Source organism: Stenella coeruleoalba, assembly GCF_951394435.1.
Source record: "Stenella coeruleoalba genome assembly, chromosome: 11".
Classification (NCBI taxonomy): Eukaryota; Metazoa; Chordata; class Mammalia; order Artiodactyla; family Delphinidae; genus Stenella; species Stenella coeruleoalba.
The window spans coordinates 14,921,176-15,404,211 of record NC_137157.1 but is presented as its reverse complement, the minus strand read 5'-3'; the positions used below and the strand labels follow the sequence as shown (position 1 = coordinate 15,404,211).

General features: G+C 45.3%; 1 protein-coding gene across 2 annotated transcripts; it reads left to right on the top strand.

Moving 5' to 3' along the window:
• The first annotated feature begins 152,047 nt into the window (after positions 1-152,047).
• ABTB3 (ankyrin repeat and BTB domain containing 3) lies at positions 152,048-471,113 on the top strand. 2 transcript variants are annotated; one of them, XM_079938119.1, is made up of 17 exons: positions 152,048-153,694; positions 350,922-351,071; positions 362,677-362,881; positions 399,066-399,218; positions 425,311-425,476; positions 427,554-427,643; positions 429,641-429,742; positions 431,716-431,809; positions 431,926-432,061; positions 432,726-432,946; positions 434,391-434,569; positions 447,227-447,332; positions 450,773-450,875; positions 452,965-453,046; positions 460,015-460,083; positions 461,943-462,056; positions 468,955-471,113. In XM_079938119.1, the coding sequence occupies exons 1-17, from the start codon at positions 152,542-152,544 to the stop codon at positions 469,162-469,164; spliced, it is 3,333 nt and encodes a 1,110-aa protein (XP_079794245.1). In that variant the 5' UTR covers positions 152,048-152,541; the 3' UTR covers positions 469,165-471,113. The 2 variants fall into 2 exon arrangements, with proteins under 2 accessions (XP_079794245.1, XP_079794246.1); XM_079938120.1 differs by lacking the exon at positions 468,955-471,113 and adding an exon at positions 464,105-464,121.
• Positions 471,114-483,036: the final 11,923 nt, after the last annotated feature.

Below are 483,036 nucleotides of genomic sequence, written 5' to 3'. Positions count from 1 at the left end.
TAACTTCTGGGCCACTCAGGGAGACCACTCTAGGTAGGTAATAATGATGCAGATGGGAGTGAAGATAGAGAAAAAGGAGCAAATTTGAAAAGTATGGAAATGTGGGACCCTCTTCTCTCACCAAAGACAGTCCTTCAGAGCCAGGTGAGGGATCATGGGAATTAGGAAGTGGTGATTAGACATGGAGCCTACTGTGCCAGGTTAATGGATGAGGGCTTTGAAATGCAACCCAGTATCTTTATCATAATAAGATCAAAGTAAGGCTGAGATGGGGGGTGAGAGGCAGTGGTGGGAGGTGGGGTGAATGTCATACACAGATCGGATGCAAGCCACTAAGGGGATTTACTGTTGCCTTCTCAATGGGTCTGATTAACTTTGGAACAAAGGTCAGTTTATATTTTTCCTCTCCATTCTACCCTTTGGTTCCAGAAGCTTCTCCCAGATAACTGCATGGCTTATTTTCTCATTTCGTTCACGTCCCTGCTGAAGATGGAGAGAAAAAATTACTGCTGAAAACCAGAAGGTTTGAAAAATAAACCCAAGTTGCTCTTTGTTCTAGTTTTTTGGGAAACGAGGAAAAGGGAATTAAATCTGTTTTCATTTTTTTTTTAAGTTTCTTTCTTTTTTAAAAAATTAATTTATTTATTTGACTGCACCAGGTCTTAGTTGTGGCATGCAGGATCTTTAGTTGCACCCGGGATCTTTTAGTTGCGGCACGTGGGATCTAGTTCCCTGATGAGGGATCAAACCCAGGCCCCCTGCATTGGGAGCGTGGAGTCTTAGCCACTGGACTACCAGGGAAGTCCTGTTTTCAAATTTTAAACTTTTATTATTTCTGCTATTGCACACTCATCATTCACTATATTCCGTGCATTTTTTTAAAATTTATTTTTTATTTTTTGGCCTTCCCTACTGACTCATGCTAGGCTTAAAGAATAACAATACCATGAACACCCATGAATTCAATATCTTGTTTAACAAAGGACTATTACCAGTGCCTTTGTAGCCAAGCCCACCCTGTGTGCCTCCTTGCTCTCATCCCTCTGTCTTACCAGGCATAACCGCAATCCTGAATTTTATGCCTGTTATTCTCTTATTTTTCTTTATGATTTTATCACATATCAATCTCTAATCAATATATTGTTTAGTTTTCTGTATTTTTGAACGTCATGTATGTGGAATTACATGGAGTCTAGTCTTCTGTGACTTGTTTTTTTGCTCACCTTGTGCTTTTGAAATGCAACCAACTTCATATTCATACCTAGTATTCCATTTAAAGAACAAGCCACAATCTATCCATTCTCTTATCAATTGGTTTGGGTAAATTTCATGTTTTTTACTGTTGCAAACATTGCTGCTATAAACATTTTGCCTCCTGATATTTATATTCAAGAGTTCTTTAGCAAATACAACTGGAAGTGGAATTGCTGGATCATAAGTTGTGTGCATCTTTGACATTATTAATTAATGTCAAATTGTTTTCCAAATAGGTTGTATCTACTTCTACTTCCATTCGAAGAGTACACGAGTATCCCTTGTTCCTCATCTGCAATCAAATTTGATATTACGAGGATTTAAATTTTTTGCCAATCTGATGGATGTAAAATATCTCATTTTAGCTTTGTTTGTTTGTTTGTTTTGCGGTACGCGGGCCTCTCACAGTTGTGGTCTCTCCCGTTGCGGAGCACAGGCTCCGGACGCGCAGGCTCAGCGGCCATGGCTCACGGGCCCAGCCGCTCCGTGGCACGAGGGATCCTCCCGGACCAGGGCACGAAGCCACTCCCCCTGCATCGGCAGGCGGACTCTCAACCACTTCTCCACCAGGGAAGCCCCTCATGTTAGCTTTGATTTGCAGTTTCCTGGATAATAATGAAGGTGAGAATCTTTTCATATATTTCTTTCCATTGGCTATGCTTTTTCCTCTCTGAAGTCCCTATTCAAGTCTTTTGCCCATTTAAAAATTGTGTTGTCTCTGCCTTACTGATGTTTTGGAATTCTTCATGTAGAGTCTGTTTCAGGATTGTTTATTCAGCTTCACTGGTCAGTTAGTTTCAATTACTATATAATAGGGCAAGTATTCCTACTTTGTTCTTCTTTTTCACGTTTTCATATAATAGGATTAGTTACTAGTTTTCACATACGCACACGCGCACTCTTACATATTTTATATCTTTCTCCATTTATATGGTCTTGTTGAAAGGTAAACTGAGGCATATTAAAATTTTTGAAATTTACTTGAGCAAATATAGGTTTGAATGGAGCACCATTAAACCAAACGTGGTTAGAATCTGCACTCTGCTAATAGGAGTTAGGGGAAAAGACTTTTATAGAGAAGAGGTGGAAGCAAAGCAAGGAAATTACTGGCTATAGCTTAAGAGTTTGCATTATTTTGGAAAGGCTAGTTGGCTGTTTGTGATTGGTTGTCGTTAGGTTTCAATTTCTTAGCCTTGAGGCATTACAGGCTTAGGTTCTGGTTTGCTTACAGAGGCTACTAAGGCACTAATGTCGCCTTTGTCTGATGTCCTCCTTGTTTAAGTCTTCCTTAATATTATTTAATTTAATTTAATATTTAATATTAGATTTATATTTTCTCTATAGAGGTCTTACATGTCTTTTATTAGATTTATTTCTAACTAAGTTTGTTGTTGTTATTATATATCCTCTTTGTTACTTATATATACAAATGCAATTTTCTATTGTATACTGATTTTGTAGCCAGAAACTTTGCTAACTCTTTTATTAATTTTTAAACTTTAATATCTTTACTTCTTTTTCTGCCTTAATTTGCTTCTTTGTTCAGTTGACTATAAACTTCTTTATATGTTTATTTTATGTTTAATTTCTTGTCTTGCTCTAGGAAGTTGTGCCTATTCTACGTTTACTCTGTATTTCCTTTTGAGCCTCTGTTTGAATCCTACTGGGTGTCTGAAACTTGGTGATCTAGTCTACTCTTGCTGGGTTATGTGAAATAACAAACAACCACCAAGTCTAAGTGGCTTACAACCACAGAGGTTTACTTCTTATTCATCTGACATGTTATTCACTGGTCAGTCTGCTACACATCTTCATTCTGGGATCTAGGTTGGAGGAGGAGTCCATTCCTGGGACAGGCTATTTTGTGTGTCAGAGGAAAAAGAGCAATGCGTAACTGCTGGAAAGCTCTTCAAGCTTCTGCTTGGATGGTGCATACAACACTTCCAAGTACATTGCAATAGGCAAAACAAACCATGTGGCCAAGTCTGATGTCAGGGGGGTGGAGAAGTATAATCAAATCACAGGGAGAGAAGAGAGAATGATAGGGAACAATAATACAATCTACAACACCTGCCTTTTTGGTTTTTTTGAATAGTCTCTACATAGAATTTCTAAACAAGATCTTTTGGTAACTAATTCAGAGCTGCCCCTGCCTGGCCCCAATTATATGCTATATCCAGTTCAAAATAGCTGAGCTGGATGATTTGTTTATGCTTTGGTTATACATGCTCTTGTACCTTCTTCATGTAGTTTTGTCTCACCCCAACTATTAGACTGAAGATGATTAAGAATCTGCTGAAAACAATGAAAAACACACACACCCAGTTGTGCTTACCACTTAAGGGAATTTTTAAGAACTCCCTGAATATCATGCATGAGCTATAGGTCCCTGCTATTTTTGCAGTGGCCTATTAGCACATCAGTATTCTCCACCAGACTACACTGTGAGGTCAGGTAGCATCTGTTTTGTTCACTGTTGTGTCCCAGGGACTAGCACAACATTTAGCATATAATAGCCTTCAAAAAAAATGTATGAAATGAACAAACAAACTAAACTGGAATTAGATTGCAAGGCTAGAGTCCCAAATCAAATGAATAAGGTCAAGTTAGTAGGATAAGCTATAACCATTAGAAGCCCAGGATAAAATAGAGATAATATTTATACTAAATCAACAAAGTCTTTGGAAATTGTCTGCTTCTTTTGTGTAAAGCCATTAAACAACAAAAAGCCTGAATAGATTGAAGCTAGCTTCTAAGTCAGTGTAAGTGAAGTCTTTTGTTGTTGTTGTTGTTTGTTTTGTTTTTTCTTCCCCTTTTTCCTTCAAGGGTTCGTAGGCAGAACTTGTCAGGCTGGTAATGATTGTTTCTATTTTATGTCGTATCCCTCTGAGAACAGCACCATGTGAGTCCCCTAAAGGTAGACAGCCTGGATGAATGAATGGGTGCTTTTAAGAACCAGCCTCTCCTGTATACCCAGAACCACCAGCGGAGGTCAGGCCTGATCTCTGTGGTGATCCTGCGGTCTGCTTTTGGTTAACTGTTTTCGTAACAATGTTTTTCCATATGTGGCATGCTTCTTATACGTAGGGCACATTTTCTCTATCACCTCCCATGATCAAGGACAACTATTATGTGCTTATTTATTTATTCATGCAGTAAAGATGTATCATGTGCCTACTGTCTGCCCTGTACTGAGACTAAGGTGTTAAGCAAAACAGACATAATCCCTGCCTTCCTGAAGAATTCTACTGGGGAGGACAATTAATTCAATGAATTATTTTCAAAAATTATGATTTGGGTTATGCTGGTTGAAGTACATGGTACTAGGAGGGTAAGTGTAAGAAAATGGACCAAAAGTAACCTAAGGAACCAGGGAAATTCTTCCAGGGAAGCAAGGTTTCTAGTGAGTTCTAAAAGATATCTGAGTTAAGTAGACCAGGAACCATAGAGAGAGCCTGTAATTTATCTTAAGCAAGTTTTTGTTCTTGTAATGAGAAGAGAGAAGAGAGAAGGTCTTGTTAAACTCATAGACTCTGAGCTATGCTCTCAGGAAAGTGACAGTTCTTGATTCACTAGGCTATTGTCAGGATTAAATGCGTTAACTTATGTAAGTGTCTGGCGTAAAGTAAGCATTCAATGTATGTTGGCCCTTATTGTTATTCACTGGAACATTCAGCAATATCCGTTGCGCCTCAGTTATTTTTCAGGTTCAAAAATTCTCTGTGAATCAGAATTGTGCTACCTCAGTGGACTTTAATCTGCTAAATTTTGTTTCTGAAACACAGCCACTTTTTGGCTTTGATTGTTGTTTATGTGTCTTGTGTAGACAGCACAGGAGAATCTGGCTAAATTTCACATGACAATGTGAGATGTACAACTCCAAGCCATATAATGTAGTTATAAGTTGTATAATATAATTTTTTTCTAATCCCATAAGAAATTCCATAGATAACATGGCCACATTGATAGAAATAAAGTCCTTGAATCTTAAAATAGCAAATCACAGACTTATTTCAAAGTTATTGAGGCACAGCTCTTTGTAGTGTCTTATATCCAATCAGTTTTAATAGCATTTTCATCTCACTTGACAATATAATCCCATCAGTCTCAGAGCTGCACAGTATCTTAAGTCACATAACTTTCCTTGACTGTTTAATGAGGATCTTTGTAGCTGAATTTTGGGGAGTGCTTTGAAGTCTCTTTCCAATAAAGGGAGCACTAAAAAAGATGTACAGGGCATAATTGAATGGTCTCAGGTTGTTGTAGAGATTAGGAGCAAAAAACTGCAAAATATGCAAGTAGACCTGACAGAAAAAAACAAAACAAAAAACATCTGAAAAGAAGAGGACACCTTTTAAATTACAAATTATTTTTGTTTTCTGAAATTATACTCTACTCCAGGATATCAGTCACATGCCCTCCTGAATTTTGAACATTTTAAGTTCTAGTTTTCTAACTTGACCATTATCCACTCCTTGTCAATCTTTTTGATTTTCAAAGTATGCCAGAACTTTTTTTTTGTCAGAACTTTCTTTATAGCTGTTAAAAAAATAAAGTCATAGATTTTAGACCAATTTTATATTTTATTTATTTATTTGGCTACGCCAGGTCTTAGTTGCGGCACGCAGGATCTTCATTGCTGCGTGCAGGATCTTAAGTTGCAGCACGTGAGATCTAGTTCCCTGACCAGAGATCGAACCTGGGCCCCCTGCATTGGGAGCGTGGAGTCTTAGCCACTGGACCACCAGGGAAGTGTGTATACCAATTTTATTTACATCTACATACAGATACATAGAAAAATACTATAAGACATTAATTATGGATCTCATTGGGTTCTGGAATTAAGGGAAGCTTTTCTTTTTCTTGTTATCATTTTTCTGTTTATAATATTAGTTTTGTAAAAAAAAAAAAAATGTGTGTGGTGTTGGTTTTCTAAGTGGACCTGGATAATAGTTCTCTGTCCTAAACAATTCCATGTGAACATAATTCACTTATTTTAAAACAAGACAAAGCCAATCAAAAAAGTTACCTGGCAGAAGAAATATTAGATTTTATTGGAAAATCCCCCAGTTCTAGAATGCTTTGCTGGTCAAGGGTTAGTATATGAGTTCTACAACTTGCCTTTACATAGTTCTTCAGGGCCTTACCCTTGGATTGATTCATAATTGAGACCAAGTTAAATTTTCTGGAAAAAAGGAGTCCACTGCTCAGCAGGCTAGCTGCCTTCAGACTGGCTACATTAACTTTACCTACCCCCAGCCTAGCCAAAGAATCAATAAAAGCTGGTGGTATAAAGTCATAAATTTGATTTCTATATCCCAAATCACTTCCATTCTGGGCTGACCTCACATTGGCAGTCTGGTTTGATGACAAGGTCATTTTCCCACATGTTGTATTCAGCCGTTTGAAAGGTACAATGTGTTGGTTCAAATCTGATCCTTGGGGAATATTTGCTCGTTTTTACAAGCAGCTCCTCTAGTTGACATAATTCAATCCAATGGGAAGTTGCTCCTCAGGGAACCTGACATGCTAAACTTCAGGGTTGTCCCAACTGGGTCTCCAGGTGCCCTGAGGAAGGCTGCCCGGAGTTCTGCTCAGCCAGGCTGGTGGTACTCAGGCCCTGCTCCCCCTCTCCCCCAATTTCAACTCAAACCTTTAAGAGCAATCAACAAGGAAGTCTTTGTACTTCAAAATGTTCTCATTTATGATAGCTCTAGTTTGGGAGGAAAAACTCAACCTAAAGATTTGATTGAAAAGTTTCTCCTTAGCCCCAGAATAGTCATTTTTATAGTAATAAATTCTTTCCATTACTCAGAACCTTAAAGCTACTTTAAAAGCAACGGATCTCATTGATTTTAATTTCAGAGCTGAAAACCAGGTACACTAGTGATTTTATCTAGTAAGTGAAGAAACTGAGGTCCCAAGAGAACCAAGTGGACTGGCCCCAAGTCATATGAGTAGTTCTTATCGGAGCTGGGTTAAAAACCTGATCTCCAACCCAATGCCTTTCCCACTGCCTCATTCTGCCCTTCTAATCCCCTTATCAGTGCTGGCTAAGGGACTATTGTATTAGATATCATCATTATTAATAATGATCACTACCATTTATAGAGCCCTTTGTAGGTGCCTGATGCTGTGTATCAAACTCAGTCTTGGCAACAGCCCAGTGAGGTACATCTTCTTATTATCCCACTTTATAGTCGAGAAAATTGAGTCCCAGAGAGGATAAGTAACTCTCCCAACACTTTAAATGACAGTGCGTAAAAGGCAGGATGAGATTTAAATCCAATTCTTTCTGACCCCAGAACCCAAGCTTTGAACTATCTGGCACTATGGCTGGATTTCTCAGAACCTTCTTTTCTTACCAAAAGATATAAAAGTATCTTTTAAAGGCTCTTGGCCTTGAAGGCTTGTTATCCCACCTGACATATCAGCATCATTATCAGGCCCTAGGATCTCATTTTAATGCTCTCTCCCGGCCCACAAGTTAGAATATAATCCTTTTAAAAGAGGCTCCTTTTTGTTGTAAGGTAACTAACCCCCCTTAGTCCATCTTACACTAAATTCTGCTCTTTGGGGGATGCGCTAGTTACAAAACCACAACGGAGTCCACACAAAGATTTCAAGCACCCTAGATTGGTAGTTGCTAAAGACAGCATTTAAAAAGCCAGGGATGGCGGGGCAGAGGTTTCTTGCCTGGGAAAGACAAGAGTATGGGGCCCGTCTGGGCTGCCCACCAGATCCAGGCAAGTGTACCACGTCGTAAATAACCTCTTACACAAGCTTCACTGCCAGCTCAAAAAGGGTTTTGAATGTATTTGGTTTGCTTTTAAAGAGAGTGTGAGCTAAAGTCTGTCATTTAAAATTGCCCAGAACTCATGTCACAAGAACAGGTGGGTCTGGATTGAAAACAAAATAAATGAGAGTCTGAATTTACCAAAGCAAACATTATGGAGTGATTATTTTGCTTTAGAACAGGATTACCCTTGGGACACTTTAAAGCAGGGCTCTCCCTTACTACAATTAAGATGTAAATTTCTCTATTCAAATTTGGTTAACACTCCTGACCTTTCAGGAAAATGCCTGTTTTATTAAGCAAAGGATCCCTTGTACGGAAGAGCAAATTAAAGGTTTGATTCTTTCTTAGAAATACTAAAGAAGGTCTGCAAAGCGTTATTTCCTTTTCCTTTCTGAATGTTAAAGCTGTTAAAGAAGTGTCTTTATGGGAGAATTTTTGTTTTTAAATATTACCCGATGCTCTTTCCTAAAACACACTTATTAAAGCTCGAGATCAGGAAGAGGTAACAAGCCTTTTTGAGATCACATTTTATCTGCTGCTGAAAAGCCCTTTATCAGTAGGTGGCGCTCTAAGAATGAGATTATATCTTGTGGAGACAATGAAGTCAGTCTAGAAAGCAAAATTCCACCCTTTCTGGGGCACCTTTTTGAAGGAAACAGCTTTGACCTGCCTCGTGAGAGGGCTCCTCTTCCTGAGCTGTCTATCTCTGCATCTGCTGTTTGCACAAAAGGATGTCCACATAGTACCCTTCTTAGAACCACAGACTTTCAAGGCTAGAAAGGACCTCTTATGTAATGGCTTAGCTTGCAGCCTTTTGGTCCTGGGATCACAGGATCTGTAAAGCTTGGAGGAAATTTAGAAATCATCTTCAACTCTCTCGTTTTTTTGATGAGGAAGTTGAGACCTGACATGAAGGACTGATCACCCGGCTAGTTCTTAGCTGAGGTCATCTAGCTAGTTCTTAGCTGAGCCAGGACAAGAGCCCTAGTGGGCTTGCTCCATGTCCAGTGCTTCCTGGCTTATTGATGAACATTATGGGGGCATAGAGAGTGAAAAGATACCAGCCTCTCTTTACACTCATGATATAGCCACTCTACCAGGACTCATTACAAATGTCAGCTGCTGTCTTTCTCTCCATGCTAACTTTCTCAGGTATCTTATTTCTGCCAACCAAATCATCATTTCCCCCATCGCCCAGATTCAAAAACCAAGGTTCTCTATTGGCTAGTCCCTTTAGCATGATTCAATGTGTGTTTGGAAACGTTCTGGGCTCCAGGGTATAGACGTGAACAAAACAGACAAAAATCTCTACTCTCATGAAGGAAACAAAATAAAGAAATTAGTCAGTTACATAGCATGTTAGTGATGAATGCTAAGGAAGAAAAAAAAAAAGAAAGCAGGAAATAGGGATGTGAAGTGTTAGGGAAGGGATGGAAATTGGGTCAGGGGAAGCCTCACTGAGAAAGTCACTTTTTTCCCCCCCATTAGATATTATTATTTATTTTAATTTATTTATTTACTTTCTGAAACATAATTATTATTCAAGAAAATAAGATTTTTATACTGTTTAGAGAAAGTCACTTTTGAGCTAAGACTGAAGGAAGGGATGGAGTTAGTTGTAAGGCTATGGAGAGGAAGAGTATTCTAGGCAAAGGGAACAGCAGGTGTGAAGGCTCTGAGTCAGGAGCAGGCTTGGAATTTTTAGAAACAGTAAGGAGACCAATAGATTATTTATAAATTTTTATCAAGTACAGATTTTTTTCTTCATCAATGTAACCCACTTCCTCATTCGTTCCTAATGTCATCTCTTTAGGCTAGATTCCTAAACCTGGATTCTTACAATTCTTATCTAATTGGTCTCTTCACCCTGAGTCTCTTTCCCAGGATGCCAGATCTTTAACTAAATGTAGTGTGGCATCCTGGGCCTGCTTGGGCCTGATCATGTACTGAATATTTACCACTTCCATCTGATGATGGAGTGTTGCTGTGCACACTCAACTTTATGGCTTGTTGGGTCAGACAATACCTAGTTCATGATGGACAGTTCAGGTCACATGTCAACTTGGTGGACCATGGTTAAGCATTCAGTCTCTACTAAGGCCCAGTAGAAGGCAAAGCCCTGTTTCTCAAAAGGAGAGAATCTATCCGCAGATTATGGCAGGGTTTTGCTCCAAAATCCCGAGTCCATGCTGTGATTCACCTATAGGGGCTGCCAAAGGCTCCAAAAAGCATTCCTATCTGCCATTGTTGCTCCAAACACCATCGGATCTGCTGCATTGTATGAACCAACTGGTAGAGTTTTTTGTGCCAGACGTTCTCTTGTTCTGTGCTCCACTCAAAACTGGCACCTTTTGCTCTATGGTAACTTACTAAGGCATTTCTTTCCTCTTAAAATTTTTTTCCTTCCCTCTCTATTTATCCATACTAGCTTTAGAGACTTGGAGAAGTTAGTTTAAATTTAAATAAATAAATACATAAATAAATGAATGAATAACCGATGAGTTTCACAGAAGGAACTTGGAACTAGTCCATTCAACCGCAAAATCTACGTACTTAACCACTATACTGTATGCACATTTGTAAACTGCCCCCCCCGGCATAATATATGATGAACATTTTCCTCATAATATTTTGTTTCTCATAACATTAAAAACATAAACATATAATATTATGTTTCCCATAATATAAAAACTTTTCATAAACATAAATTTTGTGACTGTTTAACAGTTAGTTGTATGACCTTTTGGCTATTGAAAAGACAGCACATTGTCAACATCTTTTTTCATGTATTCTTATCTGGCTTTCTAATTGTTGACTTAGAATATTCTTGGAACGAAATTGCTAGGTTAAAGGTATGAACATTTCTAAGGCTCTTCATACTTAATGCTAGATTTCTTTCTACAGTGATCTCAAATTCTTTTGTTTTGGGCATCTATTGCCATAGAGATTATATGATCTGTGGGGTCAGATATCATTTCTAAATTCCCAGGTCCTTTTGCAACACAGGGGATAGCTCTGCATACCTATTAGGAAAGTAGTAAATAGTTGACTTGATTGGAATGGTTGGAATTGAGTAACTTGAGTGCCTTGTCTTGTGTGGAGGAATTGAAACCCAGGTGCATACTGGCTGGATGAGAAGTGGAAACTATTCACTTCAACCAGCTTGATCCATGTAATTAAGGGGAAAAGTGGACATAAACACAGATACGTGTCACAACAAAAAGACAACCTACTGAATGGGAGAAAATATTTGCAAATGATAGGACCAATAAGGGGTTAATATCCAAAATATATAAATAGCTCATACAACTCAGCATCAAAAAAGCAAACAACCCAATTAAAAAATGGGCAGAAGACCTGAATAGACGTTTTTCCAAAGAGGACATGCAGATGGCCAACAGGCACATGAAAAGATGTTCAACATCGGTAATCATCATGGAAATGCAAATCACAAGCACAGTGAGAGTTCACCTCACACCTGTCAGAATGGCTATCATCAAAAAGAACACAAATAACAAATGTTGGTGCGGATGTGGAGAAAAGGGAACCCTCCTACACTGCTGGTTGGAATGTAAATTGGTGCAGTCACTATGGAGAACAGTATGGAGTGTTCTCAAAAAACTAGTTTCTCAAAGAACTACCATATAAGCCAGCAATTCCACTCCTGGGTATATATCCAAAAAAAGCCCCCCAGAACACTAATTTGAAAAGATACATGCACCCCAATGTTCATAGCAGCATTATTTACAATTATCAAGACATGAAAGCAACCTAAATGTCCATCAAGAGCTGAATAGATAAAGAAGGTGTGGTGTATATATATATATATATATATATATACACACACACACACAATGGAATACTACTACTCAGCCATAAAAAGAATGAAATTTTGTGATTTGCAACAACATGGATGGACTTGGAGGGCATTATGTTAAGTGAAATAAGTCAGAGAAAGACAAATACTATATGATATCACATATGTGGAATCTAAAAGAATACAACAAACTAGTGAATATAAGAAGAAAGAAACAGATTCACAGATACAGAGAACAAACTAATGGTTGCTAGTGGGGAGAGGCGAGGAGGAGGGGCAATAGAAGGATGGGGACTAAGGGGTACAAACTATTATGTTTAAAATAAGCTACAAGGATATATTATACAACACAGGGAACATAGCCAACATTTTATAACTATAAATGAAGTATAACCTTTAAAAATTGTGAATCATGGGCTTCCCTGGTGGTGCAGTGGTTGGGAGTCTGCTTGCTGATGCAGGGGACACGGGTTCGTGCCCCGGTCCGGGAAGATTCCACATGCCCCGGAGCGGCTGGGCCCGTGAGCCATGGCCACTGAGCCTGCGCATCCGGAGCCTGTGCTCCACAATGGGAGAGGCCACAACAGTGAGAGGCCCACGTACCGCAAAAAAAAAAAAAAAAAAAAAAAAATTGTGAATCCCTATACTGTACACCTGTAACATATAATATTGTACATCAACTATACTTCAATAAAAAATTATAAAAACAAAACAAAACAGATATGTGTCCAATGTTAACAGCAACTGTCTCTGGAAGCCACAGCAGACACTGTCGGTTTCCCATAATCCAGTTCCCAACCCCCATTCATGATCTCCTTAACCCATCTACAACTCCATACTCCACCACCTTCCAGCCAAGTGTGGCCACAGGGCACAGCTCTGTCCAATGAGATGAGAGCAAAGTCTCCTGGGCAGGACTCTCAGAGAAGCTTTTGTGCTCTTGATTTTAAAAGGGCCATTTTCATTTCTTTCCCCTTCTTCCTGTCCAGAACACTACATGATGCCTGAGGATGCAGCAGCCTTCTTGAGATCATGAGAGGCCAAAGAATAAGAACAAACTGTAACTAGTTAAGGCTGGTAAGACATGAATATTAACAACTGAGATAACACTTACACATTGCCTACTTCACTGTTCCAGCAGTTCGTACATATTAAACTATTAATCCTTTCAATAGGAGGCGAAGGATATTATTGGTTTTTATTTTATTTTATTTATTTATTTTTGGGTGTGTTGCGTCTTCGCTGCTGTGCGCGGGCTTTCTCTAGTTGTGGCATGCGGGGGCTACTCTTCATTGCAGTGCACGGGCTTCTCATTGCGGTGGCTTCTCTTGTGGAGCACGGGCTCTAGGTGCACGGGCTTCAGTAGTTGTAGCACGTGGGCTCAGTAGTTGTGGCTCACGGGCTCAGTAGTTGTGGCACACGGGCTTAGTTGCTCTGTGGCGTGTGGGATCTTCCCAGACCAGGGATCGAATCCCTGTCCCCTGTATTGGCAGGCGGATACTTAACCACTGTGCCACCAGGGAAGTCCCATAACCATGTTTTGTATTAAGACACTATTGGCATAGACATGGCCTGGGGCAAGTGGTTTAATCTCACTGGACCTATTTCTCCATCTGACAAATAGACTAAATCAGTGACTTTGTTAGTGATCCACAGCAGAAATATGATTGAGAACAACCGATCATGTATGTGTTTATGTGTGTAACTAAAAGTTTCATAAAATAGCTTTACCCTTAGAAAGACAGGGTTTTTTTTCCTGGTCTTTTGTTTGTTTGTTTGTTTTGGCTGCACCACACGGCTTATGGGATATTAATTCCCTGACCAGCGTTCAAACCGTATCCCCTGCAGTGGAAGTGTGGAGTCCTAACCACTGGACCACCAGGGAATTCCCGAAAGACAGTTGTTTTTTTTTTAAAGGGAAGTTTTGGGTTCACAGCAAAATTGAGGGGAAAGATACAAAGATTCCCCCACCTGCCCCCACACGTGCACAGCCTCCCCCATTATCAACATCCCCCGCCAGAGTGGGACATTTGTTACAATTGATGAACCTACCTTGACACATCATAATCATCCCAAATCTATGGTTTACATTAGGGTTCACTCTTGTGTTGTACATTCTATGAGTACATATACAAATGTATAATGGCATGTGTCCACCATTATAGTATCATACAGGGTAATTTCACTGCCCTAAATATCCTCTGTGCTCTGTCTATTCATTCCTCCCCTTAGGCCCTGGCAACCACTGAACTTTTTACCATCTCCATAGTTTTGGCTTTTCCAGAATGTTGTATTGTTGGAATCATACAGTATGTAGCCTTCTCAGATTGGCTTCCTCCATTTAGTGATACACATTCAAGATTCCTCCATGTCTTTTCATGGTTTGATAACTCATTTCCTTTTTGCACTGAAAACTATTCCATTGTCTGGATGCCCCAGTTTATTCATCCATTCACCTATGGAAAGAATCTTGGTTGCTTCCAAGCTTTGACAGTTACGAATAAAGCTGCTACCAACATCTGTGTGCAGGTTTTTGTGTGGACATAAGCCTACAGCTCCTTTGGGCAGATACCAAGGAGCTCGTTTATTGGATTGTATGGTAAGAGTATGTTTACTTTTGTAAGAAACTGCCAAAATGTCTTCCCAAGTGTCTTTACCATTTTGCACTCCCAATGGAATACATGAGAGTTCTTGGTTTTCCCTATCTTCGCCAGCATTTGGTGTTGTCAGTGTTCTGGATTTTGCCCATTCTAAAAGATGTGTAGTGGTATCCTATGGTTTTAGTTTGCATTTTCCTGATGACATGTGATGTGGAGCATCTTTTAATATGCTTATTTGCAAACTGTATATCTTCTTTGGTGAGTTGTCTGTTAAGTTCTTTGACCTGTTTTTTTTTTTTTTAAGAAGATGTTGGGAGTAGGAGTTTATTAATTAATTAATTTATTTTTGCTGTATTGGGTCTTCGTTTCTGTGCGAGGGCTTTCTCTAGTTGTGGCAAGCGGGGGCCACTCTTCATCGCGGTGCGCAGGCCTCTCACTATCGCAGCCTCTCTTGTTGCACAGCACAGGCTCCAGATGCGCAGGCTCAGTAGTTGTGGCTCACGGGCCTAGTTGCTCCGCGGCATGTGGGATCCTCCCAGACCAGGGCTTGAACCCGTGTCCCCTGCATTAGCAGGCAGATTCTCAACCACTGTGCCACCAGGGAAGACCTGACCTGCTTTTTAATTGGGTTGTATGTGTTATTTATACATTTTGGATAACAGTTCTTTATCAGATGTGTCTATTGCAAATATTTTCTCCCAGTCTGTGGCTTGTTTTCTCATTCCCTTGACACTGTTTTTTTGCAGAGCTGAAGTTTTTAATTTTAATGATATCCAGCTAATCAGTTATTTCTTTCATGGATCATGTCTTTCGTACTGTATCTAAAAAGGCATCATCATGTCCAAGTTCATCTAGGTTTTCTCCTATGTTATTTCCTAGGAATTTTATAGTTTTGCATCTTATACTTCCACCTGTACTCCATTTGAGTTAATTTTTGTGAAGGGTATAAGGTCTATATCTAGATTCACTTTTTTCACATGTGGATGTGAAAAAGTTATTCCAGAACCATTTGTTGAAAAGACTACTTTTACTCCATTGTATTGCCTTTGCTTTTTCGTCAATGATCAATTGACTCTATTTATGTGGGGGGCTATTATTTTCATCACTGCTTTACAGATGAGAAAACTGAAAAACTGAGAAGAGGTTAAGTAACTTTGCCAATGTCACACAGCTAATAAGTAGCAGAGCCAAGATTTAATAATGAGTTAATAAGAGCTAATAAGTAGCAGCCTGATGCCAATATCCCCGTACTTAACCACTGTGCCATACTCCCTGTCTAGATAAACAGACCCAGTTTGTGTCCTGGTGTCATGTTTGAGCAGTTGCACCATTTTTAGACAGCCTATATTTATATTTCTATGTATGAAAAAGATATCTCTATTTACTTGTATTTCTTATTATGTGTGAAAAATAAATCTCTATTTAAGCCACTATTGCTTAGGGTTTCTGCTATATGTAGCAGAATACAGTCAGTCCTGATATCCAAGCCATCAGTAGCTAATACTCTAAATCCCTTCTATGTGCCTTCGTAGTACATCACTCCCCTCCAACCCCCCGCCCCCATTAGAGTGTTAGCTCGATGAGGACAGGGACTACAGCAATCTTGCATATTATTGTACCTTAGTACAATGTCTGGTACATATTAGATGCTCAATAAATATGTTTGAATAATTGAATAATTCAATAAATGATTGATAGCTACAATTGCGATAAATTGAATCTCCTGTTCATGCTTTACTTAGCATCACACTAATTTTCATTCTCTGGGTATGGGCTAGCCAAGAGAGAGGACGGTAGTTCTGTACTTCATGGTTATGTCAGTCTAAACTGGCATTATAAAAATATATACTATGAATAAGTCATCAAGTCCATGAACTATTGAGAGGTAAGTATATTTTTTGGCTTTTGTTTCCCTTGCAGTTTTTCTGTCCCCTTTCAGCTTCTTCTTTAGCCATCAGTTTCTTACTTTCTTTTAATTCCATACTGCTTCTAACATCAGTTTATCCTTCTGATTTGTGTATCTCATATATGCTCTTAATTTCTTCCTTGTCTCTCCTTATTTCCCTGGACATGCTGCATGCTTCCTCTCCACCTCTGATGGAGTGATTTCTCTAAGGCATGAAGAACTGTTTGCTACCCTATAATGTACCCTGCCTGTGCCATCCTCACCACTCATTTCAATTTCCTGGTATGATTTGTTCAGCAATCAGACCATCATCCACACTTGGCTTTGCAGAAAGGCTTAATACGTTTGTCCTACCCCTTTGGGGACTGCTCCCGATTACTATCCAGAGAAGCTCGGGTCTCCATTTTGCTGATTCTTCACTGGAGCCAGATCAGTCACATGAGCCATTTTGTTTAATAGCAAATTGCACTATTAATTCTCAGAGTAACGTGCAATATGTGCAAGGTGTCGAGTGCCTCTGTTGGCAGGAAGGGATTCTGTTTCTCCCTTGTAACACAGCTCGCTTTTTCTCCCTGTGATGCAGTGGAGGGAGCATTGGAAGACAGGTGAGCTGGAGCAGAGGCTCGTCTCATGGGGACGTTGGTCTTGAGCAAGCCATTAATCCTCTTGGGGCCTCAGTTTCCTCCCAACTCTCTAAGATAACATCCAGCCCTGTAATTTGTGATTTTATAAATAAGAAATGGCAAAATAACTTTAAAAAATCCATATTACAAAGGCAACCTGAATTGAATGTTAGGAAAAAAAGCTCAGACTTTCCCCATAACATTTATTATAAAATTAATCATATTCCACCTCATAGGTGGAGTTCAGAAAAATAGACTATAAGAATCAAATAACAGGTAACATCAGAATCCAGGATTCAAGGTTGGATTCATGGCAGGAATCAAGAACAAAGAGATCAAGTCCAACCAGTGACAGGTGAGGCACAGGGGAAAGCGCTTCTAAAAGGTGAACTAGGGCTTCCCTGGTGGTGCAGTGGTTGAGAGTCTGCCTGCCGATGCAGGGGACATGGGTTCGTGCCCCAGTCTGGGAAGATCTTGCGTGCCGCAGAGCGGCTGGGCCCATGAGCTGTTCCGGGAAAAAAAAAAAAAAAAAAGGTGAACTGAGTTTTGTGTCTTTCCTAGTTCTGCTGTTTGTGTTCTCTTATTTCCTGACCCCTACTCTCTGCTCTCCTTCCTCTCCCCCTAATAAATATATATTCTATATTTGTTATTTTTGTTAAGTAAAAATCTATTCTGTTTTTTTGCAGGAAATTTATAAAATAAGAAAGTATGTATTGTTTCCTTGTTCTCCAATGATCATATTCAGGTGTGTTGTGCCTTCCTGCACTATAGCAATCTAATTAGTAGCTACAATTGCTGTGGCCCCAGGTCAACAGGTGAATGAGCTCCTGACACTCCCCACTTCAAGGTTCCTTCCAGGCAGTGATGCCAATTGGTGGAGCAGATGGAACATCACAAATATACAACCTCATGATCTATTATCTACATGGACTCCATCTGAGTCAGTAGGAGAAGTGAGAACATCATTCAGAACCCAGAAGCTCTAAAGTGCACAGGCTCAATTTAAGCCACTTATACATAGCTCACACATGTTCTCTCTCCTACACAAACCTCTCCCAGACCCCTTCCCTGATCTTGTCCCAACATGTAGCCAATGATACCATGTGTGGCTTTTTGACTTCACTTGTATGGAGTTGCCTCATTATGAAGTAGGGATCCCTTAATTGTAGTAAGGCTGTTGTGATGGCTAATTTTATGTCTCAAAAATATTATTATGTTTTAAAATGTGCCCAGATATTTGATCAAACATTATTCTGGATGTTTCTGTGAAGGTGTTTTTTGGATGAGATTAACATTTAAATGGATGAACTTTGAGTAAAGCAGATTACTCTCCATAATGTGGGTGGGCTTCATTCAATCAATTGAAGACCTGAATAGAACAAAGGCTGACCTCCCCCCAGCAAGAGGGAATTCTGCCAGCACATGACCTTCAGTCTCAACTGCAACTCTTCCCTGAGTCTCCAGCCTACGGGCCAACTCCATCAGATTTTGGACTTGCCAAGCCCCCATAATCGTGTGAGCCAATTCCATAACATCAATCTCTCTCTATATATGCACATCCTGTTGGTTCTGTTTCTCTGGAGAGCCCTAATATAGATTTCCATGGTTAGTCTTGCACATAGAAAGCTCCTAGGAAGAGAGAAACAAACTCCTGTCCTTGAAGTGCAGGTACAGATAATGGAAGATTACCCCAGTGCAAAATTTCAAGTCTTGGAACCGGGACCTTAAGCTTAGATGACCTGACTGGCTGAGAAGCAGAGTTACTGCCTTATGTGACAATATTAGTTGTTTCTAGCTGCTGCCATGGGGTGTAGAAAGCATTGAGCCTGTGATTCTGTGCTCCTCTGACCTGGCAAAGACTCATTCAGAATGGGCTAAGTTTAGGTGCACGTCTCTGGATAAAAGAAGAGGGCCAAGTTCACTCTCCTGCACCCTTGTCCTATTTATACTCTGTGCTAATTCAGGAGTAATCCTAAGGAGAAGGAATTTTGAACTGAGTCTCAGGTGTCATGCTTACTTAGTCTAGAACCCAGACCAAATGTTATGGTCCAAGCATATGCAGTAATGCTAAGTCCTACAATTGTCCGTCTCACATGGACCTGGTGCTCCTTTTAGTCAAACTCCAGGTGCTCTTGGCTACCTTCCCTTCTTGGTCATAAGGATGCAAAAATTCTGCAGTTTCCAGTTTCCACCTCCTTATTTTACCTGTTTTTCCATCAGGTCTTTGCATTTTGTAACCGTTGCCTTAAATTCAGTGTCATACCTACACTTTATTCTTGAATTCTTTCCCTTCTCCAATATGATTGGTTCTTCCTCTGATCAATGCTGCTTATTCAACAGTATAAAGAAAAACAGAAAAATCACCTGTGATTTACGTACTATTCAGGGATAGCTCCTATTAATATACAAACCTGGGCAACAAGGTGAATGGTAGTGCCCATTTGTTTATATTGAAAAACTGGGGGAAGAGCATGTTTCAGAGATGGGTGTCAGGGTTTAGGGGAAATGAAGAATCCAGTTTTTGACAAGTTTGAGATACCTGTTAGATATCCAGGTGCAGAAGTAGAGTGAGTGATTTGTTATAGGAATCTGGAGTTTAGGAGAGAAACCCAAGTTGGAGCTAGAACTTGAAAGTTATCAGTACATAGGTAAAATGTAAAGTCACGGGCAGGAGAGGTCACCAAGGGAGTATAAAAAGAAAAGAGTAGAGATTTGAGGACAGAGTTCTGGGGCTCTACAATGTCTAGAAGTGGGAGAAGGAGAAGGAACCAGCAAAAAATGACTGAGAAAGAGTGAACAGTGTGGTAGGAGAACAAGAAAGAGTCAAGTTTCAGAAGCCAATGAAGGAAGAATTTCGAGAAGACGTAAACCATCAACTCTGTCAAATGCTGCTGATAAGGTCTAGAAAATGAGGACTGAGAACTGGCCAATGGAATTGGTGACATGAAAGTCATTGGTGACTTTGACAAGAACAATCTTGGTGGAGCAAAGCCTGCTTAGAGGGGATTCTGGAAAGAATGGGAGTAGAGACTGGTACTGTGAGTTTAGATAAATCTTTCTAGGAGTTTTGCAGAAAAGGGATGAGAGAGATGGACTGTGGGATGGAAGAGGACATGGTGGTCAAAGGAGGATTTATTGATTGATTGATTGATTGGCCTTGCAGCATGCAGGATCTTAATTCCCCAACCAGGGATAGAACCCGCACCCCCTGCAGTAGAAGCATGAGCCTTAACCACTGGACCACCAGGAAAGTCACTTAAGTGGAAGATATTACACTTTTGAATACTGATGGTGATGATCATAATACTGTACTCTATTTATAGATGTACCATAGTTTACTTAACCAGTCCTGCGTTAGAACACATAAAATTGTCTCCAACTTTTGCTATTATAAATAATGCTGCAGTAAACATTTACACGATTTCAGATGCAAGTGAAACACAACTTGAAAAGTTACTGGCCGTCCCTGGACCAATAAATGATAATTGATCAAGGAGGCAGTGTAGCCAAAATTCAGCCTCTGTACACCTATACCAAATTGAATCTCAGAGACAGAGTTTTGACTGAAGTAGAAAATAGCTTTATTGCTTTGCCAGGCAAAGGGGGCCACAGTGGACCAATGCCCTCAAAACTGTGTGTCCTGACCTGGAGGGGGTAGTGAGGAGTTTTATAGTAATGGTTCAAAGAGGAGGGCTTGATCAGCTCGTGGACATTCTTTTGATTGGCTGGTGGTGTGGTAAGTGGGAGTGATCATCATCAACCTTTTGGTTCCAACCAGTCTGGGGTCTACATGCTTGTAGGCAGCATACAGTTAACTTCTCCCACCTGGTGGGAGTTTCAGTATCTGCAAATCAGCTCAAAGGTATTGTTCTGTGTATCCCTTGAGGGGGAACCAGCACCTACCCCAAGGCTGTATTATTGTTTGCTGACTGCTCCTCCCTTGCTTCCATATCCTTCTCTTCCCTGATTAGCAATTGTTTGAACCTGCCCTTTGGAACGCAGGGGTAGGTTCATGGAGGCTGCATGAAGCCTATTTCCTGCAAACAAGAAATGGGGGACAAAGAAAGGCTTTTGTGTCCAGCAGCCCCACAGGGTCCTGCTGGGTTTCAGCGGGAACTCTCACTGGCCCCATTTGGGTAAGGTGCCCAGTCCTGCTTCCTCCAATCGGTGCTGGCTGAGATGAGTGATAAGATGGCATTTCAACCACAGGAGGGGAATTTCCACAAAGGTGAGTGTGTGGTAGTTGCTCTGCACAGTTTTCCAAAAAAGGTGTTTATTACAACATCCTTGAATACCAGTCATTGTTTGCAGTTCTAATTCTTAGGATATATTCCTGAGTGAAATTAATGGGTCCAAGAATATAAACTTTTTTTTAACATCTTTATTGAAATATAATTGCTTTACAATGTTGTGTTAGTTTCTGCTGTATAACAAAGTGAATCAGCCATATGCATACATATATCCCCATATCCCCTCCTGCTTGCGTCTCCCTCCCACCCTCCCTAAACCACCCCTCTAGGTGGTCACAAAGCACCGAGCTGAGCTCCCTGTGTGATGCAGCTGCTTCCCACTAGATATCTGTTTTACATTTGGTAGTGTATATATGTTTTAAAGGCTGTTGCTAAGCTGTTTGCCAATCTTCATGCCCACCTGCTAAGTATTAGAAAATCATTCCATGCTCCTTTCCCATCTCAGCACTGACTACTGAAAAAAACTCAAGTATTTGAGAAGTGGAAAATAGTTTCTCATTGTTATTTTGATCTTACTAAGATTAGCTTATCAGCGAAGTTGAATCCAAGTGAAAATTAGCGTTAACCAACACGTGCTCTAACAGTCCACTCACTGAACATGGTGGAACTGAATGATGCTGCCGCCACTCAGCAACTCCCCCCACCCCCCCTGCAGCTCTGCAGTGGAATGTTTCTAAACACAGCCTCAGAGACCTGTCTCCTTTTACAAACCTCCAGCTTGAATTGTTGGAGAGCACAGGCAGGGCAACTCCATCCACCTCAGGGTCTCAGCAAAGAGAAGAGACCAAGCAGATGCTTGGGAGCCCGTCTCAATGCACCAGAAAGTAAACTTCAGCCTCTGCTTGGGATTTCTTTTTTTGTGTCCTCCGTTCACCTCACTGACTTTTGCTGTCAGTTGAAAGAACATGCCAGAGGCCATGGAAAGCAGCAGCTGATGGTGGCAACACTGTAGGTCATCCCAGCTCAGCCCCTTCTCCTTCCAAGGCACTTGTTCAGCTGTCAGTATGATCCATGGGGCCTGTTTCCATTCCAGGCAACTCTAGACCCAGCAGCCCCTGACCCCCTAACACATGAACATTGTTCCTAGACTATCCGCTGCAGTGAGTGCATTCCTTAGGAGTGAAAAATGGACCTTTATTCCGAAAAGGAGAGAGGAGGAAGGGAAATAAAGTTTCATCTTTAAAAGTTCCTCTTTGGGCTTCCCTGGTGGTGCAGTGGTTGAGAGTCCACCTGCCGATGCAGGGGACACGGCTTCGTGCCCCGGTCCGGGAAGATCCTACATGCAGCGGAGCGGCTGGGCCTGTGAGCCATGGCCGCTGAGCCTGCGCGTCCTGAGCCTGTGCTCCGCAACGGGAGAGGCCACAGCAGTGACAGGCCCGCGTACCGCAAAAAAAAAAAAAAAAAAAAAAAAAGTTCCTCTTTAAGTCTGCAGTTTATGGGACCTTTACAAGCTCAGAATTATGTAGAATTCCATCCTTCATCTCACCACTAACTTGCGAGGACTTGGATCCTATGGCTCCCCACCAGAGTGTATTTTGATTCCTTTATTGCATTTGGGTAAGTCTCATGACCTCTGTGTTTCCAAATTTGTAAAATAAGGAGAATAAAGGGTATCACTTTACTGGCTGTCATTAATACTTCTATGAGTGGATTTATATAGTGTTTGCTTCTAACAATGAATAGAGCATTGAACAACTAAGGTGCACTGCATGCTGTCATTTATTTTCTGACTTTTTAGTAGGTTAAAAATTCAGGGGCCTTGAAAAAGTTTAGAAAAAATAAACTCCCTCAATATTTATTAGCTCTGGAGTGAGACAAACTTGGGTTCAAATTCCAGGTCTCTCACTTTCTAACTACATAGATCATAGGCAAATCCCCTAACCTCTCTTGGCCTCAGTTTCCTCATCTACAGAGTGGAGACACTAGTTGTATTTACCTCATGAGGTTGTTAAAAAGTAATACATGTAAAATGCTTGGCACATGAAAAGTGCTTGATATTGGTTGGCTATTATTATTTTAGAAATTATTTCTAGGTAGAGCTGACTCTCTGGTGTGAGATAGACCTTGGTTCAAACGTCAGGTCTCTTGTTTACTTAATGTCTCTGTGCCTCAGTTTTCTCATCTGTAAAATGATGTGATAACAATACCACCTAACCTCACAGGAATGTTGTGAGGATTAAATGAAATAATGTAAGTAAAGTGCATGGTACAGACTGTGTGCTCTATAAACATTAGTAATGTTACTACTGGTCCTTCACCTGGGCCCACCCTAACGCAAACTTATAAAGCTTGGGAAATATGTCATCTAGGCCCTAGTGCCCACTCACCTGTCTCTGCCATGAACTCCTCTCCCTTTGATATTCCCTCTTCCCCAGGTGTTCATCCATATGTTCTTTCCTCAGCCCCAATCAAAACCCAGGACAAACTCAGAGAATAAATTTTAGTCCATGAGACATCTATCTCAAGGGTGTTTGCAACTTAAGCCCTATCTTGAGTGGTAAAACAAGGCTCTGGCCACTATCCCAGAAATTGTAGACATCAGCAACCAGGTAGGTATGTTTCTCAAGCACCTGGCTTCTTCAGGGCTCTTAATGGTGCAGTACTTTGGTGGTGGCTCTTGGAGAAGGGCAGGCCTGAACAGAATAGGAATTCAAAGTCAGGGGTACTAAAAGATGACATATCAGTTAGGAATTGTGTTCAGCTGCTAATAGCAGAGACCAAACTACAACCAAGTAGGGGTTTATTCTCTCACATACAAGAAATCTGTAGGCAAACATTTTAGAGAAGAGATGGTATCTCTGTGACAGCATTAGGGACCTGAGTGTATTTTTTGCTATTCCATCCTCATCTGCAACTTCTCTCTTCAAAGTAGCTCCATGGGCCCAGTATGGCTACTGGAGGTCCAGCCATCACATCTTCTTTCCAGAAAAGAAGAAGAGGGAGAGCAAGGGTCAAGAGAGAGGCCTCATCCTGCTGAGCTGTCTTCTTTAAGCAGCTCTCCTGAAAGCCCCACCCAAATATTTACATTTATATATCCCTAGCTGCAAGGGAGGCTGGGAGAAGGAGACTTTTAGCTAAACATATTGCTGCCCTGAATAAGATCAGAATTCTGTTACTGATGAAGAAGGTGAGAAAGGATGATGGGTAGATACCTGCTGTCTCTAACACAGATAAAATTTCTTTTAAACATTCTTTGTTTTGTTTTGATTTCTTAGGGCTGAGTGGGTAGGCATGCAAACTCACTTGTCAGAGTTAGGTCAGCACCAAAAATAAGTGGTTTTCCCCCAGCTGATTAGTTTTCTTTCAGCTATATCAAAGGTCTGGATTATAGGAAATGAAGGGGAAAAAAAAAGATGTAAATTTCTCCCACTATTCTTAGCTATGCCTTTAGTTTCTACTTCCTTCTTGGTAGTTTCATTGCAATTTGGGTTTTTACACCTGAAGTTGCTCCTATCAAGGTCTCCTTTGATCTTCCCATTGTCTAGATTTAAGGGTTCCACTTCAGTACATATCTTTCCTGAACTCCTATAGCTTGGCACCAATGACCGCCCTGTGGTCTTGAAATCATTGACTCCCTCCTGCTTCTAGCTTTCAACTCTTTTTTCATTGTCTCCCTGACCCCCAGGTCCTATCCCAAACCCCTCTTCTCTTCTTCCTCCAACACACTTCCTGAGGAATGTCAGTCATTCCAATGACCATATGCTAAAGCTACCAAATCTGTACTTTGAGCTCAAACTTCTCTCTTGAGATCTGGAATTATATATTCAAAGGCTCATTGGACATCTCCACTTGGAAGACTCAGAGATCCCTCTAGCTTAAGTTCAAAACCGAGCTCATCATCTTTCCCCTCAAATCTATTCCTCCATCTTTTTCTGTTGAGGGCCACCTCACCCACTCCAGGTACTCATGCGGAAACTTGGAAACTATTCTTTTTCTTGTCCTCCCTCTCCACAACCGATCTTAAAATCCCACTGTTCTGATTTCCTTCATATCTCTTGAATCTGTCCCTCCTCCTATTTCCCCTTTCATTCCCTGGGCTCTGGTTTGCATGGTCTTTCTCAGTGCCTTTTTTTTTTTTTTTTTTTTGGCCACATCTGCTCCCTTGGCTTGTGGGATCTTAGTTCCCCAATAAGGGATCAGAACCTGGGCCTCGAGCAGTGGAAGCAGAGTTCAAACCACTGGACCACCAGGGAATTCCCTTTCTCAGTGCCTTTTGTAGTAGCTCCCTTACTGCCTTCTCTCCTTCATCTCAAATGCATTCTCCCCACTACTGACAGAGTTTACTTTTTAAATGCAAATATGATTTTGTTGTTTCCCTGATTAAAGATGTTCTTTGGCTCCTGCTTAGGCAAAGATGGAATTTAAAACTGTAACATGGCACACAGGGATCTTCATGATATGATCTCTTTTCCTTGTCTTGCCTAATCCCCTAAGAGTCTCTCCTGAGTGTTCCACCACCAAATCTATAACTGAAGTCCTACATTTATCAAATATTTTAATTCATTCATCAAATGAATGTTTATTGACCACCTACTGTCCTGGGTATGGGGATACAGCGGTGAACAAAACAAAATCCCTGGCTTCATGAGGCTTCCATTTCTGGTGGGTGATGGTAGTGGTGGTGAAAGGCATAAACAGATAAATAACATGTCAAGTGGTGATAAGTGCCATAAACAAAAATAAAGAGATTCAAAAGAGTGTTGGAGGGAGGTTGCTATTTTACATAGGGTGGTCAGAGAAGACCTCTTTAATGAGGTGACTTTTGAACAGGGACCTGAAAATAACGAGAGGGGGAGCCATGAGGATATGTGGGAAAATGGCATATGTCAGGGAGGTTGCAGTGATTGCAAAGGCTTTGGGACAGGAGCGTGTTTGGCAAGAGCATAAAGGAGGCCTGTATAGCAGGAGTAAAGTGAGCAAGGGGAACAGTGGCTGAAGATGAGGCCAGAGAAGTAGAAGGGAAACCAGATCAAAGCCATGGGAAGGATTTGGATTGGTCTGAGTAAGATGGGAAGTCATTGGGGAGATTTGAGACAAAGAAGGACAAGATATGACAATGTTTTGAAATGATCTCTCCAATGCAGTGTGTGGCATCCACACTGTAGTGGGTAAGCATGGAAGCAAAGATGCCAGATGGAGGACCACGTAAGTAAATTGGGCAACAGATAATGGTGGCTTGGACAGGATGGTTGCCATGGAGATGGTGAGATGTGGTCAGAGTCTGTATATAATCTGAAGGTAGAGCTAACAGGATTTGCTGTGGAGCTGGATTATACGAGAGGAAGAGAGTCATGACTCCAAATTTATGGCTTATCAGCCACATGGAATAATATGGCACCACTAAAGCCATAATTATGAAGACTGAAAATAGGAAAAATATTTATGATAAATGTTAAGTGAAAAGAGTACAATTCAAAACAGTATTTTTTTTTTTTTTTTGCGGTACGCGAGCCTCTCACCATTGTGGTCTCTCCCGTTGCGGAGCACAGGCTCCGGACGCACAGACTCAGCGGCCATGGCTCACGGGCCCAGCCGCTCCGCGGCATGTGGGATCTTCCAGGACCGGGGCACGAACCTGTGTCCCCTGCATCGGCAGGCGGACTCTCAACCACTGCGCCACCAGGGAAGCTCCGAAACAGTATGTTTTTGATGATTCCAAATCTGTACATCGCCAACAAGTGGTAATATGCCAAAATAATAATAATTCTGTGATAAATAACATTTATTTAAAAATTTATCAGCCTTGGGACTTCACTGGTGGCGCAGTGGTTAAGAATCTGCCTGCCAGTGAAGGGGACACAGGTTCGAGCCCTGCTCCGGGAAGATCCCACATGCCACAGAGCAACTAAGCCTGTGCGCCACAACTACTGAGCCTGCTCTCTAAAGCCCACGAGAGACAACTGCTGAGCCCAAGTGCCACAACTACTGAAGCCCATGCGCCTAGAGCCTGTGCTCTGCAACAAAGTCAAGCCACCGCAACGAAGAGTAGCCCCCGCTTGCCACAACTAGAGAAAACCCGCACACATCAATGAAGACCCCACATAGCCAAAAATAAATAAAATAAATTAATATATATATATATATATCAGCCTTAAATCCAAGGGTAACAGTGGCAAAAGGTTAGTGTGCCCTTTTCAGGATTTGGCCATCATATAACTTCATAAATTAGCTCTTTTGATCTCATTGCATAAGAAATGGAATCACAGAATTTAGACATGAACAGGGCTTTGAAGATCACCTAGTACAACCCTCTCCTTTTACAGAACTGAAGCCCCTAAATGTTAAAGGGTTTCCATAAGGTCACACCGCTAATTATGAGCAGATCCCAACCTAAAGCACAGCCTACTAATTCCTCACACACTAGTCCATATAAATTCTTGCATCCAATTTTATTTTCTGGTTTTAAAATTATCCTGGAAATACGTTTCTTATAGTTTACTCAAACCTTGTCTCTTGGTGATTTATTCAAAATCACTATACTCAGACTTGTTTGCATGCAAAGTATACCCTATTTTCAAAGTCGAGAAGATGTGAAATGTCTTTTGCTTTGCAAAGCCTTGCACAATATGTAAATCCTAATATTAGACCTTCAAATGTGGAAACTTGGTAAATCCCATATATGCATAACAAATGCTTACTCCACATTTTTTTCAGGGTCTCTGATTTATTCAGCAGGGCAAGTTATTAATAACTCTGTAGCGTTGAGTGAGAGAAAGTTACCTGTCATAATAAATTTGAGTCTGGAAGTAAGTTAAGTCAAAAACTGGGAAAACCCCACAAAACCCACAACAGCCTATTTTTATTATATTTCCATCAATGTCACATTCCTGTTACCAAGGTTTTTGAGTGAATACTAAGGAGGAATTGGAGAGAAAACCCCCGATAATAGGATTGGTTACATATCTTTTAGAGGTATTCAGATACTGCAGAGAGAGAGAGAACAATGAGTCTTGAAGAGAATGTAGAACCAAATACTGGTATTACTGGATTTATGATATTGAGGTAGTACTAGGTGGTAGAAAGAGCTTTGGGTTGGAATTCAGCATACCTAAGTCCCAGCCCCTGTTCTCCCACTAGGATGAGCTAGTTTACTCATTCAGCCTTGAATGCCTAGTGCTGACATTCAGTCTACAAATATTTATCAAGCTTCAACTATGTCACAGACTGCTGCAGACACTGTGAGTGGCCAACTCAATATTCATCCCCTCTTCTTACTCGCTCACAGATCCCCGGGTTTTTGAGGGGAGGTAATGTGCTCAGTTAAAAAAATCTCTTTCCCAACCTCTCATGCAGCTAGGGGTGATCATGTGACACAGTTTGGGCCAATGAAATAGAAGCAGCAGATGGCTGGAGATTTACATGGAGGTCAGAGGTTCCTGGGATGCAGAGAAGAATTGGTTCCTTCCTACAAGGAGTTCAGAGTCTTGTTCTGTCTATTACCAAGTTCTGTAGCAGAGGAAGGGTACCCTGCTCAGCCTGTGAGGGAGAAGAGAAAACTGAGAAAAGTTATTGGAGGAGGTGATACTTAAACTGGGTCATGAAATATCTCTGGGCTTCTCTTTCCTCATTTATAAAACAAGAGGAATGAACTAGATCCACTATTTATGTCTTGAGTTAAAAAAAACCCCAGTGATTAAAAAAAATCATAAACACAGAGGAAATTGAAAACAACAACAAAAAACACATTCTATTGGGAGCCAGGGCAAAGAATGAGCTGTATTGCAAACCATGACCCCAAGATGTACAGAAGTCATTTCTATTAATTTGTTTTGGACTCATTTTTTAAAATCATTCTTCCTTGGGCCAAACTCAAATTGCAAAAATTCCAAACAGTGAAAAAAACTACTTTCCTGTTAATAGAGGTGAGAGAGAATGGAAGGAAGTGAACCTGACCACCTGAGAGAAAAGGAGGGGGGAATTAACTTGACAGCACCATGACCAGAGAGAAGGAACTTAAGAAGGCAAATGCAACTTTGACTCTCTGTTACTGGAGATGAGAACTAATCTTGTCTAAAGCTTTATTGTGAACAAAATGTTTCCATATCCCTTATCTTATTTGATCCTCGCAACAACCTGACAGAAAGACATTATTAATATCCTTGTTAGACAGAGAAGAGAGATGATGGGATCTGAGCAAGGTCAGGCAGCATAAGTAAGTGGTAGAACTTGAACTCATACTCCAAATACTCTATTCTTTATATGATTCCAGAACTGCATAAAAAGAAAAAATTTGGATGTCCCCTAACAGAAAAAAAAAAAAAATCCATGCAAATATTTCCTACACAAAATGGTCAAAACAAAAATCTTGGTTAAGGGAGCAAGTAGACAATTTTCTACTCCAGTCTTTTATTCCAGCTATTATAATTTGAAGCCAAGAGTGGGGAATTTGAAAGTGGAATTGCAGGAGGTAACTACAGAGAAAAGTGCCTTACATTAATCAGGATAGGCTAACTGCTATAATAAAGAACCATTCACTGTTATCAAAATAAAAGTTTACTGGTCACTTTCAAAATGTGGCTATTCCTGGTCACGTGACTGGATGTTTTTTATGTGAGTAGTGATTTAGATATTAGGGTCTTTCCTGTGTGACACCACAATCTTTGCACCTGATCTCCAATGTCACTGTGGAAAGAGAGTGAGCATAGGTCACACTGCATACCTAAGTCTTGGCTCTGCAGAGACACACATCACCTCTTCTTTCATTTCATTGGCCAGAACTAGTCACCTGATCCCCATCTAGAGGAACGCGAGGCTGGGTAATGTAGTTCCTGGCTGGGTGGCCGCTTCCCACTACCAAGGGTACATAATGGAAGGGAAACAGGGATTTTTGGTGGCAGCTGTCTCTGATGTAGGCTTCAAAGTAATCAGGCATGTGGTTCTTCTCACCCTACTAAAACCTAGAGAGGCCTAAAAACATTGTCCCATTGCAGCAATCTAGAAAGAAGGCATTTTGTACCAGGGATATTTGCAGAATTAGAGGTGTATTGCACCATCCTCATTGGCTCAGATAAAATAAGCAAAGCAAAAGTAGCTAGAGCCAGAGCAATGCTGAGAAGTCTGTGCTTTAAAGATGTGTTGGTGGTTACCATTTGGTACCCGCTTCATGTGGTAGTTTTTGAAGCACAGTGTCATTGAGGCTGCATGCTAACCATCTCCTGTGCACCCCCTAGATCACTCTCACCGTTTTCTGCTCTGCTCTGTGGCCTAGGAGCTTCCCTATATGTTCTACGTTAAATGGTTCCATTGCCCTCTGCATCCTAGATGGATTTGGCCAAGGGGAGTCCTTGGAGACTGGAGGGAAGGGACAGGGACTTATGCAACCCCTACCACCACCCTATTCCTGCAAGGTCCCTCTACTGAAGGTTACTGCTCTCTCTCAAGGCTCCTTGCTCTATATGACCCTCTCTTCTTCCAGGTTCTTGTCATCTCTCCTCGGGTCCCTTCAGTCCTAGGTGTGGTAACAACTCCTCTGTTGCTAGCGCCAGGATTTCTGCACCATCTTTGTGGTCCCCCGGGATCCCATTCACATTTTCATTCTTAGTTTCTTTGTAAACATATTATTCTAATTTTATTTTACCATTTGTTACTTCTTTTTTTATCTGTTAACATTGTGGTTCCAGCCCCAAGCAGCAGGCCTATTCTCTGTATAAACTGCAAGAATCCTTTTTTATTGTTCTTAGCATTTTTAAATAAGCCTTAGAGATTTGGGGCTTTAGCCTCTCGGACATTATGGACATTATTCTTACCGGCCTTTGCTAGTCTTTGTACATTCAGATTGGTTCTGTGTCCCTCATCCCTCCTCTTGTACATGCCCTTTGAAAATATGAGCTCATCAGCACACTCTCCATCCAGTCACATGTCTCTCATCATTGCTCCCTGGATCTTCTAAAAGAAGAAATTGCTAACAAGGCAAGTGAAACATTCATCAAATATTTTGCTTTTTGCAGAATGAGAGTTCCATCAGATATGAAAAAAAAGCTGAATTAGGACAAACCCAGTACAGGAGGTAAAAACTTGTTTTGAGATTTCCTGTTACCAGAGAAATCCAGATACATTGGATACCAGAATTCAGCTGTGTGCTTTGTCCAGTTCTTTTTCTCCCTGATTATTTTAGAAGTCTGTATTTGACTTTTCAGTTTTACCTGTTTCTATCCCAGTTCCAAACTGAGTCATCTCCCTCCCCCAATTCTCTCAAATCTCCAAGGAAGATTTTGTTCAATTTCCAGTTCCTGCTCCTAGCCTACACTTCTTTGATCCTGCCTAGCTGAGAAGCAACTTTCTTCTAACCTTGACTGTACTGAACCCTCTCTTCCTTTTCATTGTCCTCTTCTTTTTATTCTCCTGAGCAGCAGTGTAGTACAGTGGTAAACAAAAGGGTTTTTCAGTCAGATAGAACTAAGCTTGAATCCTGGTTCTGTTGCTTTCTGAGTGACCTTGGGGAGGTTACTTAACCCAATTCTCAGTTTCCTCATTTATAAAATGGAGATATAAAGATTCTAAATTTAGAGAACTATTATGAGGATTCAGTGAGAAAATGAATGTACAATGTGTGGCACATAGTGATCACTCAATAAACCTTGGTCATTTTTTTATTATAACCCTCTGCATGTCACTCAAATACAGGGTTGTAAATTTGATCTGTTGTTCAAAGTGGGACCTGAAGTCTTTCTATTGCTTCCAGAAGACCCCATAAGTGTTCTTGTTTGTTCATTGCCCACTGCTGCCCATTAATTACTTCTGGTTATTGCTCTGAATAGAGAATAGTCACTAAAAATATGTTATGCAGAATCAGATCCAATCAGTATTCATGGAGTACTAAAATCAGGTATTTTGCTCATAGATTTTTCTACCAAAAAGGTTAATGCCACCACAGAATCAGACACAAATAATGAGTCGCTTTGTTTTGTAGTACTGTAGATAACCTTCAACTCTTTTATTCCTTATTCTGGCTTGACATGCAACTTATCCTAACCATCTGACCCACAGATGATCTTTTCTAGTAAGATGGCAGTTTTAAAAATCAACCATAGGCACATAAAATTTAGATGGGAAGGGATCATTTTGAAGTCAGTTGTTTTCAGAACTCTTTTACTTATCAAAGGACAGCACTTACTTTGAATATAATTTCAAAAGGCTTTTTTATGGTGATTTGTTTCTTGATAAAGCTGTACATTTGTTCGGGTTCTATTTACCCTCTAATTCTGTTCCTGCAAACTTGTGCCAGCTCCTTTCCCTCCTCCATAGAGACCTGGCCCAATTTTCGTTTCTATGGGCATTCCAATGTTCATTTCAGCTCTTTATCCTTGTCACCTGGTTGATACATCTAAGTTTAGCCACCTCCAATTGTTTTTTCCTCTTTTTAAACTTTTCCTATCCCTTCATATATTCCAGGACAGTTGCCTTTTTTCCCCCCTTTTGAAATGTTGTTTAATACTCTGATAATTTGGGGCCTGGAAACACCTCTGAAAGTTATCTACTTTGATAGGAATGTTCTTGGCTGTAAGTAACAGGATATGCAAATAAACCGGTTCAAACAATAGGGGTTCATGTTTTTCAAGTAACTCTTGAAAGGCACTTCCAAGACTGGAAATAGGTTGTCCTGGGCTTGTTTCAAAGGCTCAAAAATGCCATTGAGGACCCTGGCTCCTCCAATCTTGCTGTGCTGGATCTTTAGTGTGCATACAATGTCTCCTTTCAAGGACCCAGACAAGCTGCAGCAGCTCCAGGTTGTACAATCTCACATCTCAGAATTCCAAGAAGAAGGAAATGGATAGGGCCAAAAGGTCCTTCTCATGCAGCTTTCTCTTTTATCAGGGAGGACTTTTCCTGAAAGCCTCCAGTAGATTTCCTCTTAATTCCATTGGCCATAACCTGATCACAACCTTACCTTTAGGTCAATTAGTGCCATCGCTGGCTTAAGCTAATCGTTATCCCCTGAGGGTGGGCACATTGACACCAACAAACGATTGGGGTTCTGTTGTTCAAGAAGAAGGTGAAAGGACTGCTGGATAGGCATATATTTTCTCCCACCACCATTTATAGATGAGGAATCTGAGGTTCACTGAGGTGAAGGGCTTTGTTAATGACCACGTACCTAGAAAATATCAAAGCCAAGACCAAACCCTTGGTTTTATGTTCTAGAGTTAATTTCTCTATCCTATGCTCTTTACCATAAAAGTTCTGGGGAAGAAATGGAAGTCAGTGAGCAGCCAGGTCAAGGGGAATTTCTGTTTGTATTTCTAAGTCTAAGACTAATAGGGTGATGAACTTGTCATGTCCCAATGTGTGAAGTTATTTCATTCGTTCACTCAACAAATATTTATTTTCCTCTTACAGTATGTTAGGAATAGTGGTAGGTGCTAGGGATACAGCTCATTTGGTTCATTTTCATAATTGCCTTCTCAAATATTAAATGGAAATCTAGGGGTAAAACTATAGAAATCATTGTAATTGGGGAAAGAGGTAACCTATACATTTCTCAAGTCTATTTATTTTCCTATTCCTAGTCACATAGGAAGACTCCATTTCCCAGACTACTTTGCAATTGCAATTAGGTTGGACCATGTGACTGGCATGTGGCCAATGGGATGTGAGCAGAACTAGTGTATGCCATTTCCAGACCTGGCTGTAAAACATATTATACTCTTTTTTTTTTTGCGGTACGCGGGCCTCTCACTGTTGTGGCCTCGCCCGTTGCAGAGCACAGTCTCCAGACACGCAGGCCCAGTGGCCATGGCTCACGGGCCCAGCCGCTCCGCGGCATGTGGGATCTTCCCGGACTGTGGCACGAACCTGTGTCCCCTGCATTGGCAGGTGGACTCTCAACCACTGCGCCACCAGGGAAGCCCTATACTCTTTTTTTTTTTTTAAAAATATTTATTTATTTATTTGGCTGTGCTGGGTCTTAGTTGAGGCATGTGGGAGTTTTGTTGCCGCATGTGGGATCTTTAGTTGCGGCATGCAAACTCCTAGTTGTGACATGCAAACTCTTAGTTGCGGCATGTGGGATCTAGTTCCCTGACCACGGATCAAACCTAGCCCCCCTGCACTGGGAGCATGGAGTCTTAGCCACTGGACCACCAGGGAAGTCCTGTAAAACCTCTTGTACTCTTGACGGGGGTCTCAAGGTTAAAGCAAGGCCATCCCTGCTAGTCATTTTGCCAGTTGTTTGGATTGTGAAATAATACCTCCACCTTTTCCCCCTTTAGCTTCATATGATTTAGAAAACTGATAGCTGTGGGGGTAGTCTTGAACTCTCACAGCTTTTTTTTTTTTTTTTTTTTGGCTGTACGCGGGCCTCTCACTGCCGTGGCCTCTCCCGTTGTGGAGCACAGGCTCCGGATGCGCAGGCTCAGCAGCCACGGCTCACGGGCCCAGCCGTTCCGCGGCATGTGAGATTTTCCCGGACCAGGGCACGAACCCGTGTCCCCTGCATCGGCAGGCGGACCCTCAACCACTGCGCCACCAGGGAAGCCCTCTCATAGCTTTTTAATTTAAATCTTTCCCATGGATTCCTTTTAACAAATAGCTTCATCTTGTTTTACTTCAGCTTCTTTAAAATGAGGAAAGGTTTTCCTCTTTAAAATCTTAAACAGAACTAATCTTCCATCCAGGGAGGAAGGTCTAGAAGTAATGACCTTGTTAGTGGAGGTTCAAGCCAGTCAGACAAAGTGGAGGATGGGGTTGAGGCTCCTATTCGGGCTTAGGCTTTAGTTATTGCTTAAAACCCTTTCATTCTTGAGATTCTATGTTTTCAAGCTTTCATCCTGTTTCTCCCTCCTAACACCAACAACCCAACGGGGACAGGAAAGAAAGCAATAACAAGTGACAAGATAAATCTAAGCCTTTTAGAGGTCTAAGCTCCTCACCTTTAAAATGGCAATAGCAAACCCAACTTCACTGGGTTGTTGGAAAGATTAATGAGATAAAAGATAAGATGGTCTCACAATAGGGCCTAGAATAAAATAAGAGCTTAAAAATGATGTTATTTAAATTATTATGCTGTTGTTGAGAGACCTCAGAGCGCAGAGGTTAAGAACCTGGACCGCCTGTATTCCAGTCCCTGCTCAGCCATTTACTTTTTATGTCACTGTGTATTACACATTGCTCCACTCTCACACTGCATGTTGTCCCCATCTGCAAAATGACAATAATGATATTAACTCTTACACGAAGCTGTTTTGAGGATTGAGTTAAGCACCCCAAAAATCTTAGCTATTAGTGTAGAAGTTTTAAGTTCCCTTGGCCTAATTCCATCTCTTTCTCAAATGTGGCAGCATGGCACCTAATAGCCATCATGACTCAATATAAGCCAAGTTATATTGGCCCTTTTGAGTTCTTCATGTTAGAAAATGGGAAAATCTTTATTCTGGTTTTCTACATGCAGCTTACTCTTGCTGTGTCTTTTAATTCTCTGTTCAGTGCTTGATATTAATAATAGGTTCATAATCAATTCTGTATTAAAATTATATGCCTATCCTTGATTATATATACATAAATGTTTTTTCATATGAAATGTTTGGTTTTGTGACTGTTTCACATGTTCTAGTATCCAAAAGTGTTAAATCATTTCTAAAATCCATCTAATACTTGTGTGAATAAAAACTACATTCTCATAGAAGTTGAAGAAAACGCAAATTGTCAGCCTTTGAAAACTTAGTGTACCATGAAGTGCTTTGAATTTTTACTCCTCTTCAACTGAAGCTTTAACTTCTCAGTTAGTGATTCAGTGTTAGCTATTGGCTACATATAAAACATCTCATAGGGCTTCCCTGGTGGCGCAGTGGTTGAGAGTCCGCCTGACATTGCAGGGGACACGGGTTCGAGCCCTGGTCTGGGAGGATCCCACGTGCCACGGAGCAACTAGGCCTGTGGGCCACGGTTCCTGAGCATGTGCTCTGGAGCCTGCGAACCACAGCTACTGAGGCCTGTGCGCCTGCAGCCCATGCTCTGCAGCGAGTGGGGGGGCCACCACAATGAGAGGCCCGTGCACTGCGGCGGGGAGTGGCCCCTGCTTGCCTCAGCTGGAGGGGGCCTGCGCGCAGCAGTGAAGATCCAACGCAGCCAAAAATAAATAAATAAATAATATTTTAAAAAAATCTCAGAAGTAAGCACTGGTGATTGAGTCTTAACCAATATGTCATTAGAATGCATGGGAACATTGAAAAGATAACCGATGATAACCAGTGACCTATGTACTATAGGGAAAGGTTATCCAACTTCTAAGCCATTTATAGCTGATTTGAACATAAAAAGAAGATAAACTACAATACTTTTGAATCTTTTGAATTGACAATAGAATCAATTCCATTAAGTCTTTGTTCTAATAACACACGTGTTCAAGCTAGCCTGATATGGGTTTCATTAAAGATAATCTATTTGTGGAGATTAAAACCAGGGACAGAAAAAGCAATAGATTGACTCTCACTCCACTTCCTCAGTTTAATAGGAGTCAAGTTCAAGAGGACACAAGAACAACAAAGTTAGTGGAAGAACCCGCAGAAACCAATTATTCATGAGCCCTTGTGTTGCTCTTATCTACCTAACTCAGGAGGATGGGAGACCAGTATTCGTTATTACAACACAATGAGTTATGTGACCCTGGAAATTGTATAGAGTTGTGGCTTTAACATAAAACTAGAACTGGATTTGAGTCCTGGCTCCATTATTTCCTGGTTGTATGGCTCTGGGGCTCACTGCTTCATCTCTACAGTGTCACATTTTCCTCATCTGTAACACAGGGATAACATAAGAAGTATGAGAATTATAAAACACTTTGCAATGGATTTGTGAAGTAGTAAGTGCAAAATAAATGTATCTTTTATCATCATTATGTTTAATTTTCATTAGGTAAGTTACCTTGGCTCTCTGGGCCTCAGTTTGCCTCATAAGTCAAAAGGAATATGACTATTTGTACTCATCTGAGGGTACCAGGCTGCATTAGATGACCTTCCAAGGTTATGTTTTTCTTGGATGGACATATATATATAGATAGATAGATAGATAGATAGATAGATAGATATATTCACCTACTTGTCTTGAGAAGAGCATAGGATTAAGGCTGATTCCATAATGAATCAGGAAATGCACAAAGCCAGCCCCATGATGGGGTCATTTTGATAGCTCTCTTTTCCTCACACCTCATATTCAATGTATTATTCATTAAACAAATACATAACAAGTATACATTGAGTGCCAGTTGTATGGCAGGCATTATTTTAGGAACTTGGAAAAAAGTGATGAAAAGTCAGACAAAACAAAAACTCAAAGTTCTTGCCTTTTTGGAGGTCATTTCCTACTACCAGAAATGGACAATAAACAAACAAGTAAATGAATACCATGGCAGCAAGTCCTGGGGACTGTATCTTCAAACTATATCTCAAATCTGACCACGGCTACTGCCTTTCCTGATACCAGTGTACAAACCACCATCATTTCTGGCCTTGGTTACTGAGCCAGCCTCCTAACTGGCTGCCCTGTGTCCACTCCTGGTTCCCTAAGGTCTAGTCTCCACCCAGCAACATATGGGGATATCACATCATATCACTTCCTTGCAGATGGCTTCCTATCACACTTAAAACAAAAGTCAAAGTCTTTCTATACATGATAACCTTTGGCAATCTCTTCAAAGTCTTCCGATCACTCACCCCCACAGAGAGGTCTTCCCAACTACTCTTTTGAAAAAAGGTCACCAATCCATCTCTCTTTAGTCCTTTATCCTGCTTTATTTCTTTTCATAGCACTTATAATCCCATGGCATTCCATAGTTATTGGTTTGCTTGTTGATTGCTGACTCCCTGCAGTGGAATATAAGCTCCAAGAAGGTCGGGGCTTTGCTTCACTGCTGAACCTCCAACCTCTAGCACTGTCTCTGATCCACTGTGGACCACCCACACATGAGGAGCACAGGTTCTGGAGCTGGATGGCCCAGGTTTGAAGCTCCTTCTCCTCCGTTGTGAGATCTTAGGCAAGTCCCTTAACTTCTCCTCATCTGTACAGTGGGGATAATAACAGGCATGTAGATATAAGGTAGTTATTATGAGGATTAAATTGGTTAATGTTTGTAAAGTGCTTAGAACAATGCTTAATGCATGATAGGAGTATGCAAGTATTTGCTAAATTAAAAAAAAAATCTGTGAAACGAATGATGACATGAGGCCTACCTGACCACAAACATCTTACACAGCCAGCCTCAGTATCTTGAACTCTACCATTATTGATGAATTAATGAATTTGTTTTACTGCTTAATGAATGCTTATCATATCCTGCCTTTTATTGTCTAACTTTCCCCCAAGGATATGTCTTATTTCTCTAGCTGGATTGTCAACTGGTAGAGGACATGGACTTTTTTTTGGCCACGGCACATGGCATGTGGGATCTTAGTTCCCCAACCAGGGATCAAACCTGTGCCCTCTGCAGTGGAAGCCTAGAGTCCTAACCACTAGACCAGCACAGAATTCCCCAGGGACTTTTTATTATACTTTGAAACTTTCACTCTCCTTCTAGCTAGCATCTCCCCTTACTCTCCCTCTCACGCCCCCTTCCTCATCCCTGGATCCACACACACACGGCATCTATTCTTAAGAAATATTCCTAAAAACATAGCACCTTAGGTATGGAAGATCCCTTAGAGCCCATCAAGTTACCATCTGATTTGTGAGTCCCTCTACATCTCTGCCCAAGTGGCTGTCTGCTTTTATGCTTTCAGTTACCAGGAACTCTTATTTTTTAACCAACATTTTGTTTTACTACAATTTATTGACCACTTACTACATGCCAAGTACTGCAGTAAGTGTTTGATATGCATTATCTTCTCTAATCCTGACAACAACTCCAGGGTATAAATATGGACATTATGCCATTTGCAACTGAATTGCAGGAACTCCATAACGGAACTGGGTTCTGAGCCCAAGCTGACAGTCTGACTACTACGTATTACTACACTGCCCCTAGAAAATTCCTCCTTTATATGATTCCTTTGGTACTGGAAAGCTTCTTAAAATTTCCTTTTAATCTTCCCTATCTACATAAGAGTATCTGTTCTGATATATCTGTTTATCCCATCGCTATGAGCCTTTAAAGCTGGGGATGGAGTCTTATTCATTTTTGCATCTCCACCATCTAGCAGAGCCTGGCAGGTAATAAGCATTCAGTAAACGTCTACTGAACTGACCTCTGTTAAAATGTGAACAAAGCTGGGAGGGGCTTGCTAGGCAGAGTGCAGCCTCAGCCCTTCCTTCCCCTCCCCTCTCTCTCAGTCAGCCTCCCTCATGCCTCGTCAATGCCACACTGTTCAAAAGTTTTCCAGGATGTGGATTTTTAAAACTAAAGATTATAAATAATAGTCACAGAAGTGGACTCTCTTTGGCTCTGCTCTAGTCTGTGAGAGGAATTCAGAACAGCAGTGGGTGGGTGGCCAGAGGAGGAGCGGCTCTGATGTATAAGTTAGGTGAACTGGAAAGTTTGTACATGGTGTATGCACACAGACACACATGTATCCTTTTTATATACAGAGAGAAACAAAGCGAAAGATTTTCCCCATTTCTCCTGCTTTAACCACAGAATGTTGTTTTAGTTTGCTGGAGTGGGTGATTATCTACTCCATAGAAAATTACTGTTTTGGTTTTTGCTAAAGGGTAGTTTGTTCTACAGTAGAGAAGTTCAAAAAGACTAAGTTTCCAGATGGAGTATTTTTGTCATATAGCAGAGCACCAGGGCGTGGAAGAAAGGATGCTTGCTGGCTTGGGGGTCAGGAGTCCTACATGTACACCCTCCTTTGCCCTGGGCAAACTATTGCATTGGGGGCAAGTCTCCTTTCTGGGTGTCAGAGTCTTGCCTGGGATTATTGCTCACCTATAAAAGAAATGTTAGGGAAGTAACCCTTATCTCCCGTTCTCTACTCTGTAATCCGACCCATGGTAACTCTTGGGAACCAGGAGTGCAGGTTTGGGGGAAGATGGAGCTAAGACTCAGCTTGGCTGCTTCATGCTGGAGAGGGAGCCTCTGGGAGCCCCCGTGTCCTCCTCTATGAACCCGGTAATAATTGTGCCCACTTTCTAATGTTGCTGTAAGGATTAAGAAGGGAGGTGTGAGAACACTTGGTTCGGTGTTTGACACAAGGTGTATGTCCTTGACAAGCGTTAAGTATAAGAATAGTAGCAATGACAGTAATTATCAAAAGAACAAACTGTCAAAAATTATCAAAATAACAGAATAATTATCAAAAGAGCAATAATTATCAAAACCATGTGCCAGAAAAGAGATGGGAGGTACAAAGCAGAAGACACAGTCCCTGACCTTGAGGAGACAAGATGTATAAAATATGAAAACAATAAAAGCCAATGTGAATTGAGCACCAGGAAGGGGTAGAGAGAAGTGATATCAGGATTCAGAGGCAGCGAGAGCCCCTCAAACTGACCTGGTCCACAGAAGCTTCCCAGAGGTGGTGGGAGAGGAGCTAATATAATAAATATCTGGGTGCCAGGAAGGAAGATGGTGAGATTTCCAGGAGAGGACGTAATGGGCTCTCAGGGGTCAAGACACAAACTGCTTTGACAGACCAGAGGGTTTTTGATAAAATATAAGTGGATCAAAGGCCTGTCTGGCTTTTTTCCCAGGGAATACAGATCAATAGTCATTGTTTTCTTTCTATACAAAATTCTAAATCTGAAATTTACTTCAGTGAAAGGCTGGCTTTGTGCTGGGGATTGCGTCAATATGGCTGGAGCAATGAGATGTCTGCCCCCTCCTGGGGTGTGTGTGTAACTTATGGACACAGCCTGGACCGGCTGGGGGCAGGGGACAGTGAATGTGCTCACAAGAGCCAATGCCAGCTGGCCAGCTGGCCAGGGCCTCCAGGTACACAGAGAATTTGGCTGGAGAGTACTGGAAGGTGAGTCCTTCTTGCTATGTCACTTTTATGGGCTTGCACTATTATCGGTGGTTTGGATCCCCTGTGGTGGCCACCCAGGAGGCCACGTGTCCAGAATTATTCTGTTGAAGAGGCCTTGAGTCTGTGTGTTGAGCCTCACAGTTGGCTAATATTCGGAAACAGTGTAAGTTATTAAACACACACATACAAGAGCAGCTTAGTTAGTATCTAGTTTCTCCCCCTACCCCTAGGGTCTCTCACTGTGGTCTAAAGGACCGTTGTTGAGTAGGCCCATCCCCTGAGAGCAGAGACTGCCCAGGAACCAGGTCAGGTGACAAGTAAGCATGGTGTTTGTGCTTACCAGGCCCAGACGCTTCAGTGTCTCAAAGGGTCACGTTACAATTGCAGAATTTACGAAACAAATTTCCAAGGACAATTCTGAATTGTGATCCTTGAATCCCTCAGCCAGATTAAGGGTATAAAAAAGGGCCAGAGTGTGGGAGAGGTTTGTTGAGAAGGTACTTTGGGGAGGTACTGTGCAAGTCCTGTCTATCTCCCTAGGAGGGGAAGGGAGTTCAACCTTCTTCACCACAAGTTTAGGTCAGTCACAGCCACAATCAATTTTACAACATTTTCATCACCCCAAAAAGAAACCCCATACTCATTGGCAGTCACTCTCCATTTTCCCCCAAGCACCTCAACCCTAGGCAACTACTAATTACCTTTCTGTTTCCATAGATTTGCTTATTCTGGGCATTTCATATAAATGGAATCATATATTACATGGTATTTTGTGACTGACTTCTTTCACATAGCATAATTGGTTTCAAGGTTCATCCATGCTATATCATAAATCAGTACTTCATTCCTTTTTCTTGCCCAATAATATTCCGTTATATGAATGTACCACATTTCCTTTATCCATTTTTCAGTTGATGGACATTTGGGTTGTTTCCACTTTCTGGCTATTATGAATAATGCTGCTATGAACATTGGTGTACAAGTTTGTGTTTGGACATATGTTTTCATTTCTCTTGGGTATATATACCTAGGAGTGAAATTGCTGGATCATATGATAACTCTATGTTGTAACCTTTTGAGGAACTACCAGACAGGAGACAAATATAAAATTGTGTTTTGATTATGTCACAAGTTGTGCTTGTTCAACATACTGACCGCAGTTGAATTCATCCCCCACCTCACCTCAGCCACCCTCTGTGGTCAGGACAAGATCACCAAGTGAAAGAGAGAGAGAGAGAGAGAGAGAGAGAAAGGGAGAGACAGAGACACACAGAGAGAGACAGAGAGAGAGACAGAGAGAGGGAATAAGCAAATAGGAGGCTAAAAACAAGGCATAGAGACAGCAGATGAGACCTCAGGAGTGGTCAGAACTGGGTAAGAAGTGGTTTGGATCTAGAGGTCTGTGAATCAATTGAGCTAACAGTATGTACTTGGAAATTAACATAGCATTTAATGCCTGTGTACCTACTACTACGACTACTGTGTGCCAGGTGAGGCTATGATTATGCATACACTGTTTTACCTCATCATCACAAACTATGCTGTGGCTATCATTATCCCATTTTACAAATGAGAAAACTCAGGCTCAGGTAAATAACTTGGTCGGAGTCCTACAACTATAAGTGGCAAGCGGAGATCAGAAACCTGTCTGCCTGACCCTGAGGCCAGTGTTCTTAACCACTATTTACCTCTCAGTTAGCCTGGGCTTCTGGGCTTCGCCTGCCAGGTCCTGAATGACTAGTTCTGCATGCCTCCCCAAACCCTTCTATGTTGTGTGGTGCACTGGTAAAATGGCCCTCAGAAAGGGGGTGGGGGCAAAATATGTAGTAAGTGCCAATTTCTATGGTGTAAATATTCCCACCACAGCAGGTTTCAGGCTACTATCATTTTAAAAAGTAGCTCACAAAATTCCTGAATATTTAACAGTTAGCTTTCATGAACCAGTATTAGCAACTTAGAGCATATCCCTGCTTCTACGCCTTTGAGTTTATGGACCTTTGCGCTTAGACTTTTGAGTGTGATGACCAAAGTTCCTGGATGACATGCATCCTTGAGTGTTCTGGTTAATTGAAGGGTTTAACCTGTAATACTAACTCAACAAACCATCTTTTGGGGGAAGACATGCCTGTAAAACCTGGTGTTTCGTGACCCGCAGAAATAGAAGCAAAGTCATATTAAAGAAATGCACTAAATTTGTATGCACTTTCCTCTTTTACCTCTAAGTAATAGTTAACATACTTTTAGGCTGATTCCAGAAATGTCAGTTATAAGCCAGTGACCATATGATAGAAGCTAAAATTGAGGGAAGCCAGATCTTCTTCAGCACGGTATTTCTCAAACTGGGGTCTGCATGTTCCACCAGAATTAAAAATGTAGTACATATTTTCTTAAAAAAACTGTATCAGTTATAAAGATAAAGGTAAAATTTGTGCATGATTCACAGCCATTTAGTAAAAAGGCTTTAGTTTTTGATGGGAATAAATTCTTGGTGGGGGGAGAGGGGAGTAACAGCTTTTTCCTTTAAAATGGGTGTGTACACCCTTAGAATCTGATCACCTTTTTTTTTTTTAATCACCCTTCTATATTGTTTCCAGATTTTTTTTTTACAGACTCTTTTCAGCTTTATTCAGCTTCTTTTGTTTGCATACAAACAGGCAACTGGTGACAACCCTCAGCTCTCATTATGTGACAGATCAGTGAAAGCAGGATAAATTGGCAATCTGTAATCCTACAACCAATTTCACGTGGTTCACCAGAGCAAGAGCTGCAGGAATGGTGTTTCCTAACTGCTAATGACCAACTTCATTATCACACCACCCTGAGCTAACATTTTGCCTTTGGCTTATAATGGGAGTCATTAGATTCTAGAAAATTCCCTGTTTGTCCTGTTTCTAAATTTGATTTCCCGAGAATCAGAGAGAATACAAATTCTTCTGAGCTTTGTGTATGACAAGCGAACGTGTGAATGAAACAAGAACCTGCATCACCTCGGTGCTGCCTGAGTTCCGTGCCTGATCCAGCTGAAGGGAGTCAAGCTCCAAATGGACACTGCAGCTTGGGCTTGCTGGTATAGCACACGTGGGGTTTTCCCTAGGAAGTCAACTAAATAACACTCACATTTTTTCCCTTCTCTCCTTTCCACTCTTCACTTCCCCCTGTAATGAAACAGCTTAAGCTCAGCACTTTAGCTCTCTGGCAGGGGCAAAGCACTTGACAATTTCATTCTCTTGTGACCCTCTGATCAAAACGTCTCTTCTCTCCTTCACTTGCTTATTCCATAAAGTGCCTCTCATCAAAGCTATTGTATTTCACTGAAGACGCAACTTTCTGAAAACAAGATGCCCTGAAATGATAGTTCAAAGATGCATTCCTTAAAAAAAAATGGCAAGAGTGGCACTTTAAAGAGAACCCAATCACATTGTAAGTGGATCTGGTCCTGTATTCAACAAAATAATTGTGGCACAGTCAAATAGCAGGTTGCTAATGCCGTAGACATAAAATCATCCAATGAATCGAAATGAGGGTCAGATCTTCCCCAAGTAGTCATTCTCTTGTTTAATGTCTGTGCTCCTTCTTCATAATGAACCCAGTAATGGAAGGTTTAAATGGAAATGTTCAGTAGCAATTTAAAAATATTGATGGAGTGCCTGGTAGGTGCAAAGCTACTATCTATCCACTTTAGAGACACAGTTCAGCGTGGACATGACCTACAAGGCACAAAACTCTAACAGGTGATATGGGGTATATGTGTAGGTGGTCCCTTCCCTCAGAGAGTTCGCCATTTAGAGTAGAAGAGAACTAAGTATAGAAATAACCAAAATGCAGGTAATTAACCATGCAATGTATATTCCCTGAACTCCTCTGATGGGCCAGGCACTTTGCTACAATGATTGAGACACTGGTGAGCCAAGGAGAACTGGTACCTCCCTTAAGGGAAAATGCAAGTGTTAAAATTCTGTCCTTCTTTCAACAAATATTTATGAGCATGTGCTATATGTCAGTTGGTCTTCTTGGATCTGTGGATATAGCCATGAGCAAAACCAAACTCCCGATTCTCACAGAGATTATGTTCTATTGTGGAGGTAGAAAAACAAGCAAACACATATACAGTTTCAGGTAGGAGTAAGTGCTATGAAGAATATAGAAAGGGGTCAGTGGATTAAAAGAGACAGAAGGCGCTACATTAGATAGAGTGGTTGGGGAAGTCCTCTCTGGGAAGACCTTTGAGCAGGGACCTGGTTGTGGAAGAGAGAAGCCCATGCAGATCTCTTAGTTAGAGGGAGTCTCAAGTGTAAAGGCCCTGAGGTGGGAAGGAGCTTTGTGTGTTTGTGGAAGAGCAAAGAGGCCCATGTGGCTGGAGAAGGTGGAACCAGGCGAGAGGGGAGTTGGAGAGGTAGCCGAGGTCAGATCGTGTGAGGCCTTGAAGGCCTCGGTAAGGACTTTGATTGTTGTTCTGAGGGTTATGGGAAACCAGTGGAGGGTCTTGAGCAGGAGAACGATCTTACTTGATTATTATTTTTGCATCATTCTGGATGTTGTGTGCGGAATAGATGGCGTGTGGGAAACAGCAAGGGTAGAAGGCAGGAGGAAGCTAACTCTCCTCCAAGTAAGAGAGAATTCCTCCCACCTGACTGCCTTGCATCTGGGACCTCGCTTTTCCTGCCTTAGAACTTGAACTGAACTGTTTTTTCTTCCTGAGTCTCAAGCCTGCTGGCCTTTGGACTAGAATGAGGCCATTGACCCTCCTGGGTCTCCAGCTTGCTGACTCATCCTGTGGATCTTGGGACCTGTCAGCCTCCATAATCATGTGAGTCTTCTTGTTCTATTCAAGAACAACTAATTGGATGAGGTTCCCCCACATTAGGGAAGACAATCTGCTTTAATCAATCTACCCATTTAAATGTTAGTCATCCTAAGATAACCCTCACAGAAACATCCAGAGTAATATTCGACCAAATACCTGGACACCCTGTAGCCCAGTCAAGTTGACGTATAAAATTAACCATCACACTACTGTTGGGGTGCCCCCCACCTCTTTTCCCAGCCCCATCTCTCAGTCACTCTTGTATACACTCTACGCCCCAGTTGAACAGGACTCCCAACTGCTTTTTAATCAGGCCCACCTCCCTTCCTTGGTCCAGAGGGGTCCCTGCCCCCGTCTCTGCCTGTCCAGCTTCTGCCCACTTGTTGAGGCAAATGCCACCTCCTCCAAGCAGTGGGTCCTGCTCTCCTTGCTGCTCTGCGTCTCACCTCTCCTTTGTCCCTCCTTTGTTTATGTCTCTCTTTAGCATTTAACACACTTCCGTCATATAGCCATGATTACATGTTTATAATTGAAGTGAGATACTTAGCAAGAACTATCTTTTTCCTCACACTCTTCTGAGAGATGTTCTAGGGAGTCACCTAGGAGCCACTGGAAGGATGGAATCCCTTGTGAAGTTCTTCTACAGGAATAAATCGCCTTGGCAAATGGTTTGCTGTCTCTTGCTTCCTCCTCTGGAAAGTGAGGATAATGACAGAACATTACTTCATACCTCAGAAGACTGTTGTGGAGACTAAATGAGATGATGATGTATCGCAGTCACCGAACACCGGATGTGGTGAAGAGTAAAGAGGAATTGTTGCCATGGCCACCGAGGAGAACCTCCCTCTGAGAGGTAGATGCATGGCTCCCACGAGGGGAGTTTCGCACAGGAAGGTGGAGCAAATAGGTGGGGCAGATAGACTGGAAAGGGTGTGAATTGAGAAATACATCTTTTGTCTAAGATTGAAAAGGAACTGGTCTGTCCCCTCTGTATTTCCCAGGAAAAGGCAAGTGGTTCTGGATAGGAAAGAAGTTGATGCTTAAATGATTTCGAAAAAATCATTTAAAAAAAGCTGCCTTACGGGGCAGCTGGACCGTGGAAGGTGGAGGATGGGAGAGAAAGGGCTGTGCAGGGAGCTGAGGACCTGGGGAGGCTGAGGCATCCTGGGTCCTGCTTAGCTTGGGGGAGGGGAGAGAGTGGAGCTGGCATCACTCAGAGGACCGTATCAGCCTTCTGACACGGGAGCTGAGCTGGGCCACAGAGGCAGCACTGACATGGGAGTGAACTGGTTTGTCCTGTCAGGACTCTGGCAGGCCTTGCCCCAACCCTATTTATTTACATTTTTTTTCATTTCATTTATTTAAATGAACATATTTTGAAAGTCTAATACATACGCAGAAAAGTGTAAAGATCAAAGTATAACAGCTCAGTGAAGTTTTATAAAGTGAACCCACCCCTGTAGCTACCACTTAGGTCAAAAAATAGATCATCACCAGCAACCCAGAGCCCTTCTGCCCTGTCACTCGTCTCCACCCCCATCCCAAGAAATAATCACTAGCCTGACTTCGAGAGCATAGATTAATCTTGCCTGTTCTTCATCTAAATGGAATCATACAGAATGTGTTTTTATGCGTCTGGCTTCTCTGGCTCAAGTTATTTTCAAGAGATTCATTCATTTATTAAGTATAAGATTATGTCATTCATTCTCATTGCCGAATAGAATTCTACCATATGAGTATGTCGCAGTTTGCCCATTCTACTGTTAATGGACATTTGGGAAGTTTCTGGTTTGGGGCTATTGTAAACAATGCTGTTATAAGCATTCTAGTCCATTCCTTTTGGTGCCTATACCTTTGCATTTCTGTTGGGTAAATACCAAGAAATTAAATCCTGGGACTTAGGGAATGCATATGTTTAGTTTTCATAGTAAAGTGGTTGTGCTAATTTATACTCTCACAAAGAGCGTATGAGTGTATCCATTTCTTCATAGCAGTTTCTCTACAGCATTGCCAATACTTGGGGTTGGAAGACTTCTAAACCTTGGCCATTATACTGTGTGTGGTAGGATGATCAGCTTTTAATAGCACTGCAGTGTAGCAGTGGAAAGTAATTGCCAGAATGGGTCTGGCCCATTACCCTTGAGGTCCTCAGAGTGAGATGTGCTTCCCTAAGAAGGCACAAAACAAGAGGTAAGAGGAGGAAAGATAACTTCTATTGCATATATTTTAAATTTATTTATTTATTCATTAACTTTTGGCTGCATTGGGTCTTCACTGCTGCACACGGGCTTTCTCTAGTTGCGGCGAGCAGGGGCTACTCTTCGTTGCGGTACGCGGGCTTCTCATTGCGGTGGCCGCTCTTGTTGTGGAGCATGGGCTCTAGGCACGCGGGCTTCAGTAGTTGTGGCTCGCAGGCTCTAGAGCGCAGGCTCAGTAGTTGTGGAGCACGGACTTAGTCGCTTGGCAGCATGTGGGATCTTCCCGGACCAGGGCTCAAACTCGTGTCCCCTGCATTGGCAGGCAAATTCCCAACAACCGTGCCACCAGGAAAGCCCCCTGCGTATATTTTAAAAACAGCTTTATTGAGATATAATTCATATACCGTAAAATGCACTCATTTAATGTATACAATTCAGTGGTCTTTAGTATATTCATAGATATATGCAACCATCATCATAGTCAATTTCAGGAACCCATACTCTTTAGTGTTATCCCCACCAGTCCTAAGCAACCACTAACCTACGTTCTGTTTCTATAGATTTTCCTAACCTGAACTTTCATATGAGTGAAATCACATTCTGTGTGGTCTTTTGTGACTGGCTTCTTTCACTTAGCATAATTTTTTCAAGGTTCATTCATGTATAACATGCACCAGTAGTCCATTCCTTTTTATGACTGAATAATTTTCCACTTATGGACATACCACATTTTGTTTATCCAGTCATTTTTTTGGTGGACTATATGTATTTTTAATCATTTAAATAGTTGATGTTTTTTGTGTTTTATAATATGACACACTGTACTAATATATAATTTAATATATTAATATAGAAGGACTCATCTGTGATTTATAAATAAGTAAATGTATACATATATTCACACAACCTCAGAAAGGCTTTACTGATAGGAGTTCACAATCAACAGTGTTTTAAGATTCCTGCTTTAGAACAAATGTTCTCTTTCCCTTGGAGTTAAAAGTTAAATTGACTCTCCTTTTGGGCTGCCCAATTCCAAGAGTTTGTTAATTTCAGATACTCAAGGTGGAAAAGGGAACCAAAAGAGTGAGTATTTCTGCTAATGTGGCAAATGAGAGTTCCAGCTAGTTAAATTTAAACTTAAAAAAATAAAAGAAATATGACCATATTTCTACCTCGAATGTTAAGGAGCTGTTCATTCTAAAATTATTCTCTCTCTAGTAGCCTCTAACAGCAGAGGCCGTGTTTCTCTCAATTTTGTGTCTTCTCAAGTCCAGCCTGGCTCTTCTGTCTGGAACACCCTTTCCGCTGTCAATGATCTGGCAACGCTTAGGGAGCACCCAGCCTCCTCCAGGAAGGATCTCAGTCAAAGCCCTTTGGGGCGCAAATAATAGAAGCTCACTCACTCTAGCACAGTGGTTGTCTACGGAGGTGCAGCTTTGCCACCTCTCCCATCCCCCAGGGACATGTGGCATCGTTTGGAGACATTTCTGATTATTACAACTAGAGAGTGCTATCGACATCTGGTGGGTCAAGGCCAGGTAGAGGCCAAGGATGCTGCAAAACATCCTACAGTGCACACGGTAGTCCTCAACAAGAAAGAATTATCCAGCCCCCAATGCCAGTAGAGCCAGTCTATGGCACAATAGCGCCAGCACCCCTTCCCCCCGCCCCCCCGCCCCAATCTCTGGCTTATCTCTCCATGTAGTAGCCTGTCTTTGCATCTCTCTGGGAGTGAGTTTTATTCTCCCCTGTTTACAGACTGGCTGTCTGTTTCTCTAAGCAGCAGTAGAGGGTGACCTCCCACAGCTCTTAAATTCACAGGTTCTTAGTTCAAGTGAACAGTAAAGACTAACGAGCATCCCTGAACCTCAATTCCAAAGGGGAGAAACCAAAGTCATCCAGCCTAGGAGAGTTAGCCACCTCTTATCCCATCTGTTATGACCGATGGCAGGATCACTGTCCCACATCTTTGCCAGGTCTTATTCCTGTGGATCAGAAGGGGCAATTTTCAGCGAAATGAGAGCCTGGGTTGAACATACTGTGGTTAACTGTTTCATAATGCCCACCACACTTTCTAGAAATCTTTTGCTATACTCTTTTGGCTCCTCTGCTAGACCATAAGCCCCCGCGGGCTAATCTCTATAGCTCCAGTGCCAAGCACGGCACCTGGCACATTGTGGACCCCCAACAAAGACTCCTTGAATGAAGGGGCATTTACTCATTTGCTTCCAGATATAAATGATCGTGGAAACCTCTGTTTACAAACCTCTCAGAACACTGCAAAACAAAATGCAGTAAGTAAACAACAACAACAACAGTGAGGGTCTTGAGGCACATCCTTTGAACAGAGAGAAAAACAAACCTGAAAAGTGCTTGCCTAGAAAGTTACTGGCAGTGGAAAACTTTTCCTTCTAAGACAATCACTGTCAGTCATGGGCAGGACAACTATTACATATGAAAATATTGGTGTCAAACCTCATTATGGAAGATGACTTAAAACTTCACTTGGCATTTCCTTCCATATTCTAAAACCAGAACTTCTTTACATAAAAAAGAAAAAAGACCACAGACATTGCAGTCTTGGAAACAACCTCTGTGTTAGGGCCTCTTACCAACAATCTTCTCAGCCCAGGCTTTACTATCTAAAGCCTGCTTGTGCAAAAGTCCCCTGTGTTGAGGACAGAGTGATCATAGACATTAAAAAATGAAAACAATATTATTAAATCACTGCTGTGAGCTGAATTGTGTGCCCCCAAAATTTATATGTTGAATCCCTAACCCTCAGTGCCTCAGAATGTGACTGTCTTTGAAAATAGGACCCTTAAGGAGAGGTGATTAAGTTAAAATAAGGTCATTAGGTTGACCCTTAATCCCATCTGGCTAGTGTCCTTATAAGAAGAGGAGATTAGGACACACGGAGACACAAGGGATGCCCATTTGCGGTCACAGGGAGAAGGTGGTCATTGCAAGCCAAGGAGAGGGACCTCAGAAGATACCAACATGGTCAGCCCCTTGATCTTGGACCTCCAGTCTCCAGAACTCTGAGTAAATAAATTTCTGTTGTTTAAGCCACACAGTTCTGTGGTGTTTTGTTATGGCTGCCCCAGCAAAGCTAATACAATCACTCTCTCTAATGGCTCCTCATCCTTTCAAGTATAAGGACTTTTTATTTTATTATTTGCTTATTATATAAATTTACTTAATTCAACCAGCAAAGGAAAAGCACAGAAAATTTAACTCCATAATAAGTTTATCAGACATGCCCAGAAAGAAAGCCTGAAAAACCAAGGATTAGGACCCATCCTAATCTAGGATGACCTCATCTTAACTTGATTATGGCTACAAAGACCCTATGTCCAAATAAGGTCCCACTCACAGGTACCAGGGGTGAGGACTCATATATATTTATGTGGGGTGGGGGACACAATTCTACCCACTACAAATGGCAAAGCTTGAGAGGAGTTGAAGAGTGATTGTAAGAAGCACAAAGAATCTTCTGGAGTGCTGGTGACGTTCTTGTTCTTGATCTAGGTGCTGGTTATACTGTGGTTTCAGCTTATGGGAATTCATCCAACTATTCCCTTATGACGTGCACTTTTCTCTATGGATGTTATGCCTCAATAGAAAAAAATTTTTAAGTCACTTTTGTTTAGAATTCGCACTTGTTTATTCTTTTGATTTACGTCTCTCTAAAATGTTAGGGAAAAGCAAATCTATCAGTGTCTTGAAATAAAACAAAAGAAGACTGTAATTAGATATATCACCATGGGCTTTGATTTCTCCCCGTATCTGTAATCAAGAAACTCTATAATGAGTAAAAGCCACAATGTGTTCAATATTTTAAAACTGATATCTTTCTCTTCATAACAGCATCTATATAAATTTGAAAAATATTTGTACATAAATGTCTCAAGTATTATGTATCTGTTTATAGGTTATGCTTGCCTGCCATACGGATTCACAGACATTTTGTACTGGTTCCACGGCCACTCTATAGTCACGGGTCATGGATCACTTGTCTACAGCCCTTCAGGGAAAAATGTACAGTGGTGAAGAGCCTGGAATTTAGAGTTAGTCTGTCTGGGTTAGAATCCCAGATTGTCATTCTGCTGGTATAGAAAATTGGTGTGTGCCTCATTTTTTCCACCTGTAAAATGGAGTGATAATAATAGTATCTAACTCATAGATTGTAGTAAAAAGATGAGTTAATACATGTTAATACACTGTAATTGGGCCTGATTATATATAGATATTAGCTATTATTATTATCAAGATTTGTAAGCCAGAGTGATGGTCCAAGGCTGGTAGCTGCCCTGCTCCTGATTGGAGTAGATATTAGGGGTACATATTACTCCAGGGGAGTCTTGTCTTTTGGCTATTGTGAATAATGCTGCCATGAAGATGAGTGTACAGATATCTGTTCCAGTTCCTGCTTTCAGTTCTTTTGTGTATATACCCAGAAATGGAATTGCTAATCAAATGATAATTCTGTTTAATTTTTTGATGATTCGATTTGCTAATTATTGATTTTTGAGCTGTCATACTATTTTCCACAACAGCTCACTGTTGTATATTCCTACCAGCAATGCACAGGTGTTCTCATTTCTCCACATCCTTGCCAACATTCGTTTTCTATCTTGTTTTGTGTGTGTGTGTGTGTGTGTGTGTGTGTGTGTGTGTGTGCTTGTTTATAAGAGCTGTGATGGTTAATTTTATGTGTGAACTCACTGGGCCACAGTGCCCAGATAGTTGGTCAGACATTTTTCTGGATGTTTCTGTGGGGATGTTTTTGGATGAGACTAACATTTAAGCTGGTGGACTTTGAATAAAGCAGATTTCCCTTCATAATGGGACTGGGTCTCATCCAATCAGTTGAAGGCCTGATTAGAACAGAAAGACCTACAAGTAGTGGGAATTCTCCAGCAGTTGGCTCTTGGACTAGAACTGGAGCACTGGCTCTTCCTGGTCCTCCAGCCTGACAGGCTTTGAACTGGAACAGCATCAGCTGTCCTGGTGGTCCAGCCTCCTGGCCCACCCTGCAGATTTTGGACTTGTCAGCTTCTATAATCACATGACTCAATTCCAGAGCAAATATGTAATATCGTATTGGTTCTATTTCTCTGGAGAACCCTGACTTATATAATAGCCATCCTAATGGGTGTGAAAGTCTCATTATTATTTGAATATGTATATAAGTACATGGCATATACACACTGTATATAAAACCTTTATTGAGACTTACCATGAGCCAGGTACTGCCCTAAGCACTTCACATGTCTTAACTCATGTGATGTGCACAGCCGCACCCTGAAGCAGGCATTAGCATGACCTCTAATCTATAGAAGGGAAGAATGCCCTGAAGCAGGCATTAGCATGACCTCTAATCTAATCTATAGACGCAAGCACATAGAGGTTGAATAACACTGGTCTAAAGTCATGCAGCTGTACGTGATGATTTGAACTCAGCAGTCTGGTTCCGGAATCTTGGCTTTTGCCAAATCATGCTCAGACACCTTCTGTTCTAGTAGTTGTACAAGTTGTTCTAATCATCTTGGTGACCTCTTATGCACTAGATTTCCCTTTCCATCACCTCCCCTCTTCCTGAAAGTCCTTCTGTACCTCTGTTCCCCCAAATCAGTCAAGGCTGGGTGCTACAATATTCCCTACTGTGGCTTCTGGTGTCAAGGGGAAGAATGATGGTTTCTGGTTCCAACAAAACCCTGAAAATATGCCCTTGAGAAAAAAAAAATTAGGAACTGCTGAATCCTTTACCCTGGAAGGGGAAAAGTTAAATCGTTTAAAAATGAAAATTATTCCCATAGTGTATTTCAGCCAAATAATTAAAGTGTACTCATGTATTAATTACACTTCAAGACTCTCCTTGCCCTGCTTTGTGGGGTTCTCCTTTTTCCTGGGGTTAAGTGAGGACAAGCTTTTTGAGGCACTGAATTCCAGTTCAAGAAAAGCCTCACAAGTCTGGTTAGACGAAGATTCCCAACCAAAAGAATTGCCCAGCCAAGCAATTAAGTCACTTTCAGAAGTTACTAACTTCCAGCTGACTTTTGTGGAAGCCATAGCTGCAGTTATAACTCACAGGTTTGATTTTTTTAAAAGATCAAACTCCCCTCCAGGAAAAATATATCTAGCACTTGACACTTGGAAACAGTACTAAGTCAGATTCCTCTCTTTAGAATTGCTGCAAATGTTTTCACATCCAGTTGACCTTAATGTGTCCCATCTTTCAAAACCAAAGCCTGAATAATTTCATCAACGCCATTTGCTTTGACCTTGATGGGTTTCCCAGGATAATTGTCTTCTGCAATGTATCTTGGGAACGTGGACTCCCCCCAGGATGCAAAGCTTTAGCTACTGCTAGAGGCGCAGCAGGGCATGTCACATCTCGAATGGTATCAGAGACTTTTAAATCAGAGAGGGCTCTCAAAAACCATCAAATTATACTCCTTACCTTTACAGATGAGGAAATGGAAGCTCAGGATGGTCATAGGAAGACACTGAAGGATTTTAAACAGGGATGGGCCAACAGGGCTCTTCTGTTGAACTCACTTATTAAATTTATGGGTGAGACAAAGCAAAGACTCAGATTCCATTATAGGTTGAACAAACCAGCATGATAAAACTTAACGAACAGTAATGATAAAGCACTGCTTCCAGCTGCAGAACCAGCAAGGCTCTCTAATAACCCGAGGATATGGAACAGATGGGGTTTGGCTGACCGCAATCTCTATATGAGTCTGCAGAGACAGTGGCCAGCCAGATGTTTACAAACCTAATTAAATTCTAATAATGGCACAATCACGTTGTGTTAGTATATGGATGCATTCTTGAAGGACACATAAAATTGTTCATGGTAGTTATCTCTGGGCAGTAGAACTAAGAGGAAGAGAGGGCTGTACTTTTTACTTTAGACATTTAGATATTGTATTACTTGACTTATTTTATGATGAATACTTTCTTAATGTTGTAGTAAGCAAATCTTAAAAACTTAAAAAATAGTGATTAACAAAACCTGGAGCTGAAGGAGAGTATCCAGATGAAGGACAGGAATGTGCTAGATAGAGTATATGGGATGTCTACTGTCTAGTCTTGGGTATCCAAGGGACATCAATAATTTTAAGTATCATATTTAGGAGGCGTGAGATCACGGTGCTGGAGGGGGCTATGAATCAGGTCACAGGGGGAATTATTGAGCAAATTTAACTAACTTCAAATTTTCAAAAACTCAGCATGTAAAACAGACTCATTGTCTGTCTCATTCTGAAGAGCTGGTCCACGGAAATTCATTTGTTCATTCATTCATAAAATAGCCTAAGTGTAACTTCCTTAAAAAGGCATCTGAGAACGTATTTCCCCTAGCAAAGAACTGGGCTACTTTCAGAAGAATGAGCTGCTTATTCTGAAATGTATTCAAGGAATGGTTGGCTTGAATTTCAGAGACAGACAGCTGCATTTTTAAGGAGGATGGACTAGGAAATATCTAATGATTCTTATCCATTTATACTTATACCATTTTCCTGCTCAAAAATACTGTGAAGGCTCCATAACAATGTCAAGGAAGGTCAAATTACTCACTGTGATGTTCAAGGCCCTTCAGAATGTTGCTCCAATGGTCTTTTCCAATTTATCTTCTGCCATTCCCCATTAGGCACCCACTTCCCAGTCTCACTGGTCCATTTGTCAGGTACCTTCTTGCCTCCTTGTCTTTTCTTTTTCACACTGTTCTTTTCTAGAATGCCCTTTTGGCTTTTCTTGACTTAGTGAAATGCAACTCATTTTTCAATTGGGATCATCAAATACTACCTTGCTTTAAGGCTTTCCCTCTCTCCTAGGTATTACTTTTCAAAGCTGACAGTCGCTGGTAGGAATTCACAGTCATGCCAGTAATTTAGAGCTAGGGTCCACTCTACTTGGTTGGTCAGTGCCCACACGATAGTAGAGGTTAAAAATGCAAAACACCACCCTGCTGTCACTGTAATATATCTAATATTGTGTTATGGTTAATTTTCTATGTTCCTGTATCTGCTGTTAGACCTGGAGCCCCTTGAGGTCAAGATCATGTCCATTCAAATCCAGAGCCCAAGGGCTTAGTAAAAGGCCTGTCACTCCACAGCTATCTGGAAATCTGAGTTGAATGAATTAATGGACTTTAAATAGCTCTGGTTCTAACAGTCACCAGCCGGTTAACATTTCCAACTTCAGAAAGCAGTTACCTCCTTCATGTTTAGAGACTTTAGCTGAAATTGGTATAATATACCAATGCAGTATGTCTTACCACTTTAGAGGTCTTTGGGAACATTCTGAGAATACACCTAGTTGATGTAGTTAAACTTTCAAAGAGGCAGAGATAGCTATGATCCCCATTCTCAGAAGGGGTAGAATGAGCCCTATAGAAGGAATCTACTGTATAGGACAATCCAAATTAAGAATCCAACAAATTTGAATTCTGTTTATGCCAAGTGCTGGCCATGTGAGCTTGAGTAAGTTATTACTGTATCTAAGCCTCAGTTTCCTCATCTATCTAAAGGGGATAAAGATGGTTGTTGGAAGGAGGATTCCATAAGATACTGCATACAGAGTACTAAGCCCAATGCTGGCATGAAAGTGGATATTATTGCAGTGTTCTGGATTTGGCAGCTGTAAAAACAACCTTGGATTCATGAGCAGCTACTACCTGTTGTACCTTCCTCGGCTTCTCATAATACATACACATATTTCTACTGCCTGGTTCCTAAAAGGCATTGTAAGATGTTGAATACACTCAAATATATATTTCAATGTTTGCAGCATTTAGATTCCAAGGAATATGCTTTTATGTTTGCTATGTTTTAATGTTACAGTTTTTGCCTTAAATTCAGCAACAGATTGACTTGACCCATTTGTGTTAAGCCCTTTACATGAGCAGAGCATTGTGGCTTGCACTTACTCAAATCCAAATTAAGATCTAAATCTGAAGAAAGAAAATCGCCTTTTTAAAGAACCAAACTCCATGAGGAGAGAAAGTAGGCCAAGCACCTGCTGGACAAACTGTTAGAAGGGATCCATCATTTCTTTTAACTTTTGTTACTTGTTACTGGCACTAAAATAAATCCATTTGTGCCAACACCTATTATTTACCCACTTCCAAAAAAGGTCAGCATTCAAACAATACAGAAGATTCTGGATAGGACCTCATAATAATGATTTTTCTCATGGAAAGTTTAAGTTCTGGTTCTGCATATTTCTGGCTGTGTGATTTTGCCATACCTCAACCCTTTAGAAGACTAAATGAAATATATATATATATATATATATAAAATATTTATACTATATCTTATATATACTAGTAATTAGTATATATAATATATATACTATATACTGTATGTATATACATAATACATAAATATATACTAATTACTAGTATATATAATATATATATTCTAGTAGATTGTATTATAGCCATTCTAGTGGATGTGTAGTGGTATCACACTATAGTTTTTTTTTTTAATCTCGCATCTAGTATTTATTGTCTAACATCTTAGGAACTTCTTTTGTAATTTTTAAAATTAAAGTATAGTTGATGTACAATATTTTATAAGTTACAGGTGCATAATATTAGTGATTCACAATTTTTTTTTTTTTTGCGGTACGCGGGCCCCTCACTGCTGGGGCCCCTCCCGTTGTGGAGCACAGACTACGGATGTGTAAGCCCAGCGGCCATGGCTCACGGGCCCAGCCGCTCCGCGGCATGTGGGATCCTCCCGGACCGGGGCACAAACCCGCGTCCCCTGCATCGGCAGGCGGACTCTCAACCACTGTGCCACCAGGGAAGCCCCGTAGTGATTCACAATTTTTAAAGGTTATACTCCATTTATAGTTATTATAAAATATTGGCTATATTCCCTGTATTGTATAATATACCCTTGCCGCTTATTTTATACATAATAATTTGTGCCTGTTACTCCCCTACCACTATATTTTCTCTCTTCCCCTCTCCCCACTGGTAACTACCAGTTTGTTCTCTATATCTGTAAGTCTTTCTCTTTTTTGTTGTATTCACTGGTTTGTTGTATTTTTTAGATTCCTCATATAAGTGGTATCATACAGTATTTGTCTATCTCTGTCTGACTTGTTCCACTTAGCATAATACCCCCCAAGTCCATCCATGTTGCTACAAGTAGCAAAAATTTCATTCTTTTTATGGCTGAGTAGTATTCCATTTTATTATTTATATACTACATCTTCTTTATCCATTAAGCTGTTGATGGACACTTAGGTTGCTTTTATCTTGGCTATTGTAAATAATTCTGCTATGAACATTGGGGTGCATGTATCTTTTCAAATTGGTGTTTTTTGGGTTTTCTTTTTTGGATATATATGCAGGAGTGGAATAGTTGGATCATATAGTAGTTCTATTTTTAATTTTTTGAGAACCCTCCATACTGTTTTACACAGTGGCTGCACCAACTTACATTCCCACCAGCAGTGTAGGAGGGTTCCCCTTTCTCCACATCCTTGCCAACATTTGTTATTTGTGTTCTTTTTGATGTCAGCCATTCCGACTGGTGTGAAGTGATATCTCTTTGTGGGTTTGATTTGCATTTCTCTGATAATTAGCGATGTTGAGCATCTTTTCATGTGCCTGTTGGCCATCTGCATGTCCTCTTTGGAGAAATGTCTATTCAGCTGTTCTGCCCATTTTTTAATTGGGTTGTTTGTTTTTTTGTTGTTGAGTTGTATGGGCTGTTTATATATTTTAGATAGGAACCCCTTGTCAGTTGCATCATTTGCAAATATTTTCTCCCATTCCATAGGTTGTCTTTTTGTTTTGTTGATGGTTTCCTTTGCTGTGCAAACACTTATAAGTTTGATTAGGTCCCAGTTGTTTATTTTTGCTTTTATTTCTTTTGCCTTGGGAGACCGATCTAAAAAAATATTGCTGCGATTTGTGTCAGAGAATATTTTGCCTATGTTCTCTTCTAGGAGTTTTATGGTGTCATGTCTTATATTTAGGTCTTTAAATCAGTTTGAATTTATTTTTGTATATGGTGTGAGGGAGTGTTCTAATGTCATTGATTTACATGTAGCCGTCCAGCTGTCCCAACACCACTTGTTGAAGAGACTGTCTTTTCTCCATTGTATATTCTTGCCTCCTTTGTTGTACATTAATTGACCATAGATGCTTGGGTTTACTTCTGAACTCTCTATTCTGTTCCATTGATCTATGTGTCTGTTTTTGTGCCAGTACCTCACTATAGTTTTAATTTGCATTTTATAATGATTGGTAATATTGAGCATCTTTTTATTTACATATTAACTAGTTGTATGTCTCCTTTGGTGAAATGTCTATTCAAATATTTTGCCAGGGCTTCTCTGGTGGCGCAGTGGTTGAGGGTCTGCCTGCTGATGCAGGGGGCACGGGTTCGTGACCCGGTCCAGGAGAGTCCCGCGTGCCGCGGAGCGGCTGGGCCCGTGAGCCGTGGCCGCTGAGCCTGCGCATCCGGAGCCTGTGCTCCGCAACGGGAGAGGCCACAACAGTGAGAAGCCCGCGTACCACAAAAAAAAAAAAAAAAAAAAATTTTGCCAATTTGGCAAATATTTTGCCAATTTTGTCTTTTTAGAGCTGTAAGAGTTCTTTGTATACTCTGAATATAAGTCCTTCAACAGATACGTGATTTGTAAATATTTTTTCTCAATCTATAGCTTACCTTTTTATAGTCCTAGGTGTTTTGTTCTTTTTGATGCTACTGTGAATGGAGTTGTTTTCTTAATTTCATTTTCAAGTTGTTTGCTATCAGTATATAGAAATACAACTGATTTTTGTATATTGATCCTGTTTCTTGTGACCTTGCTATAATCATATATTAGTTCTAGTAGGGCTTTTAAAAAATGTTTGGTGGATTCCTTAGGATTTTCTACATACAAGATCTTATGTTTTAAATTAGGGTGAAATTCACATAACATAAAAATCAGTTATTTAAAAGTATACAGTTTGGTGGCATTTAGTGCATTCACATTGTTATGCAGTTACCACCCCTATCTACTTCCTAAACATAACACCCTCAAAGAAAACCCCGTGCCCATTAAGCGGTCACTCCCCATTCCCGCCTCAAACCTCCAGGCCCTGGCAACCGTCTGCTTTCTGTCTCTATGGATTTGCCTGTTTTGGATATTTCCCATAAATGGAATCATACAATATGTGACCTTTTATGTCTAGTCAGCATGTTTTTTATGTCTAGTCAGCATGTTTTCTAGGTTGATCTGCATCATAGTATGTATCAGTACTTTATTCCTTTTTAAGGCTGAATAATATATCTTTGTATGTATAGATCACATTTTATTTATCCATTCATCCATTCATGGACATGTGGGTTGTTTCCTTTGGCAGCTGCACATAAGCACTTGTGACAAGTATCTCTTCGAGTCCCTGTTTTCATTTCTTTTGGGTATACACCTAGGGAGTGGAATCAACGTATTATATAGTAATTCTGTGTTTAATTTCTATAATTTTATAAATTATTTCTATAATTTATTTCTATAATTGTATTTTTTATTGAAGTATAGTTGATTAACAATGCTGTGCCAATCTCTGCTATATAGCAAAGCGACTCAGTTATACACATACAGACATTCTTTTATGTTTAACGTCTTGCTTTCCACAGCATTTGCAGTATTTGACATCCTCACCAGCGATGTATGTGGGCTCCAAATTTGCACATCCTCACCAAACCTTATTACTTTCTTTTCTTTTTTCATTATAACCATCCTAGTGGATGTGAAGTGGTATCTCATTGTGGTTTTGATTTGTATTTCCCTAATGAGATCATATTTTGTAACTCTATATATTTTTAGTTGTTTTCTTAGTGATTGCTTTAGGAATTATGTGTCTTAACTTATCATATTTTACTCGAGGTTATTCCTGACTTAATTTGAGTAACATATAGCAAATTTGTTTCAATATATTCCCCCCCTTTTGTGTTATTATTCTCATATACATCATACTTATATATATTATAAACCAGGTAATACAGTGTTATAATTACTGCTTTACACAGTTTATGTCTTTTAAAGACACTAAGGGAAGAGAAGAGACAAAATATGTTTATACAGTTTTTTATATTTACCATTTGTCTCTGTCCATTCAAATTATCATCTGGTGTCATTTTCTTTCAGTCTCATGTACTTCCTTTGGCATTTAGTTTAAGGCAAGTCTCCTAGCAACACACTCCCTCAAACTGTTTATCTGCTAATATTGTTATTTTGCCTTCATTTTTGAAGGATGGCTTTGTTAGATATAGAATTCTCTTTTGACAGTTTATTCTTTCAGCACTTTGAATGTGTTATTCCACTGCCAATTGCCCTCTGTTGTTTCTGATGAGAAGTCAGCCATTAATCGTACTGCTGTTTTACTGTAGGTGATGTCATTTTCCTCTTGCTGCTTTTAAGATTTTATCTTTGTTTTTGGCATTCAGTAGCTTGGCTCAGGGGTTTTACAACTTCCCGGATCTAAAGATTAAAGCACGCAGGCTCTGAATTAGCCAGGGATGTGTGGAGAACTTATCTAGCTCTTGTGACTCATTTCCAGGAGCTCCCTATTAAATTTCTGGGTAGTCCCCCATTCTGCCACTCACCCCAACCAGCAATGCAACTTCAAACTATAGTAACTGTGGGCTTTCCCTGTTTGTTTCCTACCAAGTTTGTTACTTTTACTGACAATGTGCTGGTCACAAGTTTCTTTTCCTCCACTCCAAATCAAGCCTCCTCCAGCAGCAAAGCTGCTGGTATTTACAGACTACCCCGCCCTGGTAGCACTACTATGCCATGAGCTAGGTGGGAGGAGAGGTGCAGCTCCAGGCAAGAATGCCATAGAGTCCTTCTGTCTTACCCAATGTTCACCAGTTTTTCATGAATAAATAGTTTTTCTATTTCCTATTTGCCTTTAGTCAATTTCCAGAACTCTGAGATGATCATTTTCCAAAATTTTGTCCAGTTTTATTGTTTTGTTTTTTTTGGGGGGGGTGAGAATTTACCTACCTATTCTCTCTGTCCTAGCCAGAGGTTTTGCCTATACATGCATTTTTTTTAATACTTTTGACACAGAGAGATAAATTTCTCTCCAGAAAGAATGACACCAATTTGTGCTTCTGTCAGTAGTATGTGAGAGTGCCAATTTCCACAAAATTTTTCCAGGATTGGATAATAGCTTTAAATAAATCTATCGTAATTTATAGGTGAAAATCTTACAATACAACAAGTTTAATTTAAATTTCTCTAATTGCTATTACATCAAGGATCTTACTCAAGAATAAGATGAGATGATATTATATGTGTTAAAATCCTCTGGATGTAAAAATTTTCTATAGAAATGCAAAGCACATACTATTATCTTGCAATACTTTAAAGTCTGACCGCAAACCAAATTGTTCTCACAAATCCTTGTGTTCAAGATACTTAGGATAAGCCCAGAAAGATCCTTGCTATATATATGGAGAACTCAGGGTTTAATGCATGAATCATACTCATCCTTGGGGAACATTAGTGATGATGTTCCAGAAAACCAAGGCTAGAATAATTTCTTAGTAAATGCAGGAACTGCAGGATTTGGCAGGAAATTGGGGGAGGGAGAACAAACCACAATTCCCCCTGACAGCTCGGAGGTTGCAGACCAGTTCTGATATCGATTTAACATATCAAAGTGTCAAGACAACAGTTCTATGACAGTGTCTTATGACCTTCCAGGAATGATGTATGAAATGCGGAAGTTCATTCACCATTTCCTCTGAAGGGAAAAGGGAATAAGAAGGAAAATCCTTGGAAAGTCCATAAAACCTGGAAGATGAGGGCATGGACTTCTTTCTCTTTATAACATAATATATTTTTATTGTAGAAAACACAGAAAATTCAGATATGCAAAAGAACACAACATCTATTCACAGTCTTGTCACCCAGTGATAACTATTGTTATAAGTTTGTGTATACCCTTCTTGGTTTTATATATGGGAAAAGGAAAGAGAGGAAGAGATATTTCATAATCCATGTGAGTTTTTTTTTTTTAACTCTGCACTTCTTTTTAGCCCTTCAGTTGGGAGAGGAGGCTGCCAAGGAGAAGTCAGAACAGTGGAACCCGAGCTAAGACACAGAATCAATTTTTAAAGTCCATGTGGTAAGATGCTGATGAAGAATCTATGTACACTTAGATAATGAGATGTTCCATACCTGGAAAGATAATATCAGTATCTGTAGTAGGAGGGGAGAAGTGTGGAACAACGAACCATGAGTGTGAGCAGTACTTCTCAAATCACCTGTGGTGATGGATCTGTTTTAAATTTCCAGTCCATGCTAGACTGATGCTTTTGTGAAATATTTTAAAAATTATGCCTTGGGATGTCACAGCAATTTCAAATTGCTATAAATTACTGTAAATTTCTGAAGTTATTGCATAATCATAATAAATAGTTGATAGGCCAGCACAGGTCTATGGATCCCACATTGGGTAGGACTGTTGTAAGTACTTGTCTTGTTACAGCGACAATTTAGATATCACTAAGGGTAAAGACAGTGTGCTAGTAAATGTTTAACTGGTTCTCTGGAGGGGAAAACCCCTGATTTTAGCGTTTGATGATATCCCTGGTGTAAATACTCCCACCGTGACAGATTTCAGGCTACTAAGGTGAAGTCGATGAATGCAAAGTAGAGAGAGATGAGTACAAGTTGTCTGAAGCACATTGTTATATAACAAAACTTACAAATGGGCCTCTAGTTCATGGAACCTTCATAAGGACAAAAATAGAATATATGATTTTTAAACCAGCAGAAGAAAACTCACTCTATTCAATGGAAAACAGGAAAGCAAGATAAAAAGAAACACCCTTCCTTTGACTGGAGTATTTCTCACATCATACAACCTGCCCCTTATGACAGAAGACAGAATTCACTTTCCAGCTTCCTCTGCAGCGTAGATGCAGACATGTGACTTAGGCTCAGCCAATCAGATGGCTTCTTTCTAGACCTCTATTCAGAAGAGAGCATCATGAGGAAGCTTTGTGTAAACCTTAGAGACAAAGATGTCCAGATCTTGGCAAGTAGCAGCAAAAGGAAACTAACATCAGTTCCAAACCTCATTAGTGAGAGCTGAAGAGTCTGTGGTGAGTGGTGGTTGCCCTGGAGGAGTTCCCAAGGTGTGGTTTGGGGACTGACACCTTGACTCTCCTGGAAAGTCTGTGGGATTCCTAATAGCCTTAAGATGCCCTTTTCTGCTTAAACCATCAACAGTAGATTCTGTTGTTTGCAACCAAGAACAATGATTGATACGGCATCTGTATCTCATTTTAAAAATAACATATTTATTGAGATATAATTTATATACCATACAACTCACATATTTAAAGTGTATAATTCAATGATTTTTAGTATATACATTAGCATTACTTCCTAAAAGGAAGCAGATATCAACTCTCTATAAGCTACAATATTCTAATAGTAAAGCTGGAATGGAAGGTGATGAGCTTCTAATCACTGCAAAATCAAAATCAGGAAATTGGACTGACCAACTGTTAAGATGTTGAAGAGGAAACATCTGCACTGGATTACATGGTTTCCAAGATCCTCTTCTAATCTAAGATTCTATTCATTCATTCACTCATTTATCCATCCATCCATCCATTCTTTCTTTGTCCCAAGAAAAATGTTAAGAATCTTACAGGGGGCTTTGCTGGTGGCGCAGTGACTGGGAATCCGCCTGCCAATGCAGGGGACACAAGTTCGAACCCTGGTCCGGGAGGATTCCACATGCCGCGGAGTGGCCGGGCCCATGCACCACAACTACTGAGCCTGCGCTCTAGAGCCCGCAAGCCACAACTACTGAAGCCCATGTGCCTAGAGCCCATGCTCCACAACAAGAAAGGCCACCACGGTGAGAAGCCTGCTCACTGCAGCGAGGAGTGGCCCCCAACCGCTGCAACTAGAGAAAGCCCATGCACAGAAACAAAGATGCAATGCAGCCAAAAAAAATAAATTAATTAAATAAAAATTAAAAAAAAAAGAATCTTACAGGAATTTACAAAATGCCACAAGAGAACACAAATTAGAAGAAGTGAGAAATAGAAACAAAATAAGCCAGGTTATAGATATTAAATGAAGTCAGGAGTTAGGCAAATGCAAAAGGGCCTGTCTTACCAGCCTTTATGTTGTTAGATGTAAACCCACACATCTGGCTTCCAGTTTTCCAGTAGTCAAGGCCAAGAGGGAGACTTGATCAGCTACAAAATTTACAGTGTCCATTAGGTGCAATTCTTTTTGGTTCTAAGACCAGAAAGAAATGTCCCCTGATCCCAGCCACACAAAAGTCACTGCTTTATATGATGGTATTTCCTTTTCCAGTTCCCCTTTGGGCTTTTAATCACTTTTGCTAACTGCTTTCTCTCTCATATTGGGTGGCACTTGGGAATGCTGACAGCTCTGAAGCTGAGAGCTATTGCCCCACAAATGAAAAGAATAAAAATGCCTTTCCTCCTAAGAGTCCCAACACTCAAGTCCTCCTTGAATTGGCTCTTATGATGATGCCTTTTGAGTGATAACCACAACTACCATTTATTAAGCATCCGGGCACTTTACTGTCGTGACCTCTAGTCTTCACAATAATCCCGAACAAGATAGCATTTCCCTGTTTTATAGATGGGGAAACAGACTCAGGGAAAATGGTCTGTTCAAGGTCACAGAGCTGGTAAGCAGCAGAGCCAGGGTTCAAATCTAGGCCTGTCAGGCTCCATAGGCTGTCTTCTTTCAATACAATCCCACTACTGTTTCTAACTTTTTCCCTGATGATTGTTACTTTCTCACTTCTTAGAGCTTTACCTAAAGACCTTCATGTTAGTTAGGCTAAAGTTAATCTGCTGTAACAGGGAGAGCCAAATGTAGTTTCTTTTTTTTTTTCTTTTTTAAAAAATTTTTATTGGAGTATAGTTGATTTACAATGTTATGTTATTTTCAGGTGTACAGCAAAGTGAATCAGTTATACATATATCCATTCTTTTCTTTTTTTTAGATTCTTTTCCCATATAGGCCATTACAGAGTACTGAGTAGAGTTCCCTGTGCTATATAGCCGGTTCTTATTAGTTATCTATTTTATATATAGTAGTGTGTATATGTCAATCCCAGTCTCCTAATTTATCCCTTCCCCCCCTTATACCCTGGTGGCCCTAAGTTTGTTTTCTACATTCGTGACTCTACTTCTGTTTTTTGGGGGGTTTTTTTGCGGTACGCGGGCCTCTCACTGTTGTGACCTCTCCCGTTGCGGAGCACAGGCTCCGGATGCTCAGGCTCAGCGGCCATGGCTCACGGGCCCAGCCGCTCCGCGGCATGTGGGATCTTCCTGGACCAGGGTACGAACCTGTGTCCCCTGCATTGGCAGGCGGACTCTCAACCACTGCACCACCAGGGAAGCCCTGTACCCTTCTTTTTAGATTCCACATAAAAGCAATATCATATGATATTTGTCTTTCTGTGTCTGACTTAGTTCACTGGTATGACAATCTTTAGGTCCGTCCATGTTGCTGTAAATGGCATTATTTTGTTCTTTTTTTATGGCTGAGTAATGTTCTATTGTATATATATACTACATCTTCTTTATCCATTCCTCTGCTGATGGACACTTAGGTTGCTTTCATGTCCTGGCTATTGTAAATAGTGCTGCAATGAACACTGAGGTGCATGTATCTTTTCGAATTATGGTTTTCTCTGGGTATATACCCAGGAGTGGGATTGCTGGGTCATATGGTAATTCTATTTTTAGTTTTTTGAGGAAACTCCATACTGTTCTCCATAGTGGCTGTACAAATTTATGTTCCCACCGACAGTGTAGAAGGATTCCCTTTTCTCCACACCCTCTCCAGCATTTATTGTTTGTAGATTTTTTGATGATGGCCATTCTGACTGGTGTGAGGTGATACCTCACTGTAGTTTTGATTTGTAAAATGCAGTTTCTTTAACAATGTAGGAGTGTTTTTTCTCTCTCATGAAGAAGTGTAGCCTTGAGTGGTCTGGGCCAGCAGGAAGGCTTTGGCACTCATCACATAGCTTCTCTCATCACCATAGATCAGCTGGTGGGAAATGGGAGAAAGAAAAAGTCAATCAAGGACAAGTAAATTTAAGGAAAGGGTGTAGAAATTACACACAACATTACTGCTCATATATCATTGTGATGAATGGACCATTGTAGCCCATTCTTCAAGGGCTACAAGGAACTCTGGGAGATTTTGGTTCTAGATGGATGATCAAGTGCCCAGCTAAAATTTGACATGTTTGTTTGAATGGGGGTGAGGTTCTCTAACCTAAAAGGAAAGGGGGAAACAGTCTGCTGGGAATGGTTACAGGCTCCATCACAGTCCCCCTAGGAATAGTTTTCGTCTTTCTGATTCTGAATTTTCCTGTGAATCAGCATTCAACCACCAGTGACCAGATAGCCTTTTTGCTACTTGCTTTATATCTTGCTAAGAAAAAGATGTTGTCTCTTGTTTTTTTGCAAGTTTTATTCCTTTTTTATTTCTTCCCTCTGCCCTTTAAAGCAAAGTCATTATTTACATAGAAATTTGGAGCTAGAAAAGACTTTCTGATTTTACAGATGGATAAATTGGGATTCAAACTGAGTGACTTATCCAGGGTCACTCAAATAGTTAGTAACAGAGGTAGGACTTCAACCTGGGTAGTTTGGTTCCACCCCATCAGATGGATATAAGTCCTTCTCCACCTAAGCCCCTTCCTTTGCCATTTTTTTTTTGGTGGGGGACAATGGCAGGAAAATTAACAACACATCTGGACAGCTCTAAAATTTTCCTTAGAAAATCATTGAAGATGCTAATCAGAACACAGACAAAACCTTCCACCTGGATAAAGCACAGTCATGCTCATTTGAAAACTTGTAGAAGCACTCCAAAATAACCCCTAGTCATTTCCAGGCTTCCTACAAATCCTCCTGACACACCTGAAGGTATCCTTCCTAATCAGTCTTGTAGTCTTGTCTCTGTTAACTGACCTGTAAAAGGTTACTGGAAGCATCAGAAATTCCAGCTCCTGTTAGCATCCAAGATAACACTGCTTTTTCTCCTTTTCTGTCTACTTTTCTCAGCTCAAATTCAATGCTGCTTGAAGGGCTGGAGGAATTCCATGAGCTCTAGGGTCTGGATGAACTAGCTTCTCAACCGCATTGAGATCAGATGGGCAGCCGTCAACAGGGCTGCTCAGCCTGGCATTTCAAAGACTGGCTTTTCTTCATTGAAGAGGAGAAACAAAGAACAGAGGGAGGGATGCAGAGTGTGATAGACATTCCGCTCTAGGGGTGTATGTGTGAGGGGATGTGGGTGCAGTGTGTACAACAGGTGTGGGTGAGGGTGTGAAATGGGTCTGTGTATTGTACAGAGGAGAGAAAGAGAAGAGGAAAAGAAAAAAAGAAAGAGGAGAAAGAAAAAGAGGAAGAAGGACTTCCCTCGTGGTCCAGTGGTTAAGCCTCTGTGCTTCCACTGCAGGGGGCACAGGTTTGATCCCTGGTCGAGGAACTAAGATCCTGCATGAACCTCGGAGCAGCCAAAAAAAAAAAAAAAAAAAAGGAAGAATTCTAGAATGTGTGTCCGCAAAGTAAGCTAAAGGGGAACACAAGTGGTAGAGTGAAAGTGAGACAGCAACAGAGAGCAGGTAAGAATGTGTGGGAGGAAGGAGGGGGAATAAAGCACAGCTGGGGGAGCTCTTGATAGGGAGAGGCCCAATTTAAGAGCAAATACTCCTTTAAGAGATTGGCTGTCAGCCTGTCTGTCCGTGTATCAGTCAGTCACTGGCAGTGTTGTACAGGCTGTAGGAATGTCAGATGTTTGGGGGTCATGGTCCCACCCACAAGGAACTTATAAGGAGATGGGGAGCTCCAGGAGAAATACCTGAGGGCTCCAACACAAGGGGTAAGTGAGAACGAGTATCAGCTGTGGGGCAAAGTTGTTAGTTTGCTGGGGGGTAAGGGTTGGGGAGGGAAGAGGACTCTAGTCCAGCACTGAGTTCAACAAGAGGGAACTGTTAAATAAATTATAATCTGCCATATAATGTACCACTAGGAATAATGACATAGATGCATATTGATTGCCATAGCAAGAGATCCACAGTTTAATGTGAAGTAGAGAAAAACCAGCAGGTTGTGAAACAGTACATATGGTATGATGCAATTTTATTAAAAAATTATACGTTTAGATATATGAAAAAGGATATGTGTAGAATTGTTAACAGTGATGATTTTTGGATGGAGGGATCTTGATTTCCTTATTTATTTTCTTTTATTTTTTTCAGTAGGCATGTATTTATTTTACAATCAGGAAAATAGGAAAGAATGTGTATGAGAGAGAGAATGAGAGGATGGGTTAAGATGGGTTAAGATGGGTTAAGAGCAAGGGCACATTTATCAGTTCTGTCTTGGAGGGTGCAAAAGGCTCTACTTGAAAGCCCAGAACTAACCAATGACCACCCATGGCTGATCAGTGACCAACCAGTGATGACACCATTGTGTCTTCCATCTCCCCCTCCCCCTCCTTTTCTCCTACCCTCCCTGGTCCCCTGCTTCCCCCTCTCCTGGCACTGGGGGACGGTCCTGCTGATCTTTGGGAAGGTGCCCCCCTAAACCTGTGCTGAGTCGGACCCAGATGGAACATGCCCTTGACCCCAGGGAGGAGGAGGAGAAGGAAGGAACAGTGGGGTTCCCTTCAGGTTTTCCTCCTCCATTTCACAGGAAGCAGAGCTGAGCCAGACCCCAGGGAAACAAGGACACACATTCTCCTGCTCAGATGGACTCAGAAGATGACTTTGTCCTGCCCCATGTGACACCTAGATTGGAAGTTCTTGTGGAGAAAAACCAGGGAGCATGTTCTCGGTAGCTGACTAATCTGATTAATTCTTTTATAGTTTGGGTCTGAGGTTGGCTCACGCCGCTGAGGCCGTCTGCCAGGTGGGCAGATGTAGCTCAAAAATCAGCACACTGCGGGTCTGGTGTAAAGGGAGACTGTGATAAACACCTTTTGGGGCTAACCGATCTCAGAAGGTGGACTTACTTTGGGCTCTTCTTGTTCATCTTGTTCAAGCCCATCGCTGGGCATACAAATGAGTTTTTTAAACTATGCATATCAAACAGAAAAACAGACCCTACTTAAAACACAGTTGCTAACAGCTGTTTCTGCTCGCAGTGATATACATTCTCTCTAGAGCAGGTGGCCTTTTGGTTAGCAAAATTCAATTTAATTAGGAGCTCAAGCAAGCACCCCTCCCTGTGCCCCCTCCTGCCCCAACCAGGGGTGGTTGAGAAAGTGACAAGAAAGCAGAGAGAGTTAAACTCTCTGATAAGAAATGAATAGAGGGAGATGCAAGAGGGAAGAGATATGGGAACATATGTATATGTATAACCGATTCACTTTGTTATAAAGCAGAAACTAACACACCATTGTAAAGCAATTATACTCCAACAAAGATGTAAAAAAAAAAAAAGAAATGAATAGAAACTTTGGGACATGGAGAAGGGAGAGCTTAAAAATGAAATGGTGGCAGGTAGAAGCTATGGAGAAACATGCCTAGAAAGGTCCTAGTGTCTAAGGTGGCTTAAGGACAACTAAAACCAAGTGTATTTTATATTCAGTGGTTTTGTTTTTGAATCAGTTCTGAGACTCTGTAGCCCCCCTCGGTCGCTCCATTATAAAGAGCATTGTTCAAGTGACAGAGTGAAGCACCAGTGGTTTAGAAATTGGGTTCTGGGTCAGGCTGCCCAGTTTGAGACCCGGCTATGCCACTTGGGGGCTCTGTAACTTTGAATAAGTTCCTTTACTTCTCAAAGCCTTAGTTCTTTCACCTGGAAAATGAAAGTAATGGTATTTGTGAGGATTAAATGAGATCAGCTGTATAAAGCACTTAGTACAGAGCTTGGCTTATAGTAAATGCTTAGTGTCAGTGGTGGTCGTGGTGATGGTGATGGTGATGTTGGAGGAGGAGGAGACAATGATAACACAGCAGCTGCAGCTGCTTTATATAGTCTTTCATCTGCCAGTATTTAATATCAACTAGAGAAACCATAGAAGACCTAGCTGGACACTGGACTTTAGGTGAATTTGTACAGTGGTTTTCAAAGTGTGGTCCCTGAACCAGCAGGATCAGCAGCCCCTGGGAACTTGTTAGAAATGCTGGTTCTAGGCCCCACCCCAGATCTACTGAAACAGAAAATCTGGGTATGGGTCCTGTAATCAGTATTCTAAAAAGCCTTTCAGATGATTCTGGTGCCCACTTTAAATTTGAGAACTACTGAATTCGTGAACGCTGCTTTAGTGACTTGCAAGAAAGGAGCCACATTGCCGGTGGGTTAATTTTTTTCACACGTGTTCTAACGTGGCCAGTATACAATCATCATAATTTCACTGCATGCGATTATAAATAAATATACAGTGGAGTCAAAATTTATCCAGGTGTGAAAAGTAGTACTTCCGTTTTCTAAAACTGATCTTATCTTGCTCTGGAGTTCCCATTCTTCTGGGGAAAGTCTTTTTCGGTTTAGCTCATTGATTTACTTCATCAATTCAAAGTTCAAACTCCTGTTGGGGAAGTATTTTGTCCTCCCCTCACCGCCTTTCTAGGATGGCATCTGGTGCTAGAGGGAGCTGAGGCAGCCTCATGGTAGCAGGGAGAGGTCTTCGCACACGCTGGGTGTCCTCCCACCGTGGGTGTTTCTTATCCCTCTGGGCTCACAGATGTGACTTTGCTCCAAGACTCTGGGCTCCGGCCATTCCCACCTGGTCTTTTGGTGCCTTGTGCTGGCACCTGCTGCTGGAAGCTGTGATCCCTGTCACAGTTTGCCCCACTGTAGCCTTCTCATCCCAATCCTACTGCCTAGACCTCCTTGGATCCTGGTGACCTGGACAGCAGACAGAACCCAGACTGCTTCAAACCAGGGAGGAGGCAAGGGAGAAATGCAGTTAGTAAGAAAGGACAAAAATCAATTTATCCCACAAAAATCAATTTATCCCATAGCTATTCACCCTCCTCCCTCCCTTCCTCTTCTCTCTTTCTTCCTTTATTTCTTTTTTAAAAGAATTATATATATATATTTTTCATCAAAGTATAGTTGATTTACAATGTTGTGTTAGTTTCAGGTGTACAGCAAAGTGATTCAGTTTTTTATATATATATATATATATATATATATATATATATAAAACAGATTATTTTCTTTAATGAAAAGGGAAGACATCTGTCTTGGAAATTGAGATTTAATAAAAGCAGGTAATACTCGGGGAGGATCTGGTTGCTAAAATTGCTTAAATATTCAATTCAAGATTATTCCCAAGAACTCAAGGTCTAGGTTATATGACAAGACACATCAGGAATTAAATTTTCTTTCTACTTAGGTAGAACAAAAATTAAAGTCTTGGTAATTTGGGTTTAATATAAAACCAGACCTTTTCTAGTTATTGTAGGACAATCTCTTTCTCTTCACTGCCTTCTAGAATATGTACTATATTAAAATTTTTCATTTATTTAGCACTTCTAATAAGCAGTGAAGACTTATTTAATATTTCATTTTTCTTAAGTCTTGCTTCTGTTCTACAGGAGTTATAAGCTGCTCAAGGGCAATGATTGTAATAATGATAGCTGATAGTAATTTGAGAGGTTGCTGTGTACCAGGTTTGTTAGGCAGGGTGGACTAGGTTATGCTGTAATAACAAATGACCTCAAAATCTCAGTGGCTTAACACAATAAAAGTTTTTTTCTTGCTCATTGTGTATGTCCACTGGGGTCATCAGGCAACCTCTGCTCCAGATAGACTCCCTGGATCCAGGTTGACAAAGGGACCTGTGCTCCCCAGCAGAGCGAAGGGGATGTGGAAGATTGTACAGCATTGCTTAAAACTTCTGCCTGGAAGTGACATTTCAGTCCTGCTCACATTTCATGGCCAAAGCTATCCCACCACCAGACCAAAAAGAGATGATTATTTCTTTGCCACTTTGCTGGCACTTACGGGAGAAGATGAAGAAATGAATACATTCAGCACCGGGCTCCTAAGCAAAATCCCCACCATCAACACTTTTTAAGACTTAAGGCAATAAAGGAAGGGGAAAAATGAACATTATTTCTCACTGAAATTAACTCCACAATTTAAGTCATAATTACAGAACTCATTACTGACCTAAAGCAAAATCGAAAGACATTAAGATTCTGTGAGTGTATACGGTGGGTCCCTTTCTCCCTCCATACCCTACATGAAGGCAGCTAGATTCTGATGCTCTGAACACAGAAAGGGCAGGTCCATTGTACACAGCTGTGCAGGCTGAGCAGTGCATGATGAGGATGCCATTCCCATAGCCTGTGATGTACCTGCTCTGAGGAGGGGTCACAGATGTGGTCAAGGGACCTGATTTCTGAGCCCGTCTTGGGCTTACACCTTCCTAGCTGGCGTGGCTTGCGCAGACTCTTAACTTTTCTGGACCTACAAAATGTCATGATTTTGTGAGGTGTACTATATGGAGATTTTACTGATTATCACATTTACTGAATACTTTATATGCCCCAAGCCCTATTCCAGTACTTTGTCATGTAAATTTCAATATAACCCCTTGAATTAGGTACCATCTCCTTTTCACGGATGAGGAAACAGGCACAGAGAGGTTAAATGATTTGCGCAAGGCCTCCCAGCTGCTACGTTATAGAAACAGGATTCAAATACAGGCGGTTGGCTCCTTAGCTCAGGTCTAAATAGCCCTTATATGCTATCAGCTCTATTCTATGGTACCCAAAGGCAGCAGGTGTAAAACTTGGCATCCAGAATGAACTAGTCCATTCACTTGAGCAGGCCAGACCACAGTCAGTGGTAGGCTCAGCGCTAGGTGATTTACTTTAAAAGAGGCGTGGACTAATTGGAGGTGATTCAGAGAAGGCTGGTTAGTACAGTAAGGAAGCTGGAGCCCTGTCATCAATAATAAACTCACGGGCTGTGGCACAGTGGTGGAGAGTCCGCCTGCCGATGCAGGGGACATGGGTTCATGCCCGGGTCCGGGAAGATCCCACATGCCGCGGAGCGGCTGGGCCCGTGAGCCATGGCCGCTGAGCCTGCGCGTCTGGAACCTGTGCTCCGCAACGGGAGAGGCCACAACAGTGAGAGGCCCGCGTACCATAAAAAAAAGACAAAAAAACTCACACTTACTTAGTGCCTGACTATATGAAGTGCTTTACCTGGATTGATTTATTTAAGCCTTTATGACATCCTTGTGGAGTAAGTCCTAAAATTATTCCCATTTGATAGAAAAAGAAACTGAGGCACAGAGAGGTTAAATAATCTGCCCACACACAGCTAATAAGTATCAGGGCCAGAGTGCAAACCCTGGCAGTGTGAATCCAACCTGTAATTTAAATCAGTCCTGTGCACAAATCACGGGGGGATCCTGTTAAAAATGCAGTCTCTGATTCAGCAGATCTGGGCTGAGTCTGAGATTTTGAATTTCTCACAGTTCCCAGGTGATGCTGCTGGTCTACAGGCCACACTTTGAGTAGCAAGGCTTTCAACCACTCTGCTTTACTGCCCCTCAGGTGAGAGGAGATGGGAGGAACCAAGAGAGTTTAGCCTTCAGGCAGCTCAGTAAGTAGGGTTGAAGAAGGTCATGGCTGTCCTCAAGTATTTAAAGGACCTCTGTGTGAAAAGCAAATCAGACTTGATTTATCAGCCCCAAGGGTCAGAACGACACTGACATATCCCTGACCTTGCCCCTGAGCTTCAGACTTCTATATCTAACTGCCTACAGGACCAGCCCCCTGGGTGTGTCCCTCAGGCAACTCTAACTCGATGTGTCCATGTACACCCATTGACTTTCCCCTGATTTTCCACCCCAGTCACCCACATCAGGAACTTGAACCATCCTAGACTATACTCAGTCACCCCAAATCCCACCAGCCATCAAGCCCATTTTACCTTCTGTTTCTTCTTTTTTAATTTTTCAAATTGAGATATAATTGACATATCACATTGTATTCGCTTTAGGTGTACAGCATAAGGGCTTGATATATGTATATGATGTATGTATATATGTATTACAAAATGATTACTACAAGTTTAGTTAACATCACTACATGTAGTTACAATTTTTTCTTCTCATGATGAGATCTTTTCAGATCTACTCTCTTAGCAACTTTTAAATATAAAATAAATTTTTGTCAACTACAATCACTATGTTGTACATGACATCCCTAGGACTTATTTGTCTTAAAATTGGAAGTTTGTACCTTTGGATCCCTTTCACCCATTTTGTCCACCCCCGACCCCTGCCTCTGGTAACCATCCATTTGTTCTCTGTATCTATGAGTTAGAGTTTTTTGGGTTCCACATATATGTGATATCATACAGTGTTTGCCTTATTCACTCAGCACAAGGCCTTCAAGGTCCCTCTTACCTTCTGTTTCAACACATCCTCCCTCAGTTTCTTTGCCTCTATCTACTGTGTTCCTTGAGTCCCTTAGCATTTTTTTTACCTGAACTACTATTATAGCTTCTACACTGACCTCCAATCTAATTGCAACTCCTTTCTCCACACTTTGCCAGAATGATCTTTCTGAAGTCCACACCTCACCGTAGATGTTCTTGTTTTAACACCTACCCACAGCCCCTCACTGTTCTCAGGATAAAACCCCACCTCCTTAGAATGGCCAAGACTCTTCTCGGCTTGTGCTCTGTGCACTGTTCCAAACTCATTTCCTTCCACGTCCTTGCACACTCACTTCTGTCATACCTGGTGCTTAGTGTTTTCCTCAACACCTCCCTAATTTTCCTGCTTCCAGGCCTCAGCCAGGCTAAGTCCAACCCCCTGGGAAGATCTTCACCTGCCAACCTTACAAACCCAAGCTTCATATAGCTATTTCTCCCTTAGGAAGCCCTTCCTACGCTTTCCCTGGGTTTCTAAGTATATTCATTTTAATATTTAGCCTATTTAATAGTCTTTAATGTTACTGTTTTTTAATCTTGAAAATAGAAACTTTTAAAACTTTTTTTTGCAGGGTCTTTAATATATTAGGCCCTAATATATAAAAATGATCTGGGAATGTGTCTGTCTCTTTCTGGGGAGTACATAAACCAACTGTGTTTTATTCATAGGGTATCCCCACCATCTTACACGAATATTTGTTGACGTAAGGTTGCTTGTGGAATTAACTCTGACCCTCTTCTCACTTTCATACCCACATCTAATCCAACAAGTACTGTTGGTTCCACCTTTAAAATACATTCAGAATCCAACCACTTCTAACCCATTTGCTTCCTGGACAACTAGAGCAACGTCTGCACTGGTCTCCCCTCCCTCCCTCTTCCTCACCCTTCTGTTCCCACACAGCAGCTGGGGTGATGCTTTGAAGACATCAATCAGCTCATGCCATTCCTCTGCTCAAAAGCCTCTGGCAGTGTCCCATGACTCTTAGCGTGATATCCAAAGTCCAAATTGTGGCCTTCAAGGTCTTCACGCTCTGCGCTCACAATCTTCCCTGACGTCTTTCTCCTGCCTTTCTCTCCCGTATTCACCACTGTCCAGTCATCCTGGCCTTCCTGCTTTCACTCAGATGTGCTGAGCAGGCTTCTGCTTCAGAACTGCACCCTTGATGCTCCTCCATCTGGAATGTTCTTCCCTCAGATATTTATAAGACGCCCTCTCTCACTTCAGTTGGGCCTCCAGGGTCACCTCCCCAGGGTGGCCTTCCCCGACCATCTTTTTAAAAATTGTACTGTCCTCACTCTCAATCTCCTTGCCTTGATTTATTTTCCTCATAGTTCTTAGTACTATCTGTTTTTATCTTTCTATATAAACTGTGCATCTCTCCCACTAGAATCTAAGCTCCTTGGAAATAAGTCTTTATCTGTCTTGCTCTCTGTTGTGTCCCAGGACTTAGAACAACGCATGGCACGTAGTAGGCCTTTGACAAAGACTTCATGAATATTTATTTCATGAATAAGACCAGTGAGTGGAAGACTTTGTGTCATGGGAGGCTGAAGATGGAAAGCGCTGGCTCTGGATGGGATAAATCCCTTGTCGTGGAGACCTTTCATTCACAGAAAAGCTGGGCAACAACTGTCTCATGGGCTTGCATACAGGAGATTTAGAGCAGCTGGGGGGCTGGACGGGACGGTCTCTAGCACCCCTCAAGGCTTTGGCTGTATTTGGTTTCACGTACCAGCAAATGATCCTCGGGAAAGCCTGATGGACACCCTTGAACTTGACTGAAGGAGCCGGGATGCCACAAAAGTCACAGTTAAATGCTTTTCAACATAAAATTTATTTTTTCAGTTTTTCAAGGAAATATATGATCACTCAGTAAATTCAGAAGGAAGGGGAAGGAAGAAAACATATACACATAATCCCCCTGGAGATGATCACTGTTAATACTTTGGGGTAACTGCTTCTTATTTTTTTTAATGTATTTTTTGCTGTTACTTTATATAGTTATATATTTTGTATACTTATATATTAGTTATCTATTGCTGAATAAGAAATCGCACTAAAACTCAGTGCCATAAAACAGCAACAGTCATTTATTATCTGTGGGTCAGGAATACAGGAGCAGCTCACCTGGGACTTCTGGCTGGGGTCGTTCATGTGGTTGCAGTTTGGCTGGGGCTGGGACGAGACTCCTTTCAATGGCTTCTACATTCATGAGTCTGGTGCCTGGGCTTGAAGACTCAAGTAACTGGGATTCCTCAGGCATCTTTCTCTCTTTGTGGTCTGGCCACATAGTCTTTCCAGCATGGGCTTGGGGGACAAGGTGGACATCTAGATGGCAGCTCAGGTTTCCAAAGGTAGTTGTCTCAAGAGAGAGAACCAGGCAAGGTTCTTTAATGAGCTAGTTTTGGAAGTCAATAGCATTTCTGTCACTTTTACTGGTAGAGGCAATTACAAAGTTCCACCAAGGGAGGAGGGTTAATGTAACATTGTGAAAAAGTATCTATCCATCCATCCATCATCTGTCTGTCTATCCATCCATTCTCTCTCTCTCCCTCCCCCCCACCCCAGCTTTGGAAAATCCAGTGCCTATAAGTTATAATCATAAAATGTTTCCTATATTTAACAAATTTATTATAACATAAGCCTCCCCTCCAACTATAAACCCTTTTAAACATTTTAATTGCCAATAATATTTTGCTCTAATTAATTGTATTAGCAAATTTATTATAACATAAGCCTCCCCTCAAACTATAAACCCTTTTAAACATTTTAATTGCCAATAATATTTTGTTCTAATTAATTGTACTTGGTTTTGGACCTATATTTGGTTTCTAGTTTTTTTCCCTACTATAAACGACCATGCAATGAACATATTTATTAATTATGAAGCTTTTCCTTCTTTATCTCAACAATCGGGGATATGAAACTATTCTATAAAATTACTGGTTTAAAAAGTATGAACATAGGGCTTCCCTGGTTGCGCGGTGGTTGAGAGTCCGCCTGCCGATGCAGGGGACGCGGGTTCGTGCCCCGGTCCGGGAAGATCCCACGTGCCATGGAGCGGCTGGGCCCGTGAGCCATGGCCGCTGATCCTGCGCATCCAGAGCCTGTGCTCTGCAACGGAAGAGGCCACAACAGTGAGAGGCCCGCGTACCGCAAAAAAAAAAAAAAAAAAAAAAGTATGAACATAAAATCTATGTTTCCCTCTTCTAAATAGGATAGAAATGTTTCTTTTAATATTCTCAGTACATATTACCAAATTGATTTCCCAAAGTGTTGTGCCGACCAATTTATATTCCTGCTACAATGTATGCAAGTGTCTGTTTCACCTAACCTTAGAAATTACCACTAAAATAAAATGGTTGCTAATTCGACAGGCCAAAAAAGTATCTTGCGTTACATTTCTTGAATTACTAGCAAGAATGAGCATGTTTGCCTCTTTCTGATAGCCTGCAACATTCAAACATTCTCTTCTTAAAAAACATTTTATAATTGAAAACATAAAGCATTCAGAAAAGTAGAGAGAATATTGTAGTGAACCTCCATGTACCCATCATCCAGCTTTATGACATCCAACCCATGGATGGATGGATTTCATCTATTATCTGCTTACTCTGCCTCCTACATTAGATTATTTTTAAGGAAATCCCAGACATCATATCTTTTCCTTATAAATATTTCAGAATGTACCTCTAAAAGATAGATATTTTTATAAAATATAACCATAAAACCATTATGACACCTAAAATATTATTATAATGTTAATACCAAAATATTCTTTAATGTTCAATATCCAGTCAATATTCAAGTTTCCCTGCTTGTCTCAGAATATTTTTTTAAAGTGGAATTTGCTTGATGTGTATCTTAAGCCTCTTTTAAATTTATAGATTTCTCCCCCCTCTCTCTCTCTTTTTTTTTTTTTTTTTAGTTTTTGCAATTTATTTTTTTAAGAAAACAGGTCACTTGTCCTACAGAATTTCCCATATCCTGAATTTTGCTAATTCCATCCTTCTGCTGTTCAACGTTGCTCTGTCCTACGTATTTACTGTGAATTAGTAATTAGATCGAGAGAACTGGTCTGGTTCAGGTTTGAGTTTTGGCAAACAGTAATTTACAGATGACATTGTACACATCCGTTAGGAGCCATGACATCTAGTTCTCTCTTTTTGTGATGGTAGCTACTGTTGATGACCATTGCCTGGAAACGTTGTTTCCTAAAGGGCTTTGCAAAATAGTTATTTAAAAAAATGTTTTCATCCCTTCTTGATTTATTATATGGAAAATATCCATATAATATCCATATCCATATAACATAGTTTTCTTCATCAACTATTTGTTTACCTCGAGGTATATAGGAAAGGCAGGTTAAATGCTTGATTCTTTCCCTTTATTTACCAAATTTCAGAATTATGAGTTGATGTATTAGTTTGCTAGGGCTGCCACAACAAGTACCACAGACTGGGTGACTTAAAAAACAGAAATTAATTGGGGCTTTCCTGGTGGCGCAGTGGTTGAGAGTCCACCTGCTGATGCGGGGGACAGGGGTTCGTGCCCTGGTCCGGGAGGATCCCACATGCTGCGGAGTGGCTGGGCCCGTGAGCCATGGCAGCTGAGCCTGCACGTCCGGAGCCTGTGCTCTGCAACAGGAGAGGCTGCAGCAGTGAGAGGCCTGCGTACAGCAAAAAAAAAAAAAAAGAAATTAATTTTCTCACAGTTCTGGAGGCTGGAAGTCTGATACCAAGGTGTTGGCAGAGTTGGTTTCTTCTAAGCCTCTCTCCTTGGCTTGTAGGTGGCTGTCTTCTTGCTGTGTCTTCACATGGTCATCCCTCTGTGTGTGTCTATGTCCTAATCTCCTCTTCTCATAAGGACAGCAGCCATATTGGATTAGGATCTACCCCAATGATGTTATTTAACCTTAATTACCTCTTTAAAGGTCCTGTCTCCAAAAATGGTCATGTTCTGAGATACTGTGTGTTAGGACTTCAACATATGGGACGCAATTCAGCCCCTAACAGTTGATTCCCTATCATTCTCCAGAGGTGACCAGTGAGAATCCACCCCCCTAGTATCATTATGATCTCATGGCTTTTAACGTATTTGATATACTTTAATTAATTGTGGTTATTACTCTAATTGGTGCTTAAATTGTCCCATCTTTGACTAGTGGAAGACTCTTAAAGTTGACTCCTGGGTCCTTTAGACATAGCACAGTTGTCTTTGATAGATTTCTTGTGTTTTGGCATAACAAAATGTTCCAGGTTCATCTATATATGTCTTGCCTCAGACAAAGAATCAGCCATTTCTCTGAGTAGCCTTGCTCCTTTTCATGGGAAATGGCGATCAGGGCCCACAATATAGGTATAAGGGATGCTCAATACTACTGGGTTGGTTATTGAAATATTCATATTTTTACAAGTAAAATGCCAAAATATTGATGGGAGGTGATGGGATTATACAGTAACCACAAAACCCAAACTCCTAGAAGGATGGGAGACAATCCTTTACTCACACCAGATCTGCTTCACCAATTCACACTTTCATTGCTGTCGATGTCATTTGGCTTTACAAGTATGAACTGAGTGATCCCTAAGGGCAGGGCACCTGCAATGTGCTGGGGACCCAAAGATGAGTGAGGCATGGTTCCTCTTGGCAATTTGTTTTCAATCTAGTGGCTGCACCCACATACCATTATTTTCTTTGGGTTGCTTCAATTATGTTCAATTACGTCAATAATAGGTCTAACATTGATCGGGTGCTTCAGACCCTGGTTCTGTGAGTTGCTAACAGGTTTAAATGAATTAATCCATAAAAAGCACTCAGCCCAGTGCCTGGCTTATGGTGAGGGCTCAGTAATGTCAGTATTTGCTGGTTAACTGCCTGTTTGCACTCCGATTCCCCCCTGCCCTTCTTTTGCTCTGCTCTGTATTTCAGGGAACAACATTTTCCCAGCTCTTTGACCCTATAGCTCCCAGGGAGGTTCAGCCATGAAAGATTTTGGTGGAAAACCGGAAGACAGGATTTGGGGAGAGGCCAGAGTATTTCTCCTCTTTCTATCTGCATCCTGTGGCATCTCCTCCACGGCTCCAGCTCAGACCCTGCTGTGGCTTCAGCCCCTGCAGGACAGCCTCCTACTGTCCCTCCAGCCCTAACAGTGTCCCACTATTTCTAATGTCTGAGTTGCTTTATGGGCATCCGTTAGGTGTCTCAGCTCTGTTGTCTCCTGGATCACTTATTTCCTGTATTAAATTCCGGTTGATTGAAAGACCTAGAGTGGTTCATGTCTCCTTGCTGGAAGAGTTAGATGCTAATGTTAATATTAGTATCTCATTTAACTGTATAATCACTCTATCGGGTGAATGCTATTATTATCCACATTGTATAGGTGAGGAAACTGAGGCAGAGGGAGGTTAAGTCACTTGTCTCCAGTCAGATACTTAGTAAGTGGTGGAGCCAGTATATGAATCCAGAAGTATCTGTCTTCAGTCTGGTTTTGACATGCGTGATTAGGTAAGACAACCATCTTCCCACTCACTGTGCTTTAAGAAACCTCTTCTTATGCTCTCTAGCCAGTTCCTAACCTGAGGAGAGGCACCTCTTGGTATCTTGGTGTTATTTCTCTTCTGGGAGTTTTTCCAGGCCATTTTCTCATGAAGCTCCTCTCCCTGGAAATTCATGAATGAATAAAATGTCATGGTTCATCTGCATTGTTCTGTTTTAGTGATTTATCGATAATTTAGAAGGCTTTGCTGTCTAATGTACAGGCATATAACGGAAAGTTGATTAAGCACAGGGTTTGTGGTTACATCTATAAAACATGGAGTATCAGCCCTCGGAAGGAACGTAACTCCACATGGTAAGTGTTTCCCTCATGTACCTAGAATCAACTGACAATATCTTTTTCTAAAATGCCATCCATAATAGCCCCAGGAATGCCCATGTTATTCAAAAAGACACTCAAGGGCTTCCCTGGTGGCGCAGTGGTTGAGAGTCCGCCAGCCGATGCGGGGGACACGGGTTCGTGCCCCGGTCTGGGAGGGTCCCGCGTGCCGCGGAGCGTCTGGGCCCGTGAGCCACGGCGGCTGGGCCTGCGTGTCCGGAGCCTGTGCTCCGCGGCGGGAGAGGCCGCAACAGTGAGAGGCCCGCGTACCGCAAAAAAAAAAAAAAAAAAAGACACTCAGAATTTAGAACAGCTGCCTTTGAGTGGGATGAAAAGTGAGAGAAAGCTTTACAAAGTGGAAAATTACTATTGTTCCCTAGAGCCCAGTATGAGAAATGGAACATCAGATTAGTCTCATACATGAAATAAAAAGTATTAAAAGTCCCTATCGTCCCAGAAAGGCATTAAACATGGACACTGATGAAAGATTACTTTCTTTCAGAGAACTGGGGCTTTTTCCTTACAACTGATAGCATTGCTATAAGAAGGCATTTGACCACTTTAATCATGAATCTACTCTCGGATTTTGCCAGTTAGGCGGGGACTAAATTTGGGGTGAGCTGATAACTCAGGACTTTACGAGAGCCCATGTCACCTTGGCAAGTCTGGTTGGGCCCGTTGTGTAACAGGGTTGCTGGGTTTGTGGGTTCTGCCTTCCTAGGCTCCAGCCATGAAAATCATTTCTACCCAGCACCTTGGGTGATTTGAAGATTGGTTACATCCTCCCTAGTTTGGTGTTTCTACTGTAAACAATACTGGAATGAGAGTCTTTAATGAGGACTTTTGAAACAGGATCCAATTACAACGGGATGCTAGAGAGGCTCAGGAGAAAGACACCCCATCCCGTACATCACACGCCCTGCTCCCTGCCCCAGGAAACTAGTGAATCCTTTCTTTATGGTCTTTTCCTGTTTCTCAATTCAATGTATCCTCTGTTCACAATTATAATAAAGCTGATAGGGCTCAAGGCCACATTTAGATAGCATATTTAGAGAAACCATTCTGCACTTTTAATTCTTTCGCATTTTCTTTTTCCTGACCACTATTCATGGTTGCAAGACACTGTAGCCAATTAATTTTCACTTTATCACTCACCTGAGAATTCTGTTAGCTCCTTTTCTGTGGTAATTCCAAAGGACCGAAGTCGGTTCAAGCCCACGATCAGTCTCATTAGATCCCAGACTCACCAAATTAGAATCATGGGGCCAGGCGTGATGTACAAGCGCCTGCTCGAATGAGGCAGTAGAGGCTGGCTCACTGTGCTGACCTTTCAGAGTCTCTGCCGTCTTATCAATAATGCAAAGAGCAGCCCTCACAGCTTAGGGCAGGCACAGAACAGATAACTCCTAAGGATCAGAAGGCATCCCTACCGCTGTTCCAGAGGATAAATATGGAAAAGGGGGGCCAGCGTGTATCAAGAGAGCAGGCTGCAGCCAGCACCTTGACCAAGGGCCCAGGCTGACCCCGACAGTAGCTAATTAGTGAGGAACAGAAAGAAGTTATTAGCCTATTTGCACGTCACAGTATGACACCATCTCAATTTTTAGCACAAGGCAGAGGACTTTTCCAACTTATGACCATCAAGCTCAGAAGAGAAGAATCTTCCAGGCTTCCTGCTTCCAGTCCCATCACACCCAGTGAGCAGAGTTCTTGAGGCCACTATGGGGATAAGACTTTGCTGTAATAGTCAGTGATTGCTAATAAATGTAAATCTCCTCCTTTCAAGAGACATTCAGAATGAACTAAAATCTTCTAGTCCCAATCCCAAACCCCCAGGATATGGATTCTGATTTGTTCAGCATGAGTCACCTATTCATAATTGGTCCAATCAACTTTGAGTAGGGCGACAGAAGCCTCATAGAACACACATGGCTGCTTGGGCCCATCCCTGTGAGGGGCAAACTAGGATCCTTGTGAGCTGAGGAGAACATGCAAATAGTATATACTATGATTGTTTGGCAAGAAAAGTCTGGATAGCAATTCCTGTTCTTAGAATAGAACACCACAGCTCTAACACTATATCTTCCTTCTTTAAATTCTCCACTTTCTGATTTAATTGTACTTTCAGAATTCAGAGCATCTACTGTTAGATGGACACAATGCTAAGGATTCCACATCCTAGGTTTTGAATTCTGCAACATGGCTGCACATTTTTCTAGGCTCAGTATTAGCTAGGTCCACCCACACAAGAGCCACATTAAATGAAGAGCCAGACTGTAATGCTTAGGTGCCAAGGTATGCCAGACATTTTCAATCTCTCATCCTTTGTTCCTGCTGTCTTCTCAGCCTGGAATAGTCTTAAATAATCCAGCTATTGAAATCCTATTCATTATCCCTCGAGGCACAATTCAAATGCCAATTTCTCTCTGAAGTCTCCCTTGATCCTCCCAAGTTTAGAGTTGCCAGATTTAGCGAATAAAAATATAGGATACCCAGTTAAATTTGTTTCAGATCCACAATGAATAATTTATAAGTATTCCTCAACTATTTCATAGGACATACATACACTAAAATTTTATTTGCTGTTTATCTGAAAATAAACTTTAACTGGGTATCCTATATTTTTATCTGGTAACTCAACTTCAGTTGGATTTAGGTACAATCTCTTCTCACTCCCATCATTTAGCCTACACTCTTTTTTCACATTTATTTTATTCTGCTGTGGATTAGTTGATTGTTCCTGTTTCCTTCTTTCTCACTAAATTGTAAGGTACTTGAGGGCAATATTCTTCCTTGTTTTTTAAAGACTTTTTTAGAAGGGCAGTTTTAGGTTTACGATAAAATCAAGAGGATTACCCATATAAGCCCCTCCTTCCCCCCCGTGCATAGTATCTGCAATGTCAACATCACTCATCAGATTGGTACTTTTTTTTTTTTTTTTTTTACCAAGAATGAACCTACATTGACACATCATAATCACCCAAAGTCTATAGTTTACCTTAGGGTTCACTACTGGTGTTGTATACTCTATGACTTTGGACAAACGTATGATGACAATTATCCATCATCATAATATCACAGAGTATTTTTACTTGCCTTAAAAATCCTCTGTGCTCTGCCTATTTATCACTATCCTCCCAGAACCACTGATCTCTTTATCTTTCTGTAGTTTTGCCTTCTCCAGAATGCCGTATAGTTGGAATCATGCCGTAGAGTTGGAATCATGCCGTATAGTTGGAATCATACCGTATGTAGCCTTCTCTGATTGGCTATTTCACTGAGTTGTTAATATGCGTTTAAATTTCCTCTATGTCTTTTCATGGCTTGATAGCTCATTTGTTTTTAGCGCTAAATAATATATTCCGTTGTCTGGATGTACCACAGTTTATTTATCCATTCACCCACTGAAGGACATGTTGGTTGCTCCCAAGTTTTGGCCAGAACTTAGGCACAGAGCCACATCTTGCTGCAAGAGAAGCTGGGGAATGTCATCTTGTGGTTGTCCACATGCCCAGCTAAAGCTCAAGGGTTCTTTACAGGAGGGAAGAAGTGGAGAATGGGTTTTGGGCGCATCCAGCAGTCTCTGTGATAAGCGTCAGAGTAAAGGAGGCAGAGGAGCTGTTAGAGTATGAGACTATGAATTCAGGGAAATGGAGAGTCAGAGAGGTGAGAATATAGAGGAAATAAGGGAAGTCACAGGTGAATGGCTTAGTCAAAGGCTGTGCTGGATTTTCACATCTCCCTGAGCTCCCTGGAATCTCCCTGAAGGTGGGTGTAGTGGACGTTTGCCATTCTTTATGGCCACCCAATACCTTGAACATCCTTCCTATGCTTGAGAAATTCTATACTTAATGAGTCAACTTCCCCACCTTCATCCTAGGTAGAAGCCAGAAACTTGCTTTTGCAGCCTCCTTGGTAGCCAGGATACAGTCAATGGGATGCACCTGCTCTAAATAGTAAACTGGAAACTAGTGAAGCAGAAAAGCAGTTTCTGGGTAGAATCCATTCTGATGAGAATGCTGGCAAACACCTCCACTTACAAGAGGCAGTAAGGACAGAGGTTCCAGGAGTAGCATCTAGGGCCCAGCATTGGTGGTGTAAACTGAAGAGGATATGCCCATGGGTGGCAGTATTGGGAGTATGATAGACTGGAAAACTGTCTCCACTCTTCACTGTCTCCCTATCATAGAATCCATGCCTTTGGACCGGTAACTGCAGTGCCTCCCATGACAGTAGACAAAGTCTACATTCCAGACCCATTCGCCTTGAGCTGGGCTATATGACTTATTTTGAGCCATGGAAAGTAGATGGGAGGGATGGTGTCTTAATTCTATCTAGGCTGAGGGTTTTAGAAGCATGATGAGTTTCCATTAGCCCACTGGAGCCTCCACCCTCACCATGAGAAAAGCATGCTCCATGTAGCCGTTGTCCCTTCAGCCTGGGTCCTAGGATGAAGATACCTGAAACAAACCTGAACCTGACCCGAAATCTGGACCCAAATCCCAACTAAGCTCAGCTGAGCCCAGCCAAGATGAGCCAAACCACAACTGATCCGCTGAAGATAAAATAAAATGCTTGTTGTTGAGATTGGAGAATAATTTGTTATGTTGCATTATCATAGAAGAAACCTGACTAATACAATGTTCCTATTGGAATGTGTCCAAAGTATGATTTGGACAGGGCTGATATCTAGTGATTATGTTCCAGAACAGCTGTAGAGGTTATTTACCATGTTCCACTATTCTGATTAGTTGGAGTCTATGTCAGATGGTTGTCAAATATTTGACAATCATCCCTAGGTTCAGTTGTCCCTGGCTATGTGGCTTCTAAGCCTGGTTCTTTAGCCTTTCTGGACTTCTGTGATGTACCTAATATCCTTGAAGAAATTAAGTTTTCTGCTTAATAAAAGGAGTAAGCATGTGTTGATTTGCAACTTAAAACCTTGACTAAAAGAGATGAGAGTGCCAAGGTCGAGGCCATTGAGAGGGTCTCTCATGTCCCTCAATGACCACAAAACATTTTCAAATTTGTTTCATGAAAGCATTTCAGCACTTTCTATCTTTGGACTTTGGGTAAAAATGTCAACAACCTGAGAACTATGATTCCACATTTTACAAACTTGGCACCAGTACTCAAGACTCTTCTCTTTGCTGCCCCTGGGACAGATTTCCAGTTCAGTGGAAAGAAGACTTGGCCATGACCCAAGAGACCTAGGCTCCAATCCCAGTTGTGCTAGCAAAATCTGTGTGACCTTGAGAAAGTGACTTTACTTCTTTGGGTCATAGTTTCCCTGGATGCAGAATCCCAGGACACGAACATCTGCTTTCCTTTTTATGATGGTGGCCAGAGAAAAAGAAATGATGGGACTATGTCATGGAAAGTCACAAGATCTAAACATATGCAAAGTATATGGCATGCATCTCTGTTTAATATGAAGTCCGGCACTAATTATGTACAAATGTATGTATAAGCGTACATAAATAACGGTCTAAAAGGGAATGTGCCAATATGCTGTTTATGGTTTCCTCAGGGCTCTGAGATTACAGGTGATGTAAATATTCTTTCTTAAATGCGCCTGAATTTTCCACATTTTCTATAAGGAGCATTTATTACTTTCATAATGAGGATATTATTTTTTAAAAGAAAAGGAAGGCACTAATATACTATCTTAATGTAGGGCATTTATTATAAGTTCTCTTGAAAGCGCTTTGACTCCAAGTGGGACCTCTTTTCAAGTAAAAGTAAACATAAGGAAAGGCAGGGGAAATGGTAAGAGGGAGCAAGAAATGGTAGCAGGGAAGGGCCCCCATTTCAGTCAGGGGACTGGCCCCTTGCAGGAAGGGAGATGAGGAGAGGGAATAAGGATCGCCCTTGTAAGTCCAGGACCCCCCCCCTCCCCTTAATGTGGCACTTTGAGTCGTGGAATCATTCATTAGCAGTTAAGCCACGACCACCAAATGTACAGGAAGTCGAGCAGAAACCTGACCGCCCAGCATTAAGCTATAGTGACTGTTATTCCTGCCCCCCAGCACAGGGCCATAAAGGATCTGGTTACACACATCCTCAGGAAATCCTCAGGAAATAATCTGGGCACATGACCCCGGTGAAGAGGGGCCAAAAACTTTCTCTTGGTCTTGGGTTTTTCGAGATGCCTGCAGCAGCCAACTTCCAAAAAGCTTTCCCATTGTAAATGCAATGGAGATGAGGGGAACTGAGGCTACAGTCTGAGAGTGGGCAGAGGCTGTAGAGTTTGGTTGCCACCTGACCCTTACTTTTTCATCCCATCAAGACAACCCTGGCCCTACCAAAAAAAAAAAAAAAAAAATGAGAGAGGAAAATCAGTTATGGGCATATTGCTTCTAAGCCTAAGGACAGCCCTCTCCTCCCCTCCCTCAATGCATGCTTCCTGAAAAGTTGCCAGAGTCATTCCACAAACCTTTATGGAGCACATCCTGTGTTCCAGGTGCAGGGCAAGGCTAGGAGTACAATGGGTGTGTCAAGATTACGGTCTGGTGAGAGAGATAAACAGACACACAGGTTTCAATACCAACTGGTGGGTTCTCTAAGAAAGAGTTAGTAATGATAATTGCTAATATTTAGTGAGGGTTCAATATATACCAGGTATGTGCTGGGTTCTTCACGTGGGTTATCTCATTTAAGCTTCACACCAATACATGATGTAGGTACTATCATCGACCCCATTTTACAGATGAGAAAACCACAGCTTGGGGAGTTTAAGTAACTGGCTGAGGTCACACAGTTTACTAGTAGAGGAGGAGATGTGTGAATCTAACTCAGCTGACTCCAAGTCCACTTGCCTAATCCCTCTGCTGTACGACACAGAGAGGGAAGACAGAGGAAGAGCAGTCCAGTTGGCCTGGGGAAGGTCAGAGAAAGCTTCATGGAGGAGGCGACTCTTGAGCTAGGTCTTGAAGGATGAGCAGGAGTTTGCTTGAGGACAAGGAGGCAAGAAGGACATGCCAGGCAGGGAAGCAGAATATTGAGGCAAGGGGTGGAGAAGCAACTTGGCTTCTTCTGGAAATACCAAATATTCTGGTACAGCTGGAAGGTAGGGGGCCAGCAAAGGTAGGCTGTGTAGATGAGGAGCTTGCTGAGACCCTTGGCTCAGCAACTCCTTGCACCTGGTGGCTTCTCCTTGGAATCCTCACCAATATGTGGCGATGCCAACAGGCAGGGTGTGAGCCAGCAGTGGCCCGTTGGGTCTGGCGCTCCCAGCCCAGTTGGGGCTCCTTTCCAAGGAGCTAAATTGGGTGTTTTCCAAGATGTTCCCTGGTGAACCTGAAGGCAGCCTGTCTGAGTGCCAGATACAGCAGCGGTATTGGAATGTGAGAGGGAAAGTTCTGGCAAGGAAAGGCAGGAGAAATCTTTCACCTGACTGCAGGCTTTGCCTACAGAATGGTGGACTGGAAGCCCAGCTCCTCCATTTACCTACTCTGTGACCTTCAGCACGTCACTTAGCTGCTCTGCCCCTCCCTGTGGGCACCATCACACTGATTTCTTAGGCCATTTGTGAAGATTAAATGAAGCAATTCATATCAAGTACTTAGCCTAATGCCTTGCACAGAATAAACACTCAGTTTATAGTGGTCTTTATTATAAGCAGTCATGGTTACTCGTTCAACATTCATTCGGCAAAGATTTATTGAGTGTTTTCTCAGGCCTGCCCTGGATTATGGCCATGAACAAGGAACACTAAGTCCTTGTCTTCCTGGAGCTTATGTTCTAGGCAGGGAGACAGACAATAAGCAATTAATATGCGTAATAATTTCAGATAGTGATGAATGCTATGCAGATAGTAAAAGGATAAAGAGTGAAACATGCATGTGTGTGTGCACATGTGAGCTTTAGGTAAGATAATCAGCTAAGGGCTCCTTGAGGAGGTGACATCTGAGCAAAGACCTGAATCAAAGGAGTTTATCTCATGAAAATGTAGAGCAAAAATGATGCAGGCAGAGGACACTGCAAATGTAAAGGCCCAGAGGCAGATAAGAACTTAACATATTCAAAGAATTGCAAGAAAGCCAGTGGCCTGGTAGGGGGGGAGAGTGATAAGAAATGAGGGGGTAATGGTAATAGTAATAATAACAATAACAACAATGATAATAATTTTACGGAACACTTGCTCAGGGTTAGATGATTCATACTCATCTTCACAACTCCTCTCTGAGGACAGGGATATCAGGGTTCCTTTTTGTTTTGTTTTTGCGGTACGCGGGCCTCTCACTGTTGTGGCCTCTCCCGTTGTGGAGCACAGGCTCCGGACGCGCAGGCTCAGCGGCCATGGCTCACGGGCCCAGATCCCATGTGGGATCTTCCCGGACCGGGGCACGAACCCATGTCCCCTGCATCGGCAGGCAGACTCTCAACCCCTGTACCACCAGGGAAGCCCTAGAGTTCCCATTTTTAAATTGGGAAATTAAGGTCCATCAAAGCAAAGAAACTTGCTCAAGGTCACACAGCCCACATAGGACTGCAGAGCCAGGATTTGAGCCCAAAAGATGGCTCCAGAACCCATTCACAATCACTGCCCTATTCTACCTCCACTGGGAAGGCACTCAACTATGTATCCAGACCTGTGTGTAGCAGAGGGATGTGCAAGTGTGTGTGTGTGCATGCACGTGGGATCAGAGGAGGTGGAGGACAGTGAGAATTACGGATGTGTCTGAGCTCTGAGTTGTGGAGGCGAGACTAACATGCCAGCCAGCATAGTGACTAATTCAAGACAAAATACTATTAGGTGACAAATTTCCCCTAGTACCTTAGGAACTCTCTAGAGAAGGGGAAATTGATGAAGGGAGCAGAGGGAAGCAGTACAGTTTACTGATAAAAAGAAAGGACTCCAGACTCGATCGATAGGGCTCAAATCTCAACTGCTCCACCTGTCAGCTTAACCTCTCTGCACCAGTTTCCTCATCTGTAAATTGGGAATAATAACAATATTGTGAGGATTAAGTGAATTAATCTACATGAAGTACTTAACATAGTGCCGAACAGAGAGTATTTGCCATTAAGATTTTTTTTTTTTTTTTTGCTATTTGGTTCTAGATTTTTAAAAATCACTTCACCAATAAAACATACATTTTCATTAATAACCTCTTTACTTATAATTTATTAATTTATTTCTACTACCGCTCAGTGCTGCAGTTTCAATACGGATGATCCATCCCCTTTCCCCACCACCCGACACCTTGGTGTTTCAATTCCTTGAACTTCTTTCCTCCAACAACCTTCTCCTTCACCCTCTGTCAGTCACTCTCATAGCCACATCCTGTAACCGCACTCCATCCCTAATCTTGATTTCTGTGTCTACTCTCTAACCACTATGGTCTTTCTCTAAAGTTCCCCAATGCCAACAACACTTTGTCCCCACTGGGACCTCCAGTTTATTGATCCTACCATGTCACTACCCATGGCCAACAATTATAGTACTACAGTATGTCATGTAGTGTATAAATACCATATATATAGTATATACACACATCTATGCTATATATTACATACTATTACATGTACTATCACCCTTATAGTATATAGTATATACTATATACAGTATATACTTATAGTATAGTACATATATATATAGCATATATACTATAGTATAGTATATACTGTATACAGTAGATATTTATAGAATAGTATATATACTATATATATAGCATATATAGTATAGTATATACTGTATACAGTATAGTATCAACTCCCTTGCCCCCTTTAGCTCTGTCATCCTTTCTGGTCAAAATGAAACCCTGGTTAAATCCAGCACCACTGACTCCATGTCCAAACCCACGCAGCTAAATGTGGCTGGAGAGAATTCACACAGACTTCTTGCTGGTTTCACTTTAAATTCATGACCACAAACTTCACATGATATGTCTCTAGTGAAATGTAGATGAACTTTGGCTTCGATTTAAAGCCAGTCCCTCCCCCTGTACACAAAATCTCATCCCCTGTATTGAAGGGCATCATTTCAGCAGTTCTCTCCTTTCTCTCCTGGATTTTTCCCTCTACAAGATCATTTACAACAGCATACAAACCTATTTTCTTTCTCTCTTCTTAATAAACCTTTATCTAGCCCCACTATTTTAGGTATCTATTGCTACTTACCAAATTACACCCCAAAATTCACAGCTTAAGACAATAAACACTTATTATTTCACAGTTATTTTGGGTCAGGAATCCAGGCATGGCTTAGTTGGATGTCTCTGGCTCAAGGTCTCCCTCAAGGCTGCAGTCAAGATGTCCACGGGGCTACAGTCATCTCAAGGCTCGAGAGGGGATGATCTGCTTCCAAGCACACACACTTGGCTGTTGGCAGGCCTCGGGTGCTTCTTGGCTGTTGGCTGGACCCATTAGTTTCTTGCCATGTGGGCCTCTCCATAGGGCAGCTCACAATACGGCAGTTTGCTTCCGTCAGAGTCAGCAGACCAAGAGTGTGCCCAAGACAAGCCTTTTATAACCAGCGTTGGAGGTGACAGCCTGTTATTTCTGCCTTATTCTATTTGTTAGAAGCAAGTCAGTAAGTCAGCCTGGGAAAAATTGTGCACCGGGAATGTAAAATGGTGCAGCCATTGTGGAAAACAGAATGGTGGTTCCTCACAAAATTAAAAACTAGAATGACCATATGATCCAGCAATTCCACTTCTGGTTATATACACAAAAGAATTGAAAGCAGGGACTCAAATACTATCTATAAACCCATGTTCAAACAGCATTATTCACAATAGCTAAAAGGTACAAACAACACAAATGCCCATTAATAAATGAACAGATAAACAAAACGTGGTATGTGCATACAACTGAAAATTTTTCAGCTTTAAGAAGGAATGAAATTCTAATATATGTTACCACATGGATGAACCTTGAAGATGTTATGCCAAGTGAAATGAGGAATTTGGAATAGTCAAATTCATAAAGACAGAAAGAAAGTAGAACAGTGGTTACCAGGGGCTGGGGGAGAGGTGGGGAGTGGTGAGTTAGTGTTTAATGGGTACAGAGTTTCAGTTGGGGATGATGAGAAAGTTCTAGAGATGGATAGCGTTGATGGTTGCACCACAATGTGAATATACGTAATGCCACTCGACTGTACACTTAAAATGGTAAATTTTATGTGAAGTATATTTTACCACATTTTTTTAACTGGTAGGGGAAAAAAGTCAGCCCACACTCAAGGGAGGGAAGGAATATGTGAACACAAGGTCATGAACACCAGAGAGCAGCTCTAGTTGGTGGGTGGTAAATGTTGGGGTTTACGTTGGTGGTAAATGTGTACCCCCATCTGTTTCATCTGGTTTGGATGCCCCCAACTAGAAGAAAGTTGATTCTTGGTGGGAGAGAGAAAAATCTTACTTATTTTTTATGTAAATATAAAGCACAGACACATACATAGAACCTAACCAGATGGACAGTATATCTGTATTATTGACATTTCATGGGAAAGCTATTAGAAAAGAATGTTTTCAAATGCTCCTTTGGGGAGGGCCATAATAACACTGGGTTAAGGCAGAAAGCTGGCCTCTTCCGGCCACAGTTTTGTGAGGTGGGGTTGTGGGAACCCAAAATCAATGATGAGAATCCCATATATTGATCTTACTCCATAGAATTTACCAAAGGCTCTTGAGTATGGCGGGTGTCCTTAACTCTAGATCTGTGGACTTTTAAGTGACAGTGGATGGGCTTTAGGGGGATAAATCTGTGACTTTCCTGAATTGTAGGCACAGTCTGGGTACCCCTGTATGAGGAGCAGTGAAGCATCGTCGTTAAATCACTGAGTTTAAGTCAGATGACCTGGGTTCAAATTCTGGCCTTGCTGCTTACTGTGTGACTTGGACATGTTACTTAAACTCTCTGAGTTAGTAACAAATCATAGGTTTGCTGTGATGATTAAATAAATGAAGCTGCTAGAACATAGTTAAGTATTTAGCGAATGTTAGCTATCATGTCCACACATGCTAATATTTCTGGGAAGAGAGTATACAGATTTCAGAAATTCTGAAAGGGATCCATGACTTCCAAAAGGTTAAGAATCTTGGAAATGCAAGAGCTATTCTCATCAGAAACCCACAAGGTAATATACAATTCTCACCCTGCTTGTCCATAACCAAAGAACCACCATGTTCTGTCCATTCAACTACTGTATCATCCACTACCTTAGCTCAGTCACTCACCATCTCACTCCTGGACAATTTCAACAGCCACTTCCCCCAATCCCTCACTCCTACCACCACTTCATCCCTTCATCTCCCATCTTGCCCTCTTTCAATCATCTGGAATTGTTATTAGTTTATTGGTTGGGTTTTTAAAATCTTTCAACTCCTAGCCAATCTCTCCCCTCCTGAAAATTCTTTGGTGGCTCACCATGACTTTTAGAATAAAGACCCAACTCCTTTGCATGACATAGTCATGACCTGGCCCCATCCACCCCTCCCGGCTCATGGTGGCCACTCCCGGCTTCCTACACTATGCTGGAGCTGTCCTGAGCCTACTCCTCTCCACCCTTCATGCCTTTGCAGATGCTCTTCTCTGTCTAGAATGCCCTTATCTCTCTAGAAGCAGGTCTCAAGCTCAAAGCATTGCCTGATATAGTCCGCCAGACAGACTTTTGTGCTTTCTCTATACTCCTGTTGAATTTTTTTTTTTTTTTTTTTTTTTTTTTTGCAGTACGCGGGCTTCTCACTATTGTGGCCTCTCCCATTGTGGAAAACAGGCTCCCGATGTGCAGGCTCAGCGGCCATGGCCCACGGGCCCAGCCGCTCCGCGGCATGTGGGATCTTCCCGGGCCGGGGCACAAACCCGTGTCCCCTGCATCGGCAGGCGGACTCTCAACCACTGCGCCACCAGGGAAGCCTTCCCATTGAATTTTAAAACAATTTTTCCACTGTTTTTTGGTCTTTTTATTTATTTTTTTGTCTCCCAAAAAGACAGGGATCAAATAGTTTCATCTTTCAGCATCAGTGCCAAGCTCAGTGTCTAGCACTTAATATATGCTCAACAAATACGTGAATAAATGAATAAAGTTTAATAACTTGCCCAGGTTCATATGTTAGTAAGTGGAACAGCTGAATCTAGAATTCAGTAAATTCAGACTCTTTTGGATCATAAGGGACAGCAAAACCCCAAGTCAGCGTAGCTTAATTGAAAAGAGCAATGGGCCCCAAACATTGGGTTTCAGTCCAGGTGCAGCTGGGCCCTGGGGGTCCAATGACAGCATCAGCATTCTGTGCCTCCCTCTCCACACCTCAGCTCTGTTTTCTTCTCAGCTCTTCAGTCTTCCATAGGCTCTGTCCACTGCTGATGGCCTCTATCAGCAACAGGCGTAGTTCATCCTTAGAGCTCCATGACTCTAGAAGAAACAAAGAAACTCTCCCTGCTGGCCACCACAGATTGAATTACAGATCTTCCTTGACTTACAGTGGGGTTACATCCTGATAAACCCATCGTAAGTTGAAAACATTGTAAGTCAAAAATGCATTTAATACACCTCACCTACCGAACATCATGGCTTGGCCTAGCCCACCTTAAACCTTAAACGTGCCAGAACACTTACATTAGCCTACAGTTGGGCAAAATCATCTGACACAAAGCCTATTCTGTAATAAAATGTTGACTATCTCATGTAATCTATTGAATATGGTGCTGAATGTGAAAAACAGAATGGTTGTCTGGATACAGAATGGTTGTAAGTGTGTCTGGTTGTTTACCATCAGGATCGCATGCTGACTCGGAGCTGCGTGAGAGTATTGGACCGCATATGCCTAGCCCAGGAAAAGATCAAATTCAAAATGTGAAGTACAGTTTCTACTGAATGTGTGTCGCTTTAGCACCATCATAAAGTTGAAAAGTCGTAAGTCCAATCACCATAAGTCAGGGATTGTATGCACTTGGAGGGGCTCTCCTTAGGTCTTGTGTCCCCCCACCCCACCCCATTACAATGAATCACTGTAAGAAGGAGCTGGGGTTGGCCAAGCCTGAATCACAAGTCCATCCTTGTGGCCTCTGTCTGATGACATGTTCTGTGTAGAGGATACGGGTGGTTATCTAGGGGCAATATTGAGCCTCATCTTGATCCCCGCTGCCCTGTGGGGATCTCTTGGCACCCTTGGACAGCCCACGTCTCCTACCCTTTCCTCTAACCCCTGCTGCCTGACAGGGTGCCTTGGGAGTCTCTTACTTCCTCTTTTACACTCTCAGATGGCTGCAGGAAAGTGGGCTGGGGTAGAGGATGCCCCATTCTCTTCCTGTGCTCATTATCCATGGCTCCTTCTCTCTCAGCCATCACGGGCTACTCCAACAAGCCTCTTGCCTTCAGAGATCTGCAGGCAAGAAGCCCCTGGGTGCATGCTAGACCCCCCCCCCACCACCACCACCGAGAGCTTCCACTAAATACACACTCTGCCTTATGCAGACCGTAAAAGGGCACCCCATCTGAGTGGACAAATTACCAAAAAGTTTCCCTTTCCAATTGCTCCTCAGCCCCTATTCACTCCTTCAGCCAGGCATCCTAATGCAGGGCAAAAATGCACAATCCTATACTGCAGCCTTCGCAAATTCTGGGGGACACACACCAAGTTCTCCCAAGAATCCCCTCACCCCTGATGGCAGCCCACAGTTTGCCTACTGACTGCAGTTCCTCAAGCATCCAGAGAGGGAGCCAGTCTCTACTTCTTGCATGCACCCCCTGCTCAGTGATTTTCTTGATGTTTCACCTTCTCTCAATTTACTAGGACAGTGGTTCTTATAGTGTGGTCCGTGGACCCCTGGCGGTCTTCAAGACCCTTTCATGGGGTCCACAAGGTCAAAATTATTTTAATAATAAAATATTATTGCCCTTTCACTGTGTTGACATTTGCACTAATAGTACAAAAATAATTGGTGTGTAAAACTGCTGGTCCCTTAGCATGAAGTAAGGCAGTGGCACCTGAATGTTCTAGTTGTCATTGGATTCTTCACCACCACGCATGGAGCAGTAGAAAAAATTCCAGTGTCACTTAAGAAGGTCTTGATGAAGCAGTAAAAATGATTAAATTTAATCTCAGCCCTTGAGTATGTCTTTATAATAATATTTTGTGTGGCAGAATGGGAAGTACATGAAAAACATTTCTGCTACATGCTGAAGTATGATGGTTGTCTTAAGAAATGAACACTTTTGCAACTGGGTTGTGGCCTGAACTAGCCTCTTCTTTCACGGAACACCGTTTTTTACTTGAAAGAAATACTGACATATAAATTATTGTTGTTCCGAATTGGGTAGTTGGCAGTAATTTTCCTGAAAATGTACAAAGAGACCTTGTCAGTTCCAGAAAAAATATCTGACAGTATTTGTCACCAGTGATAAAAGTTGAGTTTTCAAACAGTAATTGGAATTTTGCAAAAACTTGCATCTGAAACCATGAACTTGATAGCTTCCTTTACTTAAAAGACTTCTCTGATGTCACTGCTAGTGATGATAATGAATGTGATTTTTTAAATAGTAGATGTAATGTTTTTATTTGAAAGATCTACATAACTCAGTGAACTAATATTTTCAAATGACCAATCAATGAATGATGTTCCAAAAAATTGGCAAAAGCTCCATTCCTAGTAGAAGATAGACCAGTGGATTAAAACAATTTTTTAAATTGAGATATAATGACATGTAACATTATATTAGCTTCAGATGTACAATACAATGATTTGATATATTTATTGCAAAATGGTCATCACAATATGCCTAGTTAACATCCATTACCACACGTAGTTTCAAAATTCTTTTGAATTTTGAAGATTACTCTGTTAGTGACTTTCAAATATCTATTTGCTAAATGACTACCATGATAAGTTTAGTTAACATCCATGCCACACATAGTTACAACATTTTGCTTGTGACGAGAACTTTTAAGATCTTTTCTCTTAGCAACTTTCAGATATACAAGACAGTATTGTTAACTATAGTCACTATGCTGTACATTTACATCCCCAGGACTTATTTGTCTTAAAACTGGAAATTTGTATCTTTTGGCAAACTTACCCATTTCACTCAGTGGATTTTAATATAACAAAGTACAAAAAGGATTGAAACAGTTTCAGATTCCACTTAAGAAATTACCACTTGTTGAGTTTTGGTGTAATATCAAAGGAGAATATCCACAGTTATATAAAAGGCTATGAAATATTACTCTTTTCCAGCTACATATCTGTATGAGGCCAGATTTTCTTCATATTCTTTAATCAAAGAAATATATTGCAACAGATCCAATGCAGAAGCAGACATGAGAACCCAGTTGTTTGCTATTAAACTAGACATTAAAGAGATTTTCAAAAATGTAAAACAATGGTACACTTCTCATTAATTTTTTCTTTTTTTATTGAAATATAGTTGATTTACAATATCATGTTCATTTCAGGTATATAGCACCATGATATATATATATATATATTTATATATTTATATAATATATATTTAATATATATAATATATTTATATATATATATATTCTTTTTCAGATTCTCTTCCCTTATAGGTTATTACAAAATATTGAGTATAATTCCCTGTGCTATACAGTAGGTCCTTGTTGGTTATCTATTTTATATATAGTAGTGTGTATCTGTTAATCCCAAATTCCTTATTTATCCCTCCCCCCTGCTCTCCCCTTTGGTAAACCTAAGTTTGTTTTATATGTCTGTGAGTCTCTTTCTGTTTTGTAAATAAGTTCATTTGTGTCTTTTTTTAGATTCCACATATAAGCAATATCATTATTTTTGTCTTGCTCTGTCTGGTTTATTTCACTTAGTATGATAATCTCTAGGTCCAGCCATGTTGCTGCAAATGGCATTATTTCATTCTTTTTTATGGCTGAATAATATTCCATTGTGTGTGTGTGTGTGTGTGTGTGTGTGTGTGTGTGTGTGTGTGTGTATATATATACCACACCTTCTTTAGCCATTCCTCTGTTGATGGACATTTAGGTTGCTTCCATGTCTTGGCTATTGTAAATAGTGCTGCAATGAACACTGGGGTGCACATATCTTTTTGAATTATGGTTTTCTCTGGATTTATGCCCAAGAGTGGGATTGCAGTCATTAATTTTTTATTTTTGGAAAATAAAATTATTTTTCACTAAAATGTTATTTATGTTAACATGTAATATATTTATTATTTTTTAATGAATTAATAAGTGTATAATTTAAAATTTTCTAGTTTTAATTTCTAATACTGTGAATAGTCATAGATAGAATTCATGTAAACAAAAGCTCCTTAGGGTCATCAATCATTTTTAAGAGTATAAAGGAGTCTTAAGTCTAAAAAATTTGTTAACTACTGTGCTAGGAAATGAGGAAGCACCCCTCCCATCCACTGTAGAAGAAAAATTCTCTGATCCCAAATCAGTAGGACCCACTAGGCCTGTGACTAACTACCCAAACCTCCCACAACTCCTCCCCTCCGGTATAGAACCAGTCCTTCTGTGGCTCTTATGAAGTCCTGGGTGGTTAACTGGCCCAGTTATTTGTGGCTCTATTTAGAAGGTTGGGTATGTGGAACCTTCATTCCATCTTAGTTATCAATTCCAGGAACTAAGAAGCTTCCTGCTTAATATCTTATTAAATAATCTTTAATAGTTGGACAGTATTTATTTTTGTTCCTTTGTGGGAGAATAGTTATTCTGTTGTAGTGTAGACTCACTCTCATTTAAAAATATTCATATTATTTGGTATGACAAGGAAGAGAAGTCAGAAGATAGGGTAGTGTTTTGAAAAGAGCGTGGGCTTTAATTTAGAATCCCAGCTTCGCCATTTACAGAGTAACTGACCTTTCTAACTTTGTTTTCTTATCTGTAAAGTTGGGATAAAAATATACCTGCCTTTCAGGTTGCTTAGGGATAATGCATATAAATTGTCTGACATAATAGCCAATCAAATGAACTATCATCATCATCATCATTATCCTAGTACAGGAGTTGGGAAAGGGTTTCTGTTGGAATCCTCTGAGACAAGTATGATAAATCCTTTTTGGTGCCCTTGCTAATTTCCTAGTGGCCTCTTATTTACTTTCTCACCAGAAACTCAGAGTTTCTCTCTGAATACTGGGGAACAGCAGATCGATTGGACAAGATGAATATCTGCCACCTTCTTCCACATTCTGTCTTGACAAAGAGGGATTGTTTCACCCTGATGGAAGGGTCATTCTCCCTAAGAGCCTTCTTACCTCTAATGCCCCTCAAGGCAAACACCTTTCCCTGGGCTTCTTCTAAATTCTAGGCCTCAGTGTAGGCTAGAATGAACCAAAAAACCACCACTGAATGCCATGTTTGGCTGACAGTGGAAAAAATAAACAGCTGGGTGGATTTTATGGGGCAAGATTTGCTAAATAAAGAGCTTTGTGAAGCTGCAGAGAATGTTCCCTTGAGTATTTTTTTTTTTTTCCCTTAGATAAGGGCTCCAGGAGGGGATTTTTTAATGGAATGATGCATGGGAATGGTATGCTTCCTCATGCTGCTAAAATGGAAGCCCTGTGTTCCTTTCGTGGCTAAGGGAGGCAGATTAACGGGTTGGGGTGTGTGGCTCCTGCCTCCCAGCAGCTGGCTCAATTACCTCTCCTGCTCGAGTTGGGCTGTCGGCCTCGGCACACAAGTCTGATGGAATTCTGACCTTGCTGGAGGACTTTGCTCCTTCACTGAGGCTGCCTACTTCTAGCTTGAATATGTCCTTTACTTCTCATAGATAGGCTTGCTGGAAACATGGGTGTGAGGGAATTGTCCAGTGAGTTTCTTTTTAAAAACAAGGAGAGTAAATGAGATCATGAGGATGTTAACAAATGAGAAGCTCTGGGAAGAAAAATTATATCTATTTGGGGAAAGGATCTTAGTACACTTTATTCTAATGAAGCATTTTGGTGGGAGAAGTGGCTTGTCCCAAGAGGTTGGTCAGAAATCATTTGATTGCAAGTGCCAGAAACCCACTCAGATTAACTCAAGTAAAACGTGGCTCTCATGTAAGACATTAGGTACACCTCATGGATTCCAAATACAGAAAGAAGAACTGAGAATTAAGAGGTTTATAGTTCTGTGGCTAAGTGTAGGTTTCTAACTCAAGTTGCCTGGTTTCAAATTCTGGATCTATCACTTACCCTGTATGGCTTTGAACAAGGTACTTTTCTCTCTATGCATCAGTTCTCTTCTCTGTAAAGTGAGGGAAAATAAGAATTTAAGAAATAAGAATTATATTTTAGAATTGTGTTGAGGTTTAAATGAGTAGCTACCCATGAAGTACATGGAGCAGTGCCTGGTGGCACATGTTAAGCTCTTAATAAATGTCAGGTATAGAGGATTTCCATAATAGCTATCTTGTTTCACCAAATACAATGAGAAAAGCTGAATGAAAATGTCAAAAATCATTCCAAAGATATTGGAAAACTATCAAGGCTGAGAGGCCTTTAAGAGCCTAAGATCTCAGAGAGAAGGAAACAGAGAACAATGAGCCTGAAATTCTGTGCTGCTTTTCCTCCAGGGCGTTTGCTAGCTGACAAGCATTACCTAAGATACTGAGAGGCTGCAGAGAAAAGACTGACAGGTGAAAAGCTGAGCATCACTTCTGGCAGTTTTATGGGGGTGGAGGAGACACCAATGAAATTTAGGGCCTACCAAAGGGGAGGAACCATGGTGTTTACCCTACTCTTTCAGTTAGAACTCCCAAGGGTTATAATCCAGAAATATGGATGAACTATAAATACATCAACCCTCATAAAGACTGAAGCCTGGTTCTGAATCTGTTCACTGATTTAATTAAAGTGGGCCCATCTTGCCAGAAGCAAAAATAATCCTCTCCAGAGGAAGATAACACCATCCAGAGCCTTATATATCTCATATCCAATCCAAAATTACCAGACTCACCTGGAGGCAAGACAAAATGTCCAAAAACTATGAGGGAAAGAAACTAAGACAATATAAAGAAACCAACAGGAAATAAAAAATATTGGAGTTAACACAGACACTAAAACATCTGTCATTAATGTAGTCAAGAAGTTAGATGATGAAGTGGTAATTTTCAGCATCGATTAAGAAACTATTAAAAATGGCCAAATTAAAATACTAGAACTGAAAAATACAGTAGCCAAAATTTAAAAAAAAACAAAACTCAATATATGGAGTTACTAGCAGGTTAGAAAGAGCTGAGGAAAGGTTAGTGAACTGAAGAATTTGACAGAAGAAAACATCTGGACTGAAGCATGGAGAGATGAAAGAATGAAAAATACAGAAATGAACCTAAGAAACATGGGACAGAGTGAAAAGTTGAACAAATAAGTGGTTAGAGTCACAGAAGAACAAGAGGGGTAGAATGGGGGAAAGCAATGTATGAAAAAGGGATAGTGGATGAAATTTTTCCAAAACTGATCAAACACATTGCACCACAGATTCAAGAACTTTTATGAACTCCAAGGAGGATAAGTAGAAAGGAAACCACACATAGGCACATCATAGTAAAACTACTCAGAATCAAGGATAAACATCTTAAAAGCAACCAGAGGAAAAAGGCATACTACCTTTAAAGAAGCAACAATAATTTGATAGATGACTTCTCACAAGAGCAATGGAAGCTCCACAGTGGAAGAAGACAAGTGAATGACATCTTCAAAGTGATGAAAGATAATAGTTGGCATCTAGACTTCTGAGCCCACTGATAATAACTTTAAAAATAAAAGTGAAATTAAGGCATTTATAGACAAAGAAAAATGAGAGAATTCGTCACCAGCAGACCCTCACTAAAGAAATACTAAAGGGTGTTCTTTAGGCAGAAAGTAAATGATATCACAGGGAAACATGGGAAAACAGGAAAGAATGAAGATGAATGGAAAGCAAAATATGAATATATATCTAAATGAATGTTGAACATTTAAAACAATATCTTATATGTTTGAAAATAATTATAGAATTAAAGTATATGACAATAATAGCATTAAAGGTGGGAGGGTGGTGAATGGAATTAAAGTGTTAAGTTCCTTGAATTTTCAGGAAGGAGTAAAATTACTAATTTATACTGGACTTTGGGAAGTCTTTCTGTATAATTGTCTTCAGGACAAGCAGTGACAGAATAAAGAATAAATGTGTAAAACTATGCTAATGGATAGGTGGAATAATTAAAAATGCATAATTTATCCAGAAGGGAAAAAACTGAAAACGGAACACAAAACAGGTGAAACAGTGAAAACAAACTCATAGTCAAATTTAAAAATTAACCCAAATGTGTAGGTAATTCCATGAAATACAAAAGACGTACTACTCTGATTAAAAGCCAAAGGTTGGGCTTCCCTGGTGGCGCAGTTGGTTGAGAGTCCGCCTGCCGATGTAGGGGACGCGGGTTCGTGCCCCGGTCCGGGAGGGTCCCACATGCCGCGGAGTGGCTGTGCCCGTGAGCCATGGCCGCTGAGCCTGCGCGTCTGGAGCCTGTTGCTCCGCAGCGGGAGAGGCCACAACAGTGAGAGGCCTGTGTACCGCAAAAAAAAAAAAAAAAAAAAAAAAAAAGCCAAAGGTTGTTAGACTAAAAAAGAAAATAAAGCCATATTCTTCTTATAACACACACTTTAAACACTAAGATGCAGAGAACTGAAAGCAAAATGTCAGGAATAAAAGGTATACCATGTAATGCCAACCAAAAGAGAGCTGACATAGTTATACTAGTAGCAGACTAAGTAAGTAGACTTTAGGCAAGAAGAATTACTAGAGATAAGAGGAGCACTTCAAAATGATAAAACAGTCCATCCACAGGAAAATGTAAATATTCTGTTTGTATGAACCCATTAACAACACCTCAAAAAATATGAAGCAATAATGACAGAACTAAAAGAAGTAGACAAATCTATAAGCATACTTGGAGATTTCAGCATTCATTTCTCAGTAACTGACAGAACAAGCAGACAAAAAGTTGACATGGGGCTTCCCTGGTGACGCAGTGGTTGAGAGTCCGCCTGCCGATGCAGAGGACACGGGTTCGTGCCGCGGTCCAGGAAGATCCCACATGCCGCGGAGCAGCTGCGCCCGTGAGCCATGGCCGCTGAGCCTGCGCGTCCGGAGCCTGTGCTCCGCGGTGGGAGAGGCCACAACAGTGAGAAGCCCGCGTACCGAAAAAAAAAAAAAAAAAAAAGTTGACATGATTATAAAGCTTGGCTTAGTTGAAATATCTAGAACTCTACATCTAAAAACTGCAGAATACAAACTCTTTCCAAGTACACATGGACATTTACCAAAATTGGCCATGTGCTGAGCCTTAAAGCAATTCTCAACAAGTTTTAAAGGATTGAAATTAAAAATATATATATATTGTCTAGCCACAATGGAATTGAGCTCAAAATAAATAACAATGGGCAACTAGAATATCACCAAATATTTGGAAATGAAGCAACACACTTCTAAGTCGTCCATAAATCAAAGATAAAAATCACACTGGAAATCAGAAAATATTTAGAATTGGATGGTTATGAAAATATGACATATCAAAACTTGTGGGCTACAACTAAAGAAGTGCTTAACAGGAAATATGTAACCTTAAGTGCATATATTGGAAAAGATGAAAGGTTGAAATTCAATTATGTATGTATCCATTTTGAGAAACTTAAAAATATCCAGCAAGTTAAACCCATAGAAAGTAGAAGGAAAGAAGTAATAAGTATAAGAGCATAAATTAATAAAACTGAAAATAAATGTACAGGGACTTCCCTGGCGGTCCAGTGGTTAAGACTTCGCCTTCCAATGCAGGGGGTGTGGGTTCGATCCCTGGTCGGGGAGCTAGGATCCCACATGCCTCATGGCCAAGAAACCAAAACTTAGAACAGAAGCAATATTGTAACAAATTCAGTAAAGACTTTAAAAATGGTCCACATCAAAAAAAAATCGTTAAAAAAAGGAAAGAAATGTACAATAAAGGAAATCAAGAAAACCAAAAGTTATTTGAGAAGACTAATGAAATCAATAAATCATGTGAAGAAAGAAGAAGAAAAGAAAAAGAAAAGAAGAAAATAGGTACAGATTTCAGGGATAGAAAAGGAGATGTTACTACAGATTCTGTGAGTATTAAGAACATATTAAACAACTCCAGACTATTTGAAAACTTGGAGTTTTAAAGGAAATGAACAAATCCCTAGGAAAACAAAGCTTAATAAAATTGACATATGAGGAAATGAAAGATATGAACAGTATTATACCTATAAAAGAAATATAAATAATGATTTATAATTTTCCTACACTTTAACCTTCAGGCCCAGACAGTTTAATGTTGAGAGTGGTGGAAGAAATTTTCACATATTGAGGTATAGGGAAGTCATTCTTGCTTATACCTGATTTGGCTTGAACTTTATGCATTGTGCATCTGCTTTAACCATTAAAGAAAAGAATGAATTTAAAAATCAAAATGGAGTAATTGTGGTTCAGGCATCCAAAATGGAACCAGGTGGCCATTGTAGATGTGGTTTCAGACACGTTCCTGAATCACTGAGAACTTGAGTTTTCTGAACTGTATCAAATTCAAGGATACCACCAGCCGTTTTCTAAACAATGTCTGCTAGCAGCTACCAGCTGCACCTTTATGGTCTTAAGGTCTCCCCTTGTAACTCTGCAACCATTTAGGACCCCAACCAATCCTTGCTTAACAAGCACGCTTACTTCTTGCCAGCTCCAATCCTAATTCTTGAGAAACAACTTATGTAGCTTTGAGATTTTTGCATATATAAGCCTCCCCCATTTTGTAGTCTGGTGGAACACAATTCAGGTGCTTCTTCAATCTGTGTCTCCAGGACTATAGTCCTCAGTTTGACTTGAATAAAACTCTCTTCTATTCTTATTATAGATTGTTGACTATTTGCATCAACAAGAGAATAGGCAAAGCAGGAACACCTCTCAGCTTCTTTGTTACAAAAAAGAAAAATCACCAATGAATTTATCTAATAATTGTAGATCTAAAAAAATCCTAAGCTGGAACATCCCCAGTGGCACAGTGGATAAGAATCCACCTGCCAATGCAGGGGACACGGGTTCAATCCCTGGTCCAGGAAGATCCCACATGCCATGGAGTGACTAAGCCCACGCACCACAACTACTGAGCCTGCGCTCTAGAGCCCACGTGCCGCAACTACTGAGTCCACGTGCTGCAACTACTGAAGCCGGCGTGCCTAGAGCCCATGCTCCACAACAAAAGAAGCCACCACAAGGAGAAGCCCGCGCACTGCAAGGAAGAGTAGCCCCCGCTCGCCGCAACTAGAGAAAGCCTGAGCACAGCAACGAAAACCCAACACAGCCCAAATTAAAAATAAAATTAAATCTTTAAAAAAAATCCTAAGCTAAATATTAGCAAATCAAATTTAGCAACATATTAAAAGGATAATACATTACATCTAAGTTAGATTTACTCCAGGAATGCACAGTGGATTTAACAGTAGAGAGTAATCAATATAATTCATTATATTCACAGAATAAAGAGGAAAAATCATAAGCATGAAATAGGTACAGAGGAAATTTGCTAAAACATCCAGGAGCACATCAGGCTTTTGTAAGGCCCAAAGCTGGTACAATTTCTAATATTAATAAAAGTGATATAAAATTACCAGCAAAAACCAAAAGACATGGAAGTGAAGGTTTATCTAGCATGAGAAAAGAAATCCCAACAAGTTACAAACAGTAAAAAGCTGACAAATCCCACAGGCATCACAGAGCCCGGAAAAATTTTAAATTACTTTGATTATCTGTCTGACATAACTCTACAATATTTTTCCTTACATTTTTTGGCTGAATAAATCTTTGGTCACTCCCTTTTATGATAATTATTTGTGCAATACTTTCTATAGAGAAAATAAAAAGATAACTTGGTCTTTTTTCTAGCATGATTTATTTTAAAAATTTTATTACTTATTTAGAAAAAATGTATTTTATCTTTAAAGCTTGTTATCAGCAATGAAATGTAAATACCTAGGATTGTTGTCAATGTGGGGAAAATCTATCAAATTTCTTTCATATAAAATTTCTAACATTACAGGGCATATGAATTTTTCTTCTGTAGTGGCTCTTCGAAAGAACTCTTTGACTTGATGACATTCATTAATCAATAGACATATTCTCAGAAGTCATTCCTACAGTAGGACAGCAGCAATGACTCAACTATTCACAGATCTGACTGAAAACTACATAAATATCCCATTAAACACTAAGTATATTCCAAACTCAATTGCTACCTTCCCTACATCCCCACAAATGCTCATGGCCACTTCAATGCTACCTGCCATAAAGGGAAGTATAATGAGAGCAAGCTGGAATGGAAAAACACGCTGATCTTAACTGACTGTAGTGAGTATATCTTTTTCACATTTAACATAGTACATCTTCATGTAAACACATTGCTAGGGCCTTTCTCAGAGCCCTAAGGAAAAGATTAATGAATTGGTCTATATGAAAAAAATGAATTTTTGTTCATCTAAAGACACCATTAAGAGAGTGAAATGCGAGCCAAAGAGCAGGAGAAGATATATATATTAGATGTAATCAGCAATGGACTTGTATCTGCAATACATAAAGAACTGCAAACCAAAAGGAAAAAAACAGAGAACCCAATTTTTAAAACTGATGGCTTACAAAAGGGGAGGATATTCAAATGTCTAACAAGTATATGAAAGCATTATTATAACAATTTATTAATAATCATTAACATTATCCACAAAGGAAATGTCAATCAAAACCACAAAGAGACACCCATAAACACCCACCAAAATGCCTAAAATGAAAAAAGAAACACACCCGACTATATCAAGTAGTTGTTGAGGATATGGAGTAACTGGAACTCTCATACATTGCTGATAGGGATGGAAATTGGTACAACCTCTTGGGGAGACTTCCTGCAGTGTCTACTAAAGCTGAATGTATCCATAAACTAAGACATCCATAAACAACCCCACCCCTAGGAGCATATACTCAACGGAACGGAAATGAGTTTAGATGGACACCAAAGGACACAAAGAAGAATAGTCACAGCAGCATTACTCTTCGTAGCTCTAAGTAAAAACAATCCAAATGTCTACCAGTGATAGAATGAGTAAATGAGAGGTGGTATTTTCATTCCCTGGGATACTAGAGAGAAATGAAATTGAGTGAACTAGTTCTACGTGAAGTAACACGGGTGAACATCATAAAGATAATATTGAGGAGGAAAAGCCAGATGTAAAAGAATACATATGATATGCTGCCATTTATATGAAGTTCAAAAATGGGCAAAATAAAGAGAGAATGTTGGCTACCTTTGGAAAGGATGGAGGGGGTAGTCATTGGAAGGGGGCATGGATGCTGGGTAATGTTCTATGTATTTAGTTGCTTATTACATGGATGTGTTGATGATTGTGCACTTTTATGTATGTATCTTACACTTCAATAAGAGTTTTATGTATGTATGTTATGTTACAATAAGAATTTTATTTTTAAAAGGTTAGCTATTATCATCATCATTATTATTATAAGGGACTGGTGAGGAAAGCAGCTTAGGGTTAATTCATACTATATATGTTTCCTCAGACCCTCCCCTAACATTTGAGGGGCCTGGAATGAGGATACCTCTAGAGTGTACCCAAATACCATTTATATAAATATTTAAAAGTTATAGATCGGGCTGAGACTGTTCACTAAAATATGCTCTATCTTCCTACTTGGAGAAATATGCCTTTATACTGCCCTTGAAGGCTGGGTGAGAATTTAGAATTCTCAGTTTCCTCCAAGTTCAGAGCTGTCAGTAACAGCCCAGGGAGAGGCAGCCCTCAGTCCCCAGCCTCCAGCCCACTCTGCCTCTCTTCCCATCTCTGACTCTCTGCAAGGAACCTCGTGCACTCCCGTGGACATGCCAGCCTGCACAGGCAAGCTCCTTCCACACTCCCAGCAAACAGCTACCCCATGGCCACCCCTCAGGTCCAGGGATACATAAACCATCAGCGTGGCTCAGCTTTGGGAGGACAGATCTGAAGAAGCCTGCAAGGCCCTGGGGACAGACTCAGGGACATTGTGGCAGAGGATACAGAGTCAGGGATACCAAGAGCATGGTGTAGGAGGATAGCATGCAGCTTTGGATTGGATGTATGTCCTTGGCCTCATGGACTCCTCTCTCGGTGTGCAGGCGCATGGGCAGAGGAAGGTCAGAACAGGACCCTCCAAAGTGTGGGCCAAGGGTAGAGTCTCTTGCCCAGTTGTAAGGGAAATAGTGCATTTTCTTATAAAAAGCCAACTATGCATTTTCAACCATTAAAGAAATAGAGGGAGACCGAGATAAACATACATATAGAGAGAAACAGTGAGAGAGGCAGAAAAAGATTTCTAAGTAGAATGGGGTATACCACTCAATAAGCATATGTCCTGATACAAATCTCCCTTCAGGTTATAAATACAATAAATATGGGGATTTTTGATTCATTTTTCTCACTGCTATATGCACCCAGAGCCTGTTCCTTGTGGGACTCAATAAATATTTGACCAAAAAAATGGATCTGCATTTCCCTCAGTTGTTATCAGGTGCTTCTTCTAGCGTCAGCATCTTGCTAATGCCAGTGTTTAAAGACACAGCACAAGTATTTTGAACAACAGTGAAAAGGGGGTGAAGTCTGCTGGCCCCAGATTGAAGAGTTTGGGATTACAGACCTGAAACCTGGAAAGGCCCTTATTTGTCCTTTAGGCAAGCATCTCAGGGAATCTAAGCACCCCAGAAGCTGGGTGCAAATCTGAGTGTACAAATGTTCATTTTTCTGGTGAGATGTCCAGAGCTTTCATACAATTTCTAAGGTGTCCATGACTCCCAAAATGTCAAAAGCAGAGCTGTCAGTGACAACTCTTGTTTCACAGATGGGAGGTGTGTAGCACGAGGAATTGAAGCAATTCAAGTTCACTCAGAGCTCTACTTACATCTACTGATTCCTGAAGCTTCTTTTTATTGCCTCATAACCGAACTCACGCCCTCAGGTGGAATGGGGTAGGAGACATTATTAAGCTCTCCTTGGCAAAGGTTCTCAAATGTAGCCACACATTAGAACCATAGTGATTTCAGGTGGGGAAGGTGCTTCCCACGTGCAGCCCGGGTTGCAAATCACTAGGTTAGAATATTTCCCTCAGAAGTGTGCTGTGGACACGGTGGGGTGAGATTGTAGTGCCAAATCCTGTTCCAGGAGTCTCCTCATCCCAGAATTTTGACTGTGAGAATCTAGAGTTTAGATACCAAGGAAAAAGACCTAAATGAAAAATAAGGTTCCACTCTATTAATGGATGAGAAGGTGCCCCATTACCCCACGGTCAGTCATGCAAGTTAGCCGTTTCTGGTAAGCAGAGCCCAATAGCTGAACTTCAGCTGGGAAACCCAACTAGTACTTCCTATTTCTTTGCCCCTGAAAAGATAATATAGCCTACAGAGCACACCCCACCTGGCTGACCTACGCGGTACAGGTGAAGAGGCTGGCACAGGGATGGGAGGATGGCTGGGCTTGCAGGGCGGGGCTGCCTGGTCTCTGTCGTACCCAGGGCTGCATGTTCTCTTACTTTACCAACTGTACAGAAGAGAAGAAGTGGAAGAAAGAGAACGTTGACCAAGTTACCTCCCAGACCCTCTGTTAGTGGCAGGGGAAGCCCAGAAAAGTCCTGACCCTCTTCAGGAAGGATAAAGATTTTTTGTCCATGGCAACCTCACTCACTAATGAAATGTGGCCGAGTCAATATCTCAGGTGCATCAAGTTAGCAATTACTTTCCCATTAGGTGGGGGAGGGGAAAAGGTGGGAATTAGAAAAGAGTGACCCGGCATGGGAAGGAGAAGAACATCTCACCTCAACAGCAAAGAGTGATGAGAGTTAACGGTCAGGCTTTATTGGGCCGTAGAGGAAAGAGCTACTGACCTGTGTGGGGCAGAGAGTGAAAGGCCAAGGGCGGCTTTATGGAGGAAGTGCCTTTCTAGCTGGATTCTGAAGGAAGAATGCAAGTTTTCCAGATGAACAGGTGGAGGGAAGTGAATTTTCACATGCATTATGGCATAGAGGGTGAGTAATATGGTACTTGAGAGGACTGTAAGAGTTGAGTCTGACTAGAGTGTAGAATGCGTGCAGGTGTATTTGTAACGGGTTATTAAAATCCAAGAATTAGCTGTGGCAACCACTCCATGAATATTGCTTAGGATGAATGAATTACTTAGCTGAAATTAAAGGAATTCCTTTCATCTTCTTGGTTTGGAAAATTTCCACTAATTTTGATCAGCGTCTCTTTTTTCACTAGACTTTGAATAATTCTCTAAGGACAAGACTGCTTTGAATTTGACCCAATATGAGTCACAAATAACAATGCCTGACTTTTCATCAATTCTGAATTAGTGCATTCTAAATACACTTTCTAGGCCTGAACCTCCACAGGAGAATCTCAGAATTACTGAAAGCTCTTGAATTGGCCCATGTATAAACAAAGCGTAATCCCCAGAGTGGAGATGTCTTGTGCAGGTTACAAAGAAAATGTTCTTGCGATCAGCTGTTGATGCCAACACTGATAAGGTCCCCTATGGGGGTGTGTGGTGAAGTAGAAGTCTTTGGAGCCAGACAGGCCTGGGTTTGAATCCCTGATCAACCATTTACTGGCTAAAAGCTTCAGCAGGTCATGTTGCCCCTCTAAGCTTTGGTATTTGGTACATGAATAATGAGAAATAGGGGCTTCCCTGGTGGCGCAGTGGTTGGGAGTCCGCCTGCCGATGCTGGGGACATGGGTTCATGCCCCGGTCCGGGAGGATCCCACGTGCCGCGGAGTGGCTGGGCCCGTGAGCCATGGCTGCTGGGCCTGCGTGTCCGGAGCCTGTGCTCCGCAACGGTAGAGGCCGCAGCAGTGAGGGGCCCGTGTACCGCAAAAAAAAAAAAAAAAAAAAGAGATATAATACTTATCTCATGGAATTGTTGTGAGGATTAAGCTGGAAAAATGTTTGTGAACAGACCATCCTGGCCAAGGCGCTTTTTATTGCAAGGAACAGGAAACCAATGAAACTAGTTCAACTGAAATCAAGGAACAGAAAATAAAATAGTCCTTGGGGAGTAACCAAGAACTGGATTGCTGGAATCCAGGTACATGCTCCGTCTCCCAGGAGCCACAGAGTCTGCCTTATGGGGTTTCCATCTGCTCCTCTTTGTACATTCTCCCCTCTTTGCTCTACACAGACTGGTGTCCTTAGCTTTCCTCAGCTCCTTTCCACCTCTCACTCCTTCCCCCTTCTCTAGACCTTTCTACACCCTGGCCTTTCCACAGAAAGTCCTGTTCAGCTTTCTGGTGACCAATGCTATATTTCTGGGAGAAGAACTGGATCAACTGAGTTTAGGTCCAGTGTCCACCCCTGGTCCAATGATCTGTGACCAGGATGTGAGACTGTCACGTAGTATAAACATGGCCCTGGCTAGCCCACCCCTTCAGCTCTGTATGGGGGTGATTCCTAGAGACAGGACCTGCAGGAGTGCAGACACCAAAACATTTCAGATGCATCTTGCACAACAAACATTATCCTCCATCTCTTTCCCCTCTCCTTACTCTACCAGAGCAGGTTTCCATAATGAGCCCCATACAAATTTATGATTAACTTTAGGTTTTCACTTTTACTTGGACTACACCTCTCAGTAAGGATATCCTACTCAATCCACCCCTCCCTCCATCCACCCCTCTCTCCATCCACCCCTCCCTCCAACCACCCCTCCCTCCATCCACCCATCCCTCTATCCATCCATCCCTCTATCCATCTATCCCTCTATCCATCCATCCCTCCATCCCTCCATTCCTCCCTCCATCCCTCCATCTATCCTTCCATCCACCCATCCCTCTATCCATCCATCCCTCTATCCATCTATCCCTCTATCCATCCATCCCTCCATCCCTCCATTCCTCCCTCCATCCCTCCATCTATCCTTCCATCCACCCATCCCTCTATCCATCCATCCCTCTATCCATCTATCCCTCTATCCATCCATCCCTCCATCCCTCCATTCCTCCCTCCATCCCTCCATCTATCCTTCCATCCACCCATCCCTCTATCCATCCATCCCTCTATCTGTCCATCCCTCCATCCACCCGTCCCTCCCTCCATCTCTATCTTCCTTTTATCTTCTATGTCCTCTAGGAAATCTTCAAAGATATCTTCAACCCCTCTTGATTCTCTTCATTTCTGACAATTCCTTATAGTCTGTAACATAAAATTTCACACAGAATTATACAATGGTTTGGATTTTTCTCTCAATCACTTTTAAGGTGTTAGTCTTATAGTTTCATCTAGATTATAAATGCATTCAGAGCAGAGAGTACCATGGGGCTAAGAACAGAGAGGAACAAAGAACGAATGTTCAATGAATGGAGAAAATTCCAGCACAGTAAAAATTCTATAGCTGGAAGGGATTTCAAAAATAATTTAGTCTAATCTCCTTGATTTCAGAAGAACTGAGATCAAAATAGAAGAAGGACTTTGGGTTGATTGAATATAAAGAATGAAATGGAGACTAAATGTTATAGATGTAACAGAAGAATCCTCTGCAATCATACTATGGAGTAGCATCTGAAGAATCACAATACATTTGACCTGGAAGGGAACTTAGAGGTGTGCTAGGATGTGCTGTTCAGATTTATGGATGAGGAAAGCCTCTCCCACGAAAAGGAAGTGGTTTGTCCAAGCTCATCCACATATTCAGTGGCAGAGCTGGGATCAGGCTCTACATCTCCTGCTCACTCCTATGATTTTCCCTTGCCCTCCACTGTCACCAAATCCTTGCCAGTAGCATTAGGTATTCTCATTCCCTCCCTAAACCATGCACCTGGCACCACGAAAGAGGTGAGCGCCAGACTCATTTGCCCTTCACAGTCATTTTCTGTATTAGCTGCCCTGACCCGTTCCTTGCACTGTAGTCCTTTTTGGCCTCCTCTTCCTCCTGTCTGTTTTTACCTCTGCTCTCCTTGTCACATTTTGCCTTGCCTTGCCCTGTGGACTAAATGGTTGGTCCTGTTTCCTTGGCTATAACTGATTTTCCTCCTGACCTCTGGCTGGTGTAAATACCCTTCCCAGTTCAGCCTGGCCTCAGGAATGGGTATTGCCCACTATTGGCTAATTTGTGCATTGATTCAATACAGATGTACTGTGCATGTCCTCTGTGAGAGGTTCTGAATTCTGAGGGATTCAGAGATGAAGAACACTTAGTCCCCACCTCAGTAGGCTCACAATCTGGTGGTGAGAGGTAGACATTTTAAGACAATGTGACGTGTGTATTCATTTCAGAGCTTTATTCATAAGGGAGCCCCAAACAGAGCCTGGAGTGATGGAAAGGTGACCATTCATGGAAGACTTCCTGGATGAGGTGTCCCTAAGATGAGGCATTAAGAACAGATTGGTGGATAAGTGTTAGCAGATTGGGCAGTAGGGTGGGGGAGAATGGATATGCAGTCAGAAGGAATAACGCAAGCAAAGACATAAAAGTATGAAATAGCAAGGAGCATGAAAGAAATTTTGGGTGGGGCTCCCTAGGGTGGGGAGCCCTAGAAGATAATGCCCATAGTGTTTGTTTTCACCTTCTACTTTGCTGAAATTTTCACAATTTTATTTTACTGTGGAACAAAGAGAAAACACTGCTTTATAGTTTCCATGTTTGCTTTGGTGGACTTTTGACAGGTCTATGGAATATCCAGTTCTTACCATTTTTTTCCTTCTAGGACAGTCAGACGTTATTTTGGGATGTTGTAGGAGAGGCAGCCCCACCCCCACAGAGCTCCTGCCGCTGGGTTTATGTGGATCTACGACAGTCCATTCTATCAACAAACTGTTCTGACTTTAAGAAAGTTCCTCCTGACTTTGAATCTCCATGGTCTCTTTGTAGCTCTCACTGTGGTCTTGGTTGCAGAGCCTGAAGCATTGTGGGCTAGTTCTGGCATCCCCCTCTCCTCTGGCAGACCGAGCTGGTCTTCGAGATTCATCAGATGTTGAGAAATACAACACATGAGTTCGTCTTCTGAGCCCAGCCCTGACTGTCCAGTTACAACCCCTTAGAGATCCACATGGAGACCAGACTAGACATGGATGGCACAGGCCTCTACGCTTGTACAGTGCTGCAGCCAGAGTTCTATGACCTTGCATTAGAAACCTTCCTCAAAGGAGGAGCTGCAGCCCATTAATCAATATCCTTTGGGCACAGTCATTTGGCCAGTTATACATCCACCTAATCCAACTACCATCCATACTGTACAGCTCTATCTAATCTCTAAATCTCAAGGATATATCAAGAGACCCTGACAAACCCCTGTCTTAACTGCTTAAGCACAACTACAGGAGACTTGGAACCAAATAATCCAGGTTTGGATTCTAATACCAACACTTACTTTCTGTTGTGTTTCATGCAAATGACTTAATGTCTTTCAGTCTCAGATTCCTTATCTGTAGATTGAAGATAAAAATATTTCCTGCTTCCTAGGATTATGGTGAGCATTAAGTGTGGTAACATACCTGACTCACAGGGTTAGCAGAGCAGAGTGGTTACGCTTGCTGTTGGCTTCAGAGTCAGGTTACCTGGGCTCACAATCCATTTCCACTGCTGACTTAATCCTGAGGGACAGAGGTGAGGGTGTGCCCTTTAATAAATGTATTTTTTTATGTTCGTGTTACGTGAAACCTTCCAAGGAGCAGGGCCCGGGGCAGAGGTCCCATCAGGCCAGGTCTAACAGAAGCACTGGAATTAAGAGTGGAGGGTGACGTGCAAGGGTGTGTAGCAATCTTTTCTTTTGTTTTATCTTGGTGAGAGAGCTTTGGTGTGATGATGTCTAGTACAGTGCCTGCCCGGTGGTGGTGCTCAGTAGTAATAATAACAACAGCAAGGATAGCAGCCAATATTTCTTGAGTGCCTACCAAGATCCTGGCATTGTTCTAAGTGCTTTATATAAGATTCTATCATTTAACACTTGCAACAGCCTTATAAGGTAGAGAATATTAATTGCCTAATTTCATTAGAAGTTAAAACACAGAAAGGCTTTAATTTACTCAGAGTCATATATAGCCAGTAACTAGAAAAGCTGGGAAGCAAACCTATGCAGCTTCATGCTAGAGCCATACTCTTAAGCACTTTACTATTCTGCCCCAAGCATTTTTGTGTTGTTATTGAATTGCTGAGCAGGAAGAGTGCTGGGGTGGGGTAGCTTATTCTGAGGATGGGGGACAGGGTGACGCCAGGATGCATGGGTTCGTTCCAGATTGACAAGTGAAGAAAAGTAGCTCTTTCATTTTCCTAGAGAATCAGTGTAGGTTGCCATGGGAGGGAAGAAGATGGGAGTACAGAAGGGAATTCTATTTGAGTGGTGCAGACTGTATCTTACTGGAGCGTCCACCTCCCCTATTCCATCGTGGGCATGTCCAATCAACTCTACCTCTGCAGTGTTTCCCAAAGACTTTTCCTCTTTAGTCTCCAGCCACTGCCCTAGGTCAGGCTTTTATAATTTCTCGCTTGGACTTTTGCTTTCATCTCTTAAATGTGATCCTTGCTTCCTGTCTCTGCACCTTCTAATCCATCCTCTGCTCAGCTACATATAAAACCTCTAACGTCTCCCCACTGCCTACAAGAAAAGGTCAAATCCTGGCATGAAATTCAAGCTCCTTTGAGGACCTTCCCTAGCCCATCATATTTACCATTTCAGATTCCTCTTTAGATACTACTCGCATCTCCCTTGTAACCTGAAACCCAACCCCAGAAACTTACTCTTTGTGCCCCTAATACACCACACTTCTAAGATTTTGCATAAGTCCCTCCCTCTTCTTTCAATGCCCTTTATCTCCCTTCTCTGCCTAGTAAAGTCCTACAGTAGCAGAGATGATTAGCTGGTCAACAGAAATGGCATAACCCTTCCATACTGCAGAGTTGCTGCCCATGGAGATGGGACCATGCAACTAGCACCAATGGAATATAAGCAGAAATGTACAGCACTTCAGGCTGATGTGGTCTCTGTTTGGGGTTCACAATCCTTTGCAGTTTCTCTTCACTCAGTGGCCACTGGATTCAGAGTATCTGGAAAGGACTCTGAGGCCTCAGGGGACAGTGGAGCCACTAGATGGAAGAGCCTGCACCCCCTGAGTCACCAGGTGATGGAGAGGTACCCCCTGAGTCACCCCCTGAGTCACCAGGTGATGGAGAGGTACCCAGGAGAGCCTCCTGACCAGTTATGTCTGTATTCGCTTCTGCGTGAGTGTGAAACTTCTATTTGTGCTAGTCCCCTGAGATTTGAGGATTTACTTGTTACCACTGCACAGCACACCCTATCCTGACTTACACTTACTCTCTCTTCGAGGTCCAGGCCAAAGGTCACCTCCTCTCTGAAGCTTCCCCTGACTCCCCTGTGCAGGTGGCATTAGCTACCACTCCCTGGACCATGCTCCTATTGTTCTATGAACCTACAGCTAAAACCCCATTCACCAGATTTATATTGTAACAGTTTCTTTTGGTCTATCTTCTTCATTAACCTGAGAGCTCCTTCTGTGCAGAAATCATCTCTTAGTATTTCTGTAATCTCACATTGCTTAGCACAATACCTGGCAATGCGTTGACTGGGTAAATGAATGAATAAACAACTTAATTAATGAATTAACTGATTAATTAATTAATATTTGTCTGTAACTAAGAGTTTGATAGGAAATATAAGGTGAGGCCCTTTGGGGTTCAGGTAAACCTGCCGAATGGAGGTTAGGAATATAGCAAGCATTGCTAGTTTCCTGTCTAATATTCATTCTCTGTCTTCCTTACTAAAGAACCCTGATTTTCTTCAGGGTAGCAACACACCCAGATGAAAACAGCTACATTCCTAGACTTCCAGCAGCTATATTTGGACATAGAATGTATAAACTTTTATTGGGAAAGCTTTTATGTTTCTGATATAGATACCACCTCTTCCTGCTTCCCTCTACTACTCCCTGGATGGAATGCAGAAGTCATGGCTAGAGTTATAGCAGCCATCTTGTGTCCATGAGAATGAACGCTAATCATCTATGGCTAGCAGAGCAGACAGGAAGATCCAGGATCCCTGATGGCATTGCAGTCTCCACACAGCCGGAATTGCCTTCTTCCAACATTCAGTTGTGCGACAAAGGTAAACATCGTGTGCTTAAGCTACCACAACTTGGAATTTCTGTTGTTTAAGCTGATGCAAACCAGTTGATATTAAAAGGAGAATTCTGAAGCACTGGTAATCCTACCCTCTACTTGGCCAAATTTAAATTAATGACAACCCCTTCAAAATAATGGATGGTGAGCTAGATCTAAATTCTTTGATTCTCTAAGGGAATTTGATAAATCTGAGTAAGTTAAGGATAGATTAAGTCCTTAGATAGCTGGGTACCCTGGAAAATCTTATGTTTCTCTGATGTATAATATATACATTTGGAACTGTCATTTTCTAAGCACCTAGAATATAGCAGGCTAAATGGTGAACGAGTTACAATAGGTTAAGTTGCACAACAACCTGATAGTGTAGATATTTTAAACTTCTATTTGAAGATATGAGGAAATTAGGCCTCAACAAGTTTACTTACCCAGTGCCACAGAGAGGTGCAGCCAGGATTTGAACACACAGTTTTGACTCCTAAACTGTACCCTTAATCATTATTATACTTGCTTGGACTAGTAGGCACTTGATAGATTTTCATTTAATGATCATATGAATAAGTGAATACAACTATCCCTTTCTGTTCTAATATCTGATATTGCTATAGATATGGGGGTCAAGGCTTAATTAATCTGTGTTGGTCAAGAATATTTCCCTGCAAGTAGAAGAAACTCAATTAAAACTAGTTTAAGAAAATTTTTAAAATGCATGGGGTAAGGGAGGGATATGTAATTTTTGGCCCTGAATAATCAAGGAGTTGTACAGGCTTAGTCTCCAAGACATCTGCCCCAAGGAGGCTCAAATGCTATTATGTCTCTCTGCTTCTTGTTCTGCTGTCTCTCCTTGTGTGGGCTCTATTCTCCCCGAGTGGGGCATCAAGCCACCAGCAGCTGCAGGTTCCGAATCTATGACCAGAGCGAATGAAGCTGAAGGGCGATAGGTTCAGCTGATGTCACATGCTCATCATTGAACCAATCACTATGACCAGAAGAAACTGGCCTTCTTATTGGTCCATCTTGTGTGACTGTGGCAACCCCAGAGGCCAGAGTATGGAACATGGCTAGTAGCCTCTGTCAAGGGGTGGTCCCTCAAAAAAGGGAGGAACATCTATCAGTTGAAAGAGGGGAACTGTGGAGACCTCCAAACCCCCATTAGTTGCCAACTACAGAACCCAGCCTCCGGTGTCTAAGTGTCTGTCATCCCTTCTAATTCTGAGAGTTCTTTCCTGCCACAGAGGAAACGGTTCAGAAAAGAAAAAGCCAGTGGGAAGCTAATTCTTTGTAGGAGCAGAAGTTGATACAATGCATATTAATACAGACTCAGAGAATATGTGCTGGGGCCTGACTCAAAGAATCCAAAGCTGGGTGGAGAATTCTGAAGGAAGGCAATAGCTGAGTCAGCCTTGACAAGAAACCCAAGGAAAATGCCAGAAGGGAAGACAATGAACCGGTTTAGCAAGAAGTTGGGAAGATTTTGCGGATGTGATTTTGCTTTTATTCACAAAACTCGTCAAGTTCCAGTAAATAATCAGCTTGTGAGCAGGTTAAAGGGCAGTGGAAGTGGCCTCTGGGTTTGTACCTGTGCAGGTTTTCAAGGTGTGCAAGTCTTTTCCTTGACTGCCTTCATCTCTGTCCAAATAAAAATGAAAGTCCCCTTTCAATCCCCTTTTGTAGTGAAAGTACAATTCCTTTCACTATCCTTTGCTTTTCTTTCATTGTGCTTGGACCAGTTAGGATGCTTTGAACAGAACAATCAGGATGTTCCTAGAAAAGTTAGGTTGCAGTGAACAGAACACCTGACTAAATGTAACTTCAATAACAGCATTTTATGAGTCTCATGTAATAAGAGGTTTACAAACAATACTAGGGTTGGTGCAGTGGCTCAATTGTGTGGTTGGGATGAGGGACAGGTGCCTTGTGCCCCTTCCTGAAGTTTCCTTCCATTTGAAGGAAGCTTAATCACTGTAACTCCTGCTCTCTTTCTTCCCCTTTATTCTCTCTGTCCCTGGCGGGGAAAAGTGGCTTATCTGTTTGGTAAATTTGGTCAAGCTCCTCTTGGGACGGAACGTACCACACACAGCCCTTGGTCTCTGCTGCTCTGGGTGTGAGCTCTAACTTGGTGCTAAGTCTGCCTAACCTGGGGGCTCAGACCCAACTGGTTCTTGCATTAAGTTACATCCTCATAGTTAGCATTTATCAGCAACCAAGGTGATATTTTCCCCTTCATCTCTGCCTCCATTATCCGATTTCTCAATTTGTTCAGAACTCAGAATGGGAAAAAGGGAGTTATTCATTGGGTTCAAACAGATGCTATCAAGAACCAAGCTATGTTCAGTCTGTCTGCTCTGCCATCATCAGTCTGTCAACAATGTGTCCCCTTGGTGTCACAAGATGACTGCCACAGCTGCAAATATCACATCACCACATGACTGCATCCCAAGCAAGAAGGATGGAGAAAGGGGCAAAAGGGATTTTCTCTTGAAAATATTTCTTAGAAGCCCCCAGTAGACTCTCCCTTACAACCTACTGGTCAGAACTCGGTCACATGTCCACTCCAGACCAATGACTGGCAGAGAGAAATGGAAGTATCATGACAGTTTAGTTCAATTCAACTAAATGATGTTGAGTCACTCAGAACTGGGGATATGGCCTCTCAAACAAAGCAGGGCTCTGTTAGCAAAAGAAAGAAGGGAGCGATGATCTCAAAAGGCAGCTACTAGTGTTTGTTGCATTAACTATTCACAATTTATGGTTGACTATTTGTCGGTTTGACAATTCATTAATGATCTGACTATCCTTTCCAGCCTAAGTCCCAGGAGGCAGGATGGGCGGCTGTGTTGTTCAGTGCTGTGTCCTCAGCACCTGTTATAGTGCCTTCCACAAAGTCGGGGCTCAATAAATATTCATGAGAACGTATGAATAATTACATGCTCAGAATTGCTGGGCACTGTAGTGAATACCAAGCGAAATGTCAGACACACTCCTTGTTTCAAAAGACTTTATGGTACAGATGAGGCAAGACTAATATATTTAAATCCTTTTCTATCAACATGAGACAAGGTGTCTCCCTTCCTTCTTCCAAATAATACTTATCAGGTGTCTACTACTTGCAGACACAATGACAGGTGCTGGGGATGTAAGCAAGACCCGATGGTGAGGGTGAGTGAGGGAGATGAATGAAGAAACCACCATAATAAAGACAAGTAGGGTGGCTGGGGGAGCATAGAAGAGGAAGTTCTGTATTTCTTCTTTGCCCCCAAATCCACAGGTTCCAGCCCAGGGCCTCGTACCTCATAAACACTCAAATAATAGTGGCTATTGATTGTTGCAGGGGAAAAAATACACACACACACACACAAACTTATCAAACATTTAGGGCAGGCATTGTTGATCCACTTTGCAGATCAGGAAATTGAGACCCAGAAACACTAAATGACCTTCCGCAAATAACAAGGGACATAACCAGGAGGAGATCCTGGCTCTGCTCATGGCTTACTCCTTGTTTCTGCTCCTCCCTGCTTTCCTGGTGAGGTGACCAGGTGACATCAGATTCTTAGTCTTGGGAGTTGTTCTGTGTCTGGCGTCCTCGTTTGACCCATGAACGTCTAGACCCATCTTCTCACATGAAGTTCAGAAAGCAGCAGTCACTTCCCTCCTGTCGTTTCAGCTATAGCAGCCCAGCACGCGCAGACGGAGACAGCCAGTGCTGGGAGACCAAGGTCTAAACGTGTAAGATTTATTTTTCTCCTTTTCTTTTAATGACAGTATGTCTTTTGTATTTAAGCACTAGTTATAATTAGTCACTTCCTAGAAAGTGTGCAAACATCACAGCACAGCTGGGAGCCTGCATAATTTAACCACGATTGCTCATTTAACTTCACAATCTGGGATTGTGTGGGTTTTACAAAAGATACCTCCAACCCTGGAAGGTGGGGAGGAAAGTCCTTTATCTTCTTATCAGAATCTTTCTCCTAGTGCTCTGCACAAGCCTTTGTATGGATTTATAAGATTTCACATGAAAATGCTAACGATCAAAATATTTAAATACTATTATTACACTAAGCTTTCAAAGAGGCTTGGTTTGCCAATTCCCAGCTATAATTTTTATACTTTAACGGGTATGAATAAACTGTTCTCTAACTTGGGTATACAGGAAATAGCATTTTTTAATTTCCTTTAAATCACCTTCATTATGACACTAGACCCTTATTCCCCTGGGATGTGGAAAATTTAATCTCAGACTTTATTGGAACGTCTTCAAGTTCCAAGGCTTTAACAGGACCTGGGAGACTGAAGTGGTCGGACGTCCTTACTGTCCAAGCTCGTGGGGGAGAGGGGACCTTGAGGTCCAGAAGTCCCTGTTTCTGGGCCAGTCATGGGGTTTGGGGGTTTTTTCCTGATGGGGCCAGGGTTTCCCTGCCTCAGGCACACCGAACAGTCATCCTCTCTGAAGCTCTTCCATCGTCTAGACTAGGCCACAGAACAGTGCGTGGGGCTCCGTGCATGGAGGATCCACGTCAGTACTCCCCTCCCTGGCTGGGCAAGTCATCCTCTTTCCAGAGTCTCTCTATCCTCCCTTCTCAAAGTCTCTCTGTCCTCCTTGGCGTTTTCTCTTCAAGTGGCTGCGGCTTCAATAAAAGATTGGAAAAGCTCTCAGCTCCAGTTGCTTCGGCTCTTCCACCCCGTAAGCAAGCACGCAAGTCCACCTGGCTCCCTGCTGTAACTGCAAGGAGGGAAAGGTTTAGGAAGAACAAACACAAATTCATCTCTTGCTATATGATCCTGCCACATTAGGTAATCCTCACCAACCAGTAGTTTTTTTTCTCAGCCTAGAGAGATTAATTTACTAAGAATACCCTATATATTTATTCAAGCAATATTAGCATCTCATGTGCAGTGCAGTGTGCTGTCTACTGCAGGCACAGCCATGTAATGCAGTGCATTATTGTTCCCAATTCTTCACCCATCCCTGTACCTGTGCCCTTTGCAACTGTCCCTACTAGAGGCGGAGTATGTTGCTCCCCATGTTACTGAGGTCAGGCTTGGCCATGTGGCTCACTTTAGCCCATGGGGTGTGGACAGAAGTGACTGTGTGCCAATTCCAAGACTTGGCCTTGAGAGACTTTGTTTGCTTTCAATGCCTCTTGCACTTCTGTCAGTGCCATGAGAAAAACACGCCAGTGGTTCTAAAGAATAAGAAGTACTGTCAGCTTGGAGTTAAGTTCAGTGGAGACCAGCCTAAATGTATCAAACTGCAGCCAACCTGTGGCTATATGAGTGAGAATAAATAATTGTTGTAAGTTACCATGTTAGGGCATTGTTTATTATGCAGCATTAGCTGACTGATACAAGTGGTGAATGAAAAAGACATGATCTCTGCCCTCATGGAATTTATAGTCTAGAGGGAGAGGCAGACATTAAACCAATTATTACACAAGCAATTTTAAAAATTATAATTGTCATGAGTGTCATGAAGGAAGTACACTAGAATACATAGTGCTGAAAGAGTGTGTAACAGGAACATCTAGCCAAGTCTTTTTTTTTTTTTCCCCCAGGTGGAAGGTAGTTCTAGAAAGAGTAACACTGAGGTTTCCTATCTGTAGCTAACTAATTATACTGTCAAATTCCTTCAGATAGTTGACATTGTTGCATTTGTACGAACGTTTTAAGCTATCTTAACCCTAAGAAGGAGAACAACTAAAATACACGAATAGATACTGATGATGTGTACATGTCTATGGCGGAGCTCTGGAGCATTCAGGTAGTATGAGATTTGATGTGGTCTCTAGCTACTGGGGTTGGGGGAAGCAATATGCAAATTTAACAATATGAAGTGGTATACTATTAGTCTCAGAGTGTCCCAGGTAAACCTTGATGGACAGGTGAGCTACACATCGCTTGTGGCCTGCTTCTTTTCTTTCCCTTTTCTATCCTAGGAGAAAGCAGTGTGTGTGCCCAAAGATTTGGGAGTTGAGAGCCTTTTTAGGCAAAATCCCATGGGGATATGCCAATAACATATTCTGCAGATGCAAGTGGTCTTATGGGAGTGGGTACTTCAAATTCATTAATGCCCACAGTACAAGATGGAATAGGAGATGCAAATAGAGCCAAGTGGGGCAGTGAATAAAAGTGGATGTCAGTGCCAGACCAGCCTAGGTTTGAGGTGCCACTTAGTAGTATATGATCTTAGGGAAGTGCTGTAACTTCTCTGAGTCTCATTTTCCTCCTCTGGGAAATGGGAATGACGACTATGGCTGAGGCTGCTAGAGTTTACCAGTATCTGCTTCTGCTCCTTCCTGGGCACACAGCCTGACTGTACTTGATTGAGTTCTGGTCCCTAGAATGTAAGTGGAGGTGATGTGAGCTCTTCCAGGACTGGTTGATATAACTCTCCCATGTGCTGTCCTCATTCTCTTTCTTTCCCCATCTTGCAGCTGAATAAAGAGGATCCTGATACCCTAAAGGAGGGTCCAGCCACAACGTGGAAGGATCCTGGGTCCCTAAATGACTGCATAGAGCAGAGCTTCCCCTCTTAACCCAAATGACCTAACCCTTGTGAGGTGAGCAAGATATAAATTTTCATCGTGTTCAACTGCTGGAATTTTAGGGGTTGTCTTGTTATAACCATAAACTTATCCTGATTAATCCAGTCATGTACTTTGCACGATTGTTGTGAGAAAGCTTGTGAAATGCCTAGCTTAGGTGTTCAATACATGGTCCCCTTGTTACTGTTAAGATTATTAATAAGTCCTATAAGAATGGTGCCAAACAAAGATCTGGGGCTTCAGGGGAACATGGTGGTTTCCTGTCTGGCCCTCAGTTCCTTGAGTGTGGGCCCTGCCAAGCCACTGAGATTATACGAAGTTTAAGAAGCTGGGAGACTGGGCCTCAGAGTTTTCTGCTACCTGCCCAGAGGCCAGCAGAGTGATTGCTCAGTGCAGGAGACAGAGGAAATGAGAACAGCCTCGGAAATCGATGTACTCAGAAAAAAGCAATGCCACTGTCTCCAGAGGGTTCCCATTCTCAGAAAGCTCTTCCCTCTTTTCCCAGATGATGATTGATGCCAGAAATGGGGAGCCTAGACATGGCAAAGCCACAAAGTGCCTTCTGAATCAACCCCAGAACCAGCCTTAAATGCATTGTAGGATGCTGTAATTCTTGGAGAGCCAGCCATCTTTGACTGAGTATAAGTCTGGTGTCTGGTAAGTCAATTAACTAGCATTTTTCACTTAAACAGAATACAATATTCTCCAATCCCACACTTCCAACTTGCAGCCCAACTTTAAAAAATTGAGCTAGTTGCCAATTTTTAAAAACTGGAAGACTTCACATAAACATTTATATTTCTAGCATCGCTCTAAAAATCAAATGACCTGGTAATGCTGGGCCCACATTTCCAACTGGCAGCAGTTGGCTACCGCTGAGTAGAAGCTGCCTCCATGAGATATGGCAGACATCGTAGCATTGGCCACTGTACTTACCCAACCCTGTTTTACCATTTACACTACTTTCTTGGCCTTGATAGTCTCCCGAGTTTGCAACCCCTAGATTAACTTACGATAAACATGACTTCGGTATATGGTATAATTGTTGGCGATTATGACTTATGGTTATCATCTTTATGCCAATGGTATTTTAAATACACTCATTTATTTGTTCAAGAAATGCTAATTGGGCAGTTGTTATGTGCAATGCACAGTGCTGCATATTGCAGTGTTACAAAGATGCATTGTATTCTCAAGAAGTCCTAGTCCAATATGAGAGATATAATACGTACAAAAACTATACTAAAAGCTACAAAAGTATCCATTTCTAGGGATGGAGAAGGGAAAGATTGCTTTCTTCTGAAAAGATAAAATAAGCCTTATGGAGGAGGAAGTATTTATGCTGGGCTTTGAAGATTTGGTATGAGTTAGGTGTGTAGAAATTGCAGGGATGGACTGCTAGGAAGGGGGAACCGCATGAACAAAGGCACAGAGGTATTCAAGTACTCAGTATGCACAAGGAATAAAGAATAGTTAAGTTTGATGGGACATAGGACTCATGAATGAGCGTGGTGGCAAATAAACTGGAAAGCTGGATGAGACCAGAGCATGAAGGTCTTTGAGATAATCTAGAGAATTCAAACGATTTCTGTGGACAATGGGGAGCCACTGAGAGGTTTTGAGCAGGAGAAAGCCAGGCTCAGAACTGTGATTCAGAGAGAAGAGTTCAGAAATGATATAGAATGTAGATTAGTAAAGAAAGCGACCGGAGATTATTGCAACTTCCTAAAAAAAAAAAAAAAAAGTATCAAAACCAAGGTCATAGACATCCAAACAAGACAATGGAAGTGAGAGATATTAAGGATGTAAAGTCTCTGGGCTTTTATAAACAGTTGGTTGTTGGGGACCAAGAAACAACTAGAATCGAATGCTTCTGAGAAGTGAAGGCAAACATGGAGAGTTAGGAAGAAGTGGGACATGTAGGCAACTCTCTGAAGAAGTGTTGCAGGAAAGGAAGGAGGGCGAGCATGGCCCGGTGGAGAGATGGTTTTGTAATAGGGGTGCTTAAGCACGTTTGGATTCAGGGAGAGGCAGGGCTTTAAGAGGCAAGAGGGAGGAATCAATGAGGCAGGGCCTTGGAGGAAGCAGGAGGTGGGATCAGAGAACAGGAGGAGGAACAATCCTCAGATGCTGTCTGGCTGGTGAGAGTGACCCTTATCCAGATCAGCCACTGTTGGTCTCAGGACCATGTCTAACAGGTAGGACACATTGACCATTTACTTCTGCTGAGTGGAGTGCTGCTGGTTGATGCCTCCTTGTGCTGTTGTGGATGATGCCAGCCTGGGAGGCCATCTCTGGGGCGCTGGTAACACCAGCCTGACAGTTTCTTAGCTTCTGGCTATCCTTTTCAATCCATCACCTGAAAAGTGATTTCCAACCAAAGCACGTCATGCCCCATGGAACATGTTATGTTCTCTGGTTCTTCCCTACAACAGATGCAACTTACTAACCACAGCAGACTGTCAACACAAGGCTCTATAAAAGTTCTTATATATCCTCCCCAGGCCATGCTTTCCAGGCTGCTTCTATTTCCTTTTTGCTTTTATTCTCTGTTCTCCATATATGAATATGTTGGTGATTACAACTAAAAGCTGCAGAGAGAGTGTTTAACACCTACGAAGTGTTTTCTCATTTGATTCTTCTAACAACCTATGTGGTGGGTATAATCATTAAACCCATCCTACAGATAAGGAAACTGAGGCTCAGAGAAGTGAAATATTTTGTGCAATCATTGACAGGTAATAAATTGCAGAGCTGGGATTTGAATACAAGATACAAGTTTCCAGAGTTTGTGTTAGAAGGAACTAAACCATCCAGACACTCCATCTGAATGATTGATTTTGAGGTTTCAGGAGTTTAGATATAAGCAGCTTCAGTTTGAAGTGTATGTCAGTTATCTATTTCCACTATAATGCTGTGTAACAAATAACCAGAAAACCTCAATGACATGTGACAATAAGCATTTATTAGCTAACAAGTCTGCACGGTCAGACTGTTCTGGGCTGGGTTGATCTTGGCTGGGCTCACTCACATGCCTGTGATCAGTTGTGTTTTGGCTAATCAGTTCTGCTAAGCTCACTTCCAGGTATGGGAACTGGCTGGCTGTTGGCTGATCTAGGATGGCCTTGAGATGACTGGGTCCCAGCTCTGATCCATGTCTTTCTCCTTCCAGCTAGCCCAGATATGTTTTATGATGACAGAGGAAGTAGAAACATGAAAGTGCTTTTCCAAGTCTCTGCTTGCATCACATTTGCTAACAGTTCTTTCAAGGTAAGTCATATGTCCAGCCCAGATTTCAGGTAAATCTTTATTGAGAATTGGAAAGTCACATGAAAAAGCACATGGATATAGAGAGGGGTGAAGAACTGAGGTTATTAATTCAATCAGCCTACCATGAGATGAATGTCCAAATTGAGACTTTCACATTTCTACAGATTTACTATAACATCAAAATACAGCTAGAAAGCAATGCGTTTCAAGTTCAGTGGCTTCCTGTGGCACTCAGAGTAAAAGCCGGCTCCTTCCCATGACTACAAGGCCCTCCATTAGCTGGCTGACAACCTCTGCAAACTCAGCTCTGACCACTCTCTTCATCTCTCCCTGTGCTCCAGCCACACTGGCCTCCTTAGCTCTTCAAACAGGCCCAACTTTCCTGTCTCAGGGCTTGGCACGTGCTGTTCCCTTTACCTTGGAACCTTCCCCACCCCCACTCCTCACCCTTTGTTTGCCGCCTCCTCTGCATCCTTTAGGACTAGGCTTAAATGTCATCTCCTCAGAGGGGCCTCCCTGCAACTCCTGAACCAAAGTTTTAGTCTCTATCTCAGCCTCCTATTTGGACTCCTACTTAATCCTCATCACCCTTTGCAGTAACATGTTTTATTTGTATGCCCGTCTTTTTGTCTGTCTTCCCCACTGGACCACAAGGCCTAGGACGACAGGAACCACTTCTGTCATGTTCACCATTGTATCCTTGCACCCAGCACAGCTCTTGATACATAGCAGACCCTCATCACACACTGGAATGAATGAATGAATGAATGAATGAATGAAGATCTTGAATAGAGTGTTTTCTTTCTGATAAACTCCTAAAAATAGAGACCAAGCTCTCTCGACTTGGAATTCAAAGTCCTGCATCTTCAGAGACACCCCCATGACCTTAGACAGAATTTCTAGATGCTTGGCTTATCAGGGAGAGCAACAACACAGAATGTCTCTCCTCTTGTGTGGTAGGGGTAGGTGGTAGGGGTAGAGCAGGACCAGAGGAGCCATCCCAAACCCTTGGCCATGAGCAGGGGGGAGAGCCATGGAATCTGTGATGGGGGAGGGTAAGTGCCACAGAGCACTAGAGATGGATTCAGGGAATTGGAGCTCTAGCCCTGCTCTGCCCCTGTCCTGCCATGTGTCCTTGGGAAAGTCCCTTGGAACCTGTGTGCCTCAGTTTCCTCATCTGTGAAAAGGGAATAAGAATCTCCAGCTTGCAGGATAGATGCGAGGGTGAAATGCTCATGGCATAGGCACCCCTCTCCAAGGATCAAGTTCAGGGCCAGTTCAATGAGGATCAGGTCTCCATTATTTCTTCTTCCCCGCAAAGGTTCAGGGTGTTTCCCTTCCTTTTCATACCTTCTCTGGAGCACTCATCACTCTGGATCTATTTCCTAGCGGCCCAGGGTTGCCAGACACTCTCATGTCAGACCAGGGAGCTGCACCTACTGCAGACAATTGAAGTCATTTCTGAGCAAGTGTAGGATGTTACTCAGCACCATCCCTAAGCCCGTGGACAGACTGGGGAAATGGTAGGAACATCGGCAAACACTGGCAAACAAGGCCCTTAAAGTTGGCCTGCTGATCCCTCCATGTCCAACAACTGGGTGTGGGGAAGAGAGTTAAACATATTGAGCACCCACTGGTGGCCCGACCCTCTGCTACACACATTCACACACATTTCCTAGTGCAAGTCTCACACTAATCCTATTAGTATCATCCCCATTTTACAGATCAAGAAGCTGAGGCTCGGGGACATCAGGTGTCTTTAGCCACTGCCCAACTTTTATACAAATGACCTGCTGAAAATGTGTTAAGTTAAATGTCATAAGAGGTGAAGGAGGGGAGGCTTCCTCCCAGTTGCAGAAACACAGTGGAATTTCTAGTCATGCATCATCTTTGATGATATGGGTCCCTTACTTTGTACGTGTTCTTTCATCTTATTCTTTTCCTTCACCAATGGATATGGTCGGTCAGCTTACGTCAGTAAGCGTCAACATGAGGCTGAAAATCCACTGATTTGTCTGCTCCATGTTCTCCCTCTGGGTTCTTAATATTGTGTTACATTTCTGAGAGCCATGTTTCTTAGTACTAATACCAATGTTATCAATTTTCTATTTTCCACTCATTTTTGTAGAACAATGAGGGCAAAATGAAATAAAGTAGCTAACATTCATTAAGCGCCTTACTGTTCTGTGCACTACCCGTAAAAAATGTGTGTGCATTCACAGTCACGTATGCTGCATGATCAAGTATTTTCCTGAAAAGAGAGAAATTCTGGTTTGATTAGACTTGGCTGAGAACCCAGTCCTCCACTAAGAAATTGACATGTCTGATGCTTTAAGGAATTTTCCGCAGACAGGGCAATGCCTTGCTACATTTTAAGCCTGTTTCTCCCTGCCACCCACTTGCTTCCAGTGCCAGGCTCTGTAGGACACTTTCCTGGCACTGTGTCATCTTTAGCCCTACACCTTCAGGTTACGATGATGGACGGGTGCCACAGTGGGTCATAGGAGTGCTCTGGAAGCCATTCCCACACTAGGTGGCAGGCAATAGCCTAACCACACACATATAAGACTGTGAACCGCAAAAATATACCCCTGGAACCAAATTAAATCGTTCCTCTTAGGCCAGACCCCCAAAATGCCCGTGACCATTTCAATGCCTCCTGCATGAGGGGAAGTAGGAGGAAAAGGAGGTATTGTTAAAATATATTTCTTATGCAAATCAAATATATCTATATCTGTATATATCTCCCTCTGCAATTGCTAGAGACCCACCTAGGGCCTTAGAAGAAGCCTGTACAAGTGCCCTGATGTAGCTGAAGCTTCAATAGCTTCATAGTAATCTTCCTGTGCTGTCACAACTGAACTGAAGTCATCTGGACTCTGTATGTCACCAGGAATGGGCATGGTTGTAGCAGGTGGTAGAAGCAATGGGAGAGCTAATAAGAGAAGCAAGTGAGTGATGACATAGTGCAGAGGTCAGCAGACTATATGGCCCACAAACCAAGTCAGGCCCACTGCCTGTTTCTGCAAATAAAGTTTTATTGGAACACAGCTACACTCATTGTCATGGCGAGCTTTGCACTGCAATGGCAGAGTGGAATCATTGTACCAGAGACTTGTCCGTGAAGCTGAAAATATTGACTATCTGGCCTTTTATATTAAAAGTTTGGGGAAAATTAAGAAGGTCTTGAAATAGAAGAAAATGAGGCAAGAAGAAACTAGCGCTAGATTCAAATTATTGAGATTTGATTCTGGCTCCATCATTTCATAACTATGTGACTTTGGGCAAGTTATTCAACTTTTATGAACCTCAATTTCCTAATCTGTAAAAGGGGATAACAGTTCTCCTAAGGAAGCAGGAGGTGGGATCAGAGAACGGGAGGAGGAACAACCCTCACAAACTTTCTATGAGGATTAAGTGAAACCCTGTGTGTAAAGTCCTAGTACATTGCCTGACATAAACCCGGGGCTCAATACATGTCATTGGCTATTATTAGCTGACAGCCACCAAGATACCAGTTTTTATTGTTGGTCCAGGTAGAGGATTTTATGTGTGCCATGAAGGCCTATGGTTCAATGCCAGTGCTTTTTCCCTTGCGAAGTTCTCATTGCTGCATTCCTGTTGTCTCTCCACCAATTCATGGCTCCATGTCACAACCAAAGTCTAGATCATTTTCCTCTTCTTTAGGACCCTCACCATTTTCCCAGAGGCAAGTGAATTCTGCAACTCATTCATTCATTCACCTCATCTTAGAAGAATGGCTGGATTTTCCAAGGAAACGTCAGCTGTGCAGACCCAATTGTTCTGCAGTTACCACCTTGCCTTTCCTTTCTTTTCTTATCCCAGACCGATCTTCTTCATCTAATGCATAACAGAGAATGGGGTTGGCAGATGAAACCTTTTCAGAAATAAATCTGTATCAGTTAAAACACTTTGGGTTACAAATAAAAGAAAGCCCAACTAAATTTGGCTTACGGAATAAGAACATTTATTAGTTTGTTAGCTCTTAAAACCCTAAATGCAGAGATAGGGTACTTCCAGAGTTGGAAACTCAGGTAGCTCAGAAACATCAACAAGCATGTGTTCCTTCCGTTGTGTTGGCTCATTCTCTTGGGCTGGCTCCCCTCATGGTCCCAGGATAGCTGCCCTAGCTCCAGTCATCACATGTTGATGGCAACATCAAGAGCAGAGGCAGATTGCCATGAAGCTAATGAAACTTAAGCTTCAGTGTCCCTCACTTTCATAGGACCCTTCAAGGCTTAGCAATGTACTCAAATGACCATATGCTTTTGTGAAATTTTCAAAAATAAAAAGTATATGTATTCTTTTACATAAAGAAGGTGTTTCAAATTATGTAAGCTTTATGCTCCACAAAATCTGGACCTATCCCTAGTGCTAAGACAGAAAAAAAATTGTCCTACCCTGAATCCCTTTTCTAAGAACAAAGACAAGCTTCCTGGAAGCTGCTCCTCCCACCCAACTTCGCTTTGCATTGCATTGGCCAAAATTGTATCACATGCCTACACTTTAATTGTTACTTGGTGTGTTGGTTCAGGTTCTCTAAGAAGCACATGCTGAGACAGGATTAAACAAGCTAGAAATTTATTAGGGGAAATGCCTGTGAAAGAAAATGGGGAGGGAGCTGGAGTCTGGGAGAGCCATCAGATAGAAATGTAGGTCTGACCCTGAGTGAAGAGGGGAGAGAAGCAAGGAAGGTTGGGTGAAAGCATCTTACCCTGCAGCGCAGCCTAAGGAAAGTTTGGCAAAACCTTTGGGGAGCACTCAAGGTGAAGTGACCTGCTGGAGAGTCCTGTGTCTCCCAGGAACAAGCCTGCCTTAATATCCCTGCCACATACTGTCATTGGCTGGGAGCAGCCCATGGGAAGCATGAGTCATGACCAAATCAATGACGGCTTTTCAAGCACAGCAGGTGGGCCGATATCCAGTTATGCTCCCTGCATTAGAGGATCTAAGAGATGCATTCTCATGGCCACCACAGTTACCAAGGAGAACAAGAACCCACAGCTGTCAAAGACCAATAAAGAGTCATCCCTGGGGCAGAGAAGGGCCCGGTCTGCACAGGGACTTGGCCATTCAGAGCAGAGAGGATAAAGGTGAGGATTCCCCTTAGTGGAAGGAAGAGAGGAGAGGTGATGGGGAGGCAACAAGAGTGTCTGCCCAGAGAGATCAGACTTGTGGTTGCCAAGGGGGAGGGGGTCAGGAGAGGGATGGACTGGGAGTTTGGGGTTGGTAGGTGCAAATTAGTACATTTAGAATGGATAAACAACAAGGTGCTACTGTATAGCACAGAGAAGTGTATCCGATCTCCTGGGATAAATCATAATGGAAAAGAATATTAAAAAAAGAATGTCTATACGTGTATAACTGAATCACTTTGCTGTACAGCAGAGATTGCCACAACATTGTAAATCAACTAGACTTGAATTTAAAAAAAAAAAAAAAAGAGTGTCTGCCAACCTCTTCCCCCGACTCCACCACTCAACAAATCTCTGGTACCAATAGATGGCCATTGAGTACATCTGCCTCAGCCAGACCCAATCAGATATGACTGCCAATTATCAGGAGACTTTCCTGACCCCAGGGCCAGCTTAATATGTGCAGTAGAAGGGGGAAAATATCTCTTCTTTTTGGCTATCCAAATCTCAATATTTGTTATGCACCCCTTCTATCATGAAGTCAACAAAAAGCCTTGGTCCCAGGTCTTCTCTGCAGATCACCTGCGTCTGGGGCTGGGCTGCTTTTGTTTTTGATTTTTGTAGGGGGTGTGAGCCTTGTTGTCCTGTGTCTATTCTAATTTGGCTGATTGCATGTTGCCTATTTAAAATCTCCCCCACTCTTTCAATTAGATAAGGACTTCTTCATATTCTGCTTGACAAGTCAGGTTGCAAAGCACTTGGGGTCCTCCCCTTTGGAGGGGAGGTGGGTATCATTAATTGTGCATGAGGTGTGGTGGGTTGAATAAATCATTTGAGTAATGTTGTCATACTCTTGTCGATAATTTGGAAAGCAAGGAAACATTTTATGTGGCACAAACCTGGATTATTGCAGTTGTCTCCTAACTGGTCTCCAGGCTTTCACTCTTACCCCCCACTCTCTATTTTCTATTCTCTACTCAACACCCAGAGCGATCCTGGTAAGATGCAATTCAGATCATGTCACTCCTATGCTCCTACCAATCGCTAACCAGTTACTTCTAGTAAAAGCCAAGGTCCTTATACTGATCTACAAGGCCCTGCATTAGATCAGCAAACTATGACCCTCCAGCCAAATCCAGCTGCCTGCTGCCTGCTTTCGTAAATAAAGTTTGGGAACGTGGCCATGCCCATTTGTTTACTTAGTGTCTACGGCTGCTTTCTTGTAGAGTTGAGCTGTTGCAGCAAAGACCATGTGGGCTGCAAAGACTAAAATCAAACGGCCCTTTACAGCAAAGGCTTGCCAACCCCTGCCCTATACGATTGCCTCATCCATACTCCCCACGGTCACCTCTCAGACCCCTGTCCTCCTACCCTGCTCACTTTGCTCCATCCACGCACTCGGGTCTATGCTGGTCCCCTAACTTAGGACACATCTTTCCACCTCAGCCTTGAAAGGCTGGTCCACATCTCTGGGGATATCCTTCCCCTCAGTATCCTCATGACTTGCTCCCTAACTGCCTGCAGGTCTTGATTCAATGAGTCGCCTCACCAAAGACTTTCCCGGTCACCCCATTTAAATTGCAACCCTCCCTCTCCCAACAGCCTCCATCCTCCTTTCATGGTTTACTTTCCTCCTTAGAGCTGCGCACTAACGTAATAACATATTTCACTGCTTGTCTTGTTTATACCCTTGACCCCAAAAGTAAGCTCCTTGAAGACAAGTATTTTTGTCTTTTTTGCTCTGCTCTATCCCCAGGGCTTAGAATAGTGCCTGGCACATAGGAGGCACTCATTAAATGTTTGTCAGATGGATAAACATAACATCAAAGGCTCATAATTCTGCTGCCCAACAGAAGACCCAAACAATAGTGGCTTATTCAGTGATATCATATGACATTTGTCTTGCTCTGTCTGACTTACTTCACTCAGTATGACAATCTCTAGGTCCATCCATGTCGCTGCAAATGGCATTATTTCATTCTTTTTTATGGCTGAGTAATGTTCCAATATATATCTTTAATATAGTGGCTTATTCAGGTCGTAGGGCGGCTTCGCCATCAGGACCCCTTGGCCCCTCCTCCACCTCCCCTCCCTGCCATCTTTGGTGGGTGGCTTTCTTTTCCCTATGGTGTCCTCTTGAACACAGGATGTTCACTCCACTCAGGCCTCCCCTTCATGCTCCAGGCTGGTTAAAGTAGGAGGTGACAGGGAGGAGGAGGTGACACTTACATCAGGAAAGAAATCCTTCCCAGAAATGCCTAGCACGCTCCTGCTGACATCTCTTAGGCCAGAACCAAGTCCCACAGCCACCCTCAGCTGCAGGAGAGGTTAGGAAATGTGGTCTTACAGCAGGACACATGACAATCCTAAAGAACATATCAAGTTTCTAGGAGTAAGGAGAAAAGAGAAATGGATATTGGAGAGGTGACTTATAGCATTTGTCTCATCTGCCTTTTGATTTTTTTTTCTCAGCTGGGAGAAGTATAGAGGGTGGGACTTGGGAGAACTTCCAGGACTTTGGAAGTTCTGATTGCTGATTTTATAAGAGTTCAGCCCAAACTTTCCCTGTAGTGTAGTCTCCTAGCTTGCTGAACGTCCCTTGTCATCCTACTTCTTGTGAGCTTTATGTCACGCTCGCCAGTAAGCATGTCCTCAGCAGTGTGTGTCCCATGAGGTAGATGCTCAAGAACTATTTCTACATGAGTTAATAAATGAAGTGAAATGTGTATACACCCTGAGGAGTGTATACACACACATAGGTACATATATGTGGGTGTCTAAATGCCTATATTTCATTTATTGCATGTTTCCTATATGCCGTCACATATATTCAATTCTGCCAACCATCCTGGGAAACCAATAATAGCATCTCCATCTTTGTGGTGAGGTGTCTCTGTTCCAAGGCTCAGTAACCATAAGGAACGTGTACAGCAGCACACAGCTAATAAATGTTAGAGGCAAGACTCAAACCCTAAGTCACTGAATCTAAAGCTTATGTGCCCCTGATCACATTCATTCAGTGAATCATTCAACAAATATATACTCACTGCTTCCTGTGCGCCAGGTACTGTTGTAATAATCATATTTCCTGTGTCAAGAAAATATTGCTCAAATCAAAAGACAAATTTTGGCAAGTAAAGTGCAGTACGAAGAGATTAAAATATACATGCCGTATCTCTTTTTTTTTTTTTTCTTCGGTACGCGGGCCTTTCACTGTTGTGGCCTCTCCCATTGCAGAGCACAGGCTCCAGACGCGCAGGCTCAGCGGCCATGGCTCACGGGCCCAGCCGCTCCGCGGCATGTGGGATCTTCCCGGACCGGGGCACGAACCTGTGTCCCCTGCATCGGCAGGCGGACTCTCAACCACTGCGCCACCAGGGAAGCCCCCTATCTCTTTTTTATCTGTGTGTTTCTTCTGCACATTTCTAGGTAAAGAACCCACCCATGTGCCTTCAGGGTCACATGACTTATTTTAAATTTCTTAATTAGTTTCATTTAATTCTCAACTTGTATGCATATTATTTGTTTAAAGAGATTGTAGGTTACTTGAGATGAGGTGTGTCTTATTCATTACTGAGTTCCAATTTTAAACTTGCCTGAAGTTAAGACAATGATAGGCACTCTGGGCTCAATAGACTCCTATTGCATGAAACAGAACTAACTAGTATTAGGCATGGTTTGGGGCTGCAAGCCATGGAAACCTGTCCTGAGTGATTTATGCAGGAAAGGGATTTATTGGAAGGATATAGCTTGCAGGAAGGAAGCAGGAAGGAAGCGAGTGTAGGTAGAAAAAATACAGCCAATATCATGGCTGGTTAAGCTACCACCACTGGCAGCACCACTGCTGGACACTCAATCTACCATTTGCTGGACACTGAATGCTGATGTTCACTGCTGGACTACTGTATCAGTGAGATTATGCTGCAGTGACAAACAGCCCCAACATCTCAATGACTTAGATGACAGAGGTTCATTTCTCACTCCCATTATATGTCTACAATCATGGGCCCAGGCCAGCGGACGCCTCACGCTTCCATGATCTCAGAAACTGGACGCCTCACGCTTCCATGATCTCAGAAACTGGAAAAGAGAAAGTCATGAAGCCAATTGCAGCTAGCCAACCTAACAGCTCTTAAAGCTTCTTTCTGATGTAGCACATGCTACTTTCCCTCACATCTAACTGACCAAAGCAAGGGAGGCCTAATGTTTTACAGGATGAGAAAATACAATTCTACTAAGCACCCAGATTGAGAATTTTTATATTTGTCATCAGCTTTGATGACTCTGACAGTTCCAATACCACTTCTACCATGAACACTTGCTCACTAGCTCTGCACTTTATGTGACTCATTTAGAATTCAAAATCCTGGTGGGAGCATCCCACCAGCCAAGGTAAGGTCATGTTCAGTGCTCCATCAAGAAGGCACATGAGGGAGGGCACATGCTAGTCAGTCAGAAGGCTACAACATGACAGAATCCTTCCCCATCTTTTTGGGTTGGAATCTGTACTGCTGATCAATTAAGCCTGCTTCTTCTAGGATGATGCATTCTCAGAGGGACTCCTCAAATATGAGCTAAATCTGAGCTCTTCAAGGAGGCAGTGCTACATACTCAAAACATATATTTTTAAAAGGAATAAATTTAAAAATGAATCGTCTTATATATTCTTATGCCTTAGGACCTAGCACTCAATACATATTAGTTTTGCATGTTTCCTGAAGTGTTTTTCTAAGTTAAAAGCTATTACTGGAAAAAAGTTAGGAGGTCAAATAAGTGTGGAAAATGCTGGGTTCTTTCAGTCATTCTTTGTGGTAGGCAGCCTCTAAGCTGGTCAGTGACCCCCATCTACCAATAATTACACCCTGTGTAAGCCTCTCCCCTGGGGTGTAGTTTGGATTTATTGACACATCTAACAAACAGAATATGACTGAAGTGGTGGATGTCAATTCTGATGTTAGGTTATAAAAAGACTGTGGCTTCTGTCCTGGGTATCTTGATCTTTTGCTCAGAGAGCAGCCAGCTGTCATGTTGTGAGCTGCCCACATGCAAAAAACTGAAGCCTCCAGCCAATAGCCAGTTAGGACCTGCAGGCTTTCAACAGCTGTAACTAATCTTGAAAGTGGGTCCTCCCCAAACGAGGGTTGAGATGACTGCAGCCCAGCCAACACATTGATTGCAGCCTGGGAGACCCTGAGCTAAGGACCCATCTAAACTGTGCCTGGGTTCCTGATGCACAACTGTGAGCTAATAACTGTTTGTTGTTTTAAACCACTAAGTTTTGGGGGTAATTCTTTATCAGCAACAGATAAAGAATTCAATAAATATCTAACAGCAGTATGTGAAGCTCTTGTGACACATTAATGGGCACAACAGACCTGACTTATGCCCTTATGGAGTTTAAATTAATTTAAATGTGTTTCTATGCTGCGGGAATAGACAGAGCCTTTAATATGCAAGTGTACACCATCAGTCTCTAAGAGGGGGAGGATGGGTCTCTTACTTTTAAACTCCTTTTTTTTTTGCTCTGCATTTCATAGGGCTAATGTTTTATGGAATACACACTGGAAAATTCTCTTATTAGCTAAATGAGTAAATGAATTAAAGTTGTAATTTTAAAGGTTTAAGCTCCCCTGCAAAAATTTCAGAGTATGCCACCCTTTGTTCATTATAGACTTAATAGCTATTCTTCTTTTCCTGGACCCCATGCACATTTTCACTAATTTACTTAAGCAAACATTGACCGATTATCTACTGCAGGCACCGAATAGTTACTTGGGCGATGGGGCTGCTGTATTTCTCCTGAAGTGTATTTGGAAATGCACTAATTGTTTCGTTTTGTGAGTAATGGTTTCAGCCACAATATTTGGACAAAGAGCCAAGGAGAGAAAGAATGGGATTGGTTAATGTTAAAATCAAAGCTTTGCTGAAAACTGTAATGTGTATTGAAGCAAAGCATTGTGCTCAAGGAGAGAAGACATAATCGGTATTGAAACAGTGCCTGAAACACTTCATCGGACTGTATTTAAAATGTTTGAGGAACTCTTGGAACAAATAAAGCCCTGAAAAGTTCTTTCAAATTGAAATGAATTCTTGGCATGCTTTCCCCTCAATGACCACCGCTCTCCACACAATAGCCTGCTTCAGAGAAGCCTGTGGAAGCAGAGCTTTTGTCTTAATTGTCAAACATGTGTCAAGTGTTTCATATTTTAGGTGAAAAGCAGGAGAGAAAAAAGGTACCTCATTTATGAAACAGATTGAAATGGCAATCCTATTTTGTCTTTGGTGCACCGCTCCTTGGGATTGCACGTGATATTTCCAGATTTAATGAAGTAAGAGATGTCCCGGGACCAACCCCTCAGCAAACTGTGTCCCATTTCTATCCCTGGTAGGCATGAGGCAATGCCGGTGTTGGCAAAGACACAGAGAAATGGGTTGGGTTGAAGATTTAAAAGTAAAATGTGAAGATGTAAGATAGGATAATATTTATCCTCTTGGGAGGAAGGCAGACTTTTCTAACTTACCAACATTAAATGAAAGAATTGACAGTTTTGGGCTTCCCTGGTGGCGCAGTGGTTGAGAGTCTGCCTGCCGATGCAGGGGACACGGGTTCGTGCCCTGGTCCGGGAAGATCCCACATGCTGCAGAGCAGTTGGGCCCGTGAGCCATGGCCGCTGAGCCTGCGCGTCCGGAGCCTGTGCTCGGCAACGGGAGAGGCCACAGCAGTGAGAGGCCCGCGTACCGCAAAAAAAAAAAAAAAAAAAAAAAGAATTGACAGTTTTAACAGTGAGAAAATTAAAATCTTATGCTAAACAAACAAATGAATAAATACAAATGGCAAGCCATGGAGCATTACCTGCAGTGTATATGACAGAGAGAGTATTTTTATTCTGTAAGTGGTTCCTAAAAGTCATTAGGAAAAAGACAAACATCTTAGGATGCTCCCTCCCCACTCCAAAAAGAGAAATGACATAAACAGGGAATTCTTATGGGCAAAGATATAAAAGACAAACAAGTGAAAAAATTCATCTTCTGGGGTGATTAAGTAAATGTTAGACTCTATATTGACAGGTAAGAGCATAAGGCAAATAGTGGCACAGTCTTTGGATTCAGGCTGCCTGGGTTGCTGCCTCAGTCTCCTCATTGATATCATACAATTGTAATAGTGCCTGGCACACCAGGAGTGGTATATAAATCCTAGTTATTATTTCTCGTATTAAATTGATAAATACAAAAATGATAATAGCCAGTGGTATCAAAGGAGTGAGACAGGCACTCTTGTACACTGCTGGGGGGTATAAATTGGTACAATCTTCTTGGAGGGCAATTTGGCACTGTGCATTAAGCTCTTAGAATGCTACATTGCCTTGTGCCAAACTCCATGGTAGGCATTTTCCCCAAGGAAATGAGAGGTCAAATATATAAAGAAAAAGCTGCTGTAAAGACTTTTCTTCTGATCTGGATATAATCGTGCAATGCTGGAAAGAACTTAAAGGTCTAACAATAGATTCATTGAACAAATTACTGGACATCCATTAGGTAGAATTCTACGTAGTCATCAAATGACATAAAGACCCACTAAAAGGGCATTTGGGGAATAATTGAAATATGACTTAGATGATGTTATTTTATCAGTGCCATTTCTTGAGTGTGATAATGGTCCTACAGCTCTTTGTAGGAAAATGTAGGATACATGCTGAAATGCCATGATGTTTACAGCTTACTTTCAAATGGTTCAGGAAAAAAAGAACATAACAAACCATACACACACACACACACACACACACACACACACATCATATATATATCCATAAATATCTCACAGAGAGAGAAAGCAATGGTGAATCTGGATGAAGGGTAGATAGGATGTTTATTTTATCTATCAACATTTCTGTCTGTTTGAAATTTTTCAAAATAAAAAGTTGGAAAAATGTACGAAAACATTTAAGGACAGGAAGAAATGATATATTTTAAGGAAAAATGTAGTTTACAAAACAGTATATGCAATATGATCTCAATTTTTTTGTTGAAAGATTAGGATTAGCTGGTATTTATTGGAGCCTTCCCACATGCCAGACACTGTGTTAAGTGTGCGTTGTCTCACGTAGCTAAAACCCTATGAAGTTCTGAGACATTATGATTTTCCCTACATAAAAGATTAACAGATAGAAATTCAGAGATTAAAATCTTACTAAAGGGGATTCCCTGGCGGTCCAGTGGTTAAGACTTGGTGCTTTCACTGCTGTGGGCCGGGTTCAATCCCTGATTGGGGAACTAAGATCCTGCAAGCTGTGCCGCATGGCCAAAAAAAAATAAAAATAAAAAATAAAAACTTACTAAAATCACATGGCCAGCCACTTGTACTCAAACGTGGGTCTTTATGACCTCAAGTCCACACTCTCTTTTTTTTAATTGAATGAACGATTCTTTAAATTTTATAGTGCTTTACAATTTTCAAAAGTTTCACACACATGATTTCATATAATCCCATAACAACCCTTTTGTTCCCCCTACCCCTATCTTGCCCCTCTCCCCTTCCCTTTCCCCACTGGTAACCACTAGTTTGTTTTCTATATCTGTGAGTCTGCTTCTTTTCTGTTTTATTCACTAGTTTGTTGTATTGTTTAGATTCCACATATAAGTGATATCGTACAGTATTTGTCTCTCTGTGTCTGGCTTATTTCGCTCAAGTCCACACTCTTAACTACCACGCTATTGCACAAGGAGCAGGAGGCTGCTGTAGCTGCTGACCGTGATATTGATTATGGCTAATAATTATTGCTAAGGGCTGTAATGGAGATACATAGTCAATGTTTTAAAGAAGCAAAAGCAAAGGGAGAGGCTAGTTCTATCGGGCAGGAGGACAGGAGGAGTGTAGTACTTACTACAGTGGTACCATTTGGGATGGGCTTTGAAGAATCCATAGGAGTACAATAGGGGGAACAGCATGAGTAAAGACACTGTATTTAAGAAAACCAGAATCAGTTTGTAGGGAGTGTAGGGGCAGTTAACCAGGGAAGATGGCAACTTATAAGACTGGACAGGGACCAGCATTCCTCCCTTCTGATGGTGAGGGGAAGTGCTTATGAAAAATGACCCAGGCAGCAGAGTAGTCCAGATGGGAAAGTGAGACTGTCACTGGGGAGACCAAGCAAGGGGCTTTTGGGAACCATCCCAATAGGAGGTGATGAACAATTCTACCAGAGTAAGAACAGTGGGAATGAAGAGGGGACAGAATCGAAGCTTCCTCCTCTGAAAGTTTGCAGTATTACTCGGGGACATGCCATAATAGATACATGTCTTGAAATATCATCTTATCTTCCTGAGTTGGTCCTTTGCTTGTTTGTGCTCATATCCATCTAGTTTGTATCACAGGAACTACCTTTCCCGGACTCCCTCACCCTCCAACTTCTTGGTGGGTTTGGCCAGCGGGAGACACTGGCAGAAGATGTGGGGCAGAAGGAGGGGTGAGCCCGGGGCTTTTCTGTTCCTCTCTGTCTGCTACAGGTCGTGTTCCTGGCAGCAGCTGTGTCTCATCCATGAGCCCAGATCCTGCTGGGCAGCCCCTCCCAACATGGAGCTAGCTCTCCTGCTTGGTCTCCACTGTAGCTCTAGATCCTAACAGACGGCTTGGCTTCTGGGCTCTGGTAACACCATCTTCTCTCTGTCCTTCCAGCCCTGAGCATGGCAGAAGCTTCTTGCTGATGCTACTTTCCCCCTTGTCTCCTTCCTGTCCCATTTAGCTCCTCAGCTCTCCCATCCTCTCTGGAACTGATTCCTTGCATTAGATTCCTTCAGATTGAAACACCTAGAGTATTTCTGTTTCCTGGCTAGACTCCCCACCCAGAGCAGAATTTCCTAATGGACAGGTACTGTATCTCTCCATTTTTATAATTCTACAAGGAGAAAGATAGAATTACTCAAGAAATATTTGATTGATACCTGGCCTTGGATCCCAACAGTAAGGATCCCAACAGTAATCCTCATTGGCTCACTTGTGTGGGATCTGAAAAGAGAAGACATGAAAGAAATGAGTTCTAATTCCTTCTTCCAGGTGCTTAGCTTGGATTATGGTGTAGTTTCCACCCATTCATTGATTCATCCAATCAACAAACATGTATTGAGTGCCTAGCAAGTACTAGGCACTTTCCTAGCTGCTGGGGATATAGCAATGATCCTTTCCTTGAGGAGTTTACATTTTAGTAGAGGACTTTAATGCACCAATAAGCCACTGGGGAGAAGGGGCTGGCTCATTTTTTCTAGTCACTGCCTGGAGATCCCCCATCAGATAATTTGGTTAGGAGATGGAGACTTTCAGGTAGAAAATAAAAATAACAGTAATATCATTTGGGGGGCAGATTCTGTGCTAAGACACCTATCCATCCAATCCAATAAGCATTTCTTGAGTACCCACTATGTAATAGGTAATGTGGTTTACAGAAGTGAGCAAGACAAATAGGTCCACACCCTCTGGATCATATAGTCTAGTTGCAATGAAAGACATTAAGCAAATAGTAAGGTGAATATATAATTAAAATTAGGGCACACGCTCTGAAGGAGAAGTAAATGTGCTATGAGAGCTGATAATAGGGGAACTTGACCTAGCCTAGGGGTACTGGTGGTCAGCTAAGGCCCCCCCAGGGAAGTCAAGTTTTGGCTAAGCCTTGAGAGCCCAGTGGGTTGGGTGGTAGAAAGTGTTCTGGAGCAGTTTTCATTTGCCATCTCATTTAACACTGACATCAGAGGGTCCAGAAACTCGAGAAGCAATTTCCTATTTTCTTACTGCTCTCTAAGGGCTTGTCACCAACATTCTCAGATTTTAACAGACCAGATTGCTTGCAAATAATGAACTTGGAAAGATCAGCATCTCCTCCAGAGTCTGTCAATTAAACTGTCCTCCTATGGAATAACACTCCTCGTAGAGCAAAAGCTGCATTTGTGGTAGCCATTATGATTGTTCACAAATATTCCAGTTTCCTTTCTGGGTACATGTGAGATTATGCTTTCAAGTTGTTTTGCAATTAGATGCAGTCATATGAATGGTGTTAGTCAATGAAACATGGGCGGAAGTGATGTGTGTGTAACTTCCAGGTGAAAACTTTGAAAGTCAAGAGTGTTACTCTTATGTCCTCACCCCTTTTCCTGCCTCATCAATTTTGGAAGCATGTGTTGAGATGGTGCTTCCAGCAGCCTGGGTCCCTAAGTGAACACTGTAAGTAGTGTAGCCAACCCTATCGACCCACATTGCACATTGGAGCCTGAGCAAGAAAGAAACATTTGCTGTTTTAGCCTGCTGAGATTTGGGGACTGTTTGTTACTGAAGCATAACCTAGTATATCCAGACTGATACAGGATTGTTTGTGTATTTTCTTTTCCTCTTCTCAGTGATGAGTGACCAGTTGCTCTCAAACAGACAAGCCAGGCATATTACGTACCTTATGTTAATGAACTCTCCTAACAGTTTGAGGTAAGCATTATATTTCCCAGTTTTGCAGCTGGAAGTCAAGAGCCATCACAGATAGGGCTGCCACTGGGCTTTGCACACAGGACCCTACAGTATCACCTGGCTCCTAAGGAAGAAGGGCAAGGGGTCTATGGAGCTGAGAAAAGGGAAAACCTTTGGCTTGGGTAAGGCCATTTACAGCTTTACCTAAAATCTCTGGGCTCTTATGGGCGTAAGGCGAATTGGTTCTGAATGATTGTGGCCCTGCCTTCCTTCTCATAGTTAATCTTGTAGGTCTACTGATTTTGGGATTTCAGGGAGGCAGGGCATATTGGCCAACCGTGGTCTGAAATTGGTTCAGGATTAAGTCCAAACTCTGTAAAATACCCTCTGGGACTTTACGCTGGCCTGTGCCTTCCTTCTCCGTCTCATTTTACAAATCCCTTTTTCTGCCTCTGAGCTCAACAACACTGACCTTCTGCCAGTTCCTCCAAACGACTGAGTTCTCTTTTGCCCTGGGACCCTTGTATGTGCCATTTCTGCTTTTTGGGAATATTTCCCATAGTGGGTAAGTTCCTACTCGTTCTTAAAGTCTGACCATCTGTGTCACTTCTTCCAGAAATCCATCTCTGACTCATCCACTGTGGGTTAGGATCCCCTCCTCAGAACTCCCTTGGCATACAAAATGTCCCCTATCACAGCCCCGTGGTACTGATTCAGGAAATGGAATGGAGTTGGAATGTCTGGGTTAAAATTCTATGTCCACATTTCGTAGCTCTTTGACTTTGGGTAAGTTGCTCAGCTTCCTTGCACCTCAACTTTCTCATCTATAAAGTGGGGATTCTGTGGGGAAGGTACCTGAACGGTGCATAGAACAGTTGTCTGGCACAAAGTACATTCTCAATAAGGGTTAGAGTTTATAATGATTATCATATTAATTGACAATTAGGACAATTACAGGTGTAATCTTGGGGGTCAGTGAACCCCAGATATTGTATACCAGTGGAATACAAATAATGTTTATGCACACGCATGCAGCTCTACCCGTTTATCAAAGGATGTATGACCCTAAGACATGAAGACTCACTGCCATGAGGGTCATGCTTGCACTGGGATCTGCTCTCAGAGCTGCCTTGTATTAAGAGGTGCAACTCTACCCCTTGCTTAAAAGTTACCTCTTTATAGCTCCTTGAATTGTGTGACCTATCTGCTCTGCAAATGAGCAAGCCATTATGTTGACTCTGTAATTCTTTCTTTCAGGACAAAGTTCAGAAGAAGTAGGCACATATGTCCCTTTCTGATGTGGAGCAGATTGAAATTGGGTTGGACTCATCAGTAGTCTTCTACCTAGTGATAGAGTCTTCCACTCACAAAGACACTCACATGGCAAAGGGCTCATTGCAGAGCTTTATACACACTGACTGTACATCCAGGAAACAGCTGGTATTTGCCAGGGGCTTGCTCAGAAATGGTGCAGTGAAACATACACAATCTGTTTAATTTGTGTGTGTAATTCTTGAACTTCCTCTTTCCTGAAACTCATTGCACTTGCAGCTTTTATTAACATCTGTCTTTCAACTAAAAGCTCAACAAGGGCAGGACCCAGAAGGAAAGCTGAGTCCCCATTGCCCCCAACAAGCAGCACTGTGCCTGACCCTTAATAGAAGTAACCAACCCTAGTTGAGCATTTACAGTGCTGGCCAGACACTGTTCTAATGATCTCATTTAGTCCTCACAGCCAACCGGTCAAGGTATTGTTATTATCCCCAATTAAAGATGAAGAACGGAGGCATGGAGAGGCACAGAGAGGCTAAGAAACTTGCTCAGGATTACATAGCTAGGAAGTAGTGAAGCCAGGCTTCAAACCCAAGCGGCCCTGTTTGCCCCTGCACGGTAGACGCATAGAAAGCACGTGACGAAGCTCTCGACGCGTGTGACCCTAGCTAAATGAGGCCGGCTCACATTATGGTTGTCGGGTTGGTTGCTATGCTTGCTGCTTGGTTTCTAGAACGCTGAAGGACGAAAGATTATATTAATACTTTGATTGACAGGTAGGCTTCAGAATAATGGGCAGAAAATTATATAATTTTCTTTGGAAAATAGCTTTCCGGCTCTGGTAAAAATGATCCCTATTGTAAAAAGTTCAGAAGTATGAAGAAGAAAGTTAAAAAAAGATCATAAGAAAACAAAAGAAAAAGAAAAAAACATCAGGGATAGAACTAGAATCAATAAAGCTCCTTTAAAAAAAAAATCACCAGAAATCCAACAAACTAGTTATAGCTATTATTTCCACCCTTTGAGGCAAGTTTACATATTTATATACATATTTAGCTCTACATAAAGTATTTTACATAAATGGGATCATATTATATGTGCAATTCCAAAACCTATTGTTAAAAACTTCTTCACTCGCCAATATGCTATGGAAATAAAGATCACCATCATTATTCTTTGCAACTGCTAAATATTTCCTTGTATGAATTAATATAATTCATTTCATCAGGCCTTATTGAAAGACATTTAGGTTGTTTCCCAAAGTCCTGTGTTAAAGCAGCATTACAAATAACATTGTGTATACTTTTGAAAAATTTACAAGGATCACCTTAGATAATATCAGAAGATATGACTTCTGGGACATCCCAAGGAGTGCACACTGACATTTTGATACATATTGACAAACTGCCCTCCCAAAAGATTGCCCCAATTTATGTCCCATTGTGACACACATTCATCACGACTGACTTTATAAATCTTTGCTAATCTGATAGGCAAAATAACCCCAGTAATTTATTTCTGTTTTCAAAAAATCTTTAGTATATGTTTATTGTTGATCTGCATTTCTCCAAGGATAACATAGATAAAACTTCTAGTTTTGAAGAAGAGAGTTATTTATGTACAAAGAGGTTCATCCCAGCATTACTTACACCAGTTAACAACCAAATAGGGAATCAACCCACCAGTTAAGGTATAAATGTATGTTGGAATATTTCATAGTGACAAAAAAGAATGTTTTGGATGAATATTTACTAGCATGGGGAAATGATTATAGTATCAAGTTTGAGAAAACTTCTTAAGGAAAAAGTCGAAATGCAAAATGATTTACAGAATAATTCCAACTCTGTTAAAATATGTATGTTAAAAGAAAAAGATGGGAAAAAATTAGAAAGACTTGAAGGAAACACAAATCATTAATGTTGATCTCTGTAAGATGGAATTTGGGATGATTTGAATTTTCTTCAGACTTTTTTGCAGATGCCAAATTTTCTCATAGTATGGGGCTAATATTGAACACATGGTTGGTGTGTTTATTATTCTCAGTGCTTGGGCTCACTTGCCCTCAGTCACTTAGCATTATCATTAATGATCTATTTCAGTAAACTAAACAGACATATGCTTTGGTTTATCCATAAAACTAACTAAGGGACATGCTCATTAGTACTGGAACTGTGTTGGGGGCAAGGCCTGCCTTTCAAGGAGTGTGACTTCTGAAAGGGGAGAGGAGCCATCTGCACATCTGTAGCACAACAGGCAACAGCATGTCTGCTAAGATACGGCAAAGCCTCCTAGACAAGGTGGCATTTCAGCCCAGCCCTGAAGGATCATTTGGATTTTATATGTAACATTTGTCATTTTTTTCTGACTCTATAAGAAATGTGTTTATTACAGAAAATAGGAAAATGTATGAGATAATAACAGACATGTATAGGGTTATTATCATGTGTGGAACACTGTGCTAAATCCTATATACAGAAAAATCTCATTTAACCCCCCAGCAACCCAAAAGGATGGGTGTGATTATTTGTGCATTTCAAAGGCAAAGGAAGAGACTATAAAAGCGATTGAATACACATGATTGGAAAACTGGCAGAGGCAGTAATGGAACCCAAGTTGACCTGGTGCCATCAAAAAAGTAAATCAATCAATGTTAAGCCCATTGCTTTCAGTCTCTCTTCTTCCCTGTGCATGAGCTTTTCTTGGGTTCTCTTGCTGCTTACACTCTGAGTGGTCATCACTCAAGCATCATCGGCACATAGGTGGGAACTGAAGGCATACAAGTGGACGAGATCACCAGGGAAACACACAGAGAAGAGAAAAGGCTCTGGGAACAAATCCCAAACAACACAGATGGAGACACCCTCCCAGGTCTGGGCTGGGTGGACAGGAAGCAACATCAGGGAAAACTTCCCTGTGGTGGTAACCTTGGAGCTGAATCTTAGAGGATGAGGTTTGCCAGGTTCAGAAGAGGAAGACAAGGTCTTTGAGCAAAGTGAGCAAAGGAAAGAACATCTGCAAAGACTTATCGGATGCAAGGGACAACATGTTAACTTGGAAAACCAGCAAGTGATTTCAGTATGGCTAGAACATAAGCGTGTGTGTGTCTGTGTGTCTGTGTGTTCATGTGTGTGCAGGTATCTGTGTGGGAGTGCATCTGTGTGTTTATGTGACTGTGAATATGTGTTCAGGAGGCTAGGGTGATGACGGAGAGCCTAGAGGGGGAAGCAGGGTTCAGATCATTAAAGACTGTGTATCCTTGTATTCGATGGTATATGAAAAATACATATAGAAAAAGACTTATTATGAGGAGTTGGTTCATATAATTATGGAGAATGAGAAGTCTCACGATCTGATATCTGCAAGCTGGAGGCCCAGGAAAGCTGCTGGTATAATTCAGACCAAGTCCAAAGACCTGAGAACCAGGGGAGCAGGTGATGTAAATTCCAGTCTGAGGGCTGGAGAAGATGAGATGTCCCAGTTCAGTCCGTGATGGGGGGTGGGGAGTGATGAATTCCTCCTGCCCCCACCTTTTGTTTTATTCAGTCCCTTGCAGATTGGATGATGCTCAACCACATTTGGGAGGGCAATTTACTGAGTCCATTGATTCAAATCCTAATCCCACCTGGAGACACCCTCACAGACATACCCAGAAACTATGTTTAATCTGGGCACCTGTGGCCCATTCAAATGGACACATAAAATTAACCATCACAATCCCTTTTAAAAGGTTTGGAATGTTATGGAAAAAGTCTGGGAACAAAGTGTGGAGATCCTGAAGGCCACTAATCAGTATAAACTTTATTTATTTGGAAGGCAAATGGGAACCTTTGAATTTTTTTCAAGACAAATGACAAGATGAGAATTGGGCTTTTGGAAGATTCTCGGGCTGGATGGTTTAGAGAAGGAAGAGGCAGGAGAGGAGACCAGTTGGTAGAATATTATAATAGTCAATAGAGAGAGGTGATGAGCATATGCATTAGGATGATAGCTTCAGGGTGATGGTAGTATACTGGGGTGAAGGGATGGGTGATGGTGGATTTGGGCTGACAGAGATGAGAAACATCAGACAATCTCCTGGGTTATCTGGCAAAATCCATTGTTGAACATCAAACCAACAGTTCAAAATCATGTCCTTCTTTCCTTTCATGCATTTACGACAGATATTTACTGACTGACTACTCTGTGTCAGGCCTATGCATGGGGAACCCCTAGTTCAGTGTGGAATCTAACAAGTAGGCAGACTGTAGTAACCTAGTGTTACAAGGGGCCAGAAGTCAACAGCCTCAGAAGTGGGGGAGGCAGCTGAAACACCCAGGACAGTATTGAGTGTTAACAAGATACCAGGCCCCAAATGGAGTCACTTATGCTAAGCTCCACTTCACCAAACTGAGACACTTAATTACAGTTTTGGCTCTCCCAGAAATGGAATCTTAAACTAGTCAATCAGGAATCACCTGATCAGCAGTAGTTAGGTAATCTGCCTTATAGACCCCTGCCATCTCCTAGAGGAAAGTAACCTTGCAATAAGCAGCCTGCTTTTTAACCTAGTATAAATTCCTTGTTCCTTCTCCATTGTGTCTATGAAAAGTCTTTCATTTTGTACAGCTCCTCCAAGCTCCCTTCTATCTGCTAGATTGGATACTGCCAGATTCGTGAATTGTTGAATAAAGCCAATAAAGAGCTTTAAAATTTACTCAGTTGAATTTTGTTTTTTAACATGAAGGATATGGGCTACCTTCTTGTAGAATGGCACTTCTAAGCTGGAAACTCAGAGGAGAGTCCCCTACAGGCAGAGACAGTGGGAGCTGGTGATCCCCAGGTGAATAAGATATGGTTTCTGCCCTGGTGGATGGGGACAAATAAATAAGACAATGCCACTGGACATAAATGCAACTAAGTCATGCACATATACCATTCTTTATTCAAAAAAGAAAACTCTCCTCTGTGCAAATTTATCCTTTTTAAAGCTGAGCTCTCTGGACCATTACCCACCAGAACGTCAAAGTGGGACATAAGCCTTCCCTCCAGTGTACCCCCAGGCATTTGAAGGATGGGCTCAGCGTCCTCCTTGCTACTGAAGGAACGTAGTTAATGAGTGCTGGTGGCAGACGGCTAACGTCCAGAGACTCAGCCTTCCAGTGATGTCCACTTCCCTGATCCCTCTGCTTGCCTGGTTCCTTAGTTCCCTCCGCTCTGGGGCAAACTGGGGCTGAAAGGGGACCGTATTAATTGGTTTGGGGACCCGAAGGTGGGGGAGGCTGGAGAGGGAGAAGAAATATGCTTTGTGTACTAGAGAAAGAAAAAGGAAAGTGAAATCCGAAACGCAGGGGCAGAAAGCGACCCCAGGCAGACACTTTGTGAACCGCTGGGTGGAGCACAACTCGGTGGGTGGGTGGGTGGGTGGGTCACATGCCCAACCTACCATTCTCCTGTTCTGGTATCAAAGCCGAAGGCTCAAGGGCAGGGACAGCAGAGGAGGGGTGGGGTAGCATCTGCGTCTCTACGCTCCCACAGGTCCCCCAATTCTCAGGCCCTGGCTCCCCACTTCACGGAGCCTCGGTCACGGGCCGGGGGCGTGTATGAGGGGCGGGGCTGCGTGGAGCTGAGGAATAAAAAAAGAGGTAATTAGCATCGTCCAATCCCATTGGCTCTCCGCCGGCCCTGCTTTACATAGCCCGCCCCCTCGGGCTGCCCGGGGCTTGCGGGGTTTTGTAGGGTTTGCAGCTGTCGCGGTCGTTGCTGCGCTTCAGTGCCGGGCGGGCGAGCGCCGAGCGAACCCCGGGCCGGGAACCGGGAGCCGGGGAGCCGAGAGCCGAGAGCCAGCTGCCGGCAGAGGTGCTGCCGCGGGCATCTGGGTCGATTTCCGTCCTACGAACACCGAGGCCGGCGCCCAGTGGTTTCTGCGCCCAGCCCGGCCCGGTGGGGAGCGGGTCAGACAGTTTTATTTTATTTTGGAAGAAAGGGACGAGTCCGGCGTGAGCTTCTCCCCCGGCCTGGCTCGCTCCTCAGCGTGTCCCATCTCCGGCCCGGGCTCTGGAAGATGACTCTCTGCTCTGCCCTGCGTATTGCAGCGGCGACGGCTCGGGGAGGCATCCGAAAGTAGTAACAGTAGGTAGTAGCGTCTGGTGGAAAAGTGAGCCGAGGCGGCGCGGACTCGGTTCTTCCTGCGCCCCGGCGCCCGCTTTTCCTCGCTGCTGCTTCCCCTCGGCTCCCCGGCGGCCGCAGCATGAAGTGGCGCAGCGATGGCCAGGAGAGGTAAGAAACCCGTGGTTCGGACGCTGGAGGATCTGACGCTGGACTCGGGTTATGGTGGCGCGGCGGACTCGGTGCGCTCCTCCAACTTGTCCCTGTGCTGTTCCGACTCGCACCCGGCGTCCCCGTATGGCGGGAGCTGCTGGCCGCCTCTAGCTGACTCCATGCACAGCCGGCACAACAGCTTTGACACTGTCAACACTGCCCTGGTGGAAGACTCCGAGGGGCTGGACTGCGCCGGCCAGCATTGCTCGCGGCTGCTGCCGGACCTCGACGAGGTCCCCTGGACCCTCCAGGAGCTGGAGGCGCTGCTACTGCGCTCGCGGGATCCCCGGGCAGGCTCGGTGCCCCCCGGCGGCCTACCCAAAGACGCGCTGGCCAAGCTGTCGACGCTGGTGAGCCGGGCGCTGGTACGCATCGCCAAAGAGGCGCAGCGCCTGAGCCTGCGCTTCGCTAAGTGCACCAAGTACGAGATCCAGAGCGCCATGGAGATCGTGCTGTCCTGGGGCCTAGCGGCTCACTGCACGGCGGCCGCGCTGGCCGCGCTGTCCCTCTACAACATGAGCAGTGCCGGTGGCGACCGCCTGGGCCGCGGCAAATCGGCGCGCTGCGGCCTCACCTTCTCCGTGGGCCGCGTGTACCGCTGGATGGTGGACAGCCGCGTGGCGCTGCGCATCCACGAGCACGCAGCCATCTACCTGACGGCCTGCATGGAGAGCCTTTTCCGGGACATCTACGCGCGGGTCGTGGCCTCCGGGCTGCCCAGGAGCTGCAGCGGCCCGGGCCCGGGCTCCAGCTCCAGCTCCGGCCCGGGTCAGGGCTCGGGCCCCGGAGCAGCCCCCGTGGCGGATAAGGAGCGGGAGGCGCCGGGAGGGGGAGCGGCGAGCGGCGGCGCCTGCAGCGCAGCCAGCAGCGCCAGCGGGGGCAGCAGCTGTTGCGCCCCGCCGGCCGCCGCTGCCGCCGCCGCCGCCGCCGCAGCCCCACCGGCAGCCGCCGCCAACCACCACCATCACCACCACCACGCGCTCCACGAGGCGCCCAAGTTCACCGTGGAGACGCTGGAGCACACGGTCAACAACGACTCCGAGATCTGGGGGCTGCTGCAGCCCTACCAGCACCTCATCTGCGGGAAGAACGCCAGCGGTAAGTGGCTGCGCGGGTGCTGCCCCCTCCCACCCAACCGGGCCAACTCTCGTCGTAAGTTTGCCTCCCGGCCCCCTCCCGCGCCCTTCCGGTTGCCCGCTGCTGTCTTAAGCCTCCGAGGGAACCGCCGAGCTGGAGGCGGCTAGAAACATCCCTGGTCCCTCCTGCTTTCGGGATCCGCGTACTATACGCCGCTGGTAGGGTCCCAAGTCCGAGAGGGCGCGGTTCCGCCCCGGATTCGGGGCGGGACAGCGGCTGCCTCAGGCAGGCGGTGGGAAGAACCCAGCATCGCTTTGGAGGCACAGGTGTGCGATCATTTGCGCCTAGTACGTATTTCTGCCAGAGCCCTGTGTTTCGTTGTTGTTGTTTTTTTCATTTTAAACATTTTATTTATTTAAATTTATTTTTGACCTTGAAGATGCCACATACCCGGGCGCAGGAGTTTGGCTCCTTGGAACTCAGGAGGAGGCGCATTCCGCCCTCGCCGCCCAGTTAGCATACTTCCCCGAGCTCTCGGGGACACCGTCGGTGAGCGCAGGAAGGCAGGGCCCTGCGGCCGTAAAGGCAGAATGTTTGAGAGCTCGCTCGGCCTAGAAACAGTCAGGGAGATGTGGGACCTATAAGCGGGAAGGCTTATAGGTCCCGAGTTTTTTCCGGGGCAGTTTTTGAGGGCCAGAGCTCACAGCTGGTGGCTGCTGCGCAATGGGCAGACCCCCCAGATTCCGACCTCTTGCCTCTGTCGGTTGGCTAGGAGGTGCAGGCGTCACCACTTGGCTTAAGGAGCGCCACAAGGGACCCGGTCAGGATGGGAGTGGGGCGGGGCTCCGAAGGGACTGTCAGTTTAAGAGGTCGTTTCCAGCAGGTTCTGTCATTCCTTCCCGCACCCCTTGTTTTGAAGGCCGGAGCTGGGTGGGTTTGAACCTGCAGTTCTGGTGGCGGAGGGGTGGGGCCCGGGGCTCTTGTTTTGGAGAGCTCCAGCTGGCGGTCCTGCGTGTCTGCGAAAGCCGGAGCTAGACACTTCAAAGCTTCAGTTTTCCACAGGAAATGGTAGAAGCGTAACTGGAGACTCCAAAAGCGAAATAAAACTTTGTTGCATATTCCGCGGTTTGGCTGGAGGTTGCGTGGTTGGAGCTGAAATGCAGTCTTTCTGGGCAGATTTCATTCATGTTGCTGCCTGTCGTTTCCCCGGGGCTGCAGCAGAGATGCGGCGGGCGCGGCCCGGCCTCTTGTGGGTGCCAAGTGTGTGCATAGGAGTGTGTGCGTATTTGTGAGAGTCTGTGTGCGCGCGTCCGTGCCTGTGTATGTAAGTGTGCCTGTGAGTGTGCGCAGAAGCAAGCTGCTCCCGCAGAAGCCCTTCGGAAACAGAACCTCCAGTTGTCAATCCCCTCACCTGGCTTTGGTCATCGTTGGGGGAGGGGAAGGAAGAAGCAAAGCTTGTGTGTGTGTGTGTGTGTGTGTGTGTGTGTGTGTGTGTGTGTGTGTGTGCGCGCGCGCGCGCGCGTGCTCGTGTGGTGGGGGCAGGATGGCGACTTCTGCGTTTGATCGCCAAGACTCCTCTGGCCTCCTTGGCAGAGCCCTTCCCCCTCTGCTGCCAGTAGAGGGCTAAACCTCTAAAGGGAGGGTGCCTGTGAGGCTCCCCGTGCCTGCCCACCTCCACCCGTGAACTCCTGATGAAATGGAAACACCTGGGAGAAGGCATTGGTCTTTGTGTGTGCTTCTTCCGGAGGAGGAGTCGGATTCACCTGCAAAACCCAGGAGCTTTGGACTGGACAGTTCTTTGTTTGAAGCCCTACCCCAATAAAAAGTGCAGAGAGGCGTAATTTTCTTCCCTCCGCATGCGCCCACCACCCCTGTTCTTACCTCCCCATTACAATCTACTGGCCCCCCAGACCCTTACCTGCTGGAATCTCCTCCCACTCCTGTGTGTCCTTTGGGAAGAAGGAGCATTCCCCTTTGGGCTCCAGTTTGGGATGCTGGGTACCCTGGTCCAACTCTGCCTTGGCCGTTCTCTTGAAGTTATGACTGTGGGTCATAACTCACTTTCCTTCTCTGGGTCTCAGTCTCCTCATCTATAAAATAAGGGCCTAGATCTGTGATACACCCCCAGGTCCTCTTGTAGCTCTGTCTGTTTTTGTTAGTAGCCTCTGCATTTTTTCAAATTGGTTTTACTTTTATGATCTTTAACATCTTTTAAAGACAGATTTTGTGTTTATCCTTTTTGGAATAAGTATAATTTGAGGAAGGAGAAGACCGCAGAGCTGGTTTGGGGCAGGGTGAATGTGTGGTGGTTAGGGTTTGCTGCCATCACAGCATTTCCCACACCACAGAGCTTAACTCCTAGGTTTCAGGGCCCCTTCGCCATCTCTTGGTATGAGATATACTGTAATTTCATTGTGATCTCTTCATCTCTTTTCCTTGGGCTTGTTAAAAATGGCAGGAAGCAGTAAGAAATGAACAGTTAATTTCTTAGGTATCTGAAACATACATTAAACATCAAACCTATTTCTTCAACTACTTTGCATGACATTCTTTCTGATATGCCAGCTTTATTAAGGAGCCCATGCTTTACATAACCTTTTTCCCCCTTTAACTCAGTAGCCTCACTTATTCATTCGTGAATTCATTTGTTCATCAATATTTATTGAGCAGCTACTAAATCTAGGGGCTGCTCAAGTACTGACGTACAAGCTAATAACAGCTAACATGCATCCAACACTACTCTATATATTGACCCATTTACTCTTCAACATTCCCTTGAAAAAGTATTGCTATTATCCCCATGATACAGAGGAGGAAACTGAGGCACAGGCAACTTAACTGTTTTTCTCTTTAGTGACAGATGAGTTCCCTGCCTTCAGGCCATCCTCCCTGCCCTTCATTACCTACTCAGTTGACCAAGGCCCTTGATAGCCTGACAGTCCTTCTGTTCTAACACACCATATGTTCCTATTAAACTGAACTGGGCAGCACTGGATTTCACGTTTTTATATCCTCTGTCAAGTCTGAGAGGGCCTGGTACACAGTTGGAGCTTATTAGATGCCTGTTGAGTTGAGCAATCTATTGTGTAATATTGTGCAATGATATCCTGAAAGAAACTATTGAATTCTGAGTTCCTTGAATCATCTTTTCAAGTCTTTTTACCTTGGTTGCCCATTCTTACTGCCATCTCTGCACCTGTCCGCCTTTCTAATTTGCTGCTGCTATGGCTCGAGGAATCAGGAAATGGATCACATGGGACACATGGGGTGATAGCAATGTCTCTTCTATCTATAGGGGTGTGGGTTCAGGGGTACTTGCATTTGTCAAAATGCATTGCATTGTAACGTTAAGATATGTGTGTTTCGCTGTATTGCAAATTACACTTCAGTAAAAAAAGGAAACATAAAAAAGCCATAGGCATCCTTGGATGAAATTTTGTTTTAAATGCAGAAAGAATTTGAAGGGAAGACTGCAAGAGGCAGTGTGGTGTGATGAAAGGGAGAAGGGCTTTACACTTAGAGAGATCTAGCCTCAAATTTCGGCTCTGCCACTTTCTAGCAAGTGACTTAATTTTGCTGAATTTGTTTTTCTCCTCTGCACAGTAAGGATTACAAAACAAAAAAAGACATGAAAAAGGAAGAAAACCCAAACCTACCACATAGGGTGATTAAAAACATTAAATCAGATCAGATATGTGAAAACCACTGTCACATAGTAGGCACTCGATAATAATGGCTCTTCCTTAAAAAACAGATTATTCAGGCTGGTGATAACAATAATAAGGTGATTTGGAATAGTCTCTTTCATTGCTGGGATCCCCAATCACTTTATAAATTTTAATTAACATGAGCCCTCGCCTCACCAGCACTGGTTTGGTGGGTAAGTTGGTGTTCAGGTCTTTTGCTCATAAACTAAATGCTTACTCAGCAGTTTTGCTGCCTGCCCCCCAGCCCCGCCCATCACCCCGTCCACATCCCCGGAGCTGGTCGCACTGTTCCATGGTACAGTATTGCTGTGCTGGACAAAAACATCACAGAAGAAACCCAGCTTTTTACAAAGAACTGCAAAAGCTGTCTCAGCAGCCAGCCATGTCAGTGTCTGTGCTCACAGAGCATGTTTTTAATTAACTAGCTTAATGTAAATTAAAACTTGGAATTCAGGTCAGTGGAGGGTTATTTGGTTTTCTATTCAGATTTGCCAGTTCAGTGCTGGGGCATTTGTAAGTAGAATGTTTCCTGAAACACACCATAAAAATAACAACAAAATAAACAATGGCGGACCAACCTGGAGATCTGGGGTCAGGGGCGGGGTGGCTAATGGCCTTTGAATAGAAGAAAGGCCTCTAATTCTGGGTCTGTTATTATTTGTGACCTTGAGCCAGACACCAAACTTACCTATAAAATGGGTCTGATTATCATTTACTGAGAGGTAAATATAAAATAGTAATTGACTTTGGAGTCAGACACACCCATAACTTGCAGTTTCCCTGTCTGTAAAATGAGTATTATAATAATAATAGCTACACTTGTATAGTGCTTATTATGTGCCAGGCACTGTTCGAAGAGTGCTATATGTTATCATTGTTGTCGTTACATTAGCTATTATAGAAGGCAACCCCCAAATCTTAGGAACTTAACACAATAGAAGGTCCTTTCTTACTCACTAAAGTCTGATTGTGGGAGGAGTGTGGTGGGAGGGTGCTGGAGGGTCATTTAAGTACCACGACTGATGGAGAGAGTGCTTTACCTTCAATATGTGGACTTTAGGGCCTTCCTTGGACACTTATCCAGCCCGTAGGTAGAGAAAGAAGGAGAGTATGGAGGATCTTAAGAAAGGTGTTATGGGCTAAGCCTGAAAGGAACCTTCATCACTATGCCCATATATCATTGGCCAGATGTGTCACTGGCCCCCTTGGCCACCAAATATCTATGTGCCTCCTTCTTCTCACACACAAAACATGCTTCCCTTCCCCTGAGGGAGGATATTCATGTTCTGGCCAATCAGTGCTTCCAACTTAAAGTGCAAGATCTTTGGGTGAATTCCTGTCCTATCCATGGGATTGAATATGGCTTCTTATGGTTCAGAGACCCATGAGCTAAAAGAGACTCATTATCTTCCCCTCTGTGCCCATATACCATATTGGAGGATAACCCATTAGGAAAAGGCAACAGTGGAAGACGCACAGAAGTCACCGGCCCTTAGGAGTTATGAAATCTTGCCAAGCAGACACTGTGTGACCATGCCCTGGAAGTGGGTGAGGTTCCTTGCTTAAGGCCTGATTCTGCTCTCTGGAAGCAGTTTCCTGGTTCACTGTCCTCCATGGTCGTGGCTCTGCCCTGTGGCAGGATTTTCTTTGTCCATTATTCCTCTCGGCCACACTTGAAATGGGTCTTGGGGAATATGACCTCCTTGAGTCTCTAAATCTTGTGTAACCTAGTTCCTGCCCTTGAACTTCAAGGGGCCCAAGGATTGTTTTAATGCTTTAACAGTAAAAGGTTTTTAAAATCCAAGCTTATAGATTTTGCCAGAACAATTCCCACAACACCTTAGTAGGATTTTCATCTATGACGTCTAGTGTGCCAGCAGTCAAAGTTATTTCCTAGACCTAATTCTCAAGCCTGGATTATTTCTTGGCTTTCTTAACCCCATACCTCAATTTCTCACTCAACTTAATGACCGCTACCTCGAGGCCATCAGGCTTATGTCGTGGGAAGCTTATACACTTCATCTGATATTTATTTCACTTAGAAGTCTGCTCAATCTTTACTCTTATTGTTTGGGATCTAGGAATATCGTCTTCTTCATGTCTACACTATTCCTTTCCAGTTTTACTTGCAAACTGACTAATTCATGCCTGAGATCCTCTCTTTCCCTAATACCTTGCTAAACTCAGCCAGGAACGAGCAGCAAACTCTCCTACCATTATTTTTCAGACCTTTTTCCTCTAGCACTTACAGGCTCAGTAGACATGAGTTCTGCCTTCTAAGTTGTGATAGGTGACAGTTTAAGCAAACCTTTTATTGCTGTATAACATGGTGCTCCAGTTTTCCAGCCTCAAGCATCATAACCCACCATCTGACTTCGAAGCCAATGCCACATATGTAAGAAGCCTACTCACGGTGTCAATTTCTTTATTAGTCAGGGTAATGCAAGCTGTGGCATCAGATAAACCCTAGCATCTTAGTGGCTAAACACAATAAAAGTTGTTTTCTCATTCCTGTTGAGTCCCGTTGAAGGTAGGGGAGGGAGGCGCTGTGTTCCATGGAATCTGATGGAGGGTCTGCCCTCTGGAACACGTGACTCCCAGGAGCTTCCAGTGTGGAGGACGGGGATGTTTTTGTAGGAGAGTCTGGGATGTGGGTATATTAATTGCTTCCACATTCCAGACACCAGAATTGAGTCATGTGGCCTCAACTAGATATCAGAGGCTGGGAATTATGGTCTCTGGCAAGGCAGCCACTCCCAGCCACAATTCTGTACTGTTAGAGGGGCATCATTTTTGGTAGAGTGCTAGACATCTCCGCCATCATATATTAACTATTTGAATCCTCACCACAATGATATGAAATAGGTGCTATTATTATTATTGTTCCCATTTCACAGGTTAGGAAGTCAATTAGGAAGTAAATTCAAGAATTTGACTAAGGCGACACAGCTAGCAAGTGTTTGGGTCACATTTGAACCGGGGCAGTCTGGCTCTGGACTGCCTTATGGAATGTTTATGAAGATCAAAGTAATATTAAAATAATAATATGGTGGGTGCAACGTGTTTTCCCCAGTGTCTCGTACATGGTACATACTTAACAACTGTTATCCTTTATCTTTATTATTCTTGTTATTATCATCCTGTTCTGGAAGTGGGATGCTATATGGATTAACAACGAATTGGTGTGAAGCTCTCAGGCATGGTTAAAATATGAATCCAAAAGAGTGGGTGCTCCAGGCAAATTGTACTACATGCCTGTCTTCTCCCCTCTGCCACCCCCTGCATTTCATCCGCTCGGGGAACTAACAGTTGCTGAGCCAGGTACTGCATGGGGCCTTTCACACACGTTAGCTCATTTAATCTTCACACAGTTATTGTGAGGTGGGTGTTTCTTATCCCCATTTTATTGGGGGAGGAAACTGAGGCTCAGACAGGTTCAGTGACCAGTCCGAGATGCCATAGCTACTAAAGGGTAGAGTTGGAATTTGGGGTCCAGAGCCTGTGCTCTGAACAGCTATGGCACAGTGGTGAAATCCAGTTCAAATGAGACTCTGAGAGGATCCCAGATGGACTCCAGGGCAGCTTGAGGAGTGTGTGGAGTGGAAGCGGGGCTTGCCCTGGTGCTGGTGGTCATGGTTGATGATGTTCCTTTGTATAATGTGTGGTCATACGTCTTTTTTAGCCCCTGCTGGCTTCCTCTTCCCTGGCTGCCCCGTGAGTCACTGCCCAGCTGTCCATGACGTTGCTGTGTGGCCTCTTCAGCCGAGACCCCGGAGCAGCGGGTGGCTTTGTGGCCTCCAGGGGACAGCTCCTTCCATATCCTGTCTAGCTGGGTAGGCTCAGTGCCAGAAGGAGCTCAGGCCTTCTTACCAGAACTGAATGTAGAAATCTGAGGCTTGGTGGGGAATCTGTCCTCCCTGAGAATCACAGACTGAGTTTTCCCAGACTCTGGAATTAGGTGGACCAAGTCTCTACCACCCATAAGCCGGGTGACCATGGGCAAGCCAGTTAATCTTTCTGAGTCTCAGTTTCCTCATCTGTTAAATGAGGATAATGGTAGTGCTCCCCCTCCACCACTGAGGGTCACTGGGAGCATGAGTTAATTTATGTAAAATCCTCAGAATAATATTGAACGTATCATAAAAACTCAGTCTGTTAGCAATTATTATTCTTATTAAATGCTTAAGAAGTACCAGCCTCCTTGCTTAAAGACCTGTCCCCGTCCCCTGCTTCATTTATTGAGTGAAAGGTTTTAAGTAGTTTGCCAGTAACCAGACTTACATGATTTGACCATTCACTAGCTGTGTGATATTGGGCAAGTTACCTAACCTCTCTGTTATTCAGTCTTCTCTTTTGTTAAATGAGAAAAATAATAAAACCTAATTCTTAGAGCTTTGGGGAGGTGCCTGGCATGTAGAAATTGCTTAATAAATGTTGGCATTGTTGGATTTTATTATGTTCGTGAAGACTTTTTCTACAGGCACTGTGTTAGATGTTAAGCAACATGGTCTCTGCCCTCATGGAGATTGCAGGCCTGTAGTGGACTTAGTTTTGTCATCAAACAATCAATCATGCAGATGTAAATTTACAGCTGTGGCAGTAGCTACAAAAGAGAGATGAATGAGGCTGTAAGAGTCTTTACTGAGGCTCTGGATGTAGTCAGGAGTGAGGAAAGGAAGCAAGGAAGAGTGAGGCTTGAATGAGGTTGAAGAATGGTGTATTTGGTTGAAAAGGTAGAAGAGTACTCCATGAATGCAAACAGAATGCGCAAAGGGCCTGTGGCAGAAGGGAGCTCGGTAAGGAGGAAAGCAGCCAGTGTGGCTGGAATGGGAGAACCAAGTGAGTGGAGCTGGTTAGAGGTTGGACTAAGCATCTGCCAGATTAAGGAGTCTGTCTTTCCCAAGGACACTGGAGAGCCTTTGGAAGCTTTTAAGGAGGGAGATGCTGTGATCAGATTTGTGTTCTAAAAAGCTCATGTTGGCTGCAGTACAGAAAGCAGACAGGAAGGGAAGGGTGAATGTGGGAAGGGCAGTCAGGTATTGTTATCACCTCCATCTTACACAAGAAGAATCTGAGGCTATGAAACATTTAGTAGCTTTCCCAGAGTTGCTAAGACAATAAATGGCAGAGCAGGGATTTGAACTGGAGCCTGAGGGACTTCACATTCCACCTTCCTCCCACCTGTGCCACGCCTCGTCCCAACAGAGCTGCTGGTTCAACTCTCACATTTTACAGATGGGAAAACTGAGGCCCAGAGCGAGATACTGCCTTGCCCAAGGTCACAAGGTCACATGGCAGATCTGGACCAGTATCCCAGGTTTCTGGATTCTTAGCCCATCTCCCCTCCACTGTGATGCATTGTCTCCTCCAAACCAGATCACTCCTGGGAGGCAGAGTGGGGTGAGAGGCTGCCTTGACGACAGACAGCAGTTTTGGAGATTAATTTGCCACCTGGGTGTAACATTGCGGGTTTTTACTCTACGTACGTCTCACAGCAGAAGGGAATGCGAGTCTGGAAGCTTGCGGAGGTCTCCATAGCTTGAGCCAGGGAAAGCAATTACTGTGCAGATCAGGTGTGCCGAAGGTAGAATCAAATTAGTGGTTCCCCAGCGCATTAACGTCTGAAAGCAAATCAGAGCGGCAGCTCTACGGGGTGAGTGGAATCTTAAGGAGGCTGAGGTTGCTTGGATTCAGCGGGGGTTCTTGGGTAGCGTGTGCCATTGTTTCTTCCTAATCCCAGCTCACAGTGCCACCCAGGGGCGCAGGATGTGTGTGACAAACGCGCACACACAGATCACCTCCTGCCCCCCCACCCCCCCCCCCCGCCCCGTCTCCCTCTCTGTCTCCCGCTCTCTCTCTGCCTCTCTGTCTCTCTGTCTCTGTCTCTGTCTGTCTCTCCCTCTGCCTCTGTCTCTCTCTCGATACCTCTAAAATGTCAAGTACTGGGCAGCATACATGGATGCATGGTTTTTCCCTCCCTCAGCCCCTTCACTTTGAGGGTTAGGGCCTGGGTTCACCCTTGTGAGCAAAACTACACATGGTTCCTGCCCTCATGCAGCTTGCAGGCCTGAGGCAGGTTTAGTTTATTCACAAAGTATCACCCAGATGTAAAACTGCACCCATGGCAGGACCTACTTAGGAGCGGTTCATGGGGCCCGAGGACAAAGCCCCCTCCGATGCGGGCTGAGTCCAGCTGCCCCTCCCTTGTGCCTCTGGGCTGGCTGTGGCCAGCACAGGGAGACTAGACATTTGGGGCCCGGGGTGGGGTTGGGGTTAAGACTCAAAATTCTCTTCCCATGTTGGAGTTTGCCATCAGGGCCGGCAGGGGAGAAGGACCGGGCATCTCCTCCGCGGGTCGGCGTCTCCGAATTCTGCATCTGTTCCTCTGTCTTTAGAAACCTACCCTCACCCCCACTCCTGCTCGCTCCGCCCTGCAGCTGCCGTTTTGGGGGCCAGTTTATGAGTCCCTCGATGCTTCATATTCAGGTCACGGGGGCAGGCTGGTGCAGGTGTGGGGCCAAAGGCTCAGTTCCAGGGGCCAGGGGTGGGGCCCCAGCCTCTCTCTGCATCGCGACCTCCCCCACGCCTCCCCACCTGCTTCCACTGCTGTTGCTGATTTGGTTGCTGTTCTAAGTCCTCCTTCCTCCCAGCACGAGAGCTGTGGATTAAGGAACAGACCAAGAGCAAGCTGGTGATTTCATGGCCTCTGATGGTCCCATCATGTGGAACCTCTGGGGGCTTCTGGGAGCCTGGGGAAGGGGGAGGAGGGGGTACAGGAGGGGAGGTGAGTCCTCCAGTGAGCGGGAAGACCTCGGCTCAGGTGTAGCAGGGGGTACCCATGCTGTGCGACCTTGGACAGGCTGCCATCCCTCTGAACCTGTTTTCTCATGTAAGAATGGGAAATCATGATACTACCAGGTTCTGGTATTCATACAAAGTTACGTGTCAAAAGAGGCAACACTTTGGAAAACCATTACCAGCACTTAGTAATGGTAAAAGCTAACACTGATTGAGTCATGTGGTTATGGAGGCCAAGAAATCCCACAGTTTGCCATCTGCGAGTCAGAGAACCAGGGCCCCAGGGGGTCTCTGGTATAGGTCCTGGAGTCTGAAGACCTGAAAACCAGGATTTGCTGCCCTCCGGTTTCCCAGTAGCCTGTGCAAAAAAGGAGCCGTCGTGAGCAGATACACAATTCAGTGTGATGGATGAGACAGAGATAAACTAGCTGCTGTAGCTGTTCCTGGGGCTCAGGCCCAAAAGAAATTTCTCAGCAGGAGGCTAGAAGCAGTTATTAAGTTGTACTTGTGACCTCACATTTCAGCCTCTGATTGGTAAGAAAGAACAAGGAGGACCTCTTCTTGTTTTGCAGTGTCTCTCTCCGCTCCCTGCTGCCCGCACCTCCTCCCTCATTCCTTACAGAATGCCCAGTTGTGGTGATAATGTGTTTTCACAGAAGCCTGGGGGTGGGCAGCGTATCAGTGTCCCTCCTGTATTTGGGAGGAGGGTCTTGGGGTTAGAATCTGGCCTTGGAAGCTGATGTCTCTGTCACATGGTCCCTAGAAACCAGATATGAGTTCATTTGAGTGAAAGTGTACAAATGCTCCTCTGGGTGGTGGGTGGGGGAAGCATCCTGTGTACTGAGCCTGTAAATGTGGTCCCCAGCAAGCCGGGCTATGAGTTTGGGGAGGCAGGTGGGGCCTGGGCCTTGGAGAGATTGGCACCAGTGTGGTCAGATCAGATGCACTTGAGGGTTTAAGGACAGAAGAGGAGGGCATGAGACCCACTGTGGAACAAGCTGTGTGATCTTAGGCTAGCGATTTAGTCTCTCTGGGCTTGTTTTCTTATCTGAAAAAAACCAGCAGAGTTTTTTTTTGTTTTTTTTTTTTTTGGAGCAGAAGAAGGTTTATTGCAGGGCCAAGGAAGGAGAATGAGTGGCTCGTGCACAAAAACCCCTGAATTCCCTCAAAGGGTTTCAGCAAAGCATTTTTAAAGGCCAGATGAGGGGGAGGGGGCTCGCAGGGTATGTGATCAGGTCACCCACAATTCTCTGACTGGTTGATGGTGAGGTAACAGGGAGTTAACCTGAACAATCTTTGGGCACCAATAGGTCTGGGGGCTCATGATCATCAACTAGTTAATTTCTTCCATTTGGTGGGGGGTTTTAGCATCTGAAAAACTTAGGAAATATGCATCAGATACTATTATCTGGGTACTTCAGAGAGGAGCTACAGCAGAGGATATGGCAGGGCGGGGGGTTGGGGCCCTGTCCTGGGAAGGCCCCATAGGGTCCTGCTGGGTTACTGGGAGGATTTAATTACCAGCAGAGTTTTGAGGCTCAAATGAGTCCTCAGATGTGAAAGTGATCTGCAAGCTGCAAGATAATCATTCGTTCATTCAAAAGATGTTTACTGAGAGCCTATTATGGAAGAGGCATGGTTCTGGGCACTGAGCATACATCAGGGCGCAAACAGACAAAAAATCTTGCCTTCATAGAACTTGCATTCTAGTGGAGGGAGGCCCTAAACCATCAACATAAGTGAATAATATAGGATGTTAGAGGTTGATATCTACCATGGAAGAAATTAATCAGAGTAAGGGGGATCTGGAGGGCTGGTGATGGTGGGTTGTAATTATAAACAGTGTGGTCAGGGTGGTCTCACTGACAATGTGATGTTGGTGCAGGGAGAGGTGAAGGTGCTGAGGGATTTACCATGTGAGTATCTGTGGGAAGAGTGTTCCAGGCAGAGAGAATAACCAGTATAAAGGCTCTGAGGCAGGAATAGCAAAGAAGCCATTGTGATGGAGAGAAGTGAGTGAGCCAAGAGGGATAAGACAGGAAAACAGAGAGTCCCTAGGAGCCAGCTTGGGTAGGTCCTCATAGGCTATTATAGACTTTGGGTTTTGCTCTCGGTGAACTAGGAAGCCACTGCAGGATTTTGACTCAGGATCTGAAGGTCTGACTTAGGATTTAAAAAGCATCACTTTGGGATCTTCCCTGGTGGCACAGTGGTTAAGAATCCACCTGCCAATTCAGGGGAACACGGGTTTGAGCCTTGGTCCAGGAAGATCCCACATGCCAGGGAGCAACTAGGCCCACGCACCACAACTGCTGAAGCCTGTGTGCTAGAGCCCGTGCTCCGCAACAAGAGAAGCCACTGCAATGAGAAGCCCGCGCACCGCAACGAAGAGTAGCACCCGCTCGCCGCAACTAGAGAAAAGCCCACGCACAGCAATGGAGACCAACACAGCCAAAAATAAATAAATAAATAAAAGAAGATCCCATTCTTCCTTTAAAAATAAAATAAAATAAAAAGAATCACTTTGGCTGCTGGTCAAAAGTAGACTCTAGAAGAGCAGGAGGGAAGGCAGGGAGGCCGGTGTGTGAAGGCTCTTACAGTAATCCAGACAGGAGATGATGGTGGCCTGGACCAGGGTGGTAGCAGTGCAGGTGTGCTAAGAAGTGATTGGATGTGGGTCATTATGGAAAGGAAGAGTCAGCAAGACGTTGCCACACTGGGTGTGGGGTGTGAGAGAACTAGAGGAGTCAAGGATGCCTCCAGGGACAGTGTGGAGAAAAGGGAACCTCCTATACTGTTGGTGGGAATGTAAATTGGTGCAGCCACTATGGAAAACTGTGGAGCTTCCTTAGAAAACTAAAATCAGAGTTACCATATGATCCATCAATCCCACTCCTGGGTATATATACGGAAAACTCTAATTCGAAAAGATACACGCACCCCAATGTTCATAGTCGTACTATTTATAATTGCCAAGACATGGAAGCACCCTAAGTCTCCATCAGCAGCTGAATGGATAAAGATGTGGCACATATATACAACGGAATATTGCTCAGCCATAAAAAGAATGAAATAATGCCACTTGCAGCAACATGGATGGACCTAGAGATGATCATACTAAGTGAAGTAAGCCAGACAGAGAAAGACAAATATATGACATCACTTATATGTGGAATCTAAAAAATAGTGCAAATGAACTCATTTACCAAACAGAAGCAAACTCACAGACATAGAAAACAAACTTATGGTTACCAAAGGGAGGGGGGGATAACTTGGGGAAAAAAAAAAAGATGTCTCCAGGGTTCAGTCTGAACAAAGGGAAGGGTAGAGTTGCCATAAACTAGGTGGGAAAGACCTTGGAAGGAGCAGGTTTGGAATAATGGAAAGATCTGAAGTCCAGATCGGGGTGTACTAAGTTTGAGGTGCCTTGCAGACATCCAGGTGGAGATGTCAGGTAGTAGTTGGAAAGCCACGGCTGGTGTTCAGGAGAGAGGATGGTTTGGAGATACAAATTTGGGAGCTGGGAGCATGCGAGTTGTTTTAAAAGCCATGAGACAAGACAAGGTCACCTAAGGAGTGAATGTAGAAGAGACCGGAGGACCAAGGATGGAGCCCTTCCTTGACCTGGGCAGAAGAGGAGAACCCAGCAAAGGAGACTGAGAAGGAACAGCCAGTAAGATGGAGAGCCAGAAATATCCTAAGAGTCAACAGAAGAAAATATCTAAGAGGAGGAAGTGATCAACTGTGTCATGTGACAAGAGAGGTAGTTCCCACCACTGCTCCCCGAGCTGTGGGAGTATTTCTGCCTGCTACCCCTGGGCACTGTTTGAGGCCCAGTGAACAAGCATCATTGATGTGCTTAATGGGAATCACACTAACCATAGTGAACCAGAAGGATGTTTTGGATGTTTTCTCAAAGGGATGGAGGCAAAATGGCCTCAGTGTGTCATCTATAAATTGAGGGAATTAGGCCAAATTGGTGACTTCACTCTGGGCTTTCTTGAGTCTTAGGTTCCTGTAAAGGGCCTTAGGGAGTCCTATAGGGGTCACATGGGGAGACTCCCCGCACACACACACATTTCATCAGAGTTGCTACCCTTTCATCTGTTTTTATATCGGACTTTTGCATAAGATGCATTTGAAAAAGGGATTCTGTTGCCAGATCAAGTTTGAAAGGCACTGGCCTGGAGGATTAGCAAGTCCTTGCTGCTCTGACATCCCAGGAGGCTCCGGCTACCCAGGGAGCAGGGATCACACAGTGTGCTTTGGCTTTGGCTGTGGAGACAATCCAGGAGAGCATGTCCCGCTGAGGCTTGGAGAAGCACTGAGCGAGGTTGGGTGGCGAGAGGGGAGAAAGCTAAGTGCTGTGCTTGGAATCTTGTAGAGCTCCTGGACCCAAAAGAGATGGAAAAGAGAAAAAGGGAATGAGGGGAACCAATACTGGGAAGAGACAGAACTGGTAGAATGCAGGGTCCACTAACCAGGTGTTTCAGGCGAACGTGACTCTCCTCTCCCCATCCTCACAATTATTTGCAGCTCTGCGTGCTGCCTGATGCAAAGCTCTTCTTTTTGTTCCTCCTCCGCTGACTGCTGCATCCTCACCTCCCAGGTGGCATTTCTGATATGAGGGAGCAGAGGTAGAACTCTGCTATCAAAGCTGTCTTGTTACCCAAAATAACCCCGTCCAGCCAGACACATTCCAACTTTCCACGCCAAAGGGCTTGCTTTCATTTGTTGAAGTCGGCACATTCACCTGTGGTTTTCAAAGGTCTGAGGTTCAAACTGGCTTGCCTCTGTATTAAAGAAACACGTATATTTTTTTTTCTAAGGGGTTTTGTGGCTAAACCAATTTTACATAAACAGAAAGGATCAGTCCTGAATTCCTAAACCCCGACATAGGAGATGGTGACTTTAGGATATTGTGACTCACGGGCTATTAAGTTATTTACTCACCAACATGTCTAATCTGGTTGATGGTTTGGAGAGCAGTCAACATGGTGTATCGTGTCATGTAACCAAGGGTCTGAGGCCAGAAGCCTGGGTGCCCATCCCAGTGCCATCCCTTACTGGCTGTGCCACCTTGGACAAGGTCTTCTCTCTCAGCCTCAGTTTCCTCCTCTGTAAGAGTGGCCACCTCGTAGGAGTATCTTGGGGATAAAAAATGAAGTGACATGACATTTCTATGCACTGAGTTTGGGGTAGTGAGTGCCCGATGCATGTCAGCTGTTATTGTTGGGATTATCATTCCCCAGTCATCTGAAACCTCTATTATTATTGCACTCGTCAGGTTATACTGAATAGTTCACTCGCCTGTTAATCCTTACAAGTCAGACTATGTCTTCTTCATCTTTGCATCTCTGGTACGACATCTGGCACATAGTAGGCACTTAAACATTTGTTCAATGAATGAAGGAGGCCATAGAATGTAAGCTCCATTCAAGCAGGGGAGCTTGTCTGATTCATTCACCACAATCACCTGGCATATAGTGGGCATGGAATAAATACTTGTGGTCTGTGAAATGAACCATGAATCAATGGAACTTCATGGACAGGAAGGCCGGTGCTAACCATTGGCTAACTGGCTGGGTGTCTTCCTCTGTTTCTGAATTCTCCGCACTGAAAATCTCTCCTTTTCAAAGCTTCCTTCTCTTTGAAGAACAGAAAAGAAATGATTGCTCGTTATTCCTTTATACCCGGTTTCTTCCTGTGAGATGGCACCTTGCTCTAATTCAAAGTTGAAAGCTGTGTCTGCAGAGACCCTTGCATCTTAGAACTGGAAGGAGCCTGCCCAGCTCTCCTGATGCAGCATAGTCTGGGTATCAGGCGGATGTTTCAAAGCAGACACCTGAGAACCACAGGGATGAATAGACGTGTGTGAGGCCACACAGCCACCGGCAGATGAGCGAGCTCTGTGGGTGAGACAAGATCCCGAGTTTTAGAGGTAGAAAGTTCTGAGTTCATGGTGGGGCCAGCCTCAGCTCCCCGAACCCCCAGGTTGGCATCTCTCCACAATGCCATGCTGCCCCAGGAACAAAACAAACACGGCTTTGTTTTCTTTCCTTAGTTGTGAGTAACCCCGGGTCCCGTTTATGGAGGTCTGCCGCGCCAGGATTTGTGCTGAGCAGTTTCCCGGTATTCTCTCATTAAGCCCTCCAACCCCGCCGTTGAGGTCAGTGTTGTTAGTTCCACGCCTCAGTCAGGGAAACCGACTCAGACAAGCTCAGGGACTCACTCCAGGCCACGCACTGGGGGAGCAGGAGCTGGGATTCCCACCCCAGTCACCTGGTGCGTTATCCTCAGGCGTTCCCGTTAACCCTGTTGGCTGCTCTCTCTGTGCTTCCCAATACCACTCCATGAGCATTCTTGGCGCTCAAGTATTTTGAGAACTTGGATTGACTATCCCAAGGGGATGTGTGAATAGTACACAGCGGCCCCACCTGAAGACTCATCAGGAGGTAGAGATTAGCCCAGCCTTTGGATCCCCCAACCTTTGGATGTATGGAGTTATTCTCTCCCTCCCCTGCATCCTCTCAGGTCTCAGTGGAACCTTGAGTCTGACCCTGGCTCCCACCTTTCCATTTTCAGCCGTAGGAGGGACCACCCAGACCATTCTGATTTGGGCTTCAGGTGCTGCTCCTTGAAGGTCAGTAAGTGTGTGGAGTGTCCACTCAGAAAGAAGAGAGAAGGGACCGTGGGAGGAGGTAACCTCTGGATTATCAGAGCTTCTGTGGGCTCTGCAGACTGCAGACGGACCCTTCACCAACTTCCCACTGGCCCCAAAGGAAGGGGCCTCCATCATGGGCCACTTGAGCCTCCCCCATAGTGGAACTTTCTAGAGGAACAGGTGGCCCAGCCTGAGCTCACTCTTGCTGAAGGAAAACACGTGTAGAGGCTCACAAAGCCCAGGGTGCTCAGCTCAGCTGTAAAATCCATTCCGTCCCCACACCAAAGAGGTCTTTCCTGGGTACCTGGGAAGATGGGTGTGCCCTGTGGTAGACATGCTGCCGGCTAGGTCTTCAATTTGCCAAAAGTTTTCCATTGCAAGGACTGTCACAGTCAGAAATCCTTATGTATTCCATCCACAGGGTCTCTGTTATGGATCTTAATCACTCATCATGTTTGCCTTAAAGTAAAATGAGTTTTCTATGAAAAGAGAAGTGGGAGGTTATTGATCACGCGTCGTACATCAAGGAAAGCTTCAGTTTGTTTTCGTTTGGATAAAGTGAAGGGAAGTAGTTGTTACTGCAGCAGAGACCCGGGAAACAGGCAGCCACTGTGTGTGTGTGTGTGTGTGTGTGTGTGTGTGTGTGTGTGTGTGTGTGTGTATGTGTACGCACGCACATGCACAAGTGCCTACATCAGCTCAGCAGAATTGTCAGAAATCAAACATTTGCCATATCTTCTGAGTTTTGATAGCTAACATTTTGTAGACTGTCATATAGGTGGTTTTAACATTTTCCAAAACTCTAGCCACCCTATCTTTGGAGGGACCATCCTGTGTCACCCTCAAACATACCCGTTAAGTGTGTGTTATGGCTGGAAAAAATTGTACTGGTTTTGCTTTGAGAATTATTTTGCTCTGTGTGTATCTTACCTGTTTTACCGTGGGCTTTGATTTCTCTCCCATCGTCACGTGTCCTCAGGAATTCTCACAAAATGAGAAAAACCTAACCAGCTTCCCTACCCTCACCCCAACAGTAATGAGACTGTTAAGAATATTGAAGTCAGCAATTCATGATGTTGATTTCATGGTACGTATTTTAGTCACTTAATTACACTTAATTACAGTTATTAATTATGGCCTTGCAGTTTTCTTTTCATGTTTTATAGCCGATAATTTTAACTTATAAGGCATCAGATAGTTTAGTAGGCCCAAGAAGAGGCCCTAAAACTGAGTTGCCCAGTGGAAAGAAAAGGCCCTGTGCGGTGACATCAAGAAACTGAGTTGAGATTGGCCTCAGAAAGGTCATTCTGAGAGTTTCAATGCCCAACTGAGGTATCACACACACACACACACACACACACACACACACACACACACACACACACGCTATATAGTTGTTGAGGTCATTGGAATCTCATGCAAAGTCAATAGTGAGTCCTCTCCTGCATCTCCCGCTCCCTGTGGGTGGTGCGGCGTGTCTTCTACAAATCTGGATAGGAAGTCTCATTCTACAGGTGTTTGGGCTCAGAGATGTGGAATGAAAACACAGTTGGTGCCTGCAATGTGATTCCTTGTTTATACACTTCACCGGGCTCTTTTCCTACAACTACATGGAGCATTGATGCTGCCCTCAGGGGTTGATTAAGGCCAACCTTCCCATTTTAGAGAGAAGAAGAGAAATGAACACTCAGGCAGGAAAAAAAAAAAAAAAAAAAAAAACCACTCCTGGGAGATTCACCAGAGATTTCCCAGGATGGAGAATTTTTCTAGCTTAGTAACTTTACCATCTGCACATTCTCAACTGCATTTTCAAAGACTTGCCAAATGTTTGTAAAAGATCACGAATTTGGTGAAGAGAAGCAGAAAGGCAGTGCTGAGTGCCTGTTCTCGGCCAGGCTTGGTGCTGGAGAGACACGATGGATGTGATGCAGTTGGTGCCCTTGACGAGCTTGAACCATTACTCAAGCATAGGATGCCGTGAGCTGTAATGCAGGTTGGAGACAGTGGCGTGGGAAGGCCTGGGGCACAGACTCCAAGCCCTGCCATAGGTAACTGGGAACTCTGAGTCAAGGAGCCAAGGATGCCCTGTTAACCACGTGCCTGAGCTCGGTCGCCTGCAATGACTGGGCGCGGTCCAGGCTTGAGTAACCGTGGCTCTGCCACTGTTGCACTGAAAGCCGTCTCCAGCCCCTTTCAGTCATAGCTCTGTTTAGTAGATGCTTATGGAGCACCTACCTTGTGGTGGGTTTTGTGCCAGGAGCTGGGGGTCCAGCAGTGAATGGGAATAGCCTTGCCCCAAACTTGTGAGGCTGTCTGGGAAATGTAAATGTTAGCTGAGTCATTACAAGTTCAATGGGGGTGACAAAAAAGGGAGTGCACCGTTCAGTGGGCTTCAGTAAGATGAGGGATTTGCTTTTAAAATCGCTCTGGTGGGTAAAGGGACTCTAAAAGAAATTAGCATTGGACCAGAGTTGTTTGTCGGTGGCTTTCAGACTTGGTGGTGACCCTTTGGCTTGGAATACAGCTTTTTGGGGAACATCAGGACGTGAAACAGGAAAAAGCAGAGTTGTTTTGCTTTGTGTATAGGGGACCCTACTGCTGTACTGAACCCACTTTGAAAACTGGTGGGTGAGATGGTCCTTCAGGAGCCTTCCAGGAGCCCATGCTATTCTAGAATTCTGTGACTTCTTGATGACAGATGAGGTCCCTTCCATTCCAAGTCATCACGGTCTTGTGTCTGGAATCCTGAACTGTCAGTTGGAGCAGGGCTGGCTAGCATCTTTCTTTCTGTATGGATGCCAGACTCACACTCTTTATTCTTCCTTGGGGGACTGGAGGAGTATGAATGTCAAAGCTTCCATCCAAGGAGCCTGCCTGCAGGGGAGGAGAAGAGGGATGATGTGCAGTCAGTTTGCTCTGTCCCTCTAGCTGTCCAGAGTGACCCTCAGCTGGACAGACCGTTGTGGTACCGTTGCTCCTGTCATCCCATCTGCTACACTGGCCCCACCCCCACTCACAATGTCCCAGGAGCCCACAGACCACAGTCAGCCTCCTTACTGGAGCCTCACCTTAGTCTTGTTTTCCGCCTCCTCCTCGTCTCAGTCTATTCTTCCTGACACCCCCGATTAGCCTTGCTCTGATAGTATGGTTTCCGTCTTGGCTGCACGGTCAAGTCCAAGCTCCTCATCCTGGCACCCCCTAATCCTGCCTCAGTGGAACCTCTGTAGCCTCCAAGGCTACTCTCATCCTCCCGTGAACACTTGCATTCCTTCTTCTAAGCTCCTCCTCAGGCTGTTTGTCCACCTGGAATGGCTCCTTTCCTACCTCCTTTCAGTTGCACTGCTCCAGGCCAAGCCCTTCCTCTGTCCTGGGGCTGCCCCAGGACAAGCAGCTTTCCCTGTCTTTGAAGTCCCACAGCATTTGCTTACTGTCTGAAACACGTCGGCTGTGGGTCATACAGGTCCTTATGCTGTTGGAAATCTTTTGCTGTGACTGTGACCTGCCTCTCCCATTAGACCATAAACTTGTTGAGGGAAGAGTCTGGATCTTCCAGTTCTTTTGTCCCCTTTTCTGCCCTATACTCAGTGAAGCTATTACTTGATCAGCTCGCCCTGAACTGGAGCACAAACCAATGTATTCAGTTAGAGCATTCTGATTGCTAAAGGTGACCAGAGGTGAAGGTGCCATCCTTGACCAATAAGAACACTTGATTTTAACTGGCCAATCTGATGTCAGATTGTATGTGACTGCTAGTGTCAGAGACCAAACTAACAGTGGCTTAAACAAGACAGCGAGGTGGTTTTCTCTTTTATAACAGTCCAAGGCATGTAGGCAGTCCAAGATCGGGAAGGTGGTTCTACAACATCTCAGGATCCTTTGTCTTTCTTCTCTGCCATCCTTAGCATGTGGTTTGCATTCTTAAGGTACCCTCGTGGTCCCAAGATGGCTGCTACAGCTCCAGTCATCACTTCTACATCTTAAGCAGGATGAAGAGTGATGAAGGGTGGGGGAAAGGGTGCCTGCCGGTGGAGTCAGCCCTTCTTTTAAGGAACTTCACCGATGCCTCACCCAGTAATCCTGCTTTTTATCTTTTTGGCCAACAGTTAGCCCCCCAGCTACCATTTTCCCAAGGGAGGCTAAGAAATTTAGTTCTTTAGCTGGACGTATTTTTCTCACCACCACTACTCAATCGGAGTTCTCTTAGTAAGGAAGAAGGCAGGGAGGAATATTGATTGGGTTGGCAGCCAGCTGTTGTAGCTGGTTAATGACACTGTTGTGTTTCAGGCTGAGTAGGTGTCTGTCAAAGAAGGCAACAGATTTTTCCAGTCCGTGCTTTGCAATTTTCTGCCAGTGAATCCAAGGACTGCAAAGGTTGGGTTTCTCCACAACCTCATCCTCAGATGAGTGTTTCTTGAATGATTCACCCTGAGCCCCCAAAGTCACTGAACTGTAATTGCCCTCGTAAAGGGGTGATGGCGGACACCCTTGTCATGGCCGGCTCAGCCTTTAGCACTAAGGAACGGTCCTGGTGTTCTGGATCACTTTAAAGATTTGCTAAGGCCAGGCCACACCCTCTACATTAAATTCATTGTCCCTAGTCCTTGATTATGAGCATAATCTTGATTACACACAACTATGAGCTTCAACAAAGATTTCCTTTAATATTTCTGTAGATTTTAATTTGACAACCTGATGAACGAGAGTACATTTTGATTTTTAAAAATGATCGATTTGCTTTTAAAATCACTCTGGTGGGTAAAGGGACTCTAAAAGAAATTAGGATTGGACCAGAAAGCACCCCACCTCATGATTTTATGGTCAGACCTTGTTTATTTCCAAAGGAAGACAATGATCTTCCAGCCTGTCGTTTCATCCCAGCTCACCGAATAAGCCTTTCAGCTGGATCCCACCCCTGCTTTTACCATTGCTTATTATGTTCTCTGCCTGGAAGGAGAGTCCCTTTTTACCCATCTCTGTGTTCTGTTTGCAGGGCATTTAGTGTTGAGAGATGAGAGTAAAGTATCTTGTTTGTGGATTACCATGGTTTGTCTCAAGGTTGAAAAGATGGGCGAAATCAAGTGTGATGGAGGCAAGAGATCCTTTATAAACAAGCAGACACTTCGGTGGGCCTGAAAAATGTATCTGTGAGGCCACTTGTAAGAGGAGTAGATGCTTCATTCCCTGGCGTTAGAGCTCTCTGTGAAGGAAGAGTTCTATAGGATTTGTCCGGCAAAGAGAATTGGTTTTGTCCTTGGATAAAAAGGGCCTTGTGTCTTCGGATTCTTTCAGATGCGAGTGATGAAATATCCAACCCAAACATCCATGTAGGGGAGATACTGGCTCATGAAAATGAGAGGTCCAGAGACAGGGCTGGTTCAGGGGCTGCTGGATTAAGGCTCCATCACGTCCTCGGGCCTCAGCTGCTCTTGGTACCTTTCAGCGGCCCCTTCCTCCCTGTGTGGGTTTATCTTCAGCTCGTCTTCTCACGTGCTAGCCAGATGGCTGTCAATACCCCAGACTTGACTCCCTCCTATCATATCAGGAGGAGAGAATGACCTTCCCCTCCCCAGACATCCTGATAAACATCTGGTGTTCACTGGTCCTGACCGAGTATTGGTTGGGCCCATCCCTGACCCAGTCAGTGTGGTAGGGGGGTTACCCATGCTGGAATGAGGTTTCCTCCAAAAGGAGGGTGGCCCCAGAGAGCTGGAGAACAAACAGTTCCAACATCCAGAAATCCCAGAAGATGGAATTGGGATCTAGAATGGCCAAGAAGGGAAGTTTTGTGGGGCCCCAGAGCCTGCAGCAAGAAAGCCGTTCCTTCAGGGTGTCGTGTGCTCTGTTCTCACCAGCGTGTCCATTCATTCATTCATTCATTCATTCAATTGTTTGTTCATTCACCGCCCTGCCCCACACAAATGCTGGGCCCCTGCTCAGGCCAGACCCTGTGCTAGGCTCTGGGACTATGAAGATGAAACATTCATTCCCTGACTCTGAGAACTTACAGCTAAGTGGAGGAGACAGGGCACCTGGGCAAGTGCGATAAGAGACTCAAAAGTGTGGATTAGGAGCATGGAAAGGGAGGTTGGGAGGTGGGGGGTGGCGGGATGAAGGAAGTTCTGTATTAGACCAATCAGGCTTTGAGGAGGGAAGCAGAAGGGCAGGGGTGCCTTCTCCCCCGTAATTTGAACTGACATTGGGCAGGTATTGGGGGTGGGCCTTGGGGGGTGGGCAGAGCGCAGAGGGAGCTAAGCAGGAACACTTGGGAGAAGAAAATGAAGGGTGAACTGGACAGACTGCTCATAAGCGGGGAGATGGTCTCCCACTCCTGGTCTGTGCCGTCTGTTCAGCTAGAGCAGCTCCTTTCATTGAACACTTACTACCTTCTAAGCGTTTCACAAGACGTTATCTCACGCAATCTTCACAGTAGTCCCCTGAGGTATGAGCTGTCCTTGGCCCCCATGGACCCAGTGACGTCACGTGACTTGTCTCAGGTTCCATCGTCTGTAAGTAGCAGAATCGGGACTCACACCTGGGGCTGCTGAGATGGAGTTTGTACCTGTTCCCTCTGCAGTCCAGCACACCAGAAGGGTCTGGTTGAAAAAGGCCGGGGATCCTGAGCAAGGATTCGACCAGGCCCTGGCATAGGGGGCCCCGAGGGCCCTTTTGTTGCTGAGTTTATGATTTGGAGGAAGATGGAAGGCCTGGATTTGGGTGGGGCTGAACTGAGAGGACTTGGGAGGCATGCTGGTGCAGAGCATGGCCTTGTGATGGTCCAACAAAGGCATCCTGTATCCAGATCTCTCAGCTACAGGCGGTGTCCCATGACAGGAAGCCCTTCTAATTGAGGCTGCCTCTAAATTTTTACCAATAAAAAGCAAATGCAGGGCTTCCCTGGTGGCGCAGTGGTTGAGAGTCCGCCTGCCGATGCAGGGGACACGGGTTCGTGCCGCGGTCTGGGAGGATCCCACATGCCGCAGAGCGGCTGAGCCCGTGAGCCATGGCTGCTGAGCCTGCACGTCTGGAGTCTGTGCTTCGCAACGGGAGAGGCTACAACAGTGAGAGGCCCACGTAACGCAAAAAACAAACAAACAAACAAAAAGCAAATGCAATTTTCCTGGAGGCAGACACCCTGACTTGCCAGACAGACTCTGTCTCTGAATGCCTGGAGTAAATAGCCAAAGCCATAGGACCACATCTCCATTCTGGTCCTGCAGGCAATGAAGAAATTGTCAGGGCTTCCTAGTACCAGACACAAAAATGGGGTATTTTTATGCGATGTTTTTATAGTAACTGTCATAACCGGCAATATTCCTAAAACTTACTGGGGGTAATCATGGTTTTACTTCATCCCTACAAAAGTCTTTTGTTTAGAGCAGTGAATAATATCCTGTAAATCTCCATATAAATGCTACCCATTCATTGTTCACACGGGCCAGGTAGTAGCTTCAGCTCATTGCTGAGGACAGTTTAGTTTTATTTATTGAAGTAGTCCTCCTAACTTGGGGAAGATTTAACACGTCATTACTTGTATTTAATGTTTTATATGTGTGTGTATGTGGCTATATATAAATATATGTGTATATTTACATAGGTGTATATAAATATATATACATATACACATACCCATATAAGTGTGTGTGTGTGTATATATATGTGTATATATATATACATATATATACATAAAATTTTTTTTACACCGAGACCTCCGTTCAGTCTTTCACTCAGCAAACATGTCCTGAGCGCCTAATGTATGCCAGACAGTGTTCTAGATGCTGAGGATGTGGTGGTGAGGAAAACAAAAGCGGTGGACAAGAGGCTGTTCTTGGAGCTTACATGTTATGCGGGAGACCAGCAGTCAACAAGTGGACGTTTCAATCGTGATGTGATTTCGGGTAGTGCTGAGCCATAAGGTGGAGATCTTATCTGTTTTAGACAGAGCAGCTGGAAAGCCTCTCTTGGGAGGTGACACTTAAGCAAAAGTGGGGATGCTCTTGGGCAGAGAATTCCGGGAAGAGGGAACAGCAGGGCCTGTGTGAACTGCTTCGGCACGTATTGTCCACCTCGCACCCTGGTTCTCTCTGTAAACCTGCCTTGTTGCACCGTGGGCTCTCTGAGGTCACAGGCTAGAGCGAGGGGCGGGGGACCCCTGTCCAGAGCTCTGCTGCTCTGAGCCAGAAGAGGGCAGCTGCAGGTGGGGGATGGTCAGCTTCCAGGCCTCGAGCTCCAGGGCGATGGCTTCCCAGGGTAGTGAGCAGCCTGTTCTGTCCAGACACCCCCCCCCCCACCTCCACCCTGCCGCCCCCCGCTGTTCTGGCACCAGGAGATTTGCTTTCACTTAGGGAGAACCTGACCTCATCTACAGCATCAGTGTTGTTCTCAGGAAGCTGGCCCTTTCCCAAGAGGAGGAATGTGGGGCAGGGTCATTGCGGTGAGCAATCTTGCTAATAAGGAAGTGTGGCTGGGATTCCAGAGAGGGAGGGAATGATGACTCAGAGCAAGGCGCATAACAGGTTCTCTAGCTACTCATCTTCTGCAGGTGTGCATTCATTCGTTCATTCTCCAAACCGTCTACCGAGCATGTAGATGGAAAGTTAGATGTTCAAATTCAGCTCTGCCACCTACTAGCTGTGGAATCTCAGCAGGTTGTTTAGCCTCTCTAAGACTTTGTTTCTTTAACGATAAAATGAGTATTATACCTATTTTTCAGAGCTGTGAGGATCAGATGAGAAGAAGCCCTGGGGATAAGATTGCCAGATTTAGCAAATAGATAGGATGGGATGCCAATGAAATTTGAATGTCAGATAAACAAGGGGTATTTTTTAGTATAAGTTATGTGCCCAATATTGCATGCTTATCTGACGTTCACTTTTAACTGTTCATCCAGTATTTTAACCAGCAACCCTACCTGGGGATAAAGATGACGGAAAAAAAAATGCCTGCCTTTGAGGAGCCCGTGGTAGTGGTCGGACAGGCATGAAGAACGTCACTGCCGTGCTGGGTGACGTGAGTCATGTCAGAGGTACAGACAGAGTGCGGTGGAAACAGACATCCCCCTCTGGGCTCTTAAGAAATCCAGACTCACTCACCCTTGCGGATTGTTGCCTTGCTTGTTGAGCCCCCACAGTGATCGTAGGATTGACGCCACGAGAGCACAGTGTGTGAGCAATTAACTGAGACGGACAATTGAAGTTTGCTTTTCTATCAAGTCATTGGGAAGATGAACTCTTCTTCCCTCTCAAAGCAAAGGGTGATTTTTGTTGATCAGGAAACAGACAATCCGTTACTTATACTCTTTTTCTATAAGCTATTTAAAAATAAAATGAAATTAATTTGAGGGGATTGTTGCCCGACTTTATGGTCTGTGCATCTCTCAGATAAAATGCTGATAATTCATTATTCTGCTTCCCTGCAGATCTAGAGATAAATTTGCCATGCGCCACCCAGGGATCTAATAGGAGACACACAATTGGAGTCTGGCTCCAAACTACAGTCTACCCAAAGCCTCTCTGGGTAAAGCTGCAAGCATCAAAACGCGGGGAGGAGAGTTTGGGAATATTTTGCAGAAGGTGAAGCTGCCAGACACATTCTTGTCTCCCCTTGCAGATGCACCGCCTGGGCTGGAACGTGGTCTGATCAGCATTACTGAAGGCTCCCTCTTCTTTCCCAGATGTGGCAGGGGATAGTTTAGTTTTTTTAAAATTTTTTTTGCTGTTTTTTTTTTAACATCTTTATTGGAGTATAATTGCTTTACAATGGTGTGTTAGTTTCTGCTTTATAACAAAGTGAATCAGCTATACATATACATATATTCCCATAGCCCCTCCCTCTTGCGTCTCCCTCCCACCCTCCCTATCCCACCCCTCTAGGTGGTCACAAAGCACGGAGCTGATCTCCCTGTGCTATGCGGCTGCTTCCCATTAGCTATCTGTTTTACATTTGGTAGTGTATATATGTCCGTGCCACTCTCTCACTTCGTCCCAGCTTACCCTTCCCCCTCCCCGTGTCCTCAAGTCCATTTTCTACATCTGCGTCTTTTTTCCTGTCCAGCAGGAGATATTTTAGATAGAGGGTTTTTTTTTTGAAAACCCTGGAAGCCTCAAGGCCATTTTGAAGTCCCCTCAGTTGCCTGCAGCTGCCCTCAGAAACCGAACCCCCTGTGAGGTTTGAGTTTTCCCCTGTACCACGGTGAGGGATGGGAGGGAGTCAAAGGTAGGACTTGTGCTGATGGGATTGGCAAAGGGGAGAAAGCAGGGCCTGGGGTTGAGTCCGGGGTGGAGGGAGGGTGCATCATGGGGTTATAAAAAGCATTGTTCCGTTACAGGATTCACAGATAGTTTTAATTGACTAGTAAGTGTCCGGCACTGTGCTAAGTGCTTTTCATACAGCATCTCTTTGATCCCACTCATACCTCATGCAGTAGGTGCCTGGGTTCCGTTTTACAGAGTGGAGACTCAGTGTTCAAATTAGCTGCCCAAGGAAACATGGTTAATAAGTAGCCCCGGGCTTTCTGATTGCAAAGCTCTTGTGCTTAACCACTGTGTTCTACTGCATTTTGCCATCAGAGTTTCTCTAAAGGAGTGTTCCGTGTGCTTCAGGTACTTCTGCTGTCTCTGTCTGCTGTGGTAGGTGGAGGATTGGCCTGGCTTCTAATGCCCTCTCCCAATGGACCGCACATGCGTGACCTGAGGAAAGACGTGGAACCTCCCTAAGGCGTCAGCCTCCTTCTCCATAAAATGATGGGTCAGGCTGAGTTAGTAGGAGTCTTCTGATCCAAAATCCTGGCGTGTCCTACCAATGACAAGCAATTTTGTTTCATTCACTTACCTCTTCATTAGTTGATGAATTCATTTATTCAATAAATGTCTCCCTTGTGCCAAGTATGTGCCCCAGATACAATGGTGAATTGGTGAATAAGCAGCTGGTTCTCGCCCTTGCAGAGCAGTGGGTCTGGGGGAGAGACAGCAGAGTAAACAGGCTATCGTGGTACTGGGTGAAAAGAGCTATAGGAGGGAGGTGCCAGGTGCCCTGGGGTCACCCATCTAGGACTTGGTGGGTTGAGGGGAGGCTCTAGTGAAGTGGGGGACATCTAAGGTAAGGGCTGAGGGATGTGCAGGACTTGGCCGGGCTTGGAGGGAACAGTTTGTGCAAAGGGAGGGCACGCATGGAATGCTTGGGGGATTGAGAACTGTGCTGACTGTCTGGATGGAGAATGGAGTGCAGTGGGGAGGGAACAGACTGGAGGGGGAAGAGCATGCAGAAATAGACAGGGACCACATTGTGCAGGACCTCAGGATCCCCTGGCAGGAGTTTGGTGTTTGTTCTCAGAGCAGTAGGCAGACACTGTAGGTCAGGGCCACCCTGGGCGGTTTCCCAGGTTGTGTCCTGCACAAGGGTGCCAGCTAAGGGGAGCCCCTCTACCCACCAGGGCATGGGCCCCAGTGTAGGGCCCGTGTCTGCCTGGAGGAGGGCACCTTTTTCTCATTCTTATCAAGGAAGCTTAAGGGTAGGTGCTTTCCTTGATATCAGGAGAATGATGTGATCAGATTTGTGTTTTTGACCCTTTTCTCTGGTTGCAGCATTTGCTGGATGATGGATCAGGAGGGAGGGGGAGAATGGTGGGGTGGGGGGAGGGTTGGGCATGGAAGAGATGGTGGCAGCCTGGGAGGCAGTTAGGATGGAAACAGGTGAATGGGTCTGAGATGCAGAAGTCGTGGCCTGTACGAACCACCTGGTTCTCATTGCCTCCTATGACTTAACGAGATGAGGACATTCTTTCTGGAGCAGAAATACTAAATCACGAAGGAACACAGCCCACAGGATTAGTGTTTCGCCCCCTGGCTCCTGAGAGAGCCAGAGTTAGGTGTGGTCCCCTGCTGTCCAGCTCACACTCAGGTATTTGATCCAACGGTAGGAGGCCCATCAGATGGTGACTGTGTGGTCTAGTGGCCAGTCGTTATCCCCTGATTATACCCAAACATTCGTGCACTGCCTGCTAAGTGCCTGGCTGTGTGCCCAGCGCAGTGGGGGATACAGAGTCCAGAGGCACGGTCTTGGCCCTCAAGGGACTCACCAGTGGGGCAGTAATGAGACTTCTGAGAGGTGCACAAGGAATGTTCCAGTTTATCAGTGTGCAGGCGGGCAGAGCACGTGGGATCTGGAGTCAGAACTGAGTTCAGAATCTGGCTTTGGGGCTTCCCTGGTGGCGCAGTGGTTGGGAGTCCGCCTGCCGATGCAGGGGACACGGGTTCGTGCCCCGGTCCGGGAAGATCCCACATGCCGCGGAGCGGCTGGGCCCGTGAGCCATGGCCACTGAGCCTGCGCGTCCGGAGTCTGTGCTCCGCAACGGGAGAGGCCACAACAGTGAAAGGCCCGTGTACCGCAAAAAAAAAAAAAAAAAAAAAAAAAAAAAGAATCTGGCTTTGAAAACATTTCCTGGTTGTGATCCTGGGCCAGTCACACAGCCTCTCTGAGCCTCAGTTTGCCCACCTGTAACATGGGGATAGTAATACTTCAGTGGTTTGAGGATTAAATAATTCGAGGCATATAAGGTACTTAGCAGAGTGTCTACTAGAGGGCAACCGTTTTTAATACCGATTAGGTTAGGCTTTTTTTTTTGTAGCTTTGGTGTAGAGTTCTGAATTTTGACAAGTTCATAATCATGTAACCAGTACCACAAACAAGATACACATTATTCTACGACCTCCCTCCAGATTCCCTTGTCTTATCCCTTTGTAGTAAACCCTCCCCCTACTCTTGTTTTCTTTGTGATAATTTATTCTCTTAGTTTTTGCAACAGCTTTCTTGAGATGTAATTCACACACTGTACAGTTCACTTATCTAAAGTGTACAGTTCTGTGGTTTTGCAGTACCTTCACAGAACTGTACAGCCATCACCACAATTTTAGGACAGTTTCATCGCTGCCACAGGAAACCCTGGACGCCTTAGCGGTCACAGTCCTTTCCTGTGAGCTCTCCCCTCCTCCCCTGCCCCAGCCCCTGACAAACACTGACCTACTTTCTATGGATTTGCCTACTCTGGACACTTTATGTAAATGGAATCATACACTATCTGGTCTTCTGTGACTGGCTTCTTTCACTGAGCAGAATAGTTTTCAGGGTTCACCCATGTTGTAGCATGTATCAGGACTGCATTCCTTTTTATTGCTGAATGATATTCTATTTTATATGGATATACAGCATGGGTTGTTTCTGCTTTTGGGCTATTATAAATAATGCTGCTGTGAACATTAGTGTACAAATTTTTATGTGGACCTATGTTTTCCTGTGGAATTGCTGGGTCATAGGGTAACTATGTATAACCTTTTAGAGGAACTGCCAGACTGTCTTCCACAGCAGCTGCAACATTTTACAGTCTCTCGAGCAGTGTCTGAGGGCTCCAACCTCTCCACATCCTTGCCAATACCTGTTATTATCTGTATTTTTTATCCTAGCCATCCTAGTGCTTGTGAAGTGGTGTCTCAGTGTATAATCTCCCCATACATGTCCTTCTTCCCTGGCAACCACTGATTTACTCTCTGGTCCTCTCGTTTTGCCTTTTCCAGAAGCTGATAGCTGTAATCATACACGATGTAGCCTTTTGACTCTCCTTCTTCCCCCCAGCATAAGCCACTGGAGATCCATCCATGTGGCTGTGCGCCTTTTCATGGCTGAATTGCATTCCTTCCCTCGCATGGATGTACCACCATAGGAACCCCTGCCCCTATGCACAGTAGAGTTAGACGGACCCCTTGCCCAGGGAATCAAAGACTAAGCCTCACTCCTTGCCAGGGCCTTTTATGGTTTGGGAGGCCTTTTCCCAGCCTCCCTGGGCTGCCAGCATTGCAGGACACCCAGGCTGTTCCTCTTAGAGGTCCCTCTGAGCTGCAGAGCTGAGTCCAGTGAGCTGGAGCCGCTAGGGAGTGGAGACCCACCCGGGGTTAGAATTTCTGTATCGTGGCTCTGACATGCCATTCTTGGCATGACGCCTCTGTATGGGGGCTGCAGCCCAGTGAGACAGGTGGGCCTCGACCACTGAGGCAGCTGCTGCTGCAGACCCTGGGCCTCCGCTGCCCAGCTGTCCCCCTTCTCATCAGGGAGCCCCGGAAGCTCCTCGGGCTCATAAATAAAGCCATTTTCTTGTTCCCTTATCTGTCTGCATGGCTGGTGCACAACTTGTAGCATTTGCCAGCCCCCTGCCCCAAGTACAACAGCTTCCCAACTCTCTGTTATAGGCACAGGGAGAATATGATGTAACGATAATAAACTAATAATGACTTTGCACCTACCAGGTTTATTATCTACAGCAGAATCCACAAGGTAGACGTAATCACTTTATGCAGGAAGAAATCAAGGTCCCAGGTGGGTATGTAACAAGTTCAAAGTCACCCTGCTGGTAAGCAGCAGACTTGGGATTTGAACCCGCCATCTGCGCTTTCATCCACTCCCAGTGGGTTTCAGCCCTCAGTCATCTGCATCCCACCTTTGTGAGTTCCTTCTACCACCTGCGCTCTAGTTATCTAACATTTTTATTATCATCAACTTCGCAAGAACGGTTTTTGTTCATCAGAAACAAGGCCAGTGCACAAATTCACATAACACAGAGGGTTTGATGTGCTCGTTGTGCTTTGGGGGGATTCTACGTGAAAACAAACACATAACTCAAGATAAAAATGTTCATCCATATATCACCTGAAACCAGCTCATGTCTACCAGTGCTGTGTGGATCACACCTTGGGGAAAGAAACACGTGATGCGCAGTGATTTGCCTACAGGGCTGTCTTTCCCCCTCGATGAGGAGTGACAAGTGGGCTGTGCCTGGGATTTATTCATCTTGGCATCTTCAGCATCCAGCGCCGTAACAGACCCATTATAGGCGCTTGCTACATGAATAATGGGTACATGACAGAATGAATGGAGCCATAAAGAGGAAGGGGAAGAGTGAGTGGCGTTTCCCCTTCCTTATGGAGAACACCGGAAGAAAGCCTCTTTCCCTGACCGTTGATGAGATGGGGAGGCTGGCAGGGAGCTGGAGCCTTAGCACCAGGGGTACAAGAGTGCTTAGAAGCTATGATGCCTGTGTCACCACGGAGGTGTTGGGAGGCTGACATTCTCCATGTGAAGTCCTTCCTGCTCTCTCAAGCTCTTGGTTTGTGGGACCGTGGACACTGTCATCTTCCTCCAGTCCATCCAGCTGCTTTGATCTCTGGATGTGGAAGGATCAGCCTGCTTCTGGCTGTTTCTCTTGCCAAAAGAGTTCCCACCCTGTGTACCACTGGCTGCTTTCCTTCCTCCTCCAGCCTCTTCACAAAGTCTGACAGTGCTCCAGGCAGACTCTGCACCATCCCCCCTAGCGGAAAATGCAGCAGCAGCTATTTCAAGAGCTGGTGAGACCACAGAGTCCTGTTCAATATCTGGATGAGTCAGAAGATCTGTCAGTGAACTCAGCCAACATTTATTGAGGACCTACTATGTGCCAAGCACTGGGCTAAGTGCCCCTAATTCTCTCCTACTTTAGGATCAGACCATCTAGGCATAGACGTTGAAGCCAGAACTTGATTTCTGAGTTGAAAAGGGAAAACTCAGCTCAACAAATATTTATTGAAGCCCAACTGCATGGGGGTGGGAAGGCTGAACTCAGACTTGAGAATACAAAGATAATAAGTACCCGCCCTCAAGGAGCTCAGAGAACCCTGAGGAATCTTGTTGACTTACAGCTTGGGAAGTTGCATGTGTGTTGGGCAGTGTCTTGAAATGTCATCATACTTGCACCCTTAGACAGCCAGCATATTATGGGCACATTCAACAGGCAAATGTCATTCATGGGTTCAACCAACACTTACGGGGCATCTTCTGGCAAGTGTATGGCTCACGTGTGCTCCCATTGTCACCATCTGCCCCACAGTGGGGGTCCTGGAGGTGGCCTCTGCATCCTTTAGTACCCCAGGCATTCAGAGTTGGTATTTGAAGTGAAATCTACAGCCCTTTCTCTGATACTTGAAAGGCGCTGGGACTAAAATGTCCTTTCTTTAATGAAATGATGGTGCTCAGAACACTGTGTGGCACCACGCGTGCTGTGTATCGTCCAATTCCTGGGGCACTATTCACTCAGGCTACCATGTGCTCAGCAGCCTCTGGTCCACCCTGCGGGGTCCTGAAGGGATAGGAGATGGTAATTGATGTTTCTGGGCTTTTAAAGCACTTACTCGGCAAAATAACAAAGTCAGTACCCACACTGTTGATCTGCAGCTATTACAAGAATATTACTTGTCTGTGAAATTCCTTTCTTCCTCCTTTGCTTCCTTCTTCCCTTCTCACTCTTTTACCCTCCTTCCTTCTCTTCTCTCTCTTCCTCTCTTCCTTGCATCCCTTTGCCCTTTTCTCTCTCCCTTCCACAAATGCTAGATTATCTACAATATACCAGATACTATTCTGGGATACAGCAGTAAATAAAATAGACAACCCCCCTTGCCCTCATGGAGCCCACATTCTGGTGGGGTGATACAAAAATAAATAAAATCAATGATATAAAATATATAGTATGGGGACTTCCCTGGTGGTCCAGTGGTTAAGACTCCACGCTTCCAATACAGGGGACCTGGGTTCGATCCCTGGTCAGGGAACTAGATCCCACATGCGTGCCGCAACTAAGAATCTGCATGCTGCAACTAAAGATCCCGTGTGCCACAACTAAGACATGGCATAGCCAAATAAATAAATATAAAATAAAATAAAATAAATAGTATGTTATGCGGGGATAAGTGCTACAGAGAAAACAAAGCAGGGAATGGGGATAGTAAATGTTGGGAGATGGTGATTGTAGATAGGGCGGCAGGGGAAAGCCTCATTGACAGAGTGACATTTTAGTAAAGACCTTTAAAGAGGTTAGGGAATGAGCTATACAGGTAACTAAGGAAGGGCCCTCTAGGCAATGGGACAGCACATGCAAAGGCCCCTGTGCCTGGCATGTTTGAAGAATAGTGAGGAGGAACAAGGGGAAAGTGTAGGAGACGACTTCACGCAGGTAATGAGGGATGAGGGCCAGACCTTGCAAGGGTTTGGGAATTCTATCCAAATTAATGATTCTCAAAGTGTAGTCTCTGAACCACCCCAGATCCACTGAATCAGAAACTCTGGGGGTGGGGTCCACAATCTTTGTTTAAAGAAACCCTCCAGGGGGTTTCTGATGCCCGCTGAAACGTGAGAGCCACTGATAGCGAACATCTGGGCCACTCGTGACCATCCCCGCATGGTCTACCGTTCCCTCCAGGGTGCGGTATAAAACAGAGGGGGTAATCTTCACTGACCTGACCTCCTCACCCCCAGAAACGCCATCATCTTAGTGTCTGGACGTTGACACTTAGACTAATAAAAAAGAGTCAGACGCTGCGCCTGTGCTCAAACTGAGGTCAGGCGAGTTCGAGGGACAGAAGGTAGGAAGAGAAGGCAGGGATGGGTGGCCCAGTGCCTCTGCGCTGGGATCATTGATTGTCAGGGTGGAGAGACCCTGAGGACATCCGGTCCTGTCCCCAAATTTGTCAGAAAAGACTGAGGCCTAGAAGGGGGAAAGGACTGCTATTTGGATACACGGTAGGTTCCTGAGGGCCCTCTGGACTTCTAGGCACCTGCTCCGTTTCAAATTGTGCCTGTAGGCTCAGAGCTTTGTGGCACCCAGACACCATTGCTGCTGGATAGATGTAGGGGATGTCGGCAGTGTAGGTAGCTGTAGGGGGCATTAGTGGTGTAGGTAAGTGTAGGGGATGTAGGTGGTGCGGGATCAGAAAGAGGTGGAGGATGATGAGAAGAAACACTGCAGCAGGGGCTTTGAGGGACCGGTGTCTGGACCATTTGAGGAATGGCTAGAGCTTTGTGGAGCTGAGCCAGTGGGGTAAGGATGAGGGCCAGATCCAAAGGCCACGAATGTCGTGCTAAATGGATGGGACTTTAACCTTTGGCGGTGAAGGCCCCAAAGTCCCAGGTGCCCATTTCCTGATAGTTGTTTCCAGGCTGTTCTCAGCCCCTTGCTTGGGTCACCACCTCCCCTACTCGGCCACGACTGACTGTCCCACAGGGCTCCTACGGAACCCTGCCCCGACTTCTTTCAGAACAGTCAGAACAACCAGACCTCAACTGATAAGTCAGGGAGGACCCCAGGCGATCTGAGCACAGTCCCGTTTACCCAATGGCTCTGTTTCCAAAACGAGGCCATGTCCATCTGCGGCTGAGAAGTACAGGTTGAGCTCTCTGAAGGAGTTCTTGCCACCAGCCACTGCACCCTTGGCTTTTGAAAAATGAAAAATACGTTCTTTTCTTATTTTGAAGGAAACACATGTACGTTAGGGGAAAAAGCATTTACATAAGCAATAAAAGAAAAAATTTAAATGACCCACCATCTCACCATCTAGAGAGAAAGTGTTAACAGCTTGTTGTATATCCTTTCCAAACGTTTTTACGCATTTCATGTTTTCCTTACAAAATAGAATCATCTCGTACATATTGTTCTGTACTTGCTTTGTTCACTTAGATTATGAACATCTTTACATGCTGTTACATACGGTTTGGTAGCATCGCTTTAAATGGCTGTATGATGTGCTATCTCACAGTCAGTTCCCTAATGTTGGACATTTAGGTTGTTTCCCATTTTTCGATTCTATAATCAGCTCTGTCGTGAATTGCCCTGTAATATAACTTTCACATGGGATTGCTTATATGCTAAGGTTAAATTTCTAAATGTGGGATTGCTGGATCCGACCAGCCAGCTCATAAAAGGCCTTGAATGCCCACCAGAAAGATCGCAGTGACCATAATCGAGGTTGGAGGCAATCCAATAAACTGCACTTCTTTCTCTACACCAGTTCTCATATAACTGAGATAGACACAGGAGAGATCAGGTAGATGGAGGTGAAAATGCTGCTTTTATTATTAATAAAGACTAGTTAGGAGAACGTGGCTTAGATGTGCAGCTACGATTGGCTTTCTAATACTGGACCCTGCCACTCATCAGAGGTGAGCCCCTACTCGTGGGCTGTGCTGGAAGACTGCAGACCTCACCCTGGAAAACTACGGCAGAGCAGGAGCTCAGAGGACCACTCCCTTCTTGTAGGCAGCTGGCTTCCGGGAGAAGGTAGGAGGAGCTAAGCGAGGCCTGCCCAGCACCTCCTCCCATGCTCACTAACAGGATGAGTCATTCCACCTCCCCAGGGAAGGAGTAAGAGGGTAAAGAAAAGCCAAGGCTGTTATACAAATGGATGTCCCTCCACATGGCAGGAAAAGAGCAAGGGAGGGCAATAACCATTCTCTAGTAGTAATTATAAAAATGATAGCTCATTTGTGTTGAGTACTACGCTAGGCTTTGTGCATGCATCTTCTCCTTCGATCCTTCTAACGATGAAATAGCCATTCTGGCCATGTCTATCTTGTAAATGAGGAAACAGACTTAGAGGATTAAGTAAGATGTCCCCAGTCTTCTAGCTGAGGGGGCGGGGGAGCTGGGATTTGAACCCAGACAGTGCGACTCCAGAGACCAGTCATTAGGAATCTGCTTCCCACCATCAGCATCACCTGACTTTTGAAAGGTTGACAACCCCTAAACTTAGAGGAAGAGTGAGCTAAGAGCCAGACCTGCCAGCCTGTGAGTGTCCCCAGGTTGAAAAGGCATGCCCCTCACTGGCAGACCTTCTGACCAGCCCTGTTCCCATGGAATTCATTAATTGCTTTTGAGAGAACCACTTAACCAAGTGTCCTGAATTACAACGAGCGGCGATTATGATGGACCGCACAGGACAGAGAGGACCTTGACAAGTGTCCTTTTTCACAGAGAACTCAGACACATTCAAGTTCACGATGTGAGGTTTCTGATGATTCCATTCTATCTTAAGGATCTCAGCAATTCGTTAAGGATTTGCTTGGATTTAGGGAGAAAATAATGAATCTGTTAAAGAAAAATTCTTTTCAATCAGAAAGAAAACATGTAATTTGGGGGGATGGGGTGAGAACACTAATTATACTTTTAATTGTATCTATTGCCCTTTAGGGTAAACTCTAAGGAATTGGGTAAAGAAAGAGAAACTGAGTTTTTCTTTAAGTGGCTTACGATCGTTCCAGGCAATTCCCTAAAGAACAGTCACCTCTGTTGCAACCCATTTTTGGTTTTAATTGCTTTACAAGCAGAAGCTAGGCTTTTGTCTTCTTCTTCTTCATTTTTAAAGCAAGCAATTTTGGTGCTTCTTTAATTATATGTTCTTATAATTCCTTTGTTCTTTAAACATTGGCTAAGATTTACCAAGAAACTTATAGACCTTGATCTTTATGCATTAGTATATCTGACTGGTAAAAATGTTAGTGAGGAAATGTAGGGAACTGACTAAGAACATAGATTCTGGAGTTTCCATTCTTGAGGTTCACAGTTGCTCTACCTTTTATTAGCTGTGTGATCTTTGGCAAGTGACCTAACTTCTCTGTGCTTTAGTTTCTTGTCTATAAAATGGGCATAGCAACAGCACCCCCATCATAGTTGTTACAAGGATTCAAGATAGTCAAGATGGGCTAGCTTATGCTGCAGTAACAAATCTCAAATCTCAGAAGTTCGATGCTACCAAAGTGTATTTCTCACTCCTGCAGAGTCCTCCAAAGATCTGGACGATTCTCAGTGCAGTTGCTGTCCATGTGTTGGCTCAACATATTCTAGGCCGCTTCAGTTTTACAGCCCCTTCATATCAACATGCTTCCATGCTTGCTACAGTGGAGAAGACAGATGGGGAATTATGTGCTGGCTCTCAAAGGTTTTGACAGGCAGTGACACAAATCATTTCTGCTTGTGTTTCATCGGGGAAAGCAAACTGCATGGTGATACATAAATTCAAGGTGGCAGAAAGGGGCTAGAAGCAGAGGAAAACCAGGGACATGGGTGAGCAGCGGTATGTCCACCACTACGTGCATAGCGCTTGTTAGAAATAAGCATGAAATAAGAGTAAGCTGTCATTGCTAATGCCTAGCACTGCCAAAATATAATTTTAATTTCTATTGAGGCTCTTTTTTCTTTTTTAAAAAATAAATATATATATATATTTATTTATTTATTTTCAGCTGCATTGGGTCTTTGTTGCTGCGGGCGGACTTTCTCTAGTTGCAGTGAGCGGGGGCTACTGTTCGTTGCGGTGCATGGGCTTCTCATCGCGGTGGCTTCTCTTGTTGCGGAGCATGGGCTCTAGGTGCATGGACTTCAGTAGTTGTGGCTTGCAGGCTCTAGAGAACAGGCTCAGTAGTTGCGGTGCACGGGCTTAGTTGCTCTGTGGCATGTGAGATATTCCCAGACCAGGGCTCGAACCCGTGTCCCCTGCATTGGCAGGTGGATTCTTAACCAGTGTACCACCAGGGAATTCCCGAGGCTGTTTTATCTTTCTTTTTAGATTTGGTCTAAGGAATAACTTCTACATACTGAAAGAGGCCCAAATAGACTCCCCTGGGAGGTAGTGGGTGTAGCTACTGTCACAGTGGTTGCTTTAGTGTCCTGTCACTTAGTAGGTGGCACATATTTGAAAGATAGCATTAGTTGTGTTTGAGAACGTGGGCTTAGCGTCAGGTGGACTTGCATTTGAATCCCAGAACTAACACCTACTGAATGTAATCCTGACCAGGTGATTTAACCTTTCCTGGACTCAGTGACTTCCCAGTTAAATGGGGTCGTCTTTCTAATTTTGTTATTCATTTTTCATTATGTCCTTTTTAATATCTGTCTTTTATTTTTCATTGGTTTATTTTTCCTTATTTTATCTTTTATGGCATGCTGGGGACCAGCCCCAGCTGAACAGGATTCACCCAAAGGAGAAGACGGAGTCGGCGTGGACAGAACTCAGTACACCTCAGAGGATGCAAGGATCTGACAAATTTATTTTCAAGATTCCAAAAGCTTTTATACTATAAAGTGATCTCATTTTCAAATTTAACATTCTCATTCCCACGCCAAAAATTCCCCCACATAGGCCACAAAACAAAGGTAATTTACATCAGCAGATTGATTAAAACAGGTTAGGTAATTTTCCCATCGCCCAGAGTTTCTTTCTTTTCCTGTGGTTAGTCACATGTTGGTCACATCTACGTCAGGAACACAGTCTGTGGTTTTATTGTCTTCTTTAGAAAATTAGATGTTCTTGTACCTATATGTTCTTGTTCAATCAGCCAACTATTCAAAGCACAAACTCAAGCACATTATTCTTTTAACAATTGTAAATATTTATAGACTATTTTCTTCTACCTTTATAATCAAAACAAGGCACTAAATTATACAAAAAACAATTTTACTTATAAAAGGCTACCAAGTAGCCTACTCTAATTTATTATGTACCCACTGTAGCATAAAACCTTCCCACCACCATAGCCAAAAATTTCCTAACCTACAATAGTAATCAAAACAATCAAAACAATACACATCATTTTTTATACTTCTAAAAAACCATGGGAGCGGACATTGTACCGTAAGCTCATTGATTAAACCCACTGTTGCATAAAACCTTGTCACCATACCCAGGTATTTCCCAGCATGTTTATAACTCCACTGGGAGGCCATAACTCTTGCAATTTTTCTTTTAAAGTACAAAGCTGCTGCAGAAATGTTCCCACCATTGTATTTCCCCAACAAATATAATCATTAAAGGAGCCAAAGTAGCTATAATCCTCCTCTTGGTTTTTACCCTAAATTGGGGTCTTTCCTAAACCCCTGCATTAAAACTATACATTTTTCCCAACACCAATAGCAATCCTATAAAAATCACCTTAGGCAAAGGCAGGGAAAAACACAGAGAAAAGCTATGGTTCACGGAGGAAATGGGAAACAGAGCCCTGCTGTGGTGGAAGAGCAGTTGCCATTGGCCAGGTCTCTGGTCTGCTACCTGGGTTCTCATCTGAGCTGGGCGTGGGAAGCGAAGCAGCCATGGGGGCAAGAGACCTCTCTCAAAAGGGGTGAGGGTTCAGGCTCCTGCAAAGTTGGGGGGGTGAGGGTCTATGCCCCACCTCTGTTGGCCCCCAAGTTCTCTCCTGATGGCCCCTCTGCGACTGTGCCTGTCTTAGGTTGTTCCTTCCCTGAGGAATCTTACCCGTCTTTGGCTAACCAGCCATCCTCCGGGGCCAAGCAGGGAGATGTTAGGTGTGCGAGTGAGCGAGGTGCAGCGCCCCCAGAGAAGGTCAATTTTCTGTCACCTTGGTAGCCTATGCCCCCGTGGCCTCCACGCCCAGCACCTGCCCTGGGATTCCCTCGCCAACTGGCGGGGCCCCGGCTCTGATCACATGTCTTCGGGAACCCAGGTTTCTCCTCCAGAGAGGGCCCAGCTTACAGCACTGGGCAAGAGAGGCCAATTGCACGGCACCAGCCACCAGGAGGCAGGAAGCCCTGCAAACGAGAACTTTGCTTTTCCATATTTACACCTGACAGCACCAGCTTTGCTTGGCACTATAGGTCTTGTCCGTGCTGAGACTCAAAAGCACTTCCTATACGGCTCCCAACATCTCCCCCTTTTTTATTTTTTAAAAAGGCAGTATGCAATTCCACTTTGGTTTTATATACACTCCGAAGGGCAACTTGAATTAATCGGATAATGACTGGAAAAGAAATAAGGAGCAAAATTATAACCACTCCGGCAGCCCCATAATTTATTAAAATATGCATAAAGGAATTACCCTTAAAATAACTTTGTAAATTTTGTAAAAATTCTGCAGCAGCCTTAGAGGGATTTATATCATATTGAGAGGCTGAAATATCATGAATTTGTTTATGTAAATGTTCCAAATCAATTCCTACATCACTAGAATTCCATATATTTAAAATATGCATTTGAATTTTTTCCCAGGAATATTCAGAATAATTTACTTTTAAGGGAGTAACACATATCCAAGAATATTTTTTATGGCATGTTAAAAATAGGCGAACTTTTAAAGCAGTAAGTTCTTGACCAATATGTAAAACTGCTTCTTCAAGGGCATCAACTTTAGCTTCTAACTTTCTATCTATTATTTCCTGAGTCGCTAAAGCCAAGGATATATTTTTTGATAAATCATTAGCATATTGTGCTGTTTGTACTTCTTTTACTAAAGTATATGTTGCAACAGTAAAAGAACTCAGTATTCCTATCAAAGCGGAAATTCCCAAAATCAAAGTAGCCACGAATCTTTTTGGCCGTATGAGCTCTCCAACCTGTCTTACAATTTCCGCCCCTATATCTGTATACCAAGATTCATTAAGTGTTACTGGCAACATAATATAAGCTGGTCTTTTTAACACCATTATGGTTGACACATTCATTTCAGGAACAATACAAGTGGTCAGTATGCATTGCTGACAGGTAATATAAAATCTCATATTATACTGCATAATCTGCAACTTTTCACTATCATTAGAAAGCAATAAGGAATACGGAGATGACACACAGGTTTGAACATGGTATTCTTCCATATGGGTAGTAGCTCTAATTAACGTTATTTTACGAGTGGTTAAGGGTAATCTCCATAACTGAGGTTGATAATAGGTTTTATTTTCATATACAAAAGTATAAATAGGAGCCACCCATCCATGACTATTCCATCTATTTACCTTCAATGGACGGGGAATATAGGAATTATTCCATGGATATAATATGCCTTTCTCTAAATATGTTCTATAATCTCCCTCAGGAAAATTAATACTCCAATCTGAAATATAATATCTAGTTCCAGGAATGGTTATTTTATTCTCTTTATTATACATACAATATATCCATAAAGGATATCCAGTTTTAATATTTATCTGAATCCATTCATTTGTAGCTTCCCCTGCAGCCTCATCACAATCATCATATCTAGAAGGATGAACAACTTTAGCTGGATATTTATTAACATAAACTTGATTTTGTCCTACAACTTTCCCTAACAATGACCATAAATATCTTGTGGTTTTATCTCTTCCTACTGGCTCTTTAGGGGGTCTTTTAGGGGAATCTGTCAAAAATCCTGCATCAACTACTGACAAACATCCATTTTTTGTTCGACTATTTTCTATTGACCCTGAGCCAAGAAAAAAGCATATTGGAGGAAAGTCAGTCTGACCTGTAAATGAGTAGTTAAAATTAATAACAAATTGTTTATAGCCCTGTATTCCTCGAATGCCATCGGTCAAGTCAGGGAATGAAGAAGTCACTGGAATAATGGAATCTGTCCAAGTACATGTATGTAAAATAGGAGGATCTGGAAAGAAAGTCCAATACGTATCATTGGCGTTCACCTGAACTGAAAGCAAAGTAAGCATAACCACAAAAAAATTAGGAGTCGTCAACGGCAATTCTTGTGTAATCACAGCATTTTTAGCAGTCAGGCAAAGTTTTTTAATTGCCCCCCAAGTCATTGGAGTCGCTTCAGTGGTGGAAACAGCGTACCTTCTTTTTCGTGAACGAGAAGGCAGTGTAGGTTTTTTCTCCAATAATTCAGGAGAAGTTTGTACCTCTTTATCGCAGGCCGTAGGGTTAATTGGTTTTTCTTCCCGGGGATGTAATTCCGCCATCTCAGCAGTGTGATTTCTTTTCTGAAAAATGCTTCGATAAATTTCCCACCTCAGGGTGTCTAATTAATCGATCAGGAATCCAAATTGGTGAATCAAAATTCTGAGGAAAAATACAAGCATATCCTCTACCACTAGTTAGTAATATATCTGGTCCATTCCATTTTCCTGTTAAAACATCCTTCCATAATACCTTTGGTTTTATACTTTCTTCATTTATCTCCCAATGTCTCATCATAGGAGTTTTCTCTTTATCATTCATATTTAAATAATTTAATACAAACATAGAATGGTTAAGTAAATGATGAGGAGAAAAATATTTTAAATCTCCATTTTGCAATTTATAAATCATATTTTTTAATATCTGGTTAGTTCTTTCAATTATAGCTTGTCCTTGTGGATTATAAGGAATTCCTGTACTATGGGCTATGCCAAACTGCTGGCATAATTGCTGAAAAGATTTAGAAACATAAGCAGGGCCATTATCAGTTTTTAACTTTCGGGGAATACCCAAATAACTAAAGCAAAACATCAAGTGCTGGCACACATCCTTAAAGGCCTCTCCGGTCCTAGCTGAGGCTACAATTACATGTGAAAAGGTATCTACACAAACATGTACATATGACAGCTTTCCAAAACTGGGTACATGAGTCACATCCATTTGCCACAAATCATTAGCTCGCAAACCTCGGGGATTTACTCCTTGTTGAGGTACATTAATTTGAGTAGGACACACAGAGCAATTTTTTACTATTTCCCTTGCTGCTTCTCTAGTTAGACTAAACTGATATCTTAAGGCATTAGCATTTTGATGATGCAGCTGATGAGATTCTATTGCTTCTTGTACTTTATTCTCATCTACTATAAAAATTTTAGTCAGGGCATCAGCAGAGGCATTGCCTTCTGCTAAAGGCCCTGGCAATCCAGAATGAGCTCTAATGTGGCCTATATAATAAGGTTGTGTTCTTTTCCATATACTCTTTTGTAGTCTCTTAAGCAACTTAATAATTGTACTCTTATTCTCAGGAAAGGCCGCTGTTTCTATTGCTGGAAATAATTTAACTATATATAAGGAATCAGTATATAAATTAATCTTTTTATCCCTGGTTAATTTTATCACTTCTATAACTGCCATAATTTCTGATTGCTGTGCTGAGCAATTTTCTGTATTTAATACTTTCTTTTCATTATTAATAATATAGGCTGCCCTCCCTGAGGAGGATCCATCAGTAAATACTAATATGGCCTCTTCTAAAGGTTTCATCTTATAATATGTAGGAAAAACCACCATATGTTCCTTAAAAAACTGTAACAATACACTTTTAGGCAGATGAAATAAAATCTGACCTCCAAATGAGGTCAGGGCTATTCCTAATGAATCTTCTAACAACAGCAAGGCCTCTAATTGATCTTTATTATAAGGTATAATTATGTTATCCATATCTTTTCCAAATAACTCTCTACTTCTCTTTCTACCTTTAATAATTAGCAAACTAACCATAAAAGGGTATGAGGCAACAATCTTTTTTGGACTAGCAGCCAAATGTATCCATTCTAATGGTCCATCTTGCCATAATAATCCTGTAGGAATAACTGGAGTCCTTAAAATAATTAAATCCCAAGGTTTGGTATAATCTAGTCTTTTAATAAAAACATTTTTTAAAGCTTTTTCTATTTTTTCTATGGCTTGTTTTCCTTCTGCAGTTAACTCTCTAGGGGATAAGGGGTTAGAATCTCCTTGTAATATCAAAAACAAAGGTTTTAATTCCACAGTAGTAATTTTTAATAAAGGCCTTATCCAATTTATATCTCCTAAAAACTTTTGAAAATCATTTAAAGTAACCAAATGATCGGTTCTTAGCTGAAAGGGTATATGCTGAATGGAAAATTCCTGTATTAATCTGCCCAAATAATTATAAGGAGGCTCAGTTTGAATTTTTTCTGGAGCGACTTTTAATCCATACTCCTGTAAGGCTTCCATCATATCCTGCAATGCCTGATGTAAGTAAGCCTTATCTTTATGGGCCAATAATATATCATCCATATAATGTATTAAATATATTTCTTTATATTTTTGTCTTATATTACATATGGCTTGGTCTACATATTTCTGACATAAGGTAGGGCTATTTTTCATGCCCTGCGGTAAAACTTTCCATTGATACCGCTGATATGGTCTGGTAAAATTAGGAGAGGGCACACTAAACGCAAACCTCTTTCTGTCCTCCTTATGTAAGGGGATCGTGAAAAAGCAATCTTGCAGGTCTATGACTATAATAGCATAATCTTTAGGAATGGCTACTGGAGAGGGAAGTCCAGGCTGTAAAGCCCCCATTGTTTCCATTGTTTTATTTATTGCTCTAAGATCTTGTAATAATCTCCATTTTCCTGATTTTTTCTTTATAACAAATATAGGAGTATTCCAAGGACTATTAGAGGGTTCAATATGTCCTGCCAATAATTGCTGCTCTACTAATTCTTCTGCAGCTGCTAATTTCTCAGAAGTTAGGGGCCATTGTTCTACCCATATAGGTTCCTCTGACAGCCACACTATAGGGTCAGCTGCTTTTAAAACAATGGCCCCCTTTATAAATTTGGATAGCCCACTCCATGTTTATCATTTTTGGGCTCAGCAACCACAGGATATAATCTTCCCTCCTGATTTTTTCCTAAACCTTTATCTGGGTCATATCCCATTTTTAACATCTGTGAGGAGACACAATCATCTGGACTATACAAGAGCATCCCCATCTGCATAAGTATGTCTCTTCCCCAAATGGAAATTGGCAAGCCAGGTATTACATAAGGACAAAAGGAGCCTGCTTGTTTATTAACAGTATTCTCCCAAGTTAAAATCTGAGCACTCTTAGCTACTGTTGGAGCAGTTCCCAGACCTGTTAACATATTGTCAGCATGTTTGGTGGGCCAGCTGCTAGGCCAATCTTTTCCTGCTATGCAGGAAGCATCTGCACCTGTGTCTAATAAACCTTGAATATTTTTTCCATTAATTTTTAAAATTTTCATAGGTCTATTTCTGGTAATCTCTTGAATCCAAAATGCCATATCACTGGAGCCAAATCCTTTCTCATTCCTAGTTTCTTGAATTACATTCTTTCCTGTCTTATAATATGGTAGCAATAACAATTGTGCTATTCTTTGTCCTACATAAATTTGCTGCGTCTTATTAGAGGGAGCCACCATTATTTGAATTTCTCCTGTATAATCAGAGTCAACTACTCCAGGCAAAACTGTTAAGCCAGATAAGGAAGTTGAACTCCTACCAATAATTAAACCCATTACTCCTGGGGGCAATGGACCTTTAATCCCAGTTGGTATTTTTATAACTGGAGAGTCAGGAGTTAATATTGTTGCGGAGGTGGCACAGAGGTCCAATCCTGCGCTGCCTGGGGTGGCCCTAAACAATTCATCGATTCCCCTGAGGGAAGAAAGGGATTGAGCGTCTGGTGAATGGCCCCTATTGTTTGTTGGGCCCGGGGTTGGGCCCGAAGTAAGTTTCCCGAATTAGTTATTGGCATCTGAGCTCCAGCCTGAGGCACTGCAGAAACCCCATTAGGGGGAAGAATGTGTCCGTCCTTATGATATTTACTCCGACACAATTTAGTCCAATGATTTCCTTTCCCACATCTTTGGCAAGGAGTCTTTGGGACCCCAACATTACTAGGAGATATCATTCTAACAGGGCCTGCTGGAGGTATATTTTTATTGGGACATTCCCTACTAAAATGACCTGCACTTCCACAAGCAAAACAATTATTTCCTTTTAATCTCTTAGGGTTTTTTGTTTTTTGAACCATATTCATCATACATTGAGGAAGTGTTTCTCCTTTTAGAGCGGCTGCCAGAGCAATCCCTTGCATATAAGAGGGACCCACATCAGAACACTGTTTAATAAAATCTAAAATGCTGCCAGTTTTTCTAATTGGTCGAATTAAATTCTGACAAACAGGATTGGCATTTTCAAAGGCTAATTGTTTAGCTAACATGCTAGCTGCATCTTCATCAGTTATTACTCGTTTTATCTCTGTTAACAAGCGAGAAACAAAATCTTCATATGGTTCTTCAGGCTTTTGTCTTAGATCTGTTAAAATGGAAGCTTTTCCTGGAGTCAAAGGCAAAGACTTCCAGGCATTCACTGCACATGTAGTTATTTGCCATAAGGCCTCCTTTCCCATATGCATCTGCTGTTGGGTTGAGTCATATTCTCCTTGACCTAATAACATATCTTTAGTAATATTAAATTTATCCCATTTCTTATTTAAAGCATTTTGTTTAGCCACCTGTTCCTCATATTCTGCCTTCCAAAGTAAATATTGTCCTCCCGATAAACAGGCCTTGGTAACCTGAATCCAGTCATATGGAGTCATCCATCTATTTGCTAAGGCATCTATAAGAGTCATAGTATAAGGCGCTAACGGTCCATAATCTATACAGGCCTTTTTAAGCTCTTTTAAAAGTTTTAAAGGTAAGGGTTCCCAATATACCGCATCATCATCATCAAAATCATCAAAAATAACTGGAAAACAGGCTGCAAAAGCATAATCATCATCTTCACCGTTTATTCTCCTATGCTTTTTATTTTTGCCTTGATTATTATTAAAAGGTGGTGGAGGTGGTGGGCCCTTGGCCTTAAAAGGTGGTGGAGGCGGTAGGCCCCCAACATTTAAAATTGAATGCCCTGACCCTTTTAAAGGGGGAAGTGAAGAACTTAAAGGTGCTGGTGGGGCGGTCGGTAAACGACCCAAAGGGCGCATATCCTGTAATTTAGGCCTATTTTTCTTAGTTTCTTGTATTGAAAAAGCATCATGAGGTTCATACTTCCTTCTTTCATAATCATATGCAGCAGCATCTAAATCATCCTGATCTGCAGGAGGCAATTCATCATCAAAAGGAGGGTTTTTTAACAAATTAAACTTATTATCAATAGGTGACTCAGTTTCCTCCTCTGAATCATTATCGTTAAGGTTACAACCTTTTAAAGCTGTAGCCAAGACCTCAGTTCCTTTTGATGTTTTTGGAGAAAGTAACGGAGTACATTCATCTATTACTTCTGCAGGATATTTATATGGGGTCTTTTGACCTTCAGGCAAGGGAGCAATGCTCTCTCTAATAAGGTTCCATAAAGTAAAAGTATCTACTGGAACCTTCTCAGGTCCAAAATGACTGTAATATACTTGCAAAGTTTGCCCCACTTTTTGCCAGGTTTCTATATTAACTGTTCCCTCTTCTGGAAACCAAGGACATTGTTCCTGTACAAACTGAAAAAACTGAGTTAATTGCTTATTAGTTACCTTAATTCCTCTTCCATTTATCATATGTTTAACTATATCAATAAATAAGAGCCTCTCTTTGGACTCAGCGTGTCCCATCTTGACACCGCCTTACTCACCTTCCTAACCAGTTCTCCTTTAACTGGGGGTCTGCAGCACCCTACGGTGAGACTCCTATCCGTCCGAAAAAGAAATAATACTTACCCCTTCAGGTCCCTGTTCGGGCGCCACTTGCTGGGGACCAGCCCCAGCTGAACAGGATTCACCCAAAGGAGAAGACGGAGTCGGCGTGGACAGAACTCAGTACACCTCAGAGGATGCAAGGATCTGACAAATTTATTTTCAAGATTCCAAAAGCTTTTATACTATAAAGTGATCTCATTTTCAAATTTAACATTCTCATTCCCACGCCAAAAATTCCCCCACATAGGCCACAAAACAAAGGTAATTTACATCAGCAGATTGATTAAAACAGGTTAGGTAATTTTCCCATCGCCCAGAGTTTCTTTCTTTTCCTGTGGTTAGTCACATGTTGGTCACATCTACGTCAGGAACACAGTCTGTGGTTTTATTGTCTTCTTTAGAAAATTAGATGTTCTTGTACCTATATGTTCTTGTTCAATCAGCCAACTATTCAAAGCACAAACTCAAGCACATTATTCTTTTAACAATTGTAAATATTTATAGACTATTTTCTTCTACCTTTATAATCAAAACAAGGCACTAAATTATACAAAAAACAATTTTACTTATAAAAGGCTACCAAGTAGCCTACTCTAATTTATTATGTACCCACTGTAGCATAAAACCTTCCCACCACCATAGCCAAAAATTTCCTAACCTACAATAGTAATCAAAACAATCAAAACAATACACATCATTTTTTATACTTCTAAAAAACCATGGGAGCGGACATTGTACCGTAAGCTCATTGATTAAACCCACTGTTGCATAAAACCTTGTCACCATACCCAGGTATTTCCCAGCATGTTTATAACTCCACTGGGAGGCCATAACTCTTGCAATTTTTCTTTTAAAGTACAAAGCTGCTGCAGAAATGTTCCCACCATTGTATTTCCCCAACAAATATAATCATTAAAGGAGCCAAAGTAGCTATAATCCTCCTCTTGGTTTTTACCCTAAATTGGGGTCTTTCCTAAACCCCTGCATTAAAACTATACATTTTTCCCAACACCAATAGCAATCCTATAAAAATCACCTTAGGCAAAGGCAGGGAAAAACACAGAGAAAAGCTATGGTTCACGGAGGAAATGGGAAACAGAGCCCTGCTGTGGTGGAAGAGCAGTTGCCATTGGCCAGGTCTCTGGTCTGCTACCTGGGTTCTCATCTGAGCTGGGCGTGGGAAGCGAAGCAGCCATGGGGGCAAGAGACCTCTCTCAAAAGGGGTGAGGGTTCAGGCTCCTGCAAAGTTGGGGGGGTGAGGGTCTATGCCCCACCTCTGTTGGCCCCCAAGTTCTCTCCTGATGGCCCCTCTGCGACTGTGCCTGTCTTAGGTTGTTCCTTCCCTGAGGAATCTTACCCGTCTTTGGCTAACCAGCCATCCTCCGGGGCCAAGCAGGGAGATGTTAGGTGTGCGAGTGAGCGAGGTGCAGCGCCCCCAGAGAAGGTCAATTTTCTGTCACCTTGGTAGCCTATGCCCCCGTGGCCTCCACGCCCAGCACCTGCCCTGGGATTCCCTCGCCAACTGGCGGGGCCCCGGCTCTGATCACATGTCTTCGGGAACCCAGGTTTCTCCTCCAGAGAGGGCCCAGCTTACAGCACTGGGCAAGAGAGGCCAATTGCACGGCACCAGCCACCAGGAGGCAGGAAGCCCTGCAAACGAGAACTTTGCTTTTCCATATTTACACCTGACAGCACCAGCTTTGCTTGGCACTATAGGTCTTGTCCGTGCTGAGACTCAAAAGCACTTCCTATACGGCTCCCAACAATGGCAGAATTGCCTTACAGCCAATTAGTTATGCAGTGAAAATGTTGGTGGCAAAAATGTTGGCAGCAAAGATGTTTACAGCAAAGAAGTTCACAGAGGTAATACAGGACACAGATTAACAATTTCCTGAACCCTCAGCTTGCTCATCTGCAAAATGGGAATAATAACACTAACAGTTTAGAGCTTTTTAGATCACATACGTGGACGCTTAATACCCAAAGTGAACACCAAAAAAATTTTTTTTTCCTCTCTCTCCACCTGCTTCATAATTGTGTCAGACTGTGATCATGATCTAGCTGTAGGAGAGCCATTTGGGACATGTGCAACTCTTCCCTGCCTCTCAAGGTTGCTGAGGGGTAAACGAGCTGATATAAACATTTACCAGTGTGGGTGCATAGCAGCTGCTCAGTAGATGTTGTTTTCCATCACTTTCCTCCGTCCCATCATGTCCTCTTACTACAATGCTCTTCCCACAATGGGATGGAGTTGCAAACATCAGGGAGGGAGATGTTTCACGACATTGGGTGGGTCCAGCTTGGCACTGCACACATCTCACCAGACAACTGCCCGTTCCACCTGCTGCAGTGAATTGACCCAGCACAAAGTGAAAGGTTATATTTCACTCACAAATGGGCGGCATTCATGGAATTCGACTGCCTTTGAAAGAATACTGGCAGCCAGCAGCCACCTCACACTAACACTGACCAGTAGTTGGCTGAGGTGCCCACGGGTACCCATGGGAGCTGATGAAGCCAGAGTGAGGATCATGTAACGTGAGAACACATCACACATCCCTGATAACATTCCTACCACCAGCACCTTTCCACAGTGTGTCTTCTAGAAGGCTTCTGAGAATGTTCCCCGCTTCTCTGAAGCCCTTTCCTCCCCTTCCCGGCCAGTCGGCCACTCCTTGCTTTGTGCCCTACTTAAACATCTGGTCAGTATCCATCAGTGAGCCTTCTGGAGGGGAACTGGATCTCATTCATCTTGGCACCCCAGACACTAGCACACAGTAGGCAGTTAACAGATGATTATTGAATGAATAATTACGGGAGGAAATCAGGGACCTTGAAAACAGCGATTTTCCAGAGAAAACATCTTACATAAGCCCTTTGGATATAATGAGTCTCCTGAGAAGAGACGAGTGAATATTTTCCTTCTCATCTAATTTTTTTTTTTAAAAAAAGAAAGAAAATGAAAGTAAAAAAGGAAAAACTTACCACCAGGAAACTCTGCAGGGTACCATTTGAGGCTGCGGAAAAGGTTCAGTGATTGATTAGTCATGCCTGCTGGGGAGAGGGCAGGAAGGAGGGCAGCATTAATGCCTGACAGCTGCCATCTCTCTTAAACCTTTAACTAGTGACCAAATTAGTGAAACTGCAGCTTAAACAGTGAAGTATGGCCTTTCCTTCAATGTTTAATTGGGACATTTAACAAATGTGTTTTACTATTAGAACGAAAATGGGGTGGAAAAGAAACTTCATTTTATAATCCATTTTGAGCATATATTGGTACCCTATCAACAGAAAAGATTCTGAGAAGGAATGCAGCCCCCTATATCTGAATGACTGATTATTCTTTCTGGCTAGAAAGGGATCTGATGATAGTCCTGGGGACAGGGAGGAGGAATGTTGCTTGTACACCAATAGCCACCTATAGGGGTGGGTCAGTATCCCACGTTATCCTTGGCCTTAAAATCACAACACCTATGTTTTCTTCCCAACTTTTTTTAATTGAAAATTTTCAAACCTACAGAAAAGTTGAAGGACTAGTACAGTAAATACCTGTATACCCCTTATCTTTAGCTTGATTCACAAACTGTTAGCATTTTGTCCCATTTGTATGCCCCCCTCCCTTTCTCTCTCTTTACACATACACACGCACACACATTGCTCTTTTGCTGAACCATTTAAAAGTAAGTTTGAGGTATCATGACACTTTATCCCTCATCTTCACTGCATATGTTTCAGCTGCTTTTCCTCACGACATGGATATTCTCCTACATAATTATAAGACCATTACCACAATCAAGAGATTTAACATTAATACAATATTATCATGCCTCAGAAAATTATTTATTCATTATTCATACTGAATGAAAATTATTCATTCAGTCATGTCATCTGCTATTCAGTCTTTATTTAATTTTCCTGAAATGGCCCAAGAATGATTTTTATAATTTTTAACAAATCTAGGAAGCAACGTATTACATTTGATTATGAGATCTCTTTAGTCTCTTTAAACCTAAAACACCTCCCCTGCCTTTTTATGTTTTCATGACACTTTTTTTTTTTTTTTTTTTTTTTTTTACTTTTTGGCCACACCACACAGCATGCGGGCTCTTAGTTCCTCGACCAGGGATTGAACCTGCACGCCCTGCAGTGGAAGCCCGGAGTCTTAACCTCTGGACCTCCAGGGAAGTCCCTTCATGATGCTGTTTTTGAGGAAGAACAGACCGCGTGTCTTGTAGAGGGTCTCACGTTCTGGATTTGTCTGATGGTTTCCTCCTGGTTATAGTAACGTGAAACACGTTTGGCAGGAATACCCACAGGTGTTGCTTTGTATTTGTTAATACATCCCTTTGGGAGCACATAGCATCGGGTTGTCCCACAGTTGGAGACATTAAGTTTGATTTCTTGGCTAAAGGTAGCGACAGCAAGAGCTCGCCACTGTAAAGACACATTTCCCTTTGTAACTATTAACCTGTGAGTGATATTTTCAGAGCATGTGAATATCCTGTTCTCCAACAGTTTTCCTCCCAGAAGTCTTAGCCTCTGTTGATGATTCTGACCTGAGTCAATGATTACGCTGAAGATTGCAAAAGGGTGATTTTTCTAGTTCTATTATTTCTTCCACATTGATTAGCTTACATTCCAGAAAACTGTGGGTTGATTACTTACCCTCTTTGAGCTTTACCCTACTTATCTATATAAAAAGCATAATAAAAGAGTGTTGATATAAGTATTAATCTTGATAGTGAAGAACCTTGTATCACATGTTTGACAATTGAAAGGAATTACTATTATTTACATTCTTTGGGGGGGGTGCCTCAAATAAAATGAATGCATTTATCTAAGTTGGTGGTTTCTAAAAGAAAATGAATTAGAAGCATACAAACAGTTCAGTTCAATTCAGCAAATATGTATAAGCTTCTGCTGTGTGCCTGACACAGTGCTAGGCATAGAGATGAATAGCTGCAATGTCCTGAGTTAATTGGATGCCTAGGGGGAAAGGAGATGTGTAAACTAGAGATCATTGGAAGAAAAATTAATTTGTTAATCAGTCAAGTCATTTGCTCATTCATTAGTTTATTCATTCAATAGACATTTGATGAGGTGCTAGGGATGTTAAGTCAAATAATCCCTGGTCCCTGCCCCCAGAGAGCCAACAGTCTGGTGCAGAGACTTACAGCTTCTTTCTGGGGCACCCCCTGAATTCAGACTCAGGTCTGCCTGACTCCAAGCCCAGCTGCTTTACAGTACTCCAAGGAAAGAAACGATGAACTGTTTGGGCTGAGCTGTGTTTGTTGCACAGTCACTGCTGTAATGTGTCTACATGGTGGATTTCCAAGCCAGCCTACTCCTGAACCCCACTTCCTCTTGGGACCCAGCAAATTCAGGCTGAAAGTCTTGCATCATCTCCTGCCGGTGCGCACCTGAGCATGACTTGCTGGCTCACCCACTGGCTGACCATTTGTTCTCAGCTGAGATCCTCTCAGGAGCCGGGATCACTCCCCACAAGGGGGGATGGAGCCCATCAAAGCCATCGACTTGTGCCATTCGGGTCTTGCTTCTCCATTCCGCTTGTTTGCTGCTCTGTTCCCTCACAGGGGTGCCTTTCCTTAGATCACGGTGAAATGAGGTATTGGCAGTAGCTGCTGTGGCTGTAATCTTTGTACCAAGGAAGCGTAGTAACCGTGGAGGTTGTGAAGTGAAAGTCTGTCTGGGTCAATTAAAACTTGGTAGGGAAAGGGAAACTCCATGCTTTCAAGTCTCATTGGCATGAAGACTGATTGGCATAAAATGCATACAGAAATTAAATAAGGAAAGTTCTGTACACCTCTTCCCCTTGCCTTTTCTCCTTTGATCTCAGATATAATGGAGAGTTGAGTAATTCATACTCATAAGTTTATGGAAGTTTCATTTTGATCAATGCAAAGTTCTCTCTTGTTTTAGTTCTTAATTTTTTTGTCTTCATCTGTGATCCCCACTCCGCTATAGGTACCCATGTAAGGTGTCTAATATATGCCCTCAAAAGGGCCTGTGTCTGAAAAAATACAGTATTGTTTTGCGTGTGTGTATTAATGATTTATAGAAAGGATATTCTGTCAAGGACCTTGTTTCCGTTCTTACCATTTTCACCCATGTTCTCACTCAGGTTTTAAGATCTATCCATGTTGTTGGCTGTACATCTAGTTTATTGCTTCTAACAGCTGCATAGTTGTCTCAATCAAGGTAGGCTATGTTATGGCACAGTAACAACACCAAATTCTTAATGGCTTAAAATGTTAAAGGTTTACTGCTTGGCCATACTACGTGTCCATCAGGTCAGCGCGAACTTTGCTTCACATCTCACTCAGGTCATAGGCTGATGGCGCTTCCACCATTCACCATGGCAGGGAGAGGAGAAAGTGGCAAATAACACACTGACTTGTAAAGACTCTGTCCAGAAGGTAGCAGATAGCACACTGGTCCACAGGTGGCCACAACAAGTCACATGGCCGTTCCCAGTTTCATAAGGGATGGGAAGTATAATCCTACCATGAACCTAGAAGGAGGAAAACTGGAAATAATTGGTGAAAGGTGCTGATAACTACCACAAAGTAGGTGCCCACCATATTTTGCGTTTATCCATTCTTTAGCCATAGGCAACTAGTTGCTTCCAATTCCCCATCACCACGAGCAGTGCTATCACAAATACCCTTTGCTTGTCCCCTTATAAACCTGTGCAGGTATCTCTCTGAGCTCTATCCCCAAGTGTGTGTGTTTAGTCATAGGGTTTATACGCACTTGGTTTCAATAATCACTGCCAGATGAGTCTCTAGAATGGTCACACCAATCTAGACGCCCACCAGTGGTGCGTGGGTTCCCATTTACCCATACCCTCTCCAACATTCAGTATTAAACATTCTAATTTTGCCAATCTGTTGGGTGTAATGAGGAGTCTCGTCATTGCTTTCATTTTCATTTCTCTCATTACCATGAATTTGAGCATTTTCTATATATCTGTTGAGCAAGCTAGAATTCTAGTTTCCACTTTTTTGTACTGCCTATTCATATTCACAGACCATTGTTCTGTTGTTTCCTGTTGATTTATTGGTGTTTCTTGAGTAGCTGAATGTTAATCGTTCATTGGGTGGAGATGTTGAAAAATCTATATCTTTTTATACTATGCCACTTCTCTGTTAACTTTATCCATAGTGCCTTTTGTTGAATGGAAGCCCTTCATTTTGATGTAATCAAATCTATCTTTTTTTTTTTCTTTTTTTGCTTTATGAATTGTGCTTTGGGAATCTTGTTTAAGAGGTTCCCCCATACCCTAAGTTCATGAATATAGTCTCTCACACTTTCTTCTATTAGCTTACAGATTTCTTTCTCCACATCTATGTTTTTTATTCATTTGGAGTCTACCTTTATATATGTGGGGTATGGGAGGTATCCAAATTCATTTAGTGAGTCAGTTTTCTCAACATTATTAAAGAGTCGGTCCTTTCTCCATTGATATAAGAAGCACCTTTATCATAAATCAGGTTCTTGTGTGCATGGGTTTGTTTCTGAGCTTTTTATTCTCTTCTGAGATCTCTGAACCTTACCATTTGAAAACTAAAGAAGAATGAGGTTTTTGTTTTGCACAATTTGTACGCTGTGTCCTGAGCAAGGGAGCCTTGACAATTTCCTGTAATGCTGAGAGGTGGTGAGGCATAACGAAAGCAGCAGGGTTCTTGGGGTCAGATAAACCTGCCCTCAGCCCTGGCTTCACCACTTCCCAGCCACGTGAACTTGAGCAACCCCTCTGAGCCTCCATTTCTTCATCTGTAAAACAGGGAGGATAATATGCACCTCCTAGGATTATTGTAAGAATTAAAAGCTATAATGTATACGAATGCATAACACTCAATAAATGTTATTTCCCCTCAGATCATCATCATCAATGACTTAAAAAATTTTTTTAATTGAAATATAGTTGATTTATAACGTTGTGTTAGTTTCAGGTGTACAGCAAAGTGATTTAGTTTTATTATGTGTGTATACGTATGTATAATATACATATATATACACATACATATATTCTTTTTCAGATTCTTTTCCATTATAGGTTATTACAAGATATTGAATATAGTTCCCTGTGCTATACAGTAGGTCCTTGTTGTTTATTTTATATACAGTAATGTGTATCTGTTAATCCCAAACTCCTAATTTATCCCTCCACCTGCTATCCCCTTTGGTAACTATAAGTTTGTTTTTTATGTCTGTGGGTCTATTTCTGTTTTGTAAATAAGTTCATTTGTATCATTTTTTTAGATTCCATGTATAAGTGATATCATATGGTATTTGTCTTTCTCTGTAAGTGTTTAACTTACTTCACTTAGTACGATACTGTCTAGGTCCATCCATGTTGCTGCAAATGGCATTATTTCATTCTTTTTCATGGCTGAGTAGTATTCCATTGTATATATGTATCACATCCTCTTTATCCATTCATCTCAGACAGTGCCTTTAAGGGTGCTCTGAGCTATTTGCCCAGGCCTCACCAAGGTGTGGGTATAAATGGGGGAGCATGTTACCCTCAATCCCCCCAATGTCATTGCCTCTTGCCCCCACCTGCTAATCCATGACTTCCACTCAATTATTTCTGGTGTCGCATGTTGTCCCACGTGGGCTCGTGAAAGCTTCCGCCGGCCTTTCCACCAGCACGTCTGTGGGCACCGCCAAGGCCTCCACAGAGCACCTGCTCTGTCCAGCCCCATGGGGCTCTGAGACGAGGGCCTGGCACACGGCAGATGCTTAGCTGGGCCCGTGGAATGAATCATCCGGATGCTCGTCTTGCCTGGCTATTTCTGCACGTGGGCTTCAGGAACACGTAGTATTTCTGCTTGGCTCCCCTGCCCCTCTCAGCCCTTTCTCCTGAAATGAAAATAAAAATAGAAACAAAATAAAGCAGGGTCTCTGGGCCACAGGTTTGAGAGCAGCACCAACGACTTCACACCCAGGCTCTGGGCTGCTCAGCCTGTGCCTCTGGAAATAGTTTGGTTTAAAGGTGGCACAGAGCTGGCTCTGTGAAGGCACTTTTTTTTGGCTGCCTTTCAAAAAAGGACTTTTTGAAAAAACTTTTGTGATTTAAGCTTTTGATCCCTTGGTTGCGGCTCTGTTCTGTCCCCTTCTTTCCTGAGCTTTGGAGGGCTGTCCCTCTAGGTGAGAGGACACATGGTTCCTCTTCACTTGGCGCACTGGCCAGCAAGGGCGACTGCCCCCTCCCAGCACGGCTGCGCTTGGAGGGCGAAGGGCGTGCCTCTGGGGGATCCCCCTGACCCTTCTCTCCCCTCCCTTCCCATTGTGTGTGTGTGTGTGTGTGTGTGTTTTTTCCCCATTGTGTTTTGAAGTACCGCTGGCACAGCAGAGCCAGAACACTCTCTTTCCCCTTTCACTTTGCGATATTAATAAAGCAATTCCATCTCTCTCTGGATCCTGAGACCCGTGTGCTGCCTTTGGCTCAGTCCCAGCTTGCCTAGCAAGTGGGAATATCATTCTCGAGCTTTGTTGTGTCAGAATCAGACTCAATCCCATCTCTGGGCTGCTGTTCTTTTTTTTTTTTTTTTGCGGTACGTGGGCCTCTCACCGCTGTGGCCTCTCCCATTGCGGAGCACAGGCTCTGGACGCGCAGGCTCAGTGGCCATGGCTCACGGGCCCAGCCGCTCCGCGGCATGTGGGATCTTCCCAGACCGGGTCACGAACCCGTGTCCCCTGCATCAGCAGGCGGACTCTCGACCACTGTGCCACCAGGGAAGCCCTGGGCTGCTGTTCTTGAAACAGCCTGAAAAAAGGGCAATGGACAGAATCCCAGAGATAGGAGACTTGGGAAGTTGGCCCCAAACCTGTTGCTGAGCAAGTTTGTGAAGGACCAGGCAATAGCAGGGTATCTTGTCCTGTCTCTCCAGGCCCTGGGAGGGAAGGATTTGACTGGCAAACCCAGTTCTCAGAAGAGCTTTCACTGCTTTCCTGCCAGACTCCTCAGTACGGCATCCTGTGGAGCTCTGGGGAGAAGAGGTGGCAGGGTGAGGTGTCTGGGGCGGGATCCTCTGTCCAGAGCTCGGCCCCCTGATTTTAAGTGGTGACACCTTGGCCGAGTCTTACTTGTAATTAGTCATTTAGTAGCAGAGAATTCCTTGCTCTCTCTCTTATTTCTTAAATACTCCTAGAGTTGAAGAGGTAAATAAATGTACACTCAGTGTTAGGAAATTGAGTTTTTATGCTCCTCTATTTCCACTTCAGCAGTGTAGCATATTAATTATATTTCTATGTTCATCATGAAAAGGAAGGACATAATTCACTTTTAAAGCTACATTTCCACTTATTTGGTCTCCACTTAAGCTTGGATGACAAAAAATACTTGGACTGTCTGCCACCTGGCTTCCTTGTTCATAGCAGACCCAAGTAATTAAGCACAGCACTTTTTCTCACTGAGTTCATATAGGATATCAGAAGTCTTCTTAACACTGTTCTAGGCACCTCTGTGGATCAGTTGGCAAGTGAGATGAAAGCTTATGCTATCCAGCTTTATATGTAGTCATCTGTTCTTCATAGTTCTTTGTTACTTCTCTTCAACTGGTACTTTGTACCTTATATTATTAATTAGATATACATTTTAACTTTTCTACTACCCCATAAGTTGCTGGAGAGAAGAATCTGTGCGTGATTCATTGTTGCATTACCCCAGCTCTGCCCTGAGGTTATCTCCAATAACTACTTGTTGGATCAGTGAATAGATAGATACGTCTTCTCATTAGGACTAAGAGGACAGTGCAGAAATTCTATTCACAACCAGCTCTGGGGCTTGTGACTCCCTCCTCAGTGATACTTATCATTATATTCTCTCTCCTGAAATGAATGAAAGCCAACCAGCAATCACAAAATGAAAACTAAAAGCACATTTAAACTCATTTCCTGCCCAAACCAGAACAAAGTAGGGGCAATTTGTCTTATGCAAATTTCACAATACAGGAAACTGCCTTCCCTGAGCCAAAATACAACTCAGCTTGGCGTCTTCCTCAGCTTGGGTCCAGCAAGTGTGTGGCACTGAGAGGTTGCATACAAGGGCATGACCTCTGTCCTCAAGGAGTGCACCACCCCTGGGGGCCAGAAGATATCCACACAACTAAATAAATTGTCCCAGTCACCTTCTGACCTCATGTCCGACCACTCACTCCCGGCTCACGGGCCTCCTGCTTCACCTGAGGTTGCTCGTGTGTCCCACCCGGGGCTTTTGCCCATCACATCAGGCAGCTATTGGTTCACTCCTCATTCCCCTCTGGTCTCTCCTCAATGTCCCCTTTGTCCCTGGTGAACGTGTCACTCTTCCCTCCTGTCCTACTGTGTTTTTCTCCTTAGCGCTTTGTGCCGACAGACCCCATTTTCTGTCCACTGTTCTGGGATGTGAGCTCCAGGAACACTGGCCTGTTTGGTGCACCACTGGATCCCCAGGGCCTGGAGCAGAGTTTCTCAGCCTCAGCACTACTGACACTTTGGACCAGATAGTTCCCTGTTGTCGGGGGGCCGCCCTATGCTTTGTGAGATGTTGAGCAGCATTCCTGGCCTCTACCCACTAGATGCCCGTAGCACTGCCCCCTCCAAGGCATGACTTTGGATTCCAGGTGCCTGGGCTGTACGTGCTTGAGAAAGGGATGATCTTGTAACTCAGCATCCTTCACAGCTCCCAGCCCAGTGCCTTCTTCATGCTCAATAGATATTTGTGGAAGAATTGAGTGCACAACCCAGCAAATAAAAGGGACAAAATCACCTCTGGTTGAGAACCACTGGCCTAGAAACATGTCGCACATAGTAAACATGAGTATGTGTCTAGAGAACGAATTAATTCAGCATTTATTCACACTCCTACCATGTGCCAAGCACTGTGCAAGACCACTCCCATTTACCATTGCGTCTGTGTGCAGGCGGAGCAATTCCCACTTTGTGGGGTGATGGCAGGGCTTAGGAATAATATCCATAAAGCAACTGAAACAGTTCTGGACACTTACTAGTAGGTGCTCAATAAATGGCAATTATGATGTTGTGCAATGGCCCTGACCTGACCCCTATTTGCCCTTTAGGCTTATCACTCCATATCCCCACCTCCAAGCCCCTCCATTCTACAGAAAAAGAACTGAAATTGAGACAGCTGGAGGAATTTCTTCAAGGTCACACAGTTAGGAAGTCTTGGAGCTGGACTTTGGATCCCAGGTGCCTGGGCTGTACCTCCTTGAGAGAGAGATGACCTTGTAACTCAGCCTCCTTCACAGCCCCCAGCCCAGAGCCTTATTCATGCTCAATAAATATTTATGGAAGAATTGAGTGCACGACTCAGCAAATAAAAGTCAGACAGGATAAATGCTGGAGTGGAGTTTATGCAGGGAGCTCAGGATACGCGGGAGGGAGATATTCCGGCAGAGAGGACTTTTAGTTAATTATTGTTATTTTTTTATTATTTTTTTGTGGTACGCGGGCCTCTCACTGTTGTGGCCTCTCCCGTTGCGGATCACAGGCTCCGGACGCGCAGGCTCAGCGGCCATGGCTCACGGGCCCACCCGCTCCGCGGCATGTGGGATCTTCCCGGACCGGGGCACGAACCCGTGTCCCCTGCATCGGCAGGCGGACTCTCAACCACTGTGCCACCAGGGAAGCCCTAGTGAATTATTAGTGAGTGTCCTGGGCAGCAGCCTGGCCTCGGGTCTCCGTGTGTCTCCACGGTAGGAAGGGATGCTCGGCTCCTGTACCACTTAGCCCCGGTGTCTGTGGGCGTGGGCAGGGGAGGGGCTGCTGGCAGCTCAGCCTCTGCTCAGCCTGCCTCCCCAGCACCCCTCCCCCTGCTTCATCAGAGCCATTCTTTATTCTTCCCCCTCTGCTCCTTTTCCAAATCAGAAGCTTTGAGTCCCGCTTGGTCCTTTGCGCATTCTACTTCCTGTCGCTTACGGCCGCTGCCTGACTTCCCGACAGGCAAGCCCCAGCTTCAGAACTGCCCTAGATGCCTAACCTACATTTCCTTCCCCTGCTGCGCGCACCTGTCAGGGCCCTCCTGGAGCTGCGAATGATTTCTGCCCTGCTCCACAGTGCGGGGTAGATTCTGAGGCCTTGCGCACATCCTCACATCATTTCCCTGCTCCTCGCCCTGCAGGGCTGGGACCCTCCCCACCCTCAGCCCAAGACTGGGCTTTCAAACCTTTGCACGTGGGTGGGCTGGGCGGGGAGAGGGGGGTGTGTTGACGGGTGGACTTTTCCTCAGTGCTCTCCTTCCTCCTGGCCTTCTCCAAAGGAGCTGCTGTGTTCCCGGTCCCTGACATGGAAGCCCCTCCCATTCTGTTGGGACAGGGGTTCTCCGTTGCCCTGCTTGCAAGTGATGCTTAATGTACAGAAAGTGAACCTCAGGGGTGCATTTGCTTTCTGGGCCCTGGCAGAGTAAGATGGACTCAAACGAGCGGCTTCATGGCTTATGGCCCTGAATCTTCTCATGCCTTTCTCCGCAGGCACCCCTCAGCTGGAACAGTTAGGAGCGGAGCCCCTCCGTGGTGAATTGTCTGATTATTTCATACATTGGAGACTCTCTGGTAGCCACACTCACCTGAGAGTTGGGCTGTTTTCTCTCTTGGGTCCTGGGCTGGACCCACGGATGGAGGAAGCAGGCAGCTCTGGGGAAAGGTTAAGTCTTTTTGGCCTCCTCCCATGTTTGGAACAGAGAGTGTCTGGTCAGAGGCCACAGAGAAACCATTTAACTGGCACCTCAGCTGCTGTGACTGAGGAACCTCCCTGAAATGTTTCTTTTTACAGCTTACGTTAGCGTTAGGGCTTGCCTTAGAACAGAACGGCAACAGCAACAAAAACCGAAACCCGTTCCGTCCTCAGCGTGGGCTGGCTGGCGGAGCACTTCCAGAGGAGAAGAGAGAGTCCTGGCCCCCGTTCTGCCTCTCACTGGCCACAGAACCCTCGGCAGATCTCTTGACGTCTCTGGGCTCAGATTACTCCTCCACCACATGGCGATATTCATCCCTTAGTTGCTGGAAGGCAAGCAGCTGGGCCAGATGCTCTCAGGAGACTTCTTACTGCTCTGGGATCTGGGATCCTCTCCCTTCTTCCTCCACTGACAGGCGATTTTTAGTTATGGGACTTCTCTTGTGTCCTGGAATCCCATGCACCCCAGCAGGGTTCCTCTCCTGCTCAAAAACTTGCCAGGGGCTTCCTTCCCATCACCCTTGGAGGAGGATCCAGAGTTCTCACCCAGCCTGAGGCTCTGTATGGTCCAGCCGTGCTGCCTCTTCAGCCCCAGGGCCCTCCCCCTTGTTTATGGTTTTCCAAGCCCCGGGGGCCCTTTCTGACATTCCTCGAATATGACAGGCAGCTCCCAACCACCAGGAAGGCGTCCCCCAGACACCCTGCAGCTCCCTTCCTCACTTCTGTCTGGAGTTTGCTCACTGCCTGAGATGCTTCCCTGATCATTCTGTCCAAAACAGCCCTCCCCTTCCCCACCATTCCGCCCCCAGCCAGCCCCCTCTGTCCTCTTGCCTGGCTATGTGTTCCTTCTTAGGGCCTGTGTTACAAACATACAGTAAGTCCCCTACGTATGAACCTTCAAGTTGCGAACGTTCAAAGATGCGAACGTGCGTTCACATGTCCAATCACATAAGTTAGTTCACGTGTCTGGTGTACATTGTCACATGTGTGCATCCTCTACAAGTGGTTGTGCTTTTGTGTACTTTACTGTGCAGTATTGTATAGAGTACAGGAGTACAGTATCTTTATTTCAAGCCCAGGATGTCCAGAAGCAAGCGTAAAAGCAGCGGTGATGTAGCTAGTACTGCTAAGAAGCGGCAAGAGAGACAAGAGGAAGAGGTAACTGAAGAACCGAAGAGATTCACGACGCAGGGAACGGCGAGGGGATTTTCTTTATTGACGAGGCACTGTTAGTTTTTGAGGCACAGGATCTGAACATAGAACGGTGCGCGAAGGTTACAGCAGCCGTTCAGAATGCAATCCAGTGCTACTGTGTCATCTATGACGAGAAAAAGAGCTACTACCCAGACATCACTGGGTCATTTTTTCAAGAGGGTGGATAGAATTGAATCCAGCAAGGAACCAGAACCTGTGCCATCCACGTCAGGTGTGAGTGGAACTGCAGCTCGCCCTCCGTCTCCTATTGCTGACGATCCTTCAGCTCTACCATCTCCCACCTCCTCTCCCTCCTCCAGTCAGTAACTCTTCTTGCCTGTTCACTTGATTCCAGCCCCTGTATGCCAGCTGTTATACTGTACTACTGTACTTTTCAAGGGACTACTGTAAGATTAAAAATGTTTTCTTGGGCTTCCCTGGTGGCACAGTGGTTGAGAGTCCGCCTGCCAATGCAGGGGACGAGGGTTCGTGCCCCGGTCCGGGAGGATCCCACGTGCCGCGGAGCGGCTGGGCCCGTGGGCCATGGCCACTGGGCCTGCGCGTCCGGAGCCTGTGCTCCGCAGCGGGAGGGGCCGCGGCAGTGAGAGGCCCGCGTACCGCAAAAAAAAAAAAAGTTTTCTTTATTTTTTGTGTTTGCTTGTTTTTTTATGTATTATTTGTGTGAAAGGTATTATAAACCTATTACAGTACAGGACTATATAGCTGTACAGTATACTACTATATAGTTGGGTACCTAGGCTAACATTGTTGGACTTACGAACATGCTCTCAGAACGGAACTCGTTCACGTGTAGGGGACTTACTGTATTGGTTCTTTTGTTCCACTCAACTCCATGAGGGCCAGGCTTTCTCCATGGGTCACGACAGTACTCCTGGCACCTAGAATTGTTCCCTGTATATAATTGTAGGCCCTGAATAAATTTCTGATGGATTTGTACATATGCTGCAGACCCTGTGAGACTAAGAAATACACGACTGCTGTGCCCTGAAGTACGCAGCGTCTGCCTCCATTGTGGGCTTGTAACAATGACCAGAGTTGCCTTTTATGGAGTGATTGCTGTTTTCAGGCACGTGTGTTGTCTTATCCAGTCCTACAGCAGCTGAATGTGGAGATGTTATTAGTGGCCCCCTTTTACAGGTGAGGGGCTTAGAGGTGTAACGGGCAGGTTCTCCACTGGAGCCCCAGCCTGTCTGATTCCAGAGCTCAACATCTCAACCACTGCCCTGTTCTGCTCTTCAATGGGGAAAAAAGAGTCAGTGGCTGTCCCTAGGGCTCTCGGACTAGAGGTGTGCTACTGGGGACCCCTTCAGGACTGAAGGCCACTCCTCGCTGTTTGAAGTGCTGCTGGTACAGCCCTGGGCTTTCAGCCGTCTTCGGAAATTGCCTCTGTTCAGAAGAGTATCTGGGCCTGCATGGTATCACTTATATGTGGAATCTAAAAATTACAACAAACTGGTGAATATAACGAAAAAGAAGCAGACTCACAGGCAGAGAGAACAAACTAGTGGTTACCAGTGGGGAGAGGGAAGTGGGGAGGGGAAATATCAGGGTGGGGGAGAAAAGAGTTATTATGGGATTATGTGAAATCAGGCGTGTGAAACTTTTGAAAACTGTAAAGCACTAAAGAATTTAAAGAATCTTTCATTCAATTAAAAAAAAAAAAAAGAGTATCTAGGCCAAAGACATGTCCCTTCTGTAGGCAGCCCTCACTCAGCGACGGTGAGTCTGCTTCTTTTTTGTTTTATGTCGGGGATCTAAAACCTGGGCTGCCACTCACCAGCTCAGGACAGCTCTGAAGGGTCACCCCAGCTTCTGAGCACCCAGTGGGCTGGGCTGAGGCCTCCGCTGAGACCGCATCGCAGCCCAACTTCTGCCACTGCCCAATCTTGCTTCTCACCTTCCCTTACGCGGGGCCGAGCCCAAGAACACTGCTTTGTCTCTGTGCGCCTAAGTCCTACAGATACACCTCCACATGCTCGACTCCATCTGCTTTTCTGCTTCTCAGGGAACGCACCTTGCCACGTGACTCCCCCCTGCATCCCCTCAGAAGTGTCTTGAGTCTTGGAGGGCCAGCATGTGCTGGTTGAAGCCTTGGGACTGTTCATTGGTAGCGATGACCAGAGGGAGGGGACTGTCGAGTGTAAGACTCAGCATAGTTTCTCCTTGCGGTTCTGAGTTGTGATGGTCTACTGATGAGATGAATAACTCTTTGCTGTGAGCCACTGTGAGCCCATACTTTGGTCTCCTTAGGAAATGCTTGTTGAGGGAACAAGAGAGGCAGAAATGAAATTGCTCTTTTAAGATTTCACACACAGCCCGCACAGGAGAGGGAAAGACCTTATTTTGGGTGGGCAGTGGGATGTGGCCAAGTGGAATGCATAGGTCACCTTCTGGTTGTCCAATGCTTATGTCCGGTTGCTTCATTTTCAGCCCTGTCCCAGACTCCTTTTAATACTCTTCTAGTTTCCAGCAGTACCACACCAATAGATGGTGTGGGAGCATCTATTGGTCTCCACCACCAATAGATGCTCAAGAAGTGTGGGAAGAAGATCAATGAATCAGCAGGGAGGGGAGTCATGGGAGACCAAGCCAAGGGAGAAAGTAGGGAATATAATCTCACCATGGACTTTGGGAGACCCACCACTTGGACATTTCTCAAACCTTGGTGGAGTGCTCACTCTGCAAAGGCGATGTCAGGGGCTGGAATATCAGATGATTCAGCCGCGGTCCCTGCCCAGAAAATGCTGTGACTCAGCCTTGGGCATGTTCCTTAATGACGGTCTTTGCCTTGGCTGTATTCAGACGTCGTCTGTTAACCTCATGTCACTTAAAGCTCGGGGGGTGATGCCACTGCACCTTCTTCCATCTCACCTGCTCATGCCTTTGCCTCCCCTTCCTTTACACACCAGTTACATGACGGGACCACCACCACTGTTACTGGTTGAGCACTTCCCATATGCCAGCTCCTGTGCTTGAAGCAGTTTATATACACTATTGAATCCTTACAACAACTCTGTAAGGTAGGTGCTATTATTATCCCCATTTTATAGATGAGCGCCTGAAGCTCTGGGAGGTCCAAGGTCTCACAGCAGGTGAGTGGCCAATTGATGTAGCCCATTCTCTTGGTGCTTCTTCATCCGTTGAACCTCCTGGTTCCAGCTCCACACACTGGCTTGTCTTCCCTATTTCTCCTTTCTCATCTGCGTCCTGACTGTTCACGCCCAAATCTACAACTGCGCTGGCTCCTTTTGCCTTTGGGAATGAGAGTGGATCTTCTGTCACTTGTGAGAATGTCCCCTGACAGGGCTTTGGCTGCACACCCTGCCCTGTAGACAGACACTGGGGTTCCCTAGGGGTATCCCAGGAGTCACCGAGTTGCTGCCTCCACCTGGTGTGAGAGCTGCTCCCACCCTTACAGCACAGAGTCGCAGAGGGTGCCGGAGAGAACTCAAGAAGCACGGTTTCTGCTCCCAGTGGCAGGCAGGGTGGGGTGGTGGTTAAGCATCGGAGCTGTCAGAGCTGACGTTCTGGGTTGACCACGTACCTGCTGAGTGACCTTGGGCAAGTTACTGAACCTCTCTGTGCCTCCATTTCCCCTTCCCCTTCTAAACAATGGGGATTACAACAGTACCCTCCCCAGAGACTGCTGGAAAGAGTAGCAGAGACATTGCTTTTAAAGCACTGGTTGCTCCAGCTGATGTGAGGTAAGGGTTCTGTGAACGATCGTTTTTAGCACTGTTCTTAGTATTGGCAGACAAGACATAAACTGAATTTCCCTCTCTCACCTCCCTCCATCCCTTCCTCGATGTTAGTCACCTTCTTCTACCAGCAAAGCCTTGTGCTGGGGAGTGAGAGGCAGAGATGACAAAGACCAACTCAGCCTTGAGCTTACAGAGCCTTCCAAGGAGAATGAGGATTCGTGGGTCAGGCTGCCGGGAAGCCTTGGCCTTAAGTCTCGCCTCCACTCCTCGCTGTGTGACTCTGGGACAAGTTGGTTTCTTGGAGCCCCAGGTTCCTGAACCTAACAATGGGCTTTACTCGCATCCACCCTAACCCCTCACAGTACTGTCTGGCCACAGTCCAGGGATCCAGCAAACCTCCACCATCTACATACTTTGCAGCAACAGAATTCCCAGGCCCCTGGCATCCCTGGCGTTGACGATGCTGAGATTCACCTGTGACACTTAAAGGACCTGCCCTTAACCCCAGCGGGCGTGCAGAACAACAGAATGGGTTCTCAGCGCCAGCAAATGTGCTCTGAATGGAACGCCAATAAGCGGACCTGGGATTTCTGAATGGGCGTCGCTGGCCTGCTGTTTTGCGTTTTATCACCAAAGAATTATGGAAGATTGGGAGCTCTTATTTCAGCGGATGCTTTATGGTTTTCATTACTCTCTTGAATCTCTGCATAATTCGCTGGGGTTAGAGATGGAGTGCCTTTGTTTCTTTGTTTGCATTTTTTTCCCTTTCTGTGTAAACCAGTAAAAATCAACAAAAGGCCAGCAAATGAAAGCCCTGCCCACACCAGAGCTTGGTTGAGTGTTGCTTCAGGACCAAGTGGGCCCCCTTCTAGGTCGGAGAACAGTGGTGCGGTTCAGGTTGAGGGAACCTGAGCCTGGGTCTCTGGGCCCTTGGGGATTTAGACCACACCCTGCGTTTACAGATGGGGAAACTGAGATCAAGAATTAGGAAATGACTGTCTGGGGCTGACTTACCTAGCGTCTACTGAACCCCATTTCCTGAGTCACCTGACAGATTATTTTGGGGTGTCTGCTACGTTTAATTAGCCAGGATCAGGGAGTGGCCTCGTTACTTTGTTTGCGGTTTTCCTTTTTAACACTAAGTGGAGCTGACATTCTGGCACAGTGGTCTCTAAATCAGGGTGCACGCGTGAGTGTGCAGGATGAGGCACCAGGAGGAAGGAGGAACGTTCCAGAACGCCCCTTCCTCATCATTTTTTTCTCATCCTTGTGGTATTTCTGTATTTTGTGTCTATTTTATAATGAACTGTAGAACAGAGTAGTACGGCAGTGATTAGGGTAGTCTATGATTAAATATGTGTTCATATACTGGAGAGGTACCCTCAAGAATTATAGGGTAGATTCCATATAGACTTGAGGACACCGGGAGGGGGAAGGGTAAGCTGGGAGGAAGTGAGAGAGTGGCACGGACATATATATACTACCAAACGTAAAATAGATAGCTAGTGGGAAGCAGCCACATAGCACAGGGAGATCAGCTCGTGCTTTGTGTCCACCTGGAGGGGTGGGATAGGGAGGGTGGGAGGGAGACGCAAGAGGGAGGAGATATGGGGATGTATGTATACGTATAGCTGATTCACTTTGTTATACAGCGGAAACTGACACACCATTGTAAAGCAATTATACTCCAATAAAGGTGTTTAAAAAAAAGAAGAATTATAGGGTATATGATCAAAAAAATTTGGAGACCATTGGTTTAGTGAGTGGATGGCCATCCCCAACCATGCTAATATAGCCTCACCCCATTACTCTCTTTCCCTCTCCTCTGCCTTTGTCTCCATTGTTCTCCCTGACATGATATTATATTTTTGTTTCTTTATTATGCGTCTCCTGCATTAGAACGTCAGGTCTGCATGGTTGGAGATTTTGGTTTGCACGCTGCTGTCTCCCCAGCACCTGCAAGGCTGGGCATGTAGTAGGCATGCAGTAAATATCTGCTGAAACAAACGAATGGTTGGGGAGCCACTGCAGATGGGTGAACACACATGCCCACTAGAGTGGGCTACACACAGGGTTTGGGGGAGTGCAGGGTCCTAGGAGGACGCCAAGGGGGCACCTGACCCAAGCCTTTGGGGAAGCTTGCTAAGCTGGAACCCTGAGCTGGAACCTGCAGAGTAAGAAAGGAGTTGGTCAAGAAAGATGAGAGCTCCAGGTAGAGAACGGCAAAGGCAAATGGCAGAAACAACAAAGGACAGGGTCTTCCAGAAGTTTCCTCGGGACTGGAACTTAGTGTGTGCATCAGGGAATGGCCAGAATGAGGCTGGAAAGGAGACTAGATCTGATCACCAAAGGCTTCCTCATCGGGTCAGGGAGTTGAGGCTGCATCCTGAGGGCTAGTGAGAACTATTCGAACCCCTGTGTGGTGTGGAGCAAGGACTTGGCAAGCAGACTGCCTGGATTCTCATCCTGGCTCTGTCATTTAGGCAAGATATTTAACCCCTTCTGCCTCCACTCCCTCATCTGTAAAATGGGGAGGTAATTAAGACCAGCTGCAGCAGGGTGACGTGAGGATTAAATGAGCTAATTCATGTTCATCACAGAGCTTGTTCCTGGCGTGGAATAACTGCTCTGCAAGTCTTATTATAATTCATTCAACAAATATTAACTGCATATCCTACCGTTCTCCAGGCTGGGGTTACATCGTGACCAAATTATACATAAACCATCGTGGCATGGAGCTTGCATTCTAATCAGGGGAGAAAAATAATAGATGAATAAATAAATGAACAGGAACAAATTAGCCAGCGATAAGACTAAGGGGAGAATTAGAGCAGGGATGTAGAGGTGCAGGGGGCTCCCTTGGGTTTGGTGTCCAGGAAGGGCCTCCCGGAGGAGGTGACTTATCTGCAGTGAGATTGTGAGATTGGGTATATGCGAGGGCCCAGAAGAATCAGAGTGTTGGAGATGAAGCAGGGGATGGGGAGGGAGGCCAGGACCTGGTCTGTGAAGGTAAGGGGTTCGGGTAGAAATGCACTGGAGGGCTTAGGAGGTGATGGGATTTGGCTCCTTTTATTTTTTTTCCGTTTTAGAAGTTATTTAATGAATAATTTGCATATGTAGTCTCATGTAGAAATGAGTACAGGTTTCACATTTGACTTTATCAATTAATAGAGTCTAATATTAACATTGTCAGACTCTTCAGTACATTTCTTTTTTTTTTTTTTTTTTGCGGCACGCGGGCCTCTCACTGTTGTGGCCTCTCCTGCTGCAGAGCACAGGCTCCGGACGCGCAGGCTCAGCGGCCATGGCTCACGGGCTCAGCTGCTCCACGGCATGTGGGATCCTCCCGGACCGGGGCACGAACCCGTGTCCCCTGCATCGGCAGGCGGACTCTCAACCACTGCACCACCAGGGAAGCCCTCTTCAGTACATTTTAAAATCACTAATCATGTCTTAAGTTGAAATTTAGCTGTAAAATAATATATATATTTTTTAAGTATGAAAACTTTACTACAAGGAAAATAGCACATATATTTTACAATAGCTATTAAATATTTCAGTTTAGTCAGTCTTCCCTACCCCCTTTTTTCTTAACATCTTTATTGGAGTATAATTGCTTTACAATGTTGTATGAGTTTCTGCTATATAACAAAGTGAATCAGCTATATGTATACGCATATCCCCATATCTCCTCCCTCTTGCGTCTCCCTCCCACCCTCCCTAACCCACCCCTCTAGGTGGTCACAGAGCACCGAGCTGATCTCCCTGTGCTGAGCTGATCTCCGTGTGCTATGCGGCTGCTTCCCACTAGCTATCTGTTTTACATTTGGTAGTGTATATATGTCCATGCCACTCCCTCACTTGGTCCCAGCTCACCCTTTCCCCTCCCTGTGTCCTCAAGTCCATTCTCTACATCTGATTCTTTATTCCTGTCCTTTTGGCTGCTTTTAAAAAGATGCTTGTGGCTGCTGCCTGGACTCATTGCAGAATGGGAAGCGAAGGTGAGATGGAGAGAAAGACGTGTTTATCTGTGTCGCTCTTGCGACGGCACTTGGCCTGCCATTGCTACCAGTGCCCGTGTGTTGTCTCCCTGACCCCGTGTCATGCTCTGATGCTCATTCAGGCAAAGATCTGAATGTCGGCAGTAGCCTACTTAGTGGCTCTCGGTTTGAGGCAAGATCAGCCGGCAAGTGAAAGCCACGTTTGGGGCACAGACCCAGTCCTGAAGCTGGGGTCGTAGGACTCCCCTGCTCCTGCATGTATAGTTGGTCTGAGACTGTCACCCTCCCTGGCATGTCTTCTATCCACAGCTCTGACTTTTGCATTTGTCCCTGGTGACACTTTGCCTCTTGGGTTTGGGGAGGCCACCAGCTGCAGGGAGTAAATGAGCAGTCCCCTGGGTCAGGGCCTGCTTCCACTCCTGCTGGCTGGGTGACCTCGGCAAATTCCTTAACCTCTCTAGATCTTAGTTGCCTCTGTACAGTGAGAATAACAATAGAGGTAACCACTTCACAGAGTTATAAGTGAATTAAAATTTACAAAGCCCTTGAAACAGGGCCCAGCGCAGAATAAGTGGTCGGTGAGTATTGTATTTGCCATTACTGTCAGTATTATTTTCCTACCTATTCAAGGGGAGAAGCGCCTGTTCTCTGCCTACCTTTCAGAGATGGCTACAGGATTAATGAGATAATGATTGTTGACTGTCTGGAGGTTTGCAGAACAAAGGCACTGCATAAATACACATGATTATCATTGTCATCTTTATGCTTTGTGGACAGGCCGATTGTGTGGTTGGTTGATTTATGGAAATGGCGTGTCCCTAGTTGATCTGAATCAGTGATAAGCAAATTTCAGACAGTTCAAATAACAGTGTTTTCCATGTGCTCCGGGTCTTTCATTCTGAAAGCTTCTAGAAGGCTGCTAAGGAGGAACAGCAAGAGGACACCCATGCAAGCGTCGCTCCTAGCATCTAGGCATCACTCCCAGCATCTAGGCATGCGCGCATCCATTTACCATCCACCCAGTGATGAGCGTCAGGCCCAGGCTGTGGTGGGCTTGTCGGGCTGCACCCCTGCACACCTGCACCCCTACACATTGGCACCCTTGCACCCTGCACACCTGCACCCCTGCACATTGGCACCCCTGCACACCAGCACCCCTGCACACCTGCACACTGGCACCCCTGCACACCGGCACCCCTGCACACCAGCACCCCTGTACACTGGCACCCCTGCACCCCTGCACACCGGCACCCCTGCATAACTGCACCCCTGCACATTGGCACCCCTGCACACCGGCACCCCTGCACACTAGCACCCCTGCACCCCTGCACACCTGCACACGGGCACCCCTGCACACCGGCACCCCTGTACACTGGCACCCCTGCACCCCTGCACACTGGCACCCCTGCACCCTGCACACCTGCACCCCTGCACACTGGCACCCCTGCACCCTGCACCCCTGCACCCCTGCACACTGGCACCCCTGCACCCCTGCACCCCTGCTGTCCCTCTAGGAGAGAAAAGACAAACATACACCTTATAGAATTGGCCACAGCTAAGAGCTAATGTGTCTGGGGCGCTTGCAGTGTGACGGGCGGTGTTCTGAAGACTTCTTATGTATTGATGTGTGTGATCTTCAATATCCCGTGACAGAGGATTTCGTTTTACAAAGGAGAAGACAGAAAAGACTTAGGCGTAGGCTCATGTAGCCAGGAAGGGTGAAGCTGGGTTTTGAACTCAGGCAGCCTGGCTCCAACTATGTCCTTAACTAGCCCAAGGCCATTTCTAGCCAAAAACAAAAAGCCCCCAGGTCTCAGTGGGCTGAGGAACGGGTTGCCTGGGAGCCATGGCACTGACCCAAAATTGAGGTCCTGGTCGGGTTTCCTTGGTTTCCAAAGTGCATCTTGGGAGGTGTCTTAGGTTGGGTTTCCTGGCAAGGAGACTCTCGGATTTGCCTTCAGGAGGATGGGTGGAGCGTGCTCCTGGGATCGGCATGGGGAAGCAGAAATGGACAGATGCGGAGGTTGAACGGCAATAGAGGTCTCTGCTAGTGCCCTGGGGAGCTCCAAAGCTGGAATGTCCCTTCAGGGCTGTCCCCAATTCAGGGAAGGGGGCCAGGCCATTGTACCTCCACGTGGACCAGTCATTAGACACAGCTGTCCTGTGCTGGGACATGATCGTGGGCAAGGCCCTTCCTTACGCTGAGCAGTTCCTGGAAAGGGTTTCAGCAGCTGGGGGCAGGGTGCCTTGAATCTGAAAAGGGGGCCTTGGGAGGAAGCCCTACAGACTCTATCTACTACATGAGGCATTACTGACTCTGACCAATTTTGTATCTTTTATTCACTATGGAGTCACTGTGGAATCAGGAGTCATAACCAGAAACCAAGAGAATAGCTTGGACTTCGTGTCTTTCTCAGCCCTGTGCTGCACCACCAAGTCATGCCATTTCTCCTCGGGCACATCCTTCCTTGCCGCCACTCCTCCACATCACCATCCTTGGGCTGGGTTCAGCACTTCTCCCTGGACTAGACGTAGGCTCCGAAGCTTACTGGGCACTGGGAATAAGTCCAGCCTTTCGGGGGGTGATGCGCGTTAGTGGGATAATGTATAAAGCTCTCCCAGCCCAGGGCCTGGCACGTGTACAAACTCCACACTAGTTATCTTTCTTCTTCCCTTGAAGGCAACCTTCCTCCCTCCCTCCCCTCTCCCTCCCCCCTCCCCCTCCCTCCCTCCCCCCTCCCCCCTCCCCCTCCCTCCCTCCCTCCTCCCTCCCTCCCTCCCCCCTTCCTTCCTTCCTTCCTTCCTTCCTCCCTCCCTCCCTCCCTCCCTTCCTTCCTTCCCTCCTTTCTCTTTCTTTTTATTGTTCACTCATTCCACAGCTATTTACAGAGTAAGTGCCGGGTTCTGGGATACAGCAGTGAGAAGGCAGGCAATATGGGCTGTCTTCATGGCGTTTACCTTCTCCTGGCAGACAAGTTAACACGTGGGATAATTTCCAGCAGTGATGAGTGCTGTGATGAAAATAAAGCAAGGTGTTGGGCGTAGTGACTGGAGGGCCTCTCGGTGACAGAGACAAGTTTGTGGCTTACACATCTTTGCATTCCCTGCTGCCTAATGCAGTCTCCCCTTACATGATAAATATTCAACATTTGAGTGTAGCTGAATGACAGGCTGGCTTAACTGCCATTGTCAAGGCTGGGAAGCCTGTCTTTCCTTCCTGCTCGCTGGGGTGGGGCTCCACAAAGCTGCTCCGGAGGTGTGGTGCCTGCTCACTGGGCTGTCCTCTGCCTGGCAGGGCTGAGATGCTCCTTGGAAAACCTCCCACCTTGGTCCTTGCCCAATGCCTCATGTAGTGCCCTAGAAGTGAGGATCAGAGCAGCTCTGCCATGAAGACAGCTCTTGGGGCCTGATGGCGACACATACCCTCCCTACCACCCTCCCCAAGGCCAAACACAAGTTGGGCAATCTTGTGAGAATGGGCGTTCTCTGCTGTTTCCTGCTTCTCGCTGGCCTGGAATGCCTTGTGAGAACAGCCCTGCCCCTACGCTGCTGCCATCCCCACCAGCACGCCCAACCTAGCCTGAGCCAGGACCATGGCAGACCCGGAAAGGGGATCCTGGGGGCTTTGAAGATTTCATGGAGTTTCACAAAACCAGGTTTTGAGTCAGAACTCTGGGTTCTGATCCTGATTCTGCTGTGTGGTTCTCTGGGTTTTAGTCCCTCATCTGTAAAATGGGGATAAGGTGAACACAGCCTTACCTGCCTCCCAAGGTATTCTTTCCTGCCTCAGTGCCTTTGCACAGGCTCTTCTCTCTGTTAGAATGCTCTTCCTCACCCCTTTCCCTTTTACCTAATGGATCCCATTCCTCCTTCATGTCTCAGTCAATCATCACACCTGCCTAACCGGGTCAGTTCCCCATTATCCACTCTCATGGGCCTCCACAGAGCTGCATTCCTTCTCTTGGTCACTGGTCAGTTGTCAGCCGGCATTTGTTTGTGGGATTCTTGGATCAGTGACATCCTTATTTGCCCCACTGAAGGCAGGCACCTTGTTGTCTTGTCCGTGGCTATATCCCCAGCATGCAGCAGAGTGCTTGGCATATAGTAGATGCCCAATAAATGTTTGTTGCTGAATGCCTATTCAGATGAGATTATGTAGATGAAGACCCTTGTAAATGAAAAACACTAAACAAAAGGGAGGTGTGTTATCAACAGGATGGTAACATCGACCTGGGGGAAGCATCTCAGTAGCTTCAGGGGTTTGGGTAATTCGTCTAGAATCTAAAAGAACACTTGTCCAACTCTGTCTTGTGTCAGGCTGTGCTCAGTGAGCTGACAGTACTGACCAATCATTCCTTGGCCCTTGTTGCAGACCAGGCGAGGGGAGGTGTTCCCGAGGCCCTGGCAGATCGGCTTGCTCAGCCGCTCCCTACTCCATCCTTTGACTGCAGCTGCCACACACAGTTTTCTAATTGCATCATGTCACAGTGATATCCTTGGTATGTCACAGCAGCCTGGGCCTCCCGGGGTGGGAGGCTGAGAAGTCAAAGGAAATGGAAAGTGTGTGTGTGTGTGTGTGTGTGTGTGTGTGTGTGTGTGTGTGTGTGGTGTGGTGTGGTGTGGTATGGATAAGACACGCAGCTGCATTCCAAACCCACGTTAAACCTTCACATCTTCGCAAGCCCGATCCTGCAGACAGGGCTCTTCTGCCCCTCTTAATATTAGGCAGTCTCTGTCCCTAAGTCAGTGCGTATCAGTGAGTACTGTGTGTCAGGTGCCTGACTAGGTGCGGAGGACTCCCTGGTGACAACACAGGCAGGATTCTTGCCAGCCTGCAGGGGACTATTCAGTGAGAAGAGAGATGTTAAACGAATCACCAGATGTAGTTGTGATTCGGTCTCAAGGTATCAAGTGTTCCAGGTACTGCAAAGAAAGGCGACAGGGTAGGTCCGTTGTTTTTAAGTTCATCCGTTCATTTGTTCAACAATCTCTTGAAGCACCCACTCTGCCAGGAAGTGTGTTAGATAATTAATAAGCACATTTCCTTCTGGAAGCTTCCTAGACCACCAGGCCAGAGTAATAACGCCCTTTCCTCTGAATAGCCCACATCAGCTGCATCTCCCATTTGAGATGTGGGAACTTTTGACTTTGCCAGTTAGCACTGATTTAGCACTGATAAGCATGAGTATATATTGAGAACAGTCAACACATCAGGCCCTAAGTTCTGGGAGATGAAGATGTGTAAGAGCCTTTCCTGTCCTCCAGCATCTTGTACAAGAGCTTTGTTGCCTTTTTCGTAGGTTTGGTTTTTATTCCACCAAAGAGTTTGAGGATCCCTTCTTCCTTCTCTTCCTCTTCCCTCTTCTCCTCTTCCTCCCTCCTCCCCTCTTTTTTTTTTTTTTTTTTTTTTGCGGTACGCAGGCCTCTCACTATCGTGGCCTCTCCCATTGCGGAGCACAGGCTCCGGACACGCAGGCCCAGCAGCCATGGCTCACGGGCCCAGCTGCTCCGCGGCACGTGGGATCCTCCCAGACCGGGGCACGAACCCGCGTCCCCTGCATCGGCAGGCGGACTCTCAACCACTGTGCCACCAGGGAAGCCCCTCCCCCTCTTTTTCTCCCCCTCATCCTCCCTTCTTCTGGAGTCCTGGCCCAGCTGTTCTTGAGCTCTTGACGGCCTCTGCTGGGGGCTGGGTGAGTGTCATCTGTGTAGCACCGAAAGGTCTCCTTTGCTGAGTGTTCCTTATCTCCCCAACGTCCATATCCTGGATGGCCCCAGGGCTCTATTAATAGATATAAAGTGCTTTGCTCAGTGTCTGGCGCATAGTCAGTACTGATCATGTTGGTTATTAGGAACCAAGGTTTCCTCTTCAGTTCTTTCATGGATACGTTCCTTTAACAAAGATCAGATAGGTTTCTCAGATCTTGTGTTCCTTGAGGGAAAAGCATTCAGTGTTTATGTTGTTCATGTTGGAGTGAATCAACATTAAACATCAGAGTTCAACTTTTGGGATTTCCTTTTTCAAAGAAACAGGCATGGGCTGCAGATGAGTATTAACCCATGGTAATTGGGGCTACACCTCTGTACCTTGGACATCACAAGCCAGCTCTGTTTGCATGCTTGGGGATGGAAAATGGAGCCAGAGGGTAATGGGATTGACCTCAATAAATTTGCAACAATATTTGGGAAAATTTTTTTAATTAAACAAAGACTCTTCAAAGAAGCTGTATCATTCAAGCTGTAACTCCCTACTTCCTCCAGTCTTTTCCCCATAATAGCTAACAATTTTTATTTCTTATGTACCAGGCATTTTGCATCTTTTATCTCATTTATACTTCCAAAAACCCTATTTTTCTGTTTTACAGGTAAGAAAACTGAGATATAAGCAGGAATTCTTCCCAAGGGTCACATAGCATATAGATGACAGAGCCCGGACTCACACCCAGGCAGCCTGACACCTGAGACTCCACACTTCCCCACAGTGACATTCTGCCCCCCCAACAAGCACCTGTTAGCTTACAGATTCTGAAACTGGCATGGCAGTTGTCTCTCCTCAACTGGCAGTTGAATTGGATCTCCTCCCATGGTCCTGTCCAGAGTGAATATTTTGGTTATCAATTGCTACATAACAAACTACGCAAACTATAGTGACTTAACCGTGTCTTATCTCTGGGAGTTCTCGGTGTTGGCCGGGCTCAGCTGGGTGGATATTCTGCTTCAGTGATGTCAGCTGGGGCTGTGGTCAGCTGGGGGCTCTGCTGGACTGGCACCTCTAGGACAGCTCACTGATGTGTCCAGTGTCTTAAATCTGAGGTCAAGTGGGATGCTGGGACACCTGGGGTGTGTGTCTGTCTGTTCCCGTCCCCTCATAGAGGCCTCTTCATGTGGCCTTTCCACGTGGTCCCTCCACATGGTCTTTCTAGCACAGTAACTGACCTCCTTACATGGTGGTTCAAGGCTCCCAAAAGCTCAAAAGCAGAAGCCGCCAAGCCTTAGTCTGTGGCCAAAGTTCTGTCTAATTCATTGTGAGAGGAGACTAAACAAGGGCATGACATTGGGAGGGATGGTCTTTCCGGGGTCACCTTTGGAGCCCAGCTAGCCTGGTCAGGCTGGTTAGTGCTGACATGGTACTTCTGAGGATGGAGAGAGAGTCCAAGGACTGATGACCTCAGATGATGCTTCTTGGAGGCAGTGGGACTTACACGACCTTAAAAAGTGATCGGGATTTGGAAAGAAGTCTGAGTCCAGGGTGGTGATCGTTGAACTTACATGTGCTACATAGGGCGCTTGTAGCTCTATATGAATTAATGCATTTAACCCTCAAACAACCCAAAGGACTGAGTGCCACCATTATTGCCACTTTGCAGATGAGGAAATTGGGACACAGAGAAGTTGTAGCTTGGCCAAGTACATACAGCTCCTAACATCATGGAGCTGGATTCAAACCCAGTCAGGTACCCAAGTCGGGATCCTAATCATCAGGCTTTCCCGCTTCTCATAAGGGAGGCTGGCTTTAGAGGGAGGTCCTTGTGGGGGGGTCGTGGGTAAACCAGCTTGACCAGAATATTAAGTGCTTATAGGGCAGGAATGGGCAGAAACATACTCAGCACTTAAATAGTGTCCGATTAATTCCTGATTAATGCCTGTCTCCTCTGTAAGACCGTATACTCCCTGAGGGCAGGAATCACAGCCACTGATGAGCCAAGTCCAGCGTTGGTCACAGAGTAGGCATTTAATACGTGTTTACTAGAGTGAATGGAAGTGTAAAGTATAGGCTGTGTTCACAGGGAAAAGGTCAGTCCTTTTTTCGGGTATCAGAGTTTCTCTGATCCGGGGGAGGTCTTCCTCCCAGTAGGAGCCCTGTTACAGACTCACGGTGGATAGGTCACCAAAAGGCCCAAGGAAGATGGCGGATGGAAAACTGTGAGGTGCTTTGGTTCTTTCTGGATCTGGCCTTCAGAACAAGAACCGCTGGTGAGGTGAAAGAGGAGGCAGGTGTGCAGGACATGCCCATCCCAGGTCCCCCTTGGTGCCTCTGCAGCAGCTGTTGAAAAAGATGTTGATTGGCATGTAGGTGACTCAGGAAATGCTTCCTTGAGGGACGCCGGGGGCGATCGGGCAGCCACGGGAGCTCCTGCTCAGCAAAATGCAACCATCATTCCTCGTCTTAAAAATAAATCTTCTGTGGTTTTCTAATGAGGTCACAGGAAGAATGCTCTGCGCTTTCTAGTAGGAAGGGTGAGCAGGGCAGGGAAGACGATCTCTGAATCTCATTTCACACCTCAGGCAGAGGCGCACAGGGGTGTGTAGGTGTCGGGGAGATGGAAATCCAGAAGCATCTAGGCCTCCCCCAACTCATGCACTGTGGAGCAACAGGGGCAGGAGACAAAGAGCTCTGAGTGATGACGGGGACCCTGGGCTCTAGCATTTACAATAGTTTCCCCAACGGCACTGACTGTGGCCAGGCAAGGTGGGAAGCCCTCCGCGGAGGTGATGTCATTTAATCTTCACTGCAGTCCACCCCACTTTACAAAATCACACCTGTCCTGTGTCAGGGTCATAGTAGGTGCTCGGTAAATGCAAATGAATGAATGACAAGACCAAGGCTCAGAGAGGTGAATTCACTTCCTCAAGGTTGCACAGCCAGCAGGGTTCAGATTCTCACCCAGGGCCGCCAGACTCCAAAGCCAGGGTTCTTAACCATATGGGACAAGGCCCATACTGGCTCATTTTTTCAGACGGGAAAACTAAGGCTTAGAGAGGATCATCCACTTGCCCAGGGTCACACAGTAATTGGTGATAGAATTCCAGAGTCGAACCAAGTATTATAAAGACATTTCTTTAGGGAAGTTTGCATCCTGTTAGCTTAGTTCTTCCTCCTGAACCAGAATTTCTGTCTGTTCTGACCCCAGCCAGCCAGGTAATGGTGGGTACAGCATCACTGCATTAAGACCACTTGAGGCTCGAATGAGGAAATGAATACCGATGTGCTTCTGTTAACACTAAAGTGCTGTTCAATGTGAACTGGTTTTTATAGCCTGACTGTCGGAAAATGGGCTTTCGAGCCAAACCATGGGGTTCACATTCCAGCTCTGCTACCGGCGGTGTTACTTAACCTGTGCCTCCATTTCTTCCTCTGCATGATAATACTACTTTCCTCGTGAGGCTGTTGAAGTTAGTTAATGCATGTGAAGCGTTTAGAACAATGCCGGGCACAGAGCAAGCTCTCAGTAAGTGGCAGCTCTTGTCACCTTCACCATCATCATGATCATCAAGAACATTATTATTCTTCAAAATACAGGTGGGCCGGGGCTTCCCTTGGGATAGCGTGAAGGCTCCCAGCAGAGCCAGCGCAGCCCTGCGGTCAGCCCTGGAGGCTGCTCTGGGCAAAGGTCCGGGGGCTTTTACCAGGGCTCTTGTTCTTACCATTATGTTTTACTCTCCTCTGGCCTTTCTGTGGAGCCCTGAGCTCCGCCCACCTGCACACCTGGCCCAGCCCAGTCTCTGACCTAGGTATTTGCCTTTGCAGCCCCCCTGCCCCCCATCAGCAGGTGGCATCTGGAAGTGCTCCTGTTGTCCTCACCTGTCGGAGTCCCAAACACCCACCTGCACCTGCATTGAGCTTTAGTCCCTGCCCCACTGGTTTACCTGTTCATATGCTGGGGCTTCCTGGCTTGGCCTTTAGGTCACCTGCTAATGCTGTCTAGAGGTCTAGGTTATTTGCCTGTGGCCGTGACACCCCCTCCCATACACACACACCCCTGGGATTCACCTGTGCTGCTTGCACGCCTAGCCAGTAGCTCCAAACTGGTTTGTTAAGCGTGTTTATTGAACACCTACTCAGTGCACTGTTTGAAGCCAACTGTCTGTGCCAGCTGTGTCCAAGCATTTCCTCAACTGCAAGCACCTCCCTGCTCAGGTGGGTGCTGCCACCCACTCATCAGAGGATCTTTCTGTGTATGTGCATGGCCTCCCTAACCGGCCATACTCCCAGGTGCCGTGGGGATGCCGAACACCCCCAGCAGGGCCAGCCCTAGTCCCTTCCCTCACTCCAGGCCCGTCCATCCCAAGCTGCCTTTCCTCTCATACCCAGTGTCCTTTAAGTTCCCATTTTTTTTCCCACAAGGGAGCCAAGGCACAGAGAGTGTAAGTAATTCACAGAAGGCAGCACGGAAACCACGTGTGGGGCAAATGGATGGTGACCAGAGACACTCAGATCACGGTGTGATGGGCACCAGAGGGCTGGGCCGGGAAGGATGCTGGGAATGATAGGACCAGGACCTGGGCACTCTCCCAAAGTGGGCAGGGAGCCGTGAAGGTGCAGGCGTGGCCAGGGCAAGCAGGTGTTTCCTCTTAGCTCCCCACTCCAGCCGGACCTCATCCTGCCTACAACCTGGGAGGTCCTGGGCCAAGCGTGCCCGGCCTTTGCATTTCAGACCCTTTACAACCCAACCCAACCTCTCTCTGCCTCTCCTCTTTGTCCTCTGCTTGTTAATAATACTTTCCTCGTAGGGCTGTTGTCTTGTTTTAATAGGTTACTGCATATGAAGAATTTAGAACAATGCCTGCAGCTCATGTGCTCTGCCCCACCTTCTCCCCAGCCTCCTGCTTCTCGTGTAAGTGTATGCCCTGAACTTTGCCCACCTGTGTGGAGTTAGATCCAAGTTCAAAGTCTGCTTGCCTTGTGGGCTTGGGCAAATCTCTTCACCTTCCCAAACTGTAGCTTTCTCATCTGTACAATGGGGGCGCTTTCAAAGACTGCTGTGAGGACCAAATGAGGTAATGCATTAAAAAGGTCCGTTCAGCCAGTGCCGCAGACTGTGGCCAGCACTCTGCGGAGCTCTGCATTTGTACCAAAACACGAGATCCCAAGCTCCGCCCTCCGGGGAGGTGGACCCGAACTAAATAGTGTGACATGGATGATTTTTTCACACGATGAATTTTAATTTTATTTGCTTTGGGATTAATGTTCTTTACAGTAATTAACAACACAGAGCATATGAAAAACCCAGTAGAATTAACAGTAGTTAATAATTTCTCATATTTGCATGATTTTCTCAGATAAAAGAAGGAACACATTTTAGTAAGAGCTGAAATCCCTTTTGTTAGCCACACCCCCAGTCCTTCCCCCTTCCCTAGAGGCAACTACGATCTTGAATTTGGGGCAAGTCTTCCAATCTGTCTTTATACTTTGCGCTCTCTCTCTGTGTTCATAATTCATGGATGGTCTTTTCTGTGTTATATTTACAATATATAGCATCAAACTGTGGGTGATATTCTGCAACTCAGCGTTTTCACCCAGTATTGTGTTTCAGATCCATTCATGTTGAAACATTGAGTTCACTCATTGGATTGCTACATGCTATTCTGTCAATTCCCCACCTTTGCTCTCTCCCAGGGCTGTCAGTGATCAGGCGGGTGTGCCTCTCTTCCAGCTCCCATGGGAGGTATTCCTAGAGGTAGAATTGCTGAATCACAGGGCGTGCGCGTTTGCGGCTTGGCTGGACAGTGCCAACTTGTTTTCCCAAGTGTTTGTACCGATTTACTGTAGCAACATATGAGAGTTCTTGTTTCTCCACATTCTCACCAGTGCTTGGTATTATTAGACTTTTTAATTTGTGCCAATCTGATCGGATGTGGAATGGCATCTCATCCCTGTCTTCATGGTCACATCTCTGATCACTAGCAAGTTGGACATGATTCTAAGCTTTCTGAATATTCGGGTCTCCTATTCAACAAAATACCTGTTCATATTCTTTACCCACTTTTTTTTCCTGTGGGCGTTCCTGATACATCTTGGGGACTGATTCTCTATCTGTTGTGTATTTTTCAAATGCCTTTTCCCAGTGTATTGCTTATCGCTGAGCCTTATTCATTAGGCTTTTTGTCATGCAGAAGGTTTCAATTTTGTTATGGTCAAATTGATCAGTCTTTTAGGATTACAACTTTCTTGTCTTGATTAAGACCTAAGATTGTAAAGTTACTCTCTGATGTTTCCTCCTCATAATTTTGAAGTTTGTTGTTTTAGTTTCACGTGTGGGTGGTTGATCCATTGGGAACTTATTTTCGTGTGTAGTGTGAGGTGGGGATCTAATTTAATTTTTTTCCCCTAAGGAAAGCCGTTTGTCCCAGCACTGTTCTGTAACACCACCTCTGTTCTATACTGAGTTGATATGTTTATGTGGTCTTCTTCTAGGCTCACTGTTTTGTTCTATCTAGACGTAAAGTATTACTTAATCATAATTGGGGCAAATGTCATCGTAGAAAAGCCCAGGATGATATGAGAACACACAGCAGGGGGACTGGCAGGCCCTTCATTCCTTTGCTCTATTCTGCTGCTTTCTTAGCTTTTATATGAGTTACTGACCTCCTCATTACACAGCCTGATCGCCTTATGTAAACTGTCTGCCCTGACATGGGGGTGGGGCTGGATGGGAGAAGAAAGCCTGACCCATTGAGCAGTGACAGATGCCACACCAGCCTGGGTGGCCGTGTGCAGGCAATGTCCAAGTTTGTTTGCAGAAGCCTGGTGTTTATGCCCACCTGTCCTCACTGCCATAGAGTAATTTTTCAGAGCAATTTAACCATGGCCACGGGCCTGTCCCCACAGAGACTGGATAACACAGACGCAGGACAGCACAAATTGGCTCCCACAGAAAACTTTAAGGTCTGTGAGCTCATTGGCAGGACAAGTGGGCATCTTCCAACTGAATGAGGAGGCCAGAGGTAAACTCCCAGGATGGGTTCTCCCATCGGTTCCCAGGAGCAGAGCCCATCAGTTGGAAAGCAAGCACGCTGACTGCCCGGGCCGCGCGGAGGCTGCATTTCATGTGCCACGTCCCTCCCTCAGCACTGGCCTTGGCCCCGGGGTGTCCAGAACCATCTCTTCATTTCCCGCTTCTGGCTCTTGCATCCAGGGCGCTGCATCGCACGCAGTCCTCACGCTGCTCAATCTCACTTTACAATCCAGTGCGTGCAATTTAGGAGACCACTAAAGTGGGGCTGACGGGGACTTGGAGGGGGCGGGGGAAGGTGGTTATTTATATTTTACACTGAGGGTCTAAACTCACGCAGGACTGACTTAGCAGGGAGTTCCAGGGAGCTCTGTACAATTCACAAGTCACAGTCTGGCTTCCTAGTACCTTCTAAGAATCAGTACAATCAGTAAAACGTTAAGAGCCTGGACTCTGGACAGCAGACCAGGGTTGAGTTCTGTGTGATCCTAAACAAGCTACAGTGAAGTCCCATCTTGCGTGGGGTGTGGGCAGGGGGATTATGTCTGACATCAGTGCATTAAGTGAGAGTCTACACTATGCTGGAAAAATCCCTTACATTATCTACAAAGTGTGACGTATAGACATCCATTCTCAACGCAGATCCGCCGCAGCTAGTTTTTCCTCTGTTATTGGAACAGACCACCATTGCTTTGGTGGAGCCCCAGATTCCCCAGCAGGGGCACAGCTCCCCATCCCCAAGCCTCTTCCCTCTAGTGTTAGAACCTGGCTCCGCCTCTGTCTTTGAACACTGGGCTGACACTCAGGGCCAGGAGGGGAGCCCATTTAGGGAGAGGGGAGCCCTAGAGGGAAGCAGAACACTCAAGACCCCCATCTCCCCTATACTCCGGGCATGAGCTTATCGATTAGAAGAGTGGGTGGAATCACCTGCCCCCAAAATGGTAATGAAATCGTACCACTCATATTATTACAGCTAATGCTCTGTGTCCAGCACTGTTGTAAATGCTCTCTCTGTATTAACTTACTTAATAATATGTATGTAATAAACACTGCAGTGTGCTCCGTGATAAGATCACCTGGGGTGCTCATTCACCAGACAGGTTGCCAGGCCTCTCTGCTGGGATTTCTGATTGAGTAGATCTGGGTCAGGGCCCGGAAATCTGTGTTTTTAACAAGTACTCCAGGGAATGCTTGTATACAGGCTGGTTTCGGAAATGCAGAATTATTTCTCTCCGTTTGTTTGCTGAGCTGGCACGGTGAAGTTTGTGTCAGTTTCCACGCGTGTGCCTGTTCCCCTGAACTGAGCCTTTCTGAGCCTGTCTCCTCTTCTGTGAAATTCGAATGGTAACAGGATCTACTGCCCAGTAGATGATGAAGATGAAGAGATGAAGTAGAGATGAAGCATTCAAAGCGTGAGGTCTGGTACCTGGTAAGTGGCCAGCGCTACCATTGTTATTGCTATTATTCAGAGGCGTACAGAGCCCTAAGAGAGGCTCACACCCCTGCATCAGTGTTACCGGTTGGAGTGGCCTTTACCCAGTTTACTGCCAGGATATGCCCAAGCTAATCTCCTTTCACCAGTTCTCACATGTGGATCTCGCACCTGGAGGAAAATGGATTGGCAGAGAGCTGATTACTTCCTAACTCCCTCAGCAGCCATGTTTCAAAAGGTCCCGGTCAAATTAAAATGCATTAACTGCGTTTATCAAGGAGCCACCAGCCATCTGGGAAGGCCCGTGCCCCGCCTGCCTGTGCCAGGCCACCGACCGTCCACGTTCACATGCAGGACCACGCAGTTCCAGGACCTTTCCTGTGGCTGTAGCCCGGCTCCCATGGAAACCTGGGGTTTGGTTCTGAGCCTGGAGACAAATGAGGTGGCTGTCTGTACCGTGTTCCCAGATGGGTTCTCTTTCATGTCCAGTATTTTCCCTGCCTATTGTAGAGGCTCAGCCTCAGAAAGCAAAAGCAAAAGCACACAAAAGCCAAACGGAGAAATAGAGCAACGGAAAGGGAGCCAAGGAGAGATGATTACATAACCCGGCAGCTAGGCTGTCTGCAAGCCGTATGACTTATTTAGCTGTCTGTCTTTGCGGGACATCAGACTCCATCCTTTCCAGCTGGCTCTCTGCTTCGGTGATTACATTAACACTCAGTAATTATAGGAAATAGACACCTCTCTAGTCACCAGCATTCCCAAGTGGCGGGATGGGGGAGATTCAATACCAGGAATGCCTGATCGCTGGTCCGCACACTGGTCCCCTACCCAAGGTCTCGACCATCTGTGGCAAAATGAGACAGAAATAAGGGGAGAGTAGTGAGTTTGCCCCCGAATACTGCAAAATATATACAGCTTAAAGGCTGGTGCTTGATCTTGAGCTGATGTCAGAATGTCCTTTAAGAAATCCAAAATGATGGTGATAATAATTTGTGGTTGCCTCTGTCATTTTGATACGACACAAAGTTGGGCCCTAATAATGGTTTCTACTTTGGGGAGAAATTCCTGATCTATGAAATCCTCAAGTCTGAGAATCACTGCTTTATATAGAAAGGAATAGTGTCATGTAATAAACCAAACGAAATAATAAGGTATAAAAGCAACCTCTCTCCTTTTTTAACCCACGTGCATAGCATTTTTAGCCTTGACCTCTGCTCTTTACACAGTAGGTAATGCCCACATAGGGAATGATTCCTGCTGGCTCCTCCTGCTTTGTTTCCTACGGCCCCCAACCCTGCCTTACCCCACTGAAGACAGAATTTCTAGCTAATGACATCCTTGCACTTCTGCTAACCCCTAAATTCCTCCTCTTCCTGGGTTTACATCTCTGTGGCTGGCCCAGTGGGTTGGAAACCTGTGAGGCCAGCAGTTTCCAGGAGGGTAACTGTAGCTCTTGGGTTGGTTCCCTTCCCAAGCTGTGCTGTTGGGAGTTGGGGAGGGGTGGTCCCCAGCCGCAGCATACCTTAGGCACAGATCCTAGGTCCTTCTCCCCGCTTTGCCGCACGTTGCTGAGAGGGCTCCTGCAGGCCTTGGGTCCAGGTCATGCATCTGTTTGCGTGGATGCCCTTTAGTGTGGCACCTGTGATGCCTCAGACGTGGTCTGTAGATCACATATGTAAGTGAATTCTCCTGACTGCTTGTAAGGTGGGTCTCATTGCTTCCATTTGACAGATGAACACACCAAGGCCTGGCAAGGGCAGAGAGAGATGTGCATGTCGCTCGTAGCCCATTTGTGATAGATCTGCCCTTGCACAGTCTAAATATCCCTGTGCCTCGTATGACACAGGCCAGAAATGCAGTGGGTGTTTAACCAGGCTCCCTCCATTTCCAGAATCCATAAGAAAGCTTGGGGGATGGGTGGCCCCAGCTCCCTACCGGCTCCATCTGCCCAGGGTATGCCTTCACCTCTCCAATGAGCCTTGGTTTTCTCATCCCTCAAGTGGGTCTACAGATGCCTAATAATACCTCCTAGGGCTGTAGGGAAAATAAAATGAGATTGTGTCTGCAAAGTGTTCACCAGCAGCAGACATTTAATAAATGTTATTCTCCTTATTCTTGATAAAATCCTCCAACCTCCAGCAACATTCTTGTTTTAAAAACAAACAAACAAACATACAGCTCTCTGAGGGCACAGGCTGGGTGGTCAGGGAGCCCTTTGCAATCACAGATCCCAGAGGGCAGAGGGAATGCCAGGCAAGGAATACACTTCTCCAAAGGCTGCCCGTTTACTCGAAACTCTGAGGGTACCAGTGAGAGACCCTCCTTTCCAGACCTCCTCCCCAAATCAGAAGTGCACAGTTAGAGGAGACCAGATAAGATGCCTGGAAGTCTTTGGAATTTATGGATAAACCAAAGTCAATGGCAACCAGATTTTATTCTAATGATCCACGTCCCATCTGTTGGAAAGAACTTGTTCCCACAAGTTCTTTCTATGCTCTCCTGAGCAAGGTGAGAGGGGCCAAAGAAATTGAAGTTTTGGAAATTGGCTCCATGAAGACACGGCCTCTGCTCCAGACAGGCAGTGTGGCGGCTGTGCTGTCTCCCCATTGCCTCTCACGAGCTCTCACTGCCTCCTGTCTCTTTAAAATGCGTAATCAAGACAGATCTGCTCAAGACTGCCTTTGAAAGCAGCGCCAGCGTCTCACGTAGCACTGCAAAAGATGGAGTATTTTGAAACTGCCTGCTGGATTTGACTCTCCTGGGGCTTCCTCTGGCTTCTAGGAATGATGCATACCCAGTTTTCCTACCTGCTTGGGGAGCACTGATTAATGGAGCTGTGACGCTCATTGGAAGCAGGTGCTTTTTCACTGCTCAGCTGGCCCTGATGGATGGCACAGCCTCTTCCCTGGCTGGGGTGACCTCAATCGAGGCTCCCCCTCCTCATTCCAAGCTTTATTCGTCACAGTAGCTACTATGGCCCCAATGCCGGCTGCATTGGAGGCACTGTTCCTGTGTCTGTGCTCCTGTAAACTTCATAATCGCCCACAGGGACAGCACTATTATTGTGGTCTATTTTGCAGTTGAGGACAGTAAGGTCTGGTGAGGTTTAGGAACTCCCCCAGGCCTTGCATCCGTATAATGTGGCAGATCCACGGTGCAAACTCAGGTTGGTACGAGCCCAGGGCCCTGCTGTTTTGCTGCAACGCTCTGCTTCAGTGAGCAGATCTTGGGAGTGATGTAGACAAAGTGCTGGTTTGATTTAGCTGTCTTAGGAGGCACCTCTGTCTGGGCCATGGCATACAGTTGTCCAGGCTGTACACTGCACAACCACAGAGGGTATCAATCACAGTGTAGTTTTTTGTGAATAGCACCCTCTAGAATTGTGCAGTGCACAAGCTGCGCAACCAAAACAGTGGCCCTGGAATTCTAGCTGTTTTCAGCTGTTTACTCATAGGTGGGCTCAGGAGAACGTACACCATCCCATCAGGTCTGGGTTGGACAGCTGGCTCTCTGCTTCCACTTGTGTGACCTAGGACAAGTTCCTTAACCCTTCTGTGCCTCAGTTTTCTCATCTATGAAATAAGGAATGAGAGCACTGTCTTTCTCCGGAGGTTGGTGTGACGATTACGTGAGTTCATCCATGTACAGTGATTGGGACAATCCTGGCCTATAGTAAACGCCCCGTGAATGTTGGCTGCTTACGTTTGCTGTTGTTTTTATAACCTGCACAACTTTACTTCCCACCGTCCCTTTCTCTACCCACCTTCTAGACAAATGAATTTCCTCACACATTCCTCTACTTTCCTACCTTGGTGCCTCTGCTCATGTTACTTGCCTCATGTAGAATGCCATTCCTCATTTTTACCGTGTCCAAATTCTACTGTCAAGGTCTTGCTCGGGTACAGCCTCTTGCACGAAGCCTTCTCTGATCCCCCCTCCCCTGCTCTAAGCTTTCTTATCATATAACTTGCTTGTCTCTGACAGTGATCACATCACAGCTATGCCTCCTGTGTGAGGTGTCTCCCCCACCAGGCTTTGAGCTGGTTGAGGACATGACCGGTTGATCTGGCCATACATCTTAGTCCCCACAGTACCTTTGCCCAGGCTTAGCACATAGTAGGTCTTTAATAAATGGTTTGCATTTTTAGTTGAATGAATAGGTTAATATCCCCCTAATGGTAACCTAACAGCTGGAGTTTTGTATATGATGGGCACAACCATATACCTTTTCCTTTTTGTTTTAAAATGTAAACAGCTGTCATTTATTTCACCTCATCTTATTTTTCTCTTTTGAATTCTTTTTAATTTTTTAAGTGTAGAATTCAGTTGGTTTTAGTATAGTCACAAAGTTTTCGTAACCTCAGGAAGAAATCCCATTCTCATGAGCAGTTCATCATAATCTTCCCCTTCCCCCAGCCCCTGGCAACTGCTAATCGACTTCTGTCTCTAAGGATTTTCCTTTTCTGGACATTTCATATAAGTGGAATCATACAGTATGTCGCCTTTGGTGTTTGGCTTCTGTCGCTTGGCAGTATGTCAAGGTTCATCTGTGTTGCAGCGTGTGTGAGAACTTCATTCCTTTTTTTTCCATTGGATGGATAGGCCACATTTTGGTTATTCCTTCCTTAGTTGATGGACATTTGGGTTGTTTCCACTTTTTGGTGATTGTCAATAACGCTGCTATGAATATTCTGTGTGCCCTTTTCTGTGTGCCCTTTTCATACTGCCCCTGACATTTCTACATGTTCAGAAGAACAGTGTGAAAGGGACTGTTGCAGAGAGTGGTAAGAAGGAGGACGTTTTGATTGAGATTGCCTCCCAGGTGCCAGGCTCTGTGCTGGGTGGTAGGTATCAGCTGTCAGCTATCTCCTTTCATCTTCACAAAGCTCAGTGAGGGTCTCAGAGAGGCCGAGTGCCGTGCTTAAGGACCTGTCACGGGTAGGATCCGAACCCACACTTCTGTGTCTTTGAAGCTTATGTCCAAGCCGCTGCCTGGCCGTGGCTGCCTCTGTGAAGTGAGCAAATCCACTTAATGAAAGATGCCCCTTTCTTCTTCCCAGAGAACTCATGCCTTTCCAGCCTGTCCCCAAGCAATCACGGATGGGGGTGCTCTTCCCTGTTTGTCCTGGGCCACCCCAGCCAGCATCCTGGGCCTCTCAGGCATGGGCCACCTAAAGCCCAACATTCAGGCTGCTACCTGCCAGTGTTCATAAGGATTGATGTGGGGTGGAAGAAACCAAGTATCTGTCCCAGCCGGGAGTGCCAACTGTGACCCAGCAAGCCGTGAAGAAGCTCTGCCAGACAGGAGCTCTGGGCAGGGAGGGCCCCCCGTGCTCAGCAGACACCATGACGACAAGTTTATATGGCCCAACCTTATGAAGACGGACAAGGGCTGCAGAGACTTCTGCTGGGTGTGGCTTACTCTCTGTCTTGGCAATGGTGACATTAACTGAGCATCTGAAGGGGGCTCACTCTTCTTTCTGAAGTAGGGGATGCAGGGCCAGAGGCTGAGGGTTGGTAGCGTAGTGCAGTAAGTGTCATCAGGGTCCAGAGGAGGGCAAGGTCGGGTCTGGGCAGAATTGACAACCGTGTACATTGTCACGCAATGTCAGAGGCCCGTGCAAAAAGACACAGGCAGGGGACCGCGCTGTGGCCAAATCTTCCACCAGGTGGGGAGGGCAGCAGGCCCCTTCCAGAACACTGGTGATTCCTCCAGACCCAGCGCTGAGCTTCTTGGCCCAGGACAAGCTTAGGATCACAGCTTCCAAAGGATCCATCTGAGGTTGTGAAGGGAAGGTGATCTGTTCCCTGGAGGGTAGGTGGACTGGCCCACGGGGGTGTGTGTGTGTGTGTGTGTGTGTGTGTGTGTGTGTGTGTGTGTGTGTGTGTGTGTGTGTGTGTGTGTGTGTGTGAGTATATGAGAGAGACAGACAAACGGATAGACCCTAAACCAACTGACGAATGCACGTGGGCTCTACCTAGAGAAGGCTCAGGCTGCGGCTCAGAGGCCATCGTAACGGCTGACATTGGTTGGACGCCTACTGTGTCACGTGTCTCAGGAATGACCACATCTCGTTTATTCCCTACAAACAACCCTATGTGGTGTTAACATTCATTTTATTTTACAGCTGAGAAAATTGAGCGCCTGGGAACAGCTCCTCTAAGGCAGCAGAAGCAGTGGTGCTGCAATCTGGACCCAGGCCATGGGGTGCCCCACCCCAGCCCCTTAGTCATTACCCCCTCCTCCCTCTGCAACCCTGGCCACGCCCAAGGCTTTGCCAGCCTGCTCTTGGCCCGGCTGGCCAGGAGGCTGCCTGGGTCTGGCCCCAGCATGGTTACTCATTTGCTGTGTGACCTTGGGCAAATCACTTCTCCTCTCTGAGCCTTAGTTTTCTCATCTGTAAAATGAGGGTTTGGCCCCAAGCAGTGGTTTTCAAAGTGGGTTCCCCAACCCCCAAGGATCCTATGGGGACTCAGAGACCGCTGACACTAGAGCACTGCCCGTGTTATTTGTTTTGTTTATCAGATTCCTGAGGAAGACTTTAATTAAAGGCTTCTGGTAGTTATAAATAAACAAATAAGTAAGCATTAAAAAACCTCCAAACTAGATACTAAGGAATTTCCCAGCTTTGACTACCTGAGATTCAGAGAAGCAGCCCTGAACTCCCTACCAGCAAGCTCCTGGGGAGACTGGACCTGTATGCTGGGCTGTCCCATTCGGAGGGGCTGCATTGGTGTGAGGGTGCGGCATCCCCAAAGAGGCCAGCCATGAACGGGCTGGGACAAGACAGGTCTTAGGATGACCCTGAGGTGGTGGAGTCACCTGAGTGGCCACAACAAACCCAGGCAGTGTTTCCCCAGCTCCAGTTATTTGAGCGCTAAGCCATGATTTTTGCTGCGTCTCCGGTACAAGAGGCAGTATAGCCTGATGGTTAGCAGTCAGGCTCCCTGGGTCATCTACTTATTATCTGCTGCCTTGGGCAAGGTACTTAATCTCTCCGAGCCTCAGTTTCCTTCTCTGTACAATGGGGATGATAGTAGGGCCTGTCCATGGTGTTCTCATGATTTAAGACATGCAAAGCATTTGGCACAGTACTGGGCCCACTGTTAGTGCTGATTATTACTGAAGTGATGTGACCTTGGCTCTTTCCTTCTATTTCCACATCTGTTAAGTGGGGATAATGATGAAGGCAACCTATCAGGTCTTTGTCAGGATCGAATAGAAAGTCATCATTAAATGGTCGAAATGGTCGCTATTTTTATTTACTTGTATTTTTCTTTAAATCCATGCACACCTTCTCCTTTGTTTAGCCTCATCCTCTCTTGAAAGCAACCACCATCTGAGCGGTGGGCACAGGTGAGTGGTCAGTGCTGGTGAGGGTGCCCAGGGCTGTCCTGCCAGGCAACTGAAGGAGAGCCGCAGAACAGCAGAGGTGGAAATCCTCAAGTCTGGTCCAGAGCCACAGCGGCCGTCTGACCCGCCAGCTCACGCTGGGAGGGGAAGCCAGTCCCTGGGGGGGTGCTGTGCTATAGACAGACACAAGCCTGGCATGGACGCTGGCCAAGGAAGTCCTCCCTGCCTGGAGTTGGTGGAGTTGGCTCCTCTGTTTCCCTGCCTTCCCAGGGCCCATCGTCCGCATGTCCCATGAAAGAGGGATTGAGCTGGGCCTTTAGAGATCCAGTGCAGGTCCCTTTTCTGCTCCTGACCAGTGCCCTGACTTGGGTGTGATGCTCCCACTCTCTGTCCTCAGTTTCCCCATCAGTAAGTGAGGGCGTGGTCCAGATGACCTTGGAAACTCTTCTTTCCCTGCTCTGTTTGTTTGAGGGGCAGCATAGGGTAGTGGTTAAGTGAAGTGGAGTCATACATACTCCTGTGTTCTAATTCTGGTTTTGCCACTTCTTAGCTGGGGGACAGGTTACTTCACCTCTCTGGGTATCAGTCTCCTCATCTGTAAAATGGGTTGGTGGTGAGGCTGTGATAGTACCTATCCCAGGGGCTTGTTGTGAGGATTATGAGGGTGCTTAGAATGATGCCTGGCACCAGCAGCGCTCCACCATTGGAGCTAGTTACTTACCAGGCTGCTCCTTAAAGATCCCCTGGTTTTCCTACTTGAAGAGTTAGTCCCACCGTCCCAGGCCTCAGGATCTAGTTGCTGTTAAGTCCAGGAGTCGCCAGCCTTAAGTCAGCTCAGTATGCTGGGGTGGTCTCATGCAATCCACGGTCTTCATTCACTGAGCACTCCTTCATTCATTCGTTCAGGGCTGCCTAGTGAGCACCTGGGGTGTGCCAGGCCCTGCTCTAGGCACTGGAGATGTGTCTGTGATCAGAACAGGCAGAAATACCTGTTCTCATGGAGCCTGCAGTCTCGTGGGGGACGACAGATACCCAACAAATAAGCAAGTAGAATATAAACAGGAATCTCCATGCGTTGCTTTGGAAAAACCATAGGTGACTTTCTGATTCCTACCATCCCCATCACCGGTTGAGACTCATTGATCTAGAAGCCCCTACTGTATTCCTCTGGGAGTTCTGAGTCACCCTCCTCCAAACTAAGCTCTCATTCCATTATTCCTCCTGAGCTTGGGCTCTGGAGTCAGACAGCCTGGGCTTTGAGTCCTGGTTCTGCCAATCCCTGGCTGCTTGACCTTGGGCAAGTCACTTGACCTTTCCATTCCTGTTTCCTCATCTTTAAAATAACATCGCCCACATGGTAGGACTGTCAGGAGGATGCAGGGAGTTAATACATGTAAAGCATTTAGAACACTGCTTGCCCCTGTATGACCTTGGGCAAGTTACTCTTGGAGCCTCAGTTTGCTCATCTGTAAAATGGGTGTAAAATAGTTCCTAACTCACAGTGGGAGCCCGAGATGTGATAATGTATGTGAAACACTTGGCTTAGCACAGAGTGGTGGTTTTTCCTCCTCTCCTGTATTGATTAATTATTGCTGCATAACAAATCACCCTGAAATGGGGTGGCTTATAACAACTGTTTATAATTCTTTACATACCTGTGGGTGAGATAAGGCAGCTGAATTATTCTAGGCTAGACTGGACTGCTGTGCTTTAAAGCACAGATCTAGCAGGACTTGGCTCCTCGCTGGGGTTTGGGCTCAGATGGCTCCACGTGTGGTCCATCTTGGGGCTTGTCTCAGAGAACAGTAGCTACCCAGAGAATATGCTTCTCATTGCAATGCAAAGGTAAAAGAGGGCAAACATTCAAGGCCCCTGAAGGCTCGGGCTGGGACAGTACTGTCCCTTGCACCTCATTCTGCCTGTAAAAACAATCACATGGTCAAACCCAATGTCAGGAGGTAGAGAAATAGATTCCAGTCTTTTAGTGGAAGGAACTGCAGTCACATGGCAGGGGGTGTGAAGAATCTCAGGGACATTAATGGGCTCTGCTGGGCCTCCCAAGAACCCCCAGGAGAGGATCAGTGTAAGAACTGCAGCGAGGGGCAGTGATTTGGGGAGTCCTTTATATTTTCAATTGTACATGGGGACAATAGCCCTGAAACACTCACTGGATCATCGCTCCAGAAAATTGCTCCCATCTTGCACCCAGATTGCCTGGGGTTGTAGCCTGGGATTTTTTTCCCAGGAATGTTGTGCAGAAGTGGAGGATGGGTACAGGGAAGCTGGACTGCAAAGCCCTGGGATGCCACCCTCTGACCAACCTGTCTTCGCCACAAAATGAATAAAACTGTCAGCTGGAAAAATGAGGGGCCAGCCGACCAAATATGATAAACTGTCTCTAGCTGTGTATTGTACTCTCCACGATAAAACCCCAAGCAGATGCTAAAAATGTATGCAGCTTGGTGAGGAAACAAGCAGGCTCTGTGTGGCCGAGATTTCTGAGAAAGGTAATTTAACTGCAACACGCATAAAGGAAAGACATGCATAGAGCGGTAATTTGGAAATTGTACATCAGGTGCTTTTAAAAAATTGATATTGTTGGTTATTTTTCTTTTATTAAAACCCACAGTCCTGCAGACTGCTGTCCCATCCTTATCTAGTTCATTGGAGGTGCATGTTGACATTTCTAATTTGCACATTTAAAGATTGTCAGGAAATGGTTTAAACACGTTGGGGAGCTCTGTTAGTGAGGAGAGCATCTCTGGGAAGACGGTCGTGTACGGGCGGGGCAGGGAGAGCTGGGCTGGATTTGGGGAGACTTGGGAAGAGCTAACACTTACTGAGCACTTAGTGTCAGACATTACTCTATGTGTTCTACACATATATTTTATTTTACATTAAACCTGTGGTTTCCATTTTGCAGATAAGGGCAATGAGACACTGGAAGGTTAAATAACCTGCCCAAGGTCACGCAGCTCCTAAGTGGCAAAGCTGGCATTGGAACCAGGCGTTCCAGTCATTTCACTGCCTGAGCATTAGTTTTCTCCTCTGTGTAAATAGTAATACCTACCTCGTGCGTAGATTAATTGCGTTAAATGCCATAATACGTGTAAGGCACCTGGTACGTGCCTGGCCGTCCTTAAACGTTGCCTGAGTGAAAGTGGGATATTCACTCGGTAGGCACTCAATAAACATTAGCATCCCCTTCTTTCTTACTTTCCTTCGGAGCCTGCAACTGGCAAGCTCTGTTGCCTTGGTGAGTCTTGTTACCCCTCTGGTCCTCACTTTCCCCATCCGTGGGAGGACTGTCAGCCTCTGGGCCACCATCTCTGATCCTGTGGTCCGTCAGCTGCAGGGTCCTATGGAACCGGACAGATTTACGCCCCTGGCTTCCCCTTACCTCATCCCTCAGCCCTGCAGGACTGACTGACCAGTGGTACCCAGTGGGGTGCATTTTAACTGCACTGACGAGTGGATGGCGTGGTTTCTGATCTGAGCTCCATCTAGCCCTGCTCAACCGGTGGTTCTGGCGGCGGAGAGCAAGCGAGTCCCCTTGTGGCCTGTAGCCCTGGGAGCCACAGAGCAGTGACTCACTTTGTGTTGGGAGTGTTTGCTCCTGTGTCAAGAATGCCAGGGCCCCAGCAAACCCTGACTCAGCAGGAGAGATGAGCAGCTTCAGTGTCGTTTAGGAATTGTGGGCCTTATGACAGCCATTGGCAATGTTTAGAGGGCGGCCCTCTATTACTCTACCTCACTGCCACCATCAACAGCAGACATTTATTGAGCTCCTCATGTTTGCCAGGCACTCTGCTAACCCTCTGTATACAACCCCTCTTTGTATTCCTGCAACCGCCTGTGTGGTGTGCGTAACGCACTTTTCTGTATTTTGTAGATAAGGAAGCTGAGGTTTGGCAAGTTCAAGTTACCTGCTCCAGGCCACACAGCTCGTGGTCTGAGCCTGGCCCAGATGCCTGAGCCAGCATTCTTCCTGTTGGATATTATTCATCCAAGCAGGACACATCAGTCTTACAAGGTTGAAAGAGGCAGTGGAGAGGAGCCATTTGTGCTTAGCATCTTCCAAGGGGTGATGCATTCATGAAAATGCATTAACAGAGGAATGCAGAGATGTAGGAGGTTGGAACAGGGCCTCAGAAATCCTTTCGTTATTTTGCGAATGAGAAAACCGAGGCCCAGGTTGATGAAGGGCTGTAAGGTGATATACACAGATTAATGAAGACGCATCCTTCCCTGACCACGGTCAAACTCGAAGCCTAGCTCCCTGCTCAGTTAGGGTGCTCCTGCTGGGGGCAGCAGCATGGGGTTGAGGTGGTAGGAAGGTCAGAGACCCCCATATTAGAGAAGCTCTGAGTTGAGGGACTTCACCTTCACTTGGTGGCCTCCACCCTCCACCCTACCCATCTGGTGCCTGAATTATCTAGATGGATGGCCCCCAAACTCATGGATCATCAGAATCACCTGGCAGACCGGTTAGAACTGCAGACTCCCAGGCTACGGCCCTAGGGCTCCAGATGCGGTATGTCTGGGCTTGCCTCTGGGAAATGGAGCGCCTTTAAAGGCCCCGCTGATATTAACATGCAGTCAAATTTGGGAACTGCTGCCGCCTCAGTCCAGCATGCCTCAGAATGTGCTTCGCAGAACACCAGCTCAGCTCAGTTCCATGGGGAGATGAATAAGTATATGTAAAACAAACAAACAAACAAATTTCCGGGCAAGCAGGTTTGGAAACTGTTGAGTGAAAGGAGTGATTCCCAACTGTAGCTGCACATTGGAACTACCGGGGAAGCTTTGACATCTGCTCCTGTTCAGGCTACACCCCTGAGTCCCTCTTTAGAGGCGGGACTCAGGCATGAGGATTTTATAAGGCTCCCCAGCCACTAGGTTAGACAAAGTTAGACAGGTTTTTTTTTTTTTTTTAACTTCAGAACTGCTCAGGGCCTCTAATACCCAATGTGCACTGTGGATCTCCAAAAAGAGAAATAAACAGAGGATTTTCTGATCTGGTGATCAGGGGCATAGGAGAGAAAAGAAGGCGTGGCTGGAAAAGGAAGGACCCTTTTCAATATGGAGAGAGTATGTGTTAGGAGGAGGTGATGGTAGGCCATGTGAAACTTAACAGGCCAGTAGAATTTCTGAACTCAAATGAGCATGAATGTTTTGTGTAATGGGGATAATTGGTAATTGGTAATGGTTCTAATACATTTTACGCTATACAGACAGCTTTTCTGTAAGCGATAAGCACAGTGTTACCTGTATCATCTTGCTGGGGCCTCCAGACACACTGGGTGGGTCTTATGGGCCGGGCAATTTGCTCCATTCTGTAAGGAGTGATGCTTTACATTTTAAAGTTTAAAAATATCAACCAGCTCCTCTCATTCTCCCATTTAAAACTCGTGGAAGAAAAAAAACAAAACAACAAACGAACAAAAAAAACTCCTGGAAGGCTCACGATCCCACTCCACACGCTTTTTCACAAAGTTCTACTTTAGCGATGTCTAAAGTGTTTTTACGTACCCCGCCCCCAAAATTTGAGCACGCACCTTCATTATATGCCTATTCATTTGGAACTTACATACCTGTACTACCAACAATAATATAGTGAAATTCGTTGAGTTTAATTTCTTAGATTGTTAGATCCGCAAATCAGTGTAGCTGGAAGTTCTCAGTTTTTCCTACACCCAGTCATCATAGCGTGGAACCCTCATGTGATGTGGTCCCTTCCTTTCTCCAGCATCACCTTTCCCCAGCTTATCCCTCGCCCACTATACTCCAGCCCCACAGCTCCTATCCAAATTTTCAAGTGTGGCTCAGCCTTTGGGCCTTTACACGAGCCGTTCCCCCTTCTTGGAATGCTTCTCCTCCTGCTTTCTGTGTAACTGGCTGCTTCTTGTCCCTCAGATCTTATTTACAATGTTACCTCCTCCGAGGGGCCACCACTCCATCTAAAGCTGCAGTTCCGCTACTGTGCCCGCCCCTGCCCATTTTAATTCTCTGAATAGCATTTATCGCCATCTGGGATTTTTCTTGTTGTTTGTTTATGGCCTGGCTCCTTCCGCAGAAAGGAGCAGTGCTGGCCACAGGGTGAGAGCTCAGCAGCTATTGAATAAACACACAGACTGAGACTCAGAGGTTAGAACACTGGTCTAGGCCTTGCTGTCAGTAAACGGTGGGGCTAGGCTTTGAACTCCAACCTGTGTGCCCCCAAGTTCAAGGTTCTTTGCATCACACCAAGCTGGCTCTTGTCCTTCAGAGGCTGGCTGAGCGTTGTTTGAGCCCAGATTCTGACAGTTTGAGTCTGAAATCTGTTATGATGTCAGACGACTATGGAATGTGAAAGAGAGAGAAAAAAAAAATGACTGGCATTTTACGCTCTGTTTCACAACCAGCCAGTAATGTGAGTTTGGAAAAAATTCCAGAGTCTGAAAGAATTCAGGCAGGCCCAGCAGCAAACTGGAAAGACTGTGGTCAGGAACCGCAGCAGGTAAACGCAGCCTGAAGAAATGTCTGGTCCGCGTGTCATACGAAGCCCAGAATGGGAGGAGAGGCACCGGGATCCATGTGTTTGTTGCAGTGAGAAGAAAGTCCCTCCATCTTCCCTTCTGTTTCTTGTGCAGTTTTGAAGTGTGATGTCAAGAACTGAGCCCTAGATAAAGAGGTATTGGACGTCCACTTCCTTCTTGAGCACTGCAGCTTGAGAACATGTACCAGGTTCTGGAAATCCAGCTGGTCGGCCCTTCCTCTAACTGGAAGCCACCGCGCCCATCCCTAAGGCCTGGGGAAGGAGACAGTAGAAAAGAGGATGAACTCCTGAGGCCCTTGACCTTTGGAAGAATGAACGGCTCCTCGTGATGCCTAGTTAGGTATGCGTGTTAAGACACCTGTCACTTCTTTGCACGACCTCCTTCTCTCCTTCCAGGTGTGACCCGCTCACATTTGAGCTGAAAAGCAGTTGGTTGCCTGACTCGGGCTGGTGTTCATCTTATTTCACTTCATGGCCTCTTCATGCAAAACCTGCTGTTCCCTTCTTCTCTTTCTATTGAGCACGGGGAGCCCTAGTGGCGAATGAACAGGCAGAATTAAGAGTGTTAAATTTGACACCTGAAGGCAAAGAAGTGCAATTGAATTTTTATTTTTTTTTTTGGCCTGGATCTCCCTCCTTTCTGTCCTGTCACTGAAACAATATAGATCTTCTGCTGTAGTGAGGTTTCCTCATTCCTTCCTTCCTTCATTCATTCGTCAAACCGTGGATCCATTCATTCATGGTTAAAAGCACAGCATTTGGGATCAAACGGACCCACCTCTGCCACCCACTAGTTTTGTGACCTGTATTAGTGTCCTAGGGCTGCTGTGACAAATTACCTTAAAACAATAGAAATGTATTCTCCCAGTTCTGGAGGCTAGACATCCAAACTCGAGGTGTCGCCGCAGGGCTGCACTCCCTCTGGAGGCTCTGGGGGAGAATCCTTCCTCGCCTCTTCCAGCTTCTGGCAACTCCAGGTGCTCCTTGGCTTGTAGCCACAGTTCTCCAAGCTCTCCCTCTGTCTTCTCATGACCTCCTCCTCTCTGTCTTCTCTTCTGCCTCTTATAAGGACATTTGTCATTGGATTTTGTGCCCTCCCAGAAAATCCAGAATGATCTCAAGATCCTTACCTAACTACCTCTGCAAAGACTCTTTTTTCCAAGTAAGGTCCCATTCGCAGGTCCCACCATTCAACCCACTGTTCAACCTTAGGGAGGTTATTCAACCTTCCTGAGCCTCAATAACTTTAGCTGTGAAACGGAGGTGCCCCTGCTATATACCTCATAGGAATAATGTGTGGAAAGCTTTCTCAGTGCCCACTCATAGCTCACACTCCATCGATGGCCATTACTCTTACTTACTGAGTGTCCGGTGTATGCTGAGATGTTGTGCTGGGCCCACACGGTCTCCCGACACCCCTTTCTGATACAGTCTGAAGAACCTGTGTCTAATTCCTACGTGCATCCAAGGCCTTCCCAGTTACGCGAGTGCCCAGAAGGTCTGCAAAACCCAGTTTTCCTGTATCCGTGTGGAATGACCCACGGCCCCACCTGTAGGGACAGTTCTAGAAAATTCCTCAACTTATCGTAGGATACCTCTGGGGATTGTCAGGACAGAGGAAACCAATGCTTGGCTTTTGGAAGTCATTCCAGCCCTGCATCCTGTCCCCCTACCCTAGCCCCGAGGGTCTCTTCTCTGTGTTTGGAATTGATGAGGGCCCTTCTCATCTACCACCTGGTGGGTATGGCACAGATGACAGGGCTGTGAACACTCTGAGAGCAGGAACAGCATGTTGTAGCCTAGAAACTGGACAGCCGAGAAGGAGTTGGCCTGATGGAGAGCTGGCAGGAGTGTTCAGCCTGCTCTGCAATTTCCTTGTATGACCTTGGGCAAGATTCCGAACTTCTAAGGCCCAGATATTCAGCTGGAGGTGTACTGGGGCTGCCTTAGAGCGGAAGTTCTTCTGCTTTTTTAAAAAAGCAGTAAAGCTGCTTTAAAAGCTTTCCCAGAATCCCCTTTTGCACAACCAGATGTCCACTCGGCGCTCCCTGGCCTCAGTCCTACCCCCTGTGAGAGTCCACTGGTTTCCCCATGATTTTTTTCAAGTGTCCGCACTTGCTTCCTCATTTGCAAGTACCTTCCTTGATATCAGAATGCAGAACTCACCTCCCTTCCTCTCTGGCAAGAACTCCCCTCACTCTGAGAATTTCTGTGGACTTTACTGGAGGTGAAAGAGGGCCATGAGAAGGGGTCACATCCTGGCCCGAGCTGGACTGGCACCCTCCACATGCCTCACCCGTACCCTTTTCCTCTCTCTACTGCCTGTCTTAATGCCCCATCATCACCCCCTGTCTCAACATCCCCTCACCATCCCCACTCCCGACCCGCACCACCACTACCAAGGGAACTGCCACATTCCTTCCCTGGTCGCCCACAGGGCTGTTCTACCCCTGCACCATCCCCGCCAACAGGCCCAGAGCAGACGTGACTAATCTATCATAGTACTTCCTCCCACAGACCCTGAGTGTGGTGAACACGACCCTCCAGGTGGTCCTGGAGCCGGCCCTTCAGATGAAACCTCTCTGCCCTCCCATTCGTGAATGGGAGAATGCGGACTGGTGTGGGGCAGACACACTGCAGGGCTGCAAGTTGGCCTCCACAGCTTGTCAGGAGCAGGATTTCTCCTTGTTATGGGCCGTGATCCCCAAGTTATGGGCTTTGGGGTTCCTTGTGCTTTACCTCCTTTCTTCCCATTTTTCTTTCACACTGCTTTCACTACCACCACGAGAGTTATCTTTCTCAAGTACAGATCTGATCAGCTCACTGCCCTAACTTATCAGGCTTAAAAATCTCCTGGCACTCCCTAGTGCCCACAGAGATATTCCCAAGTTGCAGACATGGCATCAAAGGCCTAGAAAGCCCAGCCCCAAATACTTTTCAGTGTCACCTCCAGCCAATCTCTGCATGTACCCTATGGCCAAGCCCCCTCTTGGTTTTCTAAACCCAACGGTGCCTTTTAGGCCTCTGTGCCTCTGTGTGTGCTGTTCCTCCTGCCTGGGAATGCCCTTCCCTACTGCATTAGTTTCCTATTGCTGCCGTAACACATCACCACAAACTCCGTGGCTTAAAATAACACAGATTTAGTATCTTACAGTTCTGGGTCTGAGAAGTCCAAGGTGGGTCTCACTGGGCTAAAATGAAGGTGTCATCAAGGCTGTGTTCCTTTTGGAGACTCTTGGGGAGACTCTGTTTCTTGCCTTTTCCAGGTTTAAGAGGATCCTGCATTTCTTGACTGGTGGCCCCTACCTCCATCTTCAAAGCCAGCAAAGGCCCATCTAGTCTTTCTTACGTGACATCACTCTGACTTCACATCTCTTTCTCTGACTCTGACCCTCCTGTCTTCCTCTTATAAGGACCTTTAGGATTACACTGAATTCACCCAGATAACCCAGGATGATCTCCCCATCACAAGATCCTCAGTTTAATCCCATCTGCAAAGTCCAATTTGCCCTGTAAGGGAACATAATCCCAGGTTCCTGGGCTTAGGGCATGGACATCCTTGTAGGGCCGTTATTCTACTATTCCACCCACCTTTTTCTGTCTGTTGAATTAGCCCTTTAGTGGCATTTCAAGTGTTCTCTCCTGTCTATAGCATCCTCTGTTTCTTCGACAGAATTACTCTTTCATCTTTTTTTTTAGTCCATGGCGTTTGAGCATCATTCTGTTAGACCACGTACTGCCTGCTATTATGGTTCCTTGTGTGCAGTCTTGCTGCCTTGGCAGACTGTGAGCCCACTGGAGGCAGAATCCTGAGACCATCGTCTTTGGGACTCAGTGTCTTCCATAGTCAAATATTTAAGGAATTCGTTGCATTTGTCTTTCCTTCAAGAGGCATCTCATGTGCCACCTCCCCCGCTATGCTCTTCCATTCCCTTTAAAATGAACTTTCCCCTCTTATGAATCCCAGCACTAACCACATCCTGGTGCAGAGCCAAGGCCCAATGGATCCGGAAGAGCTGACAACCTCTTCTAGCCTCTGATTACACAGTGGAGCCGCACCTCACCCAGGCATTGTGTTCAAAAGTGGTGTCACAGTCAAAATTACCCTTGACACGGCAGAATCACACCCAGGATCTAAGATGCTCCCCTTCTGCTGAGCCCATGGAAACCCTAGGTTCCTGTCTCCCATCTCTCCCGTATTCCCTGGCATCTGCACATCGACTGGGATTGTGGATAAATCTGCCCACACTGTCTGGATTAGTTTTTTCTCTCCCCCCCTGCGTTGCTGGGTGGGAGTGGTTGGATTTGCATAAGGAGAATAACTGTAGGAGGAAACACCGTGGACATCCGCTTCCCCCAACTCAGGCTGCGTCCCCGCTCCTCTGTTCCCAGGTAGCAGATGGCCTGCTAATTTAATGCCATTACAGGGAGCAGGTCACTGAAATTTAATTAAAAAACAAAAACACTTTGAGAATGCCTGTTCTCAGAGACAAGTGTGAGGACAGGGTGAGCAAGGTCACTGGGCTTCCCAGTCCCAGGGGCTGCATTCACAGCAGAGCCCAGGTGCACAGCCCCCCACAATGTGGTGTGGAGCGTGGCCTATGTGGCTATGTGCAGTGACCTGCAATGGAGGGAAAGATGTTTGTTCTGAGACCTTTTCCTCTCCCATCCCGCTCCTCAGAGCACAACCTGCTTGGTCTCCTAGTAGGCCAATGGGACGCTTAGAATAAAATCCAGATCCTTTTTAATGGCCTAAGAAGTCTGGTCCCTACCTGCGTCTCCAGACCCTCCTAGTACCAGTCTCCCTTTGCTCACTACACTTCTGTTTCTCTAACATGTGGGATGATTCGTGTCACAGGACCTTTGCACCTGCTGTTCTCTCTGCCTGGATTGTTTTTCCCCAGATATTCCCGTGACCACCCCACACTCCTCATTTAGATCTCAGCTGAAATGTTACCTCCTCTGAGAGGGCTGCCTGGAGTGCTCTATTTTTGCTGCTCCCTATATTAGTCAGTTTAGGCTGCCCTAACCAAATACCATAGACCTGGTGGCTTAAAGAGCAGAAATGCATCTTCCCACAGTTCTAGGAGGCTAGAAGTCCAAGATTAAGGTTGTGGCTGATCAGTTTCTGGTAGGAACTCTCTTCCTAGCTTACAGATAGCTGTCTTCTTGCTGGGTCCTCACATGGCAGGAGGGAGAGAAAAGGAGGGGGGAGCACTCTGGTGTATCTTCTTATAAGGACACTAATCCTATCAGATCAGGGCCCCATCTGTATAACCTTATTTAACCTTAATTACTTCCTTATAGGCCCTATCTCCAAATATAGTCACTTTGGGATTAGGGTTCCAACATATGAATTTTAGGGGTACACACACATTCAGTCCATAATACCCCCCATTACCACCCTGTCACTCTCTATCCTGTTACCCTCAGCTACTTAACTCCCCTGTGCCTTGTCTTCTCACCTATGAATTAGTGACACCTTACCACCCAGGATGGTTATAAGGATTGAATGAGTTACTACACGATGAACACTTAGACCAGTCTAGCACGGAGTGGGTATTCCATAGTGTTAGTTAATTTCATTGTCACTCTCATCATTATTTCCAGTCCAGACTTACCCTGACTTATGGCTTCAAAGAACGCTTTTTTGAACACATGCTGCAAGAACAAGAGTATTAATGTAGGTACAGGAGTTAAGTGAGGAGTTGGGGGAAGGGCCTGCTTGACAGAGGGAAGAGCATGAGCAAAGGCAAGACGCAGCATTGTGAGCTGAGAGAGCCCAGTGAGTGATATTAATAAAGTGGAGTGTTTGAGGAGGGAGAAGGGAGACGAGGGTGGGGGAGTCCCCGAAGCCCCTGTCGGCCAAGTTGGGAGGTTGACCGTGGGGAACCAGTGAAGGGTTTTCAGCAGGGTAAGTTGTGGCCAGATTTGTGTGTGGAATGATGGCTCTGCACCATTTTCCCCACACGAGGATGAAAACCAAGACAAGGGTCCCCATTACTTCACTGCTCTCTCAGGGACCCCAGTTTGCTAATCCAGCGGTGGGTTTTCAGTGATGTCCTTCTTGATCTTTCTGCCGCACATGATGGTTGACCACACGCCGTTCCTCCCGAGCCTTCCACATCCTTGGCATCCCTGGCCTTTTACTAGGTTTCCTGGGAGGTGGTGCAGGGTGCTGGAGAGAACTCTGACCTTGGTCCTGAGGTGGAATTACGGCCCCATCCCTGTCTCTGCTGTGGGACTCAGGCAAACCCCCTACCTGTCTCCTTCAGAAGCTCCTTCGTTCTCTGGAGATGAAAAGAACTGCCTGGGGATTGACATGAAGTAAATAGAAGTCATTCCCCAGCCCCCGTTTTCTTCCATCTCCGGCATTCCTTTCTCCTCCTGCCACCAAATGCGGGTATTCTCCAAGGGAGCTGCCTGAATCAATACTGTTCAAATTACATAAGCCTTGGTTCCCAATTTTGCTTGTCTTCTCTGCCAGCTTTTTGAGCTATTGTAAAAGAGGAGTGAGGTCTCAGAGCCCCTTTCCTGGGAGAAGGCCACTGAAGGGTTATTGCCTGAGGTTCACAAGGTTAACAAGGTTATCGCCTTGTTTTTCTTTTTTCTTTTTCATGTGCTCAATATGCTGAGTCTATGGAGGAAAATTTTGCCTCAAAGAGAAGGTGCAAGAATAGGCAAGAAGCACAGTCCTACTGAGACGCTTTTTAATTAGCCTCATACACGGATCGATTTTCTCTTCCTGTTTAAACTTAACGTCTCTGCAGTTTTAGAGAAATTTGCCAATTTCTCTAAATTGCATGCGGTAAAAGAAAAAGGAGAGATTATTTTGCCCAGTAAGGAGGAGGGAAGGGATTTCCTTTAAACACCCATAACACGGGGATCTCTCTGCTGAGACCTTCCGTGGCAGAGGGGGTTGGTTGCCATTATATTGTATGCCAGATAATATATTGGCACCAGAAGCCAGTAACCCCTCTGTGCTACTTTAATGAAAAGAAAGAGAATCTGCTTAGACTTTCTCAGAGTTTAAGGCAAAGAGAAAAAGCCTGCAAAGCTTTTCTGCTACGAGAAAATGTAAAAAGTGCTGAAATGACTTAGAGAAATGGGAACTGTGGACTTGTAGGCCCAGCACTGAAGTCATCCAGCCTTCTCAGCCACCTCATAATAGCGGTACACTTTTGTTTCTTCTGTGGAAGCCAATATATAAAAATAAAAATTGAGGGGCTCTGTCGAAGCAGGGAGGTGGCCCCAGAGTGCCCCCCAACCCCACTCAGTCTAAAAGTGAACTATACTTTGAAAACCGTAGATCTCATCTGATCTCTTCCTTCACACATGGAAAAACGAATGGACCAGAGAGGCTGCTAATTGCCCAAGGTCATTCAGCACACGTTCAGCACTTACTCAGGCTCCTGACAAAGACTTATTGAGCACCTGTGGTGTGCCGGGCACTGTTCTGGGCCCCGGGCTACAGCAGCGCGCAGGACCAGTCAAGGCCCTGTCCTATGGAACCTACACTCCAGTGGGGAAGACAAGCAGTATACAAATGGAAAAATGGATTATGTCAGACAGTAGAAAGTGCTACGGAATAAAGTAAAGTAAGGCAAGGGAGTAGGAGTGAGGGGGGCTAATTTGGATGAGATGGTCAAGGAAGTCCTCCAGGAGGTGAAATTTGAGCAAAGAGAGGGAGGCGGGAGAATATGGGGAGAAGAGGGTTGCAGACAGAGGAAGGAGCAGGTGTACAAACACAGAACAGCAGGGAGGCCAGCCTGGAGGACGAGGATGGGAGAAGGGTCAAAGAGGAAGCTGGGCTAGCTCTGCCTGGGTTTGCAGGTCGTGATAAAGTCCTACAGGTGCTGGAAGGCCTTTGGATTTTATCCAAAGTGGGATGGCAGCCATTGAATGGTTCTGAGCAGGAGAGTGACGTGGTCTGAGATTTTAAAAGGCTCTTTCTGCCTGCCTGCCTGCGAAGTGGAGAATAGTCTATAGAGAAATAAGAAGGAAAACTGCAAGACCCAGTGGGAGACTCACGGTAGTTTAGGTAAGAGATATTGGTGGTTTGGACCTTGATGGTAGCAACAGAGGTGACGAGAAGTGATAAAATTTGGGATAGATTTTGAAGACAGATCCAGCATGATTTGCTAATAGAATGAATGAAGACATAACTCCTTACACTTCCTCTGTGCAAAGCACTGTAGTATGTTATATGGGTCAGGACTCTTGCTTTGTAAGAGCAGAAAACCAGCTCACACTGACTCCAATCACTGAAGCTGTACATGGGCTTCAGGTATGGCTGGTTCCAGGAGCATGGATGATATCTTCAGGATTTAGTCACTTCTGTCTTTTCATATATTAGTTTGGCTTCATTTCTCACATGGTGGCCCCCAGCAGCTCCAGGCTGACATGAACCTTACAGATAACAATTGCTGTAGGAAAGGGGTATTTTTTGCTCAATGGTTTCAATAGAATTGACAATTCACCCACCTTAAGTCATCTGCACATCACTCTGTCCAAGGAAATAAAATACACTGATTGGTGCCCTGTGTCTTGTGCTCAACCTGGAATCAGGGCTGGTGGCAGAGAAGAACACTCTCCCTTCCCCGAGAAAATAATTGTGCATCACTAGGAGAAGGGAAGATGAATGCTGTGTAGGCAAAAATAACCCTAGCCCTAACCCTAACCCGAACCCTAACCCTAACCTTAACTCTAACCCTAACTTTAGCCCTAACCCTAACCCTAACCCAGGCATAATGAGATTTTTTTTTTTAAATAAATGAGAATTCTGCCTTCTCGTTTTTCTTGGGTCACAGAATATGCTTTCCTGGAGATACAGAAAGTAATTGTAGCCATGAGAACTACAATATGCTGGATTCCAGTTTTCAAGGAACCTCCTCACGCAGGATCCAGCTGCAGGGCATGATAGCTCCATGCCAGGAAAGGAGCTTGAGACTGGAAGGCTGATGGTCACATGTTCTGTAGCCACCTGACGAGTCCAGTGAGAGCAGAAAGAAGCACAGTATTTCCTGCATTTTGAAGGGACAGAACACTGTATTGTATAAGGAGAGTGGAGAATCATAATCGCCATGGTGGGGCGGGGGAGGGGCGGGGCAGGAGAGGAGCTGGCTCAGACAGCAGGGGGGACCATTGCACAGAGGTCCAGATTTGTAGCCTGTGATGCCTAATGACCCCTGGACATCATTTTTTCTGTTTAAAAAAAAGGATGGCTGAGTCACTTTGAATTATTCAAATGCAAGTTCAGTGATAACCTGATACCATTCCAAGCCTGGCCCTTGGAGGCCTGGGCTGTTTGGCCTTGAGAATGCAAGCTGGACTCATTTAAAGAAGCATTCCGAGAAGATGCTGTTTTTGCTTCATTAAAATAACAGTTCCCCCACTGCCTCTCTTGCTTTGAATGATACCTGATCACGTCCCCAAGTTGCCTTCTTTGGGTAGTTTTGCTCTTGCCTAGGTTTTGTTTGCTTCTGAGGCTGCTTTATTCGTGCCAGTTAAGAAGCTCCCCAAAGCTCCAAATTTGCCCATGAAGTTGTTAACTTGCGTCTTCCTCCCCACCATGGCACCGTAAGCTGAGCCACGTGACGGGGGAGGGAATCAGCTAACACCATTACCTTGAGAGGCCAGAGTGGGCACTTAAATGGTGTAAAAAACATACATAGTTCTGACTCTCCAGCCTGGGGACGTCTGCCTGGTTACCTTATCTGAGGCTGCTTCGTCCTTGTGACTCTGGGGTCTGATTCAGGTTCAGCAGCATCTCCAGTGCATCCCGGCAGATTTTAAGTGTTTACTGGGAAAACGTTGTCCTCCCCATTGTCTTTCCTTTCTCCACCACCCTCCCCCCACCCACTGCACTTGAACATCAAGATGGAAAAATTGCTGCTCTGTGGTATGGTCAGGCCCATATTCCATCTCCCATGGATGTGCTGAGTGGATTTAGAGCTTGAGGAGAGGAGTGGGAGCTGCCAGGAAAGGATTGAAAGGCAGCTGGGCTTAACGGAAAGTTCAGAGGCTTCCGAATCAACCAAATATGGGTTCGCACCCCAGCTCTGCTATGTGAGAAAAAGCCGAATCGCACTTCTTAGCTCTGTGGCCTTGCGTATGTGGCTTAATCTCTCTGAGTCTCTGTTTTCCCGTCTGTAGAATGGTAATCCCATCCATTCTGTAATGCAGACTTCTGGAAGGAATCAATGGAGCAAGATTCATAAACGTTTCTCTTCAGCCCAGGCTCCTCTCCTGACCCAGACCCAGGTGCCACCCAACTGCTGCAGGAAGGGTCCACCTGGACGACCCACAGAACCCTGAAACCCAACTCGCCCACAGCAGATCACCTCAGCTCCTCTCATTTCCACCCTCAGGGCATCTCCTCCTGGAACTCATCTGAGACTCCTGCATCTCACGGTCCAGGGTGGGTGGGCCAAGTCTGCTACATTTGCCTGCCTAACACACTGGCAGCTGGTCCTGCCTCTGTGTCCCCACAGCTCCTGCCTTGGTCCTGGCCCCATCACCTCCCGGGAGCCGCCCAACTGGTCTCCCCGCATCAGTGGTCCATGCCGCAGCCAGTACTTCTTTTCTAAAACGCAAGCACAGTCATGTCACAGCCTGGTTTGCCTTCCATGGCCCCTGTTACCCAAGCAGAGAGCCCCTTAGCTTGCTCGGCCCTGCCTACCTTCCAAGCCTCGTCGTTTGCTGCACATCACCCCTCCAGCCATCCTGACCTCCGTGCGGTCCCCGGAGGATACCCCGCTGTTTCATGCCTCCATGCCTTTGCCGATACCCCCTCCTCCACCATGAACGGCCATCCCTCCTCGGTCTCCCTGGCTCACTCGCACCTACTCATTTTTCAAGATCGGCTCAAGAATCAGAATCACCTCCTCTGTTATTCACCCATGAAAAGGAGTGAAGTATTGATACATTTTACAACATGAATGAACCTTGAAAACATTATACCGAGTGGAAAAAGTCAGACACAAAAGGTCACCTATTGTCTGATTCTATTTACAGAAATGACCAGAAAAGGTAAAAAAAATACATAGAGACAGAAAGCAGATGGGTGGCTGCCAGGGGCTGGAGGTGGGGGGAATGAGAACTGTTTAATGGGTATAGGGTTTCCTTTGGGGGGTGATGGAAATGTTTTAGAGCTACATAGAGGTGGTGGTTGTACAACATTATGAATGTACTAAATGCCGTTGAATCGTTCACTTTAAAATAGATCATTTTATGTTTGTGTGAATTTCACCTCAATTAAACAAACAAAAAGAATCTCCTATTCTATAAAGACTCTCTGAACCACCCAGGTGAAACAGACTCCTCTTTCCAGGGTGGCCCCTATGCCCACCATATGCCGTCTAGATTTTTATCAGATCCCCTCCCCCCGCAGGACTTCACTGCACTCATTTATTTCCACATCTGTGCCCCCGGCGGCCTGTGCGCATCTTGAGGGCATCCATCCAGCTCCATCCAGCCTGCATCCTCTGCTTTAGCACAGGGCCAGGCACCAGGTGATGCTCAGATGTTGAACCTCCTACCCCACCTTGTCTTCCTAGGAGGTTGTAACCTTTCAAGTCCTCCTGTTCTGGAGAGGGGAGGCGCCCTCTGCCCGCTTGGTTCGGACCATCGATCACAGCCTCAGGAGGTGCCCAGAATATAGACTTCCAAGGATCTCTCCTGCACTGAGAAGGCATTTGCATCTCCCACACGGGCTTCCAGGCCCATCTCCCTCCCACCCTCTAGCAGGGGGATTCACAGAGCTCTGGCCTAGTTGCATAAATGCTGGCATCTCCTTTTCGCCTCCTCTTCCAGGCGTTTCCTTTCTATTTACTATTCTCTCCAATTCTGTGCCATCAGCACTTCACAGCAGAGCTCCCTCCCACTTTTTGGAGCAGTTTAAACTGATTAAGGACAGAACTAGGGCCAAGTAGTGGCCCGCTGGCCACATTGTGTCTGGCCAGGCTGAAGGTGGATGGATGGGGACAAGGGAGGGGTGACTCCGTGCTTGTGGTGGGGACTTTGAGGCTGCTGTGAGTCAGCACAGATCCCTCCGGGCCGCCTTCCCCATCCCTGGTGTGACACAGCCTGCGAATCGACGCATGGACTGATTCCAGCTAGAGGTCTGTAGTGGGCTCCCAGCCTCCTGTGCAGGGTCAGCTCCAAAGCTCGGGTCCAGGGGCACTGCTGGCCTCTCTTCCTGCTCTCCCAACCCAGGCAACATCCAGATGTTGTTCCTGCAGCCTCCCACTAGGGTGTCTTGCACAGCTTGACTGGGTTGGTTTTCTGGATTAGCTCCCTGGCATGCAGTGGCCTTGCTGAAGGTCAGGGTGCAAAGAAAGGCAGCCATTATGGAGAGGGAGGGTCAGCACTGCCTTGACCCCTGGGGGCAAGAGGGCTGAAACTTGAGTCTCCTCCAGGTAGACCTCAGCCTTCTCTTCCTCCCACCATCCTCTGCTCCCTCACCCAAACCAGAAACCTGGGCATAACTTTGCCTCCACCATCCCCCTACTCTCCCACCTCTGCCAAGCCCTGGGGGTCCTGTCCTCATAATTCCTTTCCAGTCACCCACTCCCCCATGCCCCTATGGCTTCACCCTTAGGTCACCATCCCCTGAGACCTGGCAGCAGCCCCCTTACTCTCCTGCTCTTTTCTCAATTTCATCCATTTTCCCCAGTGCCCCCAGAGCCTTTGTATCAGTTTTCTTGTTGCTGTTGTAATGAATTATCATAAACTTTGTGGCTTAAAGCAACACAGGCGTATTCTCTGATAGTTATGGAAGTCAGAAGTCCAAAATGAGTCTATGGGCCCAAAATCAAGGTGTCAGTAGTACTGGTTCCTCCTGGAGATTCTCCAGGGAAGAATTTGTCCCTTGCCTCTTCCAGTTTCTAGAGGTTGTCGACATTCCTTGGCTTGTGGCTACAGCACTCCATCCTCTGCTTCCAACATCACATTGCCTTCTCCTCTCTGACCTCTGACCCTCCTGTATCCCTCTTATAAGGACCCTTGTGATTACACTGGGCCCACCGAGATAATCCAGGTTAACCTCCCCCATTTCAAGATTCTGAATTTAATCACATCTGCAAAGTCCCTTTTACCGTGTAAGGTAACATATTCACAGGTTGCAGAGATTAGGTTGGGGGTTCCCTTGGAGGCAGCGGGTCGGGGGTCATTATTCAGCCCACCACAGCTATCTTCCTAAAATACTCACCATTCTCCCTTTAGAAATCTGTGGTGGCTCTCAGTTGCTTACAGATCAAAGTCTAATTCTGACAGCCGGGTGGATGGAGTGTTCAACGTGTGCCCAGTGTGTCCCCAGCACATTAGCTTCTCCTCACAAGAGTCAGAATCCTCCACAGCCTTAACCCCCTTGCCCTCCTTGTCTCCACCTCATTTTTTCGTATGTCCCAGGTCCAGCCAGGCTAAACCACTTGCTCCCTCTTCCACACCAAGGGGGCTTCTCCTCTTAGTCTTTGCTGAGCTGGGCCCTCTGCGTGGAATGCCTTTCCCTCTCTTCTCTGCCTTTAAAAACCCACCTCCTTCCTCTTTGACTCTCACAGTGTATCTGGCACAGCAGTCAGTAGGTACTCATTAGGTGCTTGGTGAATGGGTGGATGAAAGATGCAAGAAATGAAAAAATATATGAATGGAATAAGGAAAACCAGCTTACCTGGCTAAGCCCTGAAATGGCTTGCAAATCTCAGCACAATTGACATCCAGGGATCGCATTGGCCAATGCCACCTCTCCCATTGTAACAGGTGCTGTCAGTGTCCCACCTGTGTCCTCAGCTCCCTCCTGAGTACTCCTGCATGTCTGCCCTGTGTGTCCTCTGGCCACTGGAGTGTGTTCAGTCTGGCAGGAAGTAGGGGAGTTAACACCCCAGGAGTGACCCTCCACCAATGAAGGATGGGAATCGGTGGATAACCCTCTGGCGTCGTCACCCTCTTGGTGGGACAGTTCTGGGTGCATTCACACATCTCAGAGGGTCCCCAGCAAGGCTGAGACCCAGTTCCCTATAGTGCAACCCTCTCATTAAAGCGACCTTGGGCTTTCCTCTCTACTCTCTTACCTCCCAGAATGACCTCCCAAATCAATGACTCACACAAAATCCCCTGCCTCAGGGTCTGCTTTGGGGGACTCCAAACAGAAATACCACACTGCGAAGACACAGCATCAGGTTAAAATAATAAAATCTAACATCACATGCCAGGCACTGTGATTAGCCACCAGCACTCATATCGTTTGATCCTCACAGCAACCCTGTGAGGTGGCTGCTGTTGTCAGTCCTGTTTTGTTTTTTTTTTTAATTTTTATTAGAGTATAGTTGATTTGCACTGTTGTGTTAGTTTCTGCTGTACAGCAAAGTGAATCAGTTATACATATACATATATGAACTCTTTTTTAGATTCTTTTCCCATGTAAGTTATTACAGAGTATTGAATAGAGTTTCTTGTGCTATACAGTAGGTCCTTATTAGTAGTCCTCTTTTATAGATGAGAAAACGGAGGCTGAGAGAGGTAATGAGACTTGTTCAAAGTCACGTAGCTGTTATACATTGCTTCACCAAACCTCCAGTCCCAGCATCCAGGGCAGGGAGGTCCAGAGGAATGGGGTAGTGGTGGGAGGGAACATCCTTCAAGGAGGACTTGTTGCCAGGGGGAAGGGGGTGTGGGGTTGTTTTTCTGGTTTAAAGCACAGAAAGCGCTAGTCTTCTTTTACCATCAGCTGGTAGGTGTCCACTCCTTCTGTCTCTGCTCTGCTTCTGAGTTGAGTCAGCCTGCCCCAGCCTGGGTGGTGCCTATGGAAGGTGATGGGACCAGCTGACCCTTGGCTGCCCCTGTCCAGGGGCTTACACTCCCCTCCCCTCCCTTCAGCCTCAGAAGCCCAGGTCAGCAGCCCTCTGGGTCTCTTCCTTGCTCTGGACTTGAGATGAGAACCTCTCCGCTGTCCGCCTGGTTGACTATACTTCTCAGCCCACACCATTTAAAATTTTTCACTCTCTATTTTATATACAGTAGTGTGTATATAAAATGTTTGTATATACACACTACTGTATATAAAATAGATAACTAGTAAGAACCTGCTGTATAGCACAGGGAACTCTACTCAATACTCTCTAATAGCCTATATGGGCAAAGAATCTAAAAAAAAAAAAAAAGAATGGATGTATGTATAACTGATTCACTTTGCTGTACACCTGAAACTAACGCAACATTGTAAATCAACTCTACTCCAATAAAAATTAAAAATAAAATAAAATAATTTTTTTTTCATTCTCTTGCCTAGTCTGCCCTCTTCACTGGGAGGCAGGGAAGTGAAGTGTGCAGTGAATCACAGCTGTCTCATCCTCTCACCCGGCCAAACGGTTCATCACCCTGCGGGCTGGGCTCTCGGAAGTTCTGGCATTTGTCCTCCCCTGCCAGGTTCAAATTGCAAGGTCAGCTCCTCAGAAACTGCTGATTTCTTGGAACTCCACGAGCTGCCCCTGGGTGAATGACGATTTATGAGAGATTCGGTCACTGGGTTAGGTTTTCTTCAAGGCTCAGCACACAAGACAGTCTGTTTTATGATTGTGTAGATCTGGTTTTTCTTCACAGATATATAGGGCCTGAGTCAGCCATGATGCAGAAAAGGCTGTTGGCCTGTCACTGGCCACGGACAGGGGTTGCCATGTCCGGCATTGGGTTCCCATTGTGGGTGTGACCTTCTGAGACAGAGCATGGCAGACTACTTATTTCTTAGATAGCATGTTTTGTTTTCTAATTACTTACTAATAAGCACAAAGAAAAGGTAAACAAAACCACCGAGATAATCAGTTTTCACACTTGCTTGGGAGTCTTTCTAGTCTGTTTTCTATGCTTATAGCTGTAATTTACAAAATCGGATTATCTTAAGCATACCGTTTATATCGTGCCTTTTTCATTTAGTGATGTATCATGACCTCTTTCTTGCAATAAGTATTGCTCTCCTAAAATATAATTTTAAAGTACTGTTTTATATTCCATCTATCTCCTAGGGAAATCATAATTTATTTACCCAGTCCCCTTTTGCTGGAAATTTGAGTTGTTCCTGCTTTTTGCTTTTATAAATAGCATAATGTTGTACATCTTTGAACATAAATATACCCATGCAGCTCAGATTTTTTCTCCTGAAGAAAAATTTCTAGATTAAAAGGTCTGAAAAAGACTTTTGCTTTTAATGTTTGTTGTTTCAGTATTATACTTGAAAATTAAGAGTACCCATTTCCCCACACTTCTGGCTTTCTAAGTAAGCTGTCACCACACCTGCATATATTCATGACTTGGGCCCCTACTTTCTAATATTTGTCTTTCTTCCATCTATCCTTCCATCATCCTTTCCTCAATGTATTAGCTACAATTTCTAAAATAATCTTAAAAAGTTACAGTGAAGGGTCACTTATTCTTGTTTCTGAATTTAGTGGGACTCTCTAGTGTTTCACCGTTAAGTATGATGTTGATTAGTAGTTACAGAGACATTCCCCATAACAGTAAAAAAAAAAAAATATTTTCTGGGCTCTTGTTTTTCAAATCTTAAAGCAGATTACAAAATACCTTTTATCATCCACAGAGAAAATCCTTTGTTTATCTCTTTGGATCAGTCGGTGTGATTGAACCATATTATTTCCCTAACATGAAACCACATTTTATTATTGGGATAAACATTTCTTAGTCAAGACTTATTATGATTTTTTTATTTTATTTTATTTTATTTATTTACTTTTTTGCGGTACGCCGGCATCTCACTGTTGTGGCCTCTCCCGTTGTGGAGCACAGGCTCCGGACGTGCGGGCTCAGCGGTCATGGCTCACGGGCCCAGCCGCTCCGCGGCATGTGGGATCTTCCCGGACTGGGGCACGAACCCGTGTCCCCTGCATCAGCAGGCGGACTCTCAACCACTGCGCCACCAGGGAAGCCCCTATTATGATTTTTAGAACATACAACTGCGTATGTTTTTAAGGTGATGTTAGATTAACTTTATAAAATAAATGGAAAATCTTCCTGGCTGTCCGGTCTCAGAGACACTCACCAGAAGCATGTGAACGTGTAAGTGCTTGTGCTCCTTCTGGATATTTCCAGTAAATCAATCAGGGTCTACCTGACCTGGATGAGTAGCAGGTGAAGCCTGGCAGACCCCGGGGAGAAGGGGGTATTGTTCTGTGCTGAAAAAATGACTCACTCAATTTGATTCCTTTTCCTGTTCCTGGCTGACCAGTGGGTGGCAGTGCACAAAGGATTGCACAGATGCTCATTCTGTCCCATAAGCAGGCTTTGTTTAGTCACCTCTGCACCCCTGGGAGTTCTGGCACATAGTAGGTGCTTTAAAAAAGTCAACCCAAAGAATTATAAATGGTGACTTTTTTCTTGGGCAACAAGTAGGTAAGTCAGATCCCTGTGTTCAGACACATCTAGGTTGCATTGCCTCCCTCCAACCCGATTCTCCCTCCCTTGTGTAGCCAGAGGTGGTCCTGAGGATGGAAAGCCCTAGAAGCAGAAGTCACTCTGAGGCTTGAGGGGACTGACGGGGGTTGGGAGAGAAGGAAAGAGCCGTTTTTGTTTGTGAGAGTAGGATAAAGTGTGTGAAGAAAGTGGGTTATGAGCTGATTTTGTGAAGAAGACCCTCTGGTACATTTTAACGTCTTGGAGTCTCCATAAAACTATGAAGTCCTCCGCGAGGCAGGCCCCCAGACTCCTTTCTTTACCCTGGGAAGGTCCTGGCAGCCCTTGAGTCTTCGTCGAGGACCTCCTGTGTGTTTGATGCTGGTTCCCAGTGTGTTGAAAGCGGCAGATATGGCTCCTGTTCTCATTTGGCAAACATACGGTAGTCCCAGTGCCTGGTGTTGTGGCTGGGACAGAGGAGGTGTGCAGTGAGAGATGTTGGATGGATGAGTGGATGGGAGTTTACACTGATCCAGGCGCTGGACACTGGGGAACGTTGGTGCCCAGAAGGAACAAAGGGACCCTGTTTCTTCAAGTGTGTCCTGGGAGGTCCCCTGCTTCAGAATCCCTTGGGAAAATTGCTAAAATGCAAATTCCTGGGCTCCATCCAGATGTTCTGTATCAGAATTTCTACAGAGGGACCCGGGGATATGCATTTATAATAAGCTAACCCTGGGAGGTTCTGATACACCCTTCGATTTGAGATCCATGCTCTAGGTGATCTTCCTTAATGAGATTATGTTGTGGAAAGCTTCCTGTTCACAGCCCACTCATTAACAAGCACACCTCTTTGCATGCCTCTTTTTCACGGTAGAATGTGGTTAACATTCAAGACAAGACGAGGAATAGAGGTTTGTCAGAGGTGGCTCTAATGGATTTATCCAAATCATGAAGATGAGTTACAATTAGAATCTGTAATTACCCATCAGCTGCTGGGGAAATAGTAGAGCATGACATGGGCGTCCCAGGAAGGCTTTGTGGGGCTCGACAGACAAGGTGGTGAAGGGAACAGATAGAACTAAGGGGAGCAGCGGTCCCCATGGAAAGGACGTCTGATTTGCTGAGTGCCTACTGTGTGCCACTCTGGGTGTGCGATGTCTGTTCTCTCCTCTGAATGCTCATAACAGCCTTACATAGGGTAGGTTTCTAACCTAACCTTGTCTTAGGTTGGGTTTCCCCCAGAAACAGATCCTAAGTGAGGATTTGAGTGCTAGAGATTCATATGGGAGGTGAAAGTAGAGGAGTGGAGACTGAATCAAGGAAGGGAAGACCACCACTAAAGGGTGTGTTAGCAAGCCAGCTACCACGGTGGGCGCCTGGGACTTATTCCCACCAGGGAAACTGGCAGCCAGCGTAGAACATATATCTCAGAATTATCCTCCCTGCAGGGCAAGGCACCTGGGGTATTTATACACCAGCTTCTGTCAATCTCAGCTGCTGCATCCAAATAGTTAAAGCAGACCCAGGAGACAGATGCTAACTATAATTCAGTGTCCAAGAATCAAATCTGTGTTAGCAATAAAGGCTGATGGGAACATGGAAGAGAAAATAATTCATTCTGCTCAGGACGGGTAGCCTAGGAAGTGGCAAGTTGGCTCCGGAATGTGACCAGCGCCATCCCTAGATGGCCACCATGTGCCCCATGAACATGTCAGCATGGCCCTAATTTTTGGAGCCCTTTATACTCAGCTGAAGTTTCTTCTTTGAAACTATGAACTTCAACAGCATTGCAAAAACACAGACCAAAACCATGCTTGCCAAATGTTAATTAAACATAAGCACCTCTGGGGACTTCCCTGGTGGCGCAATGGTTAAGAATCTGCCTGCCGACGCAGGGGACATGGATTTGATCCCTGGCCCGGGGAAGATCCCACGTGCCGCGGAGCAACTAAGCCCATGCGCCACAGCTACTGAAGCCTGTGCTCCTAGAGCCCGTGCTCCGCAACAAGAGAAGCCACTGCAATGGGAAGCCCATGCACCGCAATGAAGACCCAACGCAGCCAAAAATAAATAAAATTTTAAAAACTTAAAAAACAAAAACACGTAAGCGCCTCTGAATTCTCTTGCCGTGTTGTTGCTCCGTGCACACGTGTTTCTCTGGAAATTTAATTGTTGCATGCTGGCCACTTCTCCTGCTGCTTACACGTGACAGTGTGTGCACATATTCCCAGGCCCTGACTGTAATCCACATTCCCCAAGAGAAGCCACTGCATCCTCACAGGGTGAGGGAAGCGATACACATGAGAACCCTTTATAAATAGCACCTTCCCCCTGTCAGCCCCCATCACTCTCTGTGGCTTCCAGCTTTTTATTTCTTTGATGTACTTAATACATTTTTAAATAATCTTCTTGATTCATTCATTGACTTGTTTGTCACCTGGCTCTCCTGCTCTGGAATAAAAAGACCACAAGGACAGAGATGTCACCTACCTCCTGCACTTGACACAGGGTCCGGTGCACAGTAGGTCCTCAATAAATATTTGTTGAATGAGTGAACAGATACAAATATGAGGGTCGTTATTGTTTTCTTCATGTTAATACAGTTTGTTTAGCCAGTGTCCTACGTGGAAGCATTTGGGATGTTTCCAGTTTTCCCTTGTTTTAGATGGTGCACTCTGTCAACCCTCAGAATGGGAGAAAATATTTGCAAATGAATCAACGGACAAAAGATTAATCTCCAAAATATATAAACAGCCCATGCACCTCAATATCAAGAAAACAAACAACCCAATCAAAAAATTGGCAGAAGACCTAAATAGACATTTCTCCGAAGAAGACATACAGATTGCCAACAAACACATGAAAGGATGCTCAACATCACTAATCATTAGAGAAATGCAAATCAAAACTACAGTGAGTTATCACCTCACACTGGTTAGAATAGGCATCATCAGAAAATGTACAAACAACAAATGCTGGAGAGGGTGTGGAGAAAAGGGAACCCTCTTGCACTGTTGGTGGGAATGTAAATTGATACAGCCACTATGGAGCACAGTATGTAGGTTCCTTAAAAAACAAAAATAGAACTACCATATGACCCAGCAATCGCACTACTGGGCATATACCCTGAGAAACCCATAATTCAAAAAGAGTCATGTACCACAGTGTTCATTGCAGATCTATTTACAATAGCCAAGACATGGAAGCAACCTAAATGCCCATTGACAGACGAATGGATAAAGAAGAGGTGGTACATATATACAATGGAATATTACTCAGCCGTAAAAAGGAATGAAATTGGGTCATTTGTAGAGACGTGGATGGACCTAGAGACTGTCATACAGAGTGAAGGAAGTCAGAAAGAGAAAAACAAATACCGTACGCTAACACATATGTATGGAATCTAGAAAAATGGTACAGATGAACTGGTTTGCAAGGCAAAAATAGAGACACAGATAGAGTCTACATTGTAGAGAACAAACATATGGACACCAAGGGGAGAAAGTGCGAGTGGGGATGAACTGGGAGATTGGGATTGACATATATCCACTAATATGTAAAAAATAGATAACTAATAAGAACCTGCTGTATTAAAAAAAATTAGAAAAAAAGAAAAAAGATGGTGCCCTCTGTACAGGATACTTTGCTCTTCCTTTATTGTTTCCCCAGGATGTAATTCCTGAAGTGGAATTATGGGGCCAGAGGGCATAGCCCTGCTCTGTCCAATAGAACCTTCTGCTCTGATGGGAATGTTCTATAGCTGTGCTGTCCAATGCAAATGCCTTTTGCCCCCTATGGCTATTAAGTACTTAAGGTGTGGCTAGTGTGACTGAGAAATTGAATTTTTAACTTTTTAAAATTTTAATTAATTTAAACCTAACTAGCTCATGTGGGTGCCACATTGGACAGTGAAAGTGTAGTCTGTTTTCAACTCTTTCTCTGCATGTCCAGGGCATTCTCCTCAAAAAAAGCAGCCAAGGCACTGTGCCACCAGCACTGTCCGTGTGCATCCACATACCCACAGCTGCCCACGTGGAGTTTTTATGGTTCATCTTAAGACAAGGTGGAAGGAATGGGAACAGGGACAAGTTCACTGGCTCACTTCTTCATTCAGGAAACACCTACTGAATGCTCTCCGAGGTGCCAGATATGGTACTGGGAGATGAGAATTCAGACCTGACACTCAACCCCTCCCTCAAGCAGCTTATCAATGAGTAACACTGTTCCTTTTAGGAATGATGTGACAGACACAAAAGGGGCCTAATTAAAGGCTGATGGGAGTACTGAGGAGGGAGGGACAAACTGGGCTTGGGGATCTGAGTTTGGCCCCCAGTTAGCTCTGGGATTGTGTTTTCTACCCCAAAATTGGGTCACATGGTCTGAACAAGGATTAGGGACTACTTCTGGGTGAGACAGGCAGTCGGGAGTATGGTCGCCATATTGGAGTTTCTGGAGGCTTGTAAGGGTGTGAGGGCTTTTACCTGGTAACATAGTCAAGCCTATGACTGACTCAGGGCATCCGGGAGGCTTATCCTGCCCGCCACACTCTTCCAGATGCAACGAGCAGTCAAGCCCTAAAGGGATTTGTGGCAGAAAATCCAGATGTTGGCCTCTCTCTGTGTCTGTATTTTCCCAGCGTGTAGTGGGAAATCTATCAGCTCTGCTTCTATAGTGCACAGCTGCACACCTGGCACATTAGGTGCTTTATAAATCTTTGCAGGATGACTTCTAGAATAAGTGAGTGAATAAATGATGAGCTGTGTGACCCTGCACAGCTCTGGGCCGTCAGGGAGATCTGTGGTGTTTGGTAATTTCTGGGGTCCTGGTCCCATTTGAGAATCTGACGAAAACTGTGGACACTTTCCCCTCAAAAATGCACGACTGTTTAGTCACACAGAATATGTATATGATTTCGGGGTAGAAAGCCATCCCTGAGCTCGTAGGGGTCCGTGGATCCTTCTTGGGAAAGGCTGGGCTGTAGATAGTGCTAAGCTCCTTTGGGTAATGTCCTCTGATTGTGTGTATTAGTTTCCTGTAACTGATGTAACACCTTACCACAAACTGGGTGGCTTAAAACAGTAGAAATTTGTTCTCTCACGAAATTCTGGAGACTGAAAGTTCAAGATTGAGGTGTCAGCAGGGCAGCACTCGTTTGGGGTTCTAGGGGGAGAATCAGTTCTTTGCCCCCTCCAGCTTCCAGTGGCTGCCGGCATTCTTTCTCTTGTGGCTGCATGGCTCCCGTTTCTGCTTCCCTGGTCACATTACCTCTTTGTTCTCTGTCTGTCTCCAAGCTCCCTCTGCTTTTCTCTTATCAGGACACTTGTCATTGGTTCAGGGCCCGCCTGGATAATCCAGGAGGATTCCTCATCTCATGATCCTTAATTTAATTACATCTGCAAAGAACCTTTCCCCAAAGAAGGTCACATTCACAGGTTCTGGGAATTAGGATGTGGACATATCTGTTTGGGGCGCCACCGTTCAACCTGCTCCAGTGAATATGGGGGCTTGTTTGCCTTTTCTTACTGTTGTCCCAGGGCTACCTCCAAACAGCCTTGACCTTGATTGGAACTGTTCAGTCAGAAACCACAGACACTGGTTTGCATTTTTCCTGTTTCTTCTGGTCCCAGCTGGTCTCTCCTGAGGATATTCTCTCATGGGGAGGCCATTCAGAGGTGACACAGAGACCCTGAGCTGGGTTAGGCTCAGCTCTAAGGTGATACAGCCAGGCTCAAGGCACTGAGTTACTCCTGTATCCCTGTTGCTGCTCTGGGTCACAGTCACTGTGAGCCCTCTATGTGATGTTATTTTCTGGAAACATGAAGGGGGATTGAGTTGGGGGGCTCACATAGCACCACCCTTTTCGTGCATTGGCAAGCATGGATGAGACTGTCTGTAAGCCATTCTCCTGAGGATGGGGAGTCATCAAGTCCTACCTTTCCAGGCCACAGAAACAAGATTGCCTTTTAAAAGTTGTCTTAGATCAACTCTGCCCAACCTTGCGATGGATTCCTTTCGTGGGGGTGTGGCATTTAACTCAAATGCAGCTGTGTGAATGAATCAATTCTCAGAAGAAGCCTGCACTTCTCCTGCTTCGCTGCTCTGTCAGAAACTTGAGTCCTGCAGCCTTGAGAGACGTTGGAATATTCTTTACATGCTTAATGCTTTGTCCTCAGGAAATGCAAATATCCGTGCTTTCTGGAAACACATCTTCCAGCAGATAAAAGGCATCAGCCCTCTGAGAACGTCTCCCTCTCTTTCTCCCTCTCTCTTTTTTTTAAACCAGTAAACTGCTAGGATTGTCCCTACTCCCCCATGAATTCTTGGAGCCATTCCACTTAGTGACCCCCAAGTTCTCACCAAAGATGGAACAAAATGACACATTAGCACCAGATCCTTTGTAGTGATTATCTTGGTGGAAAAATAACTTCTAGCCTCAGAAGGCTACATACAGCTGCTTGCCGCTCAGAAAGCAGCTGCCCCAGGTGAAATGACTTTGAATGCCGAGCAACGGCACCACCTTTCCAAAAAGTCTGATTTAATATCTGTTTAGCTGAAGAAAGCACCCGTTTGTGCCAATATTAGGCAATGAGCAAATGGAAATGCGTTTTGCAAACGTAAGGCATCCCCCGTTTTATTTTATTCTTGTGGTGGTTAACAGCCATGGAAGTGTGGCTAATATTTGTCTCTGGAAGAACAAACTATTTGTTTGGGGCTTGAACATAAAGACCGTCACCCACGCACGTGAAGTGCTAATAATTGCGCATCTTTAATGGTGCTGTAATTTGTAGATAACAGCACTTCAAATGTCTATGTTTTTAATTCTTCCAGGATTTAACCTTAGCTAGACATGCCTGGCTTAATAATAAGGTTGACTGTCTCGTTTTGACACTAGCTGGGTCTGAACCTTGGCTGGGGAAACGTTCGGAATGAATAAGGAAGGATTCAGATCACTTAGCCTCTCACTTCTCACCTTAGGCCTCTTACTCCTGGGGAGGGATCTGCAGGTCAGAAATCTCACCTCCACCTGTCTGTTCGCTTGCTGGCTGGGATGCTCAGGCCACATATTCCCCTCTGCTGAGCCCTTGTGGATGCCCGGGGCCCATTGGTGGGGTGGGCTCCAGTGCACCTTGGGTACCCCACAGGCAGGGCTGAGACTACCCAATAGCCCCACCTCTCCTCCTCCACTGCCCCATCTCTGGCCCCCCATCTCTCCTGGACCAGCACAGAGGCCTCCTCCCTGCTTCCCCTCCCACTCTTGCCCCTGCCATTCATCTGCACACAGCAACCAGAGCGGGCTTTTAAAAATGTCCTCCTGCTGGTCTTATTCCCCTGTTGCTTTGCTCATCCGTGGCTTCCTGTCGTGCCTGGAATAAAATCTAAATGCCTTCGTATGATTTATTTGACAGCCTGATACTCAGCTGGTGTTCGTTGTTAAGGTGATACTGGTTGTTAGAAGTCTTATCTGGCTCATTACCTAGGGACCACTCCACCCTCCCACAGCTCTGCATAATCCATCAGTGAAGGGTTAACACCTGGTGCCTTGGGGCCTCCAGGCGCTGCTTCAGCACTGTGGTCAGCATCCCTTCTGATGCTGTGGAGACCTGATAAATATTCCGCCCATCACGCAGCTTTTAAGGCTCTGCACCAGCTCCCCGCTCCAGGTTCATACCTTTGCCTTCTCCATCCGGCCACACGGACCTCTTTCAGCTCTCCAAACACCCCAAGCTCATGCCTGCTTTCCTGAGCATTTGCCCCTGCTGTTCCCTCTGCCTGGAAGGTTCTCATCTTCAAGACCTTCTTATCATTCCAGCCTCCGTTTGGCTGTTGTTGCCTCTTCAAAGAGGCCTTCCTTTACCATGCGTCCTCCTTAGGGTTCCTCTCTCACGCTCTGTCTCTGTGCCACCCTTATTTCATTTATAGAAGTTAGCCCAGCCTTGGTTATTTTGTGTGTTCACTCCTATAAACTCTTCCCCATGAGAATGTATGTTCTACTGGGCCAGGAACCTTGTCTGTGATGACCACCCTTGAACTCCCCAACTACCTAACACAGTGCCAGATCCCACAAGTCACAGGGCGAGTCTCTCAAATGGAAGAAGTAAAGAAGGGAGACAGGGAAAGGAAGGAGGGGGAGAAAGAGACAGTGGAAGTGAGTGGAAGGGGTGGGACCCCACCAGACGGAAGACAAGAAGGTGACAGCTGCACTGAGTGAACGCTTGCACCACGCTGGACCCTGAGTCAAAGGCGTTACGGACACACCCCTTAGATTCTCACAATGACCTTTGCAAGTTTTTAGTATTTCTCCCATTTTATGGATGAGGAGAATGAGGCTCCAAATTGGAAGTGGCTTTTGCCCAAAGCCACAGCTAGGCAGTGCCGAGGTTAGGGGTCAGTCCAAAGCCGGCCTGCTGCTTTCCCCCTGAGCTGGGCACTGGAGGAAGAGACAGAGCCAGGCTCAGCCACGGCGGGCCAGTGGTTCTCAAACATTAAGTTAAGCTTCTTAAGTGCTTAAGAATTACCTGTAGTGTTTACTTAAAATGCAGACTTCCGATTTCACCCCAGAAGTTCTGATTTCAGTAGGTCTGGGATGGCGGCCCTAGAATCACTTTTTTTTTTTTTTTTTTGACAGCCTTGGTGTACAGCCTTTTCTTTTCTTACTCTTTTTTTTTTTTTTTTTTTTTTTGCGGTACACGGGCCTCTCACTGTTCTGGCCTCTCCCGTTGCGGAGCACAGCCTCCGGACGCGCAGGCTCAGCGGCCATGGCTCACGGGCCCAGCCGCTCTGCGGCATGTGGGATCTTCCAGGACCGGGGCACAAACCCATGTCCCCTGCATCGGTAGGCAGACTCTCAACCACTGCGCCACCAGGGAAGCCCTCTTTTCTTACTCTTGAGGACAGCGAGGGCTCATCCTACCTTTGCATTTCCAGGGTCCAGCGTGGGGTATGTAGCTGGTGTTCAGTAAGCATTAGCTCAATGAATAGATGAGTGAATGAATGAATAAGTAAGTAGTTTCATTTTGGATCCTTTTTTCCCCCCAGTTAAGTCAGAAATTTTGAAAATAATTCGGGTCCTGTTGAAATTTAATAGGGTGTTAGCTCTAATCACTTTCCCCCTCTCTAGGCTGTAACCTAATTTATGTTTGAAAAGTAGAGAAAACTGTAGATTTCATTTCCTTTTTTGCCCATTGGAAGCCAAACACCTTTTGGTTGCTGTTTAATTGTGTCCTGCTAACAGCGGAGGATTGATTTTGAAGGCTTTTTTGATATTATTTATTTGGCCAAATAGCCTAACATCTGCTAGCTTTTCTTCAAGAGTTTCCAAAATTTTAGGAAATAGAGTAGCAAATAAAGAGGTCTATGGGGGGGGGGTCCTTTCTCCCATTTTTCCTTCCTTTCTCTTCCTCCCAGCCAGTCATAGTTCCAGGATAGGTGATAAGGGACTCATGAAAAGCTTAAAGCATGTAAATCCTGGGAGATAGCTGTGCTTTGTGGACGCCCAGGAGGACTCTTAGGCAAAGAGCATGGAGGAGGCGCGGGACACTTGGCCTGCTCACCATCCTGGATCTTCTCTCCTTGACTTGGTGTACATGATCCCCAGGGCAGCCACACTGCTATTAAAAATCTGCAGAAGGGCTTCCCTGGTGGTTGGGAGTCCGCCTGACGATGCAGGGGATGCAGGTTCGTGAGCCGGTCCGGGAAGATCCCACATGCCGCGGAGCGGCTGGGCCTGTGAGCCATGGCCGCTGGGCCTGTGCGTCCGGAGCCTGTGCTCCGCAACGGGAGAGGCCAGAACAGTGAAAGGCCCGCATACCGCAAAAAAAAAAAAAAAAAAAAAAAAAAAAAATCTGCAAAGGATTGGGATGCATTTGGTCAGAAGGAGTTGGAGAAAATGACATGGCATGGCTTGTCTTCTTAGGTTTCTCAAGAGCAAAGGAGAAACTTGGGAGGACCAGGCAGTGGACAGGGTGGAGGGACTGGGATGCCCCACACTGCCCATCGGGGAAGCCAGAAACTAGAGGAGCCGCCTTGGGAAGCATGTGACCAGGAGGATAGGCACTCGCTTATTCACTCGTTCATTCATTCATTCATTCCACAGCTGTTTATTCCATTCCATTATGCTTTGTTTGTTGCTGTAGCCTCAGTGCCTAGAAAAGGATACAGCCATGAACATAACGAAGTCCCTGCCCTCACTGAGCTTATATTCTAGTGGGGGAGACAGAATATATGTAAGTAAATAAGCTTTTAAAAAAATAAATAAATAAATAAATTGCAGACTGTTGGATGGCGATAAGTTCTATGTAGAGAAAGCAAGAAGTCGGGGAGGCAGAGAGTTTCTGGGGCAGAGGAAGTGGACATTTTAATAGGGCACTCCAGAAAAGTCTCCTTGGGAAGGTGACATTTGAGCAAAGACCTTGTAGGAGGTTAGGTTCCTGGAAAGCCAACTCTGAGACTCATGGAGAATGGTCACAAATTTCGTGATTTTAAATAACATAAATGTATTACTTTACAGTTCTGGACATCAGAAGCCCTAAAGTGAAGGTATCGGTAGAGCTTTGTAACTTCTGGAGGCCTTAGGGAGAACCTACTTCCTCACCTTTTCCAGTCTCTAGAGAGCACCTGCATTCCTTGATTTGCGGCCCCTAACTCCATCTTTAAGATCAGTAGCATAGCATCTTCAAAATCTCTCTCTCTGACCTCTGCTTCTGTCATCCCCTCTCCTCCTCTGTCTCTGACCCTGCTGCCTCCCTCTTATAAGGACCCTTGTAATCACATTGGATCCACCCAGGTAATCCAGGATAATCTCCCCATCTCAAGGTCCTTCATGTAATCATATCTGCAAAGTCCCTTTTGCCCTGTAAGGGGACATATTCACAGGTCCTGGCCCCATCTTCAGGGGCTATAATTCTGCCTACCACAGATGGGAGGGCATTTCAGACAGGAGAAACTGCTTAAACAATGGCATAATAAACATAGTGCCAAGAGCTATGTGAATGCATGGGAAGAAAAATTAGAGCATTTCAGGGCCTCCTCTTAGGTGAGAAGCGGTTTTTGGCTCTGAGTTCTGTGATAGGAGGGGCTGGGGGGTTAGTCTAGGTAGAACCGTGAGCCAGGGGATGTGTTCTGAAGCTACCATATTGTGTGCCAAGCACGCTGTCTTTACTTAAATGGTGTGTCTATTTGTGGTGGCTTGTGGGGGGAGGGATGGTTCAGAGATTAAGAAGGGCCTAATGCCATGCAGACTGGGAGGGAGAGTGGGTACATCTATGTCAGGTTTTATAAGCTACAGAGACTGGAAATCCACTGTATGCTAGAGCATGGACACAATAAGTGAGACACCAAGGAAGCCAGGATCGTTTCCTCCCGTGTCCCCCACCATATGGGCAGGGAGGCAAACCCCAGGAGACCATGAGGAGATCAGAGCAGCTCCTGGGTCCCTCCTGGGGTCGGCAGAGCTGCAGCGCAGGCTCCAGCTGCCTCTGTGTCTGTCCCCAGAGTGACCACTGATGCCAACAAAGTACTTAATCCCAGAGAAGGTAATTGCCTCTGTCAAATGGAGTATCTAGTAGACATGGGGTCACAGGAAGAGGCTGCACCCAAATTCTGAAGATTTGTACAGATTCCAGCTGTCTTGCAGGCAGACGAAGCAGACCTGGGCGTTACTTAACCTCTCAGAGTCTCAATTTCCTCATCTAGAAAGTATGGATAATAACTTCTACTCCACTGGGCTGTTGGGAAGATTTGATAATGTAATGCTTTGGAAAGTGCCTTCCAAATAAAAGCTTTATAATTTTTTTAAGTGTAGAGTTTTTGGAAGTGGATTCTAACTTGGAAGGTGTTCAACCTCTTAGGATCCCATAGCCCCTCTCAGTTAACCAGAACACTCTGTTTTCCAGAGCAGTCTGTTCCAGGACATTATGGGGGGACAGAATATATGGTCCCAGGCATCTTTCCCCTGGCTGAGAAGAGGAGGTGGAGACCCTTAAGGTTGACTTTTTCTCCCGTTCCCTGAGCCCTGCCTGGTTCTTCATATTGGAGGTTACCTGAGAATCCAGGTCCTCCACACCCGCACCCCAAGCCAGTGGTTGGGGGGTCCAGGAAGTGAGACAGTGAAAGGTACCCTCTCCTGCACCCGGGCATGCTTCCAGCAGCTTTGCCATATTTGAAATTCAAATAGCTGCAGCACTTCCTGCATTGTATTAACTTTCACGATTACCAGGGAGAAAGTCTCCCGACAGAACTCACAGGTCGACCATGTAATGGTTTTGTCTCCATGAATTATGGAGCCCGCCCCAGGTCCCCTCTGCTGAGAGAAGGGGAGATCAGGGCAGCCAGGCACAGCCTCTTCGTTAAGGCGTCCTGCAAGCTAAAAACGAGATTTGGAACTTGCTTATTCAAGCCCAGAGAGAACTTGAACCTCGACCTCTGACCCACGGCCAGGTGGGCCCAGGGTTCTTGGCCAGGGCAGGTCTCAGGGGCCCCATGCTCAGCCCAGGCTCGGGATATCGTCCTCTCCTCCCAAATATTTATGAAGGAATTGATGGGCCAAGCATGGGCTAAGGGCCTCTCCGTAACTGTCTTCAGTGCACTTCAGAGCAACCCTGTGAAAGCAAGTTCTGTAATCCCCATTTCAGAGATTGGAAGAATGAGGCCCAGATGGAAATGGAATCATACTGACCTGAGTTAGAAATCCGTCTCCCCAACCAGGCTCCGTAGGCGAGTGACTTGCACTGATCCTGGCCCTCTCAGCTTCAGCTTATTCACCTGCAAAAATGGGGATCATTTACTGACTTGAGCGGTTGCTGTGAGAAATAAATGAATGAAGGTGTGTAATTACGGTGGGAACTCCACGAGCGGCAGCTGTGTGATTGACCGGCCTGAATCTCGTGGTTCTGTGGAGCCCCCATCTTTGACCACTAGTTCCATGCTCTGCCCCCAGGAGGCGTCATTCAGAGCCTTCGTTCTAACACCCACTGCTGTCTCCGTAAAAGGCACCCAGAAAGGAAGGAGGGCAGTTTCCAAAGAAATTAGAAGAGATGGGAACAAAATAATTTAAACTTAAAGCAAAACTCCAAACGGAACCCAAAGCAAGGCCTTCAAAGCACCCAGCATCTGCTGTGTCTGCAAGGAGCACCTGGGCTGGGGAAGGGCCTACAGTTTGTTTATTGTAGGGCCTTAGGACCTCACAGGATAGGAGCTCAGTGGTGGGTTCTCGAATGAATGAATGAATGAACCCAAGCAGTATCTGGAGGAGCATGAGAAAGCCCAGTTCTGAGAAGTAAGAGGCATTAAGAAGGAGGCCTTGGCCAGGTGACCCTGGGCCACCCTTGTGCTGCCACCTGCCAGTCATGTGACCTCGGGGGAGGCAGTCACGTGCCTGGGCCCTTAGGTTTCCTGCTTGTAAAGTTGCAGCTGGGGGCAGTCTAGACTCCAGCACTTTTGGACCCACTGTCTGCATCCAGGAAGCCCGGACAGCACCATAGGGAGAGCCTCTGCCGTGGGATTTCTTTTTGTCCTGTGGTGGGTCTGTTTCCCAGAGCAGGGACAGGCCACACTGCTCTGATGAAGCAGAACTCTTAAATCTGAACTGCTCATGTCAGCATCTTATCTCCAGATGGCATGTGGGACCAGTAACAAATGGACATCCCAAAATGTAGAAATGTAAGGCTGCAGGGAACCTCTCCCCCGCTTCTCATTTCTCTGCCTATATCTTCCTTCCCAGCCCAGGAGACGCTGAGCTACGGGAGTGAGGGGCCCCACCTTCCACTTCGTTGGGATCCCTCCAAGTAGCCCACTGCGTTGGCCATGGAGCATAATAACATCCACAGTCCTGTGCAGTCTGCATACGTAAGCCACATCCCCTCATTTTCAGACCTCTGTTTTCGCATCTGAAGATAAGGGTAATAAGATTTCTTCATTTCTGAAGGAAAGACATGAGGTTTAACTGAACTGATGTTTAGCACAGTGCCTGGTATGCAGTAGGTGCTCAATAAATGTCAACGTTCTTCTTCTCTTAATAGTAAATCTTCACTGTCCAAATGATTAATGTGTGGTTGCTGGAATTCTGACTCATGAACAGCCCACGGGGACAGGTAGGAAGCGATCTGAGGGATTTCTTGGGGGTCACTTGTCTCTGGTCTACCTTATTCTTACTGATTCTCTCTCTCTCTCTTTCTCCTTCCTCCCTCCCTCCCTCCCTTCCTTCCTTCCTTTCCATTTTCTTCTCTTCCCATAATAGGGGGGAAGAAAATTCTAATTCCCCCTCTGGATTAAGATATGTTTTCTAAACAGTAGGGGGTCATGTGAAATATTTCTACAGTTTCTCACGTCAAGGAATTCAATATTGGAAATGGTGCCCTTTCACAGAGCAGATGGAGCCCATATAGCAGCCCCCGAGATATTATGCCACGTCATGTACAGCATGCTTTGCTTTGATAGGTTTGAAAGAAGTGACATTAAAGAGAGAAAACTATGGCACCAGAGAGGATGGATTTTCTTCCTCGTGCTCACGACGTAATCCGAGACAAGATTGGTGAGCTTTGATAGCTCTTTTCGCTTTCTTCCTTGCAATGTGCAAGGTGGAAACCTCTTTTTCAGCTGGGGGCTGAGACTCCGAAGGTGAGCCTGGTTAGAACATGTTGAAGGCAGGGCTGTCTGTGATGCCTGCCATCCTCCCGCCGCCTCCCGTGGTCCTGAATACTCCTAAGGATTGCACGAAATGGATGCGTGTGCTCCCTGGAGCTCGTAAATAACTGTCTTCGCCTGCCCCCTTCTAATTCATCCTCCACACAACCGCCACAGCACACTATTAGACACAGATCCTGTCTTGCTTTAAATTCTCCGTAGGTTTCCCACTGCCCTCAAAGTCCGGGCCCCTTAGCGTGGCTGACAAGGCCTTTGAGATCTGACCCCTGCCGGCTTCCCCAGCCCCATCCCTTGCTGCTGTCCCTCTACCCACCCAGTGCTCCTTCCAGATAGCCGGACACATGTGCTCTTTCCTGCCTCCCTGCTTTCTACTTATTCATTCATTCATTCACTCAGCAAACAAGTATTGAGCACCAAACATGTGCCAGGCACTGTATTTGCTACCAGCGTTAAGAATGACACACAGAGAGATCAAAAGGTCTCTGCCCTCATGGAGCTTACAGTCTCCAGGGGTGGACCATGGAGGGGAGATTCTTAAATCTTTAGAAAGATGTATCAATAAAATAATCACCAGCGGTGATAAGTGATGGATAAAAAAAAAAAACCAAGATGAGATATGGGATAATGGGGTGGGGCTGAAACACCCTTAGACAGAGTGGTCAGGGAAGGCTTCTCTGAGGCTATGACATTTCTGTTCAGAAAGGACCAGCTCATATGGAACAGCAAGGGGAACATGACCCAGGTCTAAGGAACAGCATGGGCAAAGACCCTGAGATGCAGAACAGTTTGATGTACTCAGAGAATTGAAAGGAGGCCAGGTTGTCTGTATAGTCATGAGCAAGGGGGGTTGGAAGACCAGATCCTGAGGCTCTGAGGCCAAGTTTAGGAGCTGAGATTTTTTGCCACAGGCAAGAGAAGGTGATCAGAGGGCTTTAAACAAGGGAGTGATATCTTATTTTCATTTTAATTCCTCTGGTAAGAAAGAATGATTGGGCTGGGGCAAGAATGGAAGTGGGACCCCCCCCCCCAGATAAGAGGGGATGTGGCCTGGAGGAGGGGTACTAGTGGGGATAGAGAGAATGGAGATTGGAGCTAAATTTGGAGGGTAAAACCCACAGGACTTGCTACTGTTCTGCAAGGGGGGCAGGGGGGTAGGATCCAGATGACTTTTGGCTTTCCAACTGGAGAGATTGGGAGGATGGTGGTACCACTTACTGAGTGGGAGAGGTACAGGGGCAGAAGAAGGGAGCAGGTTTAAGGGAAATCAAGAGTGCACTTGGGGTGTGCAAACTTCTTGAAACACCAAGTTCTTGTGTTATTCATTATACATACCCCAGCTCTTAGCCCTGTACCCAGCACACAGTAGGTGCTCATAAGTGCTTGCTGAATGAATAGGCACCCAAGTCTACCTAACCAGTAAGGCTACGGCTTTGGTCCCTGCTGATGCAGATCTGTCTGGGGGTACCCAGAGGATCCACACTTGCATAGGCCCGAGGAGGACAGTCTGCATGGTTCCCAGGGCCCACTGCCACATGAGAATGCAGGCCCCTTGTTCGAAATTGTTAAGAAATTCAAGATGGTGACAGGAGAGCATGAAACCAAACAGGAGGTGCTGTGTGACTGCACAGGCCTTGCTCCTAGGTAGGAAGCCGCGAACACTTGAGGACAAATGTGGGTTCATCCAGTGTTTCTGAGATAAAGCTGATGCAGAACTTTTTGAGAGCCAGCAGAAGGAGCCCAGATGTTCAAGGAGCCCAGTGGGGACTGACTGTGTGCAGCCTGCAAGTCCTGGGAAGCAGTTCAGCCATGCCTGTCTGCATTTTCACTCCTTTCCTTTAGTCTCTTTTTCCCTGTAAAATTTGTATCTCTGTTAAATTAGGTTGCTTTGAATTATAATTGTTCACTATTATAAATAATAATAACAAATGGCTTCTAATTATTCAGCTCTTGGTATGTGTCACCTTATCTGCAGGTCATTTAGCAAGTGAGGGGAAAAAAAGAAAACAAAAATTAGTGAGGGGTTTGAACCCCTGTCTCTGATTCTAGAGCTGGGGCACGGTGGGAGATGATCTGTACCACCTCTTAACTCTGTGGTTTGAGGCAAGTCTCCTAATTTCTGAAAAATCTTACCACCTAAGTTGTTGAGATGATTACATGACTCCATTTAAAGTGCCGAGCTCTGGTGTTGACACAGAGAAGGTCATTTGGTACTTGTTTTTCCTCCCTATTCCTTCACTGTTGAGGTATGGGATGCTCAGATCCCCTGCTCATTGGAGAATGGCAATAGGTGGGAGAGAGAGACTTTTATGCCTCTGTGCCTTTGCCCGTGCTGGTCTTTCTGCCTGGAATGCCCCTTCTCCTTGGGAGGGATCCTTCAAGGCCCAGTTATGATGGGATTATTTTTTTGGTGGTGTTTCCCCGACTTGATAGCAGACTCCTGAAGGTGTGAGCAACATCTTATTCAATACTGTTTCCTCTGTGTCTACTACAGCTCTCAGTAGGTAGTTGGTCCTGTATCAGCTAGGTATTGCTGTGTAACAAACTATTCCCAAACTCCAAATGACTTAAACGAAAGCATTTATTGATACTCACAAGTCTGGGGACAGCTGGATGGTTCTTCTGGTCTCACACATCCTCAGAGTCAGCTGTCATTTGGTGCACCAGCTCTGCTTTCTGGACTGGGCTGTCTCGCAGGTTTGGGAGCTGGCTGGCTGCAGGCAGGTCTAGGATGGCTCCGATGGCACATCTGATGGCCCAGAGCCTCACCTGAGCCCTCGTCACAGTCACTCCTCCTGCAGCAGGCTAGCCTAGGTTCGTTTACTTGGCTACACTGGGGCTCCAAGAGAGAGAGTGGAATTGAACAATATTTCTCTAGATCCAGGCTCAGAACTGGAGCACCGTCACATCTACTGCATTCTCTAATGAAGTCACAAGGTCTGGCTCAGAATCAGTAGGGAAGGGCACTCCCAGAGAGTATGGATCAGAGATATGAAAAATTAGAGACATAATGCACAATAAATGCTTATTAAGTAAATGGATATGCCCTTACTTATGGGGACCATTTTAAGCCTTTTCCATTGCTATAGGCTGAATGTTTGTGTCCCCCCTAAAATTTATGGCTTATGTTGAAGCCTAAACTCCCAATGTGATGATGTTTGGAGGTGGGGCCTTTGGAAGGTGCTTAGGTCATGAGGGTGGAGCCCCTGTGAATGGGATTAGTGCTCTTATAAAAGAGACCCAGGAAAGCTCCCCTACACCTTCTGCCGTGTGAGGTTATGGCAGAAAGATGGCCCTTTATGAACCAGGAAGCAGGTCCTCGCCAGACACTGAATCTGCCAGTGCCTTGTCTTCCAGCTGCCAGAATTGTGAGATTTAAATTTCTGTTTCTATGCCACCCAGTCTATGGTATTTTGTCTTATGGCCCAAATGGACTAAGACATCCATATTAACACATCTGATCATGACAACAACCCCCTGAAGTAGTTACTAAATGTTATCCCCTCTTTATAAGTGAAGAAACTGAACCATGGAGGGGTTATGTAACTGGCCCAACGTCACACAGCTAGGAGGTAGTAGAACCTGGATTTGAACTTGGGCAGTTAGTTGGCTCCAGGGACCGTGTATGCGGCCACTAAGGTAGTCTTACTGCCTCTGCATAATCCTGGGTAGCCCTTAGTATTGTTCACAACCACTTACGTTAGCCTGGAATCATTGTTTGACAAGCTTGTTTTTGGTGGCGGTTGTTTTTAATCCGAGGGTGTGGAACTTTGAGATATGGCACTCACGGCTCATTTAAATACAAACTGCTTCAAAGGCTGTCCCAAATTTTACTGCCTGGCAGCAGAGCTGGCTTGCCAAAAGACTCCGAAGTTTTATTATCTGTCACCGTGGCAATTTCAAAGACATTGGTCATGCCGAAAGATTTCCTGACACTTCTTATTCATAATGGCGCTGGCAGGTCCCAGGCAGGCTGATCTATAGCTTTTAATCAACTAATGGATAGGATCTCCAGGTACAGACTCACAGCATTCAATCTTGTTAGAGCAGAAAGAATTCTGCAAGCTTAGAGCCATCCCAGCTCCCAGCCCAGAGCTAGAGTCTTTCGGGGCAGACAGTGGTAACATGGCCCTCCTTAGCCCGATAAAAGGCAGCAGTGTCACCTGCAGCCCTGGAAGCACGGCCTCAGCTGCCTGCTGTATGCCAAGCCTCATGCCCTGTCCCTCCTTCTGTACCTTCTGCTTAGCCATGTGGACCAAGAGAACCCGTGGCTCAGGTGTTCACCCCATGAGAGGCAATCAGGACGTGACAGTTACAACAAGGTCTTTGGCAACAGAAAAAAATGATGTTGGGGTCCTGCCACGTCCGTTAGTGGCTATATGACCTTGGGCAGCTTGCTTGACCTTGCCGAGCCTCAGGTTCTTCATCTGTGAAATGGGAATAATAGTGCTGTGAAGACTGAAATGGGTGATACATTTAACTTTGCAAAAGGTTCTCTGCTGCTGTCTTCATTCGCTTCTTCCTCCTCATCACTGCTGAGGCCATCTGTTCCTCCCAGGCTGGATAAGAAGGGAAGTAATATGTACTGAGTCCCTACTGTGTGCCAGGCAGTGTTGTGAGTGTTTCATGCAGGCTCTTTTATTTCACTGTCACAGTTCCCTGTGGGATATAGGGGTTTTATTGTGGTTTGACAGGCAAAGAGAGTGGGATCAGAGAAGTTAAGTGACTTTTGTCAGGTCACTCAGCAAGCAGGAGCAGAGCTGGGACTGGAGCCCAGTCCATGCTAAGACCAAGGTCCACACCCTCTGGGCAGTTGGCAGTAGGATTGGACCCAGATCAGCAACCTCAACAGTACTTGTTTAATGAGACAGGACAGAATCTGGTGGGATGGGTCTCCTCCTGAAAGTCTTCAAGGTGGAAACTCAGCATGGTTGGGTCAATGGAGACCACCAAGGACCCGAGAGTGTCACAGCTAGAAGGGGCTCTACTGCCTCACACTGCTGATGGGGACACTGAGACCCAGAATTGTCAAGGGACTTGTCCCAGAGACATGCAGCCAGCTGGGGGCAGGGCCAGGACTTAAACCGAGATGTCCCAGGAAGCTTCTGTAGCCAGGAGGGCTCTGTAGGGCAAGGGAGAGCCCACGGACAACCTACTCCATCTGGACACACCCTCTCCAACTCCCCTCACCACCCAGTTATCTGCTGTCTTCCAAGGTTGAGGCCATGGAATACAGAACCATCCTCTGTCAGGGGTCCTGGGATGATGCACTTCTGTTCATTCATCTGCCACTTCCTCCACGCCCACTCTGTGCTAGGCACTGGGATAGATGATGGCAGCTTGGTGAGTGCCTGGAAGCTCTAAGGTCCCTGAGGATGGGGGGCATGTCTCCCTTTCCTCATCCTCTCCTGCAAAACTTTGCAATGTTCTACCCCAAATGGTAATAAAAATCCAGTAGTAATAAAAATAGCTGATATATATGTTGGAGGTTGGCAGTGTACCAGGCACTTCAGATTCATCTCGTTGATCCTCCTCACAACCCTATGAGGTAGCAATGTTATTATCCCCTTTTTACAGATGAGCAAACTGAGGCCCAGAAACAGTAAGTGATTTGCTCAGGTCCCATGCCAGGCAGTAAGGAGTTAGATTCAATTTCTAGAGAATCTGAATCCAGGACCTCTTGTTGCTGCCCTGAATCCTGTCGTAAATGCTTTCATCCGTGTGTTGATTTATTTAACAAGTATTTATTGAGTGCCAGGGAATATGACAGACACTAGAGATTCAACGGTGAATAAAATGGACAAAAATCCCTGCTCTCGTGGACCTGCCAATCTGGAGGGATAGACCATAAACAAAATTTAAAACTAAAATACATAGGATGTTAAGAGAAAAATGCAGGGAGGGAGCTAGGGAGTGCTGGGGGTGCAATTTTAAGAAGGCTGGTCAGAGATGGCTTCCAAGAAGAGGTGATTTTCAGCAGAGCCTTGAATCAAGTGAGGAAGTGCCCATATGCCTGTCTAGGGGAAAAGTATTCCAGGCCGAGGGAACAGCAGATGCAGCAAACCACAAGGCAGGTGGGGGCAAAGAGGCCAGTTATCAAACTCTAGCCTATAGCCATTCATTAAACCACAGGATTATGCCTGCTCTGCCTTCAGGGGGAAACCTGGGCTTGCTGGATGGCACGTGTGGCCTTTTGTGGTCCAGCCTGTGTGATGCAGTGTTGAAGGGATGCGGCCAGACCCCAGAGCACCCCCCTGCAGGCTGGCTGGCTGAGCAAGATCCTCCCACCCTCCAGGCGCACATCAGCCCCTCACTTTCATCTCTCAGTAGATTTTTAAGCTGCACTGGGGGAATCAAAAGAGTTAGCATAATGAACCTGCAGCAGGATTTTGAGGAGAGCTAATCTGAGAGATCGATGGGAAAGGGGACCCGGCAACGTCTGACTTCTCTTGATTTTCTTCTTTCTTTTTTTAAAGTTTTCAGAAACTGTTTATTCATAAATTCTTTTTTTTTAAACATCTTTATTGGAGTATAATTGCTTTACAATGTTGTGTTAGTTTCTGCTGTATCACAAAGTGAATCAGCTATATGTATACGCATATCCCCATATCTCCTCCCTCTTGCGTCTCCCTCACACCCTCCCTAACCCACCCCTCTAGGTGGTCACAAAACACAGAGCTGATCTCCCTGTGCTATGCGGCTATCTGTTTTACATTTGGTAGTGTATATATGTCCATGCCACTCTCTCACTTTGTCCAAGCTTACCTTTCCCCCTCCCTGCTTCCTCAAGTCCATTCTCTAAGTCTCCGTCTTTATTCCTGTCCTGCCCCTAGGTTCTTCAGAATCATTTTTTCTCTTAGATTCCATATATATGTGTTAGCATATGGTATTTGTTTTTCTCTTTCTGACTTATTTCACTCTGTATGACAGACTCTAGGTCCATCCACCTCACTACAAATAACTCAATTTCATCTCTTTTCATGGCTGAGTAATATTCCATTGTGTATAGGTGCCACATCAAGGGAAGACAGCCTGGCTCCCTTCACCCTGCCAGTGCTCTGCCATTGTGTCTGGAAAGTGACTAGTGTCTCAAGAGGCAATTTCTCCCCAGACCCCCAACAGGTTTCCAAGCCATCTGTTTTCTGTTACCAACTCACCAGCCCTGTTCTTTCCTTGGTAAGAAAATGGGGAAAGAGAAAGAGCCTTGCACTGGGGGGAGAAGGCCTGGGTTCTAGGCCCAGTTCTCCACATAGCAGCTGTGTGACCTTAGGCAAGTGGCCCAACCTCTCTGAGCTGTTTCCTCATTGGATGATGAGAAAGTCCACTCTCCCTCTGTGGTCATTATGAGGTTACACTGGTGTACTAGCTGGGGGAAATTGTTTGAAAACTCCAAGTTCTCCCTCAGTGGGGCCACAGCATTGCTTCTGTTGCTAACTTGACATCTCCTTTTGCCATCTTACACTGGGGGGCTGGAGACTGTGCAAGGCACTCAGAGAGGGTCCCAGTGTGGGCAAGGTACTAAATAATTTGTTTAAATTCTTGCCCCCTCTACTGGGTTGAATAGTATCCCCCCCAAATGAATGTCTACCCGGAACCTCAGAATGTGACCTTGTTTGGAAATTGGGCCATTGCAGATGTCATGAGTTAAGATGAGGTCATACTGGACTAGGGTGGGCCTCTAATCCAATATGATTGGTGTCCTTATAAGAAGAGTGGACACACAGAGGACAGACACAGATGGGAGAAGGCCATGTGAAGACGGAGGCAGAGATGGGAAAAATGCAGCTACCAGCCAAGGAATGAAGGCCAAGGCTGCTGGGAACCCCCAGAAGCTGGGAGGGGCCTGGGACAGATTCTCCCTCAGAGCCTCGGAAAGGGAGCACCCTGCTGACACCTTGATTTCAGACTTCTGGCCTCCAGACTAGGAAAGAATGGATTTCTGTTATTGAAGCCTCCCAGTTGGTGGCAATTCGTGACGGTAGCCCTGGGGAACAGACAGCCCAGCTCTCCTTGTTTTTCAAATCCTTGATTCTGTGGCTTCTGAATAATCAACTTTCTACTTGAGGCTTCTCTGGCAGATTTGCACAGCAAAAGAAAGACAGTTTTTCAAGTGGGGAAGTTGGGGAGAAGAAGGACATGGATTAGCCTGGAAGTAAGAAACCCAAACTTCAGAGATTCACAGCAGCCCCACAGCTTCCAGAGAAAGAAAATAAATCGGGCTTGGAGCTGGGAATCTTGAGTGTGGCGCCCCTGGCATAATCAAGTGATCCCCCCTGGTGAGATTCCAAAGTCAGCTAGACTTAAAAGTGTGCTAATGCATAAATAAGGAGAGCCAACAGGAACCAAGGTTTCTCCGGAGAGTTCCATTGATTTTGCATTGTGGATGGGGACAGAGCAGAGGGCGTTCCAGGAGAAGATGTCTGCATGGGGAGAAGAGACTGAGCCCTTCCTGATTGATTGTTTCCCTTTGGGCCCCCGGGGAGAATCCTGAGATTGAAATCTGCCTCAGTTTAGAAATCTCTTCAGTAGAGGACAGAGTGGGGCTTTGCAGCCCTGGGAATCTTTCTGCACTGACTTTTTATTTGCAGAAAATTTAAAGTCTATTTTTATTAATGCCTTTAAAAAGAGGTGAGATTTTAATATTGATTTAATATTCAATGAATAAAACTAGATAGCGTAGATCTTTCAGCCTTCCTGTGATTTCTCTTATCTTTGGAACAGTTTTGTTTTGTTTTGAGTGTTGAGAAATCCTCTAAGCAAACGTTTGGGGAGAAGCAAAAGCTTCCCTGGGAATCAATGGGTGGGGACTTGAAAGTCAGTCAACAAGTAGATTTGTGGAGCCCTTCACTGTGCTGCATTTCATGTCAAGTTGGAATGATGAGAATGGTGATAATGGGAATGATGATGATAGTGATGATGATGATGATGACAGTGATAAGGTTGATGGGATGATGATGAAGATGGCGATAATAGTGATGATGATGATGGTGGTGATAATGGTGATTGGGATGACGGGGATGGTGATGGTGATGATGATGGTCATGGTCATGGTCATGATGATGATGGTGATCATAACCTTTAATGACTGGCCATTGTCCTGGCCACCCTGCTAAGCACTTTGCCCACATGATCTCCTTTCATCCTTACAAGCTCCCTATGAGGTAGGTTCTAGGATTTACCCCTATTTTATGTGTGAGATAACTGAGACACAGAGGGGTTAAGTAACTTGCCCAGAATCACACAGCCAGTAATCAACAGAACTGGGATTTGAACCAAGACACTCAGACTCCAAAGCCTGTACCTAAACCACATAAACTTGGTGTGAGACAAGTGCTTGCAACAATGATGACGACACCAGCAATAACAAATGTGATCTGTTAAGCTCCTACTTTGTACAAGGCATGTGCTGGGCTCTTCATAAACATTCCCATTTAATCTCAACAGCCCCTCAAGGGGCTTCTGTCCCCATTTATCAGATCAAGAGCTTTCCCTAATGCTGTGCTAAGGGACCTCAACCAGCCTCTCTTTCACTTTTGCTTCTAGAGACCGCCATTCCTGCCTGGGATCAGAGAAGATGGGGATTCTGGTCCCTGGATTGCCACCAACTCTCTGTAGGACTGTGGGAAAATCTGCCCCATCTCTGGGCCTCTTGTCATTTCATCTGAAAACGAGGGGGAGACACAGATGATCTCCATGGCTTGTCTGATTCGGTCCAGGGAGGGGAAGCACAGTGGGGCCCCACTGGAGCCACGTTTGGGGGCAGCTGCAGCCTAGCTTTGCACTTTGCCATGCATCGGACCCTCAGCCTTCTGAGGCAGGACAGCTCTAACTCTGGTCAGATGTAGATAAGCTACAAGGTGGAGGGTGAAGAGGAGCTTGAGAGCCATGAAATGTGTATGGTGTGTGTGTGTGTGTGTGTGTGTGTGTGTGTGTGTGTGTGTGTGTGTGTGTGTGTGTGTGTGTGTGTGTGTGTGTGTGTGTGTGGTGTGTGTGTGTGTGTGTTGCATGTTGCAGTGGTCAGAAGCCTCTCAGAGGAGGTGGTGACATGTGAGCAGAGGGACTGAGCCAACCTGGTTATCTGGGGGAAGAGCATCCCAGGTAGAGGGAACTGCAGGTGCTAAGACCCTGGGGTCTGTGTAGGCTTATTTATTTGAGAAACAGCAGGGAAATCAGTAGGTCTCGAGCAGTGATTCTCAACTTGGGTCCTTTTTACCTGCCCAGGGGATGTTTGGCAATACCTGGAAACATATTTGGATGACACAGCTTGCGGGGGGGAGGGGGCATTGTTGGTGATGCTACTGGTATTTAGAGGCCAAGGACGCTACTAAACATCCTTACAGTGCACAGGACAGCCCCACCCCCAGCCCCAAGCACACACCACCCAAGTTCATCTCTAATCCCAAATGCCAGTCATGTTCAGGTTGAGAAACCCCGGTCTGGAGCGAGTGGGGTGGGGAGAGGGTGTTAAGAGCTGAGGTCAGAGAGGGGCTAGGTCACATAGCAACAACTGCCATAGCGTTTGTCCCAGGGTAATACTATTTACTATCATCATTAGTTGCAGTAGAATATGAAACTCATGCAGAACATGCTGCAAACCGTACAGTGTTCTGAAGACTTGATACATACTCACTTGTTTGAAACTCCCAAGGGCCCAGTGATGTAGGCATCATTACTAGGCGCATATCAGGATCAAAGGACCTGAAGCGCAGAGGTAAAATGATTTTTGCAACATCATGCATTTAAGGGATGGAGCCCAGTGTCAACGGAAAAAATGCACAACTTAAAAGTTGAAAATTGTGTTTTATTTGGAGGACTTACTGAGGACTTAAGCCTGGGACGCAGCCTCTCAGGTAGCCCTGAGGGATCGTTCAGAAGAGGTAAGGGAGGAGCCAGCACATATAGGTGTTTTTGCAAAAACAAAAACAAAACACCCAGGTAGTTTGAACATCAAAAGATTACTGCTAATTAAAGAAAACCAGACATTTCATGTTTATGAATTTAGCAGATTTCTATGTATGGGGAAGATGCAAGAATCTAGGCTCAATGAAATCATTCCTATCTAGGGCCAAGATCCTGTTTTTCTCTGTCCTGAATCGCCTCAAGGTGCACCTCAGGGGCGGCTGTAGTGGAGGACGGCTCAATGGCTGCAACATCCTTGACCAATAGGACAGGTGACATTCTTTGTCCACACCAGCATCTTACTAGGCAACCTGGCTCCAGAGCACAAGTTCATGGCCACTAGGTTGCACTCTCTGTGTTAGGATCATTTGTTTTTGTCTGGGTTCCCCTACCCCACAATTGTAAGCCCCGTGACACCTTTGTCTCCCCAGCATGGGTGTGCTCAGTAATGGCTTTTTGGATGCAAATGGACATGCAGCTCTTAAATTTAAAAACAAAGGCAGAGTCCCATCATCTGAAAAGTGTAGGCATCCCTCTAAGGGGAAGGGGGTGCTGGTGGACAGACTTACCTGATGATGCTCTGTCCTCATCTACATACCAGAGTGGAAAAAGTCACAACCAGGGCCACTGCCCTGGGGTCAGGCTCAGCACTGGTGTCCCTTGATCACTAGGCCACCTTCTTTGACTCAAACCTCAGGTGCTAGGCTTGCCCACCTGATCTCATGGGCCTGGCTTGTCTCGTCTCTTCCTACCTCACGTATTTCCAGGCCTGACATCCATGACCCAACTTCCAGAAAATACACACACACGTGCGTGCGCGCGCGCGCGCGCACACACACACACACACACACACACAGGCTTCTATTTATGTCTTTTATGCTCCTGTACGAAATAAATCTCTGCATTTTGTTCTGCCTCTCAGAGCTATTCTTCGTTCATCATTAATTCGTTCACTTCACCATCGCTTATTGAAGCCCTACTATGTGTCCAGCATTTGTTAGAGACTGAGGACACTCAGCTGAGCAAAGCAGACCAGTGCAGGGAAGACAGACAAGTAAACAACTCTAATAAGCTGAACCATATTTATAATTCTAGCTGCTGACTTCAGCATCCCCCGGGCGGATGCTGATCACTTTGAGGAAAAGCCTTGATGAGCTGCTTGTGATAGGAAGTAGAGCCTGAGGCCCAGGGGATGGGGTGGGAGGGTATTAGGAGGGTCTAGAAAGGGAAAAGCTGGTCAGTTTCTCTGCAAGGAGGAAACAGGAGTTGGGCCTTCTCCTAAGAGGGTGGAGCAGGAGCGAGAAGGCAGAGTAGAGGGGAGGGGAGGGGAGGGGAGAGGAGAGGAGGGGAAGGACCAGTGAGATAAGGAGGCTTGGGACCCGGGGTGGGGGGAGGACCAGAAAATTCTCCTGTGGGGACATTTAAGAACAGGACCCCACATTCAGCTTGAGGTGGGTCGTATTTCTACAGTGTGACTATCCCCTCTGCTCCGCCCACCCCAACGGCAAATGTCCAGCAAAGGCTTGTCTTCTCACATATGCTTTGTGTAGTGGGTTCAAGTGGGCATCGTGGAAAGGGCTGGTTATCATGTGAATGGGACCACTCGGAGGAAGAGGAGCTGGAGGCTGCAGTGATCACAGATGAGACCCACCCCTGGGAATCTTGCAGACAGCTTGAGGGAGTGTCTTCTGAGTGGTGTGGAATTGGGCCTTGGTGCCTGGCTTGTCCAGATTCCAAAGAGCAGACAGGGTCCCCTGGCATCTGGTTAATGATCAGTGGAAAGTGTTTCTGGCGAGTTAACAAGGAGCCATGCAGGTCTGAGCAGGGCCGAGAAGGATATAGCAATTCATTCTGGGCCAAGTGAAATGAGCATGTGCCTCACCAAGGAAGGGGTATTTGAGTGGCTTTTGAAGGATGAATAGGAGTTGGCCAAACAGTGAAAGAAGTTGGGGGTATTCAAGGCAGTAGGAAGAGTATTTGCAAAAGACGAAAGGAGGGAAAGATCCTGGTGTGTTCAGAAACCTGTGTGGTTGGCTCCTAGGGTAGGAAAAGAAGTGTATGAAAAGCAGTCTGCTGGGGAGGTAAGGTGGGAGCAGAACCTGCAGGCCTTTGCATCTCTGAAGGTAATTTTTTAGTTCTCACGTATACATGAGGGAGGCCATGCTGTGTGTGAGGCTGAGAGCCCAGATCCAGAGCCAGTTGGCCTGGGTGTGAAGCTGGCCCCTACGCTCACCAGCTTTACCTCTCAAGTTTCACTATGCTCTGCAAACAGGGCTTCATATTCCATTATCTGCAAATGCAAAACCCCCAAAGCTCTGGAAACCAGAGGTTTTTTTCATAAACTTGGCACAAATTCATTTAGCAGCTGAACCCGGCCCAGGGGTCATGAGGCTGTCTATAGTCTTCTTGTTCCAAGTGAGGAGAGTCCTACGAGTGGCTGCAGGAGCGTTAAGGGGATGGATCCTCTGAGTGTTAGTAATCTACGGCACATCCGCGATATCATCTTTCTAAAATTCAAAAAGTTCTCAATTCCAAAACACATCTGGGCCCCAGGGCCGTGGAAAAGCGATTGTGTATCTGTAGCATCTATCTCATGGGGTTGCCGAGGGGGATAAAAATCAGTTTATTCAAGTGAAGTACTGAGAACAGCGCCTGACAGCACGTGGGTGACAGTAGATGGGAGCTGCCTGTGTCATTAGTTGGATGAACTATCAAACTCTAACATCCTTTGGTGCCAGAGCCCGCTGTCTGCAGAGCTGGGGTGCAGCGAGCAGCCAGGTAGGGAAGGAGAGCCAACTGCACAGGCGGTTGGCCTCAGCTTTGAGGGGACCAAATGAAAGCAGGCCTTTGTGCAGTGCTGTTTCGGAGACCAGCAGGCGTGCCCACTTCTGGCCAGCGCTCCCAGTGGGTGTCCTGTGCCTGCAGCAGGCCGGGCCTGGCCTGGCGTGTGGCAGACAGCCTGTGAGCTCCTGGCAGCCCCGGGCTGTCTTGTCACTCTCTTGTCCTCAGCACCAGCTGGGACATTTGATAATTGTTCACTGAATTGCATCCATCTATTGACTCTAGAAGCAACTAAGTCGAGGCCTGCTTGGGAGGTTACATTATTCTCCAGCCCAAGATGCAGGCACGTACACACAGACACACACACACACACAGACACACACACACACACACACACACACACCACACACACACACACACACACACCATACACACACACACACACACACACACACACACACACACACACACACACACACACACACACACACACACACACACACCAAGACCCAACCTATATTTTGACCCACTCAGGGCTCCAGAGAAACCAGTTTCTTGAAGCGACACTCCTTTTCCTCCTGCTTTTCTTTATCAGAGACTTTTAGAGAAAGGACCATGCTTTGTTTTACATCAAAGGTCATCCCCTCCTTTTGTTTATGGTAACTGTTTCCTTGCACACTTTCCCTTTCTGGAGCCGCTTCACTGCCTGCTGCCCACCAGTCACAAAGAGCAGAGGCATGGCTGGCTCCAGGCGCTCCAGAAGTGGCCACCAACCATCCCTCCAGATGGGATCCTCGTGACCAGGCCAGAAGTGGCCCCCCTCACCGTGTGCAAAAGCAAAAGGACGTGCCTGCAGAGACCCTTTCCCCTCTTGTCTTTGCCTTGATTTGAAAGATTCTTGGGCTTTGCTAAAACTCATCCAGACTTCTTACAACCAGGACATGTCCAATCCAGCCTCTGCCCCTGGATTTTTGCATATGAGCCCTTCCTGCAGGAGCTGAGGTCAGCTGCATTAAAAGCAAATACGCGCCCCTCAGAAGACTGAGCAGCAGGGAATTGGCATTCTATTAATCAAGCAAAAAAGGGGAAAATCTGAAGAGCAAGCGCTCCCTGGCAGCAGTGAAGGTGGAACTGGAGCCAACCAGCACGGGCTGTTTATTTTTCACTTCTGTGGACCTGGCAAGGGAAAGGCGCTGATTTGCTGGGAGAGAGGGAAGCTGGCCAGACAGTGACCTCGTGAGTGAGTTGAGTTGAAGGGGGCTCTGGCTTCTGGCAGAGGACCCCCAGGGCCACAGGAATTGCAGACAGCCAGGAAAGCGAGTGTGACCAACGTGCTGCGGGGGGAGCTATGGGCCGGGGCAGGGAGCCTTGGAGGGTGACCTTGAAAACAAACAGCACCTCTTCAAAGACCCACTGTGGATAAGGCTGGATGAGAAGGGATGATCTGTAAGATGAGCTGCTCTGGGCTATGGACTGTGAGCTGAGGATGCTTCATACTCGGTGAAGGGAAGGGCATGGTCATTTATTAATAAACTATGAGTATTTATTGAGTAGCTACTATGTGCCAGGCACTCTTTTAGGCAACACGGGTAGAGAGATGAACAAAAGGCCCTGCTTTGTGGGGCTTACATCTTGGTGGGAGGAAAATAATAAGTAAGTAAAGAAATCCATAAATACCACATGTACTATGGCAAAAATAGAGGGGGGAGGTCAAAGGAGGGGTAGGTGTTCTTCCTGTTTCTGTCTCTCTGATATTTAACATTAATGGACTATTTGCATCAAACAGTTTTCTAGGAGTCTTGAAACTAGGATGTATAACATTTAACCCTCACAGCCACTCTGTGATCTGAATGTTGTTGTTCTGTGTCATCTTCGGGGCCCTGACCCTGGGCCCTGAGGACGGCCCTGCCACCCAGCAGTGCTGTGGTGCCTGAACAGCAGGTGTGAGAAGTGCAGTCACAGGAAGCAGTGTGGATGCGACCCTTGGCAGAACTGGACGCTCCCAATTTATCACTCGGAGCCGAGCAGGCAGCCATCTGCGGGTCACCCCGGGGCCACAGGCCCCTGCAGGTCACTTAGCGCGTCTGCTAATTAAAGGCAAGATTAACCGACCCTGGTCTGGTGGTACCTCTCCCGGTGCCTGGCTCTGGCTGGCTAGGCCCCAGCTGGGAGAGGTTGCCTCTGCTACTTGGGATGGTGGCCAGAGAGGAGGAAACCCACCCAGAATGGAGGCTCGGGGGAGAAAGCACCGAGCCATCTGGGAAGCTGTGGATAGCCCGATGCCTCACTGGCCACCTGGGTGAAATGAGATCTTGGTCTAAAACGGGAGTGACAGGGGAGGGAGGCTGGCATGTGGGCATCTTATTCCCATTCGTATCTCCAGCACCTTACAACAGTTGTTGGGAATTGTTGCTGTCAGAGAGAACAGATGTGAAGTACTGAGTGTGCCAGGCACGGAGGAGGCATTTAATAAATAATAAGTTGTTGAATGGCTTGATGCATGGATGGTGGGGCTATAAGCACACAGCCGGTCCTCTGTGTTTTCTGTGTAAATTATAACAGCAAACCCTTATCTGGCGCTTTGAGTCAGGTGTTAAACTAAGCATTTATTTGTTTGTTTAATTACATACTTACTCACTCAATGGATTCTCACAAGAACTCTATGGAAGATATTACTACCCCATTTTACAGCTGAGGAAACTAAGGCAGAGAGAAGTTAAGTAGCCAGCATAAAGTCATTCAACTAAGAAGTATTAGGGATAAGAGAGGGATCACAATATTTAGGGATCTAGAAGGATTGTCTAGGTGAACTTAATCTTCCAGACTTAATTCTTCCAGACTTCTTCCAGAATCTGCTTTTCATTTCCCTGGAATCTTAGGATTGGGAACAGAAGTAGGGGCTCCCTCTGCAATTCAAGGGGAGCAAAGAAAAAAAAAAGAGTGTAGAGGATAGGAAGTAGCTGGATTTAAAAAAAAAGTACCTAGGAGTTATTGAGCCTTTTCTGTGTGCCGAGTTCTACACTGAGCCCTTGAGCTGGTTCATCTTATGTAATCCTTAGAGCAACAATACTTTGAGTTGGTGTGAATTTTGCCCCCAGTGTGTAGTGTAGCTTTTACAAATGGGACACATGGCAAATGGCCCTGGAGACCCTGGAAAGGAGATACAGCAGCAGCTTCTCCCTCTGCTATCCAGAAGGTCAGGCTTTAAGGTGGCCCCCTGGGGCTCCCTGGGCTCCTCCATCCTGACACCATGGTGAGTGAGTTCTCTATGCCTCAGTATCTTCATCTGTGAGATGGGACTAAGAATGCCTCCCTCACAAAGCTGTGAGGCTCGATGGCACAGTGGCGCTAACTACCCCCAGCACCCGGAGCTCTAAAGAGCTGATTCCCTTGCCTTACAACTTTCCATACAACTGCAGATTGACCCTAGCCATTGAGGCTCCTGGACTGTCCTGGTGGACCTGGTTATAACCCCGCCCCCTGCAGTAGACAGAGCAGACATAATCTCCCCACTTTTCAGGTGCAGAAACTGAGACTCAGGGGCTGACTGGAACCCAGCACTCCTCAACACCTCTTGAACCTAAAGACAAAATAGCTGGCCATTACCAGGAGGGTTGTTGGGACCAAAGAGAAAACACCGAGGGGCCCTTGAACATGTCTCATGCGACAGAGCCTAGAACGCAGCCTGTGCATCCATTCCTGTCATTTCTGCAGCAGAGACAGAGCAAGGAACTTAAACAATGAAGGGCTCTGAGCAGCTGCCATGGGTGTGGACTGGTAAACCTTAAAGGCCTCTTCAGTCTAGGAGGATAAAGGCCAAGAGGGGCAATGATGGACACCTATACAAGGTGGAAGGGAAAGTGTGGATGGAGCAAACAGGACAGTAGATGCCTTGGCCTTGCCAGTGGCCGGGACAAATCAAAGGCCAGCCAGCTTTAGGGAGAGGGTAAAACACATGAACTCTGGAGCCAGACTCCCTGAGTTGGAAACCCCTCCCTGACATTTACTAGCTGCGTGAGCTTAGGCAGTGCAGTCAGCCCCTCTGTTCTTCAGTTCACGAGTGTAAAATGGGCTGGTAGACAAAACCTGCCTGGAAAGGGCTTAGAACAGTGCCTGGCACAAACATAGGAAGGGTTGTATGTGCGTGGGCTGTTGCTGTGACTGTTACTGCACCTAGTGGGAACGTCAGCAGTTCAGGTTCAACACAGGTTTATCTGATCCTATACTTAGAGCTGGGCCCTCACGGTGCACAGAGGAACGCTCCTCGGAGGGACTCACAGGCTGGTGGGATGAGACATAAAGACAAAATTGAGCATCAGGAAGCCCATAAGGCTTAGCTGACTCCAGGGATGTTCTGTGGAGCTGTCAGAGGACGTCAGAGGTCTCTGGGGTTTGACCTTGACCTTTTGAGCTCCCTTAGCACCATCAGCAGAGACAGTCCCCACCAGACCACAGAGGTCATCCCATCCCAGTGCCTCTGCTCTGTAGATGAAAGATGACACTCAGGCCCTGGGAGACCTAGGGACCGAGGGGAGGCCACAGCAAGCCAGTAGCCAAGAGAGGACAGAGGAGTACCACGTGGAAGTTTTTTGGATCCTTTATACCTTTTTTTTTTTTTTTCATTCATGAGCATCTCTGGGGTGAGATGTTTTTCACTTGAAGTGTAATAGACACACAGAAAATACACATATCCAAAGTGTAGAGCTCAGTGCATTCTCACCAGCAGAGCAGACCTGTATGCTGCTGTCCCGACTCCTACAGCATAGATTAGTCTCGCCGCTCTGTGATTCCATAAATGGAATCACACAATACGTACTCTTTTGTGTCTGGCTTCTTCCGTTCAGTATCATGTTTATTTGACTCACCCATGTTGTTGGGTGTAGCTGTGTTTGATTGCATGGGATGAGGAAACCACATTTTGGTTTATCCATTCTACTGTTGATGGACATTAGGTGGTTTCATATTGGGGCTCCCATGGGTGGTAATGCTGTGAACATTCTAGAACATGTTTCTAGTGCCAGTTTGCCTGCTGTCCTGCTGGGTATGTTGCTGGAAGTGGGATGGCTGAGCCCTCTGGACTTGACCTCTAGCATGGGACTCAAGGACAGCCCCTCAGCCCACATTTATTGGACACAGATTCTAAGCTAAATCCTGTGCGGGGCTCTCATCCATCCACTGCATCTGAGAGCCACCTCAGCTCACTGTTTCTCTCATGAGGGTGTGACCCTGAGTCAGACCCCTGGGACGGAGCAGCATGGAAGGTTTATAAGGAGATACTGACACGTTTAAGGGAGACACTTCCTGCACACAGCAGGCTCTTTTCAAATGATTAAAAGCTATGGGCGGCAGGGATACTTGAGCAAAGATATCAGAGCCCGTTTTCTTAAATGGCTCAGCCCTGGGGCAAACAGGATGGGTCCATGGACCTGTAGCTGGACCAGTGATGTTGGGAAGGAGAGTGGTCAGCCATGCAGGAGAGGCGGGGCATTCAAGAGAAATCCAGAAAGGTTAAAAGTTAGGATGCCCTTGGCCCTAGGGGGACAGGTAAGAAGGGGATGGCCAAACATAAAATGAATTAGAGAGACTAATACGATGAACCTCCACTTGTTACCACCATTTTACCAACCCTCCACTCAGTGCTTGGTACCAGCCTCCTAGAGCAGCAGAAGTCCCTTCCCCACCCATCCCAGAGTTGAGGTTAACACAGACATCTGGTCCACCACTTCCCACTGGATCATATTCTCCCAGGCTGGGACCAGAGATGCAACATTTTTGTACAAGTCCCAGTAGTCATTCTGATTCTTATCTGGAGACTACTGTTTTAAGATACCAGTCTCTTTGGCCCACACTGGGCCCCATCACAAAGAGACTCAAGCTTTCCCAACTCACAGCCTCAGCTCACTTCCCGATTTTCTCAGCTCTCCTGACACCGAGTTTACCCTTCACTTTCAGGATCTCTTTACCTTGTGCCATATCTGACTGCAGCGTTAGCGCAACTCTGCAGTGAAACTCCATCCCAGCTTAGCTTCTTGAGGCTGTTTTTTTTTCCAATTGTAACAAAAGTTCATTCTTGTTTTATTGAGTGATATTTCATTGTCTGATTATACCACAGTTTTTCTTACTGAGATATAGTTGATGCATAATATTATATGTTTCAGGTATATAACATAGTGCTTCACAATTTTTAAAGGTTATATTTTGTTTATAGTTATTATAAAATATTGGCTATATTCCCTGTGCAATACAATATATCCTTGCAACTTATTTATTTTATACAGAGTAGTTTGTACTTCTTAATCCCTTACCCCTACCTTGCCCCTCTCTCCTTCCCACTCCCTACTGGTAACCACTAGTTTGTTCTCTATATCTATGAGTCTGTTTCTTTTTGTTATATTCACTGGTTTGTTGTTTTTAGATTCTACATATAAGTGATATCAAACAGTATTTGTCTTTCACTGACTTATTTCACTTAGTGTAATACCCTCCAAGTCCATCCATGTTGTTGCAGATAGCAAAATTTCATTCTTTTTTATGGCTGAGTAGTATTCCATTTTATATGCACAGGTATGTGTATATATATATATGTCTCCTTTATCCATTCATCTGTTGATGGACACTTAGGTTGCTTCCATATCTTGACAATTGTAAATAATCCTGCTATGAACATTGAGATGCAGGTATGATTTCAAATTAGTGTTTTTGTTTTGGGGGGATAAATACTCTGGAGTGGAATTTCTGGGTCATATGGTAGTTCTACTTTTAGTTTTTTGAGAAACCTCCATACTGTTTTCCATAGTGGCTGCACTTTTAAATAACAACACCCCTTCACGTTGACTTCCCTCTGGTACCTTTTATGGGAGAGTATCTCCCTGGGTGCAAGGTCAGGAATCAGTATCTGCGTACGATTGGGTTCGGAATGGAAATCTGACTTGACCTAGATCTTCTTTGGCCTCAGTTTCCTCACCTATAGAGAAAAAAGACCTAGATCAGCAAGTTGTCGTGATTTCCAAAGGATACAGTGGACATAAGTTGCCAGGCGTGGTTTATCTGATCAGTTAGGTACTCAGAGCAGCCAGGAGCAGACAGAACCCAAGAGTGAGTGTGAGCCATTTCCTGTCTCACCAGCCTCCTGCCCAGTAGCCCTGTGTCCAGTTTTGTTCCCTCTGGTCCTCCTCCACACAGCTCCCAGTGAGATCCTAGTAGAACCCAGATCTGACCCAGACCCTTCCTGCACTGTAGCCCCTCAGGAGAAAGAGAACTAGGGTGAATCCTGCAGCATCCACAGGCCAGACCCTGTGGTGTAGGGACTTTACATGGGTTATTGCATGTCCTCTTCAGAGCAAACGTCTCCAGACAGTATTATTGTTCTCTTCGTTTTTAAGAATGAGGAAACTGAGACACAAAGAGGTCAGCAGTAAAGCTAGGCCTTGCACCCAAGGCTTCTGACACCAAAGCCCACGTTCTTGCCTTTATGCAGATTGGTTCTCTGGCCTTCCCTGGGTACACAGGCCACAGTGGGTGAATGTTAACAACAGCACATGCCGCGCCAGCTGAAGGTTACAAAATGCCTCAGGATAGGACCGCCTGGCCTGGCCAGAGAACATTCTTACAGCCCCCAGGTCCCTGGAGCTCACCGTGTTGGCGCCTGAGCTGTTGGTTCTAGATGGCTGGGGATTAAAGCCATAGATGACATTTCTGCAGGAGGGGGCAAGATGCAAACATTCTCCCAGCAGCTGCAGCCCTGATTTGCCTACTTTGCAGTGTCAAACCACCACTTCCTTCAGTAGGCTAAGGAGAGAGACAAGCAAAGGAGGGGACCTGGCTAGGTGAGAGCTAGGGCAGCCTCACTGGCTGGCCAGTGAAGGCCCCTGGCTGGCCCAGGCCCAGCAGACTGTGCTCAGGGCTGACTCAGGATGCTGGGCCCACTGCCTGCCCCTCCCTGAAGGGGCTTCTGGGCATGGTGAGATGTCAGATGTGAGCAGGGAGCTACCCAGCTGGGCCTCCACCACCCCCAAAACCTTCTAAATTGTGATCTGAGACTTCGATTTCCTGAAAAAAATCACAGAACCAAAAGTTCTGGCCAAAGCCAGAGGTGAGTACCTTGGAAACCGTCTACTCATTGAATCCCTCATTTTAACCTTTCAGTGTTAGGAGGCCTGGATTCAGTCCCAGTTCCTCCTTTGCCTGGAGGTGAAACCTGGACGTGTCAGACAATCTCCTAGGATCTCAGTTTTGCCGTCTGCAAAATGGAGATGATAATAGTTCCCAGTTCGTAAGGCTCTTGTAGATAAGAATTAAATAAGATAATATGTGAAAAGCATTTAACACCATGCCTGACTCACAGCATCAAAAGCGATAGTTCTGGTACAACGTTGCTAGGGAAACAGCAACATCATTCATTCACTCACTCATATATTCACTCACTCATTCACTCCTTCATTCTGCAGATATTTATTAAGCATAACTTGCATGTCAGATATACCCCATAACATCAGTAAACTGTCACCAGACCCACACGACACCCGACCTGTTTGGGAGGAGACTTGGCCGAGGTATCAGAACAGGCTTCCCAGGAGGAATGAGGCTTAAGCTACCTTCTAGAGTCTCTGTAGAAACTAGTGGAATATAGAGAGCAAGGATTGTAGGCGGGTGCCTATTCCCTGCCCCCAACTGGATGGTGAGCTCCTTGAAGGCAGGGGAACGTGTGTAGGCATGAGGGAGTGCACGAAGTGTGCGTGCAGGGATTTACTCGCTAGTTTGCTTATTTGTGCGTGCACAAACACACATCTGTACTCCTTGTTCATTTCATGTCTGTATGCTTGTGTCTAATAGGATGTTCACATAGTAGGTGCTCAAGAAATATTTGTTGAATTGAACTACAGAAAAGCAGCTTTGTTTTCCAGTTGGGGATCGGCTTTTGGAAGAAATCCACATCAGCGGCCGTCTGCAGGACTGCTGGTGCTTGGCGCTGGCAACTCAGGGGCATTTAAATAAAACTGTGCCCTGTGTCTGAATATGCTGGGCCTTTGTGCTTAAAAACGGAGGCGCTGGCGCTCATGCCTTAAAAGATTGCAAAAGGCCACTTGTGTCTCTCACCTCTGGCCAAAGTATGGTCAAGGGGGCCTGTGGCCTCTCTCCTGCTGTTGCCTCTAGCATGTGTCCATGATACAGAGTTCAATGGGTAGGTGGAGAGACATCGCTGTGAAAAACAAAGGAACAGAAAACTGACTACCTCTTAATGCTTGTTAGTGGGAAAATGGTGTTGAAAGCTAGTTTTTCTTGGGCTGGGAAGGTCATGTGGGTAAGCAGACACACTGGCACTAAAACTTGCTCCTGCCAAATGCATCAGTTGAGATGGGAATATTAACCCATCAGTACTGATGGGCCTTTGGAAAGAAGATGCTAGAATATATTCTGTATTTTAGTGTGAATTCCAGAGGTTAGGGTTAGGGTAGACCAGGAATTTTTCAAAATTTCAAACTCAAAACCGTTATTTTATTTTATTCTACTTTATGCTATTTCATTCCATTCCACTTCACTCCATTTTACGCACCATCATGCTCCGAAAAGGACTAAAGTTTGCTTTCAAGGTTATATAATGTATGGCAGGATAAAGTAAATGTGAACTTAATGACAGAGATAAAAGGAAAAGAAGGATGAAGACACCAGAAGGTACCAGGAATGAGCTGAATTTTAAAATGAATATTCTACCACTCTATATGCTTGTTCTGCCGAGCTATAAACAGGGCTCCGAGCTTCCAAGAAGGCATTGTGAAAAGGGAAATGCAGTCAGTTACATTGTCCCAGTGATGATCAAACAAACCTGTTGATCAGGACAAGCAAAACTCTGGCTGATACTGAGACCTGAGGGGATCTCCTCTGAGCCCTTTGTGGAGGAGACCCAGTGTCTTCTCCAGCCCCCTAGAAGAATCCTTACAGAGAGCCTGACATTGCACTAAATAGCTCTACTGTGGTAATGTGCAGTCTTGACCTTCCTCAGAGCACAATTCGGGGGGATATGTTATGGTCCAGATGCCCAACTCTGCCGCTCTTGCTAAATTACTTGGGCTGGTTTAACACAGGTATTCTTGTCCCAAAGCTGAAACTATTGGTGTTTAGTTATATGTCATACATGTTTTAAAGAAGACATGATCTTCTTTGAATTTCGAAAGTTGTAACTTTTGGATGGAGAGGAGTTTAGAAGGGGGATATAGAGCTAGGAGCCCATCAAACCAGACCACATGGTCAGGCCCACGAAACTCAGGGCCACATGGGTCCAGTGTACTGCTGTGCCTCCCACGCCTAGTCTGGCATGTGACACATAGTAGGTGCCCATAGGAGGTGTTTGTAGAATGAATGGGTGGAGACATGGCTTGAATAAACAAATGAGTAACTGTCTAAAGAGAAGAATTAATTAATCCAGTCACATTAAGACAGTCAGTGGACAACTGCTGAACGCTTTTTCTTTTCCATCATTTGAAGAGTCTGAATAAAGGGACGATGACTTAAACTTAGGAAGGATTGCATCTCAGAAAATAATCTAGTCTCATCCCTCCCCCATTTTTATATATTATATAACTAATATATTTGTGAAGTGAGCTTGAAACCCCTCTCATCTCATCTCTTAAAGAAGGGACTCTAGGGCTTCCCTGGTGGCGCAGTGGTTGAGAGTCCGCCTGCTGATGCAGGGGACACGGGTTCGTGCCCCGGTCCGGGAAGATCCCACATGCCACGGAGTGGCTGCGCCCGTGAGCCATGGCCGCTGAGCCTGCGCGTCTGGAGCCTGTGCTCTGCAACGGGAGAGGCCACAACAGTGAGAGGCTCGCGTACCACAAAACAAAAAAAAAAAAGAAGGGACTCTAGGGACTTCCCTGGTGGTCCAGTGGTAAAGAATCTGCCTTCCTATGCAGGGGATGCGGGTTCGATCCCTGGTCAGGGAACTAAGATCCCACATGCCGCGGGGCAACTAAGCCTGCGTGCCACAACTGCTGAACTCGCGCGCCTCAACTAGAGAGGCTGCGTGCTGCAACCTACAGAGCCCGCGTGCCCTGGAGCCCGCGCCACAACTAGAGAAGAGAAAACCCGTGTGTCACAACTAGAGAGAAGCCTGCGTGCTGCAACGAAAGATCCTGCATGCCTCAGCAAAGATCCCGCGTGCCACAACTAAGACCCAATGCAGACAAAAATAAATAAAATAAATTAATTTTTAAAAAAAGAAGGGACTCTAGGTGCATTGTCATCTGGAATCCCAGAGTAGTCTCCTGCCTTGGCAGCCCTGGATTCCCACCTTCTCAGCCTCTGGCCCCTCAGAATGGCGTGAGCTCAGCCAACTTCTAGGTTTGCCCTAAGACACGCTGACCCGGGAGCAACCTTTGAACTGCCTGGTCCTCCAGAACTTTGAAACTAACAGGGGAAATGAGATTTGTTTGAGATTCTTCCCGAAGATGTTCCTTGTAACTCTGCTCCGCACCCTCCTTCTTCCTCCTTCCTACAAAGTATTTAAAATACTTCGAGAACCAACAAGTTTTGAAAATTGTGCATACATTTACTTGGCCCAGGGAATGATGGACACATCTGGGCTCCAGATATTTTCCAGCCCTGCAGAGTGGTAGCTGATCGCAGGTGGTTGTGGACAGAGCTCAGACTAAACAGTGGATAGCCCTGCATAAAGGCATCTTTCAGATTCATGTATGGACTTTGCTACTGCCTTCTCCAGTTCTGGGATGCCCCTGAAGAGCCTCCCAAGGTCTCTGTCCCAAGAGACATCACAAATGCACCCTGTTAGGATGCAAATGTGAAGGGGCTGAAGAGCCACATGACCTGGGATTGAATCCTAGCTCAGCTGTGTGATCTCAGGTGAGTTACTTGCCCTCTCTGTGTTTCAGTGTTCACATCTCCAAAGGAGAGCTAACGGTCTCTACCTGATAGGGCCATGGTGAGAATTATAGAGTAAATGCATTAAAATGCTTAGGACAGTGCCTGCCCCATACTCAGCACAAAGTAGGTGTTTGCTGTTATTATTTCTAATTTCCTTCTTCTCCGGGGGCCACTGAGGAAGTTGGCCCATGTCCTCTAATTGGTCGTTATCACCTTAGCCCTGTGGAATGGTCTTTTTTCCTAATCCTTCCCCAGGGGCTGGTAATGATGGCTATGATTGTATTGAAATTTATTGAGTACTTCCTCTGTGCCAGGCACTGTGATGTAAGCAGTTTGTATATACTTACTTGACATATATATCCTATATGAGATCCTATACCTCGGCTCAGTGCCTGACACAGAGTTTAACGCATACAATAATTCTGTGAAGTAGGCAATGTTATTAGCTCTGTTTTTCAACTGTGGAAAAGAAGGGTGATTGAGGAACTGAGGAAGCAGGTGGTATCCAGGACTTGATCCAGGATAGTCAACGCCAGATCCCATGTTCTCAGCCACTACGCAGAGTGGGATCCTTAGGTAAGAAGCATTGGTGTGGGATACAGGCAGAACAAGTGATGCCAAGTGCTATAGGAACTTGGGGGAGGAGTAAACTGTGTCTGCCTCCAGAGGAGGTGGCCTTAAAAAGGATGGGTAGAGAAAAGAATTCCAGGTGGAAGAAGCAGCAGGAACAAAGATACGAAAGTAAAAACCCCAGAAAATGTTTAAGCAGAAATAGTTAGCTTTAGCTAGAATTTAGGCAAGTAGAAAGCTAACACATGACCTGACTGTGGAGGGCATTGGATAAAAAAAAGGATGTTAGCCTCTAGGAAGTAGCAAGCCATGGAGTGCTTTTGAGCGGAGGAGAATATGCCCACAGCTGTGCTCTAGGAAGATTAACCTGGAAGAGGAACGTCAAGTGGAATGAAAGGTGGAGGGAATGGACACTGGGAGATCATTGGATTTGATGGTGCCTATTTTTCCTTGCAGCCCTAAAGCAATGAGGCATTCCCAGTTTTCTAGAACTGAGGTCAGATGACTTGTCCAAAGTCACATATCTAATGAAGTAGTAGAGCCCAAACTCCAGCCGGGTCTTCTGACTATAAATTCTGTGTTTATTCTGCTGCAACAGGCAAAGACATGGCTGAGTCTGTTAGGTCTGAAAGGGTTAAGTCCCCTGAACTCTGAAGGGTCATGGCTCTTGCAATAAGGGGTTTGAGGACTACCTGACATCGTAGGCAGAATGGCGTGTGTGTGTGTGCGTGCGTGTCCTGGGAATGTGCGCACAGGTGGCATTTGACTCGGGAGATGGTCCATTGCATCAGCTTCTCAGAGGAATCCATGATCCATGACCACAAAAACAGTGTTGATGTGCTGGGATGCCTCAGGGATCACACCCAAAGGTGAAGCCCAGGATTCTGCAGGAACAATTCCTGGAATCCAAAAGCAAGGATAAAGAGAATAGAGATGATAGATTGATAGATAGATAGATAGATAGATAGATAGGTAGGTAGGTTGGTTTTGGAAGGAAGGTTAGAGGTGAAATGAACACTCCAGGCTTAGGAACCAAGAGTTGTCCTCTGGTCTGTCAACATGTTTTAGAGCAGTGATTCTCTACCAGGGGTGACCTTGCCCCCCCAGGGGACATGTGGCAATGTCTGAAGACATTTTGGGCTGTCACAACTAGGGGAGATTGTGCTATTGGTATGTCATGGTTAGAGATCTGAGATGATGCTGAACACTAAAATGCAGAGAACAGCCACCAACAACAAAGAATTATCCAACCCATGTCAACAGTGCTGAGGATGAGAAACCCTGCTTTAGAGAAAAAAGAAGTCTTTCCTTTTAATTATGCACAGAGGCTCAGCCGGACCACTGGGTTCATGCCTTCCCCTGTAAGCTTCCAGAAGAGGCTGAGGGCTAATTGACCTCCTCTGGAGTGACAGACTTATATCAGAAGCAGGCACCTGGAAGGCGTTGTGTTATCCATTAACCCTCAGTAAAAAGGGGACCATGCAGGACCCAGGCCTGGTTCCCTCTGGACACCAGCTCACATCTCCCCCTCATCGTTGGGAATTCAGAACTTGAGCCGATAGTGGTGGCCCTTTGCACAGACCCATAGGGCAGAACTGGAGGGGAGCTGGGAGGTCATCAGGTTCCCCTCACCCGCACCCAATACTGAGAGAGGAAGGCACTGAATCCCGGGGAAGTGAACTGACTCGCCCTAGCCTGTGGCTGTGCATCCACGAGGACTCCTTTGGCACAGAGGAATCCTGCTCAGACTGGATTGATTCAGGTGTCTTCATTCAATAACCACAGCATTCAGGGTTACAGCTTCAGACACAGCTGGATCCAGGAGCCCTGACAATGTCACTAGATCCCACCGCTGCCCACCTCTTGGCTCTGCCTTCCTGTCCTCAGCTCTGCTCTCTCCCGGGACATTCTGAGTCTTGCCCTTCTGGGCGGCAAGATAGTGGCTGGGTTTACAGGCTATACCTTCACAGCTCCCAGTGAGGAGGAAATAAAGTGCCTCTCTCTCAGCTGTCCCTACATGTACCTTTTGGCTCTGAATTAGCGAACACATCCATCCCTGATCCAACCCCTGTTGCTGGAGGGAAAGGATACTCTGAACGACCAAACAGGTTGGCCACAGTGCCTGCACAGGGAGTGGGCGAGGGGTGCTCCTCCAGGGGAAGTTCGGGGATGCTGCCACTAGAAGCAGTAGGGGTGGACGCTGGGGGACTGAAATGACACATGGTCACCACCCCAGCCAGTAAGTGGCCAAGTGGGCACTCAGCCCAGGTGTTCTGTTATCTGCCTGGTCTTTCATCTCTGCTATGCTGCCTCCTAAGGGAGAGCTGCTGCCTCCTAAGGTCCCACCCACGGCGTTGACGCTTGGCCCAGGGGAGCGGAGTTAGAGGAGAGGGTGAGAAGGTGGTCCAGGGCTGGGAGCTCAGCCCAGTGGAGTCTGAGGTCTGGCCCCACTCTCTTCAAGGCTCGGACTGGGGCTAAGGGAATAGGGGCAGGTGGCTGTGATTAGGCAGTGACTCGGGGAGACAGAGGGCCAGAAGGGCCTGGGTCCCGGACTTGGGAAATGACTTCACAGTCATTTATGGCCTTCCTTCCAGTAAATACAGACTGCACGCATACCGTCTGCTCCTTCACCTTCCCCTCCGGCCGGGGGTCCAGTGTAGGATATCTCCTCCTCTTATCAGCCCCTCCGGAGCTCTCTTTGATGCTCACTCTAATCCCCTTTCATGTGTAAGGCAAGTCGGAGGGGACGGCTCCCACCTGTGGTCTCCTTGGCCCCTGCTCTTCCCAGGACCTGTGTGTGGTCGGACCCTCTGGCATTACAGATACTTCCCGCCCATTTCCGGCCCGCTGCCCGGTGCCAGACCCCCCAGCCTCTGTCCTGCAGCCTCTTCCCCTGCCCCAACACACCCCTGGCAGCTCCCTGACTGGGATCAACTAGAAGCAGAACAAACTTGTTTGCTCGGATTCCAAAATGCCTGCCTGAAGCTCCTTCCTGATGTAGAGGAGAGGGTATTGATGACATGGGTCCAGGTTTGCTTATAATCCATTACAAACAGGCATATCAAGGGTGCTTCCACCTCATAAAGAAACATCTGTAAGTCCTTCCACGGGTGTCCACTGAGTCTTTACTCTGTGCCGTACATCATTTTAGGCTCTGGGGATGGTGATGGAAACACGAGACATCCCTCCATGCCTTCGTGGAGCTGCCCATGAACATGTTAAGGTGTCGGGTAGACAGCATGTCAGACCAGAAAGGCTCAGTGGAGAAAAACAAAGTGGGTTGAGGACGGAAGATAAAGAGACAGAAGCTGCGACTTCAGGCAGGGAGTTCCAGAGCCTGTGAGAAGGTGACGTTTGCACACGCACCTGAAGGAGGGGAGGGAGAGAGCCGTGTGATGTCTGGGGAGAGGCTCCAGGCAGAGTGATGAGCCCACGTCACTGCCTGAGGGTGAGTTCGGGAGGTGGCAGCCGTGCCCCAGAGGTGAATGAACCCTCTTCCCAAAGGAATTGTAAGGACTTCAGCCTTTACCCCAGTGGGGTGGCAGCCATTGGAGGGTTTTGAGCAGAGGAGGGACCTGGTCTGATTTTTTTTTTTGTCGGAATCACTCTGGCTGCCGTGTTGAGAATAAACCTGGGTGAGGGTGGGGACAAGGACGGAAGCAGGGGGACCACTCCTGACGGTACAGCTGTAACCCCAGTCAGAGATGGGATGGCAGGACTGGGGGCAGCAGTGGGGATATTGGGAAGCAATTGGATTCTGAGGAAAGAGGCCACAGGGTTTGCTGATGGACTCGATGTGGAGTAGAAGAGAATGGCGGAGTCAAGGCTGACTCCCAGATCTTTGTCCCAAGCATCGAAGGATGGAGTGGTTGTTTACTGAGATGGAGAAGCAGGTTGGGGGATGGGCATTGATCAGCGGTCAGTGTGGGATGTGTTACCTGTGAGATGCCCTTGAACATCAGGGGATGATGTCCAGTCGGCATCCACCAAGATGGGGAAGGCTACAGGAGGCATACTCTAGGGCTTACAAAAAGACTTTCATACATGTTCTTTCCTTTAATGCAGATAAGAATCGTGGGCTGGTAGATCAGTTTATACCCATTTTAGAGATGAATAAGCTGAGGGTCACAGGGGTAAATAACTAGTCAGAGGTCATAGGATGACTATGTGGCAAAACAGGCCAAGCCCCTCTGATTTCAAATCCATTTCCTTTTTCCTTTCTGTCATTCTGCTCCCTCCAGATTTCCAGGAGATTTTAAAAATTGGTGGGGAAAAGCATGACCAGTGAATGTCATCATTGTCTCGAGCTAAGAGAGAAGAACCCCCAGCTGCACCTCAAGACCCCAGTCCTCCCTTGCTGCTGCCGTGTCTGGTGCAGTCTGGGCTGTGGGTGACAAGGGCACAGGCACCGCTCCCGAGATCAGAGTAATGGAGCTGTTTGGTTCACATGGATTGCCCTTCCTTTAATGCCTCTTTCTTCTGGCTCTCTGCCACTTGCTTCTTGACAAGGAAGTTCTTTTTGGGAACCCTGAGTATGTCTGTCTGTGTCTCTGTATCTGTTTTTGTACACTGTAGGCTAGAACAGTGAAAAATAGCAGAATGCTTGAACTTGGGAAACGAATAACCCAACCTTGCAAATAAATCAACTGTTCTACCAGCCCAAGAGGGATTACACCTGTAGGGCAAGAAATGAGATCATTGTTTTCTTCTTATTATTTCTTTTATTTTTTCATATTCTCTTGACATACAATATAACTTTTTCTGGAAGGCAATGTTTCCAGGACTGAAACATGAAAGAAAATATATTGTCTCTATGGTTAACCTGAAGAAATGACTTTATGTATCTGTCTTACTCTCTTAAATGTTTCTCTGAGCATGCTGAGGTGGCAGGGATTTTTCTGATTCCAAGTTCCTAATAACAGAATACTTGAGCCGTGGAGGGCAGATACCCGAGTCTGGAGCAGGAAAATAACTGGTTGGAAGGTGTATATCGAGAGCATAAAGATAACCGACATCCTCAGATTTTCAATAATGTGTTTGACATTGTTACTTGGTATCCATTACCTCATGAAATTCTCATAACAACCCATTTTACAGGTAAGAAACTGAGGCTCAGGGGAGCCCTAGATCACTTACCTAGGAAATGGCAGAGCTGGAATTTGAATCTGGCTCCAAAGCCTATGATTTTTCTACTGCACTGCATTTATAAATCCCAGCCAGGCTCCATGGATGACATTGGAAAATTCTACCCAGGTGTGGGGTCAGGGGACACAGTGAGTGGCCCTGACGCTGGGGGACACACACATTATCCCCCAGGCCCAGCCTTTCCATGTAGCAGCTCTACGGGGTCCCACGACCAGCTGGGCCATGAAGGGGTTTTCTCAGCAGAGGCTACAGAGCACCTGCGTCCTGCCTCCCTCCTCGAGAGGGTGTGTATTGAGGACTTCTGGAAGAGGTGGCCTTCGTGCCATACACAGCTACCATTTTGAAATCCATGGCTCCCAGGAATGATGTGAGTTAGGAAGGAAAGATGTTGGGGTGTTTTCCAGGGATGGCCAGGGATGCAGGTCTCTCTCTCTCTCTGTCTCTCTCTCTCATACACACATACACACACACACACACACACACACACACACACACACACACACAGCACAGGGATGTTTATCTGAGCATTAATTTCCCCTCTAGTTGGTTTTAAGAATTCTGAAAGAAATGTTTACAAGTCAACTGTGTAAGAGAGCCATGCCTGAGGATCAGTTCTGCAAAAGACACCATTAACCTCAGTGGGCATGGCCAGGTCTAGTACCGCCATAAATCTGGGTTTGTGCCCCGTTAGTCCTCTAATTCAGGGATTGGCAAACTATGGCCCGAGGGCCTATTTTTGTAAATCAAGTGTTATTGGAACACAACCACTCCTATTCAACAGCAGAATTGAGTAGTTATCCAAAAAGCTGAAAATATTTACTGTCTGGCCTTTTATAGGACAAGTTGGATAACATTTGCTCTAATCCAGTATACACACACACACACACACACACACACACACACACACACGAACTTTATCTAGCAAACTCCTATGCATACTATACGGCCCAACTTGTAGTACTGAGTACTGAGTCCTGAGAAGCTTCTGTAGCCACCCAAGCCCAAAACAAAGCTAACCACATCCTCCTCAGGCCCCCAAGGGACTTTGAATAGCAAATAATCACTGATGTTCATAGAACACCATGTGCCAGCCACTGTTTCTAAGCATGTCACATGGACTAACTTAACTTTCATAGCAATTCTAAGTAGTAGGTACCTTTATTATCACCTTTTTACAGATGAGGAAACCAAGGCACAGAGAGGTTAAGTAACTTTCGCACAGTCACACAGCTGGTAAAAAGGCGAGCTGGAGTTTGAACCCAGGAAGTCTGTCTCCAGAGGCCAGTTTGTTCACCATTTTGTCATAGATGTTGTTATTATCTCCATCTTACAGATGTAAACAAAAACTGCTACATGGCACATATTCCATTGTGTTATAATAACGTGCATCCACATCTGCATCTTCCCAGTTTTCCCTCGAGGGCAGAGTAACGCTCTCTCTCACCCCAGACCCTAGTGCCTGGCACACAGCAGGTGCTCAGTGGATAAAGGCTTAGATGGGGTCACTTTCTGGACTGTAAGCCCCTCAGACCCAGGGAGGTCATGTCATTTATCACCAGATCCCCAGTGCCCAGCACTGTGCCTTCCTCAGAGAAGTGGGCTCAGCAAAGGGACAAGGAAGAAAGGAATTTTTTCAGAATATTCTTCATTCTTTTCAGCTCATCATTTCTACACGGTGTTGGCCATTGAGGCTTGAGGCCTCTACCTTTCAGACTGACTGCTGTTAGGAAGAGGTCAGCCGCACCTCTGTGCCAGAGTCTGTTTAACTTGGCTGGGAGCATCCTCAGAGAAGGAAAGGATGTTACCTGCCATGTTCACTGGTGCTTAATGTGATCTGGCCACCTTCTCACTGATTGCACTTAAGGAATAAGTCAGCATAAATTCTGCTGGCACCAGGAAATATTTCAGCAAAAATTTTAAAAATTTACCCCCTTTCATTCCAGTGAGATTGATCTTTGAGGAAATGAGTTGATTGACAAAGACCCCAGGTGCACTTTTGCATTCACAAAACCACAGGCATTTTCAGAAAAACCCTCAGGGATCATCTGGTCCATTGGAGGGAAGGGACAGTTTTTAAAAAATCAACTAAATACAAACAGTATTTGATCACCATCAATTGAGTATTTATTTGAGCAGCGAGCAAAGGGTGACACAGATAACAAGGTGGTGGACATCCAGGGGAGAGGTGGCCTGCCCTTGGGCTGGCTGGGGCAGGGCAGAAAGACTTCCTGGAAGAGAAGGATTAAAGCCAGGCTCCCAGGGAGGAGTAGGTCTAGACCAAGCAGGAGGGACGCCATTGTGGTGTGGGAAGCAGCGTTTACAAAGGTGCAGAGTGGCAGGTAGAAGGTATGGTTCAGGTACAAGGGGCTGGCTTCAGGGGGACACATCCAAGGAGGTAACAGCTGGAAGGTGGTGGGAGATTTGGGGGGATAGAGTGGCTAAGAGCTTGGTTCGGGATCAGACCTGGGTTCTGCTCTCAACCAGTTCCTTTGCAAGCTTCATACCCTTAGCTGACAACTTCAATCTTTGTGCTTGGGGATGATAGAAATGTACTATGACTTTGTTACCAAAAGTGTGGTCCGGCTGCTCACCGCTCTAAAACCCATACTAGAGAGGCAAGGTTGGTGGAAAAGAAAGTTTGCTTTATTTCAGAGGCTGGCAACTCGGGAGAGAGTAGACTCGTGTCCAAAGGCCAATTCCCCCACTGACAATCAGTGGGCAAGAGCTTTTAAAGGGGAGTTTCAGGTGTGTATAGGCAGAGGGAGGGGGCTACATGCAGAAACAGCACAGTCAGCTCTGACAGTCTTCTCAAAATTGGTCATGCGGTGGTCTGATCAGCGTCATCTTGTTTTAAGTACAGTTAGCCTTTAGTTCCAGGGTCTGTTGGTTCCCATTTCTTTGAGGCCAGTTCTCGGAATCGTGGCCGCTTATGTCATGGCTACAGTCTGGTCATCATGTAGTTAACTTCTTCCACCTGGTGAGGGTTTCAGTATCTACAAAACAGCTCACAGGATATGGCTCAGAATATTGTCTATAGCCCTTGAAGAGGAACTAAAGGTCCTTGACTTTGCTTAATGACTAAACTATTATTATTTTGTTCTGTTTGACTGTTTTCCTTTGCTTCTGCATTTTCTCATTTCTCCGATTAAACTTATTCTTTGGCTAAAGTTTTTCTACACACAAAAGGCAGGCAGAGGTAATTGGCCGGGGGGAACATAGGGTCCTGCTCAGTTTCAACTTGATCGGAGTCTTACTTGCATAGGTTGTACATTTGTCGAAACTCATCAAGCTGTACACTTAAAATGGACATTTTATTAGATGTGAATTACACCACAAGAAAGCTGATTGTAAATGGGAAAAAATCTGTGCCCTGATTTCTTCATCTGAACATGGGAATAACAATAATGTCTACTTCATCAGATTGGGGTGAGGGTTGACAAGCCAATGCCTATAAATTGCTCAACCCAGCGTCGGCTCACATAAGGTTGCTGTGTTATAATCGCAGAGAATCTTAAAAGCCCGGGCTGCACACTTTGAACTGTGTCTGGTAGGCCCAGGGAGTCACTGAAGATTTCTGAGCAGGGAAACAATCCAGAGTTTTTTTTTTTAATTGTGGTAAAATATACATAATATAAAATTTACCATTTTGACCATTTAAAAAGCATACAGCTTAGTGACATTAAGTACATTCACATTATTGTGCAGCCATCACCACCATCGAAAACTTTGCTTTTAAGAAAGGAGTGGGCAGGAAAACCCAGAGGAGAGAGAAACTCAAGTGAGACCCTCGGCAAGGTTGTTAGAGCAGTGCGTACAGGAGACGTTGCGGGCCTGACCTAGGGATGAACTTACAGGAATGGAAAAAATACACAAGAAAAGTTAGGAAGAAGAAACCATAAGATTTAGTAAATGATTGAAAGTTGGATATAAGAAAGAAAGAAGAATCAAAGAGGGCTGTGATTTCCAAGAAGAAAGAAAAAGACATCTCAAGTTCTCTTTGTGATACTTCTATTCACAACATATTACTTGGCTATGATCTTGGCAGCCCTAATAACACTTAATGCTGGGAAAGGTGTGGTGAAATTGACACTTATCGTCATTACTTGGGGCACAACCTTTAGACAACTAATTTGACAACACATGTCAAAGGCCATTTAAAAAATGATTCTCACCCTGATCCGGTACTTTGACTTCTGAGGAATCATCCTCAGAGTAACACAGATTTCACAGGACTGTGTGCGTGTTGATATCCATGAACCTCAGTTACTGTTGTTTGTAATAGCTCCCAAGTGGGAGCAACCTGAGTGTCCCCGATTAATTGAAGAGTTCAAAAAAGCATCGTATTGAATCTTAAGAAAAATGTTTTTTAAAGATTTATTGCAGGTAGCAGGGCTCTGTTCCATTAGGAGATGCCCTGAGGCATTTAAAATATTGTTTGACAAAAATTGTATTTATATACAATAGTTAGGGAATAATAGACCCATTGCAAACATAAAAGCCACTCATAGGTGGATCTCTGTTTGTCAACTCTTTAATCTTACCTTGCTCCAGGCACACTGACATGACTGGGAGAGTAACCGCCAAATTCCAGTGAATGCTTGGACAGCTGTTCCTTAGCTGTCCTCCACTTTCCTAGGTTTATTGCCGGAAAACGGGACTGCTTAAGGAGACTGTGGGTTTGCGCTGTGGGTGCACATTCCCAATCCCCATCCCAACGTCAGCCAGGGCTCCCGAGAGGGAGTATATCACAGGCAAGTGGTAGAGGGTGACAGCCCTGTCCTGGGTGACAGTCCAGCCATCATCACTGAGACTGGAAATCACCCCTGCAGTGGACTGAAGAGGGCATCTTCCACCCACTTTGATAAGAATATTATTCCACCTGGACTGGGGGAACTGGCAGAGATGGTGGCCTCTGGATTTCTTGGGCTACAGGAACAGAAATGATAGTGTCCCGGAGAGAGGGATATGGATGTTCACCAGGATGAAGCCCACCCAGGACGCTCTCTCTAATGCCCTTAATAATTGAATTGGAACAAATGGCGGTTGGAGTTAACCACAAAATAAAAACAACCCCTTTCGGGGCATTTATGCTTACAAAGCACTTTCGTTTTCTTTTTTGTAAACAATTTTTTTATTGAAGTATAGTTGATTTCCAATGTTGTGTTCATTTCTACTGTACAGCAAAGTGATTCAGTTATATGTATACTGTATACATTATTTTTTAATACTCTTTTCCATTATGGTTTATCATAGGATACTGAATATAGTTCCCTGTGCTATACAGTAGGACCTTGTTGTGTATCCATCCTGTATATAATAGCTTACATCTGCTAACTCCAGCCTCCCAACCCTCCATCCCTTCCCCAACCCCGTCCCCCTTGGCAACCACCAGTCTGTTCTCTATGTTAGTGATTCTGTTTCTGTTTCATAGGTAGGTTCATTTGTGTCATATTTTAGATTCCACATATAAGTGATATCATATGGTATTTATCTTTCTCTCTCTGACTTACTTCGCTTAGTATGACAATCTCTAGTTGCATCCATGTTGCTGCAAATGGCATTATTTCATTCTCTTTTTGTGGCTGAGTAGTATTTTATTGTATATATGTACCACCATCTTCTTTATCCATTCATCTGTCAATGGACATTTAGGTTGTTTCCATGTCTTGACTATTGTGAATAGTGCTGCTATGAACGTAGGGGAACATGTATCTTTTTGGATTAGAGTTTTGTCTAGATATTTGCCCAGGAGTGGGACTGCTGGATCATATGGTAATTCTATTTTTAGTTTTCTGAGGAACCTCCATATGGTTTTCCACAGTAGCTGCACCAATTTACATTCCCACCAACAGGGTAGGAGGATTCCCTTTTCTCTACACCCTTTCTAGCATTTGTTATTGTATTTGTAGAGTTTTTAATAATGGCCATTCCGACCATTATTAAATGAGGTGGTACCTCATTGTAGTTTTGATTTGCATTTCTCTAATAATTAGCGATGTTGAGCATTTTTTCATGTACCTGTTGGCCATTTGCATTTCTTCTTTGGAGAAATAGCACTTTCATTTTCTTCATCTCATTACAACAGTCCTGTGAGGGAGGCTGGGCAGATATCATTGACCCCACTTCACAGAGGGAGAAACAGAGGCATGGTTGGGCAAAGCAATTTGCTTCTCAACCTACAACAAGGATTAGGGGAGAAAGGGTGCTGTTGTGTGTTGGCCACATTCAGCGTTTCCAGGGCTGCGCTGGGAACTTTGAAATAATTGCCTCACTTAATTCACTCTTCGCAACCACCCTGAAGTCTCGATAGCCCCTTGTGTAGGTGAGGAAAGAGGCTCAGAGGTTGAATCACTGGTCAAGACCACACAGCTTATGAGAGGCAGAGTCAGGATTAGAAGTCAGATCTGCTGGACTTCAAAGCCTGCTGGGACCACACCTTAATGTCATCATCACATAATAATAACTGTACATCTGAGTAGGTGGGCCTCTGTGGCTGAGGAGTCATCCTGCCTTCAAGACTAAGATGAGAGGAACAGCTTTCCACACTTCATTCATTCATCACCCAAGTGAATAGCTGCTGGGCTACATGCCTCAGCATCTTGGTTGCCCTGTTGATGAGAGCAGGTCCACAGACCTGTTGTCACACTCTGTTCTTCGTGTCTACTGACAACATTAATAAATAGGAGGGAACATGGTACCAGAAGTGTGCAGTTTCCTTTTATTTATTTTTTATTTTTTGCTTTTTGGCCACACCACATGGCTTGTGGGATCTTAGTTCCCCGACCAGGGTTTGAACCCGGGCCCTCGGCAGTGAAAGTGCAGATTCCTAACCACTGGACCACCAGGGAATTCCCTGCAGTTTCCTTTTAAATGCATTCATTCTTTCTTTTGCTCATTCATTCATTTATTCATCCAACAAACACCAGCCAGGCAGTCCCTTTGTACTGGACCTTGAGCTAAGAGCCAGCACTGCCAGCTGAACGGAGCCCGGTCCTTCCCCCACAGAGCACAGTCCAGTGGGTGGGATGGAGGAGTTAGCGGTGATACGCCATTTCATTTAAGAACTGGGTTGAGTCATGGTTTGGGCTTTGGGGAGACGGTTATAAAATGGAGCAATTCTCAGAGGAGACTTTATCAAATTATGTTTCTGAAGCCCTTGGATGAGAATTTAGATTTTGGGAGTGAAAAGAAGCCCCTCCCACTTTGCCCCTTTCCTGTGCTGCTGCATTCTCACCTCCAGGGATGGACACCTCCCAATAATTCATTGACCATTTTCTCACCTGAAGAATGGGAGTGATGCTGCCAACCCCGGGATGTTGCCCCATCCGGGTGCAGTGTGTGCTGTCCTCTCTCCACCTTCAGATGTGGAGGCTGAGGGTCAGAGTCCCTGGGGTGCCTTGCTCAGGGTGCCCCTTGGAAAGCCAGAGAAAGGATATGCACTTGGCTTTTCCCGGCTCCAAAGCTGGACCCTTTCCCGCCACACCACAGGACCCTCGTAAAGCCAGTGGCCCAGGTGCTGTCGTCCAAGCCTGCACCCCCTCCCACTCCGGCGTCCTGTGCCCCTGTCCCTCCGACCGCCCCCTGCCTGCTTGCTCTCCTGTCTTCATCCCCCTTCCATCGTAGGCATTCCCCACACCCTGCACCACCCCCTAGGACTCTTTCAGACTCTCTAGAGGAGGCCGACCAACCCCACTCAGCACAACCAGAGAAAGCAGTGTCACAGTTCAAGCCAGCACATGCGGGGACCGTCGCGGGGCAGAACCTATGCTGACCTCTCTGCTTATTTTTAGCTTTGTGCCCTTGGGCAGCTGCTCGCCTTCCCAGAGGTAACCCGGTGGGCAGCTGCCGTGCAGAATGAACAGAGGGCCTGGAAGGAACTTTGTGCTAGTAAGTGCCACCCGGCATCAGTCTTTAGTAGGTATTGTTTTCGCGGTGCTGCTGTTAGGATCAGAATGACGTTAGACAAACAGGAAGCGCGGTAACCCCCAGGGCTGGAGAAATGAGCTAAGTTTCCCCAGGACCAAGCGGCAGAGAAAAGAATTCTCTTCCATCATAGAAAATAGAGGGAAAAGGCCAGGCTCCAGCCCAGAGGAGTCACCTGGGGACTGAGGTAGCTCTTGGGGCCTCCCAACTCAGGGTCCCTGCAGGGAAGGATGAGCAAGAAAGAAGGAGAGCGGGTTGGCCTCTCCCTGCCAAGGCTTGGCCCTCTCCCTACACTGTCCCAGGCGGCGGGAGCCATGGTGCAGAAGATACCCTCTGTGTGGGGCAGGGAGGCACCCTCTGGGGCAGGACGTCCCTGATGGGTAAGTCGGGCTGGAGCACGAAGGGCTCTTGCAGGCAGCAGCAAGCGGAGCCTGCAGCCATCAGCAAAGCAACCCCAGAGCTGGAGCCTTCTCTCAGCCCCTGAGGCCAGCTCCTCTTTCATGGGAGAAGGAAAAGGGTCTGGCATTTTTTGAGAATCCATCCTATGCTTGGTATCTTTATGTATGTGTTATGGTTTGAATTGTGTCCTCCCAAAAGTCTTAACACCCAGCACTTCGGAATGTGACTTTATTTGGAAATAAGTTCATTGCAGATGTAGTTAGTTAAGATGAGGTCTTACTGGAGTAGGATGGGCCCCTAATCCAATATGACTGATGCCCTTATAAAAAAGGCAAATTTGGACACAGGCATACATGCACACAGAAGGAACACCATGTGACAATGAAAGCCCAGATTAGGGTGATGCTTCTTCATGCCAAGGAATGCCAAGGATTACCAGCAAACCACCAGAATATAGGGGAGAGGCATGGGACAGATTCTCTGTCACAGCCCTTAGTAGGAACCAGCCCTGCCAACACTTTGATCTCAGATGTCTAGCCTCTAGAACTGTGAGATAATGAATGTCTTTAGTTTAAGCCACTGAGTTTGTGGTACTTTGTTATGACAGTCCTAGCAAACTAGAACGGTATATTACCTTCTTCGACCTCACAAGAAGCCTGCAAAGGGAGATATTATTATCCACACTTTACAGACATAGGAACTGAGACTCAGAGAGGTCAAGTGACTTGTCCAAAGCCACACAGTAAGTAAGAAAAGAGGACAGGTATGAGCCTAGCTCTGTTCAGCTCCAAGCACACAGACAGTGTAGGACCCACTTGAACATTGAATCCTGGGTCTTGGTTGGAAGCAAAGCAGATCTGAGAAGCACTTCGAGATTCCTAGGATCTCATGCAACAGCCTGGGATTCCTGGCCTACAAAATGAGTCCTGCCAAGACCTCCCCCTCCCACAATAAGTGGGGCTGGGACAGAAAAGTCAGGATGAGCCCAGAGCGTATGGAGCTGAGTCGCTGATGAGTGGTCTGGGAAAGTCAGGGGTAAGGAGCTGACCAGAAGGCAGAGGGTAGGGCTTCCCTGGTGGCGCAGTGGTTGAGAGTCCGCCTGCCAATGCAGGGGACGCAGGTTCGTGCCCCGGTCCGGGAAGATCCCACATGCCGTGGAGCAGCTGGGCCCGTGAGCCGTGGCCGCTGGGCCTGCACGTCCGGAGCCTGTGCTCCGCAATGGGAGAGGCCACAACAGTGAGAGGCCCGCGTACCGCAAAAAAAAAAAAAGTAGAGGGAGCCCCTCAGCCAGCTGTCTGAAGGCCAAGGGCTTCCTCGGCCCAAGACAGGTGTGGCCAGGGAGCCGAGGGGCCCCAGCTATAAGACTCGGCTTTGCAGGGGCCAGGAGCCAAGAGATCATCGGGGTGTCCTAAGGAAATCTGCCTCCCGCTGTCTTTAATATTCTTCTTCAGGCTTTCAAAGCCTGGGCCTTTCCTGCTTCTCTAAAACACCAAGTTATGACCCAAAGGCCTCCCTCTTCCCCGTGCCACCTCCCTCGGGCTCAAGCAGCTGTCCCCAGGCAGCACCTCCCTTCCCCGCTGAGGGCCAGGCTCTGTGACCCCCCTCCGTTTCCTGTATCCCTGTCAGAAGAGCTCATCCTTTCCCCCAGCAGGACCCTGGGATCATTCTTAATCAAGGCACAGAAAGATGGCATCTCAGTCCCCCTGGAGCCTGCAAAATAGGCCCTTTAAGCTCCGTCTCCTGGCAGGGGACCGTGGGGGGCACAGGGGAGCTGTCACTGAAGAGCCAGGGGAATGCAGAGACAGGGTGCAGGCTGACTGTCCTTCTCAGGACCCAGGGTAAGGCAGGGGGTAGCCAGAACCCCCAGCTGCCCGAGGGTCCCCTCCCAGGCATTTTCGGATGGAGGCTGTCTGCACCTCCAGCTGTCCACGGGAGCCCCACCCCCTCTCCCTTGGTAACTGGGAAGCAGAGTAGGAGGGGGATGTGACATGTTTTACAGGGAGCAGAGCCAAATTGCAGTTGGGGTAATTACATTTTGCCTTAGCCGTTGCCTCCTGCTGGACCACTTGGCCAGCGTCCAGCCTGGGCGGGGTGCGGGGCAGAGCCAGGCCCACTCACGCTGGCTCAGCCATGCTGTGGTGTGAACGGTCCTCTGTCTATGTGCTCTGCAGGTAGACCAGACTCGAGGCAAGCAGCAGAGGGGCTCAGAGACCCAGCCTGACCCCTCAACCTAGGGGAGATGGCCAGGCAGGCCAGCCCCAGCTGGTGGGAGGCCTGCAGAGGGGGTTCCTGGCTACCCATATGTGCTCATCCTAGCCCTGGCCTGCGTATGACAAGAGCGGGGCACAGCCATCCCAGGACTCCATCTCTCATGGAGGCCAGAGGGGCATCAGACAGGCTGGGACTGGCTGCCCTCATCAATTACCACCTCCAAGGCTCAGCCAGGACCCCACAATCACATCTAAGGGGCTCCCCGGGCTTCCCTGGTGGCACAGTGGTTGAGAATCTGCCTGCCGATGCAGGGGACACGGGTTCGTGCCCCGGTCTGGGAAGATCCCACATGCCGCGGAGCAGCTAGGCCCGTGAGCCATGGCCGCTGAGCCTGCGCGTCCGGAGCCTGTGCTCCGCAACGGGAGAGGCCACAACAGTGAGAGGCCCGCGTACCACAAGAAAAAAAAAAGAAAAAAGAATAAAATAAGGGGCTCCCGACCCTGAGTGCTCCCTGAACTTTGGGGAAGCCCTTCCTATCTTCAGCTGGTACTGCTGAAGGTACCAGGGCCTCTTAAGGTATTAGTTCCGGTGTCCATTTCCCATGGGGTCAGCCAGGGCAGCTCCTCACTGTGCCTAATACAGTCTTTTACAAGCATCCAGGTCCTGGGTCTCTGGGTTCCAACTGTAGCTTTGCCCAAGTCACATAACTCTATCCTGCCTCTGTTTTCTCATCTGTAAAACGGGGATAATAATAGTAACTACCTCATATGGTTACTGTGAGGATTAAATGTGATAAGACTCAAAAGTATTTAGAATGGCACATAGTAAGTACTAAATGAAAGTAACTGTAAGAAAGATGGTGATGATGATGACGTCTGAGTTTCCGCAATGCTGCTGCTATTACTCCTACTACTGTGATTGCTGCTGTGACTATTAATGCCACTATTCCTACAGCTACCTTTGGTAGTGGTACTAATGCCACCCTCCAGGATATGCATAACAATTATGGGTTTATAAACCTTTGGAAATTTTAATGGCTCCCACTGAACCTGTAAAATGTTAATGTGCTGGTTAAGGGTTTTCATCCTATAGTTCTGCCTCCTGCCGCCTGGGCTCCTGCCTTATCCCCAGGCACCGCCTGCTGCCTGGCATTTCCCCAGGAATCACCTCTCTCCCCTACTTTCCCCTTCTAGCCAGACCAGCTCCTTCTTCCTTTTTTATTAACTCCCTCTCTTTTTAAAATTACACATTCCTATTACTCAGCCATAAAAAGAAACGAAATTGAGTTATTTGTAGGGAGGTGGATGGACCTAGAGTCTGTCATACAGAGTGAAGTAAGTCAGAAAGAGAAAAACAAATTCCGTACGCTAACGCATATATATAGAATCTTAAAAAAAAAAAAAAAATGAAGAACCTAGGGGCAAGACGGGTCATGAAGTCCTAGGGGCAAGACAGGAATAAAGACACAGACCTACTATGGGGGGCTGTGAGAATGGACTTGAGGATATGGGGAGGGGGAAGGGTAAGCTGAGACCAAGTGAGAGAGTGGCATGGACATATATACACTATCAAATGTAAAATAGATAGCTAGTGGGAAGCAGCCGCATAGAACAGGGAGATCAGCTCGGTGCTTTGTGACCACCTAGAGGGGTGGGATAGGGAGGGTGGGAGGGAGGGAGGTGCAAGAGGGAAGAGATATGGGAACATATGTATATGTATAACTGATTCACTTTGTTATAAAGCAGAAACTAACACACCATTGTAAAGCGATTATACTCCAATAAAGATGTTAAAAAAAAATTGCACATTCCTAAGGACTCAGCTCAGATGTCATCTGTCTGCTGAAGTCTTCCTTGGCTGGGGAGAGATAAAGATGCAAAATAGGAAATCAGGTGTGGGGATTTTATTGTCCAGAATGGCAGCAAGAATAGAGGCAACAAAGACTCCTAATTAGATTCTGAGAACTGGTTTAGGAGAGAAGCCAAATTAGGAACCTGAAGCAACCAAATCTGCCTTCGAGTGGCTTAGGTGAATTCTGCTGAGCATCTTGTAATAACAAGAAACCAGTTATTGAGCATCTACTGTGTGCCAGATACCGTTCAGCTATGGATACATACAAAACAACCCTATGAGGTAAATGCTATTCTGATCATCCCCACTTTACAAATGAGGAAACTGAGGCACAGAGAGGTTCATTAATTTGACTGGAGAGTTAATAGAAAACAGAGCTAGATTTAAACCCACTACTCTGTCTTTTTCTATCACAATTACTGTTTCTATTTCCCCTCACCCATCTTCCCTTCATTCTGTGAGCTTAGGGTGGTAGAGACCAAGTCATTCACTATTCATTAATTCAGCAAATATTTCATGCCCACCACCTGAAGATATAAAACATGTGAGTATATGAAAAGTACTTAGAAAAAAGTACTTAGTGCCTGGCACATAGTGGGTGTTAGCTGCAGTCATCACCATCATCACCATCAGCATCAACATCACCATCATCACCGTCAGCATCAACATCACCATCATCACCATCAGCATCATCACCATCATCACCGTCAGCATCAGCATCACCATCATCTTCATCATCTATACCCCCTGCACAAAACCTGGCACTAAGAAGGCTTTCAGTGAATATTTTGTTGAATGCTGGATGATGAGGCGTTTCTCACAATCACTCCTGTTCCCAGGAGGGACAGCTTTTCTGTGTCAGAAAAATCAACGCTCTTATTCTCTGAGTCCCCAGAGGAGCCATTTGCCACCATCTCCCTCCCTTGAAGTGGTGGATGCATCCTCCCTTCTCCTGGAAGGGGCTCGGTCCCACCTCAACTCTCTGACCCTAGTGGGCAGGAGAGATTCCCCCTTCTCATGCCAGAACACAGAGCCTGGCCCCGCTCTGTAAGCCCCTCTACCTTCCCTCCCCATTAGGAGGACCTCGAATCATAAGCACATCCCCAAAGCAGAAGACAGTCTCCAAACAGAAACTAACAAATGAAAGGAGGCTGGGGGCCATGGGGAGAGCAACACTAACCCTCAAGGTCACTTCTTCAATGGGCTGCAGGGGATAAACGCCAAGAGCATCTCTGAAAATAAGTGCCAGATGCAATGATCTAAAAGCAGAGAGAGAAGCATCTGGAAGAACAGAGGAAGAAAGTTACGAAAAATGGCATTCTTTGGTCATCTCTATTTCTGCGTTAAATGCTGGAATTTACCCAGAGGAGAAAAAGACAAAGGCTGAGAAGGTATTCCGACTGAAAATAGATAGTACAAAGTTTTAAAGTGAAATTAGATGTCTGGACTTCTAGAAAGATGATGTTCATTTCAGAATGGTTCTGTCAGGCGCCCAGCACCCTGAGGAGTTTTGTAAGGCTCAGTGTAATTATAGGGAGCGTTAGCCTCCTATGTCTGCTGTAACAAATGACTACAAGCTCAGTGACCTAAAACAGCATAAATTTCTTCTCTTACAGTTTGGGAGGTCAGAGTCCAAAATGAGTCTCACTGAGCCAAAACTAAGATGTCAGCTGGGCTGTGTTCCTTTCCAGAAAAGCCCTTTCCTTGCCTTTTCCAGCTTCTAGGGTTGCCCGCATTCCTTGGCTCTCTGCCTCCTTCCATCTTCAAGACCAGCTGTAGCTGGCCCAGTCTTTCTCACACGGCATCCCTCTGACACTGGTTCTTCTGCCTCCTTCTTCTCCATTTGAAGGACGCTTGTGATTACACTGGACCCACCCAGATAATCCAGAATAGTCTCCTAATCTTAAAATCACTTGATTAGCAACCTTAATTCTATCTGCTACCTTAATTCCTTCCACCCTTGCTATGTAACTTAACTTATTCACAGGTTCAAGGGATTAGGAAGTGAACATCTTTGGGGACCATGATGTTGCCTACCACATGGCATTATGACTATAGAATTATATGCTAGTTCTTTCAAAATTGGTAATTCATGTGGAATATTTCTCACCCATAAAAAAGAATGAAATAATGCCATTTGCAGCAACATGGATGGACCTAGAGATGATCATACTAAGTGAAGTAAGTCAGAGAGAGAAAGACAAATATCATATGCTATCACGTATATGCGGAATCTAAAAAAATGATACAAATGAACTTATTTACAAAACAGAGACTCACAGACATAGAAAACAAACTTAAGTTTACCAAAGGGGAAAGGGGGTAGGGATAAATTAGGAGTTTGAGATTAACAGATACACACTACTATATATAAAATAGATGAATAAGGTCCTACTGTGTAGCACAGGGAACTATATTCAATATCTTGTAATAACCTATAGTGGAAAAGAATCTGAAAAAGAATATATATATATACGAATATGTATATATATACACACATATACATATATAGGATATATATATACATATAGAAAGAAAACTGAATCACTTTGCTGTACACCTGAAACTAACACAACATTGTAAATCAACTGTATTTCAATTTTAAAAAAATTTTTAATTGGTAATTCATCTCTGGAACTGAAAGTGGGTTTTCATTATCCATAAATGGGATTAAACCAAGTTCATGTGACCTCAGGAGAGTTACTTAACCTCTCTGGATAAACCTGTGTTTTCTTACCTCTAAAATAAAGAGTTCAGCGGTAAGCTCTGGTAATGAGCGACTATGGGTTCACTATCTCATGCCCAGGGCCCAGCACACAGTAGGCACTCAGAAAACGTTTGTGCTGATTTGGGGGAGCTGGATTTAGTGGTATTTGAGGCTTCCCAGGCTTCAAGGTCTGTGGTTTCCTGACTCACGGTTCTAAATAACAGAACAGAACACAGATTTTCAAAATGGGTATTCACATCTGTCAGGAAACGCCTACTGAGCAGAAGGTGTGTCATTTTTCTCTGTGGCACAAATCTTTGTACAAGAAGGCACCCGATGACACACACACTAAACAGAAGGATGGACAACTGTGAATGTGTGTGTGTATATATACGTATACATGTATATATACACACACACAGAGGGGGAGGGGGGAGAGAGAAGGGGAGAGAGAGAGACAGAGACAGAGAGTGTGTGTGTGTGTGTGTGTGTGTGTGTGTGTGTGTGTGTGTGTGTATGGTGCTCAGTTTGTCATCTGTAAGCTAAGAGCAAGAATAATAATACCAACTGCAGAAGGATGTTGTACGGATTAAATGAGTGGTTCATAGGGAACCCCCTGGTGGTCCAGCGGTTAGGACTCTGCGCTTTCACTGCCGAGGGTCCGGGTTCAGTCCCTGGTTGGGAAGTAAGATCCCACAAGCCGTGTGTTGCGGCCAAATAAATAATATAATAGTTCCTACATGTAAAGAGTGCCTGGCTCCTAACAAGTGCCATATAAAACCTGAACTACTGTTTCTCATCAATATCATGATTCTCCTGCCACAGTACGGAATGGATGTGGACGTTCTATGCGTCACCCTGCTGTGGGAAGAGGCGGGGGTCCCAGCCACCTGGGGAGATCTGGGGCAGCTGCTGAAGGAAGTGGCGTTTACGTTGTGCGTTGAGGAAAGGGGGACGCGCTCCCTGTTGAAAGCCGAGGGCAGGGAGTTCTGGATGAGAGGAGCCATGGGGGCATGCGTGCAGGTGGAGAGCCGTGCTGAGGAGAGTGCATCCCTCGGTCACTTTGGGAGTGGTCTGAAATTCAGCTGGACAGCTAGGTTAGGTAAAGGTCGCAGGGGTGTCTAAATGCCTGGTGAAGAAGTTTCCATCTTATCCTCTAGGAAGTGGGGAGCCACTGAAGGTTGTTCGAGTGGAGAGGGTGGCCATGGGCTTAAGACTTTGCTCTAGGCAGTACGAAACATTTAAAATCACAGAGAAATAAGTTAGTCCTAAGGCTGCCGTAACAAATTACCGCAAACGGGGTGGTTTAATACAACTGTGAGAGAAATGTATTCTCTCATAGTTCTGGAGGTCAGAAATCTGAAATCAAGGTGTTGGCAGGGTTAGTTCCTACTGCAGGCTCTGAGGGTGAATCTGTGCTGTGCCTTTCTCCCAGCTCCTGGTGGCTGCTGGCCACCCTTGATCTTCCTTGGCTTGTAGACACATTACTTTAGTCTGTCTCCATCTTCACATGGCCATCTCCCCTCTGTCTCTGTGTCTCAAGTGGCCCTCTGCCTTTGTCTTATTAAGGACATGTCATTGGGTTCAGGGCCCAGCCTAAATCCAGGATGATCTCATCTTGAGATCCTGAATTACATCGGCAAGACCCTGTTAACAAATAAAAGATGTCCCGGGCTTAGGGCTCAGATTTCTCTCTTGAGGGCCATCATTCAACTTACTACAGATGATTAAATCGATTGTCATATACACACTATTATATATAAAATACATAACCAACAAGGACCTACTGTATAGCAGAGGGAACTATAGTCAATATTTTATAATAACCTATAAGGGAAAAGAATCTGGAAAAATAGATATATATGTATGTATAACTGAATTACTTTGCTGTACACCTGAAACTAATACAATGTTGTAAATCAACTATACTTCAATTTAGCAAAAGAGAAAAAACAAAAAAAAATGTATATGTAAAAAAACACACACAATTGTCCAGCACATGTCTACACACATGTCTACACATAAATGTACATTCCTGCCGTCAGCAGGATAGAGCTGTCAGAAGTATGGAAGTGCATGGAGCCCTGAGTCATTTGGTTTTTTCCTGTGGTTCTTCTTATCTGTAAAAGTCAATGTGGTGTGTGAGGGCAGGCCTGGTGAGGGGGATGGAGGGAGCAACTGTGATCTCCACCTGGATGCACATGAGAGCCACTGGGGAGAACACTGAAAAAATACCAGTGCCTGGGCCCTGCCCCCCTAGAGATTCTGATTTCATTGGTCTGGAGTGGGGACTGGGTGTCAGTACTTTTTAATACTCTCTAAGTTATCCTCATGTGCAGTGCAGTTTGGTTCACTATGGGTATTTCAATGAGGGCAATATAGAGCCGAGGGAGTGAAAATTGGCTCTTGGGAGGCAAAAAAGCCCTTAGGATTACAATGGTTTGTGACCCTCCAAAGGGCCCCAGAACATAAACAGATACACAGTGTATAGATGTTATTAAAATTCCATGGGGTGGGATGTTTTACAATATAGTATATTAATATAGTATATTAATAGAAATGTTTTACAATATAGTATATTAATAGAAAATTTGAGGTACAGGGAGGCCGGTGGATCGGGAGACAATTGCCATTGAAAAGGTAGTCTGTTACTCTCGGCTCCCAAGAGGAGGGGCATGCCACACCCGGATGGGAGGGAGGATGGGTGGACACAGGGAAGCACCGGGGTGGGTCAGCAGGCAGAGGAAGAGGGGGAAACGTGGGCAAGACCCTTTATTGTGGTCTTCAGCAAAGGAACTGGCGAGGCAGGGTAAACAGATTTAGGATTGGCTAGTTTCAGTGGGCTCAGGGGCAGAGGGGTGTCCCTAATTGTTCTGGTACCTGCTGGCAGGGGGTGGGCGGGGTCAGTGATTAGGGTGGGTGGATAGTGGTCTGGAGCGTGAGAGCCGGTTTAAGGAGGTGATTGTGAGTGTGGGCTCTGGATTGGTTGCTTTGCATTTGAAAAGCACGTTCACTAGCAAGTTGTTTGCTATCTCTAGGAACTGGCTAACCCTGGGAAGGATGGACCCTCCAGGGTCAGCAAGGACCCAGATGTCAAAGCATCAGAATATAGAAATAAGAGACATGGTGACTATAATGGAGGTGTGGGTGGGGGACGGAAGAAAATGTCCAAAAAGACTTCTTGGGCAGAAGGAACCATAATAAAAAACGGTTGAGAAACATTGAGTTGTATCTGGGCTACATCATAGATTTCTTGATAGAACTCCCAGAACAGGTGCTAGGAGGAAGCATCTCCCTGGAAGCATCCTTATCCAGATGTACAGCTGGATAGGGCCACTCTTTGCCAGCAAGGACCATGAGCTTTCTTCCCCAGGGGCCCATGGCCTTGTCAAAAGTGCAGTACCTTTTTTTTTTAGAAGCAAGGAAGGGGCATGAACTTTGTGCCTTTTTTTTTTTTTAATTTATTTTTATATTTATTTTTGGCTGTGTTGGGTCTTCATTTCTGTGCGAGGGCTTTCTCTAGTTGCGGCGAGCAGGGTCCACTCTTCATCGCGGTGCGCGGGCCTCTCACTATCGTGGCCTCTCTTGTTGCGGAGCACAGGCTCCAGACGCGCAGGCTCAGTAGTTGTGGCTCATGGGCCTAGTTGCTCCGCGGCATGTGGGATCTTCCCGGACCAGGGCTCGAACCTGTGTCCCCTGCATTGGCAGGCAGATTCTCAACCACTGCGCCACCAGGGAAGCCCCCTACAGTACCTTTTAGCAGCAGCGACAAATGAGAATTTAGAGTCCTCTTGAGGTTGATTTTGCTCTGTAATCAGCTGCTGAGTTTTGGGCCTAATGGAATTCTAATGTTTTTAAAAGCCAATTTAGTAATCTTTGTATTTTCAACAGACTGTGAAAGCCCTATTAGTTATTTATATTCACTGTACACATGCATGCCTGCAAATGGCAGATTTATGCTTCTATGTGCCATTAACATCTACACTATGTTAACAGCAGCATTTAGCCAGCTCTCAGAATGTTGGCCTAATCTCCTCTATGCCTGTAGACACACATACACATGCACACACACCCCTCTGTCATTCTGTGTGGTCAGCCATAGGGTATTTCAACTTGTTAAAGATCCTAGTGAATAGTTCCTCACTATATCGTATCAAATAAGTGATAAGTCTATAGTCACCAGGCTATTTAATTAAAGATAATTGGTCTTTGAAGACTTAGAATACAATTAAGTATACTTAACACTAAAGCTCGGTTGAACATGATTTAATCTTTCTTGGGTGATTCAGGATCTTACAGACCTTGAGGGCCTTTGTTATGAATATAAACGATCTTCATGCTCTTACTCTGAAGAAGTTCCATTGGAAAGAAATTTCCAGTTGAAATCCTGCCAAATACACAGACTTTCACTGTAGAAGGTACCCTCGCAATTACCTAGAAATGGTTTCTAGACATCCCAGGGATGACAAATCTGTGAATATTTGTCCTTGGCATAAAATGTTCTGACTGCTTCTGTGAAATCCGTTTTCCAGCCCCCTTTTCTTTCTCTATCAGGGAGAAATTCTCAGTGGGGTGCTAATGTATCATTAACACCATTCTTTAAAATGTACTGATCTTTCTTTTCCATCGAGAACTCTACCCAGGACTCATTCATTAATTCAACTTGTGTTTAGCAAGGAGGTCTCAGTGAGACACAGTAGAATTGAAGAGTTGGCAGCAGAGAAGGGTACAGCTAAACTTGTTTCAGGGCACATACTGTATATTCAAATAATGAATCCAGAAAGTCTCTTAAACGGATATATACATCCTTACCACTCCTCCTGCCTATCATTTCCTTCCTTCTTTTTCTAGTGTGATCACCTTCACTAGTTGAACCATATTCAAATACTTAATGATTCAGAATTTAAATTAATCTGGGAAAGAAACAGCTAAAAATAGCCCCAACATACGTTGTAAAAAGAAAAGGCAAAAACTGATAGAACTGCATGGAGAAATAGATAAATCCACTCTAATTGTTGGAGACTTTAACACCCTTCTATCAGAAATGGACAGATCCAACCGGTAGAAAATCAATAAGGACATAATCGAACTCAGCACCATCAAACAACTGGATACAATGGACATCTATAGACTGCTTCATCCAACAACAACAGAATACACATTCTTCTCAAGCTCACATGGAACATTCACCAAGATAGACCACATTCTGGGACATGAAACACACCTTAACAACTTTAAAAGAATAGAAATCATACAATGTCTGTTTCTCAGACCACAGTGAAATTAAACTAGAAATCAATAACAGAGTGATAGCTGGAAAATCCCAAATACTTGGAGGTTAAAAAACACACTTCTGAATAACACATGGGTCAAAGAGAAAAAATCTCAAGAGAAGTTTTAAAAATATTTTGAACTAAGTGAAAACATAACAAAAATCTGTGGGATGCAGAAAAAGCAGTGCTTAGAGGGAAATTTATAGCAGTAAATTCATGTATTAAAAGAGAAGAAAGATGTAAAATCAAGAATCTAAGTTTTTGCATTAGGAAACTAGAAAGAGAAGAGCAAATTAAATCAAAAGTAAGCAAATGAAAAGAAATAATAAGAATTAGAGCAGAAATCAATTAAAAACAGGAAATGAATAGAGAAAATCAATGAAACCAAAAGCTGGTTCTTTGAAAAGATTGATAAAATTGATGAGCCTCTAGCCAGGCTAACTAAGAAAAAAAGAGAAATTACTAATATCAGAAATGGAAAAGGGGATATCACTATAGATCCCATGGACATTAAAAGAATAATAAAGAAATACTATGAACAACTCTCTGCTCACAAATCTGATAACTTAGGTGAAAGGTACCAATTCCTTGAGAGACCCAATCTACCAAGACTCACACAAGAAGAAATAGACGATCTAAATAGGCCTATATCTATTAAAGAAATTGAATCAACAGTTAATAACCTTCCAAAACAGAAAGCTTCAGGCCCAGATAGTGAATGCTACCAAACATTTCAGGAAGAAATTATACCAATTCTCTACAACCTCTTTCAGAAGATAAAAGAAGAGGGAATACTTCCTAACTCATTCTATGAATCTAGTATTACACTAATACCAAAACCAGACAACAATATTACAAGAAAACTGCAGATAAATATCTCTTGTGAACATAGATGCAAAAATCCTGAACAAAATATTAGTAAAACAAATCCAATAATGTATAAAAAGAACTTATCAGAGTCCTTCAATGCACCAGGAGTATTCTTGCCTCTGTGCCTTGGCTTTTGCTGCTCCCTCTGGTTTGCCTTTTCCTACACCCTTCTCTTCCCCACCCCCCACCCAATTCACCTAGTGAACACCAGCTCATCTTTTAGTACTGATCCTAGGACAGTTCATCTATGAATCCTTTCCTGACACACCACTCAGGTAGAATATCCAATGTCTATTGTGCTATTAGCGTAGCATGTATGAGCTTCTCTTACATCACCGGTGAGACTCATGAGCATGTGTACTTATCCCACTAGATTATGAATTTCTTAAGGAGAGGGTCTGTGTCTTACTTTTCATTATAGTCCCAGTCTGGCACCTTATATGGGATGGATGGATGGAGGAATGGATGGATGGATGGAAGGAAGGGTAGGTGGATGGATAATTAGATAGATGAATGGAAGTTAAGCTCCATGAGAGCAGCTACCCTCTATTGTCTTCTGCTCTATCTCCATCGTTTAGCACAATGTGTAGCACACAGCAGATGCTCAAAAATTAATTAATTACCCTTTAATTAATTAAAGGATGATCCAATTTAAAAGCAGAAGTTCGATCCTTCTCAAACACTTCCAAAATATAGCAGAGGGAGGAACACTCCCAAACTCATTCTATGTGACCACCATCACTCTGATACCAAAACCAGACAAAGATGTCACAAAGAAAGAAAACTACAGGCCAATATCACTGATGAACATAGATGCAAAAATCCTCAACAAAATACTAGCAAACAGAATCCAACAGCACATTAAAAGGATCATACACCATGATCAAGTGGGGTTTATCCCAGGAATTCAAGGATTCTTCAATATACGCAAACCAATCAACGTGATACACCATATTAACAAATTGAAGGAGAAAAACCATATGATCATCTCAATAGATGCAGAAAAAGCTTTTGACAAAATTCAAAACCCATTTATGATAAAAACCCTCCAGAAAGTAGGCATAGAGGAAACTTTCCTCAACATAATAAAGGCCATATATGACAAAGGCCACAGCCAACATCATCCTCAATGGTGAAAAACTGAAACCATTTCCATTAAGATCAGGAGGAAGACAAGGTTGCCCACTCTCACCACTGTTATTCAACATAGTTTTGGAAGTTTTAGCCACAGCAAGCAGAGAAGAAAAAGAAATAAAAGGAATCCAAATCAGAAAAGAAGAAGTAAAGCTGTCACTGTTTGCAGATGACATGATACTATACATAGAGAATCCTAAAGATGCTACCAGAAAACTACTAGAGCTAATCAATGAATTTGGTAAAGTAGCAGGATACAAAATTAATGCACAGAATTCTCTTGCATTCCTATACAATAATGATGAAAAATCTGAAAGTGAAATTAAGAAAACACTCCCATTTACCACTGCAACAAAAAGAATAAAATATCTAGGAATAAACCTACCTAAGGAGACAAAAGACCTGTATGCAGAAAATTATAAGACACTGATGAAAGAAATTAAAGATGATACAAATAGATGGAGAGATATACCATGTTCTTGGATTGGAAGAATCAATATTGTGAAAATGACTCTACTACCCAAAGCAATCTACAGATTCAGTGCAATCCCTATCAAACTACCACTGTCATTTTTCACAGAACTAGAACAAAAAATTTCACAATTTGTGTGGAAACACAAAAGACCCCGAATAGCCAAAGCAATCTTGAGAAAGAAAAACGGAGCTGGAGGAATCAGGATTCCTGACTTCAGACTATACTACAAAGCTACAGTAATCAAGACAGTATGGTACTGGCACATAAACAGAAATATAGATCAATGGAACAGGATAGAAAGCCCAGAGATAAACCCACGCACATATGGTCACCTTATCTTTGATAAAGGAGGCAAGAATATACAGTGGAGAAAAGACAGCCTCTTCAATAAGTGGTGCTGGGCAAACTTGACAGCTACATGTAAAAGAATGAAATTAGAACACTCCCTAACACCATACACAAAAATAAACTCAAAATGGATTAAAGACCTAAATGTAAGGCCAGACACCATCAATCTCTTAGAGGAAAACATAGGTAGAACACTCTATGACATAAATCACAGCAAGATCCTTTTTGACCCACCTCCTAGAGAAATGGAAATAAAAACAAAAATAAACAAATGGGACCTAATGAAACTTAAAAGCTTTTGCACAGCAAAGGAAACCATAAACAAGATGAAAAGACAACCCTCAGAATGGGAGAAAATATTTGCAAATGAAGCAACTGACAAAGGATTAATCTCCAAAACATACAAGCAATTCATGCAGCTCAATATCAAACAAACAAACAACCTAATCCAAAAATGGGCAGAAGACCTAAATAGACATTTCTCCAAAGAAGATATACAAATTGCCAACAAACACATGAAAGAATGCACATCACTAATCATTAGAGAAATGCAAATCAAAACTACAATGAGGTATCATCTCACGCCAGTCAGAATGGCCATCATCAAAAAATCTAGAAACAGTAAATGCTGGAGAGGGTGTGGAGAAAAGGGAACCCTCTTGCACTGTTGGTGGGAACGTAAATTGATACAGCCACTATGGCGAACAGTATGGAGGTTCCTTAAAAAACTAAAAATAGAACTACCATACGACCCAGCAATCCCACTACTGGGCATATACCCTGAGAAAACCAAAATTCAAAAAGAGTCATGTACCAAAATGTTCATTGCATCTCTATTTACAATAGCCAGGACATGGAAGCAACCTAAATGTCCATCAACAAATGAATGGATAAAGAAGATGTGGCACATATATACGATGGAATATTACTCAGCCATAAAAAGAAATGAAATTAAGCTATTTGTAATGAGGTGGATAGACTAGAGTCTGTCATACAGAGTGAAGTAAGTCAGAAAGAGAAAGACAAATACCGTATGCTAAGACATATATATGGAATCTAAGAAAAAAAAGAAAAAGAAAAAAAATGGTCAGAAAAACCTAGGGGCAAGACGGGAATAAAGAGTCAGGCCTACTAGAGAATGGACTTGAGGATATGGGGAGGGGGAAGGGTAAGCTGGGACAAAGTGAGAGAGTGGCATGGACATATATACACTACCAAAGGTAAAATAGATAGCTGGTGGGAAGCAGCCTCATAGCAGCAGGAGATCAGCTCGGTGCTTTGTGACCACCTAGAGGGGTGCGATAGAGAGGGTGGGAGGGAGGGAGATGCAAGAGGGAAGAGATATGGGGACATATGTATATGTATAACTGATTCACTTTGTCATAAAGCAGAAACTAACACACCCTTGTAAAGCAATTATACTCTAATAAAGATGTTAAAAAAATTAAAAAATAAAAGTGGAAGTTCGGATGGATGGATAAATGAATGGTTGAATGGATGAACTGATTAATACATTTAAATTATAAGTATTCAAGAAGAAGATGCATGGCCACCTTGATGTAGAGCAAGAAAGTCTCCATCGTCCAAAAAACTGTCTCCTCATTGTTTTACTTTGGCCTGTTGCCATGTGTTAATTGAAATGTCAAAGACTAGTTTTTCACTCAAAATAGTCTAACACACAGCTTCGCTGTCAGTAGCACCCAGTGCTGAGTTTTATCACCACCACATGAAAGTATGCCCACAAGTGTCACTGCTATATAACACTGGTAAACAAGGGAGACAGATGCTTTTCAGAGAACTCCCAAATGGCCACAGTCCATGGTCCTGGGAGCCAGATGATCTTCAAAATCTGATCAACCTCTGACAATTCCACAGCTACCCAAGACCTAGCTGGAGGTGGAAAATACCTCTTAGGAGGAGTCAGGGACTGAAGCAGAAACTCACAAGCCCTGCAGAGCCCCAGGTGCACTTCACTGCAGAGATTAGAAAACTGGGAAAATGAGTCTTTCTCTCTCCTCTTAAGCCCCTGCGAGATGGATGTAGCTCAGAACTCTATGGGGAAAGTTGCAAGGATAATGCAGTAAAGACAGAACGCTGGGAGGGGAGGGAGCGCACAGGAAGTAACCAACAATCTTGTAAGGATGTTTAACTGTGCTTGCTAGTGACAGGGAAGAGGAAGAAGAGGGGGGAAAGCACAAACCACAGTGGGGCTTACATGACGAGGCTTTACATCATGGGAGGTCAGGGGAGAGAGCAGAAAAGCCTGTACAGCATCTCCACGTGGGTGGCCAGTGGGTGTCTCAAGTTAAACTTAACCAGACCTGAACTCCTGATCTTTACCCCAAACTTGACCCTCCTGCAATGTTCCCTGTTTCAGTAAATGGTAAACCCCCCCTTTCAATCATGCAGGTCAAAAACCTTGGACTTGCTCTTGCCTCCTTTTTTTCTTACACCTTGCACCCAGTTGGCAACTCCATCAGCTTTTCCTTCACTTATCTTTTTTTTTTAAGATTTTTTTTGATGTGGACCATTTTTTAAGTCTTTACTGAATTTGTTACAATATTGCTTCTGTTTTATGCTTTGGTATTTTTGGCCCCAAGGCATGGGGGATCTTAGCTCCCCGACCAGGGATTGAACCTGCACCCCCTGCGTTGGAAGGCGAAGTCTCAACCACTGGACTGCCAGAGAAGTCCCCTCCTTCACTTTTCTAGCATCTCCACCATATCTACTCTGGTTCTGCCCTGGTCACTCCCTACAGTCTGTTCTCAACCCACCAGCTGGAGTGACCCTCAAAAAAGGTCAGGTCACACCCCCCCAAAACTCCAAACCCTCCAGCGGCTCCCATCTTGCTCAGAGTAAAAGCTAAAGTCCAGAGTCGCCTACGAGACTCCACCCAGTCCTCCTTCATCACTTCTCTTATCACTTCACTTCACTTCTCACTTCTCTTATCACCTACTGCTTTCCCCTCACTTTCTCTCTTCCTTCCTCTAACAAGCCAAACCCTCCCCCTCAGACCTTTGCCCTCACATCCCCCCTGCTCGTCCCCCAAGATATCAGCCCTGCTCCCATGTTCACTCCCTTCAAGTCTCTCTTTGAATGTCCCCTTCTCCGTGTGACGCCGCTACCCCACCCAGCACTCCCCATCCTCCTTTCCTGCTCTGTTTTTCTCCATGGCACTTACCACCCAGCTGGCTACATGTTCTAATTATGTGTTTGGAACACACATACCAAGATGGCAAGAATTTCCAGTACTTTACTACTGGATCCTCAGTACCTAGAACTGTACCTAGCACCTAGTAGGCGCTCAGCTAATACTCACTGAATGAATGAATGAACAGAGTATTTTCCCTTTGTTTTTCTGCAGCTTTTCTTATTTATGCCATCAGTGTTAGAGCCGCACCATCACCCCAGTGTCCCTGTGTGCCACGCACCACGTACAATGCCTTAATAACATCATGGCTGCCTCTGTGGCCTGCTCTAAAGGCTGACACTCCCTGACCTAGACTCTAATTAGTCCCCTTCACTCCTGAGCTGACTGCGAGGGAAAGCTGGCTGCATCTGGCTCACGTGGGGAGGGCCGCGTGTGGGGTCACCTTGGACTACTTCCTCCTTCGTGACCCCCCCCCACACCATCCCCACCTTGTCCCTGCCTCTCTGCCTCAGTACCCAGCATGCACACCAGGTACAATTTTCTTACTGTCTCAGGATTTCCTCACTGGACTGAGAGCTTCCTAAGAACAGGAACTTCTTTGAGTCTTGAGATCTCCAAAGTGGCATTTGAATTGGGCCTTGAAGGATGAACATGAACTTGCTGGGCACCCGTCAAAAATGGAGATAATAGGTATAAAGATGAGGGAGAGGAAGGCATGGGCATCGTGGGTGTCAACCACTCTTTCTAGAATTTCAGCTGAGAAAAGGGAAGAGAGAGAAACAGGGTAGCTGGAAGGTAAGGGTTTAGTTTTTAAGTCCAAACTTCTTTTGGCCCAATGCCCTCAATGGTCCACCCCTGCCTCCCGGTCCAGCCCCTTCTCCCAACTTCTGCACCCTCTTGTACCCTCTGTTCCAGCCACTCTTATATGCAAAGCACATACCTCTGGGCCTTTGCTTTTTCTTGGAATGTCCTTCTCTAATCATCATCATCTTTTTTTTTTTTTTTTTTTTTTTTTTTCGGTACGCGGGCCTCTCCCTGTTGTGGCCTCTCCCGTTGTGGAGCACAGGCTCCGGATGCGCAGGCTCAGCGGCCATGGCTCACGGACCCAGCTGCTCCGTGGCATGTGGGATCTTCCCAGACCAGGGCACGAACCTGTGTCCCCTGCATCGGCAGGTGGACTCTCAACCACTGCACCACCAGGGAAGCCCCACCATCATTTTTATAATCATGATCACATTTGTTGAGCTATTTATAGGGTCCAAGATTTACATGTATTAACTCATTTGATCTTCCAGTGGCCTTATAAGGATTGTACAATGACCATTCCCATATTATTCACAAGGAAACGGAGGTACAGGGAGGCTAAATAGCATCCCTGGGCAACATTGCTGTGAAGCAGCACAGATGCAATTCAACCTGAACGTTCATTCGGGCTCCAGAATCCACACTCTTTCAACTCTGCTGTAAGGCATCTGCTTCCCCAGGTCCCCTAAGCTCCCCTGGGAAGCTGCCCTGAAGCTCCCAGGCCAACTTGGGTTCACCCACTGTGCTCCACGGGGACTTCATTAACGTCTCTGCTCTGGTGTTTCTCCCATAGTGGTTCAATTGGTGGGGGGGGTGTCTCCCCTGCCAACCGGGAGCCTTTGAGAACAGAAATGTGTCCTACTGTCTTCATGGTGCTCAGTATTGGTGGTTGAATGAATGAATGGTCCATAGATATCTTCATGTTCTTTTAAGGTTGGCATGCTTGTTCCTTCTGTGTACTTCAGCCTCCACGGATGGGCATGTTATTGAACCCATTCCTGAAAATTCTCCATCTTTGTGTTTTCTACCTCTTATTTCTTGTGATGGTTTGGCTTCAGACTTCCTAAGAACTTTCCCTTTGAATGTAATTCATTATGGGGCGGGGGGGGCGGGGCAGGGCACGAAAATGAACCATGGTCTGGATGTATCCTAATTGGAGTACAGCATGCCTCTCACAGATGAACGTGCTTGCCAAGACAGTCCTGAATTTGTTTCCCACTGCCAAGTCTCTTAAAATAAAAAGGAATTTCCAAGCCGCTTATGCAAACATTAAAAAAAATCGGATAACTTCCTATCTTGTTTCTTAATAAACTGAACAGTAAAAGAAAACACTCTGGCACCGTGTTATTGAATTTCTAAATCTTTACCTTCAAAGAACTTCACTTAGATTATTAGCAAACATTTCTCGACCCCCTTTGTTGTGACAGGTTGTCCATGAAGATTATCCCATTACAGCCTCCCAACCATGCTAGGAGGTAGATCATATCAAACATGTTACAGAGGGAGAAACAGAGGCTCAGAGAGCCAAGTCGCAAGCCCCAGGCCACACAGCTGGAAGACGGCAAGGCGGGAATCTGAACCCAGCCAGGTCTGTCCGGTGCCAGTTTGAGGGCTGGTCTGCTGCACCCCAGCTGCTTCCTTCCCATTTCTTAAAGCTGGGACTGGTGCCAGGATGCTCCACTTTAAATTCTGGGGATAACTTAGCAGAAGACAAAGCCTAGCCTGGCAAGGAGGACATAGGAGAGTCTGTTCCCTTCTCACAGCCAGAGACAGGCAAGGCAGAACCCCAGCCTGGGCCCAGGGTGCCAAGACCTATGTAGCCTCCTCCTCCATCACCACCGTCAACATCAAGGGGAGAATGGATGAGTGCTGATGGCTGTCTTATTTGGTTTTCTCTCGGTGGGTAAATAGCATCCTAGTCCAATGATAGCATGGAGACACAGAGAAAAGCTGAGAGGAGAAAAAGGATGGCGCGGTTATATTTGCCAAGGAGCCATCCAATCATATAGGAAGGTAGGCATTCACGGAGGCAGAATTGCCCTGATCGCCCCATCGGAGACAGAATGCCAGATGTGGTTGGTCCAGGGGCCCACCCAGAGGAGCGGTTTTCATATTTTCTGTTCTAAATGCCCTAACCAAAAAGTTGTCTGTCTCCAGTCGCACAAGGTTTTGGAAAGATGATCTGCAAGACTATTTGAATCCAGACATTAAATAAACAAAACTGAACATTTGTGGGAACAGGCCATTTAGTAGATGCTTACTATAAGCTGGAGGCCTTAAATATTTATCTAGTTTAATCACTGCAATAAACTGATGCAGTAGATATTTTAACCCCTCTTTGCAGACACAGAAGCTGACTGGGGATCTGGGAAGTGCTTTGTCCAGGTTGCCCAGGGGACTGGGGCAGGACTGGAGCCTGGCTCTGTCAAGAGCCCATGGTCATGCCTGGCCCCTCTGTCCCACCTACAGCCAGTCAGTCCCAGGTTGCTATGGCTGGAAATGTGGACATTCAAAGGCATTGGTTCATCCTCTTTTAGCACTGGCCAACCCCTTTGAAAATGTGAATGGATTTTCCCTTAGACAATGTACAACCCACCCCAAAGTAATAGATTTCGGTAAGACCATGACCCCTTCAACATAGTGGACCCTCTCCTGTGATCACCTGCTCTCCAGGGGAATTATTTCCTTTAGGTCCAAAGTCATATTTGAACCTTAGGTTCCCCCTGTTCTTAAACGTGAGTCTTAATCACCAGGCTGTGGCTGTCCTTGGTTCCAGTAATGGAAATTGATGAGTGGTCCAAAACGGAGACCTGCAGCTAACACTAAAATATGATACTGGGACCTTCTTAATGACCTACTTGATTTTTACACAAAAAAATAAATGACTCTAGTTTATGTGTGTACTCCATATGAAGTCCTCAAAACAAAAGAAAAGAAAAAAAAGGAAAACCCTGGTATATAATCTTTGCATAATAGATTAATTATAGATTTCCCAAATCCTAGTACTCTAGCTTTCAAAGCTTCTTGGAATAATTATATTTTCACATTTAAATTTCATAACCCTCTAAAAGATGGAGGAGTAATTCTGAGGGAAATTATTTATTCTTATGATGAAGCATAAAGTAGTCCAAAGCTGGGCTTATACACAGTAAGTGATCTTCATCTCAGTTAACATATGTCGAGCACATACTATTACTCAGCACATGCAAAGTAAGTTCTTTAGTACACATTGTCTCACTTCATCCCCGCCCGCAGCAGCGCCATGAGGGAGGCAAGGCCATTCCTATCACTCCCATTTCACAGAAGAGGAAACTGAGGTCCAGAGAGCCTCTGTGACCTGCCCAAGGTTAAACATGGGTGGGAAGTGGCAGAGCCAGGACTGAAGCTCTGGGTTCCAGACTCCACGTCCCGTTTGCTTGTGCCTCAACCAACATGTGAAGCAATGTTTCAGATACAGGCCTGGGATAAGAACTTGCTGCACACAGTGCAATTACCAAGAAAGCAATCCTGTGAGCACATGTCAGGGCCATTTGTACTTCATCCTCCCTGACATTCAGGGCTCACTCACAGGCCTCCTTTGCTGTGAAGCCCCTGATCACCACCCCGTCCCCCAGCGGAGGCCCTCATCCCCTGAACGTTGGGTCACTTGTCACACCGGGTTGTGGTCATCTGGTGTCATTTGCCGTGAGCACTTTTAAGGGTAGTAAATCTCTGAATTAAGAGTCAGGAACGTCAGAGGCGTCAGATGAGGGATTGGCCCAACATTCATTGCCTGGGCAATGGCTACTTGCCTTGGCCTCTGACCAGATGTCTGGGCAGGTGAGCAAGCAGGAGGAAACAGAGATGACTCAGGGCATCCCTGCCTGGGGTGATCGGGGGGGATGACTCAGCTGTTAAGAGAAAAGGACAGGCAGGAGGCCGGCCTTGGATGGTGGGCATTTCTGTGAAGGTCTTGTCTTTCCTAAAAAGCTGAGGGTTCCTGAAGTGCAGGGATCGCCTCTCAGCCATCCCTACGTCCCGTGTGGAGCCCGGCCCAGCACTAAGTAGTAAATCGTCAATCTGTATTGTCCAATTAATGCCAAGTTGTGAACTGGCCCAGCCCACAGTGTTTTTCAGACTGCCAGTCCACTAGTCGACCATGAAATCACTTCTGGTGCTGCAGACAGCATTTTTTATTGATAAGATAGAAAAGAAGTGAAAAGAAAAAATTGAGAGTGCCTCATACATAGTAAGGATCAGTGTTACTTTTCATGAACTTTTTCATGGAAAACATGAAAAATGTGTGTAGTAGTAGTGGTGGCGATGGTGTGTGTGTGTGTGTACTGGGTCATGATGTAAAATACATTCTTTTTTTTGTAGTTTTTTAAAATTTTTATTGGAGTATAGTTGCTTTGCAGTATTGTGTTAGTTTCTACCGTACAGCAAAGTGAATCCACTATATGTATACATATATCCCTTCTTTTTTGGATTTCCTTCCCATTTACGTCCCCACAGAGCACTGAGTAGAGTTCCCTGTGCTATACAGTAGGTTCTGATTAGTTATCTATTTTATGCATAGTATCAGAAGTGTATATACTGTATCAACAGTGTATATACTATATCAATCCCAATCTCCCAATTCATCCCACCACCACCCCTTTCCCCCTTGGTATCCATACATTTGTTCTCTATGTCTGTGTCTCTATTTCTGCTTTGTAAATAAGATTGTCTATACCATTTTTTTCAGATTCCACATATATACGTTAATATACGATATTTATTCTTCTCTTTCTGACTTACTTCACTTTGTATGACAGTCTCTAGGTTCATCTACGTCTCTACAAATGACACAATTTCGTTCCTTTTTATGACTGAGTAATATTCCATTGTATATATGTACCACATCTTCTTTATCCATTCCTCTGTTGATGGACATTTAGGTTGTTTCCACGTCCTAGCTATTGTAAATAGTGCTGCAATGAACACTGGGGTGCATGTGTTTTTGAATTATGGTTTTCTCAGGGTATATGACCAGTAGGGAGATTGCTGGGTCATATGGTAATTCTATTTTTAGTTTTTTAAGGAACGTCTATACTGTTCTCCACAGTGGCTGTACCAATTTACATTCCCACAAATAGTGCAAGAGGGTTCCCTTTTCTTCACACCCGCGCCAGCATTTATTGTTTGTAGATTTTGTGATGATGGCCTTTCTGACCAGGGTGAGGTGATACCTCATTGTAGTTTTGATTTGCATTTCTCTAATGATTAGTGATATTGAGCATCTTTTCATATCCTTGTTGACCATCTGTATGTCTTCTTTGGAGAAATGTCTATTTAGGTCTTCCACCCATTTTTGGATTGGGTTGTTTGTTTTTTTGATATTAAGCTGCATGAGCTGTTTGTATATTTTAGAGATTAATCCCTTGTCAGTTGCTTCGTTTGCAATGTTTTCTCCCATTCTGAGGGGAGAAAACATTTGCATTTTCTCCCATTTTTGTCTTGTTTATGGTTTCCTTTGGTGTGCAAAAGCTTTTAAGTTTAATTAGTAAAATACATTCTTATTGAGTCTAAAATTTTTGAAAAACAATGGTTAGAGAACAATCTCAGTAACTTGAACAGCTTCCTGATTATAGGAACATTAACATCTAATGGTCATGTGCATTGTTCATCCATTTATTCATTATTCATTGAAAAAAAAAATCTACTATGGTTGCCTTCTCCACCGTGTCAGCCTGTTAGGTGTGAAGGTGAAACATTCAGAACAAGTGACTGGTTCAGTGTGGCTGGAGCCACTAACTAGGCAGCAGGGCCCAGAGGAGGTGTGTGTTGGGTGCCACCTCACGCCTGCCCATCTTCAAAGGAGAAGCCTCTGGTTGTTTTTTTTACCATCTTTATTGGAGTATAATTGCTTTCCAATGTTGTGTTAGTTTCTGCTATATAACAAAGCGAATCAGCTATACGTACACATATATCCCCATGTCCCCTCCCTCTTAGGTCTCCCTCCCACCCTCCCTATCCCACCCCTCTAGGTGGACACAAAGCACCAAGCTGATCTCCCTGTGCTGTGCAGCTGCTTCCCACTAGCTGTCTATTTTACATTTGGTAGTGTATACATGTCAGTGCTACTCTCTCACTTCATCCCAGAGGACGCTTTGTTTGCTGAGCTTTTGTGTTTCGAGCAGGGTGAGAAGTAGACTTGAATTTTTTTTTTTAAACATCTTTATTGGAGTATAATTGCTTTACAATGGTGTGTTAGTTTCTGCTTTATAACAAAGTGAATCAGTTATACATATACATATGATCCCATATCTCTTCCCTCTTGCGTCTCCCTCCCTCCCACACTCCCTATCCCACCCCTCTAGGTGGTCACAAAGCACTACCAAACGTAAAATAGATAGCTAGTGGGAAGCAGCCACATAGCACAGGGAGATCAGCTCTGTGCTTTGTGGACTTGAACTTCGACCTTTATGTTCTGTCTGTCCCCTCACCCTGACAGTTGGCTTAAATAATTCAGCACCTGTATATTGATACTGCTTTATTGTACCTCAGTTGTTTTGTCACTGGCAGTCTTGTTTCTCCAGTGAGTTTATACTTGAATACGTCTTCTGCTTCTTTTCCATCTCCTAGCAGGATTGGGAATACTGTAGGCATTCAATAAGTGCTTCCTACTTATTGACAACTACTTTTGTTCAGGTCCCTGCTAAGATATCCCTTTATTCCTCATCTTCTCTTACCATAGAGCATGTGTCATTTGGCTTTGTGGTTATCTGTGTAACAGTCCATCTCCTTCACTTAGACTGTGAGCCCACTGAGAACAGGAAGTATGTGTATTCTGTCCATCACTGTATCCTCAGCCCCTAACTTAGCACAATGCCTGCCTTGTTCATTGTCTCCTCAGTGATTGACACTTGGTAGGTGTATCTGTTAGTTATCACCATAATAATGCTGAGTAGCAAATAACCCCAGTGACAAATTAAATTAGCATTTGCTTTTGTGGGGCAGCTCTAAGCTGCAGATTGTTACTGCATTGGCTCTGTCTGTCTCTCACCTTTCTTAGACCAGCAGGCTAACCAGGATGTGTTTTTCTCATAACAATGGCAAAAACACGAAAGAGCAAGTTCAGCCACACAGGTGCTTTTCAGGCCTTTGGTTCCATCATGTCTCTTAATATACCTTTGGCCAAAGTTCATCAAGCCCAAAGTCAAGGAGCAAGAAAGTGCACTCTGCCTATGGAGGCTGGGGAGGATATGGGAACAGTGATTATTTCTGAATAATCAACAAAGTAAGTTCTCGCTAAATGTTCATGGAATGGGAAGGACGGGATGAAAATAATTGGATTCCAGGGATTTCCCATGGGTATTCACCATACAAGTTACAAAAGTCCATGGGGACTTTTCACCTCCTGACATACAGCTCTATGGAGAAAGCCAGGGCCTTGTCTAACAGATAACAGCCCAGCCACACAGAGTTAAATTTGCTGGGCAAGTAAAGCAAGCTCTCAAAAGAATCCCAGCAGAGACTTCCTCCAGGGCGCTCTGGGAGGCAACTGCCTCTGGGACAGAGAGTGGGACAGTGACTGCTGGGTTCTCTGCGTGGAAGGAATCCCTGCCAGGTCTGAGGAGATGATTTTCTTTTGTGTCCTTTGGAAATGTGTGCATACAGACGGATGCCACCGTGTTTGTTAAAGTCAGCAAAAGACCTTTTAAAAGAGCTAGACATAACACACCATTGTAAAGTAATTATACCCCAATAAAGATGTTAAAAAAAAAAAAAAGAAAGAAAGCAAAACTGAGCAGAAAAAAAAAAAAAAAAGAGCTAGACATCATTTCTAAGAGGGTTCAGAGCCTTGGTTCCCATGTTGGCTTTGTGGTACCAGCCCTGGTGCAGTTTGAGGCTGTGCAAGGTTTTGCACCCCTCCTTTGGTTAACTGAACAATAACAATCTATTTTCCTTTCACTCTCTCTCCCCACCAACCATAGGGGTACTCTGCCTGCCAGACAGCCTGAACCTTCACCGAGACCCGCAGCGGACCAGCAAACCGGGAGAGCTGCCCATGTTCAGCCAGTCCGAGCTGAGGACCATCGAGCAATCCTTGTTGGCCACCCGCGTGGGCAGCATCGCGGAACTGAGTAAGTGGACGCTGGTTCTCTTACCCTGTCTGTTCCCAAGTGACCAGCTGCCCTTAGGGCAGTGCTTTGTAACCAGCCAGGGGATTCCTTTTATTGAGCGCCTGCTGTGTACACACACCTGTGCTGATGGCCGTGGTGAAGACAGCAGCTCTGGAATCAGGCAGACTGGTAAAGTTCCTGGCTCGGCCTCTGATGTAGGTCAAGTTCCTACCCTTTTCTGAGCCTCAATTTCCTTTTCTATAAAATAGAGAAGATGATAATACTCAATAGTTGTGGCGATTTAGCAAGCTAATGCCCATGAAGGGGTTCACCACGGTACCTGGCACACAGTAAATCCTGCAAATGCTATTGATTTCTACAGTGGGATCACATCTGTCCTCTATTCAGAATCCTCCACGGGCTCCGCATCTGATCTGTAGGAAAAGCCAAAGTCCTCAGAATTACGTCCAGGCTCGCCCACCTGTATTCCTCAGACATCTTCTTCCACTCTCTCCCAAGGCCCGCATAACTCAGCCACACTGGCCCCTGTTGTTCCTTGGACATAGCAGGCACACCTTAGGGCCTTTGAAGGTACTGTTCCTTCACCCCTCTCATCCTCCAGATACCCACATAGCTTGCTCCCTAGTTATCTTCAAGTCTCACCCAAATGTTACCCCTTAATGAAGCTTTCCCTAACCACCCTATTTAAAATTATAGCACCCTGAGGACCCTAATCCCTCCTCACTGCTTTACCTTCCTTCCCAGCTGTTACCCTATGACATACTCTATTTTTTTGTTTGTTTTTCAATAACAGCTCCACTGAGATAGAATTCATATCCAGTTCACCTACTTAAAGTGTATCATCATTCAGTGGCTTTTAGTATATTAACCAAGCTATACAAGCATAAGCACAGTCAATTTTAGAACATTTTCATCACCCCAACAAGAAACCTGAAAACCATTAGCAATCATTCCCCTCCCTCCTTCCCCTAGTCACACCCTATAGTTTACTCATTAATTTTTTTTAATTGTCTGTTTCCCACTACTAGACTATTTTTTCATGGAGAGTACACAATTTGTTTTGTTTGTTGTTGTAACCTCAACACCAAGAATGCTGCTTGACACATAGTAGGCCCTCAGGAAATATGAAGAAAGAAAGAGAGAGAGACAGAGACAGAGACAGAGAGACAGCAAGACAGTGGGAGAGAGAGAGAGGGAGAGAGAGAGAGAGAGGGAGAGAAAGGGGCAGAAAGGTGGAGAGAAGAAGGCTGGGGTGTCCCAACTTTGAGCAATGATTGCTGTGCTTGTATATCCCCTAATTCGGGGCTGTGCTTTCTGAGTCTGACCAACCAGAGGAAAATAAAACTGTATTTACTTATGATCCAATTGATTGTCAAATGACATAGCCATGTGTTAGTTCCGGATGGAACTGGAGCATCGATCTCAGAAATGCTAGAGTATGTTAAATTATGAGTTGGTGTGATATTCTAGAAAATTCTGAACTATGAAAGAATTCAGGACCCATAAAGCAACTTGTGCCTCTTCCCCAAAATTCCCTGTACACCCGGGACAAGCATCCACCCTTGAGTATACAACATGCACCTCTGAAAAGGGAAGCAGTAGCCAATTCAAGCCGTAGGGGGACCTTATGGTCACTAGAGTTACTTTCCTGGCACCTGAATTTGGAAATTGTGCTTGCATTCCCATCAAACCCCTGAAGTCCTAAGACGCCTCCAATTACAGGGTCTTCCAGCCACTGGTCAGTTGTACGATTGTTCTTAAACTTTTTGCCATGGACCCCTTTGGCAATCTGATGAAGCCTATGGACCCTGCCTCAGAATAATATTTTTAAATGCAAAAAATAAAGTGCGTAAGTTTATAAAGGAAGCTAATTATATTAAAATACAGTTATCAATATATTTTTACCTCAACTGTGATACAGTAATTCTATGCCTTTTTTATTAGAACATTGTAAAACAAGATCTAGCAGCAGCTCTGATGAGCCATTATTTTGAGGTAGTGATGTGTGTGAAGGATATTTTGAGATATCTGCAACAATTGGAATAAGGAAAGGTCTGTATTTTAACAGCTCCCCAGGGATTCAGATGTAGCTGGTCCAAGCAGCTCCCCTGGGGAAACATCTCAAAGAAGAAATGCCATACTGTTTGGGACTCTGCAAATTTCCAAGACATGCCCGTGACCTTGGAAAGGCTGAATCTGGCTACAGGGTTGGTTCATGTCTGTGTGGGCGCAACCTCGGAAGAGGTCCCCACGCATTTTTCTCTGGGGTCTCAAAAGTTTGTCTGGCGATATTTTAAGGGCCCCTCCTAGCACCTGGGCTGAGGCCCTGCTCAAATCTGGTTCTTCACTTGGAGGAAAGGATTTGCTAAACAAATCTGCCCTCCACCTAAGCAGGCAGCATGCGGGAGTGCCTTGCCACGTAAATGGTTTCTAAGGACAGTTTGCTCTGTAAATTAAGTGCTGTCATTTTCGTTGAATGTTGACTTTCGCATATGAATTGTTGGCACACAGATGGGTGCTGCTAATTACGAATAGGTTCCCTACGTTCATCAAGTCAGCCCTGTAGAACGTGTGCACAGTAGCACGTTGATCAGCCACATGGGCGACAGAAGGTAATAAAATTGCCTTCTTTTCTGATCTGACTATAATTTAGACTGGCTTGCTCTGAGGTCTGAATCAATACAGCCTTGCTCTCTCTGTGTACATAGAGAGCTGTTCTTCATATGCAAAGGTTACTCTGCCAGTGTGGATTCCAGAAACCACTGTTGTTCCAGAAAAGGCGAGATGGAAAGAGTTTGTTCCCAGCCGTCCCTGCTCTTCTTGAACCAGGCTGTTCAGGGTTGAGGGCAGAGCCCCTGACTATGGCCTTCTTCATGGCCAACAATAATAATAGCAGCCCCTGATGCTGTTGACCTGGTGATCTATGAAAAATCTACATGAGCTATTTCCAGTGTAACCATTATTATCCAGATAGATGTGGGCATGGAGGCAGGAAGGGGACAAACAACTTGTCTAAGATCAACCACACCTGTGAGCTGATGGCTGAAAGTGAGTCCAGTTCTCAAGGCAGAGCTTTCAACACTAGGCGTGACTCCCTGTCTCTGGGGGAAGCCCAGGTGTTTCTATATGATACAGGGGGAATGAGAGTCCGCCTCTGTAAGATCATCATGTTTGTCAGATCTGTGTTCCTTCCAGGTCTGAGGATCGCAGTTTGCTCTGTAGGATGTACTGGGGATGCTCTCCTCAAAACTAAACTGGAGACGTGAGAATTCACAAAGGTTACCTAGTATTTCACCAGCACCTAGATGGCAGGACCCCGCTGCCCGCTGAGACTTCTGCCTGTATTCCCCCTGCTTCTATCCTCAGGGCGTCTTATTAGAATCCAGAACTGTCTTGATCAGTGGTGATGTCCAGAACACTTTCTCTGTCTAGCCTGTTATGGCTTGAGGTGAAAATATATCCACTACTTCCCGACCACCTACTGCATGCCAAGTGCTTTAAATATATTAAAGGTATTTTTATTCTCATTTCATAGATAAGAAAACTAAAACCTGGAAGGATAAATGTTTTGCCCAGAGCCACACAGCTAGGAAGTGGCAGAGTCACATTTCAAACGGTTTTTCTTTTTCTACTTTTCTGCATCCAGTTCAGCTTTGCATTCTAAGCAACTAACACATCACCTGTAGCTTAGGAAATATCTGTTGAATGTCAAATGAAGACATGAAGGACCCACAGTGAACTAGTCCGTGAAACAAAAGCTGAAGAAAATGCTACAGGGGAGGGGAACTCTTAATGAAACTCTCGTCAAATATTAAACTGAATTTTGAACTCAGAGAACTAGAGCTGAATCTCTGTATGTCAAATTATTTGAATGAGAAGCTAAATCAGGAGACCACAAAGGTCCACAAACTGACACAAGCCTGGTGATTCTTAACTGTGAACCCGAAGAGATTCTCAAGGCAATGCTTAGAGTCCGGTGGGCAGACCAGGTCTTCTTACCTGAACCAGGTCAGGAGTAGGTCTGGGGGAAGCTGGTCTGTCCCTTCTCCTCCATTGAGGCCACAAGGAAAGCAAAGGCTCTGGCTATTCTCACTTATTTTTTGAGAGAACAGAAGTTAAGGCTACTTTAGTTTATTTTATTGGTTTCCTTTTTTTTTTAAATTTTTATCAGGGTATAGTTGATTTACCATGTTGTGTTAGTTTCATTTGTACAGCAAAGTGAATCAGTTATACATATACATATATCCACTCTTTTTTTTTTTAGGTTCTTTCCCCATATAGGCCATTACAGAATATTGAGTAGAGTTCCTTGTTCTATATAACAAGTTCTTATTAGTTATCTATTTCATATACAGTAGTGTGTGTATGTCAGTCCCAATCTCCCAATTTATCCCTCCCCTCCTTATCCCCTGGTAACCGTAAGTTTGTTTTCTACATCTGTGACTCTACTTCTGTTTGGTAAATAAGTTCATTTGTACCCTTTTTTTTAGATTCCACATATAAGCAACTTCATATGATATTTGTCTTTCTCCGTCTGACTTACTTCACTTAATATGACAGTCTCTAGGTCCAGCCATGTTGCTGCAGATGGCATTATTTTGTTCTTTTTTATGGCTGAGTAATATATACCACTGTATATATGTACCACATCTTCTTTATCCATTCCTCTGTACCAACTCGACTCTGCATTTGGCCCCATCAATCCCACATTTGTGTCCTCCAAGATCTTGCTGCAGCCCTTCTGCCCGGCATTCCCTGCCTTGCCCCCAAGCTCCCAATTAAAACTGCATTGGACAGTCATTAATTAGAGTCATTGCTTTTTGCTCTTTAAAGGGGAAAAAATGAGGGCTTCATCGAAAACTGCCTCTTTCTGTTTTCTTTTCACACTAAACTGTGAACTTGTTGTTCCCACTCAATGAGTTCATCAAAATGGGGCCATTAATTTACAACTGTGCATAAAAAGGTTTCTGGGTTGTCTCCCCTTGGTGTCACCAGAAAGAAAAACAGCCCTTATTGCTTGGACAAGGGGGTCTCTCAAATGCAAATGGGATCTTTTCAGAAGGTCCTGCTGCCTCCAGCCCCTAGAATGCACTGTGACCTTTTCAGGTGGTCAAGTGGCCACTGGCCTCTTGGTATTTCTTGAATGTTTCACTCCACAACAGGGCCTTTGCACTTGCTCCTCCCTCTGCCTAGAAAGCTTTTCCCTTGATTTTTACAAAGCTCCTCCCTCATTTCATTCAGGCCTCTGCTTAAATGTCACCTCCTCAGAGAGGCCTTCCTATGACAGCCCCACTCACTTAACCATCCCTGCATCACTGCTTTCTATACACACTTCCTGCTTTAATTTTCTTCATAGCACTTAGCACCACCTGACATATTATATATTTGTTTATTTTCTGTCTACCTCACCAAGACTGTAAACCCCATAAGAGCTCAGACTTTTTTTTAACATCATTGACTGTATCCCCAGTGCCTAGAACAATGTCTGGCACATAGTAGGATGCAATAAATATTTGATGAATGAATGAATGCATGAATGGTAAGTTTCCTGCTGGATCCAGAGTTCAGTCTTCCCTTGTCCATCCCTGTTTCTCCAGCTCTCCTTCTCCTTTAAAACAAATCTCCTCTCATTACTTTGTACTGGGCTATACATGGTCTTTCTTTTTTTCAAGGGGAGGAGTTTCAGTGAGGCAAGTTAAACTGCAGTTTATGATGCTGGGGAGTGCCTTGGCTTCCTTATCTTTGCTGTGTGACCTAGGGCAAGTGACGTGATCACTCGGATCCCCAGGGATCTGTGAAAAGAGGGTGATCATACCTCCTACCCCAGGGTCGTGTGAGGTTTTGAAAACATACTATAGTAAGTGGTCTTTGACCGAGGATGAAGAGCGGCGAAGGAATTGAAGGTGCTGTCACAGCATAGGTTTTGGCAGAAGGAGCCCATGTTGGAATGTGCAGCTCTTTGTCTCAGGGGGATCACACTGGCATGCAGGAAGATGGCTTAGAGGGAGCTACACTGATAGCTTGAGCCTGGCAGGTTAGAGCAGCGTTTCCCAAAGGGTTGCATGGGAGATGATTGTAGGTGATACGCAAAACACTTTCTATTTTTAATTGCTATGAATTTTTCACAGGTACTAGAAAAATATTGGTTTTCCTTTTATGGCACTGATATGAAGTTTCCTTTTAAAATGAATTTATTGTGTGAAAGAATTCGCCAATTTAAGGAAAAATATTAAGTAAATAAACTGTACCTGCGGCACACAGGTATGTGAAAATTCATGATGCTGATTCCCAAATGGCTGACATTTGGAAAACCTGGTTATAAGCGGGTTCTCAAGTAGGTTCCTAGACCCAAACTCCAGACACCCAAACTCAGTGCAGCTAGTGACAAGTGGATTTGTTGTTTGGGGTTCATGACGCTGACAGGTGAAGCAGCAGATAGCACATACATAGAGTGGGATTTGAAACGGAGCTTGTGATTACAGAATCCCTGTGCCAATTCCATCTCCTATGGCCAGCCCTCATCAGAGACATCCTTTCGGCCTCTGATCCAAAGACTCGGCTGATAACAATGATGATGATGATAATGATGTGGTGATGATGATAGTGATAATGATGAAGATAGAAATGATGGTGATGATGATGAAGATGATAATGAAAGTGATGATGATGGTGGTCATGATGATGGAAAAGATGATGGTGATGATGAAGATGATGATGGTGGTGATGATGATGATGGGATGATACAAAGTAAAAGAAATAGTGCTGAATACTTACTATATACACTTAGGATGTGCCAGACCCTATTCCAGGTGCTTTAAGTGATTTGTGATTGCTTCATTTCATATTATGAGTTAGGCACTATTATTATCTCCATTTTTCAAATGAAGAAACCAATGCTGGGTACTTTATACATGTTATCAGTTTAATCCACACAACAAATTCACAAAGGTCATAATCATCCCTGTATACAAAGAAGTAAACTCACCCAAGATCATGCAGCTAGTCAGTGGCAGGTTGGAGACTCAGACTCAGACAGTCTGACTCCAGAGAGCTTGTCCCTAACCACTACACTACACTACACTGCTCCTCCAAGAACAGGACAATGAATGAGTCATGTCTCTGCCTGTGAAGCTCAGTAGAGGAAGTAGATGTGTGGGCACTTAAAACACGTCTGAGTTAAACAAGTAACATGTTAGACTTTATTAGTAGGTGCTGTGTGTACACAGGGGAATGGGAAGTTGATTCTGATCTGTGACATCCTGGAGGGCTCCAGGGAAGAAGTGGCATTTGATCACAGCCTTGAAGGTCGTCAGTAGTTGAGAGGATGAAGCAGGGTGGGGGGGGCACTCTAAGATGAGAAAACAACAAGAGCAAAAGCAAAAGCAGGGAACCTGGAAGTGCAGGGTGAGCTGAACGATGCCCTGAGGAGATGGTTAGCCCAATTAAGGCCAAAGCCTTCCCAGGGTCTTGGGGAACTTGAGGGGTGATGCACTGCCCCAAAACATGGATCCTCTTCTCATCTCCACCCCATTTTGATTTTCTTATTTTGAGCTTTTTTTTTTTTTTTTTTTTTTTTTTTGCTGTACACGGGCCTCTCACTGCTGTGGCCTCTCCCACCGCGGAGCACAGGCTCCGGACGCACAGGCTCAGCGGCCATGGCCCACGGGCCCAGCCTCTCCGCAGCATGTGGGATCTTCCCGGACCAGGTCACGAACCCGTGTCCCCTGCATCAGCAGGCGGACTCTCAACCACTGCACCACCAGGGAAGCCCTTATTTTGAGCTTTTTTATGAGTGCTTTCAAGAAAGACAGAGGGGAACTTCCCTGGTGGTCCAGTGGTTAAGACTTTGCCTTCCAATGCAGGGGGTGCAGGTTCAATTCCTGGTCGGGGAGCTAAAATCCCACATGCCTCCTGGCCAAAAAACTAAAACATAAAACAGAAGCAATATTGTAACAGATTAAGTGTACCCCAGCCTGACCCTAGATGGAAGGTACAAGAAATTTAAACACCACCTCGGTGAGCTTATTATTCCGATAATACCAAATAGCACATGGCATAATTCAAAATTCAGAAATGACAGGAAAGTTGGGAGGGAACGTCACCCACAATCCCGCTAGGCACAGAAATCCCTGGTCAACATTTTGCTTTTTTTTTCTCCTGGTATTTACTCAGAGCATATTTTTTAATAACATAATCCTGATCACACTGTATGCAGTTTTGAATTTCACTTTTTTCCCCACTTACCATTTTAACACAAAGCTTTTCATCATTTATTGCCATTCTATGTAAACATTTTTAGTAACTGCATAAGTTTTATCACATACCAGAGTTTATTTAACCACGCTCTGATTTTCAAACATTTGTTTCTTTGTCAAATTTTGGACCCTGTAAATAAGGTTTGGGTGAAAATCCTTGTGCATGAAGATTTTGCTGCATTTTGGATTCTAACACTGGGACAGAGTCCCAGAAATGGAATTACTGGATCAAGGGAAAGGAGCATACGTGAACACCTTGGCTACATAATGACAAATGGCCCCATCATAGACTTGGAGTTGGCCACAGATGCAGCAGGATGTCTCTGAAAGAAGGACTCAGGTCAGTGTAGGACGATGAGCACAGACATTAGAGTCAGACAGACCTGGGTTGGAATCTTATCTCTGCCTTGTGACCTTGAGCCTCAGTTTCCTCATCTGTAAAACAGTATTTCTCAACCTGGGCATTATTGACATTTGGGCTAAATTCTTTCTTGTGGGGACTGATCTGTGCATTGTAGGATGTTTAAGAACATTTCTTCCCTCTACCCATTAGATGTAGTAACAGCCCCCCGGACATGGCACCAGAAATATCTCCAGATATTGCCAGACATCCCCTGGGAGGCAAAATCACCCTGGTTGCAGATCACTGCTCTAAAGCTAAAATAATATAAACATACCCTATAGAGCCTGTGAGGAATAGAAACAATGCACGTGAGGTGCTTTTTCACAGTGCCTGGTATAGGGTAGGCGCTCAATGAATGGCAGCTGGGACTCTTCATGTAGAGCCATGTTTCTCCACATTTTCCATGTGCAGGTCCCCTGGGGATCTTCCCTGCCCACCTGCCACTCAAAGAGAATTTCCTCCTCTGATTCTTTTTTGAGGTTCTTGCATATATTTTCCTGCTGTGGCAAATGGAGAGAAGGAGGGTCAGACTCTAGGTTAGGCTTGATAAGAGGCAGAGGGGTGTAGGGAAGCAAACCTTCCCCCCCACCCCGCCCCACTGCTATCTGTTTAACTCCTGCATCACTGTTCAGATATTAAGCTTAGTGGATTGTACTCTGGTTAGGTCGTCTCGATGAGGCCTTAGGACTCTGGCAACATAGAAGTTTCCTTTCCTCTGACAACTCCTATCAGAAATAGTGGACACTTGGAATCTTGCCTCAAGAAGGATTTTTAAGGCTGCATCTACACTTAGTGGATACGGGCTCTGTGATTGACTAAGCATGTCTGCCATGGGCATGGAAGAGAAAGGGGAATATTTGCCATTTCCACCCTCAGGTGAGACCTCATCTCCATAGTCTCACTCCCACAGAGGGGGTGAATGGTCCTCTTGTCAATCTTCTTTTGAAGAAGTGGCCCTTTTCCTCAGATAGGAAATGGGAACCTAGAAGGCAGGTCCTGGGCCTTCAGAGGAGAAACTCCTGCCTCTCACTGAGCCTCACTTTCTTGGGTTTGGATTTTAGGTAGAAAGTGTCATGTTAAAAAGTACAGCTGGATGGCAGAGAACTGGTGGGCTCTGCAGGCTTGGTTTCAGCTGGGCAATGAAGGATTGGGAATGGGGGCTTTAAACTCCAGTAGGAGTTGATGTTTCAGTCATGAGTCTGAAGGCAGAATTCCTTCCTCTTCAAGGTCCTCTATCTTTTCTCCTAAGGCCTTCCTTCAACTGACTGGATGAGACCCACCCACATTATGGAGGGTAATCTGCTTTACTGAAAATCTACTGACTTAAATGTTGATCCCATGTAAAAAATAGCTTCACAGCAATATCTAGTCTAGTGTTTGACCAGCCAACTGGGCACCATAGCCTAGCCCAGTTGCCACATAAAATTCACCATCACAGGTATCTTAGAGGAGCGTCTCCCCAAGTGTGCAACACCTCCCACTGTGCATGAGATGATTTCCAGCGGGACAGGGGCAGTGCCTTAAATAACATTGGTCATGGGAGTGACTCTTTTAAATTCTATTTTAATGCTAATTACTTTCAGAAGAAAGGCTCCACTTGATATGAGCCCCTAACAACGCTCTCACTCATTATTTATAAGAGTAGAAAGCAGGACCAGAATTCAGCTATAAATTGATTACGCTGTTTCCTTTTCATCAGGTTAACTTTCACAATGACCTTCTGTTTATGGCAGGTGATACTGATTTTCCGTTTATGGCAGTGACATGTTTCCTTTTTAGATATATGTATTTTTAAAAACAAAGGGAGTCCATTGAAGATTAAGTAAATAATGGTACGGGTGGTGTTTGGATTCAGCTACACTCACGAAGGTCGCTTACAAGCAATCCAAGTTTGAGAAACACCATCTTAGCCAAGAAAAGTCGGGGCTTCAGGCCCAGCCAGCATCCCACAGGAGGATCTTCCCTCCATGGCCAATCTGGGAGCCTGCAGCTTTGGTTTGATTAAGGAGAAGGCTGGTTTCCTTCTGAGAAAGCGTGAGAAAGACCAGAGTGTTCTCAAGGTTTGCCAGCGTTGAGACAAGTAAAACATGCCCCTCAAGGAGCACAGTTAAGTGCATGGATTCTGGAGCCAGACTGCCGGGGTCAAATCCTCCCTCTGCTGCTCATAGCTGTGCACCCCTGAGAAGTTATTTAACCTCTTTGAGCCTCTGTTTCCTCATCTGTAAAATGGGTTTATAAAGGTACCTACTTTATAGGGTATTGTGAGAATCAAATGAATTAGTGCTATCGCATAACAAGTGTCATTTAGGACTGAGTCGCTGTTGTTGGGAACGACTGACAGAGAAAAAGACACAGTGCTCTAAATGCTGTACCCAAGAAAGTACAGTGTGATATGAGACACAGGGGAGTGCGGGAGATTCCAGGATGGCTTCCTGGAGAAATTAGTATATAAGCCGATACCTGGATAATCAGTAGGAGTTAGCCTGGAAAAGAGGAGAGAGAGAATGTTCTGGATGGATGGAATAGTGTATGCCCAGGCTTAAAGGCAAGTGACAGTTCTCGTGACTGCAAAGAAGGCAGTACTGGTTACAGCAGAGGATGTGACAGAGGGTGTGTCCCAAGGTGAGGGAGGCCGGAGGCAGACACATACAAAGGGCTTTCTGTGCCTTGTTAGAAACAAGGGGTCCCAGAAGGGCAGGACTGGAGTTATCTTAGCAGCCCTCTGTGCCTGAAACAGCACCCCAGACCTGGAAAGCCCTTGACAGTCGTGTGGTGAATGAACAAATGCTTTCCTGTCTGCTTGATGTGTGTCTCATGTGTGTCTCATGGGACCACTCCCATTGAATGAGGGAATCTCAGGATGGAAATCTCTGCCGAGATCTCCAGGCACATCTTCTCTGCAAGCTTTGGCTGCCTGAAGGATCTGAAATGTTACTTCTGTCCACAGGTGACCTGGTGTCCCGAGCAATGCATCACTTGCAGCCCCTCAACGCCAAGCACCATGGCAACGGCACCCCCCTGCACCACAAGCAGGGGGCGCTCTACTGGGAGCCCGAGGCCCTGTACACCCTTTGCTATTTCATGCACTGCCCGCAGATGGAATGGGAAAATCCCAACGTGGAGCCCTCCAAAGTCAACCTCCAGGTGGAAAGGTAAGACTTGTGCTGGCTTTGGATGGCCAAAGAGAGGGGCTCCCTTCTGGCCAACACCACCTTATGGTGAGTAGGTATTGCCTCCAGGGTGGTACAGGAGTGGGGGAGGAGAGGGATGCTGGGGGTCAGAACTGCCCAGTTTCCAGAAACTCACTGGAGGGGTCTAGATGACCTTGAGGGGTTATCAGAGACCTGGGTGGAATCTTTGAAATGGGTTTGCATAGGGCTGGCCTAGTTTGGGATAAAAGTGGCCTGGGTCAGAAGAGAGGGTCTGCAAATCTGGAGAGATGAGGCCTCTGCAGTGCAAGGGGGCTTCCTTGTGAAGGCAGCTTAGGGGGATACCAGCTCCTTGGGTGGGAGATGTTTTATCTTCATTTCACCCTGTCTGCCCTGGGGATTCCAGGGGGAAACCATAACACTTGCTCAGCCAGAAGTGGGCCTCTCATGTGGGCAGAAGACAGCATAGCAGTTCCCATGAAGCAGAATCCTCATGGCAGAGAAGGAAGGGAGGGCTCCCTGGAAGAGGAAGCTCCCTCTGACCTGGCTTCTGCTGCTCCCTAGCGCCATCCGTCCATGTCGCCATGCCTCAGCCTCCGTATCTGTAAACAAGTAGCTGCACTAATCGCTTTCCAGGTTGCCTTCTACCTGGAAAATCCCAAGATTTTCTGAGGATGGTTTCACCCTCTCAGAGGCAAGGAATCCAAACCACCATCAGGAAAGGAGGCTGCCTGGAGGTGTCCCCTCTTCCCCTGGGTACAGGTCCACAGAGATGTGGACCTGTTCCTAAGGGAACATCTCCCCCCAGCATCTCACAAATCAGGCCCCTCCTCCTGTGTACACAGGCTTGTTCACTCTAACTACTGCAGTGGTGACGCTGTTTATCGAGTGGTTAAAGAACAGGCTCTGTGATCCAGACTTCTGGGTTCAAATCCAGGCTCTTCCAATTAAAAGCCATGGTGTCTTGGAAAAGTGCCTTTAACCTCCCCGTGCCTCAGTTTCTTCATCTACAAAATAGAGGTCCTAAGAATAAATCCTTCATAAGGCTGTTTGAAGATCGAATGCATTGAACAGTGCCCAGCACGTAGTAAGTGCTCAATAAATGTTCCCTTTTATTATTGTTGTTGGAGATCTTATCCGCAAATAGCTGAACAACTCCCAGTTTGGGCTCAATGCACTTTCCTCTGTTAAATGGTTCCAAGTGGTTTTAAAACACTCACTGGATGCTCTGTTTCTGCCAGGATGGGTCGGGCTCAATTGGGCTCCTAAACCATGTCTCTTGGCTTTCAGTTTAGAGTAGAGGATGGAGGATGAGCGAGACAGAAGTTGACTCTTTTTTTTTTTTTAATCCCAAGTTAGCATCAATATTTCAATCCAGTCTGGAATTAACTTAATCAGAGGATTACTCATGTCTCCCGCCATCCAGGCCAAATCAGTGGGTGCCGTGTGCATATTTTCACGTGCCAAATATGCCCAAAGTGCAGAGGTGGCAACGTGCCCGTGGTCCCTGGGCAGAAAACAACCTCAGTCAGACACACCAAGACGTTGCTTTCTATGAGTATGAATCGTGATGGCTGGGAGGATGGAAACTATTGGCCTTGGCCTTTGGGGTACCTAGTTCTTCAGCCCCCATCCCTACCCCAGCAGCCTGTAGAATAGGGCAGTTTCTCTGACTCACCTACCCCGCCACTCTTCAATTCCCGCCTCTATGCAGATGACACCCCCTCCATCTCCAGCCAGACGTCACCACCTCTGAGCTCCAGAACCTGATCCACCTCAGCCTTCCAGTTTCCACTGTCAAGGCTCACACTCTCAGGCTGGTTCTTCTCAGGGCACGTTATTCTCTCTGCCCAACACAACAAATGTGTGTGTGTGTGTGTGTGTGTGTTTATTGCCTGTGAGCTTCATGAGGGCACAGAACACATCTGTTTTTGTTGTCACGCCACACCTAATGCCAAGCTCAACATCTGGTATATATCACAAAGTCAGTAAATATTTGTAGGATGAAAGAAGGGACAAATCCGTTGATCCAACTGCCTATGGAACATTTCCATCAGGAGTGCCCACAACCACCTCAAAACTAAAGCCAACATCTTTCCCCCCAAACCGACTGTTCCTCCTTTCCCCCCCGCCCCCAGTCTCTAAGAATGGCATCACCATCAACCCGGTCACCTCGGTCAGAAAACTGGGACTCACTCCACACTCCTTCCTCTCCTTCCCTCCTTCCTACAGCCAGCTGGTCAGTAGGTCTCACCGATGCAACTTCTGTGCCGTCTCCCATTCCTCTAATCCTTCCTCCCCAGATGGCTGCCTCACTGCATGGTTCAGTCCCTCGTTTCCTCTTACTGCTATTACTGCATTTGATTTCTAAGTGGTCTCCCTGGACGGGAGGCTTAATATTCTCTGACCAGCTCCATCCTCATGGCCACCAGACTGAAACTTCTAAAATATGCATCTCATCGTGTGACATACCCCCTGCCCCCAACTCAACACAGTTGCATGGCTCCTGTTATATTTTCTGTTATGTAGTTTCCATCTTCCCTTCCGGAATCTATTTCAGGATTCAGAGTGTAGTTGAAGTGGCTGTAAGTCTAGGGAGATCATCTAAGGATTCCAAACTTTCTGGGACAAGTTTTAAAGAGGCATGAGCTGCAAGGGGGAGCTGAGTAAAGAGAACATGTCCTAGAATTTGTCAGAGTCAATTATCTTGGTCTTTCCATTCCTCCTTGGCTGAATTTTCAGGGGACGACACAAAACAGAAAACACTTGTCATGTTTTGAGTTCTGTTCACTTTGGTCCTCTGGAAAGAGTATGGATTTGGGAGTCAGATCGACCTTTGGGTTTGGATCCCAGCTCTGCTTCTTCTAGTTCTGGGACCTTGAATGAGTCATTTCACCCCTACTGAAACTCTTCTCCTCAACTGTGAAATGAGAACAAAACCAGCCTCTTGGGACTGGTGTAAGCAATTAATTAGATACTGTAGCTAAGATATCCAGTGCCATGCCTGGCACAAGGGGATCTCCCCTCACCCCCACCAAAAAGGAGCTGATATAATACATCTTCTTTTTATTTTTTGGCTCTCAAATGTTATTATCGTTGTCCCTGAAGGAGCCTGTGTATGATTCCTTCCAGACGAAAAGCTGTTTCTTCCCGTTCCACGATAGGCTAGGCGTTGATATTTATTAGCGTCTGAAAACACACAGGTAAGGGCTTCAGAGGAGAGAGGACTCTTGTTTCCAGACAAGTGTTTACAGCAGCTTCATACCAAAACTTACAAACAAGACGTTTCCAGTGGGAGGTAGGATTCTAATTTGGAGCTGGTTTTTTTTCTCTTTTTCTGTCTTCTTTTTCCCTCCAAATCAAAAACATTTCCTTGACTCTCTATCTCTGTCTGGCAAAGTCAAGTAAGGCCATGGTGTTTATATGGTTTTCCATAAACTCTTCAAGAACAGGAGCTGAATATTGTGTGCTTTTTGTCCACGCCGAGCAGAAGGCCTGGAACATATTTGTTGACTGAAATACGGATTGTGTTGTGCCTCAAACCATCTCTGCTTGTCAGAAGAGCCTTTCTTGGCTGGAGTACTTGGAACTAGGCCTCCGTATACCATTTGACTCTTTCATGTGGGCATAGCTTTCCAGTTGCTACATTGGTTTTGGATAGCTTCATTTTTCATTGTGGGGTTTTGAAGAAGCTCAGTACCAGTATAAAATTTCTGTAGTTTAAGTTGTTCCAGGACTTTGGCTACTATTTTTTGAGCTTCTGAAATCTTTCAGTCCCTCAGATACTTTATTTAGGGAAAAAAAAAAAACTCAGATAAATCTTATATGATTATGATTAGGCTATATTCATTTTACAAATAGTAGTGATAAATGTAAACACCTCAGTTTTGAGGATGGGGGTCATGTGAAGCTACTACTATTTTTTAATAGAATCATCTTAAATCTATGACAAAATTTCCCTGCCCCAAATCATTACTGGAAAGACTAGTGATTCCTAGATGTGTTTGGCCATGAATGATTTCAGTAATTTGTCATCATAAAATTAAAAGGAGTAGGATAAATAGGAGTGTTTTGTTGCCCGCAGTAACTGATAGTGCCCGAGAGGAACAGAGATCAGCTTCACCTAGAAGACTAGACAATTAGGTAGTTTTACTCTCCCCGAGTCTCATGGGAAACAAACCAGAATTTACATCTAGGCAGTGGCAGCTTTCGCCCCTTTTGTAACAGAGCTGTGTAAACAGATGTGGCAGACATCTGTTTCCCTGTGTCTACCAGGGAAATCTCAACCACAAACATGAGTATCCAATCACCAACTATTTGAGGAAAATGAATGGGAGAAACAGAACAGTCTTAACAAATGGAAGAATTTACACTTGAGGAAATAGAGTTAATAAAGAAAACATACCAGATATTAGAAGTTAATGGTACCCAAATACATCTTCTAAGAAACCCTCCCAAAAGATCACCCCAGCACATCAATATGTGACAGGTGATATCCAAATTTTAACACACTCCAACAGACATACCCAGGGTTATGCAAAATTTCCAGCCTTCTAATTATAACCCTTCCCCTTTCTTTCCCATCAAGGAATGTATATCACAACACAAGTGAGCAGAGGTATCCTTGATACAAGCAGCACTACTAGTAAGAATGCTTAGTTGCAAGAGTTGAACCTGCTGAGCAGAAAGAAAACCTCTGGGAGGCCCAATGTAGGAAGAGGGTTAATAAATCCTTGTCACTCCTGCATGAGAACCTGACATTGGGTTAATTTTCTAGCTCTGTTTCCCTGGAAACATGATAAGAATTACAATATCAACTGTGTTACTAAGCAACATTGCTTATGGTCAGAATGACCCTAGGTTGGTACATTAGATCTGGCCTTGTAGTACTATAGATACTTGGTATAAATACCAAGTATTTATAGTACTTGGTATAGTACTTCCAGAGCTTTGGGCTTCCTTGAATTCACTGATCCTTATAACTGGCAATGTCCCTTGCAGGGACCTTGAAAACTACTTCTGTGGAGTTGTTACAAGAGATATTGGGGTTCATAAAGCAGGGAAGTTCTCACAACCACCTAACTGGGTCTTATCTCCTTGCACCTGAGTGTCACTGGGGCAGAAGGTAGCTCTGAGACGGCTGGGTGAATCGTTATAAAGACTCCCAGTAAAAGGAACGTCTGATGTTGTCATGAGGGACAAGTGTGGCCTATGATGGTCCCACGAGTCTAAATGTTTAGTAGGGCTTAAGAAGACTTCTGGAGGGCATTGAAGCTGGAGAAGCAGGCTTTGAGCCCACACAACCTGGAGCAGTGCCCAAGTTGCACCCCAGGATTGCTCAGAGCCATAGACAGTGGACTTTATACCACTGAGGCTGAACTTTGGCCACTCCCAGCAGGACCTCTGTCACCATTACCCCTGAAAACTGAATGTCTCTGCTACCACTCTTGTCATGTTCCATCTATGTCACACCACTTGCTTCTAAATCAGTGGAGCCTGGGTCACATCCCTGCACCCTAGTAGCAGGGGTGTCTGGAAAGGTGAATTTCTACCTTGTTGAACTATGGAACAATAATATGGGAAATTCTCCAAACGGTAAGGTCATCAGTGGTTCCAAGCACCCAAAAAAGTTGACAAAGGTTCACTACACTCTTCTACTTTACTCTTTTTTAAAATAAATAACACACAAGTGAATCATTTGCACAGTTCAGTACTTCTGACCATTATTAGCCACACAGCTCACAACTGATTGGCTTACACACCACAGTGAATACTCCCCAACATAAAGACTGCTTGGGCTGACACCCTAGGAACCTCAACAGCAAGAAGGAGGAGACGAGAGGACTGTTTTTTCCTGACATCTTAAGCAGCAGAGGAAGAATGCTACTTTCTCACCTTCTTGAGGGCAGTGATCACATCTGGCACAAAAGTCCCCTAAAATGTCCACCCAGTGCTAGTGGGTCCTGGAGAAATTCATAGTCAATGTATGAATGGGGACAACCCAGAGTGGGAGAACCATATATTAGACCTGTTTTCTGCAGGGCTACTTGTGGGCTTTTGTGGGCTGGCCTGGAATTCCAACCATTATATAAATGGTTCTAATGAAAAACAAAATGCATGTTGAGTTCTAAATAATTAACTTAAGAAACAAAGTTTTAAAACATGATCTATTTGTGAAGAAACAAAGTTTTAAAACATGATCTATTTGTGACATGAGCGTTGCTGCAATTTATTTCATCTGGCCAGGTAAAAGCAACTCTAATCCCAATATTTTTCAAACTGTAGGTTACAGCCCATTAATGGGCCATTAAACCAATGCAGTGCAGAGATTGGCAAACAATACCCCACAGACCAAGCCTGGCCTACTGTCTGTTTTTATAAAGTTTTATTGGAACACAGCCATACCCACTTGTTTACATATTATTTATGGCTGTTTTTGCACTTGTGGTTAGTTGTGACAGAGACCAAATGGCCCACGAGGCTGAAAATACTATTTAGCCCTTTCCCCTGATGCTGTGGGTTATAACCTGCATTTCTAAAAAAATTAAGTAGAATTGAATAATAAAATAAATCAAAGTAGCTTGCATTGAGGGAAGGTAACTATGTTTCTTGAAAGTTTGTTGGGTTTTTTTTTTTTTTTTTTGGTTACATTAACTTAACTGGAGTTGATTAACTTGCCAAGGTCATGCAGCTAACGTTGCAGAACTAGTGTCTGAACTCCTGGCATCAGGCCCTGCTCTGTGCTTGTCTTCACTAGTCTGTCTTGCTGTCCATGGACTATGATTTTAAAGAAATAATATTTGAAAGCCTCATCCCTAATCTCTAGAATCTTTTTATAATCTTTATGAATGTTTACAAGATATAAAACTAATATACTTATTAAATAAAATATAAGTACACAAAAACTTTAAAGAAGAAACTTTGAGTCACCCATAGTCTCTGCATCCAGGAATAAGCACTGAGACCATATGGGGTATTTCCTTCCAATCTTAGTTTTCTGTGTATATTCAAAAAGTGTTTGGCTGTTTCACAAAATAAGGACTGTTCCATCATTGGATATGGAATTTAAAGTCAACAGAAAAGCTGAGAACAGGCATGTCAAACATGCTTCATTCCTGTCGAAGATGATAAAACTGAGGCCTAGAGGGATGAGTGGACTTTTCTGGAGTCATAAGCATATTTTCAGTGGATTTGCAAGGCAGTGCCACAATGCCTTGCACATGCTTTGCCCTCTTCTTGGACCACTGCCTCCCCTCTGCTCCGTCATCTCACTACCCCCATCCGTTCATCCTTCAAGACTCATTTTAGGCATCACCTCCTCCAAGATCCCTTTCCTACAACCTCAGGATGCACTGAGTGTCCAGGCTCTAGCTCAGTGGATAGCATATAGTAAGTGCTTAATAAATGCTTGCGGAAATGAACAGAGCTGGGTCTGAAACCTATATGTTCTGGCTTTCGGCCCAAAGAGCCACGTTGCCAGTGTCAACTCAGACAGCCCTTAGATTGCCACTGGCTCTACTGATCACATGCTTCAGGCCTCAGTTTTCTTAACTGTACACAAAAAATAATCATTCCTACTTCATGGAGCTGTTTCAATGACTAATGAACTAACTTATGTAAGTGCCACACACAATCACTGACACTTAGCAGGTGATCCGTCAACGGCAGGGGTTATTATTTACTTCTTTAAACCAGGTTGACCTCCTCTTAGACATTATAAGAGGTTTTGATCAACACTTAGTATGTGGCAGGTCCTGCTCTATACGTCGTGTGTATTAACTAATTCAATCATCACAGTACCCCTTGAGGCAGAAGCTAGCCTCACCTCTCCTCATTTCACAAATGAGGAAACTGAGGTGCAGTGAGGTTAAGTAAGTTGTACACTTGGGCAGGTCTGGGAGTATCAAAGACATCAAATGAATGCTGCATGGCTATAGGGAAGGAAGCTCTCTGCTAAGGGAACAGAATGCATACCATGGAGGGCAGGAAGGTGAGAAAACAGAAAGCGAGACCTTGTTCTGAAGAGGTGTTGGGTAGAGCAACAAATTAGACAGGAAAGAAGGTTGAGAGACCCGCCAAGGTGTCAGGACTTTCTCCTATAAGGAGTGAGGAGCTGGAAAGGATTCTGAGAAGGGAGGTGAAGAGACCAAAACTGCGTCTGATTCCTTGTAAGCCCTCCCTTGATGGAGGCATAAGGATGCCTGAAGGAAGGTAATGAACATTTGATGCACCTACTATGTGCCATGTGCTATGTGAGCTACTTTACTTTCAGAGTTTAATTTAATCCTTACACTCAACTTTGTGAGGTAGAAATGCCTTCGTCTACAGATGAGATGATTAAGTCTAGTTGCTACTAGTAGGAAAATGCTATTTGGAAGCTATTTAGGTAAAGCTAAGGACCTTCACAGTGCATTAATTATATCTCTGGATATTTTTTATTGTGGAGCCAGAGTTTATATCTTGGTTCTAACACTTACTAGCTCTGTGACCTTGAACAGGTTACTTAACCACTCTGAGCCTCGGGTTTTCTTATCTGTAAAATGGGAGCTATCATAGAATCTGCTTCAGAGGGCTGTTGTGAAGCTATTATGTGTTAATATATAGAAAGCACTTAAAATCCATCATGCATTAGTCTCTTTATAGATAATGGCCATTATTATTCTGTCATGGTGCTTATAACCTAGGTGTATGCTATAGCAGGCCTTCTCAAATTTTAACGTACATTTGAATCCCCTGGGACCTCATTAATATGCAGATTCTATTCATTAGGTCTGGGGTGGGGCCTGAAATGCTTCATTTCTAATAAGCTCCCAGGTGGTGCTGATGCTTCTGGTCCATGGAGCATCACGTGAATAACAAGATACTGTGTTGTCATTCATTTCCCCAACCTACTCCACCCCCCATTTTCAGTTACATAAGGGCAAGAAATAAGCCTTTTGTTGATTTTTGTCTCTCTGGTAGAGCTTAGCACATAATAGGTGCCTAAGAAATATTTCTCAGGCTCTGGGGGCTGGATTGAGCCTTGCAGGGCCTCTACTCTTACCTCATGAGATGCTGGACCCCTCTGCAATTTGCCGAAATGAATGGATTTCAGAAGTCAGATGTGGCCAGCCTGTGGAACTCTCAGGCTTTGGAGAGGCAGCCAAGGGAAGGTGCTGAGCATCCAAATATAATGATCATCTTCCACTTAGCAAGGTGGCCAGCTCCTCTCAAGAGGCTTGGGAATAGCAAATTAACCACAAGTGTGCAGGAGCAAGGTGAGGCAGGATTTGACAGGTGTCCTACCCGGGGAGAGGCAGCAGGGCAAATCCTAAACCACACCAGCTAAAGGGCTGTTAAACACGTCCAGCCAAAAAAAAAAAACAAAAAACAGGGCTTCCCTGGTGGCGCAGTGGTTGAGAGTCTGCCTGCCGACGAAGGGGACACGAGTTCGTGCCCCGGTCCGGGAAGATCCCACATGCCGCGGAGCGGCTGGGCCCGTGAACCATGGCTGCTGAGCCTGCGCGTCCGGAGCCTGTGCTCCGCAACGGGAGAGTCCACCACAGTGAGAGGCCCGCGTACCGCAAAAAAGAAAAAAAAAAAACACGTCCAGCCCTCAGGGCTTGTCAAACTGTTTACACGCAGTTGCCCGGGAGTTTTCTCCCAGCCAAAGGGGGTGCAGTTGCTCCTGACCACAGGTAATAAGCTGGGGGCTCAAGTTTAAAAACAGCCCCCTCTCCTAATATGGGGGGTTAGTCTGAACAAATGCATGTGCTTCACTTGTTCATTTCAATACCCAGGTCTTTTCTGAATCCCAGTTAACTGGCTGCCACAGCAGTCTGGTCTGGTCTGACACCAGCTTCTCTTTATTTAAGGGAAAAAGAAGGGAAACCTTACCTTTATGATACAAAGACTAAGGAACTAGTAGTGCTAGTTCCAGTATAGTAACCACTAGCCATGCAAAGCTGTTTAAATTTAAATGAATTTAAATTGAATAAAACTAGAGCTTCAGTTCCTTAGTATCACTCGCCTCTTTTCAAATACTCAATAGCTAGATGTGGCTAGTGGTTCCTGCGTTGGATTCCGCAGAGATAGGACCTTTCCAACATCACAGAAACTTCTATTGGACGTCGCTGAACTAGAGACTCAGTGCACATAGTGTCCCCATTGCAGGAAAAAGAGCCCATGATAATCCCACTCCTGAAGCAATAAGGTAGGAAGTGTAGGGACCAGGGACCAGCTCCCCTACCAAGGCATTTTGCGTGTTTCCATGTTTTGATCATCTTAGAGCTTTTTCAAAGCGGCCATCATCATCATCACAACCAAATTTTACCAAGTACTTACGACATGCTAGCCTCTCTTCTAAGTGCATTAGTCATTGGGTCCTCACGAGAATCCTGCAAGTGTAGTAGCGTATCTTACACTATCGCAATCTCTTATCTTTTCCTGAGTAAATTCAGGCTCAGAGAGGTTGTGTACCTTGCCCAGGTCACACAGCTAATCAGGGCAGAACTGAGGCGCAAAGGTAGGAAGCTTGAGTCCAGAGTTTACTCTGTCAACGGGGTGCCGTGCCACGGGGATGGGAAGGATGTCGGATGTGATGGGGAGGGCATAGGATTCCCTGCAAAGGTTAAAAGTCTGAAAATCTCCCAACAGGAACATTCTTGTTTTAATATGCTTCTTCCACCTCTACACTTTTCCTTCTAAGATTCTCCCTGGCTTAGGCTTTAATAAATATCACTAATATAAGTGGAATAATGGTAATCAAATCATTTCATCAGATTAAACAGTTAAAAACCTTTGAGAAACATGTTAACCTCCTGAAACAAATTGCTGGATATGTATAGACAGACCCTGCCTCTTAAATCTTTACCTCAGTGCTACTTGAGCTTTTCATTTCTTACTACACTTTTCAAAATTGTTAATTACTTGTTTTATTTACTACTGGACTTTTCATTCAGTTGGTCATTCTTCATTCATTCACTGAACACGCATTGAGTGTCTGCCCTAAGCATAGTAAAAGGAAGAGCTGGTCTTTATCGGAGTCTTCTGTGTGCCAGGCACCACTATAAGCACTTTACATGAATTAACTCATTTATCCCTCATGACAACTCCAGGAGGGAGAAATTGTTATCGTCATCCCCGGTTTATAGATGTGGAAAGTGAGGCAGAGAGGATAAGCAACTTGCCCAAGTTCACAGGGCTCAGAAGTGGCCCCGTGCTGGGGAGGCGGGGCCCAGGGACCTCTCAGGACTCCTGCCTGAGCAGCTCATTTATCACCAAAGACAGAAAGTGCCAAGGTTCAGAAGGGAGGTGCAGATAAACTGCTGAGGAACTCAGGGATGATGGTGTTTGAGTCAGGCTTTGAAAGATGGATAAGATCAGGCATTCTAAGGGGAAGGAGCAGCTGGCAAAGGCTCCAAGGTAGGAAATTGCAAGGTACATGGTGGGAAGCATGTACCATAGACCAGCTGAGTTGGACCAGAGGCCAGACTGACCTTCAGCTGCTTTGCAGAAGTGCAGATGGTTAGCCAGTTGTTAAAATGCTAAAATAATTCTCTATGAGTTGGTAAAACGCTGCTGCCCCCCATGTCCCCTCCACCACCCTCATCCCCCGCCTCGTGTCCTGCAGCTGCCCCATAAGAGGTCCTGTCTGCAGCAAGACCATAGGAGTTAGGTGGTACCTGGGCCTTCCCCATTGTCAAGTATTTAAAAAATCCTCGCTGAGTTGAAAGTCTATGGGAGAAATACACATCCTGCAGGTGTTGATGGGCCTCTGGTCCTTCCACAGTGGGGTTAGGGTGAAGGTTTGAACAAAGGAAGAAGCATAAGCAAAGTACAAATGGCTGCTCATCCTTCAGGACTCAGCTGCATCCTCACCTGTGCTGTGAAACTTTGTGCCCCTCACCCCCAGTCCCCATGAAGCCCTCTGTGCATAATTATAACAACTCTTGAGTGCCAATGTGAGCCAGACCCTATGATAAGCTTTTCTAGATTATCCCACTGAAATGTCCCAGTCACCCTCTGAGATACTGTAACTCTGACTATTCTACAGATGAGGAAAGTGAGGCTTCGAGAAGTCCAAGGATTGGACCAAGGTCACATAGCTAAGCTAGTAAGTGGCTGGGCTGGAGGCTGAGCCCAAGCACTGTGATTCCAGAGCCTGTGTCTTCTTGACCCCCTACCGTGTGGCCCCAGTCATCACTCTGGCTTCCAAATGGTACTCATTTGCTTCCAAATGTCTGTCTTTGCTGCCAGACTTTGAGCTCCTCGCCAGCAGGGACTGGACTTTGATCATCTCGTGCTCTCTCTGGCAGCCAGCCAGGCCTGGCACAGAGTGGATGGGGATATAAAGATCAATCTGAGTGCATGGCAGCAGGAGGATGTAGCAGAGGGTGATGTAGGGACCAGTCAGAAGATTCCTGCAGAAATCCCAAGAGAGATGACAAGTGCATGGCTTGGCGGAGTGCCAACCTCTCTGTCCCCCAGGCGAGAGATGTCACCAGTGGCCTCCTCCTTTTGCTGAATGGCCTGGAAGAAAGCTACGTTAGACTTCTTGGATTTTTGATTCTTTCTCATTTGCCTAGAACCGGCAGCCCTTTGCTTGCCCTGTGTCTGGGGCCTCGGGCACCATATGTGAATGTTGTGAACGTGCAGGAAAATTCTTTTTGAAGAACATTAAAAGGGCAAAAATTAGCCCTTGAAGCTGCCTAGTGTAAACTGAGGGCTGGCCCAGGATGGCAAAGGCAAACGAGAGCCAGAGTGCGTGGGACCAGAAAGGCCTGCAGAGAGAGGGAGAAAGAGAGAGAGAGAGGAAGAGCATTCTCTGAGCTCAGCCCGCTTTCAAACCATCTGCCCCTGTGCCAAGTTTTCACTCTTTTTCATCCTTTCAGAAATAGTGATATTGACAGCTGCCAGCACATAGCTGGGTTTCACATGCTGTGGTTTCCCAGGCAGTAAAGCTGGTCATTTGCCCTGAGCATCAGAGCATCTGAGTTGCCCTTTCATTCTTCAAAGTCTGACTTCCCAGACGAAGCCTATACATGTCTCCGTGTATCCTAGGCTATAGTTTTCCTAGGTTTCTTGATTGAATCACATTCTCCCCTCCATCCATTTTGCTCTCCTCATGGACTGCATATGTTTACAACTACAATACAGGTGCTATAAATACAAATTTTTATATGATCGTATCTTTTTACTGAAAAGCTATATGTACTCCTTTTTTTTAATTTTGGAAAATACAGAAAAATGTAAGAAAGAAAATTAAAATTATCTACAATTCTACTACCCAGAGGTAGCCAAAATGATTATTTAGTCTATTTTCTTATCTCTTTTTTTTCAAGACAAATTAGCCTTTTTAAAATAATTGTACTGTGTATATATAATTTTATATCTTTTTTATTTCACTTACTAGTACGCCATAAGCATTATCCTAGCACTACTACAGAACATTCATAAACATCATTTTTAATGACTGCAAAATATTCCATCTTGTGAAGGCATCATAATTTGCCTAACGGTTCCCAGGTTGCTGGGCATTTGGGTTGTTTCCAACGTGTGAATTGCTGTTCTTTTAAAACTGCCCATAGTGGCATGACTAAAACACCAATGTTGAGGGAACGGATATAAAGAGAGTAGTCTGTCTGGAGCAGAGCAACGGAGGGGTTAATTTATGAGGCCTCTGATAGCCCGGGTGAGGGAGAAATTACAGAAGAAGCAGAGCACCAGGAGGTGGGCTTCCCCAGCCCCATCCCGTGCCACGTCTTTTTCCAGGAAGAAATGCCTTGTGGGAAACATCAGGAGTGGCCCCACCCAGCCTGTAAGGTTTCCAGCCACAGTCATTATCAAATCTCCTGGAGTGAGTGCTTCACGGTTTCCGGGGGTCTTCCACCCTTGCAATCTCCCTGGATTCCGGAAGTGGGAAGACCAGCCGCAGTTGCTTTTCACAACTTAAGAGACTGAAAGAAAAGTCTAGAAAAGTCGTGAGATTTGCCCAAAGCCATGCAATGGAGTGGTCAAATTGAAACCAGAGGGCTGCCCTAGGGATCCCTGGAAATCCCCACCCTCCTTCCCACACTGCTTCTAGAATGGGGAAGAGCATTCCAGCATTATCAGAAAGCAAGTTTTGAGTCTGACCATGTACAGAGTTCATTGCACATGTACTTGGCCGTGTCTATAGATATGGAAGTTTCCACGATTCCAGGAACTGTTTGTTGGTTGGCTGGTTGGTCGGTCATGTTTGTAATTCTGGATTTAAAGTTTTTGCTCTGTTTTTAGGTTTTCCCCGCAGATAAGAAACATTCCCTGGGAAGGCTTCCTCAGTTCTTTCAAATTGGTGTGAGGAGTTCAGTCAAGATTCAGTAGGTCAGGTTCAGGCCTGCCCAGGAATTTAGGCAGAACATGCTGGCAAAAGAAGGTGACTATTTTCCCAGGCTTTGTTCTCACTGAAAAGTTTGAACTCCAAGGCTGGAGCTAGCCCTTTTGGCAGTCCTTTGTCACACTGCTCTCTACGAATTCCTTACACAGAATCCCACCCATCACATGGCCATTCCCCAATCCGTTATGGCAGCAGGGTGTGGAAAGAACATTTTTATGAAGAAAAAGGGAAACCAGGAAAGTATTGTCAAAGTCAAGGACCAACCTGTTGAAAACACTAACACAGACTGCAGATTCCACTGCCTCCAAAATCCATCCCCGGAGGCACTGTCCTTCTTCAGACCCCAGGGCACTTTACAAGAGCATCCCACAGGACACTTCTCATGGTCAGCCTTGCGTCATGGTTATCTGCCCTTCCTTCTTTGATGGCCACTTTACGCTCCCATCCACCAATCAGAAGTCATGGTCTAACAAGTATACAAGGATAATTAAGGGCAAACAGACATTGCAGTTGGGGCTGCCCTGGGAAACTGGGGATGTGTGACTTGAACTCCCTTGCTAGGTTGAACATCAGGGTCCAGGTTTTAAATTCTTGCGTCTTCCACAAAACTCAGCATGGACCCTTGCTCCAACGAGATAGTCAATAAATAGGGAACAAGTTAAATGATTGGCCTGCTCCATGAGTGGCCCTCCCTGTTCATGCCTTATCAGCCCCCAGGTTCATCGGCCACCATACCTCCCATCCTCTTATCCCTTCAGCTGCTCCAGTCCCCACAGAGTCCCCTGAGCTTGCTCTGCATTTCCTCATCCTGGAATCCATCCTCTGCCTGGATTCTTCTTCCAAGCCCTTCTAGCTCTCCCCCTTCCAGGCTCAGGATGGCATTTTACAACATGCTCTTACCCCCTTCGGCTCCAGCTGATTTTGATTCATTCTCCCGTAAGACTTTGTACATTTCTTTATCAAAAGACTCTTCAGATAAGCTTCTTTTCTCATGTTTTTCACATTAGACCATGAGTTTGTTGAGGGCTAGAATCGTTGCAGTATCACCAAGTATAGAAGCTGGTATATAGTAGGTGCTCATTTCATTCATTCATCTATTCGACATATATTTATAGCACATCTATTCTATGCCAGGCAAAATACCTGTCTTCATGGAGCTTACCTTTTACTAGGGGCTGCAGATGAGGAACAAATGCATAAATAATAAAATATCAGGCACAGGTAACTGATATAAAGAAAAACAAAACTGGGTACTTGAACCAGGTACAGGTGATGAGAGGTGTTATTTTAGCGAGGATGGTCAGGGAAGTTTTCTCTAAGGAAATAGAATTTGAGGAGAGAAATTAAGGAATCAAGGCAGTAAGCTATGTGGATATCTGACCAAAGATCTTGCCAGGAAAAGAGAGCAGTAAGTGAAAGGCCCTGGGACAGGAACATTCTTGGAACATGCAAGGAACAGCAAGGAGTCCAGCGAGGCTGGCAGAGAATGAGTGAGCATGGTGGGAGATGAAGTCGAAGGTGGGCAGGGTTAGATCTTGCAGAACGTTTTGAGCATATGGAAGAGTTTGGTTTCTAGTCCACGTTTTTGAGAAGCTCAGTAAATGTTTGTTAATCTGAATTATTTGAGTCAGGTTGAATTGAATTGACCTGAATTGGGTTTTGCTGAACTGAACAGAATTGGCTCTCATCTTGGTATATAGACTGCATACAATTTTTGAAACGTGCAAAATCCCAAGTCTGCCCTTATTACCTACAAATGGTAAAGCACTATGAATAGTCCCATTTAGCAGTTTTAAAACCTGTTAGTGTGTGAGTTCACCTGTTCTGGAACTGGCACAGCCTTGTAGATCGTTCCAAAAGTCTCTGGCCAGTGACACTTTTGCCAGCCCCTCCTACATGCACTAGTTTCATTGTGGTGGCAGATTGGGCACAGGGGACATCTCAACTCAAGAGGAATGTGGTCCTAATGCCTGCTCATCATTTATGTTTCATTTCTGACTTTCCCAGAGTCTGAAGTCTTTGATGCTCACTGGGATTTATTTGGGGCACTTGGCCAAGGTCTTGAACCTAACTTCTAACAGAGTTTTTACCCAAGCCTGGTTCTCACTGAATTTTTTTTAATAGATCTTTATTGGAGTATAATTGCTTCACAATACTGTGTTAGTTTCTGTTGTACAACAAAGCGAATCAGTCATATGCACACACATGTCCCCATATCCCCTCCCTCTTGAGCCTCCCTCCCACCCTCCCTCTCCCACCCTCCCTCTCCCACCCCTCTAGGTCATTGCAAAGCACCGAGCCAATTTCCCTGTGCTGTGCTGCTGCTTCCCACCAGCCAACTATTTTACATTCAGTAGTGTATATATGTCGGTGCTACTCTCACTTCACCCCAGCTTTGTCCTCCCACCCCATGTCCTCAAGTCCATTCTCTATATCTACCTCTTTATTCCTGCCCTGCAAGTAGGTTTATCAGTACCTTTTTTTTTTTAGACTCCATATATATGTGTTAGCATACGGTATTTGTTTTTCTCTTTCTGACTTACTTCACTCTGTATGACAGACTCTAGGTCCATCCACCTCGCTACAAATAACTCAGTTTCGTTTCTTTTTATGGCTGAGTAATATTCCATTGTATATATGTGCCACATTGAATTTTAATGTGGATTCCTACCCTTAACACAACTGAAAATAAACTACATTTAACTATTTTTATCATTTTACTTAGTCTTTATAAAACCATCCCAGTTACCTGTCACCCACAGTAAAGTGAGAAACCCACCAGAATTTAAGCTAAGCAAATTCACAGGATTCAATTGTACATTCATTGATTCATTTAACAAACATTCATTCATTCATTCACTCAAAGAATATTGGTTGAGGACCTAAGCAAATTCACAGGATTCAATCGTACATTCGTTGATTCAGTTAACATTCTTCATTCATTCATTCATTCACTCAGAGAATGTTGGTTGAGGACCTATGATGTACCAGGCACCACACTAAGTGCTGAGGATAAAGCAGAGCACAGGATAAGTTCCTGCTCTCATGAAACTGATAGTCTGGTGGAGGAGACAGAACAAACCAGGAAGGGACTTCCCTGGTGGTCCAGTGGTTAGGGCTCCACGCTCTCGCTGCCGAGGGTGTGGGTTCAATCCCTGGGCGGGGAACTCAGTTCCCACAAGCGGCCAAAAAACAAACAAGCAAACTAACGAACAAAACAGGACAAACCAGGACACTAACATAAAATGTCATTCTGAGTGGCAAGGGCTACAATATGCAAGGTTGGGGTATATAAAGATGAATAGTTCACGCCCCCGTGGTTATCTGGGATGGTAGTAAAGACATAAATGATAACAATAACATATAAATGGTATTATGGAATTACGTACATAATGCTTATCGAGTTAGAAGGAAACAAAGGACTAACTATATTGTGGGTATGGGGGTAGAGGCCTCTTGGGGAATAGTTCCCAGAGGAGGTGCTATTTGATTGATGTCTTAAAGATGAGTAGGACTTAACTCGATGGACAGGATAGAAAGAGAGAGGGAACAACCGCAGGAGCAATGGAGGGAGATGTGAGCAGACACCTGTGTTCCAGAAATGGCTGGCCGTTTGGTGTGGCTGGAGCACACTGGTGCTGGACAGGCATGGAAGGGGCACGGGAGAGTGAAGATGCAGATTGAGGCCAGTTAACATATGCGCAGGCTGAGGAATTTATACTTTTATCAGATGACCACATTTACATGTTAGCACATTCATCATGGCAGCAATGTGAAAAGATGGAAGAGAAAAACCAGAACCCGGAAAGTATTATGAAAATAATGCAATGGTCCAATCCTAGGAAGAGTCTTGTATCAGTGGCCAATCAGTTAAGTGTGGAGTGTTAGACTCTTAGGGTGGGGAGGGACTCCAAAAAGTCATCTAGTCTAACCGCCCATTCGATGTTTAAATCCCCTTCCTAAGGTCCTCCCCAAGGGACTGCCCAACCTAGGCACCAGCCCTTGAGGCTTTCTTCCCATCCCAGCTCTAGAGAGCTGAGACTCCTCTGAGGTCTTACTTAAGTGAGCCGAGATCTGCTCCCTGGAGCTGCCACCACCACTCCTTCTTTTGCTCCTTGGGGCTTTCAGAACCAACCAGTCCAATTTCTAACCCAGATGCAACTTTTCACCATTCAAAAGCAGTTGTAATTTACTGAGGACCTTCTGTGTGCCGGGCAAGCCTGCAGGGTGTGTATTTCCCCATTTCCCAATTGGACCCTGGGGCTCGTTGGCCATGTGACTTGCTGAAATTTGGTCACTGACCCAGGTAAGTGACAGCACCAGGATCAAAACTCACAGCTGTCTGACACCTGCACCCTTAGAAAAAGCTATCAGTTTAACTTGACAAACATTTTTTCGCACCTGTTCCTTTGAATCCCCTGTCCTGGGTATCACAGAAGGGGAAAACTTAAGGTGAATAAGCATGGTTAATGAAGTCCGGCACTCCCCACTCTAGTGGTTTGGACAGTGGAGTCAATACCCAAGCACTGTGATAATGTATGCTTGACTTTAGCCTGCCGTCTGGCTATTCCAGAAGACAAGTGATTCATGTTTGGCCCATTTCATGGGCCTGGTTCCTGCTGGTAGCACTGAGGCAAGCCCAGTGCAGGAGCTGTGTCTGGGAAAGAAGATCTCTATCCCGGGAGGACGCAGGAGGGGGGATGTACCTAGAAAGGTGGAAGGCATGAGACCCATGTTTATAATCACATTTGGGTAAAGCAAAGCTTCAACTTGGAGGTATCCCAGTGATAGGCGAAGAGGAATACAGCAAGACGGAGAGGCTGGAACTCTGGAAGCAGAATGAGAACAGGTGTGAGGAACTGATAGGAAAAGCCAGGAGAACCCAGCCTACGTGCTGAGCATGTGTACAGGAGCTCCCACTAGGCGGTTTGTAGCATTGCTACAGTTGTAGCTGGAAAACCCTGATAAGATGAGGTTCTGGTTAGCAGAACTACCTTCCTCTTTGTGTTTTTCTTCATCTGGTGTTTAAGTCGGTAGCAACTTAGACTAGATGTGTTAGATGCCTGGTGTACATGAAGACGCCTGAATGTAAACCTTTCATATAACTGTAGTTCTGTACCTGTTACGTCATCTTCTCAGTGGCCCCGTAAAGAAGGACCAATGGACATTATCCTCAGTCTTTAGGTGAGAGAGGAATCTAAGGGTTAGGTGGCATCTTTGCCTTATCCACTCACCATGCACCCAGCTTCCATTCAGAACCAACACCCGCACCCCAGACAAATATGGATACACACACACACATACCCACCCTCTCACCCCAGCCCCCAACCTCTTTGCCAGCCCATCCCTCCATCTCAGAGAAGTGCTACTCCTGACTTGGCCAGGCCTCCCCTCCCCAGCCTGGACTCATCCCTGGTTAGGATTTGCTTTGGTTACTCTCCCTCCCTTGGGGCTGGCCCCAGAACGTGATCCCTTCACTCGATGATTGGATGAGAGAGGCTGCAGGAATTCTCCTAAGAGGATTGGACAGGTCATGGTATGTGGGTAGGGGACGCACACAGACCCCTTTCCATCTCATCAGATAATCAGCCCTGAATATTTTGCCTGTGTAGATGGCGAGGGTCACCCTGGAGTACTGACCTAGACGAGGAATCCTTTCCTAGATAGCACCAAAGTCCAGCTTAACAAATAGCCCTTTTGGTTTTCCTTTAATTAAAATCACAAGCTTCCTTCCTGGTTTCTGTCATCTTTCACTTCCAGATTCAGTGAAATGTAAAATTGGTAACGTTTAATCCAAGAAGTAAATTATGCATATGTTTTCTTCTCACGCGTATGGAGATTCCATAAATCTGTTAAATGGCCAAACGGTTGTTTTGTGTAGGCAGCAGAACTGCCTCCCTTCCTCCTCTAGTCTCTTCCGTGATTTTTTTTTTAAATATACATTTGCAGCTGTATTTTATTTATTTATCTATCTATCTATCTATCTATTTAGGCTGCACCAGGTCTTAGTTGTGACATGTGGACTCTCAGTTGTGGCATGTGGACTCCTCAGTTGCTGCATGCAGACTGTTAGTTGCAGCATGCATGCGGGATCTAGTTCCCTAATCAGGGATCGAACCCGGGCCCTCTGCATTGGGAGCACAGAGTCTTACACACTGGACAACCATGAAAGTCCCTCTTCCTTGATTTTTTAGGCTCTCTGGGGATTTCTCGTTTCTTTCCTTCCTTTCTCCATGTTCCTTTTTTATTTTTCTTTTTGCTGGGAAGTTCTATCCCATTTCTATCCCCCACATTTTCAAAGGACTCCCCCTCATTCTACATGGTGACATTCTCTTTTTTATTTTATCATCCCAGTTAATCTTGGGACTTTGTCACAATCTGAGACAGATGATGTTTATCCACTCATCATTTATAATGAATCTAACTCTGAAAAAGGTTAGAACTAGACTCACATTATGAGTTAGATATAACAGAACCACAAAACAAGGATAACAATACAAAAACGTGTCATTAACACTAAGGAAGACCACCGTACCAGAAAAATCTCTCCTAAGGTTTACTGTTGCAATTGAACACAAAATTTAGCTTTGAGTTTCCTGGCCTCCAAGGCAAAAAGAGAAACATGCATTATAAAGCTCTCATTATCTTATTTTAAAAGGATCTTTTCTGACTTTACCAAGTTCAGTCCAGGACTAGGACTCTTAGATCATTCCCGTGATCTGAATCACCTGGGGAGTTTTTAAAAGCAATGTATAACCAAGTCCAGGGTCACACTGAGGGAAATCATTGAACTGTGCTGAGAGCAGTCAGGTACTTTTGGAGTCACATAGTCACATCTGTAAACAATAGCGTTCATTATATAAAAGTGGCCCCCTGGGTGAGGGGTGGGGGTGGAGTTTAGGAATCATGACTTTTTCCTGTGTGAGTGGATCTTAGAGTTCATAGGGCTCAGTTTCCTCCTCCACAGACGAGGACCTGAAGCTTCTCAAGGTCCCATGACTCAGCCAGTGGCACACTGGTCTTTGGAGACGCCATATAAGAATGGCTAAGCATGTGGACTTTTGGCTTCTGGCAGACTTGGGATCAAATCCCAGTTCTGCACCAATACCTGTGGTATCCTGTAGTTACTGAGTCTTGCAAAGCCTCCGTTTGCTCATCTGTAAATAGGGATGATAATAATAATAACCTTCCAAGGTTGCTACTATAATTAAATGAAATAATGTACATTTAAGCTTTCTGCACAGAGCCTGAAACATTGTAAGCACTTGAGTAGATGCTATAAAATCCTGATAACAACGGTGATGATGTAGATCATGATAATGGAAAGAAGACAGAGTCAAAAATTAGGTTACCTAATATCTACTGTAGCCCTTTTTCCACTTCCACCAGGATTCCTGTCTGGAACTGTAGTGACCTGAAGGACATTCCTTACAACTGCACCATCCAGTAAGGTGGCCGCTAACCACGTGTGGCTATTTAAAGTTAACTTAATGAAAACTGAATAAAATTAGAATTTAGCTACTCAGTGGCACCAGCCACATTTCAGGGGTTCAGTAGCCACAGTGGCTTGTGGCCGTTGTATTAGACAGCACAGATTCAGAACATTTCCATCATAGCAGAAAGTTCTATTGGAAACTCCCTTCGTGCCTTTTCCCCCCCCAACTTCCTCGTGGCAGTATGTTATTTCTTTCTTTATTTCAAAATATTATACTATTATTCTAAGCTAGAAGGGAGGGTTCGCTGGTCTCTTAACTCTACTGTGAGTATACGGGAGGCCCACAAAGCCTCAAGACACACAAGTCACGTGGCTAGTTAGCGGCAGAGCCTGCTCCAAAACATGCTTCTAACTCAATGCATGAGTCATTCCATGGAGGCCCGGGGAAGCAGCTGCCTTAAGTCTGTGTTTTGATAAGTAGGGTTCTGATTGATCAGTGCTGGAGTATGAATTTAATCCATCCTGTCAGACTGCCAAATGCAGGGGAATGTGAGTTCAAGGGGTTTATTACAAGAGAACTAGAATATCATTTTCTCAAAGCCATAACCCAGTGGCAAAGACACCAAGGGCATGTAGGGGAACCTCTAGACGATGCCCAGCCTCACTTTACCTCCTCTTTCTTTGTGTGAAGGAAGGGATTCTGCATGGTGTTTTAATTGATCTGTTAATGGAATATTATTCAGCCAAGAGAAAAAGAAAGAAAATCCTGCCATTTGTGACAACGGGGATGGACCCTGAGAGCATTATGCGAAGTGAACTAAGTCAGAAAGACAAATACTGTATGATCTCACTTATAAGTGGAATCTAAAATAGCTGAACTCAGAGAAACAGAGAGTAGAATGGTGGTTGCCAGGGGCTGGGGGTGGGGGAATTGGGGAGATGTTGGTTAAAGGGTGCAAACTTCCAGTTATAAGAGGAATCAATTCTCGGGATCTGATGTACAGCTCAGTGACTATAGCTAGCAATCTTGTATTATATACTGGAAAATTGCTAAGAGAGTAGATTTTAAATGTTCTCACCACCAACACAAAATGGTAATTATGTGAGGTGATGGAGGTGTTAACTAACCCTACTGTGGTAGTCATAAAATATGTGCATCAAAGCATCACACTGTACACTTAACACTTACACTCTGGTGTATGTCAACTCTATCTCAATAAAGTTGAGGAAAAATAGCTAACATAAGCTAGCTATTTTTAAATAGCTTTTTAATTTTAATTTCTTACAAGAGAACTTTTGCAAGCATAAAGACTTTGAGATATGTTTCTGTCTCCAAGAGTATCTATATTGTGATTTTTTTAGGTTAATTTTGACAAGCTCAAAACCATTGTCAGTAAAATTTCGCAAGGTTGATGAACAAAATCAACTTCCTATGACATAGTTTACAGCTTTAAATGAACAAACAATTCACTGTGACAAATATTTTAATAAATGTAGTTTCTGGGAACAAATACAATCTCAAGGTTAAAATTTGTAGTCTTTAGAAGAGAACTACTGAAAAGAAGTGCTTCTGTCTTTTTTTGCTAAACAGAAAGAAACTCAAATCCATGGTGACACAATAAAGGAAAAATAGAGATTTAATGTAAATGTTATGGGAACTGATATGAGTGTCGCTTAGAATTAGATTTAGCTATCAGTGACAGAAAACTCAAATAGCAGGTGTTTACAGAAGATAGAAGCTTATTTCTCGTATAAACTAAGTCTGGAATTAAGAATCCAGGGCAGGTATGGCCACTTAACCAATCATCCTTCTACTCTCCTTTTGCTCTGCTGTCATCACATGTGGTTTCCACCTCATGGTTCAGTTTGGCTGCTTGAGCACCAGCCATTATGTCTACATTCTTGTCAGCAGAATGGAAAAAGACCAGAGAAAGTTGGGCCTCCTCTATTTAGGGACTTTCCTAAGAGTCTCACAAGAAACTTCTGCTTATTTCTTTGTAAGAACCAGTCTCCTGGCTGCAAGGGAGGCTGAAAAATGTAAGCTGGGTAGTCCTGCTTATAGGACTGAAGATTGGGGGGTTTATTACTAAGGAAGAAGAGGACACATATAAAGGGACCCAAGCAGTCTCAGCCAGAGTATAAAAAATTCTCCACTAACTTTCTAAACAAACAGTTGTGGTGAACCCATTGTTTTGCATTCTCAGAGGTATTTTTGTCAACCCATTTTTGATGTTTTTTTCAAATGTTTTTCTGATTTTGTGTTTTCCAACTGCAATTCTCAGGGAAAATTAAAGTATTAGGAGTTCACAGTTTTATTGCAGGAGTTACAAGGCCCTGTGTGGTTCTTCTCCTGTCTCTCTCCAGTGTTGCCTCCTACCTGTCCTACCTCCTACCTCCCTCCACCACTATCTCCCCTCCATCTCAGCTCCGGCCACACCCAGCCTGGGTACACTGTAGCCTCTGCCTGGAAATGACATGGTTACTAGCCCCAGGGCTGGGTCCACCTGCCTGCATGTGTATCCCAGTACTGCTGCTTATAACTGCTTGCCCTTAGGCATGTTACATAACCTCTCTGTGCTTCCTTTCATTATCTGTAGAATGAAGATCATAATGCTACTTACTTTATGGTTCTAGTCATTATCTAATGAACCAATGAAAGGAAACCGCTCAGAACCATGCCTAGCATGTAATGAGCCCTCAATAATAGCTCCCTTTGTTGAGCATTTACTACGTGCTCAGCACCTTACAGGGATGCTCTCATTTAATATGCCCAACAACCCTGTGGGGTAGCCTTACTATTTCTCCCATCTTACATAGGAGGAAACTGGGGCACAGAGAAGTTCAGTAACTTGCCCAAGGTCCCACAGCAAATGATGGAGCCTGGGCTCAAATGTAGGGCCTTCTGTCTTCAGGCTGTGTGTCCGTTCCACCACACCAGCATTAGATTCAAAGATGCAGTGGGTTTCTTTGTTAGGCCGTGTGCTGCCTTTTGGAGACTTTTATAATAATCCTCTTGGAGGCAGGGGCAGGCTCAGATGACCCCGGGAGCCCATCTCTGGCTTTTGCCTCTCGGCCTTGATGCGGCCAGGCCCTGCCTTTTTAGGTTTCTTGAGCCTCTGCTGCTAGGATATGAAGCTGTGCAGCCTTTGCCACCTCCCGGATGTTTATCTTTTGTACCCAAGGCTGCGAGGAAGGTTCTGCGGCAGCGTCCAACAGAGCCTATGGCTTCCCCACTTCTGAAGCCACGGCTTCCCTCCCAGGGCCATTTATATCCCCTCTAGGCCCCATCATCATTCTACTCGCTTGAGATCAGGTTCCCACCACAGAGGACTCTGCACCCCTAAGCCAGGCTCGGCTGTGCTGTAGCCAACAGCCTACAGAGGAGAGGTGCAGGCTGGTCTCTGGGCCCTGCATGATGTGTGAGGAAGGACTTCGGGCTTGTCGAGCATCCCTCAGCTCAGAGCTGGCATTCTCTAGACCTGAGAGTCTCGGCCTCAGGTAGTCACCAGACACCCCTGCAGAGAATGGACTAGATGCAGATAGATGCCAAGTGTTAGTAGACCGAATAGTGGCCCCCAAAGAAAACAGGTCCTAATCCCCTGCAACCAATAGATGTTATTTTATAAAGAAAAAGGGTCTTTGCAGATGCAATTCAGTCAAGGGTCTTGACACCGGGAGATTATCCTGCATTATCTGGGTAGGCCCTAAATCCAATCACAAGTGTCCTTATAAGAAAAGGGAGATTTGACACACACAGACAAAGGAAGAAGTGATATAAACACAGAGGCAGAGATTAGAGTAATGTAGCCACAAGCTAAGGAATGCTAGCAACCACCAAAAGCTGGAAGAGGCAAGGAATGGGCTCTCCCCTAGATCCTCTGGAGGGAGCACAGCCCTGGGGACACCTTGATTTTGGACTTCTGGCCTCCAGCACTCTGTGAGAATAAATGTCTGTTGTTTTAAGCCACCAAGTTTGCGTAGTTTGTTACAGCAGCGACAGGAAACGAACACACCCAGCAAATGGCAGGAACTCAGGACTATGCATTTCAACCAGTTCCCCGGGTGATTTTTTGTTGTTGTTGTTGTTTGTTTTTTGGGGTTTTTTTTTTTTGCGGTACGCGGGCCTCTCACTGTTGTGGCCTCTCCCGTTGCGGAGCACAGGCTCCGGACGCATAGGCTCAGCGGCCATGGCTCACGGGCCCAGCCGCTCCGCGGCGTGTGGGATCTTCCCGGACCGGGGCACGAACCCGTGTCCCCTGCATCGGCAGGCGCACTCTCAACCACTGCGCCACCAGGGAAGCCCCCCCGGGTGATTTTGAGCTCCCCCTGCTGAAGACTGAAAACTAGATGGAGAACCTAGACTGAAATTCCTGGAGGACTGTGAATTCTTACTCTCCATCAGTTTTTCTCCTCTCCTATTCAAATTGTGAGAGACGGGAGCATGTTGCGTGTTTAAATGCTGATGGGAAAGTCCAGAGAGGAAGTGGAGGTTGAGTTATGGGACCGCCGGGAGAGCAGTGATGGGGCCAGTGCCCAGGGAAGCGGGGGGCGGGGTGTGTGGAGGAGGAGACCTTCCTCTCCAGGGTGGGAGGGAAGATGAAGGCTGGGGGATGTGCAGCTGTTTGTCTGCAGCGAGGACACTGTTACTATTTGTATATCATTTTTGCTCTGCTTGCACCTCCGCGCTCCATTCATGGACCCCGCAGCCCCCTAAATCACCTTCTTCAGAATGTGTGACAGGAAAGCCAAAGAAGGCTGGGTGGTCAGTCACATGCACCTGCTGGCACTATTAGGGGAAGTCACCTCCTCACCAGTACCCCTTGGCACTTGTCCCATTTCAGGGGATTTATATAATCACCCGTTGGTGGGGTGGACTTCCACACAGCAAGGGACTTGTCCTTTGGTATAGCATGGCTTACCCTTCCCTAAAAGCATTGACCGTACCCTACCCATGATGCCTTTGTCTCAGTTCCCAAGGGATGTGTCTGCACACTTGGGAAACTGGGAAGCGGTCCTCTGTGTGATCCGACCCCCAAGCTTCCTCCCTGCCCCTGCCAATTGTGCATGATGCGGAAGGGGGTGGGATCATCGTAGAAAGAGGAGGCTGCATCACTGCAAATAATTAATTCCCGTGGCACCCGTTGCAGGTTTGTATTAGGTAGGGTTTTCCAGAGAAACAGAACCACTAGGTTGTGTGTATGATCCAGGAAAGAGTCAACGTTGCAGCTCAGATCTGAAGGCAGTGAGCTGGCAGGTTCCCTGTTTTTTGGAGAACAGTCTTTTTTTCTCTTCAGGCCTCTAATTGATTGGATGAGCCCTACCCACCTTATGGAGGACAACTTGCTTTACTCAAAGTCCACTGATTTAATTGTTAATCTCATCTAAAAAATACTTTCAACACCCAGCGACATCCGGACTACATATCTGGGTAATATATGTTTGACCATATCTCTGGGTAGCTGTGGCCTAACCAAGTTGACACATAAAATCAACTATCACAAAGTGTATTTTTTAAGCATTTACATTCCCGGGATGATGCTAAACACTGTCATGAATACAAAACACCTATCAGACAATGGGATGGGAGCTTAGCTCATAACAAACTCCCTAAGAATGAGATATGATGTTTCATAAGATTACTGGAAAACTAAAGGAGAATCGTGGTGGGAGGCAGAACCCACCTCCCCCAATAAAAGCCGAAATCACCAAACACTTGTTCTCCCAGCCTCCCCTACAGCTTGGTGCAGTCTTGTGACCTAGGTTCAGCCAATCCGACAGAGCCCCCAGGTTTAATCAGGAGGTCCAGGTACAAACAAGCTCCTTCTTCCCTTCTGTTGTCTCCTGGGCCTCTCTCCCCTCTTGCAGCTCTCTCCCTCCTTGCCTCACCTTCTCCCCCTTAAACATGATAACCAAATTCACCGTCCCTGGTTTCTGGCTTGAGTCATAATACTTCCTAGGGCCTCGTTATTTAAATGTGGTCAATAGATTGGCAGCTGCATCATTGCCAGGGAGTTTGATAGAAATGCGGAATCTCGGGCCCTACCTCAGACCCACTGAATCAGAATCTGCATTTTAAAAAGATTCCAGACTATTCGTATGCACATTAATATTCAGGAAGTTCTGACCTAGCCCACACCATTGCCGCCTCCTACTCCAGGCTGTCTGCAGGAACCACCCCTCAGGCAAGCCCACCATACTTTGCACAGTTGGGCTGTCACTATAGTAACCAGCCATGGCCACCTCTGACTTCTGCCATCATCTTCCTAGCTTTGGTATCACAACTACAGTGAGATTACAGTGAATATTGCTATAGAAACCAGCACTGGATATTGTCTACTATCAATGCTGCTGCTCGTCCTTCACTCCCTGTTTCTCTGAAATTATGAGCCTCCCAAACCACAGTCAAATATCTAAATTCCTCTCCAGCCAAAGAAAGACTTAACAAATAACAAACATGAAAAGTCGGGGCCACACAATTTATAAAGGAAAGGCAGAGCAACTGCAGAGATTTGCTTTGATTTGAAAAGAGAAGACGCAAGCGTTGCTCTGTGTAGCAAGGCCTTTTCTTCCATCTGGCAGAGAGAAGGTTGACTGATGCTAAAAACAACGTTGGTGATGATGATGACGACAGCTACCGCTTATGAGCACTTTCCTGGTACCGGGCACCAGGCTACATGGACCTCATCCCATCCAGTTCTTACAATAACCCTCTGTGTTAGTTTCCCATGGCTGCTGTAAAAAACTGCCACAGGGACTTCCCTGGCGGTCCAGCGGTTAAGACTTCACCTTCTAATGCAGAGGGTGCGGGTTCAATCCCTGGTCGGGGAGCTAAGATCCCACGTGCCTTGTGGCCAAAAAACCAAAACATAAAACAGAAGCAATATGGTAACAAATTCAATAAAGACTTAAAAAATTTTTTTTTAAATTTTTAATTAAAAAGAAAAAATCTGCCACAAACGTGCAGGCTCAAAACAACACAAACTGATGATCTTACGGTCTGGGGGGGTCACAAGTATGAAATCAGTTTCACTAGGCTAAAGTTAAAGTGTCGGCAGGGCTGGTTCCTTCTGGAGGCTCCGGGGGAGAATCTACTTCCTTGCCTTTTCCAGCGTCTGGAGGCCACCTGTGTGCCGTGGCTCCTGGCCCGTTTCCTGCATTAGTCCAACTTGCTTCTGTTGTCACATCTACTCCCTCCTTTGACCTTCTTGCCTCCCTCTTCTAACTTGGCTTGTGATTTCATTTGGGGCCCACCTGGATAATTCAAGATGGTCTTCCCTACTCAAAATCCTTAACATAATCACATGTGCAAACTCTGTTTCATCAGATAACATTGACAGGTTCTGGGGATTAGGATGTGGACATTTTGGGGGGCCCTTACACACCCTCTGACATAGGTACTGTGTCAGCCACACCCTCTGACATAGGTACTGTTATTATCCCCATTTTCCCGGTGAGAGAAGTGAGGCATGACCATCGGAATACAGTCATCCTCCATATCCGTGGGGTCCACGTCCACAGTTGGTTGATTCTGCAGATGCAGAACCTGTGAATACAGAGCACCAACTGTACCATGCCATTTTATATAAGGGACTTGAGCATTTTGGTACCTGTGGAGGTCCTGGAACCAATTCCCCATGGATACCAAGGGACAACTGTCCTTTGTTCAAGGTCACACAGCTTGAAGGTGGAGCTGGAATCCAGCTCTTGGTCAGCCTGTCTCCAAAGCCCAAACTTCTGACTTCCGCATGGGACAGCTTTCAAATGGCTTTAACTTATCCACTATTGTTCCTAGGAAATGAATAGAAAACCATCACACTGTAAAGAGTGTGAGCTTCCAATAGAAGCTCCTCTACCACAGACTAAAACCTCAAGGGCAGGGCAAAATGTAAGTCAAGCCACAGGCATATTAGTCTGCTGGGGCTTCCATAATAAAAAAGGCGGCTTGTACAAAAGAAATTTATTTTCTCACAGTGCTGGAGGCTGGAAGTCCAAGATCCAAGTGTCAGCGAGTTTGGTGTTTTCTGAGGCCTCTCTCCTTGGCTTACAGACTGCTGCCCTCTTGCTGCATCTTTTACATGGCTGCCCCTCTGTGTCTCTTTTTGTCCCAGTCTCCCTTCTTATAAGGACACCAGTCACACTGAATTAGGGCCCACCCTAATGGCCTCATTTTAATACAGTTACATTCTGAGGTTCTGGGGGTTAGGGCTTCAACATATGAATTTGGGGTGGACACAGTTCAGCCCATATCAACAAGTAATGCTTGGACCTCAGGAACAAGGCAGTTTAGGCATCCGAGATGAATTCCAGAGCCCTGTGAATGCCCCCATTCCCAGCTTTAATACTTGATTCACATTCTCCACCCCCATGTCTCCAACCTCACCTGCAGCGACCCTGTCAATACCCTGGCTTAGTCTCCTGTGGCTGCTGTGACAAATGGCCACAGACTTGGTGGGTTAAAACAACACACATTTATTCTCGTACAGTTCTAGAGGTCAGTAGTCCAAAGTCAGTTTCACCAGGCCAAAATCAAGATGTCAGCAAGGCTGTTTTCTTCTGGAGGTTCTGAGGGAAGAATCCATTTCCTCATCTTTTCCAGCTTCTAAATCTGCATCCCTTGCATTCCTTGGCTTGTGGCCCCTTCTTTCATCTTCAACCCAGCAGCAGAGCATCTTGCTTCCATATCACCTGTGTTGAATCTCCTTCTGTTTCCCTCTTATAAGGACCCTTGTGATTGCATTTAGGGCCTACCTGGATAATCCAGGCTAATCTTCTCAAGATCCTTAGCTGGGCCACATCTGCAGACTTTCTTTTGCTATCAGTATTCATAGGGAATTGACCGGATATCTTTGGGGGCCATTATCCAGCCAACCACAGTGATCGTTCCTCACACATGTCCTGGCTGCCCCATCTGTCCTGGAGGACATGATGTGTGTGAAAGGCCTTGGTTGAGCTGTAAAGGTCTTTTCTGCCTCAGGGCCTTTGCACAGTCTGTTGCTGCCACCTAGAACATCCATCTTTATACACACACATTCACGTATGGCCAATTCCTTCACATATTCAAGGTTTTGTCACCTCCTCAGAGAGGCCTTCCCACCAACCTATGTCAACCCTGTTTATTCTCTATCCCAGCACCCTGGCACTGATCACAGTTTGTAATTGCTTTATTACTTGTTAGTTTATGGGTTTCTTATCTGTCTCCCTGTTAGACTGTTAGCTCTATGAGAACATGGATGCATCCTGTTCTCCACTCCATCTCCAGCTCCTGGAAGCATACCTGCAGTGTGGGTGCTCCCTAAAGGATTGTTGGATGAAAAAATGCTATTAATAGATGACATTTTATCAGTTACACACCCATGGCCAGGTTTGAGTTTTATCCTTGAAGGTTCTTCCTCTGAGTATGCCTGTAGCTCAATATTCCCCAGATCCAACCATGACCTCTTTTTGGAAGGGTCCTATTTTCTAATCTCTCCAAAGCTTTCTGTGCCCATTGCTAGGACCTTCATGTGCTTCCTCCCATCTTTCCTGATCTGCACACTAGACTCACCCTAAGTCCCCAGGCAGCTGACTATTTTGATAGAATCAAAGAATTTCAGAGTAGGAAGGAATCAAACAGACCCAGGGTTGGCCAACTGTGACCCACCATCTGATTTCGTGAATAAAGTTTTCTTGGAACACAGCCAGCTCTGTCATGTATGTATTGTCTGTGGTTGCTTACTCACTGCAGTGGCAGAGTTGAGTAGTTGCAACAGAAATTGTATGGCCCATAAACCCTATTTACCACCTGGCCCTTTACAGAAAAGGTTTGCCAACCCCTGAAATAGACCCTCAGATCCAAACCCACCCACTTTACAGATGAAGACACTGAGAGCCAGAACTTGACAGACCAGAACCAGCGTCCTGCTGTGAGCTCTTGGCAGATTCAGGACTAGAATTCAGTTCCTCAGAATCCTGAACAAACCAGGCTCTCCCACATACCCCACCATCCTCTTTAGCACCCAGCCCCTCCCCCGCAAGACTCCCTTTCCACTCTGGGTGGTCACCCTCATCACCAGCTCTGTCTTCAGCATTTTAGAAAGGCCCCGCCCATGTATGTCCTTCTTGAATCTGGGCCCAACAACCTTCCTGAGCTGACTTGTTCTCTTGACCCTGCAAGAAACCCATCTAGGCTTTCTTTTCCCTTCTAGAACCTCTGGTCCCACTCCTACAAACCTTCTCTTCAAAAGCCTTAGCGACAATTTTTTTTTAGGGTTTACTTCTTTTTAATTTCTTATTGAAATATAGTTGATTTACAATGCTGTGCCAGTCCCAGGCTCACAGCCAAGTAATTCTTTTTCAGATTCCCTCCCTACTATAGGCTACTACAAGATATTGAGTAGAGGTCCCTGTGCTATACAGTAGGACCTTGTTGGTTATCTGTTTTATATATAGTAGTGTGTAATTTTAATCCTAAACCCCTGATTTATCCCTTCCCCCCTTTCCCCTTTGGTAATCATAAGTTTGTTTGCTATGTCTGTTAGTCTATTTCTGTTTTGTAATAAGTTCGTTTGTATCTTTTTTTAGGTTTCACATATGAGTGATATCATGTGATGTTTGTCTTTGTCTGACTTATTTCATTCAGTATGATAATCTCTAGGTCCATCCATGTTGCTGCAAATTGCAATATTTCATTCTTTCTATGGCTGAGTAGTATTCCATTGTGCATATGTACCACATCTTCTTTATCCATTCATCTGTCAACGGACATTTAGCTTGTTTTCATGTCTTGACTATCATAAATAGTGCTGCTGTGAACATTGGGGTGCATGTATCTTTTCGAATTATAGTTTTCTCCAGATATATGCCCAGGAATGGGATCGCTGTATCATACGGTAACTCTATTTTTAGTTTTTTAAGACCATAGCAACAATTTTAATGGCCACTGGCCTGTTGAATGGACCGTGTCTCTCCTCTGTTCACCTCAGGCCACCTGCTCAGGGGTTATTAAACCTGGCTTGCTCCCAAATTTCCAGAGGAGCTTATTTAGAATACAGATGCCCAGGCCCCATCCCAGACCTGTTGAACCAAAACTCTGGGGGTCAAATTGAGGCCTTGGCAATTTTCACACACACACACCCCCTTCCTAACCTCCCCCAACCCTTGACCCTGCAAGATTCTGAGGTTGAATCTACTTCACTAAGCCATGAGCTTCTTGGGCTTCCTCTAGGTTTTAGTTACTACAGACAACTTCAGAACAAAGTCCGTAGCCAGTGGAACATTGTTGTCTTAATAAATATATCAGGAGAATACAGTATTCTCCACCCTCTCCTTAACTCAAGACCCTAGCATTCTTTCCCATCTCCAACTCCTCCAAAAGAAACATCACAAATAACACTATTTTTCTTTCCTTCTGAGTAGCCAAGATAAGAAGATTTTTAGATGAGTTGCTGGCAAAGAATTCATGAGCTTATGAACTATTGAGGTCAGAGTGACAAAAAGAAGGCAATGATGAAAGGGAAAAATAGGTACATAGAAAATTCCAGAAGAGGCCGGAATCCTGGGATTCAAGGTTTCTTACTCTGGTGCTCGCCGGCTGTCTTGGTAAAGGTGTTATTTTGAAGGCACTAGAGCCTCTTTTTCTCCTCTTTGGTATTCATCAGAAGTTGGCTGTGTGCCCTGGGCCTCAGCATCTAACATGAAAGGCAACCGCTGAAGGGCAGTCTGTGCTAGAGACGCAGCGCCCCCAGGGACCGGGAGTTGTGGGCTATGCTTTGGGGGGCACTGAGCAAAGGAAAGGCAGACCAGGGCTTGGGGGTGCTGCCTCTGAAAATACAACCCAGAGGGGCATTCTCTGAGTACCCAGGGCTGGTTTTAGCAGCAATGGAGACATGGTGACCAAAATAAGTCCTGCTCACCTGAGACCGTAGAATCCAATTCAATTTCAAGTCAGTGTGTTTATTGAGCTCCTGATTAGGTTTAGGTGATGGAGAGACTGAGAGAATGAGGACGACAGCCTAAGCAGCAGGCTGATCTGGGCAGAAATTCCCGGGGAGCCTGCCCCACAGGTCCATGGGTCCAGAAGCTTGATTTTATCTGTTTCACCCAGTAAGGAATTGATAAATCCTAGTCCATTTCATGAACACATTATTTATTAAGCGCTCACAGTCTGCCAGGCTTTGCCCTGGGAGTAGGGATGGGGCTGGATCGGTGAACCCAGCAGTTCCAGGTCCCTGCCCCATGGAGCTTACATTGTAACGTGGAATCTGCAAGGCTGATGGGTAAGGCCACTGGGGTGAGGGCTACCATGGGAGGGGTCCATGCTGGGAGGAGTCCTCAGGAGAAATGTTTAGGGAGAGGTGGGATTCGAACTGTGGTTTGAAGGTTAAGTGGGGTGTGGCTTTTTAAAGGGCTGGAGGCCTTACAGACAGGGGATTGAGCTGCATGAGCAGGAATGAAAATGGCATGCCATCAAAGGTTCAAGACGAGATCGGCTTCCCCTGGTGCTGGGAAGGAAGTTGGACAAGAGAACGTGGATGGGAACCACATGGGGTTATAACACATAGGCTATGTAGTCAAATGTCTTGGGTCTGACTCCCAGCTCTCGTACTTGCTAACCTTGTGATCCAGGGCATTTTACTTAACCTCAATAAACTTCATTCTCCTGATCTAGAAAATGGATAACTAGCTTGTAGGTTGGTCCTAAGCATTTAGATGAGATCATGAATGGGATTAACTGAGATGAATGTAAAAGCTGTTTAATCTTAACATTGGATAAATAGGTTGCTTTCTAAGAAAACTGGAACCTGCCACCAAAACTGGGGGGGAAGCTCGTGACATCTACATACTGTGAGGGGGTTGCTGCCTTGGGTAAATAAACCCTTTATTTACCAACCTTTTCTCCCTCCCGTGGCAGCCATGCTGGACTGAATAGCACCACCGGGGCTAGGGTGAGGCAAGAGGGCTGCTAGAACATATTTACTTGATCTGACCCTCTTAAATTTTGCACCCAGGCGCCCCATGTGCCTCACCCTGGTCATAACCACGTTGAATGGTAGGACACCTGTTTGATCTACACCATGCGTTTCTCAAAGTGTGGCCCTTGGTCTACCTAAATCAATATCATATGGGCTGCTTATTAAAATTATATTCGTGGACCCTATGCAATCAGCATCACTGGAGATAAGGCCAGGGAATCTGCATCCCCCTCCACACACACACACTCACACACACACACTCACACATTCACTCACACACACAGACACTCAAAATCAGGTGATTCTCAGGCCCTATACCATACCTTAGAGCAGAAGTTCTTCGAGTTTGCCCCTCCAGCCCGGCAGCATCAGCATGGCCCCAGAACTCATTAGAAGGGCAGATTCTTGGCCACCTCCCCTGATCTACTGAATCAGACCCTCTGGGGGTGGAGCCCAGCAATCTGCATTTTAACAAGCCCTCCGGAGAATTCTGATGTGCGTTAAGGTCACCTGGGGGATGTTTTTAAACACTACCAATGTCCAGCCCAATCCTAGATAAATTAAATCAGAATTCCTGGGATAGGACTCAGGTATCAGTATTTTCCAAAAGCTCCCCTGCCCTCAATCCTAATGTGAGGATGGAGTTTATGATAATCACCGGAAGAAATAAGAAGATGGCACAAATGTATTACACTTCGAAAGTTATAGTTCAGCCTTAAGCATTATCTCGTGAATTCTGGCGGCGAGTTGCACCACTGCTGTGATCCCTTGAGCCCCGTGGGAGCAGGAGACTTCCCAAAGCTTCAGCGGTGTGGCCGAGGCCCCAAAGTGCCGCCCCTTCCTCCCCCGCACTTTGCTGGTAGTTCTGGGCTGCCCCGTCTCTCCGGGAAGGCTCCTCTGTTTCCAGAGGCTAAAGCCTGCTGGCGGCTTGGTGCTTGGGCAGAGCTGAGGCCTGGGAGAGCTCCAGAATGATGACAGGGAGCAGCTAGGGGTGGGAAGAGAGAGTTGGAGGACGATTTACGATTGGCCTCACCATGGGGAGCCCCAAGTCCTAAAAACCCCAGGAGTTGATTGGATTTTATACTGAGCACCCGACTCTGTGCATGGTGCTTTAAGTGAGTCATCTCCTTCATGTTCACATGACCGCCGAGGAAGATTACACTCACAGAAGAGTCACATCGTGGCCTTTCAGTCACATTATCCCCGTTTTGCAGATGAGGAAACTGAGGCCCAAAGACTCAGGAGAGCCTGCCCCGAGATCACCAGTGCGGTCCGGATGTCTCCAAAGGTCCTCCCACTTTGAATTGAGAGACAGGGGCTCCAGGGAAAAGGGGGTGGGGATAGGGAAGTGGGGGGGGGGGTCGGCGATGAGCGGTGGGGTTGGGTCTGAGCCGGCAGCTCCCGCCGCGGCCCCCCTAACGCGTCTCGTTCCCTCCCCCGCCGCAGGCCCTTCCTCGTGCTGCCGCCACTGATGGAGTGGATCCGGGTGGCCGTGGCGCACGCCGGCCACCGCCGCAGCTTCTCCATGGACAGCGACGACGTCCGCCAGGCCGCCCGGCTGCTGCTGCCCGGCGTGGACTGCGAGCCGCGCCAGCTCAGGTAGGGCGGCGGGCGGGAGATCGGGGGCGGCGGGGCGCAGGGAGGGCGCCCTTCCCCACACACCCAGCCCGCGTCCGGGTGCAGGGAGAGCGGCCGCAGCCCGTGGGGCTCGGGGCTGGTTGCGCCTGGGGCTGTATGCGCCGGCAGCCTTGCCGTCGCTGAGATCGAGGCTTCGCTGGTTTAAAGGACAGACGCCGGCTTAACAATGACCAGGTTCCTCGAGTTGCAGGGATGGAGGAGGACAGGAGCAAGGCTCTGTGGGAAGGCTCCTGATTCTTCGATTGCAAGATATCGGTGTGCCTTGATTCGATTCATATTCTTTCTTTTCTATTCTCCTTCTTCCTCTCTCTCCCTCCCTCTCCCCCTCCCTCCCTCTCCTTCCCTCTCTCCTTCTCTCCATTAGAAGTAAATTATTGTCTTCCTGTAGTTTTCTAGCAAAACCTTGCAGAGTAGAATTTCTGGCTGGGTCAGAGCCCGCCTGTGCTTTTTCACTTGCACGGGGATGGAGCGACTCTCCCACCATCTCTCACGCCTGCATCCAGGTCTCTCCTGCATCAGGGCAGGAATTATTCACGGGCTGCTCAGAGACCCCCTGCAGGGGGGCTCACATTTATCCAAAGTGAAAGAAAGGAAACAACTCGCTCAGTTGAGTCAAAACCTGGTTCTAAACGCAGAAGATACAGACACACAGACATAGGTGTGTGTGCATATGTGGTGTACTTTCTTGACTCCCTGCACTGTTGTCCAGGTGGTCATTGTCACCATTTTCAAATCCCCATTGCCCACCAGATGAGACACTGTCCTTCCTCTAAAGTTCGTCTAGCCTGTGATGTGGCCAGGCTGCAGAGATGTCCACCCTTCCAGGATATGATTGGAGGTCTTCAAGGAAAGAGAGGGTTTGCAGTATGAAGTATAGCCCATTGAAGGCCCAGAGATGACCCGCAGCCCAGGAACATGCAGGGGCCTGATGGACGTCAGCAAGCATTTATTGAATGCTTACCATAAGCTGAGCACTGTTCTAAATGCTTTACACAGATTAATTAATATCGAATATTCTCCAGCCTGTATGAAGTGGGCATTATTATTATGCCCACTTTACAGATAAGGAAACTGAGGCACAGATAGGTTAAGTTACATGCCCAAGGTCACAGGACTTGTAAGTGGTGGAGCCAGGATATGAATTCAGGCAGCCCAGACCCCCAGGCCCCCATAGTTCTAACCACTGAGTTGTACTTTCTTCAGGTTTCTGTCTAGACAGAATCTGTCTGTGCCACCATCCCTTACATCTTGTCACCTAGAATAACAAGAGGTCTCAGGGAGAGAGACAAGGGAGCAGCCACTTATTGAGCACCTACTATGTGCCTGTTATTAACTGCAACAAGAGATTTGCATTCATTACTTGTCTCCTTTGAGCCCTGAAGCAGCCTCCTGAGGTTAGTATAAGCTTCCCATTTTAACAGATTGGGAAGCCGTTGCTGGGACAGCTTATAGGTGGAGATATCAGGGATGCGATCTTTGTAGCTCGTATTCCAAAACCCATCCTCTGCCCGCCAGATTCTCCTGCCTCCTGTTTCATGGGCATGGCTACGCTTCCTGCAGGCTCACTCCCACTGCCCGTGCTCACTGTCCCCAGCTCCGACCTGGGATGACCTTCAGACTCCAGCTCTCTTCCTTGCAGCAAACCTGAAACTGCTGGGTGGCAGGGAAAGTAAGATGCTTCCTTAACTCTTGCCGACAAAGCACTTCTTGTTTGTCATGCTCTCAGGAAACCCCACAGCCTAAAGGTTAGGAGTCTGGGCTCCAGAGTCCTGTTGCCTGGGTCCAAATCTCACCACCATGGCTAATTAGCTGTGCAACCTTGGGCAAGCTCGTTAACCTCTCTGGACCTTTTTCCCCACCCATACATGAACATAATAATAGCAGCTCCCTCGGAGATTGGTGCAAGCACAAAGCAGGGTCATGAACATGAAGGACCCACACAGACAATGCCTAAAAGGAAGTGAACATTACCCTAAACCTCTATTATCCCTGCAGTAATAATGCAGGCTCATACCTAGGTATTGCTTTATCTTTTCTTTTTAAATAAATTTATTTATTTGTTTATTTATTTATTTATGGCTGTGTTGGGTCTTCGTTGCTGCGCGGGCTTTCTCTAGTTGCGGTGAGCGGGGGCTACTCTTTGTTGTGGTGCGCAGGCTTCTCATTGCGGTGGCTTCTCCTGTTGCGGAGCACAGGTTCTAGGCACGTGGGCTTTAGTAGTTGTGGCACGTGGGCTCAGTAGTTGTGGTGCACGGACTTAGTTGCTCTGCGGCATGTGGGATCTTCCCTGACCAGAGATCGAACCCATGTCCCCTACACTGGCAGGGGGATTCTTAACCACTGCGCCACCAGGGGAGTCCCGGTATTGCTTTATCTTAACACTTTCTCATGTGAGCCTCAAAACAAACACTCTTGCTATCTGGGAAGGCAGTGCTTCCCCATTTTACAGAGGAAGAGATCAAGACCAACAAGATTAGGTAACTCTTCCAGCATCACACAGGTACTAAGTGACAGAGTTAGGAGCCGAATATCAAACCCAGACACCCAGAGATATAACCAACTTTTCTGGTCCTCACCCTAGACCTAGAGTCAGCCCTCTTGGTGGATGCTGATAACCTTCTTCCAGACGCTTCTATTTCATATGCTAATTCCATAGACTGAACAGGAGCTCCAAGGGCTGCTGTCATCTCTATGCTCTTTCCCCAACACAGAGCTTTTGCTACATGGTCTAGTGACCAGATATGTGCCGTTTGACAGTCACACCAAGGATTTCCATTTCAATGTCTGTCCAGTTTGAGGCGTCAGCTCTGCCATTCGGGATGTGATTGTGATCACCTGGCAGGCCAAGATGCACACAGTTAGAGCAGCGAAACAAAGGAAGTCAGTTCCACTTGAGTCTCTAGGCTATTTTTAGTGATTTACCTCGCAATTCTTGACTCTTTTGTCTCCAGGATGATGATTTGTGTGTACAAACTATACGAATTGATTGTTCCAGCCAAATTTTCATCATTTGGAAATCATATTCCAAGAGAAAACTAAAATATAGTGTTTCATTATAAATTTTCCTAAATCGTAAGTGTAAGACAAGTTCCATTAACTAGACCAAATTCAGTACGTGATACAATGAGCCAGTTTGTTTTTGTTTTTGTTTTTGTTTTTAAGAGTACCTATTTTTCAGTCTGGTCAACATACAGATACATCTATACATATATCTCCCAATCACATTTAGTGTGACGTGAAGTAGGAATTACTGTCTCCAGTTTTCAGGGGATGGGATCAAAGAAGTTTTGTTCATTCAGATAGCCAACAAATAAGTATTGGACGCCGACCTTGCACTAACAGTCTTCATGGTGTGCCATCCCCAACAATTCCGCAAGGCAGACTTTATTATCCCATTTTACAGATAGAAGCACTGAGGCTAGTTGCGGTTATGGGACTTGTCCAAGGTCACACAGCTACTGTGAGGCAGATGAGGTGTGGGATGGAGGACTTGGCAAGTGGACTTGTCTTTCTACCCTCTCAAGACATTCATCTTCAAAGTTGCCAGGCAGGCTCCTAGTTCTGATTCATTTGGAGCCAAACATACCTCTCTACGTAATCAGCCTTAGAAAAGTGTGGGTAGTTTGGTGTTCTAACGGATGCGGGAACTTGGGACGTGGTGTTGGCAGCTGGAGTGTCAGTGACTATTAGCACATGTAATTACCTACCAGCTGGCTGAGGCTTCCTCGTGGGGAGGCAGCCTGGACACCAGCCGGGACAGAGCAAGCAGAGTCCAGGAATTCCAGGTCTGACGCTCGTGCTACACTGGTTTTCACAGTGACCTTGGTCAGTCCTGTGGGAGCTCTGCTTTCGTCTTTATTCTGCTACAGCAAAGCCTCACCGTGGCTATTGGGTTTATACCAAAGGAACACCATTTAATGCAGCTGCAGATTGTAAGCTGACAGAGGTGACCCATTTATTCTTCCTTAATTAAAGTATCAGATCATTGAAACCTGGGAATTTGGGCCCTTTCTTTTCTTTTTCATGTCCTTCGGGAAGTGGGGGAGGAGGGAAGTGAGAATAAAGGGAAGAACAAATAATACATCCTGGAGCAGTTTGTACATTTTCTTATTAGGCTTTGTACATTTTCTTATTAATAACTGGTTTTGAAACATTTCAGAAATACAAAGAGTGAATACTGTTGTTTTCCCCATATTTTTAAGGGGCAGTTTTTCTGCTCCAGAGTGAGGCTGTGTTAAAATAACGATAGTAAGGGGTGTTCTCAAATCCTATCGGAGCTGATAAACGACACCTACCAACAAGAATTGGGGGTTGTTAGAACGAGGAACTCACTCCAGGAAATGGTTCATCTTTTTGCAAGCGTTTCTTAGATTCAAACCAGATTTGGAGCAGACCAGAATGGATGTTTGGGGTGATAGGATGCTAAGAGTATCAGGACGGAGACCTGGGTCATTATGTTCTTTCCTTTGCTCTTCTGGTACATTGTTTTTGAGCACCTAAGGCCAAACCCCACACTAGATGCTCTCACCTGGGTCTGTTGCTTTCTAACGGGTCGCCTCTGGTAGGTCACCTTGCCCATCTCACAGGGCCAGGTTCATCCCCTGTAAAGACGGGGGTGACAGCTGCTTCGTGGGGTGGGGAACCTCAGTAAGAGGTCACATATGAATTTTAAAAATTGCACCACCGCTTGGTCTGCCCCTTTTAACCCTTCCCAGGTCTCCTTGGCACCTCTTGAGGTTAATAGGTTTTGTTATTTGTCTGGTTTGGGTCAAGGTAGGTTCTAAGGCGAAGTTTATGCCACAGCAGCACCTGAAGTGAAATTCTGGTGCCTCTGAGACAGCCCTATAAGGACAGCTGGAAGTTCGGGCTCATTTGCCAAACATGGGCCGAAAATGTATTGGGTGCTGATGGCCCACCAGAACCTGTGTGGGACCCAGGGACACCAAGTCAGGGAAAACCCAGCTGCTGCCCATCACATAGGAAGCAGCCCTGGTGCTGCTGGAGCCACTGGTCCCCGTTCCTGTAAGCACCCGTGGCCCTTTAAGAAGAGGATCACCCAGACGAGGGGAATTCCAGCCCTTGGTGCCAGAAGGAAAGATGCTGTCCACCCATTCCTTGCCCCATCTGTGTGGAGCCAGGTCTTATTCTGGGCTCAGAGGAGATGGAGTCCCTGGGACTTACCTGCTGCTGGGGAGACACCAGTAATAGACAGTAGCCAACGGATTAGCAAAATAATCTTACAGAGTCTGAGTACTACAAAGAAAGTGAAACAGAGTCTGGGATAGAGAGGAGTTGAGGAGAAAAGAACAGGGCACCTTGGGAACTCGGAGAGGAAGGGACAGTGTCACAGGCCTGCTGTAAAGGAATACTTGGTATCCTGGCCAGTGGCTTATGGAGAAAACTGGGGGCTGGGGGGTGGGGGCAGATCTGGAGCCGCACCCACGCCAGCCATTTCCCTTGGTCAAGTCCACATCGACCCCTGAATTCAGACCTGGGCCTCCCTGTTCTCTCCCTCAAAAGGTCACCTGCAGAGGCCGAGCACCTGGGCCCTGCATGCGGCTCTGTGGGGCCCTGGAAGCCTCCCCAGCCTCTCAGAGCCGGACCCACGCTCTCCTCTCCCCTGGAGAGCCCTTGTCCTTGCTGCTCCCCAGCCTCTCCGGCTTGAAGTGCAGCCTCGCGATGCCAGCTCCTTCACCTCCAGCGGGCATTAAGCCTGTGCTGCCAGCCCCCGCGTGACCCCGTTGGAACCACTGCTACCCCTGCACTGATGTCAGTGCATTAGCGCCTCCTGCGAGCCAGGAAGCTGCCCTCTCCCTGACCCCAGGAGGGCTGCTCTTGGGCTCAGCTGTCCTCCCTAACAGTGTCAGGGACAGGCCACAGCACAGCTCCAGGAGCCGAGCTGGCGAGGCCACCCTGCACTCAGCAGACACAGGCCAAGCACCCACTGTGCACCTGGCCTATTGTGAGCTAGACTGGAGGTGGGTGGGCAGAGAGGTCGAAGGAATTACAGAAAAATCTGGTAAACGCTCTAATAGAAGGCAGTAAAGATCTAGGTCTGGGAGAGCTCGAAATGCAAGAGGTACCGTTTAATCTGAATACTGAAGAACAAACAGATTTATCAGGTAGAGAAGGTGAAGCTAGGAGAGGAATGGAGAAACGGCATTAGAAAAAATAAGTCCACACAGAGGGAACCATGTATGTAAAGGGCAAGGTGAGAATGTGTGTTGGAGGAAACAAGGAATTCAAACTGAGAACACAGGGTTCAACCAACACTGCTCTGAGCACCTCCTGTGGGCCAGGCCCTGGACCAGGCATTGGCTACAGCGCAGAAAGCCGGGCTGAATTCCGCCCAGGGAGGGCCTTGTATGCCATGCCGAAGACTTTTGACTATATTCTGCAGGAGGTAGGAGCCATCACAGATGATTAAGTATGGGACTGACATCAGAGTTGTATTTTAGAAAGGGGGGCTGGTGGTGACAGGGAAGATGGGCTGAGGTGGGCCGGGGCCTCGAGTCAAGAAGTTCTTGCAGAGATCCAGGTGAGAGATGCTGACAGCCAGAGTGATGCAGAATCAGAGGGGATGGAGAGATGCTAGAGAAACAGAGAAGGTAGAAGCAGCAGGACTTGGGGGCACATGTCGGTGGGGGAGGGACGGAGCAGTGTTAGAGGTGGCCCTGGTGGGCGGGGGGGAGAGGGGCCTGGGGAGTTAGTGTTTCATGGGTACCGAGTTCCGGTTTGGGAAGATGAAAAGTTCTGCAGCTGGATGGTGGTGATGATTCCGCAACACCGTGAATGTACTTAATGCCACAGAACTGTACACTTAAGATGTTAAACGGTCAATTTTTATGTTATATATACTTTACCACAATTTGAAAGGTTAGTCCTGGTGTGTTATCAAGTGAAAACGGTCATAAAGAATAGTGTATGACATGTCACCCTGTGTGAAACATATACATGAGTATTTGCTCTCCGTGCTCAGGCTGCGTCCGAGAGGGTAGGTATGAAGCCAATGACCAGAGTCATACCAAGGAGGGGAATTAGAAACCTGGCTATATCGGTTTCCTATGGCTGCTGTAACAAAGTACCACAGACTGGGTGGCTTCAAGCAGTCATTACTGTCTCACCGTTCTGAAGGCTAGAGTCCAAAACAAGGTGTCGGCAGGACCGTGCTCCCTCCGAAGTGTCTGGAGGCGGATCCTTCCTTTCCCTTCCAGCTTCTGGTAGCCCCCGTGGTCCTTAGCTTGTGACAGCATCACTCCGATCCTTGCCTCCTTCTTCACAGGGCTGTCTTCTCTCTGTTTCTCTGTCCAAATTTCCATCTTCCTGTAAAGATCACCAGTCATGCTGGATGAGGGGCCACCCTAATGACCTCATCTAGTTTGATGGCATCTGCAAAGACTCTGTTTCCAAATAAAGTTACATTCACGTCACAGATGAGGGTAGGGTGGTTAGGACTTCAACATATCTTTTGGGGGGTACATAATTCAACACAGGAGTACAGAGATGGGAGGGAAACTTACTTGACTGTTGGACTTTGTAGCATGTACACGTGATACCTCTTCCCCTCACCAAACTTTTATGTTAAAAATTGACTCTGAGGGCTTCCCTGGTGGCGCAGTGGTTGAGAGTCTGCCTGCCGATGCAGGGGACACGGGTTCATGCCCCGGTCCGGAAAGATCCCACATGCCACGGAGCGGCTGGGCCCGTGAGCCATGCCCGCTGAGCCTGCGCATCTGGAGCCTGTGCTCCGCAACGGGAGAGGCCACAACAGTGAGAGGCCCGCGTACAGCAAAAAAAAAAAAAAAAATTGACTCTGAGGGGAGTGTGTAGCTAGGGATGCTTTTAACAAGTACAGGACAAGGATAATGTCAGAGAAGTAATAATGGGGTCAGTTTTGAAAATGCTGAGTGCCAGATGCTGCCCACTTGGTTGTCCATGGAAATGAGAGTCTGTGTCAGGCTCGTCCATTGGAGGAAGGTTGCCAGGGAATTAGGTGCTTGTGTTATCATCTGATTAGAGGAGAAGCAGAGCAGAGTGGCTAGGAATGCAGGCCCTGCAGCCCGACTGCCTGGGTTCCAATCTTGGCTCGACTGCTTACGCTCTGTGTGACCTTAGGCAAGTTACTCGCCTCTCTGGGCCTCAGTCTCTGTATCTATATAATAGGCACAATAGTATGCCCACCTCCTAAGGTTATAGGAAGAATTAAGTAAAATAATATATATAAAACATTTAACACCATGTAGCATGAAAACCATGTAGCATACTTGTGTCATAGTAAATGCACATTAAATATTAGTGACTATCCTTACTGCCCTACCCTGGACCAAGAAGGTCAGCTCCTCTCGATTGCCAAAACCAATCGCCTCAACTTCCTCTGAGAGAGAGGAGAAATATATATCTTGAAGAGATGTGCTAGTCGACCGTCAGGAATATGGTTTGTAGCCCACGCTGCAGTCAGGTGTGTCTTGGCCCTTCTACCACTGCTGGTGGCTCAGTCCCCCCAGCGTGCAGGAAGACAACCGGGGCTGACGGGCTTGGGGGCCACTGTCCCTATTCCAGCGACTTTAGAGTTCCTCTGGATACTCAAGTTTTATATTTTCTCTGACGTGTGAGATTTTTGAAAGCCATCATTGGCTGGAGTCCTGAACCTTGTAAGCAGTTGATCATACATCACCAGCTGCATTTGCAATCTTGGATGAAGTCACTAGCAGGAAGAGATAAAAGAAGGGAAGAAAGACACGTAGACAACAAATATGGTCCCTCATCAGTGGGGTCTTGTCCCAAGTGAGCAGAGGTTAGGGGAGGGGGGCATAGAATATTTCCGAAGAAAGAGTCACAGCTTGGACTTTATCTCAGAGAGTAGCCTCCTTCTCTCTTTAGGGCTGGGCCAGAAATCAGTTTCCTTGATTGGGGTGCCTACCACAGGGCCTGGCACATAGCTGGGGCCCAGTAAATCCTTGTCGAATGAATGAATGATGCAAAAGGCTGTCATCAAGTGTGTTGGTGATACTAGAAGTGACAGACTAAGACGTCCTGGACTAATTCAGAGGCAAAAAGGCTTCGACATGGAAACAGTGGTAGGTAGGTGAGATGCAGGCGTGGAACTCAGAAGAGAGGTCTTAACTAAAGAGGCCTTTGCGGGGTACGCTGGCAGACTAGTGGCCCCTGAAGTCATGGGTGGGGCCGAAGCCCAGGAAAAGGACCAACGAAGAGGCGTCATCATGAGATGAAGGAAGAGGACTCCCAGGTCCAAGAACAGCCTGAAGAAAGCAAGGTAGCAGACTTAGGAAACTAAGGTGGGGAGGGGTCACCAGGATCCAAGGCTACCCACAGGCAGAGAAAATGCAGACCGAAAGGAGGCCACAGGGCTCGACAGTGCAGGAGCCACCAGCTCCCTTAACGGCAGTTTCGACAGCCCGGTGTGGGCAGAGACCAGATTGCGGCAGCAGACAGTTTGCCGACACTTGGAATTTGTTTGGCGTTTCCAAGTGTTAAAAGCAAAAAAAAAAAGAAACACATTTGGTGCTTACAGCAACACAGAGAACTACATCTTAAATGGCATTTGGGGCTCACTTCCAAACTGGGGCTTCAGATTCAGGCTGGCAGCTTGAGAGTATATAGTTTGCCATATGGGATTTGGCTTCCTGGGAACAGGGATTTTGTGGGGGGGGGGTTTCCCCTCTTGAGTCTGTTAAATTTCTGTCAAAGATGCTTATTTACTTACCTGTGAGCAAATCTCCCAAAGTCTAGGTTAAAATATTAGTTACACAGGAGCATTATCTTCCCTTAGCAATTAGCCAGCCAACCAGTACTTACTGCAAAGCCATGTCCTTACACAAAGTCCTTCATATAAGGTCATGACAATGGTGTTTTGGGGTAACAATGAAAGAGTGGGTACCATCCTTCAGAAAGTTTGCAGTCATCACAACGTTTGGAGCATATGTGCCATTTTTCCAAAGTGAACTAGCCTCTCATCAGCTCATTAAATCACCCTATGAAAGGTTAAGAACCACCAGACTGGGTGATCTCCAAAGTCCTTTCTAACTCTGAAGATTATTCAGTTTTGTGGTCTGATGTTCTGTGTGCAAATGGCGGTGACACTTTTCCCTGTGCAGGAAACTGAGGCATGCAGAGGGTGAAGGAAATGAGCGGAGCTTCAGCTCACGTCTCTCCCATATCTCACAGAATAACAGAGGGAATGATTGCGAGTCGTGGGCCAGACACTGTCCTGGGTGCTTTTTGCACTGCGTTCAGTTTCCCCCAACTGCATGAGAGACTTTATTTTCCTCTTCACACCTGGGGAAACCGGGGCTCTGGGAGGTTGGGAAACCTGCCCACCATCACATGTAGAAAGAGCCCCATCTTGGATTTGAACCAAGTCTGTCTGACTCCAAAGCCCAAGTTCTCTCCACTAAAAAAGTAACTCCAATCAAAGAATTGGCATTGGGAAATGGGAAAGTAACTTTTGAGTGAGGCCCACTGGTTCACCTTGGAAGGATTAGCTTCCAGCCTTAGTTTCCCTTAGGAATTTGGATGCCCGTCTGTCTCTTGTGTCAACCTACATTGTCAGCATCGTCCGAGGCCAAGGATCCCTGTAAAGAATTAACGTAGAAATAGTCCAAGAAATGTATGAAAAAGGCTCAACCTCACTAGTAATCCTAGAAATGCAATTCAAAACCACAACCCAGTATGCATTTCATAACCGTTAGATTGGCAAAAACAATTAAAGTCTGACGATATCAGATTTGAGAAAAGATATAGAAACGTGAGAACTCTTAAACATCACCAGAGGGGACTCTGAATCCACTTCCAAGTAAACTTGAAAACACATACCTAAACACATATCTAAGTCTATACCCTACAGAAACTCTCCCATATGTACAAAGATGTTCATGGAAGCAGTGTTTGTAATAGCAAAATACAGAAAAAGAGAAAGGAACAAGCTTTCTACAGGAGAATGGATGAATAAATGCTGGTATGTTCATTCACGGGGATACAAAGTAGCTACGAAAATAAATGAACTAGAGCTACATGTTATTATATAATTAAATCCCAGAAACATAATATTGTGCAAAAAAAGCAAGTTGAGGCAGGATTTGGGTACAGTGCTAACATTTCTATAAAGCTTACCAACGTGCAAAACAGTCTATATATTATCAGGAATTCATAAAAGTAGTAGAAAGTATAAAGCATGACAGTGATGATAAATGTCAAATTCAGGGAAGATGGTAATCTCAGGAAGGTAGAAGAGATGATGGAATCAAGAAGAGTGTGCAGAGGCCTTTGTACTTGTAGTATTTTATTTTTTCAGCTGGGTTGGGTGGTGAACATGTAGGCATCATTGTACTACTCTATATTTTATGTATGCCTAAAATAACCTATTAACAATAAAAGTTACTTAGCTGGTGTTTGCAACAGCACATTCAGAAGGCCAATTCTGGGATATTTATAAGCATTATTTTAAAAGTTGTAAGTGGTTCAGTAAATTTGGGAAACACTGGCTTAAATAAAATTAAACAGGCTTTTAAAAAATTCTCCGTGTTTTTTTTTGTTTTATGTTGTGTATTTTATTTTATTTATTTATTTATTGGCTGCGTTGGGTCTTTGTTGCTGCGCGGGCTTTCTCTAGTTGCGGCGAGCGGGGACTACTCTTCGTTGCAGTGCACTGGCTTCTCATTGAAGTGGCTTCTCTTGTTGCGGAGCACGGGTTCTAGGTGCTCCGGCTTCAGTAGTTGCAGCACGCAGGCTCAGTAGTTGAGGCACGCAGGCTCTAGAGCATGCGAGCTTCAGTAGTTGTGGCACGGGGGCTTAGTTGCTCCACCACACGTGGGGTCTTCCCGGACCGGGGATGGAACCCATGTCTCCTGCATTGGCAGGCGGATTCTTAACCACTGTGCCACCAGGGAAGTCCCTCTCGGTGCTTTTAACATCCTGTCTTTCTTGTAAATCCCCAAAAGAAGGTTATCCTATTAAGTTCTTTTACCATAGATGAGGAGTCAGCAAACTAGAGCTGCCTGCCACCTATTTTTGTAAAAGAAGTTGTATGGGGAAATAGCCGTACCCCTTTGTTTAGCATTGTTTATGACTGCTTTCACCACCGTAGCACAACTGAGTAGTTACGGCAGAGACCACATGGCCCATGAAGCCCAAAATGTTTACTTTGGCCCTTTACAGAAATAATGTGCAGATCTGTCATAGAGCAGTTTATGGCACTGGTGTTACTGGGAATTAATTTTGGGATTGTAACACTAGAACTTTGCCCTTACACCTCAGGAACTGGTATGTTTATTTGTGAAAATTGTTATAAAGAAGACTATCCTTTCTTTCTAGAATTCCTTGGAAGATGGTGTTTCATCTTGGAATCTCCAGCACCTAGTGCAATAGCCCGCATATATTTAGTGCTTCCTGTGTGCTTCGTGGAATTGATTTAAATTAAAGAACCATTTGTGGAATGGATTAATTAGGATATAGATTCATTAGCTGTAACAGACATGCGAAGTACCTGTGGCTTGGATAAGAAAGGAGCTTAAAATTTTCCTCATCTAACAATCCAGGCATAGGCAGTCTGGGCTGTTATGGCAACTCCAGGTCAGGGTCCCAGGTACCTTCCCTCTTGTTGCTCTGTGGTCCCTTAGGTGATACCTTTCTTTGCATGGCCGGACATGGCTGGCCCCACCCACCAGAACTACATCTATCTAGTGGGAAGAGGGAATGTAAGATAGGGCATGCCCCGGAGATTGCACACCATCACTCCCCCTTACTCCCTATTGGCCAGCACTTAGTCAGGTGGCCATGTCTAGCTGCAAGGGAACCTGGGAAATGTAGTCTTTATCTGGGCAGCCACGTGCCCAGCTAAAAATTCAGGTCCTACAACACATAAAGGAGGTAAAGGATTCTGGGGGAGAGCAATGAGTCTCTGCCAAAAAAGGATACATTAAGGGCTGCCAAAATCAAAGGTGACTCCTTTCTGTAGGGATAGGCCTTATTTTCAACTCTTTTAAAATAAGCCGTGGGCTTCCCTGGTGGCGCAGTGGTCGAGAGTCCGCCTGCTGATGCAGGGGACACGGGTTCGTGCCCCGGTCCGGGAAGATCCCACGTGCCACGGAGCGGCTGGGCCCGTGAGCTATGGCCGCTGAGCCTGCACGTCCGGAGCCTATACTCCGCAATGGGAGAGGCCACAACAGTGAGAGGCCCACGTACCACAAAAAAAAAAAAAAAAAACAGAAACAAAAACAAAATAAGCCGTGATGCCAGAGCAAGAGACATGTAACTCTGCTTCATTATTTTCTACTCAAAGTAACATGACAGCACGTTCAGATGTAACACGCTAGTTTTGTTCTCCTAGCCCTTGCATTTGAGATGTCTTTTTTCACGTATTTGAACAGACCCAGAATTTCTTTTTTGGTGAGGAGGTAAACAAAGTGGGTTTTGCCACTAACTGAGCATTTACTTCTAAGAAGGAGAAAGCTTCCAGATCCCTTGCTATATCTCACGAGGCAGAAGATTGGCTGGGAGAAGGATGTGGAATCACACTTTTGTTACATTATTCAAGGCAGGTTTAATGAGCTGGCTCTTTTCTGTACTTTAGTAGCAGCATTAAACAGCAAGTGGGCACGATTGTTGGACAAAGATTTCTCCTAGGAACTTTGCAAGCATTGCATGTTCCAGTTGCAACATATAATTTTCTTACAAAGGTGCACGGAGATCTCGGTGTGACTTACTTGAGTACAAAGTGGTCTCAATTTTTCATCTTTTTGCTACCCAGAAGAGAAGGAAAAACTCATTACTGGGGGGACTTGTAGGCTCTGAAAAGGAATTTGGCTTCCTTGGGAAAATGTGTTGAGGAGGGGGGCCAGGGGCCTCTATCCAAGTGAAGCCTAGAGTCCTCTGATTTTCCATTTCACGATTCATTTCTGAAGGTTCCATTTTATTGTCACGGTTACAGAATCCTGTAATGGGAACTGCCCACTACATAAGAGATGATGCAAAAAAATTGTACTTCCCTCCACCAGCGTTTCTCAGCCTCAGCACTATTGACATCTTGGGCTGGATCATTCTTTGTAGTGGGGGATGTCCTGTGCATTGTAAGATGTTTAGCAGCATCTTTTGCCTCTACCTACTAGACGCCAGTAGCAGGTCCCTAGTTGTCACAGCCAAAAATGTCTCCAGACAATGCCAAATGTCCCCTGGGAGATAAAATCACCCCCGTTTGAGAATCACTGCCCTGCAAAACCTACAGGTATCCATCCATAGAGAGACTTGCTAAATGACCTTAAAAGAAGACATGAATTCTGCTCCTAAATACATCTTTGACCCCTAAAAATTAGTTAACCCTTCTCAGGCTTCCAGTTTCCTGATCTGAAGAAGGTAGAGAGTTGAGCTGAGTGCTCTCCTTCAGCACTGACCTTCTGGGATTCTGCAGGTCAGAAGCTGCGATCTGGGACTTGGGTCTAGAATACAACTTGAAGGAAAGCAGATTCAGGGGAGAGAATTTGCAGTGACGGACACACCATGCATGCAGGCAAGAAAGCGGTAGGGAAATGTGTATATGAAGTGGGAAGAGACCCTGTGGCTGGAATGGTGAGAAGGAAGAAATGGTTGAGAAATGGGGAACTTTCCAGAGGGGCCACTGCAAGACAGCCTTGAATTTGAAGCCTGTGGTTGGGAATTTAGATTTCTTTGGCACCCAACTCAGGACCAGGCGTCTAGTAGTTACCCACGCAGCATTTGAACAGAATCTAAGTGAACGTGGAAGGCCTTTGGTAACACAGAGAGGCAGGGGAGTGAGGCAGTAAGAGCAGGGCTCCAGCAACAGTCGGCCTGGTTCAAATCTCAGTTCTACTTACTACTTTCAGGCTCTGTCACCTGGGGCAAGTTTCTTAGCCTCTCTATGCTGCAGTTTCTTCTTCTGAGCAGCGAAGATAAATTTTCTACGGTTAAAGTAAGGATTGGATAAGTTCACATATATGAATGAGTATATATGTGGGTGTGTGGGGGTGTGGGTGTGTATATATATATATATATATATATATATACACACACACACACATATAGTAAAATTAGAACAGTTCCTAGTACACAATAAGTACTAATGTGTTTGGTATTGTTATTACTAGTATTACTATTATTTGAGAACCAATAAAATACTTTTAGTATGCCTTGCATACTGCTTGACATACAATAGGTGATCAGAATGAATTAATGAAGATTTCTTAAAACATTAGCTCCTTAATACCCATCTATGATACTAGAACTTATTCCGTATCACCCTTCCCTAGTCCACGGTCCAAACTCAGATGCCCCAGAGCCAGACAGGGAACACCAATGAGTGGACCCAGCTGGACGTGAGAAAAGAGCTAGGCATATGTATGCCCCACATCAAAGTTTTCCAACTGTTTTCAAACCCTGTGCCAGTCCGCAGCATAGGTGCTAGGACTGCACTGGCCTAGAGTTTGCCCTTCTGCTCCCAAGCCCAGCATCTCTCCCTCCTTCCTGAAATTCTCTTCCTGGGCAGACTCCTGTGCTTCACAGCAGGGACAGAGTGTGGCTTTCTTTGTTGTGCTTTGAGAACCACTGGGCTGCTCTTAAATGAAAGTGTAAACTGGCAAATTCTTGGCCTTGTTTCTCCTCAAGCTGACCTCATCCAGGTGCCCAGTAAGCTGGGAAACTAGACGCATTTCTTTCCCAGGTGATCCACCTGGCTACAGTAATAAGTGTTTGCATGAAATTAGAGCAAAAACCAAGAAGCTAAAACGTCAGGATGGAGTCAGGGAGAAGAGCTGTTGCACAGTAAAGAGTAGTACGTGAACACCAGAAAACACGTGATAAACTCAGAGAATGTCCCTGCTTGGAGGCACCCAAGAGCTTGACTAGCCCAACACCCGCATTTTATAGATAAGGATACTGAAGCTGTCAGTGGAAATGTGATGTATCCAAGGTCACAGCTAATGGGTGGTACAGCCACGACTTAAACCAGTGGCCCTATTCCTGCCTTACCAGTTGCTTTCAGAACCATTACGTAGGCCCCTGTTCTGTAGGGTTCCTCTTTCTTGGCTAAATCTGGTCATGGCCTCAGAATCCTGCTTAACACCTTTACTCTAATCATCCAATGAATCAGAGTTTGCCCAAGATGAACCCCGTTCCATCCCTAGCTTAGGTGTTGTTCACAGACAACACAACATTACCCTGAATTCCTAAAGAGGTAGTGGGAGTGCTGACTCCTTGTAATGTTTCTCCTGCATTTCCGATGACTGACATAGGCCCACATCTTCTAGAAATTCATAGTCTGTGTCACACATCCCACATCTCCAGTTACGTATCTGTATTCAAACAGTACCTCCAGCATAGCAAGAGTAGATTCGTAGGCACCCTCTCACTGATTCCTCACAAAAACCTTGACACGTATGTACTTCTCTCCCATTTCATGAATATTTTTTTCTGCCACCCTTGGGTGAGTTCCAGGGTCGGCAGATAAATGACATCAGCATTGTCGTCTCGCTCCTGGATGTCAGAAAGCTCCACGCCCACAGAGAAATATGAAGGGATGGCGACTTGATCCGCAATTACTATTTTGAGTTAGTGTTGTACTCTCAACCCTAGGCAACTTCATTTCCAGTTACATAGTCACCTATGTAGCCAAACATCTTGCTTAATATCCTTCTCCATGACAGCCTGGGAGGGCAGGGCCCGTGTCTGGTCCACTTGCTGCGGGACCCCGGCACCTAACCCAGCGCCTGGCCTGTAGCTGGTGCTCAATACGTGGAATGAATGAATCATGGCACTTCGCTTAGCCTCTGAGGTTCTCCGGAGCCGAAATCTCATCCTATCGGCCCCTCTGTATTCCCAGGGTGTGGCTCGTGGCATTCAATAGTGTTGGATTCAGAGGAGTTGGCCTGGGACCAGGTGTGGGACTCCTCACCAACCCGAGTCTTACTTAGGCCTAACTTTGTGACGAGACAGGCCTGGTGACTTGGAGATAGAAGAGCCAAGTGACTTTGGGGCAGGTTACTTCACGCCTCTCGGTCTCTGTTTCCTCACCTGTGAAATGGGCGTGTGGAAACCTGCCTTTTGGGTTTAACGGTTTTGGCAGGAAGTGAGCATGGGCTCAGGAGTCAGACCACCTGGGTTGAACCAGGCCTTGCCACCTACAAGCTGTGTGGCCTTGGGCGGGTGACATAACCTCCATGCCTCTGTTTTTTCATCTGTAAAATGAACAGAACAGTGCCCAGTTTTGAGGGCCATGTTGAGGATGAGATGGGTTATTACATGTGAAATGCTTAGCACGTGGAAAGCTATCTATAAATGTCAGTTAGTAGTAGTAGTAGTATATTAACTAGAGTGTGTTGGGAAACTGTAAATATTTACTAAATATTTACTAAATATTTACCCCAGGCCACTGCCTCTGAGAGGGGTCTCGAAAGTTGCTCTGTCTCAGGTTGCCAGCCTGCTGGCGAGACCTTGATGAACAAGAATAGAAACACGGGGAAAGGGAAGTGAGAAGCCATGAGAGAAACCGCAGAACTTTCACAAGGCCCAGCAAACATGAGGCTGCAGGGAGGGCTGCGTTCTGGGAGGCCGGGCTCTGGGATAGCTGGAAATCGCCTCGGGGGGCCAAGGAAAGACCTGCCCTGGGACTGGAGGATTGTGTGGTTGGAGGATGGGGGAGGGGGAAGGGGGAGAGGGGAGATTCCAGATGGCCTGATTAAATCCCTAGAAAGAGGACCTGCAGTTATAAAATAATAGTATCGTAATAAATATGCCTCCCATGTATCAGGCAATTATGATCACACACTGTGCTGAGTGGTTCGAAAGTATCATCTCCTTTAATCCTCATTGCAGATATAGACGTTAAGTACTGGTGTTGTCAAGCCTGCTTTGCAGATAGAGAGACAGAGGCTTAGAGAGGTTAAGCTACCTGCCCAAGATAGCAAGTAAGAAGCCAAACAGGGATGTGGACTCTGGTGCTGGGGCCTGGGCTCTGCCTGCTGCGTAGGTGCACAGGCTTTGGTGTCAGACACTCAAACCTGGGCTTCAGCTTCCAGCAGTTCCTTCAAGGAGAGAATCCATTGAAGTGGTGGGAACCAAGCACTTTGTACAGCGCTTGGCATATAATGAGCGTGCAGTGAAGGGTAGCTTTTTTTATTACTGATGAGAAAGTCATGGTTATGGGAACAGCTTAGGCCTTTTGGAGTTCAGATCCCAGGGTCATGAGGAGTCCCTTTGGAAGCCCAGTGGTTGCCAGCACATCACTAAGAACTGAGCAGTACGGACTAGTCAGTGGGACTGACCCCGGATCCAGACTGTCTCAGTTCACATCCTGACTCCTCCTTACTAGCTGTGTGACAATGAGCAAATTAATTAACCTCTCTGTGCCTCATTTTCCTTATCTGTAAAATAGGTTAGTAATAATAATGCTTTCCTCATAAGGATATCATGAGAGTTAAACAAGTCAATATTTGTAAAAAAAAAAAAACCTTACAATATGCCTGGTCCATGGTCATTGCTTTCTAAGTCTTTGTTGGATAAGTAAAACATGTAATGTTAGTGTCCCTATTTTGCAGAGGAGAAAAATAAAGGAGATTGAGTAACCTGTGCAGCATTACCCAGGGAGTGAGGGCAGAGCCAAGCAGTGAACCCAGGCAGTCTGGCTTCTGAGCGCACACCCTGGGGGACGGGCTTAGCAGAGTTCCACTGGAGCTCAGGGATCCTGAGAGCTGCAGGTTACCTTCTCGTACCAGCGGGGTCAGGATTGGTCCTGGTGGTGGAGGAGGAAAGAGGGTGTGGGAGCCTGGCTGGGCGGGCCCATAGCATCCTGAGAGGCTCTGGCTTTTCTTGCTGTTGAACTGTTCCAGAAACTGTGCTTTCATCAAGTGTGACTCCCATTCCCCCCTCCCTCCCCAACCTGTGTCGTCATTTACAGTTTGCTTGCAGAAGCATACAGGACAGGAATGACAGCCCTTCTGGGGGCATGGTTTCCCCACTAGGAAAAGGACCGCCTTTATTCTGGTAGAATTTGTTAAATACAGTGTCTAATCTGAGACCTTAAGAAGTGCTATTCCTAAAACATTCTTTAGTCTCTGTGTCTCTGCATTTGCTTCTTTGAAATACAGTGTATTTTCTCCAGTCTGCACCTTGCTTTGTGATTTGTAATAATGATTATGGTATGAGATCTCTAACATTTAATGAGAGCTGTGTGCCAAGCTCTGTTCTCTTCCACACGCTGTACGTGGCTTATCTCATTTAATCCACACCCAAAATCCTATAAGGAAGGTATCGTTACTAAAAGCTCATTTTACAGATGAGAAAACTGAATAACACAGAGGTTAAATAACTTGCCCCAAGGTCACGTAGCTGCTAAACAGTAGAGCTGGGAAAACCAGGGTTCATGCTCGTAACTTCGGTGCTAGCTTTTAAAATTCATAAATGCATAAAATGTGTCTGACGCCTCACCAGCTTGCATTTGTCACTTGGACTGCATCAAGATATCAGCAGAATGTGTCAGCTCTCAGCTCAACGCCGCCTCCTTCCCCGGGGGAGAAAAGGCAGTGCAATCACTGCTGTCCTCAGGCCTGCAGGCCTCCTGGAAAACATCTTTCTGAAGTCATGTTCCTGAAGTAGTGGGAAATATTGAACCAGTCTCTTGGGGCCGGGGTCCTTGAGAAGTCAGAGAAATTGACCACCTTGGTAGCTGACCACTCTTACTTAAATTGATCAGATTTTTTTATGGCATCATTGAAAGCCACTCAGAGGGAAAAACCACAAAGTTGATCACCTTCTAGTGAAGCCCCAGGTGACCGGCTTAATAGATTTCTACATAAATAAGTCCTGTACTTAGGCAGGCATGCTCATTTGTCCAGGCCACGGGGAACCTGCTGGTCTTCCGGGGCAGATCCCTCAGAGACTTTCCAGAAAGAGTAAATGGAGCTCTGAGTCGTGTCTGCAAGAATGCTGCAGGAATTAAGACTTTGCAGAGTTAAATTTTCTAACAAACCCAGTTGAACAGAAAGCCACATTTTCACATACCGCTATGGAAAATGTTTCTTACCTGTTTCAGTTTGCTGGCCTGCACTGGCTGGCAGAATTCAGTAACCAGAACCATTCCTTACTTTGTATGGCCGAGGGATTCTTGATGAACAGACGTTTCCTGGGGTCTGCTCTCAAGAATGAACAGTGGGTTGTGCGTGGATCACACATCCGTTAATGCCGTTATGCTTCAGGCGCTGTTGGGGATACGACAGACAATAAGGTAGATGTGGTCCTGCCCCCAGGAGGCTGACATTCTCATGGAAAAAAACCCAAAAAACAAAAAAACAAGCTTTTTACAAGTGAAAAAATAAATTAATAAAATAGTCACAGACTTTGAAAGGTGCCACGAAGGAGACAGATGAAATTGACCTGGAGCCACGGTGTACAGAGATAGGGGAGAAACTTACCTCCTTTAGATGGTCAGAGAAGACATCCTTTGGACATGACCTCCAGGCTCACACTTGAGGGGAGAGAAGGAGTCAGCCCTGCAAAGAGCCAGGGGAAGGGCATTCTAGCCAGGGGGAACAGCAGGAGTAAAGTCCTCCGGGCAGGACAGACGTTGGCCAGCTGAAGGTACAGAAGAGAGAGGAGAATTGCTCATACAGAGTGAAGGAGGCAGGGAAGTGCTGGAGAGCAGGGCCGGGCCGGTACCCCAGAGCCCGGCAGGCCATGCGTGGAGAGCCGGATTCTATTCTCAGTACATGGGAAGGCATTGAAAGGTGTTAAGCAGAGGCAGAACATGGTCCTATAGACTTTTTTTTTCCTTGGCCATGCTCCATGGCTTGTGGGATCTTAGTTCCCTGACCAGGGATTGAACCCGGGCCCTCGGCAGTGAGAGCGCAAACCACTGGACCACCAGGGAATTCCCCTTATAGACGTTTTAAGTTCACTCTCACCTTGTGTAAGAGACTGGTTTGGATAGAGAGAAGAGTCAAATCACACGGAAAACTTTTTTCAAATTTATTTTATTTATTTATTTTTTGGCTGCGTTGGGTCTTCGTTGCTGTGCACGGGCTTTCTCTAGTTGTGGCGAGCAGGGGCTACTCTTCGTTGTGGTGCATGGGCTTCTGATGTTGTGGAGCACGGGTTCTAGGCACGTGGGCTTCAGTAGTTGTGGCATGTGGGCTCAGTAGTTATGGCACATGGGCTTAGTTGCTCCACGGCATGTGGGATCTTCCCAGCCCAGGGATTGAACCCGTGTCCCCTGCATTGGCAGGCGAATTCTTAACCACTGTGCCACCAGGGAAGTCCCTCACACAGAAAACTTTTATTAAAGCATTTCAAAATACAACTTTCCAATATATAAAAGTCTAAACAACTGTCCTTTCCCAGCCCTCCCCTGCTAATGACCCAAGCCAAAGCACTGTCACGAGAATTCGTCATCACAAACTCTTATGCCTATGCTTGGTGCAAGGCAGTCCTTGTTTGTCAGCAGCTGTCTAGGATATCACAGGCCTAAGAATTAAAATATGCCCAGACCTGAAAGTCTCTGCACTATGAGCACTTTAATAGGACTGAAATTATGACCTCTAGGCAAGAGATGCTGGTGTTGTATGGACACCAAGGGGGGAAAGCAGGAGTGGGGAGGTGGGATGAATTGGGAGATTGAGATTGACGTATATACACTAATATGTATAAAAGAGATAACTAATAAGAACCTGCTGTATCGCCCAGGGGACTCTACTTCACTTCGCTGTATGGTAGAAACTAACACAACGTTGTAAAACAACCATTCCCCCCCCCCCCAAAAAAAAAGATGCTGGTGTTTAGAAGCAGGGTACGGGTGGTGGAGGTGGAGAGAAGCGGGCGGATTTGGGATTTGGGTGGGAACATTAACAGCTGATGGAATGAATATGGGCATGAGAGAAGGTTCTGGCCTGAGCGCCTTGGGTGGACGGTGATGCCATTTACGGAGATGGGATGACTGGAGGACAAGGACGGAGGGTGGGGATGGACATAGAAACCTCCATTCTGGACGGGCCCAATTTGAGGGTCTGAGAGCCATCCAAGCAGCTTGGTCCAGTAGACGGTTGTATATGCCAGCATGATGGAGAAGTACCAGTGTCAGGCCGGGGTCTCAGATCAGCCAGGTCAGATCCTGGCTCGCCGCGTACCAGCCCTGTGACTTGGACAGTTTGCTCATCTCTGGAACGGGGCTCCCAATATCACCTACATTGTGGGCTTGTTGTACTGATCGTATGAGTTAATACGTGGGAAGAGCTTAGATTTCAATAGTCAGTATTCAATAAGTGTTGGATTCCTATAATAACAATTATCATCATCATCATCTTAGCGACAGTAATTTCTTGCCATTTCTCTCTTTCTAATTAAAATCAAGGACCTTTGTAGCTGGTAAACACTTCTCCTGCTGTTCCAGGAATTATCGCTTTACCAGTCTGGGAGCTCCGTGAACACGGGGTAGGGTCTGTGTCTCTCCTCCATAACCTCCCCTCCTGGTGCCCACACGCAGGATGTGCCGCAGTAACCCTCATCCAGTCACATGGAATTTAGCGTGATTCCAGAAAAGATGCTTATTTGAGAGAATCAATCAGGCATTGAAGAGAGCAGAAGGGGCTTGGACACAGACGGGAGAGAGGAAATTGCAAATTCAGTGATGGTGACGATTCACAGCATCTTTGCTCCCCAAGAAGGAGGCTCTTGATTTCACAGAGCAACCTCTTCCAGAATTAGTTAGTGGTCTGTTAGAAGAAAGGTTTCCCTTCCAATTAGTCAAATCAGATACCTCCCCAAGATTTGCACACACACACCCCCATCAAGGCTCCAGACACCTCGGTGTGACACCTGCAGGCCCCCGTCTCTCCCTCTCCGGAAGCCTCTGTGATGTGTGCCCCAGGATCTCACCCTGTTGCTCTCACCTTCTTCTCTCTGTTGTGTTCATTTTGCCTGAAGCATCTGCCTTAACCAGTTTCAGGAGAACATGGGTCCCTTAGATGCAGCCCACTGCCACACCAAGCACCTCCCCTCTTCCCCTGGAGATGGGTGCTGTCTACATTCAGTGAGATCCGTGATCTCACCGTGTGCTCTTTTCAAATCATGGCACGTGGCTCTGCCCTTTCCCAGATTTATTTTTTTAAGTTAAATTTCAATTTCAGATAAACAGTGAATAATGTTCTAGTATAAGTTTGTGTCACTCAGTATTTGCTAAAGTATATTTATTTGCTAAATCTGGCCACCGTAGCTGTAAGAATCCCAAGTCCAAATTCCCATGAACTGGACCAAGAAGCCCTAGGGCACAGCCCCATTATGTGTCCTTAGAAGTTCACATCTTGGGTGCTGATGCCATGGTCTAAAGCCAGACCCGGAGTCTTCAGCCCTCCCCTACCCACACCTGGAGAGCTCTCAGGCTTCCTCGGAGAGTCTTCCAACTGAGGTAGTCTTGGCTTCCCGACCTAACATGAAAAGGTCTAATCCTGGAGTCCAGGGTCCAGGTCCAAGTCTCCTAAATACCTTTCTTAGTTCCTCCCAGGGCTGTCATACAAACAAGCCCTCGGATGGCCTGGCCTGACACGCAGTTCCTGAAGCATGTATGCAGATTAGACCCCACGTCAACACCAAGCTTCCTCTTTCTCTGGATTCCACCGTCACTGCATCAGCGCCCTCTGGTCCTCTAAGAGCCCTAACATCTCCTGTGACTGTGTTCCTATTTCCGGACAGCCTTCCTCCAAGGCTCCTTTGCCAGCTGAGATGATTGATAGGTCAGGAACCCAGTGAAGAGTCACGGGCACACCCATCCCACGTGATTCCTAAGGTTCCCTCTGTTCTTCATCCCTCAGGTCCTCTGCCCCAGATCCTAGCCGTTCTGAGGAGCCTTAGTGCCATAAACTTTCAGAACAACAGTCCGTCTCATTTCCTTCAAGGATTAACAAGAAGCTAGTTCCCTGGCAAAGTTAACCCTTCCTCACACCAGAAAGTGGGTTATTTAGAGGCAGGAGTGGAACCAGGAATTCTGGAGCCCTGGCTCCTTTCCTGGGTATCCATGCCCAGCATTAGCAAAGAGCAGGAATATGAAGGGGTCCGGGACAGCACAGACTCCTGATGATGCAGGGCGTGTAGCTCACCAGCCTGAGGACAAGGGCCATCGCCTGAGAAATGGGCACCTGCTCGTAGAAAAATGGAATCTTCGTCCTCTGCTCCGTCCCAGCACCCACTACCTTCACTCAGCCCCTTGTCACTTCACACTTGGGCAGTGACTTCTTTCTGTTTGGCTGTTTCTTTTAGCACTAACATCTCCCCACCTCTAGGGTCAGCTCCCCTCAAATCCATCCTCCACGGTCTCCCAGAGTTGGCCATCCAACCGTATCACTCCCCTGCCTGCTTAGAAACCTTCAGTGGCTCTTACGGATAAAGTCTTAGGATTAAGTAAAGTTCCCCACCCTCAGCTTCTGGCCCTCTGCCTGGAAGTTTATGCCCCAGAAACACTAAAACCTCCATAGTTAGCTCTCAGAGCCCGCCACGTCTCGTGTCCATACCTTTGCTCATGCAAGCCCTGCTCCAAGTTCTCCTACCCTCTGTCCCTCTCTCTCCTTATTTAAGACACAGTTCAGTCTGTCATACAGAGTGAAGTAAGTCAGAAAGAGAAAAACAAATACCGTATGCTAATGCACATATATGGAATCTAAAAAAGACGGTACTGATGAACCTAGTGGCGAGGCAGGAATAAAGACGGAGACGTAGAGAACGGACTTGAGGACACAGGTGGGGGAAGGGGAAGCTGGAATGAAGTGAGAGAGTAGCATGGACATATATACACTACCAAATGTAAAATAGATAGCTAGTGGGAAGCAGCCGCATAGCACAGAGAGATCAGCTCTGTGCTTTGTGACTACCTACAGGGGTGAAATAGGGAGGGTGGGAGAGAGATGCAACAGGGAGGAGATATGGGGATATATGTAAAGCTGATTCACTTTGTTATAAAGCAGAAACTAACACACCATTGTAAAGCAATTATACTCCAATAAAGATATATATTTTAAAAAAGACAAAGCTCAGGGGTCACCTTCCCCAGGAAGCCTTGCTGGATCCCCTAGGCTCTGTTGGTGTGTGTCTCTGAACACCTCAATCACTGCAATTGCCACATGGCATTATGGTTGCCAGGGCCTGTGCCCTCTCCCCTTCCAGGCATTGTGCGCCTCTTGCAAACAGGTTCTCAGTAAATGCTTGGTGATTTGATTTGACAATTCACCATAAGAAGGAAGTAACATCCTTTGCAAGTGTAGTTTGTATCCCCTTCTTGAATTCCTTGATTCTCCTCCCCACCCTTCCCTAACCTGGCTCACTTCGCCCAACTGGCTCGGTTAGTTTCCAAAGCATCTCACCACTAGTACTCTTATTTCATCTTGCCAGGTCTCCGCCCTGCTTCCACTTTGAAAGTAGAGACTCCAGCCATTCTGTGTTCACTCGGCTAACGTTTTTAACACCTCCACGTGCTGGGTGCTGTCTGGACTGTGATGCAGAGACTTGCTGGACAAGGTCCCTGCTCTCAGAAGTCCCCAGCCTGGAGGGGAAGTCAGACAAGGAAAGAGGCAAATAGTAGTATATGCTGTGATGGGGGGACGGGGGGACACAGTATATACCCAGGTCAGCTCTCCACAGACTGCCTTGGGCTCCCATCCCAGCTCACTGCTTTTTGCTGTGTGGCCTTGGGCAAGTCCCTTATCTGTGTCTGTTTCCCATGGTTAAAAGAGAGGGTAATGATAGTACTTACCTCTTAGGGTTATGTGGGGAGTAAACGAATTAACTCATGTAAAGAGTTTAACCATAGTGAACAGTCAGTAAATATTAGCCATTATTATTCTTAGCTCAATATGCTGTGGGAGCAGAGGAGAGATAAGACAGATAAGCGGCAGTTCTAAAGGACAAGGATCAAGAGATATCCACATTCTAACTGGAGCCCAGAAACAAGCAATTGACATGAAAAGCAAATGGAAAGTCTCCTTGGTGCTTCCTAACTCGAGAGCCAGTCCTGGCGAAGCTGCTGCACACACCTGACCATCTCTCCCTTCCTTAGGGCCGACGACTGCTTTTGCGCTTCTCGGAAGCTGGACGCAGTGGCCATCGAAGCCAAGTTTAAGCAGGACCTGGGTTTCCGGATGCTGAACTGTGGGCGGACGGACCTGGTGAAGCAGGCAGTGTCTCTCCTGGGGCCCGATGGGATCAACACCATGAGCGAACAGGTACAGGGTCCTCAGAGTGTCTGAACAGGCACCCCACCTCCACCATGTGCCCTGCCCCAGGGCAGGATGGAAACAGCAGGCACTGAACAGAGGCTCCCCCTTCTGGTGACGTAGGGTGATTGTGTTGTTGTTGTTGTCTTTTTTTTTTTAAGTTTTTAAAATATCTTATAAAAATATCCTTGTTCATCTGTACAGAAGTTGCACGTGATCCTTGCAGCTGAAATGGAAAATAGAGAAAAATAGACCTATTCCAGAAAGGAAATCATACCATCATCATCCACCATCATTTATATTTAGCTTGTGTCCTTCAAGCCCTTTTTCCAGCATAGTTAAAATTAGTTCTCTGCATCACAGAACAAATCCAAGCAGATTTTCACCAAACTTTCAGGGTGTGTTTAAGATACACAAAAGTCATTCTGAGGGACCCTAGGAGACACCTCAGAGACAGGCAGCCATCCCCCAAACCACTGACACAGGTACAGTGAGAGGCTTGTGTATCTATCAGGGAGACACCCCGGGTGGGTGAAGATGTCACGGATGGAGAAAACAAACAGCAGCTTTCAATGTGAGCCCCAGATGGAAAGTCACAAAGGACAAATGGAATTGCTTCTCACATGGGCAGCTCATGCAGCAAGTTCCAGGGAAGGGATAACAGCTAATAATTTTCTTGAGCAACACAAAGGAGCCGTAATACACACACACACACACATTATTTTTTAAGAACAAGGATTTATTATCTTTCTGGTTTTGGTATTTTGTATTAAAGATACTTTGCAGTATCATTAAATATTCTTTTTTTAACTCACTCTTAATGGCTACATAAAATGGTCATATTATTTGTTCAGTGAACCATACCTCAGTTGTTGAATACTTAGATTGTTTCTAATTACTTATATCAGTAATGCTGAGCTACATATACTTACACAAACCTTTGTTCAAATCTCTGATTATTTCATTAGGGAACTTTTTTTAAGTGGAAATAGTCACTCAAATGCATCAACTTATCTTAAAGTTTTTGATCTCAAATTACTTTCCCAGAGACTGTTTCCTTGTACACACTCTCCAACTATTTATGTGTACCCTGTTAATTTTTTACTTAATTTAATTATCTTTTGCCTGTTTTTCGTTAGAGCTTAAGTGTTTTTCTTCTTTATTTCAAAGAGCTCTTTACATATTAGACATATAACCCTCTGTTACAATATGACAAATATGTCTCAATTTATTGTTTACCTCTTAATTTTGTTTATGTTTTCAATTGCGTGTCCTCAACACTATAATGATTTTCTTTTGTGATTTCTTCCATTACTTTTATGCCTAGAAACAGATCCAGTTAGATGTCTTTTATGGTTTTAATTTTTTTCTCTATATCTCTAATCAAACTGGAAATGATTTTGGTGTATAGTGTGAGATAAGGCTCTAACCTGAACATTTTCCCAAATAGCCACCTTCACAACACTGTTTATTGAAAAATCTATCCCTTACTTCTGTTGGTTGTGGTACTTTGTAATAAGCAGGAATCGTGGGCAGATATGGAATTCCTGAAAGTCATTCCTCATTCCCTTGCCTTTTGCTTGTAAATGATAATGTCAAAGCTGACGTCGTGCTGTGGTCATACTCAGAGGCACCAATTTCCCTTGACACTGACCAGCAGCTCACATAGAGCAAAGATGACACTTATATTGTGAAAGAGAAAATGTCAAGGAAACAGTGTTTACCAATTAGATAGCTTAGGACTGATATTGCAGAATCCAGAAAGTTCCTAAGAGCTTTCAGTTGAAACCAGCCACTTGTTTCAGCAAACACTTTTAGATCTGTTGCACCCTAAGGCAAACAAAAAATCCTCCGACTTAAGCCAAGATAAATGCAAAAAAAAGGCAATGTATGTTTCCCTTCTTGCTTCCCTTTTGGTTTTCAAAATATGGAGGATTATGACCTTATAGGGCTGTACATTTACTTTAAAATACTGGATTTTGAGTACAGTTATAGCCTTCTTCACACAGTAAGATTTTCCCTTTGTTTTGTCAAGTGACACAGCCACCTGGTAAACCTCCATTCTCTGGTTTTTAACTCACTGCAGGGCATGACCCCCCTGATGTACGCCTGCGTCCGCGGGGACGAGGCAATGGTTCAGATGCTGCTGGATGCCGGAGCTGACCTGAATGTGGAGGTGAGGGTGCAGAGGGCTGCAGGGCCCCTGGGCCTGGCAGTCCCTCGGGAAGGCGAGCAAAGAGAGGGGGGCTTTATCTCCCAAAGAGCCACCGCTGAGGGTGCTCAGTCCAGCAAATAGGTCAGACCAGCTGTTGGATTTCCTCCGTCCTGAGGCCCCAGCCCAACCAAACTCCAAGGAGCTGCCCCCAAACATTTTTTATTTAAAAACAACCAACGAGGCCACAAGGAGCCCTAGCTTTTCCCTCAGTTCAGCTATACCCAATCTCTGATTCTTCTTGCTGATCCATTCCTTCTGGGGTCAGGAAGAGAGAGCTCTCCTGAGCCATCAGCCCTTTCCTCTGCCAAATACAAAGTTGGTCCACGTACCCTGAGCTAAGGTGTAGCTCCCCCAGATCTTCCACCCTCCCCCACCGAATCCCGATTGGCTCACCCAGTTGGCCGGTTTAAACCACAGGTCTTAAAGCTAATTGCAAAGCTTCCATGAGGCAGTGTGGTATAGTGGAAAGCACACTCCCCACAGGCTTTAGAATTTGACACATGGGTTCAAATTCTGAAACTGCTGCATCTTAGTAACTTGCTTTTCTGCTTGGGCAAATAGTTTAACCTTCCTGAGCTTCCGTGTTCCCCTTTGCAAAATGGGAGAACAATCGCACCCATCTCAGAGAGTTGGAAGAAATAAATACAGAGTAGCATCAATTTAGGACTCAGTTATTATTGGTTCCTGCCCCCGCCAAGGCTTATAATAGGTAAAATTACACTTTTTGACCATGTTCTATGCTGACTTAAGACCCACTCTCACAAAAAAAAAAAAAAAAAAAAAAGAAGACCCACTCTCTTCCGGCAGCCTAATATTGGCAGTCTCAGAAGCTGAGAAGATCGATTGACATGCTGCACTCCTAACTCAGCCACCCCAGGAAACTTTTTTTAGTTCAAAATTAGATACTCTTGTAGTCTTAGTACTGTGGTTAAAAAAAAAAAAAAAAAGCATGCTTTATATTCATCTGAGGAAAGCAGGCAATAGACATGGTTTTGGATCCAGAACCATTTTGGATCTTATAAATTTCAGGTATTGGGGATTTTTTTTCCTGCTATGAATCCCCCAAGCACTGTGCACATCCCTGCAAAGGCTCGTCAACTTTGGGTCCTGGTGGGGTTCTCTGGTCCTCTAGCCCATCCCACAGCTCCCAGCTCAAGGTCCTCCCCCTGCCGGTGATTAGTGAAATCAACTGCTATGAAAGCAGCAGGCATCGCGGCTATATGGCCCCAGGAATGTTTGGAAGAAAAGCCATGTGTAGGTGGCAATCCTGCAGGACCCTAACCTTTAGCTGTCCTGCAGCCTCTCTCTTGGCCTGGGGTGTTTTGAGGTCCCCATATGGGAAGGCCAGTATCAGATTGCTCATTCGTGGTGTGCCCAGGGAAGGTTTGTGCCTAGGTTTCCAGTAGCATGAGGGTCCTTGTCAACCAGGAAGCCAGCAGAAGAATGAAGTGAGGACAGTGTGGGGTGAGCTGTGACCAGATGGTGATGTCCTCCATCAGAAGGCTGGTGGTATTGCTTGGCTTGAAAGCTCGAAGCAGACCTCCCCTTGCACGGGGTTTGCCACTGCCAAGAATTTCCCCTAAAGATGTGGATGTGATGGTAGTGGCCTCACACTACCTGACATCCTGTAGCTCTCAGAAGCATCACCCTCCCTTAAGCAGGAAGAGGAAACAGGCAGGGGAGCAGGCTCATTGTAGCCACCATTACAGCTTCTCCAAGGCTCCTTAGAGGTGATCAGAAATCATCCATTCAACTCTTTTCAGATGAGAAGCAAAGGAGTCCTTATTGTGACGGAGGATATGAAGTCACTACCCCACATCTCCAGTGTTTCCCGAGGCGCCTTCTAGGACGTCCTTTTGTACATATCTGGCCCACATGCCCAGCCACAGATAGGTCAGATTTGCTGGTCTAAGTATTGTGAAGGTCACATTTTGAAAATAACTTCAATTTGTTTATAGGTTGTCAGTACTCCTCATAAATATCCATCCGTCCACCCTGAGACCCGCCATTGGACGGCTCTGACTTTTGCTGTGTTGCATGGACATATTCCTGTAGTTCAGGTATTAACATATTTCCCTATCCACATCTGACCTTTAATTTTACCTCTTTCATGCAAATTTGTACCTCTCCCAGCATGCCTATTCCCTAAGAGATTCATATTGGTTAATTGCAGTTAAATATAGCACATTCATATCATATGAATGAAAATATTATATGTAATGCTCTATATGGCCTGGCTCTAACCAATATGAACTTAACACATACCCACATGCAGCCTCACACGCAGAGTGGCAAACTTATCAAGTTGTTCCCAGTTGCTCGGGGGTGGGGCCTGAGCTGTGATTTTGTGGATTTGTTCATTTTTGCTTGTTGTAACATGAACGTAAGACCTGGCTGGTGTGAGACCTTAGAACCTTCCCTTAGGTGTGACCCCAGTGTTTGCATAGAGTCTAGTGGTTTCCAACCACTGGAAAGAAACATCCAGGTCTCCAAGGGAGTGGTTCCAAAAGATACTTGCTTGGATCCCACTTATGGAGAAGCCCATCCAAGAGGCCTAGAGTAGGGTCTTCACATGTGTCTTCTGAAACAGCTCCCCGAGTATGTCCTCATCTGAGGTCCTCTGGGCACATAAGTGTGTTTTGCTTGCACCTTCTCTGGCTGTTGTAGAGTTGGTGTTCAACGAATACCCATCTAGTATATTCTAGATCTTAAGCTCGGTTTATTCTAGATCTTAAAACTTTACTTCATTGGAAAAAAGAGATTAGCACCCAGGTCCCTGACCACATCTGACCCCCTAATAAACGCTGAGCTTTGGGTACATCGGGAACTCACCTCCTTTTACGTGGTCCAAGCCTCTTAGAAGTATGCAGAGCAGAAAATAGTGTGCTAGGGACCCCTAGGCAATGTTGGAGTGCCACAGGAATCCTTCGTTGTTTCCTAGGTCGTGGGAATCCTTAAGACAGATCCGAAGTCATGTTTCAGGAGGTTGAGTGTGTGACATGTCACACCGAGAGCTGGCTTCTGCCTGTAGAGTGTCATGACCAGCCCACTCCTAGTGGAGGGATCTAAGAAAGGAGGGGTCAGAGGGTGGCCTAGTGGACACCAATGCCATCCCTTAACATGCAGTGGAATCCCCAGCCTTTAAATCAGGAAGAGGAGCAGTGGGTAGCCAAGCAAAGCCAAACAGAAGTCAGGTCACCTCTGTGCAGCAGGTGCACACATCATGGAATGCCAGGTAGGCAGCCCCTTCCTGGCTGTGCCCTCAGGTAGCCCTGAACAGGTAAGACAGATGTTTCCCCCTCATTTTACATCAGCAGTGCTGACAGCACGTTCACTGTGAGATCCAGCATGGACAGCATCTCTGTTTTTAGGAAGCCCAGATCTCTCAGAGATGCACAGAATGGAATCATATTCAGCAGCGCTCTTGGAAGCTCACTCTGCCACTTTACTCACTGATCTTGCTGGCCAGAAAACTCAGCATCTGCTGAGCTGTCCTCAGAGCCCTCCAGGATGTTCTAGAAGCGATTCTTGTCCTGGTTGGCCCTGGTGGTCCCCGAAGAGTTCTTCAGAACTCTTGCGTTGCTATGGCTCTAAGAGACCCCACTAATACTCTCCGAGGCTTTGTGTCACCGACCCCGAAAGGAAGTCCTCCAACCCTCTGGTGCCACGAGCTTCTAGCTCAGTGCTTCTAGAAACTTCTAATGTACATATAAATCACTTGGAGAACTTGCTGAAGTGCAGATTCCCATCATTCGGTCTGGGGTGGAGCCTCAGAGCCAGCATTTCAAACAAGCTCCCAGGGGATGCCGATGCTACTGTCCGTGGACCACAATTTGAGTGATCTGAGGCTCTAGAAGATACGAGAGGCTCTCGGGTTTTCCTCTGAGGTGCAATTGCCCTCCCCCGTGCACATGCTCACAGACCCAGAGGGAGGGCAGGAACACTGACGTCACACTGATTTCCACCACCTTTTCCTGACGTCCCCTCGCATGCATGTCCTTTAAACATCTCAATGGCCACTCTTCCTCCACAGCTCCTCCTGGATGCTGGGGCCAAGGTGGAGGGCTCTGTGGAGCATGGCGAGGAGAACTATTCAGAAACACCCCTCCAGCTCGCAGCCGCCGTAGGTAAGAGTTGCTGATGCTCACGCCGGCCAAGGGGCTCCAGCGCGCTGGCCCTTGATGTGTCTGTGACTGTGTGTTTGCTTGATTCTCTTATAAAACCCCCTTCTCTGGGCTTGCAGGAAATTTTGAGCTGGTTAGTTTGCTGTTGGAGCGTGGCGCGGACCCCCTGATAGGAACCATGTACAGGAATGGAATTTCTACCACCCCCCAGGGTGATATGAACTCTTTCAGCCAGGCCGCAGCCCACGGACACAGGTAGGCTAGGACGGCCCAAAGCCACGAGGTCCCATGTGGTGCTTGTTAAAAATGTAGATTCCCAAGCCTACCCCAGACCCACTGTATCTCTGGATGTGGGACCCAGAGGCAGACCAGTCCTGGCCAGCCAGCTTCATGCAGCACACGTCCACTCAGACTGGCTTGTCTGGTCCTTTCCCAGACGGCTTTCCTATCACAGAGACGTCACTCTTTGCCAGGGTTGGTCAGCACTCATCCTATCACCTGTCGTGAAGTGAGAAGAATCCATTTTAAAGAATCGTAAAACCTCTCATGTTTGGTTACCTCGTGTCTACATTTCCTTCAGGATTTACCCCATCAGATTTTACTACACGTAACCCCAAGTGAAGCAAATTCACTATGGGGGGGGGAACTGCAGGCAGACGTTCTAGAACCTTCTAGATATTTGGGGAATGCACTTAGCTCCAAGTTGTCCTCAAGGAAACACAGCCAGACCTGCCCCACCATCTCTTCCATCCACCAAACGTAGCACCTGTGGTCAGGCCTCTGAAACCGCCACCCCGGAGTTGGTCCCGTCCTTCCCTTGCCCCAAGTGAGAGGTCTCCCCACTTCCCCTGCCTAGTCCTTGCCCTGGCACAGCCCTTCCATCTCTGAGTGTCTTCATCTCTGGGTTTATGATTGACAGGAATGTGTTCCGCAAACTGCTCGCTCAGCCAGAGAAGGAGAAGAGTGATATCCTGTCCCTGGAGGAGATTCTGGCCGAGGGGACAGACCTGGCGGAGACAACCCCGCCCCCCCTGTGTGCCAGCCGCAACAGCAAGGCCAAACTCAGAGCCCTGAGGGAGGCCATGTATCACAGCGCTGAGCATGGCTACGTGGATGTCACAATTGATATCAGGAGCATAGGTCAGTCTGGGGACCCTCCAAGGCTGGGCACAGAGCCTTTGCCCAGCTCCAGGTCACACGCACACACACACACACACACACGCATGCACGCACGCGCACACACCCCACGCAGCCCAGGGAACTTCTCATTTGCTGGTTGGAGCACTTCCAGGCTAAGTTCCCACACCATTCCCATAGACAGCAGCATCCTGCCAGCCCCGAAGTCCCATCCTCAGGTCACCTTTCCACGATTCCCAAACTCTGGACCCTGAGTTAGAAATTTGAATCACCTGGGGAGCTTGTCTGAATACAGATTGCCAGGCCCTACACCCAGAGGCTCTGCTTTCAAGGGTCTGGATGGATAAAGGCTGGAAATCTTTATATTTAACAATCATCCCAGGTGGTTCCCAGTGGTTGGGGAATCGCTGCCTGAGAGCCCCCAAATCCATGAAGCGGCCGCCGGCACCAGCTAGGATGAGGGCATCTCTTCCCTAGCAAGGCTGCACCCACTTCAGGGGCAAAGCCACCCTCGGGAAAAGTTAGGGGTGGCTCTCCCTCGAGTGAGCTATGCCGGAGCCATCTCCTCCGTGCGTCTGGGGAACAGGCTGGCCTGGCCTTCACCCCTCTAATGGCACTAGCCCCGGCCCAGACACAGCAGGATGGAGCACAGGCTGTAAACACAGGCTGTGGCAGCTCAGGGTAGGCTGAGGCCCCAAGGAGGGGCCCCCGGTGCTGTTCTGGAAACTGGTCTCTCTTGGAGGGTGGCCGTTTAGTGTGGCGGACGTTTGTGCCATCGCCCTGGGAGCCTGTGACGCTTGATTCTGAAGCTCGAGACCCTGAATCGTGTGCTTGTTATAAATAGTAGCGAGTGCCTCCGTCTCACAGTGAGGGGGGAGAAGCAAATCACAGCGATCAGCTGCTGGAGAGGCTTCTGTCCAGGGAGAGAGACCTGATGAAGTGCCTGCAGGTGGAAATGTCGTTTTGCACATGGGGGCGGCAGCAGCATCCTCCCGTGCCTTCACATTCAGATGGAAATACCTGCCCTGACCAGAGCAGCGGATGGTGAGGTTTCACCACCTCTAAGCTCTGGGCACGGATGTAGAGGGGATGGAGACGAAGGAAGTCAGAACTCAGAAGGATGGGATCTGCATAAACAGTGTGCATTAGAATTCCAATATTCTACACAAGGATTATACCTTGTAAAATGCAGCCCCTAATAACGTGAGTAGCGTGCAGAACTAAACACCCATAGTTAAGGGAATCGAATTACGACCTTTAATTTCAACTTCTGCGGGTCTTTGGGGGGAAAAAAAAGCAACACTGGCTCTATTCATTGAAAGGCAGGCTCTTGGTCTCATGATGTGGTAATGTCCCCCGGAAAGGCCAGCTTCCAGATAAAAACACGCCTTCTCCTCTGGTTGTTTTCTGCCCTCCCCTCCCCCACCCCCACCTGCCCCCTTTCCAGGTGTCCCGTGGACCCTGCACACCTGGCTGGAGTCTTTGCGGATCGCCTTCCAGCAGCACCGCCGGCCTCTCATTCAGTGCCTGTTGAAGGAGTTTAAGACCATTCAGGAGGAAGAGTACACGGAGGAGCTCGTCACCCAGGGCCTGCCCCTCATGTTCGAGATCTTGAAAGCCAGCAAGGTACGAGGGCTTAATGCCGTTGTGCTTGTGGGCAGAGAGGAAGGCTGGGGGCTCTGATCTCCATGCTCCCTGAGCCTGACCCTGTCCCACGGCGGGGGGCGGGGGGGGGGGCTGCCTGCAGTCACAGCGCTGGCACAAATGTACCCCAGCTGGTTACAGCTATTTGTAGAGCCTTTCATGGGGCAGCCACTTTACTGAACACCTGTTATGTCCCAAGGCACGTGGGCACGTGGGACAAAGTAAAAGATACCTTCCAGCCTGGGGAATATGCATGAAAGCTGGGGAGCTAAAGCCCACCCATGGGCCCCAAGGACATCTGAGGTGGTTTGTGAAACAATGTTAAATTGGGTGGCACAGGCTCTGAGGGGTGTGAGATGCTCAGGGAAGGCGTCACTGAGGCGCTGAGACCAGGGCAGGCCTGGATGGACATTAGGAACCCAGCAGGAAGAGAGAAATGGGTGTAGCTCTCTAGGTCGACAGGATGCAGACCCTGTCAAGGTCCCTGGAAAGCCAGGCCCTGAGAAGGCTTTTCAGGTCTGAGGATCGCATGAGCCTAGCGCTTGAGGCTCACGCCTTCCTCAAGGGCCTCTGAATTCCTGCTGGCACTATGTTCCCAGCAACGGGGAAATGCCTCAACCCCTTCACAACAGGCTGTGCAGGACCCGGGGGTCCTAAGATAGTGGGAGCCTGTGAAGTGTCAGGGAAGTAGGCAGGCCTCTGAACCAAAAGGGCAGCGTGGGTTCCCCTGCCAGGCTTGGCCAACAAGCTGTCACGAGTGGAGAGGGGGAGCAGCCTTCTCCAGGTGGCAGGGATGGCCCCGCAGCAAAGCAGCAGCAGCAACACACCCAGCTGCTCCCTGAGCCTTGGAGCACCTGGCCTGGGGTCCAGAGCGGGTCCCATTAGGTATTCTCATTAGCACCAGAGTCTCAGCCTCTGGGGGCTGGATTTGTGCTTGATGTCAGGCCCCACTGAGACCCAAAACGGGAGGAGGTGTGCCGGCCCTCGGGTAATGAGCCTCAGTGATTCCACAAAGAGCAAAACCTGCTGGAAGTATTTCAAAACCAAACTCTCCCTGCCCCTCACCCCGCAACTTGAAAAATAAATAAATAAGGCCTGAAACTACCTAAGAAACCACCTTAGTGAAAAATCATTGCTAGGTCTGTTCCCAGGGTCTTGGTGTTCTAATTGGTTTTTGGTTTGGTTTTGTTTTTTTCTCTTCTACGGGCTGTAGTGGGAGTTCCAGAAATTACTAAGGCATCCTATGTATTGAGGAAAGCTAATCTATGGATTTTTTAAAGTAAACTTCACTTTGAAGAATGAGATACATCAGAAAAGTGCCCAGATCGTAACTATAGATCCTAATGAATTTTCACAAGGTAAACTTACCTGTGTGGTCAGCACCCAGACTGAGAAACGGAACATTGCTAGCACGCCAGCAGGCCCCTTATACCCCACTCAGCCACCACCCAGAAAGGGCAGCCAACAGCCTTTGAAAGTAGCACCTGGAGGCCTGGAAGAAGCCAGGGGCCTTTGGCAGATGTAGACTAGAGCCTGCTCCCTGTCAGCTGTACTGATCTTGGAGGGTGGGGGGAGCCAGGGATGGGGCAGGAGCAGCGTGTGGTCAGGAGCGGGGGGCAAGTGTGGGGAAAAGGGTGCTTTCAAGAGTCAAGTTTGCCCTTATGGGGGGGGGTCAATGGTAACCCCTACTGGTGAGATGTGGTATTACACCACCATGTACACTGACCACAGGGGACAAAGAGGTGATCAATTTCCCTTGGCTGCCGGGGCAAGTCAAGCAGTCCCCAAACATGGTGATGTTCCTGGGGTCAAAAGATGTCTAGAGAGAGATGGTGGCAGAGAAGTTCAGAGAGTTGAGAAAGTGCTGCAAAGCTCTGCCTTCAGAAAGTGTCCTATTGGAGGAAAGGAGTAGCCATGCATCACACAACTAGCTAGCATTGTCCCTTCTCCCTCCATTAACAGATTCCTGTTCAAATCATGTCTGCTGTTCTGTGGGCACAAATACCTGGTTCTATCAGAGTAGTGGGTAAGAATATAGAATTCCTGTAAATAAATCCACTTTATGGTCAACTCACAGAAATACAGCCATCCTGTAAAGTGAGGCGATGCCTTCTCCGCATCCGTGACTCTTGCTCGGTCAAACGTTACTTGAAATCTAGTTGCAGATGTGCTTTTTTGCCCCCAGTTATAAATTTTATCTTTAAAAGGGTTCAGTGTCTCTAGAGTTCCCCAGGAGTAGAACAATACAGTCATTTTTTAAAATACATCTATTTAAAGAGAGCTCCTGGCCCGTTTCTCCCACACATAACTCCTCTGGACATTTATTCATTCTGTAGTCATGAGTGCCTCCTAGGCTACAGGGGTGACAGGACCTTCTTTACCTTCTTTATGGAACTTACTGTGGCCAGGGGAGGGGCAGACACATAGTACGCAAGGAAATACGTCAGCAAAAGAGAGTGAGAGCATGATAAATGCTATGAAAAAAATGAACTTGGACAACGATGTAGTCTCTGGTGCAAGGTCTAATTTAGAGAGGATGGTAAGAAAAGTCTCCCAGAGGAGGGAGCATGTGAACAACCACCTAAGTGAGGAAAAGCTTCCAGCCACACAGAGGTCTGGAGGGAAAGCATTCCAAGTGGGGGAACTGCAGGAGCTCAGGCTCCAGGTGGGAACGTGCTTGATGTGCTGGGGCAGCAGGAAGCTGCGGGACACAGGAGAAAGTGTAGGAGATGAAATCAAATGGCACGGAGCCTTGCTCAGAACATGGTGGACATTTGGGGTTTCTCTCCACGTGAACTGAATAGAACAACGCTGGAGGCTTTAGCCTCCAGCGTTGTTCTATTCAGTTCACGTGGAGAGAAAAAAAAGACAAAACACATAGCTCATGTCCAGGGTGAGACATGAGCTATGTGTTTTGGGTTTTTTTTTCCTTGTGGTTTATACATGTTTTTAGGGGTTTTTCCCACTGTTTTAAAATTGAGTTTTGTAAATTAAACTTTTTATTTTGAGACAATTGTAGAGTCACATGCAGTTGTAGGAAAACATACAGAGAGATACTTCATTTCCCCCATGGGCAATATCTTGCAAAATGACAGTTAAATATCACAACCAAGATATTGACATGATACAGTAAACATGCAGAAAACTCCCATCACCATAAGGATCCCTCATGTTGCCCTTTTACAGCCACACCCATATCTCTTCTGCCCTCACTCCCTCCTTATGCCCCGGTAACCACTAATCCGGTCTCCATTTCTCTAATTTTGTCATTTCAAGAATGTGATTTAAATGGAATCATACAGTATGTAACTTTTTAGGATCGGATTTTCTCACTCAGCATAATTCTCTGAAGATTCTTCCAGGTCGTTGCATGTGTTGATAGTTAGATTCTTTCTATTGCTGACTAGTACTCTGTGGTATGGACAGATCACAGTTTATTAACCACTCACCACTGAAGGACATCTGAGTTGTTTCCAGTGCTGAGCTATTACAAATAAAGCTGTTTAAACATTCCTGCACAGGTTTTTGATATGAATATAAGTCTTCATTTCTCTGGGATAAATGCTCAGGAGTGCAACTGCTGGATTGTATGGAAGTTGCATGTTTAGTTTTTAGAAACTGCTAAACTGGTTTTGAGAGTGGCTGCACCGTTTTATATTCCCACCAGCAAAGTATGGGTAATGAAGTTTCTCCACATCCTCCCTGTTTGATGCTATTGCTATTTTTTATATTAGCCATTCTGGTAGATGTATAAGTGGTATCTCATTGTGGTTCTAATTTGCATTTCCCTAAATGGCTAATGATGTTGAACATATTTTCATGTGTTTATTTGCCATCTGTATATCCTCTTCAGTGAAATGTCTCTTTGTGTCTTTTGCCCGTGTTCTAATTAAATTGTTTGGTTTTTCACTGTTGAATTTTGAGAGTTCTTTGTAAATTCTAGAAAATAGTCTTTTGTCAGATACACGGTTTGCAAATACTTTCTCCCACTCTGCAGCTTGTCTTCTTATCCTCTTAACAGGGTCTTTCACGGAGCTTCCATTTCGAGGAAGTCCAATTTAAGTTTTTCCTTTTATGGAGCTTATGCTTTTGATGACAAGTATTAGAATGCTTTGCCTAGCCCTAAATCATGCAGATTTCCTCCTGCATTTTTCTCCTAGAGTTTTTATAGTTTTCTGTTTTACGCTGAAGTCTGTGATTCATTTTCATTTTGAGTTAATTTTTGTATGAAATGCAGGACTCAGAGCAAAGTTGTTTTGTTTTTGTTTTTGTTTTGCCAGTGGATGTTCAATTGCTCCAGCACCATTTGTTGCAAAGACTATCTCTCTTTCATCAAATTACTATTGCAACTTTGTCAAGTCAGTTGGGCATATTTGTGTGGGTCTGTTTCTGAGTTTTCCATTCTGTTCCATTGATCTATGTGTCTGTCCCTCCACCATTACCACACAGTCTTAATTACTATAGCTATAAAATAAATCTTGAAATTGGGTAAATTTGTTCCTTCCATTTTATTCTTCTTTCACAAAATGAATTTAGCTATGTTAGTTCTTTGCCTTTCCATATAAATTTTGGAACAAATTTGCTATATGAACAACAACAGAAATCTTGCTGAGACTGATAGGAATTGTGTTAAACCTCTATATCAGTTTAGGGAGAATTGACATCTTTTCTATGTTAAGTCTTTCAATCCATGAACATGTTAGTCTCTTGGTGTCTTTAGATCTTCTTTGATTTCTTTCATCAATATTGTGAGTTTTCAGGGTACAAGTCCTGGACATGTTTTTTTCTTGCTGTACGCGGGCCTCTCACTGTTGTGGCCTCTCCCGTTGCGGAGCACAGGCTCCGGACCCGCAGGCCCAGCGGCCATGGCTCACGGGCCCAGCCGCTCCGCGGTATGTGGGATCCTCCCGGACTGGGGCATGAACCCGAGTCCCCTGCATCGGCAGGCGGACTCTCAACCACTGTGCCACCAGGGAAGCCCCTGGACATGTTTTATTAGACTTACACATAACTATTTCTCTTTTTTTAACAATTGTAAATGGTGTTATATTTTTAATTTTTTGTCCATGTGTTCATTGCTAGCATATGGAAATACAGTTGATTTTTGTATGTTTATCTCATATCCTGTGACCTTGCTGAACTCATTTATTAGTTCTAGGAGTTTTTTGCAGATTTATTGGGATTTTTCTACTTAATCATGTAATCTGCAAGTAGAGATGGTTTCATTTCTTTCTTTTCAATCTGGTCTTGGAGATTTCTTTAAGGGAAGTTTTTTAAATTATAAATTCAATTTCTTTAATAGTTACAGAGCTATTCAAATTATCTACTTAATATTGAGTGAGGTGGGGTACTTTGTGTTTTTCAGGGAATTGGTCCGTTTCATCTACGTTGTCAAATGTATGTGTGTAGAGTTGCTCATCACATTCCCTTATTACCCTTCTGATGTCTACAGAGTCTGTAGTGATAGCCCCTATTTCATTCTTGATTTTGTTAATTTGTGTCTTCTCTCTCTGCTACTCTTCTTTTTTAAGTTTCATTGATTGCTGCTCTTATCTTTATTATTTGCTTGCTTTGGGCCTATTTTGTTTTTCTTTTTTTTTCTTATTTTGTTTTTCTTTTTCCAGGTTCTTTAGGTAGAAGCTTAGAATATTAATTTGAGACCTTTCCTCTTGTCTTATGTATGCATATCTTTCTCAGCACTACTCTGGCTGTGTACCGCAAACTTTGATACCTTTTATTCTCATTTTCATTCAGTTCAGTGTGTTTTTTATTTCCCTTGGAACTTCCTTTTTGACTTATGAATTATTTAGAAATGTGTTGTTTAGTTTCCAAGTATTCGGAGATTTTCCTGTTATCTTTCTGTTATTGATTTCTAGGTTGATTCCATTGTGGTCAGAGAACACAGTCTGTATTATTTCAATCCTTTTAAAATTTTGAGGTTGGTTTTATGGCCCAGGATATGGTCTATCTTGGTTTCACGGGCACTTAAAAAGAATGTTTTCAGAAATTCCCTGGTGGTCCAGTGGTTAGGACTGTGCTTTCACTGCCGGGAACCTGGGTTCGATCCCTGGTCTGGGAACTAAAATCCCTCAAGCCATGCAATGTGGCCAAAAAAAAGAAAAGACTGTTTTCTGCCATTGTTGAGCAGAGTGTTTCCATAACTGTCGATAAGACCCTGTTGGTTGATGGTATTGTTGAGTTCTTCCATAGCCTACAGATTTTCTGTCTAGTTATTCTATCAGTTGAGAAAGAACCCAACTGTAATTGTGGGTTTGTCTATTTCTTCTTTTGGTTCTGTCAGTTTTTGATTCACATATTTTGCAGATCTGTTGTTTGGTACATACACATTTAGGACTGCAATATCTTCTTGGTGAATTAACCCTTTTATCATTATATAATGCCCCTCTCTGCTTCTGCTAATTTTCCTTGCTCTGACATCTACTTTATCTAATATTTATATAGCCACTCCTGCTTTCCTTTGATTAATGTTCATGTGATATATTTTTTCCATCCTTTACTGTCACCTTGCCTGTTTTATTAGATTTGAAGTGACTTTCTTGTAAAAAGCATATAGTGGGGCTTTTCATCCACTCTGCCTATCTCTGTTTTTTAATTGGTATATTGAGACCATTTATATTTTACTCAGTTATTGCTACTTTAGGGCTTAAGCCTGCCATCTTATTTTGGGTTTTCTGTTTGGTCTCTCTGTCTTTTTTCTCTTTTCTTTTTATGCCTTCTTGTGGAGTTACTTGAACACTTTTTAAATTCCATTTTTATATGTCTGTAGTGTTTTTGATTGCATGCCTTTGTATAGTTTTTCTAGTGGTTGCTTGCAGTATTATAGTGTGTGTGTGTGTGTGTGTGTGTGTGTGTGTGTGTGTGTATAACATCATAGACTACTGGTGTCTTCATTTTACCAGTTCAAGTAAAGTACAGAAACATTACTTCCCTTTATGTCCCTTTACCTCCCCCATTTATGACATAATTGTCTTTAAATATTTCATCTACATATTTAGAACCACATCAGACACTTATAATTTTTGCATCAAACATAATTAGGAAACTCAAGAGAAGAAAGAAAACCTATTATGTTTATCCATATTTTTGTTTACCATGTTCTTTCTTCCTGATGTCCCAAGATTCCTTCATCTATCCTTTCTGTTTAGAGAACTTTCTTCAGCTATTCCTTTAGGGTAGGTCTCCTGGTGACAAATTCTTTGAGTTTTCCTTCATCTGATAATGTCTGATTTCCCTTTCATTCCTCAAGGATATTTCCACTGATATTTTTCTTTAAATCAATTTGCCTTCCATTAAATGTAGTTAGAAAGGAAACATTGTATTACTACCATGAATTGAAAACCTTCCTCACTTGACATGAATAAAAGGTGCATATCAAAACACATGGATGGCTATTTAAAAGCACTTGAGTTCATTGTGTGTTCAGTTTCATCTGGTGCACAACTCCAGTGGGGCTACATGCTGACCTCGCAGAACCCTCTGGAGGCGGGGACACTTCCCACCTCCACCTTTCCCAGGGGTGTGGCAGCGCAGAGCAGCTCACTGCTCACAGGTCAGTGCATCCCGCAAGGGAGGGGCCTCTGTAGGGAAGAGTCAGTCGCTGTTGACAGTGGACTGAGGCAGAGAACTCCCTGCCAGTGTCCCCAGATAGTAACAGTAATTCCGCATTCTCTTGATTCTGAGACACAGCTTTTTCCACCTTCCAGCATTTCTCGAGTTAAATGGATCTTAAAAATGGGTGTGTGTGTTTAATGTGGTGAGTTTCTTTTTCCTCTTCCTAAAAGCTGCCATTAATTTTATGACATTTTAGGGTCTAGAAAAATAGGCATTCGTCTGAATTATGGGCAATTGCTGTTTTAGGGGGTTAAAAATGGTCAAATCTCAGCACTTTCCTTTGGTTCAGCAGTATATGGGGATGTGTTATCCTTTTTAGCTCTCATAGCAACCTCACCAAGCAGGTAGTTTTAATCCACTTTAGAAGAGAATACCAAAACCCAGAGAGGCCGAGTCACTTTCCTAAGGTCACAGAGCTAGTGGGTGAGGAACCAGGACTGGGACCCAGTCCCATCTGCCCCCCTTGTCCAGGTTTTTACCACTGTGTAGAACCCCCGCCTAAGCCACCTGAAAAGGACCTTTGGGATCAATCCTAGCACTCCTTTGTGAAGAAGAGAAGGTGTTTCAGTATCTTTTTAGGAGAGGAGTGAGGGGTTAGAGGAGGAGAGGAAGGATGTCAGCCCCCAAATCCACAGGAATCCATCTCAGGGGAGTCTCCTGGTAACCCTGGTGTTAGGAACTTGGCTTCATTCCTGTCTAGTTCTATGTAGCCGCACAGCTCCGAGTCCCGAGGACCCAAGTTCACCCCACGAGCACACATACCCAGCATTTTCCGTGAGAAACCTGAATTCCAGGTCCCCAGCGGCACGCCAATAACAACTGCTAACCGGCTGCCATGTACATGAGCCTGGCCAGACCTACCTCTCCCAGCCCAGGCCTCCCAGGTCAGGGCCTACATGCTGAGGCTGGCCTGCTGCCCCTGGGGCTTGAGCCTTGTGGCCCTTTGAGCTAAAAGCGCCACGCTTAAATGTGTCGCTCAGAGGAGAGCGTCAGCGTCTGTCCCAGCACAGCCACCCAACCCACGCCCACCCCCAGAACAGAGTGAGCCTCAAGCTTGGCTAATTCCAGCCACTGTCTTCAGGTTTGGGTCCAGAGCTACCCAAATCCTTAGGGTAGACCAACCCCACAAGAGTTGTTCACTTATACGAATTACAGCGTGCCAGGGAAGCAGAGTGAATTATCCCAACGATCCCACAGTCTGGAGGAAGTGCACAGAAAAGGGCACAGAGCAGACACCTCGACAAACACAGATGAGTTCAAGGACACAGTGGGGTGGCTTCTCTTAGGGTTCTCATCTCTGAAAGAGAAGCGGCCAGAAAACCTCAGAAATGGCAGCATCTTTGGTGCTGGCGTTGGGCTCATCAACACCATCCTTCACACAGTGTCCAGCCCTCAGGGTCTAGCCAGTGCCTGGCGCTTAGCAGATGCTCAATAAATATTTTGAAGAAAATTCATGAGTGGATGAAAGCATAGCTTAGCGCATGAGGGAACGTTTACATTCACGAAACCTTTGGGGGATGAATGAGTCAAGCCTAGGGAACTGTTGATGACCCGTCTTCTTTCCCTTTCTCTCCTGAACTTCTAGTGCTTTCATCATAATTTTCCTATTTCCTCATTGGGCAGCTTTTCTTGTAATCATAGACTTCATTTTTTGGAGTGACTTTAGATTTACAGAAAAATGGAGAAGATAGCACAGAGAGTTCCCATACAACCCCTCACCTGCTTCCCCCAGTATGAACATCCTGCATCAGTGTGGTACATTTGTTATCATCAGTGAACCAACATGGATACGTTATTGTTAGCTAAATACTTTATACCTGTTTCCTCGGTTTTTATCTAGTGTCTTTTTCTGCTCCGGGACACCAGGTTACCTTTAGTCATCATGCCTCCTTAAGCTCCTCTTGGCTGAGACAGTTTCTCAGATTTGCCTTGTTTTTGATGACCATGACCGTTTCTGAGGAGTACTGGTCACATATTTTATAGGCTGCCCCTCTAGTGGAGTACGCAATATTTGTCTCACGATTTAGACCGAGATTGTGGGTTTGGGAAGGATGCCCACCGAGGTAAAGCGCCTTTCTCATCACATCAGGTGTACATGCGATCGATATGACTCATCACCGGTGATGATGACCTTGACCACCTGGCTGAGATTGTGTTTGTCGAGTTTCTCCACGGCAAACTTACTGTTGCCTCCCCCTCGCTTTCCAGACTGTGCTCTTTGGAATCAAGTCACTATGTGCAGCCCTCACTTAGGAGTGGGGAGTTACGTGCCTCCCAGATAATTTTTAAGTGCTTGAGGATTGTCCCTGTGGAACAGACAGCCCTTGTCTTTACTTTCTCAGGTGATACAACACATAGTGAAGTTAGGAAGTGAGGCCGAGCTGTGAGTTCCTGGAGAGACGGGATCTTGCTCTGCTGCCTCTGCTTGCCCCCAGTACGGCTCCTTTCACAGTGCCGGTCACCTCTTAGATGCTGAGTACAGCTTCTCTTACGGGTCACGAAATCCAGGAAATGGATCTTCATTCCTTGCCCCGAGTTGATGAGATGGGCTGACTCACCAGCAAGCCTCCCAAGACAACCCCAGGTGCAGGTAGTGAGACCAGCACCGTTCATCACACAGTCTGCACAGAGCATCTTGCAGGTCACAGGTCTCATCTTTCTTGTGATCTGCAAGTGTTCACTGTGCATCCCCAGTGTGTCGGGCACGCTGCAGTCAGAAGGAAGGTGAAATAGGCAAACTCTAGATGAGCTGGATTAGTTTCTATTGCTGCGGTAACAAATGACCACAATCTAGAGGCTGAAGACAACAGCCATTTACTCTCTCATGGTTTCCATTGGTCAGAAGTCCGGGCACAAGGTCTCGGCTGGGCTCTCTACTTAGGGTCTCACAGGACCAAAATCAGGGGAGTCAGCAGGGCTGAGTTCCTTTCTAGAGACCCGGGAAGAATCCACTTGCAAGCTCATTCAGGTTTGGGTAGAATTCAGTTCCTTGTGGCTGTAGGACTGAGGTCCCATTTCCTTCCTGGGGGTCAGCTGGGGGGTCACATTTTGTTCCTAGTGTTGGGGCCTGCGTTCCCTCTCAAGCTCACCATGTGGCCCCCACCGTCTTCAAGCAACAGTGCACCAAGTCCTTCTCAGGCTTCCAGACCCTCTGACTTCCACGTCTCCCCCATCCCTTCTGAATTCCTCTTCTGCCTCTAATTTTAAAGGCTCATGTGATTACAGTGAGCCCACCCAGATAATCCAAAGTAATCGCCCCCTTTTAAGGTCAACTAGTTAGTGACCTTAATTACTCCTGCCAAGTCCCTTTTGCTCTGAAAGAGAATATATTCACAGGCATGGTATCTCATGATGTCACAGTCCCAGGGATTGGGGCCACAGTACTGCCAACCACCCCCGTGCTTCTCCAACGTGAGTATGCGTGGGAATCACCTGTAGAGCGTGTTAATGCGGATTCTGATTCAGTGGGCCTAGGAGGAGAGTCTGCATTTCTTGCAAGCTCCCGGGCAATACTGCTGCTGCTGGTCGATGGGGCACGTTTGTGTGGCAAGGCTTTAGACCAAAGGAAACAAATTGACAGTCCCCAGCCCAGGTCAAACCCAAGACAGAATTTCGATATGTGAAACGTGTGGGTCTCAAAACAAAGGGAGCATCAGAAAACTTGTTAAAATATTGACTGGTGGGCCCCACCCCCAGCCCACCTGAGGCTGAAGTCTGGGATGGGACCTGCGGATCTGCAGTTCTAACGAGCTCCCAGGTGATGCTGATGCTGCTGGTCATAAGGTATCATCTTTGAGAGCAGAATCCCTTTTTCTGTCCAATAGGATTGCATCTCCTTAGGCACCTCTGTGGACCCCCTCTGAGGTAACATGGTGCCTTGCAGGATCAAAGGGTTGGGTTTTCTTTCCATAGGTTGAGCTGTGATCCCTCTCTTTCAGGAACACAGTGAAGCAGATTCAAGAATCAGAACTGCTAACATCATTAGTCCCAAACCTGTCTTTTAAAATGAAAAATAACATGTATTGTTTTTATCACCAAAGCAACACTTGTTTATGACAGAAAATATAGATAAAAAGAAAAGGGAAGACATCATCATCCCACCCAACGGTAGCTACTCTTTTTCCAGACCTTTCTTTATACATCCAAATATATATGTAGCATTTTACTTCCAAAAATACATGGTACAAATTGTGTTGTAACCTACTTTTCTTAATATACTGTAAATGTCTAGCTATCTACCTCTGATTTTAGCCCCTAGTTTCAACCCCCTTCACCCAGTAAAAAGCATCCCAAAAAATGCTCTGATTCCTGAGCTTCCTTCCTGCACACCTGCAGTTGGAGGGAGATTAATGAACAGCACGGGCCCCAACCGGAAAGGAGGAGAGAACGTGAAAGGCGAAGGGCGATCAGAAACAGGCTCCCTGAGCAACAGGCTCCCTGAGTAGTTTTGCATCACAGAACTATTCCCCTCCCCACACACACTTTTTTTTGGAGGAAGTGATTCAGCTGAGCACTCCTGGATCTGGAAATGCCTCAGCGCCAGAATCAAATTCAGAAGAAAACCGAATCAGGAGCGTTTGTGTCTTGGTCATGGAGAGCACAGGAACAGGACCCACAGGGCTTCCTGCTGTGATTTTCGGGATAATGACCTGCTGCCAGAATTTCGGAGTATTAATAAAGGTGTGTTTAGGGTGAAAAACTTATCTTCCATCCTGTGAGCTACAAAACTTGTCTTCTAATGGATAGCAAAGAAATGATTGGAGCAAGAAAGGATTTAATTACAAATTAAACTTCCACCAATGAACCTGCTAGAAATAGTGGACAAACAGAGCAAGCAAATCCAGGGCCTGAGGGGCAAAGTGAACGTGTGATGTCAGGGGAATTTCTCTGAGAATCTGCAGTAAGTCTGTGGGCTCCTCTCGCCTGGGGGGAGGAACCCATTGTTACAGCACAGCTTGGATGAGTGCACAGCCCCCAGCAGTGTGAGCCGTTCTTTCCTTTCCACAGAACGAAGTGATCAGCCAGCAGCTGTGTGTCATCTTCACTCACTGCTACGGGCCCTACCCCATCCCCAAGCTCACAGAGATCAAACGGAAACAGACCTCGCGCCTGGGTAAGTGCTTCCCGGGTCCTGCCCTGCGCTGTTGCTTTGTGATTGGAGGGCAGGGAGCACGCAAACGCCATAAAAGAAGGTGGGAGTGTTGGAGGGTAAACGAGGTGGAGACTGGAGTGAGGTAGGTGGAGATCTGGATGTCACCTTTGTTATGCGATTAAACTGTTTGGAGAACATACCTTGGGGGTGTGGACCAGGGAACTCGCCAAAATCTCATCCCTCCATTGAGTGCCTTTCTACTGCAAGTCACCGACAGGGACGGGCTGCCCAAGACCTTCTGAGCCCACGCACTTCCAGCAGCCAGGTAAATTCCCAGAGAAGGCTGAGCTGTGCATGCACGGCTGCTCTCCCCCAGCCTCCCCTCTAAGAAGTCCCTCCTCCCTGAGATGGAACAAGCTGGGGACAGTGACAGTGCTTTTCACCCTTCTTTGACCCTGGCATTGAGCTGGCCACAGCAAAGCCCCTCACCTACTCTCTCTCAAGCAATCCCTGGGCCACCGCGGGAGGCACACAGTGTCATCCTGGTCAAAGCTGAAGAAAGAGAGGCTCTCAGAGGCTGCAGCATCAGTTCAGGTGGAACTGGAGCTTGAACCCAGGTCCCCCCAAAGCCACAATTCCATCATTCTCCAGTCCGGTTTCTGGGGTTTTCCAGAAGAAACCTTTCCATCAGGCACTGATTTCATTTGGAAGATCCTGAGTCTGCTTGCAACCTGGTTGATCAGCCTGGCAAGAAGGCAAACACCCAGCTGCCTTGAATCCTGAAGCATGAACCTTCTGTTGTGAGGGCCTCTCTCTCACTGCCTGGGGGTTATAAAATATTAAAGATAAAGGACTCCCTTTGCCGTGAAGGTTGGGGACTTTCCTACTTCCTGTTTCCTCTTCCTGTAAAGACCAGGAAACTTTGGAGAAATGGAAGCATCTGAAATATTCTACCCTTTAGCAAAACCCCTACTTTTGAAACAGGTGAGCTAGTTTAAATTAATGAAAAGGCTAAATTCATGAAACTGTTTTAAAGTATTTTTGTTCCTGTCATGAATAACCTGTTAATTTAAATGATACAACTTTTATGCTAAAATGAAAAACTTAGCAGTTGAATCCAAATTGTCTGGTTTTCTTTATGCCCATTCATGTAGGCAAACCAGAATGTACTAAAACTGCTAGGAGTTCTTACCTTGTAGAAAACAGGTGTTAATTAAAATATTATCAGGGCAACAAATTATAAAGATCAATCAAATTAACAGACTTTAGAGATTGAAGGTTACATTGCCAGGACACAGCAATAATCTCTGACAGCTGGTGCCTTACAAGACACCCTTGTTAGAGCAAACATTTGCAAGGGCTGTTTCACTGATGCAGCATAAAATCTGCTTTCCTGTAGCTATAGGAGAGGAGGGAACATTTTTTTTCCTCCTGAACTTGCTGAGATTTCTTTCACCAGCGATTAAAAGGGCCTGGTTTTCAGCCCAAGCATCGGAATCCCAAGAGTTATTAGCACCAAGAGAATAAAGGCAGGCCTGAGAGGCTCAAAGCTCACAAGATGAAAGAAAAAGGACATAATTACTAATAAGTGGAATATGGAACAAATAGTGTTTTGCATCTTCAATACAGCATTTCAGGCTCAGATAACTAAAGGTGGCCAAATAGTAGTTCCTTAGGAATCTACTTGAAAGGAAAGATAAGAGTAGTGACAAAGGTTCCAAACTGGCATCTCTGTAGGGCCAGGCAGGTCATAAAAATGATTGAAATGAGTTTGGTGTAAGACAATAGGGGAGTGGTGGGGACTATGACAAACTGGAGAGCACATGCCTTATTTTTTATAGTATGTTGTCCTCTTGCCCTCCCAGTGAATTCTGGGGGAGAATGCTAAAAAGAGCTAAAGGTAGGAGATATTAGCAATTTGGGAAGCAGGAGTGGGGGCTAGTTGGAAGTGGACAGTGGGAATGAGAGAGACCCAGCGGAGGGAGGCAGGTGGCTGAGAAGAGGGAGAAAGTCACTCCAACCTGTTAACGGTCTTTAAAGCAAATGGAGAAGTGTTAGTCAACGCTGGGGCCTTCCCCTATAGCCTCTCTTCCCTTTACCTGGAGAGTTTTAGAAGTTTGGGTTTTGTTGTTTTTTTGTATTTTTGCGGTACACGGGCCTCTCACTGTTGTGGCCTCTCCCGTCGCGGAGCACAGGCTCCGGACGTGCAGGCTCAGCGGCCATGGCTCACGGGCCCAGCCGCTCCGCGGCATGTGGGATCTTCCCGGACCGGGGAATGAACCCGTGTCCCCTGCATTGGCAGGCGGACTCTCAACCACTGCGTCACCAGGGAAGCCCTTGTTGTATTTTTTTTTTAATAAAAACAATTTTTTTAAGATAGAGGGATTACAGGTGATTTTGACTTTTTAATGCTTTTTTTGATATGTTTTAAATTAAAACTTTTTTATTGGGAAGAGGTGAGGTGGCTGTAGGTACGGACAGAGAAATATGAGTGGAGGACATCCAGGACCACCCCCTGGGGCGAATCAGCCAGGAAGGCAAATTCTGGGTCCAAGTTACAGCAGGGCCTGGGCAAAATGGGGCCAGGCCAGGGGTCTGACTTAGAAGCCAGGTGGGGTGGAGCCGTGTAGGGGTGCACGGGAGTGTTGGTGGATTTTCCCAGTGAGGCAGAAGGGCTGAGCTGAGGACAGACTGGCACCTTCTGTAGCCCCAGGAAAAATGGCCAACACGACAGGCAAATCGGAGTATCCCAGTGCTTAGCAATGCAGGCCCTGGAGTCAGAATGTCTAGGTTCACATCCTGGCCTCTCCACCTGCCATTTGCTTGGCCAAGTCACTGTGACTCCTGGCGTCTGTGTCCCCAGCTGCACACCTGACAGCCGTCCCTTTCTCCCAGGACTGAATGAGTTTACACGTGTAAGTGGCAGCTCAGCAAGTACTAGAGTACTCGTTGTACAAGTAGTTATACAACTTCTTTATTCTTGGAGTTGAGGGCAGGGGCCTGGCTCGTTTGCCTCTGACCCTGAGAAAAGGGCTTGGATTTCGGATCGCCTGGAACGCAGCAGCAAGGGGACAGCTCTTCAGAAGCACTTCTCTCCGGCAGGAGGGCGCCGAGCTTGAGGAGGAGCGAGGTGGGGGGGTGACTTCCTTGGAGGTCAGCGGGGTGGATGGTCACCTTCCACACCTGACAGTCATCTGAACTCGGGCTGGGGGCGAGGCTTCTAAGGGGAAATGCTACTCTTAGTCGCGAGTAAGCTATGAAGGTTTCCTACAAGAAACTGAGTTTCAGTGATTTGAGTGTTCCTTTAACTGATTCTGTCTCCTGTTTGGTCACTTTCTCTCCAATGAGTATTTTATCGCCATAGCCTCCCTGTCAGCTCTTACGGGCACTTTTCCAAAAGGGGAATCCAAACCTCACCCTTCTCTCCTCTAAAGCTACCCTCTCTCCCTTTCCTGTTCCAGATCCTCATTTCCTTAACAATAAAGAAATGTCAGATGTTACCTTTCTGGTAGAAGGAAGACCATTTTATGCCCACAAAGTGCTGTTATTTACAGCCTCTCCAAGGTATGTGTCATCAATTTTGAAAGCACTGAATTACGAGGGTGGCTATTACTGTTCTCTGAAATTCAATTCGGGTGGTATCGTCACTGAACTGGCAGGTTTTCTTCTCAAAATCAAGGATCCAAGAGTACAGGGCATTTGTATACCGTGTTCAGGCAGCATGATTCACAAAGACAAAAGGGGGAAGCCACCCAGGAGTCCATCAGTGGAGGAATGAATTAAAAAATACCTCGTGTATACATGTTGTTCAGCCTTAAAAAGGAAGGCAGTTTTGACACATGCTACAATATGAATGAACTTGGGGACATTCTATGAAGTGACATACGCTCCTCACAAAAAGACAACTACTGTATGTTTCCATTTCTATGAACCTAGAGTAATCAGCTTCATAGAGACAGCAAGTAGAGGGGTGGGGATGGTGGAGCTGGAGAGGGGAATGGGGAGTTGTTTAACGGGGACAGGGTAAGTCCTGGAGACTGATTGCACAGCGATGTGAGCACACTTCACGTGAACATTACACTTAAGAATGGTTAATACAGTAAATTTTATGTTACATGTTTAACCACAATTCGGAAAAAGAGTACAGGGCTGACACTAGCATAATCGGCAGCCTGATGATGTGGCTTAGACAGGGCACCGTTCCTCTAGGCAGACGGGGCACATATCGGGCAAAGAGCTGCGTGAGCAGAGCGTGGATTGGATTGTAGCTCCCTCAGCCAGGTGTCCTCATGCGGCCTGAAAGCTCATACACAGAAGCCTTGAAAGGCCTGCTCTCCAAATATCAGGGAACTTTGACATAAGCCACCCAAAACACAGAGGTCCTGAACCTTACTTTTCCCTGACTCTGGAGTGACAGTAGTATAACACCGTCCCTGCTAGCTCTGCTACAGCCCTTGCTTCTCCTTTTGATTTGAGTAGAGATAGAGTTGACCATTTAGAACTGCATTTTCCCGGGACCTGAACAGGGATCGGTGAAGGTGGGCAGAGAAGCAAGTGATGCTGAATGAGGAGAAGGCAGGCTGCCAGGGGGTGAGCAGAGGGTAAGGACACTGGGATCCAGAAACGGAACCCACTTCCAGGTCACTAATGAAGCTGTGTGGCCAACACTCCCTGGGTTCCTAAAAGCCTCCTGGCATCTCCGGTGTCCCCCCCAAAACCTAATACCCCAAATGTCTGCTTTGCCACTGCAAGAAAAATACACTGTCCCTTGCAAGGTTCTCGGTTGTGACACCATAGAAGAACTAGATCAGTATTGTACCAATGTTAATTTCTTAGTTTCAACAAAGGTACCATGGCTGTGTAGGATGTAACATCGGGGGAAGCTGGGTGAAGGGCATCCTGGAAGTCTCTGTATGATGTTTGCAACTCTTCTGTAAATCTAAAATTATTTCAGATTTAAAGTTTAATTTATAAAAAGAGACACAGCTTAGCTTATTTCTAAATGTATTGAGTATCCATGTGTTCCACTGACTGCATCTCTACCCACAAGGAGCTTAGTTTAGTCAGTGGCAGGAAAATGCACCTCAAACCCCAGACAGAAGATCACCCACATAGGGAGATGGTTAGGTAATCCACAGATGTTGATTAAATACCTACAGTGCATCAGGTCCAGCCTGGCATAGGCTCTGAGGAGGCAGCAGAGGCAGAAATGGCAGAAGTCCCTGCCCTCTTGGAGCAAAGGTTGTGTGGGAGGCGGGGGGGAAGAGGGAGGTGGAGAGCTCCGTGGGCGCCTGAGGAGCTTGAGGCCTGAATCAGGAAGGACTCCAGGAAGAAGGCAGCCTTTGTGATGGGCCCTACAAGGTGGACGGGGTTTTAAAAGACATTTGTTCTTTTCCAATCACCTGTTTGAGAAATAATTTAACAGTTCCAAACACTTTTTAACTTTAGAGTTTTAGTTTTAACTTCAGATTGAATTATGGTATCATATCAGAAGGGGGAGCATTATGTTAAACCATCTGTGGATATGTCATTGTATTTCAGAGTGGGAGGGGATACAAGACATTACGTGTTCTGTCATCAGAGAGCTGAGTCTCTTGCAAGCTGTTGATGTCTTTCTGAGTCTTCTTATCTCCCTCTTTATGTTCCTCCTCAGGTTCAAAGCCCTCCTCTCTAACAAACCAACAAATGACAACACCTGCATAGAGATCGGATACGTGAAGTACCCCATCTTTCAGGTAAGCCCCTGCTGTGGCCTGGAACCCTGCCGGTAGGTGCGGGGCACTGGTGGGTCCCTCCAACCCTCCACCTGTGGATGAGCCACTGTACTGAGTCATCAGCTCCTGCACTCTTGGCCCCCATCCGCACACTGCCCCTCCCACTTACCATCCATTCATGCCGACAGCATTAACTGAGCACCTACTATGTGCCCGACACTGTGTTGGGACCTGGAGACACAAGGATAAAGGACATTCTTCTCCTGGGGACTCACAGTCCAGAGGGGGTAACTCTGAGTTACAGTATAAAGTGGGCTGTGCATGAGACAGGGGTGAACCAACAAGCTACGGTGACTCAGACCCGGGAGACTGGGGAAGGCCCCTGGATGAGGTGTCGCTGAAATATTGCAGGCTGAGGAGAAGCTGGCAAACCGTGGGGAGGCTTAGGGCTTAAGAAAGGGAATTGGAACATTCTAGGCAGAGAACAGCAGGTATGAAGTCCCCAAAGGCAGTTGAACCCAGTGTGATCAGGAACCAGTGGACTTCAGGGAATCCAGGGTCATTTTAACATTGGTCTGAACCTAATGTAAATAGGAAAGGAAGGTTTGTCAGAGGCCGGATGACATTGCCATGTCTCCCTGCATTTGAAATCAATACCGTTTGGTTTATGGGGCGCCTCTAAGGGGGCACAGTAGCTTTCTTCCCTTTTCCTCCATTCTTCATGCCTGATTCTTTTTTTTTTTTTCTTGTTTTTACTGGTGTCTTTGTCTGGTTTTGGTATCAGGCTAATGGTGGCTTCATAGAATGTCTTCGGGAGTGTTCCTTCCTCTTCAATCTTTTGGAAGAGTTTGAGAAGAATTGGTATAAGTTCTTCTCTGTACGTTTGGTAGAATTTGCCTGTGAAGCCATCTGGCCCTGGATTTCATGCCTGATTCATAAATCCAGCCTTGCAATGACATTCTCGCCACTAGGAGAAATTCTCGCCGCTAGGAGAAATTCACACCCCCATCTGGCCTTGCAGCCCTGTCTCTGAAGCTCTGAGTCTCACTGGGGGCATGGAGGCTGGTGGGCTGCTTATGTACAGCAGGGGGCCTACCGGGGAGACTGTGGCCCCTCCGTGCTGTCTTCCCACAGCCAGGGTTAGTCGGCCAATGTGGGTGATCTGGGGATGGAGTTTATAGGATTCTGAACAGGATCTGTTTCCTCTGGTTCAGTTCTGGAAGGACAGCCCTGGGGAAATGTGGGTAAGACTCAGGCTGGCCCTCGGGAGGCTCACATTCCAAGAGGGTTGAGGAGACCACTCAGACATAAGCAGGAGGCAAGCACGGCCGTAACCAGGGTCATAGGGCGGAGGTCCTGATCTGGGCTTTGAAGGACAGAGCTGCGTTTCAGGATCTAAATGCTACCTTCCCCAGTTTAAACAGCTGCATTCCCCTGTTTGAAACCATTGTCCCTCGTGTGACCTTGAACAAATTACCCAGACTATCTGAGCCTCAGCTTCCTCATCTGGTGAATAGGAGAGAGAGGGTATTCCAGAGGGAGAAACAGCATAAACAAAGGCACGGAAGTGGGAAATCGCGGTGTGTATTTGAGGGAAAGTGATAATAGTCCATTCGGCTGTGTCTTAAGGTATACTGGAGATCGAAAAGATGCATTGGAACCACATACTATAAGCCAAGTGTGGCTGGTCAGATGATGGTTCTTCCCTCCACTGGTGATTGACCCTGGTCCCCCAGATCCTGTGATTCAGAGGGCTGCCAGGAAGCCCCCATGACCTCACACTAAAGCCCTAAAGCCCACTGAGGTGTCAGTATTTCCACCATTAGAGATGCATTCCTTTGGTTATGTTGAAACTTCGAAATAAAGAATCCTTATGGAATAACCATGCACAAGACACTGTCTTCTCTGAGCCTCATTTTCCCCATTTTTAACTCCAACTATGAATGAGGCACTGACCTTTGCTTGCATGTGGTTATCTGGATTAATCTTGCCACTTTTAGAGGTGGGGAAACTGAGACCCAGAGAACTTAGTGCTGGTCAGTGACAGAGCCATTATTTGCACCCAGTCTGATCCAAAGAGGAACAATAATAAGAGCAGCTTCCATTTCATGTGCTCCGGCTACGTGCAGGGCTCGAAACCAGTGGTTCTCAACCTCAGCTGAGCAGTGGAATCATTTGAGGAACTTTGACGATCCCCAGTGTCCAGGCTGTAAATCAGAATCTGGGCTGCGGCCCAGGCATCAGCATTTTGAAGTATCCACCCTCTGCCATCATCCAGAGGCGTGTGCAGCCAAGGTGGAGAACCAGTGCTCTAAGCTACAGTGGTTCTCGAAATTTAGGAGGCGTCAGAAACTCCAGGGGAAGTGCTGGGGGGGTGAAGGGAGTTGCTTGTTAAGATGCAGAAAACTCTCTAAGGTACAGATTCCTGGGCCCCGACCCCCAGAGTTCCTGATTCTGTAGGCCTGGGGTGGGGCCCGAGAATTCATGTTTCTTACAAGATCCCAGGTAATGTTGATGCTGCTGCAGGGAGCCACTCCGAGCACCACTGCCCCACATCGTCTCATTCAGTCCTCCCAGCTCCCCCTCCAGGTGGCTCTTCTCCCACCCAGCAGACAAGGTAGAGGAAGTGGCCCGAGCTCCCACGGCTCATCACAGCCAAGCTGAGCTTCAGACCCAGGCCTGGCTGACTCCCAGACCTGACCTCTTAACTGCCTCCCTGCTCTGGGGCCTTGGGTCCTCCCTAAAAATCGCCCAGCCCGGAGGAAAGGTCCATTAGCATTTGGAGCATGAGCCAGATGCTGGAAACCACGTGCCCCCCAGCTCTCCAAGTGCTCATGGAGGGAGCACGTACGCCATCAAGCATGGGACTAACTGGGGAGGTTCTTGTCATCCGAACCCGGCCTGTAGTAGGCACTCAATAAATGTGTGCTGTGGGAGCTGGTTAAATGAGACACCTACGTGGAAAGGCACAGCCCCAGAGGAATCGTAGGCCTGTAATTGCTTTTGGCTGGATTAGGCTTCCCGGCCACATTAGCCTCCAGTTACTGTAATGGGCAGAGAAGATTGAGCAGGCCCTGGGGACTCTTCCATGTGCCTGCCCCTTCCCCATAAAAGAAGAAAAGCCTCATTTGTGGCTCAAAATAGGCCAAGTAGGGCTGAATCTGACCCAGAAGGAGGCTCCCAGGGGCCTGCTCACTTCACTTCCCTGCTGAACAGAAGAATTTTAGTAAATGAGGCAGCTTTGAGTTTCCTCCCTGCAAGAATATTTAACATCATACACGGGCAAGAGCCCCATGCAGCTGAGGCTGCACCTGGCAGCAGGGCCTCCACGAGGCTGTGGACGCCGTTTACATCCTGCTTCATGCAGGCGGACCGCTGCCAAGAAAAACAACTCCATAAACAGGCCCTTTGGCCTAATAAGGGTCCATTCCGCCCCCTTGCGGGAAAGGCTTGTGCTGGCCGAGTCTGAAGGTGACATGGCTCAGCCCAGTTTCAATTCCATGAGCCCCAGGTTCTCCATCCATGCTCTTGAAAGAAGCATTTCAAGTCAACAACCCAACCGTGAGGAAATGAGATAACATGCTTTGTAACTGGAGCGGCCCTGTGTTCAGGACAGTTATTATTATGGCTCTTACCGTTATTATTGTTGGTTTGGCCTTTATAAAAGAGAGATGCTAGGGGAATAAATGGATTTTAATAAAGCAAATGTCCCAGCATTCACCGATGTGGTGTTTTAGATGCTTATGACCCATCAGGTTTGGGGGGGCGGGGCGGGTAAATAACGCTACGATATCATTTCACAAAGCCTCAGCCATCACCATTAAAGCACCACCATCTCTGCAACAGGCAGGTGGCCAGAGCTTGGGAGACTCAAATGCAAAAGAGGAAGGGCAGGCACTGGGGAGGCAGAGATGGACGAGACCCAGTCTGTGCCCTCAGACTCCAGCGGGAAGTAACACTGCAGTCACGCGTGATGGGCTGCCCGGCACGGGGTGGGAGGCAGCTGAGAGATCTGAGCAGATCTGAGGAGGCTTCACAGAGGTGACCACTGAGCTAGATCCCGAAGGAGGGGCCAGAGATCAACAGGTGGAGAAGAAGGGAAGGGCATCCAAGCAGAGGGAACAGCGTGGGCAAAAGCAGAGGAGTGAAAGAGACGGTGGTGGTAGGTTCTGATCAAGGCAAATGGTTGGGAGCGGTCAGAGTGAAAAAGGCAAATGTTATCAAGGTTAGGAGGCGAGAAGGGCAGAGTGGCAGGTGAGATCTGAAAAAGTAAACTGAGCCATAGTAGCCGTATTCATAACAGCAGAAAAGTGGAAACAACCCAAATGTCCATCGGCTGATGAATGGATACACAAAATGTGGTACATCCACACAACGGGATATAGTTCAGCAATAGAAAAGAGGAGAAAGTGATACATGTGACAGCAGGGTGAACCTTGAAAACATTCACACTAAGTGACAGAAGCCAGACACAAAAGAGCACATGCTGTATGATTCCGTCTGTATGAAATGTCCGGAACAGGCAAATCACAGTGGTTGTCAGCACAAGTAGGAAATGGGAGAGACTACTGGTGGGCGTGGGGTTTTTCCTGGGGGTGTTGAAAATGTTCTAAAATTAGATTGTGGTGATGGTTGCACAACATTGTGAATATTCTAAAAACCATTGAACTGTATACTTTAGATCAAAGCATTTTGTGTCATATGAACTCTATTTCAATACAACTAAATAATATATACATGTTTTTTGAACAATTACTGTTTTACTGAAGTATAGTTGATTTACAATGTTGCGTTTGTTTCTGGTGTACAACAAAGTGATTCAGTTATACATATTCTTTTTCATATTCTTTTCCGTTATGGTTTATTACAGGATATTGAATATAGTTCCCTGTGCTATACAGTAGGACCTTGTTGTTTATCTATTTTATATATAGTAGTGTGTATATGTTGATCCCAAGCTCCTAATTTATCCCTCCCCCTCCCCCTTCCCCCTTTGGTAACCATAAGTTTGTTTTCTATGTCTGTGAGTCTGCTTCTGTTTCGTAAATAAGTTCATTTGTGTCATTTTAGATTCCACTTATAAGTGATATATGGTATTTGTCTTTCTCTGACTTAACTTCACTTAGTATGATAATCTCTAGGCCCACCCATGTTGCTGCAAATGGCATTATTTCATTCTTTTTGTGGCTGAGTAATATACCACATCTTCTTCGTCTATTCATCTGTCAGTGGACATTTAGGTTGTTTCCATGTCTTGACTATTGTAAATAGTGCTGCTGTGAGCATTGGGGTGCATGTATCTTCTCGAATTAGAGTTTTGTCTGGATATATGCCCAGGAGTGGGACTGCTGGGTCATATGGTAGTTCTATTTTTAGTTTTTTAAGGAACCTCCATACTGTTCTCCATAGTGCCTGCACCAATTTACATTCCCACCAACAGTGTAGGGGGGTTCCCTTCCTCCACACCCTCTCCAGCATTTCTTATTTGTAGATTTTTTTAATAATGGCCATTCTGACCTGTGTGAGGTGATACCTCCTTATAGTTTTGATTTGCATTTCTCTAATATTTAGCAGTATTGAGCATCTTTGCATGTGCCTATTGGCCATCTGTATGTCTTCTTTGGAGAAATGTCTGTTTTAGTCTTCTGCCCAGTTTTTGGTTGGGTTGTCTTTTTTTGTTATTGAGTTATATGAGCTGAAAAATGATTACTTTAAACACACATGCAAAAAGTAGATTGAGATCAGTCACAAAGGATGTTAAATGGCCTGAGTAAGAAAGTGGCAGCACATGGCAGAAGCACTCCTGGAAGAAGATTTTTCAACCGCAGAGAAAATTGAAGAGCTAACATTTATTGAGTTCTTGCCATGCACCTGCCAGGCCCCGTTAGGCCTGTTACATACATTAACTCATTTAATCCTGATCACAACTCCATGACGTAGGTCATATTATCCCCACTTTACAGATGATGAAACTGAGGCACAGAGAGCCAAACTTAATTCAGGTCACCCAGCTTTTAAGTGGCAGAGGCAGATCAGAAGCTGAGGCAGCCCAGCTCCAGGTTCCTTGCTCCTAACCACTGTTCTGTATTAGTCACAGACTCTCAGAGCCTGAAGGGACCATAGAGGGCAGCCCAGTCCAAGCACCTCATTTTATAGGCGCCCCAAAATGGAATGTAACAGTCTACAGATTTTTCCAACACACCTTTATTAAGCCCAGGCAGGTAAAGTCAGCGTGTCATACAGGCAGGCAGAAAACATTAGAGAGTAGTGGAGACAGTAGCCAACTGGGAAGGATACACACCCCCTAAAAACTTTACACTCAGCTCCATGGGAGGTGCTGACAGCCAATACTAACACATCCTTAGGCTTCATTCTACTTGAGGGACACCAGTCTGCAAAGCTCTGGGACTCTGCACACCATCCCGCATCCTGAGTCCCATGTACAAAGCCTGGCTTGGACAGTTCACACCATCAATGAAACGTTGAGACCCTGGACCCCTGATGTCAAGTTATAATAAGAAGGTGGTTTCACCGTGGCTCAGTCACCCTCTGGAACTTAAACAAGAGGTTTCTAGTCAAACCGGGCCATGTTCCCAGGGGGACTGCCGCTGGTGTGGGGTCTTTCAGCCACACCATGTGTGCTGCAGTTCTGGGCAGCTCGATGGGGTGGGAGGTAGGAGGACAACCCGTGATTATCACTCATAGATGGGGGAAAGCCATCCTGGAGAGCAGAGCTTAGAACTGTTTAATTTGGCCCTGAGGATGAACCACAGGGAGACAGATGGCAGCACGTGTAAGGAAAACTATTCAGCCTATGAAACGTTTAAAGGGAGCTTCTCCCGAAAGGCAGTGATCCGGCGGGAATGGCCGCCCTTAAACAGGGGTGTCATACAGGGACTCAGAACCAGCCTGAGGGTTTGAGTGGATGGCTTCAAGATGACTGCGTCTGTGTGCCATTGACACTTTGCTCACTGTGTTCTGTCTTCCAGCTGGTCATGCAGTACCTCTACTACGGTGGCCCAGAGTCGCTTCTCATTAAAAACAACGAGATCATGGAGGTAAGGAATCCGCTGTGTCATTGAGTGGGTGGCACGCACGGGCGGTGTCTGGGGGGAGGCTGTGCTGGGTCTTCACTTGGATGCAGGCTTTGGGGTCCTGCCTGCCTCCTTAGATCTCCTAGGGGCTTCTCATCAGAGCCCCTCCCCTGGAAGCCTGGGGCGCTGGGTGCGCTAGTCTGATCCCTTTCAATAGCAACTGAGTGAAGCTGAGTGAAGCCCAATTTTAACTGGCTTTGGCGGGTGGAGGAAAGGAAATTTACTGAAGAGTCTGAGGCTAGCGCTAGCTTCAGGCACAGCTGGGGCTCAAATAGCATCATCAGGAACTATCTTTGACGACTTCTCCCTTGTCATTTGTAAGAGAAATATATGGTCTGAAAGCATTCCTCAAATCTCAGCACGTCCACTGAGGCAGAAGCCAAGCACCAGTTACAAAGCTCTCCTGGCCTCACTCAGGCCCCTCATTCCTGCAGCTCCCTGGCTCTCCCTGTCTCCTGTCCACCTCTCGTAACTCTGCCTCTTCTGCCCTCCCTGCTCCTTCCTAGAAGTGGAACTCGTGTCAAAGCTGGTAGCTTTGAACCAGAAGCCAAAATCACTTTGATATTCCTGAGCGAGAGAGCCAGGAGCCCATTCAGGTGCCTGAAGTCCAGGGTGGCTGATGAGAGATGCAGAACACTATGAGTTGTTCAAGAGGTGACACCACATGGTGGTTCAGACATGGGCTCTGGGCCAGACTGGGTTCAGATCCAGGCTCTACCCCTTCTGAGCTGTGTAATCTTGGAGCAGTAATTTAACCTCTCTGATCCTCAGTTTCCCAACCTGTAGAATGGGGATAACAATATCTACCCCATTGGGTTTTGAAGATCTTAAGAGTTTCTATTTGTAAGGTGCTTACTACAGTGCCTGGCTTGTGTCACAGGGGCTGTGTGTTCACTGGGGGCCATTTATCCTTTTGTTCTTACTCTGTGAAACCTTCTGTGGTCACTCCCCCGCCCCCCAAAGTTACTCTCCTGTCTCTCTGGACGGCTCCTCTGACTCGTCACAACCTCAGGACTAAACTACACTCTGAGGACTCAGACTCTTTTGTAAACCTTTTTAAAAATTATTTTCAAATTGAAATAATGAACATACATTTCAATCATGTAGGTAATACAGAAGAGCTTTACAGTACATAAAAAGCACCTCACCCAGCCACCCCCCACCCCATCCTCCCAGTCCTTTCCCCAAAGGCAATCCCTTTGAACTCTTGCTTCAGCCCTTTCTTCCCCAGAGCCTCTGTTCAGCATCTTCCACGGCCAGGTGCTGTGCTCAGGGCTGGAATACAGCAGCTATGCAAAGGGACAGAGATGCCTGCCCTCCTGGTCTCTGGAGAGGGCGACAGGCATGACATCATGTCTGGTGTGAGAAGGGCTGTGAGGAAAACTCAGACAGGGTAGGGGGGCCAGATCGTGATGGAGGGAGGAGTCCTGAGGTGACGTGTGTGGAGACATGCATAAATGGAGGGAGTGAGCCACATTGATACCCACCTTGCGGAATAAGAGCGTCACCCTTATTTCTGGATGTAACAACTTTAGGCATTTCTGCTTGACCTCTTGCTGTAATAAATGTAAATTTGATTCACTTCGACCCCACCCCTCCCCCCTGCCATCTTCCCCTGCAGTTGAATTCTGTCACTGAGTCTTTAGTCCTCTCATGCCAGCAACAGCTCTAGTGTAACCTTCCGGCTTTAGAGTGATGTCCGACACTTTATTCCCGGTGCCTTCACCTTGGGTACCGCTGTGGGAGGTGAAGAGTTTTCTCACCATGGGCGTTGCTTTCCTTCCACCTCCCAACCTCTAACAGGCTCTTTTCATGGTTTTCAGCTTCTGTCTGCTGCTAAATTTTTCCAGCTGGAGGCTTTGCAGCGACACTGTGAGATTATCTGCGCAAAGAGCATCAATACCGACAACTGTGTGGATATTTACAACCACGCCAAGGTAATCGATCCCGTTCTCGCTTCCCGAGCGCCCCCCGTGCCCTGACGCGGGAGGGGCTTCCTTTGCACACACTCTGAGTCCGGGTAGAGCGCGGATGCTGGGCCTGTGCATTTAGGCCAGCCGTCATCACTCCTCCCAAGGTCTGCTTCCTGCTTAGAAGAGGTGTCTTTCCCTTCATCCGCCCCTCCAGAACACAGTGAAAGCAAGCAAGCAGAAGTTTCAAAAGCAGTCATTCTCAAACTGTGGCATGCGTATGAGTCACATCGCAGACTCTGATTCAGCAGGCTCTGGGGTGGGCGCTGGTCCTGCGTTTCTAACAGGCTCCCAGGTGAAGCCTCTGCAGCTGGTCTAGGCCACACCTTGAGCAGCAAGCTTCTCGAACAGTGGTTCTCCAAGTGTTGTCTCCAATCCAGCAGCATCAGTATCAACCAGAAACTTGTCAGGAATGTAAATTGTAGGCCCCACCCAGACCTGCTGAATCAGAAACTTTGTGAGTGAGGTCTGGCCGTCTATGGCTTCCCAGGCCCTCCAGGTGATTCGGGGGTGTTCACAGGTGAGAACCATTATGCTAGAACTGAGGTTCCCAATGCTGGCTGCACGGTAGAATCACCTGGGCACTCACTTAAAATCCCCATGCCTGGGGCTTCCCTGGTGGCACAGTGGTTGAGAGTCCGCCTGCCGATGCAGGGGACACGGGTTCGTGCCCCGGTCAGGGAGGATCCCACATGCTGCGGAGCGGCTGGGCCCGTGAGCCATGGCCGCTGAGCCTGCGCGTCCGGAGGCTGTGCTCCGCAACGGGAGAGGCCACAACAGTGAGAGGCCCGCATACCGCAAAAAAAAAAAAAAAAAAAAAAAATTCCCCATGCCTGGGACCTATCACAGACCAATTCATCAATCTCTGGGGGTGGAGCCTGGAAAAAAGGTATTTTTTTCATAGCTTCCTTGGTGATTCTCAGATGTGCCAAGATTGAGAACAGGCTGTCAACCCTAGAGAAGTCCAAGGATTCCTCCTACTCAGGTGGCCCCAACACCTGGGGAGACATTTGGAATCTCGGTGTGGCCCTTCACCCCAAAGATCTCTGCAGGGAAGCCCAGGAATCTGTATTTTTAACAGACTCCCAGGGCAACCTTTGTGATTTCAGCCCTAAGGCCAGTCTTCACTCCAGTTTCTGGAGTAAAATCAGTGAACCACCGATTTCATCCAATTCACTTCACAAGCGGGGATACCGGGACCAAGAGAATTAAAATCGTGTGTCCAGGTGCCACTTCATTTTGGTTCATGCGCTCAGGACAGGGGGATTAGCATCTGCTGGGAAGAAACAAGGAAATAAATTAAGATCAGGAGTTAATTTAAAACAAAGCACTCTTCTTTGGTATAACTGGAGCTCAGCACACATGCCTCCCACATCCACGGTTGTAGAGTGACAACTGATGTGAATAATGGTTACCCTGCTCGTTGTGAAAACACAGGTTGCGTTTGAGATGTTATTTTCTGTTTTACACCAACATTCCCTGAGTCCTTTCCAGGTGCAGGCCTCTGTGCTTAAAGCTTTGTTGCATTACCTTTTTAAATCCTCACCACAACCCTTTCATTAGTCCCATGTTATAATAAGGAAACTGAGGCACAGAGAGGTGAAGTAACTTGCTTAAGGTCACACAGCTATTACAGAGATTTTTTTCCATTGTGGTAAAACATACGTAATGTGAAACTTACCATTTTAACCGTTTCTAAGTGTACACTTCAGCGGTCTTACGTACATTCGCATTGTTGTGCAACCATCACTGCCATCCACCTCCAGAATTTTTCATCTTCCCGAACTGAAAATCGATACCCATTACACACTAACTCCCCATTCCCACCTCCTCCCCAGCCCTGGCCACCATCATTCTACTTTCTCTCTCTGTGAGTTTGCTCTAGGTACCTCATATAAATGGAATCATATGGTATTTGTCTGGCTTATTTTTGAGGCTGGCTTCTTTCAGTTAGCACAGTGTCCTCAGGGTTCATCCATGTTGTAGTGTGTGTCAGAATTTCATTTCTTTTTCAGGCTGAATGATATTCCATTGCATGTATGTACCGCATTGTGTTTATCCATTCATCCATCAGTGGATACCTGGGTTGCATCCACCTTTTGGCTCTTGTGAATAATGCTGCTATGAACAGGGGTGTGCAAATATCTGTTCCAGTCCCTTCTTTCAGTTCTTTGGGATATTTGCTCAGAATGTAAACCTGGATTTGCCTCACTCCAAAGCACAGGTTCTTCCTTGTGTTTATTGTCTGGCCTAATAAATGTTCAAAATATTTGCAATAATCCTTGCAATAATCCTCAAAAAAGATTTTCTGATTGCTCATCAGTAAATCAAAAGGTTCAGTCAGGCTACTGTCTACCCACACACACTGGATGTTTGGGTTAAGTAAGGGTTTTACCAAAATCTGGTTTCTTGGGACACAGCAAAAAAAATTTTTTTTTAAATCTTGAACTGGTTACTTTGCAAAAAGTAACCAGAGAAACTGGTTACTGGCATCCAGAGAAATGGCATCCAGAGAAACTCTCTACCCAGGAAGGGGCCCAATTAGTCTCACGGTCCTCTGCCCCCTCCCCTGGCCATTGGACACCCAGACTGCCCTGTGAACCCCACATCCACAGTGGCTTTGCTGTGGCCTATCTCCTTGGCAGCAAGGCCTGCGTTCCACAGTCCCATTTTAATAACTTCAGGCTCCTTGGCAGGCAGCTTCTGTAGCTCTCTTTTTATTTAATAACACATCGGATGCAACGTGAGCCCGGGCTGGGAATACATTAGTGCTACAGGCTTGGAACACCTATGGCAAAGAACTGCCTCTTTCATGGATGTGCCTCTGCAGCCAGAGCTTGGTCTTTTGCAGACGCCAGCCTCTGTCTACCCTCCCAGGCCTCATCCTGGAATGTTTCCAAGGTCAACGCCTGCCCTTCCTGACACTTGCATGGAGAACGGGACAATGCCAGCACCCCTTGCCCTTTCTATGTGCCGCTTCCCCTGTGCTGTGGATCCTGCAGCTCCCGCTAATGATAACCTGCCACGTGGATTCTGTTACTGCCAGATTGTGCTGCATGCTGAGGCTAGTTTAGTAAAAGAGACAGAAAAGAAACCAATACTCGGTTTGGAACCCCAGGAAATGCAGGCGTTGAGATACTAACAGCCATGCTTCAAATGTCAACAAGTTCTTGGCAACATTACCTCTGTTCTGCACCTAACCATTGGAGACAGCTGTGGAGTTTTCCAGCCCAGAGGAGAAGCCTAGCCCATAAATGCATGGCTTCCTTATCTTTCTTTTGCTAGCAAAGCTGTCCCGAACTATTCAGTCATGAAGAAGAGGCCCTGGAGCTTCTGATGGCCCTTTCAGGGTGTCTTTCAACTTGAGAATAAGAACAAGCTGGTTCATCAAATTGAATCTAAGCTAACGCAGTAAGCTCAACGGGGCACTGTGATGGGAAGAACACGTGTTTGGAAACCAAGGGATTCATTCCCTAGTGTTTATTGTGAGCCCACTGTTTACCAGGAAGTGTATATACATCTGAATAAGAAATTAGTAAGATATGGTCTCTGCACTTGAAAAAGGTACTGTCTAGGACAGGGATCAGCACACTTCTTCTATGAAGGTCCAGATAAGTATTTTCACAGAGGCCATGCTGTCACTTTGATCCTACTCAATTCTGCCATTGTAGTGAAAAGCAGCCAGAGACAATATGTAAATGAATGGATGTGGCTGTCTCCCAATAAAACTTTATTTACAAAAACAGGTGGTGGGCCAGATTTGGCCCACAGGCCTGTAGTTTGTCAACCATTGGTCTAGAAGGTGAGAGGTCTGGTCCCAGTTCTGTCTGTAATTAGCTGTGTAAAGGTAGGCAAGCATCTGATATATACTCACCATTCAATAAATATCACCAAATATAAATGGAAGTACTTATTGTGCTTATTCTTCTCCAATTACACTAACTTGTGATGAGAGACACCCCTATACAAAGCAAGTGGCTAGGTGTGGTAAGGGGTGTCCACAGAATCAGAGATAGGCAACTCTGAGCCTTAGTTTCCCCACAGGTACAATGAGGCCTTTTCTCTGTGACTCTAAAAGGAGGGTTCATGTTGAAAGAATGAAAGCATTCCTAAGAACTCTTCCAGCTCCAGGATGCTGTGCGTCTCTGTGAACATTTGTGTGATAACAATCCTGCCCACCTGATAAAGCTCACCAGGCCCCCTAAGCCTCTCAGAGACCACAGAATTACCTGGTGTGTCCGTGTCCTGAATGCACAGAGCATGGTACCCTCCAGTTCACACCCCCTCATTTTGTAGCTTGGGAAACTGAGGCCCAGAGAAGTGATTTGACTTGCCCAAAGTTGCACATGATTTTTATGAAGATAGGTCATTGACTCAGTGAATTAGCACATGGTGTCAGTGAGTTCGAGGTACAGGCTTGGGGGAGTTCCCTAGTGGCCTAGTGGTTAGGATTCCAGGCTTTCACTGCCGTGGCCTGGATTCAGTCCCTGGTCGGAGAACTGAGATCCCGCAAGCCATGTGATGCAGCCAAAAAATAATAATAATAGTTTTAAAAAAAAGAAAAAAAGGTTACAGGCTTGTTCCTTCTATGGGCCAGTTAGCTGAACTAGGTTCCATAGATACAGTCAACTCCTCTTATCCCAACCTAGGCACCTAGTTTGTCCACGTGGGTCCCTGGATTTAAATGAGTGAGATGAGGGTAATAATTATGAATAGTTTACATTTAGCATGCCAGCTAACATTGAGTGAGCACTGACTACAATGAGCCATTGTTCTGAATGTGCCATGTATTATCTCATTTAATGCCAGCGACAGCTTATTAGATAGGTATTATTATCTTCCCCCATTTTAGGGACAGGAATATGGAGGCACAGAGAGATTAAATAACTTGCCCAGCAGCAGATGGCTGGAGGTGGCGAAGTCTGGATTAAAAACTCATGCAGGTTCCAAAGCTCCCTCCCTTAGCTCCCTTCCTAACCTGCATCCCCTAAGTGTGACAGATGACAACTCTGCCATCAGCTATGTTCCATTCAATCCCCTCAACAGGTCTATGATGCAAGTGACATAGTTCCCGTTTTGAAAATGAGGAACCTAAAGCCAGAGGCCAAGTGACCCAGCCCTGGTCACATATTCAGAAAAGTGGGGGAGCCTCAACTTGAATCCAGGTGTCCCGCTCATTCCACCATCGCCCTGTTGGCGCTGCCTCATCGTAATTCCACCATCCCACATGGGGCAGCTTAAAGTGCATCTCTGGCTTAAGGACAGCATATTGGGGAGTTCAGAATGGTAAATTCCACATTTAGATAATTTAGATAATTTAGCATCTAAATAAAGCAGCAGGATATCATCTCAGGGAACATTTAACTACTGAGCGTCCAGCTCATTGCAAAAGAGAGACTTACAGGCTTTGAAAACTGTAGAAAAGGTCTGAATACGGACACAGCGGACCTCGTATGCACATTTGCTTCTGCATCTCAAACAGCACACTTCCGCCGAGCACACTTCCGCCGAGCACACTTCCACCAAGCACGCTTCCACCAAGCACGCTTCCACCAAGCACGCTTCCAAGGTTGAATGGTATCAGGCCGGAGGCAGTGCATCCTAATGGTTAAACACACAGCCTTCAGGACTTGAGTTACCAGGGTTCAGCTCCTGGTTCTGTCCTTGACATGTGTGAATTGTTGTCAGCTACTCCCTTGTCTCACTTTCCTCATCTATAAATCGAAGGTGGTAATAGTACCTGCCTCAAGGAAATTTGAGGACTTTGAGATGATGCACGTGAAGTGCCTGGCACGGTGCTCAGCACATGATATGCTGTCACTCAGTGTTTGCTGCTGGCGTCACTACTCAGAATTAACTGTTCATTCATACATTCAACAAATCCATATTGTGGCTACTGTCTACCAAGCCTTCTTCTTGGGCTTGTAAAGTGAGGCAGGTCAATGTCATCCCTTCCGTATTGGTTTAGTCTGTCAGGAGCTATGTCTCTTGATCGGTTTCTCAACCTTGGCACTACTGACAAAGTGAGCTGCGTAATTCTCTGCCAGGGGGTCTGTCCTCTGCATGGTGGGGTAGTTAGTGGCATCCCTGGCTTCTGCCCACTAGATGGCAGTAGTACACGCTCCACCCCTGCCCCCGAGTTGTGACAACCAAAAATGTGTCCAGACTTCCAGATGTCGCCTGAGAGACAAAATCACCCCTGGTCGAGAACCACTGCCCTAAATACAGGGGGTAGGTAGGCAGTGCCCACTCATAGGATGGTTGTGAGAATTAAGTGAGCTAATGGATACTTGTAAAGAGATTAGAACTGTGTCTGCAACTCCGTCAGTGCCCCAGTTATCTGTAGTGGAGCAAAGAGACTCAAAACCCAGTGTTAGTGCATGAGTTGACAGCATGGGTGGGCTCTTCTGGTCTCAGCCAGCCTTGCTTCTGAGGTCAGCTGGCCGGTCGGCTGTGGCTGGCTGTGCTGATCCTGGCTGGGCTCTGTCGCTGTCGGGTCAGTTTCATGTGGTTGTTGAAGCTGCAAGCAGGCTAGCTCAGGCTTGTTTTTGAGGCAGAGGCAGGGTTCTGAGAGAGAGCACAGAAGCACACATGGCCACTTGAAGCCAGCTCAGAGCTGGCAACTCTCACTTCAACCACGTTCTCTTGGCCTGAGCAACTCACAAGGCCAAGGCAGGGAGAAATGGACTCAGCCCTTTGATGGGAGGAGCTGCAAAGTCACATACCCTGGGTGAGAATACAGCAAAGGATGCAGAATCGGGGCCACTGTCGCAGTCTACTTTAACAGGTGTTCGCCATCAACACGTGTGAAAACAGGTGCTTTCAGAAACATAACCATCTCCTGCTTCTTCTCCACTCTCCACAGTTTCTTGGAGTCATGGAGCTCTCAGCATATTGCGAAGGCTACTTTCTCAAAAACATGATGGTCCTCATCGAAAACGAAGCATTCAAGCAGCTCCTATATGACAAAAATGGCGAAGGGACGGGCCAGGATGTGCTCCAGGACTTACAGAGGACGTTGGCCATCAGGATTCAGTCAATCCACTTGTCATCTTCCAAAGGTTCTGTTGTATGAAACGTCCAGGCCAAAGAATGTTCCCCGGGAACTTGCCAGTTCTGCTGCTGCATTGGCTTCACACGAACATACGAGTCTCACCTGGCGTCTGTTTTTGGCTGGGCCAAGGAGCTGCCTTTACTGCCTCAGCTGCTCTTGAATAAGCAAATACAGCTCTCATGAGCTCCTGTTGAGAAACAAAGGACATGCCACTGGCCTGCAGGTCAGATTACAGCTGGATCCAGAGCTAGAAGGCCAACGTGGGGCAGCCAAGCTGACCTCATCTGAAAGCACCCCTGGGGCAGTTGAACACCCCTTGCCAGGGACCACTGTCCAGCAGATAGACTGAGAACTAAAGGTCGTTCAGGTTCCAGGTTGACAGTTGGAGAACTTCACTGCACCGACCCTGAAAAGCATTATATTTATTACACATTACCTTAGTAGCTGCAATTCCGCAAGAGTTAAACCATGGTAGCAAATTGGTGAGACTGTTACCAATGACGAAGACATCATTTGGCATATTTTTAGGGGTGGGAACTTTTTAAAATGTTCATTAAAAAAAAAAACCCCAAAACAGGGTAGCCTTGTAGTTTAAAATATATTTCTAAAAGCTTAACAGTTCATTTTCAACTGGATTGTGTTTAGGGATCTGTGTTTTGAGATTTCTTTTTTTAAAGATACAGTTGCAGGTCTACACTGTATAAACATGCATCTGAGAAGATATTACTATATTCTGCACAAGGTGAAATAATAACCTTGCCTTAGTGATCATGGTTACCCAAAAGAGCTGCACTGCCAATAATTAACTCAATAGTTGAAAAAAACCTGCATGCTAATCGTGATTTTGGGGTGAGAATAAATTCCCCCCACATAAAAAAAAAAAAAAACATGCATTTGCATGGGCCTGAACCTGTAAAATGTTATGTTTGTGCTTCATTTTTGCCAAGGTAAAAATGTCCCATCACTTCTTGCTAAAAGTCCATTTGGTGAAACTAACATATCCATTTCCTTTCCTAGTTAGGAATGATGCTGGGATGCTTTTGCAGAAATGTGTTCATAGATGATGCTGCATAGGGGATGGGGGGGGCACGTCAGAGAATTTACTATTAACCCCAGAGTTTCCTCTGTATTCTCAGAAGATGTTCATAGTTTGTTACTAGCCAGAGGATATGACTATGTTAGATTATTTTTAAAGATGAAACATGTATGATAGGATGGATTCTTTCTGTATTCTGAGAGTGTACAGTATAGGGTTATCTATAATGAGAGTTTATGTCGACAGGGTTCTGTTTGCTTTGCCATATCTTATAAGCAAAAGAGATTAGTGAAGTGCCACAATATTCCAAATAATTTTTGAGTCGCTGCCTTTTTTTTCTTGTCCTGTCATTTGAAACCTAGACAACATGCAGTAAAAACTAGGAGAATGACTCTTACCCTTTGGGATGGCAAAGTTTCATTGACAAAACTATTTCCTAGCATGCCTTTGGGAACTTGTGCGCAGACCCCAGAGTCTAAAGGAGCTGCTGTTCAAACGTTGTACTAGCTCCCTGAGCCATTGTTCAGAGGACCAATGTCAAGTCGTATTTCACGGGTATGACCCATGGAGTACTCGGGCCACATCTGTCTACAGCATTGGCTCTTCTGTGATGCTGATACACAAGGCCTCTCTTCCACTCGGTCATTTGCAAACCTCCCCAGCCCCCAGCATCCGATGAGGAAGGGGAAAAAAAACTGCCTACAGAGGAGTCCAAGTCACAGATACACAGCACATCCTGAGTCATTGCTGTCTCTCGCCTCCTCCTGTCCGAGATGCTGCGTGGATGTTTCCTTAACCGCGACTGACTTCCCTGTGAATGTCTGATGCTAGCTCTGGGCCTCTGGGCATTGATTTGTACAGTGGCAACTCCTGACGGGCTTCTGTCATAGTTTGGTGTGCTTTCTCTGTCATTAAAAGAAATGATTTTCCCAAGCCGTGCATTGTTTGTATGGTACCAGTGAGCTCTCACCCCACAGTTGGAGCCTGAGAACTTCACTCAGTTAAGAGATCGGAAAATGTGACCCTGCAGAAAAAAAAAAAAGGGAAATGAAGATGCTAGATAAAAGATGGTTGCTCGTGTCGCTGACTGCCTTCCACTCTGCCAACTAGAACTTGGCTAACCAAGCTCTAGTCCCCTGGGTCTGCAGACACCTCTGGGTGCCACTCTTGGATTTCCTTCCCATCAGGCAGAGGACATACAGGTGCCGCCTGTCATTGCCTCTTGCCTCCTGCAGCTAACTCGCCTGCAAAGGATGGAGTTCTGACTGTCATTGTGTGCCTTGATGAAGCTTTTGGGGAGTGGGGGAATGGAGAAAAACAGGTTATCTCAACCTCGCATGTCCCGCCCCAAAGGGCAGCATGAAGTGATATTTGTGGATGGTGGCAGCATTCTGGGATTAGGGGTGAGGGTCATGGAGGGACAAGCAGCTCTCCCCTTGGGGGTCAAACCAAGTCCCCAGCTGGTCCCCTCTGGCTCCTGACCCAGCCTGGGCCCAACCCAGGCCTGGTGGAGATGAATACCTCTGACCTATCCACAGAGACCTACAGGAAGCCAGGGAGAGGTCCAGGCAGCCCCTGGAGCCCTGGGCCAGTGAGGCCTGGTCAACAGCTGACATCACAAGCACCTCTGGCAAAGACTGATCACCCCTGCTTAGCAGTCGAGGTCTGTTTCTTCTTTAGGAAGCAACCCAAGCAACTGAGTGCCAGGAGCCAGAACTCAGAGTCAGGCCAGGAGAACAGAAGGTCAATTTATTTTTGACTGTGCATCACCCCCTGTGTAGCCTCGGGGTGAATAAGGCATGTGATGTGTTCCTTTTGGAAAGATAAAGCGTGTGCTGTGGCGTTTGCCTTCTACTTGTGGGATAGGGGGCTTTGTCCCTCTGTTCTTAGCGACTGCTCAAGGGCCCCTTAGCATGGGGGGGTAGGCGTAGGCGGGGGAGCCTACCTGCCTGCCACGTAGCTCCCCTGCGCCCCTTCCGTTCGCAGTGGAAAACCAGAAGGCTCGTGTGCCTGCAGCCCCGGGAATCAACGTGAAGGGCTTGACTTGGCTTCTGCTACCCCCTCCCCACCTCAACGTGGGAAGGGTCTTACATACACCATGCTTGGGTGCCATCCGTTCTCCCCAAAAGAAGGAGGATTCTCCACCCAAAATAGAGATCAAGGTGTGAGCTCCCAACACGAGAGGGGCCCAGGCAGAAGCTGGAGGAAAGTGCAGTCAGGCCTCTACCAGAGTCTCTCCACCCCTGGGACTCTGGAGTCCTGTGACTCTTGTAGCTTGCGTTTCTTTCCTGGGAAGCCCCAGGCAAAAGTGTTACTCCAGCTGGGTGATATGTCATCCAGAGTTGTCTCATCAAAGCTGTTATCACACAGCGCTTACTAACCTCAGGCCTCGTGCTTTCAGGGTGGGTGAAAGGTAAGGATCCTAGGCAATTCTTTGAGGAAAATCTCCTCTTTCACCCATCTTGGGCTCCCAGCCTTCTTCAGAATCCAGTGCGCAGCTCCCCCGGCCCCTCGCCCTACGTTCGCCAGCTTGAGTCACATATGAGTGGTCAGAGAAGTGTTCACAGCCTCCCACTCCTACCTCCCCTTCCCACCCGCCCCGACGTGGACACCCTCCCCCGCTAGCAGACCGTTTCCTGAGCTTGTCAGCTTCAGCGTTCAAGTCGGGGAGAAATTCACCCAGCCCTTCTGTGCAGCGCCCACTGCTGGACGTCAGGCTCCAGTGCAGGCCTGAAACCTTCCCTTTCCCAGCTGATTCAGCCCCTGACTCACTTTGAAAACAGTGGACAGGTTATTACGCCATCTAGTTTTCATTCTCCTCTTTTGAGAAATTGGGTTTAAAAATAACTAGTGAACAGGGTTGTTGGGAGGATTAGAGGAGGTATTCTGTACAGGGCCTCTGCTTGTAGTAGCGGAGAAAAAGCGTTCCGAATTTCTAAGACTGAGTAGAGAGGAGAACATGATGACTCACACAAGGAAAGGAAGGTTAATGATTTTACCATTCATTTCTAGAACTTTTTTTTTTTTTTAATTTTTTGGCTGCGTTGGGTCTTCGTTGCTGCACACAGCCTTTCTCTAGTTGCGGTGAGCGGGAGCTGCTCGTTTTTGTAGTGCGCGGGCTTCTCATTGCGGTGGCTTCTCTTGTTGCGGAGCACGGGCTCTAGGCGCGCCGGCTCAGTAGTTGTGGCTCGCGGGCTCTAGGGCGCAGGCTCAGCAGTTGTGGAGCACGGGCTTAGCTGCTCCGCAGCATGTGGGAACTTCCCGGGCCAGGGATTGAACCCGTGTCCCCTGCACTGGCAGGCAGATTCTTAACCACTGCGCCACCAGGGAAGTCACTTTCTAGAACTTTCTACGGCAGAATTTCCCATGGTGGTTTGTGATTCTCTGAGTTTTGTTGCTCTTCCAGGCGACGTGGGGAAATTGCCCCCAAAAAATTCTATTGCCAACCTCGTTCCTACTACAGTGCCTTAACACAGAGTTGGTGATCAAGAAATGTGTAACTTAATGGAAGCCAAGTTCAACTGGATTTCCTTTCAGATAAATACTCGATTTCCTAAGTACTAGAGTTGCAGGGGTTTGCTCTCCCAAACTCCTCATCAACTCAAGAATGTGAGACTCACGTTTGTGACTCATATGACACAAGGCCCCAAAAATGACCGGGCAGGGAACAGACTCATTGGGGCCAACTCTCAGTTCAGGTCTGGCAACCAACACGCTTTGGGGAGGAAGTGAGAGTCATAAATTCCCAAATGAAACAAAGTGCTGGATGTCACCACCAAAAACACCCTGGATCTCTGTCCTCGCCAAGTCAACAGCTAAGCTCAGGTCCTTTGCTGCCACTTCAGTGTGTGGACACTCATCCCCAGTCCCTCCACCAGGAAATCTCCCTGGTAAGACTTCATGCCACCCCTGTTCCTCCGCAGCTGGCCAATGCCTTGAATAAAGTAGCACGTGCCTTTGGACAGGGCCGTTACAGAAGCTGGTAGGATGCCTATTTTTTCACCATCTTAAAATATAACCCAGCACATTTTAAACTTCCTGCTTCACAGGAAAAAAAAAAAAATAGAACTCAAACCCAGCAATCACATTGCACATTAGTTCCATTCCTGATGAGGCAGTCAGATAACGAGAACCCTGCAAAAGGACACGTCTCCAAGTTTAGCTCTGAATATGAAAAGTCAATCTGTCCACGTGAATAGGCAATTAAAAGAGGTGCCCTGATGTCACTGATACGTTCTTTGGGTGTTGCTTTTCAGAGTTAACCTTTGGATGAGTTCTGCATTTTAATGCTGTCTCAAACCTCTGGTACTAAGCTGCAGGTGGGATAACAGAGGGGCTCTGGGCTGGGTACCAGACCTCACCTGTGGGCTCACTGCTGCCATCAGCTACTTGGGTAACCTTGACTGGGCCTCTTCTCCACCCTGGACCAGTTTCCTCAACTCTAAATGGGAGTCCTTCTGAGATGATATTCTGTCACCTAGACCGGCACATGTCACACACACTCCTCTTACTACATATATATATTATATATTACATATATTAGAATGGTGGTGACGCTGTTTAGTGTGATAGGACATACTGGATTGCATCCAGGATGACTTCAGTAAAGGGACCTCAGTGTATGATGATGTCTTCGGTAAAACAGGTGGGAAACCAAGTAAAGCCCTACAACCCGGGTCCAAGGACATTTTACTCTGAGGATGCATCTCACCAGATCACGGCCTCCTGACTACCATCTCCTTTTGTTTTTCTCACTTTTTGTTTTTAAATAATTATAGATTCACAGGGAGTCACAAAGAGAGTACAGAGAGGTCCTGTGTACCCTTCACCCAGTTTCCCCCAATGGTAGCATCTCAAGTATCTCTAGTATAGCATCAAACCAGGAAGTGGACGTTGGCACAATGTGAGTTTATAGCTCTGTGCCATTTTATGACGTGTGTAGATCTGTTTAACCACCACCACCATCACTATTCCATCACCACAAAGATCTCCTTCATGCCACCCCTTTATAGTCACTCCTACCCCCTTCCTCCACACATACCATCCATAAGCCCTAGCAACCACTAATCTGTTTTCCATCTCCATAGTGTTGTCATTTTGAGAATGTTATATAAATGGAACCATACAGTAAGTGGCTTTCTTCACTCAGCACAATGCCCTTGAGATCCATCCAAGCATGTTACATGTATCAAGAGTCTGTTCCTTTTTTATTGCTGAGCAGTATTCCCCGGTGTCTCATCTCCTTTTTACCTAATGCTCCAGCACGTCAGGAAGTATGGCAGTGAGGCATACTGCCATACTCTGCCAGAGAGGCTCTGGCAGCTGCCTCTCTGGTCAGAGATCCCAGAAAACAATTCTGTCTCCTGAGAGCTGGACACGACTGCCTCACCCTGCAGCATCGAGGAATGTCCCATGATGTTAGTCCTACAATTCAGCGTTGGTGATGGATCACGGAGGTCCACTGCTCTCACTTGGGCTCACCTGGGCTTTCAGCTCTGCGGTGAGGTCCTTCTATGATTGACTGACTTTTCCAAACATCTCACTGATGGTATTGGGAAAGGCTTCTCACACTCACTCTGTATACATATCCCTGGGGATCTCGTTGACAGGCAGGTTCTGACTCAGTGGGGCTGGTTCGGGCTTGAGAGTCAGCATTTTGAACAAGCCTCCAGGTGATGCTGATGCTTCCGGTCCAGGGCCCATACTTTGAGTAGCAAAGATGTAGAGTATAGAGGTTCATCTCAAAGACTTTCTCCTGCCAGACCAGCCTGTGGCTTTTGTCCTGTCATCTGGCCTTTCTGGAATTTCAATCTTGTGGATTATTACGAGCCTTTCTTTCTGACCCGGACCATGAAGACGTTTTAGCCATGTATCTGGGGGAATCATTTCAAATTATATTTTTCTAGGTGGTTCTGCATTATGCCTGAGGAATTATTCTCACAGAACTCCATACTACCCTCACCTTTTCCTGGTAGTATTTAGACCCTGCTTTGGCTCTAAATCAAATGTATTTATCGCACAGGTATTTACTGATGTCGTAAGCTGCATAAGGGACCCTCCTCTCTGCCATCAAGTACCCAAACTCTGCCCCTTTTCTTTTCCCTTTTTCCTTCAGGGATGGCAGTAGAAGGAAAGGAGAAAATGCTTCTTTATTTTAAGGCTGTTTTATGAGGCTTCTTGCTGTACTCAAGAGACACCCTGGGTCTCAGGAGGATGGAGAAGGGAACAATCAAAGACAGCTGTCCCTTCTGTGTTCGCTTGAAAACTCTTTGATAGTGGAGAGGGATGAGTGACACATCTGGTTCAAATGGCTGCCGGGTGACCTTGAGACTTGACAGCATGTGCTGCAGGGGAAGGAGGGGGTAGGATTTCACGCTTAATTACTCCTCTTTCCTTTCCTTGTCAAGGGAATGAGTGCATGATATCAATACTTCAAAGGAATCACTCTCATATACTAAATATTGTGATTGGAGGTGGGGGGAAAGCTCAGACACCGTTTTCTGTTGAACACATAGTAAGAAAGTACATGAGCTTCTGTTTTCCTAGCAATTCCTTGGACCAGGGAGTGACTCCCTGCCCTAGAAGTGTGAGGGTTTCAGTTAACCATTAAATTGAATGTAAGTCAGGTGTGTGATGTGGTCACTTAGGAGAGTTAATTTGGCTGTAGCCTACGTCAGTCGAAGCAGGATCACTGGAATGAGGCCGTGATGGTTCTCTCTGCTCCAGAGAGATCCCCACTGGAGCTGTGCGTTCGGTTCAGGGCCGGGATGAATCAGGGTTCCCAGCAGCAAGCAACTCTGACTAATTTGAGACAAAAGGGGATTTATTCAAAGATATTAGATGGTTCATACAATTGTTGAGAGGGCTAGAGAAACCATTTTAAAGGCGGGGCTTTTAGGAATAACATAAACTGTGATACAGAAAAGCCCTGATGATATCATTGCTGTCACTGCCACCACCAGATACAACGAAGGCAGAAATCAATAATGGCAGGTCTGCAGTTACCAGGAGCTTGATTTCTAAGACTGCTATGGCCGTGAGCACCAATACCATTCCTGCATCAGGAACTCAGCCTGCTCGAGAAGCTCAATGCTTTCACCTCCACCTGTAAGAACAGAGTTTCACCTCAGTGTATCCCACTGGCAGAACCTGGGTCATGTGACTGTGTCAGACACAGAGGAGGTTGGGAATTTCAGTTCTTACTGCTGCATTAGGGAGACAGGACCTACACCATGGGATTTCTACAAGTATAGAAAGATGATGGGTAGCCATGAACATGACACATGTCCCCTTCATTTAATGAAGGTCACAGAGAAACTGCAGCCTCATCAGAAGGAAATAGCCAGAAAGTGAAAGAACAGCTGAAGAAAATGGGATGTTTGGCCCGTAGAAGAGAAGACTTGGGTGACCATGATGGTTGCCTTTAAATAGGGGGAGAGATTTCATAGATAAGAGGAAGTAGCCTGATTCAGTATGGCCACAAGGATTAGAGCTGTCCTAATGATGGACTCCTCAAGGATTCAGACTTCATCTAAGCATAAACAAGAACTTTCAAAAGTCAGATCAAAGCCTTCCCAAGACTGAATGACTTCTCTCAGGGGTAGTGAGTTCCCCATCACAGGAAGCATTCAAGAAAATGCTGGTCAACTGCAAGCAATAAAGCAGGGTAGAATTTAAAGGTCTCTTACAAGTCAGGGATTTTGTCATTATTAGTTCTCTCCTTCTGATAGTAATCATCCATTTGGCCTCAGAAAAGAAATCAATCTTGATAGATCTTATGTAGAATTTGTAATGACCTCCCAGCCTTTGCTTTTTGCCAGGGCTGCATTGTATTAAAATCTGCCACCTATTTATCCTCATCCAGTTAGTGAGGCAGCAGATCTATTCATTATTATTACTTATCTAATACAGAAGGAAGAGAAATATTCTATAAAACCTCACCAGCTGGCAAGAAAAAAAGTAGCTAGAAGTGATTCAGTCACTGAAAAATGGGACTTCTTTTTATAAAGGGGGAAAAAGTGGATTTCAGTAAAGTAATCAAGTTAGGGAGGGCCAGTTTTGAGAGTAGAAAGAAATCCAGGTATGTGAAATTGCATGTGTCAACACCACCCCTGTTATGCGTTTTTTAAACCAGACTCAACAGAGAAAAACCATGAGTGGTGCATTAGTTTGGCCACAAGTGCCTGGTGAGTGAGTGCCCCTGTCAGCCTCAGTCTTCCCACCTGCAGAATGGGAATGCCGCTGCATTGACGAAGCCAGAGGTGGAGAGGCAATCTTGCAGTAGTGTGGGGGAGGGGGGTTCTGTCAAAATGCAGAACGCGGTGTTCACCAAGGTCTGGACAAGCAGAGAGAAGCAAGAGGGAAACTAGGGTTTGTCCCTACCCTGGAGCTGGCCGCCTCCAGTCTTCTCGCTGGTTGGTTAAATCCACCTCCCCCGCAGCCTTGGGTCCCCAAAGGCCAGCAGGTGCTCTGTCAGCCATCCAGCCCGGAACAGCCTGACAGCCCCCCTCTTACTACACTATTGAGTTTGAGGAGTCACCCACTAGATTCCAGTTTGATTCATGACACCCTCTTGACAGCCTCATTCCCCGGAGTCCCCAGGGACTCCTGCTCTGAGCTCTCAGGTAAGGAATCTTACTCTGAGACTGTGAGCCGCTGTCACATTTCATTCCTGAGGCGATGGAAGCAATACCCGAATATGGTGCCCCTGTGTGCTGCTTCCATGTGACTGAAATATCATTTTCAGTGCACGAGAGAGTCGTGTGTTTCCCATTCCTTTATATTTTGCGTTCCTCTTTTATATCTTTGCAGAAATTGGCATGACAGGACAGGGCTGGTTTTAGAGAATGACTTCTTGACAGGTAAAGGACCACCACAGGGCAATCGTATACATTCCTACCATGGAAAGATACTCTGCAATGTGTGTGTGTGTGTATATATATATATATGAACAGGTAAAACCCAGCATTGTTCTGACTTGGACAGAATAGTGAGATCTAACATTTAGGGAGCTTTGATCATGTGGCAGATACTGTACCAAGTACTTACATGCACTATCTCAGTCCTCACTGCGAATCCTACTTGATAAGGATCTGTATTTCCATTTTACAGATAGGGAAACTGAAGTGCAGAGAGCAAGGCTAAAAGATAAGTGCAGAGCTGGGCTGTGGATCTGGGCTGGTCTGACTTCTAAGCAAGCCCAGTCCTCTTGGTTTATGGCGTCCTGTAAAGAGAGGTGGGGAAAAAATGATGCTTCTCTCTTGTCCACTGCTTGAAAAATGACCATTCAGATAACTATTCAGAAGTGGAAGATAAAGCCTTATGGGCTAAGACAAAGGTTAATCGTGTGTACCTATGGTGAGCTATTAGGCCAAGGTCAGCTGCCTCTGGATGTAGTTTTTTTTTTTTTGGATGTAGTTTTGTTGTGAGTTTTGTTTGGGGGCGAAAGGATTGTTGAGTGCTGTAAGGGTTCCATTCAGATCAGCCAATATTTAACGGGTATTGATTCCACTGGGGACAGAGATGAGGACGATGCATCCCTCAAAGGTGCTCCCTGACACACAGACACAGCCTAGGTACTGAGTTGCTGCCAGGCTGACTCGGTGCAAAGTGAGGTGGTGGGAGGTTGTCAGACAGCCTCCGAAGACCCACCACCCTGTCCAAGGACCGACCACCCTCCACACCTCGTTGACAGAGGGGTCACCAATTATCATCACTCTCAGCGAGGCGATGGGTCAAACAGGAGACGTGATTGGTCCCCTGTGCCTCTGAGTCCGCCCCTTTCCCAACTCAGATTTTTGGCTTTTGTTGGGCCAGGGTCCCACTGACCTGAGTTCTCAGCCTTGTTGACAAATAGAGACAGCAGTGGGGGAATTTCCCTAAAGGCTGACTTCACCCGCAAACAGTGACTCAGTGATGAGCATCACTTCCCCAGGGGCATACACCTAAGAGGCACCTCCTGGACTCCAAGACTCTGCTACCTCGGGGTGCAGGGAGCAGAGTATGGTTGTGTTAACTCAAAGCGGGACGTAGTCCCCTTTCCAGGCACGGGGAACAACCTGAATTTGGGAGGTTTGGGTTTTAGTGTCTTGTTAGAGCTGAGAAACACTTCAAAGGCTCAGCTGCTTCTTAGAGCTTTATAAACGAGGAAAGGCCCACAGAGCCAGCAGACGAAGGCCCCCTTTATTGCCTCTGAGGCTGCAGAAGAAGGCACGCCCCGTGGCCCAGTTCCTGCAGTGCAGCAACCAGGCTGCTTATTTTGACTTCCATGTGGAGGACAAGAGACTTGTTTGCTTCCTGTTGCTGAGACTGCCCTAACCACAAATTTTGCTCTCAGTTGCAACCTTTCAGAAGCACCTCAAGAATAAACCACCAGAAACTCCTCACACTTACACAGGCATTCTAATTTTTTCCTGGTTTTTGTTTGTTTTATTGTGTTTCTTTTAGTAGATCAGCTTGAGCTGAAACACGGTTCTGTTTCTCCCGTTTTCTACTGTACATACAGCATCTTCATCTTCAATACATCTGTATTCAGGGGAACAAGAGTGGATTGAGAAAGCCCAGGAGGTACTTTTTTCTTTCTTTCTTTCTTTCTTTCTTTTTTTTTTTTTTAAGCAAAATCGGGAAATAAGTAAACAGCTGTGATGTCCAGGCAGTGGAAAATCAGGACATTGAACAACTTTGGTTCAGCGGTTCAGGGCTGAGCTGTAGGCAGGTGTCCTCAGTGCCAGCCTGGGGTTAGACAGACCGGCCTTTGTTTCTGACTTAGTTGCGCACACCGCAACGGAGAGTAGCCCCCGCTCGCCACAACTAGAGAAAGCCCGCATGCAGCAACGAAGAACCAACGCAGGTAAAAATGAAAAAAAAAAAATTAAAACAACCCCCCCCCAAAAGAGACCCAGAGCAGCCAAATAACTAAATAAATATTTTTAAATTTTTTTAATGTTTTATTTGTTCAGCTGTAATAAGTCTTTTTTTAAAATACATTTATTTATTCATTTATTTTGGTTGCGTTGGGTCTTTGTTGCTGAGCGCAGGCTTTTCTCTAATTGCGGCGAGCAGGGGCTACTCTTTGTTGCGGAGAACAGGCTCTAGGCACACGGCTTCAGTAGTTGTGGCGTGTGGGCTCAGTAGTTGTGGCTCGTGGGCTATAGAGCACAGGCTCAGTAGTTGTTGTGCACGGGCTTAGTTGCTCCGCGGCATGTGGGATCTTTCCGGACCAGGGCTCGAGCCCGTGTCCCCTGCATTGGCAGGCGGATTCTTAACCACTGTGCCACCAGGGAAGTCCTGTAATAAGTCATTTTAAGACCTCTGTGTTCTCAGAGACATTTTCTTTCTTTCTTTCTTTTGGCTGTGTTGAGTCTTTGTTGCTGCACGCTGGGTTTGTCTAGTTGCAGCGAGCAGGGGCTACTTTTCGTTGTGGTGCACAGGCTTCTCATTGCGGTGGCTTCTCTTGTTGTGGAGCACGGTCTCTGGGCACGTGGGCTTCAGTAGTTGCGGCACGTGGGCTCAGTAGTTGTGGCTCACGGGTTCTAGAGTGCAGGTTCAGTAGTTGTGGCACATGGGCTTAGTTGCTCCACTGCTTGTGGGATCTTCCCTGGCCGGGGCTCGAGCCCATGTCCCCTGCATTGGCAGGTGGATTCTTAACCACTGCACCACAGGGACGCCCCTCAGAGACGTTTTCTAATAGTCATTTGTGCATCACTTTTTTACTGCCAATCACTTCTCCCCCGACTAGAGGTGTGAGATATTTTTCAAGTCCGCTGCAGAATGTCTGGTCAATTACCTTCCCTGCTGGGTGGCTTCTTTCCTGCTGTCTCTCACCAGGGGCATATTGTGAAGAAAGCTTTGGAACACCATATATATAAGCAATCATCCTTTCCAGCCACCTGTTTCTGCTGACAACTTTAGGAATTACCAAGCATTAGGTATAAATCACTCCATTCTGGGGAGAGATGACACAGAAAGCTAAGGGCGTTTTATAAAACCACATATGCATGCTTGAGATTTGCCAAAAGCAGCTTGTGTTCCATGTGGGACAGAGAAGCCACTCAAGGGGAAGGAGCAGAGAAGGGAATTGAAGGGAGGGAAGTGTGATGGCTTGAAAGAGGATGTTTCAAGGGTACATGGGCGGTGGGGGTGGGGGGCTGACAATCTCAAACATCTTCCTTAGAAATGTCCTTTGAGAGCATAAAAGTTAAAACAAGAAACTACGATGTGTACAGAATGCCCTAAACTCCTAGGATTTCAGCCTTTAGATTATGTCTCTACATATCTATTAATGAAACATGATCTTTTTGCTTTTTGCAAAATTGCTTTTTTGTAAAAGCAATTCTTTTCATCCAAAGGAGATCAAGGCCCTGCCTACAATGCAGGTAGAGAAGGAGTACTGATTAATTATCCGGATAAGCCACAGCCAACCTCCCCCAGCCCAACCACCTCTGCACACAAGCCATCATCATGGACTTCTCCAAAAATATCTGACCAGAGGCACTAACCACGTGATTGGGACTTGGTGTAGCACAGGGGTTCCCAACTCCCGGGGCCGCGGTCCGGTATCAGCCCTCAGCCTGTTAGGAACCGGGCCGCACAGCAGGAGGTGAGTGGCAGGCGAGCGAGCGAGGCTTCATCTGCCGCCCCGCAACGCTCTCCATCGCTCGCATTACCGCCTGGACCATCGCCGCCCGCCCCCGCCCCGTCCGTGGAAAAATTGTCTTCCGGGTGCCAAAAAGGTTGGGGAGCGCTGGTTTAGCAAACCGGCTGCCTTGTGACTCCCACCATTTACTCTATGCTGGTGGTTCTCAACGAGGGGAGGGGGCTGTGAGGTTACCCCCGGGGCATTTGCCAAGGTCTGGAGA

What these genes read in the sequence shown, in the direction of transcription:
- ABTB3 (XM_079938119.1), top strand. Translation starts at nt 152,542, where the DNA reads ATGGCCAGGAGAGGTAAGAAACCCGTGGTTCGGACGCTGGAGGATCTG. An exon ending in GGGCAGCATCGCGGAACTGA is followed by an intron (nt 351,072 to 362,676) that starts GTAAGTGGACGC and finishes TTCTGTCCACAG; the next exon opens with GTGACCTGGTGTCCCGAGCA. An exon ending in GACATATTCCTGTAGTTCAG is followed by an intron (nt 429,743 to 431,715) that starts GTATTAACATAT and finishes CTTCCTCCACAG; the next exon opens with CTCCTCCTGGATGCTGGGGC.